This window comes from Hydractinia symbiolongicarpus, chromosome 9, assembly GCF_029227915.1.
Source record: "Hydractinia symbiolongicarpus strain clone_291-10 chromosome 9, HSymV2.1, whole genome shotgun sequence".
NCBI classification, from domain to species: Eukaryota; Metazoa; Cnidaria; class Hydrozoa; order Anthoathecata; family Hydractiniidae; genus Hydractinia; species Hydractinia symbiolongicarpus.
The window spans coordinates 22,394,741-22,857,963 of NC_079883.1; the positions used below are offsets into that span (position 1 = coordinate 22,394,741).

The following is a 463,223-nucleotide window of genomic DNA, read 5'->3' on the forward strand; positions in this document are numbered from 1 at the left end:
TTTTTTTCTCAACAGACGTTCGGTCGGATGACACTAACCAAACATATTTTTGTGTCACGCCTTAGTGAGAGGAGCCATAATGATGCCATGTGTTGTAAAATATAGCTATGCACAAAGAAAATCAAGGAATTCGAAAAAACAAAGAAATAGTATTAAAAAACTAGGAAATTCGAAAAATTTTGTGTCTTAAAATCTAGCTTAAACATTTATCTTCTTATTACTAACAGCATTTCTTGTAAAAAGTGTACTAAGTTCATTTAATTCCGTCAGAGAGTATTAACAGTCCAGCACTCGCAGCTGAGCTGCAATGTTAACTTTAGAGACAACTTTAAAGACCAGTGTCTGGACGCATACTTTATATATGCAGGATAAGACCGCTTGTATTTCTGCGTTAGAACACGCCCTATTCAGGGCGTCATCACACCATGAAATACATACACCCCCTAGGGACAAAAATAGGAATACACTTACTGCGGAGAAGGAAAACTAGATGTGAAACATCAAAATAAATTTGCTAAGTAAAAATTTCTGGCAGGTCTGGGGTGAAGCCCTAGAAGCATTCGCTAATTTACCTTTATCACCACTGTATATTATTTCGGAAAATTGGGAGGCGTTTGTAAAAAGTCACCTATCTTATGGGGATTTCGTCAGGCTAAAAAATTGCCATTTCGCGACGATATTTATGCGATCGATTTACAAGTTGTCTTAGGTTTGCTCGGCAGAATGTTTTAAAGGAAAAAGAATCTAGGAACCGGACTAATACTTGATGAAAAATAATTTTAAATTGTGGAATCAAAGACACTGTTAGGCAGTTAGTATATTTATATATTTATATATGTATAATTTATATAATATTTATATTTATTTACTTTTATAAATCAAAAAATCTATTATTGTATTTGTGTAAAATATATGTTTATATCTCTCTTATGTTACGTTGCTTGAATTCGAAGCTATGTTGGAAAAACATGGCGTACAATATGAATTCAAGTCTACAGTCCAGGGCTATCATTATTATCGAGTAGCTCGGACTTTCAAATGATTTTACGAACCAGACCAATGCATCTGATCAATTCGCAATTAAAGTTTGTGAGGTGGAACAGTCGTTTGTCGAGAGAAATCTCCGGGGCAATGCAGGTTTCATGAACAGATGAACGTGTATCACAATAAATTAATAAGAAAACAGGCGATCCCAGTTGTACAAAGGAGTAGGGAAATAGCATGTAAGCGATATAATTCTAGGCACGTGCATAAAATTGCTTGTAATGGAAAGACACAAAACACTTATTGAGAATAGAGCCAATATATATAAAGAAATCTTAGGGTCACTTCTTCGTTTACAACAAGAAAAGCAACAAAATTTATGGCGCGTGGCCTTGTGGTTATGGAGTTCGATTCGTAATCACAAGGTCCGTGGTTCGGTCCACAGCGCGGGCATGTTTAGCAAGTGCTTTTACCACAGCTACGGGTCAACCCACGCCATGTGAGGAAAATTGGGTAGGTATTACCGGTGTATACTTAATGTATACATTCAGAACACAGGGCCCACATTGATAACAGTGTTTCCAACACTGAAGTGGCTATCCTGTATAAACATTCGGAATAATAATAATAAAGTAGGACGCGAAAAGAGTCTAAAACAAATGCCAAGAATTCACAAGTGCGAAGTGAAGACGTTTGCAATACTTGATCCAGCTCAACGAACAAACACATCGAATACCTATGCTGATGATGGGATGAATCTTACAATATAATTGAAATTGACTAAATCTAACTTAAAAACAAAGGAAAAAAACCGCACCTTTTCTCATTACTTTAACCAAAATAGTCCCGAAATGTAGGCCACTGCTACAACATCAGGTAAACATAAGGAAAGAGTACTTCTACGATAACTTCGCAGTTATCCAGGCTTTTGACTGTATAATATGGCTTGGAGCTAGACAGGAAAAACAACAAATAAAAGATTATTCACAAGCGAGGACAAACTCGAGAAAATCTGACGTAATGTAGTAGAAAGTTATTGAGAAATATGGCCATATTCAGAAAAAGTTTTTACTTATGTTATCCACGAAATTTTATATGCGCTAAAAATGTTAAAATCTTGCAGTTCGGCTGAACCGAAAGTCTTCTTTCCTTAAACCATCAGCTTGTGTTCTTTTGTAGCTATTTTGATTGGAACTGTTCTATTTGGATGACATTGCACTGTTGTGTTTGTAAAACATAATACTGATACCGATGATGTACAAAACTTTGAAAATATTACCGAGTTTCTGTTACATTTAGTGCTTTGAGTTCGTTAAATCAGGGTTTATGAGTTTAGGGCTCGTTGTATCTGGATGTTCACTTTATCATGAGTTTGTTATATCGAGAGTCCACTGTAATATACAGTTACCTAACTTGAGGTTCATGAACAATTTTTTGTTATTCAGCTTGGAGTTAACGCAACTGTAATCACAATTTTTTCCGAGTTTCGAGAGAAATTGGACTATTCGAAGGCGACCAAGGAAAAACTAAAGTTATGTTTTAAACATTAAGTGGATCAGTTTTCGTTTATCGTCATTCTTGACAGTTTGGCGGAAAAAAAAAGTCGCAAAAGTTTCTCCGACTAAAGTATCACAATTGCCATATTAAAGTAACCAACTAATTTCAATAATGAGGAGAGCAATGCCTCGTTTAATCTCGCCTTTTTACGGCACCCGCAATTACGTCAAATAAAACATCTGACGTCAAATTAAAATTTTCACACACAACATTTTAAAACTCAAAGAACACCTAAAGAAACTTCAAGTCCAATTGACATCACAGCAATATGCAATAACATAACTGCATAACTCAGTAAAAACGTCAACAATACAATGTGATGGACTTTAACTGTTGGCAACTACGATGACGATCTTACTAAGAACTGAACAAGACAACATAAACATAGTTTACAGTATTAAGAGAGAATATAAAAGGTTAATGTTATGACAGCGGTATAGAAAGAATCATTTCAAATGTTAAAAAAGTACTTGCTCAAAAAAAGAGTGAAAAACATCACAAGCACACAAAGACAGGAAAAATAATGAAAGGATAATGAAAAGTCATCCGAGAAGCCACCCTCTCGGATGCTAAGACAGATCTTGCTCAAGGAACGAAAGTTAGATAACATCTGGAGTATAGAGAGACGATATCAACGGAAGAGATGATGAAAAAGTATCCGAGAAGCCGCCCTCTAGGATGCTAAGACAGATCTTGATCAAGGAACGAAAGTTAGATAACATCTTGAGTATAGAGAGACGATATCAACGGAAAAGATGATAAAAAAGTATCCGAGAAGCCGCCCTCTAGGATGCTAAGACAGATCTTGATCAAGGAACGAAAGTTAGACAACATCTCGAGTATAGAGAGACGATATCAACGGAAGAGATGATGAAAAAGTATCCGAGAAGCCGCCCTCTAGGATGCTAAAACATATCTTGTTCAAGGAACGAAAGTTAGATAACATCTGGAGTTTAGAGAGACGATATCAACGGAAGAGATGATGAAAAAGTATCCGAGAAGCCGCCCTCTAGGATGCTAAGACAGATCTTGATCAAGGAACGAAAGTTAGATAACATCTTGAGTATAGAGAGACGATATCAACGGAAAAGATGATAAAAAAGTATCCGAGAAGCCGCCCTCTAGGATGCTAAGACAGATCTTGATCAAGGAACGAAAGTTAGACAACATCTGGAGTATAGAGAGACGATATCAACGGAAGAGATGATGAAAAAGTATCCGAGAAGCCGCCCTCTAGGATGCTAAAACATATCTTGTTCAAGGAACGAAAGTTAGATAACATCTGGAGTTTAGAGAGACGATACCAACAAAAAGCATAATGAAAAAGCATCCAAGAAGCCGCCCTCTCGGATGCTAAGACAGATCTTGATCAAGGAACGAAAGTTAGACAACATCTGGAGTATAGAGAGACGATACCACCGGAAGAGATAATGAAAAAGTATCCGAGAAGCCGCCCCCTCGGATGCTAAAACAGATCTTGATCAAGAAACGAAAGTTAGATAACATCTGGAGTATAGAGAGACGATATCAACAGAAGAGATGATGAAAAAGTATCCGAGAAGCCGCCCTCTCGGATGCTAAGACAGATCTTGATCAAGGAACGAAAGTTAGATAACATCTGGAGTATAGAGAGACGATATCAACGGAAGAGATGATGAAAAAGTATCCGAGAAGCCGCCCTCTAGGATGCTAAGACAGATCTTGATCAAGGAACGAAAGTTAGATAACATCTTGAGTATAGAGAGACGATATCAAAGGAAAAGATGATAAAAAAGTATCCGAGAAGCCGCCCTCTAGGATGCTAAGACAGATCTTGATCAAGGAACGAAAGTTAGACAACATCTGGAGTATAGAGAGACGATATCAACGGAAGAGATGATGAAAAAGTATCCGAGAAGCCGCCCTCTAGGATGCTAAAACATATCTTGTTCAAGGAACGAAAGTTAGATAACATCTGGAGTTTAGAGAGACGGTATCAACAAAAAGCATAATGAAAAAGCATCCAAGAAGCCGCCCTCTCGGATGCTAAGACAGATCTTGATCAAGGAACGAAAGTTAGACAACATCTGCAGTATAGACAGACGATATCAACGGAAGAGATGATGAAAAAGTATCCGAGAAGCCGCCCTCTAGGATGCTAAGACAGATCTTGTTCAAGGAACGAAAGTTAGATAACATCTGGAGTATAGAGAGACGATACCACCGGAAGAGATAATGAAAAAGTATCCGAGAAGCCGCCCCCTCGGATGCTAAAACAGATCTTGATCAAGGAACGAAAGTTAGATAACATCTGGAGTATAGAGAGACGATACCACCGGAAGAGATGATGAAAAAGTATCTGAGAAGCCGCCCTCTAGGATGCTAAAACATATCTTGTTCAAGAAACGAAAGTTAGATAACATCTGGAGTATAGAGAGACGATATCAACGGAAGAGATGATGAAAAAGTATCCGAGAAGCCGCCCTCTAGGATGCTAAGACAGATCTTGATCAAGGAACGAAAGTTAGATAACATCTGGAGTATAGAGAGACGATATCAACGGAAGAGATGATGAAAAAGTATCCGAGAAGCCGCCCTCTAGGATGCTAAGACAGATCTTGATCAAGGAACGAAAGTTAGATAACATCTTGAGTATAGAGAGACGATATCAACGGAAAAGATGATAAAAAAGTATCCGAGAAGCCGCCCTCTAGGATGCTAAGACAGATCTTGATCAAGGAACGAAAGTTAGACAACATCTGGAGTATAGAGAGACGATATCAACGGAAGAGATGATGAAAAAGTATCCGAGAAGCCGCCCTCTAGGATGCTAAAACATATCTTGTTCAAGGAACGAAAGTTAGATAACATCTGGAGTTTAGAGAGACGATATCAACAAAAAGCATAATGAAAAAGCATCCAAGAAGCCGCCCTCTCGGATGCTAAGACAGATCTTGATCAAGGAACGAAAGTTAGACAACATCTGCAGTATAGACAGACGATATCAACGGAAGAGATGATGAAAAAGTATCCGAGAAGCCGCCCTCTAGGATGCTAAGACAGATCTTGTTCAAGGAACGAAAGTTAGATAACATCTGGAGTATAGAGAGACGATACCACCGGAAGAGATAATGAAAAAGTATCCGAGAAGCCGCCCCCTCGGATGCTAAAACAGATCTTGATCAAGGAACGAAAGTTAGATAACATCTGGAGTATAGAGAGACGATACCACCGGAAGAGATGATGAAAAAGTATCTGAGAAGCCGCCCTCTAGGATGCTAAAACATATCTTGTTCAAGAAACGAAAGTTAGATAACATCTGGAGTATAGAGAGACGATATCAACGGAAGAGATGATGAAAAAGTATCCGAGAAGCCGCCCTCTAGGATGCTAAGACAGATCTTGATCAAGGAACGAAAGTTAGACAACATCTGGAGTATAGAGAGACGATATCAACGGAAGAGATGATGAAAAAGTATCCGAGAAGCCGCCCTCTAGGATGCTAAAACATATCTTGTTCAAGGAACGAAAGTTAGATAACATCTGGAGTTTAGAGAGACGGTATCAACAAAAAGCATAATGAAAAAGCATCTAAGAAGCCGCCCTCTAGGATGCTAAGACAGATCTTGATCAAGGAACGAAAGTTAGACAACATCTGCAGTATAGACAGACGATATCAACGGAAGAGATGATGAAAAAGTATCCGAGAAGCCGCCCTCTAGGATGCTAAGACAGATCTTGTTCAAGGAACGAAAGTTAGATAACATCTGGAGTATAGAGAGACGATACCACCGGAAGAGATAATGAAAAAGTATCCGAGAAGCCGCCCCCTCGGATGCTAAAACAGATCTTGATCAAGGAACGAAAGTTAGATAACATCTGGAGTATAGAGAGACGATATCAACAGAAGAGATGAAGAAAAAGTATCCGAGAAGCCGCCCTCTCGGATGCTAAGACAGATCTTGATCAAGGAACGAAAGTTAGATAACATCTGGAGTATAGAGAGACGATACCACCGGAAGAGATGATGAAAAAGTATCCGAGAAGCCGCCCTCTCGGATGCTAAGACAGATCTTGTTCAAGGAACGAAAGTTAGATAACATCTGGAGTATAGAGAGACGATACCACCGGAAGAGATAATGAAAAAGTATCCGAGAAGCCGCCCCCTCGGATGCTAAAACAGATCTTGATCAAGGAACGAAAGTTAGATAACATCTGGAGTATAGAGAGACGATACCACCGGAAGAGATGATGAAAAAGTATCTGAAAAGCCGCCCTCTAGGATGCTAAAACATATCTTGTTCAAGAAACGAAAGTTAGATAACATCTGGAGTATAGAGAGACGATATCAACGGAAGAGATGATGAAAAAGTATCCGAGAAGCCGCCCTCTAGGATGCTAAGACAGATCTTGATCAAGGAACGAAAGTTAGATAACATCTGGAGTATAGAGAGACGATATCAACGGAAGAGATGATGAAAAAATATCCGAGAAGCCGCCCTCTAGGATGCTAAGACAGATCTTGATCAAGGAACGAAAGTTAGATAACATCTTGAGTATAGAGAGACGATATCAACGGAAAAGATGATAAAAAAGTATCCGAGAAGCCGCCCTCTAGGATGCTAAGACAGATCTTGATCAAGGAACAAAAGTTAGACAACATCTGGAGCATAGAGAGACGATATCAACGGAAGAGATGATGAAAAAGTATCCGAGAAGCCGCCCTCTAGGATGCTAAAACATATCTTGTTCAAGGAACGAAAGTTAGATAACATCTGGAGTTTAGAGAGACGATATCAACAAAAAGCATAATGAAAAAGCATCCAAGAAGCCGCCCTCTCGGATGCTAAGACAGATCTTGATCAAGGAACGAAAGTTAGACAACATCTGCAGTATAGACAGACGATATCAACGGAAGAGATGATGAAAAAGTATCCGAGAAGCCGCCCTCTAGGATGCTAAGACAGATCTTGTTCAAGGAACGAAAGTTAGATAACATCTGGAGTATAGAGAGACGATACCACCGGAAGAGATAATGAAAAAGTATCCGAGAAGCCGCCCCCTCGGATGCTAAAACAGATCTTGATCAAGGAACGAAAGTTAGATAACATCTGGAGTATAGAGAGACGATACCACCAGAAGAGATGATGAAAAAGTATCTGAGAAGCCGCCCTCTAGGATGCTAAAACATATCTTGTTCAAGAAACGAAAGTTAGATAACATCTGGAGTATAGAGAGACGATATCAACGGAAGAGATGATGAAAAAGTATCCGAAAAGCCGCCCTCTCGGATGCTAAGACAGATCTTGATCAAGGAACAAAAGTTAGATAACATCTGGAGTATAGAGAGACGATACCACCGGAAGAGATGATGAAAAAGTATCTGAGAAGCCGCCCTCTAGGATGCTAAAACATATCTTGTTCAAGAAACGAAAGTTAGATAACATCTGGAGTATAGAGAGACGATATCAACGGAAGAGATGATGAAAAAGTATCCGAGAAGCCGCCCTCTAGGATGCTAAGACAGATCTTGATCAAGGAACGAAAGTTAGATAACATCTGGAGTATAGAGAGACGATATCAACAGAAAGTATAATGAAAAAGCATCCGAGAAGCCGCCCTCTAGGATGCTAAGACATATCTTGTTCAAGAAACGAAAGTTAGATAACATCTGGAGTATAGAGAGACGATATCAACAGAAGAGATGATGAAAAAGTATCCGAAAAGCCGCCCTCTCGGATGCTAAGACAGATCTTGATCAAGGAACGAAAGTTAGATAACATCTGGAGTATAGAGAGACGATACCACCGGAAGAGATGATGAAAAAGTATCCGAGAAGCCGCCCTCTCGGATGCTAAGACAGATCTTGTTCAAGGAACGAAAGTTAGATAACATCTGGAGTATAGAGAGACGATACCACCGGAAGAGATAATGAAAAAGTGTCCGAGAAGCCGCCCCCTCGGATGCTAAAACAGATCTTGATCAAGGAACGAAAGTTAGATAACATCTGGAGTATAGAGAGACGATACCACCGGAAGAGATGATGAAAAAGTATCTGAGAAGCCGCCCTCTAGGATGCTAAAACATATCTTGTTCAAGAAACGAAAGTTAGATAACATCTGGAGTATAGAGAGACGATATCAACGGAAGAGATGATGAAAAAGTATCCGAGAAGCCGCCCTCTAGGATGCTAAGACAGATCTTGATCAAGGAACGAAAGTTAGATAACATCTGGAGTATAGAGAGAAGATATCAACAGAAAGTATAAAGAAAAAGCATCCGAGAAGCCGCCCTCTAGGATGCTAAGACATATCTTGTTCAAGAAACGAAAGTTAGATAACATCTGGAGTATAGAGAGACGATATCAACAGAAGAGATGATGAAAAAGTATCCGAGAAGTCGCCCTCTCGGATGCTAAGACAGATCTTGATCAAGGAACGAAAGTTAGATAACATCTGGAGTATAGAGAGACGATATCAACGGAAGAGATGATGAAAAAGTATCCGAGAAGCCGCCCTCTAGGATGCTAAGACAGATCTTGATCAAGGAACGAAAGTTAGATAACATCTTGAGTATAGAGAGACGATATCAACGGAAAAGATGATAAAAAAGTATCCGAGAAGCCGCCCTCTAGGATGCTAAGACAGATCTTGATCAAGGAACGAAAGTTAGACAACATCTGGAGTATAGAGAGACGATATCAACGGAAGAGATGATGAAAAAGTATCCGAGAAGCCGCCCTCTAGGATGCTAAAACATATCTTGTTCAAGGAACGAAAGTTAGATAACATCTGGAGTTTAGAGAGACGATATCAACAAAAAGCATAATGAAAAAGCATCCAAGAAGCCGCCCTCTCGGATGCTAAGACAGATCTTGATCAAGGAACGAAAGTTAGACAACATCTGCAGTATAGACAGACGATATCAACGGAAGAGATGATGAAAAAGTATCCGAGAAGCCGCCCTCTAGGATGCTAAGACAGATCTTGTTCAAGGAACGAAAGTTAGATAACATCTGGAGTATAGAGAGACGATACCACCGGAAGAGATAATGAAAAAGTATCCGAGAAGCCGCCCCCTCGGATGCTAAAACAGATCTTGATCAAGGAACGAAAGTTAGATAACATCTGGAGTATAGAGAGACGATACCACCGGAAGAGATGATGAAAAAGTATCTGAGAAGCCGCCCTCTAGGATGCTAAAACATATCTTGTTCAAGAAACGAAAGTTAGATAACATCTGGAGTATAGAGAGACGATATCAACGGAAGAGATGATGAAAAAGTATCCGAGAAGCCGCCCTCTAGGATGCTAAGACAGATCTTGATCAAGGAACGAAAGTTAGATAACATCTGGAGTATAGAGAGACGATATCAACAGAAAGTATAATGAAAAAGCATCCGAGAAGCCGCCCTCTAGGATGCTAAGACATATCTTGTTCAAGAAACGAAAGTTAGATAACATCTGGAGTATAGAGAGACGATATCAACAGAAGAGATGATGAAAAAGTATCCGAGAAGCCGCCCTCTAGGATGCTAAGACAGATCTTTTTGAAGGACGAAAGTGAAATAAAACCTGGAGTGTAGAAGAATGATATCAACGGGAGACATAACATTCGAACCCGCTCTTTGGGACGCTGTTGCAGATCTTTTATCAGCAGGGAAAGTGAAATTACTGGATCACAGAAAAAAAAACAAATCTTGTTTAAAAGCGGAAGGTGAATTAATATCTGGATTATAGTGAGGGGAATTAAGCAGGAAAGATAATAAAAGAGAATCCTAAAACGTTTTGTCAGGTGCTAATACTTGATTAAATATAGAAAAAGTGAAAAAAACTTCTAGTGCTGAAAAAGATATCTGTAGTAATTATGATGGAAGGGCATCCAAACCAACCTTGTCGGGTGCTAAAAGAGACCTTATTAAAACAAATGAAACATTTTGAAAACAAGATGACGATATTAAAGGTAAGTCTAGTCTCAGAGATTCCATTTGGATACTTCGAGGTGTTTTGTTTTTTAGCAGAATGGCAATATATTATCGACAAATTTAGCAATAACAGTTATTAATTTCCCTGTAATTTATTTATTGATTGACTGACTTCTAAAACTACTCTACTAAGATACAAGTGTAGTGTAAAATCGCAACAGTTACCACTTTCTAAATCGTTAATTTCTGAAATTCATTTTTTTAGAAACTCATGTCGAAAAGTTTGCAGAAATTAGCTGGCAGCGTGTTTAATTAATTGATTGATTGATTGGATATGGAAGTGAATGGAATCTCAAACGTTGTTTAAATGACGACACATAATGGCGCATATTTCGAAAGTAAAGTTGTGCCACTACGAAGAGCCTGGTGACTCTTCCACCACGAGACATATTTTTCAACTATAACGATCTCAAGAAAAAAAGAACTGCCTTGTTAAAGGCATCATGCCAAATGAAGTGTAACGCAACATATTCCTCCCTTTACCTCGACCCTGTATCTGAATAAATATATTTAATATTTCCCAGAATATCACCGATTAACTTGTTTTCACTGCGGAGTTTCGACTGTACGACCAATAGCTTAGTGGTAGAGCAGGACACCTTCAAATGTCTAGACGTAGGTTCGATTCCTACTTAGTTTTACAGTTGAAATTTTTGCGTGCCAGCCAGTTATGACGGAATATTGGGATCACTCATACCCTCCTTGTCATCTTTTATGTCCCTTTGTCAAGTTGCGTGACACTTTATTCGGTGTGCCTATGTTTACGTTGTAAAAATGAAGAAAGAAAAATAATTAGAAACACGTACTTCTATTTTTTCTGACACATTAAATTGGAATCGTTTTGTTTGTTTCGTTTTTTCTTATCATAATTCGAATCCAGCATGTTGAAATTTGGCCCACAACTGCCGCCGCCGTGATGTAACTGTGACTAAATTACACAACTCTGTATGTGCGATTTAATAAGAGACTAAGGTTGTACATTTGATCAAAATATATTTTTTACATAAAAGCAACTCGACAATCTAACGTGGGTTCGAGTAACTCGGGAAGAATTTCTTGGCTTAACAAGAAATATACATACTCAAAACAAACCAAGCAGGTAATTGACCAAGCTTGTCGAATTAATATCTCAATTAGGTGCTATGCATTTTATGTATTATTACAATGCATAAAAATTGAGGAACCAAAACGAGCAAAGAAGATATTCTTGTGGAAGCTTAAACATTTCAATGTAATTCTATAGAACTCCAAAAAAGGGAAGGAAGGAGGAAATCGAAATTTTATTTTATTATGTCTGTGCGTGTTATTATTGAAGTTATTTTCACAGGATAGATTCTTTAGTTCCTACTTGTACTGCTATCAACGAGGGTCCTGCGAAGGGAGTCCTAGTGTATTTAAAGCCATTTGAGCTACGGAAGTTGGCAAACACAGCTCAACCAGACAATCGCCTAAGATATCTATCATATTCTCATGATCAACGATAAGCAGAAAGTAGAGATTCTTATTTTTTTAGTCTCTGGCCTGACTCGACTGGAGTTTGTCACCACGACCTTCCGCAAAAGGATACCAGTTAATAAGTTATACGCATACTTTTCTTGTAAAAGTCGTATTTTGTCTGTGCGCGCATGAACTGTTTTGTTGGGTCCAAGTTGGTAGACGTGACCAACGTCATGGGGTCTTGGTAAGTTGTTGGGCCATGTTTTTTTGACCTAAAACGTAAATCATTAATATCATCAAGATATAGGTTCCTCTATGGCATTTATGTGCCAAAAGCAAAGTCATTTGTATTCTATGCGTCTTTGATTGCGAGGACTAGTTGAACCTTGGAGGAAGAAAGACAGACTGTATTTCTTCCTCCAAAGTTGTATACACACTCGCACACTTAAATCATCTCGCTTGTAACTCTAAGTAGGCTGGTTATTAATCTCATTTCTCCATTGTTATAGAATAGACCTGTTGTTTTTAACCCGAAATCCCAAGTGATATTCTCACGAAGTATAATCTTATCAAATATCGTTCCTATCTTTCTAGGTGTATACTATAGTGTAGGTCCCACTTTTTTTAAAGCTTACCTTTTAGAGATAAAAAAATTTTTCGCTATAGCACAAAAAGCTCTTGAGCAAAAATCAATTTTCATTGTGCTTCAATTTTCTCTCGCACGAAATTTTAAAAAAACTGGCTGCTGCTGTAAACAAAAAATTAATTTTATTCTATAAACTAAAACTATCTCTTTTGTCTATTATAATTATACGTCGAAGACAGAAAAAAAGAAAGAATATTTCAAAGAAAAAGAAAATGTGAATAAAAAATTTTTTTCAAGGGAGACGTTCGAAAGGGTTGTATGCAATTTTGTTAAAAGACCTTATGCTGTTCGATCACGAATACTTTTTCAAGACCTTTAGAATGCCAACAATCGATTTAAAGAATTACTATCGTTAGAATTGCTTGGTTGTTGCTGCAAAATTTGATGATAGAGCATATTTATTTCAAGTTTATTTTTGTCTGGAGAAACACATGTCTATTCGTTGTTCGCTATTTTCAGATTTATTATTGTTTATGTGTTTTAAATTTTGCTGACGACTGGCAAAATTACGTAATCTCTTTAATAATAGCCGTATTTTGTCTGTGTGTCCGCGAAAGCCGCGTCCCCTAACGGAAACACGAAATTTTTAAAATGCGCACCAATACCAAATGCGATATTTTATTCCAGTTTGTTGCGACGGGTAAATTTAAAGGACGAGCGAACGCGACGGGCGACCCCGTGGATTTTTCCACGGGTTAACGACTAGTCTATATTATAATACCCGTATACGTCTGTCCGTCCGTCTGTCTGTTACGCAAAATGGTAGCTTAGCTGCGCAGGTAGGGAGACGCACGCAATGCGGTAAAAAAAAAGACGGGCGAACCCGTGGATTTTTCCACGGGCTAACGACTAGTAGTTTAAAATACTCGATAATCATTGGCTATTTGTTGCTAGAGAGAAAAACAACGTCGCCAAAAGTAGAATGAATTCAACTTTGACGCTGAGCTCCAAGAGCTGCTCTCAAGCACAAAAAATCTCTTAACCAGCGGTAATTTTGTCAAAGTACGCATGTGGTAAAGAAAAGCTTAAGAGCTTATTACGCTATAGTGGAAAATGAAGTCAAATTTGAAATCGGGTTCTCAAAAAAAATTTATCGTATCGTGCTCGCCCCATTTTGCTGCTTTAAATTTGCGCAAACTTGTGGCTACCTCTGGGCTGTTTTAATTTCCCAAGTTTTCATTTAGTAACTGGCCAGAGTAATTTAACAGGTTTCATAACCTAGCATGATTTTGTTCACAGGCCAAGTACTTTGGTTTTTTAAAGTGTAAGTTATTCAACAGAATTGGGTGTGTCTCCATTGTGCACCTTTTTAAAGCGAGATAGTTTACGCAGCTCCTGCTTCTTGTATGATTAAAACCACGAATTTCATTTTTCGAAGTTTTCGGGCCTTATGTTGCTTCGACGAAGTTGTTATATAAAACAAGCGTGCATGCCACTCGACAATGATAAGAATTACCCCCATTACTACTTCTGTTGGAATAAACAGGGATTGGCAATTCTTAGAAATCTTCGGGACGTCTAGTAAGCACCAGACAGATTATTAAGTGAGAAGTTCAGCGGATTGTACATTCAAGTGAGAAGTTCAATGGATTGTACATTCATAATATTACTCATCAAATCTGTTCGTGCTTGGGTTGAACAGCCAAGAAGCAAATTTAAATTATGATTTTTTCGCTCCGTTTTTTTAAGAAAGAACAAATATACAAAATGAACAAAAAATTTATTATATACAAATTTATTTATGTTATACTTCAAAATAAATGAACACGATAATATCAACCGTTAGGTCGAATTTAACGGGTATTTTACGAAACTTGCTGCACATTAAAAAACCAGTTTATATATATTTCAAATCATAAAAAATAAAGATAGACCACATGATGTGACCTAAATATTTTTTATACAAACCAATAAGTTGAATTTCCACTGAACAGGAAAACGGAAAGGAAAAAGAAAAATACCTAATTTGATTAGATATCTGCCAATTATTTTGAAATAACTGAAAGTTGAAATGATTCAACTCTTTCACTTTGGATCTGACCAGTAAAGTGCATCAATCAATTAGATTTCAGAAATCAGACTTATCCATTTTGAACCGTTTTGGAGTGGACAATTACTTCTTGCCGGCCTTTTGGTTTTGAAAATAAAAAAAACATAACAAGTACGTAACAAATTCACAAAACTGCGAATTTAACAATTGTGACCATAACATGTGTTTAACAACAGACAGAACATTTCCGACAGTAACAACATAGTTTATTTACTTATAATTGATGAAGGAATGTCGGACAAAGCTATCCTCCCAACACAAAGTGACGGAATTTCCAAGGTGACGTCGGTAATTTTACGCACGAAATATTTCGTTCGACTAATTTTGCACTAGGATACTGACTTAAATTTATCGTCAAGAGTTATTTAAAAAAAATTTCTACAAGGAACTAAAATAAAGATGAGCACAGCAAACTTCAAATTGAAAGTGACAAAATTTTCTGTAAGTTCCGATGAATAATTTCGTCCGATAATAAGTAATGCAAACAACATCTACCTCGTTCTCAGATCTCCTTTAATGCACTATTTAAAAGAAAGGGAAATAGACTATGTAAGAAATGTTTTCATTGCATTTTTCTTCTCTTAAAAAAATGACAGAGAATAAAAAAAGACCGATACTATCCATTTTTCTCGTCAAAAAACAAAGTACTGTTTTCTTAATGTGATTTACCATCACCAAATTCAAAAAAATAGCTGACAGCAGGTAGAATAAATATTAATTACTAATTAACGGAGCACGATCGCTGTCATCAACCATAGCATCTGATTGATCGTCATTACAGTCCACGTCATCAGACGGAGAGGCACTCTCCTCCTCGGTGCTCCGATTTATTTCATTTTCAGTTCCATTGTTTTCGTCAGGTGAGACATTTTGAGGATTGCCGCCTAGTACACGTTGTATAGAGGCGTATATAGGTTCACCTTCAGATGTTTGTGGAGGAGTGTTCTCCGTCGCTGTGGTTAAATCATCTATTGTTTCGTATTCATTTTCACCGCGTTGTGCTGCTTCTAAAATATCAAAAAAGAAAGTTTAAAAATAAAACAAAAATACAAAACAGGGAAAAATTAGCCCCGAGAAAAATAAATAAATATATTCCTCACCAAGAGCATTGAGGGCGTGTCTCCTCGCCGTAAGAGGGGCGGCAGTTGTTTGGTTATCACCTCCTCGGTATGGAGGCGGCGCTTGCAGTGTTCGAGCTTGCATAGCCTCGTCGTAAGAGGGCAAAACGACGTGGACGTCGTTCGAATAATACACAAAAGAACACCGATCGTCGCTGCGACCAAAATTTCGATTTCTCAAAACACGCCGTCTTTGAAGTGCGACGATGCTAATCACTATTAGCAACAACAACAACAAACCGCCTGCGGTAGCTGTCACAATTGTCAATGTTTTTGTGGACGAGTTTTTCGCAGTGACTGGAGTAACGTTAACTGGAATGAAAAATTAAAATGTCAAAAAAAAAAAAAAATGACGGCTAACACATATTTTCCTCACAATTGAACTTTCGTGAAGAAAAGACAGAACTACTGTTTGTGATTTGAATTTAACAGGTTTTTTTCAAAAAAAAAAAAAAAAAAAACAAATTTGCGAAACCATTGTGGCAATTGATCAAACAACCATTGCGCAACTTTTTGAAACTCGATTTTTCAAACAGGATCCACTATCGATAAGGTAACTTCCTTAAATTAGCGCTGCGTTTTACATTATAACATGCAAAAGAAAACTCTCTGAGTTCTCTCCCAGACTTTCAATTGGTAAAGACTATACAACTACAAAAATATGACTTCGATACTACTAGAGAATATACCTCTTGCACATTGATAACGTCCATCAGATTTCACCATCATTTGACCGCTTCTCTCACATTTCCCTCGGAACTCACTTAGTCGAAGACATTTCGGCAGTTCGCCTGTCCACATGAGGGCTGGAGAACATTTCCTTTGTGAGCTCTTCGTAGGATCCATCACATAACCACTTTCACACGTGTATGTGACAATACCACCAATCGGATATTTTATGTCAGTACGTCTGTATCCGTGGCTTATTTGAGGTGGTGTGGGACAAAAAGGCCCTGGAAAAAAAACAGGGTTGACCTCAAAAGGAGAAATGTAGTTAAACAGCATCCTAGGTTAAACATTATCTATCAGAAATATTCCAATTCCGTTTCCACTGCAGCTTGCATACACGCAAATACACGCTTTTTTATAAGCAACACAAAGTTAGGCTCAACTGTTGTTTACTTGTTGCCTGGTAACTGACTGAAAAGCCCAGATTCACGTGTATATTCAGTTATCTTCAGTTATCTTAGGGCACGAATCGAAATCAAACTTTAATCACGCCTGTCGTATAAATTTACATGACTTTTATAACAAGGCAACTAATGGCTGTTCTTATAACCCCTGTTCTTTGTCCTTTTTCTCTTTTTTATTTAATAACTTCAGGCTGAATGTAACTAGTTAATGAGAGAGAGAGATGTACATATTTTACATGGCTAGCTTCAAAAAATATTGAGCGATATACCCTGTCAATTATTTCCAGGAGAGGTCATGGTTTAGATTATTCAATGCTCGCCTTGAGCTATACGCAGACCCAATTATGATCCTCCTTCTGCTAGACAACTGCGTGTAACATCCAACGACCCACACAATGCAGCATCACCCCCACTTCCCTCACGACACTGGAGTAAACCCAGGGCTATGGTAACATTCACTCGCCCATATTGAATCGCCGCCAAGACTTAATCTTTTTGAAACATTTCAACCTCGTGTTGCTTTTAAGATGTTGCTGGAAACCTACGTGTGTCCGTTTGGTTAGCATAAACCTAATTTAGTGTTACTTAAATCCCGACCTTTTAAATATAATAGCGACACAGTATCACGTTTTTCAAAAATTGACGTGACCCAAAATACACCACGTCTATATGATGTTGTTTTTATATAAATAATTTAAAGGTTTGAAATGTAAAAACAAAAAAACATATATATCAAGTAAAAACAGACTTACTAGAACATATTGGCCATTCCCCAGACCACACACCTTTGCTGGTACAATACACAGACACTACACCATGAAGAACGTAGCTATCCATGCAGGAGAAACGTATATTTTTATGGATAGGATATGATCTATACATTGGGATGTAATACAATTTCTTGTCGATATTATCAGGAATTTTACATGTAAGAACTATAACAAAAAATCCGTTTATTTTACTGTAGCTGCAAACAAAATTAACTTACAGTGTGTAGCTGCTAACAAAACTAACTTACAGTGTGTAGCTGCAAACAAAATTAACTTACAGTGTGTAGCTGCTAACAAAACTAACTTACAGTCTGTAGCTTCTAACAAAACTAACTTACAGTGTGTAGCTGCAAACCAAAATTAACTTACAGTGTGTAGCTGCTAACAAAACTAACTTACAGTCTGTAGCTTCTAACAAAACTAACTTACAGTGTGTGGCTACAAACAAAACTAACTTACAGTCTGTAGCTGCAAACAAAACTAACTTACAGTGTGTGGCTGCAAACAAAACTAACTTACAGTCTGTAGCTGCTAACAAAACTAACTTACAGTGTGTGGCTGCAAACAAAACTAACTTACAGTCTGTAGCTGCAAACAAAACCAACTTACAGTCTGTAGCTGCTAACAAAACTAACTTACAGTGTGTAGCTAAAAACAGAACTAACTTACAGTGTGTGGTGGCTAACAAAACTAACTAACAGTGTGTGGCGGCTACCAACACCAACTTACAGTGTGTGGTGGCTAACAAAACTAATAACATGATGTATAGCTGCAAACCAAACTAACTTACAGCGCACTGCTGCTAAACTGGTATAATTTTCAGGTAAACTTTTGTGGTTCATGATCGACGTTATTTTTTTTAGCATAAACTTTTGCAAAAAGCTTCTTCTGCAAACAATTCTTTTTCTAACATTAGCAGCCTGCGCATCTGAAAAGTCTTGCCTTGCTTCTGGTAGTAGTCAATAAAAAGCAGAGTAGTAGTTGATATGGTTTTGAAAATCAAATGCCTAAGTTAACTGTTCCTTTTACATCAAAATATTTTGTAATATTTGCTGATAAAAGAATTTCAAGTTATGCAAATATATACACCATTTAGGTTAAATTAGACAAATTTTAGCCAGGCATTAAAGAAACACACACAAAATTATACCTTTACAGGTGGGAAGATGGTGAGACCAACCAGTTGTTCTACAAGTTGAGATTGGATATCCATCCATAATGTACCCTACATCGCAAGTAAACCTAACTCTGGTGCCAACTGCACGGGAAAGTGGTCCAGTTGAATATCTCTCTGGAATTATTTTTCCATGGGGAAGTGTACCTAATGATGAGCATATACCTAAAACAAAACGTGATATTCAAATACATTTTCACACTACAAGGTGTATATATAATAATACAATAACAACTGATTACCCCCGGCTGTACTGCAAAATATTGTCCAAGGTCTGCTTATTAGATAAACATTGTAAAAGATAGTGTTAAATGGTCTAGTTAATTTTTTAATATTTTGAGAAAGCATTGACATGCAGCTGGGGTAACAATGAAGACAATTACAATCATCTGTTAAAAATGTTGTTAACTATCCAAAATATGGACCAAGAGATAAATAACTTATCCTAAGATTTTACTAAAATGAGCATTGTATCATAAACCACATATATCAGACCTTAACATTACACAAATCCTGCCACACTTTGTGCACTTGTGTAGAGCGCCACCTACTACACCCTCAAAAATTAGTGGGGCGTAACCAACCGCCACAGTAAAAACATCTGTTATTGCAAAGAATAATCCCATAATACAATGTTTGAAATGACATAACCGTGTAGAAACATCCAGCAATGTATTGATAGACATAAACCTAGCACAACTTTACCACAGTTTATGCTCTAGTGTAGAGTGCTAAACCACACTTCAAACGAATTGACAGAGCGTCACAATCTTAATTATCAATACAACAACATACATTACAAGCAACAGAATTCAGAAAAAAGAGCATATTCCTTATTTTTATTTTAACTATTTTACTATTTTTTATTAAAAAACACGGTATTAACTTATTAGAAAAATTTAAATTAGAAGAAAAAAATAAATGAGGGGATGGCTTAACACTATATAATATTTTTACAAAATCCAAACAATATATAAATCAATATACCTGAAATTTTCCATTCAAAACTCCCTAGGTTGTACACATTTTTATTATAAGGTTTTGAAACAAATATACTTACGAATATCACAATATTTTTGTGTATAGCTTTCTTCACATAGACAGCCGTATTGAGTGCTGTTCGTGTTTCTATTAATCTTGGCAATGCACGATCCATGGACACATTTATTATCACAATTGTCTATAAAAAAGAAATTGTTTTTAAGACATATCTTTCTAGCACAAAAACTCTGAACAACCTAAATAAACTCACACTTCTATAATACTGTAGCTGCAGTCTTTGACACAGGTGAAGATGAACAAATATCTAATCTTTGACAACAGTAGTGGAAACATACAAGGTGTATATCTATTCTCACAAATTTGTGATAGTCAGAACTGGGAAAGTTTGATTTTAAATTTAATAGACAACAATTGTATTTCAATTGTCATGCAAAATGCATGTTTGTGTATAACTGACTGAGATGAGATATACAGATGTTGAAAGCATACATACCCACACATTTTAAAAAGCTAGGCTGCCAAGCTCCATTTTTACATAACACCTTATGTTGTATTTCATCATCATTCTGAAAGTGATATCCTTCAACACATTGGTAATAAAATTTTTCGTTTTCATTATATGCATTCTTCAGTTGATTTACAGATTCTGCATATCTTGGGAGAGCAGGCTTTAGGCATGTTTGCAATGATAATGAAACTATAAATACAAATAAAGTGAACTGCTATGACTGATAAAAAGCGAAATATTAATATTAATCAATTATAGGTTTTTATATGTATCTATTTCAAAATGGATAAGATACAAGGGCAAGTTTTCTTTCACTTCTGTGCAAGAATATCATTTGAATTTTTCCATCAGAAAAAAGAATTATCAAGATAAAATTTAAATTTTACTTTTAAATCTAAATCAATTCAAAGAGATATTATAAATTGCGAAAAAAGCAATCATTCAAGAACTTTACATAATTTTTAATGAGTGATGAATTCTGTTATTTTGGGGTATAATAACTGTAAGAAAAAAGAGAACACAGACCTTATGACAAGAACCCAGACCCAAGACCATGTGTGTATTTGAGACCCAAGCCCCCCCTAGTGTGTTGCAAATATTTTGTTACGAGCATTCACCTCACATTGATGCAATACAGATGCATATGAGGTATATCACTAAGCCAAATATTTTTTAACTCATATACACTTATTATCAGAAATTGACTTAGAAAAAAGTTGTTCGTAAATAATATTTACTCTTCTACACAAAAAATTCCACAGAGACCTTTGTCAAAATATATTTTATTTTATTTTATTTTAAAACAGACAACTATCCATCTTTTTTAATATAGAGATATTGTGATTGACATTTGGCTTCAGTCTACAGTAATAGACAAATGATGTGTTTTTGCTTAATACATTTACAAACCCTCCATATTGCTTTCGATTAGGTAGACTGTCTTCAAAAATGTTTTGTTACCTGTTCACACGGGGGTTACAAAAGTTGCAACTGAAAGGGTCACTCTTTGCCAGTTTAATAAAGAACTGTGTGAAGCCTGAGTTTTGTTTTTGTTATTATTATCATTTTCATACAAAAAGTCAGTTAATCATGAAAATCCAGTTTAGAGGGTGCAGGATTGGGTCTACAACTCGCATTTACTACTTTATGACATGTAATAAAACTATTTGTCTGTTTTATAATAACAAAGACCTCTGTGGGCTCTGTTGTGTAGAAGAGGAAATATTTTTTATGGGTAATGCAACTATATTTCACTGTTTTTTTTCTAAGTCAGTTAATCATGAAACTCGTTTTTACATCTATTAAAACTAGTTGTCTGTTTTAAAATAAAATTAAAAAGATGGATAAAGTTGGGTTGGGGATTAGCAATTATAGTTATAAATAATTGACTGTGCGTTATCTAACAAATTATATGTTTTTGTCATTTTTTAATTTTCATCATTTTTTTCACTGTATTTTGTTTGAACTCCAACTTGCTGAACACTTTAGTACTGTTTTTGTTTTTACTTTTTTTAAACCAAAAAAATACCTTTCTGGTACCTTGGGTTGTTGGTCTTATTAAGCCTTCATATCACAAGGTACTAATTTGCTTGTATGCCACTAATTTTATGATGACAATTTCTTGTAACAATAAATGAATTAAAAGATCACTTATTAGCTAATGCAACTCTGAAAAAATTACATTACTTAGCTAAAACTTGTATATATTTCATTGATAATTATAAAACATTTTTTTAGATTATTTAAATTTTATTATCAAAATTTGTAATTCTTTAAGGATATACATTTTTGTGAGAATTATATAAGCAAATCCTATTATTTCACAAGAATTAAATTAAAAATTTGGTAACAATTTTTTCACAATTTATACTGTTGTGGGTAAAATAAATATTGTTAAAGTTGAGATTTGGATATCTGTACACATTAATGTTAGAAAAATCATAAGGAAAAAATTATATAGTATAGTGTAAATTGCTTTTCAAAAGAGAAAAGATTTATAAAATTTAAAAACAAAAAAAACTTTCCCAATAATTCTTGCAAGAGCTAATTTTTCCCAAATACAAAAACTCACTAAATTCTTGACAATTAGGGGGGTAGGACGGTAGGACGGTATGTGGTGCATGTGGAAAGAATAGAGGAAGATAATTGTATAAGAAAGGGTAGTTTCTAAGGAAAATCCCAAAAGTAGATCGAGAAAGACTTAGCAGGAGGTAATAAGGACAGGCTTGCTGCAGAGCAATTTGTGTAAAACAGTCTAGATCAGATTGGGAGAGGATCATTTATATACCCCATGTATAACTGAGAACGATGATGACAATGATGGTACATTATTTTGCATTTTGCAGGAGAAAAATAACTTACCATGACTCAGCAGCAGAAGTAACACAGTGGTTTTCATTTTTCTTTAATTATAATTTATTTCTCTAAAAGTAATAAATATTTCCTTCTATAGTTAAATGAAAATGTAACAAAAAACAGCCACAGTAACAAAGCTTAGAATTGATTGTATAAAACGTTACAAAACTTTTGTATACATGTAAGCTTTTACATTCCTGCAGGACTGTATACTAGTTATTATCTTCTTAACTTTAATTATTTAGATAATTTTTCACCAATATATACATTGATAAGTACAAGTAATTTGTTATTAAACAATATTATATAAATTTAAGTCTATGTTTAGAAAAATTGGGGAAAAAAAATAAAAATATCAATTGATCCAGTCAGCAGCCTGTAAATTTTTTATTTTTAAGAAAAAAGGATCATATATCAACTTTCCTGATTTTTTCAAAATTTTTTTAAAAAATATAAAATTCATAGACAACTGTTCAAGTTCTTCATATGAATCTTGTTTAAGCTCTACATATTTTTTCTATACCATAGACCTTTTTGAATGTTTACATTTTCCTTGGTAAGCCCTTCTGGCTTTAACAACTGCATGGCAGGCAGAAAGATGCGGAAACTTGCTGAAGACAGGTCTTTTTCAGCCCATTTCTTTCTACCGAAACATTTTTGATGCTTTAAACTATTATAGAGCGCAGATTGTTAAACTTCTGATTGACATTCAAATAAAGTTGTAATGACACCTTCGTGCGAAGAAACAGACTAAAAAGGACCTTGCTTAACATAGTGCCCGCATCTTTTTGCCTGCCCTTTAATTGTTAAACCTGAAAGGGCTTAAGAGGGTGTCGATAAGCGGTAAACGCCCGCATATATAAGGTCGAGTTTGGGGTTTTTTTTAATTAAATTGGCAGTTGTCGTCTGAAAACGCCCGCACTTTCTCGAATTCACATGGAACATTCCTGAAATACAATTCCCTGTAACATACCATGCAGACGATATTTTGGAAGAAGGCGCTTAAGGATAAAGGAGTTAATAAAGTTTATATATAAGTTATTTATAAAGTAAATCTTATTAGAAACTATGAAAAACAGTTCTTTTAAGAACTTAGCTACCACATAGTAAGTTTATTTTAATTTTCATAGTTTTTTAATCATTAGTATCTGTTTTTCTTTTCTTTTTCGGACATTATTTGGGTCTATGCTGGATTTTTCAGGCAAGTACTTGATTTTTTTTCAAAACGCCAAACTCGCCCGAAAAAAATGCCCGCACTTTTTAGGGCGTATGTGGCTTATCGGCTTTCAAACATTCAAAAAGGTCTATTACAGTTGTCATCATTTTATGAATGTAATGGTACACATCATCCAACCACCCTGATAGAAAAGGACTGTTAAGTAAAAGTTAAGTTCAGCAAAATGTAACAGAAATTCATATGTTTTACTTTAAACCATGGGGTTTAAACTTTGCATAAAATTTCAAGATAAAAAGCATAAATAAAGTTTTTCTGTTGTAAGGGATTTAACCATTTATCTAGTTAGCTGGCTAATACAGGATATCAGGATTTAACACTTCCTCCTGATAAAATTTAGCTACAGTATCGCTTGAATGTAACTTTACATGTACGCGATAGATATCACCTTCGCATGAGCTTTCCGTAGAGAGAGAGAGAGATTTATTTTTTATTAGGAGTTTACAATGAAAATATATAATATGAAAAATATATTGAACATTTACCTAATAAAAGGATAACTAGCACAAAGCACTTTATGTGCTTAAATAACGTGCTAGCTACCTGGGAGAACAACAGGTAGGACGAAGCCACAGGACAACACAGGGACAAGACGAACATTCAGACGAGGATATCACAGAGTCAAAGTCAAAAATAGCATGAAATGTCTGGAAGCTGCTTAAAACAAACCTTCAAGCAGGAAAAGGAATTTGGACTGGGTGAACTAAAATAAAATTGTAATTAGATTTTATATGTGTTAATAAAGTGACTATGTAAAAAAATTTTTAGCTCAGAGGTATTTTTACTCAAGATTTTAAAGGGTAAGGAATTTTGAAGACGGTTCCATGAGTTTATTGCAAAGAACTTAACAGACTTTTTACCAAACGCAGTTGAATGAACAAGAGGTAGATTCAAAAAGCCTTTGTCAGCAGCACGGGTGTGGTGGGAATGGGCGAAGTCGATTGCGAAAGTATTGATGAGGCTAATAGGAAGAGTTTTATAATAAAGGTTCAGTAGGAAAATTATATTATGTATACAGATCATGTCAGAGAATTTAATTAAGTTAAGGTTCCCGTATAGTGGGGTAGGAGAAGCATTGAAAGTACTAAAAGAGATGATACGGATAGCATGGTTTTGTAAAATTTCTATTCGACGGGTAAGAGAAGATTTTTGGCCCCATACCAAGGAGCAATATTGTATTTGGGAGTAGAAAATAGCAAAATAAATTTGACGAAGAACACATTTTGGAACAAAATGACGAGCTTTGGCAAGTGCTCCATTAGATTTTTTGAGGTTGGAGATGGTGATGTTAATTTGAGATTTCCAGGAGAGGTTTGAGACAAGAGTTATACCAAGGTATTTGACAGTATTACTAGGAACGATTTTAGTTCCATTGATTAGAAATTTAAAATTAAATAAAATTGGTTTTAACGGAGTTTTAAAAATAACAAGTTCAGTTTTAGATTTATTTAATGAGATTTTATTTGCATTGAGCCATTGACAAAGGAATTTGAGATCCAAGTTAAGATGTTTATTTAGTTGTTTAGCGGACTTACTAATATTTAGCAGGTTGGTATCATCTGCAAAGAGGTGGACCATGGAATGTTTAATTGCAGATGGAGCTAAATGAACATTTAGCTCATGTTAATTGTGGTGACTGCAGTAATGTCTCGGTTGCCTTGTACTTACCAATGTTCTTAGGATCACATATAAGGAAACTTTACTTGAAACAATATTGGTCAATACAGGATGGGAGACTTGCCTCGCCTACCAGCTTTAAGATGCCTCGCTTATTAGGACAGGCCTATAAATACCTGTATATTACCCATTTCAAGTTTGGCTCTGCAAACAACCAGTTAGAGCTAAAGATTCCCACCCGCCCTCCCTATACTATTCATAATGCTGTGTAGGGTTTGCCAAACTAACAACAATTTTGTTTTGTTTTATGTGATGTCACTCGGTCAACCAATGCGGAGTATCATTGCCTCATCACCACATAGCGTTCGTCACCGCAACCATTGTTAAAGACACAGTTATCCGAGTTCAGTATATGACTGGTTTAAAATGGCTTATCGCTCACGCATCAACAAAGATGGAGACACTTGCTCTAGCTGCACGGTTTCCTTGAACAACTATTTGGCTAGCAGTGTTGTCAAGGTTTTAGTCCAGCAGTGGGAGCAAGAGTCCTGGCTAATTACACATTGCGCGTTTTAACTGATGGGGATGTCGGGCTTCCTAAGTCAGCCAGAAGTTTGGACAGATACACGTGTGTGGCCTGTTGATTATATCATTACTTGATATTATTACTGTATGCTATTATTAATTTATAATATTATTATTATTTATATTGAAGAATAGAAGAGAATAATGAGATGTGAGGAAGTAATGCCGTGGAAGACATTCACAATTGCAGTGCAGCCAAGATGTGCATGTCATTGTGTGTGTGTCATACCATTAAAGTGCATTATGACGAAGAGAATAATGAGATATGCCGTGGTAGACATTCAAGCTTGTCGTACCATTGAAGTGCATATGTAATGCCGTGGGAGACATTCAAGCTTGTCGTTCCATTGAAGTGCATTATGATGAAATGATGATGAAATGCCGTGGTAGACATTCAAGCTTGTCGTACCATTGAAGTGCATTGTGACAGGAGAATAATGAGATATGCCGTGGGGGACATTCAAGCTTGTCGTACCATTGAAGTGCATATGATGAAATTAATGCCGTGGGGGACATTCAAGCTTGTCCTACCATTGAAGTGCATTATGATGAAATGCCGTGGGAGACACTCACAATGGAGTGCAGCCTAGATTGCATGTCATTGGGAGTGGGTCATACCATTGAAGTGCATTATGATGAAGAGAAGAACGAGATATGTCATGGGAGACACTCACAACGGAGTGCAGCCAAGATGTACGTGTCATTGTGAGTGTCTCATACCATTTAAGTGCATATGCTGGGGTTAGTGCTGTTTTTGTATCTGCACATGTATCTGTCCTGCCTGTTATTGTTTAATCTTATTGCCTGGCATCCCAATCCATGCCCCAAATATACAATTGCGTTACAATGCGAAGGATGTTGTATAAATTTATTTCATAATACAATGTTCTCTACTATTATGATGTGTTTTTACTGAGGAACCCGGACAATTAATATGAAGATCATTAATATAGAGTAGAAATAAAAGTGGACCAAGAACAGAGCCCTGAGGAACACCATGACGAATAGGTTTATGTGAAGATGACGAATTATTGATAAACACAAATTGTTCTCTGTTGGTTAGGAAAGAGCGCAGCAAAGATAAAGGAACCCCACGAATACCATAGTGATAAAGTTTTTTAATTAAAATTTCATGGTCAACAGTGTCGAAAGCTTTTTGTAGGTCAATGAAGACACCACAAACAAGAAGACCATTGTCAATAGCTTCCATAATCTTTTGAGTAATGTTTAGTAAGGCGTGTGAGGTAGAAAATTTTTTTTCTGAAGCCAAACTGATCTGGAAAGATAGTATTGTTCATAGAAAAAAAATTATATAAACGATTGAAAATAAGCTTTTCGAAAATTTTGTCAATGTTTGAAAGTAAAGATATGGGCCGATAGTTGCAAAGTTCGACATTTGAGCCTTTTTTGTAAACAGGGATAACTTTTGCAATTTTAAGAGAAGATGGATAAATACCAGTTGAAAAGGAAAGATTGATTAATTTAGTAATGGGAACTGCGAGGAGTTTTTTAGTAGGAAGAAGGACTTGGTACGGAATGCTGAAAGGACCTGTTGATTTTTTTTTATCAAAGAGAGAAATACAATCAAGGACTTCTAAATCATTAGTTGGGCGAAAAAATATTGAATTAGCTGTTGGGTTTTTTAGATACGAAGAAAAGTGTTTAAAGCTTGGTGGAATCGATTTCCTTAAATTATCTGCAATTGAGCTGAAGTAACTGTTGAATGAATTAGATATGGTTAATGGGTCTGTAGTGAGATTATTGTTAATGTTTAAACAAGAAGGAGTAGGAGATTTGGCAGACCGGAGTGAAATGATGGAACGAACACCATCCCAGATAGCTTTTGAATTATTTTTATTTTTGATGAAAAATTGTTTGTAGAAGTTACTTTTACTTATTCTACATAGAGTGACAAGTTTGTTTCTGTATTTTTTAAAGGATGTGTGCAGTAGAGATTTTATGAATGGATCTTTTTCTTTAATGAATTGTTTATGTAAAGCGTCACGTTTGCGTATAGAGGTGAGTATGCCAGTAGTGATCCATTCTTTATGAGAGTTTGTGTTATTTCTAGTAAAAGATTTTTTGAGAGGAACACATTCATTTATACAGTTATTGACAAAGGTATGAAAAATATCAAAAGATTTAGATGGGTCAAGTTCATTTAAGCAAAGAAGTTCATTCCAGTCAATGGCAGATATTTTTTGAGAAAATAATTCTTGGTTAAATTTATTCCAGTCTGGAATAGGAGATCTTTTTGTGGGAGGAGGTGGCAAGACGTGTTGTTTGTTTATTATAAGAAACTGTGGGAAATGGTCAGATATTGACGATATGATGTTACCAGACTTGCAGTTTAGTTCAAAAGGGTCATGAAAAATATTGTCAATTAAAGTACTAGTATTTTCTGTAATTCTTGTTGGAAGAAGTATAGAAGGAGCTAAAGAAAACGAAAATATAGAGTCTAAAAAATCAGAAATATCAGGGTTGGAATCAGAGAGTAATAGATTTGCATTAAAGTCTCCCATTAAAAAAATGTTTTTGTTCTCAGAGGTGGTTTTGCTTAATATAGGAGTAAGATGGTTCATATTAAAGTCATGTAGGTCCATATGAGGATGTTTGTAGATGCAACCTATGATATAATTTTTACCTTTAGGATGAATAACTTCAACAAATACTGATTCAAGTTGGTGACTTATATAACATAGTTGATCAAGGTCAGGGCGACTAGAACAGGAGAGCTTATCAGAAATGTATAACAAAGCGCCACCTTTAATGCTTTCTGAAGGAGTATGTATAAAGGTATATCCATTTAGATTACAGTTCAGAGAAGGAGATTTACTTTGAAAACCCGTTTCTGTTATACCAATAGCACTGAAATTAAAATTAAGGTCAGAGAGGAGATAGGTTAAATCATTAAAATGTTTAGATAAGGAAGATATGTTTAGATGGAACAAGGAAAAGTAGGAAGAATTAAAGTTTTGAGAGACAAATTCAACAGAGTCATAGTATTTACAATTGGTGTTATCATTTTCAGAAGGACTGTTGTTAAGAGTATTAAGATTGGATAGGAATTTTCTTTTCTCAGTGGAAGATAAAGCAGAGTTGAAAACAAGAGGGGTAGATTTGTCATTAAAAGGAAGTGAATCATTTATACATTTAAGACAGAACCAATTATCGTTGGAGTTTTGTAACATTTCATAATCAGTGGCATTAAGCCCATTACATTTAATATGCACCCAGAAACCGCACACATCACACATAATTGCTCGATGGTTTGAAGCAACAGATTTCAGACAGATCCTGCAGGGATGACTAATCATAGTGATATACAAAAAAAAAACAGACAAAAACGTAGTGTCAGAACTTTCGTTGTTATTGTTAACCTATTGTTAAATACATGAGCTATTTTTGCATGTTGAAAACAATACAGTTCATGTGTTGTTCGCGAAATTTAATTAGCTCATGTGAACTGCGTATGTCCCATTGTTGTATTTAATTGCTATAGTCGTCAAGAGATCAACAAAATAAAATAAAAATTTAACAAAATTTAAGTTTCGTTAGATCGTGTTTTAAAAGTTTAAGAACGAAAAACAGCAATAAAAATGCTTCGTTTGATCGTGTTTTAAAAATGTAAAAATGAAAAGCGGCGATAGAAATGCCTTTAATGTGTTATGTTCCTTCATTTTTCTAAAAAAATATTTCAAAAGCCTTTGGGATCTTTAACACTTTTAAACAATGTTACATGTTACAACAAAAGGATTCATCAAATCTTATTGTTCTGACTCGCGCACGACAATAACAAAAAAAAGCAATTAAGTTCATGTATAAACAAAAGATATGTGAACGTTCTTTATGTAGACATGAGATCGTAACATAAGGTCGTAAAACTCGCGTACATGTAAAGTTACATTCAAGCGGTACTGTAGAGGTTCCATCTAGTAAATATTCTCAGCTAATTTAACAACCTAGCTAGCTAAGCTAGCTATAAATCAGTTTAATAACAAACAATAATATATACTTTTTATTACGCTTGCTATATTTATAAATAAACTAGTAGAAAATTTCTTTAATCACAACAGAAAAAAAGAAAACAAGTTGACAGCTTTTTGCTAATGTCCCATCCGAATCCAGCCAGAGCAACGTTACCATGTTTAGTAATTACGTCACTTTCGAATTCCAAAAGAAGGATGAGGTGATATGAGTCAGCATCAACCTGGTTCCCAGTGTCCCTTTTATACATTGGGAAGTTTTTTATATTGATAAAAGTTTCACAAGAGTTAAAATATTAAAATAATATATATACACATTTCTTTCTCTGTGTATTTACAATTTTATACATTGGGAATAAACTAAATTTTGATCCCTGCCAATTGTTACGGGTTCTTTCTTGTCGTTACAACAGTCTTTTGGACCAGCAGAAGATACATATCTTATAGCCACGTTCCTTCTCCCATGCTTGGGAATTTCCTTGTTTTAGTAAATGTTTTAATCTGCATATAGTAAATTTATTGTGACTTCGTGAGATTAGGCGAATAATAAAATTAGTGTTTTAGCAATAGCTTTAGTTTCTTGAAAACTGAGACACAGGGAAAAGAGGTGAAAAAAGCTGCTAAATACAGTATATCGTGTTTCATTCATCACTGATTATTGCACTGAATGCACTGCACAATCTCGTTTCCATGGCTTCTTTTGCGCCTTCTGATATATGGCTGACACCAGCACGCGTATCAAAGAGTGAAAAAAAAAGCACTGTGGATGAGACACATTACAGACAAAACTCGCCAACCAAAATAATAACATTCTCTTTATATTCCTGTAACAATTTATTTCCTTTGCTTTAGCGAATAAAGTTCTAAATGACTTCTACCACGCCCTCTATCCCCCTCCTCCCCCTCCCTCCACGATAAATTAACCGTCAAATCTAAAAAGCCGTTACAGCTACTGGTGCATCATATTTTTTCTTGAAGAAACAAGAAATTTGCATAAATTTTATGAGGAACTTCTTTTCATTGTTTTTAAAAGCCTAAATAATATTTCATTTATAATTATTATTGTAAATACAAAAGAATCAATCTCCCGCTAAAGTATATCCAATTTTAACGTTTAATAATTCCAGGACTCCAGGACGCTCGGTCCGATCGCCTTATTACACATAAAAGAGTTATTTAATAAGTCTAGCTAGAATCAACTGAAATCAAATTTGCAGTTTTTGACTAAAAACAAACATATTACAATCTCAATCTTGATTACCTTTTAATCCATAATCTATTCAATTAAAGGAGTTTATACTTCTTAATTAAAATTTTATCCTAGCTTTGGGAATACAATAGCCATTGGACATATTAAAAAATTGGACAAAACATGCCTTGCATCTTACAAGAGCAATACAATCAAAAAAGATTCAAGCGAGAAAAGGTACTTTCTAAGCAGAGACATTCTAGTAAGTTGATATTGTTTGATTATGTACAATCTTGTGTGCTATATTTTAAGTTTTATATAAAAAAAAGTAATTCCTTATTCCTGGTGTAAGAGATTAGCCATGTACGTACAGAGCAAAGTTTATAATGACACATTCGTCAATGCATTTCTACTTAGAAAATTTCTCCCTGATTAGACTTCCGCTCACAGTGGGCGTTTATATAATCTACGTAATGTAATTCATGCAGTGATACACACTGAATGGATAATATGCTCCTCGTGGTGAGTGTGACAGCAGCCGCCACACATAGCGGAATTTACTTATTTACTTATTTTTGGCGACCGACGACCGAAACCCACTCGATTTCAGGAAGCACTAGCACTGCTTTAATCAGATTATATACTACTGTTAACCACTTTTATTGATAGCCATTACAAGATTTTTAAGGTCATGAAGGAAAATGACGTGGTCATAAACTAAGGAGGTCCCTCCTAAATTTTTGTAGCTTTCGTGTCTTGTAGGTAAAAACATGCCAATTCATTTGAAAGTACCAACCTCATTACCAGGGATACTTTTTGTCATCTCCTGATAAAACAAAAGGCAAAATTTTCTCAAGTTGCATAATTCATTTTTAAAATAACTCCATATTTTTTGTTGGCAGTAAAAACAAATATTTTTATGAAAACTGTAGAATAATTAGTTGTTTTAACCAATCAAATCGCGGCATTAGTTTGATTTGTTCCGCGCTGGAGCGTTCGTTTAGATTCATATCTTAGTCTAGACACCAGTGTATACATCAAGACAACGCAGAAATGATTCCATATTCGATCTTCACAGTTGCAATCCAACCTCGTCTCCAGGACTTATTAGCTCTGTCAAGATCGGTCAGCAATTGTAAATTTATAAATAAAGGAAAGTGAAATAGCTTTTCTAATATTAAGGCTTTCCTTTCGTTAAAAACAGTTGACATCCAACCTCGTCTCCAGGACTTATTAACTCTGTTAAGATCGGTCAGCAATTGTACATTTATGTATAAAGAAAGTGAAATAGTTTTTCTAATACCAAGTGGGTTTCTTTTTTCAGAACTAATCAATCACATCTTTTCTTCTTTCTAGCCTTAACCAATCATAATGGCTTTAGCTCATGTTCATCTAAGAGTTGAAAGCGACGAAGATCATGTATTTAATGTTCCCGGGGTGCATCAGTTTAAAATGAAGAATCAAGGAAGTATTATCGACTTGTTAGTGGCTGCACAAAATCAAAATCACGAGTAAGTTTATTTTCCGGCCAAATTCCAAGTGTTCTTTTATTGTAAATCCCTCCTGTACCAAAGTTGACAGTAATTTCTAACGACATCAAACTGTGAAACACTATCCGGCAGGGCTGGAGGAAAGGATTTTTAAAATTTGTTCTTAAAAGTGCTTACTAGTGCTTACACCGCGCTGTACGATGGAAGCTACGCAACGATGCTTTGTTTGCGTCTGATAATAAAGTTTTGAAAAATGTAACTGTAAAACAAACTAGCTTGAGCAAATATTTTAATGCAATAATGGATATGAACAGCTTATGATAAACACAGTTTTTTTATTCATAAAGATGGGATAAATATCTGTGTTTGGTCACAACAGTAGGGAAGTACGGTGCAAAGTTGCTAAAGGTGGCGATAACATTAGAGATCAGTTTTGATTTCATTGTTTTCTCTTGTATCAACCTCGTCCCCAGGATCTTTTGATTCCTGATCCGTTATTACAGAGGCCGCTATCAACCAACCAGGTTGCTAAGGGTGGCGATAACATTAGAGATCGGTTTTGATTTCATTGTTTTCTCTTGTATCAACATGGTCCCCAGGATCTTGTGACCCCTGAGTTGTTATTACGGATGCCGCTATCAAATTTATCAAAGGGAAAAATGCTCTGGGAACGAGGCCGCTCCTAAATATTAGCCTTCAAACCTAACTTGTTTTGTAATAAGAACGCTCTCAGTCACGTGTCTAAAATTGCCCTATTATTTTCTGTTCCTTCAGATACAACTTCAGTTCGCGACATATTCCAAAATTTGGTGAAGTTGTTACATCACTTTGCGGTTTATTTAATGATAACGAGGCTAATAAAGGATGGTTTTTCTATACACCACCTAATTCGATTGTTGAAATGGCGTTAAGCAAAGTGGAGTTAACAAGCGGAATGGAGGTGGTAGCTCGATATGAAGAGTTCTCGAGGGAAGAACAAAAAACACAAATTCATAAAACTGAAGTTCCAAAGAAGAAGAAATGACATTTAGAATATATATTTTTGGAAGAAACAACAACAATAATTTCTTGGTGTAAAGTTTATATGCTGAAAAAGTTCTTGGCTGGAAAAAAGAAGTAGAAAATGTTTGATCTAAAGATTATTATATTTTTTTTGTTTATTTTTATTAAATCTTAAGTGCATTGCATCTAAATCTAACCAAACCAAAAAACAGAGAAATAAATCCTTTTAAGGATCCTATAAACGATTATTTCTATGAATAGTAGAAAATGAGGAATATTCCTTTGTTGTGTTTTTATACTTGAGTATATTGTGAGATTATCATCAAAAATCAACTATCAATCATGTGACGTAAAGGGAGTGAGGTGATTTGTTTTTATTGACTTCACTTTATAATACCAGCCTTCTGAAGGCATGTTGAGTGATTGACTGGTACCTGTGATGATGTGATTTCAAATATGGAAGGTGGAAGATCCCAATGATCGGAGTGGTTAGCTTCTTGATGTTGAAAAATACCTATTTCCTATCTGTAGATTAGAATATCTCTTTTGCTAACTTAAAACTTAACGCTATTGATTGAAGTTTATAAGAAACATTTAAAAAAACCTTTGGATACAAAAAATATTTATTTTTGTTATATACAAATTGATTTATAGGTCTAAAAATCTATACGTAAAATTGGAATTGCTATTTTCATTCTTCAAGTTGAAGAATTGAGATGACGAAAAGCATGTGATCATTATAGAAGGATTTTGTTTGTATCCTCTTAGGACTAGTTCTGAATGAAGCATTTCACTTTCTAGTACAACTAGCGCAACAAACGCCTCGATAGTATGGAAGGTCACATAAACCTCCAAACTTTAATATCAGCTGACAATCAGCTTTTCCATTATCGTCGAAACACTCCCCCTTTGTTGTTCGATCTAGAGTGAAAACAAGAAAATCATAATCATACAACGTCTAACTTTATTTAATACAAAACAACAAAAATTAACTCCATGAAAATAAATTGTTACTACAATCATGTCCAAAATATTTTTGGAAAACCGCACTCCCTACTCCCCCACTCTTCAATGAGGTATTTTCCAGAATAACTAACAGTATTTTGGGTGGCATATCAACCTAAAATCAACACTAACTGTAGGTGGAGAGGGGGCAGGCTCTGAAGAAGACCTCAAAAGCCGTTTTCCCCAATAATTTATGAACATGGTTGTAGTACTAAGTGAATTTTTTCAAAAACAAATGCCCTATCATGGAAAGGTGATGATATTTTTCTGAAGTTAAATAAATTTTTCCAGCCTTTTTTTCTCTTATCTACAGTACTATTACCCAATTATTTCCAAGGAACATTTTTCTTAAAATATGTTTTGTAAATCGTTTCTCTCTACTTTGATCTTTGTTGATGATAAAATAAGTCAAAAAAATATAAAATACTGACCCGAACTCCTTTTTACTACTACATTAGATGACCCCTCCGTGGTACCAGCAGAATTAAATGCTAAGCATCTATATTTCCCTGTGTCTCCAACAAGCAATCGCTTGAATGTAATTCGATCCTTTCCGACAATGACTCGGTTTCCATCACCGTAAAAGTTATAGGCGTCTCGCATCCATTGGGTTCGAGGACCGGGTGACCCATCAGCTGAACAACGGATAACTAGCCCTTCTCCCTCAATCTTCTCGGCAAATTTCGGGCTGATGGTGACAACCGGTGGTCCTAAAAGTATGAGTTATTCCAAAAATAAAGAATATAAACTTGTATGGACAAACGCATTCTCAACCCCAGAGCTCTTTGAGGTAAACTTCGAAAGAGCTCTGGGGACAAGAATGGGACAAACGTATTGAAGCATAAATAAATCAAGAATTCCTCACATTTACATTATATAACACAAAATACCTGTGACTTTTATGTCCAAACTTTTAGAATCCCCTCCATTTCTGTTAGTAGCTATACAGTTCAGCTCTCCCACGTCTTCAATGCTGGCTGCGAGAATAACTAATCTACTCCCACCATTGATCTCCACCGTACGAAATCTTGTGCTTTTAATCTCATCTCCATGTAATGTCCATTTGATGTCAGGTTTTGGATCACCTGTTGCTATGCAATCGTAATCTTCGTTGTCCTTTTCGTGCAAGAGAACTATGATGTAAAAATAAAGTCAAAATCTGACATGTTAAACGAGTACAGATCTTCTCCACCACCCTCGTCCCCATAATTTTTTGCCATTTTGATATGAGAAAAAACGGCGAAAAAAATATTTTTGCCATCTTCTCTCTTATGATAAAAGTAAAATACCTTGGGGACGAGGGTGTTTTACCACATGATTGTAAAAGTCACTTCATCCCCGATGAAATGTTCCCCAATCAAGTAAAACGTATAGTTTGGAAAAAATAATAAAGTGCTTTTACCATTTCCAACTAAAGATACAATTCTAGCTGCATATTCCCTTCGAGTCGTGGTCGTACTTGCTACAGTTGTTGTAGTTGTCGTTGTTGTTGAAGTAGTTGTAGCTTCTAGCTGACCAACGCCTGCGACTGAAAATAAAAGAATTGTGAATTAAGAAAATGCCTTAAAAAAAATCTGACGTACAAGCACACGTGCTTATAAGCAGCTAGTCGTCAATTCGTGGAAAAATGGATGACTAATTTAGTTTTTTAGTTTTTTTTAAAAAAAGAGGCGGTTAGTATGAAATATTCAAGCTGGATCCATAGAGGAACAGACTCTGGCGGCTATAGGAAGTGTCAATGTATATCTTTAAGTAAAAGGCGTGTGTAAAAGGGGAATAGTCTAAGAGAATATTGACCGCTTGTATCGTCATACTCTTTAACATCTCTTTTTATTTCGAAAAATTGCTTAAGCCTACTTTCATGTTTACGAACGAGATAGTCACCAACGTAACTTCTTATAAGCGGATTTTTTTGCCATGCTTGAGTTTGCTCTAGTTGGCACGAAGTACAAAGCTTAGTGAAACTTTAGCTCCTTATAAGCTTGCCTTTATTAGCTGATATTAGTTGTATTCTGAGTGATTTTACATTGTTGCAGCTTTTAAATTTTTATTAAATCCTGAAAAAACAGATGTTACCATTTCTCTCATGATACAAATCAAATTTTTTTTACCTTCTCCACATGACGTAATCTTGCACAATCTGACAGCGGTAGGTCGTTGAAGCTTCTTACAAACTTTCTCTGTGTAATCAATTTCTCTGTCACCATAACATTGGACCTTTCGAATTTGGAAACCCATTCCACAGGATTGAGAACACTGTAGTGAAAATAAATAAGTAAATGTTTTATGTTATAAATGAGGAGGCGTTACTGAACGTTACACATCCTGGAGGTGTTTGGGTTTTGATAGCTAATAGAGAACAAAAATCACCTGAGACCATTTAGAAACAAAATAATTCGTGTGACACGGCTTCTTGTTCAAGCATCTTCGCATATTAATTGGCTTCTTTTCAACAACACAACTACTTTCATTAACAATAGTCAATTTCTTGTCATGAGGCGCCATAACCGCACAAACTGTCATTCTCATTTGCATGCCATATCCACATCGAGCCGTACACTGAAAAAAATAACGGAATATTTCCAAGCAAAGTAATATTTGCACAACAAACCTAATGGCCAACAACCCTCCTTTCAGTTTTAATGAATTCAAATTTGTCTTACATCTGAACTTTTTTTATCTTAGCCCTTTCAGTGCAAGTTTTTTGACAGCTAGTCTCCCACAGTGAAAATTAGTATTTCTTCCCAATATATTCATTGCAAACATCTTAAAGGTATTGATGCTAATGAAACCTTCAAAAAAGTCAAAAAACATTTTGACATAAAAAAAAAAAAGTTTCTTTGACGGCATCACCTGGCGACGTGATTGAAAATATTTCGAAAAAAAAATGAGTAAAGTAGTGGTCTAACTCACCTTACTCCATTCGGTGGCATGCCACGTGGGTTTACAAGGTCCTAACACCTGACATTGTTCGAATGATGTAGGTTCTTCATTCTTGTTACAATATTCAGCAGGAACCTCAATACCTTCACTATTGCGACAGATGACAGTACGACTGCGTATACCAGATCCGCACTGAGAGTTGCACTGTAAACATAAAACGGCTATAAAGTTATCTGTGCACCAAAACACACCCGATAAAAAAGGATCTGGTAACGAAATATTGAAATACGTACTTCACTCCATTTCTCCGCCTCCCATGTCGCTCCACATGGTGCATTAAAACACGATCTTTTTGCGATGGGTTTTCTTTCAATCGAGCATTGCTTTTCTTCCACAGAATTTTCCTTCACGGTGTCCATACAGTGAATTTTTCTTGTCTGCACTCCTTCGCCGCAGGTTTTTGAGCACTAAATTTGTAAAGTGAAAAATGGAACAATAAAATACACACTTAGCGCTTGCATCTTTTTGCCTATCACAGAATTGCTAAAGTCACAAGGGCTTACCTCAAAAAATGCAAACATCCAAAAAGTGTATACAGTTTAAAAATATTTTCAGCTAATAACAATTTTTTTATTAAACTTTTGGAGAATTAAATACAGCATACATACTTGTGTCCATTTCATTTCTAACCATTGTGGACAGTTTTGTTGTACGACACACTGGTCCACGGTGATGGGCGCAGAACCTGGACAATCTCCGAAATCCAACATGCGAATATTTCCATCTTTAATAGTTTCAACACAATGAACACGTCGGGTATGAATGCCAACTCCGCACGTTTTAGAGCACGGACTCCATTGACTAATATACCACCTAAAGAAATTAAAATAAATAACGCATAAATGTGCTGGATGTCTTTCCATGCGGAAAACGTTTCGGCTAAGGCAGTATCCCTTTCCATTTATGCAGGTTTTTGTAGGATTAACTTCCCCATATTTTTATCCCTATCGGCTAACCCTTTCCGGCTTGTTCATTCATACAAAGAACGCCCCTGAGCCAACATTATCAACAGGACAAAATGCCCTGGGAACGATGCTGCTCCAGTCGCGTATCAATTGCTTGAAATTTTGGGTACGCCGCATTTATTTGAAGTACTAACGTTTAGGATCGCTAATAATTAGGATAATTAGGGATAATTGCTAAAACATATTGACGTATTTAACATATTGAAACGTTGATTTGTTCCTTTAAAAATTAAATATGCGCGGTTACATAAAACCTTTTGTTGCCAAGCAACAACTAGAAGCGTCTTTAAAAATTGATCTGGGAAGAAGTTTGTTTATACCTTGGTGGACATGCCTGTGTGTTGCACTCTTCTTCTGTGTGTGGTTTTTGTTCTTTCTTACAGTTGAAATCTTTTACTTTCTCTTGAGTGTTTTTCTTAGCACAATATGCAGTCCGAATGCGTTTTCCTGGAAAAAAGAAAGTCAAGTAACAATATCGAAACGATAAAACACGTGCTCATATAAGTAAAGTTTACTTGGCCTGGAGACGAGGTTGCCTTTAGATCCATCTTTTTTTAAAACTTAGAAAGAAAGAGAAGTGTTCGAAGTATCGTCCCGCAGGTTCATTAAAGAACACAAATATTACAACACCTATCTCGTCTCCAGAGTTTCTCTTTCGTTTAGCCACAAATCAAAAAGCGAAATAGAAGCCTGCAACATCCAGCTCGTATGCAAAGGTTGTTAAAGACAACATTCGGTTAACCTTTCCTAAAACTTCACCAATCAGGAAAAGACAGACTTTCTTATCAACACGATTTTTTAAATATTACCTGTGGCGCATTTTTTACTGCACTCGCTCCATGCCTCGACCACCCAGTTATACTCAGCAACTTTGTTGACCACTCCTTTATATGTTGTTGGCACATAATATTCGTAGGTTATCAAGTTATCGGAAGGCTTCATAGCGTATAACTAAAAGAAAACAATTTGTATATGAAAACTAATGCCTACATTTACCGGCGGGGAGGAGAGTGCACTCGAAATATTGGGAATTGCACTTCAAATTGGGATATTAGCTTATTGGCCAATCACGTTCGAGTTATTTTCCTATGCACATTTCAGGCAACGTGTATGCAAAAATATACCTCGTCAGCATAACTACACAATGTTTACTCTTTTGCAAATCCACGAAAACATTGAAAGTTTCTTGTGTTTGGAAGGTGAATCTACCTCGTCCCCAGGGTCTTTATCAATAAGGCAAAATGCCCTGGGAGCAAGGTTGGGAGGTGAATCACATATTACTATACTCACATCAAGCTTGAGGGAAAGATCAATTGGTCCATCGATTGTTAGATGATTATTTTTTCGTGTTCGTTCGTATACTAGCGTACTTCCATCGTGTTTTGTCGTGCGAGAATGGACGAATATGTAATCACCGTTTAGAATACTTTTACCATTGCTTAGAAGCGCTGAAACGAAACGTTACGAAATTATCTATTACCCGGTATGACAGTACCGATAAGTTTAACAGCTTTTTTTGAATTCGTCTTGGAGGTAACGCCCTAAAATTTTCTTGGTCACCAATCCCTTTAAATATTTTTCCCAATGTTACGTTACTGCCTAGTTGTTTCGATTCGATCTTTTCTAATTTTAATAGTATTCTTGTTGTAATGCAACTTATCAATCTCGACCGAGGTTAGCAACTTCTATTTATTTTGGTTAAAATAGGAAACGTCTGGTTTGGGACTTTCTGACGGTTTAAACTTTTTAAGATTCAATCAACCGTGGTAATATTTTGACGCTGGGTTTTTCCATGTTGTCTCTGGTATGAGAGTTAACTTGGAGAAGATAAACAAAGTGGACTGAACCTATATATATATAGGAAATCGAAGTACAGAAGAAGAATGCATGGGAGGCATAGACTTACCAATATAATTTGTTGGTACTCCATTTTCACGAATTTTGATATTTGTAGCACCGCTCGGTATGGTTGTTATATCAACGTAACCTAAAAACAAAATACAAGTGGATCTGATGATTTCTGATGATGTCATCATAAGGCAACATGTTAGCGTTTTACTGTGTTCTGAATTTACTGTTCAATGAATCTTGCCAACCACATTTATTTCCAATTTTTAAAAGGAGACCCAAAAAATTGAAACTGCAACTGTACACACACGTCCGAAAAAACACTTCTAAATGGAACTAAATTTTTTGCACTCATATATATAAAATTTACGAAAACACTCACCGTATGAACTCTTTGGTAGTTTAAATTCACCTTGGATGAGTTTACATGTCGAGTTATCTCCGTTACAAATACCGCAGTTATCAATACGTGCATTGGAGTACAACTGCATGTCACATCCTACTGGTAAACATGTACCGTTGACACAGACATCAAACGTATGCTCGTTACATCGCGTACCATCCGTTACTTTGTCTTGAAATGTGACGTAAAAGAACTTGTTTTTCGGCATGCACTTTAATTCGCACTCTCCTGCGTCGTGTCTAAATCCAACCCACTTATAGTATTTTCCTTTGTGTATTTTTTTGTCATATTGAGAGCATTGCACTGTGCGAAAATCAACTGCATCGTCTGGACAGTCCTACAACAACAAAAATATTGTGTGAGTTAATCCAGGTTGTGAATATTATTATTATTATTATTGAAATTATTTACCGAGGATAGCCTTTTCAGTTTCTATTGGTACTGCTATCAACAAGGGCCCTGCGAAGGGGATTTTAGTGCATTTAAAGACACTATTTAAGCTACGAAAGTTGTGCAAGCACAACAATCGCCGTTACAACAACTAAACAAAAGATATTAATCCTATTCTTATGCTGAGCGCTAAGCAGAAAGGATAGATTTCTCTAACATGACTCGACCGAGGTTCGAAACCAAGAACCCCCGCACTGAAAGCAAACGCTCTACCACAAGTCTATTATTCAGTTAAACCTTGGAGGAAATTCTTTCCTCCAAGGTTAAACAGATGTGTTAAATGTGTTGTTAAAAATATGTTGATATAATAAAGCTCGTTAGACAAAGAAAAAGTAGGAAATAAAATGCTTGAGGACGAGGTTGACGAGTACTATATTAAAAACCACCTACTTGTATATTACACATTTCATATTTAGCACTCTCTCCTACGCAGTTCGCCACTGTTTCGTTGCTATGGGAAAAAAACACAGGCATGAGAACGAACGAACAAATATATATCAGCAAACGAATACAAGCTATAACAGGAATGAAAAATGGCCTTACTTTAATGTCAAACATTCTCTGTGCTGAGCTGTTATGCCTCCACCACATGTACGAGAACAATCTGACCAATTACCCCATTCTCCCCAATACGCCAGAAGCTGCGTAGTATTGTTCTAAACAGAAATTTGTTAACAATTAAGTGCTAGCAATGACTGGTATTCATTCGCCTTATCTGCTAGTAAGATGAAGTCTTTATTTTTATGTTGGATGAAGTAAATTATTCTTACCTGAGCAGCAACGATGGAGAACAATCCAACAACCCCTGTTACGGCAAGAAACCTGGAAAATATATATATATATATGAAAATAAATCCCAGTTATTTTCTCTAATTTTTGTTCTTAAAAAGGATTGGACTAGCAATAAAACAACCTGAGTTGTGTAAGGAAGTCACCAAGAAATTGAATTGACCTATCGGGTCAAACAAAAACAAGCTTAAATTTTTCCATTCAAGCGCTTTTTTAATACCCAGACTGCGCTGTATGAAAGCCGGTAATTTTAGTATCAAAACTAGTCTTTAATACTAATTTCATGAATTAGACTGTTTGCCATGGTAACGGCTGATACCAGCAAAAAACTGCTTAAAGTATAAAAAACTAGTCGAAACAGATATGTTGATACCTGTTTCGACAGACTGAGACGTAAAATACGTTTTTATTCTGCATTTTTTTGACGTTTTTATTCTGCATTTTTTTACGTTTTTATTATAATGAAACCTCTTTATAGCGGACACCATCGGGAACCCCAAAAAAGTGTCCGCTAGAGAACGATGTTCGTTACATTGCAGTTCACAAATTGGCTTAAATTGTTCAAAATGGTACTTATGGGTGTTAGTGCGCAGTGCAACAGGCCTTAAAGTGTATCGAAAAGTTCATTCTGAAATAAAATTTAAAGACTCATATGGTAAGCATGTAATCCTCTATTTCCAAAAGTAAAACAGATTCAAGATATTCCTGTAAGTTTTCATTTTTATATTCCTAAAAAAGACAAATACCAGCTAAAAGTTGAAATAACAAAGAAAAAACCCTAGGCGAAATTGTAAAAGATTGTCTAAAGGGAAATGTTATATAATTTCTTTCAAAAATTGTTCTAAAAGCCATTGTTAGGCTTGTCCGCTTTAGAAAGATCCATTCTAGATGTAATTTGGGATCTCTAAATGACGTCCCCTATACAGAGATGTCTGTTAAAGAGTGCCGGTGCATAGAGATTTTGTTTTGAGAGTTTTGGGATAAAGTATCAGCTGTGGAGAAGTGTCCGTTATAATGGATTCCCGCCAGAAGTAGGTTTTACTGTATGGGGCGTTAGGATGGCGGTATATACGGTATATTAGTGCGAATTTGACTGCAAAAGCATAAATAACAACGCTAGTAAGTACCGCCTTAAGAAAGGGCGTAAAATACCAAAAATATTGAAAATGGCGCTTACGGTAGCACTTTACAAGAGAGTTTAACTTCGTGTGTTAAGTGAATTGTATGCAATGTCTATTTACAATCTGTGACGTCATATCTGCTTTATAGAATAAATAAATCATGTCATTATATCCCACTGCTAACATGTTTTTGCGATTATGCGATTGAAAAAATGAATGTTGTGATGCACACGAATGTTCTTATCGCAGACCTAATAATAATTATAATGAATTTCTTACGGGATTGTGTAGTTAAACAACCGTCTTACAAAAAACGCCCTCTCAATAAGACTGAAAAAATGGCAAAAGGGCGGGAAAAATTATTCTCCACCCAAAAGCTCTTTGAGACAAACCTTCAAGGTTTTAATATCAAAGAGCTCTGGGAACGAGAGTGGAAAAAATATCGATTTAGACTAAACTGAAAGATTTTTTGTCGTGACATTTTCAGTGCTGAAAAACCCATTTGACCTTGTCAATTGTATTCATCGATGTTGACAAAAATATTGAGTAAAAGTTCTCCTTTGCGCGGTTTTTCAGAAAATCTCCCAAAGGAATATCAACAATTATAAAAGCTGTGCGTTGGAGGGACTTAATCCGTACATTCCCACCAATTTTGTTAAAAGTGTGCAAAAATGAATATGTAAATACTTTGCTATTTGATCTAAAAAGAATTCACATTCCTTGACTTTGTTTTCAAACTGCTCATAACAACTTCCATTTAAAAAGAAAAATTTCATTCAAAAAACAGACATAACAGACAGGTCAATGTTTTGCATGAAAACGAAAAATGGCGCGAAATAAGAATTCACAAACACGCTAATAGTTTAGATGTTCCACAATTTAAACATCTTAAAAATTAAGGCAAAAGTTCTTTTACACAACAAACGATACTAATATTATTTAGAAAAAGTTTAAATTTTGAAGATTTACCAACAAGCAGTTATTTACACTCTTTTCATATTGGACACACGCACCTTGAACTCGTCAACATTCACTTGTCAACGTTCGTAAATTCCCCAGCATAGGATCTCAGGCTATTTTGCTCAGACCCAAAACCTTGAATCTATATTATATAGCCCATATACGTCTGTCTGTCTTTCTGTCACACAAAATGGTAGCTTAGCTGTGCACGTAGCGAGACGCACGCAATGCGGTATAAAAAGGATGGGGAACCCGTGGATTTTTCCACGGGCTAACGACAAGTTATAGCAATTCTTGCAGACATAGCATCAACAAGATTGTAGTAATTGTGAACAGGGCTTTAGTAAGTGTGAACAGAACTTTATTTTTTTGCAACCACTTAGTTCAGAAGTTACTTTGCTTGTATACAGAATAGTACCAGAGCTATCCTGTAACTCACAATTACGAAAATACATTCAGTGCTGGACTTTGTACATCTTTAATTAACCATACTTAAAAGTCATCTAACCTTACTCAAAAGTTCTTCAAATATCCATGCCAGCATTTTAATAAATACAGACAATTTTACACATTTAAATCGCTTGTTTTTTAAATTCCAAAGATTACTTTTTACTGTTTTATCCTTTTTGTTGATATTTCAAGATAAATGATGATGCCATTTTTGAACAGGGTGATGTCATCATTTTTTTATACTAATTTTCCTTCAATGTGCTAACAAAAATTTGTAATTAGTTTCGCATCAATACGATAAAAAAATTCGTGAAAACTGAGTTAAAATAGAAATTCGCATAAACAAACGTAACGAATAAAAAAAGCACATCACAGAGCACGGTTCCTCTTGGACCATTAAAGGAGTCATTATTTAATGGATTTTCTCATTCCGTTATTTTTAATCCAAACAAACTTTTTTGTTGTCGGATTTCCTTAGGTTTTTAAACATTCATAGTTTTGTTTATTTTCTGACATGGTATGATCCGCCCGGTGAACGGAATCGCCGCTACATTTCCGACCGCCCATTGTAATTTTAATTTCCATGATTCATTTCTCAAGTTTTTTCTTTTTATCTTTTTCGCGCGCAATAAACATCAACAAAAAGTTTTAAATTTTTTTAACGATATAAGTTTTTGAGTAACACTTTTTTGACGATAGAAATGGGTATGTAATTTGAAGAAGCGTTGTATTGGCTTGAAAATAAACGTAGCTCGTTCTTGTGAAATTATGTAACTACTGAAGAAGCTAAAGCACCATTTTTTTTAAAAAAAAAATGCGTTTCCTATCTAAAACGCTTAGGCTATTTTGCTAATCTGCTAATCAAAACCATAAAATCAAACCAATGTATTTGACAGTATATATAATAATAGAAATAATAGAAAAACTATTTTTGTTCATAGATATTGAAATACTTCTTCTCAATGTTTTTCATATAAAAATGGAAACTATATTACAATGAAATTAATTCGAGTCTACTTAGCAAAAAAAATAAAAATCACAAAAGACAACGTTTTGCTAAGTGTTAAAATGATCTATCCTTCTACAACAGACTTCTACAACTTTTAAAACTTAGTCTGCCTGTTCTTGCAAAAAAGATGTTGGGAAAAAGTACTTTTAAATTTTGTTGTTGTGTGTGACGAATACACGTAAACACATCTTGGTAAATAGATAAAGTTATGTTGACATAACGTTAAATATTCAAGGAAAACGTTTTTTTGTGTGTGTGCATGCTTCTTTATAAATTGTTGAAAACGAAGCTACAGAGTTGTTTATCAAACTTCTGTTATTTTCCCATAGTAGATACTTGGAGTGCCAAATACACCCAACGCAAAAGAAAAAACTATGAAACTTGTTCGAAAATTAAAGAAAAGAGGCCATCTTGGAATTAGGAAAAGGCAAAACTACAGAAAAAGACGGAAAATTTGTTGTAGAAAATGTTTATCATGCATTTAATGTCATTCATTCTATAAACAAAAACAAAACGGTCGTTTTGCGCCATTATAAAAACGATAAACAAAGTGATGAAGTAAAACAAACAAGATACCTTTGAAGTATCGCCATTAAACACAAAGTCAAACCAAAGTTGAACCAAAAATGCGAATTATTTTGAGTTCTTTGAGTCGTAACTGCTATACTGTACTAATTATTTTCCTCCGTCCCTTTTAACCAGAAAATTTATCACGAAAAGACAACTAAAATATTATTGTGTTTATGAAAACAATAAATAAACGCTTTTGGAGTGTTTTGAAACTAAATAACAGTTTCAAGTATCGGTTGTGTCATTAAATATTTTCGGATTCGGGCTTTATATAGAAAACTTATTGTGCCCAGATCTTTTTCTCGATAGCAACTTGGCAGAAAAGTACAACTGTAGAAAATAAAATATTTTGATTAAAATAACTGCAATGGCTTAGCCATTACTAAGTCTTTGCCGTCACCGCCGTTTTCGTCGTTGTCATCGTCGTCGTCATTGCCGTCATAATTGTCGTTTTTTTTCTTGTTTTGGTTTTTGTCTCTCAATTTGTCAGCCTTTTTGTTGCTGTTGTTGTTGTTTTTGTTGTATAAGCTGCAAACTTTTGCGCGATATACTATTTTTGATGCGTTTTTTTGAAATAGCTGTTTTGCAGAATTAAAAGATTTGAGAGCATCACTCACGTTCTTGTGTGCTTTTTGAATCTGAATAGCGCTAAAGCTTTCTAATGTATCTGAAGATTAAATACCATGGGAACAATGTTAATGCTGCACTCCACCGAAGAAAATATCTTTGTTTTATAACTGTGAATAAAAGTGGTAAGAAATGAAAAGAAATACACTGGTGAAATAACAACGCTCCATGAGTTGCTTTCTACTATTTTTCTGGTCCCCTTGTTTCCAATTTTTACCCTGGGACAAATTAGCTATCCACAGGTATTTTATTCTTAACTAATCGTTAACCGGTGGAAAAATACACGGGAACTAGCCTGTACATCTCTTCCGCATCAGCATTTCGGGCTTCTATGTTCTCTTGTTAACTGAAGTATTAGAAATGTTCTACAGGGTGTCCGGAATAAAGCTGCAATGTAACAATTTTAGCGCACAGACAGACAGACAGACAGACAGACAGACGAACAGTGCGCATTATAACATAGACTAGTCGTTAACCTGTACAAAATTGATAGAATAGCCCGTTCCTTTAAATTTACAGGAATCTTTCCCGTTTCAACAATGTGAAAATGATATATCGCATTTGCTTTCGTGCACCTGACTTTTTTGTGTACGCACACACGCACAGTAAGATACGGGTATTATTAATAGGCTACTCGTCCACAGGATCGCTCGTCCTTTATCTATCACATTTCGTGTGTCCGTAACAGACAGACAAACAGATAGACGACGGCTGTTATTATAGAGATAGACTTGTCTTTTATCCTGTGGAAAACGGGATAAAAGACAGGACATTCCACAGAAATCCGCCCATCGAAGATATCTCCAACATCCGTATTTTGTGTATCCTTATTCTCCTGTCAGCATCAAGTAATGAACTACAATGTGGAATATAGCTGGGATTTATTAATTTTTCCGGCTAAAGACAGACGACGGATAAATTAACTTCCTTCGTGTTTTAATGAAACAAAAGTTGTTATGTAAATTTACCACTATCTGACACATACATTTTTTTGTTACATTAACCACGATGACCCAATGGTTAATCATATCCGCTAATTTGAGGTTTACTCTTAAACAAAAACATATACAGGAAAGGTAGAGAATTCCATTTGATAATAATTGATGAATAGCAAATAGAAAAATATTAATATGTAATTATTTTTCTGGATACTTATAGCTTGTTACTTCTTCTTACGCCCACTTTGATGGCGTTATTTGCTGCAAAGAGGCGTATGGAGTTATAGATGCCCCGTCAAAATGGTAGACAGGCTGCCTAGTCTTCCATGGTGTTTATATTTGTTAAGTTGATTGTTGTAAAGAAAAAAGAGTTTTTTAAACCATTACGATGACTTCATAACTTGAACTAAGAGCTTATGAAACTTTAGTCTTGATAATCGAAACGCAAAAGCTATATCCTTAGTTGTCAATAACAAAACATACCAGTCTCTATATCCACATATCTAGCACTTCATTCAGAAATATCAAGCATTTTAACATAACTATAATATGACGTAATACCTTTATAACTCAATGATAACAATTATCTATTGATACTCACTACATAAACCACTAAATAAAAGTCTGGCTTTTTCATCAAACCGCCTTCCGATATTTTCATCGGTCATCCCGGATATTTCACAAAAGCCTTAGTTAAACAAATCAAGTTTTTAAATGAGTTGAAATGAAGGAACAAAGCAAAGAAATGTGGAAACCTATAATATGACCCGAAATACGCCGTCATACTTGTAATAGATTCGCGAAAAGTCAGCTAAAGAGGTATGTGTGACGTCATCAAAAGCTGGAAATTTGTTCAAAATGCCACTATCTGAATAAAATTCAATTGCTTTAGTTCTAGAGCGAATTTTTACATTCTGTTTGAAGTTTCAGAAAGCTAAATACAAGTTCTTTAACATATTTTGTAGTTTTTAGATAGACCGTATGAAAAATTGCCAAATAATGCTTGAAGATCCGTCTTTTTCAGATTTTCTGGTAAAATCCGAAAAAATCGGGAAATTGGATTAATCACGTCTCCAAAACATACAAGTAAATTCTACTTGATGAATCAAAGTTGTGTTGTAAGTTTCAAGCTCTAAAGATAATCCTAACAAGAGTTATTATATTTTCCCCATTATAAGGATTTCACAGAGATTGTAGTTTCGACAAATAGCCAATATCAAAACCTCTGAAAGGTATGGGACCGGCATGCAGATTGAATATTGAAACTCAGTAAGTACCATAGCCATGCAACATATTATTAAGGAGTTATTAAAAAAAACCGTCAGCCGGGACCAAATAGAGATAAAACAAAGTTATATAAACAGAAGATTTCCCAGAATTTGGGAGACGTTAGTGAGGCTGGTCACCGATGCTCTATCAAGGAATTCAAAAGTTTAGGGCACAGGGCATTTCCCGTTCACAAGAGACCGATATGCATGTTACAAGACCCTTCAGTCATAGTCACAACGGTTTTTTGTGACTATGAATGAAATAAAGTATTAAATACTTTCATTTTGAAGCATCCCCTTTTATGTTTTATGGTGTATCCACTATAATCAATGTGTTAACGAGGTCAGAAAACAGTATCTTAGGCACCGGAAGTCAGATTGTGTTAAATAGTTACAATATGTTTTCTATTAGATCAAGTCGTTCAAGAATCAAAGTCGTTCTCATAGCTTTTTTCCGATTTTCGATATGGGTATGACGCTAGCTACATCTTAGAAAAAAATATATTTTTTGGAACGAAATTGCCCTAAACAGTTTGGTTTTAATGTTGGATATGGTGTAACTAGGAGAATAAAAATATGGTGTAATGACAGATTAAATGTGTGTTTTGTAATTCTGTCTAAAATGATTTCATTTTTAAAAATCTACCAGGGCTATTCAATGATTAAATCTCATAACTAAAACACGAGGAAGGAGCTTAATATGACGCTTATTGGTGAAGAATATCTCTTTTGTTATAAATAAGCATGAATAATATAACATATTGTATTAACCTGCACATCGATTTATCTAGGTGTACACTTCCCTTAATGTGAACACAAACTAAGCGCGCAAAAAAAGAGGATTGGTAACGCAGAAAACAGTTATTTTTGTGTAAACTTTTGGAGTTCTTTAAAAAAAGAAAGAACGCTTGTAGCCTTTGTATTTAGTATTTTGGATAGACAATTGGATAAATGGTATAGAAGTTAATATTTCTATAGTATTAGATAGCTAAAAACCCCTTCAGAAATTGAGTAAAAAGGAGGACGGAATGTTAAAATTGATAGCCGCAAGTAATTGAGAAAGTGCAGTGCAGTGCATTTTCCACATGATATACTTGACTATTTGACGGAAGGGTACAGACAGAACTCAGCGTTTGCGAATTTTTGATGTGGAGTGGATAATTGGAGTGAACCAAATGGAAATTCAACAGTTCATGGCAAAGGCATGTCCATTTAACAAAATATTGTTTCATATTATTTTGATGTATTGTTAACTTTGAAGAAACGAAAGTTAGCTGTAAAACTTGAAAAATACAACTAACTGCAGGTAGAATGCCTCTGATTATTGGTGAAATAACATCGTTGCCACCTCCAAGACTTTTCTAAAATTTTATTAGTGCCAAAATTTGTTGTTGCTAGATCTTATTGTTAGACGTTATTGTTAGATGTTATTGTTAGATGCTGTTGTTAGATGTTGTTGTTATTTGTTGTTGTTAGATGTTGTTGTTAGATGTTGTTGTTAGATGTTGTTGTTAGATGTTACTGTTATAAGTTGTTGTTAGATGTTGTTGTTAAATGTTATTGTTAGATGTTATTGTTAAATGTTATTGTTAGATGTTATTGTTAGATGTTGTTGTTAGATGTTGTTGTTGATGTTGTTGTTGTTGTTGTTGTTAGATGTTGTTGTTAGATGTTACTGTTATAAGTTATTGTTAGATGCTGTTGTTAGATGTTGTTGTTAGATGTTATTGTTAAATGTTATTGTTAGATGTTATTGTTAGATGTTGTTGTTAGATGTTGTTGTTGATGTTGTTGTTGTTGTTGTTGTTAGATGTTGTTGTTAGATGTTACTGTTATAAGTTATTGTTAGATGCTGTTGTTAAATGTTATTGTTAGATGTTATTGTTAAATGTTATTGTTAGATGTTATTGTTAGATGTTGTTGTTAGATGTTGTTGTTGATGTTGTTGTTGTTGTTGTTGTTAGATGTTGTTGTTAGATGTTACTGTTATAAGTTGTTGTTAGATGTTGTTGTTAAATGTTATTGTTAGATGTTATTGTTAAATGTTATTGTTAGATGTTATTGTTAGATGTTGTTGTTAGATGTTGTTGTTGATGTTGTTGTTGTTGTTGTTGTTGTTGTTGTTGTTAGATGTTGTTGTTAGATGTTACTGTTATAAGTTATTGTTAGATGTTGTTGTTAGATGTTGTTGTTAGATGTTGTTGTTAGATGTTGTTGTTAGTTGTTATTGTTAGATGTTGTTGTTAGATGTTGTTGTTAGATGTTATTGCTAGATGTTATTGTTAGATGTTATTGTTAGATGCTGTTGTTAGATGTTGTTGTTAAATGTTATTGTTAGATGTTATTGTTAGATGTTGTTGTTAGATGTTGTTGTTGATGTTGTTGTTGTTGTTGTAGAACGGCTGTGATATTTTGGAAAAGTCATCAGTCCATGCAAAATTTCACCGAAATTCGAACGTTGAAACAAACGATGAAATTGCACAAAGTCAGACAGCCAGTATTAGTATAGAGAGGAATTGAGAAAGACACCTTTCCCGAATTTGTTTTCTTTGAACAGAATGAATGTTATTTTTTTAAATTCCTAACTTGAAACTTGATATAATGTGAGACCTTTAGATTCATACAGCAAACAAACCACCTGTTAAAACAGTTTTCTAATTTTATACTAATTGACCTCACAGAAGGTTATTAGTGGAAAATTAGAAAGATTTTAACCGTAACATTAATACCACCAAAACAGCATTTTCACATGTCGGATTAAGTTGAAGATTTATACACACACCAATTCAATGATGCCAAATATGATCTTAAAGTCAAAACAACATTATTCGGGAAACGTGTATTGTGGAACATTAATACACTACATAACAAAAACAACTCCTATTTAGAAATGTTAATCACGTACTAACTATATTAAAAACCTGAACTTATTATGCTCAATAAAAGGTTAAAATAAAGGTTAAAAGACTAAGGACATATCAAAAGGTATTTTAACAATTTCTAGAGAACTTAACACCAATACTGTTAAATAAAGGCTTTATCTCACATAAAAACCCTGGGTGCTTCAAAACTTTAAGCAAGCTCTTTAGTGATAATTCTATTCATTCTTACTTTTAACACATTCACGTATACAATACAAAATTATTAATGTGATAATGGCACTCCATATCCACTGTCCAACATGTCCAACATATGCCAAAATCAACATTATTGTTTTCGTGTCACCAGTCATTTCTATGTCTCCAAAATCTTCAATCTCGATTTTATTAAACCAGTGAAAACCTGCCAATATAGCTGAAATTGGTGTGTAGATCATGCAACCAAGAACAAAGCATAAAGGAGACAGAAATATTCCAATACAGAATCCTTCCCATGATTTGTATGTTATAGCCCAAATATCAATGATTGACTGGAGAGGAAGGTTAAAAACAAAAATAACGTGTAATAACATATCTAATTTTTGATCATGCCAATCTATGATTCCTCTGTATTTCAGTAGGTATGATTCGGATATCAAAAGTGGTAACTCCACAAATAAAGCAATTGGTATCCAAAGAAATGGTATTGTCTCCTTGCCTTTAAAAATGCGTTTAGTCTGTATAATAAAGAAAGTTATGGAAACGATTATTTCGATTCCGTAAAATCCTGAAAAGGCGTAGAAGGAAGATTGAAAACCATCCACATTGACTGTTGCATTGAACGTTTTGTTGTCGCGATGGAGAATTAAGGTGGAATTTTCTTGGTACGTTTTTAGATCTTGGTGATTGTTATAAACAGTTAATGATTCACAAAGCATTTCCAAAATAATTACCAGTATTTTTAAAACCAGTGAAAAATATTTGCAGCATGCGAAGTTTTCTGCCCCTTCAACTGCTGATGCACTAACACCAAACACATCAGCAAAATCTGCAATACCCATGATTCCAATGAAACTTTAGTGTCAATACCAGTATATAACCAATGTTATGGTTGTTGTTTTAGTATATGGAGTACAAATTACTTTCTATAACAGAAAAATTTTAATTATACAATATGATACACAAAGGTATTGATTGATTCTTAATAAATAAATTACATGAGAGCATAAAGGTATTGTAACCAGCGGGTTTAGAAAGGTTTCGCCTCTGATATTATTACGTTTCGGTGGTGTATTTAAATTTAGAAAGAAAACTAACATGTAAATAAAGTTAAATGTCTTCGTATATTTGTTTCATGAAGGGCTGTACCAGCCAAGGGAGGAGGGAAAATGTTGGTCAATCATGGTTGATATGGGGAAGTTTTTGTTTACTTTCTTTATTTGCAGTTAATTGTTCCACATAAATGATCTTGGATTGATTTCAGGGCTCTCCGTCATGGTTGATATCTCACTTTCTTATTCAAGATTTATTGCTTCCGTAATAGATTTAATGATTTACCACAAGGCATTTTTATGCCCAATTGTTCTGATGAATAATATCGTTATGGAGAACGTCTTTAAAATAATTATCTTTTTGCTGTTTTCCCAACCTTATAGAGTAGTGACTCTAAATTTGATGTTAAGCTTCCTTCTTTCATTAAATATCTCTGTAGATCTGTGGTTTGCCGAAGTGTGCTTAGTTTAGTGCTTAGATAACCAAATAACACTATGAAACTTGGTAGCGACTTTCCTTTAATTTATCCAATCGCAATATCATCATTATCTTTCTTTTATAGCAATAAATAAATAAATAAATCCAAACATGAGACACATCGTAAAAATGTGTGTCTGCTTTACCTGAGTGCAATTGGAGATGTGTTGTTTCATTGTCACTTTTAGTCAGATTGATGAAATGATTCAAACATTGAAACAACCTCGTCCCGAGAGCTCTTTATCTTTCACAAGCACTGTGCTTACTCTTCGTCAAATATACAAAACGAGACAATTTTTAAGTGAAATTCGAGTGTAACTCTTTTATTATATAAGACATTTCGTTTTAAGAAGACTAATCACTTTCTGCAACAATACAATGAATATCTCCTTCTGATCAATATCGTAATTTTCTCATATTTATCCAACAAATGCCCTGAATATCCCGTAATGCTCTGATAAAAACTCTGAATACTCATTTAATTTTTTTATATTAACTAACACAATTTGATGATTTCAGTAGAGGGAAATATAAGAAGGAAGAGAGCACATTCGTTCTAAACAAATGGATATTTTGATCTGAGAAAGTGACTAATTATATGCATTGGAGACTAAAAACTTCTCCCACTATTAATTTTACCCGCTTAACCTAAATCCTGTTTCCCCCGATAAAAGTGGTAATTATTTCTTCCCGCAACTTTTTGTCCTACTATGTACTGTTTTACAATTTCATTATCTATAATTGCACTTCTTTATATCTTAGACTGAAGAATTTATTTTCGAACTCGTATTCAAGAAGCTTGTCCTCCAAAGGTATTTCTCTTCAGCTGAAACATTTTTCATCGTAAAAATTCTAGCATTCACCTCCTTAACGAACATCAAAAACCCTGTACGTTATTACCTCGTTCAACTTTCAGTTAAATTTCCATATGTGATACATCACATAACTTCAAAACCAAATTCCAACGACAGGAACCGTTCTTCAGATGATTAGAGACATATATCTACTTCACAGAATTTTAACTCCTAATTATAACCAAGGTTGTTATATAACAGCCCACTCAGTTTTATCACCGTTGTTGTTGTTGTTTTGTATACCTTGAACTACATTTTTACACAATTATATCTAATGGGTACTTCTACCTAATCGGTTCTCTCAACCCTGGAGCAGCTACCCAGCTTATACTAAATTTCATGACGCTATTTTTTATACTAATTCGTGCCTGTTTATCTTTAGCTAATACTAAAAGAATATTCAGCGTTCATATATTTATTACAGGTTTATCATTTCTTGAATATTGTAGTTTAGTAGGCGACGTTTCAGGAGATCCTCCTTTCATCATTAGGTAAAATAAAATGATGATGAACATCTGTTTGTATAATTGCAGAAGATTAAAATTTAAAAGAATTGAATAATTAGTTAACTAACCAATCAGGAAGTTAACCAATCAAGAAATTAATTGCGGTACAGGCGTGGGTGAAAATGACTACTTCTTTCGCAGAACTTGTTAACAAGACTGGGGAAGTTGATATGAGATTCTGTTTATGTGTTTGTCACGTTCTACACTGTTGATTGTTTCCTTTTTTCTCCTAGCCGTTGTTCGAAATTCTTTCTGGGTTATTTTCTTTTCATCCGAGTTGAACTGATGACTTCTGCTCAAACTGTGGCCCGCAATTTCCGTTTTCTTCGCATCTCCCTTGCTCACAGCGAGCATATGTTCTTGAACTCGCTGCTTAAATTTTGTCTGTGTATACAACGTCACAATCACAGCGTTTTTATTCATTATCGTTGTGAGAGATTGTAGGTTGTAAAAGAACAACTATCTCTAATGGGTCATACTATTTCTACAACAGCCTGGTTCACAAAATAACTCAGACAACGAGTATATTATATAGGATATACCGCAATGTGCAGATCTATCATAGTTCTAGCAAAGATACAGATGAAGTACTGCTTATCGCGCAGTACAAGGTACACACATTTTCATACATTGTGTACGAGGATTCAGTGCGATAACTAGTTGTATCTTAAGACTTTAAAAGGAAACAATTTCTTAAAAAACCATGTCATTGTTGTCCGGTATCTTACAAACCACTTTAAACTAAACGTTCAATCTCACCCTACAGATGAGATTTTAAATAACAAATGCAACTTAGTCGCCACTGTTAACCACTTAGGTACATTAAAAGCCGGCCATTACTGGGCTTTTAGTAAAGGTCAACAAAACACTTGTCTACCTCTTACAAATAATTCTACATGCTATATTTTATTCTTAACTTGCCACAAAAAATAATGTGGGAGGGACTCCATTTCCATAATTAACCAGCTTACTCCATAGTCAGTCCAGCGTGATATGGGAGTTCACCAACTCCTTTTTTTTGAGATCTCGTAAGCTATGGTCTGTGTAAGGCTAAGTGTTGGGTGCCCTTAACACGTGCACGGCTACTGTCAGGGTCACAAGTATTGGTGCAAAGATCGTTGCCGTATTCATTCTACCTTTAATCTGTAAGTGTAAAGTCTATCCGTTTAAGGATATTTAGGTTATGATAACTTTTATTCATTTTACGTGCAACTATTTCATTCAGTTTCAATTGCCTAACTGTTTCGTTTTTATCGTTGCGTTGTTTATTATTGTTTTTACGAGTCCTGTTTAATAGTCAATGTACTTTTTAGAGACAATCATTGTAGAAAGGGAGGTTCTATCATACAGGATCTGCAAAATTTGAATCTTTATACTTAATAACCATCTGTGTCAGACAAGTTTTATCATAACACAACAAACCAACTGTTTAGTCAATTCATCATCAATTAAGTAAACCATCCTGCACAGAAATATTGAGGCTATGGCGCTTTTTCAGCCATTTTACAAAGTTGAGAAACATCATCAACTCGCGTGCTGCTTTTTCAAACGTTTAAAAGGCGGTAGTAACTCTTTCACCCATCTCTGCTTTACAGTATAATCTACGTCGGGCCCCACAAAGACGCCGAAACAGTGCTGACGTCAGCAACAATTAGCACATTCTGAGAATTGGAATCTTACCAAATAATCTAAGTCTAAGTCCGCTGTAAACAGTGACAAGTAAACTTTAACAAATTTAAATTGCGGTGGCCTAGTATAAAAATCGCACAAATAACTAGTTGCGGGGAAGACCTCTGCTAGCTTGACTAGATTATCTGTCCACATCGCCGCCCCAATCTAGTGAATAATAAAAATAAATTTAATATAAGATTAATTGGCGCAATTGGTGTTTATAAGAGTTTCCAAAGAAAAATAGTTAGATCTGTAAGCCACAAATCTTCCCGTATGAAATGGCTTTTGTCATATCAACGAGCATTTGCCATGGCTTGTATAATTAATAAATGTTTCTTTAAGACTAAAAATAAAAGTAAATACATCCTGTGCAAAGGTAAATATAGTGAAAAAATATATTAAAAGAAATATTTGTTAACTGACAGTAAAATACTACTTTAAATCTAATTAAAGTAAAATACAACACTTTACAAAAAACACAATTTTGATCAAAAGACGTTACACACAAACTCACAAAAGAAATGACAGATAAAAAAGAATTCGAGATGTGGAGGTTGTCTTGGGCGGCTACTCAGCGCCTTGATCCTGTCATTTTTCACACATAAAAATACTCTTACAATTTATACTCTAAACTAGCTACGGAATATTCGTTGCAAAAAAAGTAACAAAATGCAAGTTGATTCAAATCTATCGAAGCTAATGGTGATTGATACAAAAACCATCTACCATTGAAGTAATAGGCAATGTTCTTGATCACAAAGTCTTCCTAAAAGGCGGTGTATTTTAGTCATCATCCTTCTTACCCATGGTTTTACAAATACAATACAACACTATTATAGAAATAATCGCACTCCAAATCCATTGTCCAATATGTCCAATATTTGCCAAGATTAGCATGATTGTTTTTGTGTCACCGGTGATTTTTACCTCTCCAAAATCTTCAATCTTGATTCTTTCAAACGCGTGAAAGCCTGCCAATATGGCTGAGATTGGTGTGTAGATCATGCAACCAAGAATAAAACACAAAGGAGACAAAAATATTCCAATGGCGAATCCTTTCCATGACTTATCAGTTACACCCCATATATCGATGATGGTTTGAACCGGTAGATTGAAGATAAATACAAGATGCAGCACCATGTCTAATTTCTGATCATGCCAATCAATGATACCTCTGTATTTCAGTAGGTATGATTCTGATATCAAAAGTGGTAGTTCCACAAATAAAGCAATTGGTATCCAAAGAAATGGTATTGACCCTTCGTCATTAAAAATTCTTCTACCTTGGTGGTAAAACAGCGTAATGGAGACAATTATCTCTACTGCGTAAAGAGCTGAGAAGGCATAGAAGGCCGATTGAAATCCGTTTACATTTACTGTTGCGTTGTAAATTGTTATGTCGCCTTTGACAGAAATGAGCGGGTCTTGTTTGTACGTTTTAAGATCTTGATGGTTGTTGTAAACTGTTAAGGTTTCGCAGATAAACTCTAACATAACAACAACGGCTTTTATAACCAGCGAAAGATATTTGCAGGCTGCAAAGTTCTCTGCACCTCCAACAGCTGCTGCGCTAAGACCAAATACGTCGGCTAGATCTGAAAAACCCATGTCATTAATGACGCTACAACATTAGTATATGCACTCCTAATTTAATCGTTTCACGCCGGTGTCTGGCAAAGAAAGAGGATTTTCTCTGTAAACTTTCTCTTTTCATAAGCGAGGTGTCATGCCAGGAAAACAAGCGTATCATTTTATATTGGCTGTGCAAGTAAACATCGGACAAGTGACATTAAGTGTCTTGGAACTTAACTTCTTTTGAATACATAAACGAAGTGAGTGAAGCATTATAAAAACATCTTTGTATTTTTCATCACTTTTTTTTTCCAAGCGACAATGTGACTTTGGTGCAAAAAGATGCTTCTAGTCTGTGATCTAGAAGAATTTTATCCCTAAGTTTTTATATTGCAAAATTGAAAAAAGATGTAGAAACCAGGTCACAGAAGCCTGATCAAGAGGTTTCGTTTTTAAAAGTTTCTTAATGACCAGCTATTAAGCACTTAGGAATTTTTCACACTAAAACGTCACGATTTTCTTTCAGAGGACGTAGAGAGTTTTGGTAATGGAAATATCGTTAAAGAGCTAGGTTTATATAGACCCCGTTATTTAATTATTTTTTAACAGCGTTGTAGCTGAGATTGTGAATAAGATATCCCAAGAATCCCAAGAAAAATGGAAAGAAAAAGCTATGATAATAAAAAAATCTAAGCAGTAGCTAGCTATCAGTTCTAGAACAAAGCTGTTAATACACAAGCCATGCTGTTTTTTGACTCCGTAATGATAATTATAATTTAAGCAAATTTTTATTTCATATAGCGAGCGACAAAATTTCTGTATTAAAAATAACATTAACTCGAACGATTTGGAAAATTCATATAACATAAAGAAGCTGTCAGATAATCTCATGGTATCTATCCTATTTTTTCACTTATTACTAAAACTTTGCGATCAATAATTAGAGTTAGAAGACCTGAATGAGCACGTGTGCGTCGATATAAAAAAAAGCAAAAACAAGCGGTCATAAAAGGGATAAAAATGTTTGTTAGAGGTCAAGCTTACTCAAATAACAAGAAAACATGCTGCTATCCACGTGTTTTCTTTATGCAGTTGGTTTTGATGCCGTGTAAAAAAGTCACAAAACGTTTCATTGATTGACAAACCAACTTGAGCCTCGTCAGATTGTTGGGTTAGTTGCTTCATTGATTCATTAAAATTAAAGATTTTGTAATCCCTATGCTACGATTTGTAATCCCCTTTGCCTTGGTTTTAAACCCATAGTCTTTATTCGTAATCCGTGTCCCGACTTTCAATCCTTTTTGCCATTTATTTAATCCCTCTTTTTATTTTTTACATTTTTTTACCTGTTTAAATTAAAAAATGTTTGAACTGGACATAAAAAAATATCTCTGCTGTACTTCATTAATGTTTATAGAATCTCTTTAAGCATTGCAAAGATTTGAGTAATAAAAAAAATCGACGGCAGGAAATAAAGGAATACAAATTAAGGCTGGGATTACAAATCAGAGTCATACGGATTACATGTCAGGGCAGGGATTACAAATTGGGGGGAAATATATTTCAAATCGAGACAAGGATTAACAAACAGGCAGGGGTTAGGTAAGTAATTGTTTCGTGTCTTTCGGGCGGAAACACAGATTAATGAGCACTGGTCCGGCTTGATCTGATGCGGATGTTTTAAAAAAATCGACGTTTGCTATAGAAAATAAACATTATAAATCGTTACAGGTACGAAACTTTAACAGATCAATAAATACAAGCTTTTGTTTCTGTTGTTATTTTCATTATAATTGAACCAATGTCAAATTAACGTAAATGAAACATAAAAAAAAGATCCGTAAAGTTGTTAAAAAACGAATACTGAGAAATACGGCAAGAATTGTTGAACTGGACGCGTAAACTGTGGCCTTTATACATCTTACAAATTTACTTGCAAAAGAACTTATATACTGTTGGCTGTCGCTACGTGTAACGGGCCTTTAAAAAAAGTCAAAATTACTCGAAAAAGAAAAAAGTTTTCCTTCAAATCAAATCATTATTTCCTATCACAAAGCACTTAAATACACTGTTTTTGTTAAAATATTTTTCAAGTTTGTCCATGGTACTCTAATGCCACCTTATTCATCATTTTCCATGCATTTCCACACGCAATAAAGAATTGTCATTGTAATTATAAATGATCAAATCCATTGTCTAATATGTCCAACATTCGCCAATATTAGCATAATTACCTCCGTGTCACCACTCATTTCTATGTCTCCGAAATCTTCAAGTTTGATTCTTTTAAACCCATGAAAGCCTGCAAGTATAATTGAGATTGGTGTATAGATCATGCAACCAAGAATGAAGCAAAAGGGAGACAGAAATATTCCAATGCAGAGTCCTTTCATTGATTTATCGGCTACACTCCATATATCCATGATTGTTTGCAGAGGAAGATTAAAATGAATATGACATGCAATAACATGTCTAACTTTTGATCATGCCAATCAATGATACCTCTGTATTTCAGTAGGTATGATTCGGATATCAAAAGTGGTAGTTCCACAAATAAAGCAATTGGTATCCAAAGAAATGGTATTGTTATCTTTCCCTTCCAAATTCTATTAGCTTGTATGCAAAAAAGAATTATGGAAACGATTATTTCGATTCCATAGAAAGCTGAAAAGGCGTAGAAGGAAGATTGAAAACCATCCACATTAACTGTTGCATTGAACTTTTTGTTGTCGCGATGGAGAATTAAGGTGAAATTTTCTTGGTACGTTTTTAGATCTTGGTGATTGTTATAAACGGTCAATGATTCGCAAATGATTTCCAAAATAGTTACCAGTGTTTTTAAAACGTGCGTCCGTCCGTCTGTCTGTCACGCAAAATGGTAGCTTAGCTGTGCAGGTAGCGAGACGCATGCAATGCGATAGGACGGGCGAACCCGTGGTTTTTTCCACGGGCTAACGACTAGTGTTTAAAAATGGCTAAGCTGCAGTTTTATTTTGGACTTACATGCAAACAGGCGGGCAAAGGTGCATGGAATAGCGATATGGGAAATATATTAACCACGGGCGAAATCCTGTTAAAACACGAGTTCACAGTTTCAGCTAACCATATTGTTTAAATAGATTTTTCTTTTGTTAAAGGACGTAAACTGTTATGAATTAAGAAGGCTCTGAAAAGTGAAATAATTTTTTTGTAAAAATTTTTGAAAAAAAGAAGTTCCAATTCCTTTACACATGTTTTAATTAGGGTTACTGGCAATAACATACTAAATTTTCATGCCGTGAAACTAATTAATTTTCGGGAAATGAGAAATACTCATAATGCCTATGGTCAAAGCGTTATTAAATTCAGTTTAAAGACCAGTGCAATGACACTGTGCATACACATTAAACAGCGCACCTAATAACGAGTCCTTTTTCTAGGTGTTGATATCAATCATTTCTTAAAAACGTAGCCGATCTCAACGAGAATATCCGAATGTTAAACAAGGAGAGAGAGAGCATTGAACACTCTCCAATATAAGACAGAAGCATTCCAGCCTTTCGTTCAATTTAATATAAAGGATTCTACATAAATTCATTCTACATAAATGTGGATTAGCATCAGTTAATTAAATAATGAAATCAAAATCAGAAAATTTAAAACGAAATGAAAAGATTTTAAAGTACATTAGGCTATAAAAGCAAGAAGTATATAATACAAAAAAAATCCATGTGAATTTTTTGTAGGCTAATAATACTGTTTTATATTAAGATGTGTGGTGCTTTGAAAAAAAAACAAAGTGAACTGGTCGTCGCCTTTAAATAAAAAAATATTTCAAAAATCTTTGTATAAATACTTGATAAAATACTATTTTAACAAAAAACAACAACAAATAAACAAACAAACAAACAAACAAACAAAAAGTCTCGTCATGTCTGATGAAAACTTACGAAAAATTAATGTTTAGGCTTTTCGCATCGCCCGCTTTTATTTGTAAATATTTTTGAAAAGAATTTCTTGAGAAGCAAATAACTGAGGGAATTGTTTCTTGCGAACTTGACTCTAAAAATGAATCCTCACAACTTTAACCATTCATTTCACAACTCGTTTCTTCTTGTATTTTTCTTATTTGTAGACCACAATAAAAAATCAGTTTTTTCATCCTGTAATTCTGTTAAAAATAAAATAAAACTATATTTCAACTAAAAGATTTTTCCATAGACGAAACCTTTTTTTCAACCATACTTTTCAACCACATTTCTTCTCACTAACAGCCTTCTAAAAAACACAGAAATCAACGTACACTTCTCTAAACATGAGTAGCATCTGAGAGAGGATGCGCGAGGAGAAGGAGATATGTCACACGTTTTAAAGCGATATATATCTATGCATTCTTTTGTATTGTTTTAAATTTCAAAAGCATTAGAGTCTCATCCACTCGTCTGAGTCTTTATTGATGAAAAAATGATCAAATTTAACTTTCTCCTAACATGCAGTGATGCTGATTGGCTTTTCTTATTAATCAATGTCTTGTTATGCTACTGAAGTCGCCATTTTAAAGTTTGTCAAACTCCTGGTAAAAATCTTGGAGCTTCAGTAGATTTTGAAGTATATAATATCAATCTTATCTAGAATAGACATCAATATGCAGTATTTTTAAAAAAGGACACCATTATTATAGAAAAAGTAAAGGGTTTACAGTATTCACGCTCTGAAATTTAGATAATATATTGCGTTCATTTAAAGAATTAACAGCTCTAAATTTAATAAATTAATTTGACTAAAGTCTTAATCTCAGTCAATGGATAGTGAAAGTTCAAAACATTGGCTTCAGATCTTACAAAAGTTTAAAAAATAGCTATGACTTGGTGAGTTTGTTACATGGGAATGTTTTGTATATGAATGATACCAGTAGTATCTCTATACGATAAAACTATTACGTAAACATGATATACTGTTATTTGATGATGTAGTATAGCTAGCAACAGTCATTGCAATTTGATTTGGCATATCTAATTATCTAATTCCTTATTATACGTGTTTTTTATGCGAGCTGAAATTTAAAGTTGTGCACGATTCTGGAAATTACATTATGTTTCTTTACAACGACAAATAAGTTTTTCCAAAAAGAATTTCAAAAAGTATAAGTAAGTATAGCAGCTATTATGCTGATTCTTGATGTCATTAGTACATGATCATTAGCTAAATTAGGTTGTAGCTGAGATCTGACTGTAACTTTGTAAGTGTTATCATTTTCTTGTATTTCCTTTCTTTTTTGCAAATATTACTGACATTGTGACAATTATTGGTAGCTAAGGACAAGAATACGAAACAACTTTACAGGGACATGTGTGATGAAATTTATACCAGAAGACAGAATGTTTGCAAATGACCTTTGCTAAAATAAAAGCACATTCTAATCTTCAGCATAACCAGAAAGCATGTATATATAACTTTTGTAACATAATTTGACTAACAGTATCTGTATTTCAAATTCTTTATTTAGTAAATTTTTATAATTTATAAAAAATTATACACTTATTTTTCCTTCCCTATGCATAAAAATGCTTTTAAATATTTCATCACTGCATCTACATCGATAAGAGATTTCTAAGAAGCAATTTTATAAAAATGGGAAAGAAGTTTGTTGATTATTTACTAACTTTAAAGATTCATAAAATATCAAAATCAAGTACCTCGTGTACTCTACTCGTTATCTTTCTCAACTATACTCTCTAGAAAAATTGTACAACAAAAAAAGAAGAATGCGGGGAAACCCCGAAAAAATAATAATGGCGTCATTATTTACATACTCCCCCCGTTGACATGTCCGATGTCAACACGGTATGACTAAACATAAAGAAATCCTAAATATATATATATGTCAAAAAAAAAACTATAAATACTCTTCGCGGAGTTTACGCATCAACTGTCCTTCAACCGCAGCCTTTCTCGTCGGCCTTCGTTGTTGCTCATCTTCATTGAGAGTGTCTTCAGCGGGTTTTTCAAGTTCACTTTTTTCAACTTTTTCAACTTCGTTTTCAGTCTCATTTGCTATTTCAAGTGGAATCAGTTTTTGAATAGGACGCGTTATCGTAGAAACAAGTCCTTTCTTGGTGTTAACCCGAATCTTCGCACCACGAATAAATCCGTCCTTTCCATAGATCAGTTCCGTAACTTTACCCAATGGCCATCTACTTCTTGGCAGTTGGTTATCATCTTTCACCACCACGACGTCGTTCAACTTTAAATCAGGTGTTTCTCTGCCATCCTTTCTGTAGAAGTGATGTTGCCGTAATTCGTTCAAATACGTTCGATAAAATCGTCGCCACTGATCGTCAAGCACTCGTTGTACATAAAGTAATCGTTTCGAGCACTGGTCGGTATCATTCATTGGGACACATTCAGCACCAACAATGTTCGAGCCGTAAATCAAATGCAAAGGTGTGATAGTCTGTCCAAGATCGTCCTCACTCTGATATGTAAGTGGTCTTGAGTTAATCGATGCTTCAACTTGGCACAGAACTGTCTCGAGCTCTTCGAAAGTCAATAGTGCCTTCCCAATGGTCTTACGCAAGGCGGTTTTCATTGATCTGACGATCCTTTCATAAAATCCTCCCCACCAAGGACTCTTGGGGAGAATCGGGTTAGTTTCAATAGACTCATGTCTCATAAATCTTTTTACATGGTTAGATTTAAACGTTTTAAAGTTATCATGCACAACCGTAGCAGGCGTTCCTCTTCTGGATTGAAATCTTTTGAAAGCTCTAATGAACGCTGGCGTCTTTAAATCGGGTGAAAGCTCAAAGTGCACAGCTCTAGTAGTAGCACATGTAAGTATTAATACGTATACCTTTGTCGTGTTTCGGTTCTCGGTACGAATGTAGAGTGGACCAGCATGATCGAACCCAACGTGTTCAAAAGCTCTCGAAGCGCAATACCTGTATTCTGGTAGATCTGGAGTCGGTGGTGATTTAATAGGTTTGCCTTGGTATCGTCGACAAACAATGCACTGTCGTAAAATGGATTTGATTGTGCGTCTACCTTTCGGAATCCAAAACTTCATTCGTAACATGTTGAGTGTCGCTTCTACGCCTTGATGAAATGTTTTTTCGTGGGCATCTTCAACCAGAAGTTTTGCAAAATGTGAATCACTCGAAAGAATCAACGGATACCTTTCGTCATATGAAAGCTTTTTATTCTCACCAAAACGTCCTTTAACACGTAAATCTCCTTTCTCATCTTCAAACAACTTCAGGGCGGACGAAAGTTTGTTGAAGTAGTTTTGGTTGTTTCGAAGTTTTCGTTGATTGTTTGTAATCAAAATATCAAATGCACTTTTGTATTCTTGAGTCGACAGTTCACGATCGTTGCATACTGATAAGTCTCTTTTTCGAATTCGATTTAACAATTTATTCGCAAATCTGTAAACATATCCAATGGTAGTTATAAGCTTTTTCAGTGAGCTAAACTTAGTCTCGTCTATAATATCATGTAACTGCGAATGACAAATGATGAGTGGAATGACTAATGTTAGTAGTGACATGACTTTTCTTCTCTTCTGACAAAACATCGAATGAATGTTTGTTGACATGAAACTCAGGTGGAACAAAGCTGGAATCAGACAGAAATTCAGGACCGTTTAACCACAAATTTGAATTGAAGTCACCAATTTTGTCTGGTCTGGTAGGTATATCACTGGGGTTATGAATGGTGGAAACGTGAAACCATGATTCCGATGGAATGACTGATCGAACATAAACAACTCTGTTTTCTACCCATGGCTTCCACTGCTTCAATTTGCCTTTTAGCCAACAAAGGGCAACTTCCGAATCTGACCAACCGAAAAAACGATCAACTTTCAATCTACCATTGATCGCATTAAGCACATGGCTCATCAACTTTGCTAAGAGAGCACATCCTAGCAATTCTAAACGTGGAACAGAATGCGGCTTTAGGGGCGCAACTTTCGTTTTAGCAGTCACTAGCGAAACACTTACGCCGAGGTTAGTTCGTATTTTTGCATAAATCACAGCAGCGTAGGCAATCGTCGAGCTATCACAAAATCCATGCAGTTCAATTGATTGAATTTCATGACGCGGTTCACAGAATAAATAACGTGGTATCTCAAAAGTTTGTAAATTCGCAAAATCGTTCAATATATCTCTCCATTGTTTAAGCAGTTCCCCTTGCAGTGGATCATCCCAGTCGGACTTGTGTTGACAACATTTCTGGAAAAGAACCTTTACTTTGGTGGTGATTGGTGCGATCAGGCCCAACGGGTCATAAAATGAAGCAGATATACGTAAAATGTTTCTTTTTGTTGGAAACAGTTCTTTCGCTCGTTTCAATAACTCGTCAAATCGGTACACTAGAATATCTCTGTCGATGTCCCACTCGATCCCTAATACTTTGGGGTTAACAGTTTTGTCGCTATTCGGTTCAGAATTCACGTTCTCAATTTTATCGATAAAAGTTTGTAATTCATTGTTATTAGTAGCCCATTTTCGCAAATTGAACCCTCCTTCTTTCATGATTTGTTTATTAATTTCGTAAAGTTTCTTGCCTTCAGTTACGGTATCGGTACCGGTTGTTAGGTCATCGACGTACAAGTCATCCTTCAAAACATCAGTAATTTCGGGGCAGATAATTTCGTAAGTCTCCAAGTGGTGTTGGATTGTCCCATTGAGTAAAAACGGACTGCACGTTAACCCAAACACGACACGCAGAAATCGATAGATAATGAGCTTTGAATCGTTCTCGGTAGGGTTTTCTTTCCACAAAAAACGAAGATAATTACGGTCTTTCTCAGCGATTTCAATATTCAAGAAGGCTTGTTGAATATCAGCAACTAAAGCGACGTAGTTCGTACGGAATCTCAGCAGAATGTCAAACACCTTAGCAAGTAAATTAGGACCAGAGTACAAAATGTCATTGAGGGATGGTTTGTGAACGGCACAAGATCCATCAAAAACAGGACGAACTTTCGTTGTACTTTTATCTTGGCGTACAACCGGATGATGCGGAAGGTAGTGAGCATTTTCGCAAGCTATCTCACTTTCTTGAACTTTTTCTATAATCTGTTTCGATTCGTAGTCTGCAAAAACGTCGTTGTATTGCACAGCTAAATCAGGTTCATTTCGTAATCGTTTGTTAACAAGAGAATCTAAGCGTTGTTTCGAAACTGCAAAATTATCGGAAAGTTTATCATGATCAGGACGAAATGGTAATTCGGTCACGTAGCGTTCACCGTTGAATTCAAGAGTTTGTTTAAAAGAAGATAATACGTTTTCGTTTTCTCCGTCACCGATCGACTCAATTTGCCAAAACTTGTTCAACTCGTCACGAAGAATTGTGTTTTCGGTATCAACACGGCAGGCGTGGACTTCCATGCAGCTTGATTCGTTCGCTTTCGACTGTTCACCTCCGGACAAAATCCAGCCAAGTTTGGAATTGATAGCGATAGGACCGCCTCTCGGATCTCGAACAACTTCGCCGGTAATGAATGAATAATAATGGTCTAAACCAATCAGAACGTGAACATTCAGTCTCGTTTCACCATTTGAAAAATCTGCTAATTTCAACCGCTTCAAGTGTTCGTAATTATCAGCGTAATATTTCGCATTCTGATTTGAGAGAGGAGCGCAAATGTTTGGTACGGCAATGGCTTCGATGGGTACGGTAGATGAGCGGTCAGCGGTTTTTACATACAACTTAACAACGGGTAGCTCTCTCGATTGGCTGTTGCTATGGCCAAAAGTGTTAATAATTAATTTCTCCTTTCGAATTGTTTCTAAATTCAGTTTTTCTTTCAGTTCATTTGTGACATATGTTCTCTGGCTACCTGAATCAAACATGAATCTCGTTTGTATGTTCCTGCTCTCCCTTTCTTTCGAAACAAAAGCTTTAGCCGTCTGCAAAAGAATTCCTTTGTTTTCTTGGCTGATGTGATTCGCGTTGGTTTCGTTAGAAGGGTTTTCCTCCGAGCCATTGTTGTCTTTATCTTTTCTTTCGGCACGTTTTTCTTTCATACACAAAGAGATGTGGTGACGTCTTCCACATCTATTGCATATGTAATTTGAACAACAGTTCTTTGAAATGTGTCCATGCTGCAAGCATAAAAAGCAACGCCCTTCCTTTTTCATAATTTGCGAACGTGTTTGTACGTTGGTAACTTTCGAACACCTCGACGGAGAGTGAGAATCGTGACAGAAAACACATTTTGCGGTAGAAATTCCTCCTCTCTTGTAATTTTCACTGGGAGTTTGTCCTTTGCCTTTCGCGGTTACAGTGCACCTCTCTCGAGCTTGCAGTTCGTTATTGATAAAAAACAGCATCTTTTCAACGGACCACTTCTCCTCTCCAAAGTTTCTAGAAATAATCATTCGTAATTCGTTGGGAATTCTTTCGTTCAGAACCGGAATCAATAAACTCAGCATTTCGCTATTATACTTCAAATTTTTCAAATTTCGAATACAGTTCTCAACATCATTATAAAGTTTTCTCAATTGTTGGGTGTTATCCATTGATCGTACTGACTCAATCTTCAACAGGGCTTCCATGTGCGCGTTAATGAGCACTTGTTCGTTGCCAAAACGGTTTCTAAGCAACTCTATAGCATTTTCGTAGTTACTGTTCGTCAATTCTAACCCAGAAATAGTTGATAAAGCGGTTCCTTCGACGTATCTCTTCAAATAATTAAATTTATCAATTGCATTCAAACTGTCATTGTCATTAATGGCTGAATTAAACTGGTCCTAAAACGAGGGCCAATTCAAAGGGTTCCCATTAAATTTGCTCAGTTCTATTTTGGGTAGTCTCATCGATTTCTTTTCAACAGACCGTGTCGATTCTGTGGCTGAAACATGTGGTCCGGTAGCGGTAGTAATAGTCGCGAGACTCATGTTCACTAATAGATAAAATTCTGTAGCCTCCATAACGTCGGTTTCGATCTCTTCAGCCGATAAAACACCGTATAGCTCTTCATCTAACTCCTTTAACTGTTTAACAGTGTCAATTAAAGTGGTCTGTAAAGAAATAATTTCTGCTCGTTTCTCCTCCGAAAAGTCCTTAACTATGACATCAATTCGCTCGCGCAAAGTGCTCGCAATAGACCGCAACCCCTTTCGCCTTGCACTCTTCCTCGTAGTCGCAGTAGACATAATGAAATTAATGTAATGCAAAAAATGAAACCAATGAAACTGGAAGCATGAAAAATGAAAGTTTTTGAAATTTGACGTGCAGTACACAATAAGACGATTTCAGAATAACAAACACTGTCTAAGCTAAGTTAAAGTTCATAACATAAATCCACCAATTCGAGCAAATAATATCCACACAACATCACAAGTCCACCAATTCAAGTAAATATCCAAAAATAATATCAAAAGTCCATCAATCGAGCGCCATTTAAAGATTCATAAAATATCAAAATCAAGTACCTCGTGTACTCTACTCGTTATCTTTCTCAACTATACTCTCTAGAAAAATTGTACAACAAAAAAAGAAGAATGCGGGGAAACCCCGAAAAAATAATAATGGCGTCATTATTTACACTAACTTTTTTGTTTCGGTTACAAAATTTTCCACCAAATTTTTTTTGTTTGTGTGGAGAATATAAACATCTATCGTGAGCAGCCAATCAAGATTTTGTTTGGACTGTTTACAGCCAGCAGGCTAGAAGTATATGTTTTTTAAGATGAGAAAGCGAGTAATGTAAAAATCGTAAAAAAGTGGCGTAAAATAGTTCACTGAACCTTTGGAGGAAGAAAAACAAACTGAACCCAAAGAATTTTACTAAAAAGTTTGATTTGACCTATGATTTGACGAAGCTGTTGAATTAAACAAAAATGGCAGAATGCTTTTGGAACAAGGTTGAGGTTGATCCACAAGTAGTTTTAAATCTAATTAGATTTCCTCCATCCTGTGCATAATTAGTGACGCATTCTTATACTGACACTCGTGATAGGCGTTTTCCCGTACTTGTCATAGAAGTTTATCCAAATATTCGCGAAAACAAGGAGATTAACTTCAAGTAAATGTAAAATCGGTCAAAGATCTATCTATATTATAATGCCCGTATACGTCTGTCTGTCTGTCACGCAAAATGGTAGCTTAGCTGCGCAATAGCGAGAAGCATGCAATGTGGTATAAAAAGGACGGGCGAATCCGTGGATTTTCCACGGGCTAACGACTAGTTGTTTATATTCTCAACGTTGCTGGGAAACTTTAAAAATACAAATTTAATACAACCACCTGATTGACAGTTATCCTTGTAAGCCATCTTTTTTACTTTTCTTAGAAATGTATTATTAGGCAGTGTCACAATTAAAAACACGGACATGTAATTTTATTAATATTATTATTTGACAACACAGATCATATTGTCATGGGACCATTGCATACTGAAAGGCTTCGCGTTGGTTCTTTCTTTAAATGTTGAACTTGTTGAAACGAAACTTTGATATATACGGTAGGAACTCCCTTAAGCGAACATCTCAATAAGGCTGACACTTTGGCTTGATCTGTCCGAATTTTAAACAAAAACGGTCACTCAATTAAGCGGAGACTTTTTTCTAGCTGAAATTTGTGGAGTTAATTGTAGGACAATATTTGTGGATGCTGTATGTACTTCGCGTCGTAATGATTTTCATCGTGTTGTATTATTCTTTCGTGGCATGGTTTTCAACGTGTCGTAGTGCTATTCGTCGCGTCGTATTACTATTTACGGCGTGGCTTTTGTCGCGTTGGAGTGCTTTTCTACGTCTTCGTGAACTAATTTCAAGAAATTACGACAGGGAATCCTAGAAGTATGACTCGAGCGTTTTGAGTTTGCTAGTTAGCTAGCTCAAATGTTATTTGAGCTAGCTAACTAGCAAAAAAAAATTTTATTTAAAATTTTATTTTATTTTATTTAAAAATTTTTATTTAACAAACAAAAAAAAAAAACAGAAAAAATTTTGTGCTATCCTTGGGGCCATATGCTTTGTCCAGTCTAAGTAAAATGGGAGTGTGCTTAAAGTACAGTGCCGGTATGGAATATTCAACCTTCTAAATTCAGCCTAAATTTTTACTTAAAAAAAGAGCTAAACGTGCGTTTCCAACATAATGTATTTTGCAAAAATCAATAATAAAAAGTCTTTTTCTAAAACAACGCTACGTGTGATAATTAAACGCTCTCTTTTATTTAACATAACATTTAATATTTAATTATCAATTTTTATTTGACGCTCTTTTTAATGACGGCTATGTAAGGTGTGAGATGATAAGACTGCATAGTCTTTTACTTACTCCTGCCATTTTATTCTACGTACGTGATACACTTATGTATATACATGCTTGTACTTGTGTGTATGTAGAACTTGTATCTGTATTTTGAAATAGTTGTATGTAAATTTCTTTTGGCGAAAAAAAAAAAAAAAGTTTTACTTCCCTCTGGTGTCTGGTTCTGCGAGAACTTAGATTATAATGCAACATTTTTTCACGTATCATACCGAGTTTCAGGCCATTATTTCAATTTTATTCGAATGTATAGATAAGATTGATAAGAAAGGGATTAGAAATTCCTTGCGAAATAATGATTAAAATACTTGAAAGAAGCTACACCAGGGCTCTTTTAATATTTTTTCCTCATCAGTGTGTGTTTTCAGTTATATTTGTCTTTGTCGTGTTTTACTGAAACTAATGGGAAAGCCCATTGTGACGAAAGATAGATGTTATCATAAAAATTTTTTCTGTTAATAAGATTACTTATGCAAACACATTTATTTATAACTCCAAACATTTGCTAAGAACAAAATTTAAAAAAATAATTTCACGAGAATTTAATTTTGCGAATGATAAAATTAACAAGAATTTCGCGAAAAGCCCAAAAATTTGCGAAAATTAACTTATGCAAAAATTTATTACATTGAGGTAGTTAGGCAATGATAGTGAGGTAGTGAGTAATTTTTGTGAATAGAATTCATGTTTTCTTCCAACCCACCAACGTTTTTTCAGAAAATATTGAAAGACTTATCTAAGGTGACAAATCCTTCTAAAAATGTACTTTTTACGACTTATCAGCACTTTATAGGATTCAGGTGTCTGTCCTGACATCGAGTATTTCACAGAAAACCCTTACAAAGTGTGCTGTGTAAGATAAGTGTTAAAGTGTGTTTTGACTGTTGACAGAATCTATAGACCTAAAATAAATTATAAAACAAAAACCATAAAAATATTCCAACTTTGTCCAGTTGGACCACTTAGTTCAAATCACTGAAAGTTTTAGGGGTGCTGCATGACTCCTTTAAGATTGCTTAAATAAATAGCACCCTTAGGGTGCATCTAGGCACCTTTTAGGGTGTCAAATAAGTCTGCTATGGGTGCTACATTTTTAGCGGAAAAAAATTATTTAATAGTACCCTTAAGGGTGCCCCATATGGGGTGCTGAAATTGAAATAGCACCCTTTGGGTGTTGTAAACCATAAATCCTATTATGCGTTCAAAGATTGTATTGTGAGTTCAAAGATTGTATTGCGCGTTCAAAGATTGTATTGCGCGTTCAAAGATTGTATTGCGCGTTCAAAGATTGTATTGTGCGTTCAAAGATTGTATTGTGCGTTCAAAGATTGTACTGTGCGTTCAAAAATGATATGCGTCACTGCAGCGCTGTTCTACTGCGTCCACATTGTTCCTCCTAATTGTACGTATTGGGTTTCTGATTTTCAAAAACGCCGGCGCATGCAGTGCTTCGTTGTCAACAGTCCTCATAGAGTATTGACCTTGCGCAGGTAGATAGACAATGGGAACAAAGTGAAATAATCTACGGTTAAGCTAGAGTGCAGCGTGAATTAGCTCGTGCTACCGCAACATTGAAATATCAAATAATTACATTTATTTTTAGCCAGGAACGACCATATTGAGTTGGTCAGTTACAATGCATGAATAAATTATAACAGTCACAGACTAGCGATGCGATGGATAAGCTTGAATATTTATCTTGTCTTTTCGGAATAGCCTATGAAAATGCAAAAGAGGAAAGACAGGCGTTTGGCTGACTGTGAATATGAAATCCTGACTTTCCATCGAATTGTTGAGGCCACATAATTTTTGCCCACCTGACCATCTTGTGAGAGACAATAGTGCGCCATATCAAAAAATATGAGAATATTGTTATAACAAATAGAAATATTTGTTTACTTGCAATTAACGTGCATGGGTGCAATGGATCGAGGTCCTGACTGAGGTTTCGGGGACACAAATTATTGCGGATTTTGCCTAAATTCGCTACAATTTTAAGACTGCAGTCAAAACAAATGTTGGAGAAAACATCATCGTCGATGCTGAAGATTGTAGAACCACAATCAGAACTGCAAAAAGAATGTAAGAATCTCAATTTTCAGCCAATTGCTTAATTTTTTAACTGGTTCAGATAACTATTTGAGTACTTGAGAATCCATTGTAAGATTGCTTCAGCTTTTTATGTTGGTGTTGTTTATAGCCTTTGACATCTTTCTTCTCCATCTATCGGAAAATGTATTACACAAACTATCTTTTCTTTTATACTTTTCCATTCCACCCTCTTCCCCCATTTATTTTGCTCCCCCGTTTATTAAAGTATTGGAAATTTCCCCTAAAAGGCGAACACCAATGTGAACTTTACGTTGATATATTTTTAGATTGTACTATATGCACCGCATTGATAGTTATCATGTTACTCTTGAAAGAGTCGCCTACAGGATTTATGGACGCTAACAGTTTGACACCCGTAATCGTGCCCAGTTCTCCAATTAATGAATTAAAAGATTTTTTGGATGCAGCTGTAACTTTCACAGTAATGGTAAGGTAAGGACACAGTAAGGGAACGAAATCTGCAGTAGTAGTGACTTTGTCTTCAGCTTCATGGTGATGTTTGCTGCTTACTATACTTTTAATTTGGAGTATAGCCCAAAAGCGTATGGAACAACATCTTTCATACAAAAGTATGTTTTAAAGATTAGGGATCAATCAAAAACAAAGCCAAAAGTGCTGGCACTGATGGGCAAAATGACCCAAAGTTAAATTTTGAATTTTAACTACATTATAACTGATATTACTTGTTCCTGAACGTACGAACGTATCTGCAAATATTTTATTCCTAATGAAAAAACTAATTTAAAAAGATTTATTGTACATACGTGATAATTTTTGAATATATTTTCTCATCAGTTTCGATAATTTCAATTTCGATACCGTAATGGGTGCTAAGGTAGCAGTCCTATTTCGCACAGCCATTACGATTTCAACTTAGTTTGGCACCCTTACAGGGAGTAAATTGGCACCCTAAAAGGTTGCTGAATCTAATGCTGTAAAACTGATGGCACCCATGAAGGATGCCGGTAAATATTATTTGGCACCTTTAAAGGGTGCCACTTGACAACAAACATTAGAAATCTGGCACCCTATGGGTGCTACATCATGGGGCGTCACATACAATTGGAACCCCAATAGGTGTTCAAAATCGGACTGTGTGAGGCACCCTTTAAGGAGCAATGTAGCACCTCAATTTTCAGTGTATAATTTAGGCAGATGGCGAGGTTTTACTTGCTATCCACATTTTTTCACGTCACTAGTTAAATAACTATTGGAAGAAAGCTAACCTTGGAGTTCATTTACAACTATTGATTATTTCCCCCAATCAATAGTTTGTTTGGAAAGCGATGTTGTTTTTTCACAGACGAATAATTTTTTTTATAGATATCAACTCTCTATCTCAACTTTACAAAATCCTGCCACGATTTTCAAGAATTATTTCAAAAACACATCAGTGCACAGGATCCAGTTTAGTCAATCATGATATCTAGTCATTTTTTTGAGCAACAAAATGGTTTCACATTCCAAACGCCCGCGTACATACGCAAACAAAGATATCGATAATCGCAACAATTCGCTTTGTTCAAATAGATTTCATTTTCATGGTCAGACCTTTTTTTTTGACTATTACTCACAAAAATATTCAGTCATTTTATTTATAAACATAATAACATATTTAACAAAAGAGATAAAAATTCTTGCATTAAAAAGCATGGGAGCGAAAATAAATTATATGCAATATTCTAGACTTACTTTGTCACAAACTAACGTCACGCCTTTTCCAAAAAATTTACATCACATTCTCAACTGCAACATTTTTCAAATAAGTATTTCGGTCACATTGTGAACCATACGTCCACTATGAACGTCGATTTTGCCTAAACGTGAAAAATTTGCTCATAAAATAGTAAATATATTACAAATACGCAGATTTTCTTTTCGCGTAAGTTGTTGACATAAAGCGCTTTTAGTTATTATTCGCATTTAGCAACTGTTCGCGTTTTTAAAACCACTCACATCAAACAAGTGTCTAAGTGTTTGTTTAATTCGTGTTCTGGAACTTTAGCTGGACAAGCAGGACATTCTACTAGAGTACAAGTATTTGTGACGATATCATCATCATTATCATCAATAACAATAATATTCCGAGACTTCTGATTGGTCGAAGTCTGATTATCCAGCTCCTGATTGGTCGACGGTATACGATTTTGACTGGGCTTGTCCAGTTTCTCTTTTGTTGTCACGTGATCTGATCGTATTCCATAACTTACAGAACCTGTCTGATCATTATTTTCAAACATATCACTGTTCGTTTTAACTTTTTTATTCATAGACACTTCAGTATTTGAATCCTGGCCAAGTGTTTTTCTTTTACTTAAAACACTAGTCTTTGGAACATTGGTGTTAAGTTTATTCGTGGAACTAAAACTAGACATATTCCCCTCCACTTTTTTAAGAAAAGCCTCTCTATAAGAAGTCAACGAGCTAGGCTGCTGAGAACTATTCATTTTAAAGCCATGTCCTGAAAACACATTTACTTCCTTCGCAGACGTTCTTCTAACAGACATCTTAAACCCGTGTACGTCGCTAGAAGAATTTCTTGAAGATGCGGGAAATACTTCGTTGCTTGAAGATTCCGACGAAATTTCGTTAAAGCCTTTCACATTCGATTTAAGCGCTTTGTTTGTCCAAAAAGAATCCATGGTAAGTGTCTTTTCATTTTTATTTTTAGAATTTACAATGGACTCGTTTTTCGTCTTCAACCAATCTGACAATACTTTAGAATTCCCACTAGTTTCATCAAAATTTTTACCGTTCTTATTTTTATCGATTTTATTTTTATCGATTCGACTTTTATCGACTTGATTTTTATTTCCACTCTTCTTTGTATTTTTTTCAGGTTCTTTTATTTTAGTAAAAGTGCCACCGCAAGATTGTTTATGTACGTTAAACCACGGATCACGTGACGAAGGTGGTCGATTCATAGCGCGGCGAACAATCCCATAATATGGAGGTCGCTTTACACAAGGTCCATCGCATCTCCACCAATGCTGTCGATACAAATTGACCTGCAATTAAAAAAATTAAAAAAATTAAAAAAAATTCTCGGGACTAAAATCTGAGAGAAAAACGATCTATAAAATTAAAACACACTTTTTATATAGCCTAACGAGTTGAAATTTGCTGGCAGTCAGCAAATATGCTTACCTCGTCATGAAATGTGTGATAGACCTAAAGAAAATAAATTTCTAAATTTCGTCTTGTTAAACTACCTAGCGATTACCTATAAAATTGGAAAACAGAGAACTCACGCAACCATACTAAAATGCATTTCAGTAGAGTAAATACGAGAATAAATTTGAATTATATTTGCAAAAAAATTAGTAACAAAATTCTCACTGTAATGTTGGATCCTGTCTGTTTATTTATTCTATACATATGTTTATGAAATTCATCACCGTGTCCATCATGATCCTATGTAAAAAAATCACAAAAACAAATTCTCTAAAAATTAAAATTAAAACAGGTTTAATACCCAGCAGTAAATAATGTATAAACATTGTAGGTAAATCTATGACAACAGTTTTTCAACAACAACAGCAACGACAACAACAACAACGACAACAACAACAACGACAACAACAACAACGACGACAACAACAATAACAACGACAACAACAACAACGACAACAACAACAACAACGACACAACAGTAACGACAACAACAACAACAACAACAACGACAACGACACAACAGTAACGACAACAACAACGACAACGACACAACAGTAACGACAACAACAACGACAACAATAACAACAACAACAATAACGACAACGACAACGACACAACAGTAACGACAACAACAACGACAACAATAACAACATCAACAATAATGACAACGACACAACAGTAACGACAACAACAACGACAACAATAACAACAACAACAATAACGAAAACGACACAACAGTAGCGACAACGACAACAACAACGACAACAACGATAAAAACAGCAGCAACAATAACAACAACACAGCCGACGGCGATATTAAATAACATACCTTATTATTATCGGTGACAAACAATAACGCATGAATCATTTCGTGCTAAACATAACAAAAGAGACTTGTCTAACACTTCACAGATCTGTTATTTTGGTAAAACTTTCGTGAAAATATCAAGTTATTCTACAATATAAAAAGTCTTGTTAAATTGCACAAACCACAGATCGTCGCTACTATTCTAAGCTACGTACCTACAATGGAACAAGTAATGCACTTACTAGTAAGGTATTAACAAGATCTTTCCGTGGCCTCAACTTCAATAGGGGTTCACTCAATTTGATCGAACATAAACCACCGCGACCTTCGTAACAACACACTCCAGCGCATCTAAAAAATCAATAAACAAATAAATAAAATACACAAATACAAAGATTTTTTTTCTTTAGGATCATTTGAGGGATCTTATTTTGTTGTTGGGAAAATCGCGATATTAAATTACGTCAGTATCTGAATGAGGCTCCTAATCGTCCAACTTAATTCTGTTAATACATAGAATAAAATTATATTTTTAATCCCATTAATTAACAGAACACTCAACTAGAACACTTTTACAGAAACGCGAAAATTAATTTTGCAAAACTTCATTTTGTCTTTAACCGCAAAATTTTATTTTGCGCTATCGCGAACATTTTACGGTTTCTTTTAAACCGTAAATAGTTATTTTCGCGCCGACAGTGATACTTACAAAGTCATTCTTGAACTCCATTTTACTTCCACGCCTGCCAACATACCATCAAAATAAGCACCATTAAACTCCACAAATAATTCTCGTATGTTAGGAACCGGATCGAGTAACTCCCAGCTATCGTCCACAATAGATAATGGGTTACCATGGTCAACTTTACTAACATTAATATGTTTTACTAAACCATCGTTGTATTGTTCTTCTTCTTTATTGAGAAGATCATTGAGTTGTAACGCTAAAGCGAAATCGTCGTCCATTTTGATCCTTTGGGTGCTCCTTTTATAAACAGTTTATCAGGATAACAAACTAAGCTTTACATTATATAAATTCCATGTAATGCTCGATTAACCACCCACTCACGAATAAACGCCCATTCGAATAGGCTCCCACCTGATTTGTAATTCGTATCATAAGCTCCCCACTTATTCGAAATGGAAATTAACTTTTTTTTTAAATTATCTACAGTAACAAATTTTATGTCAAGATGTTATGTCTATTTTTTTGTTCTAATAAAAACAGCTGTTATCTTATTTTACTACCATTGTGGTTTCTCTAAATCACATGATACAAAAATGAGACCTTTTTATACACGTCCCCTTTATTTACCACCCCTCTCGAATAAGCGCCTACACTTAAAGAGAAAATTTTAAATAAGAGCTCGGGGCGCTAATTGAGCATTTACGGAATTCTTGATATTTTTAACATTTCCAGGATTTCTTGAAGCTTTATCACAGTAGATTTTTTGTTAACGTACAAAATAGAAACCTATCAAAAACTTCCCACAAATATACTTACACTAAGACTTTACATTCTCTCAGTAAATATTTTTGTAATTCATCATTAAAAACACCATGAGACGAAATCATGGTCACACACACTAAATATTAACCATACATTGTCCTATATTTTTATTTCTTCTTTTAACAAAGGTACATACATACCGAACTCACAATTAGACTATAAATAGAGTTATATATATAATTTTGAAAGATACACAATAAACAAGCGAAAATATTGTTTTGCCCCCAACATCAAAATAACGCCAAACGCCCATATTAACGCCATTGTGGAATTATAAAGAGTGGAATCAAATGTGCGAAATCTACTAGTTAATCAACAGATTTTAATTTTTTTTAAGTGCATAAAACAGGACTTCAAAATAGGATTAAAATCAGAGAATTTTTAATTTTTAAGTTTTATTATACAGTTGGGCATAAAAACAATATTACCTGCAGTAGTGGGAAACTGCACTGAAATTTTTCCCGTAAAAATCATTTTATTGCAAAATTTATTGTCCTATTGTTCTAGCCTTACAAAACAGCATTTCTTAAATTTAAAGATGGGACCAAACACTGAATTAGTTTTGTGAGATTGGTTAAACTGAAATTCCGGGCATGGAGTATAAATTCCCTAACATACACGACCTTCACAGTATAGCATTTCTGTTGGCATGCTATCCAATCTCCTATCTAAACACTAGCAAGTTACGCATCATCCTGAACCAAAAATAACCACACATCCTGCCTCGTTTTCAATGTGCAAAAATTATATCTAGCCTCGTTTTCAAAACAGTAATTATATATCTAACAACATTGTCACTGGATCTTCAATACTTTGTTTGATTTTGCGAAGAAATGTGACAGCCTCCCTGCCATCAATCAAGCGATGGTCATATGTCAAAGCAACATACATCATTGGTCGAATCTCCACCTGAAATTGACATACGAGGTTAACTTGCGCACGCGCATTAAACGTACAATTATAATCCTTATATTCTACATCTAACAAGTTCATCTGGCTTGTACAACATCGAGTTAACAAAAAAGAAACAACAGCATACGTAAAGAAAGAGCCGTATTTTTAGGGAGACATTAAGACTACAATTTCAAAGAGGTGATATTACAGTAGAACTTTTTCACACAAAGAAAGTTTATTTACCTTTCCATTGACAGCGATTGGTCGATCAAATATACCGTGCATTCCAAGAATAGCAGATTGTGGAGGGTTTATAATAGGCGTACCCATTAACGATCCAAATACACCACCATTGGATATAGTAAACGTACCTCCATCCATGTCCTCAACAGCTAGTGAACCAGTACGAGCCTAGTGGAGGTATGAGAAACACATATACCACATTGTGGGGCACAATGATGGCTTTTATAAAAAATGTGACGTGTAAACTGTACTTTATACGTGAAGGTCAGATGTGATTCAAGAACAAATAGAATAGTTTTGAAAATAATTTGAAAAAGAAAAAAACAAGTAAGCATTTAAAAGACAATACACTTCCTAATCGAGGTTATATGGGTGTAAAAACAAAAACAAAAAAAAAACATGTGATTTGTTTTACGTAACTTTTGGTCATACATATAAACACCCGTTCACACACGTGGTTAAATCAATCAATGTTTACCTTCTCGCCAAGTTCACTCATTCCAAGTTCTATATCAGCAAAATTCATTCGATCCACATCTCTTAAAACTGGTACAACAAGACCCTAAACATTGAAAAAAGAAAACTTCTCAATTTCAGACTTGTACACCTGAAGTTTGTCATCTTCATTGCAAGATCCTTTATAAAAGCTATTTTGTTGTTGGTTTGCAATTCCCTTAAAATGTACTCTAAAAAGTGTAAACTATCTTATTATCTCACTCTTAAAAGAATAAACCCTTACAGTTGCTTAAAAATATTTGTCACAAAAAAAGTTTTTATAAAAAAAGAGTGCATCACGATACCACCCTCCTCCTCACGTCGTATAATACAATGTCTATACCTTTGGAGTTGCTACAGCCACGCTAATATCAACAAAGTCTCTATAGATCACGTAATTGTCTTCAATAACTAATGCAGAGAACATAAAAAATTTAAGATAGTGCTATATGTCGCACAAATACTTTTTATTCAACGTTTTCGTTTCACTTAATGTTGAATAATTATCGCGAAGATTTATTTTTTACGAAGTCAAAACAATTATAGTTCGCGAAGATTAATTTTTGCGAATTAGTAGATGTAACGCAAGAATATTTTCGCGCAGGAACAATGTTTTTTACTAAAGATTTATTTTCCCGAATCTACTAGAATCATTTCACAGTTTTTACTTATAGGCCTGTCTATTAAGATACCGTAGCATTTTATTAAACATGCTATCAGAGGCTGACTATTATTTTTATCGCCTACGAAAAAAATGTACTTAGAATTTTTTTTTAAATTCACGAAGATTAACTGTGGCTAAAAATGTTTTTTCAATAATATCGTTAGGGCCAGCTTAAATTAACTCTCGCAAAAATTAATCACCTCAGGTTGCCGCAATGGACATGCGGAACAAAAAATGTTTGCTTTCAGAAATGTGTCTGTTTTAGAGAAGTGTAACCTGTATTTTAACCAAACTTTCACAGGTCCTCCACAACACTTCTGATATCTAACAACTAGAGTACACGCTTTTTTTTAAAAAGAACAATTTTATAAGAACACGAGCATTTTCCCGAGAAATCAGAAGAACATCCCCAGGCTAGTTTCAAAATTATGGACAATCCAAGCCTAAATTTTGCCATAAAATAAGAATAATCCAGGATACGAATCCTTCTACAATTCTCTCTCAAGCTACCGATAAATTGTTTCGCGTGTTATCATTTTTTTTCTCTCATCTGCAATAACTGCGAAATAATATTCATATTATCGTGAGTGTTAATAAAAGCACAACATAGGACGGATGTAATTCAACAAAAAATCATTATAGTCAATTAAACAAATTTTCCTAACAATAAGGTGGACTTACAACTTCTAAAGACTCGTGTAAACAAGCCCATATACCATTTCATTACCTGCGTTTACTGTCGGCATCTGCTGCAGTGACGTGCATGATGCTTTAATGAAAGCTGACATAAATCCAAGTTTCAAGTTATGTTTCTTTAAAAATATATCTTTATATTGTTTTCGCATATCCATGACATTACTGAAAAAACAGATTGTACACTTAATTGTGGGTATTTTATTTACATCAGTTTTTATAAGGTATAAAAGAAGTATAGTTTTGTTACTGCAGAGACTGTACATTTCTAGACTCTTATTTTAATAGGCAAAGAAATTTTAGATGATAGAGAATCTTTTAAACAATATTATTTTAGTTTTTTCTTTGGCTAAATTATACTTACTATTGTTATCCGCCAAATCCAAAAAGATTTAAAAGTTACATTTATTACATTTTTCCTTCTTTTCTTCCTGAATTAATTAAAATAAATCACAATACAAAACATTACCTCATATCGATTTCATTAAATGTGGTCAGCATGGCATTGATGTTTTGTGCATCCTTTAACCGCTGTGCGATTCGTTGTCGCATTCTGTTCATCTTGACCTACACAAAATACGGCGTTTAAAGACAATATCAAACTGTGAAAATAAATAGCCACGTTTCTACCTATAGATGGGTATCCCATACGTTTGAAAGCTTACTAAGCAACTCAGTATTGCTAGGTTCTGTAAATTAATCAGACAACCTGTTTTTTTTTATTTCTTTTTTAAAAAAAATGAAATATTCTTTCAGCGCATGACAACAAACACTACAGTTTAACCAAACAAACCTTTGTTTCACTCCTCGTTCCGAATACCCTATCTGGAGCTTGCTTCACTTCCTTTATTTCACTGGAAGTAACAGCTTGAGATTTAGGTGGTGGAGGTGCGGGGGTGGGCATGCGCACTGCAAGTGGTTGTTGAGGTCGAGGCCGAGCTAAAAAAAAGAATCTGCAGTTTAAAGATGTAAAAATTAGATATTTGAAGATGAATGGAAGAAAACTGCACTGACAGAGTTTGGTGACTTTAAAGCCTTTTTCAATGTGAATCAACAAATAAGCATTATCAGATTTTTTCTTTCTTCCTCACATAAAATATATATTCCATATATATATACGAGACGAAGTGAACGCTTGCATGCTTAAATATAGCATTGAGAAATGAAAAAAAATTGCATGGTACGATAAATAAGCTCTGAACAAAGAGATTTGTTCTACGGCTACAGAACAAGCTACAGTATCAAAATAAATATTAATAACTAACTTGGAGGTGGCTCTGTTGGCGCAGGACCACTAACTGATGATTCACCAGGTGATTCTTGTACAGGTGCGGGTTCAGGTTCAGGTGTGGGTGTCGGTCCTTCTTTTGGCGAAGCTGGTTCTTCTTTAGGTGCTGCAGTGCTATCAGCATCTCCTAGCCGGATTTTAAACAGCTGGTCACCTTTTTCAACCCGGCCTCCATCTTCAACAAATAATTCTTCTATTACACCGCTGGCAGGAGACACTATGGGAAGAGCAGTTTTGTCTGTTTCGATTTCTCCAACAACCTCGTCCTCAGCTACAGTGTCGCCAACCTCTATATAACAGAAAGCAAATAAACTGTAATAAAGTTTGTAAACTGGATTGGTAGGGATCAAATATCAATAAGAACATACCTTTTTCCCATCTAACATCACCTTCTGTCACTGATTCTGCAAAAGGCGGGGTGTGTACTATTTGAAATTCGTTAACTAAACGTAAGAGCACAATATATGTGCACCGATTTTTGTATACCTCTACGTTTAAATGCTTTGAAAACATCGAATTTATAAAACTAACTACTATCAAACGCTATAAACCTAATTCTCCCTGTTTACTGTTTCATAAACGGTACAAACATTTTTTTCATATTTATAAAAAGGAAAACTTACAATTAAAGGATGACGTCTGAAAAAAATTCTTCCTATTATTTTTATATACACATGTCCATTTTGTTGATCTAAATGAAAATAAGGAACACAATCATATAAAATTATCAATCGTTGATCGATTTATGATTATCAAACATATACAGCTCACAAGTACTTTATCCCTTTTTGTGATTTTTTTTTATAAGCACTCCTCTTGAGAAAGCACCTAGGGGGCTATCTATATTATAATAACTGTATACGTATGTCAGTCACACAAAATTTTACTGCAAGTAGCGAGGTGCACGCAATGTGGTATAAAAAGGACAGGCCACCGACTAGTTCCAATATGTTACTAGAGCCAAATGGGACGCTATTTAAATATTTTAAAAATTAGATATAAAGACCTTTCACTTAAAAACAGCCTTGCTCATAAAATCAACTACAGCATGAGAGTTCATGTCAAATGTTTATGTCCATCTTTTCGTTTAAGCAGTTTGAAATTATTTCATTGACGTAAAGAAAATTTAAAACATTTATGCTCAGGGACATGTTATTTATACCTGTTTTTACATTATATATATATCTTCTGTTTTCAATTATAGACCATTCAGGGTTTGAATTAAAAAAGTAAAGTCGGTTCGCCACTCTGTAACGAAGTAAACCTAGATGTGGCCTGGGAACACCTTGGATCAATTACCACATTTCTATTGCCGCTTTTCGTTCTTAAGTTTTTAAAATGCGATCTAAAAAAGCTTTCCTATCGCCATTCTTTGTTCCTAAATTCTAAAAACGCAATCTAAAACAGCATTTGTATTGCTGCTTTTCGTTCTTAAGTTTTTAAAATGCGATCTAAAAAATCTTTTCTATCGCCATTCTTCGTTCCTAAGTTTTTAAAATGCAATCTAAAAAAGCTTTTCTATCGCCGTTCTTCGTTCTTAAGTTCTTATTAGATCTAAAACAGAATTCCTATCATCGCTTTTTGTTCTTAAGTTTTTAAAATGCGATCTAAAAAAGCATTTCTATCGCCACTTAAAATATTCGATTCGCAATTTTATCATTTTTTCCGCAAAGTGATTTACAAAAATGGCATTTGATTTGCAAATTGCGAACTGCTAATTCGAACCCTGCATTTATAGTTTCCTAAAAAGATAGCTTTACCATCACACAAAAATGAGTTTTTTTAATAAGCACTCATATCGAATAAGCCCACCCTAAAAGTCAAAATCTTAGATAAGTGCCCAGGGAACTTAAATTGAGCATTTATGGTATTTCCCCAGTAACAATAACAATAAAAGTTCTGGAAATTTATTAGAATTTGGCTGGCAACAAAACCGTCACAAAATCGCCAATATTGTCTACATAATAAAAATATATACCTTATCGGTAAAAAAAGTCGGCAAAAAGTGACTCAATTTTGGCTATGTGACTAATATTTTTTGCCGTCTAAAATTTTTTCCGACCACCTTTTTGCTGTTTTTTCTTCCTTTTTGCTGAATTTTATCAGTTTAATGCAATTATCCTTTGTTACTGATTAAATTCAAAAATTTAGTCGGCAAAAAGTGACAAAATTTTGTGCAAGTGACTAATATTTTTGCCGACTTTTTATTTTTGCCGTTTACCCATAAGGTATATAGAAAGGTATATAGGAAGTCATGATCTCAAGTAACATATAGATGACAACTAACCTGAAAATCTCAATCTTTGGTTGGTAATCTAAGATAAAAAACATAAGAGTCAAAATGAATAAACCTTAAACAAGGTTTTTTATAAGTGCAGGGTTCTCATAAGCTCTCTGCATGAAAATGAAGAGAATTAAAGATTTATGGACAAAAAAATTTAACTTTTGAGGAAAATTTTTTCCAGATCAAAGAGTACCGAGAGATTTTACAAATTGCATTATTTAAAGACCTATACAAAAAACGGCTAAAAGACTATAATAATATTTTAATAACTTAAGAAGCATAGGATGTGAAATAGGATTTTTAATATGGATTAAATTTAATAACTTTAAAATTTTGTTAAATTTGCAGAGCGACAAAAAATACAGTTTTTATTGTACTCATTTTGAGGACGTATCAAGTTTTTAAAAAAGAACAAGATTGTTGTTCTTTAATATGACAATTTCATGCATTAAATTCACAGGAAAACTCTAATCTTATTAACCTTTCCAATTTTTTCCAATTAACCCTGATGAGAACCCAGATATGATGGCAATGCATATTTCACATTACTTGCTAAATATTTTGCTTATAGATATTAGAGACCAAACTTGACTTCTGGTAACAAGTTGTGAATCAGCCATTTTATGTGGTTGAAACTAATATTCCCTAGCTTACGCAAAATACAAAAAGTTGTTTCAACAATTTCTTACTATACCTGCATTTAAAAGGTTCATAGATAAAATTATTATCACAAATTAGGCATTCATGTTATCTATTTCAACTTGTCGACTGCAGACGACTTTGACCAGTAACTTGAATTTAAAAATAATTTGACCTGCAGCTTGACCTGCAAAAGGATTTTACTGAATGCTTAGTTATTTTAGAGTTTAGACTTTTTTAGACTTTTTAATCCTTATAAACAAAAAAATAATGCAGCGTTATAATAATAAAAGTACTTACAAAAATTCCTGGTAAAGCTATATGTTTTTGTATTGGGAATTGCTGATACAGGCGGTGTAAACTATGGAAAAAAATAAAAAATAATGTTGAGAAAGATATAAGAAGTAAAGTAGTATTTCTGTTTGCACATATTTAGGAACAAAGAATAATAATAACATATTATTTATCAGATATTATTTATGGTAGTACACAAAAGAATAAAACACGTCAAATAACACACAGTTAAATAAGTTCAATCTTTTGACAGGTTTTATACAGCCCATTATTTGAAACAAGAAATTGCACCAAACCATTTATAAATATTATTGTTGAGTGAATTCAAGCATGTGAGAATAGAAATGAGACAATAAAACTTAACCCCATTTAGATGGGCATGGGGACGTAGAGCACCTGCATAGAATGTCAAAAAGCGTTTATGTTTTCAATTCGAACATTTCGGCTAAGTTTTGCCACATGTTGAATCCATTTTCCTGCATTTTCACGTTTTAAATGTGAAAAACATAGGAGAATCAAAGTGAAATCTCTATAATAATTGCCATTAGGGTAATTCCATCTCACTCCACCTAGTATATTAAACCCATGTCTTGGATTTTGGTAGCTATCATTAAGAAAATGTGACAAGTAAAATATCGCTAGGTTCTCTCCTATAAGCTTAGTTGAAGCCCATTTTTCAGTTTTAAGGGTCTATTTACATGACACAAAGCCATTTACGTCATTTATTTGTAGTCATGTGAATCAGCCAACAAATGTGATTTTTGTTACTCACTATGTAAAATTATCCTCTGCAAAATCAACACACCACAACCTTAATCAAGTTTCTTACGTCCCAATACCTGATTGATTTTAACCATATTGCATTTAATTAGCAACTTATAGTCAGTTTTTAACTTGGACAGGACATGAAAAAATTGTGTGTCTATTTAGGAAGTTAATCTTATCTCAAGTCCCCAAAATGGTGCAAAGAGCTATGAAACTATGCAAAATACATCTCACAACCAACAATTAGTTAAACTTTTAGTGAAAGTTCTTTGCACATAGTCTAATTATATAAGAAATTCTGAATACCATATGATTAATAGAACAGGATTCATTGTAATTTAAAGTTTTAGAATTTTATAGACTGCAGTAAACATTTTTACTGCTGTTGATTTACATGGTCATTTCTTCCTAAAACATCAAATGTTTGGCTACTAATACTAATAGATACTAATACTAATAGATAGATAGAGGCAGTTGTGCATGTTTCCATGAATTTTGATGCCGAATTTAAATATGTTGATCATTTTTGTTGAGAAAGATTTTTAAGTTACAAATTTCAAGCATGATGACCGGATTCGAAAATTATAAGAAATCCATGAATTATTTAAAAACAATAACCTGAACCAAAATGTATTTTCCTGAAAAAGACCCCAAACCAAAGTGTATTTTCAAAGGGAAAAATTGCTCCAACATGTTTGTTGTCTGTGGTGTTAGCTAGCTAGCTGTGTCTGCTAGAACACAGTCTGTGCCTTTTAGTGACACAGAAGCCACAAAATTAGACAATTTACACGTTAAATATGGATCAACAAGCTAACGCTTTGTAGCTAGCTAGCTAGCTTTATAGCAAAATTAATTAACAACTGTGTGATTGTGTAAAAAAGTATTATTTCCAGGTAGAAAAATGTTTATACCTCCTTTCCCCTGGAGACTGTTATTCTACTAGGTAGTAAGCGAAGTGGTGATTGTCTTTGGATACACCTACACGAAAACATTGTAATAACGACTGCACAAAACAAGGAAGGAAATTTTTAAGTTAGGTTTGTTCTACGAGGCTTTACAGCAGCCGCTGCTTCCCCATTTGTCACGGCGCAAGTTGTTTGATTTGTCCCGCAGTATTTTACGCGAGGAAAATGCAAAACGTTTTCGATGTTTGATCTTAGCCTGGATATCGCCGTTAGGCTTCACAAAATAATTCTCGGTAATCGTCGTATGACTATAAATTACGATGATGTGGTGATTTGCACTAAAATCCTATTAAAGGTGTGCAAAAAGTTCTCTAATTTTCGCTATTTTAACAGAATTTAATGCTTACAAAACCATCCTAATATCGCGAATGGTTTAGTTAGCTATTAATTAATGAATTGCGAGGTAATCTAGGTAAGTTCTATCTCACGACGTAAATGGCTGAGTTAAAGCTAGACCTAGCTTCAAACTAAATATAGATTCTGCAAGACGAGAAAAGGTTTTTTTCGCACCTTTGTGTCAAATAATAGAACATGTTGTGCGCCACTTTCAAAATTACTCTCCCGGGCCTGTAGCTAGCTAGATTTTTTCATTTCAACACAATACTTGTCATCAGGAATGCCGCCACGTTTTGATGTCTTTTGTGTACAATGCCAAATGGTCAGCAAACCAACCACTCTTCTCATCCATAAAAGTGCTGATGTGGTGTATAAACTGCACAAAATTACATTTTTGTGACAATTAGTCGTTAGAAACTTTTACGAATTCTTTCGGATAACCCATTAGGTTGGTGCCAAAGAGTTGAGAAAAACATTAATATTAAAAAAAAAAACAATCTCAAAAAAAAGTCTCATATGCAAATATTTGCCATTCTCTTCCCCAGAGCTATTTGAGAATAAATTTGAGGTTTATCTCAAAAAGAGGTCTGGGTTCGGGAATGGATATGTGCCACTTATAGCAGCCAATCTAGTAGTCTCTATCCCTTTGCTTTGCTTTTGACTGCCGACAACAAACCAGATTAAAATGGCTGGAACTTTTGAAGCAGGTTTTCTGAATCCACCTGACTTGACTCGAAATTTAAGATGCCACCATTTTGACATTGGGGATGCAGTAGTAAAACAGGTAGAGGGTAAATTTGAAGACATTAGCAGCGCCCAAGTACTTTTCTACGCCATTGTTAAAACACCTACACGCTTTTTCTTATAAGAATATCAAAGTTCTAACAAAACTGGTAATTATTCTTTTTTTTCTATTGTTTTGAACCCGAATTTCGTGTAGTAATTTCTTGTGTAGTGCTTGGCCAGAAAAGACTATCGATTAAGATATAGATATAATCATCGTCTCACTGGAACAGACTTTCGATTAGGTATTATTTCTCCCCGGACACAATTTACTTTAAAAATAATAACGGAAATTTTGCGCACTATTTTTTGCGCGATAGCTAATATAAAAAATGATAATCTGGTGATCTAAAAACACGTGTTTATTAGTGAGTGATTTTTAACCTATCGCAGATGAAAGCATTATCTTCTTGCAAGTCTAACCTTCATGGTATGAAATAAAAATTAACTATTTCATACGAATCATTATTTTCCTTTCAGTTGCTTTTCCTCAAAAAATGGTAAAAAATATTTGAAACGAACAAAATGCTCTTCTGGTTCGCTTTTTTCCCCGTTTCACAATATTGCCGGCTTGTCGGAAAATTTTTTGCAAATGTTGAAAGAATTCAAATTTGCGGATTTAAACCTAACCAGAAAACCAGGAAAACAGGTTCTTAACAAGACCATAACATAGCATTTACCAATGATTAACAGTTGAGTTTCACAGGAAGTTATTACGTGAAAATAAAAACGCTGGGTTGATGTCACGTTTTAACTAGCTGTAATGATATAAGGCGGTGACAAGCTGATTCCTTATACAAAAGAAATTTTGACTTTTATATGTTTTGACTTTTATCTTTTATAAGTTTCCTTATCAAAGTCTCTAAAAATGAAAAAAAAAATGCGCACTTTTTAAACCTCTGAGTGATCTTATATAAAAAAGTATTTACATAATCCTTTAAGAATTTCTAAATTTTTTTCGTGTGGATACAAACGTCAAAAGTGTAACTTCACAGCGATCAAACTAAAGCCAGCGGAGTAATTTTCGAGTTACGATACACAGAACACAAAAGATTACTTTTTTAGTAGTATTCATAACTCAGAAAGAATATTATACTTTCGTTGCCGTGTATTTCGCGTTCTTCTTAGTAATAAAATTCTTCTTGTCTCGTTAACATCAGGCGAATGCAAAAGTAAATGTTTCAAATAAGCAGTTTTTGAGGTATGAAGTTTATTTTGTTTCAAGCGAAGTCGAGATTTGTTGATTTTTCGTAAAACTTTGAATTTTTTCAGCAGTTCTTTCCTCTTTATGGCGCTGGTTAGCTTAAATAAACTTGTGTCTTCCTGTGGTTTCATACGGTCTTTTTTCCGCAGATGTACTTTACGTCGAAACGGCAGACTTAAAGATGGTGTCATCGAGCGTAGTAGATCAGAACAAACAGGACATTTTACAGTTTTCCCGCTCTTCAAGGGTCCTGTATTTAAACAAGATGTTTCTTCGACATCGAGAACATCTTTCGAATAGTGTGACTGTTCATTTGTTGAGCTTTTTTCATTACAGACGTTATCAGATTTTTCGCTCCTAAACCCGACATCCAGTTTACCATTTCTGTGCTTTTGATAATAGTCGAGGGAAACAGATTCTAGACGGAGAAAAAGTAACAATAACAAACTTAGCGTTAATTCGGTCTAACATCTAGGATTCATAAGATTCATTTCCATAGCACTCCCTTTCTCGAATTAGCGAGCTTAGCTAAAACCTGATGCATTCACGGATCTGGGACGAGTATAAAGACGAAGTAGCCACAAAATAAAAATTTTACGTTTGACCCCCTTACGACAACAAAAACTTATAAATATAAAAACAATTTACCTCCTAGATCTTCTAATTTGTCGGCTGCTGCGAATATTGAAACTGATGTTTCGTTAAAATTATCTGATATTGGTGCTAAACAAAAATGTCTTTGCAATGTATATATGTTTTTAAGTTATTCAAACTAACATAGTAAGAAAAAACAAAATAATTATAGGCAAGCTTAATAAACAACATCTACAATCTGGGACAAAAATTTTGAGACAAAGCCATTTTTTTCCTTCATTTTTCAAATATGGACAAAAGTGTGAACAGTCAATGCTCTGCAGCCGGGAGGCAGCAAAGTCGCTACTTTTGCACACACGTAAGTCAAGCAGACAGCGTTGAAGATTTACTAATCATATTCTCTAGCACGCCAGCACACCAAAACAATCCATGTCAGTGCCCACAAAGGTCCCAAAAATCGTTAAAAAAATGGCCAAGCTGACGTAAGCAACAATTAGCACATCTGAACATTGACAAGTGAGCTTTGACAAGTTCGAAATGTGTGAATTTAATATAGAAATAGCCTACGCAATTCTTGTGGTGGCGAACTTCAAAATTCGTTGTCTTGTCTTAACATATTGTGACCACGATTGTACCTTAAGGAAATTTTTCCCGGAACAAAATTCTGCAGAATTTGCACAAAAAATTGCAAAGCTAATGTGTGCGATTGGGACGTATTTTTGCAGTTTGCTATAAGAAGTACAATCTTGTAGAATTTTATTTTGAGAATAGGGTTCAAAATCGCAAAAATTAAAAAAAATTTTCCGAAAGGTCGCAAGATTATTGCAAAGTTTTTTTCACATATTAAAAAATCGCGAAATTATTGCTATACTCACAGTTGTGAAGTGTGTTTGGTATCATTCGAGACAGTACGCCATTCATGACTTTTTCCTCTCTAAAAAAATAAGCTGCTGTGTTTAAAGAAACGCAATTTAAAGAAGAATTAAAGCTAATTTATGTAATCAAACAATATGAAACTTATCTTTCAGTACAGAAAGAGATGGTGAAGATACTGTAGTGGTAACACATTCGACTCGTAATCATAAGGTTGCAGGTTCGAGTCCCCACACCGGCGAACTTTAAACATACTGTTATTACCCTATTTGGAGACACTGACAGGAAACCGGATTGTGAGGCAGGCAAACAAGTCAGATAAATTCTATATCTATTTCTGGCGGTAATGAAATATAGCTGCAAACTAAGGCGATTAATAAAAAGGAAATACTATATAAATAAATAATATAAAAATTATCATGTCATGAACAAGCGATTTTTTTCTAGGCTATATTTCGTTTGCTTTGAAATACATTCGTTTTGTTTTAAATTTATCGCCACGCAGAGTGAGCTGTGTAAGATGACATCACACTAACTTAATATAATTATGGTGTTGAAACCATAGAAAAACTACTGTTTATTCAAACAATCCTTAAATAACAGGAAAATTCGAACAGTCAATAATTGACCAATATCAAGTGAGTTTGTTTACACAACAAAGTTATAACTAGTTACCTTTTGATATCAATCTGTGGTAAAACTTCACCCATATCTTCTTTCAGCCATTCATCCAACGTCACTGGATATGATTCCTGTAAAAAAAATTCATGTATATAGTCGTAAACCCGTTAAAAAATCCCAGGAATTCGGCCATCGCTGCTAGCAGCTACCATGTTAGGCTCAAAGACGAAAAGTTAAGTATAGTAATATAGATAGTTAGATTCACATTACGGTTTCTCTAAATTTGAATATTTTATCTTCCATAAATGAGTGATATTTGGTTTGTATTTTCCAGCTCAGTCACGACAAATTCGCGAAAATAAATCCATGTGAAAAATCGATGATGGGAAGAGAGAAAATAAACAATAAAAACAATTTACGGTGTGACCGCCAACTTAAAAAGTTGAACTTTAATGAGAATCTTCAAGTTAAAATTTTTAGTTATAAGGAATGTTAAGAATATGCAATAAAAAACACACAGTAAACAAAAAAAACAACCACGAATAGTCACTTAAAATTTTGCCCGAGAAGTCAATTTCACGAATGGTCATTTTAATGGTTTTTCAAGAGTTCGAGGAGGTCGGAAATAAAATTAAAAAAATAAAATTCACGTGAAGCACACAAACGCGGGTCTACCTTTCGTGATTTTGTCAAAAACGCGCGAAAAATGTTTTTCCTGATTTTTCTCAAAAAGTAAATTTTTTTTGGTTGATGAAATGCAGTGATATCTGAAAAGATAAATGTTCTTATTCGTGTAAAACCAACAGTTTCCTACTCTCATGTTAAAAAAAAGCAATTGGGGTCTTCAATAACAGATATATATATATGTAAGAGGCGAGGATAGTATATATTTTTAAAATTACAATATATTTCTAGTCACACTTTTTCTTGTTCAGGAAAGAAGACACACGGTCTGCACTTTTGACATCGGGCTTTGTATTTCACATCACAACATTCGTTTAGTAAAGCGTGATGAAGTCCTTGCACTGTAATACAAACATTGTTCAAATTTGATATTCGAATTAAGTTGAAGCTTCTGGCGGTTTAACTCTGGATCATTGTGTTAACACAATGGCCACTGTCGCTGCGAAGAAAAACCAATCAAAGAAATGCCATAGGTTCGAAAAAGTCTCGGTTGCTATGAATTGTTTGATTTTAACAAGTGGGAGCTAAGTTTTATGAATATACTTATATAGCAGCCACAGAAAAGTAGAAATAGTCCTTTACAATAGTTTTGACAAACTGGTTTACAAAATGTTCGAGGTTTTCTTAAAAATTTTTATTAAATTTTTAGGGTTCTTAAGGCCACTTGTTCAAATCCTGGGGGGCGTTACTTCTAAACTAACAATGACATTAGAAAATTTCGTGATAAAGTGAAAAAAAAATGTACAATATGTTCTCTTTTTTTCAGTAAAGAAAAAAGTCCTTATAATTTGAATTATTTTCACTTATTCGGAAAAAGGTTAACGAATGCCTAGATCAACTGCACCTATTTTCTTGGTCCCTTAAACTCGAGTTTTCGGAAGTATACACTGGATTTAATAAAAGTATTCAAAAACTTTATGCGATTACGCGATGCAAGGCAAACCTCTTGCAAACAAAATTCCAAGAAGAAAATCAACTTGCGCCAAAAAACTCTTTTCAAACCATAGCTCAAACTTTCGAAGATTTTTGCTCATAAAGGTAGCTAGCAGCTTTAAAGCTATGAAGCAAGCCAACATAATGAATTTTATCAAAATTGTGGCTTTAAAAAAAGCCGTTTTGTTTCCAAAGAGTTGTTTATCTGGAGCTTGTGTACTTGGTAACAGCTTTTGTTCCTTCACTCACAGCGTGTTTGGCAAGTTCACCAGGCAACAACAAGCGAACTGAAGTTTGTACCTCACGAGAAGAGATAGTTCGTAGTTTGTTGTGATGAGCAAGTTTGGAAGCTTCGCCTGCTAATCTTTCAAAGATGTCATTGACGAAAGAATTCATGATGCTCATCGCTTTACTTGAAATTCCGACATCAGGATGAACTTGTTTCAAAACTTTGTAGATGTACATGCCATAACTCTCCCTTCGACTTCTTCGCCTCTTGCCTGTGGCTTTCTTGTTTGTTTTTCTCTTGCCAGCCTTCTTAATCGCCTTTCCTTTTTTCGCTGGACTTCGACCTCTTTTTGGGCTTCCACCTCTTTTTGGGCTTCCAGCTCTTTTGGGGCTTGCAGCTCTTGAGGATGCTTTCCTTGGACTTCCTTTTCTTGGACTTCCTTTTCTTGGACTTCCTTTTCTTGGACTTCCAGCCATTTTCTGCGTTGATTAAATCCACAAGTGATAGCGAAATGAAAACTTTGCATTCAATTTATGTATTTTTTTCAGATCCAAAACTCCCGCCATTTCTCATATTCGAATGCGAAAAAAGATCGAATTTTCCCGCCATCGTTTTAAAATGGAACAATGACGTTTACAACTACGTCTGAAAGCATATTTTATTTCTTTTAAAAGGATCGAATTTTCCCGCCATTTGTTTAAATCGAATATTATTGCTTACAACTACGTCTGAATTCTTTTTTATTAAAAAAATAAAACTTCTGAAAAATGATTTCAGTTTTTAAAACAGATCGAATTTTCCCGCCATTTGTTTGAAATGGAACAGCAATGCTTACAACTACGTCTGAAAATAACTCTTACAATGGAAAAAAGCGGACATCATCGGTGAAAAAAAAATTGTCCGCTTTACAGAGACGTCCAATTTATAGAGATTTTGTTAAAAATATAGGAATATTTTAAACGAAAAAGGTTTTTCAAGCTTTACTTTACGAGGATCGTAAGTTAAGAGACTATGAATTTGAGTATAAAGGATTATATATAACAAAAATAGACTCTGAAAGATTCCAGTGCAGCACAAAAAGCTTTCCATAATGTAAATAAAAAAGTTATAAAATTATAATTAAAGTTATAAAGTTATAAAAATATTGATGAATATTTTTTCTGTTCTGCTTTGTCGTTATTCCATTTTTTTTAGTCCGCTTTATGAATTTGTAGTACGAAATTTTATTTGGTGAAAAAAAAATTGTCTGTCTTATTGAGTGTCCGTTTTAGACGTTGTCCGCGTTTTTTACAAAGGCAAGTCCAAAAAAGACGTTCTATTAAAAAGGATCGAATTTTACCGCGCTATTTTTAATATGGAATAGTAATTCTTACAAAATACATCACGAACTTTTTTTCGAAAAGATAGAACAACCAATCTATTTGCAACAAATAGATCAAATAATTGGAATGAATTATCTTTACCTGTCGTAATTCAAGCTGATATTGTAAAATTTCCTTCATAACCAAATACAACAACTTCAAAATATGAAGAACATCCTTTATTAACATCCTTAAAAAAAAAACGGAAAATTATATTTTTCTAGGTTTTTTATAAGCCTATTTCCCACCCTATTTCCTCTAATATAAAAACACCTCTGGGGGCTGTTATTAGAATAAGGCTAGTATAAGAGGAAGTCTATTATACCTAGAATTAAGTTTTAGAAGGGGAACTCGTTTTCCTTTAAATTCTGCTTCCACTCTTTTTACTCAATATCAATGTATGAGTAGCCCGCGTCGTCAGTAAGTTTAAAAGGATTGCCAAGGTTCGTTTCCTCTAGAACTTAACCTAACTTGGTTTAATAATCTTAAAAGGGGTCTACAATTAGAAGAGGGCTTAAGGGGATCTTTTATCTTCAAAACCTTTATGAGGGGGTCTCTTACATAAAAACTAAAAACCCTAACTTGGCCTCGTGTAATTATAGCCTTAGTTTGTCGTTGTTCATTTCTTAGTTTGTTTCAGCTTTAATTGGTTTTTACAGTTAATATCACTTAAGAATACTGTCGGATTGTGTTTTTTTTTTGCACAAGCATATCCCGATTTTTACTTGCTTACAAAAAACATATGCATACTGAAAAAAAACATTTGCATACTGAAAAAGAGGCAAATTTCCATAGGATATTACGGAACTTTTTTAGTGCTTAATACCATGACCTGAGACTAACAGTAAGCATTTTTTGACAGTCTTAAAGAATTTAGAGACTTTTTTCCCACCAGAATAACTTAAATTTTCAAAAAGACCCTTGCTTAACGCCGATTAGTTGAGGAAACGCATATTCGCAGCAAAATTATTTTTGCCCAAATTTTACTTTGGTCAGGAGGATTTTACACCGGCAATGCAATCTCACTTTCGTAAAAAAATCATGGGAGATTTCTAAAAAATTTTAGACGCTTTTTTATAAAAAACATAACGCTCATTTGATCTAGTGCTGAGAGGATATGGATATATTTAATGAAACTTAAACAGTGCTTTTAAGTTAGTTTATAGTGCCAATTTTTATTTTAAAAATAATGGTGTCTAAAGCGGGTGGTATACGGATTTGATTCAACAAAATGGATCGCGTATTGCCGGCTTGACAAGGGCGTGCTTGACGAAGAGGATGCGGTACAATAAGCTTCGAGCGAAAAAAAGAGTTCGTAATTACGTTAGCTTTGGTTAAAAAGAACTTAATTGCTTCTTTACTACTCCAGATTTCCACAATATAGCGAAAGTTTTTCTCACGGAAGTTTTTTTCCGAGTAAAGCAATTCCAATCAATTCGAAGTATTAAAATCCAATCACAACAACTCGAGTAACATTATCCAGGTAGGTAGGGACTTCACTAAAAAATGACATGTACTTACCAAATTCTGCTTACAGAGGCAAGGCCAAATAAGTTAAAAGGAACGAAGAACCCATGTCGCATATGCGAATCTAAATATCTTTTGTAACGTTAAGAAACAATCAAGGAGACGGTAAAAGTATAGCAACTCGAAATTTCTTTAGGCTTCAAAGAACAAAAAAAATAAGTGTATGTTATAAAAAGATACAGGAACGCTTTTTGACACACCACTTGTATCTAAAATGAGGATAAGAAAGAAAATAACAAAATCACCAGGAGACAATACACAAGCCTACAATGTTAAAAAAAATTAAAGGTATCCTTGATTAACTCATGAAAAGAATTCTATACATACATGAACTGCAAGCTTACTTGCACCAAGCAGTCGATCCATAATATAGCAGGTAAATTCCCTCCTTGGGATCTCAACCTGGTTGATAACGCATGCGCTAGAAGGACAAAATAAGATTGGTAAATTGCAAGAGGCATCAACGGAGGCCGCAGCTTCACAATCAACTGCTCCTGACATTCTCAATCGAAAAAAATCGGAAAGAGAAGACTGGAAATATAGTTTGAATCATAAACTAAAAATTATTTGCAAATTTATCATAATTTTCTTGGTTTTTAAGAAAGTAGTGAAATGATCTTTTTGATTCTACGTGGCGATTTACTTCACCTATTATAGACAAAACTTTTACAACTTTAAACATAGAAGCCTGGAAACAAGTATTGACTTGTTCCTGCAGACAACAGTTCGCCGTACCATATTTTCACTTGATTTTCAAGAAAGTAGTCAGACGAGACGTCAGATTTCACATGACAATCTATCTCACCTATCACAGAAAACTTTCATAATTTTTAACAATTAACAAATATTATTTCGTGTCTGATATACAAAAATATGTGCCCATCACATATATACCTGTTAGTTTTAAGTATCTTTAAAATATCTTGATAATGTATAAACATTGGGACGATATCCATTTCGTTATATCTTCGCGCAAGGCTATTTACCTAAAAGAGGAATTAGTAGTAACTTCATTTTAAACATACAAACTGAACAGACAACGCTGGATAAATAAGCACAATGGCCTGTTTCTTCTCCACAAACCTATGAATAATCTACCCATAAAACAGCAAACGTGAAAAGCATACTTTCTTAAAATATTGGAACGGTTTATCTCTTCTCATCTGGTTTTGGTGTTTGTAAATAATTTTTGAAAGTACTGCGACCTGCGATGCAACATCAAGTTTAGAAAGACGTTTCAAATCTCTTGAAATTCGATCATGGAAGTTAACCCATTTATCTAAAAGAGAAACAACACAATGAGTCCTGCAGTCAGCTACTAATTCTAACTTGGCAATCAAAAGGACAACTATGGATAAAATTCTTATTCTGACATGACTTCATTCGTACTAAACGACACAATTTACACACCGGAAACCTTTTTAAACAGAAATTAGAGTCTTCATCCCTACTTGAAGAAACAATCTGCTGACATTATTTACACCGCCAGTAGCACAGAATTCTTTTTTTATTGCTTTTTTTCGCAGTTTTATTTTTAAAAGTTTATCTCAAATTTAACCCCCCCCCCTTGAAACTTTTTGGGGGTAACAGGTTCATTTAAAGTAATTTAAACCCCATTTGAAATTAATAAAGACAATTGGACTTTCGTTGTGAAAGTCAAGTCTTTCGAAGGTACGGTTGCCAGCTTGATTTTTCTATTAATGATTTCGACTGTGCTTGAGGTAAAAACGATGACTGGTAGGGGAAGCTTTACTGATTAGAACCAAAGTGGCCTGGCTACTGTAGTGTGACCACGCCTAAGAGAATGTATTCACATTACTTATCCATATTTTTTGTTACCTGTCTCAACATTTTTCCATAAAACTTGGGAAACTTTTTCTTCTTTGAACTCATAAAATCTATCATTCCAAGCGCAGTCCATTTGAATGTCATCTGTTGTCTTCATTTTTTTTACTGATTAACTAAAAAAGAAGCGTTACTTGAGGAACTTAGTGAATTAATTTTCACGTAATTTATTTTTTATTTTTTCAAAAACGATTTACACTTTTTCCTTCTGATTCACCTAGCACTGTAGATAATAGATATGTGAATTTCAGTCTCATTTTAGTAAATTTTACATAAATTTTTTTTTGGCGAAATTAAATTCTCGCGAAATATTAGGACTTGCTTAATTGTCTTAATTCTTATTCTTATTCTGTCACCAAAACCGATATGTATAACTGTGAAAAACATCAGGACCTTGTAAATAAATTTTTATCCTAACTTATGTCAACTACTGAATTATGTATGACAAACTACATCTATAGAGAGAGCGTCTCATGTAACAAAATGTCGAAACACAACGCATGAAGTTTAACAAAAACAATAAAGGACTTATATTCATATTAAAAATGACTTTCGATAGTTCATAGTAATGTCATCATTTTACAACGTCCATAAGACATAATTTTGACTTGCTTGAAATCTATCAAATAAAATATAGTTCATGTTCTTGAATCCTTTTGTAATGGGTTCAAAAATCTTCACCAAAAGCTTCCGTGGTCACACTTCATTTGAGAAAATAAATGGTCACATTTAGTACACAGGCCCCTCTTCTCCATCATCATCGTCGCCATATTTATCTCCACCATCATTATAGTAATCAAAATTGTAGTCATTGTCCTAAAAAATAATTATTTTGCAGAGAATAAAAACGAGCTATAAAAAATATAATGAAGGTGTCACTATTGTATTGTTTTGTACAGCAAAAAAAACTTTTTTTCTGCTCAAAACAATTGGCATCCACCAACCTGGTGGTCCGCACACATGAAAACTTAAACGAACTAAAAAAATAACTAACGTCTTCAAATTCTTCTTCCGCTTCTTCGTATACTTCCTCTCCTTCTTCTTCTTCTTCGTTCTTTTCCTTCGAGTTTTCTACAACTTCTTTAGCTTCAAGGTTCTACAAAAAGCACAAAATTCTTAATGACGACGACGACAACGACAACGAAGACAATAACAACACTAACAACAATACCTCCAATTTTTTCGACAACTCTTCTTTATTAACTTCCGGTCGATGTTGTTTTGCTATTTTTGGTTTAATAGTTCCTAAAAAGTAACATTTCAAAGTCTAGCCTTAAAAGTCAAGAAATAGATTAAAGAAAAACCATTAGTGCATAAAATCTTATAGCATTCTCTGCTGAATCATCAAGTTATGTTGCATCACTGAGCCACGCAAGTTACGTTGTATAAGATGAACAGCAATACAGAAGCTACAAAAAGTTGTTGGAAATTAACTTGAATGATAACTGAACAAAATATGGCAGGTTCCAAAAAAATTCCTGTTGTCACGTGTTTCTTGTTTTGATATTTTGGTTCGCGTGTTTTTATTTTTTATATTTCGATCGAATTTGTTTATTGATAAAAAAATTAGTAGCAGAAGTTAGTTACAAGAATTAGCATATAGAAGAACCCACCAGTGACCAATAATACACTAGAACCTGGTTACTGATATGTTGAAGAGGTAAGTATGAGGTATGTCACCTAGAGAAAATATTGTCTCTACTATCTATTACTAAAACATCTCGTATATACATTATTTTAAGTCACTACTTTATGTAGACAATAGAAACATTAAAACAACTCGAGATCATAGTTTTTTAAAGTTCCAAAGCATAACTTATCAGATAAAATTTTTTGTCATACATTTATTTTGGCAGATAAGGTATGCCAGAGTACAGGTCGAAAATATTTTAATGAGAAAAAATAGTGAGTTACATGAACAGATTTTTGGAAAATGATAAATGAAATGTATCAAGAATACGTGAAAATTGCTCGTTATCAAAGTACAAGTTACTGAAAGACTATTGCAGAAGTGACTAAGACACTTTTTAAACTTTTAGGGACTACTTAACAGAATTGAAAAAAAAATGAGTATGTCAGTTTCAAAATTGATATTTGAAATTCCTGAGGCATCATAAATTCTATTGGTTGTTTAACACATTGTTTTAAAAAGCATAGATTATTCCCTTCAAAACGTTATTGGTGATAAAGCTATCACAAAGAAAAAGAAAGCTGTTAATACATCTTTAATTGCAAAATGAATATCACAGTATAGACGTCCAGGACCACGAGAAATGTGTCAGAACAAAATAAAACAACTGCTCCCAACAAATTCCTCTTTAATTGGTTCTAAACAAGGCAATTAATGGAGCCCAAAAAGTGCTGCAGTATTCATCTGCATATCCTTTTTGGAGCAAACTGATTGGCCTGTTACCTTATATCTGATACTCCACGTGATGACAAGACAATGAATAGAAACCCTATTTTTAAGTAAAGAGGCTATTAAGAAAAAAAGGCTTAATCCCTAAACATAATCAAAGTTCTATTTGTGAACAAATGGTGGATTTGAATTTCACACCAACAAGTCACCATTGTACTGATTTTTGTAAATACTTAGTGCTATTGGGTGAATGCTTTCTTAACAAATAATCGAAGTAAACAAATATGTTTTAAAGGTACACAAAATAGCTTTCTCATCTAACTCAAACAAAGTTAAAAACATTGTCGATTGATGCAGAAAGAATTATTTATTGGTGTAGACGTTTTGGGGTTTTAGGCTGTTTAACCTATTTTGAAAGCTATTATTCAAAAAATAACCTGAAAAGATAGCAATGGGTCATATGGAGAACTGACAACACAAGCAGTGTTGTATGAAGAGAACAAAATAAGTTAAAATTAAACAGTCGCTCTAACTCTATGAAACATGTAGTTTATTTAAGGCCAGATTATCACACAGATGGTTGAAAATGATAGCTACAATACGGGCTGTCTAATGGATCGCTATGATCAAACCGTTGGAAAATGTTTTGATGAAGAAAGAAGTGCAAAAGAAGTGCAAAATCTTTAAATATTATTGAAAATAAATATAGCATAATCTGCTGAGAACATGAAACAGTGTTTTACATAGACGGCCTAAGGATTTTTCAGCAACAGTTGTGTTTTTATATCAGAATCCTAACATATTGTATTAACCTCTTGGTTCTGGTCAATGTTCGTTTTATAACAAATTGGTTCAACTAGCTGTGGTTAGTCTTTTTTATAAACAAATAAAAAGTTTTTAATTAAGATTCTGAAGTAGCATGTTTTATTGACCACTAATCATGTTATCACCACAAAAATCAACAGACCACGATGCCTAAAAGATATATCACAAAAGATATATCATAATTTGGCTAATAAAAAGTTATCTATATATTAAAAAAATTATATTACCTTTATTTACTGTTTTTCTTTTACGTGAGGGTTTTAATTCTGCAGGAAGTCGACTCCAATCTACATAAAAGAATAACACATTTCAAGATTGCTACTAAGATTCCAAAATTCTCTCATGATGTGGAAATTATACTGCATAATTACTCAGAAATAATTACTTAGAAATAATTACTTAGAAATAATTACTTAGAAATAATTACTTAGAAATAATTACTTAGAAATAATTACTTAGAAATAATTACTTAGAAATAATTACTTAGAAATAATTACTGGTACTTAAATGGACACATGTTTCAAATATTTCGATATCGAAATTAATTTTAAAGAATTTATAAGAACAGATTGCAGAAACAGTGTTAATTGCTTAAATTCTTTGACACAAAAACCGTAAAATTGTGAAATGAAATTACTGCTTTAAAAATTTTCGTGGGATTTAATAAAAGCCTGGCATTTATTAAACTAGTATATAATATACCAAAGTAATATTTCTAATAATATAGTATAACGAAGTAGAAGTGGTACGTCGACACTTTTTACCTTGTAATAACTAACAGAAATATGTTTTTTCTAACCAGCATTAATTATTCTAATTAATTTCTTAGAATTAATTTTTTTATACATACTCCACATCAAGTAAGCAAAGCAACATTTTTACCTGGTTCCCACTGGTTATCATCTGGATTTTGGTTGTGTTTATAACGATCAGTGAATCGAACAATGTCTGGAATAAAAAAAGAATAACAAAAAATCGAAAAAAAACTTTCAGTCTATTAAAAAAAAGTAGACACAATAATTTTGCATATTGATATTGAAATGCTGCCCCAAGTAGCATTGCTTCAATGCTATTTCCCCAATTTTACTTAGTCACCATGATGAGAGGTCTGATGGGCAAATAACATTTTTATTGGAAGGACGTGTCATAATAAATCTCCATCTACACAAGATATTGCTTTCTACTTCTTCTTTTACCTGTAAATTTATTCTGAAGATCTACATAGCTAAGTTTTCCATAGCATCATATCTAGTCAGGGCGCAAAACCTCAAAAAGCATTATTGTTCAACTCATTCAGTGAATAAGATATCTATATATTTTCAAAAAGAATTTAACTCACGTAACGAGAATTGAGCAAACAATAAAACACAGCCAGGATATATAAATTCCCTTTTGATGTATTTTCAAATATTATCTAAGAAATATTTTAAATCGTGAAATTGTTCTACAACTTTTTAAGGTGTTTTTTATTATAATAATATTTAACAAACCTTTCTTTATTGTTTTTGCTTTTAAGAAAAACGGTGAGTCTCTGATGCTTCCTCGAAATTCTTGACTTAACGCGAGCAAATATTCATCAACTTCAGTAGCACTTAAAGGAGTTGGTCGTTGTTGAAGAGGCTATGACCAGATGCAGAAAATTATTTCATGACATGAGGGGACAGAGGTAAAACATAGGTACAAGGCATCAAGACATTTTAAAACGATGTACTTATTAAAACAAGAATTGTTGTATAAGAATAAAGGAGGCAAAAAAACACAGAAATTACAAAGTAGAGAGTTCCTTTAGAGATGGTATCATACAAGTAACACATTCAAAGTTGTCGAAAATTTCTAGCGGGTATACTGCAATTAAAAGTTATAGTACTTACAGGGTAAGTAGGTGGCGGCTCAAGTGTTACTCTTGGAAGAGACTGTCCAGATAAACCCAAATGACCTATATCAAATGAAAGGTTTCCTCTTCCACGACCACGCCCTCTCCCAGCCATTTATACATTCATAAATATATATTATTAAAACCTATAAAATATCAATGCTGAAAGAGATTGGCTATACTTCAGTAATTCACATAAACTGCTTAAAATAAGCATTTAACATTATGGGATGTGGCAAGGCAAGTACTTTTAAATTCAAGTAAAACTTGATATTCAAGAAAAATGATTTTCATACAGCCTTGCTATTAAAGGTACAGCATATTAGGAAAAAATAATACAACAAAATAAATAAATACACTAAGAGTACACTCTTAAAAAGCATATCACAAAGGCCTGTTAGTCATAAATTTCCAGGCTCAAAGGCTATGACCCCATCCTGCTTCACCATTACTACTGTCCAAACGCTAAAATCCATAAAGACAACTGGTAAGCTCCTAATGTTAGTGATATTTTATAAGAAAAGCGATTACACTCGATATTACAATATTTTCTAAAAAAAAAAACAAATTTGAAAAAACATTATAAAAAAGTTTTTGATTTATTTAGAAACAATAACATTAATTGAGCAAACTGATAGCAAAATCAAAAACAGTTTACATTTTTAAAATTAATAACAAATTTACAAAAATTATGACAAAATTTGGAATGGTATAAGAAAAATACATGTAACTAAACACTAATGCACATATAAATAGCTATCATTATAGAAATTATTTAATCTGGATAGTATCTTTGGTTCATATCATCGAGGATCCTGTGTAGGGGGTCCTAGTGCATTTAAACCTCCTGTTAGAGCTACAAAAGCTGTGCAATAGACGACAACATATCAATCCTGTTCTAATGCTAAACACTAAGCAGAAAGAATCGATACTAGGATGACATGGCTCAGCCAACATTTGGTCCCAAGAGTTTCAGCCCTGGAAAAGAGTGCTCTGCTACGAGGCTACCAGTCATTGTATTAATAAGTCAATTTATGAATGCTGTTTTGAAAAATAACTTCCCTCCTTAGCACAGCTTGCCACACAATAGTTAATGACAATTTTTTGAAGTCACAAAATTTGTACATTAAAACTGTTGATACTTTAAGTACAGAAAGTTTTGCAAATTTCAGAATTTTAGTCAAATTTATGAACTCAAAAAAAAAAAGATTCCCTAGTTTGCAAGCATTGCTTGTCAAGAAGGAAATGGAAATTTTTTCATTTCCTTTTCTTCTTCAAGTGACAAATTTGTTAAAAAGATTCAGGAATGCATAATTCTTACAATTTTTTTGCATTCACCAAAGTATCTTTCTGCACTTAACAAAACTACACAGTAAATACAGTCTTGTAGGCATTTACCGAATTTTTTTTGTATTTTCTTACATTTAAATGTGTTACAAAATTAAAAAGGAATTCTCTTTTTTACTTAGGGGCCTCAACCTCAACAACTATATTGTTATTAAACACGTACTTTGGTATCCTCAGTTGCTCTACAGCATAGTTTATTAGTTTTTGTGTTCTGTTCACATGGTGAAATGATGCACGGATTAGTATTCTGTTTCTAATATAACTTTTCCAAGCATCAAGAAAAACTTGAGAAAGCCTTTCTTTATTAAACGAATTTTCAACATCTATTAAATATTTTTCAATGTCCAGATTTTGATACTCTGTAATAATCAAGGATGAGTAATAATCAGTATCCTTCATTGACCTTGCCAATTTTAATTCATTGAAAGTGGAATTGTATTCTTTTTCCAGCATTCCTACTATGCTATTGCTTATGACGCTATCATCTATATCAATCTTATTTTTAAGGCAATCACGATAACTAATTCCATTTGTGAACTGTTCTTTCATGCTGTCCACACTATGGTGTAATTCTTTTTTAACTTCAACCAATTCAGCTTCAGCAGCCATTAATTTCTTCTGTGTTTCTTTTAATTCGTGCTTAGTTTCGAGCGAATCCTTCATCACCAAGCTTAAATGGTTTTGCAATGCTGTCGACATATGTTTGTCTAATTCACCAGCTGCCACCTTTAAAGTAAAACACCCTCAAATTACTGAACTCCCAAAAAACTGAAAACTCCTTTTTTGGTTTTTGTGTATTTATAAGCTTTTTTTGTTAATTCTTAGTGAATATTCGAAATGGAGGACCTGTAGTATTCATAACACAAAACATTTCTGAATAGTTACAATACTTTAAAAAGCAATTAACTTACACCAAAAAAAGCTTTTTGTCAAAATCGTTCTGTTATTTAATTCTTTTCAAGTTGACTAATGGCTGAATCGAAAATTAATACCTGAACATCGCAGCCCAGATGTTTGAACATGCAGTCGACAGGACGACAAAAACATTCATTACTATAATGATCAGCAATCTAAAACAAATAGGTATAAAAAATAATGAAAGTCAAATACATAATGCAAACTATAAAGCAGCAACTACATAAAAATAACTATATATAAAAATAATCATTTCTAAAACCTTATTAACTTCTACTACTAATTTTTTTTCTAGAATAGATATGCTTGATTCAAGCGACAGAAATTAGACCAGGTAAATAAAAGTTCTACATAAAAAATTTTGTCAACCATATTATAAATTTCTCGGATAAAATATAAAAATCTTAAACAACTAGAAGTCATGAATTACCAAATTTAACAAAATGGCCATAGTTTTCTTGTGCCAGAAGTTCAATCTTGTTTTTTTTAAAAAAAAAGCTTTGACTAAAGATAAAAAAACTCAATTTCAACTCCTTATTGTAGACATATTATGCAAACATTGATACTCTTTACTTATAATGTTATAACTCCATTTGATTTAAAATAGTTTAAAATTTATATTTGCAAGTTTTTTAAAAGCAAATCCAAGCTTCTGATTTTGGTAAAAACCTAAGGAACTGGTTAAGCTGAAAATTTGTTACGTTAAGAAATCAAGGCTTAAACCTGGATAATATAACAAGCAAATCTATAAAAAATATTTTCAAAAATAATGTATTTTTCCGAACAAAATGATAAGGTTAAAGCGCAAAAATATAGTTAAGCATAATCGCTACGGGCCCTAACAAACAACAATTAAGACATCACTGAGATGCTGTAGCACGCTGAAATCTTGTAAAAGTTGAATATCATGCTTAGCAACCTCTTAGTATCGCAAAATAAAGAGAACGTGTGCTTGTAAAAAAATTTATAGGTGAAATTCATAGTGTTGTACACGGAAGAAGCATGGCAAACATAACATTGAAGATATCTATGACACATTTACACAATACTTCTTACGCAAACTAGATTCATGCAGAACAATATTAAAAGCAAGCAAAACCTGAAAAGTAAAACATTTGTAAGAAGTGAAATTATTTTTTCAAACCTCTTTAACATTTTGTACTCTTTCTTATAACAACTTAAAACGTAAAAAAAAGTGGCAGAATACCTCGTTACGGGGAATGATTTCACCACAAGCATTAGCACAGATAACAGGATAAAGTAGGCAAGTTCGTAAATGAGTCTACAATATAAACAAAATGTGATCAATACAAATAAAACTTTAAAATGACAAATCCGATAGACTTTTCTTGTTTACTCAAAAAAAATTAATATTTCTATCGTACCTGTTAAACACATAAGTGGCTAGTCTAGGGGCTAGAGTGTCTAGAGGCTTAATCAATTAGAAGCTTAAAATGCTCTGGGAGTTCTTGAAATATTGAATTATTGATCAAGTCTGAAATTCTCCCAACTTGATTAATTAGTTTTTTGGCAATAAACTTGGTAAATGCAATTGGTACAGCTTATGTGTTTAAATGTGTTTACATGTCTTGGTGGTCAATAAACAAATACATGGAAAAGTTTTTCGTATTTTTGAGATACCAGATTAGTACCTAAACTATTTTAGTAGAGCGAAAATAATCTTTTTTAAAGTTTAATTTGAGAGACGCGTGCTTAAAATAGATTAAAGTTCTAGATATTGTTTACCAAAACTCAACACATATTTTTTACTCCTATGTCTTTTTTTCTTTGACTTTTTTATTGATTTCAAATTATTTGTTGAAAAAATTAAGTCATTGGTTAAATTGATATCATGTCAGATTGTTTTAAATTTTGCAAAATTTAAAAATAATCTAAAATTAACCCAAGCGCTTTGATAAAATAGAATCAAAAGAGTTGCCTGCATATACTAAAAAAATTCGCTTTAAATTGCGAAAGGGGAAATAAACATTGGGTTTCCCAGCATATAACATTTATTGCAATACGTATAGCATGAAAATAAGCTCCTTTTTCTTAGCTGAAGTAGAATTTTTGTTAGCTAGCTGGCATATTCGTTATACAGTGTGCCAAATTTTAAACTTAGCTAAAAATCTCATGTTGATGCCAGTTTCTTTTTGAGCATGTGCAACCAAGCCCTTACTATTCTTCATTTATTTAAGTTACACATACCGGTATATCATTGTACACATGACTTTCTTGACAATAATCACATAACACCCGTCTGAAGTTGCAAGACTTCTTGTGTTCTAATATATCCGCCTTTCGAACTTCCAAATTGCATCCCTCAAAATCACAAGTAATGTTTTGATACTCACAAAAATTGTTTTGATGGTCCTAAACATACAGAGAATAGTCTTGCCTGCAAAGACACTACAAAACTGCTGTGTGTTATGAAAAGAGTGGGAATCTGCATCTAGAATACAAAACGTCAACTACACAAGAAAAATCAAAACACAAAAATTTTCTCAATGTCATAAAACAAATAAGCAGGAACTTTACTCTAAAGATTTCTATAAAACTGTAAAATTATACAATCACATTTCAAAAAAGGCTCAATCGTGAAGTGTTTTAAATTAAGACATATTACATTGGAAAGGGCACGTTAAGAACATGAGAAAAATTCAGAGAGCACTTTTTTTTTAACAGAAGGATTATTGTAAATTTTAGTCAAGATTCAATATAAAATGATGCTAAGAATACAATATTGTCAAAATGATAAGCCCTTATTATTTACATCAGTTGTTCACATCATGTTATTTACATATAAAAGAAATTTCAAAAAAACTGACATTCCATAAAAAAAGTCCTACTTATGCAACTGCTCATTAAAAAAACTTCATCAAGGAAGGTTAGAAATTTAAAATGATTAAAAATAACACAAACATTTTTCACAAGATTTTCTGAATGGATTTGTGAGCAACACACAATAAGTTCAAGCAAATACGTCTGAATTCTACTTTTGCAACAAAGAAAGCAATTATTAGCATTGGATCAGTAGTATTGTTGGTTAAGCAATCCACTCAAGTACTTGACCCATCATCTCAGCAGCACTTGGAAATCTAACGTTCAGGATTAACAGTAGTTATTTAACTTATTAAACCAATTACTGTTTGGATACATTAACTACTCAAAGCTTATCAATAACACACCTTCATATTTGAAACTTCACCAGTCCATTCACATCCAGCTTTGGTGTTAACACATTTAACTTTTACTGACAATATCATCCTGTTCACCATACCAGCAGGGCGTACCTACAAACATTTTATGTATGAAAAACATCACAATAACATAAATACATTCTTTTCCTAGCATGCATACTGACTGTTTACATTTTATCAAGAAAATAGATGAGGAAGACCAATCATGAGCAAGTATAATCAAACACGTACTTTATACTCATCGATAGGCGCTCTGCAGTTTGGACATAAAAACTCCACATTCCTAAAGTAAGAGAAAAATATGCATGGGTTATTGTACAAAGATAGACGTGCAAAGTACAGTTACAAATCTTTCAACCTAAAAAAAGTGACCAAGTAAATCATTGATTTTGTATATTTTCTTTCAATAAAAACTAAAGGGAAAAGGAATGATAGTTTTTATATTTAATATTTTTTAAAAGAAATTCTATATTTTGAAAAATATACAACTTTTACAGGCAGGGTACATTTTAACTCATTTCTCTGTTATTATTTTACACATTTTTCCTATCATTAAGCAATGAGTTATTGGACCTCACTATTTGTCCCCAAGGTCATAATTTTCAGGGCACCCAAGTTTCATTTAAATGTAACAACGTCATTGTTTTGTTTACTTTTTTGTTTTAAATCTTTTTGTTCTAAGCAAGGAAAATTGTGAATAGGACTTGTAAAAAAACAAATAAAAACCAATGATAATCCTAACCTGTCCTTTGAGCTCTTAGAAAGAGACTGGAAACAGAAATTACACATTCCATGAGGACATTCCAACTGCATAGCATCTTTCATCAAGTTTAGACATATGACGCAATACAAATCTGGTTTCACATCTTCAACAACTTCGTAATCGTAACCTCCAGACATTTTGAAATAATATATACTTGTTTTGCTATTATTATTAATAATACTGCAAAATATTAGGCTTTTATGAATTAAACGGTTATCTAAAAGAACAAAAACTCTTACAACTGACTATTTAAAATACAAAATATCTGAAAAAATTATATTTATTAATTGCGGAAAATTAATTAATTAATTAATTAAAAATTAATTGTATTAATGGAGGGATATGAAAGAAGGAAGTTTTTAGGAATTCAGAAGAAAATTGAATGGAAACAGAAAAGGACCAAAAAAAGAAATTAGAGATGAAGAAGGTGAGATAAGATCAGACCTTAAAAATATAAGAAGTATATAGGCAACGCTTAGCTGGAAAACCAACAAGACAAACAGCGGAAATGTAAATTGAACAAAAAGTGAGGAAAAAAGTTAAAGACAGAAACACAACACCCAATGGAAACTAAGAAAGTAACTGTAGAAACTGTAGTTATTAGAAAATTGAGAAGGATGGTGCAATAAAATTATAAAAAAAGGGGGAGAGGAAAAAGGGAGGTCAATATGAATAGTAAGGAAAGAAATATTAAAAATGCTGGAGATACATCAACTGTGAGAAAACATCAGAAAAAAAGGCGGTGCATATAGAAGGGGGATATTTTTTACAACTATTGCAGGAAAAGTTTTTAAAAAGATGGTAGTAGAGGAGAAACAGGACATGTGTAATGGTGGAAAAAAATAAAGATCCACAAAAGAAAACTGGCTGACTAGCAATAATGGCCATAATGGACTAGAACAAATCACTAAAAAGGAACACATATATGCTGTTCGCTGAGAAGTGCTTTGATAAACTTGGGCTAGAGGATAGTATCATAGACCTTTCAAAGGATGGAATGAGGAAAAGGGAGGCAGAATTACAGGCTTTTTTTATAAGAATAGTGTTTTTTCGTTTCAGCCTCAGTATTCTTAACTTTTTAAGAAATCTCAGCCTCAAAAATTCTTAAAAATATTCTTATAATTACTACTATTGTAAAGGTTAAAAAATGTGTGAAAATAATTAAACAAAGTGTAAAAAACAGGTGAGCTGACAAGAAAATAAACATACAGCATAACAAATTAAACTTCTAATCAAAATTTGTGCATCACACCAATTTTCATATCTAAAACAAAAGGTCGAGCCTGGGTATATTCTTAGTATATTCCTAATTTTTAACTCATTTCTCAGCCTCGATATTCTTATAGAGTATATTCTTATAAAAAAGTGTGTAAAATATAAACAAAACCAAAAAGCAACTATAAAAGTTATCACACTCCTGGGAGAAACAGATATATAAACACAAAATGAAAAATTATTTAAAGCGTAAATTAATAATCCAGAAAATATTTTAAATTTTAGATATTGTTTACGCACCCATTTCCAAGTCAAAATTTGTTACAAAAACACTACAATACAATGAGAAAAAGCAATGCCCAATTAAATTTAAAAAAAGGTGCACAACAAAATTTTTTATTCAACAAGGAACTTATCTCACGTTTTTTTGATTACCAATTAACTTAAATTGGCAATCAGTTTACTGCAAGAAATTGTAATGTGGATTTCTTAACTATAATTCGTTAATATATGTCCAATCTTTTTATTTGGAAATACAAGTATTTTTATTGATTGGGCATTTCAGATAGCACTAAGGTGAAATTTTGGCAGTTGGTAAAAAACTTTGTAATAAAGAATACAGCTGGTTGTGATGTCTTTGTTTCTTCCCCAAATCAAACTTTTTATTTTGCTGACAGAGCTTCTATATTTTAAACATAGCAATTGAAATATAGCAAACTTTAAATAAAAGCGAATTTCATAAACTGAGGCCTATCTGCTTGTTAATTCATCATCAAAAAATCACCTTCGGGATCGTAGCATGGGCGGGGGCGGGGGCGGGGGCGGGGGCGGGGGCCTACTTTGTGTCACTCTGCGTTCATACTGTGTTGCAGAGAGTTTAAATTTCGCATCTGTTACCTCTCTTTTGGTGGCACTAAGGTTTTCCTGCATAACCTTGGATTTTGTTTGTGTAGCATCAAGTCTGTTTTGTGTCTCTAGTTGATGTTTTGCATATTTTGCCTCTATTTTGATGGCACTAAGGTTTTCCTGCATAACCTTGAATTCTTTTTGTGTAGCATCAAGTCTGTTTTGTGTCTCTGCGAGTTGATGTTTTGCATCTGCCGCCTCCATTTTAGTGGCACTAAGGTTTTCCTGCATAACCTTGAATTCCTTTTGTGTAGCATCAAGTCTGTTTTGTGTCTCTGCGAGTTGATGTTTTGCATCTGTCGCCTCTGTTTTGATGGCACTAAGGTTTTCCTGCATAACCTTGAATTCTTTTTGTGTAGCATCAAGTCTGTTTTGTGTCTCTGCAAGTTGATGTTTCGCATCTGTTGCCTCCTTTTGTGAAAGTTCTATGACGAGTTTCATCTCAAGAGAATGCTTGAAAACCAAGTTTAAGTGATCGTGAAGTGCATTTGACACATGATTGTTTATTTCACTTGCAGTCACCTCAAAATAAAAATGGATAACAACAGAAGCTATCCCTAAATATTTTTTTGTTTGCCATACTGAAGCGAACTCTTAACACAATAATAACTGATTACCACAGGCTGTATTTAATACAGCACGAGGTAATTGTGTATTATCGTGTTTGTTAACCATTTAAGTTAAATAAAAACAAAAAGTTTTGGGTTTTTTTCTAATCTAATAATACGCTATGTTTAGTGGATTCATAGAGAGTGTAGCTAGGTAGTTAACCAGGTATTCTGAAGAAGTTTCCAACAGATTAATGACACTAAATATGAGTACTTTAACAGTAAAACTTTACATTGTTTTATGAAAAGTTTTTTATTGGTTAATGTATTGTAGAAGTTAGATATAAAATCATTTCCAGTGACTTTTGAAATTTGTTTTTATGTGCTCGTTTACATTTAAGTTACCACTTTTCTTGGTGACAGGCAATACTGCTCCGTATCGGCCCATCGTCAACAGCACTAAGCCAATCAAAATGCCTGAATTGCTTGCTTGCAAAAACAAGAAGGTTAACAAAACAGAACATTAATGGGCCTAAAAACTATAAAAATATACCTAACCCTTCAACTAATACAATTTTGAAAAATTAATTTTATGGTAAAAGATTTAAACGTAGTAACTAAATTATTTTGCCCCTTTACACTGCACTTCTGTTTTGGAATTGGAAACAGGCATAATGTAAAACCTGTTCATGTGCACAACTAGGAACTTCAGCTAGTATACAAATAAGTTGTAAGTAGAGTCTACTACTTGTGGAACAAACAAATACTTAAAGGGAACCCGAGGTATAAAATGATGTTGGACTTATATTATAGAGCTTAAAAAGTTGTTTAACAAGTTTTTTTAAATTTTTTAAAAAGCTCTGTTCATTCTCAAGATATTCACATTTAAAGAATTTCAGATTTATGTTGCATAAATTATGATGTCATATTTAAGTAATAGCAATTGACATTTTCTGTCATCAGTAATTTTAGATCTGTTAAGGAATGTGCATTCAAACTTTATTTATACATAGATATTATAAAGGTGAATTAACATAATTCTTTTTGCTAAAATGACACTCGTTTGATCGTCCCAGGCCTCTAAAAAAATTTCCTATGAACCAATAATTTGGGATCTGCAACTTGGTTTGCAATAACATTTTCTGGGTAAGCTTGTATAGGCCCTATATGTTTACTCACAAAATTTGATTATTATATATTATTAAATCTAGTTCTTTTTCAATCCGACATAGAGGATCCCAGCTGTGGAATTCATTTTTGAATGAGGATATGAAAATGTTAAGAACATATAATACGTTTAAACCATGTGTCTAAGTTAGCAATTCGTAACAGTAATATTAACGTAAGCAAATATTTTTAGTAAGAATCAAAAGATTGGTGATTGGTGTATATTTTAATACCATTTTAAATAATAATATGAATGTACAATAACATTTATTAGCATATAATACTCAACAACTAGGGGCTGACCTTTTATGGGAGTAGTTGTAACCCATAGAAAGATCCAGAGGAACTCACCACTGCTCCCAGCTACAATGTTAGCTCACAGACAGTAAGCATTACAATAAATTTTATTTTGTATTAGACTTACCACAATATCACATCCAGCTTGTTTGAAAGTGCAGTCAACAAGACGAAGAGGACATCTATCTTGCAAATGGCTTATCATCTAAAATTGTAAAGTCCACTCATTGCTTATCCACTTATTGATGTGTTATTCAAGTAACAGTTTGCTACCCACAAAAATATTTGTCACTTTTGTTTTTTGTGTGATAAGGTTGTACCTTTTATACACCCCCCATATTTAAGAAATACATTTACAACCAGATTTCACTTTTGCTTACTAACATTTTATTTTACTCTCCAACGCTACTAATAATTTCGATTTGGAGTCAAAGGAGAGTCTGTTGATCCGTAGGGACAAGCCAATTTTCAATAGAATATTATGTCTATGCTATTTTTTCTATTTTTAGATAAATGACTCCCACCTTAGGATAAGTTTATGATTGTACCATATTGTATATGAACACATTGTAATTGTTATGTGCTTACTTATGTACTTAAAAATGGCCAATGAACGACGAAACGTCATGAAGAGTTGTGTTATTTTTTATCTATATTAGAATGTACAGAAGATTTATTCAGAGTAGCATCTGTTTAAATTCTATCAAAAATAAAACTGGTCCCTCAAGAGCTTGTCACAAAAAATAATTTGCAAATTAGCAATTCCGAAACATTCTTTGCATACGATTGTTGCGTAACATTTTTCTCTTTCAAGAATGGAAAAAAAGATTTAAAATAATTCTCACGCGAGCATTTTTTTCACAGTTAAAAATTTGAAAATAATACACTTTCTATGATATAATATAATATAATATAAACACAAACCAAGCTTTAATGATGGTCAATGTTTAAGTCGTTCAGTAAAGAAGATAAATGGCCTAAAATAGGTTTGCAGGTGATTCATGCTAGGGTAACTCAAGGGATCTTCTGGTCACTATAGGTAGCTACTACCCTTAAAATAATTATGTAGACTAGTCAGGGGACCTGGCGTTGAAACACCAGGTTAAGCTGTAACTGTGTGACCCAGCCTTGAACGCACATAATAAAAGCTGTAAACTGTGCCACACATCCAAGTGGAGTACTTTACCACAGAAATACAGTAAGTCATAAATTCAGTGGAGCGCTCACAGTCATAAAGACTTCCAACCGTTAAACATCAGAATACACCATGTTCCATCATCACCTCATCATAGTAAAAACAGTGAGCCAGCATTTTGTTTATTTGCCCCCTGAAAGTTCAACGTATGTTTATTAAATAAAAACACAAGAAAGCGCAGGTCACACCCGTCCAGCTAAAACAAACAATCAGCAATTTTATTTTGTGCAATAAATTTCTGTGAAGTTAACCTGTTGTGACAAAATTAATAGGCAAAAAATAAACCCTGGTGTCTCGTTAAATCAATAAACTTAGAGGGTTGCCAAAGTTTATATTACAGTAACAGTTGTAGCTACCTAACTGCATTTAACATAGGAATTATTGACTGGGAATTTTGTTGCAGTTAAACTGCATTTGGTCAAAAAACCATCCCAAAAGAAATAATCTTAGCTAGGATAAAAAGCTCATATAACAAACTTAAAGACACTAAAAATTAGCTAGCCACCTATAGCTGGCTAGCTTTAGGATACTTCCTCAAAATCTACCTTTCTAGCGAAAATTTAAAAATTCGTTTGTTTAAGATTTATATATGAATAGAAAATTGATGTTATAATTTATTTAACATATATAAACAAATATTACAAAAAATAAAGAGCTATTAGAAGACAAAAAGGGCAAAACAGACCTATAAACCTCAACCTAAAACCACCACTGCTAAACCAAAATAGCTTTTGTCAGCGTTGCCCTTAACCATTGTATGTTCCATTCTCCGTATATCAAGGCTGCTAAAAACTTGCATTGTTTATTTAATTAATTGTGATTGGTCTACTTAGTACGCGCATGCAGCCCAAACAGAATCGTTAAAAATCGGGTACTGTGAGAATTCCAAATTAAGCAGCAGGACCCAAAACAAAGTTGGGAAAAATAAGATTCAGCAGGGGTTCTGAATTAAAGCTTCGGCCGAACTATTTAGAACATACAGAGTACGGATATTATTATAGAGATTTCTTTGTATTTAAAAAAACGTTAACAAGGTATAATTACACTTTAAAATTGTAGAAAGCAAGCAAAAGTATTACATTTTATTAATCAGCAGGCAGAACTGCAAGTGTACTGTTTTCTATGCGGTTAGTCATTAGCTTCTTTTTGTTACACCGCTTTTAGATTAACTAAAAAAAAAGCTTTCACTAACCATATTTGTGTTTAGCAAGGAAAACAGCTCTCTCAAAAATAAACTCCCTATTTTAAGGCGAAAATGCACAATGCCTTCTTCCTCCTCCTTAAAAATTGAAAAGTTTTTTCTGTACACTTTTTGGTGTAATGTTTAGTAATGTTTCAACACAAGCTAGATTCAAACTTTTGCAAAAATTTATGATGCTATACCTGGGGAGATTGTAAAAACTTATTACCAAAATTTTCCCAAAATTTTCCTAACATAATATAACAGACCACAAAAAACACCTGAATATTTCAAGTTACATGTTATTATCAAATTAGCTATAGGGCAGAATAAAATTTATGCTGCTTTTTATTACTATTTTCTAATTAGTTATCTAGCTTTTAAAAAATAACAAAACTCACATCTTTACGAGGAATGGATTCACCACAAGCATTAGAACAGATAAGAGGATAACATGGACAAGTTCGAAGATGAGCCTAAATAAAAAATACAAAAACACCAAAGCTATAATAAAATCCATATAATAATATGAAAATTCAGTGTGTTTGTGAGAGGCAATGGTGACATGCACTTTTTACCTTAGAAATAAGCGAGAAACTTTTTTGTTACTTATTTTGACGCTACGTTGCAATGTCAATAAATTAGATTAAATTCAACCTTTTGAATTTAAACATCATCCTATACATTTTCTTGATCAGTGTTTCAAACTCTACACAATTCAGGCAATGGGTAAACAAATTTTAGAAAATACTTTTTGTGTACATTGGTGGATCCTGGCTGACATTAGCAAAATTGCGAAACCCTTACATCTCCTTAAACGTTCACTAAAACATATAATCCTATACATTATTTTGATCAGAGTTTCAAGCTCTTCACATTAAATGCAAGAGGTATTTGTACATGTACTGCTGACATCATCAAAACTCCTAAAACTTCCTATCTTTTGCATTTATCTGCCTGAGTAAAATTTTCCATAGGCTTAACGACTAGTAATCTCTATAATAATATGCCAGTTCCGTCTATCTGTCTGTCTGTCACTTTTGCAAAGTCGATTATATTTTTCATAATTTTCTTCAATAAAGTCTATAAAATTGTTCTGTAAACATCAAAGGAAAGTATATTAAATTAATGAAGCCATTAAAGTGCACTTAAAACTTTGAGGCCAAATAACTTGGAAACGAGGTGGTGATGTCAATGAATTTTTACTGTGTGGACTGCCTAGGACCAATTTGGGTAATTTTCCCAAACCTGGGTCCCCAAATCCGTTTCGGAATGGACAGTTTGATGACGTCATCAAAAAACCTTCAAACCCTAATATCTCTGTAACCGTTTGTCAAAAGTAAACCAAGATCTATACGATGAAGGGAACAGGTATACAAATTTCTTAAATAAATTTTTATTTGTATTTTGCAGGTCCTTGCAGGTCGTCAGCAAAAATTTAAAACATATATCTCCTTATGCGTTCGTCGAAACATATGATTCTTTACATTATTTTGATCAGCGTGTTAACCTCTACGCATTACAGGCAACAAATGAACTAAATTTCAACAATTTTTTTGTATATGCGCTGCTGACATCAGCAAAGCAAGTAAAGCAACCTATTTTCCATTGTCCTTCTGCCTAAGTGGATTTTTCTACATCAACTAGTAATAATATAATGCTACAACAAAGATAAACTATTACTAGACATGCAAATAATTTTAGCCCATAGGAAAATTTTAACCTGTCACAGGGATCAAAATTCTATTTTCTTTTGGTATACACCAGCCAAGTTTTTTAGATTAAAATCGCATGATTGGTTAAGTTTAACCTGAATGATAATGAATACTTTTTAATATAATTGCTTAAAGGTTATCGTCGAAAAAAACTTTTTACAGAAAGAAGATTCAGACAACTTATAGGCAAATCCTGCTTAAAATAATTGTAAAAATCACATGTCCCAGGGATATGCTTGCTAGCTGAATTTGCTGATAATTCTTCAGGCTATGTTTAGGTAGAAACAATGTCTAGTTAGGGAACAGGAAAAAGTAGTCTCTTTCTTTAAAGTGACCCAGCTACTGCAATGTTACTCCAATGTCAGTAGCTTTGTCCCACAGAGGGGAAAATGATTTAAAAAAGCTGATTTTAATCATCACTCAGGCCTGGAAATTTGTGGAGTCTAGGTAAATGATCCATCGTTACCATGATTTGAAGCTGACGGAAACGATCAAAACGTTTTTTTGTTTCCGTGAAGTAGACCTTGCGGAAACAATACATTAACAACGGTAACGATTAGCTTTAAGCCGATAAATAAGTGGAGAACCATTTCATAATCGCCCAAGACCTTCTCCATAGTAGTAAAATATTATAATAAAAATATATATATTATAATATAAAATTATTATAATTTGAAATATTGTCCAAGGGAAACGATTTATCGTTACCGTCTTTATTGATTCGCGGAAACGTCGCGGAAACGAAATAAATTTCCAGGCCTGATCCTATTTATTTTCATCCTGTGTTGAACGACGTGTTCAGGATTCTTTAAGTTCAAAGTTCATAATGTTTAAATGACAACAAATTTAAAACTTTTCCGTATCCTATACCTACCGGTATATCATTGTACACATTATTTTCTTGACAATAATCACATAGCACCATCCTGAAGTTGCAAGACTTCTTGTGACATGTCATTTCAAATTTTCGAGCTTTAAATGAACATCCATTGGAATCGCAGACAACGTTTTGAAATTCACAAGTGTTGTTCTGGTGGTCCTGAAATACAAGTTAATTTGTAGCCCCCTCACAAAAAAAAATCTAAACAAAGTAAAAAAATGATAAATTACTAAGGTAAACTGCCCTGTAATATTTTCTTTCACTGCCTTTTTTATGAAGTGTTAATCTACTGTTCGTGTTTAGACAGTAAAACTAATTACAATAGTGTTGGATGGGGTTTTAGTTCTGTTTGGTGCAGATCTGATACATTGGTACAACGTTGTGTCGCTGTTGTGTTGCTGTTGTGTTTAATGATTGTTGCCTTAAACTCAAGTTGATCTACAAGGATTATCAGGTTAGACACATATTTCACCTTTTAACACTGGTAGCAGGGGGTGTACTAACCTGTTTAAGATGGCACACTACAAAGCCCTACCGACACTTGGTGATAACACTGATATGTGTTATGAGAACTGGAAAAAAGAAGTACAGATATGGCAATTATTTACTTCGCTGGAGAAGAAGAAGCAGGCACCTGCTATTTTTTCGACTTTGACTGGTCAAGAACGAGAAGCAATTTAAGAGATGGAACTTGAAGTTTTAAGTTCTGATGATGGTGTTAAGGAACTTGTGAAGACGTTAGACTCCTTGTATCTTAAGGACTTGCACCATTCAGCTTATGAAGCATATGAAAAGTTTGAAAATTTTTGTAGACCTTCATCAATGACAATGAATGATTATATTATTGAGTTTGAAAGACTATACAACAAGCTCAAGAATTACGATATGGAATTACCTAAAGGAGTTTTAGCTTATCGTTTCATTAACAGTTCAAATATTTCAGAAAGTCATAAGCAGCTTATTAGAGCGACTTTGACAGAACCAAAATACACCAAAGCCAAAGAGCAGCTAAAAAAGATTTTTAGTGATCCTTCAAATTTTATGACTGGTCAAGGTAGTGATGATATCAAAATCGAGAAGACTGAAGACATTTACTATGGAGCTACTTACAGACAAAATAAAACCCAAAGTCGATTTAGAGATAACAGAAGAACATATACCCAAAGATTTGCAGATGTGAATAAAAGATTGAACCCATTAGATAGAAATGGTGAGCCTAGTAGATGTGCTATCTGTGGATCAGTTTTTCACTGGGCAAAGTCATGCTCAGATACACGTCAGGGACAGGAAAACAAAACAAAACAAGCACAAGATGAAGTTCAGGTAACCTTATTGAAGAATGCATGACAAATCTTGCTGGAGAAACTTTAAGCATGGCGATACTTGACTCTGGATGTACCAAAACAGTTTGTGGCAAAGAATGGTTGCAATGTTATCTGAACACATTGAATGATAGAGAGTTAAGGTCTGTGATTGAAAGAAAAAGTGCAACAATATTCAAGTTTGGAAGTGGTAAACATGTGACATCTGTTTAAAATGTCACCTTACCTACGATAATTGCTGGACGAAGCGTGATGTTATCCACAGATGTGGTACAGATACCATTACCCTTATTGCTAAGCAAGGAAGCTATAAAAAAGGCAAACACTAGAATAGACTTTGCCAACGATAAAATAATTATCTTCAACACAGATATACCAGTTTCTTTCAGTTCCTGTGGTCATTACTGTATTCCAATAGGAAGAGTTTGAAAGTTCAAAGAAGGAGACATAACAGAAGAAGCACTTGCGATATGTAATGTTTTACAACAGAAAACACCACTGCAGAAGAAGGCTGCTGCAGTCAAACTTCATCGCCAGTTCAGTCATCCTAATAGTTCAAGACTAAAAAAGTTGCTGATAGATGCAAATATTAATGATGTTGAGATCTTTAACCATCTTGATGAGCTTGAGCATTCCTGCCAAATTTGTTTGAAATACAAAAAGCCAAAGCCAACCCAGATTGTAGGTTTTCCAATGGCAAGACGATTCAATGAAACAGTAGCATTAAATCTGAAAGAATGGTCAGATTCGCCAAAGGTTTGGTTCTTGCATTTAGTTGACCATTTTACTCGCTACAGTACTTCGTGCGTCATCAAAACAAAAAGGAAAGAAGAAATAATCAAACGAATCTTTCAAATATAGATTTCCATATTTGGTTCTGCTGAAAAATTTCTTGCCGATAACGGCGGAGAATTTGCAAATAAGGATTTTGTATCGATGTGTAAAAATGCCAACATCAGAATATGCACAACAGCTGCAGAAAGCCCTTGGAGCAACGGTTTGGTGGAAAGACATAATGCTATTCTTGGTTATAATGTTAGCAAAATGATGGAGGATAAAGTCACAGTCGATTTGGACATGGCAGTAGCCTGGTCACTGAGTGCCAAAAATTCCCTGAGAAATGTCAATGGCTACAGTCCCAACCAACTTGTTTTTGGATTCAACCCAAATCTTCCGAACTGCGATAATGCGAAGTTACCAGTTAGAAGGAAAGACGACCAGTGAGATTGTTGTAATAAATCTAAATGCTATGAACGCTGCACGGAAGGAGTTCATACAAAGTGAATCAGCGGAAAAGGTTAGAAGAGCATTGAGGCATCAAACAAGAACGTCAGGTGATGATAGATTTGAAACTGGGGACAAGGTATTTTATAAAAGAAACACAAGCAATGCTTGGAAAGGCCCAGGTAGTGTCATAGGACAAGATGGGAAACAGGTTTTAATAAAGCATGGCAGTTCGTACGTCCGTGTGCACCCTTGTCGTATCCATAGAGACAAAAGGTTTTTCTCTGATTGATGCTACTCCCATAGAAAGTTGCAGAAGTAAACCAATATCTTTAACCGACACCGATAATCCTGTGAATGAAGAAATAGTAGGTGATGGAGATAGTGATGACAGTGGTGAAAATTCTGATATTGATTTGCAAAACTTCCAAAGTGATGAACAAGAAAGAAGGGATGTCATTAGAAAGGAGAGACAAGTTGCATCAGATGAAATTGATGAAAGTTTAAATGATATAAATAATCTAACCAGTAGCATAAGTCGACTTTCCTTAGAGGTAACAAACATTGACACACAAGACCAAAAGTGGTTTGATGGTTCCGTTAAACCCAAAGCTAAATCATTTGCAAAGTGTAAGTTCAAGGACTGTGATACAGTTAAAGATGTGGAAATTATATCAAGAGGTGGTAAAGCAACTGGAAAATATAAATCCTATTTGAATATACGAGATGTAGATAGTAATTCATTGTTGTCTGTTGATTAGGAGGAAATTGAAAGTTGGCAGCCAATAAACACAGAAGAGGTACTTCTTTCGCAAGTAAAATTTGCAGATTCAGACGTCTTGGATGCTAAAATTGACGAATTAGAAAAATGGAAAAAGAACAAGGTTTATGAAAATGTTGAAAACCATGGACAACAGGCATTGTCTGTGAGATGGGTCGTGACTGAGAAAATACTGAATGGGGAGAAAAAGATGAAAGCCAGATTAGTTGCACGGGGTTTCGAGGAGACAGAAAATGACATTTTAAAAGACTCCCCAACTTGCTTGAAGGAAAGTTTGCGTTTGATACTCATCCTCATTGCTTACAATAATTGGAGATGCAATTCTATTGATATCAAATCTGTATTTTTACAAGGAAAGGAAATTGAAAGAACTGTTTACCTGAAACCTCCAAAAGAAGCTGATAATGGAAATTCTTTGTGGAAGCTTAAGAAATGCATTTATGGTTTAGTGGATGCTTCTCGCTGTTGGTATTTGCGTGTAAAAGAAGAGCTCATAAATCTTAATGTCTCGGTGAGCAAGAGTGATCCTGCAATATTTTACTTGCATTATGGTCAACAATTATCAGGAGTAATGGCCACACATGTTAATGATTTTTGTTGGGATGGGAATGAGGATTTCATCGAAAATGTTATACACCTTTACGGAGAGTGTTTCTTGTTGGATCTGTTCAACTATATTTTGTTATCTTGGATTAAGCTTGAACCAGCACAGTGATTTTACTATTCAAATCAACCAAATTGCGTATGCTGGGGAAATTGAACCTATTAAAATAGAAAAAGAAGGAAAGGGGAAGAAAAATTATCCACTACATGAAAATGAGATCAGGAAATTCAGAGCTTTAATAGGACGGCTGTGCTGGTTAAGTGGACAGACCAGACCCGATATCATGTTTGAAGTCTGTGAATTAGGAGCATCAGTAAAGGAAGCCACAATAGATGATTTATCGAAAGGCAACAAAGTTCTGGTAAAAGCCAAAAACGAAAATGTTATTTTACAGTTTAAAGGTACTATGAAAAATTTGACTCTTGAAGTCTACAATGACGCATCCTTTGCAAACCTTAGAAACGGAGGATCCCAAGGCTGATATATAATATTTCTGAAAGACAACTGTGGAAATCTATCACCCATTATGTGGCAGTCAAAGCGCCTGCAAAGAGTAGTAAAGAGTACAATGGCTGCAGAAACTCTGATTCAAGTTGAAGCTGCAGAAGCAGCATCTTGGTTATCAAATTTACTGACTGAAGTATGTGGTCGTAATGTTTTAAATTCCATTATATGTTAAACAGACAGTCAACAACTATTTGAGGCAGTTCATTTGATCAAATCTGTTGTGGATAAACGACTATGGATAGATTTGTCTATACTTAAAGAAATGATTGTCGTGTATGTTGCTGCAAGAAAACATTTTTAAAGGTTTTATGCAAGGTGGGAAAAAATTTGCAACGAAGAAATCTTGGTTAAACACAACGTAAAATTTTATTGGAGAATGTTTAATAAGCGTAGAACTGCTGCTTTAAGCTTTATAATAATGGCATAATATGTGGCATATTGATGCAAATATAATCAATGTAAATGTAAACAAGTATCTGTATGAGTCACATATGCAGTACAATATATCTTTGTGCTTTTAGCTTTTATGTACACAGAGAGAGTTTTTGTATCTTACATACTTTCATATTTGAAACTTCACCACACCAATCACATCCTGCTCTTGTATTTACACATTTGACTTTTAATGACAAGATCACTCTGTTAATCATTCCAACAGGGTGAACCTACAAAATTATAATACATAAATCTGCTAGTATACTCTGGTATATACTAATTTTAATTTACAATATTTTGAAAATGTTTTACTCACAATAAACTTTCTGATTCATTAAAATTAAAACAAATTAGTTGCACAAAACATAGATTTTTTGTAATAATATTTTACTTATAAAATCTGTCTTTTTATACAGTAAAGAAAAAACAACGAAATACTGTAAAAAAAGATGTACAACTTTAATAAAGGCAACTGCTTTTCGACAAATAATTCACTTACTTAAGCTTAAAATTTGTTTGCTAGTGGAAAAATCCCTAGAAATGTCCTGTTATTAAACCCAAACACACCAGATTTAGCTAATGGACAGACAACAGCTTTATAACATAAGCTAGTGGAAAGACCACTTAATTAAGGAGGCAAATTAGCAGGTTGCAATTCCCAAATCGAAAAGCGTTTTTTTGTTAATCATTTTGCAAAGAAAACTTAAATTGTAAATTCCATTTTTTTATCACTTGGTTGTATGACTTATGAAAACCAAAGTAGTGTTATGCTGCTTTCTCAAAAAACACATTTTAGACATATTTATAAAAATTACTTAACACATTTAAGAAAGAAGCTTTTCTTGTAATTTTCATTTCTTACACTTTCAAAGAATTTTCAGTTTCTAACAATTTCAGCAAAAAGTAAAGCGCACAATGCGTCAGGCAAAATTGGAATGTTCCAAATGTAAATATCAAAACAATCTTTTCATTATTATAACTCGATTTGTTAATTTCAATCAAAGGAGGAAATAAAATGGTTGTAAAACAAAAACTGTTTAAAATTTATTGTTCTTCATATCATAAGATTGTTTTTCTTAATTTCTTTAAAAGAGTGGGAATAATGTAAAACTTTTTTAACAAAAAAGACAACCCAATGTTAATTGTCTGTAATTTAACTTCGTCAGTGCGCACATTATTAACAAAGGAACTACACCAAGGAAGCAATAAAACACTTACTTTGTTCTCATCTATGGGTGTCCTGCAACTAGGACATGTAAATTCTACATTTCTGAAACAAAACAAGACAACTAATTCTGTGTATTTACGTAGAAAATTACATTTTTAACTAAATACAATAGGATTGTTTTACCTTTGTTTTGAACTTCTTGCCAAAGATTGCAGACAAAAATTACACATTCCATGCTGACACTCTAACTGCATCGCATCTTTTAACAAGTTTAAACATATAACACAATAAAAGTCTTGTTTCACATCTTCAACTGGTTCATAATCATATCCTCCAGACATTGTGGTTTTTTTATAGGCTGAAAATTGTTTTTAAATAAAGTCAGATTAAAATTAATAAGTAAACAACAACTAATATATCATCCATCACATGGGTCTAATCTCATGCTAAAGATGCACAAAATAGAGATGCCCAACTATATGCAAGACAGACCTTAATCTGTTGCAAATATTCCTGCAGATTTTTCCACAGGCTAACAACTACTCATGCTATGATTAACTGGAAACACACCTTGTCTGTCCTCCAATTCATCAATTGCCTATAAAGTCTGACACTTGTGAAATAAATAAATTTATTGCAATACAACTAGTGATGTACACTTCTCTGTTGCATTTGGCTTTTACTAAACAATCTTATTACCAATTAATCAAACAGAAACATTTCTGTGTATAATACCCCTTTATTGACAGATTTTCAACTGAAACTATACATCAAAAATTAGAAGTGGAGACAAACACCTATCACATTAGAGTTTAAAGATACAGCGGAGATAAACCTACTGCTCAATCACATACAAAAAGTTCTGCAAATAAGAGCATTTTTTGATTCTGTCCTCACAAAGCAAGACAATTGAGGACATGAGAAATCCAAAATGGACTATACATACTTAAGATCTGAGAAATTCTTTTCCAATAAACAACCTTCATGTGGGATACTACAGCAATCACTGATTCAGATACAAATATATACACATTTAATATATACAATTGGTATATATAACATAAATACAACACGATTTCTTTACCATATTTTTAAGAAACGTCATACAGATTTACATACAAATTATAATAAAAAGGTTGGGCTACTCATTTTCACAACTTTAAGGGGACTTTTGTGTCAAATATATTTTCATAATTAAGGGATACTAAACTCTTTGCTTGGTTTCTTATAAATTTTTTGATTCTTTAACATCATTTGTAGGTGAGTAATTTAAACAGCCAAAATAAAGTGCCACAGAAATACAATCTGATTTATATATTTATTTTCACTAAAATGTTTTTCACAATGGCTAAAGCTTTTGTATTTTAACTAACAGATTTGTTCCAATGTAGGTGTAGTATTTTTAAAGTTTGGATTTTTTTGATGAGCTGTTTCTATAGTTACTTTAAATTGAGCAAGTTAAAGATACATAAAACACCCAAATATAAAACAACACTTTTTTCTAAGTTTTCAATAAAATTTAATTTATTATTTTTTTTCTTCTTCTTAAAATTGAGTTGATAAGATTTTATCAGCGTAAAGGTAAAAAAATGCTACAGAGAAGCACGAAAAGCAACTTTTCGAAACAAATTTGGAACTATAAACCCTGAAGGCAAAAGTAAGACACCATTTAGAGTATACATGCGTAACTCAGGATAGATTCATTCTATTCCTGGACACCTTACTTCTTCACAATAAAAGTTACCTCAAAACCCTTGAGTGGACAGTTTGCCATTTGACGGACTGGTAATGCTTCTGCCATTATGGAACACATGCAAAATCTCGGTATTGGTACTCAATAACACATCCCCTGTAAGTTCTGAAAATAAAAGCTTTTGCCAGGAGTATTGCAAAGAAAAAAAAAGCAACTGTTTTAATTCAGTCACTGGTCCTGGAAACACTTGGTGGTCAAAATAAGAAATCCAGAAGAGATATCGTTGCACAAGCCAGACAAGCTTGATCAAGGCAGAAGTCGCATGGCCAATGAAACTGGGTAAAACACTGCTAGACCTCAATTTATTAGATAAACCAGGAAATATATTCAACTGCAATGAATCTGGTATACAAATGGACGCCAATACCAGCAAGTTTTGTCAAAATAACTTTTCCAATTGCAATGTGTTTTTCCTTTGTACCGTCCATACCAGGAAGAACTTTTATTTTTAAAATTTAAGAAAAGTATTTTTAAAAGGCAATATTAAATATAGTTAGTATATTCAAGACACGACACTGAATGTGATATATATGTATTTAACCAATACATAAACAATTTCTAATAAATGTCTTATAAATATAAATCTGGATGCGAAACCTAGAATTTTATGGTTTCTTAAATTGTTGTAGTGCTTTGCTTTATAGGGTGTCATTGAGAAAAAATCAAAACAGGCATTATTCAGAGAGTAAAAAGGACAGGGAGCATATCACAGCTCATATGGCTGTCTCTGGTACTTTAACTCATTTCTTTGTTATTACTTTACACATTTTTCCTATAATTAAACAATGACTTATTGCACCTCAATATTTGTGCTTGGAAAATAATGTCCTCAAAGTCATCAATTTATAGGGCACCCAGGTTTCATTAAAATGTAACGATGTCATTGTTTTATTTACTTTTTTTGTTTTAAACGCCATGAACATTACCAAATAAGACTCTAAAAAAACATCACAAAAATAAAAATATGACACATGACATGTAAAAACAAAGAAATGAGCAAAAGAAAGGTTTTCATGATTGACTATGTACTAACAGAAGAAAAAAAGAAATGGAAGATGTAAGAGTGTACAAAATAGATAAAATAAAAAAGAATGTACACCATACCATATAGTAAGACAAAGGGGACAAAAAAGAGAGGTTTACAGTGATCATAATGCAATTAGTGGAACAAATAAATGAAAGCAAGTGAGAATGAGAAAGAAAGGAATCAAAATGGGTGGTGACAAGACAAAGATACAAGAGATAAAACAAAGAAAAAAAAATATTGAGAAAACTAAAAGGAATAAAAATGACAATACATAAAAAAATGATAAGTGGACGAAATAAATATTTAATACAAGGAAGAAGAGGTAAACCAAAATTAATAAGAAAAAACAAAATCAAACCAACAGAAAGTTAATAAGAGCTAAGAGGAGTCTGAAAAAGAATAAAGGAAACACAATGACTAAAATAGAATCACCACATATGAGGAAAAGCGAGAATTGTATGGGGTATTTATTGACAACTATTGTGGAAAATTAGGTATTTATTGACAACTATTGTAGAAAAAGTTTAATAAAAGTTTTTTGGACTAGAGAGACAGGACACTAATTTACGTAGATGATAATAGAAGCAGTTGTGTCAAAAGAAACAACACAGAAAGTGGGAAAGAGATGGAAATAAAGAAATAAGTTATTGCTTTTTAAAGATATGATAAATTCTGTTGACACACACTCGGCACATTTGAATCTTCAATTCACTAGATAATTTTCTTTTCAAAATATATCTTCTAAAACATAAATAAATTCTCTACAGGATGACTTTTTCTTAAATGCAAGAAATTTTTAAATAGAGAAAGAAAACTGCAAAAAAACCTGTACCTTAACGTTTTAATAACTCCCCTTGAAAAAATTTTTCATTAAAAATAAAGTGTTATTTTTCGCTTTTCTGATGTTTTTGCTGTCATAACTCGCTAAAAATCCTTTTTTGCATTAGAGAAAATAAAGCGTCATAGCTAGGGTATTCCCAAAAACACATCATATTCTAGCACAATGGAGAGGAGTTATCTAAACCATTCCAAGCCATTATGTAAAAATTTAAAGTTCTTCTTTAACTTTAGAATTAGAAACATATAAGCAAAAATTAAAAAGTCGTAGAGACAATAAGCAAAAAATGATATGTTTTCCCTGTTATATTTCACTTCTGGATTTCTTTTTGTCATTTTTATTCCAAAAATTCTATAAAAAATATATAAAAATATATAAAAATTTATAAAAATATAAAAACAAAAACAATTTTAAGGAATCCAATGTTTACGTTACCATATCCTTAAAGAGATGAAAACTTTCATTATTCAAAGCACAATATAAAATATATTTTCAATGAATTTATACAGGGTATGATTTTCTTTTTGTTAGTCAAACGTAAAGAACAAAAAAAGAAAACTTGCAAGTTAAACTATTTCTTGTCAAAACTTGAGTTATCGAATGCTCTGAGGACTTGAACATTTATAGAAAACTTATATATAAAAAAGTATAATAAGCATAAATTAATACAATAAAATATTTTCGGGTTTTTCACACTAGTCAAATTCTTTTACAATAACACTACGACATATAGGTTACAATAAGAAAATGCAATGCTTAATTAAATAAATACAAAGACCCAGAATATTGTTATTTAATAAGACAATTGCACGATAAATAAACCTGTTTTTGAATTAATACTCTTCTTATAATGAATTTTCTACTTTTTGCATTTTAACAAAAAGAAAAATTTACCTCCAGTATATATTCCTTTTGACGGTAAAATAAGCTACTGTCTGTAAAATATATTAAATATCAGTAAATCAAAAGTTTGTTTTAAAGAGAGCACAGAGAGAACACGAGGATTTGCTAAGAAATGCTATGTTGCTGGTTTTACAAAAAAGGTAATTAATACCTCTAATGAGGTTTTAAATTAATTGTTGTTGCTTCAACTGACTTTATGTGTAATTAGCTTGTATGTTTCTATGGAAAATTTTGGAGAATATAGCTAGATAGCTAGTTTAAAAAGGTTGAAGTTTATTTTAATAGAAAACTTAGGTAGGTACTTATATTGAATAAATTTTGGATATCCAATAAATGTAGAGACCTATTTTTGTGTCATTTTCAGTGATCATAAAGCATACCACTGCCATTAGCTCAACCATTCATGTAAGCCACTAATGTCGAAAACCAATACCCGTTTTGCAGCTCCTTTAACAAGTTTATCTAATAAACAAATATGACAATTAATTATGGTAAACAACTTAGGGGTGAAGTAAATTGGCACCAAAAAAACAACTTTTGACCAACCAAGAGCATTTTGGGGCATTGATCGGACATTTAAATATCACAGAGCTTACATACACTGTGTTGAATTAAGTTCATTCTGTGTAGAATTACGATGAGTGGCAAAAACTTTGTAAAGCTAAAAAGGACCAGGAGGGGGAATGGAGCGGAGAGGGGTACCGTAATGGGAAGGAAGAGGAGGAGGATGAGGAGGGCAAGGGGGAGGGAGATCACATAATAAAGTGGAATGGCAAGAAGATCTAAATTGAGAGAAAGGGGAAGCAGATGTCAATCTATTAAATAACCAATTGATGTTTTTGAGATCACGTCGGGCCACGTTGAGTTCATTCTGTGTTGCAGAGAGTTTACACTTTGCATCTGTTAACTCTATTTTGGTAGCACTGAGGTTATCCTGCATGACACTGATTCTATTTTGCATAACCTTGAATTCCTTTTGTGTAGCATCAAGTCGGGTTTGTGCATCTGTGGTCTCCTTTTGCGCAAGTTCTATGGCGAGTTTCGTTTAAAGAGATTGCTTAAAAACCAAGTTTAAGTGATCTTGAAGTGTATTTGCAGCATGATTGTTTATTTCACCTGCAGGCACCTTAAAATAAAAATGGATAACAACAGAAGCTATTCTTAATTATTTTTTGTTTGCCATATACAAGCAAAAATGATTGAGGGTGATATTTTCAGTACAGCATAGGGTAATCGGTTATTATTGTATTTGTAATAATATAAGTTGTAATAATATAATTCACCACTTTTGTTAACACGTAAGGTAAAATTTGAAACAATCCTGCCTACACTCAGAAACATTCTATGCAGAATCCAAAGGTTCCTATAGAATTAGGCATGCAAACAAAACATTGCAATACTTACAAAAGAATGTGTAAAGTTGAATGGCAACTACGGTTTAGTTATAACGAATATTGATGTAATTTTTTTGACTAGCGAGCTAGCCAAGAATGACATAAGTTTAGACTAATTTTATACTGATTGAGTAACCAAAAAGGTGAAAGAACAAGTCTATAAATGAGGGAGGACATATTTGTGTTATAAGATCGTTGTTCTGTATTTATCTGGTATTTTCTGAATAACTTTATAATCATTTTTATAGACAGTGCAGCTTTCAGACATATGAAACTTTACATTATTGTATGAAATGTTTTTATTGTTAATGTATTGAGGGAGTTGATATAAAACCATTTACAGTGCTACATTTAGCTACATATCAGCCAGTTATCAAGAGCACTAAGCCAATCAGATTGCCTGAAAACCAAAATTGTCTGCTTAAACAATAAAAATAAATATCTAATTGATTACATTATTAAGGCTTCTTGATAGTCTAAGGAATAGAAAACAAAACGGTCGATGTCCATACTGTACTCACTGTTTAGCATTAAATACTTTGCAAGGTTTAATTAAAGACCAACCATACAGCTTTTTCATATATCAGTTGAAAGTCCTAATCGTGCAACAAGCATGTTTCCCTGGTCTAATGTAGTTACAGATGCAAATAAGAATTTAATAACAATAACTTGCTTTCTAAGCAACAATTCAGTTTTCAAAGAAAAATGTGTTAATATTAAATTTCTTTAAGACACAGTTTTTAAAAAGTACACAGTACCGATTTTATGAATTTGTTGTGTTTAGTTTTCACTCAGTTTGAGGGTAGAATCTATTTCACCACATACATTTACTGACCTTTTAAAGGACTGGTTAAAACCGGAGAAAAGATCCAGAGGTCAGACAGTAAGCATTACAATAAATTTTGTTTTGTATTAGACTTACATACCACAATATCACATCTAGCTTGTTTAAAAGTGCAGTCAGCAAGACGAAGAGGACATCTATCTTGTAAATGGATTTCCATCTAAAAAAGTCCACTTATTGATGTGTTATTGGTGACGTCAAGAGTGAAAACATTGGGATAAAATATTCCAATTGGTATTCAAGTAATAAATTGTTAGAAAAAGTTATTTTTACCCCCCAAAAAATTGTCACTTGTGTTTTGTCTGATAAGGTTTTACCTTTTTATAAACCACTCATTTTACTCTCCAGGGTTACTAATAATTTTGATTTGGGGTTGAAGGAGAGTCCGTTGATCCATAGGGACAAGCCAAATCCTTAGCATAAGTTTATGATCGTAAAATACTATTGTATATATAACACATTGTAATTTTTATCTACTTACTTTTATACTTGTCTTATGTACTAAAAAATTGACGTTAAACAACGTAACGTGAAAGGGAGTTGTGTTATTTTTCATCCATATTAGAATGCGCAGATTTATTTAGAGTAGTATGTCTATAAATTGTGTTAAAAAAAAACAGGTTGTTGCTGAAATTAAATTGCAAATGAGCAATAAGAAATATTTTTTGCATTGCGTAACATTTTTCTCTTTCAAGAAAGAAAAAAAAGGTTTTGAAATAATTCTCACGCATGCATTTTTTTTACAGTTCAGAAGTATAAAATAACATACTTTTTATGAATACTGTATTTCCTCTAATTAGCACCGCCCTCCAATAAGCGTTGCACTTGAAGTTTAAAGTTCGTAATAAGCGTCGCCCTCCAATTAGCGCCGCACTTGATTATCTAAATTCTACTCTTTTCTTATCTACAAAATCTACATTTAGTTCAAGATGAGAACATTTCTTTTTCTTTTTTTTTCCAGTTCTTCATGAAGGACTTTTGAAAGCCTTTTATTCATTGCGAAGGATTTTAAATTAGCTGGAGCTACAAGTCCAAGCTCTCTCTTCCTCTTTACAGTTACATTTGCGATCACTGAATTAGAATCGTCCATCTGGAGATATTGGCTTGTCAGTTTTGAAAGTTCTATATGTATGTGCCCAACAAGAAGTTCTTGTTTTTCTTCACCATTGCTTCTCTTTTTTTATAAACACTATTCGTGTCGTCGTCATACTCTTTAGCATCTACTCTTTTGTCAGGTGTGCATTTAAGTTTTTCTTTTTAAGTTGGCACCCAAATATCCTTGTAAACGTGGTGGACCCTGATATTTGTTTAGAATTTAACTTTAAAAACAAAATCAAAGTTTTTAGGAGTTGCTCTTGCCATCTTGAAGTTATCTGAAGTAGTGAAGAAGTGAAGTCGTTGCATTGTGTTGATTTCGAACAAGTTTCGAATTCGTGAGCGAATGTTGCTTTTGCATTGCATGGGAGTTTATAGACATAGCAGCGTGACACATGGCTTTGACCGACATTTCACACAAAGGGGAAAGGATGAGATCTTTTTTCTTGTATTTTAAAAAACGAGTTGTTGAATATGCCATGAGCAATTCAAATCAAGAAGCTGCAAGAAAACCCGACGTCCATGAGAGAAGAAATTTAAAGAAATAATAGAAGTTTAAAAAATAACGGAACAGATTTACAGGAGCAGGTAGAAAAATTACAAACATCGACCTTTAGGATAAACTTGTTTAATGGATTCATGAACAAAGAGCTGCTATGCTAAGAGATTTCCAGAAATTGATAATGAAAAAGGCCAAAATCCATCATGATGAAAGCACTGATGATCCTGCATAAAAAGAGAAGTTAGGGTTAGGGCAAAAGCTGATGGAACACACTTGAAGCCCTTCATTGTCTTCACTGGTGCCAATCGGGAATGCAAAGCATTAAACAATGAATTTAAATCCAAGTGTATAGTCGCCTCATCTCAAACGCATGGATATATGAAGAATTGCATTGGAATTGGTTCGCATGGTTATTGCAAAGTTTTTATTTAACAGGTGCTTTGTAGCATGGAACTCCCCTGAATGCCACATGATAGAGTCAACTAAAGAATTATTGAAAAATTACAATGTTAATTCTGTAATTGTTTCAGGTGGCTACACTCCCTACATTCAAGCTCCCGACGTATCTTGGAACAAACCGTTTAAAGTTCATTTGATATCAGAATACGATAGGTGGCTGAGCTCTGGAATTCACCAGTACACCAAGGCGGAAAATATGAAAGAAGAAAATCCAAGAAGTAAAATTTGTTGAATGGTTCCTTGAAGCATGGAACAAATTGTAAGTAAGTAACGGGAAGTTTTAGCGTCCTTGGGGATTCCATCCTAATGGTTGGCTCTTCCTCCCCTCCGACTGTAACTATGTCACATTACCATCAGAGATACGTATAGCATTGCTCTAACTTGCTTGCCTGCCACACAAGCCGGTTAGCGGTCAGTAGATGGCACCAAATGGCCTGACAACACTGCATTTAAAGTGCGCCGAAGTGGGGACTCGAAACCTGAAACCTACCACTACACCATCTCTGCTGTTGTCATAAGAGCTAATTATTAAATCTCTTAAAATGTGCGCCCTAAACTTTGCGATCAATGGCAGCGAACACAAATTGATTCACTGTTTCAAAAAGGAAGGAACTTGTCTGAACGGAGACGCCAGGTTAAAGGAAGCTTAGCAAATAATTTTCCATAAGGATTCACAAGAGAACACTTTTGAATAAATTTCTGATTCAGATGTAGAAGATGCGTGCGAGCCATTCCATCTGATCGATGAGGATCATCATGGCGATAGCGACAATGATCTTGATGTCTGATCTGGTCTGATTCATTCCATGGATTCATACTTCAGAAATAAATACTAAAAGCCTAAAACGAATTGTCTTTTCTGTGATATTTTAATACTAACAGCCTAAACCTTCAAAAACCAAACATCTCAAACTTGAAAATAAGCGCCACCCTGTAATTAGTGCCGCCCTCTAATAAGCGCCCCATTTAAAACCATGAAAATTTATTCGAGGAATTACAGTACGTAAACAAAAATAATATAATATAGTAAGCTTTCATGATGTGCAATGTCTAAATCGTTCAGTAAAAAAAATGATAAAATTTTCTCATCATTTTAGAATGAAATACGGCAACTTTAGAGCCTTGCAGGGACGATTTCTCGTCATTTTAGAATGAAATATGGCAACTCTAAAGCTTCGCAGGGACGTTTTCTCCTCATTTTCAAATGAAATACGGCAAATTTAGAGCTTAGCAGGGACGTTTTTTCGTTATTGTAGAGTGAAATACAGCAACTTCAACAAAAAATCGTTTCAAAATCGTTTCATTTTTTATAGTAAATTATATAATGGTTTCGTGAAAAAAAATATAAAACATTTAATTTGTTTCATGATACGATTATGAAGCGATGTAAAAAAAAAATGAAGCGATTCCTATAAGATGAAATTTGTTTCGATTCGTATCAAAAATGAAATGATCTTGGAGACGATCTCTAACCAGACATTACTTTTTTAAGTCTTTGTATTTTAAATCTACAGCATATTTTTAAAAATCGTGTTTTCAGAAATATGCGTATTATTAAATACGAATTGCGTATTTTTAAATACGAATTCCGTATTTTTTGAAAATACAAAATATGGTTTTTAAAAAAATGTGTATTTTTAAATACGCAATTCGTATTTTTAAAAATTCGAAATACGGAATTCTATTGTTTTATAAATACGAATTAAAAATAGAAGCGGTCGATTTTCCTAGAGAGCAAATTTATAACACTCTATACCTGGGGAAATTGTAAAATCTTTTTACAAAAAGTTTCCAAAAATTTTCCTCACATAATAGACCACATTTGAAGTAAGATGTTATTATCCAATTAGCTGTATGGCATAATGAAATAATTTTTATGCTGCTTTTTATCACTGTGTTCTAATAAGTTATATAGCTTTTAAAAAAATTACAACACTCACATTTTCATAAGGAATGCATTCACCACTTAGAACAGATAAGAGGATAACATGGACAAGTTCGTAGATGAGCCTAAATAAAAAATACAAAAACATCAAAGCTATAATAAAATCTATAAAATAATATAAAAATTCAGTGTGTTTGTGAGAGGCAGTGCTGACATGCACTTTTTACCTTAGAAATAAGCGAGAAACTTCTAATTGCTAGAAACTAACTAGAACTAAATAGAATTGCTAAACAAAAAGTTACTTATTGTGACGCTAGATTGCAATGTCACTAAATTAGATTGAATTCAACCTTTTGAATTAATTTAGTAAAGCCATTGGTAACTTGGAGGGAAAGTAACTTGGATCCAAAATAAATGACGCCATTTCCTGCTGGGTGCCTAGAGCCCAATTTCGAATTGGAACCAATTTCGTAAAACTGGGTCAACCCACAGGGACAAACCTGTCCCTGTATCCTATACCTACCAGTATATCATTGTACGCAATACTTTTTAGACAATAATCACAAAGCACCATCCTGAAATTGCAAGATTTCTCGTGACACACCATTTTAAATTTTCGAGCTTCAAACAAACATCCATTGGAATCGTATACAACGTTTTCAAATTCACAAGTGTTGTTATGGTGGTGCTGAAATACAAGTTAACCTCTTCACAAAAAAATTTTAAAACAATCTAAAAAAAGTCAGAAAATAATAAATTACTAATGTATTTTCTTTCACTGCTTCTTTTATGAAAATAAATCTCCACAAAGTGATTCAGATTTTGCTGCATTGACAACCCTGTATTTTATGACTTTTAATTCTTCGGTTAGGTGGTTAACATGAAAAGATTGAGAATAAACTTATAATTGTGTCTTCTGACTCCATTTTGGTAAAATAAAGACTGTATAAACTTGGGTGGAGGAACAGTAATGTTCAGATTTTACGACAAATGGAATTAGAGATGCATGTATTTGTATTACCTATGTTCCTGCATTTTAATTAACATTTTAAAGGACATTGCTATGAAAAAACACATTACAAAAATTTCGAATAAATATATAATTAAGAAAATAGAGATACTTTTATTTAGAAAAAATATGTTTAGGTTTATTTAAATGCTAAAATATTTTCTCTACTTTACATAATATACTACCCAGCTTCTTTAATCTCGTAATCTTACAGGTGGGCACTTAATTGGATTAACCAATTAATCAAGTACATAGAGCAGGCTATTCACCTAGGGGGATTGATGTAGCCCTCCACCTGTTTAACTTTTACATCTGTTTAAATCTCAAACTTCAGCCAATTTTTACTTAACATCTGCTTCCTTCAGCATTGCAAAGCTCCCAAATAGCCCAGCAGTAATAGGGTTAAGCTTCAGAAAATTTGTTTATATGTTTCCAAATAAATAAGCTGATGTAAAGAGTTTGTAATATTTATATAGCGATGTTATCATTTATTAATACATTATGGTAATGTAAAAACTTATTTGCAGCAAACTGGTATTTCACAATAGCAAATGTTGTCAAATGTATTTTGTTGTGAAATCGCTTGCTCCCAAACATAACAAACATGAACAACAGTTAAAGTAAAATAGAAAAAACTTAAATTCAAGTTACATGAATCAGAAATTTTTCAAAACACCTCAGTTTTCGCCTCAAAATTGCCACATGCCAGCATAAATTAAAAAGATTGCACAAAAACATTTTTGAAGGTTTTATAACAAAATATATGGGTTTTCTTTGCAACATAGAAAAGTGAAACACAACGTATAAAAATTACAACAGCATAGTAATTTTATTGAAACATGTTTAATAAGTGTAGAATAGCTGCTTTAAGCTTTATAATAATAGCATAATATGTGGCGTATTGATGCAATTATAATCAATGTATTACTGTGGAAAGTTTATCATTTCTTGAACATGATAGTTTAGTAGGCGACGTTTCGGGAGATCCTTTTCCTATCATCGGGCAAAGTTAAATGATGTTGTGCATATAATTGCAGAGGATCGAAATTCATAAAAATTAACCAATCAGAAACAAGATGATAATTGCAGTTAATTACGGTAATTAACATTTTCGGACCTAGATGTAGGTAACTACTTCTTCTGTATGGCTGGTAACCAAATCTCAGGAAGTTGATACGAGATGTTGTTTATGTGTTTGTTACGTTCTACACTGTTGATGGTTTCTTTAATCTTCCTGGTCGATGTTCTGGATTCTCTGTCAATGATTTTCTTCTCATCCCAATTAAATTAAATGAGATGTTGTTTATGTGTTTGTTACGTTCTACACTGTTGATGGCTTCTTTAATCTTCCTGGCCGTTGTTCTGGATTCTCTGTCAATGATTTTCTTCCCATCCCAATTAAACTGATGACTTCTGCTCCAGCTGTGGTCCGCAATTTCGTTTTTCTTCACATCTCCGTTTCTCACTGCACGCATATGTTCTTGTACTCGTTGCTTAAACTTTCTTTTTGTTTCGCCTATATACACTGCATCACAATCTTTACGCAGGATTTCGTAAACAACATTGCTTTGTTCTTCCAGGTTTATTTTATCTTTCGGTTTAGACAAAGTGCTTCTTAGGGTGTCTTTAGAGTTAAGAATGCATTTGATCTTGCGTTGCCTTAAAACTCGACGAAGGATCTCACTGATACCTGGTACAAAGGGTAGAAATGCTGATCCCATAATTTATTTTCTACTTACGTGATGACTTTATGACGGTATCCATTTGCTATTAATGCATTTCTTACACGTCGAATTTCTATTTTCCTCTCCTGTTTGTCACTGACTACGCTGTTGGCACGATTCAGTAATGAAGACATGACACTTTTTTTGCAAGATTTCTGATGATTGGATTCGAAGTTAAGGTACTGGTCAGTGTGTGTTGGTTTACGATACACTGAAACTGAAATGGAACCGTTCTTGCGTTTGACCAAAGTGTCCAGGAAAGCAATACTTCTATCGTGTTCAAGCTCAACAGTGAATTTGATTCATCGATGTAGGCCGTTGATGTGTTCATGGAACTTACCTACATCTAGGTCCGAAAATTTTAATTACCGTAATAAACTGCAATTATCAGCTCGTTTCTGATTGGTTAATTTTTATGAATTTCGATCCTCTGCAATTATATACATGCACAACATCATTTTACTTTGCCCGATGATGGGAAAAAGATCTCCCGAAACGTCGCCTACTAAACTATCATGTTCAAGAAATGATAAATGTTCCACAGTAATATGAATACTGAACAGACAAACCGAAATAATATCTTCAATAATCAATGTATATGTAAACATGTATCCGTATGAGTCACATGAGTCAAATATGCAGTACAATATATCTTTGTGCTTTTAGCTGCTAGCTTTTGTATACACAAAGAGAGTTTTTGTATCTCACATACTTTCATATTTCACACTTCACCAGACCAATCACATCCTGCTCTTGTATTTCCACATTTGACTTTCAATGACAAGATCACTCTGTTAATCCTTCCAACAGGTTGAACCTACAAAAATACAATACATAAATCTGCTAGTATACTCTGGTATAAACTAATTTTAATTTACATTATTTTAAAAATGTTTTAGACACAATAAACTTTCTGATTCATCAGAATTAAAACAAGTAGTTGCACATAACATAATTTTTTGTAATAATATTTTACTTATAAAATCTGTCTTTTAATACAGTAAAGAAAAACATCGAAAGACTGATGTAATATAAAAATTTAATTAAGGCTACTGATTTTCAAAAAATATTTCACTTACTCCTGCTTAAAATTCGTTAGCTAGTGGAAAAAACCCTAGAAATGTCATGTTATTAAACCCAGACATGCCAGATTTGGCAAATGGACAGACAACAACGTTATAACATAGCCTAGTGGAAGGACCACTTAATTAAGGAGGCAAATTAGCAGGTTGCAATTCCCAAATCAAAAAGCCCTTTTTGTGAATTATTCTAGAAAATTGTAAATTCCATTTTTTCATCACTTCTGTAATTTGCAACAACCATTAAAAAAATGATATTTAGCAAGTGGCCTACATTGCATTAAAAATGTACGCTGAAGTTTGGCCGAAATTTAGGAAAACAAGACTTAATCAAGTTTTTAAGCTTAAAAAAATATGAAAGAAAACTAAAATAGTGTTATGCTGCTTTCTCACATAACACATACACATATGTTACTTAACACATTTAGCAAGAGGCTTCTCTTGTAATTTTCATTTTCCTACACCCTCAAACATTTTTTAGTTTCTAACAATTTTAGCAAAACGTAAGCACATCATGCTTCAGGCAAAATTGGAATGCCCCAAATTTAAATATCAAAACAATCTTTTTATTAATATAACTTGATTTGTTAATGCCAAAGGAAGACTTAATTGTTAATTTCAATTAAAGACGGTAATAAAATGGTCATCAAACCAAAGACATCACCTGCAAAAACAATTTATTGAAATTTATTGTTATTCGTAACATAAAATTGTTTTTGTTAATTTCTTTGAAAGGGCGGGAATAATTCAAAACTTTTTTAACAAAATAGAAACCCAATGTTAAATGCCTGTAACTTTCTGCTTAGCATTCAGGCCCAGAATAGGACAGATATCTTAGGTGGTGGTTCGGTTCAGTGAATGCTGTTTTCGCACAACTTTCGAAGCCAAAATGGGCGCTTTAAATGCACTAGGACCCACTTCACAGGGGTTTCTTGATAGCAGTACTAATAGGAACAAAAGTGGCTATTTTGGGTAAACAATTTTAATAAAAATAATAATTATAATAAAAAACAAAGAGTTTCAGCTGTGCACATCATTTCGCCTTTTCATAACACACTAAAACAGACTATTATCAAATAGATAAAAGCCTGTGTTAAGTTAAGACCTCAATTTATGCATGCTATGATTTTACTTTCTTTGGATTCTTCTGCTTGATAGGCTTTTTAAAAATACACTTACTTTGTTCTCATCTATGGGTGTACTGCAACTAGGACATGTATATTCTACATTCCTGAAACGAAACAAGACAACTAAGTCTGTGTACTTACGTTCAAAATTACATTTTTAATATATATATATATATATATATATATATATATATATATATATATATATATATATATATATATATATATATATATATATATATATATATATATATATATATATATATATATAAAACATAAAGATTTTTACTGTGTTATATGTTTACACTTGTTAAAAGATATATAAAAGATAAAACACGCAAATATAAAACAACAAAGTTTTTTAAATCTTGCTATCTTGAAAAAATTTTTTACTCAATACACCTGTATAGTTTGAGATAAAAGACCAAGTATTTATGAAGATTTTAACAGTGTAAAGGTAAAAAAGTGCTACAGAGAAGCACGAAAAGCAACTTATTGATGCAAATTTGGAACTGTAAACCTAATGGCAAAACTAAGACACCATTTAGCGTATACATGTCTAACTCAGGATAGATCTCTGGACACCTTACTTCCTCACAATAAATACTACCAAAAAAAACCCTTGCATGGACAGTTTTGCTATCTGACAGACTAATGGTTCTGCCATTATGAAAAACGTTCAAAATCTTGGTATTGGTACTCAATAGCACATCCCCTGTCAGTTCCGATTATAAAAGCTTTTGCCTTGAGTATTGCAAAAAAGAAAAAAAGCAACTGTTTTAATCCAAACATTGTTTCTGAAAACACTTGTGGTTAAAATTCAAACTAAGACATCGAAAAGAAATAACATTGCATAAGCTAGACAAGCTTGATCAAGGCAAAAGTCGCATGGTTTCTTAAATTGTTGTACTGTCGTTAAGGTAAAATTAAAATAGGCACATTCAGAGAGTAAAGGGGTCAGGGAGCAAATCACAGCTTATAGCTGTCTCCGCTACTGGTCATGCTTTATTGTCATTCATAATAGTTAAACAGCCATACACTTCTGGGATCTATGTTAGAACTGGACCTGATGGTGCCCCATATGATGTAACACTAAAAGGCTATATGGATGTGGAACTATTCATAAAATGGATTAACAAACATTCATTCAAAACACTGCGACCCCTATTACTTATCCTAGATGGGTATGGTTCGCACCTAGGCATTGACATGATCGATTTCTTAGCTGAAAATCAGATTCATTTATCCCTCCACATACAACTAACATATTGCAGCCATTAGATGGTTAAAATTTTCCGTCCTTTAAAAACATGCTTTTCACGCATCACTGATATGATTAAATTAGCATTGCTTAGTAACAAACAGCTAGCAAATGTCTAAAAAAGAACCCTAATGCAGTCTTTAAAGAGACCTTGAAGGGAGGATTATAATAGCACTATCAAGCAGGGGTTTCCAAAATGTGGAATTATGCGGTTAATTCAGACGCTATAGATAAAAGAAAGTTAAATCCTTCTTATTTTTCTTACACAAATCAAGAATTAAACATTGACATGACTATAACATCATCCATTGCAGTCACCCAAGATTAACCTGCTTGCAACTTCAAGCCTAATTAAAAGTTCAAATTTATAATCATTATATTACAATAACATGTGTCCTGGAGGATCAAATGTCAACTCTGCACCTATATTTAATTTACCATCATTTAATGAAAGCACAGTTGCTATGCCTCCTTGTGGAACATGTGACCCTAAAACCAAAGCAACAAGTGCTTTTTATCGCACTCGTGAATTTTTTCTTTTTCTAAAATATTATAGAGCGATGAAAAAGGCTATTAAGCTGATTACATAACATTCATTTCTTCGTGATTGATTTGTTTAAAAAGTATAGAGAACATTAAAGTCGGCCCCTTTTATTCATGCTGACACTCTTATGCTTGGCTGTTGCATTACACTGAGACTCGAACGAAAGACCGAAGACTATTTGGAACCATTCCCCAAGTCAGTCCGACCTCCTTTGTCACAGAGAATACTGCGAGAAGAGTGCGCACCCATGCAAGTTAAATATAACCAGAACATGGGAGAGGTTAGGTGTCCTGTACCTTAATACAGCTTTCGGACGAATGTTTTCGTGATGTACTACCAAAGAAAAAACATGTTGAATAAAGTTTAAAAAAGGGGAAAGAGAAATCAAAAATGTCTAGAAATATATTTAATGCCAAAAACATGTAGCGAATCTACTAACACATCATCGCGTTCAACGTTGTTTCAACCTTGCACTTGTGGTTAATACGTTTTACCATGGTTTTACAAAATTCATTTCTATACAGCTTAAATAACATATAACGTTTAAAACGAATAACGAATATTTGCAAGTGTGAATCACACTTGCAAATATTCACATCACACTTGTAAATTTTGCTTATGAGTGCAATTTTTCGCACACCATAGCACTCGTAATTTTTTTAGCGGGTGCTTTTTGTAGCTCTGGCATAGTTTTATTCAAGAAATGGCCTGCATCTAGAATGATACCACATTCTTTAAATGATTCTTTAATTTGTCCTGCTTCACCTGAAAAAAAGAAAGGAATGAGAGAATAATAACTAAAGCACATGTGCTAACAAGCTTAAGCACAAAAAATTATTCAGAGAAAAGTTAGATACCAAGAAGGCAGAGGAAGAAGCAAAGGCTAGGGGTAAGGAAGAAGCAAAGGCTAGGCATAAGAAAGAGCGTGAAAGCAAGAAGAAAGAGAAAAATAAGCAGAAGGTAGAAAATGAGAATATGGCAAAGGAGAGAAGAAACAAGTGTAAGACAAGTAGTGTAATTGTAGGCGCGGAACATCTCTTTATGTGAAGTAGACCTGAACAAGGAATGTAAGTTGAACAATGAAGATGATATGGGAGGTAGAATGGACAGGTTAACAAAAAGATCACAAGGAAAAAAAACTGCCAGCAAAATATAAGTCAAACAGAAGAAAGCAAGACAGAGGAGGAAGTCATTGAAGGTATAACTTTAGCTCTGACAAAAGTGTGGATGAAAATGAAAAGTGTCAAATTAGCAAGCGTTGAAGATAAGAGCAAAAAGTTGACTGGATTCTCTGTGATCAATGTGAAATGTAGTATTACATTTAAGGGGGCAACTATATCAAGGAGCAAAAGCTGGAAACATATTATATGCAGAACATGTAAATATTATTAAGCATTTCAGGTCACAAGCAAATAGGCAAAAATATGCTTCGTTTTCAAATTAAAAAAGATCTTTATCCATGTGGCTTAAATAAAACTTCAAAATTCATTCAGAAAATTCAGCTACATTTTAGCAAAGTTTATATAGAAATTGTTTAAAATTGTTTGAATAACACTTGTGGCATAAAGAAAAGAATCCATTAAATTCGGACCTGCTATGGTTTCCAATTGTTTTGTCAAAGGAAGAAATTATCTACAATTAAATCCATGATATAATGTCTGTTCCGCCTGTAAGTGTAGTTTTGCAGACTTGCTTCATCCATGCTCCGTCAGCGTTTACCTCCACATTAGTTAAGAACCACATGGCTGGATTTCTTGTATAAGACCTGGTTACCAACGACGAAGGGGTCAGGCAAAAGAGATTTATGTCTACGTAGTTCTTTTAACTAAGCCAGGAGTCGTTGAATTAGCTAGGATGGTCAGGTCGGCTATGAATAGGCTTGCTTGTGGATTAAAAAGACCAGGACTATTCAATAATTCTGACATCTAAAGTGTCCAAAGGTCTCATCTCTGTTCGCATTATTTGACATTGGCTAAAAAACAAATTTTGCCAGCACACGAAAAATCAAAATTGCGTAATCATGCTTTTTAACGTTAATAGTGTTATTTTAACGTTAATTCTTATTATTATCTTAACGTTACTATCATTACAAAAAAGTTTGTATTAGCGTTATTAACGTTATAGCGTTAAATGTTACCGATTTTCCCAGGGCCTAGTTATATACTAATTGAGCAATGCAAGACAGACAAGACACATTCTGCACTTGTTGAAACCTTGCAATAGTTCAAGATGATCATCCAAAATGACCGTCTTCAATGACCATAATGTCGTAAGTTGTAGTCTTGATAATCAACCATATCTCAACTTCATATACGACACAAGATAGGATAAATTACGATAAGCTAGTACTCAATTGTAGTAGATTTAAATAGTGTGACTTTTATGCAATAAGCTTTAAATACCTGTACATTTTAGACTTGAAAATTGGCAACTCAGAAAAATGGTTTGATAATTAGACTAGCTACATAATAACTACATAATTTCATTTTGGAGTTAAGAAAACATATTTAGTCATTATTGTCAGCATGGGTAATAGATATATACAATAGCCCTGAAGGGTCATATACACAAAATATATAGCTATCTAGCTCTAACGCGAGAAGTGAAAGAATATATAAGCGGAAAGTAAAAGAAAAAGATGAAGGAAGTAAAAATAAGTAGGGGAAGAATAAAAAAAAGAGAAGTAAAAAAATATGACCCTTTGGCTTTTACCATCCAAAATACTATGGCTAGCTAGCTAGCTAGCTATAACCAACCCACACGTTAAGCACAAATGATGCTAAAAAAGTATGTGAGTGACCCCTTGTAAATATAAATATCATGTTACAAATTTCACAAAGCATACTAGTCTAGCTAGCGGTTAAGTAAAGCTAGCCGTACCTAACAGCCGCACCTTAGCCGTACCTTAGCCGTACTTAAGAAAATTCGTAATTAGCAGCTCTGTGTAAGACCACTTGCTTCTAAGCTTAAAATTAGTAGTTAATGTATATCAAAGTTAAATTGTCTAACTTTTATTTCGTCTTTTAGGTGAATATCTATGCCGATAAAAATGATGCAAAATGGAGCACTCCATCGTCGAGCCCCAGTAACCCCCAGGGAATCCTCAATGATGAAATACCGATAATAATATATCTTACATGTATTATAATTTTTATAAAATGATTTTAATACAAATACAAAAGAGATTTTTAAAATTGAATGTATGAAAAACATTAGTAAAGTAAGATTGAACATTATTACGCTGCGGACAATATTAGAGCTAGCGCGAAAAGTGACTACAGCTAGCTAAATTTAAATACGGTTGCCAAAATAAGGTACGGCTAGATAATATTAAGGTACGGCTGGGTCTTATCATATAAGAAACAATTTCAAATGCTAAAAACGTTCAATAAAAACGAAATTATGTTAGGTACGGGTAGCCAAAATAAGGTACGGCTGGAAAATATTAAGGTACGGCTGGGTCCTATCATATAAGAAACAACTTTAAATGCTACAAATGTTCAATAAAAACGAAATTATGTTAGGTACGGCTAGTCAAAATAAGGTACGGCTGGACCATATTAAGGTACGGCTGGGTCCTATCATATAAGAAACAACTTCAAAATCTAAACACGTTCAATAAAAACAAAATTAAGTTAGTTACGGCTAACCAAAATAAGGTACGGCTGGACAATATTAAGGTACGGCTGGGACCTATCATATAAGAAACAACTTCAAATGCTAAAAACGTTCAATAAAAACGAAATTAAGTTAGGTACGGCTAGCTAAAATAAGGTACGGCTGGACCATATTAAGGTAAGGCTGGATTTTATTATATAAGAAACAACTTCAAATGCTAAAAAAAAATTAATATAAACGAAAAACAATAAGTACGTAGAAGAAGTAGAGTTTACTGGAAAGTAAAGTGCGGGCGAGGTTAAGAAAAAAATTGTATGCAATATGCTCTACTAGGTTGGCTCCACATTGTTTTCTGCACAGGAAAATAAAAAAATGCTACTTTGAAAGTGATGCGGTAAATCTTCTCTCTAACTGAGGTATAGACAGTGAATGTCTGAATAAGGAGTAGAATTAACGTTTTCGCCAGTTGAAGGACACACGCGTTTTTATTCGTTGGATGTTATAGTTAATGGAAGAGATGTAAACTTTTTATATAAAACCAGAGAACTTTTAAAAAATTTTAATATTCGTTGTTGTTTATGAGTGCACGTTATTTTAATGATGGAAAACGATAAGAAAAAGGGAGAACCTAATAAAGCCGCGAACAATGTGTGAGTAAAGGTTTTTGATTTTTAATTTTGATTGTGTTAACTGTGTCCCGATTTAATTCAGCATATACACTTTTTATAAAAACAATTTTTTATAAGAACAATAAGGTTAAAAATTATTGACAAATAAGAACGAAATAACAACTATACTCAAGGGCAAAATTTTACTGATTTTTCTAAAAACAACCAACAAACATAAAAAAATATTTCTTGACAGAATTAAAATGAGAATGCGCTAACACATTAACAAATAAGATGAAAAATAATAACCAAGAGAATCCAAGTCTAGGTGGTTTTTACAAAAAAAACTGTCACTTCATTCCTCACACACTCTTTTTTTCTATTACAAGAGCAAAATATACACTACTATTTTCTATTTTCAACACCTAAAAAATATTTTATGCTCAGATGAAGTACACTTCTTGGCATACTAGTTTAAACATGCAAAATCACGCCTGGTATTTTCGGTATGTTGTCAAATGTGGTCAGCCCGTGTTATGAGTTGTCCTTATTGAAGCAGAATGCGGAGATTTTGATTCTGATAAGAAAAAGTAGCGAGAAGTTGGGACCGAGGAACAGTCATACATAATGGCAGATGATTCTCCATTTAAAAAACATTACACGCAATTGTACTACACAAAAAAAGCTGTTATCGAAAAGCAAGTTCATGAAGACAAGGTTTCAAATTTGTTCTCGCCAACATTATGCAACATTATGCTGGCATCGTGGGTCATTTTGCTGCGTTCTTGCTTTTAATTCACCAACTGATTTCGATAACCAGAGCTTAGAATCGATGTTGGCGAAGACAGCAATAAAAGATAAGAAAAGCTTAAGGACTGACTTGGTGTTCCTTGTACTTCCATATGGTATTCTTTTAATTGATATCAACGAAGTCAAATTTTACAATATTGGCAATGAAACGTTTTTGAATTCAAGTTAGTTTTATTGTTAATTCACTGCTATTTTGTAGCGTTTTTAAACTTTTTAAATGTAATGAGGTTATAAGGCTAAAAGTGTTCTTGAAGCGTTCTTTAAAGTCAGGAAACAGGTAACACAGGTTCTTTGATTTTTGTGACAAATGTTCTTACCTACTAAGATACTGTTCTTAACTTGTTCTAAATTTTAACCTAGAAATGCATTATGTTGTTTTACGGCTTTACATGCGTACACGTTCGTTCTAGTAAAATGATTTAAAGCAGTAGGAGATGTTTTTTGAAAAGCATAAATATAATTTCTTCTTATTTTCTATTTCAGGTGTGACATTTGTAAAACTTATTCATTTTGCAAATGTTCTTTATTTACAAAGGACAGGGATCTATCCAAAAGATACATTTTCTATTGTTAAATTGAAAAAATCGGAAAATGAAACATCTCAATCTCATCAAACACATGCTATTTGTTGCGAAGTACTATTCGGTCTTCTGAACAAGAGAAACATCCTGACTTATCCATATAAGTTTCGGCAATTGCTTTTGGTAGCTCAATGTTTGATTGCAATCGATTTGGAGAATACAGATGGTTGTTTACGACAGATTAAAGCCTTTTTAGAGTCCCGTTTCTCATACTTAAAGCTGATCACGCTGGACAGCCATCCCAGCTCGCATTTTTCGTGCCTTGTTGAATCAGACGAAACACTTTTTGTAAAGGAGATTGCAACAAACAAAGTAGTTAAAGACATGCAACGTCTTTTTCAAAATGATATTTCATATCAACTTTCTGAAAATATATGTAAGCATGTTTTGAAATTTATTTGTTCTGAAGCGTCCTTTATACGTTCTTACTGTTGTGCAACAGTCAATGATGAAACCTTCGATAAAAGCATCGCCACTATCATCAGAAGTCGACAATATCGAAGTAATATGGAGAGAATGTCATTAGCAGCGTCAAGGAAGGAAGCCCTGGCCAAGTTCTTACCCAGTATTTTTTTGAATTGTTTGGCAATTGGGTTAAGAGTCACACTGACTGACTTTAAACAGAACTGGCCTGTATCTATCCCAGCTACCTCTAAATCACTCTTTACGACCTTTGATTTTATCGACATCTTTCTTTTACAGTTGTTAGCGTTTCGATATATTGCATCAAGATCGGATAGATCTGTTACAGATTTGGTCCTAGAAATGGAAACGTTAGAGAATGTAAGCAATCAATCTGACACTGATAGTGATATTTATTAAAATATAATTATATATTATCGTGTTCGTATTTGTTAAAACATTTTGTTTCTTGGGTAATATTTTTTATATTTTCAGCTATACAATTTATTTTACTTTAAATAGATGTGCAGCCGTACTTTAATTTTGATCAATGGTAGCCGTACCTAACCTAATTTCGTTTTTATGGAACATTTGTAGCATTTGAAGATGTTTCTTATACGATAGGACCCAGCCGTACCTTAATATTTTCCAGCCGTACCTTATTTTAGCTAGCCGTACCTAACTTAATTTCGTTTTTATTGTACATATTTTAGCATTTGAAGATGTTTCTTATACGATAGGACCTAGCCGTACCTTAATATTTTCCAGCCGTACCTTATTTTAGCTAGCCGTACCTAACCTAATTTCGTTTTTATGGAACAATTTTAGCATTTGAAGATGTTTCTTATACGATAGGACCTAGCCGTACCTTAATATGATCCAGCCGTACCTTATTTTAGCTAGCCGTACTTAACTTAATTTCGTTTTTATGGAACATTTGTAGCATTTAAAGATGTTTCTTATACGAAAGGACCCAGCCGTACCTTAATATTTTCCAGCCGTACCTTATTTTAGCTAGCCGTACCTAACCTAATTTCGTTTTTATGGAACAATTTTAGCATTTGAAGATGTTTCTTATACGATAGGACCTAGCCGTACCTTAATATGATCCAGATGTACCTTATTTTAGCTAGCCGTACTTAACTTAATTTCGTTTTTATGGAACATTTGTAGCATTTAAAGATGTTTCTTATACGAAAGGACCCAGCCGTACCTTAATATTTTCCAGCCGTACCTTATTTTAGCTAGCCGTACCTAACCTAATTTCGTTTTTATGGAACAATTTTAGCATTTGAAGATGTTTCTTATACGATAGGACCTAGCCGTACCTTAATATGGTCCAGCCGTACCTTATTTTAGCTAGCCGTACTTAACTTAATTTTGTTTTTATTGTACAGATTTTAGCCTTTAAAGTTGTTTCTTATAGGAAAGGACCCAGCCGTACCTTAATATTTTCCAGCCGTACCTTATTTTAGCTAGCCGTACTTAACCTAATTTCGTTTTTATGGAACAATTTTAGCATTTGAAGATGTTTCTTATACGATAGGACCTAGCCGTACCTTAATATGGTCCAGCCGTACCTTATTTTAGCTAGCCGTACTTAACTTAATTTCGTTTTTATTGTACATATTTTAGCATTTGAAGATGTTTCTTATACGATAGGACCCAGCCGTACCTTAATATTTTCCAGCCGTACCTTATTTTAGCTAGCCGTACCTAACTTAATTTCGTTTTTATTGTACATATTTTAGCATTTGAAGATGTTTCTTATACGATAGGACCTAGCCGTACCTTAATATTTTCCAGCCGTACCTTATTTTAGCTAGCCGTACCTAACCTAATTTCGTTTTTATGGAACAATTTTAGCATTTGAAGATGTTTCTTATACGATAGGACCTAGCCGTACCTTAATATGATCCAGCCGTACCTTATTTTAGCTAGCCGTACTTAACTTAATTTCGTTTTTATGGAACATTTGTAGCATTTAAAGATGTTTCTTATACGAAAGGACCCAGCCGTACCTTAATATTTTCCAGCCGTACCTTATTTTAGCTAGCCGTACTTAACTTAATTTCGTTTTTATGGAACATTTGTAGCATTTAAAGATGTTTCTTATACGAAAGGACCCAGCCGTACCTTAATATTTTCCAGCCGTACCTTATTTTAGCTAGCCGTACCTAACCTAATTTCGTTTTTATGGAACAATTTTAGCATTTGAAGATGTTTCTTATACGATAGGACCTAGCCGTACCTTAATATGATCCAGATGTACCTTATTTTAGCTAGCCGTACTTAACTTAATTTCGTTTTTATGGAACATTTGTAGCATTTAAAGATGTTTCTTATACGAAAGGACCCAGCCGTACCTTAATATTTTCCAGCCGTACCTTATTTTAGCTAGCCGTACCTAACCTAATTTCGTTTTTATGGAACAATTTTAGCATTTGAAGATGTTTCTTATACGATAGGACCTAGCCGTACCTTAATATGGTCCAGCCGTACCTTATTTTAGCTAGCCGTACTTAACTTAATTTTGTTTTTATTGTACAGATTTTAGCCTTTAAAGTTGTTTCTTATAGGAAAGGACCCAGCCGTACCTTAATATTTTCCAGCCGTACCTTATTTTAGCTAGCCGTACTTAACCTAATTTCGTTTTTATGGAACAATTTTAGCATTTGAAGATGTTTCTTATACGATAGGACCTAGCCGTACCTTAATATGGTCCAGCCGTACCTTATTTTAGCTAGCCGTACTTAACTTAATTTCGTTTTTATTGTACATATTTTAGCCTTTAAAGTTGTTTCTTATATGATAGGACCCAACCGTAAAATATATGTTGTCTTATAATTTTCATATTTTTCCTCTCTTTTCCTTACCTATCCCCTTTATTTTACTTTACTTGATAAGTCGCATTGAAGTTCACCGCTCGTACTAACCACCTTTTTATTGCCGGCCGTACTTAATTTGTCGATTTGGGAATCACCTTCCCGCGCTCTCCCCCGTTTGGTTTCTATAAGAGCAAGATGTTTCGTTAACATTTTTCGTATTTTGCGGGTTCATTGGCGATTGAGAAACAGAAATTCAGTGACACAACAAATTTACCACTACGATTAGCTCAGTTTTTTCCATTAAAATACATTACCTCACCTTAAAAAGAAAAGTGTAGTTACGTACGGCTAAGGTACGGCTTAGGTACGGCTGTTAGGTACGGCTAGCTTTACCTAAGCCTAGCTAGCTATAGTCTAGTCTAGTAAACTATAAACTTATCATTTTCCCTTTTAATATTTTTGATAAGAGAAAAGAAGAACAGCGCGCTAAAAAAGCAGGATTACAACAGCAGGATAGACATCAAAGCGTGAGAGCAGGAAAGAGAGACAGGTATCCTGTCTACCAGCATACTTGTGAAAATTGTCATCGTGTTTTGCGTTTTACCAACAACTTTCACTTTCCCCTTTGACCCTACATTCTGCCCCGATGATCCTTGACCACAAAAGGAACTGAACACGCACCAGAAATCCCAGTCCCCAAACATCCTCGTCCCCAGGGTTTGTTGCCTGATGTCAAAGCCGCTTGCATGACGGCTGAATGTGTCAATGGGGACGAAGTTAACAGTAGACTCCTGATCGTTTATACCTCGACATCACATCCTCATAACAAACCAAATTCTTATATCAAAAAAGGCCTTGGGTATGAGGTTGCACCAGGGCGGCATTTTATTTGTTCCTGAAAAAAGTGGTGGACCTGGTTCTGTAAAGCATGTCCGTTATAAGGAGGTTAACTGTTTTTTATCGTCTTTGGCTCTTTCTTTTCCGAAAACCGGCCTTTTTTACATACTTTGCGGTTGATTTCTTACGGTTAATTAACTTACATTGTAAGTTAATTTTGATGCAGTGGACACTTGCCTACAGCAGACAATTTCTTCGGTCTCAATGATATCCACTATAGAAAAGTTGTACTGTATGACGTTCAGTATAAAATCTGTCGCAATATGCTAACCTTATATTATATCGCTTTCAGGTGATTTTTTTGGTAAAAGCGCATGAATTGTGATTTTCGAAATCATTTTCATTTTGAAAGACATTGACGTCAAGTTCGCCATAACGAGGTGTCAATGGAGAAAAACTCTCCTTCTGTGTCCTAACAACAATGCATCTTCGAATGCTGGAGGGAATTCATTCAATGCATAGTAAGCTGTATGTATTTTTTTTTATTAACAAGCCACATTAATGATGGAACCAAGTACATGCGCCTTAGAAGACTGGAAACTAATACAACACATAGTGACGTCACTTGTAATATTTTTAATCTGACGTCATTAAAAACTCGTTGGCATAGTTGTTGAACATGTGTGGCGCTTGAGACAAAACTGGAACTCAGTGAAGCCATGATTCGCCGTTTGGAAATAGTAAGTCCATATCATTTAGACATTATTCGCCCTAATAAGAAATTTGTGCCCTTAAAAAGTACAGCTGATTTGGACTTACTCTTTCAAATAAAAGGAAGACAAAGTTACCTGTAAAACTTTAAAAGCGCCGCGACCGCTAGCTTAGTACATGGAGGAATACGTTTGGGGCAATTATTCGTAAAGGAGTCCAGTTCAGCTTTTTACATTTAAACTAGCTTACAGTATTTACTCGAATGTGTGCCACGGCACTTATTTAGATTGGGTATGTCCAGGGACAGTACCTTTTCGAGAGATGTAGTGATTAAATTTATTCAAAATAACATAACAATTATCTTAACGTACCTAAGCTATGTTAAGCAGGTAGCACATAAATTGTAATTGCATGTGGAAACGCTTAAAAAACACCGCTATACGAAATGAAAATATTCCACAAGTTTTGTTGAGCAATCGAATAAACACGCAAATCAAATGTTGTGGATTAAATTTTCTTTGATGCCTTACCGCGTCACCCAACTCCAATTTTTTGATATAAAAGGTCTTTTTGTCAGGATGATTCTGATAGAAATATAATAAAAGATATGTTATCTCTATGTCACGATTAAGCGGGGTTTCATTTTATTTATGTATTTTAGGATGAAAGACAAATCGACAAGCATTCGCTTGCTGGAATTTTTCGGAAAGAAATTTTAATAACACTAGCTCTGGGTATCGCGGCGTGCAATTTCGGTCTGGTCATCAATGATTTTGTTCAAATAGGCAAACTACATCGACCGGAAAATTCTTCTCAGAATTACAGTCTATTTCCTCTGGTAAGTTGATATAAATATTTAGAAGTTCTTAAATCAAATATCGTCAGGCTGGACAGCAGCGAACAAATCTACAAGTAGTGAAGTTTCGGTCAAACGCAGAGGAAACCAGTTTCAGCGGACACTTTTTTAAGCGGACTAAAGAGAATTTCCTGTCAATCGCACCATATTGCTGAAAAAAACTTTCCATTTTACTAAACGCTTCTTTGATAATTTTTAATAATTTTAAAAAATAAAAGAAACTAAACTACACATCTACAACTAACTAACTACACATCGTTAGTTGCTAAATGTTTCCTAGTAAACGCCTAATTTTTTGAGCCCAAGCGTATATAACGGACAATTTTCTTTGGTGTCTGGTAAGACAGGTTTGACGGTTATATGTAACTTTTTTGAATCATTAAAATATGACTGTAGAACATTGTAATAAATAAGGATTTTTTTAGGTCTCAAATGTTATTGCATTTTTTGGAGCTGCACTTGGTATGGTATACAGTATTGTGAAAAGAAATGCATTATGGAAATATCTAGGTTTAATTGCTCTCGGTAAGCATTACAATTTGATTTTTCCGCTATGGGACAATGTTTGGTTACAAATATTTGGTCTTTTTAGACATTGTGAACGTTATATTACTGATGATGGCCGAGAGGAAACGGTTTAAAGTTTTAACAGCTCTATTTAGTTCTTTAGAATATAAATAATATTGTGTTTTGTTTACGTAGTATGGAATGTTGCTGTATATGTTTTGCGATTGGATTTTGAAATAATATACATCGAGTTCAGACCAGAAACATTTGGTCCTGATTAAACTAAGGTAGATATTTTACCCTTTTTGTCTATTTCTTCGTTAATTCGTAACTATTTTGGTTATCTGAAAAGTTATTAACTAAAGAAACGTAGCGGCCGTTATTGCATATGACTTTTTTTTTACATGGATCCTTAAAGTTGTGTTTTTCTTTCAGAACGTCTCAAATTATGCATTACCAAGTAAATTAATAGCCCGAACTAGCATACAGCTACTGGTTACACCTCACACATGGCATACCAATGCATGGGAAAGTGAAAGATATTTCATCTCGAAAAGAAGGTTCAGTAATATTAAGGAGATATCTCTTTGGTAATATCCTCATATTCATACTGACGCTAACACCTGACGCAGCAAAGTTATGATACCGATACAGGATATACAATTTAGAATAAAGAAATATCGGAGGATGAAAAATGGTAACACACTTAACCATGAAACATATAGCCAACACGTATAAATACTGTATTTTTGATGTTTTTTCCGACATAAAATAAAATGTTAAAAGACACCCGATAATTCCAACAAATATCGTACGATAATAACGTCAAATACAATTTGACGGGGACTTTGCTATTCCATGTAAGATTGTTATTATAATCTCAACATCGTTCCAAGTGACATCAAGGGCCGGCGGCGAAGCAACTTGTTAGTTAACTCTTGTCAGCTGTCAAGTGTGCGCCAGCGGGTTTAACATCAGGTAACAAACCCTGGGGAAGAGAATGTTATAACTCCTTTAATACTGCTTCATTAAGGACTAAATTTTCTTTCAATATTTTTCTATTTAAAAACTTTTTATGTAAGAATGTTTGAAATCCTATTTTGGGAGTTGCCATGGTAAAACTTGCAAACCAATCGAATCACTTAACAGTCAGCGGCGAAAACACGTGTTCTTGAAACACTGATACTTTATGAATTTCTTTCATGCTATACTATATTGTTACCAAGTCTCACCAACCTCTACACAGGACTCTTTTCTTCTTGATACCAATTTCGGACAGCGAGAAGAAATTCACAGGTAGAGAAAACGAGCCAAGGGAAATCGAATGACCGACATAAGCCATTCTAAAGTTATTTGAAGTGCTAAATCTCACACCCCTACAGAATGGCAAAAACGTTCAGTATAAATAACATTAAAATCTGTTTTCCACGCCAAAACAGAACATTGTAAACAATATTATACCGCATTGATATAAATTTAACATTCAGACTAATGCGAAAAGTTCGTTGTAATGACATTATATTTCTAAATAACAGTCCAATATTATATACAACAATTTCTTTCTTACTTTCTAAGCACACTATACGAAATTTGCTTACATCGAAAGAAATCTTAGAAAAATAGTTCTACACATATTTAAATTTAACGGGTAAAAAAAAAAAAAAACAACGAAAAAAGAATATTTCACATTCTTGAACCCAGGAAGATAAAAATAGAAATTTCTCTAGCTTGAACGAAGGGTATTTTTTGTTTCATTGCGTAGTGATCAAAAGAAGGGTTTAGACGCACATTTAGTTGCTAAGGAACAGTTGTATGTAAAAATTTTAACAGGTGTATAAAAGAGGTGACAACGGTAATACGAAAAACAAACAAACAAATCGTAATGTCAGAGATTAGGTACTTCTGAGTACTTGAACATAAAATTTTAAAGAAATTGAAAAAGTAAATTGCAACATTGACAAGCTGATAACATCAAGGTATAAAATGTGTCCACGTCATGGATGTTTAGAAATAGGAACGCTTCTTATATGAAAAAAACCATTCACACTACAAAGGTTAATCAGGGATTGCAGCTAATATATAATGAATAAAATGCAAGTTTGTAATTTGAAATTTAATTACCCAGCCTTTTTACTTTAAGCAGGTGGAAGAAGAGCCTGGGAATGACAAAATTGTAGGAAAAACAATGAACAATTTATGAGTGTCATTTTATAGGTGACTTCCAAAAAACTTTCATACTTTTTTCCATAACGTAGTTCGGGACAGTAAATCCGGCAGGAGTTCTATTTTTTAAAATAAAACTATTTCTGGATAAAAAGGAACGCTTGTGTAGTATAACAAAGATAAAAACTGTTTTATTCGTAAATAACTGTGAACAACCTAAAGATGTGCTGATCTGGTCTAGTAATAAATTTTCTATTGCCTTGAATAAATTCACTATAGCAGACAAACTGCAACTTATACAGGGGGACAACCTCTTTCTCCACCAGCCACACCCAAATCGAATCCATGATGCGATAAACCAACCACTAGGACAACTGTTGTGCTGGCGCTACTTTAATATGCGGATTAAAATTCGGATCCAACATCGGATCCGACCTCGCCATGCTGCGGCCAACACTGGACATAAAGTAAATTATAGTCATGAAAGTAATGGCGAATAAAATTAACAAAATGAACATTCTTTTAAAGGTCAGGTTGGCTTCTTTCTTCGCAGTGAAAGGTTTTTTTCGTAAGCTAAAGAGAAAAGAAAAACGAGTGAGCTGGGAAACATACTAGTATTTAAAGCTAAGGAAGAAAAAAGTTTTTATGTGTGTAGACTCGGGTTCGTTCATTTTGGTTTATTTCATGTCAGAGGTGAAAAAAGAAACATTGGTGCCAAAAAATTAAGCACAGTCACACAGAATGACATCATAGGTTACCATAGTAACAAAAAAATATCCTCAAAAAAAATCATATTTAGCATATCTTAAAAATAAATACTTGAATTTTTTTTTGTTTATTACCTTAACTACCCTGGGGGTGGAAAACTTTTTAAATTTTTCTAGTTATCTAATCGTTCAAGTTAAAAAACAAAAAAAGATAAATGTTGATAATGAAATGGCATTATTATTAATTATTATTAGGTATTGTTATAAAAACAAATCGATATGGTGCTATAGGGCATTGTGGTACTTACTTGAGCATATTACCAATCCAATGTTTAAAACCTTTTCGTTTGTATTTATTATCGTCATGATCGTAAGTCATCGTAATCTTTTCATCATCCTGTTTCGTTGTATCGTAAACTTTTCGCGCATTTGATGCTGAAATTAGGTAATAAAAAAATTGATCAGAGAGTAAAGTCGCATTGACTTTATTTCAACTAATTGAAAAGATTAGCCACGAAATTATTTTTTAAAATTAATTATATTAACCATATCGCTAAAAAAAAATAATTAAATTTAAAAAGTTCAAAGCAGTAAATTGGATAAAAGGCCTGGGTTATAACAACAACGATTATTATTACACCATTTGTAGATATGAATTTGAGGAGAAAATCATTGACTAACAAATTATTGAAGATGATTAGGATAATAAAGAATTTACAGAGTCTGTGGCCACAGTATTTAATTCATTGGAGCAATATTTATGATTTTCTAACACCAACCCGATAAATTTAATAGGGAGCCATAACAAATTGCGATTCACTGCAGTGACTTAAAGTGAATCTCTTGAAAAGACTGCTTCCACTATGGTTTCATAATGAAGTACATACCTTCGCTTTGATATTTTTCTCTATTGTAAGGCGCAGCTGTGCCAATGTTTTGTTGTTGTTGATGATGCTGTTGTTGTTCTTGCATATACAGCTGTTGTTGGTGTTTCGGTAGTGGTACAAAGGGTGTTTTTATGGCAGATGAAATCGGCTTGTAACTTGATTTGGATGCAGGCGTTGAAGTCAATGGTTCATTCCCACCTGCAACAAACGCATTGCTAATTACATTAAGTTTTATCAAGCATGTGGTCTTTAGTCATATCATATCCATTCTACTCTTAAAGAAGTTAACTGAGCATTTAGCTAATTAAGTAAAATTTTGCAAGAAACCAAGACGCTTTAACAATTTCCGCAAAGGAAAGATGTGAGTAAACTGCTTGCAACCCAAAGGCAATATATTATGGAAAGCGAGGAGAAAAACTTGACACTAAAAGTCTCAGCATAAAGTCTAAGAGATTTTCCGGCGTGACACAGGATGTTGAGAGCAGTAGACAAGGGCGCCACGGCGTAAAAAATGTTAAAATCTAGCAAGGGATTTTACACTTAATTTGGAGTCTAGAGTTAGTCTTCAGTAGCCTTTATTAAACATAACCTATCACTAGAAATTTTAAAAGAAACTGTAAAATATTTCGCATTTCTAGTTTACATGATAGCAAATAGGATAGTCACTAATTTGGTGATTTACAGTTGAAAGAAACAAAATACACACAGACACTAGAAAAAGGTTGTGTTATATACCAAGGAAATCTGGAAATGAGGTTGTGTTATATACAAAGAAATCTGGAAATGAGGTTGTATTATATACAAAAAGACAAACCTTGTGGTGTAGTTGCATGTAATGTTGTTGCATTTGTTACACCCTTTAATGAAATACAGATGATTACAGTTCAAATCAAAGCAAAAATAACACTCAAATACCGCTCAAATATCCTTCATGTAAATATTTTCTAAAAAAATATTTAAAAAAAAAACACTTACTTTTTTTAAACCAAATGCATAAGAAACACTTAATACAATTTAATTAAAAGCACTCATCCTTCTTTTAATAAAAGTAATGCTTATATAAGTTTAGAGTAATAACTTTACTTAGATCTGCCAAGCAACAACAAATAAAAACGGCAAGTTCTTTGGATTTTTTTTCTGAGACAGAAACTTTAAAAACATATTTTTTTCTTTTTTTTTAGTTAGGTCAATATTATAGTAAATTTTCCAATACGGTATGCATGGCTGGGACTAAAGCCATTTTCTCACTTCCATTTGACTATATACAGAAGGCATACAATAACTTAAACAAGCGCTTTCTACACATAAGTGCTTTCCGTGAATAAGTGCCCTCTCTGAAAGTAATTGTTAATATGATTACTCAAGTCTTTACGGTATATATTTAAAAAATTTTGATAGGTATATGTAAAGTATAGTAGCACATACTTTGTGTTGTGAGGGTAATCCTAATCCTCTTCTTCCCCAAGCAACAGTAGCAAATCGCTGACGGATGACATCTGCCACTGGAGATACTAGAGCAGATGGTGGGAATAGTTGTGCCTAAAAATATAAGTTACATGGTACTGTTTGACCAGTCCTGATACAAATTCTTCATTTAAATGCAAACACAGCGAACATCGACAATATCAAACAGAAAGTCAAGGAAAACTGAAATAAACTGAGCAGAAGAATTAATTATACATATTTTGCAGGCAATATATACACAATAATAGCTCAAAAATATTGCAAATTAAAATTATACTTTACAATCAGGACATTGGTAAGACGTGATCGGTGTGTTTTCAGGAAATTTCAAAGCCCATGCATTTAAACAATCCCAGTGGAATAAATCTAAAAAGATTAAAACAAAAACGTTGATGAAATTCAAAATGGAAATTTATTTCTTGTCAAAATAGATCTGTTATCATTTACATGTTTTTTTACATGGAGTTGTCGCAATCTTATTAGTTATTATATATCATAATACTCGTTGTCTGTCTATCTGTGAGCCAATTGAGAATCCGGGGAGTCTGTATAGAAAAATGCAATTATACGCACCTCTTATCATAGTGATATTCCCTCGTTTAATTAAATTTCATTACTTTATGTTGACATGTGGGCAAAAATGCACCAAATAACGATGCAGGAAATATTAACGACAGGTGATGCTAGTGAAATTTCTATGGGCTAATGACTAGTGTATTAAAATGAACATACATAATATACCTACCATAACAAGTCAACCTAACTACTTCTCCTGTATCAATAGTATCCAAGCATAGAGAACATGTTGCACTAAAGTCACTGTCTTGAAGCCAATGAACATACGATTTTATGATGCACTGCAAGATAAAAAAAATAACCATAATCATAACGACACAAGCTTTATTAAAAGAAAATCTAAAAACTATGCAAATCTAAGATCTCCTTATTTTTCTATGGCTTTAGCCGGTAGAAATTTAAAATGGGCTCCTTTTTTGTCGCTGTTTTTACTACCAAGACTACTCAAGCACAGTCATTTTTACGAAGCTAGATTTGTATTTCACACAATAGGCTAAAGGTTATAAAAAACAAAATAAATCAAAAATAGCTGTTTTTATCGCTTTTTACGTTTCATTTAGGTTTTATATAAGCAATGTTTACAAAGTTGAACTACTTTCACATTTTTTATTCTTCTTTTGCTGTGCCAGTTGAAATAATTAATTTTTAATAATGTGATCTGCACAATTAACTAAAGCAAATACTCCCGGTAGAGGAGTACCCTATTAAACTTCCTGCCAAAACGGATGGTTTATTGTTTCTTAAAATCAGGAATAACTTTCCATATTGGAAAAGAAAATTTTTTTAATCGGAAAGAGGCAATATCTTTGTCAAATTAACCCCAGAAAATTTTAATTAAAAGTTTTTCAGATAGGGGAAATAATAAATATTTTCATTTAGTGAAGCTGTACGCTTTTAAGCATGCATATCTTACATTCACATAAATTCTCCTTATAATTCAAGGGAATGTACTTAAAACTTACCTGAGAAGTCAAGTCAATTTTTGTTTAATAAAACCAAAACATATACGAAAATTCAATAGAGGGAGTTACTGAATCCCAATCAATGTCATTTAAAAAACATACTAACGTTACTTGAACGTCCCAACACTGTTTTCGTGACTATATTTCTGTAAATCTTAACATTTGTGTCCAGTTCTTATTTTGCAGAGCAAAGCTACACCTAACAAGGGTAACAAGTCAAACAATACCTCTGCAGATAAAGATGATGTATATATTATCGCTTATTAAATCGTGTTAACTTTTTTAATGAAGAAAATATTGGCCATGAGGTAAAATGTGTATGTTAATCTATAACTGCATACACAGTTTTCAAGCAAACTACGACTCAATATTAACCTTCTAAGGTACCGTTTTGATAATTTTAAAGCAACCTGCATTAGGTTTTAAATTTATTTTATGAAAAGATCTAAAATTTCTTACTCATGTTTATTTAACAATGCTTGAATTGTAAAACAGTTCACTTGTGTTTAGAAAGATCATTTTAAATAAGATCAATATAAAAGTTATATTTCATTTGAACATAATTTTGGCTATAGGAGACAAGAAAACTGAGAAAGTCACTAGCTCAGATGCTCGGTTTCTGTGTTTGGGGCTCACAAGTTTAAAAATCCCCCACTTGTCTCCAGCATATGTAAAATAAAAATGCAACCACACGCCATAACATTTCTTGATGCGTAAACATCGCATGCCAAAATGTTCTTAAATTAGTTATGGTGTGCAGTATCATTTTCCTTCCTGGTGTGCCCTGAAACGGGGCTGTAGAAGGCTAATACGGCACCATACTTCACTTTAAAACTGTCAAAATGGTACTGTAGAAGGCTAATAGAACACCGTAGGTTGTTCGAAAATTATCAAAATGGTACCCCAAAATGTTAATTTTGTTAAAAGCATTAAAAAAATATAAAAAAACATGTGTAACAAACATTTTTTTAATCTTTCACGTATACCTGAGAAGATTTTATCTTCAATAAGTTTTAACAATGAAACTTGCAGTTATGAGAAAATAGTTACTGTATTGTTTTATAGCGAATCTTTTGTTAAATCAGTCACAACATATCTCTCGCAAAGATCATTGGAGTAATTAAGATAAACAAAAGATAAAAAAGGGCCTTTTACTTGCAGGAAAAAGTTTGTACAGTACCGATTGAATGTAACTTTACATGTACGCGTGTTATCTTTGTAATCATTCATTATGCCAAACAAACACATTATTATGAAACTAGAGACCTGCTGAAGTATATTTTAAAGAAAAACTTTTTATCGCAAGGTGTGCTCCACTCCACCGATCCCCTGTGGTCATTTGCTTTACAAGTTTTGTAATGTTGTGTCTGTTTTTTGATCAACAGAAAAATTTACATGACTACATCTGAGAAAAGTCGTCAAATATTGCAATCATTTAATAATAAAATAGACTTAATCACATAATTTGGACCATATAACCTACTACAGCTAGAAAGAAAACTCTTATAGCTAGATGATATATACAGATGAGATTTTAATAAAGGGGTATATATAATTTTAAAGTTTAGCTAGTTCAGAAGGTCAGGGGGAAACTGCTATAAGTAAGCACACACTTAAGAACAAACGAAAAAAACTTTTTAAAAAATTATAAAAGACTTGATAAACAACTTTTCATTACAAGCTCGTGAGCTTGTATTAAAACGCAAATGTGTCCCACAAGAATGGAATTTTTGCCTCTCTGAGCACCGAAACGGGAGTATTCGTGTGTTCGAATCTCATCTTGGTAATTATTTTTACTTTTCTTTTTTTTTGCTGTTATATAAGATAAGTGTTCAAAATCATTTTAACTGGTAAAGTAAAAGTGTCTCCATCAAAGTTTACAAAGGTGAATGTTGCTTACATAAGGTCTCCCAAATGCCTGGAAAGTAGTCTGCAAAATTTCCACAACATTACGTAAGAGAGAAACGAAGACAACCATCAACTTTCTGCATTCCTCTTCTGGGCTTCAAATTCGAGGAGTTTTCCGTTCAAAAAGATATCACAAATCAATTTTGAAAAAATAACTGCATAGTGCGTAACAACTATTATAGCCTATCTGAATAGCATAATATGTCGTTTCTAACTTCATAACAGAAATCACAATCTGATTGACAGCTTTTTGTAAACTTTATTCGCGAGGTTGTTTACGTATATCATACGTCTTGTTCTCTTTAACATACAAAAATATCAATTACAAATGCAAGAATCCCTTTTTTAGAAATTCATTTTGGTGTACTAAAACAACCAAGAGCCCCAGTATTTTACGGACTCTTCCTTCGTTTACGAAGGTTAATTATTTATATTGGTACACGCTTACCAGTTTTCGATGACTGCAAGATAGCCTAAGCCATATAGCTAGCTAGCTAATCTCTACTCTGGTGTTGTCTAAAAATCCATATCACAAAAGTATAGCTAACTTACTCGTTGATGGTCCTTAACCATGCAAGATTCGCACACATTCATTCGACAAACATAGCAAAACTGGTTTGTTACGTTACGTTGTTTACACTTGCAAACACCCATGTTTTCAAATAAATAAAATTAATGGAGAAAATGGAAAAAGAATCCGCTACACGTCTCAAAATTTTGCTACCATTTTATATCATGTCTTCTTTACCCAGTTTGTTTGCATGATATAACTCCATTTACCTTTTTATTAATTAAGCACAGCCCTGTTTAGCTCAGGGTCGAGATAAGCCTCAACTAATTACCGGATGGTTCATATTTTTATGGCCTGGAAGGTTATAATGAATTTGAATATTTTTGAAGAAATATTGTCCTGTCAACTAAGCATCGAATCAATTTATTTAAAAACAAACTTAACAACTAAATTTTAATAATAATTTGACAATACTCACCACAAGATAGAACACGGAAACCAGCATCTTTTTGCGGTGATACATACATTACGGTACATAGCTAATGATGATAAGAAGAAGTTAGGGGGGGAAGTCTTTCAGCCACATCGCATCATTAGAATTAATGCAATGTCCTTTTCTTTATTTTTCGTGAATTTTCTTGTTGCATTACGTTCTTTTATATAAGATTATTTTGTGGGGAATCTGTAAAATATAGCTAGCTAGCGTTATATAAAATTTTTCTGTTGACGTTGCCGCAAATATTTTATATAGCTATATATATATATTATATATATATATTAAATATTTTGCGTTGACATGCGCACTTATTCCTGTAGGTGGAAAACACAAAAAAGACCGCCAAATTTAATAAATACATTTTAAAACGAAAGTTCAGCTTAAAATTGGTGCAATGTTTTTTAAGAGAGAGAATATAGCGACCTATAGCTATAGTTAGCTAGCTATAGCTAGCTAGCTATATACAGTTAAAAGATTCTGTGTCTTTTAGATCTGGTGTTTTCAAAAAGTCTAGCTATTAGCTAGCTAGCTAGATAGTTACTAGCTATAGCTAGCTATTTGAATTTTATTAATAGTCTTTTTACCACATGGTCCTGCTTTTTTACGTACAAGAATGTGTACAAAAATGCACCAAAATACACTGAATCATAGTGTCGTGTTTTTCCTGCGTGCGCAGAAATGGAGGTAATGTGTCTGCTTGGTTTGTTTACATTTTTACCTCCATTTCTGCCCGCGCATCGGGCTACATAATCAATTAGATGAGCATGCAAGTAAATATCGGGGCTGTGATTCCATGTATCCCCAAACTTTTGTAAAAACAATGGCATGTCATCCCAATTTTCATGAGAGTACTGACTTACCAAAAGGCTCAGGTGTTTTTTTAATACAATTTGCGAATGCGAAACAGGACTTTGTCAATTCCTTGATTGTTGGATGTAAAAAAGAAAACTCTAAAAGTAAAAGGTTAAAGGACTATTTTTAACTATATTTAGCTCTGGGCCAAAAAAACATTTGTTTACAAAGTTTGTTTGTATCACCTTTGGCAGTTTGTCTGCAATTATGTTTTTGTGAATGCTAGCTGTGTGCAGGATTTTTCAGATAAAAGGTTTTGATGATTTAATTTGAAAACTAAATGCTGTTTTTTGTGGTGTTTTCCAGTTGAGCTGGTGTCATGACTTATTATATAGATTAATTATCTAAACAAATGACAATATGGCAGTATTGTAATTTGCAGTGGCGTATCCAGAGCGTTTTAGACCCCGGTATTCCAGCTTTGGCGCCCAAAGTAAGTACCAGGCCTAGAAATTTGGTGGAAACGATTGTTTTGTTATGCGACGTATCCGCAAATCAGTAAAGGCAGTAACGATAAATTTTTTCCTTGGAAATTATAATATTTTTATATTTTACTACTATGAAGTAGGTCTTGTCACTAACTAGGGTGATTATGAAATAGTTTTCCACTTATTTATTGGTTTAAAGCTAATCATTACCATCGTTAACGTATCGTTTCTGCAAGGGCTACTTTGCCAAAACAAAAAAACGTTTTGATCGTTTCTGTCAGCTTCAAATCACGGTAACGATGGATTGTTTCCCTAGACTCCACAAATTTCCAGGCCTGAGTGCCCAAATTATTGAAAAGTGGTTGAAAAAAGGTTTTCTTATTTAATCCATAAAAGTGGCAAAGTACCAAATGGAACCACCAGTTTGATCGCATTCCAACAAAATACGGCAGAGCTTAGAGTGTTAGCATATAGCATTGATACTGATTCTAACTACGTGTCTGTCATATAAACCTTTAGTATACATCAATGTTAAACATGTTAAATTAGTGAAATTGTTTAGGATCTTAAAGTCAGTAATACACATTTTAATTCGCTCACAAAAATGTGATTTTAGCCCAAAAATCGTCAAATTTTCCAGGGGCTTTGCCCCTGTCCCCAAACATGGCTCTGCCTCCCCCAGTATGCCCACACTAACCTATGGATACACCACTGATTTGGCAGTATGGCAGTATTGTAATTTAATCAAGTCTTTGACTTTCAATCAGTTGTTGGTTTCTTTCAGTTCTGCAAAATAATCTGCAGTCCTTTGATTGAAGAATTGTACTCGTATAAATGTTATGAATTTTTAACTTTTCAATCTTTTGCAAAATGCAGGTTTTTAAGTTTTCCTGAATGATTCAATTATAATTTTGTTTTGTTTTCTTTCTAAATTTCTTTTTACTTTTTTTATTAGCAATATAAAAATTTCAAAACAGCAACGGAATCCCTAGAGTCACAATTGGCCATTGACCTAAAAAAGTGTCAGCGGTAGCTATTTTACAAATCTTCTAATGTTATAGCATAGAGATCTTGTCAAATATTGCCAATCAATTTTTCTCAAGCGCTGATTCTATCTTGTTCTTAAATCAAAGTATATGCTAACTAAGTACACATAATGTATATACATTAAATTTTGATACCTACATTGACATGCGTCAAAACATTATTTTAGACTTATAAAGTCTACACTAAATGTTGATGTCACTTTACCTGCAAATTGAAAGACAATTGTCATTAGGTTAAAGGATTTTCTTTGATGTGTTCAAAATTTTCTGGTGTCAACATTTCAACTCCACTTGCTACATAACTTTCTGAAAGTACAGGCAGTCTCTGTACATTTAGAAATGTATCTGCAATAGAATATAGCACTTAAACTACATTATTAAAATTCTGTTGAGTGAAAAAGAACTCGGTTTATCAGGGATAGAGTGCTAAAAATGTGGAAATGAAAGGATAATAAGCTAACAGTAACAAAAACTGCTGCTTAAAGTAAAAATCAAAAGTATGTTTTAAGTTTCTGTTTTTAGAACTGTATACCTCATTAAATAATAGAACATGGTAATGCTGTAAACAAGGCTTTTACAAAAAATGGACCCTTCAACAAGATTGCTGAGTTTAAGCTTTGCAATGCTTGTTGGCTGCTACGTATTTGGTTCTATACCACTTTCACTTTCATTCTCTGAGGTAAATGTTCTTCTTTTTTTACTACCGCACTTTATCTTATTTTTTTGTCATATGGTGTGAATTTTTTCCTGCACATTTAGCGAAATATGCGATCTGTTTCAATAATTGGAGCTGGCCTCATTGTTGGCACTGCCTTGTCAGTTATTATTCCGGAAGGTGTCCATGCCTTATATGAAAGAGAGACAGGTAGAATTTGATATTTTCATAGTAAATAGTAATAGTGTTGACAAGATAAAAATAATTTGTGTATACTGGTCGGTGGCCGTGGAAAAATCCACGGGTTAGCCCGTTTTTTTATACCGCATTGCGAGCGTGTCACTACTTGCGGTACCATTTTGCGTGACAGACAAACGCATACAGGTATTATAATATAGATGTATACACTATACTCTTGTTAAAAAAAGTAGCACTCTGTACTCATGTTTAAACCAGTTCCATTTCCAGAAGAAGGCTTTTTCACTATTTCCCAGTTATAAACTTTGATTTTGCTTTTAAATCAGAATTAAGAGCTTTAAATAAGTCAGAATCAGAAACGAAGAAACGTATGTAGGAAAATGTGTTATGTAAAACAGACAAGATCCAGCTCACAACATGGTTGAACAGCACTCTAGTTTCCCCCCTGAAAAATACATTATTTCCTTTAGGTTATTTGCTACATTATTTTTTCACTTTGACATTTCGTGAATGCTGACTTATATGGTGACATGACTTTTTTTAATGCAAGTTAATTTGAATTTGAAAGACAGAGTTGCATTGGTTATTTTTGTATATATAGGTCCTCATTTTCATTCTGGACATGCTGAACCACATCAGCATCATCACAAAGCACGCACGCTTAACCACGAAGTTAAAGCTGCAGAAGCGGTGGGTGATGCTGCACATGCCTCAGGTGATAAGTACTGGAGTGAATTGCATGGTCGACTTGCACCTGAGGTGGAACTTCACTCAATGATAGGGATTTCACTTAGTTTTGGCTTTATCTTTATGTTGTTAATAGATCAGCTCTGTGGTGGAGGGCATTCACATGGTTCTGGTAGTGGTAAGTCTTGCATTCTTTAAGAGATTTTTTATACGAGATGCCTCCTTTGGATTTTTAGAGCAAAGTGTGCTAGAAATTTCACACTTATAGACCTATTTATTTTTTCTATATTTGCTTGTTTCTTTGTTTTCGCATTTCTCATTTCACACATATGTATTCACATACATTTGTAAGTGATTTTTGATATGTCGAATTAACGATATATAAATAAAATTTGTACACTTGTTTAGATTCGGGTAAAAGACAAAAATCAATCACAGCAACACTTGGTTTACTTGTGCATGCTGCAGGTATGCATTTTGCACTGTCCCTTAGTCAATAAATTTATTTAAGAAGGGCATTAATGGTCTTGTTCGTCAAATATTCCCAGTATACGTATATACAAAATTCAACTTTGTTTTTTACAATAAAGTCCCTCCCTTTTCATTTTTAAGGAGAGGTGTTTATTGGAGAATAGTCTGACTGTCCATGTGTTAATGCTTGCTTTTTTTATTTGGCACTGTTTGCTAAATCCAAACCTGTTTCTTTTCTTTGTAGCGGATGGAGTAGCTTTGGGTGCTGCTGCAACAACAACAAGAACAGATATAGAGATGATTGTGTTTCTAGCTATTATGTTGCACAAGGTGACCAGCTTTCTCATTTTTATAACCCTAGCTTACGCTTACGATCGATCTTCTGGTTATTACGCCTGGAATGTCTTTTTAGTAGTAAAATTTGCATAATTTTAATTGTGCTTACATGTTACTGCTAAAAAGTGGCTTAGCGTAGTATTCAAATTTTATAAGATTTTAGCTTCACTAAATTTTTAACCGAGACTTGACTGCTGGCAGATTATCTAGTTGTTAATTGCTTACCTTAATTACTCAAGTTTTGACCGAAGTCTAAGCTTCAGCACTTAGCAAGTCAGTTTTTTATGTCTTTCTTTAGGCGCCTGCTGCTTTTGGATTGTCAACTTTCCTCCTTCATGAGGTATGTTTGTTGTTCTCTCTGCTGGGATATTTATAACTCATTCTGTGTTGTTACATACTGTCCTTTTCAGATAAATGAAATTTACTGATTGTGTAAAGGTATGAAATATAATGAAACAGCAGACTGGCATTGTCTCTTTAGTACTAATTATCGTGATTGTTACAAAGGAACTATTTTTAAACTTGTTTATACCTCTGAGTGGATTAGATTGTTTTGTTTCTTCTTATTTTTTCTCCTTGCTGTTTGTTTTTGTTTCCAGATGATTGTTCTAAATACCCTCTTTGCTTTTAGTCATACGAAAGAAGTCGGATACGAAAACATTTATTAGCCTTTTCCTTAGCTGCACCTTTGTTTGCAATTCTTACATATTTTGGCTTAAATCAGGTAATATAATCTGTTTGTTTGTTTGTTTGTGCATTTTTGTTTGTTTGTTTGTGTTGGTTGCTTGTTTTGGTTGCTTGTTTGTTTGTGCATTTTTGTTTTTTTGTGCATTTTTGTTTAGTGGGTTATTGTTCAGTCCTTACATTAAACTTTTGTTTTTAGAGCGGCAAAGAAACCTTATCAACGTATAATGCTACTGGTCTTGCTATGCTCTTCTCCGCAGGGACGTTTCTTTACGTTGCTACTGTGCATATACTTCCTGAACTTTTGAGTAAAAGTAGTAATACTGACGGCCCACTGAATCATGATCATAGTGGGAAACTTTCAAAAGTAGAACTATTTTTTTTAATAATAGGTATAATTACTCCAGTTGTTTTGGGGTTGTACCATAAGCATTGAAATCAATTCTTTTTAGAGGTCTTTGTAGTTGTTACATTGTATTTACAATGTGTGCTTTATTTAAAATGGATACCGCATTCTTTGTTATTATAAGCGTGACGAATAAAGTTGTTTATAGCAGACCATGCTGATTATTATCGGTGTCAATGCTAGTTAAACTTTTTATTGGATAAATTTTTTGATTTGCCAAGCAAAAAGCCAGAGATCTACCTTTCAGTAGCGGATTTTGTGTCACTAAAGTAGTCAAATTTATTTAATTTCTACTGTATTGTCAAATGCTACCAATGCAGGCCCTTTATTAAACAGCTTGCACAAAAACTACTGTCGAGGGCCGTCGAAAGAGAGGTAATAAGGTGTTATAGTCTGTATAATTAGTGGATACACGCTTTTGTTTTTATAAGCAACATCTTATGAACAACATGAGGTACAAATCCTTCAATAAACGAAGCAATTTGTGAATAAAAAAAAGAGATTAACACATTAGCCTAACCAAGAAAACAAACCCGTGGATTTGGTAGAAGCAACAAGTATTTTAAAAATATTATTTTTGGTTTGTCTGTTTAGTATTCATATTATTGTTAAAGGTTCATCATTTCTTGAACATGATAGTTTATTAGGCGACGTTTCGGGAGATCTTCCATTGGGCTAAGTAAATGCGAAACATCTTTCTATCTTCCCCGATAGAAGGATGATCTTCCAACACGTTGCCTATTAAATTATCAAGAAATATTAAACATTTAACAACAAGCAACAAATAAGCACTAACCTGTAGAATACAGAAACGTCAACAACCTTAAGCCTCGTCTATACAAGTGTTTAGTGATATTCGAAAAAACTTGCTCCAATTCTCTCTATATAAAAATGTTATTTATATAAAAGAATTTTTCCTTGTTTTTTTCTGCACTTGTTCCGAATTGAAAGGGTTGCCATTTTTCTTTTACATTTTATGTACAAGGTTTTATTCGTAACCATGTTGACTTGGTTTTCTTTTCTTTCATTTTACAATTCGATCTGCATAATTGGGGAAAGTTCTAATAAGAGATGAGGATTTTACAAAAAAAATAGTTTGTAGGGGAAAGGGGGGGTGTTTGGGTGGGAACATTAATTAGCTGCCATTTGGTGTTGATCCCCTTGCAATTCGGTTACAGTTACAAGAGCAGTAAGTAAAAACTCTGCAAAAATGTGCTCGGTTTATTTGTGATAATTTGTATGCACTTGGCTAAAATTAATGAATTATAATTATGGGAAATAAATATCGAAATTATTCAACCTAAGAAATCGTCATATTTATATATTTCTTTTCATCAGGAAGAAAAAACGTGTATTGTATAGACGTAGATATTATGCTTCAATTTTTTTATAAATTTGTAACGCTATTTTGTTGCTTATTTATCGTAGTATTAATTATAAAAATAGAAAATTCTGTAATCTCCCTCTTTTTTGCCTAGTACGCACCATACTTAAATGTCATTGTAGCCCCGAATCACGTGTTGATTCATTTAATTCGTAACATATTTTGCAGAATTGCAAATCACAAAATGAACTTGGAATTTTTAGTTAATTCGTTTTAAAAAGTCCTGGAATTTTATTTCAAAAATTTACTGGCTTAGCAAATTGTGCAACATTTGAAACAAAGAGCACATTTTTATTGAGATTGTGGAATTAAAGATTGCAAATTAGTCATTCCAAATACCTGATTGCTTTGCTCTAAAAGTAATTTTATGTTGAGTAAATACGGTAACGCTTACTCTAGTTTAAAAAAAGTGCGAAATTAAGTTTGCGAATAATTGGTAAATTAATTCAGTATTATTTTCTTCCACGTTCATTTCTTCACTAGTTCTTGATGCTAAGCTAGAACAACCCTGGGTTTATTAATCTTCGCAGTTTCGTTACCAGTCTTTGTTACACAATAAACGGAAACAGATTTACTTTAATTAAATATAAGTGTAAATATATGCTTTTAAACGATAGTTTTTAGAATGAAATAAACAAAAGTTACATGTCGTATATATTTTTCATTCGACAGATTATTTTGTGCACAACCAGTAAAATAAAAATTAAAAATAAGAGTGAATTTGAATCTAAAACAAAGTTTGACCCACATCGAATTCAGACGATAACAAAAAAAGAATTGTGCAGTCTGAATATTGGTAAAATTACTAACAAAATTATTTATTGCATATTTCTTAAAAAAAAACAATAGCCTTACAAAAATATACATATTGAAAACATAAAACTAGAAAATCCCACTAGCGTAAAAAACTAGAAAATCCCACTAGCGTAAATGCTCAAATGGACATGATCAAAGAAAAGCGGGCAGTATAATCAGAAAATCGAGTAAAGTAACAAACCTCTTTTGATATTAAAGTGCATTTACATATACGCCAGGCATGCTCATTCGAGAAGGCTGCTTTTTTAAAACCTTCGCTAAGGGGCGCGTAATTGAGAGGCGCCTCTTGTCTATGTCAATAGAGAACATCGCTTAAGGAAAAGGGGAATAAAATCATGCATTTACGTTTCTCCTATATTTGATACAAAAATAAGTATTTTTTAAAGTTTACGAATAATTACGTAAAAACAGGCCTTAAAATAAACGTGAAAAATGAAATGAAGCATATTCTTTGTTATCATAAAATATTCCATCACCTATTCACGGAAAACAAATATATGAATCGATCTCTCCCGTTTGTTCATATTTTTTTAAAGTTACATATACCGTACAAAATATATACAGGACCCACAGTCCAACGGAATTATAATTTAACAGACTGTTCTGCAAAGTATAAAACTTTTACAAGAAAAAAGAGGAATATATATATAATATAATATAAATAATCTAGATTTTATCTCTCAAATCATTTGTCATCTAAATGCTAAAAATATTCATTTTTAAATAAGAACTGATAATCAGACAAGCATAAACAACCAACACTCCCCAGGATGTCCACTTAATATAATAACTCTTCGTTTTGGGGCTGCAATTGCTGGCATTTTCTCTATTTTTCCAGTTATTCTCAACAGAAATTTCAAACTGTTGGATCTTAAAAATGCAAATTTTTGTAAAAAAACATATTCCTAGAACAGATTGGTTAAAAGTTAATGCTAATTCTTTTAGAGTGATTCTAAAATTTAATCCTTGCTAATATTTTGGAAAATGAAGATAGTTCTGATTGACCATCCAAACCTAAAACTCCTCATCTTTCATAAAGAGACCAAATTTCCCTAACATTTTCCCTACATTTTTGAAATTCCTGACATTCCTGACAAAGTTGACACCCTGCCCTCTACCATATGCAAACAATCTTCGGCTAACGTAACAATGTCACCCACTAACACACCAACACAAGCCTTGATATTCACTCCAGCATAGAATACATACAGTGATACAGCCTTTACTATACCTTTCGTGAATCAAAAAATATTGTCATCCAAGGTCTTTAATAAACATTTCTAAATATTTATGAAAAATGCGATATAATAATATTAACGTGTAAAACATTTTTTTTAAAAAATAATCCAACTAACGAATATATCCACTAAGAAATACAAAACTGCTCACTTAGGTAGCTATATGTTCTTATTGACGCCGATGGTAAAACCGTTCAAGAACAACAAATTTGTACAACAACATGCACACGTGACAAAATGCAGTTACTTAAAACAATAAAACTCCAAAAACACTACAAAAACGTCCATTAAAATCTCCATACAAAGAACGTAAAATTTATATCCAAGATCGTTTAGAAATGTGATTCCATACAGCAGTTATATTTTTCTTGAGTAATCAGATCAACAACCTCCCAGAGTAAGCAGAAGCAACAGAATCAGTTATTCCTTTTTCCGGCAACTTGAAAATTCCTTTCGAAACAGAACTCGCAGAATTTTCACGGCTCTCTCTGATATTTACCGTTTCTGACATAACCTTACAAGAAATACAGACCAATCGCAATGCAGAACGAACATTTTTGCGATACGAGACGACCAATCACAAAACGAGGATAAACAGGCAAACGACCCTACATGATAACGCCGAAAGAATCACGTGATAAGCTTTGGTAAAAGCAAGCCAGTTACCAGACTCCCCCTTGTCATTTTTCGTATAGTTTCACAACTTGGTAACTCAAGTAAAGCATGACACGACCTCATACTGAGTAAACGGCTACTGCATTGGCTTCCTGTAGACGACGCAAGAGGTACGCCATCATCGGTATCCCAGTTTAATCGGGCTCGATGGTATTCCGGTCGAGGGTCCAAGCAAATATCAAAATCCAGCTAGAATTTAGACAAGTTAAATAACATTACAAGCTAGCTACACGTTTTTTTATAACCAACATAAAACTTTAGTCGAGGCTCAATCTGACTGTCTTGGAAGTTTCTCTCTTTTACAGGCTACTGCTTCATTGTTGATTGTTGACTATCTTGGAAGGACCAAATTCACTGCTTAATTTTTGTTAGGCTAATGCATCAATCGATAATAAACTTTACGTTTAACCACCTATCTTGTATAAGACTTATGTAAAATACTTGAACAAGATGTATTTGAAAGTATTGTTGTTTTAAGACTCTGTTTTTTTTTATTTCCCCATTTAAGGTTGGTATCTTACGTACCAGTTGCTGTTGTTTTTAAAATAATTTTAACCTTGTGTGTTGCTTATAAACTGTTGCTTATAAATACTTACGCGTGCTTGAATTCGTTGTAGGTAAGGCTTTTTGAAACCAGCCAGTTTTCTTATAGCTGGTAAAGCGAACAAGTAAAACGTCACTAAAGCAGACACTGGGTTTCCCGGTAGAGCGAAAAAATAGATAGTTTTCGGTCCACGTGTAATTGTAGCGAAGGTGGTAGGTTTTCTACAAAAACATGTATAAATGGTTATACTCGTTAACTTTAACATAAAAACAATAACAACAACGACAACGACAAAAAAAAACAACGACAACGACAAAAACGACAACGAGGACAACAAGGACAAAAAGTGAAATACCCTGGCTTCATTTGTACACGCCCGAATTTGATATCCCCAAATTGCGCAAGGAACTTTTTAACCAAGTCCTAAAAAAGAACCAGGCAAAAGTTGAGAATAAAAAACCTTTGGTGGTAAACACGTGACAACAGCAATAACAAAATACTGATAATTTTTTTTTTACTTTTTCACCCATGGACACTCCACCGGTGGTGATAAGAATTTGATGGTTGGCATCATCAATAACATTTGAAATCTTGTCTCTAAGCAGTGAAAAACTAAACAGAATTGGAAGTTTCATTAACCAGAAATTGCCAGTATTGAGAAGGTAACAATTTATTAGCTGACATTTAAGTGCTGAATATGTGATCCTAGTTAGCCGGGATGACACGTTTGTCGGCATCCCACCTTCCGTTACAACTTACCGTGGATTTAAAATAAAGAATACTTAAGAAGCGAGAATGAAATTTACACGGAGGCTAAATTCCATCCCCTTTCAGCCACTTTCAGGATCTTGCTTAAACGGGACGAAATTTCTTTATAAAATCACTTCACCCTGGCTAGTCAAAGCGATATATGGCATAGGAATACACATGCACATTAACCGAATTGTTCTAAAGAGTTTAACAAAAGATGGTGGAGACTGTAACAACAAACTCAACAACAGTACATAACTGCTTTGAACAACTGTTTTAGATGGTCCAAAGAGTTAACTATTGCTCTTATTGACACCCTTCAGTTTAACGACCTTGTGACTATAAATAATAGGTTTTAACACAGATAAACTACAGACATGCTAAAGATTTTCAAAACTTTGGATCAGTACAAAAACTTTCTAAAAAAGTCAGCCGATGTAAAAGAGAAATGATACAACAAAAAACACTTTATCTCTATTTTTTTCGTTCATACTTGGTTTTCGACAAAATATGCAGATAACAAATTTCGTCTGGTAAATATATGCGAAACTAAAACAAAGATTAATTTTTGCTTTTATTTCTTATAATTATTGTGTTTACACAAGAAAATAGTGCGCGCTGAGTGAAATAAAAATGAAAGGTCAACCGCAAAATTTACCACAGTTAACCAGCATAAAATTCTCCTTGGCTATCATTTTAAATGTGGACTTAAAAATCGTCTCCACAAAGCGAGTCGGAATTTCGTCCCGACTAACTAGGAGCATACAATCAGCCCAATAAAGCCGTTTCCTACGAAACAAATTGTTTTGCTTCTCTGGATTCAACAAGTGCTCATCTTTCTTGACAGCCTTATTTTTAGTAAGTATAAAATTCCAAGCCGCACTTTGTCAAATTCTGTTTGTACCATCCAGGTAGGACAAAATTTTACAATTTAATCCACAGCATTAAAACATACTTATCCGGCAAAGTTCCCAAATCCGCAGCATTAAAACCTTGCTCACGAATAGCCGTCAACAGGGCTATCTTGTTTGAATCATAAATTTGCCCTTCACTTTTCTCTGCACCAGGACTCACCAGCTGATGTAAAAAAAAAGCGTAAGATAAATAAAAGAGTCATGAAATACTAAGTAAACCATTCTAATTGGAGAATTCTTCAATCAAACTTATAAGGTTGATGAAGGATCGATTAATCACAACTTTGATGCTGGAACTCCCGCGGAAAAATCTTGCAAAAAAACAACAAAAAACCCACGAAATGTTAGTAATTTTGCGAAACAGAGTTTAGCGATTAACGTTAAATTCGGTACTCGTGGGAATATATAACTCAAGTTTTCAGTTAGCGTTGAAATGGTTTAATGTGTTCCAATAATAGAGGAAAGCAACAATATGCAATTTCGAAACTATGATACCATTTTTCAGTTTCTATCGCGGACGTGACCAGAATACTGGTGCCCAAATGTAAATAAAGACGTTCCAGAATAGGTGATAAACCTCGTAAAATAGCCTCTTTTCATATAAAAAATTGCAGTTAGTAGTGTGATTTAGATTTATACATACATACATACCAGGTAGTATGGAGTAAAAAGATTACACGAAAAATAAAAAAAATCCATAGAGAGAAAATATACATACTTCGTCACCAGTAGAAAACAAGCCAATTGAGGGTGGAGTGTAGACAGACACCTAGGAACAAAGTAAGAATAGAAGTGAATAACAAGAATCATCCTTTATGTTATTAAAAAGAGGTTTAATAAATTACCATATTAACGCCTGCCATTGCCATTAAGCCAAGCTCTGATGGACCTAGCTTTTCACCAGCTGATAATATAGTTTCACCTTGTTTTATATCAAATCCAACTGGTCTATAAAAGAAGACGCAATTTAAACAACAATTCCGGTAAACAATAAAACTGACAAACAAAAAGAAAAAGAGCATTTGAGGTTGGCTCATTCCCTGGCTGAATCGTAACATATAAAAGTGTAAATCGATAATTTTTTGTTTATTTTCTAGCACACTTAAAAAATCGAAAAGTACAAAATACATAACCAGCAAACCTGATATCCTGCAGAATAGATGGTGGTGTTTTCATACGAACCAAAACTTCAACATTACCCTGGAAATAAAGAAAACCTGGTTAGTCCTTTCGAATTCATAGTGGAATAAACTATTAAAAAGTTAGTAAGGCAAAATTATTTAGGGGGAAACTAGTGGAGTGCCTATTGAAACTCTGAAAGTTGTCATGTTTCAGGAAAATATATTATATTAAAAGAAAAGAACTAACGTTATCAGCAGCCTCGACAAGCTCAGTATCTTCCACTTGCACTACAGCATCTGCACCAACAGGTATTGGAGCCCCTGTGGTTATACGGCTACATTGACCACTACGTAGTGATTGGCTAGGCTACAACAGCAGTAAAAAAAACTGGTTAAAGTATTAAGTGAGACCAAAACAGTGATCAATTAATTACGCTAGTCGTTAGCCCATTGAAGAGTCCATGGATCTGCCAGTTCTCAAAGATCGCTCATCGTACATATTTCCTCCACCCATATTTGCGCATTCTAGCCTTTACTCCGGCAGGGTTTACTAGTATGATTATAGGTGCAATTATAATGTGGTTTTTGATTTAATAACCCCTGATAGTTCAAAAAAAAATTGTTGAAAGATCACAGGAATTTAAACTTTTGCATTTTGAATAGAAAGACAAAATACGGCTATTATTATGAAGATTATACAGCAAAAATCTGTAGCAGTATCGCACAGGATACTAGGCTGGTAAAAATGTTAGACCAACAAAAGTTTGAGAGAGAGAGTATAAAAGAATCTGACTGACCACTTGTCCTGCAGTGATAGGTTCTACCACTCTTCGAACACCAGCACCGTCAGCAGCTAAACACGGATATAACAATAAGTTACAATAAGGAATAATTAATACACTATAAATCTTAAACACAAATAACACATCACATTCCAATAATAAGACTGCTACAGAAGTTGTATACCTATTACAGCATAACCATCTTTTACTGATGCTGCAAAGGGAGGGTAGGGTTCTTTAGCACGTACATCTTCCATAAGAACCTTTCCTAATAATCCTAAAAAAAATCAGAATGATAAATCCTTGTTTCAAATTCAAGTCAGTGTGAGAGTTATTATACAGGATTACAATTAAGAAATATTTTTTCATCGAACAAGGATTTAAATTCTGTAGTTGAAAAAATAAAGAAAATAAAAAAAGTTTCCTTGTATTACATAGCAGTTACATATTGCAAAAATAACGTTTTAAATATAAGTTCATTTTCAAAATAAAAAGGCTAAGTCATTTTAAAACTCCACGAAAACCCCTTAAAAAATGCAAACCTTTCTTTCTGCAAAAAGTTTCAACATCAAAGTCTTTATGTTAAATTCAATGTTTATACCTGCATGAAGATTTACCAAGTGTCTTTTCTTCTGGACTTTGACAGTGCTGAGTACAATTGATAATGCCTTGCTTACTAAGATCATTGGATAGGGTGAAAATCTGTCTCTTTCAGCAACTTTTGGTGTGTCAATATACACTATAAAAAATTTTAAATTTTATATAATAAAATGTTTCTGACCAGTGGTAGTTGAGTGGTTGAGTGCATTTTGTATCTAAATGGATCTTTTCTACTTTATCAATCAGCATGAAAATAGAGCCGAGGTTATGCACAGTTAAAGTTATACGTAATATCATCTTGTGCAACTTCTATACTGACTGTGGTTTACTTTCTCTGTTTAACTTTCTTGTACTAAGATTTTTGGATTTTCTGAAGAGCCTAAAATGCCTACCGCATGTGGTGGTTTGTAGGGAACAGTTCCTTGAATTAAAACACGGAATAGAAAAGTTTGCCAATGTTTACAAAGTTAAAAACTTTGCGTCTTTTTTTTTCACATGGACAAGCTTTTCTAAGGGTAGAAAATATAAACAACAGACCATAGTAATTAAAGAAATCCATTTAAAAAAAAAGAAATATTCCCTTAAAATTAGTAAAAATGTTTAAAAAGAATTAGAAGAATATAGTTAAAATTTAATTCCATTTTCTCTTGGATCTTATATGCTACCCAAAAAATCTTTAATCTTTTTTAATAGCCATTTTACCCTACAAGAGTCCTGCTTTTTATACAACCATGCTTATTGTTTTAAAAATAAAACAAAAACAACTACGTCACACAGAGTGTCCTATTGAGTGCTGGCAATTTTTGTAAAAATATAAAAACACAAATGCAGTATATTAATTAACAATATTATAGACAGGCACATAAAGCAGCAGGGAGGAGTGCTCTAAAAAAGTTAGTATTAGTTGACACATGGAATCCCAATTATTTCAATTTTGTGGCTGAGCTATAAAAGTTTGTCTAACATTTTTGAATGAAAATATTATAGTCTATTAAAAAAATCAATATATAAAGCATGTACACAATGCCATTAATCAAAGTAATAGCTTAATCGTTAACCACAAAAACATTAGACATTGCAATGGAATAAAACGCTGTTTCTATGTGAAAATATGAATGCATGACAATGTGATTTTTTCAAAGTTTCAAAATTTACATTAAAATTTGATCTTATTTTAGTACCCACTTGATGTTTAACTATGGAAAATATTTCAAAAAGTTGTAATAAAAAAACTTAGAGAACCTGCTCTTTGGTGGGGACACTGATGCATTGAAGATTCTGAGGATGAACAGGAAAAATCATATCCTTGGTCTGAACTGACTGATGATGATCCATAACTTTGGAGACTGTCCATGCTTTCACGATGACTATGGCGATGACTACATGGTGATGTTGCCTACAAAAACAAACAAAAATTCTTCTGATTTCAATAAAAAATATCAAGCTTCAAAAATTCTTAATAAACAATTTACAATCAAAATGTCTAAATATGAATAAACAATAATTTTCTTTTTTTTAATTGCTAGGAAGATTAAAAATTACATTACTAAAGAATTACCAGACAGACAAAGAAATATGGAAAGATCTTTTGCAAATTACAAGAAATAACATTTTTATCAGGAGTAATTTTATCCTCCCTTTCGAGTCTGCATTTAAATCATTCAATTAGATTTGAAAGACCTCCTTCTTAATGATTTATTAAGAAAGGTGGAGAATAACATACATATTAAAATCTTGAGCAAGTGCAACGGGATTTACACAACCTTTTATGGAGATATAATAACAAGGAGGGAGGAGAACACTGATTATACTGAAAAAATATGATTAGTCCTACAGGTTGTGTACCGAAGTAGGACTACAAATAAGACAGGGCTAGAAACACTACTCTCAGCAAACATAAACAAATAAAACAAACAAATAAACAAACAAACAGAATTACTAAAATTATCCACCATTTATGGAAGAGTAGTGGGATAAACAAAGGAGGTTATAATTACAACAAGCTCATTAACTTTGTAGCTGATAAACTTTTTATAATCTTATCAATTAAAAACATAAAAGCTTTTAAGTGCATTTAAAAGATTATAAAGATAAGTAAAGTTAACCATTGCATCTCGGTCATCTTAGAAGCTGCATACTAGTGTAATGCAGTCTTGCTTAATTATGTATTTTCCAGTCAACCATAATAACATGTGTCTGCGTTTTTTAGTTATTACAGGTTTTAAAACACATTTAATTTCACGTTATGTCTTTTAGTAGGTTTTAAATCATACTATGATTGACTGGAAAAGTTCTAAAGACTACTTAAATGTGTTTGTTTTACCTTATTAAAAAAATTGCTAATATGCCGCATAGTGACGTTTTGGATAACTAACACTTTTAAATGTCTATATATGTTGGTGAATAGATTTTGCTCACTTAAAGCCGTGTGGGGAATTCACTTACTCGTGAGCCATTACAATTCCTCACTAAACATATAATATCACTGCACGAATCATCCTGCCTACGTCGTGGCTAAACAAAAGAAGTGAGAGGAAATGTATATTGGTAAAAAAGGAAATGTTCCATTTGTAAAGGATGTTGTGGACTATATTACCTAGCTGGTCTTCAGGTGACACATATTATGTGACATTAAGTATGAATTTAAAATATACGCACACAAAAGAAATAATCTGTTTTTTATTAAAACCTTAACCTATTAAACTATTCTCAACATGAGGCTGTCGAAATACATTTTAAATTTAATTAGTTCGTAATAAACTAAGTACAATAGAATCAAAGTAAGATGTTTTTAAAGCCACTTAAAAATAATGCTATTAACATCTAAAAACAGCATGCTAAAATACTTAACAAAAAAATAAAAATCGCCATGGAAACAAAAAAAATTGATCTCACAAATAATAAAAACTTTACTGAATAAACACACTTAAGTATTTCCCTCCCAGAATAACTAATTATGTTTATAAAGCTACAAAATCTAAATTTATGTATATGTACCGTCACAGGAAGTTGGTCAGCAAGTAATTTGGTTTGCTCCATTGAGCTGTGAGTTGAAGCTACATTCTCCTCATCACTAGACACCAAATCTAATAAAACGAAATTGCCTTACAAAAAAAAAAATTTGACTTCTTGATTATATAACTGAAAGAGGCTTACCAAAAGCATGACCAAGAGCAGGCAAGATAAATTCAAAGCACTCCTAAAATTAATTGTTCTTAATAATTAGAGCTTTACTGCACATAACAAGCACAACACAAACTTGTTGATATTATACCTGAGATCCCTTTTTGCTTCCTGGAAGGTTAACAATTATTGTTGAATTTCTTATTCCACACACGGGTCTAAGCACAAAATATAGTGAAGCATTAGAATAAGGTAATTAGGAATGCTATCTGACAGAGTTTAAAAAGCATAATAACCTTGACAGCATTGCCATTGGCGTGGTCTCAATAGATTTGGACAACATGCGAACAACCAAGCCTGGTGCTTCTCTTTCAATGACAGCTTTTGTAGCCTAAAGAAGTAAAAATGTAAAAGTGGATTTATTATAATATATACATGGTAAACTTTAATATAAACACAGACATAAAACATGTTTTATGAAGTGTGCTAAGTCTGTTAGGCTTTTCTGGTAATTTCCAAATGTTGTGTATTCTAACATAAAAAACGTACCTCTGGAGTAACATCTCTTGAAGTAAAACCAGTTCCACCAGTTGTCAATATTAAAATGCATTTCTCAGTATCTGCCCAATGTAAAAGGCAACTCTAAAGTAAATGTCAAACTTTACATTACTACAACATTTTATCTTATATGACAAATATTTTTTAAAGTAGGGTGATTTATATTAATTTAACTGGAAGATAAACTCCTTACTTTGATGATGAGCAGTTCATCTGGAACACATCCAGTTATGACTTTTACAACTCCAAGCCTAAAAAAATATGAACCTACATAAACAGAAAAGTGTCTTGCTATCAAAATAGGCGTTCACTATGCTATCAAAATTTCAGAAGTATTTGTTAACCATGGTTGAAATATAGGTTTCTAGATTACTTCCTAGTAACTGTCTAATACCAGAAGTTTTACTGAAAATACCCATTGTATGTTCTGTAACATTGTTTAACATGATGTTATTGTCATTATACCCATATTCACTTTAAACAAAAACAGACTTATTAATTACTAGGTCGTACACAATTCAAGAAGTTTACAATGAAATCAGGATTTCTAAAGTGTAAGTACTTCTTCCAGAGTTTTTGTGGGGTAAAGGATATAAATCAATTAGTTTTGATTTAATTAAAGGAGGGGTTCCTTAGACACTTTGATAATGGTAAAAACAGTACTAAAACATCTCTAGATGCAGCACTGTACATTATATGTATCATTGTATATATATACAATTTCTACAATGACATGCTTGTATCATATACATAATGCTCAGTTTTCATACAGGGTTTCAAATACAAAGTGCTAAGTTTAACCCCAACCAAAGTTTGGTAAATCAAAAATTGTCACTTCCAGCCTATTTCAAAGACAGAATTTAAAAATGTCACAAAAGGCTTCTTTATTTTTGAAAGTGATCTGAGATACATCTCAATCAATTTAACCTGTGCGTGCAAAACAAGTATGCAAGAATGAAACATGTGTCGTGTCTGACACTTAAACACATATTCGAATTACAAAATGTTATTTGAGATTTCTGCACAGATTAACAGTGGAAAAAATCAAACAAAAAAAATCAGCACATGTGTAAATAAATAAATAAATAAAACATAAAAATGACTTGAATATATGTATCCTTTAAAAATGGATTTCCAACTCTTATTAAAATCTGTTAAAGGGGAGTGGGTAGAAATTAGTACCATTAAAAAATATGAAAATATGATAATATCTTTGCACTTTGTTCAGAGGACATAAATACATGTTTCTTTGTGGAATCCTTTTTAAATTGTCCCTACTTTTTGTAATATCTCAACAAATGTTCCCATGCATATTAGTTCTGTGACTGTAAACAGTCTCCTTGGATATATACAAAACAAACCTTCTGATAATTTTCATCCAAAAGAACGTGAAGTCATAATATGATTTGATGTTTTATAAAAGAAATGTTGATGAACATGACACACATATATGATCTTGTTCAATTTCTTATGTTCTTGACATGTGGAAGGGATTCAAATACTTAATTGAAAAATTATTTTAAAAAAGTTAAAAGCAATTGATGATTTATTAAATCTTTCTTTTTTTTAAGAACAATCCACATGTATACAGTAAAGGGAAAAATATTAAGCAGACTGTCACAATTGAAGAAATCCAATCAAATTAAAAAAAATAAAATGCAGAATTAAAACTGATAAAACTTTTTCTTGAAAAGTAAAAAAATCCTGAAAAGTCTGAAAAATATAATTTAGGGTAATTAGCCAATTTTCCATTAGTCCTGTTTTTTCTGCAACTATGCACAATTTTCTGACGACTTAACATTTTCTCCTGTTACCACACTTTTTCTAACCTCTATGGCATCAAGAGCCAGATGTATATTGAAATAACAAAGAATGAGTTAACAAAGTTATTCCATTAATTCACAAAATTAGCTGAAAAAAAGAAGTTATTCTAATGTCTAGTTGGAATTATCAACATCGGTAAACTTCTTGACCAGCCATTAATCAAAATATTTCAATACACCTTTACGATAATTCAATTGTACATGCGTTCCTACGGCTCTCCATCGTTTTACAATATCGGAAAAAAGAAGGTAAAAATTGTGCTTTTATGAGAGTTTGTTAGAGACAAAAGCGTGTTTTCTCCAGTTTTTTAACTTCCGTCATATCAATTTCTTTCAAATTTTCAGGAAACGTTATTAATAATAAGATACAACTTATGTGTACTTTTCATTAAAAACAAAGTGCGGCAAGAAAAGTTATCACGAAAAACGTGTTTTCTCATTAATAAACTCTTACAAAAGTGTGATGTTTACCTCCTCCGATCGCCAAATAAGCTGCGATGGAGTGTTAGTTTTCCAGAATTATCGTAAAGGTGTATTTAATAAACCTGTGTAAACTGGTTTGAACGAGTGCCTTTAAATTTGGCCCACTCTTGTCCTCTTGAGTTCCAGCAGAACAACGATCACTGACTAAAAGAACAGAAATATTAATAAAAGTTAGGACTTTTTCTTAAAAAAGAAGGGTCACTAATTTAAACTTTAGATCGGATTTATTTAGTCTGTCTTCTGTTTTAGTTGGGTTGAACAGCTTAAGATTTGGTTTAAAGCTGTACAAGAGAAAAATAAATTAAAAGATTAAAACACACACTTTAAAAGTGCATCAAAAAATAAAAATTTAGCTACATGCCTGTTAATATTCCAATTTTTAGTTCGCGGGATGCAATAACTTCGTGATTTACGTACAATCCCGCCATGCCAAAATGTTGTTATGCTTCGCTTAGTCGAATATTGGATTAAGTGTTCGGGATAGTCGAGAACGTAAGCACGCGCTCCGTCGCAGATTCTGAAATATTTATATACACTCCGGAAACGTGATGTTACTTTTTGGCTCTTGTTTCCATCCTCAAAACAATTAAGACGTCATTACATCATCCGGCCCAGTTACAGTGCACAAAATTCTCCATTTTATGCAGATATTTCAAAGAAAGGCTTACTCCATGCAATATAAGCGTGATAACCCTGGAAGATGTATTATTTTTAGCTCGAAAAGTGTAATAATATCACTGTTGTATTAAGTCAATAAACAGTAGGAAAATATCTAAAAAATGAAAAAAGATTATCAAAAACTTTCAGAAAAAAAAACACAAACTCATACTATTTAGCGTGTCACAAAATAAAGTTTAATCCACGCGCGGAAAAGAACAAATTGTTATTACATCAGCTTTTGACGTCAAACAGCTGGCTGTTACAACATTAGAAACTATCATGATGACATTCCGATAATCGCTCCTCTGCAGTTAATTTTGAAATGATGTACCAATGAAATACACAACACATCATTTAATTTCGTTCCTAGGGCATTTTGACTTTGCTTTCATTCTTGTTCCAAAAGTTTTTTGCAATAAACCTTGAAAATACTTTTGGGGTTTATCCCAAAGAGCTCTGGAGACGAGAATGCTTTACTGACGAACTCTCACTGGCCGCTTTCTGTTTACAGTTCTAGTGCCAAGAGAACCTGGTAACGAGGATGTGCATCGTTGACACGTTTCTCACTAGTACGCTATTTAATTTATTTACTTGCGTAGAAATTTAGTCTCAAACTTGGAATGAAGTTCCAAATACTCAGAAAGGGTGCTTTTACACGAACTATACAAGAAAGAATTAAGGCAATGATTCATTTAAAAAAAGACTAACGGGATCTGAGATTGAGGTTGGTTATGCCTAAACAGATAAAATCGTTTGTTGCTTTTTTATAATTTCCTGTGAAGACACCGCTGAGAATTGAATCCGAAACCTTTTTTGCATTGATAGGAAATGCTCTACCACAAAACTATCACGCTCTTCGAGACATTCAGAAAGAGAAAAATATCCCTGGGGACAAGGTTGTATAAGTTATCTTTAAGAAAAAGCGAATAAAGTTATTACAGTTGAAATAAGATCGGTTTCTTTAATACAGACAGGGTGCGTATTTTGAAAAAAAAAAGATCCGCAAAAGGAATGCTATGCGTTCCTCTTCTCAATATATTTGATTTCTTCCCCACCAGGTCTAGAAAAAACGATGTTAATATCAAAAATAAAGAACTAAAACAAAAGCTTGTAACATCAAAACACAAGTTTAAAAATGGTCAACAGTCTTTCCAAATCTATTTCGTATTCTCGTTTTTAGAGTTTTTAATTAGGGCTGTTATTATGGCCATCAAGTCTAAAGCAAAACGCACTGGATACCAAGTTGCATTAAACACCTTATAAAAATTCCCATCACAGACTCACAGGCAAATGTGTAAAGCGTGAAATGAATTTGATTTTAATTAGTAACAAGAAGCCCTGGGGCTCTAAGAATTTCCGCTCGCTACCACAATATTTGATGACAACCTGCTAATTCGTTGTTATCGTGCCAAACATTCGAAGAGTTTTAGTGCATGAAGCTCTGAAGATAAAGCACACAAGTGACATTATATCTTACAACAAACGCAAACAAAACGAAACGTGTCATAATAAACTCACATTTTAAAAGAAATTGCTAACAAAAAATACAGCCTTCATTCATGGTTGAAAGTCTTGCGATTGAAACGTTTATGGTCTCTTAAACCGCATTTAGTTGACAAAAAATCAAACTTTTGTATCACCATCATTTCTGTTCATTTCTGTCAAAGGCGACATAACAATTTACAACGCAACAGTTAATGTAAACGGATTTCAATCGGCCTTCTATGCCTTCTCAGCTCTTTACGCAGTAGAGATAATTGTCTCCATTACACTGTTTTACCTCCAAGTTAAAAGAATTTATAATGACGAAGAGACAATCCTGCAACTTTGGATACCAATTGCTTTATTTGTGGAACTACCACTTTTGATATCAGAATCATACTTACTGAAATACAGAGGTATCATTGATTGGCATGATCAAAAATTAGACATGGTGTTGCATCTTGTATTTATCTTCAATCTACCGGTTCAAACATTCATTGATATATGTGTGTTTATAAATCGAGGAAGGGATTCTGGAGTGGAATATTTGTGTCGCCTTTGTGCTTTATTCTTGGTTGCATGATCTACACACCAATCTCATCTATATTAGTTGGCTTTCACATGTTTCAAAAAATCAAGATTGAACATTTTGGAGAGGTAAAAATAACCAGTGACACAAAAACAATCCTGTTAATCTTGGCAAATGTTGGACATATTGGACAATGGATTTGGAGTGCAATTATTGTGATATTAATTTGTTATTGTGTTTATAAAACCTGCTACTTAGGAATTATCACATGTTCTAAATGCTGTGCCCTATTTCCCTGCCTTTGTAGGGACTGACGTGAGTTATTACGCAAACGAACAATACTACTTACGTAACCTATGTATCTAAAAAGTAGCACCGCCGCAGTTTACTGGTTGCAGGAAATATGTAAGTTGATGATGTTTCTGAGCTTTGTAAAACGACTAAAAAAGCTCCATAGTCTCTTATTTTTGTGCAGGATTGTAGAAGGTGATATCTACTTAATTGATAATGAAAAAACAAAACATTGGTTGCTGCGATTAAAACTTGTCCAACGACAGATAGTTATTAACTATAGAGGTTTTGACCCTCTGAAGATACTGCATGATAGCAAAAACCAGTTTTCTTACAAGGACTCACTTAAAAAATGTACTGATTAATAAACAGGGTTCGTAAAAACAGTAATAAACAATATACAAAGAAAAAAAATAACAATTAAGCAAATTTAAAGTAAATCAAATATAGTCGCACTTTAAATAAATAAAACTTATCGTAACTTTAATATCGGATAGGGTTTTTTTGATACGCGAAAGTTTCTGCCCACAACGCGAATATGTTTATTTTTCCTCTTTTATCACGGGTGGAAACTTCGGCCACTTCAACGCTTGCCTAAAGAGAATTTTTTTAGTGCGAAAATCCTGTGTATCTAAAACTAGTAATTGAACTAGTAATAAATAAGTAAATAAAAAGTAAATAAATATAATAATTTATTTGAGTTAACAAGACATTTTATAACAACACAATAAATGAAATAGCTAGCCATTTAATTAGGGATGGCTATTATGACCATCAAGTCTTTTAAAGCAAAACGCCCTGGGAACGAAGTTGCACTAAATGTCTTATAAAAATCCCACAACAGTCTCCCAGACAAATGTGTAAAGCGTGAAATGAATTCGACCTTAAACTAGTAAAAACACAATAGAAATTACAAAAAAATTTTTCTTTCTTTTTATCGCATGTCCTTTTCAAACATCATTGTAATATTTACTTTAAAATCAATAAAGATTAATAGACAAGGTCAATAAAAATATATCGCATATGGTTTTCGTGTGGCCGTAGTATGACCTTTTTCTCGCACACACGCAGACAAAATGCGGGTTTTTATTATTATAAAGACAAAAAGTGTGCCGTGTGTGGTCTGATATTAACATTAACGACAACTCGTTGAGAAGAGGTCGAAGCCAAAAACCATCCAGCTATTTTTGCATTTATTCATTTTAAACCTCGAGGTTTTAATCTCAGACAGCTCTGGGGACGAGAATGGCAGTTATTGTTTTTTTAAAAAATAAGGTTCCAATCGGAGTTTCAGCCTGTGGTCTGGGCACTAGCTAAGCGCTTGTAAGGACAAATTTTGTATCCTTCAATGAAGCGCAATTCGTTAAGGACATGATGCTGCACAGAGAATTAGTCCTTTTTTCCTTTGTTTTTTTTTTACTTTTTAAGCTAGTCTGATATATTGATCTTGCAATAATTTGAAGGAAAGATACTTACTACTGATATAAAAGTGCATATTATCATGAAGAGACAAGGCTTTAACATGCTTCAAGCTGTAGCTACACCAATATCGAACCGAAAGTTAGCAGTCAAAAGAATACAAACCCAGTTTTGTTTTCAGTTATATCGCAAGTTTCCATTGTTGTCTTAAAAATTTCACTGTGCTGATAAAGGAAGAAGTTACAAGTTGAAAATTTGTACCTGCAAGCGATTTACTAGTGACAAGACCTCCGTAATACACTAAAAAAAATTAATGGAAATTTTACGCTCCTTTGGTGTGACTGCTATAATAATCCATTCGAGTTGCAGAGCTCGAATTGGAAACAGTGGTTCAAACTTTAGATACGCTGTGGTAATATTTGATAATAATAATAACTCGGTGTACTGATTGGAGAAGAGCAACAGTCAAATGCTGGAAAAGCTTATGACTTTACAAGTCTTTTCCTTTTTTTTTAAGATTATAAATAAACTTTAACTATTTGACGTCTTCTTCATGTGCATCCATATTTTATGGTCATTTTGGGGGACCTAATCCGGGCAGATTTATTGTAAATACCCTAAGTAGTTATGTTGCCCATATATTATTTCAAGATCAAAGATGAACTGAATTCTCTTTATTGAAGTATTTTGGACATTTTCTGGCAGTATCAGTGGTAAAAAAAGTAGTCAGTGTAACTCTAGATTACCATATGAAGGCGTATCGAGGTATGCTATTATGATAAAAAAAAATAAAATTACAATAGATAAAACAAAACTTGAATTTGTTCCCGCCAGTCTTACTAACTAAAATTTCTTCCGCTATCTCGAACTCAGTTAACTCGAATTGTTCGCATGCCTACCTAATTTTTAGGCCCTAGCGACGAACTACAGTTGTTATCTCGAACTTTTCAGAAAATATCAGCCTCTGACATCACTTTTTTACACTTGCAATGCAACTAGCCAAAATAATTAAAAACCCTTAATAACCTTTTTTTTATCTCGTCCCCAGAGGTTTCTTTCACAGCACTGTGCAATCAGTAGATAACAAACAGGGAGAGCCTTCGAGACAGAATTAAGCAAGATTAAGATAGCTCACATTCATGGGTAAACTTTTGACATGAAAAGTGAAAGTCTGGATCAAGTTTTTTTGGGGCTTACCTTTTAATAATACCTAATCCCTCCACACTGTAAGAGTTTGTTATATAATCTTCACGTTATTCTCAAATTAAACACGGGGTTTATACATATGAAACAACATAGCTAGAAAGCATTAACATAGCTACAAAGCATGTAGGCTTAGGAGGGAGAGGGAGAGAGGGAGAGGGAGCAATGAAATTTGCTTGCGGTACTTATTTTTATCCTAGCCCCATTATACTAAGGAGAGGGAGAGGGAAGGGAGAGGGAAGTGTTTCCGCCGCAAACTCGCTTTTTCGTTACAAATAATAAAAATGCTAATCAACTAGAGGTAAAACTTTCGACTTTTTTCTCTTTAACTACTTTTTATTAAACATTTTTTCAAATCCAATTATCGAAGTTGCTAAAGCAATGGTGCAGCGTAAGGTACTCTGGGAAAGATAATGCGGATTCTTTTTAGCATTGCTATTATTAGCTGCCTTATATCAAAAGTAATATTATAAAGGGTGATTATTACGGAGAAACTATTTAGCGAACTAAATTGAACCCAAAAATTTTATCGACTCTTATGGTCCGTGCCAAAAACACGTAATGGAAGAAAAGTGATAACGTCCTAGAAATATTGCTGATGTCAGAGCTTAAGTCATTGTCGTTTGAGATAGTTAAATCCACCCCGCCACCCGCCCCTCTACAGTATATATAACACCAAATAAGTCCAGTATGAACAGAGTATGTATCAGATATTCTAAGAAGTTATTATTGTAGATTTAGAGGTAGCTGTTTATGAATGTACGTTTCCAACCTTAATAATAACAATTTTAACAGTGTAAAGCAGCCCTTACAATCTCGTTTCCAAGTCTTCTTTTTTGCTTTCTAAATATATGTCAGAATGTGATAAAGAAAGTCTTGGATCAAGAGTGAAGTCTTTTTGACAAGGGCGAAATATGTCATTCACGGTGCTGCTGTGTTACTGTTATTCTCCTACAATCTTGGTCAAAATGTGCATAAAATAATCCTTAAACAAGTTTTTTGCCGTTTAAGTTCGGAACTCACGCGAAACAAGAATTCTCAGGATCGAAGCATCCACGCCTTACAATTTATTTTGTGGATGCCAGCATTAGCACCACCTAGTGTTTAAATGAAACCGATTTTCAAATCGAAATTATTGTCGAGATATGCCTGTTTCGCCCTTTTTAGCTTTTCTGTCATCCAAAATATACCGCATCAGTTACCCGGAAGACGAATCAGCCTTGCAAAAATGCGCTTCACTAAATTTATACACGTGACTTTTGAGAATCTAAAGCGGCCAAAAGGAGCTTGAAAAAACGCATTTTATTCAGTTATTTGGTTAGGTGTCGAGCAGCAAAATGTCATATTTTGCCTATACTTCTCCTAGCAACGGGTAACCATGGCAACCAATCAATGAAATTTTTGACTTAATTTTGTCGTAATGTCACATACTATGATATCCTCATCTCCTCATCAAGTATCTTTAGAAAAGACAATCCTCTGCGATATAGTTTTTTTAGGGTAACCGCCTTAAACCAGAACGTGTAATAAGAGACAAAAATCAACAAAACAGATAGATTTTCGTATATCCATGATTTGATCAGTAAAATTATCAAACAGTAGCTTTATTAAAAAATGAGCTTTGTTTATTATTATACCAGTGGCAGCAACCTGCGACGCCCTTGCTGAACGACTACAGAGTGTGCGGGATACCGTTGCATTCTATTACAAGAGGGAAAAGAAAAAAATTTCGGGTGGTACCACGCTTTACCATGAGATTGGACAGGAGGCAAGGGAGGACTACACGGAGGATATTAAATACAAGGCCCCGAGGACGATATCCAGATGCTGGAGGATGGAAATAGGATCAAAACATGGCGGTTCAATGAGCATTGAAATCAATCCCTGAAGGACGCAATTGTGCAAAAAATCACGCCACATATAGAAATGCGCGTTAAGGTTGTGTATAGCTTTAGCTGTCATATTTGCAAGGGTGGGGGCGATGTGTCTGATTACCACAAAACCAAGAGCTCCAGGTCGCTGTCAAGTATGGCAGAAATCGAAGCGTTCGTAGAAGAATGCGAGATGAAGCCTCTCAATCTGGAGGATCATGAGTTCTGGACCAGGTCTTATTTACCACCCACTAAAACCATTGAGACTCCAGGAGCATATGACGGAACATTTGGTCTTTGACCACATACAGATCAAGGTGATAAGTACGCGTAACCTCTTTTGGGATGCGGCCCTCTCCCGGATTGGTTGAGAAAAAAAAGGTGCATCTACGCCATGGATGGTGAAGATGCCAGAACGGACAATCTATGCTTCTGGAGATGCTTAGCTGTAAGAGATAGGGTTAACGTAAAACGAAGATCAACATTAGGTTCTTTGAACCCAAGACAAACTCCGAGAAAGCACCATGGCGACTCGTCTATGGTCAAAAGCAGCACAAAAAAAGGTTTAGATGGCATCAATCTATGTATGCTGGACAGGCACTGTTTTTACATCAAGGATTTAGATGTGCTAACCCAACACTGGAAATGTGACGTATGTAAACAGAAGTTTAATTACGCCTTTTCGCGGCATAAAAGGAACGAATGCGAGGTTGTCAGGACGACGATTATCTGCAAAGGGGGGGGGCGGGTCAAACGTATGCCGGGCAGGGCCGAGAAGGTCTTTTACGATGAGGGGTATAGTTATGATGCATCAAAATGGATAGAATGCATGTCAAAACAAACTGGAACACATATTCATCATGCCCTAGGCGGTCATGGTGGTGAACGTGTTATCCGTGATGGCAAAAAGGAGTGGCAAATTGCTGGCTATGAGCCTGTCACAAGAACTGTTTAAGAGTACAACGGTTGTATGTGGCACGGATGTCCCTGTCTGTCCAAGAGAACCAAAGCGGACAAGGCTCATTACGCTGCAACCCAGTCCAAGTAAAGGATGATACAGGAACAGGGCTATAACCTCGTCACAGCTTGGGAATTTGAGAAACCACCCAAAATCAAGAGATACTTGTAGAAGGAATTTAGACCATATTCATTTCGAAGCCCTTCTATCACCTTTAAATTACCAGCAAACCTCTGATCTAACATACCTTTTTAGACATGCTCCGATAAGCGCCGGCATTGCCTATAGCTTGAATGGGGACCCGCCGTTCATCGAGCACGAAAATCCTAAGGTCTTGGTTAAACAGCTTGTGGAGGAGATGGAAAAGAGGCATGCCCTGATTGTGAAAGAGGTCAAGAGAATGTACCCGAAGTACCTCTGAAATGCTCTCCAAAAAGAACCAGGAGTTGTGGAACGAGTGAGTAAATCAAGTAGCTGTAATAGGGCTTAATTCTGGCAAGTACGGCATCAAACTGATCAAGCGGCATTTTGTCGAAGAGATCGCGCAGGGGGGGGGGGGGTGGGGGTAGTAAGATCAAGGTGTCGAAAAAAGATAACGACTACATGTTCCTCATCACCTCAAGGTTTAAATTTCTCGATATCAAAAATTTCCTTGTCCCTGGTCTAAGCTATGACGGTAGGTGCAGGTCGTTGGAATGTAGGCTCCAAAAGCTCGTGTTTCCATACGAGTGGTTGGCGAGCCACGACAAGTTGAAAATGTTTGGCATGTTGCTCACGGGGACTTTTATAGCCGTCTAAGTGGGAAAAGCAGGAGCAGGAGGCGGAGACATTACAAAGCCACCAATGAATCCGGGAAGGGTCGTCCAGGAACACAAGTTGGCGGCACTGATGAGGAAGAGAAAGGAAGAAATGAAGCAACAAGAGGATACTGTAGAGCCTGAAGTCAAAGCCTCTTCTGGGGCAGTTCCATACAGTCAGTTCACATCTATGGGGTCGGAACTTTGGCTGTGTTTGCCATAGGTGTCGGGGTTTGGTACAGATTTGGCAGTGGCAAAGATGGGGAACCTAACAAGCCGGAGACCTATCTGGAGCCTCAAGCAAAAAAGGCAAAACTCAGCTTCAGATTGACATCTTTAAGATGCAATGAATTTTCTCAAAAACTAACACTTAATAGAAATGGCAACAAGCAAACATCTGGATGACAGCAAAGCAAACCATGATTATTGATGCCTTATGGGAGTCCGGCAGACTGGTCTCGAACACAATTCTGATCACTATGGGCGGAAAAAAAGGTCCTAGGAGTTTCGAGGCCAGGCGCGAAGATGGATTTGGAGGACGGTTTGATACTTACTGGCTCTATGACGGCAGCGCTCTTATTCGACGAATACGCGATCACAAGGGTGGTACAACAAATCGTTAATATCTCCGAAATAGACCGCATGGTAAAGTTTCTATATCTCCTTGGAGATATAGAAATCAATATAGAAGAGGCTAAAAAGAGTTCCAAGTGTTCAAAAGCACTTACCATAAACCAGTTCAAGATCAAGGGAAATGGTGAAACTACGAGTACGTGCATTCTCCGCTTAGATAATAAGAAACTGTCAAACGATAGCAAGCACCCCTATACAACCCCTACACGAGGTATACCTGGGAAAACTTTGAGTTGTATATTCATTACAAGACACCCTTTAGATACCAAGAAACCTACCGATTTCCAACGCTTGCCGAGGTGGCTAAAGTATCACACAAAGCGTATACCACAATAGTCAATGGGGATAATATAACCATACTAATCTCTTTCCCAGCGCCTGTTGTCTTTTTTTTAAACGAAACGGCGAGGGGACGAGGTTGTAACTAGACCCGTCTTCTGACACTTTGTTTTTTTTTTGTTTACTGTAGCTCATCGAGAGCGTTTTTTTCAAATCAAAGATAGAAAGAAAATATTCAGCTCCAATGCGCAGAGACTTTAAAAAGGAGAGTTTCCAAGAAGCAAAAGGAGGCGTAGAGTATGAAAGATAATATTTGCCTTTACCATTACTGTAAAAGTCAATCATCAGTTTCTAGTTTTCACGATTATCTACATTGTAACTGGTTCATACTTTTAAACTTTCGTGTTTTTCCATCAATTTCTTCTGTTGAGCTGTCAGCGAAAAACTTGGAATGTAACAGACCGAGTTTCAACTTCGACCGAAATAGTTATTTTTTCTTTTTAATATCGGGAAGGAGAGAGCTGCTCGAGATTGTCTGAGAAATAGAAGAAAAGCCCTAGTGACAAGAGTTGACATGGTTCGTCAAAATTCTGGGTTTTTTTCTCAAGCCCGGTCGCAGACAAATTATAAACTTTTCATCAGCAGGGGGGTGTTTTGTTATCGAAGGGTAGACAGAATATCGACATTCTTTGAAAATTTTCGACTATAAAACTACTATCCTGTTTAATCTCGTTCTCAGGATCCACTTCTTGCAAATGTAAAAAAGAAAGGGATTGTTAGAACGAGGTTGATAACTGCTATTAATTTATAATTTCCGTATTATAAATGTACTCTTTCAACAACAAAACTATGGAAACCAATATCCAACAAAGTCATTTTGGCGGGTTGAAAGTTTTTACAATGAAATTATCAGCTTTCCCCTGTGTCTTTTCATTTCGACTTGTTTTCAGGCAAACTGAGAAAAAAGGTGGGAAATTGTGGAAAGGGTGAGATAAACAATATTTAAATTTATGTTAAAAAAAAGTTGTTTATAATGAATAATTTAATTCGTTCTATAAATATCTTTATTCCACCTTGTTTCCCATGGTTTCTTGCCTTTTCAACATCAAAATTATGAAGGATGATCTTCCGCTTTTTGTTACGCGGTTTTAAACAGAAAATTTTTATATTCGGCGCGCAAAATATGCAGGTTAAGAGGACAAACCAACCTCATGCCTTATCTGGGAGGTGTGAAAAACAATATAAAAGACTCGGAGACAAGCTGGGTGAACCAAACGAGGCATGTCTGACATATGTTTGCCTAGGAAAGCCATGGGCGATGAAGTTGACAGTGCTCTGCATAAAGTACTGATAGCAAGAAACCACCCTCGTCCCTACGTTTTTTTTTGCCTTTTTGATATATAAGGTGGTCGGCAAAAAATATTTTTTGACGACATCTCTCATATCAAGAAAGCGAAAACCTGGGGAAGAGGGTGAGAAAGAAACATCACTTTTCCGTGGTCTATTTAATCTTTCATTTTTCATGTGTCAACGAGATAAGTGCGGCTTCGCACAAAAACACGCGCTATAATATTTCACTTGGCACCGCCCGCCCCTTCCTCCCCGCTGCCCAATAATTTGACCGTAGCGAAGGAGAAAAGTCCTCCCAAGGTCTTCAAAAAAGTCAATGTTTTGATGATGAAAATCTAAATATCATAGCCTGTATCCCAAAGGTGGTTATTTTAGGATGGCTACTTCTGTCTGCCATTTCCGGATCACATCTGAGGAAATTGTTGTTGTTGTGCCTTTCTAGGCGAACCTTAAACTATTTTGTGTAACTTATTTAGCGATTATGAGCATCTTTAAGCATCTTTACAGCTTTTATGTAGACACATGTAAAAAATGTTTGTTAGCTGAAAGGGAGGGGTGATGAGATAGCTAATATCATTCATGGCTAAAAAATTAGCTACCTAGCTAGCTAGCTATAGCTGTAGCTAGCAAGCTAGCTATTTAGATAGCTAGCTAGCTAACTCATTTTAAATACTTTGTTCAATTCCTTTTTTTTAAACCGTTTCCAAAATTTAGAGTGAATATTTTGTGTTATAAATTAGTATATTTGACTTTTGTGAGCACAGTTTGTTGATGATATTTTCTAGCTACAAGAATGGCATCAGCACAACATCAAAACTATCACATAAAAATGCATAATATCTGTTGAAAAATGTTAAAAAATTACTCTCTATTCATCTACCACATTTTAAGGGCTGGGCTTTCCAAAGAAGATTTATGAATCAAGGATATTCATGAGCCAAGGACAGTTGCGACTAACTTTTTTATAAGAATCAATTTAAGTTTTAACAATGTTTAATGCTCAAACATGAGAAAGAAAAGTTGGTGAAATTCAAATGATTTGAAATATTCACTTTCTTGCTGTGTTCTTGATTGGTTCTTTTGGTTCTTTTGGGTATTTAGCTTTTTTAACTAATTTAAAATGTCAAATTTAACAGTTTATATTGAACTCCATTAATAAACAACTATGTTAGAATCACTTTATTAAAGGAGAATTAACGTCATATCATTATTTTATAAGAACACCTAACAGAGCACCTACTTTTCTCATGTCCTGATATTTAACTTGTATTCTTTTCACAGTATTCTTTTAGACAAAGATAGTCAGACTACCTTGTAACATGGTTAAAAATACTCTTCTACCCTTTTTGCCCATTGAGTCTCAGTGTAATACACCAGTCAAGCATAAGAATTCTAGCATGAAGAACAGGGGCTGACAATGTTCCCACACACATATTTTAGAAAGCGAAACACCAGCAAAAATTGGCCAAACTAGTTTCCAGCATTCTCCTGATTTCTGACAGCTAGACAAATATGTTTACAAATTTTAAGAAATAAATTGCTATAGCTACAAAGTTTTGCAGTATCTAGCTACTAGCCAGCCAGACTGATACAGATTTATCTTCAATTCCCATCCTTAGGTTGTGTATTAATAATATATGTCTTTTACCAATCATTATACACAATTTTAGAATTGTGATTCAAATTCTCTTTAATTTTAAAAAGCATCCTCAAAACACTTTAAATCATCATCATCATCATCATCATCATTTTGGCTTAACAGTCTTATTCCATGATAGCATTAGCTGGACGTAGTATATTAATAACCCTTTTCCAGTATGATCTAGACTGTGTTAGTTACTTCCTCCACATCAAGTCTGTTCTTATTACCACATGCCAAGTCTTTCTTGGTCTACCTCTGGGCTTTGCTCAAGGAACTATGAAGTCTCTACACTTTCTTACCAAATTATCCTCCTCAATTCTTTTAAAGTGTCTCAAACAACTCAATCTTGATATCTGGATAACATTTTTTATGCTACGAATACCTAGCCTACTTCTTAACTCATCTGAACTCTTTCTGTCTCTCAGACTGGCGTTACACATTCACCTAACCATTTTCATATCATTCCTTTCTAAATGGTCATGAAAATGAAAATTAAATTCTCCTTTAAATTAGATTTTTTAAAAACTTTTTCCTTAAACCTCCTTAAATCTCCTCAATTTTTTAATGCAAAACTATAAAATTTATTCTTTACTCATTACCCTGAAAATAACCTCAAATTTGATTCTACAAAAAGGTTGCAACTCTGATAAGGAATCAATGAAAAGTGGCCTACAATGCTCACAGGCCTCAGCTGTTGAAAGGTTTTATTCCGTACAGTCAGCAAACGTTTGTGAGCCGATTTTATTTCTAATTTCTAATTTGAACCCTGATATATATAGTTTGATTTGGATTTGTTTTGTGGCGTAATTTTACTTGTTTTATGTTTTTGTTTTTAAGCTGAATAATCAAACTAAATACAATTAAACTATGTCTACCTCTAATGAAAATGGTGCAGTAGAGCTAGCTGTAACTTCACAACCAGATGTAAAAAAGATATCAGGTATATGTGTGCTATTTTATTTGAGTTTGTACAAGTTCGAATACTCAATGCTGTGATTATTCTTGCAAACAGCTTATAGAGAACATTGTTGTTACAAGATGTTAAGTTAAAGCCATATAAAGATCTGTTTTTATGTTGTAATGTCAAACCTGAATTTCAAAGACTGAGTATTACTTTTCTAAACTTTTCAAGGTTCTGATTTTTTTTAATATTTGTATGTTTTGAGAAATAGTGGGTAATTAGTGTTTTTTTATTTTCTTGTAGTTGACTCAAGAACTGATCCAGATGGAGTTGCCCCATCACAGCCAGATGAAGGAGAAGTATGTAATGGGAATTTTTTGGCTTTTGTAAATAGGCAGGTCGTTGCTGACATTGTCAAAATTTTATTGTCTCTGATTTGACCCAGCCAGGGATACGAGACCACCACCAGTTTGTATCATTAGTTTGAAATATTAATTTGTGGAAGCAAAAATCATAAAAACTCAAGCAATTTTTAATAATATTTAGTTAGGTATAACAATCATTGACATATAGTACAAATGATAAATACTCTTTTCACAATTTTAATTGCTTTATTAAAGGTATCTTTTTGTAATTAAAGATATTATTTCGGTTTGTATTATTATTATTATATTATTTCAGTATTCATATTACTGTGAAAAGTTTATCATTTCTTGAACATGATAGTTTAGTAGGCGACGTTTCGAGAGATCCTTCTCCCATCATCGGGCAAAGTAAAATGATGTTGAGCATGTATTTATATAATTGCAGAGGATCGAAATTCATAAACCAATCAGAAACGAGCTGATAATTACAATTAATTACGGTAATTAACATTTTCGGACCTAGATGTAGGTACTACTTCTTCTGTAGGGCTGGTAACCAAATCTCAGGAAGTTGATACGAGATGCTGTTTATGTGTTTGTTACGGTCTACACTGTTGATGGTTTCTTTAATCTTCCTGGCTGTTGTTCTGGATTCTCTGTCAATGATTTTCTTCTCATCCCAATTAAACTGATGACTTCTGCTCCAGCTGTGGTCCGCAATTTCTTTTTTCTTCACATCTCCGTTTCTCACTGCACGCATATGTTCTTATACTCGTTGCTTTAACTTTCTTTTTGTTTCGCCTATATATCTCACAATCTTTACAGGGGAACAACATTGCTTTGTTCTTCCAGGTTTATTTTGTCTTTTGGTTTAGACATGCTCAACATCATTTTACTTTGCCCGATGATGGGAGAAGGATCTCCCAAAACGTCGGCTACTAAACTATCACGTTGAAGAAATGATAACCTTTCCACAGTAGTATCTTTTGGTGTTTTAAATTTTCATTGAATATCAATTATTTAAAAATGTTTGAATGCATTTCCTAAAAAAGAAATTGCAAAACACAGTCTGCTACAAATATAGTCACGATCCTTTTTTATTATTTTTTGTTAGTATTCATCAGTATTAGAAATACAATAAAGAGAAGCTGTATTGCATTTTTTCATTTCCAAACATTTTAGTTTCCACATATTGATTTATGAATGTATTTACGTATTTCTAGACAACTGGAGGTCAGGTCCAAAGAGACACATCATTGAAAACAAAGTCAGTTTTAAAACAAGGTCACCTCAGAGTTAAAGAAGATGGACAGAAAGTTTATAAAAAGGTTTGGCTAACTGTGATTGTGAAATAACTATATTTAAAATGAAAAACATTTGCTGGTTTTTTAAGCCCTTTTATATTTTTTTAACATTAAAAGCAGTGTGTATGTAGTTGTACATATCGAATTGGCTGTTGGAAAACTAATGGATGATAAATATTATTAAAACTAATGCCGAAATTCCCTTTTTTTTGTATTGTACAACCTTTGTGTTAAGAAATCTAAGGAATGTAATGTTTCGTTTAGACACCAAGTCAAGCTATTATGGCTGCAACCCAGCTTGGTATTGGCTTTTCAGTAAGTATTTGCTAAAATATATTTTTCTAAAGATGGCAACAGAATGTTTCATGCTGCCGCATGGACAACTTTAAATCTAAAAAAAATCTGTTGATTTCTTTATATCTACACATTTTTGTTTATCTGCAATGTAACTTGAGAAAGGAAGACTACAAAAAGTATTTTCTTATTCCATATATATATTCCAAGGCATTGGTTTTGTCTTCACTCGACAAGAACATTGCCTTTGTGTTAAAATAAAATTTAAACTTTCTGTTATCTTGCGAAGTTTACTACTTTTTTTAAATTTAGGTTGGTCGCCTAAGTGCAAAACCAGAAAGAGATGTACTAATGGTAGATTTTTACTATGTTGAAAAAGTATGGTTTCCAAGGTAATACTTTTCAGGTTAAACAGTTAAGCGATTTTTATTTATCTTTAGTTAATTTAGTTTTAAACATACCCCAATAATGTAGTTTTGTTGTGATTGTTGTTGAGAATCCTTTGCTACAGTTCTAACTATTTTTTATTATTATGTGTGTTACTACTGTTATTGTGTATCAATAGAATCACTTATTGCAATGTGTTCATGCTCAGTTAGAAGTAAATCTAGTTAGCACACAAATATATCACATTAGGGTATGTTTCCTGCCGTTTCTTTTTCGCTATTCTTCACAAAACAGTCATCTCTATATAAATTTATAGAACTTTTTTTATCAGGAATCCTCACAGTATTTTATACTTATTAGAATTGTACACGTTTTAAAATATATACTTTGTTACCAAAATATAGAAGAAGAATCCAATAATCTTTTTATAATAACGACTAATACTAGACGCTACCCTGTGGAAAATCCACATTGTTCACCTGACCTCTAAATTCCATGGGAATTCACCCATTGCAACAAAGAGGATAAAAAAATATCGCAATGCTATTTCATTTTCCTTAACACAACCTTTTCACATACAAAAAGGCAGATTACGGGTATTATAATATAGACGTATATTTTAGAAAATTTCAATAAAGTTAGAGGATATTAGTTTAATTTAACATTGTTTGATATTAGTAATAATAATTCACCACCCTTTAGTGTTATTTATGCTCTCTGCTTCTCATCATGCCTAAATGACATTGTTTTGTGCAAAATATGTTGACTTCAAATGAAACAAACGCCTCTTGAGCATGAGCATTTATGTTACATTTATCTTTAGTTCTGGTTCTAAAGAAACTCCATCACATAAATATACAGACTTCAGATTTAAGTCATATGCACCTGTAGCATTTCGGTATGTATTTTACTTTATTTTACTTTATTTTTATTCCTTGCCAAGGTCATTTTCTGCATTTCTCACAACCATTTCTATTCTGTTTTACTGACACTAAAAAAAACATGCTTTAAAAACAACCATTTTGTATTTTAGATTTTTTCGAGATATATTCAAAATACAGCCTAGTGATTTTCTTGTAAGTATATTTTGATAAAGTAAAATATAAGGTACAATAATAATTTATTCCATAAAAGAAATAAGTTTTGCAATGCATTAAGTAAGCAAGAACTATATAGTTTTCGAATCGAATTTATCATTTTATTTTATATCTGTTTATAGATATCTCTTGCAAATGAACCTATTAAGGAAATCTCCAACCCTGGTGCGAGTGGGTCACTGTTTTTTGTTTCAAATGATGACATGTTTATTGTTAAAACTGTTCAACACAAAGAAGCTACTTTTTTGCAGCAACTACTGCCTGGTTATTATATGGTAAGTTTTTTTCTTCATGCTTTCTTTTTGTTGTTAATATTTATTCATTATAAATTAGTTATAAAACAATTACCAGTTTTAACTTTTACTTTGTAATGATGTGCTCTTGAATCATTTCAAGATTTGAGTGTGTATTAAAAACGAACATTACAGGTTTAAAATTTTGTACCTTTTTGTTTCAGAATTTGCATCAAAATCCACGTACTCTTCTACCAAAGTTTTTTGGTTTATATTGCTATCAGGTAACAATTGTTGAGTTTTGTGTGCGTATATTTTTTGCTTCTTGGTCAAAACAAGGAAACTAAGGCAAGTCTGCGGTTTTCAAGTGATATGCAAGTCATGAAAGTGCTCACATTTCAATAAATTGTCAAACCGTAAATGTTGTGTATAATTGTTTTTCTAAAATAAGTAGTAATATGTTGTTTTATTGGAATTCTTACGTCAGTATGTATTTAACAGAAGGGTAACCTGGGATTTTGCTGCTGCATTAGATATAATTGTAAATCAGTGTTTGTATTTTAGTTCGTAAAACATGTATATTTTGTGACACCTTCAAATAGCACATTGTTCTTAAAACTAAGATGAAACACACACCATGACGCACTATTACTCAATGTTCTTGATGTTTTTTAGATTTAAGTACCTGAGTAGAAACAAAGCATGCTGCAAAAATATTTGGTTACAGTTTTTAAATTTTAATACTGTTTTAAAATAATTGTTTTCTTAGGCTGGTACATCAAACATTCGATTGACTGTCATGAACAATTTGTTACCTTCTAAATATAAATGTCATATGAAATTTGATTTAAAGGTAGATTTGCTCAAATGCTTTATGGTTAATTTCTATGCTAACTGTAAGTTTTGATTGATATTTGAAACTTGTTTTAGGGATCAACATATAAACGAAAAGCAAATAAGTCTGAACGATCGAAGAAGAGTCCTACTTACAAAGATTTAGATTTCATTAATATGTTTCCTACTGGTATTTTGCTGGATTCTGAAACTTATGATGCAGTCATTAAAACTATTAGTCGAGACGTTAGGGTACGTGTTAATTATTTTATTTTATGTTTTATTCATCCTCTTTGGTTTTCAACCAAATGGGTTTAGTTTCCATGTGGTATGTGTTTTGGCATAGCTTATGCGTTTGTGAAAACCTTCAACTTTGTAAGACTAATCATTCACCTGTGGGGAAATTCACAAGAATTCGTCTGCTGCTACTCACAAGTATATACCAAGCTTGGCTCACATACAGAAAGTCGGCTATTATAATAATATCATAAAAATTGACTCCTATTAATTATTGGTTATTGTATTCAGCGTACAAGCTTTTGTAATGAGATTTTAATGTGCTCAAAGCAGTTTCTTGAGTATTGCTTGGTAGTTTGGGGAAAACAAGGGACATGAAATTATGTTTTTATCATTTTTCTATACTAGGTTTTAGAAAGTTTCAATATAATGGATTATAGCTTTCTGCTTGGTATTCACAACATTGATGAATCTGAAAGAGAAAAACAAGAGGTGAATATTTTAATGTATTCTACAAAATGATACAATCCTTTTTCATTATTTCTGTCTTATTCCATTTTAGCTTGTCAAAAATAAATGTTTAGCTTTGTGTCTCTGGTATCAACCTTGTGTGGTAATAAATGAATAAGTAAATAAATAAATAAATAAATAAAAAATAAGTTTGTGGAATATAGGTGTGGAAGTCATAATTTGTAAAGGCTAACTTTGCTACAATTAGGAAACAAGAATTAAGATAATGAGTTCGTTCTAAAGGTTTTGTAGTACATTTAAGGTTTTCTTTAGAATATGGTCAGTCCTTCATTAAGTGGAACTGACTCCAATCCAGGTATTTTTTTTTAATTCGTTACAATTTTACTAAGTGCGGCTAATACGGCATGGCATTATGATGTTACTTCTGCTGCTAATGCAATCGTACTTCGCTCATTTAGAACGAGAAGCTAGAAGAAACGAATTTGTTGCTGCATTAGAAGCTATTCAAATAAGCAAAGATGCAGAGGAAGATGATGGACGCCCGTAAGCGCTCTCTACTGAAAGTTAAATTATTATTTTCTAGTAAGACAGTAAGAATTTATTGTTTTTTTTTAGACATGGTGGTGTTTTAGCAAAGAACGATAAAGGAGAGCGACTTATTTTGTTTATGGGTATTATTGACATTCTACAGAGTTATAGGTTAGATTTTTTCAGTCAAGCATAGTGCCAGTTATTCACATTGCTTTATTTATTTAGTAGCGTAACAAAGTAAAGAAAGCGGAAAGCAGAAAGCAATACTTTGTCATTATACACTTTTTTGTTTCACTTTTGCAGCTTTTTTTTAACCTTCATGTTTTCCTTTCCTAACCATTTAATATTCTAACAAGTTGCTTCTTTTTTAATACTTAACTGTTCTGCTATTCATAGACTTGCTAAGAAGATGGAGCATGGTTGGAAATCTCTTTTAACAGATGGGGTAGGGTTAGCATATATTTCTAATTCATTTTAGCATAGGGGAGGCAAATGCAAGTGTGTTTCTTATAATTTCATTCTAATAAAAGTTTATGTCCATTTTCATACGGCGTCATTCTGATATCAGATATTTACTAAATGTTTTTAGGATACTGTATCTGTTCACAAACCATCATATTATGCAAAGCGGTTTTTAGATTTTATTAAAGACACTGTGTTTACCCGTGTTGCAGGTAAGGTTTTGTTGATTGATAAGATATTCTTAAAAATTTTAATGTTTTGAATTACATTGTGAATCTGTCTGCATATGGTTCTGGTTGATATTGTAAGTATTTTTTAAAACCTTTTTAGTTCAACGAGGACAATCAAAACGAAGATCAGTCAAAGTACCACCTTCTATGCAAATCACACCAAAAGGTTTCTAGCTTTTAATTACTTGGTTTCTTGACTAACTATATAGATGTAATGATAGAATTCCTAATTCTTTGCATGTGAGATTTTGAAAGATGTAAAATTTATCTGGTTTAATATATTGTTTATTAGCTGAAGGAGCAGTTTCAAGTTACAACAGTGAAAAGACAACTGAAGAAGGTAACCTAAATTTGTTTATGTATTTATATGTTAAAGCAATATTTTGTGTAAGAAAATTTATTTGTAAACACAATTAATAGCATTGGTGATATTATTTCGTGTCCATATTATTACTTAAGCTTTATCATTTCTTGAACATAGTTTAGCTATTGTATTCAAGAAATGATGAACCTTCAATAACAAATAATAACATCAAATTTTTTTTCATAAAAAAATTATTTAGCTAAAATAATTATTTTTCATTATTTTTTTCAATATTTTTCATTGAGGTTATATATGACTTAAATTCAATTCCAGACAACAAGGAGAAAAGCAAGGGCAAAGTAGTTACAATAGTTGAACCAGGAGAGAAAGTTAACTTGAAGATTAATCCAACCGAAAATGATAAATCGAAAACAGATTCTGAAAGAGACAATAATAAGGAAGTATCTCATACAAATGTTACAATTGAAATATCAAGCAAAGAAAGCGACGCAGTACATGTTGAGCACTTACAATATGTGACAAAGGAAAGGCACGATGAAAAAGTTGTCATATTACCGATTGAATCTTCCAGTGTTAAGGATAGCCAGCTTTAACTTGCTGCGTACCAAATAACCAAACATCAATGATGATTCTGATATTCTCAGATAATTTCTGCTTATATAATTGTTTTTTTAAAGTCATAATGGAATGTGGCTAGCAAGGAGCATAGTCGTAAATCCACTTTTGGTTGTGGGCAATAAATTATTTTTTAACCATAAATTTCAGATATTATCTACATATTTATCAACTTGTTGCCTTTACACTTTTTGTTATCATGTTGTATATTTGTTGCAAATTAAACAAACATACGAAAAAAAACTTATGCTGCTTAGTTTAACAAATTTTGCATTAAAATTACCCTCAAACGATTTGGTTAACTTAGTCTCTTTTATCTGTTGCTACTGTTATAGTATTTTTACACTACAAAGAAATATGGGGTATGGAAGGACTTTTCTTCGAAAAAACTTCTGTTTTTACTGTTGCTATAATAAAATTTTTAAGAGTTAAATTATATTTTACAATGGTATATGTTAACTGGATTTTTTTTTGTGAGAATTTTACTACCTGGTCTTAGTGAACAGCACAAATTTAAGGACCTTTTTACAAAATTTTTTACTGAAACTTAGATTCTGCCACAGCATCTACATTGAGTTTATTCTGATTACTCTAGTTTTAATTTATTCTAAAGATATTTATACAAATCATTCTAGTACAAACGGAACGGTGATGCCTTTCCATATCTCTAGTACATATTTATGTTGGTTGGTCAGGCATGTAATCAATAATTCAAGTAAGGCGATCTTTCAGGATGAACAAAACACCATGTTTTCTTACATAGAAGCAAGTCATTTTAGTTTTTTTTGATAAAATATTTTTTATTTTTTCAAGTATATTCTGTAGTAACTAAAGGAAAGCAACTCATGCAGATATATGGTGTATATAATAAACAAATGATAAAACTTTCCTGCACACGAACAAAATTGTATAACTGTCAATCTTGTTTGAGTATTGTAATTATTTGGGATCATTTGTTAATGTGAATAAATCATTCAACTTTTGTAGCCATTTCTTTACCTATCTTGTTTCTGTTTTCACATTTAGATATTGTATTAGCTTTTGTGATAACACGACCTTTGTTTATACTGTTTATAGTTGTCGACTTGTCATCAGGTCAACCTCATTTCATTAAAACTTACCTCCTTTGAAGAAACAAGTGGGTTTTGTACAAAAAAGCTTGTAAAGTTGGCTAGAAATCTTTTTATTTTTAAAAAATATCTAATGATTTTTTTGATATAGGTTGTAAAAGTTAATTATGCGAAATTATGACATTATCATTCATAATTATAATAACTTATGTAAAGTGTTCAAACTGAATGGCAAAAAAACATAATCTATAGGCGTTTGTAAAATTGTTAATACAACACCGCTCTAAATTAGATCATGATGTCATACATAGCAGAACTTCGTAGTCCAATATCCTGAGAAGAAATCAAGATTTTTTTAGAAATATATTTTTTAAGGTCTTTTATAATGAGATCAACTTGTTTTTGCATGGAAGGTAAACTTTAAGCTATATATCTTGTAAACAAATGTGAATTTATATTTTTTTAAATCTTTCGTGTTAAAAAAAAACTTTTAGCACTCAGAATAACAGCAGGAAAGTAGAAGTTAGCTTATGGGGGTGACATTAACTATAACTGATCAGTCTAGAAATAAGAAAACTGGAATAACGAAGATTAAAAATAGAAAAATGAAAGTTATAAAAACTATTCTTTGCCACACACATTTAAACGCCATTACAACTAGGTGCCGTTAAATTAAATTTTTGTTAACAAGTTGTTTTTTCACTTATTCAAATGTTATGTACTTTGGGTAATGTTTTGTTACTAAAAATGATAGATTAATGGTACAAGTGAGTTAAAACAAAGTATGGTGACTTTTTTGCACATTTTTTTTTGCAGTGAATATTAGAAATAAAATTTTGAAGGTAGATTTAACTTTAACAAATTTTGTTTGCTTTAGACATTTGTTCTTTTTATATTTTTATATTTATATTCTGTATAATCTTCTGTTATTGCTATATAAAAACTTTCAAAATCCATAAATTTCAGAAAAAAATAAAACTTTTATGCGAGGAACCTCTAAGTTATACTATGTGATGCCAGATCTAATATAACTAAAAAATTCAAGTGACTTATTGTTTGTTAAGTGCACTGGTTTTTTCATGTTTAAGTCTTGTTAATAAAAAAAGACACATCACCCATTATTTCAACCTAAACTACTTAAATCTTTTGTTTTATGGTTGTGTTTCTTTCAGTGATGTTTATACTTGTCTATTGCATCATTGTCTAATAAAAGTAGTTGAAATGTAAACATGGGATGTTTAATATGCTATCATATACCCTTGTTTTTCATGTTTAAATATTTTTTTAGGAAGAAGATTTTAATAGTCTTGTGCTTATATCTTCCCCCAGTAATTAGTATTCTAAACTAGCACATCTGTGGAAGGTTAATCAGCTTTTATATGAATATTGCCTTGTGTCTTGTAAGATTAAAAATTTTTATTGTTAAAAACCAAAGGGTTTTACTTGGAAGAAATTATCAAACATTACGAAAAATGGTGAGATTTCTAATAAGTTTCTACTGCTTATAATTCTGTGTTAGATTTGTTTATTATTTAGAAGATGGAAATGTATAAATATAGTAAACAATAATGTGGAGCTGGCCTTATTTAAAACGTTATGGACACGATTTCTACTATAGAAAATTCCAATGTACTTATTGATTTTTCCTCTTCGCGACTGACCATACAAGAAGATGATGTTGATATGCTTAATATCACAGAAAATGTAAATGCAAATGGAATTGAACAACTGTCTAGAGAGGAACAAGAATCTGTTAAAAAATTCAACGATTTCAGAGCAGGGCAGGAATATGTAAGTATTCACCCAGATTTCTATTTTTTTGACTAGGAATTTCCGCAGTTAATTGGGGGTGTGTATAATAGACTGTTCACGTAAAATCTAAAGTGCAATTTTTCTTTAATCCACATATTTATATAATTTATATAATTTGTTTACTGTGCATAATTTTTCAAAAATGAAAAAAATCACAGTCGTAGTCAAAGGGTTTTTTATTCTAAACCAACTGGTAGCCTTGTGGCAGAGCGTTTGCTTCCAGTGTGGAAGGTCTTGTGTGACAGTTCTTAGAGTATAAATAAAACCAATGAGGAAATTTACAAATCATGCGATGTCAGTATCGGCACATGTTGTTACAGTGACAAGGCTAGGCGTAATTTAGCAGATTTACTTAATCTACAGTAGAATATGTAATATCCAGGCTGTAAATCTGTGAAAATGGTTAGAATGCTACATATAGCTTTATAAAAAAATCTTTAGAAAAGTGATGTCACAAAATAATTGATCAAAAATTTTAGATTTTAGGATTAGTTTAAGTTAATGGAATATGAAGAAAACGTATGATTTATGCTTGTAGGTTAACTACTTGTATTTTAAATAGTGAATTAGATAATCAAGTTTATTTTAAAGGTGTTGTTGCTGGCCAGCACTTATATTAATGAAGCTGCCAAGGGGAGAAATGGATACTTCATACCGGAACCTAAGCCACTAAGGTTTGTAAACTATCACAATCGTAATTTCATTTCGTAAATATTTTGTTACTGTGAGTCTCAGGGGCGTAGCCAGAAAAAAATTAACTCTAGTCGAACCGCAAGGTCAACATCGCAGCGCAGGTACGATAATAACCAACTGGGGGTTTGGGGGCGTTGTGAGGTACAGGGCGAGTCCTAGAAGCCAACGCCTTTTTACGCCCTTTAAGCACTGAAACGCCATAAAACCGACTCTCTGACATACGCGATAGACATTAAGTATTAATCGAATTGATCGAAAAAGGGGAATAAATGACAACATAAAATACATTAAAACCTTTATCATCAAGGGTGTAATTAAACCAACAATAAGACAACACAACACCATCATAATGTTTTTTTATAGATTGAAAGTTATTAAAGCAATAATTAAAATGTTCATTTTTCTTTCTTCATATTTAGCACCAAAATAAAGTTTTCTGCAGATTGGAGGTCATTAAAAAATATAATGAAATGGAACCATGGACAAAACGCCTTCATACAAATCATTGAAAACCCTCGCGTTAATAATACGTTCCACACATCGTGTTACAAACATTAAAATTATGGGCATAGTTGGGATTATTAGTTAAGTAAAGGAACATTTTTGCATAAAAATTTTAACCTACTTTTGGAAAATTTGTAAAAATATGTTACGTTTGATTCGATTCATCATGTTTCAGAAATAATGTACAAAGCATGAATTACAGACAACTAAATTTAAGCAATGAGAAGAACAAGGATATGTATACAGCTAATCTGTTTTGCTTTAAAATGTTAGCATGACAACTATTAATTTTAACAGATACATTGCCAGCATTGCCATAACATTGACCTTATCAATTCTGTATATATATCAAGAGAAAGTTCATAAGGTTTTTGAAATGACCTTTGTAAAAAATGAACCCGAGAGCCTTCACTACAATGAATAAACCTTTAGACGTCCTCTTGGAAGTTACAATGGGAAGAATAATCGTGATCACTGAGGTGTTGAGCTTGTTGTAGTGAGTGCCTACATTATATTTCCCAATACTGTTAAAAAAACCTTAAGGGAATGAATCTGCCAATGCTCTACAAGAAAAAATTGTTTAGGTTTAATAGGTTTCGATTTAGAAATCCCTTTGACGAAAAAGATTAAAAGTTAAAGGTTTGCTTTTTACAAATAGAAGAAGTCTCGTCATTAGTGCTACAAGTACCACATTGATTAACTAACGTTTGGGTTAATACAAAAGGAACAACTTCGAGATGATACACACGTTTCCTTTTCCTTTTCTTTTTCTTTGTTATCATAAAGCATGACAACCTAGCTTAAAATATTGAGCAGAACGCTTTAACATAGCTTTACTCAAACTTAAAGAAACTGAAGGGATTAGGTTTAAATTGCCCAGAATGTTTGTTATTATCGCAAGATACTGGTTGTAAATTTTTATTTGAAGGCAGATGAGGAAAAATCTTCTGATTTAAAACCGTCTTGAGTCATAGCTGACAGGATAAAAAGTTAAAATATTTCTCTTAAACTGTTATAAAGCCCTATAAGAATAGCTTTATTCTGTATAGCTACAAGATCTGGTGTCTCCACAGAGTTACAGAAGAGGATGAATAGTTAGCTAACTAAAAACTTGAAAGTGCTTTCTACACAGGAAAACAAAGCTGAATATTTTCATTGTACAGATACAAAAATTGGATGGTTCGAGTATAGGGAATTTTCATGAAGCTCTATACAAGTTAAGCTAAATACGGATCCACATTTGACAGCAACATCATGCTTTCTTCACCTTCACAACTTTCTTGTGACTTTCTTGGGTATGTTCTATAGCCATATATGGAGCAAATTTTTAACCTCTCTGCGAAATTTACTAGCCAATAGGATGCGTCCAAAATGATCATAAATGGAAGACCCAAGACCGTACATAGGCATAATTTTCGCAGGTAATCCTGCGGAAAAGACTACCTGCGAAACAAAGTAGAGATTCAACACCCCAGCCTGGAAAACAAAGTGGATACTGCTAAATCCTGTGAAAACGACATGCAAAGCGCAAAGCTTGTGTGCGCCACCCGGAAAAAGATTTGTGCCGGATGCACAATTGGTGCGCTCATCCATGTGTTGGCGGGGGCGGTGGAAAAACGACGTGTTAAAAATGAAAAAAGTAGTTCAGTCAATCGCAGAGCCTGACTGCCGCTCGCTACGCCCCTGAGTCTTTTTTTGGTGATTAGAAATAAAAGAAATAGCAGCATAAAAAATTATGATGGTATAGTTCTGTCTGCAGGTTTCTATTATTATATTGTGAATGTGGTGATAATATACTTTGTGAACTCACTTATTGTTTTTGTTTGACAAAAAAAAATAGAGAATTTTAGGTACATTTGCCAATTAAAAAAACTGAAAAGAAAGGAGCAGTCTGTAGGATAGAGAGGCATTAAACTTCATTTTAATGTTGGCAGTGAACGTCATTTATGAGATTGATATTTTTCTTAACAGTATAAAAAATTGTGGATCCTGACTTTCTGTCTCTGGTAATGCTTTTCAGTGTTTAAGGACAAAAAGTTGATGTATTTCGATACCCAACGTTTTATAACATTTTTTTCATTGATCAAGATTGTAAGAGACCAGTATAATGCTCATAAATGTCCTTCTTTGTTTTTTAATTTTAAATGCAACTGGAAAAGCTTTTTTTTAAGGATGTATTACTGGTACAATCATAAAGGCGTTCGTTTAGCTTTATTTCTCGTCATATGGATTAATTTATCATTGGCTTTCTTTGAGGAGCCTGCTGTTGATGGAGTTGCACTACCATATTGGGTACGTTCATTTAACTTGTCTGACCCTGCTGTTAGTTGAACTGAATCTGTGTTTTTTTAACAAGCTTTGGAAAGCAATATTTTTATGAATTTTTTTTGCAAGTTTCATTTCTTCTAGATAACAATGATGATTGAATTGGTGTGTGTATTTGGTTATTTTCTAAGACTGATACATGGCTGGAAGTTCATGCCATTAAAAAGACATTGGAAAGACAGGAAGAATATAATTGTGTTAGCTTGTATTATAGTAAGTAATTGAAGGATTTTTATGTCGTGTTTTAAAATGTTTACAAAGACGTTTGGTTTTCACTGCAGAGCAAAACACAACGGTATAACACGACTACAATTGGAAATCTTCCTATTAGGATTTTTACTAAGCTTTTTACACTTCTTTATGAATTAGTTTAATCGATTTTGCGTTTGACTTTCAGTGATTTTTGTTTTTTTTATAATAAAATTTCCAACAAGGAGCGGAAAAGATGACGAAAGCATAAAAGGGTAGTTTGTATAAGTATATGTTAAACATTGTATATTAAAGCTTGAAGGATTGCAGTTAGTGATTTAAATAATAATTTGATGTTGAAACTGTGTTTAGTTTTAATGCAAGGTCGGTAATTAGTTGGTAAAACTTACGAAATATGAATAAATTTTTTTTGTAGAATTTCTGTTACTTTGTTTTAAAAGTTTTATTTTCAACAGTATGATATTGCAAATTTTGCCGTATGTCAATGACATCAAAAAAAAATTTGGAGAAGATTGTGATGTTCTGTTTTTGACAAAAAAATACACAGCACACAGTAAACAAACAGAAAATTCTAAACATGGTAACAACACCCAGAATTTTAATTCTTTGACACCACGCACTGATGTTGTTCGTGATGTTGTGAAATGAAAATTAGTCAATATAAAATGTCGAATCTAGCAGAATAAGAGATTGAATGCAAAAATAGAAAAATAAAAAAAATGAAATGAATAAAAACTTGATTAAATCATCCAGAAATTTGAGCACGCCAACTGTACACTGATAATCAAATTTATATCTGAATATGTGAATGTGATACATAAGTACTGTTTTTAAGAAGAATCTTATTCTTCTTATAGTTGACTTTATTTGATATGGGAATTTGTGTAGTGCTGAAGCAAGTGGGTATTGAGAAGTATGCGATTCGCTGGACTAGAGTGTTACGACCCGCATTTATGGTGAACTTCAGTGAAACAAGACAGGTAAGAATGCCCCTTCACATTCATGTGAAAATTATTACTATATTCCGTTGAGAAAACTGATGTAATCTGAACACCATAGCAACAAACTCTTGATAATCGTGGTTGTCATGGTAATACCGGTGAAGAATTCTTTCAGGCGTACATGGCAGCCAAACTGACATGTGATAGCATGTACCATTATTAAAAGAGTTTTGTTCACTTTTTATTTCAAGTTCTCATCAGCAGCATCTATATGAGTAGTAATCAATCATTCATTTTTTTATTTTTTTCGTTTTATCAACGCAGGTTCGTCGTACAATTAGAAACATTCGGCGAATTATACCTGAGATATCCAGTGTGCTCGTGTTGTTCCTTCTTGTGATTGGTTTATATTCTCTTCTTGGTTTGACGTTGTTTGAAAATAGGTATGAAATTCGGTATAGAAGACTACCAGATTACCTGAGATTTTTTCTGCAGTCATTAGCTTTCTGAGCGTTTTCAAAAAAAGGAAAATATTTTGAGGTGTCATTTGATTCTGGTAAAACTCACTGTATGAGTAAGGAATCCAGATGTGTAATTTTAAGAGGAATTATTGCAATTTTTTGTTTTATTTCACCAAGTTTAAAAAGTCATTTAATTGAAGTATATATTTATAAGATGTGTTGTCATTTCCTTTGGACAGGATGATGGAAATTTATTAATACTTTTTCTCTGAAAGGACAGTGTTTTCATTTAAATTTAAATGGGTCAGCTTACGAGGTCACAGCGTCTTCCAGTACAGCTTGCCTGTACACATGTATGGAAGCTTAGAATTGTTATGATAAACCGTATGACCTAAGAAAATGATCAGAAGTAGATGTAATATATATATAGGTCTTGTATTAACGCACCTGACCACCCATAAGGCTTATATATCAAAATTTTATGCATTCATCGATATTTTAAACTGTTTTTAAGTGTATGCCGATAAAAATTTGTTTTTATTTATAGAAATCTGCAAGACATATTTGGTAAACCGTATTTTACAAATTATTGGGATATATACTTTAATTTGTATGTGTTGACGACAACGGCTAATAATCCTGATATTATGTAAGTGACAGGATGGTTTTGTTGGTTTGAATAAAAAAATACACAAGTTGTGTGAAGTGAAACAAGTGAAACGTTGTTAAACGATTTTGGAGCCAAAAATTTGATAAAAATGGCAGGTTCTCCAGAAACGCCCATTTTGTTTGTGTTTTCCTAAAGTATCCGGACGTCTCATGATTAGCAAGACTTAAGAATACGCAATAGTTCATGGACACCGAACAAATTGTTTTATGTTGTTATTCTTAGTAGGGCTACTGAAAGTGTTGCTATGATAGAGAATCTATTAAAGTGTTTGCGAATCCATGCAGCATAATAGTTAATTGAAGCAGCTGTTTATTCTGTGTTTATATAGTATTTTTGTTTTTAGGATTCCAGCTTATAATCGGAACAATTGGTTTTCTCTGTTTTTTATCGTCTTCACAATCATTTGCATGTATATCTTTGTCAGTATTTTCTTAGCTGTTGTTTATAAGAACTACCGAACACATTTAAAGGTACTAGCATTATTAATAGATTGTGAAGAATTTGTTATTTTGCTTTACATTTGATGTATGTTATATTATCAGAGCTTCCATTGGTACTAATTTTCCTAAAATTTTATATTTCCGCCAAAAAATTAACCTTTTTTTCTAAATTTTAACTGTTTATATGCCACTATTTTGAAACTTTTTATCAATTGATATTTTCATGTGTACGAATATGTTCAGTGGTGTTTTGATTGCATATGTTGCATGTATCCTTAGTTCTCTTTGGCCTTGATTGGTTCACAAATGTACGATATAATGAGAATTATGTCCATCGTATTTTTATAATGTTCAGTAGTGTATTGATGAATGAACTTGTAATTGCTAGACGCATCGATAGAATATTAGAAATTATTCCCAATTTTCCTACATTTCAACGAATTTTTTTCCCTTATTTTTTTTTCATTTTTTATTGAAAAAATCTTACCTAATTTTCTAATTATATTCAAGAATTTTTTTATGGAAGCCCTGCATTATATACCGTTTTTGTGAAATTTGTTTTTTTAGTAAAATAAATTCTTTTCCAAACATTTTAAGTCAATGTTGATCATTATTGTTGTGTTGCAATACGGATCGCACCAACAGAAATTGATACCAATGAAGAATGATTTCCTTCTGTTTTGTTTGAGAGGTTTTCTTTTTTTTACATCAGGTCCAAATTTTATTGCTGTCATGTAATGTTGTTTAGAATGAAGTAAAGACGTCTGTGTATAGAAAGAGAAGAAACATGAAGTTAGCTTTCGACTGCTTGAAAACAAAACAAGATGGTAGATGGGTTGTGAGTTTTCAGAAGTGGAAACAACTTATCCATTTTATGAAACCGAAAATGAATCCGATTCAGGTGGTATTGTTCTGGAGAGTTCTTGATGAAAAGGAAGAACAAGCTATCAGTGAGTCTCTATCTTTTTTCTGTAAAGTGGAAAGGGAATTTAACAAAGGGCTAGAAAGCGTTTAACAATGGCACGATTTCATTTCTTTTATTGATTCTTAAGGGCAGGCTCTTTTTGGAATTTTTAGTTGGCTGATGAGTTTCTAATTGTGCTTGTTTATCAGCCTTTTTCTACCTTGTATTCCATACACCATAACATCTGATGTTATTTTCATGTACTTCTATTTTAGATTTTAAAAGTTTCGTTCATTTATGTGATTTACTACACGTGAAAATGGACACGAGTAGCAGCAAAGGACATATCTTCTTGAGAATGTGTCCGTCTATCTACATGTCGAAAATAAGCAAGTTTATACGAAGGTGTGTCCAACATAGGTACGTAGAGTACTAATTAAAACTAAACTTATGACGACCTTTGGAGAGAGTTTACATTCGTAGAGGATGCAACAAAAATTGGCACATGCGGTGTAGATTTTTTAATTCTCAGAGCAGCATACTCGATAATTGGCGCATGTTTTTTTATTTTATCAATGTTTTTTATTATCACTGTTTATGTCTTTCTCATCGTAGGTTTTTTGTTTATTTCTTCGATGTTGTTATCTTCGCGAATGCTGTATGTATTGGCTTGAGTGAAGATAGAAGTGAAACCGCATTCATTACGCTATTCAATGTGGAAATTGTGCTGAAATTATACACAAGCGGGCCGAGAAAATTTGTGTCGAAATTCTGGAACGTGTAGGTTCAATTTTTTTGTGTTTTTACGAATTTTTTAAAAGTTTTTATTTAGTATGGATAGCAACACGATCCGCAGATTCCCATTCATACAAAAATCTTTATAGTCAAATGTCGACAATGGGCGTGTTTAAGGAATAGGAGAAACCGCGATGATTTAGTTTTGCGGATTGGCCTATTTCTTCAATTTTTTTCATCTGGCATCAGATTTGTGTAGAACTCTAATTGACTCGAGAATTAATTGATTTTCCATGTTTTGTAAACACTGCAACAAAACAATGTGGGATGTCCCTATATCATTTCCTTCCATTCGGTTTCGGAGGTAAAAAAAATTATTCAGTGGTTTATTTTTTCGGAACTTATTTTTCCTTTAATTTGCAAAATATCGCGTGAGTTTGGTTCTAATGACCTAGTTTCAGATGGGGAAGTTGCTATAGTCATTCGATAAAACCTGTAACGCAATTTTCACTTTGCAGCCATACTAAAACCCCCTTTTTATCTATTTTATATTCTAGTATGGATACGATTGTCATTGGGTCCGCAAGTTTACTGTACATTCTAGAAGCTCTCTTTCAAGTTTGTAAGTTCTGCAAATTAACATCGTCGTAGGGTGTTTGTCGGTTACCGTACTAATGTCGACCTTCCAACATGGCAGACTAAGTTGGGTGTGTTATTTGTGTTGTTCTGTTCTTTTCATAGCACGATTCATTTATTCTGTTTTTCTTTTAGTACGATATAGTCAAGTAATTTTGGATTTTCTTCTCATACTTCGTGTACTACGTCTCTTTAAAATCATCGGTAACATTGAAAGGTATGAAAAAATTTTCTCAAATATTATTGGTATCAAAAACTTTCCACAATTTTTTTTTTTTACCTTAATGGAACAAATATTCGCGTGAACAATTTCGCGATTTTTGATAATATCCGCAATTTTTTTTTAAAATCAACTGGTCGCAAAGTTAAATAACCGCGAGAATTCTTACCCCTAAGGTATTTTTTTCCAGGGTGTCTGCGAATCTTATAAATCTTGAACATTTTCTAGAGAAAAGAAATAAAAACATCTCTCTAAAGCGGACATCTCTTCAAAGCGGTATAAATAAAAACCTTGAAACTGTGATTGGCATTACTGTCTAGTTATGAAACATTGCATCGTAGTAGGATGATGTGTTTGCACTTTCTTAAAATAATTAACTTTTCATAGATTTAAATGTTCAGTATTGTTATTTTTGGATATTTTTGAGTTAGCTTAATATATGTAGGTATTTTTCTTGTGTCTGTATGCTTCGGAAACTTAAAATCCAAAGAACATCCACGAAATGGCGAAAAGAAACCTTGAAATTGTTAAAAAAAATTGCATACAACCTGTTTTTTGTGTACTGTTTTTGTGGTTTTTATCTCAATTGCTCATGTTATACGACACGGCGATCAAGTTTCACAGACATTTTTAGACTTTTACCTTGCAAATAATAAGTATAAACTCGCTTTCACAAAATGGTTTCAAGGTCGCAGCATCTCATGACAAAGTTGCTTATTTGTTTTTTTATTATCAATATTATTTGTATCCATTTTTAGGTTTCAAGTGATTATTAATACCATTTTACAGATTGGACCAGCTATTGTAACATACGGCGGAATAATGTTTGTAAGATCAATTTGATGTTCGTTTGTTTTGTGGCGTAATCTCATGTTTTATTTTTTAAATCGTTTCGTTGAAACTTGACCTGCATTCAAATTTTTACAAAAATTCACTTTGTTTTGCATCTGGGTGGAGATACACACGTCTGTTAAAAATAATGATTTTTTTGATTGAATACTGGCCAAGTTTTCACAAATATTGCTCTTTATCTGTTCTAGGTATTATATTACATTTACGCCATTTTTGGTATGGAACTGTTCCAAGGACATATTAAGGATTATGCGACATCAAATTTGAGCAATCTCACAGAACTGCAGCTTTTATGCGGGAATAAACTTCTAAATGGTTCAGAATACGTTCGGTTGTACTACTGTGAGAAGAATTTCAACAACATCGTCAAATCGTATATGATTTTGTTCGATTTAACAGTCGTCAATCAATGGCATGGTATCTTTTCGAAGTGTTCCAGTTTGTTTACTTTTCCAGTTTTGTCTGTGTTGAGGACCTTTACTCCGTAATAGTTTTAGTGGGGAAAAAATGTTCCTATTGGAAAGTTGATGCACTTTTGTACAATCTTGCATACCCAACTACTTTTGTAGAAAAGCAAAACTAATTACAAAAGGGTAACTATAGCGACAATGAACAAAACCTTCATCGAGCTAACACTAGCAGAACAAAAATTTATCCACTTTGAAGAGATGTCCGCTTTAGAGAGATGTTCGCTTTAGAGAGATGTCCGCTTTAGAGAGATGTTTGCGTTAGAAATATGTTCGCTTAAAGGGACTATCGCATAAGATAAACCAACCCGACAAAACGAGCTTTTATTTCTACTTTTTGTGCATGATTTCTGTACATTAATAACAAGAATATCAAGGAACAAAATTTTATCAACAGATATTTTTTGTTTTCTAAACTTATTGATAAAAATAATAGTTTTTTAGTCCGGGCTGAGAAGATTCATGTGATGATGATTTTAGCCCGTCTAACCGGGGGCTCATGTGATAAGCTCCTTAGAGAGATTTCCGCTAAAGCATGCCTCATTGTAACTTTAATTTATACCTCCAGACTTTATTTTATTTTCATCCTTAACTATACTTCAGTACTGACGGATGGTTATGTTCGTGTAACAAGCAAAGCTGCTCGTTTGTACTTCTTCTCGTTTCACATGGTGTGCGTTATTGTTGTGCTCAAGTGAGTTTAAATCTAATGTAAATCTAGCTTTATGTTTCACGCATCACTTGCCCTTAGGAGTGGTTTTTGCTGAAAAAAGGCTTTTTAATGCACTTTATTCCCCGGTGTTTGATATTTGAATACAAGTTTTGCTAACCAGCGGAAAAAACATTTATTTAAAAATTTTCTTATGGAAGCGATGATTTACTTAAAACAAAATGATGTGTGAAATGGCTTATGAAACTAACTAATTCCACTGAAAAAAATTGTTTAACTGATTGGTTGCACGAATTATCATTCAAAGTGAGTTAAATCTAGTAAGGTAAACAAACTTGTTGGACAAATTGTTCCCACTAGCATACTTAAACCCACTATTTTAACGAACGGTCATTACGGTTAACTCGACTTAACGAGTGTAATTGGCAATGAAAAGGGCATGTGAGTTGCATGCTTTAAATTTTAGGTTTGTCTGGACAGAAAACAAAAGAAATTTAATAACTCACATTTATCTAGTTTTTTGATTTCGTATTCTCGAGTAAAAAGTTCAAGTGATCCGGAAAAATTAGTCTCAAAGGGACCGAAAAATGGGTTGAGTTAACAAATTTTCGAGTTATCAGGTTACGGGAGTTACTGTATAAAAAAAATTTAGTAAATTGATTTTCCCAAATAATTAATTTTCCTAAATAATTAAGTTGTTTTTTGCGCATTGTTTTTAGCATATTTGTAGCTTTCATCTTGGAAGCATTCATGTTGCAGTTTTCATTGTCAAAAGGTAAATTCGAAGCAGCTTTTGAAAGAAAAATAGAAGAAAAAGGGCGAGCTTCTTCAAACACGTAAGTTGTTGTGCATTTACAACAGGGGGGACTGTACTGGGACCATCGCATGTTTATTTGCTGTTGTTGTGTTTTTTATAGACTCCCCTCTTTTTTATATTGTTTTATGTGGTTTTTAACGAAGGTTAGGCAACAACGTGTGGTTGAAAGTTTATTTGACAAGATTTGAAAAGTCAAAAACGCTAGAGGGTGAAAACATGAGGTTTTTATATGCTGGTGAAAAATTTAGCACTTGTAAATGTGTGACAATTTGTCTTTCTAGTGGAAATGATCTATCGGCGCTTCCCGGTCCAAGTGGGAGCCTACAACGCTTAGATGTCAACTTTGCTATCGATGAGTACATGTCAGACACAGGGGTTACATTTAAGTTGCGTAAAAATCGCACGAAAAATGCCGAGTTGTTACTACAGCAGATGTTTGAGGATGAACTCGATGAAAAGGAGCTTGGGGCTGAATTTGATGACAATGAAGAAGAACTTGAAGAATTGGTAGAAAATGAAGAAAGAATTGCATCGCCTAGGAAATTAACTTTACAAACAGTGGATTTAGTATGAAAATATTGTTTTCTTTATTTTCTTGTGTTCATATATTTTTAGTATTACCCTTTTTTTACTTTTTACGGTGTATTTTCTACTCCTTGTTCTTCTTAATGTTTTTATTAGTATGAATACTGTAAGAAGAAAAAAGTAACTTTTTCATGACAAACACCACTTTTTTTTTCTTCCTTTTTTGAACTATTCTGGAACATAAGTTTTTCTGTGATAATAAAGCAGGAACAGAAAAGAGCTATACGCCTACAAATAGGTATGTTTTTGAAGTCTATTTTACATTTGAATTGACACATGATCTATTTATAATACTTATTGAACTGCTTGGCTCGACACGAATTTGAGAAGACGGTTATTTCGAAGTATCGTCCCCAAAGCTCTTTGAGATAAAGTAAACTTTGAAAGTATCCGTGGAGGAAAGAAATCTCAGGCGTCTACTTTTTTTTGTTACTTTATCCAAAACATTTTATCTTCGTTGTGCGGGTTTAATCTGTGACAGATAAAACACGTGCATACTACAAAAAAAACCTTTTTCGTTCCTCCAAAATGCGTCTCAAAGAACCTTAGGGACAGAAATGGGTTATGCAAACAGTTACAAGACGAATAGTTGATTTTATCTGACATGTGATTATAAAACGGTATTGAGGAGTGTACAAATTTTTATTGGGTGCTTATATCTTACATGTAAATATATAGATTATGGATAATTATAAATAATTATAACCTAGGAAATTTTTTTCGCGAAAATTCAATTTTAGAAATTGTACATTCCGCGGACATTTAATTTGGCGGATGCAGGATTTAAACTGCATCCGCTAAATTAAAAATTCTGCATGAAACAGCCAATTTTTCATTTGAATCGAAATGCTGTTGTGGATCGGACTTCATCAAATTTCGTGCAAAATTGTTTTAATTCGTTACTTTTTACGAAAATTTTTTCTTTAAGGTAGTTTTGTTCGTCAGTTGAAAGTTAAAGACTATGTTACACTTGTCCGAAATATTCTTTCAAAACTATTTTTGATTAAGTGTACAAGTGTAAAGTGGCCTTCCTAATCTGCTTCAATAACAGGTTAACTTTTTTGTTGGTTTTTCACATTTTTTTATAATTATTTTTTATGGTTATCGGTTATATTATATCATTTTTAATAAAAATGTATTAAAAAGGAAAGAAAAATCAAACTAATATACGCGATTATGAATTTAAACTGGAGACTTTTTATTGTTAAATTCTAAGGGTTTATGTAATGGTTAAGTAGATATGTGCCATTTTTGACCCCTTCTTGTTCGCTCAAGTACTTGAGACTTTATCCCTCCCCATATATACAAAAATAAACAATGCTACTGTAAGAAAACTTGATTGCATTCCCTAATAAATGCCAAAGGAACGAAAAATCACTCCTTGCATCGCTTGCAAAGCAAAGAATCAGAAAAGAAAAACATTTTCAGGAAGTCATTTTTTTTTACGCATCTAACCGTCATTACAACGCACTAGTATCGCATGACCGTAAACAGTCAATCAGAAAAGAAAAAATGTGTTTAGAAAGCTAACGTACACAAAACAAAAGACCCGCTCCCCTTCCTTCTTCTTTGATCGTATTACATAACCGTCTCCCTTTTTAAATGCCTCCCAAGTATTTTATTCATGCAATTTAAGATTTTTAGAAGTTTACAGATCAGCGAAATTAGGACCTATTAAGTTGAATCTAAATTCCAACGTGCCGATTGCTTCTCACGTCAGTATGATCATCTTTTCAAACTTACATCACGCCCCCGAGTGCTAATAAACTTCGAACTCTGTTACCGCGCACGTGGAAAAAGTTGATCTTCTACCGGTGGCGAAGAAGTAACAACTAGATGTTTTCGGGCATATATATAAAAATCCAAAAAAACCTTAGTTGTCTCCACAATTTTGTCTTTGTGATTCTAAATAGTTAGAATTTCCTTAATAGTCGTATACCCTATATAGTCCTGCTTTCTTCCCTACAAAAAACCGCAAACTTTTGCAAACATTGGCAAGTCATCTATAATTTCAGGATTACAAAGGCCATGAAGAACCCTGGTAAAAGTCAGCTTCCACAAGATGATAAAAAAGATTTAAGTTGACACAGTTTACTTTCTCGTAAATACAAAACCTGTACGTGTATAAATATGTCCATATCAAAAAATGTAAAAAGCTCGATTTTTTCAGCTGTGATTGTAATGTCGAGAGATTTAATCATTCTATCACGCAGTTAAGAAAGCAACGATTGAAACAACTGTCATCTATTTATCTGTTATGTCTTCGCCAACTTCGTTCACAATAAGTTCACCAGTCTCCATCGGTTTCTCAACATTTTCTTCTTCTTCATCTTTTGGTACAACTTCAGGTTCAACTTTCTCTACTTTTTTTGCCTGTTCTTGTTTTACCTAAAATGTAACGTTGTTTTTCATACTGCAATCTTCAAATGAACGCCCGCAAATAAACGCCACGCTGTACCCAACGCCCATTTAAATAATCAGTATGAGTACTTTATGTTTCTTAGCTTAACTTCACAAACCACAAAAGTTAACGTTGAAACCAACCAATAAATCGTTAAGGCCACTTTTCACTGTGAAAAAAATCAGAAGGGCATTGATCCAATGTAGGGGAAAAAAAATCTTACCTTTTCATTCAACTCGATGGTTTTAAGTTTTTCTGAGTACATATTATAAACAAATTGGGCTAACTGAGGCATGTCTTGTACCACATATGGCTTCCCATCAGGAGGTGTGGCAATCTAAAAGTCATTAAATACTAACGTTAAAGAACTACCTTCAGGAAATAACGTTTTGAGACCAGGACTATTTTTGACAAAAATCTAATCTCTTTCAGTAAATTTTCATTTTGATTTTCACTATCTGGACAATGAGATTGATATATTTTTAAATTCTCTTTCATATCTAGTATATCCTTCGCAATATTTTGATCAGCGTTTCGAGCTCTAAACAATGGATGCAACCCTTTGCGTACGTTATATTTCACGAATCGTCAATATAAAAAAGTACGAAAACTATTCTCGCGAAAAAGGCCAAAAATAGCGAAACTGGCGAAAAATTCTCACGTAGTGCTTACTCAATTGAAGAATTGGTACTATTTTATCAATTTTTCCTGGTAGCTGCAAAGCAGGCGTCAATGTTTGAACCAGACGGAAAGAAAGTCTATTTTGAACTCATTACGAAGAAATATTCGCACGTCATTGACATACACTTACAGGTCTGTGTGATGGGTACTTTTCATGAGGCGCCAAAAACAATTCCATTGGTCTTGACATCAACTACAAACACGAAAAAAATAAACACCGTAAGCGCTCTATTAAAATTTTGATTTTTATGGGAGGCATACATTCATGTTTGGCTAAGCGTCTTACCTGTGCAAAAGCTGGTCGTAACTCGAAACAATTTTCAAACAAACTAACGCGTGCGAAAACATACAATCCAAGTCGGGCACGAGACATTGCGACAATTAACCGACGAACATCACGAATGTGTCCGACAGTTTTCGTTCGTACTAACGACAAGATGATGTAATCGTTTTGTTGTCCTTGATATCTGTCAACAGTTGTCACCTAGAATGGATGTTTACGGCGTAAAAAATAAAGTCAAGTTACTGTTGCTAGTATTGTTGCACGCGATTTAAATGTTTATTGAATAAATTGTTGAGCCTAAACCTTGCCAAACAAACATAATGCATTTAACAACGATCTCGACAGGTTAGAATAGCACTTGCTTTGTGTTCAACCTGCAGTAGCAGATTATTTATACCGACTTTTACGGAAATATTTCAACCAATCATAATACATACCTTGTGAGGTCTACCAATCAATGGGCTGTCCGCGCATCTTTTGTTGATGACGTCACGAATCAAGTGCTTCTGACCATTATAGGTGGTCAAGATAGATATTGAAGAGGCTGGGTAACCTAGCAACCGCATGTACATAAACAATGCAACGCAATATTCTGCTTCACCTAAATTCTAAAATAGAAAACAAATATTTGACGTCAAATAGGCTATTAACTAATACTGATTTGCATATTCAAATAGTCTTAAGTAAGCAACGTGATATTTTTCAAAATGGTAGTACGATTTTTCTATTACGTCATGAGTTTTGTTTCTTATTAGTAGCCGTATTGTATCTGTGTGTGAGTGAAGCCAAAGTCGCGCTACCGTAGGCACGAAATATTCATGCACGAAATATCCATGCACGAAGTTAAAAATGCGAAATTTTTGCCGATTATACTACAACCTCTCACAAAGTAAATCACGAGTTTATGAAAAATGCACGGAATTCACCGATGGATTTATTCACGGGCGTACAACTGATAAATAATACCTGATAAAAATACGGGTTTGGTTCCGACTCCCCGACTCCGTTAAAATCAGAAATATTTATAAGTTGGTAGTCATAAAATAACCCGGGGTTTGCAACTTTAAATTTCGGCCATGATACAACGTGCTGTAGATTACCAAGATTGTCGTATCTCCAACTGTACAACTGACACAGACTAAAAATAAAAACGTTGGTGAAAGCTGAAACATGCGCAAACATATATTCAAACGACAAAGTCGCAGAAAACATAAACTCAGATAGAGGGATTAACTATTTTTAAGGACAAAGTATGGTCTACCTTGGGCGGGCACGCCCTTGAGCATCTAGCTCAACATAAGGAACACCCAGTCGAACAAATCGTGTGAATAAGGACTGTTCCATGTTCGAAAACTTTTGGAACGCCATATTCTTGATGACAGGCGGTAACTAAAAAACAAAGAAAGAATATTTTCAGTCGCAGGCTCTATATCATGGACATTATACAGTTGTTCTAAAGATGCGTAAACCGTCTTTTTAAAACATTCAGCATGCTTATAGATTACCAAACCAAACACTGAGAAAAAAAATTCGACTGCTGATTAGTTAAGGGTTCTGATAGAACGGATAAAACCAGTAGGGGCGAATTCAGATAAAATCAACGGCAAAGAATGTCATAAAATACCTGATGGTGATCACCGATTAAAATTACTCTCTTCAAACGATTATATCCATCTTCTGGATTCTAAAAACACAGCGAATATATTGATGTAATCTGACTTAAAATAAATTAAAAATGGCTGTGATAAAACAGATGATGCTACGTAGTAAAACTTTATAAATTCACACATAATGGCATGCAAAGCTGTGACATGTGAACAGAGTAAAATATTGATGTCTATGTGACTGCAAGCTTCACAGTATACAACAAAACGTTGGAATAAAATTCTTCAAATTAGGAATAAAATATCTGCCGTTACCTGCAACATAAGAGGTATGAAGGTTTCAATCTCTAATATTTGTGCAGCCTCTTCCATCAATACATTATCATACTATAACGTGAAAAGTTACAGAAGTTATAAAAAATATACAGAAAAGATTGAAACACACAACTGTAGGAGTTGATAAAAATAGATGGGGAGGGGGCAGAAAGAGATCATAGTGTACTATTAACTGACTATAACTGGTTATAAACAATAAATAGCTCAAAAAACTAAGCGAAGATGAATACCCTACATTTTTACTAGCTCCTACATCATAAACTTACCTTGAAGTTCAACTCTACCAAGTCTCTCCTTCGTAGAGCTGCATGTGTACAAGTCATTGCAATAATTTTGGCAGTCTTAATAAGCAAGTACTTCGACCTGTCTCGACCTAGGAAGAAAAGATGAGAAAGAATGCTATAGCCGTCGACAATATACCAAATATAGGCTACCCGCATGGTGTTCTGTATAGATAGGTATATAACAAATGATGTACGCAAGTAAAAGAATACTCTTTAGGTTTATCTCAATTGGTTTGTTATGTTCTTTAGTAATTACTAAGACGTTGAGTATCTGTTACTTTTATAGATTATTAAAATATCACGTTACCTTAAAGGGGCTACGAAACGATTCAATAAGCTCAATCCCCGCAATTTACGATGAATTACGTGTAATAAACGGACCACTCAAAAGGTCAAGGTGCAAGAAATTAAACACACTTTACAACCACATAGACGTCTAGACAAGCTGTTTATCACTAATTAATTTTTATGATGATCTGCTACTTTTTTTATTTTATTTTCTAAAAACAAGAAAAAAAAATCGTGTAAGTCACCAAAGTCGAAAACCAACAGCCGTTTCGTAGCCCCTTTAAGTTGTTAAGTTGCTATGATCAAGTTTAGGATCACCCAATAATAAATAAGTAAATAGTCCTTGAAAAAGTTTATCAGGCTTACCACTTCGCAATAACTCGAAAGCTCTGAATTCTTCCAATTCTGTGAAAATCTTTTGAAGATGACGAAAACAACCCTGAAAACACAGCCTTTTTTATAGTTTGAACTTAAGAAGTGACGCAAGCGATTACACTGGTTGAATTTTTATCTCACCTCTGCTATATCCCAATCTTCTTCGTATGATCTTCTTTTAAATAGTGGCTAAAAGATTTAAATTATAACTATATTAATTCATTGACATACGTACAATATACAAATATTTCTTTCCAGTTTTTGTAATACTCTATCTTAATGCATTTAAGCTCAGCCCTTCAAAACATTGTGTAAACAACGCGCCTACCTTTGGTGCATTCAAAAAATATATCTTAAATGGGAACAGTTCATCGATAGCTTCCACATCTCCAGGCTAAAAGATAAAAAAACAAGTTATGACGCCTTAGTACACTTGTCGTGAAAAACAAACACACAAATCGCATAGACGAACGGACTACAGTACGAACTGAACGAAACAAACAAACGAACAAACTATAAACGAAGGGACGAATTAACGAAGTGACGAAGAAACAAGGTCTCTACAAACACGTCTCCTTTTGACGCACCTAATATTGTGTCAATATATTTAGGAAATTAACAAGATAAACTTTGACCTAAAATTACCATTAGGAAATTAGCCTAAACACTCCCTAAGAAAATTCTTCCCGAGTCTTACCTCATAATAACTATTATTGGTTAAGACCAAATGAAAACTTCTTTAGCGATTTTGGAATTAAGAAACAAGTTTTTATATGAGTGATTTCAAGGACTTGCTTAATCATAGAGTTTTACCCTAACTTTTACCCTGAGTTAAGTATAAAATCCTATTGGTTCTACCATTTTAGGTCTAAGCAGATACTCCCAGGTATACTACGCACCCTTTATTTTAATATTTACGCACATCTTGCAGTTTTTTTACCCGAAGCACCAACAACACATTAATAGCTTACTTTTTTCTTTAGATTACTGAGATACTCTTCCCATCTTGCTACGACCTGAAAAAAAAGTAAAAAAGAAAGACTTGAATTTAATATCTGCGGGAAAAGAAAAAAAATTGTATTTCAATCTAAGTAAAGAAATAAAATATAAAAAATATTAACAAATAAATATTACTTGATACAGGTAGAAATGGCCAGCTGTTTCACACGTGTATGCAACGTCTCCTGTCACTCCCAAACTTTGCTGAAAGTAAAAGGATAGTTATGTTTGTGTATGCAAACAGAAAGCTAAACTAAGTGAATTAATCAATCTGAAAATCCACAAAATGGCAGACTCGTTACTGTACTATCATATTAATCAGTATACCTGAAGGCGTTGCACTTCTTCTAAGAGATGCAAACGTCTAGCCAATACGAAGTTGACCCGACCATATCTATGAGAAACATCGTGAAAAAAAAAGAATATTTTAAAACTTATCGCCAGCATCATATCATCACAATAAACTAGTTCTTAAGCTTCCAACTCAATTTTGATAACCTCTTTTTTTAATAACAAATTTTGCTGAACAAAATCAATAAATAAATTCTCATACCTGCTAAAATCTTTCTCAGTCTCCAAAGATTCTTCACCATGTCCCAAACGTAAAAGATGTCTTTCGTCAATATCAAGCGCCATGATTTTTTCAAATAGTTGATTTAACGCCTACACAACAACAGCAAATCGTAGTTAAGTCATTTAAGAAATTACCTATAAATTACCTTTTTTATAATCAGATCAGTTTGGGCTGTTGCTTACTGGTTGCTTTGTTTAAGCTCCATGTCGCTTACAAAATGTTGCTTATAAAAACCGTGTATTTATATATTGTTAATATTATACCTACCAACAGTTACTTACAAAGGACTTCTATTTTATTTCAGATAATCTTTAATCTTTGCTACAGTAACATTGAATCACAAAAAGCTGTTCTAACTTACCTGATTCGAGTGTGTAACGATAAGTGTTCTCTGCTCAGGGAAGTTATGGTAGATATTAGAAATGATTTGGACAGCTACATCAGTCTTTCCCGTACCAGGTGGACCAACAACCTAAAAACGATATACGTAACTCAATCCACGAGTAACTTACAGGATAAAAAGTCAAAAAAAGAGAAAGAATAAGATATTCGCAGGTACCGTTACACGAGGCGAAGAAACAATTTAAGGGATGGATTACACTAGGAATTATTTTTATAAAAAGGTTAGCTACCATGGTGAGGCCAGGCTCCATGCCAGATTTGATGGCTTCAACTTGTGTAGGTGTGAACGGAACAGTATTCCTTAAAAACAAGAAAAAAATCATTTAGAAGATTATATAAAATTCTACTAGAATATGCAAAAAGCAAAAACAAGCTTTAAAAAAGCTTAATGAGAAGGCGAAACAGCAGAAAAAAAAACAGTATGGGAAGTTTAGTAACATTGAGCGAATTGAAAACAAAAGCTAACTAAAAATAAAGATCGTAAAATATACTTTGCTCGCAAAGGTTAAAAGCTTTGAGTAGAAAATACTGATGTTTTTGGTGTGCGTATTTTAATAACGATATCTCACCCAAAAAGTACGTAAGAATAGAAGAATTTTGGGCAATTTCTCTCTTTCTTCATCTTTTGTAAGCATTTTAACACAGGATTTATATAAGGAGGAACCAGCAAAACTTACATTTTTGGCTTGTTATAAGGATACGGTCCTCGGTTTGGAATGACGTATGGTTCAACAATAATTTCTTTCTTCTCGACTACCGGAGTGCCTTCTTCAGCTTTTCGTTTCCTTGTGATTTTCTCATCTGGAAAAGTGATTCTATGAAACAAAGCAAAAAACAGTTTTATTTCACGAATTTTGAAAGCACTTGCTATTTTCACAATCCTGTGTTAGCAGTGCTTATCTAATTTCTCTCATACCACATGGCATCGGTTGACCTGTAGCTGTGGTAAATGTTTGCTAAACATACCCGCGTGGAGGAACGAACCACGCACTTTGTGGTTACGAAACGCACCCCGTAACGACTCGGCCACGAATCATTGTAAAAAATAATTCTGCAGTTAAGATTCCTTAATATTAAAGAGGTGGAAATGAGCAGACGGTTCTTTATTTTCCTCCCTTGAGGAAAATAAAGAACCTTATTAAAGAACCTTAAAAACTTTATGGCAATAATACTGCCGTTATAAAAAGCTCTCAGTGGGGAAATTACACATTGATCAACAAACTTACTTGAATGGCGGAACTTGGAGTTTCTCTTCGAAATCACACTAAAAGTTTAGAGTTTTAAAATCAGGTAATTCACTTAGTGAAGGAAAAAAACAAGCAAGATAACTTCAACAAAACAAAATAAAATCAATTCACCTCTTTTTTCTATCGCAAATCACTTGTTAGAAATTAATCAAACTCTGATAGCCACCTTGGGCGCTTTGCGGAGAGGGCGAGGGAGAGGTGCCTTGTTAATAAAATATGTTCAAAAAAAGCTAAGCGCTTAAAAAAGAGACTAACGCCAAAGTACTTTTAAATACCCCTAGTTATTTATTCATTATTTATTTATTTATTCTAATTTTGAGAATTTTTAACTAATGCAGGTTACAGAGCAACAACAAATGGGAAAACAATTGACTGCATTTAAAATATTACCACTTATCTGTATAGCAATCGTCATTAAATAATTCAGATTTTATAATGTCATGAACAAGCGAATTTTTTTAAATTTTTTTCCTGTAGAAGTTTTGCTGTAAAAGCGAACTTTTAGAAAAAGGAAAGATTTTATTCTATCTATTGCTTTTGTCCAGGTCCGTAAAAATAAATAGCCAAAGATGACTTAGATCATTGCCCGTCGATGACAGCTGTAGCTGTGGAAACGTAGCCCAAAATAAACTCGCTTGTTTATGACATGAAAAAATCTCTAAACAGCCGTATGTTGTCTGTTCAAAAGGGTTACCGTGTCCCGTAACGGAAACACGAAATGTGATATGTAAAGGAAGGGCGACCGCGTGGATTTTTCCACGGGTTAACGACTAGTTTATATCTATATTATTCAATAACAATTCACTGCATTAAACTCCCTTTGTAACTCACCTTCAATACATAGTTTGGAAATGACGTTTTCAAATGTTCTATTGTTAGAAATGTATCTACGAAGTCTAATTTGGTGATTTGACTGTCCATCCTAAAATTGACAGAGGTATGTAGTATAAAAAAAACTTATCTAGTAGGACTATATTACACGTTATGGGGTTTGAAAACAGGCTTTCTCTGCACACTCCAAAGTATACCCTATTTAAATTTGCTTCAGACTTGTAAACGAAAACTTTAAAGAATATTGAACAGGTATATACTTTGTATAATGAGCGGCGGCAGGGTCGTCATAACCCAAAAATATGTCGTGGATCCAATCCGGTACTAAACATTCTGTGTTCATAAGGTCACGGATTGTTTCCAGCACAGCCTACAAATAAATTTCAGTTAGATTAAACCATATTATAATATTAAACAAAAACCAACACTTCTTCTTTCACATACAAGCGACCTTCATCATCATAAAGAGACATTTAATGTTTCATAGACATATCTGCTGATGAGAGCAATTATCTAACTTGGTAGTCGCTAGAAAAACATTATCAGTAATAGGTAATGGAATATTACCTTGAAGTTATTTTCCTTTGGTTTTCTTCTCATAAAAATGTTGAAAGTTTCATAAACATCCTGAAGACAGGAAAATAGTAGTTAAATAAATGGATGTACCAACTTCTGCAAGAAATTGAACGCCACTTCAAATATTAATCATGTCAAAATGCTAGGTGGAAAGTTTGATTATCCTGTTTGCAAATTTTTATGAAGACCCAGAGGCACTCAAACTATCAAACAGGCTTCCATAATATAAAGTTAATTTTATCCCCAACATGAATTCTCTAATTAAAAGACATTTAGGAATTTCAGAATATGGACCATTTATCAGCTAAACTATTCTAAAAAGACTAAATATTAAGATCTCGACTCCAGTTCTGTTTATACAATCCACTATGTTTTAACTATGAAAATGTTGCAAAGATCATTATTTGCACAGAAAACATAAAGGAAATAGCTTACAATTAATTGCGCTCTCACATTACACCTATTTCCAGTGTGAGTTATAAGAAAAGAAAATATGGTTTCCATTTTCATACCTCATCTCCATTGTTGGTTCTCTTCATGTCAACTTCATATTGATTACAATCCAACAAAACACGATATGTGCGATCAGAACCTTTCAAAACTGGTTTAGGATCTGGACCTAAAGTAACCAAAGGTATAATACATCGTTACATAAAAACCATAATAAATTATATTGAAGAAGAACTACTTTGTTCATCACTAACATACTGCCAAGCAGTGAGCGGGATTCGATCCCCGGTCCCCAGAACTGGTAGCAGCAGACGAACCCACTACACTACGTGCGGCAATATGTTAGTGATGAACTCAGATAGGTTATCCGGATGGTGTGTATACATATAGGTGAATATTTATCATAGCACATCCGTATTTCATTCTCAACAGAGAATGTTTCACCCCGATCAGACCTCTGATCATGACGGGCGAGTATAATGCGTGAAGGATTATTATGTCGCATTTGGTTAAGCCTGTTTTTGTACAGAAAAAGTTGTTGTAAACACACAATATCTACCACAATACTAAAAAAAAGAATTTCTATGATATCCACATTTTTTCTTAACCAGTTTGACTATCATGCTTTACATTCTTTGGGTGTACACTTACCTTCTTCAATCACATGACCCTCCTCATCCAACATTCCTTCAATTTCACAACCTCGTATATACTCAAGCCCATACTAAGAAAAAAATTTTTGCTTAAAAATTATTTATTTGCTATTGGTGCTATTAATAGGGTCAAGTTTTGTCTAATAGTGTTAATCGAAGAAAAACATTTTTTTAATATTCTTATCACTTCGTTCCACTTGCTCCATTAAATTTGAGCTTTAAAACTTGTCACAAATTACTAGCCAACTAAAAATTTATTTACCTGATCATGAAATGGTAACGTGCGATCATATTTAACTGTTTTAAATGTCTTCTTTGCCCTCAAAGTGATTAAAAAGCATACATCGTGTTTGCGCAATCCTGACAATAAAGTAAAAATTTGTCATACATTGTTATTGTAAAAAAAAAAAAAAAAATACTAAGTTTGGGAGTGTTAATTTTTCTGGCAGGCGTCAATAGTTTTGAATGTATTCAAGAAGTACTAATAAAATAAAAAGTTTTTCGTAAGTGAAAAAAAGGTTATGTCCTTACTTGACGGTGTGAGAGTTTTACTTACGAAAAGATTCGATTTTATTTGTATATTTTAGATGTTCTGTTTGTTTGTTTTAATAAAACTTTTAGTATTCAGAGCATTATATAAAACAAGATTAACTTCACCTATTTCATTTTGATTGTAATTCACGAAATGTTATAACACAAGATATAAAAATTAGGAAAATTGACCAAATTTTCGTTGACCTAAGTACTACTTCTATTTTTTCAGACAATTTTACACAACAGTCAGCAATTAGAACATTTTATGAAAACAATCTACCTTCCCACTCCTTGCGAAGCATCTGGCGTGTACTTAGCGTAATTGCAACGTCAGCTTTAACTCGCGAAGGACATGTTTCTCCTACTTTCGGCTTCCCAACCTTGAAACATCATAGCAACATAATGAAAGTTCTACAGTGAAATTTATTACCACTCGCTTAAGGTGTAACAGTTTTGTTTGCTAGTAGTAAATTTTTAGACTTGCTGGAAAATTTAATTTATTTACAATTACTTAAAAATAAGATCTATTTTCAGCTTTCCACGCTACTTTTGGTTAGAATAGCATGTTTCATGTTAGTGTGAAACCAAGAAAAAAATCCACAGAATTAAAACTAGAACCCCTCAAAAATTTTTGAGACAATGGCAATTCTTCGGCTATTTTACAAATTGTAAAAAAACTTCAACTTGTTAATTCTCTGCAGCCTATTGGCTACAAAAAGTGCTGCTTTTTCTGATGCGTAGGTTAAGTGCGCAGGGTTTAAAATGCAGTACCTTCACCTTCTAACATGTTTGTTTTACGGAATAATCCACCCACGTCAGAGCCTACATAAAGCCCTGAAGTTGGGGAAAAATAACCATGCTGACGTCAGCAACAATAAGCACTGAGAGATGGAACCTAAGTGAACTTTGACAAGTTTTAATTATGTGAAGCTAGTATAGAAATGGCTTATATAACTACTTGTGTGGACAACTTGTCTTAACATATTTTGCAGGGAATTGTAGCTACTTTCATTCCTACCTTCGATAGTAAACAAACAAACAAACAAACAAAATAACATTTAAAAGCCCCTACCTCCATCACACTGAAGTTATTGATGAGCTAAATGAAAAATAAAATTTGGTTAATAAAAAAACATTTGATTTTAGTGTTAGCTACGAGAGTCACCAATTGTAATGGTTACTCACCACTGCCATTCTAGCCCAACCATCAAATATCGTTTCACCATATTCACTTTTCCTACGTTTAAAGAAAACAATGAAAAAATAAGTTTGGGCTTAATTTTTGCAAAAATTTTCCTGAACTTAAAATTTGGCAAATTTGAAAACACAACAAAAATATATCAGTATAAAGGTTTAATAGGCAAAATGCTAGGGCTTCATTCTGCTAAAAAACAACAACAAAAAAAACAACAACAAAAAAAGAAGAAAAAAAAAGAAACATACCAAGGTTTCATTCTGCTTATGGCATCCTCAATATCACCCCTTACTTCATCTATATAAGATACAATAAATTATGAGTTGTGTGCTGATACAAGTTAGATTCTTATTTAAGGACGCTACACGAGTCACATGGCGTCTAAGTAGCTGTACTGCCTGGAACGTATTTCCTATACAATTTCAATTTGGTCAGGATTTTTTCAAAAAAATGAAGAACATCATAATGGAAGCTTGTACACTATGGTGTGTTATTACATAATTTGTATAACAAACTTTATAACACCAAACATCAAAGAGAAAATCAACTTGACAGTAACCCTAAGGTTATTTCATTGCAAATATACAACATATATGGGACAATCTTAGCAGCATATGGTTATAATAGCAAGAAATATAAAAACCATTCAGTTACTTTTATTACTGCGACTTACATGTTGATTCGAGTTGAAATAAATTGTGGTTTCGTAACAAATAATCATGGAGGGTTAAAAACTGCAAGTTCAACTTTGGTAATGCTAAACAACCTGAAATAATACAGAAATAATACAGAAATTTCAACAATCTTTGTTTGAAACAATGGACAAACAATGTGTTGCTTTGTTATAAATTTTAAGACCTCAGAATATAAAAATTAATTGTGGCAACGGTTGGAAAATTTAAACATTTAATTCATTATATATCACCAGGGTTAATTTTCTAGAACAAAAAACAAAGAACCTATTTTCGGGAAACCTAAACTATTTATAAATACATTATAAATGATTGCGAAAACACACATGATTAAAGAATTTCCACCCTACCTTCTCCAGAGTAAAATGCAGTCGGGACAACATTTTCATCCCATAAAATCTACAAACACAAGAGAATAAACTATAAAAACAACAAAGAGATACGAAAAACAAAAATACATAAAAAACAAACAATAAACGTACTTGTTCTGTAGGATACAAAGGAGTTCGATTTAAAATTTGTATTTGTGACAATCTTCTTTCATGTCTGGATATCTAAAGAACAAAGAAAATTATCACTATTTAAATTCGTATTTTTACAAGGGCAATATATTTTAAGGCCCTCGTAAATTCTCATCGACAGAAACTTTGCAACAATTTTATACAGAGGTACAACACAATTATTAGAATGACTACAGAAGCTTTCTACAACACCTCTCTTTTTTTACATAAATTCAAACTTACCAGTAGCTCTAATAAAAATGTTTTGTCATATTTCTCCCCTTCTGGAACCTCTTTTAACTTGGGGACCAAATTTAAATGTGCAGCTATGCCATGAAGCTTTTTGGTGCTGTAAACAAAAAAGAAACCAGAAATTAATTTTATAAATGTTAATTAAAAAAACACAGTTGTGGCAAGGCATATAATGAAAATCGATGTTGTTTTTACTTAGCTTAAACAGCATGTATTTTTATTATTACTATTATTTTGAATATTTATACAGGATATAGCCACTTCAGGTTTGGAAACACTGGTATCAGTTTGAGCCCTGTGTTCTGAATGTAAACATTAAGTATACACCAGCATTGCCTACCCAATTTCCCTCACATGGGATTGGTTGACCTGAGATGTGGTAAAGGCGCTTGCTATACATGTCTGCGCAGTGGACCGAACCAGGGACCTTGTGATCACAAAGCGAACTGCATAACCACTAAGCCAGACGTGGACCTAGAACTCTGTATTTGATGCGGTCAAGATAAAATTTATCCTTGTTTTTAAAGATTTCCCATAAGTAATAGTTTAAATATTTTAGAAACAGTATTCCAATTCACTTACCTAAGCTTTTTAAAATATTTTGTAAGAGTCTGCCTGGTATCAACATTGGCAACATTCGCCATTGCAAAGTCAAGTGCATCATTTCTGTAGTGTTTAAAAACAGCCCTTTGTAGTGACGTTATTTTTTCGTAATGGACTTCCGTCATTTCATGATCAGTAAGGGCTGTACCAGTGTGATCATTTATTTCGAAGCCACAGTAAAACTTGAGCATATCAACAAGCTAAACATAAAACATTTATGTGATTTTCAAAATATCAAATGGCTCAATAATGATAACTATATTAATATGTAAGTAAGCAACGGGAAGTTTTAATGTCTTTGGGGATTCCATCCTAATGGCTGGCTCTTCCTCCCCTCCGACTGTAACTATGTTACATTACTGCCAGAGATGCGTATAACATTGCTCTAACTTGCTTGCCTGCCACACAAGCCGGTTAGAGGTCAGTAGATGGCACCAAATGGGCTGACAACACTACATTTAAAGTGCGCTAAAATTAGGACTCGAACCTGAAACCTTGTAATTACAAGCCGAATGCGCTACCACTATACCATATTCTATGCAAAAATTAAACCTGTATTCCTTAAGAAAACAATAAATAACAGCCACTGACCCAACAGACACAACAACGCATTTCATGTCCAGTATGTACCAAGATGTTGTTTTAAATGAACAAACAAAACGAACAAACAAAATTTAAATAAGATACTGTACAAAATAAAAAGAAAACAACATTGTAATGATATCTCCACCAAAAAGGTCAACTTAACATTAACAGACAATCTAATTTGTGAGTTACTACCAAGCAAGATTCATGTCTCTACCTGATTAAATAATTTTCCTTTTTCATGCTTTGCTAAATTAGACAAACGACATCGGACAACAACATGGTGGTTGTCAATCAAAACATTGAAGAATCTTCGTGTTGGAAGAAGTGACTAAAAACAACCACACAAATATTAGATGTGATAGTGGAATTTTAAAACAGTTAATTATTTTTTACTTATTTTTAGCAATAATCCATAAAAAACATTATTAAAGTCAATTGGTAAAGCCAAGCGATTTTAACAAGCACCTTTTGCAGCGCATTCACGAAAAGAAGAAAATGCAAAACTTATTTTGGATTATGTATAAATATACACGTATGATTAGTATACGTGTTTTCAGAAATATATACTAGCAAGTTCAATTTATCTGATAACAAAGAATTTTGAGTAACCTGCAAGTCCAACATCAACTCAATAAAACGCTCACAAAATGTCACTGCTTCATTGTCAAGGTCGCCTACCAAAGAAATAAAGCAATAATAGATTATTAAGGTAATAATAACATAGAAATGAAGAAACATGACAAAAAATTGCTTTAAGAATGGAGAGTTGAGATATTGATATATTATCGGATATTTACTAATAACATGAATTAGCAGGTTTACAATACCTTGTTCAGGAATCGTGTTTAATATTGTAAAGAAAACACCAATCAAGTCAGACAAAAACGTCCTTTCAAATTGCATTCTAAATAATAATCAGAAAAAATTAACAGACTGTCATACTTGCTAATTAAAAACCATTGGTTTTCAGATATAAATATTACTTTCAGCATTCCGGTACAATACGAATTGCCTAAAATCGTTCACAGTCAGTGTTTAGTCAGTGTGTCAACAAGATTTTTGATTGCTAAAACTAAATTTCTCGATGTTACAGTAACTACCCCTAACTCAAACATTCAAAATGATATTAAGATAAAAGTTTAAGCTATGGGTAGTTTTTATGCACTCTGATTTCCTTTACACACACAAGAAATTCCAAAAACCTCAAAAAGCATACTTTTTCAGTGTTTCAACATCAGCTTTCGCGTCTTTCTTTTTTATTATATTCCAATATTTTCTGTAACGTGATACTGCTTTTAATTCTTGTTCCAAACGACCCTAAACGACCATAAACAACAAAATAAGAAAAAGCAATACATCAACAGGAAAAATTGAGAACGAGTTGAGAAAAAAGTTGAGAATATAAGAGAAAAATAGTAAAAAAATAAAGTGATGAATCTACCGGTAATAAACAAGTCCACATGGGCAGACTAATCAGCTTTTGTACTTGTTCACGAATCAAATCGACTTCCTAAAAAGTATAGAAACGTGAAGTAACACCCACATCTTTCACAAGACCAGAAAAAAGTGTGCTGTTATTAAGAAGATTAAAAGTAATGTTCTGGTATTTCTGCATGAATTGAATCAAATATTGAAATTGCATTGGTTTTGTTCGATGTCATTCATGCAGGCCCTTTAACAAATTTATACTGTGTTACAAAAAATAAAAACAAGCACAACAAAACAAAACTAACCAGGCTATTGAAACATCTTATAAGGAAAATAAGAAGGATAGTGCGTTCTTTTATGGAGAGCTAAAAATAAGAAAAAAATTACCACTTAACACAGTTGCACAGACGAAAGTTAAACCTTCTTAAAAAGTGAATCTAAAATTCTAAAATTTCATCAAACTTTCTAACTGCTTAACACTAGAAATGAAAAAAAAAAACATTCTAAGTTTTCGAAATTACTTAGAACTGGAAACTGTTTTATCTGTGATTTATAATTATGACTTTGAAGTTTAAAATCAACACCATACCTTATCTTTTGTTATTACTAAACGCAAAACATTTTGATAAAACTGTTCAAACTCTTCAGGTTTTTCTTTAAATACCTAAGCATAGAATAGTACAAATGTTATGATCTTTCTAAACCAAATATACTTATTATTAAACTACATCAGAGAAAAAAGGATTGACATAAACTATAACTGTGGTCTACAACTACAATTGTGTAATATCGTTCGATTAATTAGCTGTAAAAAAACAAGTGATATCTCCTGTGTTTACCTTACATTAAAAAATCTCTAAGAAACAGCACATACAAAAAAGCATACAAAGCATACAACGCGGGTTTTATTAAACAACAGAAAAATAAAAAAAAACGGTAAGTCTAACCTCCCATGGTGGTACTCTTTCACGACACTTTTCATTTACCAATATGCATATGGATATAATGTGTGACCTGCTAGCCTAAAAAACAAAAATGGCACCGGTTAACTTGTCTTCTAATTTCTAGGATAAATCATGTAGACGGTTTCTCTACTTACGTTTTTTGAAGAGAAGTTTTTCCAAAGATAATTTTCCAAATACTGACTAAAACGAAATAACATAAACAATGATTATTTGTATGTAAAGTGAACATGGCACAACAACATTCAAATTGACTACACCCAGTAATCAACAAGAGGTTTTGCGTCCCTGCAGAAATTCCTATTTCTTTTCATTTCTCCTGACTGTAACTCACTTACATTAGAACCAGAGATTGCATATCATTTCTCTAATATGTTCGCTCACCACACAAAATAGTTTTTTAATGGCAATAAATAAGCATTACAATTAAAGGGTGCTGGAATGATATATCACTACTAGCCAAATGTCTGCTATATTACCACTTAAATAATTCAGAAATTATACCTGAATTCCAACAACATTATCCTTTTCATTGGAAACCTAAAAGAAAAAAGATTAGGCATAAATTATATGAAAAATAAGACATCTCGAATTTACCAGCAAAAACAAAAAAACAAAAAAAAAATTGAGTCATATCATAACTGTTTAATGTTATTATCTTAATGCAGAATCTCTAAAGTTTTTGCATAGGTATTGTAGAGTTGATATTTCGTAGAGTCGATATTTGAAATTCCAAAACAATAGGCAGCATGACCCAATCAGTCATCAATTTAGTCAAACTTTGTAATTTTGAGCATCAATTGATTAGAAATCTCAGGGAACTACTTTCTATGACCTAACATTTTTTTCCAGACGCAGTTGGGAGTAAACAGAATTCGTATAAAACAAAATAAACAAATGACATACTTGTTAGCTTGCAACTCCTCGACGTATATTGTATCAATGATCTAAGTTTAAGTTTAAGTTTATTAGTTAATTTTTTTATTTTAAAACATCATAAACATTTAAATAACAAATATTATAGCGTGCTAAACAGAAAAAAGAAAAATCATTCTTGTTCACACTACCTACAATTGTCACACTGTCAGATGTAAACCAGTTGAAGTTTATGTTTCTTTATATTTATATAACAAATAGTAGCACACAGAAAAATAGTTGCAGGTCAACTAAGGTTTGTTTTTCATATTGATGCTGAAAGAGGAAAATGTGAGAAACCAACAAACCTACCTTTGCATCAAACTTCTTTTCTGTCTCATTCTTTGAATGTGCCCAATGTTGGTGAGCATACTAAAATTAGAATTACATTACACATGAAAGATATTTTACAATTAAAATTCCAGTAGTATGTGCGTGAGTTTATGAAAGAAATGTAGGATATGTACTTGTGTCAAAACATCTGCTTGAATTTGTTCAACAGTAGGTGCATAATTGTTCTTTAACTTTTTGTCTCCCATTTTGAACACAATGCATCTACGATAAAGGCTATTATTCTAATCTTGTATGCTTTTTTTATATCTAAAAAATTACGAAATTAGGTATATAAGTATAAGTTCAGATAAAAATTCCCATTGTGTATTCCAACGATAAATAATATTTCATTTTTACAGGAAGCAATCATTTATTACATAAACATACACATCATTTTAGAGCTTTCTAGTTATTTACAATACATATCAAATATTGTAAAAAATATATCATGTCATTGCTCTTTACGTATCCACATCAAAATCATGCTCAACCATATGCCTTCTTTGAACACTTACGACTCCTAGACGCTACCATTCGTCTTCTGGAAGACTCTCAAGAAGATTTCTACTTGGGGTCCAATGACCCTCATTTTGAATTTCTAGCTAACACCTTGATAATGAATCACCATGCAACAGTGTTTTACATTGTGTTGGTTGTGTGATTTATGCTGGTAACCAGGGAATAAAAAATGATTGCTAGATGTATAAATTTCCTCAGCCTTTTTATTTTATATTATTTGGTACTGGCTTGTCAAATTTTTATGGCCTCTATATACATTTTTGCAACCAATAAATTCTAGGTAAATGCATTCTGGAAAGAGAAACTGAATTATATTCAAAACTCAATTCCAGCAGATTCGTACATATATCTTACATGCTTCTTTAAATTCTTCTTTAAAAAAAGTACTTGCATTTTATAGTATTTTTAATTCATTTGTTAGTCAATGGTTTTTAAAAAAAATGTTTAGTTCCCTAAACAATTTATTAATTTGAGAGATGATGGCCAAAGAACTGTTAAGGTCAGCAGTACTAACATCATGTATTTCTCAACAACTTGTTTCCTACGTAATTGAATAACTTAGGACTGTAGCACGTGTTTCTAACACCAAGAGAGGATGGTGGACTAACATGCCTGCAAAAAAAGAATTCTTGTGATTCATTTCCTTTGTGATATACACATTTTCTAAAAACCTTTAAAAAGGTTGTTGTAATTAAATTTTCCAATTAAAGCCATTTTAAAATTCTTGATGGGTCCCCTTTATGTTCAAATAAAAAAAAATTGCTTTCTGACAATAGGTTGCAAATAGTAAACTCACTCCTAGTTATATTTACTCGAAGCACCATAAAATAAACTCCTCCTGCATAATATTACAGAATAATTAAAAACCAATAACTACAATCCAACATTAATGTTACATAAAAAAAACATTCAATGATTCAGCTAAACTTACACAAATAGCATGTTCACTTTAATCAATTTTAAAAACTTTCATTCAACATGGTTAGAGAAATCGAAAACAACTACATTATTGGCTTTTATCTTCTTAATCATAACATGAAGTGATAAATTGGTAAATGATATTATCTTATAAAAAAATACGCTAACTATGTCTGTTTGTAAGAGGCAATTCTGACATGCATTTAAAATAAGAGAGAAACTTGCTAAACCACAATTAATTAATTAAGTCGTGACATCACATTGTCAATAATATCTTTTTAAATAAACTAGTGAAGAACTTTGTTGCCATATAACTACTGACATCGCCTCTCGTATGGATAGCTAGGGACCATCTGGGACCAATTTTCTAAGCTGGCTCAACAGAATCGGATTTGGAACAGACATGTTTACAACTTCATCAAAAAACGTTTAAACCCAAATATCTCTTCAATTTGTTTGTCAAAAACAAACAATCCTATTTTTTCTTGATCAGTGTTTAAGACCAGCATAATAGAGGCAATAGGTAAACAAAATTTTTCTAAAAGAAATTAGTGTTTTGACAGTTCATTGCCACTGTCATCAAAATTCAAAGTGGATTTATCCATGGGCTTATTGACTAGCTTTGCAAATACTTGAAGTAGAGTGGATAAAATAAAACGTATAATATAAAATTTAAAATAATAAAAATGGTAAAAAAATGCTACTTTTACATTATATGTAAAATTGTTGACTAAAAAAATATAAATATATTTCTTCCTTAATTTACAGCGTGACGATTGATTGAAAGATTTGGCCTGGAACTTTCTTTATTAAGTTTAAACTTGAGAATTTCTTTCAACGAAACAAACGGTCTCCACACCGTAAAAATTTATTCCCATAAATCAAAACCATAGCCATTTTTTTCAATCCAAAAGAGGTCTTCTAACAGTGCCATTTATTGCCCTGCAATACAAAGATAGCCAAACATATGCCTAAGTTAAAAAAATAAGAGAAGGAAACTTTGCCCTTTAAAATTAAACTTCTGCAAAAAATGTGATTCTATTAATTTAAATGTCTTTCTTATTACTATTATAATCCTTATTTCCATTTCTATATTAGATTAAGGATAATAATATTAATTTAGTGAGTTTCATGATCCAAGCGTATACATTAGATCTCTACTCATCTTTTCGTGTATTAATGTACATATTAAAAGAAAACTTTGAAAACTTATGTATTTTGAGATTTGAATATCTTAACCTGGGTATTTCAAACTTTAGGTACCCTCAGGATTAAAATGTATACGCTTCAGAGACATCAAGCTAACTTTAAACAAATAATTAAAAAAGTACTTAAATTTATTTTACAAACCTCGGAAAATTTACATCAAAATCTATATTTTTAATTTTATTGTCTTGCGGCATAAATGCACATTTTTCTTATTACACATACACTTTCATAAATCATTGTCCTTTTATGTATGTTGTTTTATGTACAACTGCAGATATATTTTAACACTTCAAGTTGCCTTGACTTTTCTTTTCAGTTCATTATCAGTTCCTGAAGCCCATGGTTGTAAACATCTCTTACCAAATAAATTTCAGTAATAATGTTTTATACTGAGCACATGTATCACGCCGGATATTCTGAAGCTCCTCTCTATTTTGCCCAGACTGGTGAAGTCGCCTTGCTTTTTCCTGATATTTCTTTAACTGTTTAATTACATCAATGGCATCTTTTAGGTTCAATCCATTTTCATTTAGCCATTTAGTTGAAATGTCATCATTATAAAGATCATTAAGAGAAGACAAGGCTTTATCCAACTGATTAAGACAGAAATATGATAGTCCTTTATAACAGTTGATATCCAATGCATCATTGTAAAAGTCAAATGGACGGGTTTTACATTTTTCTTTAATATGATCTGGTATTGGTGTTTTACACATAGCTATTGCTTCTTTATACTTTCCCTTCAGTATAAAAATTTTAACTAAATACTGTTTGGCAGAAGAAACTGAATTATAATTAAAATTTGCTTCTAACAGATTCAAACATATCTTGTATGCTTCTTCAAATTCTTGTTTATAAAAAAAATACTCGCATTTTACTTTCTTTAAATCAAACATGAGCTTATGGTTTTCCGGAATACCATGTTCTTTAAACAAGTCATCAAGTTCAGCAATTATGACCATGCAACTCTCAAAGTTCAGAATACTGCAAAATATTTTACATTTATACATTAAAAGTGAAAGATATTTTTCGTATTTTCCACTAGAATTACTCAAGCATAACTCAATAGCTCTATCTAATAACTTTAGTGCTGTTTTAACATCATAAAAGTTGTATGATAACAACTTAGCGTGTATTTGTGTCAATTCCACAGTAATATCCACATTGCCTTCTACATACGAGTAATCCTTAACTTTATTAAATTGTTCTACTGCTTCTTTTTATGGCCACTGTCATATTTCAGAGAAATACATCTCATCTGAAACAATAAAAACATAGTAGAAGTTTTTTCTACTTCTGTACATTCTTTGTGTACACCTTCTATCATTTCATCTAAAATGCGAAATGCTTCATTAAAATGGCAATGTTCTTTCATCCAATTTGCTAAAACGAATACACAGTCTAAAGGGGAGTCTACATTTTCACTATTGAAATTTACTGTCAAATATTCAACAACATAATGATGCCTTATAGCTTCCTCACCTCTCTGAATAGCTACTGTCTGAAATTTTCCAGGCAAAGTTTCTATTTGTACTTCATTGTTATTAAATACATGTTTCATGTGTATAAACCACAAGTTTTCATTGTCGATGTCAAACTCATTTGTTTGTTGCGTGGAGACTGATTTTAAGATTTCAATTAACAAACTAAGATGATCTAAATCGAGGCTTGACAATTCTTCAAATTCTTTCAATACTCTCTGAATAAGCTTATGTATAGTGACCACTTTTCCTGTCTTTAAGTTTGTATCTCTCTTTGTAACCAGAGAATATTCACACAGAATATCAACTACACGATTTAACATTATTTCATTTAGTACTTCATCATAAAACAAAAAAGTATTCATGTTTATGAAAGTGTTATTCATATATGCCATCATATTCAAAATGTTAATAGAAACTCTGTCTTCATGCAATTTCAGCTTCTCAAATGCCATTTTCCAAACTGTTAAAAGTGCTTTATTGCTAGTAGTGTTTTCATGAAACAACTGACTTTTTTCTTCGCAAAATGCTTCAAGGTATTTTGCAACACTCATAGAATGTTTTTTGATATAACTCAAAGACAGCTGCATGGCTAATGGCAAATTTTCCAATTCTTCCACAAGTTTCTTTACACTATTCATGTCGGTTGCTACTTCATCAAAAAATTTGATTGCTTCAGTCTCAGTAAAAACACCCGTTGTGATCTGTCCCCCACCCAAATTAGACCAATCACTCTGTTGGGAGGTTACAATAACATGAGGCTTTTTCTCCAAATTTAGATTTTTTAAATATGCATCAATTGAATTAAAATTTTTAGCATTATCCAACACAAATAAACATTTTGATTTTTTAATTTTTCGACATGGTTTTTGAACCATAACTTTGGGTTTGGATTGGGAATTGGAGCTTATGTCAAAATATTCACACATTGTTTGCAATGAGTTGTGTAAATCATCTGCTTGCAACCACAAAATACTCTCATAATTATGTCGGTTTAAATGAGCATACCGAACAGCAATTGAAGTCTTTCCAACGCCACCTAAGCCATTCAAACATACTGCAGTAAACAGATCATCGCTGTTATCTTCAGGTAATTTTGAATAAATATCTTTCAAAATGTCTTCTCGTCCAGTAAAGTTTGGTACATTAAGAGGTACATCCAAAAAATGATCACACACAGTTGATTGAAGGCCTTAAATAAACATTAAGAAGAGCTAACACAAATATTTATGAAAAATATTACTAAAACACGTTTCCAGTTAAACTCTACCATTAAAAAGCATAGATGCTGACAAGCCTATATCCTACTTATATGTGGTAAAGTTTAGCTTTGAAAGTTTAGAATAAACAAAATATAAAACCAGATCTATGAAAAAATAATATTTGAATGTTCATTGAGCGATGTTCATTTTCGTAAATCGTATGTGGGAGTAAAAAGATTTTTGATTACTCATTATTCGTTAGGCAGAGAAGATAGAAGATATGTCTTATTTATTTAATGATTGTTGTGTACTCCTTAGTGACTCATCACAAGAATTTTGGGATAAATGAACCTCATTCAATTAGCGAAATTTCAAAAAAGTAAATTTGTTAAATTTAATAAAATAAATTAAATTTATCAATTTTAAAGTTTGCCTTATAAACATGTGATTATGAGTACTAAATGCCTAAAGACACAGCACAAAAGCCACCGAAATTCTAATTTTTACCTTGAACAGCTAATGTTTTTTCGACAATGTGTACTCTTTTATCTATCGTTTCTACTTTCGCTTCCACACTTTCCAGTCTTGTGAAATACTGCCGCAGCTCATCTTGCATTTTTATTACTTCGCTCAACTGTTCAATTATCTCATTAATTTTTGCTATATTGTTAGAAAGTGAACTTCTAAGGTGATCACCAAGGTCAGAGCATGTCTTTTCAATCTTGTGGTATTTACTCCATAAATTTGTAATATTATCCTTGTTATCGTTTACTTTTTTTTTTAAGTCAACCACATCAAGTTTTAGCCAGTCCACCAGCGATTCTAAAACTGATGTTCTACCAACATCCAATGAAGCAGTCAGTAATGCACTAGTGTCACCAATATAACCAAGACTTTTTGCTATATTTACTCCCTCATTCCATTTCAAAGTAAACAATGATGAGTCGATACTGTTTGGATCAACGTGATGATGCCAATTTCTCCAATCTCTTGCTCGAATCACATTTGCACCTGATGTTTGATCTGTAGGTGCAATTGGCTCTTTCCAACCATTTAAGGGATTAACTATCTTCTTGCAGCAGTTTATTTTATTAATAAAGCAAGTAATGTAACATCAAATTTTGATGAATTAGTTTCGCTCTTTCCAGGTGTGAAAATTAAATCATACTGATCTTGCTTTATAACACCTTTTTTTAACAACTTATCTAACTTTTTTCGGTGGCCATTGTCAAGCTCACAGTATAATGCTTGTGGACTAGTTGAAAAACTTTTATGAAATGTTTCTAATAAGATTTCTTTTAATACTTCATGGTGTAATAGACCAAGTCGAAACCACTCTTGATATTGTAATATAATGCTTTGTAAGGTAGCCATCTAAAAATATTTAGTTGTGGAATTTTGTGACATATTTTCAATACACTTTTTTATATGAACAATTGATTTTTCACACTTTGCCCTAAACATTCTTTAGCTACTGATTGGGAATTACTTCAAATATTGCTTAGTCATTGTTTACCTGGGTATTTTAATTAGGCATTGTATATAGTCAAGGTATTTATGTCGTTTTTAGTACTATTTTATCAGTTATGCATGTTAGCCATTCTGTAGATTTTATTTGAATTTAGCACAAATAATGGTAACAGAGATTGCTAAGCAATTGCATAAAATTCTCACAATTTTTGGGATGATTGCATAAATTTGGGATTGTTTATAAAAAATGTGTAAAACAACTGTTAACATCAGCAAGTGATACAAACTAACAAAACAAAAACTATAAAAATGCATTTAAATAATGTAATATAAACACAGAGAAGATAAACAATACAAAAGAAGATGGTGGACTAATACATTTACAAATAAAAAATTCTTGTGATTCATCTCTTTTGTGTTATAATCTTTTTCTAGAGATCTTCAAAACAGATGCTATTATTAAAATTTCCAGTTTAAGCAGTTTCAAAGTGATTGATTTATGTTGAAATGAGAAAAAATGCTAAAAAATGTCTGCTAAAAATAAGTTGCAAATAGTGAACTTACTTCCAGTTATATTTGTATAAATCACTATAAAATAAACTCCTCTTGCATAATATTACAGAATAATTAAAAAAACAATAACTACAATCCAACATTAATGTTACATAAAAAAAACATTCAGCTACATGATTCAATGATTTAGCTAAACTTACACAAATAGCATGTTCACTTTAATCATTTTTTAAACCTTTCATTTAACATGGTTGGAAAAATTGAAAACAACTACATTATTGGCTTTTATCTTAATACGATAATAACTGATTACCCCAGGCTGCACCGCAAAATATCGCCCGAGGTCTAAGTGCTGTCTGAGCTTGCGAGGTCAGTGCAATGACCGAGGGCGATATTTTTGGTACAGCACGGGGTAATCGGTTATTATTGTATTTGTTAACCGTCTAAGTTAGATAAAAATAAGAATTTTGGTTTAATGTTCTTATAATAATATAATCCACTAGCACTACTTTCGTTAACATTCGAGGTCAAAATTCGAAACAGTCCTGTCTAAAAACAAACATTCCATGCAGAATTCGAAAGTGCCTAAAGAATAAATCTTTGTAAACAAAACATTACGATGTTTGACACTTAAAGAAGAATGTGAAAAGTTGAATGTGCAACTAAAAAAGTAAATTTTTAACTTGCTAGCCTTGAATAACATGGGCTTCAACGATCTTTATATTGATTGAGTAACCAAAAAGCCGAAGGAACGAGTCTGAAAATGACGAGGAATTTGTTATATATTCGTTGTCCTGTATTTAGTATAAATTTTTGATAAAACTGGATATCAAAACATCATTTTTTTATCGACAATGTAGCAGCTAGCTAGTCAACTAGTATGTTGAAGAAGCATCCAGACAGAATGTTGCCGAGTTTGGTTATTTTAACAGTTAAACTTGACATTGTTTTTGTTTCTATGCTATGAAAATGTTTTTTTTGATAAATGTATTGTAAGACTTGATAATAATCATTTCGAAATGCTTCCTGAAACTTGTTTTTTCGTGCTTGTTTACATTTTAAGCTACCATTTTTCTTGACGACGGGCAATACCGCTACATATCAGCCCGTCGTCAAGAGCGCTAAGCCAATCAGAATGCCTAAAACCCTGTATTGCCCGCATCAAAATCCAGACGGTTAACAATTTTAATTATAACATAAAGTGATAAATTGGTAAATGATATTATCTTATTTAACAATATGCTAACTGTGTCTGTTTGTAAGAGGCAATTCTGACATGCATTTTTTTAAACCTGTAGAATAAGTGAGAAACTATATCTTATTTGCTAAACTACAAATAATTTATTTTGTCGTTACATCACATTGTCAATAAACTAAATTGACATCAATGTTTTTAAATAAATTAGTGAAGATATTGCCATTTTAACTTTCGGGTCAAATAACTGCTAACATCACCTCCCACACGGATAAGTACGGACCACCTTGAACTAATTTTCTAAGCTGGCTCAACCTATTCGCTTTGGAACAGACAGGTTTATGACGTCGTAAAAAAAGGTTTAAAACCAAATATCTTTTTAACTGTTTGTCAAAAGCACACGATCCTATACATTTTCTTGATCAGCGTTACAAGCTCAGCATAATAGAGGCAACAGGTAAACAATTTTTTTCTATAAAAAAATTGTGTGTTAACTGTTCATTGCCAACACCATCAAAATTCAAAATGGAGTTTTCCGTGGGCTTTACGACTAGCTTTGTAAATATATGAAGTAGAGTGGATGAAATAAAACGTATAATATAAAATTTAAATAATAAAAATGGTAAAAAAATGCTACTTATACATTATATGTAAAATTGTTGACTAAAAAAATATAAATCTTTTTCTTCCTTAATTTACAGCGTGACGATTGGTTAAAAGGGTTGGCCTGGAACTTTCTTTATTACGTTTAAACTTGAAAATTTCTTTCAATGGAACAAACAGTCTTCACACCGTAAAAATTTATTTCCATAAATCAAAACCTTCTAAAAAACCATAGCCAATTTTTCACTTCGAAAGAGGTCTTCTAACAGTGCCTTTCACACTATTTATTGCCCTGCAATACAAATGTAGCCCCACACATGCCTCAAGTTAAAAAATAAGAGAAGGAAACTTTGCCCTTTAAAATTAAACTTCTGCAAAAAATGTGATTATATTGAAAATTGAATTGAAACTGTAACATTATACTTTTAAAACTACTCTCATATTCAACAGAGTAAAACATGCAATATGTTATTGCTCATAACATGTGTAGACTTCACCTAAAACGATTTATACTGTGTGTGTGCATAAATTCAGATGTTTCAAAACTGTGTTAGCAACGATTTCTATAAATAAATATACCCAGATTGATGAAGTTGTCTTGACTTTTCCTCTTAGTACATTATCAGTTCCTGAAACACGTTGTTGTAAACATCTCTTACCAAATAAATTTCAGTAATAATGCTTTATACTGAGCACATGTATCACGCCAGATATTCTGACATTTTGTTAGCAATTCCTGAAGCTCCTCTCTATTACCTCCAGACTGGTGAAGTCGACTTGCTTTTTCTTGATATTTCTTTAACTGTTTAATTACATCAATGGCATCTTTGAGGTTCACACCATTTTCATTTAGCCATTTTGTTGAAATGTCATCATTATAAAGATTATGAAGAGAATACAAAGCTTCATCCAACTGATTAAGACAGAAATATGACAGTCCTTTATAACAGTTGATATCCAATGCTTCATTGAAAAATTCAAACGGAAGGGTTTTGCATTTTTCTTTAATATGATCTGGTATTGGTGTTTCACATATAGCTATTGCTTCTTTATACTTTCCCTCCAGTATATAAATTTTAACTAAAGAGTGTTTGGCAAAAGAAACTGAATCATAATTAAAATTTGCTTCCAACAGTTTCAAACATATCTTGCATGCTTTTTCAAATTCTTGTTTATAAAAAAAGTAATTGCATTTCACTTCCTTTAAATTAAACATGAGCTTATGGTTTTCTGGAATCCAATGTTCTTTAAACAAGTCATCAAGTTCAGTAATTATGACCATGCAACTCTCAAAGTCCTGAATACTGCAAAATATTTTACATTTATACATTAAAAGTGAAAGATAGTTTTGGGATATTTCACTAGAATTACTCAAGCATAACTCAATAGCTTTATCTAGTAACTTTAGTGCTGTTTCAACATCAGGAAAGTTATGTAATAAAAGCATCACATGTATTATTATCAATTCTACAGTAATATCCACATTGCCTTCTACATACAAGTAATTCTTAATTTTATTAAATTGTTCTACTGCTTCTTTTTTATGGCCACTATGAAATTTCATCATAATGCATCTCATCTGAAACAATAAAAACGTGGGAGAAGTTTCTTCCAGTTTTTTCTGTGCATCTTTTATTATTTCATCCAAAAAAGAAAATGCTTCATTGATAAGGCAATGATCTTTCATCCAATTTGCAAATATGAATGCACATTCTAAAGGAGAGTCTATAATTTCACTGTTTAAATTCATTTCCAAATATTCAACAGCATAACGATGTACTACAGCTCCCTCACCTCTTTGAGAAGCTACTGTTGGAAATTCTTTAGGAAAGGTTGTTATATCTACTTCATTGTTATTAAATACATGTTTCATGTGTATAAACCACAAGTTTTCATTGTCAATGTCAAACTCATTTTTTTGTTGCGTGGAGACTGCCTTTAAGATTCCCATGAACAAACTAAGATGATCTGAATCGACACTAGACAATTCTTCAAATTCTTTCAATACTCTCTGAATAAGCTTATGCATGGTGACAACTTGTCCTGACTTCAAATTTGTATCTCTTTTTGTAACCAGAGAATATTCACACAGAATATCAACTACACGATTTAACATTATTTCATTTAGTACTTCATCATAAAACAAAAAAGTATTCATGTTTATGAAAGTGTTATTCATATATGCCATCATATTCAAAATGTTAATAGAAACTTTGTCTTCATGTAACTTCAGCTTCTCAAATGCCATTTTCCAAACTGTTAAAAGTGCTTTATTGTTAGCAATGTTTTCATGAAACAAATGACTTTTTTCTTCGCAAAATGCTTCAAGGTATTTTGCGGCACTCATAGAATGTCTTTTGATATAACCCAAAGACAACTGCATGGCTAATGGCAAATTTTCCAATTCTTCCACAAGTTTCTTTACACTATTCATGTCAGTTGCTACTTCATCAAAAAACTTGATTGCTTCAGTCTCAGTAAAAACACCTGTTGTGATCTGTCCCCCACCCAAATTATACCAATCGCTCTGTTGGGAGGTTACAATAACATGAGGCTTTTTCTCCAAATTTAGATTTTTTAAAACTGCATCAATCGAATTAAAATTTTCTGCATTATCCAAGACAAATAAACATTTTGATTTTTTAATTTTGCAACAAAGTTTTTGAACCATAACTTTGGGTTTGGATTGGGAATTATAGCTTATGTCAAAATATTCACACATTGTTTGCAAGGAGTTGTGTAAATCATCTGCTTGTAACCACAAAACACTCTCATAATTATGTCGGTTTAAATAAGCATACTGAACAGCAATTGAAGTCTTTCCAACGCCACCTAAGCCATTTAAACATACTGCAGTAAACAGAGAATAGCTGTTGTCTTCATGTAATTTCGAATAAATATCTTTCAAAATGTCTTCTCGTCCAGTGAAGTTTGGTACATTAAGAGGTACATCCAAAAAATGATCACACACAGTTGATTGATGGCCTTAAATTAAATAGACATAAATGCCCAAGGTTATTAAGACAAGATTAGACATGATAAATAATGCCATACATAGACACTTCTAAAAAGTTCTCATGCTTAAATATCTTAGGAAGACTTACCATAGTCATGTGCACCACCTACAAAAAATAGAAAAAATGGTCATAAACAAGTTAATTGCCGTTACACGGAAATCATGTAGTAGAAATCTGTTAAATAGTATTAAATAATAAAGTGAAGAGAATCCCCTACCTTTAATGTTATTGACAAGTTCATCCCTTCCCAAAAACTTCAAAACTGATTTTAGTTTGTTCCAAGACGGTGACATGCGATCCCAGCTATCCAGCACAGCTGTTATAACTCCCTGAATATTTTCTACATTATCTGCGTATATCTTGTCGACATCGTCATAGGGAATCAGAAAATGTGCAAAGTAACGTACGTCCAGAGCAGAAATTTTATGAGTAAGGTATTGATATATCCTCTTTCTGTCTTCTACTTCAAATGTAAATGGCAGACTTTCAACTAAATTGTAGAGTAAATACATGGTAAAACACATATAAACTTGTTGTGCGCAAAATATTTCAAATGACAGGTCTAAGAAATACCTTCAGTTTTGTAGAAGGGATGTTTCAAATCATCTTGTGTTATCACATAATATAATCTGTCACATTCCTTTAAGCATTGATTGACTCTTTCAATAACTTTCTCCAGAGAAAAATTACCATTCTTTTTGAACAACCATTCACATAAACAATCTAACACGGGATACTCAAACCTGGAAGATTTGTCAAATATGCTACATACTTTGCTTGCGGCAAAATCAAACAAAATATCACAAAATTGTTTTGCGACGTTGTCATTTCCTTCTTCTATAAATCTCTCCGATAACTTGTATGCTAGTACCAATCGATCTAAAAAACGACAAAGATTATAAGATAATTTTGTTTGCTTAAACCCTTAAAGGGACTTCTCACCTCAAAAAAAAGTTTTCTTATATTAAAATATATATGGTGTAGATAAAGAAATCAACAATTATTAGTTTCATTCTGATCTAGTATCTCTGATCTAGTATTAAAAATCACCTTTTCCCATCACATGGCCACACTGTTTTAAAAACGCTGCATTCATAATGGCCAATTTGCTTATGTAATGCAAGTTATGATTCATGCAGACAAAAAATGTGCTGAACAAGTGCTGGAGAATAACACTGCTATATTTTCACCTTTTAAACACAAATTAAAATTTTGTAACATTGCTTTACGAAATAAGAGAGTTTGAATGTTAATGTTCTTGAAAAAAAATCAGAGAAGAGATTGTATATAATATTAAATATTGAGAACCACGTTTTTTTCCGCAGCCAATAAACATTTAATGAAAAAATCACACTCACACATAATACACATAAGGGATGCAGGAGATGAGTACAATCTCTGTGCAATAATACACAATATTGTTATTCCTATCATGAAAAGAAACCTCAGGAAAAAAACAATTTTGCTCTATTTCTTTATTCTGCACATCATTTTAGTTCACAATATTCCACACTGATAGTCTTCACTTCTCTACACACTTATTATAGCAGTGTAGTGGAATCATAAATTCAGTGAAAGATTGTGATAGACCTCTGAATTCTTCATCAGTCGCGATTTGAGATTGAATCTTGTCAAGTCCAGTAAAAATGTTATTCTTAAGGAAAATTGTCAATACAAATAAATGTCAACAAACAGTTTGTCAACCTCATCGCCAGGGTTATTCTTTACTTGCTGATTATTAGGACGGTGTAAAAGAAACTGAACAACGTCCCAAAATCAAAAGTAAAAAGGGTGATGGGGAAGAGGTTGACAGCTTCTTACTAGACAGGAATGTGCGTATAAAAAAGGCTTTTAAGAAAGATATGATTTTCTGATTTAGAATTTTTAGCCATAATATTCCTAAAAATTTAGTGCACTCTTTTTTTAAATAAAATAAAATCTGTTTTGCAAAGGGTTATTCTTAGTTGCGAAGTTTTTTTTTAGCCCAGTAGTAAAAACATAACTTCCAACCTCATTCCAAGTACCTTCTTTTTTTTATATCCGGGCCAAGAGATGTTTGTCTTGCAGTACCAATATGAAAAAGACAATGGACACCGGGAATGAGGTTGCATAACTTCAAATTTGGCCTTATTTTTTATTTATGGAAATACTCACAAATCTGTTTATGGACAGTGCCGTAATGGCATAGATATGAATATTACTTCGTATAGTTGCATGATCGCAAGTAAAAAAATAATATTAGCTTTAGAGAGAATTATAAGAGAATTAATATCTTGGAATGTTCTTGTCTTATGGCAAAATTTGGACTTGGGTTGTTTTAGTTCTATAACTAATATTTGAGGTTCTTATAAAGAAGACATGTTTATGTTTCGTGTTGTTTTAAGAATCTTTTTTTTCTATGGGCCTCTTTTTAATTGTTTTTTTTTTACAAGAAGTAGCCCCGTGCTAACGTAAACTAATGAAATTTAATTGGACAGGAGTTATTACTATAATTACAGGTGTGATTATAAACTGACTCACAGACAGACAGAGAGTGAGAATTATAATATAGTAGAAACACAAAACGAATAAAAACGTGAGGTAGGAAAGTTTAAACCTTAATAAGAAAGTTAATTTCTACATATAGCTTAATGAGTTGATTGACAGACCACTTAATTTAACCTGGTGGTTTATAGAACAAACAAGAATTTAATATGAATTATATTATCTAAAACTGACTTATATATACAAAGTATCTGTTATACAATAGATCATTTCTTTGTAGATACTCTTCTAGTTGAGAGAAGATCGTTATTCTAACATATGGACCAAAACTATGGAGCTAAACTGCAAGTTTTAGTCATGTTAATTGTGATGACAGAAGTACAACTTTTCAGCACTTGTGGTAATATGCATTAGGTTTACCTTAGCCATTGACAATGTCTAGTAAAGCCTTGCAGAGTAGGGAGTGATTTCTAGTTATGGACCTGGTCTTACAGGTTGCAAAGAAGATTAGTCTCACTTGCCTGCTAGAGTCTGAACCCTACTCAAGTCTTGATTAATAATGTATGCATATAAAAACCCAGCACTGACACTGTACTAGTTCCTCAGATGTAACTTGAGCTCAACACACAAGAGTCTTGGAAATAATTAAAAAGTGCAAGTATGTAAACTTTGACCTGCTTCTTCCTTCCACGCTTAATGCCCCTCTAGCCACATCTGGATGGATGGATGATATTGGTAAATACGACCTGAAAGTAAAAACAGTGGATGGTAGTCCCAGTGTTTTCCTTATAAGAAAGACCACAGGTAAATCACACACAAAGGATTTTAATTCTGGTGTTTAGCATGTAGCAATTACCTAAGATGTGTGTTGTCTTTTTTTCACATCTCTGTCACCAGATGATTTCATACCAGACTTTGGTAACTCAGTTTGCTAATCCATCATTTGCACATGGTTAATAACGCATCAAGTCAGTGGGACATCATAGAGGACCTTCTGTTCAGTCAGAACCTGCACGGGCCCCATTGTTTCCTTCAACATCATCCTCGTAATCTTATGGTTCTAGCTCTTTTTCTTGTGTTGTGAAAGAGCATTTTACGTCCATTTGTCCAAACAGGTTGGTAAGTGACTTCAAATCAGTATCAGAATGCTTCCCTTTCTAATGGAGTATGTTGGCGGTTCAACCAAAGTCTTTGCAGCAGGCCTTGCCAGTATCTCTAGAGGTGTTCTTGCTGCTACGAAAACCACTCAGCCATTAATTGCACACCTAGGGCCTCTCGACAAGGTTCCCAATAACTTTTTCATGGCTGAGATCTTAGTGTCAACACCTATAAATTTCAGTGTTTCAGAAAGTCCTTTGTCTTCTTATCTTAATAGGGCCTTATAGTAAGGGAGCTGATGGTCAAAAAAACAGGATAGCATTGCATTTCTTGGGACTTTTCAAAAACACATTAATTCGTTTTAAATATGTTAATTATTAAATATTTTTCTTACTGGAGTGTTTAATTTTACTTGCTTTAAAAGTTATTCAAAAAATAAAACACATTTTTCCTTGACCAAAACACAAAGATTATAAGCGTCATATTTTTTAACTTCGTTCTATATTTACACTCCTTTTTTAAAACCATTGTGTTTATAACAAGTGGTCGTTAGGGGGTTGAGCGTTCAAATATCATTTGGAATGATAAATTTAAAATAAAACATGGAAAAACTTAGAAATGAAAGAAAGAAATAGTGTGTAGGAATTTTTTGTTTTTTTTAATTCCTATTAATTTTTTTTTTTAAAAATTTGTTTGATATTGCAACTCAATATATTATGAAATACCCCTGATTTTTATTTGAGCTCTGCGAAGAAGTGTATGTAAACAACATTTGTGCGGGAAAATTAAAATAGAGAAAATGAAATGGAAAGCAAACCAGGTAGACTTTTTCTTTCATTTATTAAAAAAGACACACAGAAAGCAGTAAACTGTATTATTCATAATAGTTTATATGATAAAGAAAATCGTTTACGTGGTTTTACTGAGAATGCGTTGGCAAAAGTAAAACATGCAAGGTTCATACTTATTCTAAGCGTTGAGGTGGAAAGAGCCACCCTTACGCAGAACGTAACCCTTAAAATACAATTCAAATTCTTTTTGTAGCAAAGTCAGGAAAGACGAGAATGTAAAACATTTATTGAAAAGTCACAGCATTCTTCAATATAAATTTCATCAAAAATGCTACGATTTATACACCCATAAACACAAACTTCAAAAATTAGAAAGAGGAGATCATATTTCAGAAGTTAACACTGGCGCAGAAATGCAACAATCACGTGTATCTGGACGTAAAAGAAATCTGTCAGGTGAAGAGATTTTTACAGCCTAGTAAACACACTAAACACAAAACTTCATTGTAAAAATGTGATCTGTTTGTCAGTGCTCAATGCCCACCTTATCCTTCATGAAGACTTTTTTGATAATTTTGTCTTGTCCACACCAAGCGAATGCATATAAACTTTTGTTAACTGTTATTTATTACCGCCATTTGTAACACAGGTAAAGTTATTGCTGATGAAGAGTGTTGCATATACTTTAAACGAAAAACCAATACATCGAAAAGTGGCTTTGTCTCACTAAAGATGCAGCTAATAAGCTTAAAGATAATGCTTTGCACAAAAACGACATTCCAAGATCAGTTTCGCATGTTACCGGGATAGAGTGAAAAAATATAGTGGTGATGGGATTGCTATCGTGACAACACAAAACCAACGCACAAGGTTACAGCAACCAAACTACAAATCACTACCTGCGTTACATGCATTCACTGGTAACGACTACACTGGAACGCATTTCCTGCAGCTGCAAAAAGTCATTATGTGCCGCACAAGGGTGTGTATGCAAGTCGCATGGGTGGGTTGGGTCACATGGGTTGCATTGCATAGATATTTGTAGTTGCTGCTCATGTGATAATACAACAAAATCTGACAACGAAACTGTGGACGATTCTGACGACTCAGATTCGGTCTCTTCCTCTGATTCAGAGAATGAATATAATAACAAGGATGCTATTGATGATGTAGAGTCAGAATAATTGATTTGTTTACAACAGATTGTTTAAACAGATTGTTTAGGCTTGTTGATTATATTGATTATGTTTGTTATCTGTGATACAAGCATTAAGAAAAAAAAGAAAAATATTGAATATTATTTCTGTATATCCTTTTTTATTCTTCCAGGCGCCGTGCAATTCGATGGCTCACTCCCTCTCCGACTTAATTGCCCTCTAGACGCCCTGATCGTTTTGACACGTAAAAACCTTCTTCCAATGTGAATTTACACAAAAAATAGCAGTTTTGTATTTTAACTTTTTCAGAACTTTTTAATGACTCGGGAGAAAATGCGAAAAAAACATCTTCTAGCAATCTGCCATCTTGATGACATCATAATTATTCTATTTTTACCTAATAAGGCGGCTCAAGTGATATCAAAAGTTCCAGTAAAGCTTTTTTGAATCTTCGGTCGATAAGGAACCTATTAAACATTGCTTCAAAAGGTCCCTCTAATTTCCAGGATTTTTTGACCATCCGCTCTCTGACTATTAGTCGACTTCATTGTATCTGGTTTTAAGCATGTATTTCACCTGGATTATAATAGTGGTTATCTCACTTCTAATCATAAAAATAAAAACCGTGAACATACCGTAAGTCCTTTCCCATATCATCTACTACATAACTTCCACTGTTCTCCTCTAGGTGATAGTGCAAAAAAGAATGGCACTATAAGGGTTGTTTTAGATTCATCACCTCTGAAGAGGTGTTTAGTAAATGATGGGATTTCTGAGGATGAGTGTTCGGTTTTGTATTCTTCTTTGGGTGACGCTGTCAGCATGTTTTTTCGTTTAGGTCAGCATTGTTTCTTAGCTAAGTTGGATATTAAACATGTTTTTAGATTGTGTCCAGTTCACCCTGAGGACTGAAAGTTATGGATATAAAGGATGGTAGTTTTTAATATTGTTCTTCCCTTTGTAGGTAATTCTTTACCGTTTATCTTTAATAAGTTTGCAGATCTGTTGGATTGAATCCTTAACTATCTTGCCTTTATAAAAAAAACTTATTACATTACTTAGACAATTTTATCACAGGGCAGAGAATGAGGGAGGCTGTCTAACAACATTACAAGAAAGTAGTCTCTTCAGCACTTGGTGTTCCTTTAGCCCCAGATAAGCTTTTTAGACCATCACAGGTTTTCACATACCTTGGCATCGAAATTGACACTAGCATTTTTATTATACTTTTACCTAAGGTTTAGTTTAAGGAATTAATTAATACCTTGCAACTGTGATGAGAGAAGAAGTGCACAAAGAAAGAATTATTGTCTTTTATGTGCTTGCTGTCCTTTCCTTGCAAAGTAGTTAAATTTGGTAGCATGTTCTTGAGGCACCTAATTGATCTTTTCACATCTGAGTAGTTTGTTCCATTACATCAGTATCCCTTCTGAATCAAAGAAGGACATAGAATGGTGGTGTGGGTTCTTGCCTACTTGGAGCGGTGTGGCTATTATACAGTCAGTAAAACTTGAGTTTGAATTTATTTACAGACGCGTCTGACATAGGTTTGGATAGTTTCTTTGATGGTTCAAGTTTCTTTTAAGTTTAACAGGAAGAGTCACAGTATTTTCTTTTTACATCTTCCGTCCATACTACGTACTGGAGGTGCTGGGTGAAGAGATAGGCAGGTTGCCTTGTTTATAGACAATGAGGCATTGGTGCATACTTGGAGCACAGGTTTGTGTAAATGCAAGCATATTATGAGGTTAATTAGAAAATTGTTCTCCTTTAATGCTTAAAGTAACATTAACTTGCTAATTCATCATGTCACAGGTGCAAGGAATGCTGATTTGCTCTCCTGTTTGCAGGTGCCGAATTTCAAGAGTTGTGTCCAAAAGCAGACAAGCTAGCCACACCACTATATCAGCAATGTCACATCTTTTACTTGTCGATTGAAGTTTTACTTAAACGCAGCTTTTTCATGAAACACCAGGTTAATTTATCGCTCATGTTTATGCGCATACAAAAGATTCTGCTATTAAAATGTCAACACCTTTCTCTATAACTATTATTTTCATTTTATTAATTATTTATTTTCGGATCTCAGTTTTTTTCGTCCCCAAAAATTGGTTTATAAATGTTGCTACCTAACGTACAAAGTTATGATCTGTGTCATATAGCTAAATGTGGCAACAGATGCTGTAATAAAAGTTTTTGATGAATGTAAGTAATGAAAGTGTGTGTAGTCGAATGTTTTTTGTCTTTCCTTGCTGATGGACAGCAATAGGCATACCTACCTAGATTACCCACAGTCTGCACTAGCCTAATTTTCTTTAAACACATAAATCCACAGCAATAATATAAAGCAGTAATATAAAAATGATAGATAGGTATAGGATTAGAATTTTGCTGCTCTTGAACAAAACATGTTTCATAGCCGGAAAAAAATTACACTTAGCAAGCCAATAAAAAGATGTTGTTTACGTGATATCCTTAACAATTAGTAATAGTAGTAGTAGTATATAATAAAAAACTAGAAGTAAAATCTTGGTTTTTTTTCTAGTTGTACCACCCAATTTTTCTAGTTGTACCACCCAATTTTTCTAGTTGTACCACCAAATTTTAAGTATTTTGTTCCTATACAAGCACTTCACTAGTGCATGCTGTATTAGAGACATTGAATACCTTTTACATCTTATGTGATACATCTTTGCTTATACTTGTAAAATTTCTTGTTTTCATTAGAATAAGAAACATATAAATAATGATAAATAATGCTTTCTTTATTTTGAATCCTTAGACATTGGAAAATCCTGCAAATTCAAACTGAGCTAAAAAGGGTTTAATTTTTCTTGTTTCCCACTGCATCAATATTTTCAAACTTATGGTTTTCTTAAACAAAGAGTTTTACTTAAAATATGTACAACCATGTTTCACTAGTCAAGTAAAGTAGGTTGAATGAGCATGTTCATATCGATTATTTTTTGTTTTAAAATTCGTTTCCAAGTCTTCAAAGATTTAAAACAGCAAACTCAGTACACATAGCTCAGAGGCTATTTCTTTGGTACACGAGATTGGGATATGGATGCTCCAAATGCTCTACTTACCATTTCTTTGGTAATTTGGCGTAGTTGGAGTAGCTTTTGGATCAACTCCTGGAGGAGCAGTTCACTTGGAGCATTTAGAGCAGAATTAATGATTGGACTTAGTATGGTCAAAGTCATCTTACTCTTAAAACCATTTCTATAAGTCACATTATATGTTTGTTGTAGTAAAAGCAAAATTGTAGTAACCATTGCAGTAGAAAACCAAAAAAGATTTGATTTCTATTTTATATTGCTTACCATAATCCATTCCTTTTGTCTTGATATATCACATTTTCTAGAAATAAATTAACAAGAAAATTACACAATGGTAGTATACAAGCAGCCATGAAACTTTATGGGGGAATAAAAAAGTGTATAAGTTGCAAGAAAGAGAAAAATATTAACAATTCAATATACCACTAGCTACTTTTCATGAGCAATCCACTGGAAGTAAACAAAAGTAAAAGTTTTATTACAGTAGCAAGCATCCCCAGCCCTTAAAGGGGAACTACACGCAAAAATTGTTTTTTGATATATTGTTACTACTACCATAAGAAAACGAATTCAACTAGTTTTACTGTTTCATATGACTTCCAAGTGCCAACAATACGAACCTTATCACCCCAAAATACGGCTAGAAATCCCGACCCCCAATTCCGTAAAAAAAGACTGGGACGAATGTGATGTGTGACGTTGCAAAGTGCGGAAAGCGTAATTCTATGCAGTGGCTGGTTTATTAAAACAACAAATTTTTAAATTGTTTATAGTTTTGACAAAATATATCTTATATAGCTACTAGCAATTCCTTCTTATTTTATGCTAAATATGCCAAGTTGCTCAGCTTTCAGTTGTACAAGTCGCTCCATGTTTAACAAAGAGCTTAGTTTTTATAAGATACCTTCAGAAAAATCGAACAACAAACTTCGTAAAAAATGATTGCAAGCGATTAAAAGAGAAGGGTCTTTATCAAAAGATTCTGGTTTTTACATCTGCTGAAAACACTTCACTGACGATTGTTTTCAGAGGGATATGATAGTAAGACAAAATTCATCCGGATTTCTTGAATGCAAAAAATAAAGTTTTCTTTGTATTTGCATATATTCACTGGTCATCAAATCCACGCCATTGCATAATTTACGTTCACTTTTATTTTACTAATATTATTTCACTTGTTTGTTCCCCTTTTCCATTTTTAAATTTATAAATTTAATACTTTAAAGTTAAATTTTCGTCCTGCTTGCCACTGATTATCTTTTCTCACAACTCATAAGCAGAGTTTTGTTGTTTTTGTTTTGCGCGAATAAAAATCTAATTTCTGACAGGGGTAAACATATTACTTTGCTAGAGTGAGCTAATGGGTGAACCGATGTCATCAACATTTCGAACATCATACGAAAGTAAAGCACGTTCTGAAAATAGTCTTCTTGTTCCTGGTGCTGTCCCAACGATTTTTATATTTACTTCAGAGACTAAAAAAATTGTCCCTTACCCCCTGAATTGTTTCTCATTTAATATGCAAACTTTCCAAGGTGAGGTCTATCACACCAAAGAATTAAAAAAAGGATGGGCTACTGTTCTCCTTCGTCCATAATATTTCATTTTTTTAAATATTTTTCCAAATTGTTACGGTTTATCAATGGGAGAGGGACAATGCATCAAAAGTGTTTGAAAACATCAAAGTTTTTTTATGAAGACTGTTTGTTCATTTGAGGAAAATTGTTGGTTATCGTTGTTTTTTGATGAATAAGAAAGGTTTATTTTTGGTATATACTTAGTTATTTTGGTTCTTGTTTATTAAAAAATAAGTTACAACAAATCGTAATGTCTCCTCTCCTTTTCAATGTGTTTTCTTGGAGGCCTCTCTCTGCGGTTTGCTACATGTCGCACTTTGCAATGTCATTTTTGTTACTATTTCCAGTCTTCTTGTTTTTACGCGGCCCGTTGAAAAAAGGCATATTTCTTATTGAGGTAAAAACAGACATAATTAAGTTGCCATTTTTTTGTTTTTTGAAATATATTACCCATTTTTGACAATATATCAAAAAATAATTTTTGCGTGTAGTTCCCCTTTAACCTTGTAAACTGAGCATCTGATCTACTCAGTTTTAACTTCCTTGTCTCCAGAAGCCAAAATAATGTTTAATTGACAATAAAATGAGTTGATTACTTAGATATTGCCAATGTTAAAATGTTTTTAGTATCCCATTCACAATCTGTGTTCACTTTTAAAGACAATTAATTCTGATATATATCACAACCAAATCTCGGTATAAGTTACGGAAAATACCACAGTACGGTTTCTTTGTTACGTGGTGTCATTCGTGAAGAGTGAGCCAATGACATAAATTTTTAGGATTTACGTACAGGGCGCTTTGGTTACACTCATAAGCGCAATAAATGCACACATAAAATTTGGTACTTATTACAAAATTTAGGATTATTCTAGCATTTATTACTTAATACTCAGTAAAATAGGTCAAGTTTGAATATTAAACTTTTTGGCCCTAGCTAGCTAGACTAAGTATGAAAGGACAAGGCTGAGCTTTTTAGCTGGGTTAAAAGTCAAAACTTGAGGAAAATTACATCACAGTTTTTAAAATTATATTACACATATTTGAGAATGCCTGCAGAAAAATTCATTGTTCATCAAGTTACCCCATATGGGTAATATGGAAGATTTCTTCATAAAAAACATCAGAAACCTTTTCATGTGGATTACTTTCACATTAACAAAAATGTCCCACAGTAACTTTTTCATCCTTATCCTAATGTCATATACATAAACTATGCAACAACTTTTGCAGGAAAATAAAAACACATCAGAAAAAAAGGTTGTTATTAAAATATTATAAATTAATTTCAAACCGATTAGTCCCTGCAGCCATTTTGGTGTCAGCGGTGTGAAAAGCTATACTAAGTAAAAGTCCTATTACTTCAGTAAAAATTGAAATAATGACTTAAAACTTAGTATTATATGTTTTTAGACCAGTTTAATGAAATGAACCCAAAAAATTTTTTCTACTATCATAGTTTCTAAGTTCCTGAATTTAGCCATTTTTGGAGACACCGATAAACTGTTTTTAACAGCATATTAATCTTGACAAGCCATGTGTACAGAAAACATTCAAAGTGATTTTCAGGATTAAAAATAATTCAAACAGACAAAATGTGTCCCAGGTTTAGGACCAAATACCTTATCCAGCTCAGAGAAAGTGGGAATGTGCTTCTAAAGCACAGTGCCAAATACATGATCTAAATTTTATGCCGTATAAATACAAAGTGGTTAAAAAGTTATTTTTTTGTCCACCTGGATCTGCAACACGTTTACTTGCACTAATCGCTCAGCCTAGTGCCACTCAAAATTAATTTTTGAATATCCGCAGGAACTTATTATGCAAAATGAAAAATGCTAAACAACTGTATTTGCTTTGCAGAAGTATCAATAGGCTTCATCATAAGTCCTGTAAATGTTGGTTTATGAAAAATATACTGTATCTTTAATGCAATAAGCGCTCCACTGGATTTGTAACACATTACACTAAGTGTCCTCCGTGTGACACAGTTTACCCTTTACTAAGTCTTAACCTGGACAGAGACTTTAGGTCTTCCCGCTCCAAGCGAATATTACTTCTGGCTATACTTTCCCAAATTTTGTTATTTCATAAAAGAAACCTAAAAATCTACAGAAATTTATTTATGAAAAATAGGTTCCCGTTCGATAAAAGAAATATGAACATTTGCAGAAATTTATTTATGAAATACTGGTTTCTGTTTGTCGCGACAACATATTTAACCAACATGCAATGCCTTACATACCTAACTAGCTGTATACTGAAGTCTTGACTGTTCACTGCTATGGGAGGTCCAAATAGCTAGCTAGCTGTGTGGGCCGTTGGATGTTGCCGGGAGTTGTCTAGTAGAGCGCGGGCTCTAATTGGGTCTGCGTAGCTCAAAATGAGCATTAAATACTCTAGGACTCTCCATCTACGCCATGGCCCCTCCTGGAAATAATAGACAGGGTATATCCCTCGATATTTGTGAGGCTAGCCATGTAAAATATGCACATCTATCTATCTATCTAGCTATCTTTATTTAAAATGACAGAATGCCTTGAAAAATCTTTTGTGTAGCTAGCTACATAAAAATAATATATTTAGCTCTTGTACTTCATCACTTCATTGTTTAATAACAAATGTACCCCTGGAGTGCTGGCATGGTACTAGCTAGGTAGCTTAAAATCACAAAATAAATATTATCCAGATGTGACCATCTTTCATCATCAGACATCAGAAAGGCGTTTCTGTTCTACTGTTCTTACTTCTCATTATGGGGTACCTCAAATTCTTGTAAATCCAATGAAAAAAAATTACTTAAGACTTCCTTAGCTAACAACCGCGTCTCGTTCACAAGTTTCAGCGCTGAGCAATATGATGGACAACGTCGGGGAACCCTGGGTAATTGTGAAAAAATGTGGTTCTGCCTTATGATTTTCAGAATTTTGCTGCTGATATCAGAATATTTTAGCCCTCGAGTGCCACACCTCCGTATATATAGGAGTTAATTATCTTTAAGACATTGAAATTTAGGTGAGGGAAACAATGTTGTGGTAATTGCCAAATCACATCAAAATCAAATCACAAGCAAACTAAAACAAGCCTCTTTTTCTAAGATTTTTAAAACACTGTGGAACAGCTTTTGAATTAAAAGACAGGAAAAAAGAATATAAAACTATAAGTGTAAAATACTCATTCATTACCTGATGAGGAGGTCCATTCATCATCAGATATTTCATTGAGATCGAGGCATCGTTGGATGGATAAATATATGATTTTTTTATTAGTAAAATGAGTTTTTAAAAAGGACAGAAGTGTGACTTTTTTTCAAAAACACGATCTTCAGCATCTGCAACTGATCATGCTCAAAAGATTAAATATAGTTTTTAATGTATGTTTTTACACCTTGGGAGTAAACTATAATGTAACAGATTATTTTTAGTCATAATAATGTCATCACTACCTTATCTGTTTGTTTTTAGCAGACCAATAAAAAAACACTATTAATTTTTTGACTTTTATTTTGGCTTTTTGAAAAAAAGTTTTATTTTACAAGCGAACAAGAAGGATAGCAAGCCATATAAGAATGTATTATTAAAAAATGTCTACCTATAAAGCTCTTTTTTGCCATAAAGCTTTTTCTCCTTAAAAAAAGAGATAAAATATTAGAAAAAAGTATTTCAACACTCCAGCTAAGCAAATAAGAGAAAAAATTCTGCAAACAAGTGTGTCACCGGCAGAAAACTGTAATAAAATCTTTAACGATTCTCCCACTAACTGGATTATACCCAATTTGACTAAATGTTTTCAAAGCTTTCGTGTATGCAAACTATGCCACAGTGATATAAATTTCTTGAACAAGAATAATTTTACACAAGCCTGGGAACACAGTTTTCCATAATGTGCAAAAACAAAGAATGTGACATGAAAAAAAGAGTTTTTACAATTTAAATCAGGAGAGTGTACCTGGTAGTGGCCTCACTGATAAAGGACTTTGAGGTTTGATAAGAATCACAACTTTCTTGGGTCTCTCAATGTCGGATAGCAAACCATGTTATGGGAACACGTTCAGCACTTGAGTTGTGCAACGCACTTGAGTAGCATTTGTCCTAAAGAGCAAATTGTCATCTAGATTTGTACATTGATCATTGTTTTAAAGGTGGTTTTTTTTATCGCATAAATTATTTTTATAGTGTATTAAGTTGTTTAATGTTTTTACCCTTTCTTAGAAAATGAAATTGGATGGTATACTTCAGCTTTACAAACGAACCATTAAAAAGTATGGAATCTGATACAATCAGTTTATTGGGGATGGGGATGGCAGTGCTTACTCAAATGTGGACATGAAAAAGTCGTATGAGGCATCCTACGTTGTTAAAACGGAATAATGTTTACCCATGTTAACAAGGAATACAATTTTAACAGTCATGGAATGAGCATTACTCAAGTTCATTGGAAAAACCTCAACACAAAAATTGTCACTTCAGTGATAATAGCTAGTGCAATTATCAAAGAGACATCACAACAGGGTCAAACAATTATAAATCTATCAAATCACTGCTTTCAAAAGCCATCATAAAATGTATCACACCTGTTTTCAAGAGATTAGCCAATGTAAATTTTTTAGAAGGTTGCAAAAATATGATTAATAAAAATGCTAACAAGTGCTTCAAAGTGTGCTTTGGATGTCTGTTGCATTGAGCATGAGTGTTTGTATTGAAATATACAATATCTAAACTTCTAGAATCAGCTGAAATTATATCTCACTCGTCCTCGCTCAGTCAATGGCAACAGATTGACAAAGAACAAATTGGAAGTGCTGATAGTTCTATCTGTGGGGAGATCAAAATGGGAAAAGATATACATTATATATCTTTGTAAAGTTTGTTGTAGTAAAAAGATATCTATACTGTCACAAAATTCTTTCATATTTAATTTATACACATTGTCCAATATTTACCTATGATGTCACTTGGTGCCACTTTTGTGACTCTTCATATTGTGATTTTGGCCTAGTGAGAAAAGTGTTTACTAACGGTTTATTATCAGCAGGATATTAAGCCTTCTATCTCAAAAGTCCTGAACACAACTTTGATGGAAAATTTAATGACAGATATACTGTGATGGTATCATGAGCAAACTTTGTCAAGAAATGACGTAGAGTTTTCAAAAAGGCTTCCTTTAATAGAATTTGATCAATATAATAGTTAATAAAGTCACACAATTCTGTAATACTTCAAAGGTTGCCTTTGTTTGTCAATGATTCAACAAAATTGAAAGCATGTTTTGCATTTTGGGAATAATTTGGGCAAGTTCGAGAGTTATTGGACAAAAACGCAAATTTTATTCAAATAGTCAGACAGCTGTTTTCCACTTTTCATTTTTAATTTAATGTAACCTATACACAACAGTTGGCACTTTTTTTTAATCTTCCAAACAAAAATTTTTTTCGCAAGAATTTGGAGTAGATAAAATAAATATAAGACATTTGCATTCTTTTGGGAATCGTCTTCCCAATCATTTAAAAAATAATCGTTTGAATTTGTATAATATTTTATTTTAAACAATCATTACACAATTTTAAAACGAATTCTACAAACATTTTTTCAGAAAAAATCGTTTTGAATTCGTTTCAATTCCTTTTAAAATAGTTTCAAATCGCTTCGTTGAATTGAAAATCGTTTTGTAATCGTTTCACATTCGTTTCTGAATATTTTAAAAAAATTAAAATTAATTCTTCACAACACTTTGTTAAATTCGTTTCAGTTCAAATCGTTTTAAAATAACTTCTAATATAACACGGTTATCACACCTCGTTGGTTTCTAAAAAAATTGAACTATCAATTAAAGACCCTGGGGACAATGTTGATAATCACGTACGTGATTTATCACGTAAACACAATTTCCAAAATGAGAAGCCTGGGCATGGGGAACCCATATAGTGCAAGTTCCAAGTCACGGCCAGGAATTTCAATCCATGTAGAAAAAGTTGTAATTGAAGTCATCAATTAAACTTTTTATCTACTTGTGGGACAAACAATATTTCCCCTTATAATAAATTACGGAAAGTTCAATGGCGGATGTTAATGAAATCTAAAGTTTTGCGATATGGTTTTCTGTAGGATTTATAACAAAATACAGCGATAACTTAAGAACTTAAGAAAGTTCTTTAACAGTTTAATAAAATACGGCGATGTGAAAACTTTGTCTCGGGAAAAGACCTGAAAAGGTAACAAAATATTATATTAACACTAGCAATTTCTTCTTCTTTCTTAGTTATACAAGTTTAAACTTGTGACACAAAAGTTATTTTAACAGCTATACGTGTTTTGAGCCAAAATGAAACTTATTTTGAAGAAAAAACAACAACTTGTAAAATGAATGAAACTTTTCTTTCTTTTTACCATGATTTAATTGATTTTGAATTCTTATTTACACAATTAAACAATAGGTCCTCATGTGAGTTTTTTTACCTGTTGAATATTTCACAATAATAAAGAAACTTTAAAACACCAAAAATAAAATTTATGCGCAATACATGTTTTAAAATATTGAGTTTCTATCCCAAATTTCTTGTTTGTCAGGCAAATTTGATCTGCAAAAAAACAAAAATTATCAACCAACCAACTGTTATGATAAAACTCTGTAAGTCATTGGTGTTACCGATAGTTGAGTACTGCTCCCAACTATGGAGTCCTCACAAACAAGGTGAAATTGCATCCCTCGAAGCAGTACAGTAGAGTTTCCTTCGTAAAATGGATGGTTCAAGAAACCAAAACTACTGGGAGTGCCTCAACATATTCGCTTCACGTCGCAGAAATCGCTACATAATAATATACATACAGTACTGGAATCAGGACACCTAACATCGTGAGCGCGTATCATGCGTGACACGAACGATCCGAGATCCAATCGTGACAGAAAAAATGTTAACGAAAAACTATGCGATAGTCGCGGTGTATAAAAAAATAATGATGCTATCGCGATCGTCACCATTAATCGTAATTGTCGCGATGGATCGTGAATAACATTAAAAATATTAAACAATAGATGTGTATAATCTTGTGTCTTTGTTTTTTTTTTGACATTTAAAAATTATTTTGCATCTTGTATTTTTATTAGAAATTAGATTTTCGAAATAAGGTGACTCCAACTTAATTAGTTGTTCTACGGGCGAAGTAGATATTAGCTTACGGTCGGTCGGAGAAATAAAAATAATTTTATCGAGAATGTATAGTCAGAACAACAACAAAAAATATTTAAAAAATAACAACCGAGGAGGGTGTTACGACAAGCATATTTTTCTATGTATGTTTTGCTCGAATTACCGAATGTTGAATTAGCAAATGTTTGATTTAATGAAAGTACATGGAAAAATAAGAATGAATGGTCGGAACAACAACAAAAAATAATAAAAAATAACAACGGAGGAGAGTGTTACGACAAGCATATTTTTCTATGTATTTTTGCATAACGCATGCGGTTTATATCTTTAAGTTGCGAAGAAAAAATAATAATAATTTGTCTCACTAAAAAAATGTAACTAGTACTCAAGGTGAAAAGATAAAAATACTTGCATGCTCAAAAACTTATTTTCAAAACTTATGCAGCAAGAATTTTTCTTGTGTTGTTTTTAAGGCTGTACAGAAAGAATTATTCTTGTGCTGTTTCCACGATGTTAGGTGTCCTGATTCCAGTACTGTATGAAAGATTCTAGAGAATTAAGTATATATACCAAATTTCAGTGACATTAATCGTACTGCTATCTCTCACTACACCTCTCCTGGACGTGGTCGATTGTGCACCTTACCTCCAGTTCTAACCAACATACCCAAATCCCTCCAAACTAAAATGTATGGGAGTTTAAGTCATATTGGTCCAAGGATATTCAACGCTCTTTCAAGACATTTGCTGGACCTTTCTGGAGTACCAGTCTCCGCTTTCAAAAATCATCTTGACAAGTTCTTAATCCATGTTTCTGACGAACCCTCACTACCAGGTCATCAAAACAATAGAACTTGACACAAATAGCCTTCTGGCTGTTCTAAGAATAGATCCTCCTGCCTTCCCCCCTGACCTTCATTTTAGGTCAAATGTTGTAGCAGAAGAAGTTGCTGGCGTCCTCGACGAAGACGAAGCTTAAATGAGCTGAAAGATTATCAAAGGCATCAAAGGTAAAGGTAATTGCAAATCGCGATTTGTGGACAGTTAATTATGACGCTGTGAATCATTTTGAAGTAACATTATATAGCTATACTATTTAACCCCCAAAAGAAAATAATATATTTTTACAGTGTCTTCCCACATAGTTCTCTTAACTCATTCAACCCCATACCAAAATAAATACTTTACTCTGTGTTCCCCATAAAAAAAAAGAAAAAAAAGAAAATATTGCATACAATCTTTACTTCCGTTTTTCGATGGGAAGACGTGGTCATGGAGAAAAACTTTAAAGACAAAACATGTAGAAAAAAGATTGAAGAAATATATTACTTTGCACCTTTAAAATAAAAGAGATATACCATAAAAAGGGTATAAAAATAAGCAACATAATGTTACTAATATTTTTTAAACACAAAGAAGTTTTAAATGTTTTTGTTACAAAAATTGAATATCATATAAAATTTGTTTACTAAAAATTCACGTTCTGAACCAGCTGGCTCATCTTCAGTGCTCTCCTTTGCAGATATCTTTTAACTCATATTAAATAAAAAATGTTAGTATCTATTGTTTCAAAAATCTGTACGTTGGTGCGCTAAATTAAATAGATTTTTTATCTTCAGAAATATATTTCTGTGAAAGTTTATAATTCAGGGGGTTAAAATATGTCGAAGCGTGCTAAAATAACTAGAAGTATTCTCAATTTTTTTAAAAAAGTTTTCACTCTTTAAAAATTATTTAATAATATAGGAAGTTTTATATGGTACACTAACATAAATATTGAAAGAATCAGGGGATATTAGAAATATTTTTATGATATTCCTGGGAACAATCCAGACATAAGTTTGTTTGCGAAAAATATGACCCCTTTTTTGTGAAGGCAGGACATCCAGCGCAAACTATGTTGCTGTCAGTTCTTTTGTTATTTTTGAAAAATTTACAATTTAGACATCGCCTTCTTTTTCCTTCTTTTCTCGGCCAGTGTTCGCAGTTTTTTCGAGCTTGCGCTTACCTCGAACTATATCATTCCCAACTAGTTGTCTTGCCAAATTCATGCGAAAGTTGAGCATGGTTCTCTGCTTGTTCTTGCCCGTTTTGGTGAATAATTTATTATTTTTTGACTCATTCATCAAAATAAATCCGTTGGAGATCGACAGATCGTACAGAAACCACAACAAATACAACCACCAACGATTACTTTTTCGTGTTGTCGGATATTCGGTTCGCATTTGGTCGGCTCTATCCACAGCATTCATGTATTTGTTGTATTCAACGATCTGTATAGGACAGGTAATTTCTCGTCGGCTGTCATCTTTTTGTCTCCGTAAAACCACACCCGGTGGTGCAGAAGGGTTCAAATTCGTAGAAATCGTACGAACTGGCTTTCTTGTTTTTTCCCCGGCATACTGCTGCTACGAGATTGGTTGAACCCTTCTGCCAGGTTTTAAATTCTCCAGCATCTTTGCAAATGTTATTTTGCTTCATTTCTGGAGGAAGACCACGAGCATTCGCTTTAATTGTTCCACACATATAAACGCCACTGCTACTTCGCTCCACGTACCCTGCGACGCTGGTGAAGTGATTGTCCGTGTATCCATGGTAACCAAGTCCATTTAACGGCTTTGTTAAACGGTAAACCACGTTAGCCCCTAAACCAACCTCAACTACATTTTGTTCTTTCCCTTGATATACATCAAAGTCACTAACATAACCATTTGTCGAGTCTGCTCGTACCCAGGCCTTTATGCCATATTTTGTTGGTTTGGCTGGCATATATTGTTTTAGTGACGATCGACCACGGAATTTTATCATGGCTTCGTCGATCGCAAATTCTCTATGTGGATTGTATAATTTACGACACCTATTTTTAACAATGTCGTAAATTGTTTTCACGTGAAACAATCGATCTCTTCGTGTGGTGGCATCGAGTTCGAAGTTATTAGCTGCATGAAGGTATTCAGATAACTTGTCAAATCGGTTTCTTGGCATGATATTTGAAATACTAAGATTTCCAAACATCTCGTCAGTGCTCCAGTACATTTTTGTTTGAGGCAAATCGATGATGCTCATTGCAACGCGAATCCCAAAATATTGTTTGATTTCGTCGGATGTAGTGGGTTCCCAATTTTTATCTTCGACGTGTGGTGGGTGCCGTTTCCAAAGAACATATCTGTTGGTTTCCCTTGCATATTTCTGGTACGAAAATTTTGTTTAGGAAATCAAGTTCGCTGTGTTCATTTTGTAACTCAAATGTTGCACCCTGGGTCGGTCCACAAAACTCTACAAAGCTGGTGTATTCTTTGCATACGCTGTTCCACTCATCGTCAGCCTCGCCATTCCCCTCAGCATCAATTCGCTCATCATCATCTTCTTTTACGTCAGACCCTTCTTCAGAAAACGCTTCAGAAATATCGCTTCTGTATCCTCCTTCGTCAAATCCAAGGAAAGCTTCATCCTCATCAGAAGAATCAGCGAACATAGTTTCGAGATAATTTTTTTCCATTTGGAATACGTATAATAAAGAAAGAAAGAAATATAATAAAAAATGCTGTTTTGATAAATGTGTTACTACTGACTTGTCTAACGTCGAGATAGGGATAAGGAAGAAAAAAATTATATTTAGGTAATTCTGTGGCAGAAATTCTTTGTATAAATTATTGAATAGATCAAAGTTGCGGGAGAAAGAGCTAAATATTAATTATTAAACACAACCCCCGTCCTAGCGATATCTGTTCCATGTGCAAGCAATTTCAAACTGTTTTACACTCCGTTGTGGTGTTTATAAACTAAGCATAATATATGAGAGATAACATAGTTTAATATTAACTTTGAGCGAAGAAACAATAAGCATATTGGAGATTTTGTATTATCTCCATAAAGTAATGGTTAGAGTTGTGCCATAAAGAAAAATGCGGTAGCTAAATGAACAAGAAGGAAGCCTTGATAGCTAGTGGAACTTTGCAAAGGATGTGGTAGAAAGAAAAATTGTTATTTCTAACTGGAACTTCGTTTTCAAACATAAAAAATCACACTGAAATATTAATATTTCATAAGATTTATTAATTTATATTTACTTATGTTGATGGAAACAAGGATTTTGAAAGGTAAATAATTTCTTTCTAAAGTCATGATACGTAGTGCGCTAAGATGGAGTACAAGAAAATTAAAGCGACATAGTTGAAACAAAAACTAAAGAACATAATTTTTATAGGTAAAATAAACTTTCTGCTATATTTTTAGTAATAGTTTTTTCAACATTTCTCGTAGTTTGTCACCACGAACCTTTACCAAATGTATCGGAAATTTAACAATATCTTTTTTGTGATTATTTTTGTACAAATTTTATTTTCTAGCGATCACTAGTTTTTTAGTTATGAGCACAAACACAAGCACTAGCATGAAACGCATATATGCGTCTGTGGGGAATTCAAAGACGTTTTCAAAAACGCATATATGCGTTTCTGGGGTTGAATGAGTAGGCGCGGGGTCACCCTTATCGAAAAAAATTAACATATACATTATTTTATATTCTGGTCTAATAACCGGGCCGTCTCAAAATGTTCGTGTGAAACCGTATGTAAACAAACGGCCTTATCTTTAAATGAGCACTGAGATGGAGTTCCATAAAATCGCCATTATGGTGGGCTCCGTTCATGCTGTTCTTTTTGGCTTATTTTTCTTTGTAAAACATGGCATCAAAAAGTGGAAAGAAATTTTGATTCTGTTTGAAAAAGTGGCTGCGCGTAAAAACATCTGTATCACTTTCTCCACTTAGATTTACTTTTCTTCTATTCTATTCGCCATTGTTTTTGGAGACCAGACAAAACAAAACAGAAAGAAGAAATCACAGCATTGCCTCGTGGTTATTAATTATGATAATTAATGCCTATCACGCTTTTTTTTTTATTAGCATGACCGGGATTATTGCATATTATAAGCCAAAAAACCCAACGGGGGAGAATGCTCATTGTGATAGTTGAAGATAGATGAAGCACTATGGAGATAATTAAATTTAGAGCATGAAAGGGGAAATTATGAAAATTTATGTATTCTAATTGTCTAGATCTGATACTGTCTCCATAAGGAAACGACTAACTGTTTGAATAAAGGAAAATAATCAAAAACTAAGTAAGACAGCTAGCGAGGCGAAGCTGTCTTCAGAAACAACAACAAGAAGTGGTAAGTGTTGCAAAGAAGTCTGATTTCAGTAAGTTTAAACGTTTAAATAATAAAAAAAACACAGAAAATTCGATTGATTTATCTGATTTATCATGTTCGGAACTTTGTTGATACATTTATAAAAGCATTATGATGGAAACACAGCTACGGATACTCTCCCTCATTCATTATTTTTTCTGTAATGGCATGAATCCAGCAACCATGTGATCGATTTTGCCGTGCGTTTATTATCACATGATTCGTGAAATGAAATGCAATGGCGGTTCTGTAGACGAAGAGAAATTGGGGTGAGTTTGTTATTTCTATGAAACATTTGAACATGTTCTGGTTGTCAGTTTTCAATCAAATTTTCAGGGTAATGTTTTCTCATGTATATATATATATCTTTCAATTTTTACAATAAAATAGGCACGTAAAAAAAATTTGCCTACAGGGTGATTACGCGCTTTTAAGCTAGGTGGATCAACAAGATAAAAATGCAACCACATAAAAACAGAAAGACTTATAGACTTTTGGCTTTATCAGTGAGGTCAGTTTTAGTCTGTTTCTTCGCACAAAGGTATCATTACAACTTTATATAAATATATGTCAATCAGAAGTTATCAATCTACACTCGATAAATAGTTTAAAGCCTCAAAAATGTATCCGTAGATCTTTCTGCCTGCCACCCAGTTGTTAGAGCCAGAAGGGCTTACCGCGGAAAACGTAAACATTCAAAAAGGTCTATAGATAGACCTGACCAGTTTATGGTTGATGGGGAATAAAATATAAATCACTTGACCAATGATTAAGTTATGAAGGATCAAGAGGGCAGAGCAGTCACCAAACCCATTAAAAGAATGAAACCTAGTGTTACTTTTACCTTTTAAATTTAATTCCAGTGATCAACAACTCTGTTAAGAAAATTTATCCTCTTTCTGTGATGTAGTCCCCTTTTCTCCTCTTCGTTTCGATTTCGTTTGACTCTTACTTCATGTAGTCAAATTATAACGCACAAATATCCTCCAACCGAGGCGTAAAATGTGGAGGCGGATGATATTTCCCGCTTCTTTTTACCCGGAAAAAAATCCCGGTTTTTTTTGTGTTCCACGTTTAAAATGTCTACATAAAGGGGAAAGCTAAATCAAGACTGACTAATCCCTTATTACTGATTTATTTGTCTTATTGCCATGGTTACCCGCTGTTAGGCAAAATGCAACACTTTAAAACGTTTGCACAAACGAAAAGACTCCCCAAACGAGGTATATCGCGGCTTCTCTCGTTCTCAAATATCAACCCTATAGGGGCTAATCCACGTAAGTTTAGACATCAGACGGATTTTGGCGACATAAAAGCGTCAAAAAGTTTAAAAAATGGTTTATTTATTTCTCTTAGCAATCAGGGTTTGGCGATAAACAATAATCTATGCACTACCACACTTATCTTTATGTACAAAGTTAAACTAAAATGTACACACCTAGAATCTTCTGGGACCAATTTTCAACTGAAAATCATAGGTATGAGACCAGACTTTCAAAATATGGTTTTAAATTACCAACACCTAAATTCTTCCACACATTTCCGCGGTCCTCGTATGTGAAACCGTATAATTATCCGTGACGATACCTTATTTACAACGACTAAAACTGTTGACTAAATCGGTTAAAAAAATTTCTTCTAAATCAAGACATCAAAGACCTCAGCTAATTCAAAATGGCTTTATCTTTCTTTTTCTACTTTACCCTTTTTGTTAATATAGACCATTGTAAATAAATTTTGCTTGCTTTAAGGGGCTTGATGATAAGACAAAATATGACTTCTGCTTGCCCCTGCCATATTGTTAACACTTATATGACTACATTTTTTGTATATACGGTTGTTGGCGAATATATACTACTACTACTACCACTACTACCATTGATGTATAGCTATTGCACGATGTATTTAATACATGGCTATGCATCGGCAAAACTTCCATCCTCTCCATTCGCAAAATATTCTGAACTGTTTGCAGGCCGAGCCTAGATGCTAGTTGAAGAGAGAAATGGTGCACGCTTCATTTCATTCTGAACACAGGACCCACATTAATAACAGTGTTTCAAACACTGACTGGCTATATCCTGTATAAATATTCGGAATAATAATAATAATGATCGTTAAACAAATATTTTGGCAGCAATTTCATTTGGTGAATTTGAAAACAAGTTATTTTGATGGGAATCCAATTTGACAAAATTTTGTCAAATCCGCCAAATTTAAGGTACATTATACAATATAAAAAATGCCTGTAGCTTTTTACCAACAACGATCAGAATCAGAATACCGTCGATAATCACAAACTGTTTTCTCTGCATTTTCATCTGCTTCTTTATCCTCTGTAAATGACACAGTATCCTCGGCAATAGTAGCATTATGGCAGAGCGTTCGCTTCCAGTGCGGGAGGTCTTGGGTTCACACACCGGCCAAGTCATGCCAGAGACTATAAAAATCTTAGCGGTTGTCTAGTTGAGCGATTACTGTGCTTGTACGACTTTCGCAGCTCAAATGGAGCTTTAAATGCACCTCCTTTGCAGGACTCTCGTTGATAGCAGTACCAATAGTAACTGAAAAGCTATCCTGGCCAGTTATTATTATTATTATTATTACTGAGATTATTTACCCAGCTGGGTAAATAATCTCAGTAATAATAATAATAATAACTTGAAAGTGACTGCACGAGACGATAGTAAAATAAAATACCCGTAGTAAGTAAGCATAGAATTTTATAACACGGTTAGGATAGAAACTGCATTTTGTTTACAAAGCAAGAGTGACTGTACGAGACGATTTAAAGCTCGAGAGTGACTGCACGAGATGATCCGATAGCAAAATAAAATACCCGTATGCAATGAACAGAAAGCACCCGGATAAAATCTGTATTCCGTTTTACACGCAATACGAAACACAAGATTTCGCTCAGCAGCATTTTATTCTCTTTTTCACGGGAAAGGGGTGTTTCTTGATATCTGGAGGGGACGGCCTGCCCTTTCATTTTTGATGTCGGGGACAATTGTAAAGAGCTCCCCCCGGGATCGAGGTTGAATGTTTAATTTTGTCCCCGGTTTGCTACACATGGCAAATCCGGATTTTATTTCAGGCTGCTCAAACGGGACTTTCCCTTTTTATGAGGGAAATTATGCATCGGTGGGGCAATGCCCTATGTGACTAACATGTTGAATCATCTCTGTGCGGGGAATTATTAAATTTAACCAATTGGACGGTAGACGGTATGTAGCTACTTCATTTTGTGAAGTTATCTAACTTTTCTTGTATTAATTTAGATAACTAAGTACTGTGTTAGGATTCACATGTAAGACATTTTTATGGGTGTTTTTTAGAACGCGTTACGGTTAAGATGGTACTTGGGGGAAAATAAAACACTAAGGTGGGGACACCACTTTTTGCTACAATTTAGGCTCAGCAGAGGGAATTTACATCCCACCCGAGCTGACCATGTATTGCCAAACAAAAAAATGGGCAATCAGGAAGCCAAAGGAAGAAAACAAGTAATAGGGTGCCGATAAACCGCAAACGGCCGCCTATATGCAGTCAGGGATAACCGCAAATTAGATAGTCTAATTAGTCTACGATAGCCTAATTAGGCGATTTATCTCTCCTAATTAGGCTATCAACATGGTTTTTGCTGCCTATCGCTGTTCTGTTGCATAGTCGAAATGATTTTATTAGCTAAAAACATTCTATAGAACCTCCTTTTGATGGCCCAAATATATTTTTCTTTATTATTTGCGCTGTCAGAAGATATAGAGTTTAGTTTGTTTTGATTAAGAACGCATGCGCTGTGTTACGGCTTTTTTGTTTTACGGCCACGGTTGCTTCTGGAAAATGGCTAAATTTCCCGTGCGCATATTTTTAACATGGTGGTGCATAGCCTAAATAGACTATTTCTCGTCTAATTAGCTGATCCAAAGACTTTTGACGTATAATTTTTAGTCCCGTAAAGCAAACTATAAGAAATTTTCCTGGAACGAAGATGATGTAATGAGCAACAAAACTCAAAAAAAAGATGGCGCGACCAGACGTAGTTGTCGACATAATCGTAAAAGTAGAAAACACATCTCCTAAATAGGAGATGATCTCCTAACTAGTCTATGGAAAATCTCCTAACTAAGCTACTATCCTAATTTGGCGTGATAGCCTAATTTCAGTTGTTCCTGACTGATATAAGGGCGTGTTCAGGTGACTTTTTGAATTAAATTGTCAGTTGTCGTCCGAAACCGCCCCCACTTTCCTGAACTCGCCCGGAACATTTCGGAAATGCAATTCCTTGTGTAACATACCATGCGGACGATAATTGGAGGAAGGAACTTGAAGATAAAGGAGTTAATAAGTTTATATATAAGTTATTTATAAGTTATTTATCAAGTAAATCCTATTATAAACTATCAAAAACAGAAAGTCAAATTATGGTTAAAAACTTTTTAACTGTGGCTACTAGCATCTTTTCACTGATATATGATCTAAATCTAAACTACATGAAACTATATTCTAATTTTAAGATCAAAATATGCCTCCATCTGAAAATAAAGTTTAGAATGGACTTGTCCACGACTTACCGTCTGCATTATTTTGCCTGTCCATTTGCGTAAGAGGTCTGGGGATTATAAACAACACGCGTTACGATGAAAGTTGTGTATTAACGCGTCCTGCAAATGTCACGTGATACTTATAAAACAATTACAATTTTATGGCGCTGTAGCTTAGTGGTTATAAATCTAATACTTTGTGTGGGAGACCTTTCAGTGTTTTCCCTCAACAAAAAGCTGTACCATTTGACATTCCAGTCTGGAGAATTGCCTCTCTAGTGCATCACTGAAGAACAATACCAAAGACAGGAGAAAAGTTCTGTGTTGGGTGAAGAAAATCACAAAAATGACTTAGTGTAAAAATAAAATTTTGTTGAAATTAACTAGCTAAAAAAATTTTAAACAGGTATTCAAGGGGTAGACGATGTGGATGACAAACTGTGATGTAATTTAGTTATGATCAAATATTGAAATATTGCTGTGTTATTTCTGTAATTCAAAATAAGAAAGCAACTAAAATGAAGCAATTAAAGGCCATTTTTAGAGGGTCTGAAATTCATTTAAAAATTTCAGCCCCACACCATTATGGATGCCATTTTGTAGCCCCTTTACTTTGAACACCATGGCAGCCATAACCAAAATCTTCATTTAAGCATCTATTTTGATTGTTTTACCACAGTGTTTGTCCCCTCAAAAAGGAAACTAATCTTAATAGCTAAAAGCCTAAAGAATGGTTTATCTTAGTCCTCTAAGATAAACCTTCTTTGCAGGTCAGTGTATTTTTAAGTCCAAACATTGGATTCAACCATATCCAATTTTCCTAAATATGTTGACCTTCATATTAGTTTCTTTTGTCAATTCAAATATCAGTAGATCAAAATACTGCTATTTAGTATATTTGCGATTTTTGTGATTTTGTTATTTAAAGCATTTACAACATGACCCCCCCCACAACCCCTTTCCAAGTTGAGCAAAGTAGACAAGTGGAATAAGCAATAGCACAATAATTTGAAAGTATGTAAGATTATTCTCCTTAATCATCCTCCTTAAATAGAACCACACACTATTACACTGTTGGTTCAGTTTTTTAATGTCTACATTTTTACTTCTGTTGTTTCGCTTTCTACCTGTATTTGCAACAGTAATTTTTTTTTTTTTTATCAAAAATTTGTAAACACTTAATTCGCGAAATTTCTGTCTAAAATAAATAGTTTTTAGGCTTTTTTTAACCTACTTTTGAACTCGTAACAACAAAAACACACTCTGTACAGATACAAAAAGTGTGTCATCACGGTTTTATATGACTGTGGATATTTGATGGGAACGTTTGGAATTTCCCTGTTTTATATATATATTAATTTATAAATAAATAATGAGTTTAATTGTTCGGAAATTTTCCAATTTAGTTTTTTTATAAAAAAAAATTTAAAAGGGAAATTTAATTGTGTTTTTGCACGAGAATTATGTAGTACTTTCAGTGTGATTTGACACACAACATTATGATTTTAGATTTCATTATGTCGGCAAGATTGGCTCGAGAAAAAGCATCAGATAATTTAATCAATAACTTGTTACCTCGTGTGGAATTTAAAGACGTACCACCAATTAGTGTATATTGTTGCAAATGTGGTAATGTTTTACAGAGACCGTTGCAATTGTCTTGTGGACATCGGTAAGTTAAGATGTATTCGTTTGTGATTGAAACTTTAGGGTGCATTTCCACTCAAAAAACGAAGTGGAACGGAACAACAGACAAGTGTTACTTCCGAAATCTGATTGATTGATGAAATTTTCCGTTTCGATCCGCTCCGATCTTAACTGGAAGTTGAAATGATTTTAATTTTTCTCGTGGATAAAAACGGAAAAAGTTTTATAAAAACAAAAGAATAATGAACAGATAACCAATCAAGTATAAGTATTTTTTCTTGTTGTGTTTCGTTTTACTGTTGAGTGGAAATTGAGCTTTATGCAATGCATGTAAGCCTTAGTTTTTAGCGTTTCTTTTAGCATTTTTGATTTTCAACAATCGTAAGCAACTCTAATTTTTCTTACTTCCTCTTTGTTGCTTTTTGTTTTTTCAAAAAACTTAGACTGATTCGTTGCAATCTGTGAATACTTCTTAAAGGAACAAACTTTCAAGAAATTAAAAGAAATAGCTTTCGCAATTGATCCGTTCTTTTTTTTTATCGCGAGAATTAATCTTTGCGAATAAAGATTTATTGATTTTCCGCAGGAATTAACTTTTGCGATGAGCATAGGTGTTGATTATAATTAAGTGAAATAGGTCACAAAACGATAAACACATCGTTTCTAATCAATTCAAAGTGTTAGGTAATAACAATTGTTACAATGAGACTGAAAGTGATATACATTTTTTTATCCCACAAAAAGATTACAGAATAAATAAAAAATTCGCGACAATTAACTTTCGCGGATAGCCTATTTTAACATATTTCGGGGGAATAAACTTTCACTAATAAGCCATTTCAAATTTTTGGCGAGGCCTAATTTTCTCGATTTGGTTCAATAATGTCAATGTTTCTTTCCCAAAAGTTAATAACCAAATAAATATTGAAATTTTGCTGTTGAGTAAAAACAAGTGAGAAAAGAAGTTTCGGTAGATATTTTGACATTGAGATATTTGTAAAATATGGGGACTCCCTGACGAACCTTTGAGGCAAGAATTGATCATTTTTCTGACATTCTGAATGTTACTATCTCCTAAATGAAGTTAACTTTGATTATAGATGTTGCACAAGATGCGAAAAAGATATTCCGGTGAACGAAGCTGGTCAAAAACACTGCCCAGTAGACGATGAGCTAATTGAAATGAAGTTTCCAGATATTTCTGCATTGACTGAGATTATGTTCTTGCTTTGTTACTGCGTCAGCAAAGACGAGGGTTGTGCGTGGGAAGGAAAGTTATTGGATCTCGAAGATCATTTAAAACTATGTGATTTCAGTCCAAATCTACCTTGTCCATGGAGTGGCGTACATTGTGATTTTACAGGAAGCAAGAAACAGCTTGAGGAACATCTAAAAGGAAGTAGTACAAAGCATAACAGTTTATTTGCAACATTTTTATCACAGATCGTAGAGTCGTTTGATGCAGGTAAACATAGCATGAACGAATTGAGAAACCTGAGTTCAAAACTGCGGAATCGATTAGACAACGCATCTGATAACGTTAAAGCAACGCAGGTTGCGCTAAATGAAACGTTAAATTTTTTGAATCAGCAGGGCTTGAAGCAAGCCGATTTACGGACATGGTATGCGGATGTTGATCGGAGATTGACAAGTTTAGAACGTGACGGTTTGCCGGAAATGCGACAGTTGGAAGGTCGTATTAAAGATTTGTTTGAAAAAGTGGAAAAGCAACAGAGTATGCTAAAAGATGCGACCACTGGTAGTAAAGCTCCTCAATTGTCATCGTTGCTGCAAACTAAAAAACAAGTGGAAGAGAAAACAGCGAACTTGGAAAAAACAGGCAAGCAACATCATTCTACACTTCAAGATATCGATTTGAAAATTCGATTATTTCAGTCAGCTACCTTTAATGGTAATTATATCTGGAAACTAGATAACTTAAAGAATAGATTCGCAGGAGCATTGAGTGGCACGATCGGAGAATTGTACACTCCTCCGTTATATACTTCACCATTTGGGTATAAGTTTTCTGTGAAAGTTTTGTTGTATGGAGATCCAAAGGACCGGGAAAGTGGAATAAGTTCAACTCCGTTTATCTCGTTGTATTTCGTTCTGATGAAAGGGGACTACGACGAAATCCTAAGTTACCCGTTTAAATATCCAATTACAATTACTTTAGAAAACCTATCTAAGAAAGATAATATCTCACACAAAATCATACCGGATGAGAAAATTCATTTTCAGCAACCCTTTAGTGAAATGAATCCCGCCATTGGATTCTCGAAGTTTTGCAGCCACGAGAAACTTCACTCGGATGGATTTATCAAGGATGATGCGATTTATTTTAAAATTGTTGTCGACAAACCGGATGATGTTCCATAAGATTTTAACAAACAAATATGTGAAGGGAGATCCTCTGAAATAAAAGTCTTTGTGGGTGTGTTAAGAACGTGTTAAAGAAAAATCTTTGAAGGAGTGAAACGCTCACTTTCTTTTAAGCTTCTTGGATTGATGAAAATGTATTCAATTGGTTGTCAGGGAGGGGATAGTGGAAGTAGTGCAAAACCATGCTGATCATTTTAGGGTGTAAGGCTGATTTTTTGCTTACCGCTTTTATAGCGGCCGAATAACTTTTTTCCAGAGTGACGTCACTTTATACTTACCGTTCCACTTCCAACCGAATATTTTAGTAAACTTTTTGTTTTTCGGATTAGTGAAGGATTTTAAACTTCTAAGCGAAGAGATATTTTTACCAGCTGTGGCGGAACGGGAAGTTTGAAATATTGTCACTCGGAAAAACGCATTAATCGGTAACAAGAGAGAAATTCAATGGTAACAAGCTTAACAGATCGCTGCTTCATTCGGAAAAAAGGAGTTTGACACAGACCAAGATGATTATTGACGAGGAGGACGATTGTTGAAGGATATAGAAGTTTTCATTATAGACTGTATTGATCTTGACAGTTTATTATTTACAAAACTGTTTTTAATTTGAAACTATAGAAAAAGAGTGTATTTCTTGGCAAAAAAGTCGAAATGAGTGTGGGTGTTTTTTGACTTCAGCTAAGTTTCCTAAGAGGATAAACTCTTTTTTTATAAGCGTATAGTGTGTTTTTTTCACTTCAGTATGGTTGTAAACTCCTATTTCAGCCTTTAGATATGCTTAGCTGCAATCTCCCAAAAATAATACACATATTTTTTTGTACTAGCGACCAGTTTAAAAAATTTGCAAGGTTGCTTAGGAACTTTATTACAAGTAATATAAGCAATACGTTATTTCTTCAAATAACGAACTGTCTCCAAGATAATCCTTGATACTACTAATGGGAAATTTTACCCTGATTTTGAACCAAGTAACAATATACTCCTGGTTTAGGTAAGAATGCGACATAAATCAAACAATTGTGTGTGGATGCACACTTTTTACTAAAAATATTTGGTAATTTTGGTAATCTTCAAATTTGTTTGACTTTCTTCTAAGGCAATTTTAAGCAACTTTTATCAATTTAAAGAATTTTTTTATAACTCAAGTATTTATATAAAAAAAAAAAATTAGGTGAAATACAGCCTTATTTTCCCGGCGCATTATATCTTTATGTGTGACGGGCGAATTCGTAGGTTTTTTACACAATATGAACTAGCCTATATAGATTTTCAAGCCTGGTCACATCTTACTGTAATTTTAATGTAGTTTTACAATGAACGGTTGCTGGCCATTATATCCCGATCAAATTCTAAATGCTCTGCTTTATCTGTGTCCCTAACAAGGCTTCATTTTGAGAAGTAAAAATACGCGGAAGGCGAGCATAGCAGGTAATGTAAATGAAGAACTTTCGTTTTTATTTAGAGTGTTATAAACTCGACTATTCCTAATCCGAATTTTAATTTTCCCTCATAAGATTCGAATTAGAAAGAGTTAGTTGTATTTCATCCAGCCTTGTTCTTGTCAAATTTACTTTTCTTAATGGCGATGCTCAGAAGAATTAATGCTGGGTTTTCTGATTTGGCATTAGACGCAAAGATTAGCAACATTTTTTATATATCTTCATCAAACCTATTATTAAAACGTCATTATGTTCGCCGCCACCCGAAAAACTATGCATGGATATACCACCGATACTAAAAATTTACTTAAAAAATTGAAAATGAAATTTTAATGCCTGTCCTAACATTTTTTTTTTATTTTGTTTTGCCTATTCGTCTAAAGCTGTTTTTCTTCGTGTTTTAAAGTTGCCTGAAAATTCTATCTCTTATTCCAGTAGTTACAGAACAGACGGGTTTTTTCACATCCATTTTTCCTTCCATTTGCGTCACGCGTGAATCAGACGTCGAGTTGGCGTATTTTATCTTCGTAAGCGGTTTTTGTCAATAGAGAAATCTAATGAAACTAAAACTGACAAGAGCAAGCTGACAATCAGTTTTCACTTCCGGGTATATCAAAATGTCCTAGGACATTCACTTGCAACCACTATCATAATTCTTCTGACATTATTAGGGAAATCTGACAACGTATCTTATGTTGTGGCAAAAAAATGACAAAAAGTATAAAAATCGCTGCGTCAGCACGTTAATAAGGCATAGCAGTAAAGTAGCCATACTATGCTATTGTATTGTTGAAAACACTTATGGTTTTCTATAGTAAAGTAGCCTTACTATATGAATAATTTTTTTTATTAAAAACATAGGATGCTGCTGACATTAACATGTCGAAGTTAGCCCGATTTTAGAATTTAATGCCCGAAACTACAAATTTGACACAAATATTACAGGTTTTTGCCGCTCTGTGAGTAATATCTCTTTAATAATAGCCGTATTCTGTCTGTGTGTCCGCGAAAGCCACGTGCCGTAACGGAAACACGAAATTTTTAAAATACGCACGAATATCAAATGCGATATATTTTTATCCGCTTTGTTTGCGACAGGTAAATATAAAGGACGGGCGAACCCGTGGATTTTTCCACGGGCAACGACTAGTCTCTATAATAATAGCCGTCGTCTGTCTGTCTCTGCGCAGACCCCCCGCTGAGTTAGAAAATCATGTTACGGAAACACGAATATCAAATGCGACATATTTTTATCCACTTTGTTGCGACGGGTAAATACAATGGACGGGCGAACCCGTGGATGTTTCCACGGGCAACGACTAGTCTCTATAATAATAGCCGTTGTCTGTCTGCCTCTGCGCGGACCCCCCGCAGAGTTACAAAATGATGTTACGGAAACACGAATATCAAATGCGATATACTTTTATCCGCTTTGTTGCGACGGGTAAATTTAAAGGACGAGTGAAAGCGACGGGCGACCCCGTGGATTTTTCCACGGGTTAACGACTATATTATAATGCCCTTATACATCTGTATGTCTATCTGTCACGCAAAATGGTAGCTTGGCTTCGCAATACCGGGAAGCACGTAACGCGGTATAAAAAGGACGGGCGAACCTGTGGATTTTCCACGGGTTAACGACTAGTCTATATTATAATGCCCGTATACGTCTGTCTGTCTGTCTGTCACGCAAAATGGTAGCTTAGCTGCGCGAGTATTAAAACGCACGCAATGTGGTATAAAAAGGACGGGCAAACCCGTGGATTTTCCACGGGCTAACGACTAGTTTTTTAATAATCAACATGTTGCTGATTTCCATTTAGCGGAGATTTTCCTTTCCTATCCAAAGTACTTTAAAATACTTAATAAAAGATAGGAGAGTTGATATTTTCACAAGTAGTCAAAAGAAAGATACTTACAGCTGTACATAAACACTTTACCCCCAATAATAAAAGCAGCACCCACGTTCCGAGGGTGCACAGAGTTTTAGTACAGAAAGTTGTTAATTGCACACAAAAGTTGCAAAATATAGTGATACATACGTTATTTGAATTTTGGGTACGTCTATATACAAAAACATTAAAATGTACAGAACCATGTGCTTTTGACGAACAATTGAGAAGATACTATTGAAGATATTATTTCGGTTTGTCTGTTCAGTATTCATATTACTGTGGAATGTTTATCATTTGTTGAACATGATAGTTTAGTACTTTGCCCGATGATGGGAGAAGGATCTCCCGAAACGTCGCCTACTAAACTATCATGTTTAAGAAATGATAAACTTTCCACAGTAATTGAGAAGATATTAGAGCTCAAAGGTTTTTTGGTGAGCATCAACCCGTCGGTTCCGAAACGGGTGGGTCAACCCAGCTTTACAAAATTAATCCTATTTTGGTCCGTAGTTACCCACGCAGGAGATGACGTCAGTTATTTCCACCTGTTTCCAAGTTATGAGACCTCAAACTTATAAAGTGCTTTCTAAAAGCTATTGACGTTAAGTTTGTTATTGGCAAAGTGATGTTTGATTTTTCAAATAGCATTTTTGAGACAACTTTTTCGGTAACTTCAAAGAAAAATGCACATATCCACTTTGCGCATTACAGACGGAAGAAGCCTATTATAATAATAGACCAGCCAGAAGCCGTGGATAAATCCAAGGTTTCCCTTTTCTTTGTATATCACATTTCGTGTTTCCGTGATACGACTTTCATCTCGCGCAAGAACAAACAGACAACAGCTATTTTATAGAGTTAGTTGTTAACCTGTGGTAAAATCCGCGGGGTCGCCCGTCAGTAAATTACACGCTATTACGTGTTTCCGTAGCACGACGTTTTTCTTGCGGACAGAGAGACATAATGCGGCTACCATTAAGCTTATTACGATTATTAGGCCGATTAACAATTAAAAAAATCCGTCATATAAGTTTTAATGACGTTAGCAGTGGGTTACGTCCTTAATCTGTCTGTTCCGAAACGGGTGGGTTGACTCGGGTTTGGGAAAATGGTCGCATTTTGGTCCTAGGTAGTGCTTAGTTACTCAGGACATTACGACAGTTATTTTCATCAGGTTTCAAAACTTAAAACTGCAATGCAATGATTATACTAATCTTAATATATTTACCTTTGACGTCAATATTGTTTTATCGTAGGAGTTTCGTTTATGAAACTTATGAAAATTTTATTCGACTTTTGCAAAAGTCACAGACAGACCAATGAAGTATCCTATTCTTAAATTAGAGTAATAAAAAAAACGCCGTGGGAAATACCCTATTATTTGAATTTTGATAATCCTGTCAAAAAAATATTTTAGAAATTTTATTACTCCTTACCACAATAGCTTTTTTTCTTTAATTTTGATAAAATTTCAATTTTTATTGGTAAAATCTGAAACCGCGAAAGTCTACGTTTACTTTTACTGAGAAAATACCATGTGATAAGTTTCTATTGTTTATTGTGATAAGAATCTAATGTTTATTTTTTTAAAATTTTGCTGAATCGACATAAATTTAAGTCGATTACCGAGGAAACTTCTGTTTATATGGGAAAATGCATTACCCGCTTACCGAGATCTCGATCATGCGCACGAGATCTCGGTAGGCGGGTAAATGTTTTTTCTCAATATGAACGCAACTAAAATTTGTTAAGAGTTTGTTAACAACCCGAGATCTTGACTTGATATCATGCTAAAACATTTACCCAGTTCCCGAGGAAATATTTCCCATGTGAACAGCTTCTTATTCACGCAGATTGTGTGTATATAGGTATCTATTTAGCGCATGCGCACATTTCTATTTTATGGTCACGCCGTATGAGTAGATTTTATACCACCAAGATTTTTCGAAACAATCCCATTTTCTGTTTTTGTACACACGCATTTTTAAAAAAAAATATCCTGTATATAATTTTTCAGAATTTTAACCTAAGTCCTAGCCTAATATTCTTATATAAAACATATTCTTATGAAAGAAAAAGGTTCAAAAACGTTTTGTCCGCTTCAATCAATCATTTGTGCTATGCTCAACGTATTTAGAAGCTGCCAATCGCCTCATTAAAATTAAGTAACACATACTCCATGGACCTTAACAACAGGAAACACGTACCAAATAAAATGTTAATTAAATTATCTTGAAAATCGAAAATGAGTTCGAATTTTATGGAGATCGGGACTTTTTTTGAAAAAAATGTATAACTTTCGACAACCCTTTTTGTGAAAGATCATTCACCGGTTCCGCGTTATTTTGCAATCACCGCAGAATGCCCAATTATTATTGGACATTCTGCGGTGCATTTGCCAAGTTTTTGCGAGTAAAAAGGGTATAAAAGGGGTTTTAAAACCTGTTCCACCTAAACAATCATATACATTTTTTTTGAATGTTATTATAATTTCTAAGATGAGTAATAATGAACCGAACCTACACAAAACATACAAAAACTACACGAGATATAATGTCACACAACACTAACAAAAAATAATGAAAAAATAATTCTGTCATTTTTGTATCGTTCATGGTTCCACTGTCACGATTAAGTCACCAGCAGCCAACGTCATACCGGTCGTGACAGATATTGACGAAACAACACCATCAATAGGTGACGTCACATTCGTCTCCATCTTCATGGCACTTAAAACAGCAACCGGATCGCCTTTCTTAACAGTCTGACCCTCCTCCACACGTACTCCGATTACTTTTCCTGGCATAGGAGCACCAATTGATCCTTTGACACCTTTCACTGCTTTAGGATTACGTTCCACATTCTAAAAAAAAAAGTTACAAATTCACAGCAAAATGCATTGGCACAGCTGTTTAACATATCTAAAAGGCTTCCTTTGAAAATCACTAAATGCCGCACATCATGTGACTCTATTAAAACATATGTATACGTTTATCGATCTACTTTTTGCCGCCCACTGGGTGCCAATATCTCGGATAGGGGAAGTAATTCAAAGCAATTTTTCAAATTCCGTAAAATTTCACCTCTCCTATCAGAACTTTACTGTTACGGTTACAACATTACAACTTATATCATCCTCATTTTCCAGAAAAATGCTGACCGCAAAAATAAATTCATCGCGTTAAACATTGGGTGACCTTTTTTCTACAACCAAGCATGTTGGCCAGTCATCATCGTCTAAAAAAATTACTAAAAAGGCTTTAATATTAATGTAGATTCTTACCCCAACTTCTTTCTTATCATCCACCAAAAATGTACGCAGTTGACCATTCACTTCACAAAACACTTCTCGTTTACCGTCTTTATCGACATCGCCAAGTGCAATAATCTTGAGGTGCAATGTCTTTCCAGTTTCGAGTTCCACTTCAAATTCTTCTCCTAAATCGGAGCCAGCGAAGAACAGTCGCGTTGGAAGGCCATCAACCGGACCAAATTCCTCCCGGAATTGAGCAAACTCGTGAAATACGTCAGGATACATGCAATAACTCATTACATCTCTATCTGTGATGACTTCCCCTGAAAATAAAAATATAGCTTTGTAAAAACAAAACGCAAGACTGGGATCACATTACAAAGTTCATATTTGTTTAACACGTTTTTATATAAGTATAAAAATAAAGCACAGTCAAAGCATAATCCGCAGTCAATTTTTGTTGATGTCAGCTTCGTAACAACAAAACATAAAAATGCTGCTCGTATGAAAATGTTACGGTCAAAGTCTTCTTAATTTTCAACTTGTATTAATAAGTTTGAAGCAGAGGTCAATTAGTACAAAAGTAACAAAAAACAGTTTAAACAGGTTCTTTTCTGTAAGAATCTTAAGATTTTACATTTTATCAAGTTTTAGGTTAGGATTCCGAAATTTACATTCATTTTGTTTGACAAAGTTGAGAAATAGCAGCGGTACGACAAAGAAAACCAATTCAGGAAAGGTGTATTAGCATTTCTAAGTTCAAATGAAATGTTCTAACAAAAATTCTTCTCATACAACCACACGAACATACCGTAACGTTTGACTAACTCATCACGCATCGCTTCGAAATCAACAGGAGGAAGAGATTCGCCAACACGTCCGTCATACTTCTCTTTTCCTTTCAACATCTAGAGTTAATTCAATAGTACGTTTGTAACACTTCCACTTTTTTTTCACCTCATTAGACGCTCTTTTTGTATAACAAATCAAAATTCAAGCCAGGTTGGTAACTATTTCTCTAGTCCCAAACAATAGACAGATTTTTTAAACCTGAAATCACAGCCTAGCCTGATATTCTTATAAATGAAAAAGCGCGTATAGCTAAACATTTGATTTTGCGAAATTAATTTATTACTATAAGTTTAATAACAGCATTTAAGATAAACCAGAAAAGCTTTCCAATGCCAGAATCAATAAAATAAATGGAATTTGGGAATATTAATAATGGGAAGCCTCTGTGGCATGAACAAGTTCAATTAAAGGCTACCCTATCTCAACAAGTAAGTTAAATTTGCAAAAAAAATCTAGATACGCAACAAGCCCTAAAATGGTTCATTCGCGAAAATTAATCTTCGTCATATGTATTATTTTGGACTTTGTGAAAATAAGTCTTCGCGAAAATTAATCTACTCAAGGTAAAACCCCCAAAATACCTAAACCTTTGCGAGAAAAAAACCAAACAAATACAGGTACATGCAAAATAACTAAAAAGAAAAAAATCATTGTATTTTATTTGTTCGAACCACGCACCTTCGTCCTGAGCGGTTCAGGAAAGCCTCCATATGGCTGTCCAAGTTGACCTTGCATGAATTCTACAACTGAAGAAGGGAAATCCAACTCGTCAGCTCTGTTCTCAACATCGGAAGCCTCCAGTTTGTTTTGAACCATGAATTGAGCTAAATCGCCGACTACTTTAGATGTAGGTGTCACCTGCGAAGTAATTTGAAACAAATCGTGACTTGTGAAAGAATATAAACCGGATTTTTAGGAGAATTTGAATTAGCGAAAGCGCAAATTAGAATCAAAAGAATCAAGGATGTTAAACAAATTAAAAAAGGAAGCCAAACCGGATTGGTTTAATTTTATTTCCACATGAGCAGAATGTAAATATTTTGGACTTATACTCCACAAAGAAAGTCTTTTATAAAAATAAAGTTTGATAAATTGATGTTCCCTAAAATTTAGGAAAATTTAGGATTATTAAGGATTTTTTAAGACTTTTAGGAAGCAAGAAAATCCTGCAAAAGTTCTTTTTGTTAACGCATGGTGTTATGCGATTTTTGTATCTCCCATATCCAACCATCCACCTGATGTCGCCCACATATTTCAAATTTAAAAAAAAAGATCGAAATATAAATACCACATCAATAAGTTTTACAATAGGGCCTCCTTCGTAATTGATTCCTTTTTATTATTACATAAATAAGAAAAACATAGCGAGATTGACAATTCGATGAAAAGAAAATTGTCGAAACCTTTTCTCAGTTAAAGTGAGGTTAGGAAGTAAAATAGTCATAACTGAAAAATAAAAACAAGCATGTACGCTACATAGCGTCAGCATTACCTTCACCAAATCACCAAGAAGCTGGTTTGCTATGGTATACTTTCTTTTGACCTCGGGAAATTGATCGCTCAACCCTAAACTAAATGCTTGAAACTGCAAGTTGGTGTATTGGCCACCAGGTATCTCATTTTCGTACACATCAGCATTTCCGCTTTTCATTGTTGTTGTGCATTCAAACGGAGCGTACAAACATCTAGTTTGCTCCCAGTATGAACTGTATTGTGATACGCTGTCAAGTGAAATACCTAAACAAAGAAGATGGCTACTTCACGTCTAAATACCATGTCGTAAAATCTGGAATTAAAAAATATAAATTTGTTTTCCATGTTCGATAAAATAAAGGTGTAACCAATATTGGTTTCAAAACCCTCCGCCTTTTTCGTAATCCAGAAATGATGGAATTTTGCTAATGCTTAAGCATTTCCTCTTTGTTGGCACTAAGTGACTTAGTTAGCTATTTTAAGGCCAATTTGGCTTGAAAAAAGTCACTAGTTACTGGTTTATCTTGAAGTAATTACACAACCTCAAATTTAAAACTTCAGTCGACATAAAAGGAGGACTTTCTTACATCGTTTACATTTTCGAAGCATAGTGTTGCATACAAATTAACCAACAAAGATATTAATCTTACCGGTGTCATATTCTGTTCCTTGAAGACTCGCAACTAGCGCTCCCATACTAGGCTGTGACGTCATCCCAGACATAGAATCAACAGCGCAATCGACTACATCCGCACCGGCCTCTGCACACGCTAACATCGATGCAACTCCTGCCATTGCAGTATCGTGAGTGTGAACATGAATAGGTAGTTTAGGATACTGTGCCCGTAATGAACCAATTAAAATGTTAGCTGCTTGAGGTTTTAGAAGACCCGCCATGTCCTGTCAAATGTAAAAACTGTCATAGAAAACACAGAAAAAAGCAGCTAATGTTGTTTCATGTTCGAAACAAGGTGGAATATGAATGCAGCGACTTTTAAAAAATAAATTTCATTCTTGTTATATCACACCATCCACACTTCTATGATCACACATGGATAGATTTATGATTTGACCTACCTTGATGCATAAAATATGTGTTCCACATTTTACAAGTTCTGCGACTAAATTCATATAATAATCTATGCTGTATTTTGTTTTGGTTGGGTCAGCTACGTCACCAGTGTAGCAGATTGCAGCTTCGACAACACCACCTGCCTCCCCCACAGCATCAATACCAAGCTATATCGTGAAGTAAAGAGGTTAAAATATTGTTGTTATATTGCAAATGGGGGGAGTTTGTAGAAAGGTTAGGTTAGCAAATAAACTAAAACATATTAATGATATTTATTCTTATGGATCTAAGTTTGATTTTCCTGCGTTTTTTTTTGCGGGAATTAATTTTCACAAGTAATGTCTTGAAAAATATTTTGAGAGTACTTAATTTCCATTGTGTTAGATTTACCTAACCACAAAAGATTCTAATTAGTAATGGTCTAAAGACAAAATTCAAAAAATACGAAGAGTTTGTAGAAAGTTAGGGTTAGCAAATAAACGAAAACTTACTTTGGCATTTTTTTCGTGGGTCTGAGTTATTGACTTTTCGTGTGTTTTTTTCGCAGGTATTAATTTTCACAAATAGTGTCTTAAAAATATATTGGGAGTACCTAATTTCCCACAATTAGTACCATTAAGGTATGCTATAAATGCCATCTTCTGCTCTAAGGGAAAAATGTGTTCGCGGAAGAAAGTAATGCGGTTTTTGGAAAATCACAATATTGTTTATTACTGCAAAAAGGTAAATAAAGAACATTCTACTGTCGCCTAACTGCAAAAGTTTATTCACGCGAAAGATTTCAATTAGAAATTGTTTCTCAAAATCTTCCTGCCTAAGGAAAAATGAAAAAAAAATCATAAGAAACTAGTCAGAACTAGATGAAAAAGAAATCGCGTATTGCAGTATTGGACGTAAATATATACAAATAAACAATGGCAAAATATCTTTCTTTTCAATCAACCACAAAGTTTTTTCCCACAAAACATTTTATTAGAAAGAACCACAAACGTTCTAGACTAAGTCTAGCTAAATGAAAAAAATCCTAAAATTAGAACAACACATATAGGAACAAAGTACAGTAAAAATTGGAAATCACACCTGGAGATTAGGTAGGTAGTTCAAAGCATCAAAAACACGAAAGATATCCATTCCAGATTTCTGAGCCAGCTTACAAAATTCGAAGACAGCATTATCTGGATAGTTTTTATAGCCCACACCATTAGCACCTCGCAGTAACATTTGGAAAGGAATATTTGGTATAAGCTCTCGCATTTTTTCTAATCGATCCCAGGGACATTCCTTCAAAAACCTCAGGGCTACATCAAATGTTGCGCCTGGAAAAAATAAAAACATTTCGAATTAGTTTCCATTTACTTTAGTGACCAAAGATACCACAACTATACCTTAACTATAACATATCTTTTTTTTCTTACCTCCCCAGCATTCTAAACTGAACAGGTTTGCAAAATTATTGGAAACAAATGGTGAGATGCGAAGTAAATCATATGTTCGGACACGAGTAGCTAAAAGGGATTGATGTGCATCACGGAATGTTGTATCAGTTAAAAGTAGATTTCCTTCTCGTCTTGCTGCTTTTGCAAGCCCTTCAGGTCCAGATGTCAATAAAATATCACGAAAACCAGTTGGACGACTTATTGGTCCTGGAATTTTTTTAACCTAAAGTGTGAGAGTGAAGTCAAGCATGAAAAGCATACCAAAGCTGAAAAGTCTATAACAATTAATCATAACTGAAGTGTAATTATAAACTGGCTAAACGTCAGAAGCTTAATAAAATTTTGACCTGATGTGCAAATGCAAACGTCTTGAAATAAAGTGAGGGAAACGAAACTTAAAAATTTTTTAATGCAAGTTGCAAGCAATACATTAGTAATCAACACTGGATTAAACTACTTGGAATGTTGTTTAAAAATTTTAATGTTGGAAATCCTGTGCAAACGGTATGACGATACCAGGCTAATGCTGAAAGACTTTTTATAAGCATTCTAAAGCTGGGAAAAGCATAGTGTATCTATGCTTATAACAAAAAATTTAGCAGTTTCATGAATTCTTTGTCAACTAGAAAATACAGGAAAACCTTGCACATTAACTGAAAATATGTTATTAACTTTTTGCTACCTCTGGCACTTGAGGAACAATCTTTGCTGGCTTTGCATTGGTTGCTAAAGGAGTGCATGGTCCATTTACAATTACTTCACTTAAATAATGAAGTAATTTCTGCGCTCTGTTTTGAGTAGGGCGAATATTCAATAGCTCTGGGTTTCTAAATATGAAGTCCGTGTGAACGAAGCCATCGAGATATTCTTTATGTTGCAAAACGTTCAATACAAATGGTATATTTGTCTAAAAAAAATTTAAAATATATATTTGCAACAATTCTTGGCCAACAATATCTCCATAGAAGAAACCGAGTAACAATAAAGATAAAGTTTTCTCATGAATTTAAATGGCATAGCAGTGCCAATGACAAATGTAACGTACCTTAACCCCTCGTATACGAAACTCTTTAAGTGCTCTAACTAATTTATTCGCGGCATCTTTATTATCATTTCCATGAGCAATGACTTTTATCAGCAAAGAATCATAATGTGGAGATATGACAGCTCCAGAAAATGTTGATGCACTGTCAAGGCGTATGCCCATACCCTCTCCACTTCTGAACACCTACAAAAAGCACACACAAGAAAAGAATTTAAAAAATAAAAAACTTACATAGTGGGAAACAGTTAGGTTTCACTTAACTAGTAACACCATCGTAAAACAATCAAAACTTCCAAATTTTTATTGCTAAGCCAAACAAGCCATTTAAATTAACTTGCACAAACTGATCAAGTTGAACTTGCCCAAACTAATCAAGTTTAACTTGCCCAAACATACCTCAATTCTGCCAGTATCAGGCACAAAGTCATTTGTAGGATCTTCAGTTGTAATTCTCGCTTGAATAGCAAACCCTTGAGCTTTAATTTTATCTTGTGTCAGATTCAATTCTTCCAAGGAGTTTCCTTCAGCAACACCAATTTGCGCACGGACAAGATCAACACTACGGAAATCATAATATAGTTATGAGATGGCATGTTCATAAAACAGATAAGTAGTGATTTGTTTCAAATCCTAGAAGTAAAAACACCATAATAAATGCAGTACAAACAAATCGAAACTTCTAAACCTTGTAGACATCTTTTAAGGAAAAAAACTCGAGGCTGAAATTATAGGTACTTTTAAATGATAGAGAAAAATGTATATAAAAGTATATAAAAGATAGAAAAGTCTCTAGCTGAAAAGCATTTTAAAGGAATAAAACGTTTAGAAAATCACGCTGTAAAGTAAAGAACATCCAGGCTGAACTCAAAAGGTATCTTTCTTATAAGAAACCCACCCAAAACATGTATTTGAACAAGTATTACTGCCCATGTTAATTTAAAAAGATTCTACTAACACATACCCTGTGATCTCTTCTGAGACAGTATGTTCAACTTGTAAGCGTGCATTAACTTCAATAAAATAGAATTCGCCACTATCTTCAAGTAAGAATTCAACAGTCCCAGCATTTTGATAGCCAACTGCTGTGCATAAACGTATTGCACAATCTGTTAATTTTTTTCTAATTTCAGGATCTAATAAAGGTGCCGGTGCGATCTCAATTACTTTCTGATGTCTTCTTTGTACAGAGCAGTCCCTTTCAAAAAAGTGCACCACATTACCATAGTGGTCACCTAGTACTTGAACTTCAATATGTCTTGGTTTTTCTAGTGCAAAATAAAGTATTTTCAATATCTGTTGCAGCAAATTTATTGCAATTTTTTCAGCATTGCTCATTTCTTACTGATTAATGACAGAACTTTTTCTCTACTATAGGCTATCAATATTTGGTAGCAGGTCAACTGACATTTTTACCTATAAACCTTTCGATAAACATTGATCCATCTCCAAAAGCAGCAGTAGCCTCTGAAGTTGCTAATTCGTACATTTTCTGTACTTCACTCTCTTCTTTTACAACACGCATTCCTCTTCCACCACCACCATAAGCAGCTTTCAACATAATCGGATAACCAAACTGTTCACAAAATTCTTTCACCTAAGGAAAAATACCTAGCAATTAACTATGAATTAGTTACATTTTTTCATAAAAGGACATCTTTCCTGAAATCATAATTTCTAGAGTACAAAGTAGGTATTTTTATTTACCTCTTTAAGAGACTTAACAGGTGTTTCAGTTCCAGGTATCACAGGTACATTATTTGCAATAGCAGTCTTTCGAGCTTCTATTTTATCCCCCATAAGATGAATTATTTCTGGGCTGGGTCCAATGAATTTTATTCCATTTTTGACACAAGCTCTAGCAAAATCCGAGCGTTCAGATAAGAAGCCGTAACCTGGGTGAATAGCATCTACATCATGCTCCTAAAATAGAAAAACAGATGATAAAAAAATATAAAAAAATATTCTAAATGACGATTTTGGATAAGAAAATTAGAATATTTAAAAAACACAAATATAAAATCTACAAAATGATGTAAAATTTATATAATACAAGATTGCATTAAAGTATTAATTATTAAATCCCAAGTTATGGGGGTCATCAGCAAAAATATAAGAGGCCTGGGACAAGCAAACCATTTTTTGTTATTTTGGCAAAAAAATGTCACACAATTCAACTTTTTATAATATCTATGCATTGATAAAGCTTGAATGCATATCATTTTAAAGATATAAAATTACTGATGACAGAAAATGTCAAAATTTGCTGCTACTTAAATATGACATCAACTTGAGAACGACAAAAGCCTTTAATAAATTTAAAAAACTTGTTAATGATTTTTTAAGATCATCATTTTATACATCAGGTTGCCTTTAAGGCTTTGAAGATTTCCTATATTTAGAGAAAAAAATGAAGACAAAAAGAATAAAAGGCTAGCTTAATAAAACTTACAACTCCTTATGACATTGGTTTGAATTCCAGATTGTGTACAAGATTGGAACTTACACTATTTCCTATACCAAAATAGCAACCCTCTTGTAGGCTGCTATAGGGAAAAACGATGTTTTAAGGTTTTAAAAGAGCTAAAATACTAAAATTCTAGCCAGGCTTGTATACACTTACTTTGGAAAGACGAATTATCTCAGGTATATTTAAATAGGCAGCAACTGGTGGCATTCCTTTTCCAATTAAATAAGCTTCATCTGCTTTCTGTCTGTGTATTTGTTTTGCATCTTGTTCGCTATAAATAGCAACAGTTCGAATGCCTGCTTCAGTTCCAGCACGGGCAATTCTGACAGCAATCTCACCTCTGTTAGCAATCAGCAATTTCTTTATCTTGCTTTTCGTTTGTTTTTTTTGCTTTACAGATGTAGAAGCTCTAGCAGCTTGTAAATACAACAATGATGAGTTGCTGCTACGATCAAATGCAAATTGTCTGAAGACATTTTGCTTGAGTTTGTTCACTTGAACACGCAACATAGTTCCAAGCGATATATCTTAAATAATTATCATTGTCTTCCTAAAAAGAACATAAAAACATAAAAAAAGAAAAGAAAACAAGCAAAAAAAGAAAAGGCTTCATACTACCATCAAAATATGAGAATTGCAATCTTTAGGTTGTACACGTTCAAGCCTATCAATAAGAAAATAACACTAGAGCAATAAATCGCAACCACTCCCTAAAAGAGTAAGCATAATAAGCAACCCTGTGCAAATAATAAGAGAAGGAAATTGATTAAAAAAGGAAAGATGTATAACAGAAATCCAATTTCCCCAAACGAGGGTTGCAAGAATTTCCTTCTCAAACATTTTCTAAACAGTAAATCATAAGGAAGTAGAAGAGATATTATGTCACTAAAATTTGCAAATGTTGCGGTTTTGGGTTTCTACCATGAAATTTCAATTCTGCAAATTATTTGCTTGTAGTCATGTTTGTTTGTTTTTTTTGGGGGGAGGGGGGTGGGGGGCAAAACTTTGACTCTGAGTTAAGTTATGAAGATGGTGATAGTGATTATGACCATGGTATTAGCTGTGATTAAACTATGCACTGCAAGTAGGATCACAAAAGAGACTTATTATGGTTGGGTGATATACTGGGTGATAGCAACACAGACAATTATAAAAACAAGAACAAGAACACACACAGAAACTTATTTAAAAGGGAACCCAGTAAAATAAAAACACGACTTGAAACACATAGAAATAAAACATTAGAAAAAATAATATACACAAACTTACTAAATCACTTTTTACAAACCACACACCACAGACACCATACAACATAACACTAATGATACAACACAGAATTAAAAAAATTCCTATATGTGATTTTAGCATAAATGGCACGGATACAATAATTCCAAGTGGACTAGATTCAATTAATCATCTTGGGAGGTAGATAACATAGATAACACTAAGTTGAGGATGGCTAGTGTAAATGTTGGTACTCTGAGAGGTAGAGCAGGTGAAGTAGTTGAAATGTTAGAACGTAGATCTGTTGATATGTGTGTTTAGGAAGTCAGGTGGAGAGGAGCTTTGGTGAGATTTGTGGAAGGTAGGAGGGCAAGGTATAAACTTTTTTGGATTAGTAATAGTGATGGATATGGAGAAGTGAAGCAGGAAGATCTTGACCGTTTAGAAAGGAATGATATGAGAATGGTTAGGTGGATGTGTAACGCCAGTGTGAGAGACAGAAAGAGTTCAGATGAGCTAAGAAGAAGGCTAAGTATCCGTAGAATTAAAGATGTTATCCAGGTAAGAAGATTGAATTAGAAAGAATGGAGGGGGATAATTGGAAAGAATGGAGGGGGATAATTGCGTAAGAAAGTGTAGAGGCTTGATAGTTCCTGGGGCAAAGCCCAGAGGCAGACCGAGAAGGACTTGGCAGGAGATTATAAGGACAGACTTGATACATAGGACGAATTTAAGTTTAGATCTAACACAGTCTAGATCAGATTGGAAGAGGGTCATAAATATACCCCGTCCAACCCATGCTAGCATGGAAAACAGACGTTAAGCCGAGAATGATGATGATGATCATCTGAGGCACCTCAAAGGAAAGTGCAGTGCTACATTTATGTGTTGCTTAAACACGGTAGCAACAGACTGAAACACTAATTTACCTTAAACTTTAAGAAACATTTATAGGCTTAATTAAAAAAATATGTTCCTATAAAGAATTATATACATCGTTATTTCAAATTAATCAATATTCGTGTTTGAAAGAAAGATTGAGTGTCATTGACCTTGCACACGTTTGTTCGATTTTTCTTGGAAGTAACGACCGTATTCTTAAAAAGCAGGAATTAATTCAAGATAAGAAGATTGCGAACTTGAAAAGATTAAAACCACCTACTAATGATGTTGACACTGTTATTTTTAATTTTTCAAAACATATCTTAACTGATTTTGAGAAGTCGTTGCTTGTGAAAGGTTTAAATTTTTCTGTACCTCCTCAGTCTCTTAATTATTGTGACTATCTCGTGAATTATGAAACTCTTTTCAGGGATATACAGGGTATCAATTTGCTTAATAATGAGGATCTTGACTTCGTCAAAATGAGGATTAAGGATATGGCATTATCTACTTATCGTTCTTATAACAATAAAGATGAGTATAGTAACTTGAGTGATAATGAATCACAAGCCTTATTGTCTTTATCCCGAAATAGCAGTGTCGTTGTACAAAAATCTGATAAAGGTAATTCTGTTGTTTTAGTTGACAAATACATCTACAACAACAGAATGGAAGAAATTCTATCTGACAGCAGCAAATTTAAAAAGCTCAGTCTACCATCTGATAAGCTTTTGAATTTTACCATTGGTCAAGAGAAAAAGATTACCAATGTTTATAAGGCTCTCTTAAAATCTGGCGGGCTGAGTGAAGCCAATTACAATAAATTTCGCCCTGTAGGCTCCAAACCTGGTATACTTTATGGGCTTTGCAAGGTCTATAAAAAGTGTATTAATGGATGACCACCCTTTAGACCTATCTTATCTGCTATTGGTATACCGGTCTATAAGTTAGCTAAGTTTTTTGTCCCTGTGTTATCTAATGTCACGAAAAACGAATATACAGTTCATGACTCATTCTCCTTTGCCGAAGACATCATTCAACATGATGGCAGTCTCTATATGGCCAGCCTTGACATTGACTCTTTATTTACCAACATTCCGTTAAATGAAACGATAGAAATATGTACCAACCTGGTCTTTGATCAATGTGATAGGTGTCAAGGTCTAACTACAAGTGAGTTTAAATCTCTTTTAGAGCTAGCTACCAAGGAGTCATATTTCATTTTTAATGACAAAATTTATCAACAAATTGATGGAGTGGCTAAGGGTTCACCCTTAGGCCCCACATTTGCTAATGCTTTTTTGTGCTATCATGAACAAAACTGGTTGAACAATTGTCCAACAGAATTCAAGCCCGTCTACTTTAAAAGGTACGTTGACGATATTTTTGTGTTGTTTTCATCCCCGGACCACTTGCCAAAATTTCAAAATTACTTGAATAAATGCCATCCTAACATCTCTTTTACATCAGAGACGGAAAAGAGCAATAAATTATCTTTCCTTGACATATCCATTACTCGCGATGTGGACCGAAAGTTTATTACATCCATATATAGAAAGCCTACTTTTAGCAGAGTGTACACGCACTTTGATACTTTTATTCCTGAAAGCTATAAATTCGGCTTAATTTATACTTTGCTTCATCGTTGTTTTAAAATTTGTTCAAGTTGGTCAATTTTCCATCATGAGGTTATTAGAATCAAAGATATCTTTATTCGAAATGGTTATCCAGAACTATTTATTGACAAGGTCATAAAACACTTTTTTTCAATATCTCGCAAAACCAAAGAAGTCACCCACACAGCTGAGAAGAAAAACATTTTGATTGTTCTCCCTTTTTTAGGTAAAACATCTTTACAAACGAGAACGAAGTTAGAAAAACTTTTTAAATCTACTTTGCATTGTTGTAAACTTTCTGTTGTTTTCAGAACTCACACTCGCTTATCTAACTTCTTCATATTTAAAGACCTGTTGCCCAAAGAATTAAAGTCAGGCGTCATTTACAAATTGCAGTGGCTGCAACGCCACTTATATAGGTGAGACGTCGTGTCATCTTAAGGTTCGGGCAAGCGAGCACCTCGGAGTGTCTCCCTTAACAGGTAAGAAATCAACCTCATCTAATTGCACGGCAATTAAAGATTATCTTAAAGCCTGTCACACCACATCATCTCTTGACGATTTTAGTATACTCTCTAGGGGTGACAACCGGTATTTGCTAGAGTCTCTGTGTTAATGGAGCAATACCAAACTTGGTTTGTATTAAACCAGTCTTTATAGAACGACCAAAGAACCAATAGCAAACACACAGAACAACAATAGAGCTGACAATGGATGAAATCTGTGTTAACATGTATTTATTGTCATATAGAGCAAAGAGTAAGACAATATCACTGACCCCGTATATATAGCTAAGGTGTTGGGTTATACAAGAAAGATTGCATATGAGTATTGGATGAAAGTATTATTGAGCAAGGAAGAATATTAGAAAGCAAGAGAAGCTGTTGGATTCCATCAAAAAGATTATAGACTATCAGAACAAAAGATTACTGAGGAAGAAGAATATTAGAAAGTCTTATAGAAGACAAAAGGTTAGTGGTTTTAATAATTATCAATCTGAACTGGGTGTAGGAGAGTGCAAGCATCGCAATTAATGCATGACATCTTATATTTGAAATAAATAGTGAGCAGTTTGAATATTTGCTACTACCACCAAGATCTTCACTAGAGGCTGGTGATCAACACATTTTATTACTGGGCTAAATTCTTAGGTACGGTCACAATGATACCTGGAAACTATGCACAAGCTTCCTAACATGTTCAGGATCAATTATCACAGAAAAAATTAAGTCTTGGCGTACTGATGACAAACAATGCTTTGTTTGAAAATCACATACAAAGTGTAATTGACACAGGAAAGAAGTTGTCTTGCTGGATACTACACACCTTTTGTTCAAGATTAAATATTGTTCACAGCTGTGGTGTCCAACCACTGCTGGCATCATTCAACAGAGAATTGATTCAGTGGTAATTTATAAGCAAAATTAAAGGCAAACACCTCTCTTACTATTGGGATGCACTCAGAAAATACAATTTATACTTACTTTAAAGATGTTGTGAACAATACAGAATTATCTATGTTTGGAAAATCATTAAAGGCTTGGTTTCAAACCTTAGTCACAATAGAATAAAAGTATCTGTTATCCCACACCTGGGTAGGGAATGCTTATTTGCACCCTACATCTGCACCTTACCTACCATCCTTTAGAATCTGAGAGCTTTCTCACTTCCGCTGCATGGCGTAAAATTATTTTATTGCTTACAAAAAGAAGTTAGAAATTGTACAAAATGTGATTTCGCAGTATTTAAGAAGCTGCTGGATAGGGTGACATGCAGGTCAATAAAGACAGTTATTGGATTATCATCTTGAAGAATTGATTCAAAAGCTATTAAAAGTAAGTATATATATCAGCAATTATTCCCAACATTTAGCTAATGATGTTATAATTCCACATAATTAGCTAAACTTTCAAGACTTATATACCTTGAAAACCAAAAGAGATTTGTTTTTTTTAAAAAAGGATTTATTATACAACTTTCAAGCTCTTTTAAATGAAATCAGCTTGTATTTTTGTGAAAGGTAAGCTTTATTATTTCTTTCTATGCTTCATTATTTCAAAGTCTTTGAAAAAATGCAAATGGTATCAATGTTGAATGAGTGTGCAATTTCTTCCAAAATATGAATTGCTCTATTTACACAGGGACAGTTAGGGCCAAAGGAAGTCGTACCTCAGTTTACCGTCAGCCGCCCGCATATATATTTACCACCGCATGAAAAATGTCATTGTTTTTAAAAATTTCATTATTGTCTTCACTTTCCCTACAGAGAATGAAAATATGAAGTAATCACTCAAAGAATATCTTAATAAACCCCTCTGACATTCTTTGCACATCACCACACCATCATCACCGAGGATTTCCAACAACAACTCGAATCACAGCGGATGTCGTCATGCTTTATTTCCTGACCCTCCGATTCTTAGTCGCCCCTGAGCCACATTCTTTAACCATGCATGAAAAAATTACTGAACCGCTATAGTAAAACATATAATAAAAAATAAATAAATAAAATAATTAAATATTCAATATACATAAATGATGAACATATTCATCACAGTTCCACAAAGAAAGAAATGAAATATACTCAATGCATCTTATTTCGAAAAAGCTATTGCGTAATTTCGATTGATGTTGCAATCAATCAAAAGTGTTCTTTTTTTGAATGTTTTCAAATGTAATGTAGTGTGTTAATTTAAATTTTGAAGGGCTTTTGTTCCAATGCGCGCAATACAAAGTTGTGCGATCAAGCCTTGCCTCATTTGGATATATGTCCCAGTCTCCAGAGGTTATCTTTCGGCGCTGTAATTCCAGTTTGGTCCAGAGGGTTTCGGGTTCAAGCTAGCTAGGCAGAGGGGCTAAATAATGAATAATGAAAATTTCCTGCATGGTACACCTGCTGAGGTACAAATTCTTCGGCCTAATTGATAAAGTTTCCATCAAAATGAATTCTATTGAACTTTGATGTGAGGCCTTAGTTCAATGTTCTTAGTTGTGGTGGTCTTGGCCACTAACCAAAACAACCAGATCAGTGATCCTAACAAAGGAAAGATACACATACTCTGTATACAAATTATAGCTAAATACAGCCAATGGTCAATCTCTAAATTGGCTTGCAGGTAATTTATGCAAATACCTCAAAAATGTAAGTTTTTTTAAAACAGTTAAAGTCGCATAAATAACTAGATAACTGATGGGAATCTGCAGAAAAAATTAAAGGAATGCCAGAGCTAACTACCTGCTCCAGCTAGCCTAAAATTCATGTAGCTAGCTAGCTACACATTTTGATAGTTTCTTCACAACAAGCTGGTCTTTTTAGAGATCTTGTCATCTGCAAATGCACTGACCCTTATACAGTCCATGTCCATCGTATTAATTAAATTAAAACACCTTTGTAAAGCCCGTAATAATATATAATAGTAAGAATATAATTGGCTCAAAGAACTTGCACTCCAGCACGTTTTCACAACCTGGACGATTATGCTGTTCGATTATTAATTGCTATTGTTGTTTACGTTTTATGACGCCATTTTTAGCACATGCGTTTAACGCATGATCTTTTATTATTCCATGGTCACACAAGTGTATCTAATATCGTTATATATTGTACATGGTTTATCAGGATTGATCGGGCCATTGGCGAAAGTTCTTGTAAAAAAATGGCGGTTTTCATCGACCGTGCTGTTCTGACTGCCCAATCTCCCAATCTTTGGACATAAAAATGCCCAGGCGTAACAAGATTGGGCTGGATACCATATTAGACCCATCTTTAGACGCCTTTTAAATTTTAAAGAAGGGATGTGCCACACAAGCTTTGTTGTTTGCAAGACCCAACAACCATTCTCAGGCACATTAAAACATCATATTTGGGATATATGATAAACAAAAAACTGTTAAGTTGACCAGGCCAGTTTTTGGGCATAGAAAAAATCCTAGCTAGCTATAGCTAGCACGTATTATACATTTGGCATTTATATACAGTTCGTATTGACCAAATTTTTAAAAAAAGGCTTATATATAAAGAATCAGATAAATCGTTAGCTGTTAACTTCATTTTGAATGAGAAGTTTAGCTAGTTAGCTAGGTAGCGATAGTCAGCCATATATGTTTATATAGTTTCATTTTTTAGACCCATTTTTATATAAACAGTATGATTTTTTGGCCTTTTGATTTGCAAAGAAAACTTTCAATTTAAAGGTTACCTCCTGCTAAAAATCAAGTTGAGCTCATATGAAGTTCCTTTTAAGAGGTATAATCTAAAATTGTCACTGTTCTCTTTGTTTTTCACAATACACCAAATGTTAATAATAATAAGATACAACTTATGTGTACTTTTCATTAAAAACAAAACGCAGCAAGAAAAGTTATCATGAAAAAACGTGTTTTCTCATTAATAAATTCTTATAAAAGTGTTATGTTTACCTCCTCCGATCACTAAATAAGACTGGCTACCCATTTGTCACTGTCAGAAGATTGGCCTGGCCAGTCTTAAGATGGGGGCTGAACAGTGCTAAATGCGAGCAGTGCAAGGTTAATCTATTTTTCACGTATCCCAATAATTTCTAAAAGTTATTTAAAAATTAATTTATTGCATAACAGGCTAGCCTCTCCCTTCTCGCCACCTCAAATCTTTCAAAGCCTATTCTTGGATATTATTATACTCTAAGTATATATATTTTTTTGTGTCCTGTGAGATTTACTTTTTCCTGCATTATTACTTTTTATCATCATTCTCGGCTTAACTGAATATTAAAAAAAAAAACATATTGACTTTGTCTTAACAACCCCTTATGATAAATTAACATGTAAATATTTTACGCAATTATTTATAATGAGTTGCGCTTGATAAATAAGGTTTTAAAAACAATTTCCTATAATAAAAGCGGCTTTCCAGAATCAAATGTTAGGAAACTTGCTCTTGTATTTTCAGTCGAAACTTAAATTAAATATGTACAAGTGAAATATGCATCGGGATAAAATAATCAAGCAAAACATGAGAATTAAATGGAAACACAACAAACAAAAAGAAGGAATGAGTAATTTTTAATATCGCAAGAAAAGAAACAACGAAGTTATACAAAAATATTTGATTCGCAATTTTATCATCTTCTTCCCAAATTGATTCACAAAAATGTCATTTTGATTCGCAAATTGCTAATTTAAACCCTGTATAAACTCAAATTACTCTGTCCTTATTACCTTTCGTACAATGTTATTTGTTTTATTATAATTTAGAATGTTAAAAAGTATACACAAATGGCAATATGACTGACACAAACTCTTTGTCCAATCAAGGTTATTTAATATTATTTTTGCTTTATGTTTTGGGTTGTCAACCAATTATATGTACAGTCAATTTTCTGTTTTGGTATAGCAGACAAACTGAAGTTGTTATTACAAAAAGATGATGAACGGTGCAGAAGACAGGCAATTATTGATATCAGTGATGTAAGTGGTCTTCAGCATGATATACCAATATAAAATGCATAAAGTATCCAAAGCATATATCACACATTTCTTCACATATGTTCAACATCATATAAACTTGTTTTAGAAATCAAAAATATCGTCATAAAAACATGCCATGTTCATATTTTATAGAGAAACAAATATTCTGGTGTTCACATTCCAAATGCAACTGACATTGCCCCATTAGTTGACAACCAAGCTTCAGTTGAGCAGCAGTTGCAAGAGCAAGTCAACTTTTACCAGGTTGATATAAAATGTGTATCTAACACTATATATGTATATATTATATATTATACCCTGTATACCCATATGTTTATACCCTACATACAAATATGATTGGGTTAAAACATACTTTCAGCCTCATAAGGATTTTTTATAATGAAATGATGGTGATATATAGACTTCTGTTTTGATCTTTCTACGTGCATAACAAAAGAATTTAGAAATTGTTAGTTTTATAGTTTTATATTCACAGATTACTTTAATATTTAATATTTAATTTGAATCCTGTAGGGTTACAGAATTTTCAGATAATGTTATTCTTCAGATTTCCCAATGGAAGTTGAGATGCCTTCAAATTTGCTATCACTGTGGGGGAGAGGTCCTACCTGCCAGTTGTTCAGCATACAAAGCTTTATTCTGTATTAAATTTGTTGTAGCATTGAAACTCTTCTAAACTTATTTATCTATTAATAAAAAGGATTGGATTTTAATGGAAATTTGCACGAAAGTTTATTAGGTATGCAAAGCAGAAAATATTTTATTAAAATCGCAAATTCTTGCATTAACATTCGGTATGTGATGGATACTTGATGGCAACTTAGTAAGCACGATATTGACTAGGACTCTTTTACATTGAGTTAACATTAGAAGAACTGGGTATCTGAGACAATAGATCTTTGACATTTTCTCTCTGAATGCCACCATTGAAGCTTAATTTTTTCCTTCCACCTTTCTTTGCTTCTTTAAATGTTACTTGTTATTAAAAAACATATCAACTTAATATTACATGCTGAAGGAAAGTTACTAGCTAACAAAACAAGAATACCTTTGTTGGAACACATCGTCACCATGCCTATCAATAAAAAAAGCACCCATGCAATAAATTGCTATGCCCAAATTTCGATAATTTTGTTGGCATGAGTGACCCCCCCCAAAAAAAAAAATAAATAAATAAATTCAACAACAAGCTCAGTACAAGTTTCAGCACAGATACCAAAAAGCTATAAGTCATTAATTAAACTTTGTGACTACTTGTGAAACAAACAATATTTATTTCTCTTTAAAACACGACCATATTAGCGACCTAAATACCATTTTCAAACCTGATCATTGTGACATCGTTGCTTTTAAAAATTACTTTTTTATGAAACGTTATTATCACGCACCCCTGGAATAATAATCTTTGTTCTAATTGTGAGAAAATCAACTAACAATTAAAGCCAACCTGTACATCCTAGCTAATACAACAACTCCTGACCCAGATAAAGAATTTAGTAGACTAGATATCAGCAACACTGCCACTTAGTAGATGGTAACTGCGGATTACAGTTGATACATCACCATGCGATCCTTTATCAGTGCAGGTGTAAACGCTGATGAGACACGGATGAAACAAGTCTGCATAATTGCACGTACAAGCAGAACAGGCAATGTATCGTGGCATTATTCTATTTAAATCATTTTTTAATTTCTAAACTACAATATGTTTTATGTTAATCTAAATGAAAAAACAGAGTATATACCAAGTATATACCAAGTTCGGAAATTAAAATTGCTCAGCTAGCCAAACTTTTAAGGAGAGTAGTTAATGGTTCAGCTATTATTTCATTTCTAAGAATTAGGCGATTTCCGATTAGAGGAAAACATAAAATAGTACTAGAGACGAAACCACCACAAGTGTTGAGGAAATATCGAAGTGAGAATTGACTAGCAACCTGCTAATTGACTAGCTATCCTTTTCTAAATTAACTTTTTGTATGTAAATTATTAGATTAAAAAATAATAAATGCAAGGTATAAGAGAAATTATGTTATATATTTTTACCATTTTGCGTGTGTGTGGGCACGCAAATACGCCTCTCATTGCATGGCCTGCTTGTAATGATGAAAATTATATTCCCTGCTAGTTTGAAATTGTTACGGTAACTAAACGATGGTTACCATTAATTTTGAGGCCTAAGTTCTCTTTTCTTTATAAGTATTTTTTTATTTAAAGGATGCACTTTTAAAGTTAAAAGAACGATCAGATGAAATAACCAATGAAAATGCAAGATTATATCAAAGAATGCGTGACAGTGTTGTTCTGGATAGTAATGTAGCAAATTTGGATGATGACGGTGTTGTTTCAACTGATGATGAAAACACCAGTGTTGATGACAAGGAGACCAAAGACAATGATCTTAAAAGAACCTTTCCAGCAAAAACAAAGGAGAGACTTCTAAGAACGAAAAATGAATGTAGAGCTAATGTAAGCATTGTCACAATATTTTTGATGTTATTTGTTTGCAATATTCAGGGCTTGAAATCCGACCCTAGTTCAGGCGAGTCTTAATAGACTCGCGGCAATTACGCTGCGCAAGTCCGCCGAGTCTAAAAAGACTCCCCTAAAAATAATTTACGAGAGTCTAATTTTAAAAATGCTATTTTTGATATCCTTTTTTTTGAAGTTGTTGCTTGCTCCATTTTCGATTATAAGATAAAGAATTTTTCGGCCGTGCAAACTGATGTTCCATTTTCATATTCGATTATTGTTATTGTTTCAAAAGATGTTATTTTTAGCCACCATTGATAAAAGATTTTTAACACCAACGGCAACGTGCTCAGCTGTTAACATGCAGGTGACGAATGAAAAACAAGGAGAAAAACCGTTTTTTTAATATATACTTTTTTTTTTTAAACACAAAAACATGATATATATATATTTTTTCTACATTTAAAATTTGTTACATAGTATTGGTTCTTGGTCATTTTGTAAAATTCTAAACCTCGCGTCTCTGACAAAAGCTGCATCCAGGAATTCTACAAAAATAAATCAGGTTATCAATTACACAAGTATTTGGCATTCAGAATGTTCTTATAAGAAAGATGGATTGTACCAACCTCGTACCCAGGGCTCTGTTACGCTTATGATATTCTGACGGAACGGAAGAGATTGCAAAATATCTTTCTCCCAACCTTTTTTTGTGAACAAAATATAATTAAATCTGCCATATGATCAGTGCTTTTTTTAATTGTTGCTCTAAAATAAAAGTAAATTATGTCAGCGTTCAAAAGATAAAATAATTGTCTAATATAACATAACATGCAGCTGTACAAGAAACATAATTCTACTTTCGAAAGTGTTAAACTCACAATATGTGTATGACTGTAGGTTATCTTCACAGTTCTCCTAATAACGCAACACCAAATAAACCCAATTGATTTACACACAACACAATATATACCACTATTAAAAAAACAATGATTTCACCAGCAAGATTGGTTCAACACAAGTAAACCCCACTACCAATTGATTCTTGTTAGTAATCGCCTAGAATGGAAGATTAACAATCTCCCTCTATTTTCTTTTCTGCACGTTGTTCAGTTTATGCTGCTATGGGAGGAATTTATAGCGACTCCTACTCGCTTAGTATAGTGGTCCTGGGGAGAAATTGGCTTTTCACCAATGCCCTCTACTATACAAGTCTTGATCAAACAGTTACCGAAGACTATTCTTCCTTGGGTCCTTAGTTGTGTGATGCCAAGTGCTAAGTGGTGTTTCAGCAATGAATTCTGAAAAATAAAACTCAAAAAAAACTTTATAATAAAACATTTTGAAAACACAACATTTGATTGGTCACTAATACTCATCATGACCATTTTGTAGCACATTCAGTAGAAGTGTGCTATTTGCTCCTTGCTTTGTTAACACATCTGCTAACTGATGTTTGGTGGGAATCTACTTCAATATAACTTCCTTTTGATTGATGCTCTGTCTGAGAGAAGCCATGTCAACTCTTAATCGCTTATCTTCTAAAGCTTTTGTTGAATATGCAGCTTCATGCAAAGATTTGTTATCTGTGTAGCACAGGATACCTTCTAGATCTGTCTTCACAATTTCCATTATTACATTTTTCACCCAGATACATGCATCAATACCATTAACAAGTGCTAAGGTTTCTGCTGCAAGTGTGCTACGCACAACTCTCTTAATCTTTTTTGACTGCCATGTGATAGGTGTCATGGTGTTCTCAACACCTTTAAGAAAAACAATAATTCCACTTTGAGAGCTTCCGTCATGTAGATTTCCAAATGAGGCGTCAGCGTACAAGATTAATTGTAATGGAGGTTTCAACTTCCAAAATTTTAGGCAAATATCAGGATCCAATTTCAACTTCTTTACCAACTTATTAGCTCTCATAACATCACCAACATTTGCACGGTTTAACTTTGTGCTTAACTGACAAACATCAAAAGAAATATCTGGCCTTGATTGAGAAGATACCCAATTTAATTGACCACAAATACATCGAAACTTAGATTGCTCTTCATGTGAGAGAGTTCTTGATGTTTGTTTTTGGTGCTTTGAATCTCAACCTGTTCCATGCTTGCCACATATTTGCTTTGGTCATACTCAATAGAACTATTGAATTGTTGTATGTTGACTCCAACATATTTAAAATTACTGCAATTCTCTGTCCCAACCCGAAATATTTTTCTAATGGATGCAATGACTTTTACTTAAAAATGTTCTGAGCCTCCCCAAAGAAAATCATCAACATGTATTACGATCAATCCTTGACAACAGTCATCTTAAACCCAATGAAATAAAGCCTCATCAAATAAAGACAATTTCATTCCCATACCAATTAACCGTTCCTTTACTTGTAAATACCAAGCTCTTGAAGCATCAGCAAGGGCATATACTACTTTTTTCAATTTCCAAAGAACCCCTATTACGTTTGCTTCCTTTGGGGGCTTTATAATTACTTCTCTGTCAATCGGGTTACCTTGAAGAAATGCTGTTTTGACATCTAAGGTGTCGCATTCTCATTCGTTTGTTGCTAACATTGTGATTACAATTCACAGACTTTCTTTTGAAAACATTGGTACCATGTCAGTACCATGTTAGTAATCAATTAAAATGGAAAATTAACAGAAAGTACGTTAGGTTTTTCCCCTGAAAGTTAAACATTTTTCACACAACCCCGGGGTAATACGCCGATTTTATTGCAGGATTTAACTTGGTAAGTCTGACCGTCGTAGGGCAGCAAAACATAGCGATGTTGGCATATTGTGAAAAATGGTGGATGGGACATTACTTACTATGCTTGGTTATTAAGTTTAAATAAAAGCTCTTTACTATCGCTTTATTGGTTATAATATACAACGAAACTAACTAAAAAGTAACTAAAAATAATGCACAATAAAATATGCTTGAACAAATCTAAATAGCTAAACTTCATTTTCTAAACTTTTAGCGCGAGTCCAAGTGGACTTGCGTCAACATGACTTACGTGAGTCTCAGCGCGAGTCGGACTCGTGGACTCGTGTCGGATTTCAAGCCCTTTAGCATTTTTTTGTATTATGTTATTTTTATTGTGCTCGGTTGTTTAATTAAAACAAATAATAGACCAGTTTTGACAGAATAAATAAATTATTCCTCAACAGATAAGGAATAATTTAGTAAATAACTCATAATATTATATTTGAACGTAAATTAAATTAATACAATATTTTTTGTTATTATATTTAGTAACTTTACGTGAAATAATTTACCGTCTAAAAGGGCCTTTATACTTAAAATTTTAAATAACAAGCTGATCTAAACAAACAAAAGGAACAACCTGGTAATTATTTTAAACATCTGTTTGTGCTTTATTATCTTTTGTGAGATCTTCCCTAAAGATAGCAATAGTTTATTGAAAATTTGAGAAACACATTTCAAAGTTTAGGAATGTTTAATGCAGTTCTGGAAAGTGCAAAAATTTGACTAAGTAAGCAGAGTGGCCACATCTAAAATCTCCTAAATAACCCTCATACCCAAAATATTGATGTCTCCTAAATCTCCTAAAATTGTTTATGGTGACATCCATTTTTTTCCAGTAGTAACTTTTTATTACGTTTTATGTGGCAAAAAAAGAGCTTATGTATTATGTATCATGACACAGGTCTGATAAATTATATTTACATTGTACATCAATTCTAAATGAATAGCCACCATGACATTCAAAAAAGGAAAGGCTTTATTATTACTAACTCCTAATTTCCTTCTACCATTCTGGGAAAATCTCTTAAAAAAGGGTGCTTTCCTAAAACTTCAACATGTGGCCACCCTGGTAAAATAGACCTCAACCTGGTGAAATACACCTTGATAATATTGACAATCATATTTTACTCAAAATTAAAACCATTTAGATTTATTGAAGTTGCCATTAAATACATTTTAGTTGTAGACATTGCGAACATTTTTTAATAATTTTTTTGTATTTGTTTTGATAAAGTGATTTTTTTTTAGAAAAACGTGTCAAAAGATGAGGACCATGTAGATGATGGTGTTGTTTATAGTATTCCAACTGAATTTTCTGGTCATGATATGCTGTGTGAAGAGATAGTAAGCATATCATCATACCCTTAGAATATCTAATGCTACAATTACCCAGCGTGTTTGCTAGAACTCGCAATTAGATCATGCAACCTTCCATATTTGTTATTCTCCAGAAAAAAACTTAAAATATGAGTTTGTCAAGGACATTTTTGTCTAGTTGTCTTATAGTAACTTGTTGTAATTACATTCTTTTGCATACTTTCCTTCTAAGTTTCAGCTATTTTGGGTCTTTTTACATTAGCCTTGTCAGTGAGCTTATGTGACTTAAATTATAGCAAAAGACCGTAAGAACAATCAAAACACTGAAAACATTTAGAACAATTTTTAAAATAACAGCTCCCATTTACTTTATTTTAAATAAGTATTTTATATCTTCTAGACAAAAATGCAGTATGTATACGAAACAAAAACGAAACACTTATCAAACTTGCTGAAAGATACTCGTAGACAAGCAGAGGAGTACAAAGAAGAAATATGGAAACTTAAATCTGATGCAAAGTATAGAAAATATTTTTAATTCCCTTAAATAAATCAAACTTGTACTCAATTCATTGGTCCACAGTTTTTGTATAATCTTTTTAACACCCTACACCCTATAGCTTTAAATAAAATTAATTTAATTAAAGTTTCTTAACTTATTACCTTGCCTCGTAATGTTGCAGTAAAAACTGGATAAATGCTAACATGCTGCCCTAATGGCCACTTCCAGAAGGTATCTATGATCTACAAACTATGAAGAACATCTTATACAAGTAGCAAAAACATTTGTACAATTTATACTCTACTTGACAATTATAGCATCTTCCAACATTTGTGTCTAGGTTGCCCTACTGTAGGGTTGTCTGTCATCGCCACAATGAATTTAGGCCTAGGCAAATCAGAAATATTAAAATATTTTTATGACTGTTATAAGAAACATAAAATTTGTCACCAAAATGTTTAAAATGTTTTTATTATTGACAATGTTCGTTTTCTAATTGTGAATAAAGTCTTTTTGATATAAAATCTTTCTATCTTATTTAGCAAACAGGAAAGGATAACAGATATGTTTATTGTAAATTGATTCCCAACCTGATGCAATAACATCTTTTTGAAACACCCAGATGCAATGCTTTCTATAATATATAAAAATATATTTTTTACTTTTCGTTTCAGGAATGTAAAAACATTTAGTAGAGAGGTAAGTCTCCCAACGTGAATTTGTTTAAGTACTTAACATTAAAAAATTAAAATAATTTTTGCATCTCAAATGTCTGGTTTTAAATGCAAAGGAAATAATTTCATTTGCTAAAAGATAATAGATAAAAGTGACTTATGTTTTAACAGGGTGGCGTTGAGTTGTACTGCAGTCGTTGTGCAGTTGCTGAAACTAATTTGCAACCTGCTGCAGTTACGTTAGAAAAAAAAATGATTGATCGATTGACAAGGTATGTGGTTTGTTGTTTTTAATAATTTGTTTTTTAGTCTAGTGTTAAGAAACATCGTTTAAAACTAGTAATTGGTTTATATTTAAATTTTTTTTACAGTTTTGCTCTATGTGAATGTCAAAAACTAAATTGTACGCAGACAAAAATAAAGATAAAAGGCATATGAGAAATATCCCATTACAACATTCTATGAACATTTGCTGCCCAAGTGTGACATGTTTAAATTGTATATAACATTTCTTGTAATGTTAACAGAGAGAGAAATGAATTGGTTGAAAGTATTAAAAAGCAAAAAGACGTCATAACTGCCGGAAACCGTCGTGAAATGGAAGCTTATCATCAAGTGAAAAAAAGTTGTGAGCTTGTCCAGCAGGCCCAAATCGAAAAGCAGGAAGTAACGATAATTATTTTCTAATACTCTTCACTTGTCTTTGACTGTTTTACAATCCATTTAGTGTATTAGTATAGGTTTTTAAATAACCTTAGATACATTATATTTTTTAATTATTGGATATAAAGTACACATGTGCAGTATATAGAAAGGAAACAGTTAGATTCAACTCATCTTTTATGGTTGTTAAAAAAAAATGCAATAAATCCTGTTCTAGGCCCTTGTTCAATCAAAACAACTGCAGAGAACTTTAGATGAATATATAGCAAGATGTCAAAAGCTACAAAAGAATGTTGAAGGGAATCAAGTGGAGAGGAAAAGCAAGGAAGACATGGAGGAAGTGATTATAAATTTAAATAAAAAGGTTAGTTTGATGATAACTAGCTATTTGGTGCTGTCTTTAGAGACTTTTTGTGAATGTAGACCTGACAACTACCGACACTTTCCTATTGCAAACAGCAGAGAGACAATTTGCATTGCTAGTCAGGATCTTGGTATCAATCCTATCTGTAAAAACATTTTATAATGTAAATGCTAATAAATTAATCAATGTTATTAATCTTTGAGATATTCAGGGGAATTTAAATTTTTGGAATTGTGAATTAGTGTTTTTTAATAGAAGCTGGGCGTTTATTGGAGCATTTACTGTATATTAATACCATGGTTACTAAAAATACACCCTTTTTTGCCCTTGTGATACAAGCCTTATCTTATTGGTGGAAAATAATAATGCTATTGGGATGTCTAAAGGTTGCAAGAATAAAACGTGTCAACTAAGATTAGATAATTGCTTATTAAGATGAATAATTGAATTTGTTAAAGCAACGTTTTTCAGAGGTTTTCACTTAAATGAAATTAATGGATTCGTGCAACGTTGTTCGATGTAAAAGATTGCTTTCTACTTTTTGTTGATTGACGTCCAATGATTTGACCATTTTTGTTGTGAATTGTGTTCTGTCTGAATAATTACAAAAGTTTAAAGGGAAACTAAGGTCAAAAAAAAATGTTGTTAAAAAAAAATTAAGAACGTTGTATAACATCTAAATAAACTATTGAAAAAAAATTAACTCTTAATTTTCATTATTTAGGCTGTTTTAGCCCATTAAAGTTCTAAGGTTTTCTGAAATTAACCGTGTACTCCATTCACGGTTCCTCGTGAACCATACAGAATTATGACGTATGAGCCGCGAGACTCAAAATCACTTAGTCATGGATAGCAGCGAAGAAAGTAGTTGTGCTAGTGAACATAGCGAAGTATATAGTTCTGAAACAGATGAAAGTATTTGCAAAGGGTGTTATGATAACGAACCTGAATATACTGAAAGTCAGTTGAAAAACATTTGTTCATCAAAAACTGCGAATGATATTTCAGACGACGACGAAGATGAGGATTTAGACTCAAGCAGGTTAGAAAACTTACATTGGTGTAAGTGTAAAAAATGTGATATACACGAGTTAATGACTGTTGAAGAATGCAAGTGTTGTTTGGAGTTTACAACTTTACTGGGAGAAAAGCTGGAAGAGAATACATGTATTACCTTGCATAAAGATTTTAATATTCTTTGTTTAAATCGCACCGTATTAGAGACAGCAAGCATTAGACATCGCAGATATCAAAATAATTTCAAGGATATAAAATCTTTTCAAAACAAGTAAGGTTATTATTCTACCTTTCAAAACAAATATAAAATATATATTACTTCATATGCGAAAAAAAAATGCGTTCTTTATCTACATAAAAGTTCGTTTACTGAATGTGAGTCAAAGAATATTTAAAAATATATATACAACATTTTGTAAGGCCTAGGTTCCACAACAACAAAACATATTATATTCTTTTTAGACAACTACGCTTTTCAGCATACAGACAATATACGGCCTGGGTGCATTACTATGAAACACTGGGAAAAGGATGTAGAGTTGTTATACCAGCATGCGTTGTGAAAAAAATTCGTGAAAGTTTCCCAGAAAAAGATGGAAAATATACAGGATTCAAAGCTTTTGTAGATTTGTAAAATCTGTAATTTCAGTTTACGATCCACTTTTTTTTATAAGAACAATGAGGCTGAACGAGTGAAAAAAATAGGAACACTTCAGGCTGAAGCCAAATTTCCTTGTTCTTATAAAAAAACTGAATAACAAACAAATCAAATCTACTTAGAAAATCGTTTTACTTTTTTATTTTTTTCAAGTATACTCAATTTTTCTGGATGATCTGTATACGCAATATTCCTTGGAGTGTCAAATCTGCCTTCTATATTTTCTACTTTCTTGTATAAGTTTTGGCCATCTAGTTTTCGTTGCACTACCTCCATAAGCAACTTTTCAATAAAATCATGAGATTTTGCATCCATGACTGGCTTCGCAATCCACTCCTTTGAAAGTTTACTTGATAAATATCGCCATCCATACATCAAATCAGGCGAACCTTATAGTATGGTTTCACTTACTCACTCGCGGATCATACGTCATTGCTCTCCATCGTAGAGTTTTTTTATGTACTCTAACGGAGATGTAAATAATAACCTTTTTACTCTAAAATCCTCATAAAAATACATTTTTTTTGAAAAAAAATTTAAGGTATCTTTTTTAAATAGTATAATAAACGTTTTTATGAAAAAAAAAATTTGACCTTAGTTTCCCTTTAATATTGAGATTGAGATGTATTGTATTGGAAATTTTAATACTGGTGTTTTTTCTAGGTTGATGAATATACCAACTTGACGAGTGTTCTTCAAGTGCAAACTGAGAAAATGGCAAGAGAGAAGGTTAGTATAAAATATTCAATAATTTTAGGATTTAAGCATATAGCAAAAAATGCCATAAAAATATATTAAAAAGTTATTTCATTTTATTGCTAAAAAATTTTTTTTTACAAAATACTAGTTGGATTCAAAAAACTAAGAATTGTTTTTATTATTTTTCAAGCATTTATTTCATGACAGACTTTTTAAATCTAACCGGGTTTTCAACAGCAAAATTAAAATTTGGAAAATTTTTATTTTTTAGAATTTCTTATTTTTCATTCTGTCAATGTGACATTTTACTTATTCTTCATCCCTTTTTGCTGTTAAGTAATTAACGAAATGCATTGAGGATATAAAAAAAAGTCTATGTTCACTCTTCAAGGATGTGCTGTAAATTACAAACAGTGAAATATCCATTGTAGGTTAAAAAAGTCTTAACAATTACAGGCAGTAAATTGTTTCATGGGAGCAAAAAAAAGCCCTTCCACTTAGCATATGTTCCAGTTATTGGGAGTTTCAATCTTAGAGCGAAATTTAAGGGAATTTTAGTTAAAAAGATTTAGGGATCATCAGAAAAAATTGTTCCACTAAATGAAAGTTCACTTATCTAGTGTTCTACTTATGTGGCAGAAACTGCAAACATTTTAAGACAAGTTTGATGAACTGCACGCCTAATTTGAGCAAAACTCTACAAAAAACCATTTGGATAAAACTAATATTATAGGTAATATTTTTAGGTAAAATAAAATCTTACAAAACCAACCAATTTTTTTAACTGCACAAACATGTAAGAAAACATCGTATAATAAAATCATTCAAAATAGTAAATCAAAATAATAATAATAAAAATGCAGTTTTGTCGAGGATTTTAAATACACTAGTCATTAGCCTTTCATGAAGGGTTGCCTGTTGTTCTTTTGCATGCTTGCCTACCTGTTAGCATGAGGTAATGAAATTTGCTAGGATTGTGGTTATTACTGATTATTATAGGTGTGATTATAATAGCATTTTTGATTGCAAAACCACTGTTTTTAAAATTTGCTCACTGACAGGCAGCAAGTATTATAAGAGTATAATCTCAATAAGTTGTTGTAAAGGAAGTAAATAAAGTAAAGTTTACTTTTAGGTTGACTTAGAAAAGGAGTTGGAGAAAATGAAACTGCATATCATGACTCAAAAGGCTGAAACAGCAGCGGTATGTTATCTTTCAGCTAACTGTTTAAAAAACATTGATACATTTTTCCAATGTTACAAATTGACTAGTCAATAGTTTCCTCAACTCTTATTTCACTTGAGGTTGATGAAGTTTTTTTTATCTTGTATGTTGATGGTTATGTATGCGAATGTAGAATTTTCTTTATGCTTTTCATAATCAACCTTTCTAATTTATGTTGGCACTCTGCAATTGCTGGCGAAAATTCTTGAGTCACTTAGTAATTGTCAATGCTATTTTTCGTTGAATTAGATGTTTTGGGAACTTACAAATATTTTGTTCTCATAATTTAACTGTTGTTCCTGCATGGAAGCATGCAATTGAAAAAATATCTAAATTGGCAACGTGAAACACACGTTTACAAGCGTTGAGCAAGCAAATGAAATGTCATTTTAGCAGTTTTTTTGACGTGACGTGACGTGAATAAAGTGAATTAGGAAGGCTAAATATTGTGTTTTGAAACCATGAGTTATATTGAAAAGTCAGAAGTGTGGTTTTTTGTTATTTTACTTTTTTATATATGTTTTATACTTATTTCACTTTCAATTTCAATTTAATTTTAATTTGTTTTAATTTTAGATTAAACGAAAAGTAAATTGAATGTCTCTATAATAATAGCCGTCGTCTGTCTGTCTCTGCGTGGTTCCCCCGCTGAGTTAGAAAATGATGTTACGAAAACACGAATATCAAATGAGATATATTTTTATCCACTTTGTCGCGACGAGTAAATATAAAGGACGAGCGAACACGTGGATTTTTTTCACTGGCAACGACTAGTCTATAATAAAAGCCATCGTCTGTCTGTCTGTTCTCACAAGAAAGTCTCGTGCAAGGGGCACACAAAATAGCGTTTCATTTAAAGACGGACGACCCCGTGGATTTTTCCACGAATAAGGACTATTTAAAACGAAAAGTATATTGAATTTAAAAAATAAATTTAAAATCTTGCTTAGCCGAGAGCTGCCGTAGTGTACCATATAATGCATTTTTGTTTCTATGTTGTCATAACCCTGTGTAGTGTTAGACATTTTGTTGCTATATTTTTATTAGAGGATGGATAGTTGGTTTCTTTATTGTCATAAGCGTATGTATTGTTAGACACTGACTCAACTATGTACCCAGGCCCTTATACCATAGACGCTATTTCATGAGTGGGGTAGGGTATATTTAAAGGTTTGTATAAATTAGAATCTGGTAAAGTATGAGTTGTGTATTTTAGAAACAATAACATACAATACAAACAATTTTCACCAAACAAGTTTTTATTACATATTTGTAGGTTTCGTCGAACTCTTTTGCTTTTTGTTTGACAAGAGCTTCCAAAAACAAATTTGTGATGCTCTTCTGTATTCAGTGTTTAGAAAATCGTCTTCGATGACATCAGGACCTAATGAAGTCATCACCTTGTCAATTTGAGCAACTGTGAGCTCTTTTCTGAAGTCCTCTTTATTAACGTTCAACATTTTTGTTGTTTTGTTTATCATGATTGTTTAAAAAGAGATATGTTTACAAAAATTTATCGCAGGTATCGCCATAGCCAGTTTTACTTCATAACTAGGCACAAATAGCTACTAAATCATTTCAGTACCATGATCCATCCTTATGTTAGAGACTATTTTCCTTGTCTGGTATAAGTACTGGAGGTACAAGTTTCCAATGATGTGTGGATCACGGACTTTACAGGATGCTTCAAGGCCACAATAGTAAATTTCCAATCAAAAACGAAATTGATTGGAACTTACAATAGTGATTTTTGGAACCTGATTGGTTAATGCCTCCGTCCAGATTGAAACTGAAAGATTTGTCTTGCTTTTGGAGTTACTATTTTGAACTAGCTTTTCTTCACTACAGGGCTTGTTTCATCACCTCTCAAAATGTTTTACTGGCACGCACGTGTTAACGGCGAAATGCATTATAGTATACTATAGCAGTTCTCATCCAAGCTAGATTTTCAATTTAATTTTTTAAATTCAATTTATGTTTTAAATTAAAAAACTTAAAAGTTAAAGTAAAATAATTTTAAATTAAATTTAAAATAAAACAAAAATAAAGCTGAAACTTTTTTAAAAGCAAAATAAATAAAAATACAAAAAGCACATTAAAAGTAAATTAACTTCAGAGTAGAAATAAAGTAAAAGTAAATAGAAAAAAATTGTTAAATGTATAAAAACGCAAATTAGTCAGTTTTTTATGTGCCAGTTCTTGGCCACCATACTGGTGTTTTTAAAAATAGCAAAGCAAGGGGCCATGAATTTCCTGTGTTTGATATTGACACGAAAAAAAATTAGTTATAGTTCTGCTAAAACAGGGTGTCCATTTGCAAAATCCTTTTCTATAATATTATTTTGGAAGTCATCCCCTACATGTCAGCAATATTAAATTGTGCTTTAAAAAAAAATTTATAGTCAATTTATAAATTCAAAATCTAATGGTCGTGATGACAGAGGTTTTTCGAGTACCTCAGTTTGATGAAAACAAAAAGTGAGTAGGAAACAAAATTAAAATTTAGAATAAAAAAAAATTGAAGTGAATGTTACGTTAAAATATTTTGTTGATATTCCGATATAAACAGCCTTGTGTCAAATACATCTGGTTGTTTTACGTGATTATCAACTGTCAGACCTTCTCTTATTTTGTTAATCTGGTTTTGCTGGTAAAAACAGACACTAATCTTTAGTTGGCAATAAATGGTTGTGAAATCTGCTATTCGCTAATTTTACTTGTGACATAAAAAGTGACAGTGATGAAAAACTAAACTGAACAGATGGTTTTAAACTGATCTCATTGACGGTAATATTACTGATAAAAAAAGCTTTTTAATCAACGTTTTAATATGCTTTTTACTAATTTTGATTTTATCTTTTTCTTTTTTTGGTATATAAAGTTTATTAAAATAAAGTTTAGAATTTTGCTTCTGGTTTTTAACTGCTGTAGTTCACACATGAGCATTTTATTTTACTCCATTGTAAAATGAACAAGACATCTTACAATAGTGAAGGGACTGGTAGTATTATGTTGGAAATTGCGGGCATAACTATTTTCATTCTTGGTGTCATTGGAAACATGCTTTTGCTTGTTTGTCTCACCAAGTTGAGATACCTCAAAAATTTATTTGAAAAGCTCCTCTTTAACTTAGCCTGTTGCAATCTCTTGTTGCTTTTACTGTCAATACCAACCAGTCATGTGATTGATCGAAAGAAACCAAACTATCCGTTTGGAGCTGCCGGCTGCAAGTTAATTGATCCTTGCTCAACATATGCTGCGAATGCTACTGCACTCACTTTAGTAGCAATTGCAATCCAAAGGTACAATGTGACAGCTAGAAGAATAATTGATATTCCGACAGCTCGAAAACAATTCATAGCGATATTTAGTATCCACTTTGTGTCATTTTTAAGCATTATCCCGTTTATGATGTCTTTACGCTATTTGTATTTGAGATGCAATGAAAAATGGAGCGTAAGATCTCGCCGGATTTACACCATATTACTGTTCTGTTTCCAGTATGCCATTCCAGTGCCCACAATGGCAGTGTTATACACAAAGTCTTGGCTGGTCATTTATGATTCGCTATCATATGTTGCGTCCATTACAATACGGCACGAGCAAAAGCAGTTCGAGGAAGCAGAAAAGAGTTCAGCTGAAACCAACGACAAAATCCGAGATATTGAAGCAGAAAAGAAATCTATACAGGATGGTGTCGAAAATGCAAGCCCAAGAATCTTCTGCGCCGTTTATTACATCATGCCAAAGAACGTAAAGCGTTGTGAAGAGATTATTGGTTCTAACCACGTCCAAACAAAAGCCTTTCAAATAAGACTACGACAAAGTCGAAATATCTTAAAGATGTTTTCAGCCATTGTTGTTCTTTATGCGATCTTTTTCTTACCGCACCATCTGTTGTGGTTGTACATAGATTTTGCGTCAGTCGAAGAGGACATGTTACAGCCGTGGTTAGTTCAAATAACCTATTTAATGACATACATCAATAGCGTTTTAAACCCTTGGATGCATGGAAAACTAAGGAAAAGATTTAGAGCCAAGATCAGAGAACTCAGAAGCAATATGTTTTGAGAAAGAAAGACTTCATGAGAAAAGCTTACAATTCTTGTGTTTTTCGTGTAGTTTTTTGAAAATCAAACTAAGGTATTCGAAAAACCCCTGTCATCACGACCATTAGATTTTGAATTTATAAATTGACTATTGCACTAAAGGCAATCATGATCAAATTAAACATTTTGATTATAACGATGACATTAAATGTTTAATTTTAACACCCAGTATTGTCTTTATCCACAATTGACTCCATTTTTAATTAAATACGAATGTGTATGTATGGGCACTGGTCAAGGTATGCTGAGTCTAGTAAAGGAACCGACTAATTATATTTACACGCATTACTATCTTTGCTCCGAAAATGGACTAATAAATAGACCTATCGTTGTTTAAGTCTTCTTTAAAAGTTCGAAATCTTTTAGACTGCATGATGTTTAATTCTCTTGTAAATATACTCTATTTTAAGTGTAATTTTAGTTCATTCTTTATCCAGCCCGTTCCAGTTGGCTGAGTAAAAAATAAAAAAACTTAATTTTAAAGTTTGAATATTACCTGACTTAATGACTTAACATCAGCTTCTGATTTATTGCACTGTTTTACTGTAAGTTTGCGTATTCGCTTATTTTGCTAACAAACTGCTGTGTTGCTGCAACTCCAGACAGTAAAAAAGAAGATTGGATTTCAGTCGTAAACACAAGCAATTGATTACGTTATAACGTGCACTTCAAACTTTACAAAGTGCACTTAGAACCTTGGTTATTTGGTTACATCCAAAATCTTAATGGTACTTATTTTTACTGATCACACCTCTATTCTCTATTTTCGAAACCTTTCAGGCCATGGAGCAGATTGTTCATAACACTGACATCGTGAAAAGTGCAGCTGGCACATCTTCGACACTGTGTACTTAGCCTACACCCCTGCCAAACCATTTTTCCGCGCCAAATCTTCGACACTGTGTCCGCGCCAAATCCCAGGCACAAGTTAAATATAACGTCAGTCTTGTGTCGTCATCTTTATCAGTTTGCTCAATTCCCAAATTTTGTCCAATTGAAACACTTCTTATTATGTGCACAGAGGAGCTAAACCTCTAGTAAGCAACAAATTGGGCCTGACGGGTCGAGTTTATAATTCACTTTTTTTTCATCTCTTTTATGAATATAAAAACTGTGTCTGTATAGTTTAAACATCTCCTAAAAACTATGTTCTGTAATTTATAAATCTTTTGTTTACATTTTTTAATTGGCTGGAACAAATCATGTGATAAAATGAATAATTTCATTACTATTGTATTCTAATTTGCCGTGACGAGTTTTAAAACCACAGGGAACGTAATTGTTCTAAATTAATATCACGGGCAAAGTCACGGGCAATTAAACATTGTTATTGTTGTTGTCGATTTCTTTTTAAAACGTTTTATTTTTTGAAATTGACAACCCGTGTTTTGTGATTAACATAATAAATACCGTAACAATAACACCACCAAAACACCATTAAATTTTTACACACCAATTTAATGATGCGGAATCTGATCTTAGTTATTAACTAGTTATTATTATACAATATTTTTAAATTGCATTTCTTTTTTTGTATTACTTTGTTTCAGCTTATTACTCTCATTGAAGCCAAATATGTTTATTATGGTTGCTTGTTTATATTTTACATTTAGTGAGCTGCTTTTTTTGTCTCATGGAATGTTTTTTAAGCACCTTTTTGGACTCCATTTGAAATAAGGCCAATTTATATAAAGAATTGATGAGATACGTAAGCATGTTTTTTATAGATTGTTGAAGATTCGCGTAAGGAAGTGATGAATGCATTTAAAGAGAAGACTTTGATTGAACAAGAATCGCACCAATATCAATTAGATTTGAAGAAGAGAGAAAAACAAAAACAAATGGTGACTACAGATTATATCAGAATAATTTTTTATATCTTCATCAGTCAATGTAGTTTTCATAAATTACTGATCAAGTATTGTATAAAATGAATTTCTTAGGTTATCACCAATGACTGCCCTTTTTTTATCCTTACAAGTGCATCACGAGGCCACAGCTTTTTTAATGATTCGTCGCCAAACTTCTTTCATTCTATTTATGGGTCAGGTCTTTTGCAGAGTTGTAAAAAAAAATTAGCTTTATTTACTATAGTATATACTAATAAAGTTAAGTTGTACTCAGTACTAAGAAGATACAAGAAAAAATGTCTGCTATATTTTGCTCACAACGATTTTCAAAATCGTTACCAAATTTGGTTTTCACGATGTAGGAAGCATTTAATTCAATTAAAGCTGGTTTTGGGTTTTGTAGAGTGCAAGATTTATTATGAGAATACAAAAAATCTATTATATTGGTCTGTAGGTTAAAGTCTTGCTTTTTTTAAACGACCAACTGCAATGAAATATTACAATTAAAACCTAAATTATACTAAAATTACTAATCTGTGGCCACCTTGTATTACCGACACACACACACAGGCCACAGCATTTCTACTGATTCTTCGCAAAACTTCTTTTGTTCTATAGTAAGCCTGCTTTTTTATCAAGTGATATCAGGCAATGTTATGAAAGTACTTAAAAAAATTTCAAAATTGACCTCTCATGCAGGTATTCTTTGCTACTAATTAATTTAAGCTTGTCTGTTCAGCTGCCACTAAATTAATTTTCTAGTTAAATTTTCTTCAACCCATTTGCGAACGTTCTGCGCTGCGTTTAGTACTTCCGGTGGATATTGCATAGTGTCATGACACGTTTTTTTAAAATTACTAGATAAACACTTTTTTGATTTGTCACTATGAAATGTTTAAATTGAGGACGATTTAGGTTGGCGATATTTTTGCTCCAGTGGCCAAAGATGACACTAGTTTACGTATGCTGAGCTTCCTAATTCATCTTGGTCCCCATGTAACCTAAAAAATGTATTACGTTGTATAAACGTATTTAGAATCCTTCAGAGAATTGACGGAAGTTAGGGATTGTAATGTATAGTTGTTTTTTGTTTAGGAAGTCGATCAACTTTCATTGGAACTCCAAGAAACGAAACGACGTCTTCAATTGAACGAACAAACACTTCAGCAACAACAGAACGAAGTTTTTCGTTTAACAAAAACAACAAACTCTTACTCACAACAGGTATGTCTGTAAATAATTACCAACATTAATCAATGTTCTTCGTAAAAATTTTGCTCTTAAAAATTATTGACCATTAATACTTTTTTAATATTGATCTTGTAACGGAGCTTCAAAATGTTATAGTGAAGTCATTTTGTTTCGGATGTCATGTTAGAAATAAAGATTTTTAGGCGTACCAACATTGGTTTAAATATTTTTCAACAGAACTGCAAGATGTTGTAAGATATTTTGAAAAACTCATTTCGAATGTCATTTTAAAAAATAAAAATAAAAATAAAGATGAGTTTTAGATGTGTTTCTGTACCATAAGCAAACCTGTTATAACAGATATTAGAAAGCTGGTGTAGAACGAAAAAAAGTTGAAACTGGATAATGGAAAAACTCGGGAACATTCTATCTCACCGGTCGTAACAAAGTGTAGTGTATCACTTTGTGATCCCGTCGCACTTTGTTATCACATCGCACTTTCTAATCCCAAACCTATCGCAGTTTGAAATCTTTTCATGTCGAACTTGTTAATCTCAAACCTATCGACAGCCGAGGGATTATAAACTGCGAAATGTAAGGATTATAAACTGCGAAATGTAAGGGTTATAAACTGCGATAGGTTTGGGATTAAAAAGTGCAACAAAATGGGTTACAAAGTGCGATAAGATTAAACAGTACGATAGGATTGCAAAGTAATACACTACACAAAGCCGGTGTAAATTTTAGTTGGCCATAATTTTTTATCGGCATTATGTTTTCGTCGGTCTTAAGTTTTTGCCCCCTCCGAATGTGTTATAACCTTAGGATAAGGAATAGTTACCCTTTTTGACGAAATTTTATTATTGGCACGAGTAATTTTTTTTAATTACAAGTTCAATTAAAAATTCGCCAAAGAATTGCTCGGTTTAATTAACTGTTACGACAATTTTTGCACGTTAATATGGCAAAAACAGAACTTTGTCAATTTTTATCCAAATCCATATCATGAATGTTCCATTCTAGATAAAAATGGGTACAAGAAAGTATGCAGAATATGATGGTTACGTTTGGTATTTTTTTATATTTGTCAAAATATTAAAACTGCTCTGTTTTCAACAAAATTGGCACAATAAATAAATTAACTTAACAGCAAAAGTAAAAAATGGTTTGGTTTCGTGGAAATATGTGTAATGGAAATAGGTTTGGCATGAGAATAACATTGTTTTTTATATTTTAACACCTGCTAAAAGGTTCATAATTATAATTGTTTCGATAATGATATTATTTTTGATCAGACGCCGAGTGAAAGCAGTTTTATCGCTGGAAACAGGAAATGCGCGGTTTCATGTAAATCCTCGACCTGGCGTTTATAAACTGCTGAAAATCCTTCACACCTTAATTCTCCCTTTAGTTGCAGAATGAGAAGTATCAGCGGCAGATAGAAAAGCAGGCGTTTGAAGATGAAAAGAAGAAGCTCCAGTATGAACGTAAAGAAAGAGAAGAAGAGATTGCTTTCATGTTGCAAGAAACAGACCAGCGGTACAGTAAGGACGCAATTTTTACTTTTTCCATATTTTAAAAGATGTATCGTATCAAGGTGGTTTTAGCAATGATTTCAGTACTGCCTATGTAAAAACATCTCTTAAAATACATTTAAATTGATCATTACAGACCATGTTTGATTAAGCTAAACTGGAACCACCCTAAAGCGGACACCTATAAGACAAACAAAAAATCTTTCCCTGAACAAATCTTATGGGAAACTCTAATATCAAAATCTACAAATTTTTATTTACAACAAGCAATTCTTTTTGTAAAAAGCAGTCATTTTTCTTTTTATCAGCTCCACGGCATTTTCTTGACCAGAGATATAATATTTAAAAGGTACTTTCCAAGAGAAAGTCGATCTAGTACAAAACAAGCCGTGAGTAAATTTAGGAAGTAAATTTAGTAAATTTTTAGTTGCAACCTCTCCAAAGCGGACAAAAATTTTGGTACCGTAAATGTATGCTTTATGGAGGTTCCACTGTAATTGTCAAATCGTATCTCCTGGTTACAACGATGCAATATATGAAATCATTTTTAAGTATCATGGTCATGAATTTTTTTTGAGTCGTTTTCGTTTGGGTATATCTTAATATGGATGACGTTTTTTAAGTTTTAATAAATTAGCGCTTTTAGGTGTATGTTGTTTTAGGTGTATGTTGTTCTGTAGCAATCATGGTCAGGTTTATTTCAAGCTGTCAATTTTTAAAACAAAAGAACGAGACTAATTGGATTTAGTCAACAGTTGTACAAAGTTTTGCGTCGCTGTTTTAGGAGTCAATATTTTTTCCCATTTTTTCTGCAATATTTTTTGGTGATTTATATTCTATCAGAATTACAATTTGTTTTTGAAGGTGCAGCGAAGCAGGAATTAACAAGTCTTTTGGATTCACAGTCAGACATTGTAACTAAGTATCAGGAAGAATACAAAATACTCCATAACAACATGTTAGCCGAAAGAAGAAAATTTCAGTAAGTTACTATAATCTTTGAAGAATTTTTCCTCCAAGGTGTAGTATATATTTATTGCATTGATGTGTTTATGTATATTTGTTTTTGAGATCTTGTTCCTCCGAGGATCTTTATAGGTGTTTAAACTTTCTTGGTTATTCTCACCCACGGATGATTTTGGCCTAAGACAAAGCATATTTGATAATTCAACAGCTTTTGACAGTGGGTGTAAAATTAGTTTTTAATCGGCATAATTTGGTTTTAACAGATGTTATATTTTAAATATATTCTATTGTTTATTCAGTGATCTAGTATTAATCAAATTCTTCTTAATTAAATCTTTTGTTATTAGCATATCAAGTCTCTAAAACACTTGAAATTTCAATTCTTGCTTTTAAAGGGACAAATTGACCGATTTAGGCGGTCGATGTGAAGAATTGGAGAAACAAATGGCTGAGCATGATACGAACGGTCAGAAGCAAGAAGTTGTTATCCACAACTACCAGCAGCAAATCACACACTATGAAACAGAACTGGATGATTATAAAGAGCAAGTGAGTATGATGTTATCGTCGAACGAAGTTCATGTAGATACAGCCTAAACTATTCTTTTTTGGTACTAATCTCACGTGCTTTTATTTTCCATTTCTTTTATTTATTTATTTATTTATTTATTATGTATTTATGTATTTATGTATTTATTTATTTATTTATTTATTTATTTATTTATTTATTTATTTATTTATTTATTTATTTATTTATTTATTTATTTATTTATTTATTTATTTATTTATTTATTTATTTATTTATTTATTTATTTATTTATTTATTTATTTATTTATTTATTTATTTATTTATTTATTTATTTATTTATTTATTTATTTATTTATTTATTTATTTATTTATTTATTTATTTATTTATTTATTTATTTATTTATTTATTTATTTATTTATTTATTTATTTATTTATTTATTTATTTATTTATTTATTTATTTATTTATTTATTTATTTATTTATTTATTTATGTACTGTACTTTACTACACTAACTTCCAGTTCTTGAAATTTTATCCAGTTTGTATAGGTCTGTGTTAATTTTGGAAATATCAACTGTCTGTAGATAATAGGTCCTTCTTTTTAGATTATTATTTTGATGAACAAACAAAACATGATTTTAAGAGATCGAAATTTATTATCGAAAGAGGTTGAGTTGTTGCGAAATCAACTCAATGGCTTTACTGCCAGATAGGCATGGTATTATTTTGCATACTTTGTATCGCCTTTTGTCGCAAATTGACTTTTTATTGCCCCTTAAAATTTATTATCGAGAATTTTTGTCGTCAGAATCGTCAGAATTTTTTTCTGGTTTGTTTTCAGTGCTAAAACAACCTACATGACTATCACATTTCAAAATAAATATTTTTCTTTTGAATTTTTCTTTTTAGCTTTTCTTGCGTGATGATGGAGTAAGCACTAGTTTTAGCAGTGTAAAAAGTTCCAGCGTTTAATGCTGTATTATGTTGTATTTATTATATTTATATTTTTTTGTTATTGTAATTTTTATATTTTATATAGAATATGCATTGTTATAGAACATTGGAGAAGTTTTTAAATTATTTTCTGTTATTTACTTGCAGTTCTAATCTGTTCAAGAATTATTAAAGCAATAAACTGATCAATGTTGGACCCCAAAAATTATGAAATTCTGGGAAACCCGAGGTTATGTAATTTAAGTTTCCCTGAAATAAAGTTTTGGTGAACATTACTATTTATTCAGTTGTTTAAGATCGCAAAGATACAATTTTACATTTTTTTAATGGTACCTCTGTATTTCCACAATTTTGTTATGTTGCAATAACGAATTTGGTAAATCTCATTTTTAAACTCTATCTTGTATTTTTTTGAATTTTACCATGGTAAACATTTCATTGACTTGGAATTGCAAATTATGTGGACCAAACCAGAGTTCTATTGTGTACATACGAGCTCTCGTGTGCTTGTTGTATCTCCATCATATGGGATGTTTCGAAACTGTGATTTTACTCCTTACGTAGTTTCTAGTAAGTTACTGAATAAACATAGGTTTGTATTTCTAATTTTAAAAATTCTGAGGTAAATTAAAGATCACAGACATTCTCTAGAATGATTAATGTGCATTGCCAACTCCTTGAGTGTTCTACTGTGTATTACACTAACGACTCAAATTAAGTTGTTATAGCTACTGCACGCCGTGTTTAGATATATGCTACACCTAACCATCTGTGGCAGGCTTAGTGTTTCTTAAATCATCCGTTTAAGCCTGAAATGTTTCTTAAATGTTTCTTGTTTTTTAGACATTTTTAGCCTCGTGATTCTTAAACTCGTATTTCTTCTGCTGAATGTATGTTAATTTTGCCTTCTTTCCTTTTAAAAATCTTTCTTTATTCTGTTTTTAAGATGATCCCATTCATTATCAATTTCTGATCTGTTCAACATAGATTTCTCCATTTTTGGATAATTTAGAAGATCCTTCTTGTTTTGTTCCTTACCATCACACTGGCTATTTTAAATGTTTCTTAATGTGTTATCATTTTGAGCTTCCTGTTTCTTAAACTTAAAAAACACAACGTGGATGTCACACACTAAAAGTTGGGTTGCATGCCCCAACGTTCTCTATAGCGAGTTTTTTTTTATCAAATCTGCCTATATTTTGTATATTTAATATCTATAGTAAATTGAGTAGTATTTTCTACATGGTTAATGAAGTTGTCATCTCTATTTGCGATATGTCTGACACTTGTTTCAGTTGAAGCGTCGAAACATCATTATGTTACAAAAACACTACAAAGCTTACAGAATGCATCTTTGTTTTACGAAAAGAATTTTAAAGAGGTGAATTTGGATTCTATATTTGGTTTGCGCGCAGCTGAAGGTACCATATTTTTTGTTTACATCACCTGATGTTTTTATTTCACCTTACTTGTTTTTGACTTCACCTTACTTGTTTTTGACTTACCTTGCGAAATTAATACTTTCGAATTTGCCCCGTATTTGTATATTTGTACTTTAATTTCGCATTTTTTAAATAAGGACGGACATTCGTAATCTCTTATTTCGCGTTATACCTCGTTTGCAACTTTTTTTGTAAATGCATATCAAACGAAATCAGATATTTAACGTTATTGATTGGTCATCTTAACTTCGCAATTTTAATAAAAAATGTGCGCATTTGCTATGTTTTATTTATGTTTTGCTATGTTTTGCAGTCTATTTCTTTCTTTAAAATATTCATGTGAATCATGAACTTCCAAAACATATAGGTTACAAAGACAAAGCTGTTAATATGAAAAATTAGAATACAAAAATGTTGATTTTAGGCGCTCTACACAATTTGATACATCACCACCAAAGTGAACTGGCTGGGTACGGAAAAAATGTTGACGGGGTGTATCAAAAAATACATCGTATCGCCGTCACAGCACTGTCTCATCTGAAAAGGACTGGTGACGCATACTATTATGCATTCAGTGAAGTTGTCAGCAAGAGATGGTATTATGAATCTTTTTTGCGCCCTCCTAGTAAGCAGTTGCCTAAAAGTGAACCAATCGCTGACGAGATCTCTGAGGAATTTAGCGATCAATGCATGAGGGATTTGCTAGGTACGCAAAATGTACATTCAAAAGAAAAATGTGTTGTCAGTTATGAGTGTTGGAAAGCGATGACCCGATTCGGAGCAACTGGATATTATTTGACTCACCAAGCTTTGTTTTTCATCCTAACGGACGTCAACGGTATGTTGTTTTGTTTTTGCGTATTATGTGGCGTTCGGCTGTCTGTGTGTCTGTGTGTTCTGCAAAATATACCAAGCACTTCGTAACCAATCGGTTACTATACCATACGCTCCTCTTATAGTTTCGCATCTTGTTTATTTATCCTATTTTCAGCAGGAGTAATGGGCAAATAAATTTGGGTTTTTTAATTAAGTTTTGCGAAATTGTAGCGGTAAGATTTAAATTCCAATACCGGTTGAGCCACTCTTGGATAATATTGTTACGGGATCAGCTATTACTTTTCCCTTTGCGTGAACAAAAATTAGTTTTGAGAATTTTTAAGCTCATTGCAACTATTGTGTACAGCTTGTAACGCTGGTCAGGAAAATGTATAGCATCATGTGCTTAAACGGTTAGGGAGATGGGTTTAAGGATTTTAGATGACGTCATTAACCTGTGGGTTACAAAACAAGCGAGTTGGCTTAGCCTTGGTGAACTGGCCCACTTTTGGTCCTAAGTAGACCCTAGTTACCCTGGTGGCAGTTGGCGTCAGCGACTAAAATAAATAATTCTTTTTAACTAACTGGTGCATGTTTTTAAAGCTGAAGTCATTACACCACCACGCGAGTAAGAGATAAAAGATTGAGTATTCTAATGTTATCTTGAAACTTTGGTATTTATCTGTCGAGCTATCCCTGTCTGCTGTAATCACTACTATTTTGGTGGTCCCCTACTTGATTATCTACCAACACCGTCCACATACATATACAAATACATATACATATATATGCAAAATAACAAAAATATTTATTTGAAGTAAGGACACATATACTTATGGAAAGGTAATCTGTCATTTGGATTTTTTCAGATTGTATGGCCGACATTGAAATGAGGTACGGTTATAAGAAAGACGCTCATTTCACCTACATGGGATCGCAGATTTTATCGCAGATGACTGAATTGTACCAGCAAGGCGTACAATCTGCTGAAGATAGAGACCTTTTTCTTGAACAAGGTGTCGTTTGTAAGTGGCTGGGGATAGATTCTTGCTTCAATTTGGAGTGGTTGGAGGCTGCGTTAACTTGGCAGGATTCAAGTGGTTGTATTCGTGAAACACAAGAAAACGACGAAGATGAAGAGGAAGAAGGGGACATGGCTGATGAAAAGTACGGGTTTTCTACTTTAGTATACATCTGGATGGTTTTTTGAATGTGGTTAAAACTAAAGTTGAAAGGATGTGATTTAGCAATGTTTTAACAATGCTAGATTTTAATTTTTTTTAGTGATGACACAAAACGAAAATTATTAATGGAACAAACTGTATCTGGTACGAATCCTTTTGTTTGTTTGTTTGTTTTTGTTAGAACAAGCACCGTTTATGTTGCAGTACTATAACGTTTCTCTGTTTTTCTCTTACAGGCGGGTGTTTATCACATGCAACTGGCCTGTACGTAGCATATATTGCCGCTTCGTTGCACTGGTTATTAACAGAATACAAAGATGATATATTTCTTGCGCCTGTTTTAAGTGTTAATCCAAAGTTAATTTATTCAGTTCCGTTCTTTTTTGTATTTTTGGTATTAGTTGGAAGATACTGTAAAAGACGAATGTTTTGCAGAAATTGGCGCCTCATTTAGTGAAGTTTTTTTAAAAATGTAATTTTATTAAAAATTTTATAAAATGCTTTTATCTTGCAGTACTCACTATAACTCGACTTTCTGTTACTTGAACCTCTCTTAACTCGAACTGTTTTTCTTCTAGCACTGCCCGTTGCTGCTGGGATCAAATCATTAAAAATAAGGTATAATACCATAGAATCATGCTAAACTGAAAAATAGAACAACTTTGTTTATCTCGAACGATTTTTTACCTCTGTGCGTGTTCGAGTTATAGAAAGTCTACTGTAATTGCGAATTTATAAAAATTCTTAAAATCTTTTTACTGAAATTGTATTTTTTTTTTTTTTACAAAATTATTAAAAATATTATTGCTTTTCCAGTTGTTCTGGCTTGCGTAAATTAAAGGTCGTTTTTCATTGACATAGAAAGTGTTAACCCTATTTGGTGAGGGAGGGGGGCATAAAGTGACTGCGGCATTTTCAAAGTCTCATAACTTTTTAAGTACTGAATAAAATTCCTTGACGTTTTGTGACTTTTCCTAACTTTTAATGGACTTTCAGAAAATAAAAAAACATTTATTTCCAAAAATTGTCCTGTCAATGTCACTTTGTCCTTCATTGACAGGTGGTCATATCAACTTTTGATGTAGTGCTAAAAATAAATGTTTTCCGAACTAACAAGTTGTATAAATATTTGATTATGTACGTGACAGTGACAAAAAGTTATCATACAATATGGACATGCATTCTGTGTAATTTGTAGACCAGAATATTTGGTTATTTACAGACCGGAATATTTCTATTTCTCTATTTCCATTGTTATACGATGACGTCATAGGTAATTTTGTCATATGTCAATGCAAATTGTCTTGATTAATTAGTTACTGTCATAAGTGCTAATAGATGTACCAAGTTTTCATCCATGACAGCTACTAACAATAAAGTTCTCAAATATCAATTTTTTTAAAAAAATTATTGAAGATTTGAATTCTGATCGATTTCTATTTTCTCCTTAGAGAATTCCTTTGTCTTTATACCACCTGTTAATGTTCCTAATAATATCTTACATTCTTATATTACTTTTTTAATGACTAGTACTGTAAATAGTTTTAAAAAAGATAAGAAAAGAGGATTTCCAAGAAAAACATATTTTCGTCAACCATTGTATCATTATGTCGTCATCGCTTCCTGGGATGACATGTCAACCCAAATATTTTGTCACTAATTAAGTCACAACATATTGATGCTTCTTTGTGCTAAGGTTCGTCACTTAAAACCAAACTAAACAAAAGTTACAGCCCGCTGGCACTTTATGCCCCCCATACTTACCAGGGAACTTTTTTTTGTTGTAGTGCGTGGTAGAAAAGATACAAAACATTTTTTTATTTTTTATGAAGTTACCAGTCATTTGATACGGGTGATTTAACAAGTTACTATATATTTCAATATTTTTTAAAAATTGGATGCAGGTGTGTATTTAGCAGGCCAGAATATGTTCACAAGTAAATTATTCATAGTCAATGTAACAGATCACTGGATAGAACTGAAAGCGCGATTAAAAACTTTTATTGTGGGTCAATTTTATTAAACGGCTTAAATTTGATATATGCTTTTGAATGACAGACAGAAATATCTTCATGTAATGCAACTGGTTTATGTCTCTCACCATATATACTGTTTTCATAGAATTCTAACGTGGATCTTAATTCGCAAAAAAACTTTCATTTCAGCGTTCTGTCAGTTACTGATAGCATTGGAAACAAATGTTTAAGCTAAACTGAATGTCGGAATCAAAACAGAAGTTAATATTAACGTCATTTTTTTCCCTAAGGGATTGAAATACAGCCCGACGAGTTACTTTTTTAAAATTTTATTATTTTACTTCAAGACCTTCGCTAGTGCTCAGACCTGCGAGGTATGAAACTTTGCAATTGCGGTTTCAATGGTTCTTGGTAACGTCATCAACCCGTCGTTTCCGAAACAGGTGGGTCCCAGGTGGTCCTTAGTTACCTACGCGGTAAAAGATAACTGTTTCCAAATTATGATTGACGTGTCTTTCTTTTTATTTAATTATTTATTTTTAATGTTTACATCTGTGGAATAACTATTGTGGTCTCTATATTTTGAAAGAATCAGTAATTTATATAAATTACGTTTTTTTAAATACTCGATTTTTATGTACATGAAACATTTACAAGTTCAAATGGACACCCTTGACCAAAAGTTAGGCGAGTCTTAACGCCCATTCGAACTCGCAGACTCGTTTCTTACTTCAAACTGTGGCGTTCATAACTATTTTTATTTTTTCGTAATCATTATCTTCAATTTTATAAGAATACTAACCTTGAAAACTGAACAATAAAAAACAAAATAGGAAAAACTTTAGGCTCAAAATAAAGAAGAAATCGAGTCTAATTTCATCAAAAAATAAGACCAATCCTAGCAACCTTATCCCCAGGGCATCGTGTGTGATATATAGACGGTGATACGAATATATTGTAGTCTCAATGTCAGGAAAGATAAAAGATGCTCTGGGAACGAGCTGTGAAATAATATTCATATTGGCTCGATTGATCAGAAACACAAATCTTAAAGCAAATTAAAAACAATTCATTCTCAATTTTCTTTCACTCTATTTCTCCAATTGGTCACGTAAAGCTGAATCTTCACTGGACGATTTTGGCGACGATTTTTGTGACGAAAAGTAGAAACCAATTCAACTTTTCGTCTTGACGAAAATTGCGACCATTCAAATTCGAGTATTGATGACGATCGTCGTAAGAATCGTCCCGTGGAGATTCGCCTTAAGTGTACAGCTGTTATGTGTAACGGTTTAATGGCGTAAGACCTATTCAAATAAATATCTAAAGCACTTGTCAGAGACATAAATATTACGACGAGTACAATACGTAAGTGCAAATAGCATCACGCAATGTTTTCTTTGTATATAAGTACTTTGTACCCAGCCCTCAAAAAATAAAATAATGTTAGTATGTGCTTGGAGGGTAATAAAAGGGATAACAAGCACTGATAAATCAAGGCTTTCATGTGAGCATCGAGGTTTTACCAAAAAAAACCTACATGCCCTGGGTACGAGGTTGGCATGTTAGTCAAAATGCATAGGAAAACTTAAGGTTCTAGTACTTTTTCTGATTATAAGTTGCGATTCAGCCATTATACCAATTGTGCACACAAAGATTAGAAATAATTTTTTTTCGTTGTAGTTTGCTCCTTGTAAAATGTTGCACCCTTTATGACGTCATTACTCGAATTCGTCAGTTAACTTATGTCTGTGCTTTAACGATTTGAGATTATTAATAGAAGATGCTTAAAAAACTAAATATAGGGATTCACTTGTATGTATGCACGCAATTTCGAATGCTAACCCCCGTTTTATAATGAAATAAAAATAGGTCGACGTCACAGCAGAAATGAAAACACTGACATGATAAAATAGGTTTTTTATTTTTATTTGCAACCATCTGCAGCTTCAATACAACGTCTTAAGTGCTCGTTTCTGGTCCGCATTTTACACGGTAAAAAATAGCAGGATCAACAAGTTAATCGATAAAAAAAAATTTAAATGGATATTATATTCAAAATTGCTAGACGATCTATTCACTATGTTTAATACTTTACAAAATTTCAAAATTGTTTCCAAAAAAGAGGTATAGAGGTTTTAACAAACGGAATAGAAAAATGGAATTTGAAAGTAGTGTGAATAACCTTGAGTAAACTGATGTAGTTCAACCCCAAATCAAAGGAAGTCTCACTTATTAAGAGAATGGCTCAATCGAGACGTTTGCCAAGTTAGTCGAAATACTCGCTCAGTGTAGGTTCCACTGAGCTTAATTTTTGGCTACTAAATAATATTGACCTTTGTATATTATAAGAATGTTAAAAAGAAAACCACGAAAATTAAAGTTTTTACAATATAATAGAAAAATAATAGAATAGAATAGAAAAATATTACAATAAAACAAAAGAATATTACAATAGAAGAATTAAAAACAAAAATATATTTTTTTGGTTTTTTGCTAATGCGATTGAGAATATTTTTTTGTTAGGATCTATGCGTAGCGAATGAATTTAAGCTACTTCTCAATTTTATAGGTGATGTTGTCTCAAAAAGACATGTACCTTAACAACAACAGATTCGTGCAATCCAAATAACAGGGGGTAACTATTTGTTCGGACTTATTTTACACAAACTTTAGAAGGACGTCACAAATGTTTATATAAGAAAAATACAATATACTCTCCTCTCTGTGCTGAAAAGAAACTTCAAGTTATTTTTAAGTTGTTTCAGGTACGTAGCATGTCATTCGGTTAATAATAAACTTTGAAATTTAATTGGTGGATGATTGCATCACAGCATTTAAAGAACCAATCATCACCCTGGATTACTTGGTTGTCGGTGACAACAGGACTTTAAAACGCAAGAACTTGTTAGTCGTCAGTAGAATACTTTTTTCAAGTGTCTTTAGAACTTTGTTTTGGTTTCGTGATTGAGTGTCATGGTGTCATATGATAAAATTATTCCATTTGAAGTGTAAAGAAAATGACACAAGAATTATTTGATAAGAGTTTAATTGATAACTGTTAAAAGTAAAAAGTAAATTAAAAACAATAAATGTTTAAAAATCAAGCAAAAGCTTTTAATTATAAATCATCATCAATGCTACCTCAGTGCTAACCCCTTAGCACTGATGATGATTTATATCAAAAAGCTTATGCTTGATTTTTAAACATTTATTGTTTTTAATTGACTTTTTACTTTTATTATTCAACTAATGATGTACATATTTAACATTTATTGATAACTGTTGTTTTATTCCTAGAGAAAATTTATCATTACCTCGTTCCCAGGGCATCTTGTATCGTTTGTTCGCACCGCTGTCTTGATGTCAAAAAGATATAAGAAGCCCGGGGCTTGAATTTGATATATCATGCGAATAGCTGATTACTTTACCGTCTTTTTTAACTTAAACTTTTAAATTCTAGACGCTAAGAAAAACAAGAAGTCCTGTCAGCAAGTCCAAGTAGGAATTGTTATGAGAATGTAATGCTAGTAGACATGCTGGGTAAACATTCTTAACTTCGTGTTTATTGTATTGTCAGTTTATAAAGACAACATAAGCTGTGTTTGCTTTAAACAAAAAATTTCTGGCGTTCAAAGAAACCAACGTTGTGTCTAAAAAATTAATTTGTACACGGGGTAGATATCTCGTGACAAAAACTTTATCACAAGCATTAAAAGAGTGTTTTCTGGTTACTATAGAACTTAGTGAGGCTTTTTGTATATGCTTTTGGTATTGCATGTTACATCCGTGTACATGTACATTGTAAGAGGATAAATAAATGAAAATCATCAATATGATTTTGTACAAAATTATTTTTTCTGCTTTTTATATTTTTTATTCATTGACAGTAAGCTAACTGTTATTGCTGTTGTTTTTTGTCGTTGTTGTTGTTATTGTTATCATTAGTGTTGTTGTTGTTGTTGTCGTTGTTGTTGCTTCTGTCAATAAGTGCCGCGAAAGCTAACGCAAAAGTCATTGTTCTGATAACAACCAGGTTAAAATTAATGAATCGTTGTTTCAAATTTGCGAAATGTTTGCCGACCGGATGTTAGAGGTGTGCGAACAAAGTATGACATAGTTTTGTCACTTTTACTTCATAAATCGCAAAATTGCGATTTTTGTCATTAAAAAAAAATTTTTTGGAAAATCATTCAAAGCAGGCGATATAAGCACTCCATATTTGAAAATCTTTTACCATATTTGGGTGTGTTTTTATGTGTTAATTTTGTATTTACTGGTTATACGTTACCTGATTACGTTACTTGTATGTTAAAACATATCTCTTAAAATATTAGTAATAAAATTCATCTAAAAGAATTATGCGTTTCCCTTACAGGAAATAACGCAAAATGGAATCTGTTTTTAAATTATTTTTTTAGTACAACAATGATGGAAAGGATTTAACTACACTGGTACTACAAACAGGCGGTCAAGTTACACTGTAAAAAATAAACAAAACACATAAAACTGCACGTAAAATCTTGAAGGAATGGTATAATGCATAAAGAGCTGATACATTACCAGGAATTATGTTTAATACATCAATTGAGCATCACACCTACAAAGTTAGTGACGAAGGGAGATTCGTAAAATTAACTGTGTTGATAACATTAGAATTGGTGGCATTCTTTGGCAACTTACTTTTCATTTTTGCAGTTTTCTACCGCCGTCCCATCCACAAACAAACAAGAACGTATATCTATCTTAGTTTTGTCTCGATAACCAATTTAGGAGCTGCCATATTTGTTATCCCGTTTCCAATTATAACGTTAGCAACAGGGAAATGGGCACTAGGTTCAGAAATGTGTTATTTTAATGGCTATATGAATTCGTTTTGGCTGACATCCTGCGTTTACTCTATAACTGTCTTGTCAGTGCACAAGTATTTCACAATAGCTCGACCCATGCTTCGAAACGCATCTTATAAACCTGTTGCTTACAGAATTTTTTTTACCATGATCCTCTCGGTTGTTGTAACCACAATACCCTTCGCGAAGAATAGGGTTTACTTTAACCCGTACACAGCTCAATGCGCTATTAAAATTGATGATATTGGTTACGTTGTTTATATCATATTAAGTTCATACTTCATACCCACCTTTATCAATGTTTTGGTGTATTGGAGAATATTCATCGCACTCGAAAAACACGGCAGACGACTGAGATTTACCACCTTTTATAACGCAAACGTCATGGATGCACAGAAAAGAATGATGAAGACATTGTATTTAGCGTTTATGTCGTTTATATTCAGCTGGACGCCGTTCTTTATTTATGCAGTTTTATACGTCGCACGAGATAAAAGCGCGTCATCGAAGTATTTTCTAGCGATAGCCTATATGGCTGGGTTTTCAAACAGCGCGTTTAACCCGTTATTATTTATATTTCGAAATCTACAAATAAAAAATTGCTGGTTGTCGGTTTTCAAGAAAAAAGAAATACCAAAGTTGGCGTTAGTGCCGTCACTCTCACGTCCCAATGAATCATTCGACGACGACAGACGAACGTCTTATTTTGGACCAGAATTGAATTTCGATTTTTCAACACAAAACGAACTGCGAAATAATTTTGGACACAGTGATGTCAGACTTTCAAGTTTCAAAGAATCGAACGAGATTGAAATCAAATTTGAAAGTGCACTTGAGATGTACGCTAACAATCATACAGAAAGTTCCAAACTTTGAAGATTTACACGTAACTTATTTAGTTCATTGGTTGGAAGATAAAGTTATGTTTCTATTTAAAAACAAGTTTAGTAAATAAAATATATTAAGACTATAACATAATTCTTAGTTAACAATCTGGTTTAGCGTTTATATCTATTTTAATGGACAATAACACTACTGTTGAATGAACAGTTTACAGATATCTTTTAATAGCTTGATTGCTGCAGAAAGAAGACGAGATGTCGTCGTCGTTGCTGTCGTCATCATCGCTGTTGTCGTCATTATTGTCGCTGTTGTGGTCGTCATCTTCGCTGTTGTTGTCGTTATTGTCGCTTTTGTCGTCGTTATTGTCGCTGTTGTCGAAGTCATCATCTCTTTTGCCGTCGTCATCGTCGTCATCGTCGTTGTCGTCGTCGCCATCGTCGTTATTGTTATTTTTATTATTTTAAAAAGGAAAACCTACCTACAACATCAATCCCAGAGCTTCTTCTGATGAAAAAGCGTTCTTTTTAGTTAGCCACTTACAAGAAAACGAAAAAGCGATGGGTAGGAGATTGAAGCTACACTGATATTTTATGTACTCTAGGGTACCAAGTTATTAGGAATGAGGCCGGGACTTAAACGGGGAGGGATTGCACAATTGAGTGGTGTGGGATAATTGAACTGGGGTTGGAAAATGAGAAAACATGATATTTTTTGAATCGCCTTATGTTTGCTTTATAAACTCAAATGATATATGCAGTGCAACATTGCTCCTCATTCTTTTCGTCAGACTTCTTGCTGTTTAAACTCGATTTCATTCAAAAGAAAATTGGCTGCATGTTTAAAATTAACAAGGGAAAAAAGTGTTGGCGGAAAAAACTTTAACTGCTTTTTTTGAAAATTCACAAAGGTTTTTGCAAAATTCAATTAGAAATGATCTCCGTGAATTTAGCTGCCATAAGAAAATAGTCGATTTTTTCCCTCAAATTGCAAAAAAATTCTAATATTGTAGAACCTCAAAAGTCATTTCCCGCAAAACTTTTGCTGTATCAAAGGGCCGCAAAAGTTTCTTCCGCAAACACTTTCTTCTCTGAGTACAGTAGACGTCCGTTAATTCGAACACGCCAGGGACTAAATTATTTGTTCGAATTAACGAATGTTCGAATTATCGGAAGTTCAGAACAAACAAGAATTTTAATAAACGTTAAAAGTTTTTTTTTCCTAATATAACTTTATTACAACTTTAGTACAACTTTTAAAAAAAATTTTTAACGTTGTTAGCTTGGCGATAGGAAAAGCCTCCAAATTCCTTGTAAACTTCATTTTATTGGAAATGCCAATTTAATTGATAAATTGAAAGAAATTTTGCCAATATTGATGCAATAAAAATGAATAAAAATGAAAACATTTTTTTTTTCCATAAGATTTTATTTATTGATACACAAAATTTCGCATTAACGAGCATAATGCAGCTTTGTGATAAAAAAAAAATTGTTCGAATTAGCGAAATGTTCGAATTAGCAAAATTCGAATTAAGCAGCTCAAAATATAAGACTTTATTAAACCATTTTGGAAATTTGTTCGAAATAACGGAAAGTTCGAATTAACGGACGTCTACTGTACTTAAATATTTTCAAGTTCGAAAATTAGCAATTAGAGTAAGGGTGGTTGTTCGGTACGGCAGATCGAGCAGAGGTGTAAACATCTCCGTTACACACGCTATTTTTTTTTTGTTTAGAAAATAATTATTAAAAATAATTTGTTCTTTGTATGTGTATTTATTTATTTAAGTTGAAAAAAGATTTCAGTTAAATTTTTTCCCTGTTTGTGAGATGTTTTACATTTTTTAATTGATACCTGATATTTTAAATGTCACATTCTTGAAATGTATTTACAGGGCGGGTTTATATGCGTGCTAATCAAATATCAAATTTTTAGGTTAGCGTACAAATCAAGTATAAAAGAATAACACGCCATTTTTAAAGTAAAATACCAAGCATAGATGGTAAAAAATCAAAAGATTGAAATATGAAAGAAGCTTTGTGTGTGCCAAATTCCTTTAAATGTTTAGAAGGTTTAAAAGTAGGTTGATTTTATCGTAAGAATTTAGCTGTACATAGAGACTGATGATGTAAATAGTTTTTACGAAAAGCTTCTTTCATAATTTAATTCTTTGTTTTTTTACCGTCTATGCTTGGTATTTTAAATCAAATATATTTTGTCAAATTTTAAAACCAATGACATTTTACTTGTCAAGTTTGTGTACCAATCACATTTCACCTGTCAAGTTAGTGTACCAATCACATTTCACCTATCAAGTTAGCGTACCATTTACATTTCACCTGTCAAGTAAGCGTACCAATCATATTTCACTTTTCAAAATAACGTACCAATCACATTTTACCTATCAAATCAGCGTACCAATCAAGTTGTACCTGTCAAGTTAGCGTACCAATTACATTTCGGCTGCGAAGTTAGCATGCGAAAAAAATTTTGTGAAGTTCGTGATGCTCCCTTTCCGAGAGCATTTCAAGTTGCATAAATGTTTTAAGCTCTTTATCTGATGCGTTTTCTGTGGTACAAAAAAGGTCCTTCAGAACATCTTACAGAACAGAAAATAATCTTTTGACAATACACACTAAAGATCTTACACACTTTAACGTTTAGAAATTTATTTTATTATAAAGAAAAAATACATTACTGCAACTCTATCAAAATTTATTTGCTCTAAAACATGCTCAAGTGATTGTGATATTTAATAAAAAAATTTAACAGTAGAATAAATTATATACGGATATTGGTATACAAAAACGCAACCGTAAGTAAAATATCCAAGAAATGCTTGTAAATTCAAAATTGAAATAGATCAAGTTGAAATTAACTACCGTTTTGATGGCAACCATGCACTGAGAAATTTTGAATTTGAGGGCAAACATTTTTAAGGAAATTTCTAGAATATTGCTTTCTCTCATAATAAAAAAGCATTCACATTTTATCTAAAAAAATGGAAATTTTCCTAGATTTTACTAACGAGTGTTGCGTGTAAGAGCTGTTCATTTCCCGCGAAGACACTTTCTAAGTCATAATTAAATTGTATTCGACAAACTTGATTCGACTATTTATTTGAACAACTTTTTCGCTCTTTGGTTTTTTAAGAGAAACGTAAAATGCAACTTTTGTGAGAAACTTAGAGACGAATTGTTTCAATCAATGTTTCAGTATCGTCTGTATCAGGAGTACTTTTCGGTTGTTTGATAGGATGTTTGGCGCTTCTAGGCTTCTTTTTAGACTTCGAGTCATTTTCGTTTGCTTTCTCCTTAACTGCACCTTTATTTGCATTTTTCTTTTCTCTTTGTAACGTTGTTGGGTCGTTGTGACTTTCCGATAAATCTTTCATTTTTTCGGCCACCGTCACTATAGTGAAATCAGGCGGTTTAAAAACACTTTCTTTGCGTGCGTTTTCTGGAGGTATCTCCTTCCAGCCCTGAGAATCTGCAACAAACCATTCTCCAGCTTCATCGATGTTTTCTACAGATTCAAGTTGGTTCAAACGCATTCCAATTTCTGGGTCAACATCAATAGTGTTATTCCTTCGTAGTAATTTTAACACTAACATCATTTGCGCCTCGACTACTCCCATTTTAGAGTTCATACGTTCTGTTTCACGGCGTAGTTCACCCTTTAACTCGCTCATTCCAGCTAAAACGTCACTTGTTTGGGAATAATCCAAAGCTGTAATATCATCACCATTCGTGTACACATTTGTTTCGCTTACCGGCTCTTTTTCCTTCATTGATTCAGGCATTTCAGTTGTGAACAATTCTCCACTTTTTGTCATAATTTTCACCTAAAGAAGAAAAAGGTATAAGTTTGTAAAGAATTTAGGGTTTTTTATTGTTTCCTGTTAAAACTTACAAGAAGATCCTACTATATTACTTTACCTAAAATTAACTGGTTCTGGGGCCCGCGGATCGAATCCCGCTCACTGCCAGGCAGTATGTTAGTGATGAACAAAGTAGTTCTTCTACAATAAGACTGAATACTATGCTTGTAAGTGTAGCGAGTTACATCAGAAGGCATGCGCTCTTTAGAAATATGACCAATAAGGGTATATATTTTCACCTCGTTCCCAGGAATGTTTTTTCTCGAAGCTGCACTTGAAAGACAGCAGGAACTGGGACTGGGGTTAGGGCAGGGTTAAAGATTTTTTATGAGAACATCAAACCTGTAAGATTCTGGAGTCGTGTAAATATTGACCTCAATTAAGTCCTGATGCTAAAATCGACCCTGGATAAACAGAAATATCAGCTATTCTTATCCGGTTTTAGATTCTGCGGCTAAAATGAGCTATATTAACAAACCAATCTAGAAGACACAGACAAACCGGGCTAGCGTATTATTACAGTGGCCTAGTTTTATATCCAGTGAAGCAGAAAAATTATGTTGTTCTGTAGAATGCATTTAAATGCCTTTACACAAACACAATACCACTTCTCTTACCTGTCTTGTGATATCGAAAGACAAAATCAATTGGTATTTTATTTTGTCCAAATCTTCTGGGTATAAGGCAAGCGCTTCATGCACAAGTCCTGTACATATCGAATGAATGGTACCAAAGGAGCACGCTTCCACGTCGTATAGTGACCGTCCCGAACCTTCATCAGCCAAACGCATACCAAACACATCGGATGGACCTGTAAGATGTAGAGTATAGATAGAGTATACTATTATTAGTCTCGACTAGGGTTTCGCCCTTTCTTTATATATCGCGTTTGCTATTTGCTATTTCGTGTGTGCGTAGCACGATTATAAAAATTGGGCAGAGATAGGCAACGGGTGTTATTAATATAGAGACATACATAAGTAGGTATCTAAGCTCGAATCTCTTAAAGAACAAATGAAAATATTCATCTTAGCGAATGTTCAAGTTAACAATGCCAATGCCACAGAAATGATTAATTTCAGCTAAAGTGAATTTGCTTAAAACAGCGCTGTCTTAAAATTATTACACAAGACATACTGCTAGTAGTAGTGAAGTCTATTTCTAGCTTTAACGAAAGAGTTGTACATAGTTTCAGGTTTTATTTCTCTCTGTAACAAGTGTTTGGAATGGGTAGGTACGTATTGCTTTTAATATTTTTAAACAAACAATGTTGATTAAAAGGTCGAGTTTCTTTGTAGAAATTTGATAAAGAAGAAAAAAAAGATTAACAAATGTCTGAGTTATCCAAGATTTAATTTTCCTGGAAATTTAGATAAGGGAAAATATCCAAGGAAACGAATAAAACAGATGGAGATTTAAAAGTTAGCGTTATTAAAGTTGACTGCAGCTATATGTATCGACTCTTCCTGCTATAAGGCCTAAAACGGGTACATGTTTTAAAGTTCGGTGTATATACATACCAATTAATCCTATCAGATCATCGCCTTGCTTTACTTCTAACGATCCAGTTGCGACAAAGTATAAGGATTCGACACTTTCGCCCTGATAAATCAATTTATCGCCTGGTGATGTGCGAATTGTATCGAAATATCGAGATAAAACTCGTAACGCAGTTAAGGATACGCCTTTGAACGCACGATCAGTGAGAATTTGGGAATGAATGTGAAGACATAAATCTGATTGTAAGTCTCGTGGACACGTTTTTAAAATCTGTAGAATAAATAGAAAAAATTGAATAAATTGTATAACATAAATCTCCTTAAGATAAAAGAGAGAAGCTGATATGTATCAAGGGAACTAATTTTAGCGGGAATTGATTTTCGCGAATTAAACAGATTTTGGCATTTCGCGTCAATTTATTTTGGCAATTGATTTGCAAATAAATATTTTAGTTATTTGACACAGTTTCAAAATCATCGAAGACACTACGAGCAATATTCCTAAAATCCAAACATTTTAGCGAATTTTAACTATCAAAATCATCTTGGGGGAATTTATTTTCGCGAATTAAGTGCCCTGAAATATTTCACGGGAATTAAATTTCAAAATAGCCAAAAAAACTCGAAATTCGTGTAAAAATCCTGCGGTGTATAATTGGCATTACGATTCTAGAGTAATTACAATTCGCTTCGTCGTAGAAGTTGTTTGGTGTCAGCCTCATAATTATTGAAAACATAAAGACATATTCGACAAAAAGCATTCTCGCGTTTATCATCTCTATAAATTTATTAATAAAGCTTATTATTCTTGCGCCACTCCTTAACCTCATCATACCCTTCTATTTATTACCAGCATATATAAAAAACAACATCGTTCCCAGTGCCTGTTGTATCTTCTTTCATATCGGGACGGCAAATCGCTGTCCCAATATCAGAAAAAATTCAAGATGCCCTAGGGACGGGGTTGAATAAGACATACAAATACCTCTTCCTCGTCTGTTCCTTTGGTAACCGCCCATGTTGCTTTATAATAATTCTCAACTCTCTTTGCAACAAGCTCTGGTACTTTGTACGTAGTGTTGAATTGCTTTATTGAATTCAACTGTTCTGAAAACTCGTTTGAATTTTTTTGGAGTTGAGAGATGATATTGGTGACTTGGCCGAAAATTAAAGCATACAAAACACCTATGCATGAATAAAGAAATTAATTTCTGTTCTACATTACACAGGGGCGGATTTAGCTATGGTTTATACTGGTGTAAATACATCAGTAAAATTTGTCACCAAAAAGTTAAGTTATGTCTCTGCAAGCTTGTTTTTTTTTTAATTGTGCGCCCGAAGCTTAACAAAGTTGGATAATTCCCTTGGCGTGTAAATCTGGTTTTCGGAGTCTCCACTGTCCGCGTCTGGGTTCGAAGGTCTTGTTTCTATCAGAAAATACAAATAGCTGCTACTTCGCCCTCCAAACCCCCAGTTGTTTTTTAATGCCCTGAAAAGCAATTATTCCTCTTCGAGGTTATTTTTACACCAGTTTGAAAAATCCTAAATCCGCCCATGTTACAGTCAATAAAAGTACTAAAGTGTTCTAATGAAAGATCAATTGTAGGTTATATAGACTTCAGCTTAAGCCGTTTGCCAGACGAATGCAGCCCTTTTAATTCACGATATGTCCTCGCATAGATCCCTGTGTCATGAGAAGGTAGCTAAACCAAAAATATAAGTATGCCGAAACCTACAAGCTTAAAATTTTGTGGTTGTTTTAGGAGAACAAGCCTGTCAATTAAATGAAGCACAAACGAAAATAAACTTGATGAAATAATGTAATGTTAAAAAACCAGAAAAAGAGAAGAAGACTACATACATCCTAACAGCATAGTAGTACATCCAAATACTTTTTCAGCGCTTGTGTTGGGTGCAATATTACCGAACCCACAGGTTGTCACACTACTCATGGTGTAGTAGAGCGCAGATATATACATAGCTGCTAAAGAGGGGCCTGTCCCGTCTATGATTTCATGGTTTTCGTCGAAACTGAACGGTTGTTCGTACACTTGAGCTAGTATAGTCAACCAGCTGTGTGGAGTGTGATATGGTTTGTCAATTTTTAAAGCAATAGCAAACCTGAAGTAGAAATTATCATCATTCTTTACATGGCGCAATATATAATGTATCTCAGTCTCGTCCCGGGGCTCTTTAAGCTCTGGGGTGGGCCCCAGCGCTCTTTAAGCTCCCTTGTGATTTAATGCATACTAAGATGTTTTCTTGTTTATAGTCAGCAAATACCAAAAAACAGAAAGAACATCATTGGTATGTTTGAATTGGTTTCACATTCGATTATCATTTGAGCGTGAATCACCTCAAAAGCAAGAAGAAAGTGAGGGAGAGCAGTCAGGGAGAATTATAGCACAGTATATACAAACACAACAAAAACAACAAAAACAACAAAAACAACAAAAACAACAAAAACAACAAATAACAAAAGAAAAAGAACAAGAACAAACAAACAAAAAAAAAACAAAAGCGCAAAAAAAAAGAAAGAAAAAGAACAACAGCGACAACAACAACTTACCAAATACACGCCATCCAATGTGCACATAAACAAAAGGCGAGTAGCCACACCGCTAGAGTGACAGTCTTATTCTGCATGTAGCGTTTCATTTTTTTGCCAGTCTTTCCTAATCTTATGAGACGAACCATTTTTAACAGGCGGAAAATACCAACAAAACTCTGTAAGAAAATAAAAAAAATTATATAATTTTAACATCAGAAAATCGACGGTAAAAAAAGCCAGATGTTTTCCACCATTTGATTGACAATGCAAAGATCAACTTCGTTCCCAGAGTCATTTCTTTACCTACCATTTACACTTCCCATCAAAATTGCGTAAGTCCTTATGTTCGAGAAATCATAACATACGCCCTTTTGAGGACACGTGGTTTTTTCTTTAATTCTAATTCGTTAAAATACTTTCATTGTGTACTTACAGAAGTTTGGTCAAAGAAATTGACAATACCATACGGTAGAGAAGAGATGAAATCGAACGCAAACCAAGTTTTCAAATACTTCCAGCGAATCATTTTTAGGCTTCTTATTAATTCCCCAGTTTTTTCATCAATGTATGTAGTAAAAAATGTTAAAATGATATCTGTCAGAAACATGGTGTCAACAATTGTATCAAAGATTGTCAGTATAAATCCAGTGTACGGGAAACAAAGTGTAAAAGGGACCACACATGACGTATACAAGATACAACAAAGGATCAATGCGTCCCATATAGATTTCCATTTTAGCGTTTGTAAAATGACAAATTTTGGGACTTGGATTTTTTCACCGCCATACTGTGGTATGAAAGCGTCCTTCATTTTGCTTTGTATCTATAAGTTGAAATATACATAAATTTACACAACCTCGTACCCAGAATTTTCTAGGTTTTTATTACAAGACAACCTGATAGTCCTGGGGAAAAGGTTGATATAGTGTACTTACACTTTCCATATCCAACGTTTTCTTTTTTTTCGGCTTCTTACCTTTCGATAATAGATTGGAGCGGAAAATATTCATGTCAGCTTTGCCCAACAATTTGTGTGCTGCCTTTTTCCATTTTCTTTTTGGAGAATCTATATTATAAATCGTAATATTGGTGTTTATATTATTTTCACGTGTTTTTATTTAGATTTCCAGCGAAAAATGAAATTTTTTGAAAACGAATAGTCTAAAAGTCTAAGGCCAACAAAATGGCTGTTTTAATTAAAAATACAATTATTATCGTCGACGCAATCCACACAAATACAGTACCGTGGAGAGCGGGGGCGGGTAGGGGTAGGTTAACGCGCTCAGTCCCCTTCACGAGTCCTCAGTCCCCTTTTTAAAAATGAGGTTTCTTTAAAAAAGAAAGGTAAAAGCTGATTTTATGGAATTTTAATGCATTTTCCAGCAATTTCAAGGCTGTAAGTTCTAAAATTTCAAATAAGGGTTTGCCCCCGCTGAGACGATGAGCTTAACCCCCCATAAATAACTTGTTTCCTACGGCAGTTAAAAAAAACTTTCATAGAGCGCGTCAATAACTTTCAACAACTCTCCATCTTTGAGCCTTGCACGAGTTTTTCCACCACAACGGCTATTAAGGTACACAATACAAGTTGAGCAAGTCTCTGTAATATTACTCGCATTCTTTTTAAAATAGTGGTCGAATCTCTACTCTGTGCTGGGAATGCGCAAAATAAAAATCTCCAGCACCCTCCTCTCCAGTAATTTTTTCCTTTTGGATAATGCAAAAATCCCTGGGACGAGGGTGAAATGTCCGGGAAATGTACTACAGGTGAAAATTTGAATACCTGAATATACCCAGCAGGCTACTGACTAGATATTACTATTACCTAGAATTCTTGGTTTGGCGTGAGTGATGTCACTGAACAAGACAAGATACAAACATATTTCACCACTACTACTTTCCTTGATTAAATGCGTTGTTACAAGCCACCAACGTTTCTCCTCTAAACGAATAACACAAAATTATCACGAATTTAGGCGTCCCCTCTTTTGCTACATTGAAACATTAAGAATGTAATTCTCCTGATTTCTGCTATTTTATTGAACTAAAAAGACTTTTTTGAACACCATAATTTTCGTAAGAATAATAAAAAAACTGGAATTTCTATAATACTGTGAAACTGTTTTGTCTTTTCTTAAGGGAGTGCGTAGAAGAAAAATGTGCTGAAATATCGCGTACCAAATTATTAGATAAATAAATATACAAATATATGTAGTGACAAGAAATAACACACATTTAATTGGTCAACAAATTTGTTGGTTTTTGTACCCGATAAACGAACACAATTAAATTGGTCAACAAATTTGCTGGTTTTTGTACCCGGTAAACGTTACTCAACTACAGACGAGAACGTACAATATTTAACAACAACAAGATACACGAGCTTTTTCTTTTATAAGATTATGTTTAAAAAAATAACAGACTGGGATTTCAGGTTAATAACAATAGGTGTACTATTTAGAACAATAAAGAAGTAAGAATAATATCCAATTTGGTTGGAGTTTACATATTCTTATAAAAAAGAACGTGTTGGCAAAAGAAACAAAGCCAGCATTAAGAGCGACTGTAAAATTATTACCATTTTTACTGTACAAAATCATCTCAATTTGAACTTGCTTTTTATATCGTATAGCGCGTTCATAATCTCGTTTCGCGGATTTGCTTGTCTGTTTTCCGTACAAGAAATCCAAAAAAATATCTTTGCGAGTAACTTCATTTCTAGAGAATCCGGTCTCCGCAGCAAACAAATGGCTGCAGAAAATAATCGGATGATGGTTGATGACTGCATTGGCGATTAAAAATGGCGCATCTAAAACAATAACAAACGGATGAAAAAACATTCATGTGGTTATTTTGTTGGCAATGTTGTTAAGGTACTTTGTTTCAGGAAGTAAGTAAATATTAAGTATTTATTTATTTGTCCTAATAGACTGGAGACCATTCCGATAGAATAATACCTAATAGGTAGGAATGACCAAACCAAGTTACTTTGAACTTTAAAAAATATTATATTTACAAACTCTATGTACTCGTAAAGAACATGCAACAATAAAATGATTAAATGTTAAAACAATTACATGATGAAAAAAAAATAAAACTTGAGCAGAGACTAGGAAATTAAAAAGGCACAAAATTAGCGCAAATTTTTCGAAATTCGCGTTAATTAACCCCATCTTATTAAATCACGTTAATTAAATTCGTTTTTATAAGTTGTTACAGGCATTCGAGTTAATTTCCTTTGTGTTAATTTCGTGACCATTGATTTTGTGTCTCGTTAATCTCCTGAAAAAAAGGTGGCTTTTTCTTTAATGTCGTTAAAAGCAATAGTGGCAGTAAAGTTTAAATATCTGGAAATAAGGAGTTTACGTAAAAAAGTTACCTAATTCTTTGGACGCCTCTATTACATTTTCTAAAAATTTATTCTCCCCTTCTTTCTCCATTTTTTAAAGATTTTTCTGGCTGATTTCTCTTCTGAGTTCGTTTGGTTAAGAACTTAGTTAACCGTTCATCGAAATATATGAATTATGCAACAACTGAATTCATTTTAACGAAAGTATTAACGAATAATTTCTATCGCTTATTCAAATGTAATGGGAACGTAATATAGATGATAAATAATTCGAATTTTTAAATAGTATCTAAGGTGTTCCTAAAAACTTTACTTATCCTAAATTGAACATTCAAACCGTATTCAATATCGATCCATTGCGATTACCGTACACCGTCAGCCTAAAAGTCGTCATTAATAATTGACCTATGTATGACCAGTAACTTGCCTAATCGGGGAAAACCTGTTGTGGATTATCCTTATTTTCGACCCCAGGGCTCTTCAAAATAAACCTCTACTTTCGAGGTTTTAATCTCAAAGAGCCCTGGGGAAGAGAATGGATTAATCTTGTTATCCTTAACAACATGAATAAGGTGTGAAACAGAGTATACTTTTAATTCTTCATGTCCTATTAGAGTTATCAATCTCGTCCCAAGGTAGAGGATCTTGTATCAGAAAAGATACAAGATGCGCTGGAGACGAAGTTATTAATAAATAAATATTTGCAAAATTTTCATGCATAGTTTAATTATTCTGGCACAGGGTTTAATTATATAGAATAAAACATCTTTATCGCGTATTTTCATTTATTGTCTAGTTTCTCCTGATATCATGGGTGAAATCTCATGGAAGGTGTCAATTAAAGAGTACTTCATTTAATTTCATACCACGCCACGGCAAGATATTTGCTTGCGAAAAGAGAGAGACAAGACATGTTTTGCCAATTCTGACCTTTCCATTTTGATAATTTTTTATCCAGTATGCTATTATTTTTCGCAATTTTTTATCCAGTATGTTATTATTTCTCGCAATTTTTTATCCAGTATGTTATTATTTCTCGCAATTTTTTATCCAGTATGTTATTATTTCTCGCAATTTTTTATCCAGTATGTTATTATTTCTCGCAATTTTTTATCCAGCATGTTATTATTTCTCGCAATTTTTTATCCAGTATGTTATTATTTCTCGCAATTTTTTATCCAGTATGTTATTATTTCTCGCAATTTTTTATCCAGCATGTTATTATTTCTCGCAATTTTTTATCCAGTATGTTATTATTTCTCGCAATTTTTTATCCAGCATGTTATTATTTCTCGCAATTTTTTATCCAGTATGTTATTATTTCTCGCAATTTTTTATCCAGCATGTTATTATTTCTCGCAATTTTTTATCCAGCATGTTATTATTTCTCGCAATTTTTTATCCAGTATGTTATTATTTCTCGCAATTTTTTATCCAGCATGTTATTATTTCTCGCAATTTTTTATCCAGTATGTTATTATTTCTCGCAATTTTTTATCCAGTATGTTATTATTTCTCGCAATTTTTTATCCAGCATGCTATTATTCTCGCAATTTTTTATCCAGTATGTTATTATTTCTCGCAATTTTTTATCCAGTATGTTATTATTTCTCGCAATTTTTTATCCAGCATGTTATTATTTCTCGCAATTTTTTATCCAGTATGTTATTATTTCTCAGGGGCGGATCTAGGAATTTTTTTTGGTTAGGCAAAATTTCATAGATTTTTTGGCAAAGTAATGTCAAGGGTTGTGGTGTTGTACGAGGTAAATCGGCCGTTTTGTGTTTTTGCTGTAAAAGGAACTAAAATTTTCCCAAAAGTAAGGTTTTTAGTTATTAAGAATCCTTCTAGATTAGAAACGAAAGTTTCTTTATAGCCAAACAAATAACAGTAACCCCCGTAGTTTTACCACTTTATCCTTGTTAAAACATGCGGATGGAAAATGCGTCCGGTTAGCAAATTCGATTTGAAACAGGGTTAGCGTTTCCATAATTTCTTTGAATCACATACTGGTATTAAGTATCTTAGCATCTTTTTTCGTTTTACGCACATAATACGAGAACAAGTAATAAGTTGGGGATTTGCTTCATTTCAAAACATGCAATAAGTCTAATAACTAACAATACAACAAAAAATTACATTACAAGACAATTTTAGGAATAGATAGTCAACAGTAGTGCAACGTAGAAATATTGTTTGGAAAATTATAGTCTGTGTTAAGAACCTGCAAATGCACAAAGAAAACCAGCATAAAAAAGAATGAAAGATTTCCAGTTAGACTTACAGTGTAAGATCGCAACATATAATAAACGTGTACAAAAAGTATATAGTAATCACCTCTTCATGAAGTTAATACAGTTTAGCATTAGGGTTACTGGTGTAGTTTTGCACCAATTTCTATTAAGCATTAATTTTAATGCTATGAAATTCCCACAAGAGAAAGGCAGTTTATGAAGCCAGAAAAGAGTTAGAAATTAGAAAAATAACATCAAAACATTTAACATGTCTCATATTATTTACCCTTACATGTCCCTGTCAACTATGTTTAAAAAATATTTTAATACTGTAAAATCTTTAAGAAAGTTTTAGTAACTATAAGCCAATTATGAAGATTCTCATATAAAAAGCAACATATATACAAATCCTACTCATACCCATAAGTTGACATGACATTTTGTTAGTTTACAGTCTGTAACAGAACGTTTTTTAACATGCAATTCTTGTTTCGATCTGTATATGTTTTACGTGAAAATCATTTCTATGATTTACTTGAATAAGTAAATAAATCACAAGTTATTTTGATTGATTTTTTTCACCAACTTTGTGGATTATACCAGATATATATCCATTGTTTACAGTTTTCCAATATTATAAGGATTCAGAACAAATCTTCTGTGTTATTTACTTGAATATTCATCATAGGTACCAGGGTGACATCAAAATACAAGTTATTTTGATTGATTTTTTTCACCTTCTTAGTTCCTCTTATGAAACACAACTTTGTGGATTATACCAGATATATATCCATTGTTTACAGTTTTCCAATATTATAAGGATTAACAAATCTGTGTTCCTTTAATTGATGGTGATTTTCGTTGTTAGAAGAATATTCATCTTAGGTACCAGGGTGACATCAAAATATCTTATCCTAAAACAAAATTATATACGTTGTATTGCTCAGCAAAATGAGAATAAGAAATATTATAAAACAAACTTGGACTATTCTTAGATTAGGTATTGCTTCATTCTTTTGTTTTTAGCAATTTTATTACAATTAAAAGTAACATGGGAAAGTCAAAGAGATCTTCTCGTGTTCTTAAAAGTTTTAAAATGAGCAGTGGGATGTTGCATATAAAATGCACTGTTTAAAAGTTCCCACAAAGTCAAAGTTCTTAGGGACAATCACAATAAAAAAGTATATGCTAAGCGTATAAATTTGACGGTGGGACGAGGTAGAATCCTTTGCCGTTTAATTATATCTCATACTGTATACATCGATTTCTTAGAGAACAGAAAGTATTAATAACTTTTAGTGTCTACCTGCTTAGCAGGGACACATGGCCGAGTGCTTATGGTTTCAAGGACTGACAACATTCAAAGATTACCTTTTCTGATTTGATGTTTAGGGGAGGGAAAGGGGATCTGCAGATCTATTAACATTTAGCTTGGACTTTTGCGTTCATGAAAGAGCTGTCCCTTAGTTATCTTACAAGAATGTATTCTCTCCCTAACAGAAACAAAGATACACAGTTGCATAAACGGCTACACAAAGCCTACACGAAGCCAGTGACCCTTAAGACATTAAAGAAAAAAAACTAACAAAATTCCAACTAATACACATACAGGTAGCTAGTAATACTCTATACCGAATTTAACATACACATCAAAACATCTCTCGACCGCCAAGACAGTGTTGACATAAATTGCCTCAGTTAGCTATCTCGTTTAGCATTGGGCTTTTATGTTTATAAACAATGCATTTGATCAAGGCCAAGTTAAAACCTTTTGTTTTGATAAGAAAAAGATTTAAATTACACGTTTTGTAAGAACATCTGGTGGTTTACCACTTTTAAGAATAGTTCTTGACACAAAAGTGCCTAAAATTCAGGAGCAGCTAAAACTAAAATATTTCAAGTATTACTGAATTTATTGTCTCTTGCAGAGGAAGATAAAGGTTTGGTTTGAGACAACAACACGGCACACGTGGCCAAAATACTTCTCTCCAGCATTTCCAATCCTTTCAATATCTGAAAAGGTTTCCAAATTCAAAACTTCTTTATTTAACTTAGGTGGCATACAATTGCTTTAATATTCTAGACATTTGAAGTGCTCCCTGCAATTGGACCTGATCCAGGTAAACCATGTTGAAAAAAAAACATCCACTCCATGTAACCGTACCCGTGGTCGTTTTAGGCGTTTAAACTTTAAAACCCACGGACGTTTTAGGCGTTTTTTCTTCACATTCCAGAATTTCATTCATTGGAACTTGAAAACCCGCGGACGTTTTAGGCGTTTTTTCTTCCATCTGTGATTTTCATTCATTCGGAACTTTAAAACCCGCGGACGTTTTAGGCGAATAGACATTTTGCCTAAGATCGCCCCGGGTTTGCTTATTTGAGTAAAATAAAACACGCACGCCGCGCATCGTCATAGTCGAAATCGGCGGATGCCAAAAATAAATTGATAAAAATAATTTAGTTTTTTTTATAGATTATTCTATCTATAGAGAATTTTTTTTCTAGTTCACAAAACTAGGCTTAGGCAATTGCCTAGGCTGCCTAACCCTAGATCCGCCCCTGTTTCTCGCAATTTTTTATCCAGCATGTTATTATTTCTCGCAATTTTTTATCCAGTATGTTATTATTTCTCGCAATTTTTTATCCAGTATGTTATTATTTCTCGCAATTTTTTATCCAGTATGTTATTATTTCTCGCAATTTTTTATCCAGTATGTTATTATTTCTCGCAATTTTTTATCCAGTATGTTATTATTTCTCGCAATTTTTTATCCAGTATGTTATTATTTCTCGCAATTTTTTATCCAGTATGTTATTATTTCTCGCAATTTTTTATCCAGCATGTTATTATTTCTCGCAATTTTTTATCCAGTATGTTATTATTTCTCGCAATTTTTTATCCAGTATGTTATTATTTCTCGCAATTTTTTATCCAGTATGTTATTATTTCTCGCAATTTTTTATCCAGTATGTTATTATTTCTCGCAATTTTTTATCCAGTATGTTATTATTTCTCGCAATTTTTTATCCAGTATGTTATTATTTCTCGCAATTTTTTATCCAGTAAGTTATTATTTCTCGCAATTTTTTATCCAGTATGTTATTATTTCTCGCAATTTTTTATCCAGCATGTTATTATTTCTCGCAATTTTTTATCCAGTATGTTATTATTTCTCGCAATTTTTTATCCAGTATGTTATTATTTCTCGCAATTTTTTATCCAGTATGTTATTATTTCTCGCAATTTTTTATCCAGCATGTTATTATTTCTCGCAATTTTTTATCCAGTATGTTATTATTTCTCGCAATTTTTTATCCAGCATGTTATTATTTCTCGCAATTTTTTATCCAGTATGTTATTATTTCTCGCAATTTTTTATCCAGTATGTTATTATTTCTCGCAATTTTTTATCCAGTATGTTATTATTTCTCGCAATTTTTTATCCAGTATGTTATTATTTCTCGCAATTTTTTATCCAGTATGTTATTATTTCTCGCAATTTTTTATCCAGTATGTTATTATTTCTCGCAATTTTTTATCCAGTATGTTATTATTTCTCGCAATTTTTTATCCAGCATGTTTTTATTTCTCGCAATTTTTTATCCAGTATGTTATTATTTCTCGCAATTTTTTATCCAGTATGTTATTATTTCTCGCAATTTTTTATCCAGTATGTTATTATTTCTCGCAATTTTTTATCCAGTATGTTATTATTTCTCGCAATTTTTTATCCAGTATGTTAATCTTTCTCGCAATTTTTTATCCAGCATGTTATTATTTCTCGCAATTTTTTATCCAGTATGTTAATCTTTCTCGCAATTTTTTATCCAGCATGTTATTATTTCTCGCAATTTTTTATCCAGTATGTTATTATTTCTCGCAATTTTTTATCCAGTATGTTATTATTTCTCGCAATTTTTTATCCAGTATGTTATTATTTCTCGCAATTTTTTATCCAGTATGTTATTATTTCTCGCAATTTTTTATCCAGCATGTTATTATTTCTCGCAATTTTTTATCCAGTATGTTATTATTTCTCGCAATTTTTTATCCAGTATGTTATTATTTCTCGCAATTTTTTATCCAGTATGTTATTATTTCTCGCAATTTTTTATCCAGTATGTTATTATTTCTCGCAATTTTTTATCCAGTATGTTATTATTTCTCGCAATTTTTTATCCAGTATGTTATTATTTCTCGCAATTTTTTATCCAGTATGTTATTATTTCTCGCAATTTTTTATCCAGTATGTTATTATTTCTCGCAATTTTTTATCCAGCATGTTATTATTTCTCGCAATTTTTTATCCAGCATGTTATTATTTCTCGCAATTTTTTATCCAGTATGTTATTATTTCTCGCAATTTTTTATCCAGTATGTTATTATTTCTCGCAATTTTTTATCCAGTATGTTATTATTTCTCGCAATTTTTTATCCAGCATGTTATTATTTCTCGCAATTTTTTATCCAGTATGTTATTATTTCTCGCAATTTTTTATCCAGTATGTTATTATTTCTCGCAATTTTTTATCCAGTATGTTATTATTTCTCGCAATTTTTTATCCAGCATGTTATTATTTCTCGCAATTTTTTATCCAGCATGTTATTATTTCTCGCAATTTTTTATCCAGTATGTTATTATTTCTCGCAATTTTTTATCCAGCATGTTATTATTTCTCGCAATTTTTTATCCAGTATGTTATTATTTCTCGCAATTTTTTATCCAGTATGTTATTATTTCTCGCAATTTTTTATCCAGTATGTTATTATTTCTCGCAATTTTTTATCCAGTATGTTATTATTTCTCGCAATTTTTTATCCAGTATGTTATTATTTCTCGCAATTTTTTATCCAGTATGTTATTATTTCTCGCAATTTTTTATCCAGTATGTTATTATTTCTCGCAATTTTTTATCCAGCATGTTATTATTTCTCGCAATTTTTTATCCAGTATGTTATTATTTCTCGCAATTTTTTATCCAGTATGTTATTATTTCTCGCAATTTTTTATCCAGTATGTTATTATTTCTCGCAATTTTTTATCCAGTATGTTATTATTTCTCGCAATTTTTTATCCAGTATGTTAATCTTTCTCGCAATTTTTTATCCAGCATGTTATTATTTCTCGCAATTTTTTATCCAGTATGTTATTATTTCTCGCAATTTTTTATCCAGTATGTTATTATTTCTCGCAATTTTTTATCCAGTATGTTATTATTTCTCGCAATTTTTTATCCAGTATGCTATTATTTCTCGCAATTTTTTATCATACTAAGTTATACTTCTTTTGTGTCGGGTTAAAAATGAAACTATTCTTTTCTTAATCTCACTTCTTGTTGTTTCACAAAGAAGATACAATCATTCGCTTGATTCACAAGCTTTATAAGTTAATGGTACGTTTACACGTAGAAAATTTATCACGGAATAAACCTTATAAGTTAATACTATGTTTACACATGGGCAATTTCAGACGAAACATTCTCATAAAAATTGTAAATATTCAAAAACAGAGCTCTATCGAAATTTTTGACACTTTAAAAAAACACATTATACCCTATCTCTAAAAGAGTGAACATGTTATAATATCTAAGTATAAACGCAGTAGTGACCATAAAAATATGGTTCAAATAAAGATCGCTACCGAACTTATTAAAAGCTATAAATACACACAACGACGAAAGTCTGCACAAACTTATTGAAGGTAATACTCCTTTCAATGCTGTGGTGTTGTATTGTGTAATCTCTTTAGCCGGGGCAACGCATTAAAATCTTTCGCGGACAAGTATTCTTAAAAAATTGAAACGGGCCTTTAATTGAATACGTGCCGAAAAAATCCCCATCGTGTCTACGACGGCGTATTATCAAGCAAACTGGTTGACACCCGTAGCTAATTCGTATAAAAACGTGATCCCTTTAGAATATTTGCATATCGGGGTAATGCCATAGAGGCTACATCACAGTGAGGTTACATGATAAAGAGGCTACATTAACCCTTTTCGCTTCTTGTATTCGTCAAGGTTTAACGAACGCCTTGATACGTTTTCACGTTGGTGGACCATGGGTTTCGGCGTGAGAGATATCGTTCTGGCAGCTAAAAGAAAAGGAAAATAAAGAATAGGGAAATATATCATGATAGCTAATCAAGTTTTAACTTTTAACCATTCAACTTGTGTTTCTATTTCCACCGTGACTTCATATTCCCACTAACTTAACACCTTAATTCACGAAATATTCTCGCAGAGCCGCTGCGCGATCAATTGTTTGCGCAGAAATACTCGCGCATTTAGTTGCGCGAAAATTTAAATATTTCTTTGCAGTAAATGTGCGAAAATTAGCAAAACTCGTAATGCTCGAATACTTTTTGTTTGCACAAAATTAATAAAAATTAGGTCATCACAACATTATCAGAGTCAGTTAACTCAAATTTTAGATTGATAAAGCTTTTGAGCGCCAATCAGGTACGCAAAACGATCCGTTAACATAAAAACAAAAGTTTAAACTGTATAAACCCCGCAATACATTGAGGTCTACCTAAAGTATTATTAAATGTTGTATGTATTACAAGTAATAAGTGAGCGGAAATTAAATGTGTACTTAACCTGAGTGCGCGAAATTAAAACTGACGCAAAAATATTATAAATGAAGGTTAGTAAAAAAAAAGTGAAAAATCATACATAAAAGTTCAGCAGCACACACTTAATTTCTTTTAGGCAAGAAGAAAAGGTAAGAATGCATTGCCACTCCCGTTTCTTTTATAATACCAAAATTGTACTATAGTTCAATCTTTTTAATTAAATTTTAATAACTATTTTATTTACGATAATACTTTGACATCTTGACTGTGTCCTTTTCAAATCTAAACTGTTTAGATTCGAAAAAGACACAGTCAAGACGTGTCGAAATATTATTGTAAATTACAATGAGTATTCCTCTCTCTTACCTGGTATTGGAACGTCTATTTGTACGTCAAAATCATGCGCAGAGAAAAGATCAGCGTCGTCACTGGATTTGTTGACACCTGACACAGTGAGTTCCGATTTAAATAATAATGAATCCAGCTCCTGTAAAAAAAAATATTGTAAATCCACAGTAACAACGACAACAACTTTTTGGCTTTTTTTAAATTTTCAGTCATTCTATGAAGGTACACGTTAAGCTGATAATAGAAAGCGGAAATAAAACCTTGCTGAGAAACAGTTGATTGTTTCAACAATAAAACAATAAAAGAGAGCAAAAAATTCTTGCCAGTATTTAGAAAAAAACATTCTGATTGTCTATTTTAAACCTAAAATTGCTGACGTTTTGATGACATTTCAAAGAAATTGCTGACATTTTAATGATGTTTTTTCTGACATTTCGACGGTGTATATTATAAAATATCTGGATAATTTTTGACAGTGTGGACACCGTGGCTAAATAAACATTTGATGGTATGACAACAACAGTGTGACAGTAAGTGTGTTTATGAGATGTAAACCACAGACCAGTGTTTAATCGTTCAAACCGTTTTCGTGAAAGCAACACAACTAGACAAAATCAACAAACCGGAGCCGGTTCAGCAAACTCTCCAGTACTTGTGTCTTGCGCTTCACTATTTATTGATTCGTCAGTTTTCTACAAACATTAAAAGTTTATTTATTTTTCTGGGTCCTGTGTTGACATTGTAAAAAAACTGGCCTAATCGTCGCCGGAGAATAAAAATGTCATTTCAATAACTCAAAACTAACATTTTTGACATTTCCATTCTACAAGATTCAAAAATGCGACGAATAATTAGAAAAACCCGAAAGAACATTGTACATAAGCTATATTTCAAACTAAACTACCCAAATTCTTATCTTAAAATGTAAAGAGCAAAAGACTCGACGGAGATCGCAACACTTGAAGGAGAAAACATGGCAAGACAAACAACCAAACAGACATACCTGTTCCTGTGCTGTGGACTAAAAAAAAAAAGAAGTCAAAAATTTATTTATTTAAACAAAATTGGAAGGAATCTAAATCCAAAATAACCGAATATTGTAACAGGAATATAGCGAAACGTACAAATAATAAAAATAAATAAATAAGACGCGAACCTTAATAATCATCTTAGGTTGCGTTTTACGCCGTGTAAAAGGATCGTCTTTTTTTTCTTTATTTTGTCTGCCTTCCTCCTACAAAAACAAACAAAAAACATCGACTACCACGAAAGTATCTTATACCAAATGGTTCATGTGACGTTGGAGAATAGCAAGTTTAGGTAGTCAAAATCGTGAAGCAGTAAGTCAAAGTTGGACACGAGAACGACTAACCAAAAATATAGACGCCATCTTGTTTTAAGATAAGCTACTTACAATGCAAGCTTTCTCTGCATCATATACGTTCTTTTTTCGATTTCTTTCGTTAATAAAACTACAAATAAAAATCAGCATTTTTAATGTATAATATAATTTATAATATAATATAATTTATAATTTAATGTCCCGCACGGCATTTTATTCAAAGCAATGGAGGGAGTGCTAGTGAATGAGAACACGTGAGGGCACGTATGCAGTAGTGTTTGAACTAGCACATAAGGAAATAACACTTTGTATGGGGACACAAAATGTGAACATCTCAAGTATCACCAGGATAGAACGTGTTTACATCTACATATCTCTACCATAAAAAATAAATTTTTTTTGAACACTACCTGACATTGCTGAGAGCTCCAGACCGTTTCTTATCCAACATTTGAGCACGTTCTTCCAACTCGTCCAACTCGCCCTTCACTTTTTCAAGTTTTTTATAGTCGTTTGTTTGTTCTGCAATTTCCTGCAAAATAATAATAATAATTTTTCTTTGCAAGCAAGAAAAACAAGAGTACACCTATCTAATCAAAGCATCCAAAGAGTATATTCAGAGGGAAACTTTTGATGCCCCTACCTTAGCCTGAATAATTTACCAGTTTCAATAAAATTCTATTTTACATTTATAAAAAGACCAACAGAACTTTATTTTCAACGCATACCTTTTCTCTGATCAACCTATTCTTTTTAACCGCGTAGTTGAATGGATTTTTTCGAAATTTATTTTTTTCTTTCACAATCTAAACAAAGAATAAAATAAAACAAACAAAAAAACAAATATATATATCCAAGCAAAATAAAAACAAACAAACAAATAACGATTAAATGCACAAAGAAATAGATGAAGAGTTACATACAGCTTCAATATCGTCGTCTTTGTAGCTATAGGCTTTGGAGGTAGATATATCAGCCGATTTTTCTTTTACTTGGCGCAGAGTAGGTAAGGGTAGTTCAACAAGTTTCATCTTAAAAACAAAAAATATAAAAGTCATTCGTGAATTGTTGTTACAAGTAAATTTAAAAAATAAAAATGAGTCTTGAGAAGGCATGTTTTTTTCCGAAAATGTATTTTTACTTTAGAGTATTGTATCATGATATCACCAATCATTGACAAAATATAAGAAAACAAGACGACTAGTTGTAAAGTTGGCTGCCACAAGTGATTACATAGCCTGCCTCTATTATAGAGTCGCGCATTGTGAACGCGAAGTTCCCTTTTATATTTTTTGGTTAAATCTACATTCTTGAAACGTGTTTATTGTTATTGACGTCAGCACAAATATTTTCCCTGAATTTCGGGACCTTAGTGGAAAATGCCACTGGAAAGTTTTAAACGCTTTCCACCTGGTGCACATGTGCGCAAAAGTAACAACTTTGCTGCCTTTTGACTACAAAACGAGAAAAAAAAACTGACTTTCTTTTATTAATTTTCTCTACGATTGACGATACCAATGAAGTTGCAATGTCTCATTGTGAATTAGAATACGTTGGTACAACTAGAAGAAGAAAATCACTTCACAGGAAATATAACGCTGTGTTGAAAAGAGCATTACCTCTTCTTTCCACTTTTGAAATTCTGAATCAGTAAACGCTTGGTTAGACACATATTCCATGCGAAATATTCTTTCTTGAAGTCCATGTCTAAAAAATGATGTTACAAATAAAAGATATTCAGGTACCCTAGAAATGAAGTTGTAAGATTTTATTATACCAAAAATAATGGGCTTCTAAAGATTATACATTTGACACTTCGTACAATTCACGTCAGTGTTTGGTAGTTACCAACTCAAATGACGTGTTAACAAGGCAAGCAAATATATAAAATACCATAAGTAACGCGAAAAAAAATTATATAAAAAAAGCTGTAAACAAATAAAAAAAATCTTGATAGAGCAAGAGTCTGTGTCTCTAGAATCAGAAAGTTTCAAATGTGTTTTCCCTTTTTATTTTAAAATTTTACAGATCTGATAATTTAATCCAGAACTAAACAAAAAGTTTACAAAAGGTTGATTATTACCTCACTTTTACACCTTTGTTGGTTCTGGTTTTTCCCAAATTATAAACTTTACTAGTTTCTGTCACGTCAATGATTTCTGCCACCTACAAAGCAACAAAACAATGCCACCATCTTTGTTTCTAACACATCAAAAATAAAAATAAAAACAAATATATAAATATAAACATTACTCTGTATATTGCACGTCCATCATGGTTACCTATGCCCATGCGCAGAAAACATCCTGAGATAACACGAGTGAAAAATGGGAGGTGGACCCATCTAAACATACACACAAATTGTCAATATTGACTGCAGAAAAAACATTACACAATTTAAAATCTATATATCATAGACCTTCTAAATGGAAATAGATGGACATGAAATGTTGCATGCACATATAGCCCTTGATCGAACAAATACAATTTGACAAAAACATTTTAATGATGCAAAAAAATATATGATAATGCTGTCATTTTTTAAAATGCTTGATTTTTACTCAATATTTCCCCATCTCTTTAAGGACAAAAAAGGGAAGCTAAAACGAAAATAAACATAAATTCAACATAGAAATTACATTATTTTTCATTAAAACTTGTCACCAAACAAATTAAAAATTATGACCCAAAAATTTTCTTTGTATGTATGAACACATAGAGTCGAAGTACCTCGAGCAGTCAAAGAAACCTAATAAAACATAACAACCTAAAGCCTTAAAAAAAGCACACATACTGTTCCAACTTGTGTCTTGACAAACGAATGTCTTCAAGTTGCTCCCTTGTCTCAATCTGCTGGGACAGACGCTCTTCTTCAGCATCTTCGTCATCTGACGCAAACTCAACAGAACTTTTATCAGAGTCCTCCTCTTCCTTGTTGTTATCCTCATCATCCTCCTCCTCATCATCGTCGTCATCTGAGTACACATCTTTTGTTGTGAGTGGTTCTTTCTTACTCATTAGGGCTTCCATCTTCTCCTTCTTTTCAATACGTTTTTGTTTGAGTTCATTAATTGCCTTCTTTTTCACATCCTCCACTGTTTTTTTACGCTCACCTTTGCGTGAGGCTATACTACTGTTATAAACTTCTGGCTCCTTACTTTTTTTATCATCGCCAGATTTTTTGTCTTTTTCTTTTTTATGTTGTTTGCGTTCCGTTTTTCTTTTACCGTGAAGCTTGCGTTCAATTTCCAAGCGCACTTTCATTGCCTCACGCTTTTCCATTCTGTTATACAATTCAATTTCTCTGTCCTTTTCAGTCATTTCCTCTAGTTTTAATCGATCTTCTTCATCACCAATTAAGTTTGCATCTAATCCATCATCAAATGCTGGCAAATCTTCATCGGAACCATCGTCATCAGATGACGAACTGCTCGACATAACTAGAAACAACCAATAATAAAGAACTATTGAAGATATTATTTCGGTTTGTCTGTTCAGTATTTATATTACTGTGGAAAGTTTATCATTTCTTGAATTTTACTTGATGGGAGAAGGATCTCCCGAAACGTTGCCTACTAAACTATACCATGTTCAAGAAATGGTAAACTTTCCACAGTAATAAAGAACTACTCTGGTAGCTTTGAAACACTATAAATCACTATGAAACAGATGGAAAATAACAGATAACCATAGCTCAAATGGCTCAGTATTTGGATATGATTTGCTGACTTTTTAAATCTGCTTTAACATAAGAATATTCTATATCAAGAAGAAAATAATTACATATTTTTTATACCTACATCTTTTTTATATTTTTAAAAACAAAACTAACAGTACAGCAGTCTATATTATAATGCCCGTATACGTCTGTCCGTCCGTCCGTCTGTCTGTCATGCAAAATAGTAGCTTAGCTGGGATGGGCTAACCCATGGATTTTTCCATGGGCTAACGACTAGTCATATACAAAATATAAACTTAGGCTCAATGATATGCTTACCATGTGGTTAGTTTTTGAACAAATGTGAGTCCAGATATGCTTGAAAAGCAGAAAAAACACCATCAAATGGAAACAACCATTAAGGAGATTCTTTATTTAATGAAGAAACTATGAAAATACCACTTTCTACCTTGTCCTTCCTCTTTTTCTTCCTCTTCGTTGTCCTCCTCATCATTTATTTCTCCATCTTCTTCTTCATCAGATACAGTTGAAGCACGTCGTTTTGCAGGTGTTGGTTTTTGTGTTTTACCATTCTTCTTTTTATTGTTAGATTTTCCATTACCTTCTGAATCTAATGTCCACTGCAAAGAATAGTTAAAAGAATAAATATTTTTACATTTTCTTTTTTGATTATGTTTTTACATGAAGAGGCAGTCCTAAATAACATGCACAATTCCCACAAACAAGGTATTAGTTTAGCTAAAAACATTAAATGTTGAAAAACAGCCTAAGCTCTAAAACATGACAAAACACGGCCTGCCAATGTACAGGGAGAACAAAAACTGCATCATAGGGGGGATACAAGATTCAGTGCATTCATATCTAAATAATTATAGAGGACAGCTAAGAAGTCTACCTCGTTATCACTATCATCTGTGGAAGAGTCTGAGTTTTCATCTTTGTCACTATCACTATCAGCCATCTTTTTTGCTGCAACTGTTGGTGAATTCTTTGCCTTCTTAGTAGACAGACTCAACAATTGCTAAATAAATAATTATAAAAGGACAATACAATCTAATATAGATGAAACCATTGCGTAATAAAACAAATACCCTGTAATTCTCTTACCATAATTTTACCATCACAAAAGAGTTCGTACAAATTCATTGCACATTTGAGCATAAAAAAAAGACTTTAAGCCTTAAGTTTGAATACTGGAATTAATTAATTCGCTAAAATTTCTTATGGAAATGTGCAGTGTGAATTATACCCAAACACCATAATCAGGATTTTTTTTCTTATTCTCACATTGGTTCTTTTAGTTTGTGCTGACAGAAGATGCTTAGATTAACCTGCGGAGGTAGGGACCCCTTTTGTACGCACAAATGTTTATTGTTATTCTAGTAACCAAAATTCAAATTGTTTTCAGACTGATTGAGTAGCCTTACGAAATTTTAGAGACCAGAATACAAAAGAGGTTATATTTTATGAATTGCTGTTAAGGAATTATTCTAATGTATATTGTGTTTACCTGAAAAATGTGCTGACTCAACAATAATTTGACTTTACCTCCTGTATTACCCAGTCAAGCAATTTGTTAAAAGCAAAAATTGCTTCTCCACTATCTTCAGGCTTATTTTTAGGCATTTGTAACTTGTCAAACGCTTTATTTTACTTTATGTTGTTAACAGTTCCACTTAAGTTTTTTCCAAAATTGCTAAAGCCTGATTCATTTTTTAATAGTTAAGTTTTTAAAACAATTGGATCTTACAAGCCGCAAAAATATTTTGTGTACGCACCTCATCCAATTCATCATCACTACTGCTATCATCATCAGAATCAATTGCTCTTTTGCGTGACGATGCCATGCTTATGTATTTAGTTCTTTAAATAATCTGTACGAATAAAAATTTTAAGTTAAATAATAACTTGAATCACATTCTGTGTTACTTGTTACCACTTATGACCACCATTGCAATAGGGGCAGGTTGCAATTTTGCGTAGAAAGGTAAATCTGTTCTGCCTGGATTATGAAAGCTGCCCAGGTTATGTACGGCAGCTGCCCTGTTTATAAACAGGGCAGGAAATACATAATCAGGACGCGGCTATGTACAGTTAAAAATTATTATTTAGCACATATAGAACGACCATAGTCAGGGCAGGCATGTTTATATGTAAGGCAGTCTAATATTATTTGTTACTTAAAAACAAACATAATCAGCACAGGCCGGCTTATGTACAACACTTTTCTCACTTATAGAACGAAGATGATCCAGCTTTTATATCATTCGTCACAAGCAAATAGCCCTGGTGGAAAAGTTGTTCGCAAATGAAGCGAAATTTTGTGGAAACTAAATTTTGGGATTGCAAGTTTAATAATTTAGGTCATCCTCAGAATTCAATTTCCGCGAAAAATAAAAATGAGTCCACCCATCCACAAAATCTAGTTCTGTAAAATTTACTTACTTCCAAAGTATATTATATATGTTGAAATGTACTCACAAGAGGAGTTTATACTAAAAATTATGTCGAGATTATTTTTTGCTATTCCTTGTTAGTTTTCATTGGTGTTTTATCCTGCAGAGAAAAGTTATGTTGAGACTTTTTTTGTCACCATGCCTAGTTTTCAATGGTATTTTATCTGACCAGCTATTATATCAGCGTTCATAATCCGGGTCACCAGGACATTGTCCAGGCAAAAAAACATAATCTGGCCATGCGTACATGATAACAGGGCAAATTTGTTCTTAATGAAAAATGTGCGCCTATCTATTTAAATAGATATATACTGATAAGAAAAAACTTATATATACACTTCACACTGGTATGCATGAAGATATTTATTCAAAGCATCATTAGACAGCAGTCCTTTTCAGTCTGTTTCTTTTCACAAAGGTATCATTACAACTTTATATGAATATATGTCAGTGAGAAGTTATTTATCTACGTTTGATAACAGTTTAAGCCTTAACAATGTTTCTGTAGAAAGAAATCGGCTAAAAAAGGTTTTTTTCAGCAAGCTCACCCATTTTCTGCCATGCAGTTGTTAGAGCCAGAAGGGCTTACTGAGAAAAATCTAAACATTCAAAAAGATTTATTGGTGGTACTTAAAACATGCGAAGGAATTGTAACTTTTCTTCCCAAATTTTTTTAGAAAAAGTTTATTTCACTTTTCTTCATGGTCAGGAGGAGCGTTGTAACAAAAGAAGAAGCACTTTCTTTGTAACAAAAAAGATTTATTAAACAATAGTTTAGCTGAAACTGTAAATCCTGTGGGTAAGAATGTTTCCTCATGACTGGGAAAACATTATGTCAATGCTTATTCAAAAATAAACCGGCCAAAAAAAGGCAGAAGTAAATATAAAACAACTTTTATTTTTTAGAAGTTTTTTAGTTATTCTGGCTAAATAGTGCCAGAAGGAAATATTTCTTAAAATGTTGCCAGAAAAAATATATGGCTCAACCCGGATAGGAAATTCAAAACAGATCACAAGCAGAACTAGCTAAGACAGTAAGTGTGCTGTATTTTGTAAGCCGCCATTTAATAAACTACCGGCTTCATATAAGTGACGCACAAGACCACCCTCCTCCGTGGACTGTATTTATAAAAACATGAAAACCAGTCAACCTCGATCACACGCCTGGTAATTTATTAAGAAGGGAAAAACTGGGGCAAAATGAAAAAGCGACGAAAAAACACAATAAAAGAAAACAACCAGCAAACAGTTTGCGCAACCATTTTTAATCATACACTGCGGTTAATAGAAAGACAAATTGTATGAAAAATTATGACCAGAATTTAAAGATTTTAAGACAGTAAAATTAAGATAAAAGTACATCAAAATAGATTTACAACAGCGCTGTTTTTTTTGTGAGAATAACGCCGGGGAAATTCTTGCACATTACATCGGGTAAAAATTATTATCAATTATCTTTTATTTAACAAAAAAAAAAAACAGACTTTGCGAGTTTTCATATTTACAGCATCTAAAAAGTCCATAAACGTAAATACAAAACATCATTCTAAGTAAAATATAGAGAACTTTCTTCCAAGAACTGTTTTATCTGATTTATTATTGAGCGTTTCCACTATAGAAATGACATAGGTAGTGTAATATAAACTGGGTAATTGAAAGGACGTCCGTTATTTTAGAAAGATGTCTGCTATAATTTCTACGCTACACATGAGTTTTGTTATGTTTTTTGATTTTTGTTATGATAGTTTTTTCATGTTTTAGTTCGTTGCCGAGAAAAGTGTCGGCTGTAGAAAGGTGTCATCTATTATGTCTGCTCCAAATAGGTTTTGCTGTGTTGCATGCGTTAATATATGCAACTGTATGCCACGAATTTCAACTTAAACATCTACAATTCCAAGGATTGGTAACACACACTCCGTTATTTTTAAAGGTGACTTGTAAATGTTGACGGCGGACTTTTAAAAGGTTTAATTTTTGCTAAAAAGATAATTGGGACTGGTAGCTTAGCTATAGCTCTCTTGTCATTATCACAAGTTTCTAACAAACTAATGAAAAGTTTAATAAAAAGGCGTTTTCACCCAACCTCGTTCCAAGCACATGTTGTCTCTTTTTTATCTCGGGACGGCGAGAATTCCCTGGAGACGAGGTTGGTTTTGAAGATGGTAAATTTCTGCTCCTGTTTTTTTCTATTAAGCGACTTGCGGAGAAATATTTTAACATTTTAACCCTAGTTGTTAAATAAAAACTTAAAAAAGCACTTCAATCGTCAACTTGCCTTATTGATGATGTTGATAGCAGCGAAAAACTCATTGTCGGCCACTTCGTAATAACGGCTCAGAGGCCACAAGACCCTGGGTACGAGGTTGGGCTAGCGACTTTAATACGTGGGGAGAAACAAGAATTTACCGAAAAATAATGAAATAATTATGTTTAGTCTGAAGTGGACCTTTTTCCACTTGATTCCCCCCACCCTACAACAAAAGAGTGCAGCAATATATATCGCTTTTACTTTCTATTTTTTTCTTTACTTATATATATATATATATATATATATATATATATATATATATATATATATATATATATATATATATATATATATATATATATATATATATATATATATATATATATATATATATATATATATATATATATAGTAAAGTATATATAAGGTACGGACAGAGAGAAACCATCCTCTTAATAAGTGAACGCTGTAGAAACCATCTGGTTGGTGATAATATATTGAATGAATGGGATAGCAAACAATATGTTGCAGTTGGCTTGGACTAAGACATACGTGCGTCGATAAGGTAAAAGATTACGAGAAAGAACATGGACAGCCACCCACTACGCTGCATCAGCAATTTTTGCAAAGTATGGAAACTTTATTTGCATCTGAAAGAGTGAATCTTGTGTTAAGTCCAGACGCGACATGGTTGAAAGGTTGCATGTGACTATGTTTGAAAGAGTGGGATTACATTGATACGTTTTTTAAAAGAGATCGCGAGCAAAATATGGCGAACATTGTGAACCGATTATCATATCAATGCGGTAAGAAGAGTAGAGTTAGTGAAGTTGGAAAATGGGAATGTTGGGTAGAACAACTGCAGGAATCATTAAAACGCACCTGCCCGCGTTTAGAAGAGCATATAAAAGAATGCTTGGAAGATTTTGGAACAAATTTGGAAATAGGTCCACCTTTGTCATCGCCTGGACTTGTTAGTAGTAATAATAAGGACTTGGTAGGTTATTACATTGAGGTGAAAGATATTATCTTTGATATCTGTGTGTTTAAATTTTAAAGTTGTTAGCAGCGTTTATAAAAATTATTAAAAATGCTGTATGGAAAAAGATTTAAAAAAATAAAAACATTTGAGCTGTGTTAGAGCCTGTTGGCTTTGACATCCTCCTGGGACATAGCTAAAAAGTTTTCAAATATTACAGCTTGATTCTGATCTGACACATTTTTATTTTTCTGAGTCGAGATACTAATCTATTGTTACAAGCTCGTGAGCTTGTATTAAAACGCAAATGTGTCCTACAAGAACGGAAATTTTTGCCTCTCTGAGCACCGACACGGGAGTAGTCGTGTGTTCGAATCTCATCTTGGTAACTATTTTTACTTTTTTTTTCTTTTTACTATATCGCCCGCGAGGACGTGTTTACAGACTAACCTTACGAAAATTGAAATTTCGAGAAATTTTCTATCAATATTATTGCCTATCCGAATAGCAAAATATGTAGTGTCTAACTTCAGCTTTTTATAAACTTTTTTGGCGAGGTTGTTTGCGTATATCATACGTCTTGTTGTTTATCTAAAAACTACGATATATTTAATAAAAGGGTTTTTTGAACATTTCCTATCAATTACGAAGCAGCTTTAATTGGTCAAGATGCTTTGAATAAAAGCCACCCTTCCATCAGACGCCTCTTTGATTAACTTGTACCTTCCCAATGATTTCTTCAATACATGCCCTGTCTAATAGACGTACCATCATTCAAGGGGTGTTTATTTGAAACGTAATGCAAATTTTGATTTTCATGCAAATTTATTGCAAATGTTGAAAAAGAAAGTGCATAAAACACAGCTTCGAATGTCCGAAAATATGGTCAAAGCTGCACCCCCCGTCGGATAGAGGCCCCAACCTTAAAATCGAAAAATTTAATTAAAGGCTCTTGCCTTATTCAAAGCATTGCGGTATTATACTTTTTCTAAACACAAGTAATGATAGTATTAAAAACATTTCCTACGTGTGAAAAATCAACAAAAGATTTATTGATAAACAGATTTATATACGCCGGGACATCATTTACAAGCCACTTATTCTTCATTTCGCGTAAACATAATCGACATGATTTGATCGCCGTTGTCATGGTGATTTATAGAAGCAGTATTTTTATTGTCGGCCACATTAAAGGTGGATTTTCAGTTAAATAAAAATTGTTGAGCAACAGTCACAAAAGAGTATGGACTTTCTTGGAAGTCCAAGCTTAAAGTGGGTGCCGTGATCTATTCTATATATTGTGACTTTCACCGGCGCACTATGCCACCCCACATCGCAATTCGCACAACGAAAAGAAACAAACAACACGAAGGTTTTCAACTAATATTTTAGCAGAGTTAAGCAGATAGTAAAACATCAAATTTATAAATAACAGAAAATATTAAAAAACAAATCGATAAGGCCCGTGAAGAAATCCACTTAGGAAGATGGACAATGGAAAATAGGTTGCTTTAGATATTTTGCTGACGTCAGCAGTGCAGAACAAAAAAAAATTGCGAAATTTAGTTTATTCCTTGCCTGTAATGTTTATAGGTTGAAACGCTGATCAAAATAATGTATTTTCGGCGAACGCCTAGGGTTTAAACATTTTGCTGACGTCAGCAAAGACTCGCCAAAACACAAACTTTTTTTATTAGAAATTTGTATACCTGTTGTTTTCATCGTATAGATCTTGAAACGCTGATGAAGGAAATGTATAGGATCATGTACTTTTGACAAACGGTTACGGAAATATTGTGCTTTAATGTTTTTTGATGACGTCGTCAACCCGTTTATTCTGAATCGGATTAGAAGATACACAAATTAGTTTCAGGTGGTCCATAGTTACCCACGCGGTGTAAAATGACTGATTCACCACCTCGTTTCCAAGTTATTTGGCCTCAAAGTTATAATTGCAATGCAATGTCTTCACCAATCTTATTAAACGCATTGACGTCAGTCTAAATGTATTGACGTCGCGCCGTAACATCAGAAAAATTAACAAAATAGACATAACTTTTTTGGCGACATCAAAAGAAATTGAAGTTCTCCACTTTGGCTGTCACAGACAGACACAACTTTCGTATTCAGCTAGCTATATATTTAAGAATGACACAACGGACACAACTTTCGTATTTAGCTAGCTATATATTTAACAGTGAGTGAGATAATTTTGCTCTAATGCCCCATCGCATAGCTTGTTCGAGCTACAATTTTCCACAAAATTTATTGACTCTGGCAATTTTAAACCAAGGACCAACAAGTTTAGCAAAGTCAGCAAAAGAACATAGCTATAGCTAGCTATATATTCTGCAGATTGTACTTTCTGTAACCACTCATGATCAATGTGTATACAGAGGTTGATGTGGTCAGGTATAATCGTTTACACTGCTTAACACTGCTTTAAAATTGAATTACATGGAGGGAGATTGAAGAGCTATATTTTTGTGGACGATTGTAACTATATTGTAAGCAAGTCACGAAAGACCTAGGGTAGTAGACATTGTCATGTAGGCCAGGAAATGGACTTTTTTACCGCTGTCAGTAGCATGCACCAGTTCGGATGAAGTTGCAGAAAGAGAAATTATTTCTATATCAAATAACCTTTTTTTACATTAGCATCTATATACATTTTTGTTATACTTACAGAGGCTTTTAAAATTCTGACAAGTTGTTCTCATGCAATCGTCAACATGTATTGGAAATCTTCGAATTTTTTATTTTTTTTTAATTTCCCGATATGTATGCAAATAATGTCCTAATAATTTAACTTTACACCAATCCGGGATATCATGCTTAAGTCCAGCTCTAGCTAGGAGCTAAGCTGGCCTAATTCATTGCTATTCTTTTGAATTTCTGTTCAGTTTGGAATGAGAGCTTTTTATCGTAGTGTCATGTAAACTTGTTCTAAAAAATAAAACTGCTGTGGTTTTCATTTAAATGTTTTTCAATTTTTTATATTGAATATCAAAACAACAAAAAATCTTCGGGAACGAGATCCAGTTGACAAAATTGAACACAATATTCAAATTTCAATTCCCAAAAATATGCGTGCTTTATATTAGCCATAAGTTGTGACCACTAACTTTTCAGATATCATAATGCAGACTCACACAAAAGATAATTAGATTTTCTTTCTGGACAGTGCCTAACTCAATCAACGTTAAATCGGCAAAAAAAAGGTTTCTTAGCAGAAGGTTAAAAGATTTTCAAGATTATTAAAAAACAACCATTTCAGTTAATGTCAAATGTTTTCCTAAATGCCTACAGCTAAATAGTGGGGTTGAAAATCAGGAGGATTGTTCCATAAATTAGTAGAATTGACTATATTAGGAAATACAAAAGTAGTTATACGCAATGTTAAAATCAATACAAGTTTGACAGTACAGCATTCCAAAAATAATTTGTTGCTTGTGTTTATATCAAAGTTACAATTCATTAGCTACAGTTACTTAAAGTGGTCGCATGCAAAAAAGTAAGTGTATGTTTCTGGTTCCGAAAATTGACATCTAATACACCACGCTGACTTTTTGGCTTAACACAAAATTTTCTTGAGTAATGTGAAAATCTTGACCGTTCCTGATTGGCTGGATTTATATTTAATAAACGTTTCGTTTCAGGAAAATGGCGCGACTGGAGGAAATGAAAAAAACGAAAATAAAATTATCAATATAATAACCTTTTCTCGATATTGTTTTGAGAAAAATAAAATATACATAATCATATCGGATCAAATAATCTCACTAAAGCAATTTAAAAACAGAATCATTCATACTTTACATGTCTGTGTCTGAAAATAAAAAACTTCAAAAGCGCGCTACAAACTAGAAAGTATTATTTTCTTTTGAGAACAAAATAAAATGAGGTGAACATTTCTTCATTTGTTAAATTTAAAAGCAAACTTCCACAAAGAGGCGGCAGTTGAGAGGACAGCGCCATAAGTGGAGTGGTATGAAAATAGCAATTGTCGTCTTAAAGCATGACCTTACGCACGAAAGTGAAGCGCGCGCAAACTAATGTAAACAAACTAGAGTATACAAAGTTTTTTCGTATACTACTATGTATGAGATGCTCTTTTTCTTGCTCGTGCGAATAATGAAAATAATAAATTTAGTTTGCCTCCATAAGCTTAGTACTTCAGTAGCTACATTCGAAGGAATATATATTTCTTTGGAAATATTTATTTACCTTTTTTTCAAGAAAAAGAGAAAAAAAAGAGAAAGAAGGCAAAAAAAGAACAATTTTTCAAAGAAATCTTGAAATGACAACAAACACCACTAATGTTTTCTTCACAAGGTGAAACAGTTTAACTTTACATACAATTCTCACATGACGGCGTTTCTTCACCAAAACGACGTTTTACTGGGATTCCCTCTGCAATACACGTACGCAATAAGTCCAAAACTACCGTATTTTGTCGATTCGTCTTCTTTGCGTAAGGTATGTATTGTGGACAAAATACGTCGTCAAATTAATTTAGCTGAAACCTATTTTCTGAATTTTGAAAATTTGAAAACTCTAAAACGTTGATATGTTTGGGTCTTAGGTAGATACTGTCATTTGAAAGAGCTAGAAGAAAGGCTCATAGCGTTTGTGTTTCTTCTTGATAAAGTTTGATCTACCCTCCTGGCGGTATTGCTATACACAGCCTTCTTAATGAGACCTGAATTATTTCTTTCTGGTCTAAATATGATGACCCAAACTTTGGTACCAAACATGCATATTAGGTTTGTAATGTTTATCAAAAATATGACAGCATGACGCACCATTAACTTTGCATTTGTATCCTTCAAGGTGGCGTAAAGCAATGGCGACATCGTCAAGATCGTAAAGGTACCAAATGCTGAGTAAAATATATACTTTGCCTCATTGAAATGTGAAGGCAGATTCTTTGCTCTAAATGCTTGCACAATACATAAAAAACTTAAAATCAATGTATATACGAGTTGAAATATAAATAAATTTTCATTGTCGCAGAATATATCGTTCACCAAAGTTCTTTTGTTTTTCACACACTTAATGCCATTTGGTGAATCGTAGACAATGATAGCAAAAATGCCTGTATATATTGCCATTGCTGCAAAAATCCAAATGTATTGATGTCCTACCATTGAAGACTTGTTTGCTCTTCTTTTACTTCGAAACACCTTAACAAGAAATATGGTTTTAGAGAAGATAATCCCTTGTATAATTGTTACCAACATTCCTTGAAAACCGATACCAGTAAGACAAGTTTTGTTGTTTAATTTCCCAAGGTATGTTAAAGGATATATAAACAATAGAACGTGAGTAATCAATTGCGTAAAAAATAATGGTGCGTTAGCTGCACGTACTACTGCTGTGTCTCTGTACTTGATAAAAGAAACGAAAAACACAGTACAGATACTAACACCAATTGCTATGAAGATGTAAACAATGGAAGATGACTGGTTTGAATAACTAGGATAGACATTCCTATACCAAACGCATTTAGTTTTGTTTTTATTTGATTCTGAATTAGGAGGGCATTTTTGACAGATGCTGTTTCCATGTTCCTGCTTGTAGTATCCTGTACTGCAGGCTTCGCAAATCCAACAGCATTTTCTAGCCACGTATATCGGATGAAAGCCTGCAGTACAGTTGTCATGGCAGGCGGAAGAAGGCGTAGCATTTTTGTAAGTTGCCCATAGCGCATTTTCAAACCTTTCAAATTCTTCGTTTATCACATTGATTTGTCCTACAAGAACCGATTCTGTCGGTTTTCTATTGGTCTGGAGAAGTAAAATTTGCGCAAGATCTGTTAATGACATTATTTGAAAAACCAAATTGTTAACCAAAGTTTTGTTTTTTTAATTCGTTGACTATTTTCTCAGTCTGTACATGTTTCTCATGTGCGCTCAAAACATCAAATTGTATGGTGAACACAGCTTTGTGTATCCGGTCTATTATAGCATACGTTTCGAGCGAAATGTTCTCCTTCATGCTTTTTAAGCTTATGTTTTGACGCAACATTGTCATGTCAACACTACCTTGCCACCGGGTTGTTGCTATGTCCGATGTTGATAAAGTCCAGAATTTTGAATAAAATCCTTCCATGCTTGGATCTATGAATTCGGAAAATTGATTTTTTAACTTTATCATCAACATACCCTGAAGTAAAAGTGGATTAAACGTGTTGAAAAAGTCTGTTGGGATTTTGGATAGCAATGGACTTGCTATCCATGTCTTATTGTATATTTGATGTTCGTCAGCAAGTCGAAGAAACCTCATGCTTTCATCTACAGTAAGCCACAAAATAAAAACATCTGCAAATTTATATTCTTTTAGTCTTCTTATCATATCTGTGGAGTTTGCTCCGAAGTATTCCGTAAAAGTTACACAAAAAGCCGCGCTTCTGAAATACTTCGACGCTCCAACGTTGCCTACTTCACCATACGATTGACTCGATAGTATCAGTCCAACTCCTTTCCATTTGAAATGCTCAATTATGACCTTGTAGAAATTAAACACTATTAAATTTCCAGAGTTCATACGAAAGTAGTTTTTAAATTTTTCTGCATCAAGATCAGGGCTATCTTGCGATAGAGAAATTAATTTTTTTCTTTCTGCTGAAAAAACTTTCGCCAAAAATAATGTGTGATGCTCTGGCAAACTAGAAATAGCAGTTAACATGTATCCATTTATTGAACGGTTCAATTTGCAGTCGTTACACCTATTGTCATCAAACTTCCTCGGTTGTAAAGCATCTTCTATTGCCGTCCTCAAAAACACATCGCTTCCACCACAGCTATCGTATATAACATATCCCAGCGATGTGAATGGTATTTGATCATCCAAAATGGAAAGCATGTAATTGATATATTCTATTATGACTAAAGAGTCTATCGTTAGTCCCTGGTCTAGACATAAAGGCAAGTAAAATACCATCTCCAATTCTCCAGGCTTCTTTATTATATTTATTTCACTTGCGTAGATATTGATCATCAAAGGAAATAGATAAACGTACAAATTCATCCCGTTTAGTGTATTGATGTTAAGATAAAAATACATAAAAGACTAATTTACATCCATAGTTGACGACCTTCATGTTATTTTGCGTCACTTTTATATAGATCTTTTCGTAAACATGCTTGCGTTATGCGGAAATGGCAACTGCTGAAACTCTTTTATTGCAAAAACACAATGAAAATCAACGGGACCCACGCGTATATTAAGTCTTTTTTGTTGCTTTAAAGATTCTATGCTTCTTATCCTGATAACATGTTTTATTAATTTTCGTCTAAGAAAAACCATAATTATGTCTTCAAAGATATTGTAATTACTAAAAAAGATAACATTGATGTTTCAAATATAACCATAACAATATAAGACGAATACGCACGTTGCGATTTTTGTTGTAACTATGATGTTCGTTTGTATGCAGGTTTAAAACGTAGTCTATGCGCCTTCCGATAATTATTTTTATGAAGGCAGTGCTTTAATTAAAAACTTCTACAAGAAAAAATAATATTATACCCTGTGTTTTTCTAGCATTCAGGTTTGTAATAATGGTTTAAAATAACCCAGGAGGATAGAAAAAAAAAGGTTTTTATAAATGGTAGTGGGGCCACAGCTCACGACGTGTTATTTGAGGTTGCTGAAGTTAGTACTTACCCCGTGTTGGGGAGCTTGACATTCATTGCATACAGTATCAGGTCTCAACAAAGATGGCTACTAGCATTATGGGAGGATATACTTTAGCCCAACGTATTTCTAAATCCACAGTTTGTAGATTAGTGTGAAGGGTGAACCCAGGGTACCTCTTTCCCCAGATTGCCTCGCCTACCTAAGCTGTCATAGTCAGTAAAATAGGAGAAGCTAAAGTTAATTAGTTTCCTCTATTATGCATTGTTGACAGTTTGTTTATGTGCATCAATCACTTAATGTATTGGCATCGATGTCTACAACTGTTATTGTACTATCTAGTTAATCGTGCAATCGACCGCGACGCACGTATCAACTCAATAATCGGACCATCATTCGACATAAGAAAAGCGCAAACGAAACAAGCATATTTACCTCCGAGGTTTTTCTACGATAGACGACGATCTACAACACGAGATACGCAGACGTTTTCACGAGATATGTCTTAAGGGTAAGGAAGGAAACAGACTCATCTCGTTTGGGGCTTCTGGATACCGAGCCCTTTCCCGCCCTTCTTTTCTCAAACTTAGTATACCATGAAACAAGAAAAATACACTTCTAACATGGTCTGTCGTATTTTTGTTGTTGCTTCAGAATCATAGCAACTAAATAGCAACAAACGTGTCTTATTCCCACTCGCATTTTTGATTCTGTTTTGAAAATCTGATGTAGTCATCAAAAATTCTAGTGTAACGTTAATTTTTACTTTACTAAAGTAAAAACCCTTATTTATTTTCTTTTATTAACAAACATTCGACAACAATATTTCGACAAAATTATCGATCTAGTTTATTTCAAATGCTACAATTAAAAATTCTATAAGTGGACTGTTTCGTTTGTTTTTGTTAAACATTTGACTTCATTATCATCTATTCGGTTTATTCAAACTTATCAGATATTCGGTGTAGCTATAACTTTTTTTATTTGTCAATGCGTTAGGTAAAATTGAAATTATATCGCCCTTACTAAATCTCGAGATTGTAAATTGATTAGCACCGTCAGCAGAGTTTCTGGTACTGTCCTCCTTGTAAAAGCTGAACAGTCTGTGCATGATAAACAGAAAGATTCTACGATAATAAATATTAAAAATGCTGCAAACGCTTTCTGTAAACGAAACAAGCAAAAACACAATGGCGACGTTAAAAGGTAAACAAGCGCTAAGTTTTCACTTGGCAGATTGCCAGTATGTTTTATGTGTGGTGTACACACCATATTGTGCATGAATATAATCTATCCACGCTATAGGGAAATGATCTACAAGTGGTCGCTTATCTTTTCAAAATGGCCATTTTTTTAGCGCCTTAGAAATAAACAGTGAGTTTAAGCAATGAAGCGTTATCGTGAGGTGATGGTAAAAAAAAAATTGATTTCTTCATGCACAATTAATAATTAGGCATAGAGGAAACCTAATCTTACGGCGTCTTTATATAAAATGGCGTTAGAAATGCCGTTTCTTCTTTTACCACACTTGTAAAACCTGCGACCTTGTAAATGATTTATTAAATAAAACTTTTAAATAAGTAGTTTTATATCCTTGTTTGTATCAGTATGAAAAAAAAAATGTAAGCGAATAAAGAATTATACAAAAAACTTAAAATTATGTCTACAAAGCAACGGCAAAACTGAAAAATTGAGCAGAACGTTTTGCTTTACAGTATAAAATAAGGAATTCCACGTCGTCGATTAAATTGTCATCGTAAGGTAACATAAGTTGATCTCTCGTATCTCGTAAGTCAACCATTTTGTTTTATCCTTATTTTGTCCTTCGTAGTCCAGGAGCTCGTGACGAAACCGTTTAACCCATAAGATACAGAAGCTTTGACCTGATTTAGCTATCAAGAGTAATTAACTAGAAATGTTTGTAAGCTTTATTGTGTTAGGGACGTTTGTCTCCCCAGGCCTCTCGCATTTTTCCAAATACGGCATTATTTCACCCAATCGGGTACATGCATCAGTTTTTGCTAAATATATTCTTATAACAAAGTATTTGAAATTTAGAAAATTACCAAAATAGGGGCAAAGTGTGGGTCTGACTCCCCTGAAAGAGGCCTATAAATGGCCAACAATACCCCATAAGGTACATGGTCCAAATTTTATAATTGTGCAATAATGCTATGAAAAGTCTAAAATTGTAAGAACTTACCAAAATTTCCAGTCTTAAAGCATAGTCAGAACTCCCAACAAGTTTTTGACTTCAAAATGTGTTAGTTTTACGTCACCAGGTACAAGGCACAAAAGTACCCAAGAAAAATTATTGAAATTCAGATTTTAAATACAAAATAACTTACTAAAGGCTGAAATACACTATCATTTTTCAATGAACATTTTTCAAGGATGCATTCCAAGACGGTAAAAATGACAAATTTTAGCGCGAATACAGTACCATTAAAAACATGAAACTTGTGCATGTTTTTCTAAGCAACATGGACTCTAAAGAAGAAATAGCAGTAAAGTAAACTCATCATTTTCCCTTTTTGATATTTTTGATATGGGACGATTTCGTCACGAGCTCGTGCACTTAATAACGACCTTTAACGTTCGAAATTTAAAGAGTTTGTAGATGTTGGACATAACATACCACCAAATCAATCCAACATGAAAAGTGACCTATACTAATGAGAGACTTTTTTTGATCTTGTCCAGATTGTTGGATGAAATGTTTGACAGCTATCAAACTTATCATACAATATTGAACCTCCTTTTTTTCTGTTTTCAAAATTTTAAAATTCGCAAAACATGAAAATTGAATGCTGTATGAAATGTTGGACAGGTTTGCCACGGCCACGTTTTCATATCATTTCGAATTCATTGACAGAACGATTTAGCGTGTTTGTTTATTTGACAGAGGGAGAATAGGCGTATACATTTTATAACCACCTGCAAGATTTTTTAGTGTGTTGTTTTAATCTTGATTGATGTCAAACAGAACAAAACGAAACTGCAGTGAAACCTTTCTAAAGCTAGCGTAGAGAGGCGAACAAGAAACTCTTTTGTGGCGGCCGGAAAATAAAATTTAAGCGAGATTTCAGATTTCTAAATCCTATAATCTGCTAAGATAACTACTATAATACCAAATAAAAAACTATATTTCACGACTAACTACCTATATATCTTTCTAACATCATTTTTACAGAAGTGCCATGGCTGTATGGGGTGAAAATAAGTAGTTTTTAAATGTACTTTTTAGTAAACATCAAAAATAAGATCTTTAACTTCAGATAACTAAGAATATTTTACGTACTATAGTAATAACAGATTTTTAAACCTTCGTTTAAACTTCTTTGAACTTAACAAATATCTGTCATAGCCAACAACAATATTATTCCATGTTTTGAGTCCCTTTTCCATAACATACTGCCAACTTCGAACGGTAAAGTTTGTTATCATGAGATAGCGCCAAATTTGAATAAATATACAGACCGGAAACCTTCAATAATAAATCGAACGTGCAATATGATAAAAATATGTTCTTTACATGTTGTTCAACATTTTTGCCATTTTGATCTTCAACTTTTCTTATTAAATCACTTTGTGTACATTGACCCCGTGACCATCACAATAAAGATAAATATATTCCATTGTTTTTTAATTTAGCCACCCGTTTGACAAATGCGAAAAAGTACTCAATTATAAAAAATTCAGCACTCACAAAAGTCCAATCAGTCTGGTCATCAAAATCAACATTTATCATAACCTTTTGTTCAGCAGTCGTCCCGCAGCGCAGTTCCCCTCTTCTTTAACTAAGCTTTCTTCGAGGATATAAAATTTATCCTAAACAACAGATTAGACGCAAACAAATATCAAAATAAATTTCTTAAATTCAAATCCACTTCGCAGCAAACCCCAAATTACAATAAACCAATGACCACAAAGTCGGCGAGGTCACATCTTACCCTCATAAATAATACAAGAATTAATTATATTTGTTTGGGTGAGTAATGCCATTCTCGCTTAAAAAGGATTAACCGCGTGAACGAAGAACAATAGAATTGACCAATCAGAGAGCGCGGTCAGTATTTCCAGCTTAAAGGGGCTACGGAAAGGATGCTTGTTTTTAGTGACTTACACGAAAGTCGAGCTGATGGTGGTGGGAAACAAAAATGGATATTTTTCCGGCTTGTATATAATTTACAGACTCGAACATATAGATTATATCTAGAATTTTTATCTTCTTCAGCCTTGGTCATGTTTTCATCCAGAATGAGTCTTGCTTAAATATTTCTTTGTAATATACTTTTCGAAAAAAAATATTGAACCAGCGAGCAGAGTGCGCTGGTCTGTTCATTGCGCAAAACGCGTTTGCCGGATTTTTTATATGCGCGCGGGATAAAGGGAATGTGAGCATTTTAACCAATTCGTAGCCCCTTTAACTATTCTGATTTCCTGGTAGTAAGAAAAATTATGCTGGGTCTCCTCGCTATTCTAAAGCAGACATACTCTTGAATGAGATGACACCTACGTTATACGGAAAGTTTGATATGCCCCAGACAGATTTTTAACAAAACCCTCACAGTGGAATCTCTCTGAAGCGGACACCTTTATCTAATTCCGTGTGAAATTTTAGTTAAAATTTGCGGAAGCATTTCAAGGACATATATAGTTTACAATATGATCTTAAGATAATTCTACGATCTTAAGATAATCTTTCGATCTGCAGATAATTCTACGATCAACAGATAATTCTACGACTTTAAGGTAATTCTACAATCTTAAGATAATTCTACGATCTTAAATTAATTCTACAGATTATAAAGCGGCATCATTTACAACCACCTCTGAAGTATTTTTCTCAATTTTCTCATTTTTCTCATGCTGTTCTTCATCTCCTTCAGAGCTCCGAAAACATTTGTTGACAAATCGCTTCCAAACATAAAAGTAAAGTAAAAGAAACACAGTCCACGCAAAACTGCACGCCGCCAATCCTCTGAAAAATACTCTAGCGCCGAAGCGATCGTAGAGAGCTCCTCCACCTATTGTTCCAACGCAACCACCAAGAGAATAAAACAAACCATTAAGTAAACCAAACATCATGAATGCTATTTCCTTGGGGCTTATAATATTTGTTTGTTCGATCGAAGCCACCCAAAATAATCCAAATCCAATCGCATGGTTTAGCCGAATTGGTAAAATTAACCATGGGTTGTTGACAAACGAGATCAAAATAAATTGCACAAAATAAGAGGAGACTCCAATAATTAGGCAAGGAATTTTTCCCCGAAATAATCGAAACAGCACTGGCGAGGATGCAAACACAGCAATTTCACTTGTAGCAGCTACGCCCATTGATAAGCCCATATTCGTTTTAGAAGCATCTAACTCCTTTTCCATGAAAACAAAAAGAAAAATGAACATATTCGCGGACATTATCCCTTGTAAAAACACAGTAAAAAGAAAAATAAAGTTATCCATATTTGTACATGTTTTCGCCACAAGCTGCCACGCATAAAATCGACTCGCTGTTTGAATGGTTTCAATTTCATTCTCTTTGTTTTCATTTTCTCTTCTATTCTTAATTTGTCCTTCTACTTGATCAATTACTTTAAAGAAAAATGGAAAAGCTCCAAGAAGAAATGATAAGAATACAAAAAAAATCGCGCTGTATGATGATAGCGTTGCATTAGTGTAATTGTCTGCAGCGATACCAGCTAAAACGTTGCCTAAAGCAAATCCTATCGAACCAAACGCTTTTTGTTGCCCGTAGTTAACACTTTTCTTCATTCCTTGCACAATGCTTACTACTACGGAATCTATTAAAGCATGAGCCGGTTGATCAAAACAGGTTGATACAGATAAAACAATAAGCATAACCCAAAATAAACCATCTGAATTTTTGTTGCATTCCACGTCTTTAAATGGCGGAGATTCGGTGTTATTCCAACTAGAGCAGTTTGACTGTTTTTTAAGCTTTGTCTCACTAAAACGTGCAATCCACGGCAACGGAAACAGCGTTAATAACGAACCAATCATGAGAATACACATTATTAGTCTTCTTCGACCGGTATGATCAACAAGTGCACCCCACGCTGGAGCACAGAGAAAGCCGGGAATCAACCGAATCCCCGTAATTAAACCCGTTTGACTTGTTGATAGTCCAATAGAAGTAAGAAAAGCACCAAGGTATGCGATATAAGTTCCCTTCACTCCATCCATCATAAGTAACGAAAGTTTCATGTATATGGTATGAGCAGCCATTACTTTATTCTGACTGAATTGATTACAATCCTTTGCTACAGACAGAATATGCTAAAATTAATTCACAGTATATTAAACAATTTTAGAACAGACAGCTATGATTACAACACTCACCCGTTTCTGCAGAGTTGTAAGAATAAACCTTATGGAGCAAAGCGTTGGGGTTTTAGGGATTCTCATTGCCTAGTAGCTGGCAGTTTCTGATTTATAAATTTTGTTGATAGAGACTAAAATTTTCCGCATTCTATCTGTCTTACCATTCAATGGTTAGTGGAAGGTTTTGTATAAAAAATAAATAACTTTCACGGAAAAAACAAGACTTCACCCTCCTGCGTGTGTATAATATGAAGGAGTGTTGGGATTATTAGTACTGGATGATCTGCCGCGTGCTTATGTTTGAAATTGACATTATAATAAAATTGATAACTGCCATGGTTTTTTATTAAAAATGCATTTCTATAATTATCCTTCTAGCAGCTGTATGATTAAAAAATAACTTTCACTTATTAATAGCCTGCATATTGGGCATCTTCATTCCCAGGGTTTGTTGCCTGATGCCAAAGCCGCTAGCGCTTACTAGATGTTTCTTACTAGATCTTTTAACATAATAATTAGGAATTCCAAGAAGGTTATGATTTTTTATAATAAATTGGTTTGCATTTCTTAGGCAGACGCTATTCAAGGAAAAAAAGGAGTACCGTAATGATCCAAACAAGCGCCTAGGGGCTTATTAAATTTTTGGATTTTTTGCAAGGGCGTTTAATCGAAGGGTGCGCTTAAAAAATGCTGGGCGCTTATAAATTTTTCCTAATTTTGTACAAAGTAAGACAACAGTAATTTTCAATTTTTACTGAAAAATAAAACTGAACAAAAGATGTAACAAAATAAACTTTAGTCTTTCTAGGGTTCTCAATATAAGAAAGTAAAATTTTTTAATAACCGCTCAGTTTCTCAAGGTAATTTTCGATTAAGCGCCCCCTTTTATCAGGTGGACGCATATTCGAGGGGGCGCTTAATAAGTGCTGGACGCTTAATCGGATCATTACGGTAAACGAAGAAAATACAGAATTCTTCTTGCAGAGATGTGAACCGACTAGCAGTATTTTAACGAACTATGCAATCTTTATATAAAAGAAAAATTTAATAATAAAATCAGAACAATGAAATTGAGAATGGCTAAAAATATAAAAACAAAAACGGAAACTTCCATTCGCAATAAAATTTGATAAAATCTGGTAAGATAGTGACTTTAAAATTACAGTGTTTTTTACCGTCTGTGAAACACAATTTAAGAAAATTATTCGTCACAATAAATAAATCAGTAAAAAAAGTCAGTATGAAGTAGACAAATTTTAGTAGTTTAGTAGCTGATATATTTCACCGACTAATCATTTTTACTGACCTTTTTACTCCGACCATCCATTTCTACTAACTTTTTAACACCGACGAACTATTTTAACGACATTTTATAGCGACATTTTACACCGACAAAACATTTTTACTAACTTTATTCCTTGTCGACTTGCAATTTTCGCTTCTTTTTTTTAGTGAATTAAGAAATAAAATAGATGAAGAATTAGAGGTTATATATGTTCTGTTTACATTTAGTTGTTAATCAACCAACCAACCACTAATCAACATAAAATCATTCTACATTGAAGCAATCACATGATTGCGTACTATATTATTGCTTATCGATCGCTCACTAAGGAGCGTGCCAAGCAAACATGCAATCAATCTTCATAAATTTCTCATTCTGAATTCATCCTTCGATTGGCTTTCCATTATCACACATTAAGGATTTAGAATATCGCTTTGTAATCTTTCTTTATCTTTCTTTATATCTACTTTCTTTTGTTTTCGTTTCCATTGATGTTAATTTATTGCAATGTGATTTTAATACAAAGTTAATCTAGAGTGACAAGCGGGTCCCTTTTATAACCTCATTACGCGCGTCTCGCTACTTGTGGTACCAATTTTCGTGACAAACAGACGTATACTCGTATTATATTATAGATTTCTGATGATGTTATTCAACTTTTGACTCTTGCTTCGCCAATCTCTTGCAAGACACTAGCCACCTCTATGACGAAACTTATGCGTTCTAAAACACATGTATCAATTTCTGTTATCCCTTAAACAATAATATACAGCTTCTACAAATCGTAGTGTTGTTGTTTTTGCATACAAAGCAGAGTTTAGTGTTAAAGACAGAGAGTGCCAACAAAGTCTTGACTTCGGTAAAAATCTAACAACTACATCGTTATGCTTACACTATACAGAGCCCATTACTTGAAAAGGATACAACAAAGCAAATATCAAAAGTCCAAAAATGTTATCCCCAGAAACTCATGATTGTCTGTCAATGATGAACATAACAACACTCAGGACTGATGGAAAACTAAAGGCAAAACAAGCATAACCGAAGTCTTAATTAGAGTTTCACTCCATACTGCTACTTCATACACAGAAACCTCAAACGTAACACACAAAAAGACGACACCAATGGACGAGCTCTCCTAAACCGTCCATTAACAGATGATAAAATAATATTTACAATCGTTTCAACTTTCCAAAATACAATGAAATAAATAGCATTTTATTTCAAAAACACATCTCTCAATGGCAATGACTATATTTATCGAATTTAACTGCAAAGTTCGGCAACATATTGCATTAAGTGTTATTTAGAATTTTACAGAGAAAGAATGCATGAATTATCCGAAATTGCTTTCCCTTAGTAAATCAACACCCTAAAGAGATTCCGACATTTTTGAATTTTTTTATTTAATTTCCCACTTAGATTTCAATAGACTGCTTCAATTATATCATTCTAAATCATGGTTGGGAAAGAAAAGAGAGTGTTTCTCAATAATTCGTTTACTAACTTATTTATGTGAAAGAATTTCCATGACACAAGAAACAGCTGGCAAAAAGCTGAATTTAACAAGCTTTTTCAAAGGCCATAACTATCGACTAAAATCATTAACTCTTTAAGCAACCATGAAACTTTCGAAAAAACAGATAAGTCCTAAATGGCCAAGTTTAGGGGCAGGGTTAGAATCCTATTTTGGAAGAGGGTGGGAGAAAAGGGTGAATGAGGTAGGAGGGAATGGACGACAAGTACATAACAACCGAATATAAAAGGGAAAATTTGATTTTCGTCCAAAAATAGGTTCAAGCATTAATTTGAAAGTCGTTACCTAATTAATCATGTAAATGATATTATAGCGATCAACAACAGATTCCTGTCATTGAACATAAAATCAGTCAAAATAGCAAAATGTATTATCTTTGGAAATATTCCATGTCGTCATAAAGCTACAAACCCAACTACATATTATAAAACAAACTGAATTTTTTAGAAATTTTCGTTCCGATTTCCCCCAATTCAGGGTTGAGGGTAGTAGCTGCCTGTGCTAAGCGATTCTCCAGGAAAGCAATATTAATGCACGGGAGTTGGGAACCCTTATTTTGACTTATTTTTAGAGTTGTCTTAACATATTTTGTGGAGGGTTGTAGGTGTTGATTTTTCTTTTAAGACAAACTGATAGCTATAAACATTGATTCATACGATCCTGCTACGTGAATTTAAATTGAGATGTGAGTTTGCACTCACACAAATAGAATTAAAATTGCTTTGTTGCTATGATGATAAAAACACTAATGAATGGGACGTTATAATTGTTCAAATTTGCGTAATTACTACATACCCACAAAGAAATTTGTAAATTAGTTATGAGGAGACTAAGATTAATCAGGGTATATTCGTTAAAAAGTATATTATGCACTTCTGCTGTTTAATAAACTTAACTGGATTAAGAAGGAAAACGAGTAGGTCTTTAAAAACTTTTTTTTTAAGTGTATCCAGTTTATTGACTTGCCAAAACGTTTGACATATATCATGTTGTACTCAAAAAAACACCATGTAGGAGTGCATTTTATTTGTTACAATAAAAAACACGATATGATCTTGAATATTGAAATTGGTTATTGTATTCCATTGTGATTAGCCATTTTTACACGTTCGCAAACATGCTTGGCTATGCTTGGATACCGATCGCTCTCGCATTTGTTATACTACTGGTTATTGTTATTACTTTTTTAAAAATTAAAGAAATATTCTGCTGCCATTCAAGTGAAAAAGAAGCAAGAAACTTCAACAGTTTTTTATCTGATAAATATCCTTCGTTTGTAGTTGAAAACAAAACTGGGAATAAAATGATTGCATTAGTATGAATACAAATTGTGTGCTTAGATTACCTACGTACTTTATATGAACCAACAGATTGCTGGTCTTCCTAAAATTAAGACGAATTTTATGATAAATGGCAAAAAGAATGAATATGTTTTAATTAGTAATCAACGCTGGTGGGTGCACTCAGTTGTAGGTTTAAAACATTCCATTTGCACAGAAGTCAAGTAGAATATATTTAAAAAGTTTTACTAAAGCAATACGTTTGAGAGATTTGTTGTCCATTAGAACGCAAACGCAGGGAGATGTCTTAAAACTCCTTTTCTTGCTCAAATTGGCTACACAAGCTTGGGAGAAACTCATGAAAAAAATCCGGCTGATGCATATGTTAAATAAAAGGAAAGATATTTTTGTGTTGTTATGAAAACTTTGTTAGTATAGTGTTAACAGTTAATTATACTAGAAAGTATACATTTGAGAGGTTTGAAAGACTGAGAGATGCTTCTCTAATATTTCAGGACGCACGAATTTATTCTTCAGCGTGGTCTGTGATGGTAATTGGGTATGACTATTAACTTGCTGATATAATGATAAATCTAACGGTGCTCTGACACATGTAAAAAATAAATTCTGTTAATTCGTTTTTGTATTTTTGAAGATCTTTCCCTCATCTTCATTTAGCGCATTCTCTTTCTCGTATAATTCCGAAACAACAATAGGTCGACGGCGAAAATATATTCACAAAATTTAAAGAGAAATCTTTTTTTATGTTGTTCCAACTATAGCTACTACAATCACAACTAACACATGCTCGTACAATCAGAGCTCAAGGGACGAGAATGTACAAAGAAATAATTTTCGCAAAATAATTGTCGCAAAATAATTTTCTGGATCGTATTTTCACGACCTTTTTGGTCAACCGTGTGAAGTTAAAGGGCCTACGGAAGGGCTGTTGGTTTTCGACTTTAGTGACTAACACGAAAATCAAGCTGATGGTGGCGAAAAACAAAAATGGCTATTTTTCCGGAATGTTTGTAATTTACAGACTAGACCATATAGATATGTCTAGAATTTTTATCCTCTCCGGCCTTGGTCATGTTTTCATCCAGAATGAGTCTTGCTGAGATATTTCTTTGTAATATACTTTTCAAAAAAAAAAATATTGAACCAGCGAGCAAAGTGGACTAGTCTGTTCATTGGGTAAAACGCATTTGCTCGATTTTCATTATGTGCGCGGGATATACGGAATGTGAGCATTTTAACCGGTTCGTAGCCCCTTTAACTATTCCGGTTTCCTGGTATTAAGAAAAATTATGCTCGGGAGAAGGCAATGCTGGCTTGTTCGTCTTTTTGGAACTGGCACTAGATTTTAAGACCTTTAGGACACGTATTATGGTAGCCGCAACAATGACATAATGATGCAATATAGGCGCAAGGGGATACCAAAGTAATTTTGAAGCATTTCAATTTTTGCAACTGTTAATCTCCCCTTACCATGATGTTTTCTATCCTTACGCAACTTTTGGGCATGACTTCCAATCCTTTTTTAATAATGGCCGATGCAATTAAACTTTTTTACGGGTTTCGTCGAACCATTAAAATTTTTTACCACACCAAAGCTTTTGCTATCGCCATCACAAAAAAAATTGTATAATAAAGTCCTTTCTTTTTGGAATTTTTATACAATTTTAAAGCACCTATCTTCTCCATATTAGGTGAAGAACCACTATAGTTCATATTACGTTTTGGTTAGCTTTCATTGTCTCATATAGAGTAGTGTTCGTCTTTCTAACTTTCTACATTCGGTTGCAACCCTTGCAAGAAAACAGCAGGTTGGCGCAGCTATTTCGGTTGCCTTTTTCAACTGAAATAACTGCTGCAACCCCCAACATAGATGTAAAGCCTCTCCTTTTCCAAGTCCCATCAATGGAAACAGCAACATCATCAGCATCCTTGTGCAATTCGTTTGCGACACTTTCCATGCTACTTTCAGCGACGCTGCGTACTACTTTCTCAGGAGGTTCGACGTGTTATCGAATGCACGTATGTTCATAGGTCCAGGTATGTTCATGTATGAACAAAACTTTTTAAGCTGTTTATATCCATGACCAATTGCCCTCAGCATTTACTTCCGTGTACTTATTACCACCCTTGTTTTTGTCACTATCTTCCTTAACGGCACAGTCAATTTCTTTTGATGTCAAAAAATTGGATTGATACGGACAAGAGTCACAGCTTAATTCTAACATTCTACTAAGTCCTTTTTTAAAGTTTACATTGTCTTAACGTTTTAATGTTCCAATAGATAAACAACTGGAACAAGCGGTAAAATTAAAAGCGGTATATAAGGCCGACAGATCAATGAAACAGTAGCCGGATAATTCTTCTTCTATCAACTTGATGGCGGAGGTGGTCTCTTTTGCTGTGTCAACAACTTCAACGTCTACAATTATAGCAATGGATGAGTCTAGAGGAAAAGCTTCTTGTGGCTCTTCAGTGTTCAAACGAATTATATCGGTTTGATTTTCCTTAACGCTGGATTGATTTTGCGACTCAGCGGTTGTTGTTTCGACAGATTGTTTTGACTTTTTCCATGCCATTTTCTTTTTTTGCTATATCTTCTTCTGCTGTTGGTCTTTGTACATCTTCCTTTATCACCCTGACGTCATAAAAAATGCACTCTGTATTCCCGTACACGGAATAACGGATTAAGGCATTTTGGAACAAGCCAATACAAGAGGGAGGTACGGGGATGAAGATATATACTAAATGTTGATAAATCTTATATTGTGAAAATATCAATTTTTATCATCACCTGTGTCACTTCTGATCCTAATATCTTAAGGAGAATCGGAATTTAGTGAAAATTAATCACATTTTCGAAATGTACGATAAATTTTGAGTTAAGGACAACTATTCGAAAAAATATATATTTTTTATATATCCTAACTTTAGCTTAAGCACACTAATTGTAAATTTTTGGCTACAAATATAGATCCACAGAGAACATGCCCTTAAATAGCTTTAGAGTTTTTAAGCTACCTACAAGGGACTAAGTACTAAAGCAAAGCTGATATACTATACTAGCCGTTAACCATTTAAATAACACGCTACTTTGTGTGCCCGTTGCAGATCGCTTTTCTAGCGCACAAACAGACAAACGGAGTACGACAATTATTAAAGAGACTATCCGATAGCCTGTGGATCCACGGGTTTGCCCGTCCTTTATATAACGAATATTTCGCGTTTCTGTAACACGCACATGGTTTTTCTCACGCAAAAAAGACAAACGGAATACGGCTATCATTAAAGAGACTAGTCGGTGCCCGTGAAAAAATCCACGGGTTCGCTTGTCCTTTACATTTACTCGTCGCAACAAAGTGGATAAAAATATATCGCTTTTGTTATTCGTGTTTCCGTAACATCATTTTCTAACTCAGCGGGGTGTCCGAGCAGGGACAGACAGACGGAATACGGCTATTATTAAAGAGACTCAGTTACCTGTTGCTCGGAGTCGCTCGTCATTTATATAACGCATTTCGTGTTTCCGTAACAGGAGGCGTCTTTCACGGACACAGAAAAATACGGCTATTATTGAAGAGATTACTTGTGATCCTAATCTACCCTCGTTCCTCATATTATATTTTGATTAAAAGAGAGAGTATTTAGCTAGCTAAAAAGCCGCAAATTCACTTTCGTAATGTGGCTACGGAGTGGGTTTGGCATAGCAATTTAAAAGTATGGGTAAAGGAAAAATATTCTTAGCGACAATTAAAGATTATCTAAATGAATAGACTCTACAGTGTGTTCAAAAGGTTTTTTTGTCTTATGTCTCGGAAGGCATCGGATCGCGTCACTTGAGCGATTTTTCCTGTTGATAGAACCGACAATATCGCTTCCGCTAAGAAATTCCCACTTATCCCACAGGTCCAATTGAGAGAACTTCTACTGGTTTAGTTTAGAAACACCGAGAAATTCCGGTTAGCAAAAGTCCCACTTTTACAGTGTCTCACTTTATTCGAGTATATGTACCTCTTCCGTCATTTTTAAATAACTTTGTCATTATAAGAGCAATGTAAGTATTAAAACCATTTAATTTCGAATTTATTTATTAAACCGAATTAGCGATTCGTGATCTCTAAATTTAAGTTGCACAAAATCTTGTCCCCTATAAAGTATTATAAAACAATTTTCTCGTTATGCTGCCTTATTACTCCGTATTCTTTCCTCCAAGCTTATTACAAGGACTGGTTAAGTTTTTATATGCTATGAAGACAAAGTGATCGTTAGTAGTGTTGGGAGGTGAAAGGTGGGAGATAAATGTCCAGACCGTATGTTGGCACATCTTGAAATTGTAAAGTAAATGTGAATGTAATCGGCGGAAAGAATAAAAGATATAGAGTTTTTTTCCTAATTTTATGTTAGAAAAGCGCGCCATCTAGAAGGAATGGGTTCAAAAGTTTGTTAGCTAATATACTAAGTAAAACCTTAGCATTTGTTCACCTTTTAATGTCGGCGTTGTGTTTCGCGTCAAATGACGCCACTGCAGTTTCGGAGCGAAATCAGTTCACTGTTTCAAGGTTGACGTGTTTTTTAAAGTGGATTGCTCCTATTAAAATCAGGCGAGGAATAAACTGGATTTCAAACTGGAATGGAATTAACTGGACTGAACAACAGACACGAATTCACTACGAACTTAGTTTCGGAACGAGCAGTAGTAACCTTTTCCCCAGAGCTTGTTTTTTAACTTTTAATATTGAGATGGCGTTTAGTATATACACCCTCCCAATATCAAAAGGTGAAAAAAGAGCCCTGGGGACGAAGTTGGGACGCAGCACAAAAAAAGAATAACAATAAAAAAAATCGAGTCCATCGAGACAAAGTTTTCAGAACGCAACTTTCATTCTTGGTCATTTTTGTGGGCAACTTGTTCCCTACTGCACGACTTTGATGCTAGTGTATTTTTGGATGAAGAAAAAGTTTATAGGAATTAGAGTTAATACTATGATTAGTTTTCGCAATACATTTATTCTACTTTTATTCTACATCTGTCAATGCGAGGCACAAAACGTTTTAGCTTCTTTTACAGCTGAAGTAGGTGCTGGAAATTACAGTTATTATAAACTTGAGGAGGCTGGAGATGTTACTCTCATTTTATCTTCGATAGAAGGAGACGCTGATTTATATATATCAGAAGGTACAATTCATCCAGATTATATGAATTATGATCTATCTTCAGCAACCTGTGGGAATGATATTGTGACTATTCCAAGTACTTTTAAAAGACCAACTGGAATTGGTGTTTATGGACACGTACATTCACCTATCTCAAAATACAAGTTAGTTGCCGTCCTTAACTACACGACAGCAAGTGACACTTTCAAAGGAACTATAGATGTTGAGTACCTGAATGAAGATGGATCAGGAAGCTTTTTTTCAAGTTTTTTATGGGAAGTGCTAGAAACCTTACTTAAAATTTTGATTGAGATAATTTTGTAATAAAGCCTGCTAGTTGAAAAAACTTAAATTGTTTGTTACATGTGGTGTCAGCCTTTCTAATTCGATTTTTTTAACATTGGCAAAAAATTGCCAACGTGAAATACCATTTGGCTAGGAGAGAAAACAAAAGCAAGGCTGTTGTAGGTTTAAGTTACATATAATAGAAAAATCATGTCTGCAAAAAGTTACTAACATGAATCAGGAATATTTGTGAACATGTCATTATTGGCTTCAGTGATTGCTGAGTGCCAACCTAAATTAAAAAGTTTGGGTGTATATTTAGGTTGTTACGTCTGACATCATGTGTATTTATATATCAACAGGTAAATGTTCTTGAGAATTCAGACAAAATGTTGTAATTTCAGTAATGCGGATTAAGACTGGTATATACAAGAATAGGCCTTTGAAGAGTTTCATGTCCAGGCATTATATGTTTTGGAGGAAATAAGAAATTGGACTGTTTAAATTAATCAACAGTAGTTAATTATTTCTTTCCCATTTGTATTCTATCTGTCTGTTAAAAATGGTTGCACTGATTTATTTCAGACCTTGTAAAAGTAATTTCATTATTTATTTCATGCTTGAAATGAAATAAATAAATCCATGGATTCCTGAGGATTTTCTTATATAAATGTATCAACCATATTCAGAAACAGATGTAGATAAACTTTAATGACGAATGTTGTCTTGATTTTGTTTTTAAAATGTCAACATGAAAAGCTGTGTTACCTACAGCCTTTTTAATTCACATTGGCAATTGCAAATAGTAATAATAATAGTTTAATTTATTTGCTTCAAGGGATTAAGAAAATGGTTCCAATTAGCAAATGTTCCATTTATCCAGGGTTCCACGTTCCAAAGAAATTAAGATGGTTTGATAAGAAATCTAAGGGACCAGGAAAAAGTGTTCAACTTAATGAAACTTATATGGGGTTCAACATATCGAGCAGGAACTGTATATACATTTTTAGGTGCTATACACTGACTGTGTGAAGGAGCATATAAAGTATATATTTTTTCTCAAAAATTTAACTGTTAATAAAGATTAAAGCATGTTTTTGCATATTCAAAATTTTTTTTTAACATATTGAACCTGCTAAAATAAATTTTGGAATCCACAATTTTTTACATGTGTTTCAATAGAACTGTTTTTTGTTTTGTTAACAGTGAGAAATTTTTAGTATTCACCAGAGTGGAACGTTGCAAATTATTTTGTTTCAAATGTATATTCTCTGTTTTATTATGCATTTGGTAAATTGTTTTTGTGTTTTCCCTCTAATATATCTTGTTTATTATTTTTAATTTAACTTTGTATATATATACAAGATCCAACTTGGATCAGTTAGTTTTGTTTGAAACCCTACAAGAGCGATGAATAATTGTACACATGTATTTTAATAAGTCAATAAACAATTGTTTTTTTCGGACAAATAGATTGCATGTTGTGAACAACCAGCAGTACACTTTTTTTCTTATCCACAACTCTGCAAAAAGTTTCCTTAACTTACCTAAGGGAATTAATTTTTGCGAGAACTAATTTACGCGAAATAAGCAAGTATCGATTTTTTGCGAGATTTAAATTTTGCTAATTTCGCGAAAAAAGAATTTCACGACACTCTTATCATTTTATACGGTTTTCTGAGGCTTTTTATGTATTAAACATAAAATAAAGACAAAGTTCTGAGTAAATTAGAAAAAAAAAGGAAAAAAATCAGTACAAACGAACTACACGATTACTAGCGAGACTATAACAAAAGTGCTCTTGAAAATAACATCAGCTATTTAAACAGCACTATAGTGTGCTTTAAGATATTTTTGAGAGACGAGTTCACTTTTGACAACCTGAGAAATTATGCTAAGCAACCAGTTACATATCCCTCTACCTTAAGCAACCTAAGACCTAACCTCCCCTCCCCTTCAATAAAGTAAAATTGTTTATGAAAAAACGTGTACTTTGTTATCATTGTTTATTAATGTTGGCAGTAATAATTGTAAGTTTTTATTTGTTGAAAATTAAGTTTGTTGATAGAAATTTTTGAAACAATACTTCGTTTTAATATTTTTTAAATTCAAGTAATGCTTCCAACAGGCGCTTCCTTTTATTAGGTTCTAAACACAAGCTCTGAGGACGATTTTGATGGTGATATAGATATTATGAATATGAAAAATAAGTTTATTAAATCTGTTAAATTCTTTTGAACGTCCCTCTAAAAACGCCTCTTTTTTTAAATTTTAAGCAGTGAATATAAATGAAGTTTTCAATAAAACTTCACGCGCGCCACATGGACTTGATTAAACGCGCCCGCCAGAATAGACGCCATTCCAATCAGTTAAGAGAATACGTAAAATTATCAACCTGTTTATTTTTATTCGTAATAATTTCCCTTTCTCAGTGTCTGCTAAATATTACAGTAAATAATTTTAAGATTTGTCAATCTAAATAAGTCTATTTGACTGCAGGTGTCCGCAGTTTCTTTGACAAGTAATAGTTTTTGTTGTGCATGTGATATGGTACTGAATTTTTGTGGCCTTGCCTCACTTTTAGTGGATAAAAATTATTGGCTGTATATATGAGAGGCGGGATGGGACGTTTGCCGGAATCCCACCCTCACCAATAATTATATTAAAAATCACTTTGTTTGTGTTTTTATGGAAAATGTTCTTTCAGGTTATTTTCGTTCCGTCCTGACTATGCAGGATCCCCCGCAGGCTTTTTTTCCAAATGAAAACACCGCCCTGAGGAGAATGACTTTCTGCCTATTTTAATTAAAAGGAAAAAAACAAATCTTGACAAACTTCTTGTCACTCCTCTTATATAAGCTTCCTCAACGTTGCCCCCATGACTTGTTAGGCTTTTTATATTAAAAGCCTAACAAGTCCTCAGGAGGACGAGGTTAAAACAGCTCCCTAATCTCGATAGCGGGTGAGGTCCTTGTAAGAGTGTTGTCTGATACTGCATTGTATTTAGATTTATTCTTTCTACATAAAAATGTTTATCATTATCAACTCACCCTCGTGCCCAGGGTTTTTTGCTTTTTTGATGTCGTTTTCTCTTATATCTAAAAAGATAAAAAAAAAACCATGGACGAGGGTGATTGTCAGCCTAAACATAAAAAAAGGTTGGCATTCTCAAGAAGTCTTTTATTCATCTAAGAAAACGTCTTTTACAGAGTTTATAATGTTTTGAATGAATTCATTATTCCTTCACAAACGCAAAAAAATTTTTTAATCTTGTCGGGATCATTTTTCAAGTATTTAATGCCGTCAGATGTCTAATTAAAAACGTCTTGTCTAGATAGCGATAAAAGCTCGTGTACTGAATTAGGTGCGGACTGGATGATTACGCCAAGACATTAATTCAAACTGAATGTGCACTTAATTTATATGTGTATATTTTCTATGCCTCGCATCATGCGATTGATTCATTCTTTTGTGGTCCAGGCCCGGCGGAGTAATTTGGAAAGTTGAGGTAAAAGGTAGGCTAAATTATCCCGTATTAAAGGAGGCCTGACCATGGTTGGGGCCGACGGGCTACAAAAATTTTTAAACTTTCGTCCCCCTAGATTGGCTAAAACATACTTCAAATTCCGAAATATTGCGCTGGAAAGCCTTCACAAAATGCAGGAGATTATATATAGAAATATAGAAACGCCATATTTTATGTAAGATATATTTTCAAAATAGGCAATATTAACATCGAAGCAAAATAAAGATCATGCAGAGAAAGGCTATAGTAAAATGACAACTACCAATCCTCCTTTGTAAATTTTCCGAATACTCGCTTTCTGTTGTCGTGCAATTGATCAAATGCGATGGCAATTTTGATCAGGTCTTGTTTGTCAGTCCTATCTTTTTGGAAAATGAGAATCGAGATAGAGTTGAAACGAGCTGGAAGCATTGTTGATGTCGTACAGAGCATATGTATGTATTGATCAATTAATAATTGATTAAAACACATAATGACCTTATAAAAAAAACATCACTTCTTAGCAAAAAAGTGAGGGGAGAGGGGGGGCTTACCCCCCCCCCCTCACCCCCTGGCTGCGCTGGGTCTTGTGGTGTTAAAAAAGCTTGTTCTTTTAGACAAGTTTTTTTTTTCCTTTATTTGATGACAAGAGAAAACATTAATCTTTAAAGTAAACATGAACATTACAAAGTATTTCAGCAAGTCCACAAGTGATAAATTGGATAGCCGCGGTCTTAACATCGCAATTTCTGGCTCGCCTTTATCCTCGACATTGTCAACAATATTTGAGAAAACGAAAAAAAGGAAAAAGGAGGTTTTGCATGAAAGAGTAAAAAAGAAGGTTGTTGGGGGGGTTATACCCAGAGGTACGGTAGCCATGAAGCAAGAAAATGGTGTCCGATGAAATTGTTACAGAAATAAAAGTAATTCTCTATAACCTTCGCGCGAGTGGTCAGGGAAGACTTAAATCTTTAGATTGGATAAAGAGGCGTGGGAAAATAGCAAAGAGGAAAATAAACCCTGCTACTAACGAAGAACTTGCGTTCTTGGAAAGGAAAAATTGCTGATTCCATATTCAAAAAACACACTAACAACTCAAATAACATTAACATCTTTGTTCGATTAATAAATTGAACGAAGCTAATATTATCTCTTATCTCAAAAACCCGAATTTTTTGAATTCAGCAGACACCGCAAAAGCTTTATTATTATTTGTTTATAAAACAAGAGCACACAAGATTGGTATGCGGAGGTAGTTCTGCAGCAGTTAAACAGAGGCGTTTTGTCACATGGCGTTAAAGTAGATGCCTGGCTGAGTAAATTAAAAAGCCTCTTCCTGCAAGATTGATTATTGACATATGTATCAGTATCTCAAGAGTTCTAAAGCTTTCATTCTCGCTGGTGTTAGAAAACCAAACATTTGTGAGAGCAATTTCTGAAGCTACAATGGTAGCCAATCTTTACGAAAATCTTCTTCAGGATATCGAGGAACTCATTATTATACTAATTAAAAGGACTGTTGTTTGTAAAATTCCTTTACTTTGATATTCTTTTTGTAAGAATAGGTTAGAGGCCACGAAAATGCTTGTCCTTATGTTGTGTCCTTTTCGCTAATGTTACACCGGGCCTTTTTAAGCCCGCCATTTTTACGTCGTTCCTACTTAGGTTACCTGGCGAAAAACTTACGCCACTTAGGGCCTGCGTAAAAGTAATATCAAAAAATTGTAGGTGTTTTTGTTACATTTTTGTCGCTAATAGTAATTACAGTATTTTCTTCAATTAACGGACACTCTAAAAGGCGGACACCTCTGATTAGCAGGCACTTTGGTCTTACACCAGCCGTTTTCTAGTCAAAGTCTCATAAAAAACCTTCTAAAAAAGCAGACAATTAGCGAACACTCTAATTAGTGGACAATATTTTTTGCACCAAAGAGCAAATATGGCTTTTTTTCCCTCCAATTTGCGACAGTCCCAAGAAAATCCAAAGCAAGCAAAGAAAAATGAATAGTTTTTCTAACATTTAATTCAAACATTTTTCAACTTTTGTATCCAGCTTGCCTTTAATCTCGTCAATTTTTTTTATCAACATCTTGATCAGCTTGTCATGGCCAAGGAACTTACTGCAGATTCTGACTCTGAAATCACTGCTAAGAATACATTGATTTGGACGTCGAAACATGTACTTCAGTACGTGTAATTAATTCAGATGAAGTAGATTGGAAAGTACGCTCCCTAGAAAAATGTGTAGATGAATATATTCGAAAAGACATTGGAAATATAGAAGAGATTTTATCTGATGACGATGACAAAGATAGTGATAATTTTGTGATTAAAAAAAGAAGTTTCTATTGCCACAACGCTACAATGCTTGACGAGCTTATAGAACGAAACGATCTCAATTAAGGAGAGACTAGAGTTCGTCAAGAAAACAACAATTAATTAACAGGGGCGGATCTAGGGTTAGGCAGCCTAGGCAATTGCCTAAGCCTAGTTTTGTGAACTAGAAAAAAATTCTCTATAGATAGATTAATCTATAAATAGATAAAATAATCTATAAAAAAAACTAAATTATTTTTATCAATTTATTTTTGGCATCCGCCGATTTCGACTATGACGATGCGCGGCGTGCGTGTTTTATTTTACTCAAATAAGCAAACCCGGGGCGATCTTAGGCAAAATGTCTATTCGCCTAAAACGTCCGCGGGTTTTAAAGTTCCGAATGAATGAAAATCACAGATGGAAGAAAAAACGCCTAAAACGTCCGCGGGTTTTCAAGTTCCAATGAATGAAATTCTGGAATGTGAAGAAAAAACGCCTAAAACGTCCGTGGGTTTTAAAGTTTAAACGCCTAAAACGACCACGGGTACGGTTACATGGAGTGGATGTTTCTTTTCAACATGGTTTACCTGGATCAGGTCCAATTGCAGGGAGCACTTCAAATGTCTAGAATATTAAAGCAATTGTATGCCACCTAAGTTAAATAAAGAAGTTTTGAATTTGGAAACCTTTTCAGATATTGAAAGGATTGGAAATGCTGGAGAGAAGTATTTTGGCCACGTGTGCCGTGTTGTTGTCTCAAACCAAACCTTTATCTTCCTCTGCAAGAGACAATAAATTCAGTAATACTTGAAATATTTTAGTTTTAGCTGCTCCTGAATTTTAGGCACTTTTGTGTCAAGAACTATTCTTAAAAGTGGTAAACCACCAGATGTTCTTACAAAACATGTAATTTAAATCTTTTTCTTATCAAAACAAAAGGTTTTAACTTGGCCTTGATCAAATGCATTGTTTATAAACATAAAAGCCCAATGCCAAACGAGATAGCTAACGGAGGCAATTTATGTAAACACTGTCTTGGCGGTCGAAAGATGTTTTGATGTGTATGTTAAATTCGGTATAGAGTATTACTAGCTACCTGTATGTGTATTAGTTGGAATTTTGTTAGTTTTTTTTCTTTAACGTCTTAAGGGTCACTGGCTTCGTGTAGGCTTCGTGTAGCCGTTTATGCAACTGTGTATCTTTGTTTCTGTTTGGGAGAGAATACATTCTTGTAAGATAACTAAGGGACAGCTCTTTCATGAACGCAAAAGTCCAAGCTAAATGTTAATAGATCTGCAGATCCCCTTTCCCTCCCCTAAACATCAAATCAGAAAAGGTAATCTTTGAATGTTGTCAGTCCTTGAAACCATAAGCACTCATCCATGTGTCCCTGCTAAGCAGGTAGACACTAAAAGTTATTAATTCTTTCTGTTCTCTAAGAAATCGATGTATACAGTATGAGATATAATTAAACGTCAAAGGATTCTACCTCGTCCCACCGCCAAATTTATACGCTTAGCATATACTTTTTTATTGTGATTGTCCCTAAGAACTTTGACTTTGTGGGAACTTTTAAACAGTGCATTTTATATGCAACATCCCACTGCTCATTTTAAAACTTTTAAGAACACGAGAAGATCTCTTTGACTTTCCCATGTTACTTTTAATTGTAATAATATTGCTAAAAACAAAAGAATGAAGCAATACCTAATCTAAGAATAGTCCAAGTTTGTTTTATAATATTTCTTATTCTCATCTTGCTGAGCAATACATTGATATAATTTTGTTTTAGGATAAGATATTTTGATGTCACCCTGGTACCTAAGATGAATATTCTTCTGACAATGAAAATCACCATCAATTAAAAGAACACAGATTTGTTAATCCTTATAATATTGGAAAACTGTAAACAATGGATATATATCTGGTATAATCCACAAAGTTGTGTTTCATAAGAGGAACTAAGAAGGTGAAAAAAATCAATCAAAATAACTTGTATTTTGATGTCACCCTGGTACCTATGATGAATATTCAAGTAAATAACACAGAAGATTTGTTCTGAATCCTTATAATATTGGAAAACTGTAAACAATGGATATATATCTGGTATAATCCACAAAGTTGTGTTTCATAAGAGGAACTAAGAAGGTGAAAAAAATCAATCAAAATAACTTGTATTTTGATGTCACCCTGGTACCTATGATGAATATTCAAGTAAATAACACAGAAGATTTGTTCTGAATCCTTATAATATTGGAAAACTGTAAACAATGGATATATATCTGGTATAATCCACAAAGTTGGTGAAAAAAATCAATCAAAATAACTTGTGAATATTCAAGTAAATCATAGAAATGATTTTCACGTAAAACATATACAGATCGAAACAAGAATTGCATGTTAAAAAACGTTCTGTTACAGACTGTAAACTAACAAAATGTCATGTCAACTTATGGATATGAGTAGGATTTGTATATATGTTGCTTTTTATATGAGAATCTTCATAATTGGCTTATAGTTACTAAAACTTTCTTAAAGATTTTACAGTATTAAAATATTTTTTAAACATAGTTGACAGGGACATGTAAGGGTAAATAATATGAGACATCTTAAATGTTTTGATGTTATTTTTCTAATTTCTAACTCTTTTCTGGCTTAATAAACTGCCTTTCTCTTGTGGGAATTTCATAGCATTAAAATTAATGCTTAATAGAAATTGGTGCAAAACTACACCAGTAACCCTAATGCTAAACTGTATTAACTTCATGAAGAGGTGATTACTATATACTTTTTGTACACGTTTATTATATGTTGCGATCTTACACTGTAAGTCTAACTGGAAATCTTTCATTCTTTTATATGCTGGTTTTCTTTGTGCATTTGCAGGTTGTTACCACAGACTATAATTTTCCAAACAATATTTCTACGTTGCACTACTGTTGACTATCTATTCCTAAAATTGTCTTGTAATGTAATTTTTTGTTGTATTGTTAGTTATTAGACTTATTGCATGTTTTGAAATGAAGCAAATCCCCAACTTATTACTTGTACTCGTATTATGTGCGCAAAACGAAAAAAGATGCTAAGATACTTAATACCAATATGTGATTTAAAGAAATTATGGAAACGCTAACCCTGTTTCAAATCGAATTTGCTAACCAGACGCATTTTCCATCCGCATGTTTTAACAAGGATAAAGTGGTAAAACTACGGGGGTTACTGTTATTTGTTTGGCTATAAAGAAACTTTCGTTTCTAATCTAGAAGGATTCTTAATAACTAAAAACCTTACTTTTGGGAAAATTTTAGTTCCTTTTACAGCAAAAACACAAAACGGCCGATTTACCTCGTACAACACCACAACCCTTGACATTACTTTGCCAAAAAATCTATGAAATTTTGCCTAACCAGAAAAAAATCCTAGATCCGCCCCTGAAAAGACTTTTTAAAATAAAATCTTTAATTATTTATCTATCATTTGTTAAAATTTGTTTGAAAGATTTTAAAGGTCCGTAAAGTTTAAAAGTTTGCTTGGACTTGGAACAATAATTTATTATTTTCTAATTCATTGCATTCAATCGAAAATAACTTGATTTATTAACTCTAAATTTTCCCGCCTTTCCCGCCCTCTTATTTCCTTGGTCACGTGACAAAGCAAAGTGTACATCGACTGTATCTTTACAAATTATAAGCCTTTAATAAATTCATTTTTTTCTTTATTAAATATAATAAACTTTTAGACAAAAAGAGTGATGCTTGTTACAGCATATTTAGTTGTTTTATTTTTTTTGGTGGGACGAAATGCTAGCTTTTTTGTACTTTAGCTGTAATAAACTTTTTCATCAATAACACTGTCACGACTACCATTCTTCTCTTTGTCTGTTAAAATAGTTATAAATAGTAACAAGCTAGCTTAAATAATAGAAAATCCATGGTCTTTATCAAAACATAAAACGCAGACTTGTTTGCACATTTCTTTAACCCTCGTTTTTCTACCATGCTGGATTTTTGTGGGATCCTGTTTAAGGAAATGTTTCTTGTTGGAGCAGCAAGCACGTTATCCTTTTTCAACTTCACAAATTAAGATCACCCTAATGAGAAGACAGAGGAAATTAGTTTGTTTGCTTAATTAGCTGTGAAGTATACTGTCGATCGAACTATTCACCCTTTTTGTCACGTGCTGTTGAGTCATGGTTAAAAAAGGTAAAAATAAATTTTATGTCATCCTTTTGATTCGCTTCTTCATTACTGTAGACGTTTTTCTTTGATCAGCCGCATGCTGAATTTGCAAGTGTTTACTGGGAATTACAACTTCCTTTCCAATAACTCTTGTCACCAAAACTTTAAAATGAATTTAAAAAAAAACAAAAAAAAAAACAACAACAACGCGCATTCGACAAGTCTTTGGTAGCGCAGTCAGTAGCTAAGCATATAAAAGACCTTGAGTGCAATTTTCACTCAATTATTATCTCTACAGCGCTTGGGAAGTTAATGTGCGGGTTCGTTTATATTCGCACTTAACTTAATCTCGCATACGCTTCGTTATTCCTACATTATCGAGAAATTGTATTTTTCTGATTTCTATCCAAGAAGTTCAACTTTACATCTAATTTTCTTTAGTTGACCACCTGTTGTGCAAAGGCTACTTTAGTCCCACGTTGGATTGATAACTTGTGAGGAAATAAACAATTTCAGGTGATAAGACAAAAAATAAAGTTTGAGACTTAATTTCCTATTTCATAATGATAAATGTCTCTTGTTCCAAGTAATTATGGTTTTGATCTAATTATTTCGGAATGCTAACGTGAATTCAAATTATTTGCAACCCACTCAAAGAATTAATGTAAGACTATTGTTTACAAATTTAAATGACTCTTAAAAAGAGTTAGTCAAGTTTTTCAAAAGCCCGACAACGTGCATGGATAGAAGTGTAACACATAATTAAGCGCATTTCACACTATAGACGGTTTTGTGTAAGAAATATGTCTATACGAAAGATTTTGATCAAATTATAGATACTAACTCATGAATTACTAACCAAATTACAAAAGTGAATTTAAATTTTAGCAGAGCTCTTCTCCTGAATAGTTAAAAAGCCTTTTAGGGTTTAAAACAGGGGTCGAGCTTTTTACACAACATCATTTTGGTAAAATCCGCGAAATTATGTTCCGGAAAAAAAAAATTGTTTATTCGCAAAAAAAATTTTTCACAAAATTTTGATTTCGTTGTACTATCATTTAGGTCTCAAACCATTGAGGTTTTTGTTTCTATTTGTAAGTCTAGAATTTTCTATACCCTCCTAAGCAAATCGATCCGATCTCAGCAATATTTGACAAATATTTTTAGGGTTTCTCATTATATTTTACCCACGATTGCAGAAATTTCGGCAATATAGAGTAACCCGGCAAAATATTTTCTGCAAAATGAAGTATTTTATGACCATTCATCCGCACTCACGGTCATTCATTGCAACTACGGAAGCGGACATTCAGACTGCGCATGCGTCAAAACTTGTAAACAAAATCCGTGATCTTTCTTCCCAAGCGATAAGAGTAGGTTATGCACAGACTGCAAATTGTCTTACTTACCAAAATCATTTAAGCATGAATGCTGTTAAAGCAGAGTGGGGGTCAGCGCCATGTTCTTTTATAAGAAAATTAATCGGAAAATCGCGCATGCGTAGACTGAATGTCCGCCTGTAAACTACCGTGCACTAATAAAAAAATAGATCTTTGCGTACAATTTTTTTCTCATTAGGCGGCGATTCTGCAGTCATTTTAAACGGACAGATGGGTATTATTTATGTAGAACCGGAAAATTATTATCCTCTTGGATTTATCACTGCCTTCTTTAGCAGCGATAAAGGAAAGAAACAATTCTATATAAAATTCAGCAAGTCTTAGTATTTAATGGTTGCAGTATTTTCACAAGAAAGCTGCTTTTACGTGTGCGAGAATGTTCCTCTTATTTTTACATTTGTTTAACTTAATTTTAAAGTCACAAAATTCCGAGATACTCGTAACGTGATAAGCGCTAACATGTATAACATTTTGAAATTTAAAACGCGCGAAATTTAATAAATGTCATGTACTGTAGTCAACTCCCAGTAATTCGAACCTTGGATAACTCGAACAATCGTTAACTCAACCCATTGTCCCTGTGGCTAATTTCTTCGGATAACTCGAACTTTTTACTCGAGAAGGGGAAATCAAAGACTAGATAAATGTCAGTTGGTAATTTTTTTTTAGTTTTTATTAACTCCTGATATGATAAATAGATAATGTTTTCTTTTAAGGAAAAATTCAATTTATAAGGGACTTGTATGCCTTTTTCATCGCCAACGTTGAAATTTTTTCCCGGTAATTTTTGCCTCCCCTCCTTAAAAAATCGCTTTAATTCGAACTATAATCTCAATGTAGAATAAATTCAACTTAACGAGAGTTTCGTCAAACATTCGCTAAGTTGAACTATATTCTTTGGTCCCTTGAAAGTTCTGTATAAGGTAAGGCAAAAGTTGAAAGAAAACAATAAGCTCAGATGATATTTCGTACCAACATCACTGTTTTAACAAAACTCATCTCCTAAAGAAACGTGCAACTTTGCAAGGCTGAAGTGCTGACAGCAGCTAGCTACCAAATTTGTTTTCAAAGTTGTCCATATTCAATATTTTCAATTAATGCAATTATCTTGATTGGTGATTTCAATAAATTGATATCATTAATTTATTTTTGTTTTTAATGTCATACTGGTGTTATAATTGTTATGTTCATTTTTACATTTCCTGTTCGTATTCATCCCTTGACATTTACTGTTCAATGGCAAAAGCTTTGCATGTCCTTTATGTACAAAAGTTTCCTGTGAGTTTTCTTATTCAATTTTTGCACATCCTTCAAACAGAGATTTCCACTCTGATCAAGACTAAAATATCTGAGGTGACTGTGACATTTATTTATTCAGTATCACATGGTCAAGAAAACGTAGAATTCAGTTGGACAGTTCACTTTTGTTGCAGAAAACTCGAATTAAAAATTTAATTTAAGTTTCTTGTTTCTAAAATGTGCGTTTTAAGCTTATTCAGAACCAAAAATTTTTCCATCACTCCTCCCTGAAAATAGATTACTCACATCTCTTGTTTTTATAACACGAATTTTTTTGTTAGCAATATCTTTGATATTAATATTAGGAAGAAGGATAGTCGTGGCTGTTTTATTTCTACGCTTAACTAATACCCCACAACTGGTAGGGTGTGAAAGCTTTGCTTTAATAGATATGAACACCGAGTAAATGGCGTTAAATTTTCATAGTCGTAAGTTCTTGCATAGTCCGTACAACAATCAACACTACGAGGTTAGAGGTTCAACTATGAAGAGAATGGCGTTCACTGAAGTTAGATTTTAAATCGAACTAGATTTTGAATATAAATAAACGAAAATTCTAAGTTAGAAGTGAAGAAACGCCATTTCAACTGGTCATGCCTACCTTATCGAAACTTGATCCTTTGTTTTTTTAAGAAGGTGCACGGTGCCACCTAAGAGCTTGCCAAACTGGGTTTTACATTGGGAAACTGCTTGCAAACGGATCATAGCATGGCAAAAATTATAACAAACATACGTTAGCAGTGGGTTGTTACACAAAAACCCGATTTTTTAATAAAAGTTTTATTCCACACTAAAACATGAAAAGCATAATTTGCATTTCGGACATTGATTTGCAACGTTAGTGGCAAGTTACAATTGGTACATAAAGAGAAACAGCTATTAAAATGGAATGTGAAATTTAGCACCTCTTGTCAAATAACAAAAAACATTTCGACTCTTAATTATCGTTGACTTTTAAACATAATTAATTTCACGCTATTGTGATTGTCTTTTGTTCCTTAGAATTAAAAGAATGTTTGGTGCTTGATGCCAGTCGATGTAAAAAAAATCTTTTTTTACCATCACGTGGCAATGATGGAATTACAACAACATACTAATGACACTATATTGTTTAAAAGGTTTTATCTCGAACAAATTTCCTATTTTGAGGTTTCAAGCGGCTTGAATTTTGTAGGAATACTCTAGCCTTAAATAGATTAATGTCTAAGAACAACCTCGTCTCCAGGGTCTTGTGTGACACCCAAGCCGTTATAGCAGATTGGCCTTTTCGCTACTATCAACTTCATCAATAAGACAAAATGTCCTGGCAACGAGGTTGGTGACCTCGAAAAAATGTTCACTAAAACGAGGTGGCTGCCATGATAGTTTCTTTCGAAATTGGATTGTATTACTTCAAAAACCTGCTCTAGAATGTTAGGGTATATTGAAATCGACACAAAGCTAAAGTGTCTAATGACAGTACACGAATCATGGATTCAAAAGAATAAAATAGACATATTTTTGACGCCATAAACTGACTAAGAATAATAAAAATCAAAGATCAGTTAAACAAAGTTAAACTACAAAAATATACAAGAAAAACTTGTTCTTCGCAATCATTAATCCATCCTTTACATATCGTGGTATCGTTTATTAAAGGCTGCAATAAAATGTTGATAAATAAATTGAGAAAAATTATTTAGAATCTTAAACTAATTTTACAACAAAGATTTTTAATTATTGGTTTGTTTTATTTAAAAAAATTTCTTGTTTTTTTCTCTTTGGTTATTGGAGTGGCCATGGTTATTAAAAACGTATTATATTACATGACATATAGAACCACAAAACAAGCCAGCACAATCACCTTCATTGCCTGTAATAGGTCTGTTATCTTTTTGTTTATCATTTGTTTCTATTTTTAACCTTTTTTGTCGTCGCTAAGCGACAAGAAAGATGTTCTTTCAGCGTTTTAATTTTGTGCTAAGCAAATATCACGTTATTTGGCAGGTTTAATCATGGAGGTAGAATGGTTTAATTTATTTACTATAAATAACCTATAGATAGCATCTTTTCTATTTCTAAAATAGCTACATGAAATTGCTGGAATGCACACAATTTGATATCTTTTCGCATTACGCAAATTTAAGTTTGGCCAATATATGTATTTTAATTTCGGCTAAAAATGTTAAAAAATCACTTTATATTCAGAACAAAACACGAAATAGATTTATATAGACGACAAAAATAAACGGACAAATAATAAAGTAAAAATATTTTCTAGTTTTTAAATTTTGCGATGAGGCTATCTGAAAAATAGACCTGGAACGAGAAAGTGATTAATAGTTTTGATGGTACGTTATATAACACAGCATGATCAAGTTGATTTCAGTCTAAATGCTCAATTGGGAAAATAGCAGCATGACCAAGCCTTTAATTGCTAATTTTTTATTGTTCATTTACACTGATGGTAATAGGACAATTAAACTGTTTTTATTTTTTGGAACACTGTGATATCAGTCTTGTGGCTACTGCTTGTGGCTATCGCTGGCGCACACATAGCAAACCTATTTCCTTCCCACTACCGATTCTATTAATAGACATGATCTTGCATAAATGTAATTATACACTCCCAAGCTATCAACCACACTGACTTGGCATTTCCTGCTAATTAGTTCAAAGTGGTGCCTGGCTCTGAAGAGGAACAAGTGATAATTGAAAACCCAAATAATTAACTTCTCACCACAAGAGAGTCTGTTACCTAGGAGGGTAAAAATATTTCTATCCTTTTAGGTGTTACATAGAAACAAAGAAGTGTTACATAGAAACAAAGAAAATATTGAAATACACAATAAATATAGAAGAATCTAATCAGCTTAGTAAATAGATACTGTTCCTAATGTAAAGTAAATATGGTTTATTTTTTATGAATGAGTGTTTAAATGCTTTTTACCTCCCAAACATATTTTTACAAAATGATATTTGGCATCGTTCAAGGATTATAAATGTAAATGTTGATTCTGACTTCTCTCATAGGAAATGTATAGTCAAAACTGAAAGTAGCACAGTTTGTTCCTCTCTGTGTATTCAAAATGTATAAGATATTGAACGATCAAATGTATTTGGTACAGAAATATGGTTAAAGTTTTTCCCGATTTCCACTCTAGGTAACACATAACAGTTTATGAATGACGTCAAGATTTATGTTTAATGAGTTATTCTTTAATCCAAACAACATTAATGATGGTAATACAACTAGAAAAAAATTGTTGTAGATGCATTAAATTTTATCAATAGCTCTTTTGTACTTTCTGTATGGTGAATACAACTGGAAAGAACGATTAGCTATTTTTCTGAAGAAAAGGGAAAGTTTAATATTCTTAATATTCAATCCGTCTTGGCGTGAAATCTTCACAGTCAAACTCTTATTGGTTTGCAAAGCGACCTTTTAATGCTACGACATCGAATCAACTAGGTAGCACTTTTTCAAAACATTTTTTTGTCAAGTTGTTGCATATTTCTTGTTGTGAAATGAATCGCCTGATACGCTTTTTTGCTAATTAACCTTGTTCCGTGACAAGCCGCGTAAGGAAGTCACATTGACGTTAAACTTTTTTTGAATGGGAGTAGCGGTTGAAACTTAACCTTTGAAGAAAACTGCATAGATTGTATGATTACTTAGCATATTTTCATCCCACTTGTTCAGTTAATTTCCATGCTAATTAAAGGTTGAGCCATTATAATGAAGCGATCAGCTTAAATTCTGTGATCAACAAAATAAAATAAACGAGAAAAATGTCAGGAAATCTTTTTTGTTATTATTATCAAAATTGCCAAACAAGCAAAGTGTCCAAAAGTTTACGATTAGTCTTAAATTTACTTGTATATACATAATTAAAAAATTAGAATCTAACTCATTTAGATGCTTTTTGTATGTAGGAAGTTAAAAAGAATTCTAATCTTATCTCAGTAAATTACTTTAATTTTTCCGTGAAACAAATCAACTTATCATATCATTATTTTCAGGTACACTTGCTCTATAGTACCGAATATTCCTTATTCCCCAAATCCCCGATTGTTGATTTTTAATGTTTTGTAGAAATTTTCGGAATGAAGTCTTAAAACCGTGTATCGAAAATTTTTAAATTTGATTAAAAAATCTAGAAAGCATTGAGGAAGTGTTAAAGAAAACAGCTGATGTTATCTCGCTTACGTTTCCTTGATTTTCGGTAAAACAAACAAACTGGAATAATTTTTTATTATGAATTACCAGATAACGAAATTCTTTATTTATCTTGTTACAAACAGAACGTTTTGTTCAAACTAGTTTTAACGAAACAAGAAATTTGTTTCACATTGTCCAAAGTTGCGAAAACATCTCCAAAATATGACATGAGTAACACATTTTTGTGGTATCATTTTCTATTTAAACGCATCAGTGTAACTTCGTTGTTGATAACAAAAAGGCAAGTTCCTCGTAGGTTGTATTTCTTTGATATTGACAAATTGACGCAAAATGTTGTCATTTTGTTGCATAACAACACAATCACTCTAATAGATGTTCTATAACCCTGCACGTGGATTCTAGTACAGATCTGTTGTTGTGTTTTCATCAGAATTGCATCGTCACTAGCTACGATTTTCCGGTTTTTATTTACGACGTAGCAACTTTCGCAAAAAAAAAAAAAAAATTAACAAAAAAATATCGTGAAGTAAATTTTTTCATTGCCAAACAAAAGTTTTTTTATGTCTATCAAGCTCGATTTTACATTTCCTATTTTTTGCAGGACACGTTTTTGTGTCACAATGCAGGAAATTGAGTCTTTCCTCTCTAATTACAAAAACGTTTCAGTGTCTATCCTAAACGATCTTAGAGAAAAACGCAGGGTGTTAGCACCATAAGCATTATTTTGTTGATTCTTTCTTCATTTTACAAATATGAGTCAAAAATTTATGTTTTTTCAAATCAAAAAGCCTATTGTTATATCATGGCTAATTGTAAAGCCGATAATTTTCAAAAAGTTGTTTTTATTGGATAGAGCAGAACCCTTTAAAACACTTCCGGACTTAACTGTCATTAGAATTCAACTTATAAAAATGCCCTCGTCCTTATTTATTTATTTATTTGTTTATTTATTTATTTATTTATTTGTTTTATATTATCTTAGACATTCGGCAGCTGTGTATATTCCATGCATCGCATAAATAATTCAAGGCCGGGTACCCTTTTGTCCAACGGATCAACGGTATGTTATAATAGGTAATTATGAATAGCGAAAACGACCTCTAAGTGAAAAGAATATAAGGGGATTTTATTTTTCCTATAAAATACTCCTATAAATTTTTGCAGGCATTCTTTATAATTTCAAATTCTTCAATAATCAGTAAAAAGTTTAACATAAAAGAAGAGGAAGTCTAATAAATCAATATTTCAATAAGATCAAATGTTGATAAAACAATATCTCCTCTGCTTATCCCTAATAGGACAGAGATTTCCTTCCCTTTTGAGTCAACATACAGGATTAAATAAAACGCTGTTCTGTTTTGAACTCGTGCAAAATAAACAAGCAAAGGTACGAGAGAGATTATATAATGAAACAAACAAATAAGCGAAGAAACACAAAATAGAAGCCATTTTATTGTTCAACAATTGAGATGTTATCCGAAATTGGCCATGTCAACCAAGAATGACCATGTCAACCAAAAGTAGCCTTCACGTTGTTTATTTCCTAAGAAACACGAATTTAAGAAAAATGCAACTGGAATTATGGGTACTTTTAATTGCTGACTTGCGAAATATTGACAACATTGAAAACTTAAATTGACTGAGTTTCTGCTGAAAAGCTTAAGAGATCTCGGACCATTAAGTTTTAGAAATCTTTAAAAAATAAATAGAGGATGAGCCAAAAAATTGTATTTTTTGTAAAAAAGAACTTTTTGTTTGTTATATTTGGTGCCATCAACCAACCGCGTTTTTTTTTGTTCGGCCTGCAAGCAAGATGGAGCAACATGTATAATTGTTGGTAGCTAATAAAAACAAGAAATGGTTGGACGGGAGGACGTACCAGCTATTAAAAAGAAATGCTCAGGGACATAATTTCATAATTAATTTACTTTTAGATGATAAATGGAAGGTAATCTCAAAACTAATTCAAAACTTCTTCCTTCTTGTCGCATCTTTTTATAGCCGAAATCGTTTAAGTAGATGTTAAAACAGTGTTTCTATGGTGCTTAGATGAAGTTAAAGAAAAACTTCCTTTAATATTTCAAAAACTTTCTACATATGATTTCTTTCATATATTACAAATTAGTTACTGTTGTCGGAACCGCTACATGTCTTGTATACTAGCCAATATTTCTGTGACTTATTTACTAAAATTCTTCACAGTCGTATATCTGAATGTCAATAATGTGTTGAGCTATGATATTGCAATAAACTGCTGTTATAATTCACCCATGCGGTAATCTAACATTCCACTGAGAGGTCAAAAAACCAACAGTGTCGAATCAACCTTTAAAATAGCTCGCTTGGTATCTTACGATTGAAATACAATTGTCTTAAGTTTGCCACACCAGTATCATAAAAACATGGAAATTAAATTGTCTGTAGTGAATATAATACATGCTAAAATTACTAAGGCTTTGTTCTTTGTTTTTTACTGTAGTTAATAATTATTTATTTTGGCTGCAACATTTTGTGCTAATGTTTCTGAGTGGGATAATTACCAAAACAACTTAATAATAGTGACCAAAAACATCGCCCATTTGGCAAAATCTTTTTTATAAAAAACGATTATAACAGCTTGCATAATCATGAATTGTTCACATTTCATTGGACACAATCAATTTTTATTTAACAAGTTTCGTGCGCGACTGCTCGTACTCCATCAGCTAAACGCACTATAAATTCGCAAAGCTAGCCAAGGAAAACTAAGCGATGCCTAAGTTAACCCTTATGAAATTGAAATAAGTCGAGAAAAATATCAAATTCAATATTGCATAGTGGATATGCAGTAGTTGCCATTTACCCTGGCAACTTTTCAATATGGTATCAATTCTTGTTAGTTCAATGTCTATTAAGTTTTAAACACAACACCTAATTGGGTTAATAAATGAAGGATGTTTCTCCAATTCTTCTAATAGTTCTTAAATTGGTATTTTTTCTCACTTTTGTTATAGAAGTCATTATCCTATTAAACATGATGATAATATATTAAAATGTTTATTTTTATATTTTTTCTTTTTAGTGGCATTCTTCGTAAGATATAATCTAAAACAATTTTATACGCAGAAAATCTTGTTTCACATTTGAAGGGATAAATTCTCAGGTCTAAAAGTAGTCAAGACATTTATTCTCGCCATTTCAGAATTGAAAAATGTTCTGTAGCTGTAAAGTTTTTTCTTATTTCGTAGCATATGTGATGGGAATTTCCCATAAACTATCAAGTTTGTTTGAACGATCAAAGACGCTGCATTTTGATTTGAAAGAATTTAGTATGAATTAGACCTAATTGCTGGAGAACTAAAAATAAATTTCGTTTTAGGCCTTACTACGATCCGAAATAAATTTTGCGACATTTTCGGTAATTTCTTAGGCACGTTTTATGTGCGAGGACTTTTTGGAATACAGCGTAACATAACAGATAATTAATTACCTTCTTTTTATCATTTCTTAACAATATACTCTTGAGGTTACTTTAACTGCAATAACAAAAAGCCCATTACTCACACTGTCAAATTATTTTTGATAAAAGGAATTTGCCTCAATTTATTACAATTACTGTTATTCCTCTTTAGATTGTTTTGTTTTCGTCCCCAGTGACTAATCAAATTTACATTAACAAATTTTCAAAACGTTATAGAAGACACAAGTTAGGCTATATGAACTTACTAAACTTTTTTTTATATTCATTTGTGAATTGAGGTGTAGACCTTTTGCTCTGCTGTCTTTTCTACTTCAAAGGTGTGTAGCTAGAACTGATATGACTGGTCAAGCCAAGCTCGTTGTTGGCCTTTTAAGAGGTGGAATGTGATTCTATGACGATAACGGTCCTAATGTTTTGAAACTACGTCGTTTTGGTCGATTTGTGGTGTGTAGTTATGTTTTGCAATTGAATATTTGCGTACTGATTCAAGAATGCAAATTTATTCTCAATTTGGTCAGTGTGGCGAATAATTACGTTACGATCTCATGAAATGCCATTTATCGAGCATGTATTTGCAGTATCAGGGCAATGTTAAATTGTTTTGAACAGTAGTCTCCTTTGACGATTATTTCAACACATGGTTGTGGTAGTTAACTATAGGTTAATGATACTTCTGTAATACGTTTTTTTGTTTGATAGCCACACATAATAAAATTAAGGGCTTCAAGTGTTGACAAAAACTGACTTATGCTGTATATGATATTTTTTTTTGCTTTTGTTCCGTTTACGTAATTAGCATGCGCACATTAGTAAGTTTCACGACGTAGAACTACGATGCATTTTATGGAATTATCTAAGGGAGCATATTTTCCACTCAGCAGAAATCGTCTGTAGGGTAGCGCTAATGGTTATCACACCACGCAATGTAATAAACCAATTGGATAAAGCAATTCAGGAAATTAAACACTTACACATCTGACTGTTTTTGTAAACACTGAAGTTAATTAACCAGCACCAACCAAATTTGAATTTATAATTGTTACCTATTGTTTTATTCAAAAGTCGTGCCTAAAAAAAGTGAAGAAGTTAATTACGAGAGTAGACAAGAAAAGCTCATTAACTAGTCTTATGTAATATTAATTAGGTTTCTAATGATCTTCTTTTCATGAGGGATTAATGACATTGAATTCTTTTGGGTCATTATGTGGTCTTTAAATTCAGCGCTGTATTTCGTTCCAGTTCAGTTTTATTTCACTACTGTGATGAACAGTAGTTAAACTTTGGAATAGCTACCTCGCTTTATTTGATATAAAAGGTAAGGTTTTTATTTTTTATACTTTTTTTTAGAATCTATTATTTTTATTCGTTTGTTTGTTGAATAGTATCTTGGCATTTTATAAGGTTTTTTTCTTACATCTTCTTTCAAGCAAAAAAAAACACACATGGTTTTGCAACTTTTATCATTTCCTTAATTGTGACCTATTTTTCTTGATAAAATCTCTTTTCTCTGCGCTTCTATATGAAAATAGTGTACGCTTTCATAGTAGAATAATACACGCTTACATATCTTTTCCTGTGTTATCTTTTAAGGAAGTTGGATATTTTTAACTTAATTAAGGAAAACACTAATTAATTCAAAAGTTTTATCAGATAAATACAACAATTTTCAATCTTTCTTAAATTGAGTAGCAGTCTCTATTCGCATCAATTAAATGTATTACCTTTTTGCAATGTTCGAAATGGATAATTGCATGATATTTTAAACGCTATAATAACGCTATAATATTTGTTACAAAAGAAATTTTACTTCGCCATTTTGTTTCTGTTCTATTACACTTTATTCTTGCCATTTTAACTTTAAGAAATTGATTGTTTGTTTGCTGTTTCAGTAAAATCATTTTCAGAATGTAAATATAGCACTTCCTAGGACAATTTCTTTGTTCCTGTTTTTATTCTATCGCGCGTTTAGAGTACATTCTACGATATTGTTAGGAAAAATAAATAATACAAACAACAACAAGGAAACCAAAAAACAACTGTAAAATTCGGTTTCCAAGTGTAATGGTCTTTGCGTCAGAACAATCTTCTCTTTCAACCATGCATCATTTAGGTTTTTAATTACGCCTCCAGAAATTACTTTCCCATTTCTTCCACGTTTAGCTGTAACCACAGTTGTTCATTCATGATGATCTAGCAATGTTTTTTTTTTACTGTAACAAACGTTGGATAATATTGTGCACTGTGTTAAGTGATATGGAAAAAACAGATTGTAATAAGGAAATGTTAAAACAAAATCAACGTTGATGCTGTTACTAGTATAATAATACCATGGAATAATTTCATTTTGTGATAAAATTGGCTCAGCATTACTGAAACTAAAAAAGCTTTTATTCAACAGCTATTTTTGAACTAAGTGTTCTGAAAATTAAAAAAAAGGTATCAAAACAGGGAAATTAAAAGAATGACAGGGAATTTTTTATTTATTTATACACGATAATTAAATTGTTGTTTAGCATCGTTAATTATTAATTACTATATCTGTAATTGATCGCTTAAAAAACAATTAGGCATTAATTATGCCACATGGAGGTGTTACATAACATCAATCATTAAAAATAGATTAGAGATACAAGCTCTCGAAAAGTTAAACGAGTTCATATTTGCGGTCAGTGACATTTAAATATCAGCGCGTTGTTCCTAAAATAGACAATGCATCAAAAAATAAATGATGCTATAAAACGTGCTCAAACAACTGTATTTTTTTATATGCATTAAAAATTATGTATTGCTTTTATATCCAGTACTTTTTAGGCGTGTCTTTAACTTGGTGCAAATATATAATTCAGTAGCCATCACCTGGTTGTAATTCACTCATCTGTTTCATTTGTTTCATATGTGTCATTAGTTGATAACTTAATAAACGATTAATTACTAACCTCACAGTGTCATTTCGCAATATAACATAAAATTGAGTCGATTAAAAGAATTTAAATCATGTGAATCACATCATTTACAAACTCCATAAAGAATATCAGTGCTTCCTCTTACCCAATTTCCTTAACTTTCATCTACATTAAATGCCGCAAAACCTGTTTTCGTTAGTTCGTACCTAGAAGGGATAACTATCACCTATCTCTTGTAACTTTCTTTCTTCAACCAGTGCTCTTGTTAACATATTATTTTCAGACATTTGTAATTTTCTTTATTTTTTTAGATGTTAGCAACAAAAATGACGACAATTAAATTTCTTGTGTTTGGATTATGTGTTAGTTCGATACTAACAGATAGGGTAAGTCTGGGTGTTTTAATAACACCGCTTTATATATAAAAACTAAAATTCCTTCCTTTGTTTAACGTTTTATTTTTGTTTTACTCTATTTAGGCAGAGCAGCCGGATTGCTCCCCTTCACTTCCTTGTCAAAATGGTGGAACATGCATGAATGATGGTACTTGTACATGTCCTCCCGGATTCCTAGGAGCATACTGTGACGTACGTAAATGAAACATGTGAACTTCTTTTTGTATTTTGTTGGGGAGATGGAAACTTAATGGAGTATTCACCATTTTTTTTAGGATAGTGCATGTGAACCTCTAAACCCATGTGAAAATGGCGTGTGTGTACCAGGTGACGCTCGATATGGCTTCATTTGTAATTGCCGCAAGGGATTCGAGGGAATGCTTTGTCAGAATAGGGATATGACTGTAAGTATTTATACTTTAGGTAGAAAAAAACAAAAACAATCCTTTTGTGCCAATATAGTTTTCTATATAATATTCCTTCTTTGTAGGGAAACAACGCTTGTGACAGCAGCCCATGTAAAAATGGTGGCACTTGCACATCAAGCAATGCCTATGACTTCAAATGCTCCTGTCCACCTGGATACAGCGGAGCCACTTGTGCAGTATGTCATTATCTTTCTTTTTACGGATGGTTACTTCAATGCACATATCCGATATATATTCAAATCATGCCTAATACTATTTTTAGGACAACGCTTGTAGCAATGGTAATCCATGTAAAAATGGCGGCAAGTGTATTGTTGGGGGTGGCTATTATGGATTTGCCTGCCAATGCGCTGCGGGATACAAAGGAATGACGTGCACTGAACACACCGGTGGACCAACGGTAAACAAACATACTTTATGGTTCCTCATAAGGACGGGTTTTTTTTTAATGTTTTGATTGTTTTATGTTCGTAAAGCATATTTATATGAAGTATATTTTTCATCTAGCAAAACCCATGTAAAGCAGGCGTCAATCCTTGTAAAAATGGAGGACAATGCACAGCAACCAGTGCCCACGATTTCACATGTACTTGTATGCCTGGATATACTGGAACGTTATGCCAGGTAGAACTGCTAAATATTTTAGCCGTCAATATTGCCGATGAAAAGTCTTCTCAGAAATCCTTTTAAAAACTCATACTGTTTTTAGACTAATCCATGCAAAGCTGTCAACCCATGCTTAAACGGTGGTATGTGTACACCAAGTGGTGCGAGTGGCGGTTTCACATGTACATGTCCGGCTGGATACACTGGTACAACATGCAGAGTAAGTTCCATGTTTGTACAGTGATGTAGATAAAACTTTACTCAAAAGTTATGTACCTAAGACTACCCAGACTAAATGTCTCCAAGATAACCATTACTCTTTTCACTAACTTAAATGTTTTTACCCTGCAGGATCACGCATGCAAAGGAACAAACCCATGTCTTAACGGTGGAAGATGCTCTCCTGACGGATCTCCCGGTGGATTTAAGTGCTACTGTATGGCTGGTTATTTCGGCGAGACATGCGCAGTACGTTGTTTGTTCTTACAATGCTTATGAGTGTAAAGAAACAACCAAAGCTTGCTGAGCTAACTTTTGAAGAAATTATTTTTTTTAGGATAATGCTTGCAAACCACAAAACCCATGTTTAAACGGCGGTAGATGTCAAGGCCTTCCTTTTGGAAAATTCAGATGTGAATGTATGCCTGGTTATCATGGAACAACCTGTGCTGTAAGTATTACTTGTGTAAGATTTTTTCCAAAAAAACCTATTGTGACTTTGACTCAACTTTATATGTCTTTTTGGTTATTTTACAGCAAAACGGATGCAAAAGCGTGAACCCCTGTCTTAACGGAGGAACTTGTAAGACAGACCAAAACAATAAGTTTCGTTGTGAATGTATGCCTGGATATTATGGAACAACTTGTGCTGATAACGCTTGTAAGGCTACCAATCCGTGTTTGAATGGAGGAAGATGTAAACCTGGTGCAATGACCGGTGGCTTTACATGTGAATGTATGCCTGGCTACCATGGAACTAACTGTGCGGTAAGTGAATCTTTTTGTATATTTGTTGTCTTCTATTTATACTTTAATACTTATTTATACTATAATACTTATTATTAATCAAATTCATGGCATTTATAGAATCACGCTTGCAAAGCAGTCAACCCATGTTTAAATGGAGGTACCTGCACACCAGACGGAACTGCAGGAGGTTTCACATGTAAATGCATGGCTGGATACTTTGGAACAACATGTTCTGTAAGTAACTCTTCGTGGCTTTCGTCAAGTTCTCCTTGAGACATCTATGGAATAGACTAAACAACTGATTGATCATTTATTTTAGGACCACGCATGTAAAGGAGAAAATCCTTGCCTCAATGGTGGTAAATGCCATCCTGACGGATCTAATGGAGGTTTCAAATGCACATGTATGGCTGGATACTCTGGATTACAATGCAGAGTACGTGTGTTATTGTAAAAGCGCAAATTTCTTTTTTACTATGTTAGCACAAAAGAAGCAGATTCAAGATGTATTTACTTCTTTTCTTTTAGGATCATGCATGCAAAGGTACAAATCCGTGTGAAAACGGTGGGAAATGCTACCCAGATGGTTCTGCTGGAGGTTTCCATTGTAAATGCAAAGCTGGATACTATGGTACAATATGTAACGTAAGTATTGCTAAGTTTGTCTCTATGTTAGTAATACCCGCTTTTTTGTGCAAAAGAAAGAAATCGTGCTACAAACACACGAAATAGCAAATTCGATAAATTTTTATCACCTTTGTTTTGACGCGTGAATTACTGTGGGTTTGCCGTTCAAGGTTTTTCCACGGGCTAGATGTTAATCATACTTTCTTTGCCTTTGGTTTAGAACAATGCTTGCAAAGCTAAAAACCCATGTCGGAATGGCGGTTCCTGTTACCCTGATGGATCACACGGTGGATTTCATTGTAAATGTATGGCTGGATATTATGGTACACTTTGCGGAGTAAGTTAGAAATATTTACATTCACCTATAAATGTAAAAAAACTTATAAATAAAAATAATTTGGTTAAAATTACTTTATTTATATGAACGTGATATTATATTTCCTTTTTAGAACCACGCATGTAAAGCAGTAAACCCTTGTCTAAATGGAGGTTCCTGTTACCCCGATGGATCACAAGGTGGATTCAGTTGTAAATGTATGAGCGGATACCATGGAACAACATGTGCCGTAAGTTTAATTATCAGATTTAGTAGAAAAATCATCTAAGAAATTGTGATTTATATATAATCAGTAACATCCTAAATTAATATTACTTGTGGTATGCTCTAGGAACATGCTTGTAAAGCCAACAACCCTTGTTTGAACGGTGGTTCGTGCTATCCAGATGGATCAGCCGGTGGTTTCCATTGTAAATGTATGGCTGGATATTTTGGAACTACTTGCAGAGTAAGTTCAAAAGTTTTGATAATAACTGTTTAAAAAAATATCAAAATCTAATTTCAGGCATTGTGGTTTATGCTTATGCTTTGATAACCTGTGATTTTTATGAATTACTTTAGAACCACGCTTGTAAAGCAGTCAACCCTTGTCTTAATGGTGGTACTTGCACACCAGACGGTTCATCAGGAGGATTCTCATGTACATGCATGACTGGATATCATGGAACAACTTGTGCTGTAAGCTATTATTTTATCACATCCATTAGACATCTAGAATGAAAGCCTACAAGTAAATAATAATAAAACCCTCTATACACTAGGACCACGCTTGCAAAGCTGTCAATCCCTGTCTAAATGGAGGAACGTGTCATCCTGACGGAACACCTGGAGGTTTCTCTTGCACTTGTATGACTGGATACACTGGAACTGCCTGTGGTGTAAGTCACAACCTCTCTTAGTTAGCAAAAATGTTCTGAATAGAAAATTTCATTTCAGTACAAACACTGAAAGAAACTTATTTTTATACTAATTGCCATACTGTACTGAAGAACCTTTTTCTCTATAGGATCACGCTTGCAAAGCTGTTAACCCATGTCTTAACGGAGGTACCTGTAAACCTGATGGTTCATCTGGAGGATTCTCTTGTATGTGTATGCCTGGTTACACTGGAACAACATGCAGGGTACGCAGAAAATCATTTTATAATCTTTTTAAATGAAGATTACCTTACATCGATGCGTGTTTCTATATTAAACAAATTTCACCTTAGGATCACGCATGCAAAGCTGTTAATCCATGTTTGAATGGAGGAACGTGTACACCAGACGGTTCTGCTGGCGGATTTTCTTGTACTTGCATGACTGGATATTCTGGAACAGTTTGTGGGGTAAGTAGTTAAAAACTTATGCATGTGTTTAACAACGAAATTAACATTTATTATTCCGGTTACTTGAATTATTTGTAAATTGTTGATCCTCTAATTCATAGAACCATGCTTGCAAAGCAGTCAATCCATGCTTGAATGGTGGAACTTGCAAACCTTCTGGTGCTCATGGAGGGTTCACCTGTATGTGTATGCCTGGATACACTGGAACAACTTGCAGAGTGAGTGAAACTGTTCATAAATATGTTTATATTTTCATAAATATGTTTATATTTATCTGTTCTTTTATACGACACTAAATTACTTTTGGTTCGATTTTAGGAACATGCATGCAAAGATGTTAACCCATGCTTAAATGGTGGTAAATGTACACCCGATGGCTCATCTGGCGGATTTTCGTGTACATGCGAACCTGGATACAAAGGAACTATCTGTGCTGTAAGGACATTGCTTAACTGTACTTATATCCTGAATGCATGGAAATGTATATAAAAACTAAATTATTTAATATTTTAGAGCCACGCTTGTAAAGATAAGAATCCATGTCATAATGGTGCGATTTGTACCCCAGATGGTTCAGCCCATGGTTACAACTGTAATTGTAAACCCGGATACTCAGGCTCAAATTGTGGTGTAAGTTATCTTGTTTCAAAACACACTATAAAGTGTATTCATAAAAGTCTTGCAAATGCAAAATTTGATAGTATTGGTATTTGAAAATTAAAATTTTTACTCTAGAATCACGCTTGTAAAGGAACGAACCCTTGTTTAAATGGTGGAACTTGCTCACCTTCAGGTGCACATAATGGCTTCGTTTGCGCTTGTATGCCAGGATATTCCGGAACAACTTGCAGAGTACGTTTTCTTACTTGATTATACAACAACACGTTACCTATGTGTGGTAACACTTTTGTATTGTAACTAAAACACAACCAAGCATGTAAAACTGACATTTACAAATTGAAATTTTACAATTTCAGAATCATGCTTGCAAAGCAGTCAACCCATGCCTCAATGGTGGTACCTGTGAACCTGATGGTTCTCACGGAGGTTTCTCTTGCACGTGCATGCCTGGATACACTGGAACAACTTGTAGAGTAAGTAAATTTCCCACTTAAAATATATTCTATGCTTGTGTGCGCATAATGAACAATTTCCTCTGCAGCAGCTACGTTATTATATATCACATTTTTTTAGGATCACGCTTGTAAAGCTGTCAACCCATGTCTCAATGGCGGTACCTGTAAACCTGATGGCTCAGCTGGAGGATTCTCTTGTATGTGTATGCCTGGTTACACTGGAACTAAATGCGGAGTATGTAAATATAATACTTTTGTACTACGTTAGCCTTTCGATGAATATTTTTTTAATATTTATTTGTGAAAATCAAAACCAGCTAGTAACTGTTTAACACTCTTTTAGAATCACGCTTGCAAAGCTGTCAACCCATGTCTAAACGGTGGAACTTGTAAACCCGACGGATCTCACGGAGGATTCTCCTGTATGTGTATGCCCGGATACACTGGAACAACTTGCAGAGTACGTACAATCTTAAAATAACATTATTATATACATTTCTTTATCTCATGGTTTCATTTTGTGCTCAACCATTTTTTCTTTCTTTAAAGGATCACGCATGCAAAGCTGTCAACCCATGTCTTAATGGAGGTACCTGCAAACCTGATGGATCACCAGGCGGCTTCTCCTGCATGTGTATGCCCGGTTACACTGGAACACAATGCGGAGTAAGTGCAGTTGTAAAAGACTTACTAACCCATCACCTGCGAAGAAGTACCTCTCTCATAATTTATTGAATCTTACATTTAATTACATCTTTATTTGTTATAGGATCACGCATGTAAAGCAGTCAACCCATGCCTTAATGGAGGTACCTGTAAACCCGATGGTTCCCACGGCGGTTTCTCTTGTATGTGTATGCCTGGATATACTGGAACAACATGTAGAGTGAGTATATGCACAATACGTTATTGGAGCTAATAAAATTTGAAAAATTAGGTTTTAATTTTTCTCAATATTTACCTTAGGACCACGCTTGCAAAGCTGTTAACCCATGCCTTAATGGGGGGACATGTACTCCTGATGGCTCACCTGGCGGTTTCTCCTGCCAATGTATGCCTGGTTACTCTGGAACACTGTGTGCGGTAAGAGAAATGCTTTTTTGTAACTTTAAATGAACCGCTATATACCGAAACTTTTGTTTCATGTTTTATTCTCCCTAATAATTTTTATTATTATCACATAGAATCACGCTTGCAAAGCTGTCAACCCTTGCCTGAATGGAGGCACATGTAAACCCGACGGATCTCACGGAGGATTCTCTTGTATGTGCATGCCTGGATACACTGGAACAACTTGCAGAGTAAGTTGTTTTTCCTAACCAAACGAAGACTTTATATTTGGGGAATGCGTTGTATTTTGAAATTATAATATGTTTTCAGGATCATGCTTGTAAAGCTGTCAACCCCTGCCTCAATGGTGGTACCTGTACACCAGACGGATCTGCCGGCGGATTTTCTTGTACATGCATGCCTGGATACACTGGCACTATCTGCTCAGTATGTTTACTGCTTCGTAGCTCTTATCTGATAAAAAATTACAAATTTGATAATCAGAATTAACATACAACTTAAATGATGTTTTAGAATCATGCTTGTAAAGCTACCAATCCTTGTTTGAATGGCGGTACCTGTAAACCTGATGGTACTCAAGGTGGCTTCTCATGTATGTGCATGCCAGGATACACTGGAACATTATGTGGCGTAAGTTTTATTCCTTGCCGCGGTTTCCATTGTACCTAACGACTTTAAAACACACAAAATCGTGTTTGTTTATACCTCCATTATGTCTAATCTGTGCAACAATGAATTATTTTAGAATCATGCTTGTAAAGCAGTCAACCCATGTCTAAACGGAGGTACTTGCACACCTGACGGTTCATCTGGAGGATTTTCTTGCACGTGTATGCCTGGATACACAGGAACAACTTGCGCAGTAAGATTTCACGTCGATTAATTAGCAAAAATATACATAATGAACAGTAAGATTATCTTCAAACATGAATAATTTTTTCTTCCTCAGAATCACGCCTGTAAAGCAGTCAATCCATGCCTGAACGGCGGTACTTGTAAACCTGATGGTTCTCACGGAGGATTTTCTTGCATGTGTATGCCTGGATACACTGGAACCATTTGTGGTGTAAGTATAATTTATTTCTTATTTTTTATATCGCTTAGCCTAGATACATTATTTTACATAAAAAATTATTTTTAAAATATAGAACCATGCTTGCAAGGCTGTCAACCCATGTCTCAATGGAGGTACCTGTAAACCAGATGGTTCATCTGGAGGATTCTCTTGTGTGTGTATGCCTGGATATACTGGAACAACTTGCAGAGTAAGACTTTCTCTTCAAGAATATTCCTTTAATTTGTTTTCCTAGTACCTATATGTAAACTCATTAAACTGAACTTCGTCAATTTAGAATCACGCTTGTAAAGCTGTCAACCCATGTCTTAACGGAGGTACCTGTAAACCCGATGGATCCCACGGCGGTTTCTCTTGTATGTGCATGCCTGGATACACTGGAACTGTGTGTGGTGTAAGTATATATAGTTTTTTACATACGATGTATTGTTAAAATGTTAACACGTATAAAAAAGTTTTGGATATTGAATAAGGTTGAATTTCTACAGTTAAGACATGGCAAGCATACGAAGTAATTTCATGTCTTTTTATATAGAATCATGCTTGCAAAGCAGTCAATCCATGCTTGAACGGTGGAACTTGTAAACCTGATGGTTCATCTGGAGGATTTTCTTGCATGTGTATGCCTGGATACACTGGAACAACTTGCAGAGTAAGACTGCATTTGATTTACTAAACAATTTATCATTCAACATTCTTTTTTATTGCAAAACGTTATCATTTTTGCTACTTTCTCTCATAGAACCATGCTTGCAAAGCTGTCAACCCATGTCTGAATGGAGGTACCTGTAAACCTGACGGTTCAAATGGAGGATTCTCATGCATGTGTATGCCTGGATATACTGGAACAGTGTGTGGTGTAAGTCTGTTTGTGCATTTAGTCTTTCATTTATTGTAACATAACAGAATAGGTCAATAATATTAAAATGTAATTTAATATCCTTGGTACTAATTATTTTTTTTTCTTATCACAGAATCACGCTTGTAAAGCTGTCAACCCATGTCTTAATGGTGGTACCTGTAAACCCGATGGTTCATCTGGAGGATTCACCTGTATGTGTATGCCTGGATATACTGGAACAACTTGCAGAGTAAGGCTCAATTTGCAATATGTTTTAAGGCCTAATTTTTATTGCTTTTAATTGGCTTAACAACCTCATAATTTTTTTCAAAGGATCACGCTTGCAAAGCAGTTAACCCATGTCTAAACGGTGGTACTTGTACACCTGATGGTTCATCTGGAGGATTCTCTTGCACGTGCATGCCAGGATACACTGGAACAACTTGCAGAGTAAGTTTGAGTTATATGAAATGAAAGATTTTTACATTTCATACAAGCGAAAGTTCATATTGAGTTGTTGATGAAAATAACTGAATAACTGTACTTACTCTTAGAATCATGCTTGCAAAGCTGTAAATCCATGTTTAAACGGAGGTACCTGCAAACCAGACGGATCTTCTGGAGGATTCTCTTGCATGTGTATGCCTGGATATACTGGAACAGTGTGTGGTGTAAGTATATTTAGAAATGTTGTATTTTTTCACGATAGTATAGCACCAAATTGGATGAACCCATGTTATTATAAGATTACTTAACATTATTTTTACCCCTATCTTTAATTTTCTTAAAGAATCACGCTTGCAAAGCTGTCAACCCATGTCTAAATGGAGGTAGCTGTAAACCTGATGGCACAAATGGAGGATTCTCTTGTATGTGTATGCCTGGATACACTGGCACAGTTTGTGGTGTAAGTATAACTTGTTTTTTATTTTACGCATCGTTTAACTTAACTTAAACAAAATAATTTAACTTTAAAAATCAAATTTAAAATATAGAATCACGCTTGCAAAGCAGTAAACCCATGTCTTAATGGCGGTACCTGTAAACCCGATGGCTCTCACGGCGGTTTCTCCTGTATGTGTATGCCTGGATATACTGGAACTGTGTGTGGTGTAAGTATATATAATTTACTACATATTTATGTTTTGAAAAAACCACGTGTAAAGAACATCTAAACTTGAATATGTAATACAAATTGGATTTTAGCAGTTAAAAAGTAGCAACCATACATAGTAATTCTATTTATCCTATTATATAGAATCATGGTTGCAAAGCTGTTAATCCATGTTTGAATGGTGGAACTTGTAAACCTGATGGCTCTGCTGGAGGCTTCTCTTGCATGTGTATGCCTGGATACACTGGAACAACTTGCAGAGTAAGACTTATTTCCACTGATAAAAAAAGAAATACAAGATTTAATACAACGGTAAGATTTGGCATTGGACTATTGACGAAATTAAATGAATTATTTACTCTTAGAATCACGCTTGTAAAGCAGTCAATCCATGCTTAAACGGAGGTACTTGTAAACCTGATGGCTCTGCTGGAGGATTTTCTTGCATGTGTATGCCTGGATATACTGGAACAATTTGTGCTGTAAGTTCTCATAAATTATGTCTAATTATTTACATTACATTAGTTTAGATACGTCTGGCTCATTTTTCCTAACGTATAATTTATCTTTACAGAACCATGCTTGTAAAGCAGTCAACCCATGTCTCAATGGCGGTACTTGTAAACCCGATGGTTCATCTGGAGGATTCTCGTGCATGTGTATGCCTGGATACACTGGAACAACTTGCAGGGTTTGTAAATAATTCGGCATTAGTTTTTACTTAAGATATGGCAATGTTATCAGTTTTCTTTCAATGTATTGTGATCTGTTTAGAACCATGCTTGCAAAGCTGTAAATCCCTGCCTTAACGGAGGAACATGTACACCAGACGGCTCATCTGGAGGATTCTCTTGCACCTGCATGCCTGGATACACTGGAACCATTTGTGCCGTAAGTTAATGTTATAGCTTAATACTATGTGTTTGACTTTGCTAAAACTTTAGTCAGTCTATTAAGTATTTTTACTTTTTTTTTGCTAGAATCACGCATGTAAAGCTGTTAATCCATGTCTTAATGGAGGTACCTGCAAACCAGACGGATCAGCTGGAGGTTTTTCTTGTATGTGTATGGATGGATACACTGGAACAACTTGTCAAGTAAGTGAAACAAACTTTTTAAGGCAGAAATATATTTGGTAAAGTTTGTTGTCCCTAATTTTTCCACGACATATGCACTAATTATATACCTACATCTGCTTTAGAACCACGCATGTAAAGCAGCTAACCCATGTCTTAATGGTGGTACTTGTACACCTGATGGCTCATCTGGAGGATTTTCATGTACATGCATGGATGGCTACACTGGAACAACCTGTCAGGTAACCATTTTCTTTGAACTATTATGACGCGTAACATAATTATTAAGATCCCTTGCATTTATGATTATTCGGTTTAAATTTTACTTTATAGAATCACGCCTGTAAAGCAGTTAACCCATGTCTAAACGGAGGTACTTGCACACCCGATGGTTCTTCCGGAGGATTCTCTTGCATGTGTATGCCTGGATACACTGGCACAACTTGCGCTGTAAGTATTTCTTCGTGAAGGGTTTATTAAAAAAGCCATTGCTTGTCGACATCTAAAAAATCTTGGGTTTCGGTGTGTCAAAGAAAGTAACTTGCTCCAGAGTTTTCCAATTTTTCTTTTTCTTTCTTCTACAGAACCACGCTTGCAAAGCTGTCAACCCATGTCTAAACGGCGGTACTTGCACACCAAGCGGTTCATCTGGGGGATTTACTTGCGCATGTATGGATGGATACACCGGAACAACTTGTGCTGTAAGTTTTTGTACATATAAAGGACTTATTTGACAAAGTTATAACTATCATGACAGAAAAGGCTTGGGGTTTGGCTTTGCTAAGAAAGCTGTCTTTTTTGTAAATATCCACTTAACTGAAAATATTTCTCCACTTTGTCTTCTACAGAACCATGCTTGTAAAGCAGCCAATCCATGTCTTAACGGTGGTACCTGCAAACCAGACGGTTCATCAAGCGGATTTTCCTGTATGTGTATGGATGGATACACCGGAACCACATGTGCTGTAAGTATCAGCTCTTGATATACATACATAAAGACACGTTACTGAAACATATAAACCTTAGCGTTTTTCTTTTCTCCAACGACCTTTTAGAATTCTATTAACTACAGTGTTTCATTTTTTTTTCTCTTCCTCAGAATCATGCTTGTAAAGCAGTCAACCCATGTCTGAACGGCGGTACTTGCACACCCGATGGTTCATCCGGAGGATTTTCTTGCACGTGTATGCCTGGATACACTGGAACAACTTGTGCTGTAAGTTTTTTATATAAGAACTTGATTTACAAATTTTCAAAATACTTTTGCCGTAAATTCTAAAAATATTTTCCAACCTTTTCTCCACAGAATCACGCTTGCAAAGCTGTCAACCCATGTCTAAACGGCGGTACTTGCACACCAAGCGGTTCATCTGGGGGATTTACTTGCGCATGCATGGATGGATACACCGGAACAACTTGTGCTGTAAGTTTTTGTACACATGAAGGACTTATTTGACAAAGTCATGAATATGCTGTCCGAAAAGGTCTAGAGGTTTTGCTTTGCTGAGAAAGCTATCTTTTTTTTAAATACACGCTTGACTAAAAACTATTCTCCACTTTGTCTTCCACAGAACCATGCTTGTAAAGCAGCCAATCCATGTCTTAACGGTGGTACCTGCAAACCAGACGGTTCATCAAGCGGATTTTCCTGTATGTGTATGGATGGATACACCGGAACCACATGTGCTGTAAGTATCAGCTCTTGATATACATACAGAAAGACACGTTACTGAAACATATAAACCTTAGCGTTTTTCTTTTCTCCAACGACCTTTTAGAATTCTATTAACTACAGTGTTTCATTTTTTTTTCTCTTCCTCAGAATCATGCTTGTAAAGCAGTCAACCCATGTCTGAACGGCGGTACTTGCACACCCGATGGTTCATCCGGAGGATTTTCTTGCACGTGTATGCCTGGATACACTGGAACAACTTGTGCTGTAGGTTTTTTATATAAGAACTTGATTTACAAATTTTCAAAATACTTTTGCCGTAAATTCTAAAAATATTTTCCAACCTTTTCTCCACAGAATCACGCTTGCAAAGCTGTCAACCCATGTCTAAACGGCGGTACTTGCACACCAAGCGGTTCATCTGGGGGATTTACTTGCGCATGCATGGATGGATACACCGGAACAACTTGTGCTGTAAGTTTTTGTACACATGAAGGACTTATTTGACAAAGTCATGAATATCCTGTCCGAAAAGGTCTAGAGGTTTTGCTTTCCTGAGAAAGCTATCTTTTTTTTAAATACACGCTTGACTAAAAACTATTCTCCACTTTGTCTTCCACAGAACCATGCTTGTAAAGCAGCCAATCCATGTCTTAACGGTGGTACCTGCAAACCAGACGGTTCATCAAGCGGATTTTCCTGTATGTGTATGGATGGATACACCGGAACCACATGTGCTGTAAGTATCAGCTCTTGATATACATACAGAAAGACACGTTACTGAAACATATAAACCTTAGCGTTTTTCTTTTCTCCAACGACTTTTTAGAATTCTATTAACTACAGTATTTCAAATTTTCTTTTTCCTTTCTCTCTCAGAACCATGCTTGTAAAGCAGTCAACCCATGTCTAAACGGAGGTACTTGTACACCTGATGGTTCATCCGGAGGATTTTCTTGCACGTGTATGCCTGGATACACTGGAACAACTTGTGCTGTAAGTTTTTTTATATAAGAATTTAATTTACAAATTCCCAAAGTGCTTTTGACATAAACTCTAAAGAATTTTTTCCCCTTTTTATCCACAGAATCACGCATGCAAAGCTGTCAACCCATGTCTAAACGGCGGTACTTGCACACCAAGCGGCTTATCTGGGGGATTTACTTGCGCATGCATGGATGGATACACCGGAACAACTTGTGCTGTAAGTTTTTGTACACATGAAAGAATTATTTGACAAAGTCATGACTATCCGCACGGATAAGTCTTTTGCTTTTCTGAGAAAGCTATTTTTTTAATAATATGACTAGTCATAGACTGAAAATATTTTTTCACTTTGTTTTTTCACAGAACCATGCTTGCAAAGCAGCCAATCCTTGTCTTAACGGTGGTACCTGCAAACCTGACGGTTCATCCAGCGGGTTTTCCTGTATGTGTATGGATGGATACACTGGAACAACCTGCGCTGTAAGTATTAGTATTGTTGCACAAAAAGGACACATAAATAATACATGACTACGAACACAAAACCTAGTTTATTTTCCTTTAAGAATTTTGCAGACGCATTTAACCTAATGTTGAAATATATATGTTCTTTTTTTAGAACCATGCCTGTAAAGCAGTCAACCCATGTCTAAACGGCGGTACCTGCACACCTGACGGCTCATCCGGAGGATTTACTTGCACGTGTATGACTGGATACACCGGAACAACTTGCGCTGTAAGTATTTCTCACGTACGAAGATTTTGATCAAGAAAAAGCTTTCTTTTTGCAAAAATGCAACTTGTTATGGACTTTAAAAATATTATTCTTTTTTATCTTTCACAGGACCACGCTTGTAAAGCTGTCAACCCGTGTCTAAACGGTGGAACTTGCACACCCAGCGGTTCGTCTGGGGGATTTACTTGTACATGTATGGTTGGATACACTGGAACAACTTGTGCTGTAAGTTTTTTTGTTTTGCTCTGCTAAAAAAGCTGTCTTTGTTCAAAATATACACTTGCCATAGACTGAAACTATTTTTCTGCTTTGTCTTTCACAGAACCATGCTTGTAAAACAGTCAACCCTTGTCTTAACGGCGGTACCTGCAAACCTGACGGTTCATCCAGTGGATTTTCTTGTATATGTATGAATGGATACACTGGAACTACATGTGCTGTAAGTATTCTTGTACAAATGCTGTTATTAATACAATCATGTATAAGTTACACAAAAACAAACTTGATCTGTCAGCTGTATTGGAATTTAGTACTTGAGGTTCTAAAGTGCTGAGAAGGTGTCTCTTTTTAGCGATGCCACTATATAGCTCTGCTATATGATAATTTATGAATGGGGCTCATATACACAATATATACATCAAACACCAGGAAATTATTTTTGTGACGTAATTATGTCAGACGATATAAAAACATCTATAAACAGCTTTCGCTAAAATTGATGTAAATTTCAAAAAAAATTTTGCAAGACCGAAAGCAGATTTGCGGGGATATATTTGGTTAACAAAAAAAACAAAATCTTTATGCCAAAAAAAAACACACACAAATCGTAACGAAACGAATTAAGATACATTTTGTGTCAATTCGTTACGACTGAAACACCTTGAGAAAATTTATGCCACATTAAGATCTCATGGGACCTTTCAATTACGGATCATGCATGCAAAGCAGTCAACTCGTGTCTTTAAGTAGCATCTGTAATAATTAAAGACCTAACGAAATTGTACTTTAGTCAACTATTTTTTAAATGAAACCAATTTTTTGTTTAGGGACATGCTTGCACTCCTACAAACCCATGTGCTAACGGTGGCACTTGTGCACCTGATGGTTCATCAGGAGGATTCTCTTGTACATGCGCTCCTGGCTTCACTGGACCTACTTGCTTAGTATGTAACTCTAAACATTTTCGTAACTTAGTGACTCGACACATGTTTTACAACCTAAAATATATATCTATATATGCTTTCTTCAGGGCTCTGCATGCGCTAGTAATCCTTGTAAACATGGTGGAACTTGCAATGCGGTTGGCACAGGAACTGGATACACTTGTACCTGCAGACCTGGATTCTCTGGTCCAGATTGTAGTAATGTGCAAGTAAGTCTTATTTGTGTCACGTTATGGCACACCATAACACTGGATCCCTACTGTCTAACACATGCAAACGTTGTTTTATAGAACTTTGGCTGCACGGCCAATCCATGTGAGAACGGCGGAACGTGTATGTTTGATGCATCTGCTCCCAATGGCCGTGTGTGCAAATGCAAGCCAGGCTTCTTTGGACCAACTTGCACAGTAAGTTAAGTTTTATTTGATGTGGATCGTGCTATAACCGTATGGCTTTTCAATTAATATATTCTTTTCTTGTGGTCAATCTAGAACACCGGTGACGCATGCGCAGGCGTTGTTTGTCAACACGGTGGAACCTGTAAACCATTCCCAGCTCACATGGGATATTTCTGTTGGTGTCCTATTGGATGGAGTGGTCCACATTGTGAAAAAGGTATGAACTGATTTTTAAATTCTCCTTATTAGCATGACAATGGATACTATGTCTGGCATGGTGTATGAAGTTTTTTGAATAAAAACCGATGGTCAATTTCAATGTGTTTTTCTCTGTTATACTTTAGTTACTAAGAGTCCCCTCTGGACTGGCCCAACTGCTGCTACCATTCCTGTTCCAACATGTAAGTATTCAGCATGTTTTTATTGATTTTTGTCGAAATAAATCCACTTAGGATTTACTAATATACCGATTCCTTTTCACTGGTTGAATCAATTACAATTTAACCAACAAAAATCCATGTGTTCATTAATGTGTTTATTACGTATTTCATTTAGGTCCAACGAAAGACTCCGGTGTGTGTATGATCGGTGGTAAGAAGAAGATAGATGGTAACTACGAATGGCCTCAACATCCTGACTGCTTCGTCTCGTGTACTGATGGTAACCCGACTTGTCAATGTTGTAACCCGAGAACATTAATTTACAGTCAAAAATGTGACATGTGCTTGTATGAGAAAAATCCAGGTAGGACTTGACTTTGCATTTATTCTTCTTCATTCCTTCTTTTTTTAAGAATTCACTCTGAAATTTAAGAAACTTAATTGTTCGCTTTCTTGCAAATACGAGATGTACACGGTCATACATTTCCTTGTTTCTTTTCAGCAAATTGCCCTGCTACACCACCAAAACCAACACCAACACAATCTTCAATACCAGATCCACTTAATATCCAAGGTAATGAAAATATTTGAAATTGGAAGCACCTTTTGCGCATGCTCTCACTATTTAGTTGCTAACTGAGTTTTAACCATTCTTAATATTTTTTAATTTTCTATTCATAGCTTATTGCGATGGCAAATCATTTGGTTTTTATAAGCATCCAATGAATCCTTACAAATACGTCACGTGTTATCCAAATGGACATGGTTACGTTCGAACATGCCCAGCTGGTTTAATCTGGGTTCGAACTGCAGAAGCAAAAGGTTATTGTAACTGGTTCGTGTGGTGACATGCCTAAAGAAAATGAACTTAAAAAATTTTAGAATTGTAGTGGTAAATTTTCAAGCTGGAATCTTGTGAAAACCTACTCAAGAATTTATCTACAATATATATAAAAAAAAAAGAGAACAGCAATTTGTAGTATAAACAACTAATTTTTCTACTGTTATTATTTTAAAAAATCTGTTTTAGGTATATTTTCAAAAACTTTTAAATCCAATGTCATTCGTTCTTCTATTTTTGTTTTTGTTTCCACTATTACATATATGCACTCAAGAAAAACTTGAAATTCATATGAAAGCACATCTACTCAATAAAATATTCGTTTGACATATAAAATTCTGGTGTTGTGATTTTATTGTATTAGTGTTAGAACTTCGTGAAAATATTAGTAATTTTATATTTCTGTACATATATAATTTTTTGGTTATGACAGTTTTGGTTTAAAAAAGAATAAATCAAAATATCTCAAAATCGTTATCTTGTTCTTCAACAACGTTCTCCTCGAATTCATCTGATGTTTTAAAGTAACAGGAAACGGATTTCGATTACAGGAAGTCTGTTTGTTATCACCACACATTCTCGACCACAGAGCTCTTTAAGATAAACCGAGGTTTTATATCAAAGAGCTCTGGGGACGAGAATGATTTCCACATAAGAATTATAATGTATAATACTTAGTGACCCGATCAGGCTCAGTGTGTTATTAAAATATGGAAAGCATTGAATGTACAATGAATAAAGTTTAAATGGCTTTATCTATCACTTGGTTCACACACCTCTCATCAAGTTGATTTCCACGTGCATAAATGAGAAGATTGAGTTGAGAAAAGGAAATAAGTAAGTTTAAAGCAAGAACGCGCTGTTAAAAAAATTGTTAGACTATGACGTGGACTTTTTTGAAGCACTTTTATTCAGAGAGCGCAACCTTGTTTCTTGGGGGCATCTTGTATCCTCAGACATCGAGACAGTGATACGATGTCAGAAAAATACGAGATAACCTGGGAACGAGGTTGCGTTTATTAAATCACTAGTTCCAAAACTTCTGATATGTTTTAACTGCAACTTCGTTAGGTCTAAATTGTCGATTAGTAATTAACCATGAGGGCAGAAAGTTTCGCGAAGAAAAAAGGCGAAATTTAGTGCATAAACTTTCGCGAGACTATAGCGTTTGCAGCAATTCGGGTATCTCCCGAGCGATTCTTTTTATTTTTATTTTTGCGTGAAAAATATTTTCGCGATTAAATAAAAATGTGAAATAATAAACTAAAATTTTGTTGCATTTTCAGATTTTTACATTTTCAAAGACAGATTCAAATACGCAAACAAGTCAACCGTTTCTTTAGTAACTTCTTTCCACTCACCGCTACTGATCTTGGACATTTGTTATAGCGGACACCTCTGTACTTTAAGGTTCTAATTTGCAATACCCCTGAAAACCGCCCTCTTTATAGCGGAGACGCCCAACAAAGGTTGATTTCCATGTATCTTAAATTTCCATGTATCTTAAAATTTAAATTTCGCAAGAACTAATTTTCGCTAAGTTGGCAAGACCTAATTTGGCGAAAAAAGAATTTGATGACATTTTATTTCTAAATTTATACTGTTTTTTAAGAGCCTTTTTGTCATAAGACTGCTGAGGTTGAAAGTCACTTACGATTTTTGTCATGCGGGAATTAATTTTCGCAAATAGCGAGTTCCCAGTAACTTTCGCAGGAAGTAATTTTTGCGAATTTGACTATAACTCGCGAAATTTATTTCCCTTAAGGTATAGTGTGTATTTTCCGGTTTTAGACTCCTCCGTATATATCCGCATTTTTGTCAAGGTGTCCCTGTTGCCTAGTCTGTGGCCCAATCGTTTGGTTTTGATTCTGCAAAATTAAATTGAAAAGGGACTTCTCTAAAAAGGACTTTTAGGGGGCAGAGACAATGTCATGCTCTTAAAAATGCTACTAAAAAAACTCTAAGGCACATGGCTGAACTCAAAATGTTGTTCTGTAAACGACTGTGTAAGTCACAAAGTTGAGCTACAAAGGAAGTGAAAAAGTTGCATGATTGTGGATCTTTTTTCGCCAATCCGTAACTTTCAATTTTATTTATGTCTCTCTGTATAAAATCGTTTACATTTTAATTACTGCAAAAATGTTGAAAAGGAAACCTGAAAAAAAGGGGTTAAATATAAAGACCTTTTTTTGCGTTAGCGTTATCAATGGCAAAAAAACATATTTTTGAGTCATAAAGGGTGTGGGGGGAGGAAGGGCGATTTATAAAGTTTCTCAAGAAAATTGAATTATAAGATACATTAAACAGAAAAATTTTATTTACTAATGTATTTTTGTATTTATAAATTTATTTATCTAGTTTTTATATAATTACAAAGACTAACAAAGATTTTTACAAAATTTGTACCCAGGGCGCATTAATTCATACTCAAGATGAGTTATGTACATTCCGGAGCAGTGTTATTTGTACGTACATAATACGCCCTGGGTATACCCGCTTACAAAAATCAGGCTTACCAAAATTAACAAATATATATTTCAAACGCTTTATTTATAATTTTTTAAATAAAAATATTCTTCTTGCTGGCAAGAGCAACCTGTTAACAACCTGAATCCCAGTTTTCTTTTTAAAATTTTCATTTAACATTAAACCAATAGTAATAAATTTTTTTACAAATCTCTATCACATAATGAAGCAATAGCTAAACACAGTACCACCAGAAAAAGTGGACAAAATAAATTTCCGAAATGATTGAACAGGATGGCCACATATATTTCTCTTCCAAATTGAAGGACTTGACAATAAAACTTTTGCTAATTAATATGGACGATTGTTAAAAATTCTGAAAATTTTGGAGATTAAATAGAGGATTTTGAAGGGTTATAACAAAAGTCAGGGAAAGAAAAGTCGTCAAAAAAATTTATACTTTAAAGAAAAAATTCTGTTAAAAAATCTGAAAAACAACAACAAATTTTAAGGTATTTTATTTATAGGATTTATGAGGACTTTAAATGGACTTTGTCAAAAAAACAACTTAGGATTTACAGAAAGCATGGCCACCCTGTTAAAGATGTTAAGGAAATTGCATATAAATTTTTAAAAAAAGGGACGTTCAGGAATTATTACCACCTTGTCATGATGATGAAAAACTCTTCATTTTTTCTATCACTTGAGACAAACATCAAAGACAACCAGCTATTAGACTATAGAAAATTATTATGAAAGCTGGTAAGAAAACTCGCTTATACAAAAGAACAATATATAACAACAACAAAAATGCGCGCGAAGACAATTTTCATCTTGCAAACCCATTCGCGCGGCTGATTTCGAATGTGATAGAATAGTAGAGAGAGAGTCTTCTTCGTGTGTTGAAAAACCTTTCTTGTTGCAGCGATTTCATGTCTGACAAAACATATTGTAGACCGTCTTCAATCAATATTTACAAAACTGTACAAAAATGTGCATTATTTACTAGCTGTCCTCATATGCATTGCATGATGGGGTTGCTTTGTGATGACTTTCTCATGTGTATCAATACTTCAATTCCTTGAATTAACGACCTATAAAAAAGAACAAAATAAGAACGAGGAAAATGGATTTTACAGGAAAAGTCATAATAAAAGGCATAGCTAGGCGCCTTTGAGCCCTTTATTTGGGCGGTTTCTTTCATTTCTACCGTAACTTTGCTATATCGCCACCTCTCTAGTCTGTTTATCGGCGAAAATCGTGTTGCGTGTTACACCAAGCACGATATACAAATAAAAAATGCGATATATTTTCACCGACTTAAAACAATCACAAATCCAGATTTTTATAAAAAAAAAGAAATAAGGTCTTCGCAACCTCGATATGTCGACAAAGGAACATGCAAAGATCAGAGCTATGGCAACCAAGCCAATTTGATTTGGAAGGGTGGTGTGTTGAAGGTCTCTTTTTATTATTTTTCTCCTATAAATACTTACTTAATATTTACCGAAATATTTTATTTTTATGTTTTCACATGTTAAGATGAACGTTTTATCACATTTTTAATTGTTTGATTCTTCTATACTATTATTACAGTTAACTCCCAGTAACTCGAACCTCCAAGGAACCGAGGAAAATAATTAATTCAACTTAACGAATGTTCAAGTTATCCGAGGTTCGAGTTACCTGTAGATAACTGTATTACTTTATTTTATCTTGCTATTCGTTCTGCATCCTGTCCGTTTTATGTAACAACATAAACAGGTTTACACAAATAAAAAAATAAAAATTTAGTAAAACTGGTATTCTTCTGCGTGCTTCATCAGTAGTATTTGATATGTCGCTTTTGCCTCATCTGGCTAAGAAACGGGTTTTTTTAAGTCGAAGGGAAAAGTGCAACTTTGTTTTAGGTGTTTAGCCTGGTCTGCACATGCGTAGGAAAAATAATAACATCTTCGTCTTAGATGGACTTGAGTCTTACGGTCTTTATATTGTCATTACTTCAAGTGCAGTCACCTTCGTGGGCGAAAACTTTCGTAAATTTCGCGAATTTTGTCCAAATTTGCGAAAGTTTGTGGCGAAATTTTTTGAAAGCATCGTTTCGCGGAAGTTGAACGCGAAAAAAAATTTTTTTTTAATACGCGAAGCTAATGTTTCAGTTTCAATTGATTCGTGAAAGTTTATATCTAGTAAATTGTCTAGGAAAATCGTTTCGCGGAAGTTTAAGGCCTTTGAATATGGCACATCCGCGGAAAAACAGGCCGGAAAAAAATTATTTATTATATACTATGTGAAGTGGAATAATTAAAGTAATACCTTGTTATTATTTTTAGTCGCCGTAAGGCAAATTGCCAACATACGCCATAGCGAAAATTCCCAAAATACGCCACAGCGCAAATTCCAAACATTCCCAATTTTGGCAAATTTTTAAAACCCTTGCGTCCCTTGCGTGTTCGAGGTTGGTGAAACCACAACACAAGTCCACTTGAGAAGAGTATCATCAGCGCACATTATTAAGATCTTAGACATGTGCATTATTATTTATTTAACAAAAAACACACTAAATTTAAAATTTTAAAACTTTACTATTTATTTGTTTATTACAAGTTTAAGAGAGAAATTTAAAAGAGAAAAATTTTAAATACGCATACAGTTTCTTGGCGTGACTTTTTACATATATAATAAATTATATAATTACAGATGTTTATAGGTACAAAAAAAGGTTTATATATTTAAATGTTATGCAAAATGTTTAATGTTTAATAAAAATCTTTACATATTTATTAATTTCTTACATGTCGAGTACAAGCTATATTTACTAAAAAAAGTTTATAAATATTTTAATGAGATGTTCGTCAATTCCGTCATTAAACTTATTGAGGTCACGAATCGTTTTCCTTTACTTAAAAATCAAATCCACCTCCGTCAAAACCGCCACCATCAAATCCGCCACCACCACCACCACCACCACCGTAATCTGAATGGTGATGGTGCATGCTCTCAGACATCATACTACCCAATAGGTAACCCCCCAACAGACCACCTCCACCCGCAAGCATCATATTTCTCGTATTGTTGTTACCTTGAGGTTGCTGTTGTGGTGCTTGAGATACATACACGGGTTGACCGTACATGGGTTGTCCATACATGGGCTGCCCATACATCGGTTGCCCATATGATGGTTGTCCATAACCTTGTTGTGGGTAATATCCAGGTGCTGATGGAGCAGGCTGGTAGGCTGGTTGACCATGTGGAACAACGCCGGAAGGCGGAGGGGCAGTACTACCTGTTGAATGAAAAAGGTGGACAATTACAGAAAAGGTAATCAACAACATAGAAGACAGATAAACATTGTTAACACTAATGTTGCTACTGGCACATAAAACGTCGGCAGTGTAATGTAAAACGGATCGCTTAAAGAAATCAATTTTACCGTCTAGGGCAATTTGAATCTGCAGGGAATCAAAGTGAAAGATTCCACGTCAAATCAAAACATAAGGTTGAGTAGGACAGCTGTGCTATAGAGGGCCACTTCCAACCCCTTCTTATTTTACACCTCCCCCCCGGAATTAAGTTTTAGAACTGAGTATAATGAGAGACGCTTGACCTTGGAAAAGATTTTCATTTCCCTTCCTTGACTAAAATGAGTTATCTTAAAAATTCGAAAAAGGAGGACATTGTTTTAGATGCTACAAAGTAGTAAAAAAAAACTTCAAGACACCGAGTAACAGTTCAAAAAAAACTTATATACTAAATATTATTCCAAAAATTAATATTGAAAAAATTCCTACCAGCTCCTAAGGGTTGACTATATTCCATTGGTGAATATGCTGGAGGCGGGATATTTTCTTGTGCAGGTGCCATGGGAACTTTTTTCGATGGAGGAGCCTACATTGGAAATTAAATTGTTAAACCAGTTCAAATGTTGTACATGAACTAAAAAAATCTTGACAAATAAAACAGCCTTGACACGCAAAAATCTTCAACACACAAAAGAAAACTACTTACAGCAGATGTTCTTGTGTTTTCCAGAATACCAACCCACTCTCTAAAAACATAACAACATAATTTTTACCACATGGTAAATACATGGTTAATTATCATCCACCTGTAAGCAAATTGTTCTTTCGGATATTTTTAGAGACACTCCTTCAAATTTTTTATCGGCTTAAAGAAAAACAATTCATTTAATTATAAATAATCTCGACGTAAGAGAGCAACGGGAAAAAAATTTTATGTTAAATGTTAAAGCTTTGTTGTTAATTTGGAAAGACTTGTTTCACAAATTCAAACAGTAATATTTTTTCCTTTTATTTTTCGGGAGGATGACATTGGATTGGATTCAATGAAATCGGATATCGAAATTATTCAGTCTTGCTTTGATGAATATCGCAGGCTCGACAGATTACTTTTCGATATTCGATTCCACCACATCCAATATCTGTTTATTATCATCATACACAAATCTTTGTTTTTTTGCGAAGCAATTGAGCTTTGCGAGCGAAGCGAGCGAAGCGAAATTGTGGAGCACGTTTGCTACACGCGAGGTATACCAAGAGAATTATTGAGATTCTCAAAATTTCGATAGAAAAAAAATCATATAAAATCAGCGTAAAGAAATAGGACTGATATTTTTGCACATAAAGCTAGGGTATTTTTTTTTCTAATAAAACAAATAAGTTTGGACCGAGGGGTTAAAGTATAAGTTTAGTAAAAATTGCAATAAGTACGGCTCGTACCCCCCCACCCCCGGATTTTGACCCCCCCCCCCGTCTTTTGGTCCGGATTATACGTCCGCCGAACTTGAACACACAAAGAGGAATATGCCGTGAACAAGAAACGGTAGTCGGCATTTTAGACACGTATATTTTACAGACCCAAAATATGCCTTATTTCTTTGTATTATAGCTAATTATGGTATAAATAATTAATTAATTACTTTGCAATTTTGCTTCTAATGCTATTATAGTTGTATTTTAATGAAATATAATAGTATTAAAACGGTTTTTTTCTTTTGAAAAAATTTATTGCTAGTCCTGTTTCTAATCGACTTTACTTGTGTATTTTAAGCTTTTTTGTTGCTGTGCTTTTTCTGGAGATTTTAGTTGGATTGGAAAGCTCCTGTGTAAGGTACCCATTCCTAAAGAAAAATTGAAGTAATTTGTACAATTAAAACGCGCCGAGCTGTGTTTTATTTTATTGTTTCTAAGAGGATGTAAGAATACAATATTATCAATTTTAATTGGTTTTATCCAAATAAAGGTAAGGCTTAATCACACGAAAGGTAGCTAGCTAGAGCTCAGTTTTGTATAAAAGAATTGAAAGTAATTTGTAGAATACATATGGAGAAGCTGTATTACTACCTAACTGATAGCCAGATATAGGAAAACCTGTAGCTAGGGCGCAGACAAAACAAATAGCTCTGGGCGCTAGAGTCAGCTGACCAACCGTTTTTTATCATTTTTTATTTATTATATAAGTAACCTGTTTCAGTAATTAAAAAAATATCCACTTTTGCTATCAAACCAACAGCAATGTAATTGTCAATAGGAATTAGTTTTCCGTACACCCTCCCTGAGAACAAGGTTTAAAACGACATTAAAACATTAAAACTGTCATTAAACAGAACTTCAAGGATGCCCAAGCCGCACCACGTCCTCTAAACGGCGTGGGCATCTTCGAAACTGCTTGTAATTTTAGAACAAGGGTGCTGATAAGCTGCATACGCCGTATAACGTGCAGGCGTTTTTGGGCAAGTTTACCGTTTTGCAAAAAAATTGAAGTATTCACCCGAAAAAACCTGCATAGACCATAAAGTAAACTATGTGGTAGTAAAGTTCTTAAAAGAACTGTTTTTGATGGTTTTTGATAAAATTTACTTGATAAATAACTTTTAATTTTTATTAACTTCTTTCTCTTAAAGCATCTTTTTCCAACTATCGTCCACAAGGTATGTTACAAGGAATTGAATTTTGAAAATGCTCCAGGCAAGTTCGGGAAAGTGCGGGCGGTTTTGGAAGACAATCACTAATTTAAGTTGCCCGAAAAAGTTGCCCGAACTCGCCCTTATATATGTGGCTGTTTGCAGCTTATTGACACCCTCTTATTTTAGAATTCTCAGGAATAATAGACCAAGAGAAATTACATCACAGTTTTTTGTTCACCACCCACGTGTGTTTAAGAACAACCCACATAACAAAGTTCATTATTTTTTAAATTATTTGTGTAAAAATTACTATTTCATTCACGATAAACCATTTGTCAGTCATTTTATTCGCCCAACAAAGAATCCTATCCAAGGTGCTTTTCTATTAGTGCTGAATTTAATAATTGACATGGTTCAGCATAGTTTTTAAAAGGGTCTGATTGCAAAATATGATTGCCAAAGTTCAGCACTTGTAATATTTGTGTATTTGTGTACTCAGCTTCTAAAACACACACAAGAGACATAATTTCCTCTGGGTGATTACATTAATGTTGGTTGAAAAAAACCCGAATGATGAGAAGCATATGTTTTTAAATGGGTCTAGGACAATAAACTTATTTAATTTCCCTTGGCCTTGCATCAATCAAATTTTGAAAAAATAAACACTTCTAAAATTGTTTTGTCAGATTTGGAAACTGTTGGTATGGTTGGAACTTTGCGTATAAAATTAGTAAAGTTGCCAAATTGTTTAGTTTTTTTCTTTTATACTTTTCCGAATTAACCTTAATTATTTATAAGATGAAAAACAGTGCTTTTAATTCCATTGACTTGGCCATCCCTTAAAGGCACTGGAAGCTTCACTATATGAAAATGTTTTCTTTTTCTTTTAGATTGTGTACAATGGGAGTGAGTGATGTAATCTTCTAATACGTGTGGTGAAAAGAAGGCGAATCCGTTATTGTTTTTCTGCCCAAATTTGAAGCTATTTAATAAATCTTGATAAAGTTAAAAAACTGTTTTGATTTGTTTGTTTTTGTTTTAATTGTTTCCCGTGAGTTTTCGAAATTCGTTCCAGCAGATTCTGTGGCTTCTACTGCCGGTATTTTTACGTGAAAAAAATACTGTTTTGTTGTGAGGTCATTTACGAAATCGTTAACGTTAGGACCAACTTCTGCGGGTAGTACAACTCGATGTATCACATATCTTTCGGAATACTGCTAAAAGTGTAATTTTGTATTGCGCTCTTTACTTTTACCATTCTGTGGGAAAAGGCGGTACAAAATTTTAACACGCGTTATTCGTTTTTGTTAGTTTCGCGTAATCTAATTTTCTCGCACATTTCGAAAAGAATATCCCACGCACATCAAATACTCGCGCAGTCTATTCGCAAAAAAACTGTTTTTGAGCAACGAATTGTTCCGCAGAGCGTTCATTTTCCTACCTCCTCCCCAGGGTTCTTCTATATGATATTCAATTTTGATGTATTTCGGAAGATGTTAGCGCCAATTAAACAAGAAGCGCTAGGGACAAAGTATTGGATAGTTTAATTTTGCTTGCAACTTGCGAAATGCTTCGCAACCTTTTTTTTAATTTCTAGGTTTGAGTTCAACAGGATAAATCTCCTTTCACTATTATATTATAAGATTATAAATGCAAAATATTATCACATGCCAAAGATTATCAACTGCAAAAGATTATCAAATGCATTAAATGCATACGTGTTGTTTCATAACGAAGCACAAGAAAAGACTAGAAACAAACCTGCATTCACTTTCTGATGGTGCAAGAAAGATGTGTGTTTTGTGCTTTCCAACTATAGCAAATAGTGCTTCAACATCACCTCGTCCTTTTGGCAAATTTATGGTTCCACCACAATCAAATCCAACATCAATTCTTTTACAATCTAGACGCATGTTTATTCTCAGTTCAGCAGTAGCGTTTGTTGTTTTCTCGTATATAGACAGCTCCCCATCTCGATATAAAACACAATGTCTTTGTTTCCAGTCTTTCCAAAAAATTCCACCTCCTGAAAAAAAGAAGACAAAGTAAATAAAGAGAGTGTTAAAGACGTTTTTCTTGACACATGATTCAAAGTTTTTAATCTTTTAGTACTCTTTAAATTCTTTATGAACCACCACAAGAAATAAACCTGTGAGCCTTAAATTAGCCAAAAAAAGAAACAATTTACTAAAGCAAAGTTTCATCCTAGATTTAAATATTTCAGTATAATCTTTGTTGGAGCAACAAGGGAGTTAAATAATATAGAACAAACAAAATGATTGTGGAATTGTGTGTATTTGATCTGAAATTATTATGCAACTGCTGGAGCAATTAAATTATGACATTAAAAAAATTGTAGGATTATAGTTATTGCAGTTTAATAAAAAGTTAAAATAGAAAAATTCCTCTCTTAAAACTTTTATTTTTTTATTGTTATAATGGTTATAAGAGAGGAATACAATTTTATAAATTATAAGAGAAAAATAAACAACTTTTACTCCCAAAATATTAAAAATAGTCCAAAAAACTTAAGCCTCTAAGCAAACTTTAGGTTGTTTATAAAAAAAAAATACCTAAATATTTTTATTCTTTATTTTCTAAAAGCACTTGAAAAATCCTTTCTTTGACATGCCTTATAAAAACACAGCCACTCAAAAAAAATGGATGTTTAGAATTAGCAATAGTGATGACGCTGGACCAATTTAAATGCATATCGTGAGAGTGGTATAATATACTTGCCCTCTCCTGCTAAACAAAAAGACACACAATTTCAAAAACACATGATGTATGTATATATAACAATTACCTTGTTTTTCTAACCATCCACTTTTTAATGTACCCATTCTACTTATATTTATTTTCTAAAAGCACTTGAAAAATCCTTTCTTTGACATTCCTTATAAAAACACAGCCACTCAAAAAAAATGGATGTTTAGAATTAGCAATAGTGATGACGCTGGACCAATTTAAATGCATATCGTGAGAGTGGTATAATATACTTGCCCTCTCCTGCTAAACAAAAAGACACACAATTTCAAAAACACATGATGTATGTATATATAACAATTACCTTGTTTTTCTAACCATCCACTTTTTAATGTACCCATTCTACTGAGGAAGATGTTGAGCTGGCTAATATTTTTTATATATTGACTAAAATATATATACTATATTAAAATAAATATAAAGCAGCAGCACCTAAATAATATGAAGAAAAAATAATTCACCACCAGATGGTCACAACCTTATAATAAACTATACACGTTATTATAAGACATGCTTTGAGCAGAAGATAAAAAACTATAAAGGGAATTTTAAATAGAGAAGCTCATTTAATTAAAACCGTAATATCTGTCTTATTAACCTTTGAGGAAGTTGAAAGTTCAAAAGGAAATTTAATGACGTGAACTTTAAACTTGGGGGAAAACCAAACGATTGTATAAATATGAAAGATTAACAATAAATTATATAAACATAAAAAAGTTTGATTTTGTTTAATTAAAAAGCACATTAACAATTAAATTTGATGACTTCAGCAAATTCTCAAAAAAAAAAACATTACACAAGATAAATGGTTTAAATTAGGGGGAAGACAATTTTTTTTAGAAATTAAACAGCTTATTGTTCAGATTAAAAAAAGAATGAGTCGAGGTTGCTACAAAAATTGTAAACAAATCACAAAACCAGAGTAAAAATAAAGGATTATAAGTCAAGATGAACACATGTCATTGTGTTAAAGCTTTAGTGTCTTTAACATTACATATACATCATGCTTAATAGAAGAGCTTAAGTATGCTTTAAAAACCTAGCAGTGTCATTTTAAACCAGTATATTTTGTGCTGCAGGCAGATGATTCAACCCTTCCTGTTTAACTTTCGTCCATAACTTTTTATCCGCTTATGGTTATATTCTGTTACTTTTGGCTTAAATTTCATTTAACTGTCACCACGGCAACCAATTTTTGAGTTGAGTGAAATTTTCCAGTTTCTTTGAAAAATTTTTTTTCTCGGTTTTATCTTTTGTTATGTTTTATAAGCTTTAGGGGACTCCGTGGTATGTGATGATACATTATTTTTTTATTTGTTACATTAGTCCAGGGAAGTCAAATTTGAGGAGGCTTGAGAACTTTTCTTAAGAACTTTCAAGCTTTTTTAAGAAGAAGACAGTATTTTATATAAAAAAGAGAAGATTTCAGGAGATAGTTATATTTTTTCTAAAAAATTTAGAATATTTGAGGATATTTGAAAGGTTAAGCCACAAGGGAAGAAGAAATGCATTTAGAAATATAGAATGTAATGGTTTTGCAAAAGGAAAAATTGAGGAGAATTAAGGAGAAGTTGTTAAAAGTCTACTTTTAAAGAATATTTGAAGACTTTTGAGGAGATTTTAAAATTGAGGGGAGTTGAGGAGTTTTAAGGAATCAATTACACAAATACTTTATAAATCATCATCATCATCATCATTCTTGGCTTAACGTTCGTTTTCCATGCTAGCATGGGTTAGACGGGGTATATTAATGACCCTCTTCCAATCTGATCTAGACTGTGTTAGATCTAAACTCAACTTCCTCTGTATCAAGTCTGTCCTTATAACCTCCTGCCAAGTCTTTCTTGGTCTGCCTCTGGGCTTTGCCCCAGGAACTATCAAGTTTCTACACTTTCTTACCCAATTATCCCCCTCCATTCTTTCCAAGTGGCCCAGCCAATTCAATCTTCTTATCTGGATAACATCTTTAATTCTACGGAGACTTAGCCTGCTTCTTAGCTCATCTGAACTCTTTCTGTCTCTCAGACTGGCGTTACACATCCACCTAACCATTCTCATATCATTCCTTAATAAACGGTCAAGATCTTCCTGCTTCACTGCCCATGTCTCACTACCGTACAACACAACACTTCTTACACAGGCCTCAAACAACCTACCTTTTAACTCAATTGACAAGACTATGCTAGTCAACAAAGGAAGTAACTCTCTGAACTTTTTCCAAGCAGAATATATCCTGCAAGTAACACTTCTTCCAACACCCCCTTCACTGCCCAACATATCACCTAAGTAACAGAAGTTCTCAGCTATCTCTAACGAGCCACTGTTGTACATCATTGAAGCTGGAAATACTTCATTCTCTATAATCTCACCTTTGCAATGCTTGCATACAAACTGAATATCAGCTCTTAACCTTCCACCAATACTATTGCACTTCCCCAATGCTTGCAAGTCTGTCAAAAAATTGAGTTACTACCAACCCCTTTCCTAACTACAAGGTCACACTTGGCTGCAATGCTACTAATCATGACTTTTGACTTTGCTGTGTTCACCCTTAGCCCTTTCTCTTCTAGTCCTTTCTTCCACTTCTCAAACTTTTCAACTAATTCTTCCATCGACTCTGCTATGAGAACCAAATCATCTGCATACAATAACTCCCATGGACAACCTGTTCTGAACTCCATCGACAGCGCTTCTAAGACTAGAACAAACAACAAAGGACTAAGTACAGAACACTGATGTGTACACTAAATTCATCACTAAGTGAATCGGTAATCCTGACACGACTTCTAGCATTGCTGTACATAGACTTTACTATCGTAACTAGCCACTCATCCACACCTAATTTTCTCATAGCCCACCAAATAACTTTACGTGGCACTCTATCAAAAGCTTTCTCTAAATCTACAAATGCAAAATAGAGATTCTTTCTCTTTCCTAAATGCTTTTCCTGAAGCTGTCTGAGTAAAAATATTGCATCTGTAGTGCCACGCCCTGGAACAAAACCAAATTGCATCTTATCTATATCAATTCGTTCTCTAAGTAACTTATCAATCATTCTTTCAATAACTTTCATTACTTGATCAACCAACTTCAAACCTCTATAGTTACCTCTTTCTAATGCATCACCTTGCCCTTGAAACAATTCACTATTACACTCGACTGCCACTCACTCGGAATATAGCACCATCCTTTGTAATCTGATTAGCAAGACTCATAATAAGCTCAACTCCAATATATCCAGATGCTTTTACCATCTCTGCAACAATACCTGATACTCCTGCAGCCTTGCCAATCTTCAATTTCCTAATAGCCTCCGCTATCCCTTCTGTCTTGATCTGCATAGCTGGGCCTTCTACAACATTATCATCAGACAAATTATCCTCGTCCCCCTCAAACTCAGTGTTAAGCAACCCCTGTAACAATTCTTCCAAGCTACCCTTTTCTCCTTCTCTGTGCTAGCCCAAACTCCTTCATTATTACGTATACACTTCTCACCTACAACATCTTGATTAGTCTTCTTCATTTTCTTTGCTATCTTGAATACCTCACTGCGCTGGTCCTCCCTTCTTAACACATCTGCAAATCTGTTTCTCCCTGCTTCTGATTTTGCCTTATACACTGCTGTACGAGCACGACCCTTAGCTTCTAAGTAAATATTTTTACTACCACCTGACTTCATAGATAGATAGATAATTTATTTGTTAAAGAAGGTTAGTTACAATGGCAGTTAAAAAACTGATGTGGACCTCCTGAAAATATAAAATTTAAAACAATACATTATATGTACAAATACATGAAATTAAATAAACTTTACATAAAACTCTACAGTTTAATAATACTCATAAGCATCATCTAGTGCTTTACCAGAAATAAAGGTTTGAAACTGAATTTGATTCAAAATTGAAACGTCTTTTGTTAGGTTTAGTTTGAAGGTTTCATACAATTTCCGTTTTATATCATCTGCTAGATTGTTCCACAATACCAAGGCTCTATAAGGAAATGATGTTTTACATCAAATAGTTCTAAATTGTGGCTGTTTGATGAGCATATTTTTTCGAGTACAGCGAGTGGTTGATCGTTTTTCAACTAGAGATGATAAAGGAGATGGTGGCAATTTGTTGTAAATGTTTATGTTAAACACGCAACATGTCTCTTGTAGTACCAGCTAACTTGTTTCCGGTTAAATGTTTTAAGAACAGTTTCATCGCTCACATTCCTTTTGATTCTACCGATGAACCTGGCAGCTTTTAAATGAATACTTTCTATTGGTTTCATAAGCGTAGACGAAGTGTTACCCCAAACACTTATACCATACAGCACAGATGGAAGTATTCCACCAAAATAAATCGATTTTAAATCACCAGGTTCCATAAACCTCATTGAGTATAGCTTCTTTACCTTTGATTGAAAATCTTTACATAATTTATGTACCTGGTCATTCCAAGACAGTTTATTGTCATTCCAAGACAGTTTATTGTCAATGATAAGACCAAGACATTTTGTGGAGCTGGTAACACTAATTGTATTTACATTCAATTTAAAATGTGGATATGGACTGATGAACTGTTTACGAAACATAAACATAATTTCTGTTTTACCTGCATGAATATTGAAGCCGTTCAGAGAAGCCCACTTGCTAACTTGATTTAATACTCTTTGGATTTCAAAAAAAGCTTGTTCACAGTACTGTATCTGATCAGCACCAAATGCTTTATCTGCTTTGACGCTGTTTTTAAATGATTTTTCATACAACTCATAGGAACAATCGATGGTGTCAATACATGGAGTTACTCTATATATATGTGCTGTATGCTATGGTCAGGTGAAAAGTTGCCATTTAACCTCTTGCCAACAGTTGCAAAGTGATGATTAAGTAAATTTGCCTTGGCTTGGTCATCTGAAATTATTCCAAGTTGTTCATCTTTTAAAGTAGCAATTCCACAATTTCATCTCTTACCCTGAAAATCATTTACAGTTTTCCAGAATGACTTACTACTTGATACACCATTAAACTTTTCTTTCCAATAATCCTTTTCTGCAAGACGAACAAGGTTTGTACATTTGTTCTTCAACTTCTTATATGCCTTCCATTCTGTTGAGCCTTTTGATGTTTTACAAACTTTTAAAAGCAATTTGTGTCTGTTGTTTAGTTCTTTTCGTATTTCACCATTATCCATGGTTTTGAATTCTGTCTCACCCTAACTTTTCTGACAGTTACATGTTTTGTTACAATCGATTTATAGAGGTGTTCCCAACACCAAAGTAAATCATCAACATCATCGAAAATAGAACAAATCTGCCAAGGAACATTCTCAAAATCTTTTATTAATTTCGATTCATCAAGGCATTTTGACACTTTGATGAATTTTGGTGTTTGCTTTGGTTTTTTAAAATTAAGTGATGTATACACCAAATGATGGTCACAGATACATGGATCGTAACATCCAGTCAGAGAAATATGAGATTTGCTGAAAAGTTGCGTTGTTATAATGAGATCTATTAGACTGCTTGATGTATCTGTTATAATGGTTGGTTGTTTAATTAAGTTCACCAAATTAAAACTATACAAGGACTTTGCAGAACTGTTAGTTACCGCATTGTCAGTTTTGTTTAAGTAAGGCAAGTCATAGTTGAAATCTCCTAAAATAACCATGTTTTTACGTTTTGGACACACTGATTTCAATATTGGGACCCATTTATTTAAGAATTTCTTTTCACTTGGAGGTCGATAAATACAAGCTACTAATGCCTGTTGAGAATTCACAAAAACATTTAACCAGATGGATTCAATATTTACAATTTTATCATCAAGTCTGATTCTGATACATTTAAATCATTAGAAATGTACATTAGACAACCTCCCCAGTGGTCTTTGCCGTTGTTCCGATCCTTGTGGTATATTTTATATCCTTCTATTGAGATTTCCAAATCACATATTTCCGTTGATAAATGTGTCTCAGTTATGGCAAGGATGTCAAAGTTAACTTCATTTAATAAAATTGCTGGTTCATGAAGCTTTCTTCACAGTCCATTTATATTTACATGACCAATAACTAAACCATTGGAACCAGAAAGGTTTCCAAACAGTTGATCATGAACAATAACCATGTTAGGATACCAGTTTTTAAAGTAGATAAGTGTTTGTGATTAATGTTCTTCTTTGTAAGATCCACATCCATTACAAAATTCAAGCTGGTAAGACTGATAATTTGCACCAACTTTGGCTGTGTCAACACTTTCACAGCAAGTGGTTAGCTGTTAGGACTGCAATAACTGGATTTAGCAGCCTTAACTGTTCACTTTGTCTACATATCATTATATACCCTTAAGCTCGGGGACCTAGAAATAGTGTGTGTGCTTTTTATCTGTATTTTATTCCACTCTTTCCAAAGTTTCCTCTTTTCCTTTATACACTGGTCAACCTGATTATTCCACCCCCAGGTCTGTCTATGTCTAGCTGGTCCTTTCGTCCACTCCTAGGTATCATCAGAAGCTTCTAGACGGCAATTCTTCAAAGTATTCTAAGTACTTTCAACATTGTCACTATCACAATGACCATTGTGGGCTAATGCTGAACTTTTGCACTAAATTGTCTTGCTACAATCTCTTCCTTCAGCTTCCAGACTTTACGACGGGGCCTATACTTTCCCTTGGCTTCTTTAACACTTCAATATAATATCACAAACCACCAACCTATGCTGGGAAACACACTCTTCCCCCGATATAACTTTCACGTCCTTCACCACTTTCTTGTCTGACTTTCTAACCAGAAAATAATCTATGTGTGTCTTACAGCCACCTGATTCATATCTTATCAGCCTACTCTGTCTCTTACTGAATGATGTATTGCAAACCACCATGTCCGTTGCTATTCCAAACTCAAGCAATCTCTCCCTTTCCTTATTTCTGCTCCCAAATCCATAGCCTCCATGCACACCTCTATAACCTTCAGATGACTTCCCAACATGACCATTAAAGTCGACACCCACCATAACAATTTCAGTGTGTATAAACTTTGATGTGACTGCTATTAACTCATCTAAAACTGATCTTTATCTTCCTCACTGAGCCCACACTGTGGAGCATAAACTCACAGAAAAGTGACAATCCTATTACCTATCAAAAACTTTATCACTATAATACGACTATTAACACGCATAACATCTAGGTGGATCCAATTAGGACCCACTCTCTACCAGACAACTCTGTTCATCATTTTCATCATTTCTTTATTTAACAAAATCTTTTTCCTGTAGCTATGGGGTGTTTTCTTTATTAACAAAGTGTGTGACAAAGGGCATAGTTTGCAAAATAGTCTGACTTTGCAAAATACACTTGAACTGGATTAATAAATATGGGTCCTGTAGTTGAAATTGAGGGCTTTGTTATCTTTTGCTATTTGTATTTCTATATGCATTTAGTCATAATTTGATCAGAGGCTACAGTACAGTCCAGATGTAAGCGTACGCGTACGCTCAACTTGCAAAAATAATTGCTTTCGTTAAAAAAAACAATAGGATAGCGAGTTCTATTCAAATTGTGCGAAAATAATAACTTCGTGTTAAAAACAAAAGCATAGCAAGAAACATTGTTTAAAAACAATACTCTGCGCGAGAAAAAATTAAACGCGAAGGCCATTGAATTTTAATTTTTTTTAACAACGAAACTAATTATAGTAACGCGATTTTAATCTGATATATTTAAAAAACACTTTTAAAAAAAGCTCTTTTAAAAAACAAGAAATGCAATGATCTAAATATTTTAAAAAAACTAATGCTACTTTTAAAACTTTTAGTAATATTTCTTTATCGTCGAAATATATTTTTTAACATGCGAAACTTTTAAAAGTTCTTTTTATAAAAAGCAATGTTTAGCAACGCAAACGGAAAAACCCTACGTTCAGGACTTTTCCCTTCGCAATAAGATTTCGAAAACAAATTAAATTTTAATACCAAAGAAAGAAAAAATCTAAAAATATAACTTTTGACGTTTTATAGTATCACGCTACATTTTATTGTTAAAAACATTGTCTTTGTTTTTTTAGCGCGCAACAGCTCTATCTCTTAAAAGATTTAAACAATGCATCTCGCTGTCTATTTAGTTTTCGCGCAAATCTTTTATTTTATAAAACTATCAAATAATGGCTCGCCGTGTCACATTGATAGAGTTCATAACGAAGCTTTCCTATCGCCGTTCTTCGTTCTTTAACTTTCTAAAAAATCATTTCTATCGCCGTTCTTCGTTTTTAAACTTTTAAAATGCGATCTAAATAAACATTTCTATCGCCGTTTTTCGTTTTTAAACTTTTAAAATGCGATCTAAAAAAACATTTCTATCGCCGTTTTTCGTTTTTAAACTTTTAAAATGCGATCTAAAAAAACATTTCTATCGCCGTTTTTAGTTTTTAAACTTTTAAAATGCGATCTAAAAAAACATTTCTATCGCCGTTTGTCGTTCTTATACTTTTAAAATGCGATCTAAAAAAACATTTCTATCGCCGTTTTTCGTTTTTAAACTTTTAAAATGCGATCTAAAAAAAACATTTCTATCGCCGTTTGTAGTTTTTAAACTTTTAAAATGCGATCTAAAAAAACATTTCTATCGCCGTTTTTCGTTTTAAACTTTTAAAATGCGATCTAAAAAACATTTCTATTAAAATTAAAGTTTCATTCTTTGTTAAAATATAATAATTTCTATCTCTTAAAAGCTTTATTTAACCCGCGCAACCAACAATGCCTTCTCGCTAGTTTATTTAGTTTCCACGCAAAACATTTGTTTAATAAAAATATTAAACAATGGCTCTTCGTGTCACATTGATAGAGTTGATAACATTTGCAATTATGCTATTGGGAATAGTTATGTTAACACTATTAACAATAGTTACGCGCAGTTATAATAAGCTATTTTTTCTTCGATAATCTTTTGTTTATTACGCGCAAGTTAATGACTTACAAGACTCGCAAGATAATTAATAAGAACAAAAGACAAACAACTACCGCCTCCAAGAAAAAGGTGTGAAACTTGAGCGTACGCGTACGCTTACATCTGGACTGTACTGTAACTCCTACCGGGTGTATAAATTTTGGTTGGTAACATAATAAATAATAAATTATTAATTTTTTCTGCATGTGTTTTTGAATATATACATCTAAAACAAAAAACTGTGATGTAATTTCCTTGGGTCTTTAGTGTAGACCACTTTCCACGCGAAGAGGGTGTTGATAAGCCGCAACCGCCCGCAGATATACGAGCAAGTACGGGCGTCTTTTTGAATTAAAATGATGGTTATCCACCGAACACGCCCAAACTCGCCCGGAACATTCCCGAAATGCAACATCTTGTAACATAAACATGGCGGATGACAGTTAAAAGAATGCGTTTGAGTTTTTAAAATTTATATATATGTAAGTTATTTATAAAGTAAATCTTATTAAAAATCATAAAAAACAGTTCTTTTAAGAACTTCGCTATCACTTAGTTAGTCCATTTTAATTTTTATACTTTTTTAAATAATTCTTCAAGAGTCATTTGTGGTAAATCTTTTTTTTTTCAGGCACTGTTTGGGACTATGCAGGTTTTTTTGGGCAAATACCTGAATTTTTTTTCAAAATGCCGAACTCGCCCGAAAACGCTCGCACTTTTTACGGTGTATGCAGCTTATCGGCACCCTCGTTCCACGTGACATAGTTGTTTTGATTTCATTTTGATAACAATGGGCATACATGCACTTTTGTGTAGGTAAAAAAGCAGGACTTGCAAAGGGTAAAATGGTTATTAATGCAAATTGAAGATTTCCTAGGGTAGCATGCATAAGATCCAAGATGAACTGGATTTAATTTTTAATTCTTCTAATTTTTCTAGCTACAGAAATGCTTGCGCTTGTGAAAAAAACCCGCAAACATTTTAACTTTTGTAAACATTGGCAAGTCATCTAGCTAGCTAGCTATAGGTAAAAATAATAAAAAATATTAGTAACAAATACAAAAAGCAACATCTTAGGCAAAATCGCAAAATATGACGGACAGTGCATTTACTTTCACTTTCTTTGTGCTAGCTTTTCGTGGTGCTAGCTTTTAGCTACTATACTAGACTACTGGCTGGAAGTTATAAAAATGCATCGATTTTAACATAAAGTGAGCTACTTACAACGGATAATCACATTATTTCTGATCAAAAAGTTAACTACACTGTACATCCCATAGCAGAGTTTAGCTACTACCAGCTTCCTGAACCGCGTCCGACCTTCCAGGTTCAAGCGAATGCTTATTAACTTTGTTTTGCTGATTCAGTAAAAATAAAAACAAATAAAACTTAATTAATAAAATACTGACCACTATCTAACTCTTTTTATATTAAGAAATTAATTGTTTTTTGCATTTTATGCAAATTATTTTCACTTATAAGACCATTTAAAAACTATTGTAATACAACATATTGTAGTAATGCACTTTCTAATTGAAATTAATATGTACTTAATATAACTAAAGTGTGTCATTATGGTTTGGCAGCCATCTGTATTTACAAAATGGCTTCCAATTAGGACGGATGCAACAATGCTTTGGCTTTGCCGCTGGGTTTCCTAAACATCCAACAGATTGATTAATTTAAACCCATTTTTCTATATAAAAAAGTTTTTTAGGTACCCATTGTTCTGTTGCCCTTTTACCCAGGTTATTCTTTCTCTTGAAATGGTTTCTAAACCTCCTTATAAAAGGTTATCTCCACTACCAGAGAAGACTGAGGAGGGAGAGGGGCGGAGCAACTAGAGAATACCACCCGTAAAAAAATTGAAACTATGTAACTCAACAACGCAACAACGCACCTACTCAGCAATACAGCAACGTAGATGCTCAGCTACGCAGCAACGAACGCAGCTACTCAGCAACGCAGCAACGTGGATGCTCAGCTACGCAGCAATGCAGCTACTCAGCAACGCAGCTACTCAGCAATACAGCAACGTAGATGCTCAGCTACGCAGCTACTCAGAAAAATAGTTGAAAATGGTTTTAGTAGTGCAGAGGGATCTGAGCAAAAGCTTTGTTTTTAAAATTAAACCAGTTTAAAAAAAACATTATATAGCAATATATAAATGTTTTTTAATAACTAAAAATATTAAATGAATAAGGAAACTATTTAAAGAACGAAAAATTTGTCATTACGAATGTATACACTATGAGGCTAAACTGTAGAATCATGAAAGCGACGAAATGTTTAGTGTAACAAACCAACTTAATATGTTTGTTGATATTTTACTTCAGTTTAACTGACCAACTGTGTGTTAATCTAGAAATAGTGAGTTTTGCGTAGCTGAGTGCGTAGCTGCGTTGCCGCTGCTATATTTGTTAGTTTATTTTTTTTATTATTGCGTTGCTGCGTTGCAAAGTTTTATAGTCTCAATTTTTTTAGTTCAGCCAGAGGGACAAGTTTGGGGGATTTAAGTTTCAAGGTCTGATGTTTAATACTATCTGGTGTCCTATCTGGTGGTTTCTTCCAAACTATACCCTTCTATCTTGGAAGATGCTTTATCCAAAATGCCATTCCGTGGTTTAAAATTTTAAAATTAACTCCTCTTTAAAATACTTCGGCATTAAATATGGCTTCCTTTAGACGCACTTATTACCCAGATCCCCGATTTACCCAGATTTTATTGGTAATTGAGCAGCAGTGTCATTAAACTGCTCCAGCTCCGTTGGTACATCATAAATGACAGATGGATCGTATTCAGGGAACTCTTCAACCACAGATGTTGCATGATTTTCTTCTTTTTTATCATACACTATGAATGAGAAGCTCTTGATTTGGTTTAAATTTCTCTGCAACACGAGGCCTTAACCTATTTGGGAAACATATTTTACGAATAGAATCAATTAAACGGACTCGGTTTCGACATCATTAATGTCAATAAAATCGTACTTCATGATCCAAGAAAAGTGTATCGTGACAATAAAGATTTCCAGGATACATCTGCAACATTGCCACTAATGACGGATAGGATGTGCTACAGGGCAACAAGGTTTTACGTCAATCCATGCAAGTACATGACGGATAGTTGTTTTCGTCACCCAAACAAACCGTGTAGTTATCAGCCAGGACAGAACTTCGTACCAAAAAGGTTTTTTTTCAACAATCACAAAAGGAGTTCCGGACCAAAGGATTTGTTGGGGTGACTCCTTGTTCTTGATATCTTCGAAGAGAATCTTGTGATTTTTTAAATTAATATCTGAAAAATTAAGTTGGTAACACATTTTCTTTTTTAAAGAAGACTACTGCTTTTTGTTTCTCTTGGTCAAAAGATCAATCTTTTTTATTATATCTTAAAACTCACCAGCAACTCCGAATGATTTATCTTTTTAAACAGAGAAATAATAATGATTTTATCTCGAGATTTCTAACTGCTACATCGACATCTTTCATGGATTCGAATATATATTTCTGTTTTTCTTTTTACAATCTACAAAGTATCCAGTGGAAAAAGTTTTCGATTTTGATTTATTTCTAGCTTTTATTTTTTCTTTATAATATCAAAGAATAATAAAAAAAAAAACTTACCATCTAGATTTTCATTATTCGTTTTATTTATTTCGATTATTGAATGATGATTACAGTTCGAAAGGTTTTATTTTAGTTGAAAACTTCAACGGTATACAAAATCTCAAAAACACGTGCGTGTGCGTCCAGGCTTTTTCCGCAAACTCCTGCTAAATGCGAACCCAATACATTTCGGTATTATGCAACAATACGTCATATTTGAATGACGTAATTCTAATAATAATTTAAATTTAAAACCACAGAATCGCATTTTGGATAAAGCATCTTCCTATCTTGTGCCATCTTGACAGAATACCTGAGGAAAATTAAGGGATCGTCTCCAAGATCGTTTTAGTTTTAATACGAATTGAAACGATTTTCATCATATGGAAATCGTTTCAATATTTTTTTCACATCGTTTCATAATTGTATATAATTTCATAATTAACCCAAAACATTATTTATTTGCCTCTATAATTTTTGTTGCAAGGAAATAACCAATTACGAGGGATCAATTTATATTTGTAGTTCGAACCCTTGTATACTTAAAAAAATATTTTATGTTTTATGGAACCCCGGGCCACATCAACATTTAGCAAAAATGTCTTTTTTTATCCCACACAAATACAAATCACTCTGCATGTTTGCATAAGTTTTAAGTTTATGGTAAATTCAACTAATAAAAACCTGTTTTTTATAGATGGATTGATGATTAGTATTATTTAAAACTAGTCGATAAAGCCCGTGGAAAGATCCACTTAGGCAGGATAACAGAGAAAAACAACCGTCATTAAAATTTTGATGACGTCAGCAGAGACATGTCAGAACACAAAATTTTTTTTTCAGAAATG

General features: G+C 33.5%; 35 protein-coding genes and 1 long non-coding RNA gene across 45 annotated transcripts; 13 read left to right on the forward strand and 23 right to left on the reverse strand.

Annotated features, from left to right (window-relative positions):
• Nucleotides 1–14,247: 14,247 nt before the first annotated feature.
• On the reverse strand, nucleotides 14,248–22,945 carry LOC130656174 (sushi, von Willebrand factor type A, EGF and pentraxin domain-containing protein 1-like). The gene is made up of 8 exons (XM_057459002.1): nucleotides 22,704–22,945; nucleotides 20,328–20,531; nucleotides 19,893–20,012; nucleotides 18,809–18,997; nucleotides 17,641–17,823; nucleotides 16,445–16,708; nucleotides 15,738–16,067; nucleotides 14,248–15,644 (listed from the first exon to the last, which is right to left on the reverse strand). The coding sequence occupies exons 1-8, from the start codon at nucleotides 22,738–22,740 to the stop codon at nucleotides 15,352–15,354; spliced, it is 1,620 nt and encodes a 539-aa protein (XP_057314985.1). The 5' UTR covers nucleotides 22,741–22,945; the 3' UTR covers nucleotides 14,248–15,351.
• A 4,056-nt stretch (nucleotides 22,946–27,001) lies between these two features.
• On the reverse strand, nucleotides 27,002–30,370 carry LOC130657841 (uncharacterized). Its single transcript, XM_057460836.1, has 3 exons — nucleotides 30,231–30,370; nucleotides 27,528–29,442; nucleotides 27,002–27,409 (listed from the first exon to the last, which is right to left on the reverse strand). The coding sequence occupies exons 1-3, from the start codon at nucleotides 30,368–30,370 to the stop codon at nucleotides 27,002–27,004; spliced, it is 2,463 nt and encodes an 820-aa protein (XP_057316819.1).
• A 1,059-nt stretch (nucleotides 30,371–31,429) lies between these two features.
• On the forward strand, nucleotides 31,430–33,935 carry LOC130656175 (uncharacterized). The gene is made up of 3 exons (XM_057459003.1): nucleotides 31,430–31,570; nucleotides 32,665–32,819; nucleotides 33,573–33,935. Exons 2-3 carry the CDS (start codon nucleotides 32,680–32,682, stop codon nucleotides 33,820–33,822), a joined length of 390 nt encoding a protein of 129 aa, XP_057314986.1. The 5' UTR covers nucleotides 31,430–31,570; nucleotides 32,665–32,679; the 3' UTR covers nucleotides 33,823–33,935.
• A 470-nt stretch (nucleotides 33,936–34,405) lies between these two features.
• LOC130656173 (papilin-like) lies at nucleotides 34,406–46,549 on the reverse strand. Its single transcript, XM_057459001.1, has 18 exons — nucleotides 46,320–46,549; nucleotides 42,185–42,236; nucleotides 41,958–42,070; nucleotides 41,805–41,865; nucleotides 40,944–41,301; nucleotides 40,620–40,700; nucleotides 40,004–40,161; nucleotides 39,523–39,664; nucleotides 39,034–39,160; nucleotides 38,357–38,561; nucleotides 37,982–38,155; nucleotides 37,719–37,892; nucleotides 37,176–37,364; nucleotides 36,917–37,061; nucleotides 36,208–36,333; nucleotides 35,696–35,938; nucleotides 35,237–35,515; nucleotides 34,406–34,721 (listed from the first exon to the last, which is right to left on the reverse strand). The coding sequence occupies exons 1-18, from the start codon at nucleotides 46,334–46,336 to the stop codon at nucleotides 34,591–34,593; spliced, it is 2,775 nt and encodes a 924-aa protein (XP_057314984.1). The 5' UTR covers nucleotides 46,337–46,549; the 3' UTR covers nucleotides 34,406–34,590.
• A 17,682-nt stretch (nucleotides 46,550–64,231) lies between these two features.
• LOC130657842 (uncharacterized) lies at nucleotides 64,232–70,618 on the reverse strand. Its single transcript, XM_057460837.1, has 6 exons — nucleotides 70,574–70,618; nucleotides 70,092–70,166; nucleotides 69,896–70,011; nucleotides 69,174–69,477; nucleotides 65,880–69,092; nucleotides 64,232–65,833 (listed from the first exon to the last, which is right to left on the reverse strand). Exons 1-6 carry the CDS (start codon nucleotides 70,616–70,618, stop codon nucleotides 64,232–64,234), a joined length of 5,355 nt encoding a protein of 1,784 aa, XP_057316820.1.
• A 4,689-nt stretch (nucleotides 70,619–75,307) lies between these two features.
• LOC130656609 (DNA-dependent metalloprotease SPRTN-like) lies at nucleotides 75,308–79,157 on the reverse strand. The gene is made up of 6 exons (XM_057459499.1): nucleotides 78,419–79,157; nucleotides 77,952–78,060; nucleotides 77,731–77,775; nucleotides 77,068–77,142; nucleotides 76,876–76,899; nucleotides 75,308–76,736 (listed from the first exon to the last, which is right to left on the reverse strand). Exons 1-6 carry the CDS (start codon nucleotides 78,673–78,675, stop codon nucleotides 75,681–75,683), a joined length of 1,566 nt encoding a protein of 521 aa, XP_057315482.1. The 5' UTR covers nucleotides 78,676–79,157; the 3' UTR covers nucleotides 75,308–75,680.
• Nucleotides 79,158–79,313: 156 nt separating this feature from the next.
• On the reverse strand, nucleotides 79,314–88,588 carry LOC130656610 (dihydrolipoyllysine-residue succinyltransferase component of 2-oxoglutarate dehydrogenase complex, mitochondrial-like). The gene is made up of 13 exons (XM_057459500.1): nucleotides 88,390–88,588; nucleotides 86,720–86,780; nucleotides 85,784–85,811; nucleotides 84,120–84,187; nucleotides 83,865–83,939; nucleotides 83,474–83,785; nucleotides 83,002–83,147; nucleotides 82,678–82,775; nucleotides 82,243–82,373; nucleotides 81,195–81,262; nucleotides 80,835–80,918; nucleotides 80,357–80,524; nucleotides 79,314–80,128 (listed from the first exon to the last, which is right to left on the reverse strand). Exons 1-13 carry the CDS (start codon nucleotides 88,468–88,470, stop codon nucleotides 79,994–79,996), a joined length of 1,455 nt encoding a protein of 484 aa, XP_057315483.1. The 5' UTR covers nucleotides 88,471–88,588; the 3' UTR covers nucleotides 79,314–79,993.
• A 1,862-nt stretch (nucleotides 88,589–90,450) lies between these two features.
• Nucleotides 90,451–99,800, reverse strand: LOC130656611 (nucleolus and neural progenitor protein-like). The gene is made up of 11 exons (XM_057459501.1): nucleotides 99,428–99,800; nucleotides 98,716–98,867; nucleotides 98,483–98,574; nucleotides 97,916–98,009; nucleotides 97,769–97,797; nucleotides 97,583–97,660; nucleotides 96,164–96,251; nucleotides 92,909–92,985; nucleotides 92,236–92,294; nucleotides 91,415–91,489; nucleotides 90,451–91,184 (listed from the first exon to the last, which is right to left on the reverse strand). The coding sequence occupies exons 1-11, from the start codon at nucleotides 99,531–99,533 to the stop codon at nucleotides 90,634–90,636; spliced, it is 1,401 nt and encodes a 466-aa protein (XP_057315484.1). The 5' UTR covers nucleotides 99,534–99,800; the 3' UTR covers nucleotides 90,451–90,633.
• Nucleotides 93,109–96,155, reverse strand: LOC130656616 (late histone H2B.L4-like). The gene has a single exon (XM_057459507.1). It carries the CDS (start codon nucleotides 95,174–95,176, stop codon nucleotides 94,673–94,675), a length of 504 nt encoding a protein of 167 aa, XP_057315490.1. The 5' UTR covers nucleotides 95,177–96,155; the 3' UTR covers nucleotides 93,109–94,672.
• A 139-nt stretch (nucleotides 99,801–99,939) lies between the features above and the next one.
• LOC130656615 (DNA-directed RNA polymerase III subunit RPC7-like) lies at nucleotides 99,940–104,674 on the reverse strand. The gene is made up of 7 exons (XM_057459506.1): nucleotides 104,489–104,674; nucleotides 104,108–104,237; nucleotides 103,500–103,565; nucleotides 102,845–102,904; nucleotides 100,605–100,678; nucleotides 100,428–100,529; nucleotides 99,940–100,249 (listed from the first exon to the last, which is right to left on the reverse strand). Exons 1-7 carry the CDS (start codon nucleotides 104,603–104,605, stop codon nucleotides 100,163–100,165), a joined length of 636 nt encoding a protein of 211 aa, XP_057315489.1. The 5' UTR covers nucleotides 104,606–104,674; the 3' UTR covers nucleotides 99,940–100,162.
• A 71-nt stretch (nucleotides 104,675–104,745) lies between these two features.
• On the reverse strand, nucleotides 104,746–110,923 carry LOC130656613 (TNF receptor-associated factor 5-like). Its single transcript, XM_057459505.1, has 7 exons — nucleotides 110,695–110,923; nucleotides 110,184–110,235; nucleotides 109,941–110,045; nucleotides 108,961–109,125; nucleotides 107,960–108,034; nucleotides 106,830–106,907; nucleotides 104,746–106,563 (listed from the first exon to the last, which is right to left on the reverse strand). Exons 1-7 carry the CDS (start codon nucleotides 110,850–110,852, stop codon nucleotides 105,952–105,954), a joined length of 1,245 nt encoding a protein of 414 aa, XP_057315488.1. The 5' UTR covers nucleotides 110,853–110,923; the 3' UTR covers nucleotides 104,746–105,951.
• A 70-nt stretch (nucleotides 110,924–110,993) lies between these two features.
• LOC130656612 (TNF receptor-associated factor 3-like) lies at nucleotides 110,994–126,306 on the reverse strand. Of its 3 annotated transcripts, XM_057459503.1 has the most exons (8): nucleotides 126,043–126,263; nucleotides 125,910–125,961; nucleotides 124,817–124,921; nucleotides 119,813–119,977; nucleotides 117,625–117,699; nucleotides 114,976–115,053; nucleotides 112,828–113,358; nucleotides 110,994–111,979 (listed from the first exon to the last, which is right to left on the reverse strand). In XM_057459503.1, the coding sequence occupies exons 1-8, from the start codon at nucleotides 126,198–126,200 to the stop codon at nucleotides 111,974–111,976; spliced, it is 1,170 nt and encodes a 389-aa protein (XP_057315486.1). In that variant the 5' UTR covers nucleotides 126,201–126,263; the 3' UTR covers nucleotides 110,994–111,973. The 3 variants fall into 3 exon arrangements, with proteins under 3 accessions (XP_057315486.1, XP_057315485.1, XP_057315487.1); XM_057459502.1 differs by lacking the exon at nucleotides 110,994–111,979 and having other exon boundaries at nucleotides 112,064–113,358; nucleotides 126,043–126,306; XM_057459504.1 differs by lacking the exons at nucleotides 110,994–111,979; nucleotides 125,910–125,961 and having other exon boundaries at nucleotides 112,064–113,358; nucleotides 126,043–126,179.
• Nucleotides 126,307–146,161: 19,855 nt separating this feature from the next.
• LOC130656617 (uncharacterized) lies at nucleotides 146,162–146,497 on the forward strand. The gene is made up of 2 exons (XR_008984965.1): nucleotides 146,162–146,247; nucleotides 146,331–146,497. It is a non-coding gene; the product is annotated as an uncharacterized LOC130656617 (long non-coding RNA).
• Nucleotides 146,498–156,562: 10,065 nt separating this feature from the next.
• On the reverse strand, nucleotides 156,563–164,503 carry LOC130656125 (zinc finger protein-like 1 homolog). Its single transcript, XM_057458943.1, has 8 exons — nucleotides 164,281–164,503; nucleotides 161,028–161,139; nucleotides 160,560–160,648; nucleotides 160,244–160,357; nucleotides 159,633–159,675; nucleotides 158,819–159,016; nucleotides 158,240–158,366; nucleotides 156,563–157,797 (listed from the first exon to the last, which is right to left on the reverse strand). Exons 1-8 carry the CDS (start codon nucleotides 164,380–164,382, stop codon nucleotides 157,590–157,592), a joined length of 993 nt encoding a protein of 330 aa, XP_057314926.1. The 5' UTR covers nucleotides 164,383–164,503; the 3' UTR covers nucleotides 156,563–157,589.
• A 3,047-nt stretch (nucleotides 164,504–167,550) lies between these two features.
• LOC130656126 (zinc transporter ZIP9-like) lies at nucleotides 167,551–171,951 on the forward strand. The gene is made up of 8 exons (XM_057458944.1): nucleotides 167,551–167,740; nucleotides 167,821–167,926; nucleotides 168,516–168,779; nucleotides 169,010–169,069; nucleotides 169,317–169,402; nucleotides 169,707–169,748; nucleotides 170,040–170,132; nucleotides 170,292–171,951. The coding sequence occupies exons 1-8, from the start codon at nucleotides 167,645–167,647 to the stop codon at nucleotides 170,526–170,528; spliced, it is 984 nt and encodes a 327-aa protein (XP_057314927.1). The 5' UTR covers nucleotides 167,551–167,644; the 3' UTR covers nucleotides 170,529–171,951.
• A 706-nt stretch (nucleotides 171,952–172,657) lies between these two features.
• On the reverse strand, nucleotides 172,658–185,806 carry LOC130656124 (gephyrin-like). Of its 2 annotated transcripts, XM_057458941.1 has the most exons (22): nucleotides 185,671–185,806; nucleotides 185,372–185,453; nucleotides 183,197–183,254; nucleotides 182,995–183,087; nucleotides 182,742–182,836; nucleotides 182,597–182,663; nucleotides 182,479–182,521; nucleotides 182,320–182,408; nucleotides 181,768–181,836; nucleotides 180,565–180,718; nucleotides 179,324–179,461; nucleotides 178,907–178,999; nucleotides 178,738–178,793; nucleotides 178,188–178,307; nucleotides 177,961–178,019; nucleotides 177,665–177,767; nucleotides 177,538–177,588; nucleotides 176,861–176,982; nucleotides 175,674–175,767; nucleotides 175,511–175,578; nucleotides 175,208–175,376; nucleotides 172,658–174,800 (listed from the first exon to the last, which is right to left on the reverse strand). In XM_057458941.1, exons 1-22 carry the CDS (start codon nucleotides 185,735–185,737, stop codon nucleotides 174,567–174,569), a joined length of 2,124 nt encoding a protein of 707 aa, XP_057314924.1. In that variant the 5' UTR covers nucleotides 185,738–185,806; the 3' UTR covers nucleotides 172,658–174,566. The 2 variants fall into 2 exon arrangements, with proteins under 2 accessions (XP_057314924.1, XP_057314925.1); XM_057458942.1 differs by lacking the exon at nucleotides 181,768–181,836.
• A 13,410-nt stretch (nucleotides 185,807–199,216) lies between these two features.
• LOC130656788 (phosphatidylinositol 4-phosphate 5-kinase type-1 beta-like) lies at nucleotides 199,217–207,695 on the forward strand. Its single transcript, XM_057459710.1, has 20 exons — nucleotides 199,217–199,363; nucleotides 199,628–199,683; nucleotides 200,913–201,017; nucleotides 201,258–201,308; nucleotides 201,600–201,679; nucleotides 202,498–202,572; nucleotides 202,708–202,750; nucleotides 202,894–203,046; nucleotides 203,229–203,288; nucleotides 203,774–203,857; nucleotides 203,935–204,090; nucleotides 204,484–204,567; nucleotides 204,859–204,901; nucleotides 205,005–205,089; nucleotides 205,162–205,245; nucleotides 205,474–205,522; nucleotides 205,667–205,751; nucleotides 205,870–205,935; nucleotides 206,062–206,109; nucleotides 206,407–207,695. The coding sequence occupies exons 1-20, from the start codon at nucleotides 199,291–199,293 to the stop codon at nucleotides 206,685–206,687; spliced, it is 1,761 nt and encodes a 586-aa protein (XP_057315693.1). The 5' UTR covers nucleotides 199,217–199,290; the 3' UTR covers nucleotides 206,688–207,695.
• A 1,592-nt stretch (nucleotides 207,696–209,287) lies between these two features.
• On the forward strand, nucleotides 209,288–222,979 carry LOC130656787 (two pore calcium channel protein 1-like). Its single transcript, XM_057459709.1, has 18 exons — nucleotides 209,288–209,570; nucleotides 210,183–210,265; nucleotides 212,960–213,080; nucleotides 213,198–213,326; nucleotides 214,181–214,303; nucleotides 214,589–214,707; nucleotides 215,273–215,374; nucleotides 215,739–215,865; nucleotides 216,584–216,785; nucleotides 217,015–217,159; nucleotides 217,355–217,519; nucleotides 218,032–218,096; nucleotides 218,246–218,327; nucleotides 219,089–219,158; nucleotides 219,371–219,599; nucleotides 220,253–220,343; nucleotides 221,039–221,155; nucleotides 221,418–222,979. The coding sequence occupies exons 1-18, from the start codon at nucleotides 209,376–209,378 to the stop codon at nucleotides 221,707–221,709; spliced, it is 2,457 nt and encodes an 818-aa protein (XP_057315692.1). The 5' UTR covers nucleotides 209,288–209,375; the 3' UTR covers nucleotides 221,710–222,979.
• Nucleotides 222,980–223,796: 817 nt separating this feature from the next.
• LOC130656785 (RNA helicase aquarius-like) lies at nucleotides 223,797–242,003 on the reverse strand. The gene is made up of 49 exons (XM_057459704.1): nucleotides 241,842–242,003; nucleotides 241,687–241,746; nucleotides 241,366–241,406; nucleotides 240,964–240,999; nucleotides 240,597–240,642; nucleotides 240,445–240,519; nucleotides 240,087–240,161; nucleotides 239,803–239,862; nucleotides 239,511–239,579; nucleotides 239,286–239,386; nucleotides 238,897–238,973; nucleotides 238,679–238,743; nucleotides 238,284–238,397; nucleotides 237,461–237,681; nucleotides 236,870–236,975; nucleotides 236,609–236,680; nucleotides 236,477–236,525; nucleotides 236,108–236,200; nucleotides 235,683–235,731; nucleotides 235,425–235,476; nucleotides 235,312–235,338; nucleotides 234,520–234,619; nucleotides 233,968–234,065; nucleotides 233,704–233,776; nucleotides 233,115–233,221; nucleotides 232,594–232,653; nucleotides 232,287–232,396; nucleotides 232,027–232,117; nucleotides 231,175–231,212; nucleotides 230,626–230,763; nucleotides 230,179–230,248; nucleotides 229,908–230,018; nucleotides 229,526–229,635; nucleotides 229,300–229,366; nucleotides 229,108–229,176; nucleotides 228,945–228,989; nucleotides 228,302–228,367; nucleotides 228,115–228,162; nucleotides 227,965–228,037; nucleotides 227,293–227,399; nucleotides 227,006–227,077; nucleotides 226,711–226,770; nucleotides 226,348–226,475; nucleotides 226,053–226,224; nucleotides 225,524–225,694; nucleotides 225,090–225,287; nucleotides 224,934–224,996; nucleotides 224,346–224,459; nucleotides 223,797–224,109 (listed from the first exon to the last, which is right to left on the reverse strand). The coding sequence occupies exons 1-49, from the start codon at nucleotides 241,911–241,913 to the stop codon at nucleotides 223,966–223,968; spliced, it is 4,263 nt and encodes a 1,420-aa protein (XP_057315687.1). The 5' UTR covers nucleotides 241,914–242,003; the 3' UTR covers nucleotides 223,797–223,965.
• A 1,791-nt stretch (nucleotides 242,004–243,794) lies between these two features.
• LOC130656790 (uncharacterized) lies at nucleotides 243,795–248,426 on the reverse strand. The gene is made up of 2 exons (XM_057459711.1): nucleotides 247,544–248,426; nucleotides 243,795–247,026 (listed from the first exon to the last, which is right to left on the reverse strand). The coding sequence occupies exons 1-2, from the start codon at nucleotides 247,650–247,652 to the stop codon at nucleotides 245,561–245,563; spliced, it is 1,575 nt and encodes a 524-aa protein (XP_057315694.1). The 5' UTR covers nucleotides 247,653–248,426; the 3' UTR covers nucleotides 243,795–245,560.
• A 2,994-nt stretch (nucleotides 248,427–251,420) lies between these two features.
• LOC130656786 (uncharacterized) lies at nucleotides 251,421–277,316 on the reverse strand. Of its 4 annotated transcripts, XM_057459706.1 has the most exons (8): nucleotides 277,187–277,316; nucleotides 267,952–268,094; nucleotides 267,595–267,629; nucleotides 262,691–262,727; nucleotides 254,408–254,713; nucleotides 254,052–254,324; nucleotides 253,922–253,939; nucleotides 251,421–253,802 (listed from the first exon to the last, which is right to left on the reverse strand). In XM_057459706.1, the coding sequence occupies exons 4-8, from the start codon at nucleotides 262,698–262,700 to the stop codon at nucleotides 251,473–251,475; spliced, it is 2,937 nt and encodes a 978-aa protein (XP_057315689.1). In that variant the 5' UTR covers nucleotides 262,701–262,727; nucleotides 267,595–267,629; nucleotides 267,952–268,094; nucleotides 277,187–277,316; the 3' UTR covers nucleotides 251,421–251,472. The 4 variants fall into 4 exon arrangements, with proteins under 4 accessions (XP_057315689.1, XP_057315688.1, XP_057315690.1 ...); XM_057459705.1 differs by lacking the exon at nucleotides 267,595–267,629; XM_057459707.1 differs by lacking the exons at nucleotides 267,595–267,629; nucleotides 267,952–268,094.
• A 2,094-nt stretch (nucleotides 277,317–279,410) lies between these two features.
• On the forward strand, nucleotides 279,411–285,574 carry LOC130656727 (TNF receptor-associated factor 1-like). Its single transcript, XM_057459641.1, has 3 exons — nucleotides 279,411–279,569; nucleotides 282,396–282,558; nucleotides 283,634–285,574. Exons 2-3 carry the CDS (start codon nucleotides 282,404–282,406, stop codon nucleotides 284,913–284,915), a joined length of 1,437 nt encoding a protein of 478 aa, XP_057315624.1. The 5' UTR covers nucleotides 279,411–279,569; nucleotides 282,396–282,403; the 3' UTR covers nucleotides 284,916–285,574.
• A 5,107-nt stretch (nucleotides 285,575–290,681) lies between these two features.
• LOC130657685 (pyruvate carboxylase, mitochondrial-like) lies at nucleotides 290,682–300,523 on the reverse strand. Its single transcript, XM_057460693.1, has 16 exons — nucleotides 300,004–300,523; nucleotides 299,088–299,303; nucleotides 298,797–298,977; nucleotides 298,345–298,648; nucleotides 297,780–297,942; nucleotides 297,384–297,566; nucleotides 297,021–297,245; nucleotides 296,318–296,561; nucleotides 295,983–296,218; nucleotides 294,908–295,069; nucleotides 294,481–294,730; nucleotides 293,850–294,094; nucleotides 293,036–293,215; nucleotides 292,317–292,413; nucleotides 291,536–291,828; nucleotides 290,682–291,115 (listed from the first exon to the last, which is right to left on the reverse strand). The coding sequence occupies exons 1-16, from the start codon at nucleotides 300,358–300,360 to the stop codon at nucleotides 290,864–290,866; spliced, it is 3,588 nt and encodes a 1,195-aa protein (XP_057316676.1). The 5' UTR covers nucleotides 300,361–300,523; the 3' UTR covers nucleotides 290,682–290,863.
• An 8,259-nt stretch (nucleotides 300,524–308,782) lies between these two features.
• Nucleotides 308,783–332,646, forward strand: LOC130657686 (serologically defined colon cancer antigen 8 homolog). 3 transcript variants are annotated; one of them, XM_057460694.1, is made up of 19 exons: nucleotides 308,783–308,864; nucleotides 308,944–309,017; nucleotides 309,171–309,281; nucleotides 311,256–311,507; nucleotides 315,537–315,632; nucleotides 316,006–316,124; nucleotides 316,782–316,806; nucleotides 316,953–317,053; nucleotides 317,309–317,447; nucleotides 317,662–317,808; nucleotides 320,147–320,212; nucleotides 321,318–321,386; nucleotides 327,244–327,360; nucleotides 328,462–328,590; nucleotides 329,969–330,101; nucleotides 330,957–331,074; nucleotides 331,454–331,607; nucleotides 332,194–332,306; nucleotides 332,498–332,646. In XM_057460694.1, the coding sequence occupies exons 1-18, from the start codon at nucleotides 308,834–308,836 to the stop codon at nucleotides 332,299–332,301; spliced, it is 1,989 nt and encodes a 662-aa protein (XP_057316677.1). In that variant the 5' UTR covers nucleotides 308,783–308,833; the 3' UTR covers nucleotides 332,302–332,306; nucleotides 332,498–332,646. The 3 variants fall into 3 exon arrangements, with proteins under 3 accessions (XP_057316677.1, XP_057316678.1, XP_057316679.1); XM_057460695.1 differs by having other exon boundaries at nucleotides 332,194–332,301; XM_057460696.1 differs by having other exon boundaries at nucleotides 308,791–308,864; nucleotides 308,947–309,017.
• LOC130657690 (P2X purinoceptor 7-like) lies at nucleotides 318,442–319,474 on the forward strand. The gene is made up of 2 exons (XM_057460699.1): nucleotides 318,442–319,096; nucleotides 319,288–319,474. Exons 1-2 carry the CDS (start codon nucleotides 318,624–318,626, stop codon nucleotides 319,457–319,459), a joined length of 645 nt encoding a protein of 214 aa, XP_057316682.1. The 5' UTR covers nucleotides 318,442–318,623; the 3' UTR covers nucleotides 319,460–319,474.
• LOC130657689 (gastrin/cholecystokinin type B receptor-like) lies at nucleotides 322,534–326,402 on the forward strand. The gene has a single exon (XM_057460698.1). It carries the CDS (start codon nucleotides 324,375–324,377, stop codon nucleotides 325,476–325,478), a length of 1,104 nt encoding a protein of 367 aa, XP_057316681.1. The 5' UTR covers nucleotides 322,534–324,374; the 3' UTR covers nucleotides 325,479–326,402.
• Nucleotides 332,647–332,817: 171 nt separating the features above from the next.
• Nucleotides 332,818–336,917, forward strand: LOC130657687 (UPF0764 protein C16orf89 homolog). The gene is made up of 5 exons (XM_057460697.1): nucleotides 332,818–333,963; nucleotides 334,409–334,822; nucleotides 335,670–335,967; nucleotides 336,085–336,128; nucleotides 336,221–336,917. Exons 1-5 carry the CDS (start codon nucleotides 333,792–333,794, stop codon nucleotides 336,436–336,438), a joined length of 1,146 nt encoding a protein of 381 aa, XP_057316680.1. The 5' UTR covers nucleotides 332,818–333,791; the 3' UTR covers nucleotides 336,439–336,917.
• A 3,595-nt stretch (nucleotides 336,918–340,512) lies between these two features.
• LOC130657181 (histamine H2 receptor-like) lies at nucleotides 340,513–345,476 on the forward strand. Its single transcript, XM_057460149.1, has 2 exons — nucleotides 340,513–341,503; nucleotides 342,382–345,476. Exon 2 carries the CDS (start codon nucleotides 342,532–342,534, stop codon nucleotides 343,684–343,686), a length of 1,155 nt encoding a protein of 384 aa, XP_057316132.1. The 5' UTR covers nucleotides 340,513–341,503; nucleotides 342,382–342,531; the 3' UTR covers nucleotides 343,687–345,476.
• A 1,139-nt stretch (nucleotides 345,477–346,615) lies between these two features.
• On the reverse strand, nucleotides 346,616–355,081 carry LOC130657249 (potassium voltage-gated channel protein eag-like). Its single transcript, XM_057460226.1, has 11 exons — nucleotides 354,963–355,081; nucleotides 354,162–354,392; nucleotides 353,409–353,525; nucleotides 352,519–352,649; nucleotides 352,017–352,406; nucleotides 351,602–351,759; nucleotides 350,894–351,153; nucleotides 350,018–350,217; nucleotides 349,054–349,303; nucleotides 348,151–348,344; nucleotides 346,616–347,497 (listed from the first exon to the last, which is right to left on the reverse strand). Exons 1-11 carry the CDS (start codon nucleotides 355,021–355,023, stop codon nucleotides 346,838–346,840), a joined length of 2,652 nt encoding a protein of 883 aa, XP_057316209.1. The 5' UTR covers nucleotides 355,024–355,081; the 3' UTR covers nucleotides 346,616–346,837.
• Nucleotides 355,082–362,482: 7,401 nt separating this feature from the next.
• On the reverse strand, nucleotides 362,483–371,048 carry LOC130656930 (RNA polymerase-associated protein RTF1 homolog). Its single transcript, XM_057459875.1, has 16 exons — nucleotides 370,892–371,048; nucleotides 370,009–370,134; nucleotides 369,562–369,733; nucleotides 368,229–368,874; nucleotides 367,688–367,778; nucleotides 367,518–367,600; nucleotides 367,054–367,141; nucleotides 366,358–366,465; nucleotides 366,163–366,240; nucleotides 365,845–365,966; nucleotides 365,507–365,564; nucleotides 365,249–365,326; nucleotides 365,096–365,113; nucleotides 364,716–364,784; nucleotides 364,111–364,231; nucleotides 362,483–363,261 (listed from the first exon to the last, which is right to left on the reverse strand). The coding sequence occupies exons 1-16, from the start codon at nucleotides 370,958–370,960 to the stop codon at nucleotides 363,152–363,154; spliced, it is 2,037 nt and encodes a 678-aa protein (XP_057315858.1). The 5' UTR covers nucleotides 370,961–371,048; the 3' UTR covers nucleotides 362,483–363,151.
• Nucleotides 371,049–379,391: 8,343 nt separating this feature from the next.
• LOC130657843 (extracellular calcium-sensing receptor-like) lies at nucleotides 379,392–380,624 on the reverse strand. The gene has a single exon (XM_057460838.1). The coding sequence runs from the start codon at nucleotides 380,622–380,624 to the stop codon at nucleotides 379,392–379,394; it is 1,233 nt and encodes a 410-aa protein (XP_057316821.1).
• Nucleotides 380,625–380,643: 19 nt separating this feature from the next.
• LOC130657844 (uncharacterized) lies at nucleotides 380,644–381,828 on the reverse strand. Its single transcript, XM_057460839.1, has one exon. The coding sequence runs from the start codon at nucleotides 381,826–381,828 to the stop codon at nucleotides 380,644–380,646; it is 1,185 nt and encodes a 394-aa protein (XP_057316822.1).
• A 5,288-nt stretch (nucleotides 381,829–387,116) lies between these two features.
• On the reverse strand, nucleotides 387,117–389,109 carry LOC130656849 (uncharacterized). The gene has a single exon (XM_057459790.1). The coding sequence runs from the start codon at nucleotides 388,687–388,689 to the stop codon at nucleotides 387,244–387,246; it is 1,446 nt and encodes a 481-aa protein (XP_057315773.1). The 5' UTR covers nucleotides 388,690–389,109; the 3' UTR covers nucleotides 387,117–387,243.
• An 8,640-nt stretch (nucleotides 389,110–397,749) lies between these two features.
• On the forward strand, nucleotides 397,750–399,838 carry LOC130657223 (UPF0669 protein v1g209471-like). The gene has a single exon (XM_057460197.1). The coding sequence runs from the start codon at nucleotides 397,835–397,837 to the stop codon at nucleotides 398,381–398,383; it is 549 nt and encodes a 182-aa protein (XP_057316180.1). The 5' UTR covers nucleotides 397,750–397,834; the 3' UTR covers nucleotides 398,384–399,838.
• An 18,707-nt stretch (nucleotides 399,839–418,545) lies between these two features.
• Nucleotides 418,546–438,933, forward strand: LOC130657653 (neurogenic locus notch homolog protein 1-like). The gene is made up of 74 exons (XM_057460658.1): nucleotides 418,546–419,982; nucleotides 421,882–421,956; nucleotides 422,050–422,157; nucleotides 422,241–422,369; nucleotides 422,456–422,569; nucleotides 422,656–422,793; nucleotides 422,901–423,017; nucleotides 423,103–423,219; nucleotides 423,351–423,467; nucleotides 423,556–423,669; nucleotides 423,756–423,986; nucleotides 424,086–424,202; nucleotides 424,288–424,404; nucleotides 424,497–424,613; nucleotides 424,816–424,932; nucleotides 425,045–425,161; nucleotides 425,264–425,380; nucleotides 425,494–425,610; nucleotides 425,694–425,810; nucleotides 425,939–426,055; nucleotides 426,143–426,259; nucleotides 426,361–426,477; nucleotides 426,578–426,694; nucleotides 426,773–426,889; nucleotides 426,995–427,111; nucleotides 427,237–427,353; nucleotides 427,454–427,570; nucleotides 427,679–427,795; nucleotides 427,885–428,001; nucleotides 428,105–428,221; nucleotides 428,302–428,418; nucleotides 428,520–428,636; nucleotides 428,716–428,832; nucleotides 428,920–429,036; nucleotides 429,152–429,268; nucleotides 429,356–429,472; nucleotides 429,555–429,671; nucleotides 429,759–429,875; nucleotides 430,017–430,133; nucleotides 430,224–430,340; nucleotides 430,456–430,572; nucleotides 430,656–430,772; nucleotides 430,877–430,993; nucleotides 431,113–431,229; nucleotides 431,318–431,434; nucleotides 431,581–431,697; nucleotides 431,802–431,918; nucleotides 432,011–432,127; nucleotides 432,211–432,327; nucleotides 432,417–432,533; nucleotides 432,638–432,754; nucleotides 432,846–432,962; nucleotides 433,097–433,213; nucleotides 433,361–433,477; nucleotides 433,612–433,728; nucleotides 433,819–433,935; nucleotides 434,084–434,200; nucleotides 434,335–434,451; nucleotides 434,542–434,658; nucleotides 434,807–434,923; nucleotides 435,064–435,180; nucleotides 435,272–435,388; nucleotides 435,535–435,651; nucleotides 435,788–435,904; nucleotides 436,013–436,129; nucleotides 436,227–436,343; nucleotides 436,951–437,067; nucleotides 437,154–437,276; nucleotides 437,358–437,474; nucleotides 437,559–437,682; nucleotides 437,810–437,866; nucleotides 438,021–438,209; nucleotides 438,348–438,419; nucleotides 438,527–438,933. The coding sequence occupies exons 2-74, from the start codon at nucleotides 421,882–421,884 to the stop codon at nucleotides 438,691–438,693; spliced, it is 8,661 nt and encodes a 2,886-aa protein (XP_057316641.1). The 5' UTR covers nucleotides 418,546–419,982; the 3' UTR covers nucleotides 438,694–438,933.
• Nucleotides 438,934–440,981: 2,048 nt separating this feature from the next.
• Nucleotides 440,982–460,091, reverse strand: LOC130657655 (uncharacterized). 2 transcript variants are annotated; one of them, XM_057460661.1, is made up of 7 exons: nucleotides 459,991–460,091; nucleotides 450,149–450,231; nucleotides 448,840–449,104; nucleotides 445,161–445,200; nucleotides 444,944–445,040; nucleotides 444,235–444,438; nucleotides 440,982–442,246 (listed from the first exon to the last, which is right to left on the reverse strand). In XM_057460661.1, the coding sequence occupies exons 2-7, from the start codon at nucleotides 450,183–450,185 to the stop codon at nucleotides 442,239–442,241; spliced, it is 651 nt and encodes a 216-aa protein (XP_057316644.1). In that variant the 5' UTR covers nucleotides 450,186–450,231; nucleotides 459,991–460,091; the 3' UTR covers nucleotides 440,982–442,238. The 2 variants fall into 2 exon arrangements, with proteins under 2 accessions (XP_057316644.1, XP_057316645.1); XM_057460662.1 differs by lacking the exons at nucleotides 450,149–450,231; nucleotides 459,991–460,091 and adding an exon at nucleotides 449,885–450,025.
• Between the last annotated feature and the right edge of the window lie 3,132 nt (nucleotides 460,092–463,223).

What these genes read in the sequence shown, in the direction of transcription:
- LOC130656126 (XM_057458944.1), top strand. Translation starts at nt 167,645, where the DNA reads ATGGACCCTTCAACAAGATTGCTGAGTTTAAGCTTTGCAATGCTTGTT. An exon ending in CTTATATGAAAGAGAGACAG is followed by an intron (nt 167,927 to 168,515) that starts GTAGAATTTGAT and finishes TTGTATATATAG; the next exon opens with GTCCTCATTTTCATTCTGGA. An exon ending in TTCACATGGTTCTGGTAGTG is followed by an intron (nt 168,780 to 169,009) that starts GTAAGTCTTGCA and finishes ACACTTGTTTAG; the next exon opens with ATTCGGGTAAAAGACAAAAA.
- LOC130656610 (XM_057459500.1), bottom strand. Translation starts at nt 88,470, where the DNA reads ATGTTTTCGTGTAGGTGTATCCAAAGACAATCACCACTTCGCTTACTA. An exon ending in CCAAAGATTGAGATTTTCAG is followed by an intron (nt 84,188 to 85,783) that starts GTTAGTTGTCAT and finishes ATTTTCATTTAG; the next exon opens with ATCAACAAAATGGACATGTG. An exon ending in CAATCGCTGTCAATGGAAAG is followed by an intron (nt 80,129 to 80,356) that starts GTAAATAAACTT and finishes TGTCAATTTCAG; the next exon opens with GTGGAGATTCGACCAATGAT.
- LOC130656790 (XM_057459711.1), bottom strand. Translation starts at nt 247,652, where the DNA reads ATGCAAGATGAGCTGCGGCAGTATTTCACAAGACTGGAAAGTGTGGAA. An exon ending in AAAAACATTAGCTGTTCAAG is followed by an intron (nt 247,027 to 247,543) that starts GTAAAAATTAGA and finishes TGTTTATTTAAG; the next exon opens with GCCTTCAATCAACTGTGTGT.
- LOC130657181 (XM_057460149.1), top strand. Translation starts at nt 342,532, where the DNA reads ATGTTTAATACATCAATTGAGCATCACACCTACAAAGTTAGTGACGAA.
- LOC130657686 (XM_057460694.1), top strand. Translation starts at nt 308,834, where the DNA reads ATGACTGACACAAACTCTTTGTCCAATCAAG. An exon ending in AAAATGAATGTAGAGCTAAT is followed by an intron (nt 311,508 to 315,536) that starts GTAAGCATTGTC and finishes ATTTTTTTTTAG; the next exon opens with AAAAACGTGTCAAAAGATGA. An exon ending in ATGATTGATCGATTGACAAG is followed by an intron (nt 317,054 to 317,308) that starts GTATGTGGTTTG and finishes TAATGTTAACAG; the next exon opens with AGAGAGAAATGAATTGGTTG.
- LOC130656786 (XM_057459707.1), bottom strand. An exon ending in TCCCTTCTACAAAACTGAAG is followed by an intron (nt 254,325 to 254,407) that starts GTATTTCTTAGA and finishes TCTACAATTTAG; the next exon opens with TTGAAAGTCTGCCATTTACA.
- LOC130657223 (XM_057460197.1), top strand. Translation starts at nt 397,835, where the DNA reads ATGCTAGTGTATTTTTGGATGAAGAAAAAGTTTATAGGAATTAGAGTT.
- LOC130656616 (XM_057459507.1), bottom strand. Translation starts at nt 95,176, where the DNA reads ATGGCTGGAAGTCCAAGAAAAGGAAGTCCAAGAAAAGGAAGTCCAAGA.
- LOC130656124 (XM_057458941.1), bottom strand. Translation starts at nt 185,737, where the DNA reads ATGGCGGGATTGTACGTAAATCACGAAGTTATTGCATCCCGCGAACTA. An exon ending in TGCTCTTGGTCATGCTTTTG is followed by an intron (nt 182,409 to 182,478) that starts GTAAGCCTCTTT and finishes TCGTTTTATTAG; the next exon opens with ATTTGGTGTCTAGTGATGAG. An exon ending in CTATCACTGCAGGACAAGTG is followed by an intron (nt 178,308 to 178,737) that starts GTCAGTCAGATT and finishes CTGCTGTTGTAG; the next exon opens with CCTAGCCAATCACTACGTAG.
- LOC130657844 (XM_057460839.1), bottom strand. Translation starts at nt 381,828, where the DNA reads ATGAATTTGTACGTTTATCTATTTCCTTTGATGATCAATATCTACGCA.
- LOC130656612 (XM_057459502.1), bottom strand. Translation starts at nt 126,200, where the DNA reads ATGTCTGGAGGATATGATTATGAACCAGTTGAAGATGTGAAACAAGAC. An exon ending in AATCCATTCCTCGTAAAGAT is followed by an intron (nt 115,054 to 117,624) that starts GTGAGTTTTGTT and finishes TTACAATTTTAG; the next exon opens with ATGATAAGCCATTTGCAAGA. An exon ending in AAGCTGGATGTGATATTGTG is followed by an intron (nt 113,359 to 114,975) that starts GTAAGTCTAATA and finishes TTTTATTTTGAG; the next exon opens with GTGACTGCAAGTGAAATAAA.
- LOC130656849 (XM_057459790.1), bottom strand. Translation starts at nt 388,689, where the DNA reads ATGGCTGCTCATACCATATACATGAAACTTTCGTTACTTATGATGGAT.
- LOC130656125 (XM_057458943.1), bottom strand. Translation starts at nt 164,382, where the DNA reads ATGGGTGTTTGCAAGTGTAAACAACGTAACGTAACAAACCAGTTTTGC. An exon ending in AGTTAGGTTGACTTGTTATG is followed by an intron (nt 160,649 to 161,027) that starts GTAGGTATATTA and finishes TAATCTTTTTAG; the next exon opens with ATTTATTCCACTGGGATTGT. An exon ending in ACCAATGTCCTGATTGTAAA is followed by an intron (nt 160,358 to 160,559) that starts GTATAATTTTAA and finishes TTATATTTTTAG; the next exon opens with GCACAACTATTCCCACCATC.
- LOC130656611 (XM_057459501.1), bottom strand. Translation starts at nt 99,533, where the DNA reads ATGAAGACAACAGATGACATTCAAATGGACTGCGCTTGGAATGATAGA. An exon ending in GTGTGTCAAAAAGCGTTCCT is followed by an intron (nt 97,661 to 97,768) that starts GTATCTTTTTAT and finishes ACGTTACAAAAG; the next exon opens with ATATTTAGATTCGCATATGC. An exon ending in ACCAAACACACTTCACAACT is followed by an intron (nt 91,490 to 92,235) that starts GTGAGTATAGCA and finishes ATTTTTGTTTAG; the next exon opens with CACCAATATCAGATAATTTT.
- LOC130657690 (XM_057460699.1), top strand. Translation starts at nt 318,624, where the DNA reads ATGAGCCGCGAGACTCAAAATCACTTAGTCATGGATAGCAGCGAAGAA. An exon ending in ATAAAATCTTTTCAAAACAA is followed by an intron (nt 319,097 to 319,287) that starts GTAAGGTTATTA and finishes TATTCTTTTTAG; the next exon opens with ACAACTACGCTTTTCAGCAT.
- LOC130656787 (XM_057459709.1), top strand. Translation starts at nt 209,376, where the DNA reads ATGGACACGATTTCTACTATAGAAAATTCCAATGTACTTATTGATTTT. An exon ending in GAGTTGCACTACCATATTGG is followed by an intron (nt 213,081 to 213,197) that starts GTACGTTCATTT and finishes CATTTCTTCTAG; the next exon opens with ATAACAATGATGATTGAATT. An exon ending in TTGTGTTAGCTTGTATTATA is followed by an intron (nt 213,327 to 214,180) that starts GTAAGTAATTGA and finishes TTCTTCTTATAG; the next exon opens with TTGACTTTATTTGATATGGG.
- LOC130657841 (XM_057460836.1), bottom strand. Translation starts at nt 30,370, where the DNA reads ATGTATAAAAGGGACACTGGGAACCAGGTTGATGCTGACTCATATCAC. An exon ending in TGGGACATTAGCAAAAAGCT is followed by an intron (nt 29,443 to 30,230) that starts GTCAACTTGTTT and finishes CACTATGATTAG; the next exon opens with TCATCCCTGCAGGATCTGTC. An exon ending in TTTACAAAAAAGGCTCAAAT is followed by an intron (nt 27,410 to 27,527) that starts GTCGAACTTTGC and finishes CTATCTTTCCAG; the next exon opens with ATCAGTTTGGCTTCAGAAAA.
- LOC130657685 (XM_057460693.1), bottom strand. Translation starts at nt 300,360, where the DNA reads ATGTTGCGTGTTCAAGTGAACAAACTCAAGCAAAATGTCTTCAGACAA. An exon ending in CTGTTAAGTCTCTTAAAGAG is followed by an intron (nt 298,978 to 299,087) that starts GTAAATAAAAAT and finishes ATTTTTCCTTAG; the next exon opens with GTGAAAGAATTTTGTGAACA. An exon ending in AGGAACAGAATATGACACCG is followed by an intron (nt 294,095 to 294,480) that starts GTAAGATTAATA and finishes TTCTTTGTTTAG; the next exon opens with GTATTTCACTTGACAGCGTA.
- LOC130657653 (XM_057460658.1), top strand. Translation starts at nt 421,882, where the DNA reads ATGTTAGCAACAAAAATGACGACAATTAAATTTCTTGTGTTTGGATTA. An exon ending in ACAGCGGAGCCACTTGTGCA is followed by an intron (nt 422,570 to 422,655) that starts GTATGTCATTAT and finishes TACTATTTTTAG; the next exon opens with GACAACGCTTGTAGCAATGG. An exon ending in ACACCGGAACAACTTGCGCT is followed by an intron (nt 435,905 to 436,012) that starts GTAAGTATTTCT and finishes TATCTTTCACAG; the next exon opens with GACCACGCTTGTAAAGCTGT.
- LOC130657249 (XM_057460226.1), bottom strand. Translation starts at nt 355,023, where the DNA reads ATGGAGAAAGAAGGGGAGAATAAATTTTTAGAAAATGTAATAGAGGCG. An exon ending in GATTTTGTACAGTAAAAATG is followed by an intron (nt 353,526 to 354,161) that starts GTAATAATTTTA and finishes TTATTCGTTTAG; the next exon opens with AGGAGAAACGTTGGTGGCTT. An exon ending in AAGGAACAGACGAGGAAGAG is followed by an intron (nt 349,304 to 350,017) that starts GTATTTGTATGT and finishes TTTATTCTACAG; the next exon opens with ATTTTAAAAACGTGTCCACG.
- LOC130657689 (XM_057460698.1), top strand. Translation starts at nt 324,375, where the DNA reads ATGAACAAGACATCTTACAATAGTGAAGGGACTGGTAGTATTATGTTG.
- LOC130656609 (XM_057459499.1), bottom strand. Translation starts at nt 78,675, where the DNA reads ATGGACGACGATTTCGCTTTAGCGTTACAACTCAATGATCTTCTCAAT. An exon ending in TGGAGTTCAAGAATGACTTT is followed by an intron (nt 78,061 to 78,418) that starts GTAAGTATCACT and finishes TTGATTTTTTAG; the next exon opens with ATGCGCTGGAGTGTGTTGTT. An exon ending in ATCACACATTTCATGACGAG is followed by an intron (nt 76,737 to 76,875) that starts GTAAGCATATTT and finishes TTTTAATTGCAG; the next exon opens with GTCAATTTGTATCGACAGCA.
- LOC130656174 (XM_057459002.1), bottom strand. Translation starts at nt 22,740, where the DNA reads ATGAAAACCACTGTGTTACTTCTGCTGCTGAGTCATG. An exon ending in TAGCTTTTTAAAATGTGTGG is followed by an intron (nt 20,013 to 20,327) that starts GTATGTATGCTT and finishes TCTTTTTTATAG; the next exon opens with ACAATTGTGATAATAAATGT. An exon ending in ACACGCCCTCAATGCTCTTG is followed by an intron (nt 15,645 to 15,737) that starts GTGAGGAATATA and finishes TTGATATTTTAG; the next exon opens with AAGCAGCACAACGCGGTGAA.
- LOC130657687 (XM_057460697.1), top strand. Translation starts at nt 333,792, where the DNA reads ATGAAGTTGTCATCTCTATTTGCGATATGTCTGACACTTGTTTCAGTT. An exon ending in TGGTTTGCGCGCAGCTGAAG is followed by an intron (nt 333,964 to 334,408) that starts GTACCATATTTT and finishes TGTTGATTTTAG; the next exon opens with GCGCTCTACACAATTTGATA. An exon ending in CATCCTAACGGACGTCAACG is followed by an intron (nt 334,823 to 335,669) that starts GTATGTTGTTTT and finishes GGATTTTTTCAG; the next exon opens with ATTGTATGGCCGACATTGAA.
- LOC130656930 (XM_057459875.1), bottom strand. Translation starts at nt 370,960, where the DNA reads ATGGCATCGTCACGCAAAAGAGCAATTGATTCTGATGATGATAGCAGT. An exon ending in AAGACGACGATATTGAAGCT is followed by an intron (nt 366,241 to 366,357) that starts GTATGTAACTCT and finishes TTCTTTGTTTAG; the next exon opens with ATTGTGAAAGAAAAAAATAA. An exon ending in ATGCAGAGAAAGCTTGCATT is followed by an intron (nt 365,327 to 365,506) that starts GTAAGTAGCTTA and finishes TTGTTTTTGTAG; the next exon opens with GAGGAAGGCAGACAAAATAA.
- LOC130656173 (XM_057459001.1), bottom strand. An exon ending in TCTCCATCGTTGCTGCTCAG is followed by an intron (nt 42,071 to 42,184) that starts GTAAGAATAATT and finishes ATTTCTGTTTAG; the next exon opens with AACAATACTACGCAGCTTCT. An exon ending in GATTACGTCATGTGGAGAAG is followed by an intron (nt 36,334 to 36,916) that starts GTAAAAAAAATT and finishes TTTTATTTTCAG; the next exon opens with TCGCAGGCGTTGGTCAGCTA.
- LOC130656727 (XM_057459641.1), top strand. Translation starts at nt 282,404, where the DNA reads ATGTCGGCAAGATTGGCTCGAGAAAAAGCATCAGATAATTTAATCAAT. An exon ending in CAATTGTCTTGTGGACATCG is followed by an intron (nt 282,559 to 283,633) that starts GTAAGTTAAGAT and finishes CTTTGATTATAG; the next exon opens with ATGTTGCACAAGATGCGAAA.
- LOC130656175 (XM_057459003.1), top strand. Translation starts at nt 32,680, where the DNA reads ATGGCTTTAGCTCATGTTCATCTAAGAGTTGAAAGCGACGAAGATCAT. An exon ending in GCACAAAATCAAAATCACGA is followed by an intron (nt 32,820 to 33,572) that starts GTAAGTTTATTT and finishes CTGTTCCTTCAG; the next exon opens with ATACAACTTCAGTTCGCGAC.
- LOC130656785 (XM_057459704.1), bottom strand. Translation starts at nt 241,913, where the DNA reads ATGGGAGACAAAAAGTTAAAGAACAATTATGCACCTACTGTTGAACAA. An exon ending in GTTGGGCTAGAATGGCAGTG is followed by an intron (nt 235,339 to 235,424) that starts GTGAGTAACCAT and finishes TTTTTCATTTAG; the next exon opens with CTCATCAATAACTTCAGTGT. An exon ending in CAAACCCGTATTTTTATCAG is followed by an intron (nt 225,695 to 226,052) that starts GTATTATTTATC and finishes TTTCTATTTTAG; the next exon opens with AATTTAGGTGAAGCAGAATA.
- LOC130656613 (XM_057459505.1), bottom strand. Translation starts at nt 110,852, where the DNA reads ATGTCTGGAGGTTACGATTACGAAGTTGTTGAAGATGTGAAACCAGAT. An exon ending in CGCCTATCGATGAGTATAAA is followed by an intron (nt 110,046 to 110,183) that starts GTACGTGTTTGA and finishes AAATGTTTGTAG; the next exon opens with GTACGCCCTGCTGGTATGGT. An exon ending in ATCTGGGCTGCGATGTTCAG is followed by an intron (nt 106,564 to 106,829) that starts GTATTAATTTTC and finishes TTTACTTTAAAG; the next exon opens with GTGGCAGCTGGTGAATTAGA.
- LOC130657843 (XM_057460838.1), bottom strand. Translation starts at nt 380,624, where the DNA reads ATGTCATTAACAGATCTTGCGCAAATTTTACTTCTCCAGACCAATAGA.
- LOC130657842 (XM_057460837.1), bottom strand. Translation starts at nt 70,618, where the DNA reads ATGGCTTACAAGGATAACTGTCAATCAGGTGGTTGTATTAAATTT. An exon ending in CAGGTGGTTGTATTAAATTT is followed by an intron (nt 70,167 to 70,573) that starts GTATTTTTAAAG and finishes TTAATTCAACAG; the next exon opens with CTTCGTCAAATCATAGGTCA. An exon ending in TTGTTTTTCTTCCTCCAAAG is followed by an intron (nt 70,012 to 70,091) that starts GTTCAGTGAACT and finishes ATATACTTCTAG; the next exon opens with CCTGCTGGCTGTAAACAGTC.
- LOC130656788 (XM_057459710.1), top strand. Translation starts at nt 199,291, where the DNA reads ATGTCTACCTCTAATGAAAATGGTGCAGTAGAGCTAGCTGTAACTTCA. An exon ending in AGCTTGGTATTGGCTTTTCA is followed by an intron (nt 201,309 to 201,599) that starts GTAAGTATTTGC and finishes TTTTAAATTTAG; the next exon opens with GTTGGTCGCCTAAGTGCAAA. An exon ending in TGAAAAGACAACTGAAGAAG is followed by an intron (nt 206,110 to 206,406) that starts GTAACCTAAATT and finishes ATTCAATTCCAG; the next exon opens with ACAACAAGGAGAAAAGCAAG.
- LOC130657655 (XM_057460661.1), bottom strand. Translation starts at nt 450,185, where the DNA reads ATGGGTACATTAAAAAGTGGATGGTTAGAAAAACAAG. An exon ending in CCATCAGAAAGTGAATGCAG is followed by an intron (nt 445,201 to 448,839) that starts GTTTGTTTCTAG and finishes TTATGTTTTTAG; the next exon opens with AGAGTGGGTTGGTATTCTGG. An exon ending in TAGTCAACCCTTAGGAGCTG is followed by an intron (nt 444,439 to 444,943) that starts GTAGGAATTTTT and finishes TTCATTCAACAG; the next exon opens with GTAGTACTGCCCCTCCGCCT.
- LOC130656615 (XM_057459506.1), bottom strand. Translation starts at nt 104,605, where the DNA reads ATGGCTGGGAGAGGGCGTGGTCGTGGAAGAGGAAACCTTTCATTTGAT. An exon ending in AGCCGCCACCTACTTACCCT is followed by an intron (nt 104,238 to 104,488) that starts GTAAGTACTATA and finishes ATCTGGTCATAG; the next exon opens with CCTCTTCAACAACGACCAAC. An exon ending in TGATAACCAGTGGGAACCAG is followed by an intron (nt 102,905 to 103,499) that starts GTAAAAATGTTG and finishes TCTTTTATGTAG; the next exon opens with ATTGGAGTCGACTTCCTGCA.